Source organism: Tachyglossus aculeatus, chromosome 9 (genome assembly GCF_015852505.1).
Source record: "Tachyglossus aculeatus isolate mTacAcu1 chromosome 9, mTacAcu1.pri, whole genome shotgun sequence".
NCBI classification, from domain to species: domain Eukaryota; kingdom Metazoa; phylum Chordata; class Mammalia; order Monotremata; family Tachyglossidae; genus Tachyglossus; species Tachyglossus aculeatus.
Window position 1 is genome coordinate 41,621,815 of NC_052074.1, and position 503,394 is coordinate 42,125,208.

Genomic DNA, 503,394 nt, shown 5'->3' on the forward strand with positions numbered 1-503,394 from the left:
TGCCTCGGTTACCTCATCTGTAAAAATGGGGATTACAACTGATAGCCCCCAGTGGGACAACCTGATCACTTTGTAACCTCCCCAGCACTTAGAACAGTGCTTTGCACGTAGTAAGCGTTTAATAAATGCCATTATTATTATTATTATTATTATTATTATTATTTCCCTGAGAAAGAGTGTAAAAGTGTCTAGAGTCTTCTAGACTGTGAGCCCACTGTTGGATAGGGACTGTCTCTATATGTTGCCAACTTGTACTTCCCAAGTGCTTAGTACAGTGCTCTGCACACAGTAAGCGCTCAATAAATATGATTGATTGATGATTGATTGATTAAAATGGAGGCTTGTGGCTCCAGCCAAATGGCTGGCCAGATTTTTAAATTATCTGTGGATTCTGTCCCAACTAGTCTTTTTTTATGGTAATTGTTAAACTCTTACTACACACCAGGCACTGTACTAAGCGCTGGAGTAGATACAAGTTAATCAGGACAGACACAGTCCATGTCCCACATGGGGCTCATGGTCTTAATCCCCATTTTCCAGATGGGATAACTGGGACTCAGAGAAGTCAGGTGACTTACCCAAAGTCACTCAGCAGAGAAATGGAGGGGCTGAGACTAGAACTCAGGTCCTCTAACGTCTGAGCACATGCTCTTTCGACTGGACCACATTGCTTTCCAGTGCCACGAGGGGAATTAAACATGGACCCTACCCTTCTTGGGGCTTGTAATCTAAAAGTGCTCATCACAAGCGCTTAAAAAGAGTGGGAAGATGAAAGAGATGATTAAGATTTGGCCTCCAGATTGGACAATGAGGCTCTCAATCAAAATGCTCACCAGTCCTTCCCCTTCTATTCTTGGATCTGTCCCGTTAAAGTAATAGTAATAATAATAATAATAATAATGGCATTTATTAAGTGCTTACTGTGTGCAAAGCACCGTTCTAAGTGCTGGGGAGGTTACAAGGTGATCAGGTTGTCCCACGGGGGGCTCACAGTCTTAATCCCCATTTGACAGATGAGGTAACTGAGGCCCAGAGAAGTTAAGTGACTCGCCCAAAGTCACACATCTGACAATTGACAGAGCTGGGACTTGAACCCATGACCTCTGACTCCAAAACCCGGGCTCTTTCCACTGAGCCACACTGCTTCACTGTCTTGATCTTCACCCAACCCTCGGCCCCATGGAAGTTAAGTTCATATACGTAATTTACTTTTACACCTTCCCCTTCTAGACCGAGCTCCCTGTGGGCAGGAACCATGTGTAGCGACTCTGTTGTGCTGCATTCTCCCAAGGGCTTAGTACAGTGCTCTGTTCTCAGTCAATGTTCAATAAATACCACTGATTTACTGATACTATTCTACTAAAGGAGACCGATCTGATAACATATTTGTCTTTAATTTCCAAGGAATCCACCTGGTTTCATAGCAATCACTCACTGTACATAACACTACTTTCCTTCTTATGCTCTGAGAGTAACATGCCACAGAGTGTTGATATTGTCAGAGAAAGAGGATGGGCTCAAAGGACCCTGTAAGGTCCTTCTTCATATTCTTAAGCTCTCAATCAATCAATCAATCGCATTTATTGAGTGCTTACTATGTGCAGAGCACTGTACTAAGCACTTCAGAAGTACAAATTGGCAACATATAGAGACAGTCCCTACCCAACAGTGGGCTCACAGTCTAAAAGGGGGAGACAGAGAACAAAACCAAACATACCAACAAAATAAAATAAATAGAATAGATATATACAAGCAAAATAAATAAATAAATAGAGTAATAAATATGTACAAACATATATACATATATACACTCCCTCCCCAGCCTCTGTAGGCTTCACCTGACTCCATTTTCCTCTCTTTCACCATGGGATGAAATGTTTAACTACTCAGCTGCAAAACGTGGGTAGTTTGAGTCCCCCGGTATGAGATTCCCAAGAGTAGACTGTCTATTATTTTTCCTGGAGCATTTAATTTTATTTGATTGGGAATGAACAGGAGCCAGCCCCTTCCTTCAGATAAAAGGACACCGATGAATTTGCTCATTTTCTCAAAAGTTACGTGCTACCGTCAAGGGTCTTCATAGTGATTAGCTAATGAATAATGTAAGAGGTGGCTAGAGGCCTATTATAGAGTGTTAACCTCAAAGATGAGCAGAACCCCCGAAAGGCAGAGAATAGTGTGGTTTTTTTCTTAGGTGGTCCGGGTGGTAACAAGCATATTATCATTACAGGAAGTAAATTCGGCTGTCAGGTGGATAAAGGATTATGATCGTCAGGGACAGAACTGATGAGACGGTGAGAAATTTAGCGTTCGAAACTTCTCACAGATTTAGGCGAATGAGCCTGAGCTCGAGAAAAAAAGGAAAAAGATAGATCCAGATGCAATTTCACCTGCTGCTATTTGTTATTGCCAGTCTGCACCCTGCAATGTGTGACGTGTTCCTGCCAGATGATTCGGATTTGTTTATTTTGGTTTACGTTTGAGATCGCGCTATTTCACCGTATGAAATTCTAGGTCAATCGCTTTGGGGTGATGATTTTAACTGGCGGGGAAACGGGCCACGTGATCCGCCTCACCCTCTGGAAAGACCTCCGTCTTGGTCTTCCAAAATAATTTCATAATCCCTCTTGGATTGGGGATTGGGGGATTTTGGGACCACAGGATTCCGTCCTCGGTTAGGAGGCCCGGTCGCCTTTCAAGTGGAAACGAAGAGACTGGAACACAGAGGACATTGTACTAAATGTCAACAACAACTGTCCCAAATCTTCTTTGCTCCTCACCCGGTGCGGCTTCAGCCTAGAGCATCTCTTCCTTTGAAGTCGGTGTTTTTGAAGTCTCCAGGACTTCTCCGTGCAAACAGCGCAGGAGAGCCGGGCCGGGGCTAATTTGTACTCCCGGTCTCTGCTTCGCCGGTCCGCACTGTAATTTTGTCAGCTCTTGGAGGCAGAGCCCTAGTCATTAGTGAGATGGGCAGCCTCCAGGGGAAACCCAAGTGCTGCGGGAACCGGTTATTAAAACTATTATTGGACATTTACCGAGTGCCAAACGAGGACCCGGCTCATCACGGTAATTAGGATTTGCTGGCGGGGGATGCGGAGGCTCCACGGGGGGAGTTGGGGCCAGCCTTTTTTCATCCTGTCGGATGGCAGAACGAGGCACGTGCCCGGGAGGCTTGGCCCGGACCGATGGAAGGTCCATTCCCCGTCACCCCCTGACCACCACGGCCCCCAAGCCACACCCCTGGACCCCAGTTGCAGGTCCGGATCACCTGGATCTCCCAATCTGGGGGCTCATGGACCTGCCAAATTATGCTGATTTCCCTCGAGGATCCCAAAGCCAGTCGAGAGTGTGGCTCCCTGAAATGTCCCTAGTCAACCCATCTCTATGGACGTTCATTCTTAGTCTCCTTCGTGGGATCCTCCTCTCCCGCTGCCACATCCTCTTACTGAAGGGGTTCCTCAAGGGTCAGTTCTTGGTTCCCTTCTTTTCTCCATCTATACTCACTCCCTTGGGGAACTCTTTCGCTCCCACGGCTTCAACTATCACCTCTACGCTGATGACATCCAAATCTACATCTCCGCCCCTGTTCTCTCTCCCTCCCTCCAGGCTCGTATCTTCTCCTGCCTTCAGGACATCTCCATCTGGATATCTGCCCGCCATCTAAAACTCAACATGTCCAAGACTGAGCTCCTCATCTTCCCTCCAAAACCCTGTCCTCTCCCTGACTTTCCCATCACTGTAGATGGCACTACCATCTTTCCCATCTCACAAGCCCGCAGCCTTGGTGTCATCCTTGACTCTGCTCTCTCACTGTCTCTGTTTTGTTGTCTGTCTCCCCCTTTTAGACTGTGAGTCCGTTGTTGGGTAGGGACTGCCTCTATATGTTGCTGGTTTGTACTTCCCAAGCGCTTAGTACAGTGCTCTGCACACAGTAAGCGCTCATAAATATGATTGAATGAATGAATGAACCCATGGAGGCAAATAGAGTTTTCTGGGAGCTCAGTCAGCCCATCAATCAATCAAATGCATTTATTGAGCATTTACTGCGTGCTGAGCACTGTACTAAGAGCTTGGGAAGCTATCAATCAATCATTCAATCATATTTATTGAGGGTTTAAGTGCTCTCTTATTAAGCACTTGGGTGAGTACAATATAATAGAGTTGGTAGACACGATTCCTGCCCACAGTGAGCTCACAGTTTACCAGGGGAGACAGACATGAATATAGTTAAATAAGTTATGGACATGTAACAATAATAATAATAACAACAATATTCGTTCAGCGCTTACTATGTGCCTGGCACTGTAGTAAGCACCGGGGTGGATACAAGCAAATTGGGTTGGACACAATCCCTGTGTCCCACAGATGCTCCATTTTACAGATGAGGTAACTGAGGCACAGAGACGCAAAGTGACTTTCCCAAGGTCACGGAGCAGAAGAGTGGAGGAGCCGGGATTAGAACCCATGACCTTCTGACTCCCAGCGCCGTGCTCTGTCCATTACGCCATGCTGATTCTCTACATAAGTGCCACGGGGGTGAGGGATGGGTGGATAAAGGGGGCAAATCCAAGTAGGAGGGTGGCACATGCCCATCCATCATCGATGAGCCCTCATTGTGCACAGATCCCAGGTACTGTAGAGGTCACAAAGAAAGGGCAGGGTAATTTGAAGTAGGGCAAGATACTTCCTCTGCCCGGCGGGACGGGAAAGAACGAGGCCCAGTGAGGAGGGTAGCGGTGGCAGAGGAGCGGAGGGTGCGGGCTGGGCTGGAAAAGGACAGAAGGAAGGTGAGGTAGGAGGGGGCGAGGCGATGGACGGCCTTGAAGCCGAGAGTGAGGAGTTTTTTGCTTGATTTGAAGGTTGATAGGCAACCACTGGAGATTTTTGAGGAGGGGAGTGACATGCCCGGAGCGTTTCTGTACAAAGATAATCAGGGCAGCAGAGTGAAGTATAGACTGAAGCGGGGAGAGACAGGAGGATGGGAGATGAGAGAGGAGGCTGATGCAGGCAGAAATAGGCAGAAACAATATAATAATAATAATAATGGTATTTGTTAAGCACTTTGTGCAAAACACCGTTCTAAGCGCTGGGGGGATACAAGGTGATCAGGTTGTCCCACGGGGGGCTCACAGTCTTAATTTTACAGATGAGGTAACTGAGGCACAGAGATGGGGGGCTCACAGTCTTCATCTCCATTTTACAGATGAGGAGACTGAGGCACAGAGCAGATCAGTGACCTGCCCAAAGTCACACAGGTGGCACGTGGCAGAGCCGGGATTAGAACCCATGACCTCTGACTCCCAAGCTCGGGCTCTTTTCACCGAGCCACGCTGCTCCTCTGCGCTCTTTAGACTAGCAGCCTAACTTAGTGGAAAGAGCACGGACGTAGGAGTCAGAGGACCTGGGTTCCAATCCCGGCTCTGCCGATTGCTTTCTGCGTGACCTTGGGTAAGTCACTTTGCTTCTCTGGGCCTCAGTTTCCTCAACTGTAAAGTGAGGATTAAATACCTGCTCTCTCTCCTACTTAGACTGTGAGTCCCATTCATTCATTCATTCATTCATTCAATCGTATTTATTGAGCGCTTACTGTGTGCAGAGCACTGTACTAAGCGCTTGGGAAGTCCAAGAAGGCAGCATATAGAGACGGTCCCTACCCAACAGTGGGCTCACAGTCTAGAAGTCCCATGTGGGCAGGGACTGTGTCTGACCTAACTAACGTGCCTAGGAGTACAATACAACCAAACTGGCAGACGCTTTCCCTGCCCATAACCATCTTACAGTCTAGAGACTTGGTTATCTATAGCACTTTCATTGCCAGAGTGCTTTCACATTTCATTCATTCATTCATTCAATCGCATTTATTGAGTGCTTACTGTATGCAGAGCACTGTACTAAGCGCTTGGGAAGTACAAGTTGGAAACACATAGAGACGGTCCCTACCCAACAGCGGGCTCACAGTCTAGAAGGGGGAGAGAGACAACAAAACAAATTTAATTAGTTCATTCCAGCCCTCGCAACACCCTTGTGTGGTAAGGGGAGGAGAAAAGTATTATTATCCCCATTTTACAGATGGGGAAACTGACGTACAGAGAAGTTAAATAATAATGATGGCATTTATTAAGCGCTTACTATGTGCAAAACACTGTTCTAAGCGCCGGGGAGGTTACAAGGTGATCAGGTTGTCCCACGGGGGGCTCCCAGTCTTCATCCCCATTTTACAGATGAGGGAACTGAGGCCCAGAGAAGTTCAGTAACTTGTCCAAGGTCACACAGCTAATTCAAAGCCCTACTGAGAGCTCCCCTCCTCCAGGAGGTCTTCCCAGACTGAGCCCCCTCCTTCCTCTCCCCCTCCTCCCTCTCCCCATCCCCCCCGCCTTACCTCCTTCCCCTCCCCACAGCACCTGTATATATGTATATATGTTTGTACGTATTTATTACTCTATCTATTTGTACATATTTATTCTATATATTTTATTTTCTTAATATATTTTGTTGTCTTTCTCCCCCTTCTAGACTGTGAACCCGCTGTTGGGTAGGGACCGTCTCTATATGTTGCCAACTTGTACTTCCCAAGCGCTTAGTCCAGTGCTCTGCACACAGTAAGCGCTCAATAGATACGATTGAATAAATGAATGAATTGGCGGAGCTGGGATTTGAACCCATGACCTCTGACTCCAAAGCCCAGGCTCTTTCCACTGAGCCACGCTGACTCACCCCTGGCCACACGGCAGTTTAGAGGCACAGCTCGGACTCAAACCCGGGTCCCCACCTCTCAGCACCCATGCCTCGCTGCCACGACGCTTCCCCTACTTCTCAACCCAAAGTGTTCAACCCGATTTGCTTGTAACCATCCTCAATCATCATCATCATCAATCGTATTTATTGAGCACTTACTATGTGCAGAGCACTGTACTAGGCGCTTGGGAAGTACAAATTGGCAACATATAGAGACAGTCCCTACCCAACAGTGGGCTCCCAGTCTAACCACCCCGGCGCTTAATACAGTACCTGGCACACAGTAAGCGCTTAACAAGTACTACAGTTATTACAATTTCCATTGCTCCCTGGTAGTCCTAGAGTCCAGAGAAGGGACCTGGGTGTTTGCGAGCTCGGGCAGAAGTAGAGGGAGGGTGGAGAGATCAGGGTTTGGGGTACGAGACCCTCAAAACCAGGGGAGGAGAATGCAAATCCGAGCCTCGCAGCAGCTGAGGACCACTTGAGGACCACTTCTTCCCAAATAAAGAGCCGACGCTGAATTACCAGATTTGGTAGCGAGGGAGGGTGCGGCGGGGAAGAAGATGGAACTACAATTATTCAGGGAATGCCAGGGAGCTGGTGGGGAAAGCTATTTGGGCTGTTATCGTTTAGAAACCGTTCCCAACAAGATGTCTTGCTTTCAAGGCTTTTGGAGCCCGTACACGGACTCCATTGCTATTTCTGGGAGGAGGGGAAAAGGGGCAGGAAGAACGGCTTGGGTGATCGGAAAAATAAAAAAGCAAGACGCCAGTTGTCCCCCCTCTGAATCCCCTTTGCCCTCCGGAGGCCGAGGCAGTGCCAGCTGACTCGAACCATCATCCCGCAAAAAGGGTCACCGGCCTGGATTCCCGGAGGGCCCCCAGGACCGTAATAAGAGAATCCACCTAAGAGCCGCAGAGACAGAGCCGGGAGCAGCACGTATATAACCGGGTTATATAAAGTGAGGCTTATATAACGTTGACAGAATATGCTGATGTGAACCATTTACAGTTCAATTGTAACAGAGTCGTCTGGCATGTAGATAGCTCTCTACCTGGGGGATTATGTACTTATGGCTCCCATTACTGAATCTGATTTAACGGAACAGTTTGAAGGATCTTAATGTCTTCTTTCAAATCGGGAAAGAAAATTGGCATCAGCCTGCCTCCCGAGCTACGAGAGCTTTACATAAGAGAAGGAGAATTGCTGTTTCTGGTCCGGACCTCTGATTCCTCTAGCCCAGGACTGTGTCTCTGACCGTGGTAAATAGGTGGTCCGAGTGTCCATAAATAATAATAATAATCATAATAATGATAGCATTTGTTAAGCGCTTACTATGTGCAGAGCACTGTTCTAAGCGCTGGGGCGGGGATACAAGGTGATCAAGTTGTCCCACGTGAGGCTCACAATCTTAATCCCCATTTTACAGATGAGGTAACTGAGGCTCAGAGAAGTCAAGTGACTTGCCCAAGGTCACACAGCAGACATGTGGAGGAGTCGGGATGTCCATGAAATGGGGGCCCTCTTCGATTTCCATCCTAAGATGTCCTCTTGATGTTGATGATGATGATGGCATTTGTTAAGCGCTTACTACATGCAAAGCACTCTTCTAAGCACTGGGGGGGATGCAAGGTGATCAGATTGTCCCTCGTGGGGCTCTCAGTCTTAATCCCCATTTTACCGATGAGGGAACTGAGGCCCAGAGAAGTGAAGTGACTTGCCCCAAGTCACACAGCCGACAAGCGGCGGAGCCGGGATTAGAACCCACGATCTCTGGCTCCCAAACCCGGGCTCTTTCCACTGAGCCACGCTGCTTCTCTTGGCATGTGATCGTACCTCTCCGGAGCTCACCGCAGCACATTGTGCCCAGTGGGTGCTTAATGAATACTATTACTGCTACTAGGGAATGAACGGGAAAGGAGAGAGGGGAGTCTTGTTTTATGGTGTTTGTTAAGCGCTTACTATGTTCCAGGCACTTTGCTATTCATTCATTCATTCAATCGTATTTATTGAGCACTTACTGTGTGCAGAGCACTGTACTAAGCACTTGGGAAGTACAAGTTGGCAACATATACAGACGGTCCCTACCCAACAGCGGGCTCACTTTGCTATTCAGGCTGGGCACAGTTCCTATCGCATGTAATAATAATTATGATACTTGTTAAGCACTTACTATGTGCCAAGCACTGTTCTAAGTGCTGGGGTAGATACAATCAATCAATCAGTCGTATTTAGTGAGCACTTAATGCGTGCAGAGCACTGTACTAAGCGCTTGGGAAGTACAAGTTGGCAACATCTAGAGACGGTCCCTACCCAACAGTGGGCTCACAGTCTAGAAGAGGTAAGCAGGGTGTCCCATGCGGGGCTCACAGTCTTAATCCCCATTTTACAGATGAGGGAACTGGGGCCCAGAGAAGTTAAGTGGCTTGCCCAAGGTCGCACAGCAGACAAGTGGCAGAGCTGGGACAGAGTCCCCATTTTATAGATGAGGTAACTGAGGCACGGAGAAGTGAAGTGACTTGCTCAAGGTCGAACAGCAGACAAGTGACAGAGCTGGGATTAGGACCTAAATCCTCCGATTCCCAGGCCCATGCTCTTTCCTCTAGACTGTAAACTCATCATGGGCAGGGAATATGTCTGTTTATTGTTACAGTGTACTCTCCCAAGATCCTCTCAAGGTCGCACATGGAGAGTTTCCAGTCCTCTACCAATCTTGACTATGGGAGGGAGAGTCAAGCAGAGGCCTACCCTATTACTCTATTTATTTATTTATTTATTACTCTATTTATTACTACTCTATTCATTTATTTATGTATTACTCTATTTATTTATTTATTTTACTTGTACATATCTAGTCTATTCATTTTATTTGTTAATATGTTTTGTTTTGTTCTCTGTCCCCCCCTTCTAGACTGTGAGCCCACTGTTCGGTAGGGACCGTCTCTAGATGTTGCCGACTTGTACTTCCCAAGCACTTAGTACGTGCTCTGCACACAGTAAGCGCTCAATAAATACGATTGATTGATTGGGCAGTGGCTAGAGAGTGGAAGGCCATTTGCTACAAGTCAAATCTCACCCGTGCCGGGCAGCAGCGGCCCGGGTGAGAGTCGAGGGTGGAGACTTAAGTTTACTGCAAGGAAGGAGGCAATGGTAAACTGCTTATATTAATAATAATAATTGCATTTATTAAGCGCTTACTATGTGCAAAGCATTGTTCTCAGCGCTGGAGGGGTTACAAGGTGATCAGGTTGTCCCAAGGGGGGCTAACAGTCTTAATCCCCATTTTACAGATGAAGGACCTGAGGCTCAGAGAAGTTATGTCACTTGCCCAAAGTCACACAGCTGACAATTGGCAGAGCGGGGATTTGAACCCATGACCTCTGACTCCAAAGCACGGGCTCTTTCCACTGTGCCACGCTGCTTATGGATTTTTACCAAGGAAACTCTACGGATACACTACCTGAATGATTTCAGGTGGAGGAGGGGCGTTCTGGGAGAGACATGTCCATGGTGTCCTATGCGTCAGAGACGACTCGACGGCATAAGACAAGATAAGACTCTCCTAAGCGCTTACTACAGTGCTCTGCACACAGTAAACGCTCAATAAATATGACTGAATGAATGAATGAACTAGTCCATACTGTTTGTCTCATCCTTTCCTCTGACTGCCCTCTTCTCGTGCGGTCGTACTTCCCAAGCATTTAGTGCAGAGCATCAAACTCAGTGAGTACTCAATAAATATTACCACTGATATTAGGAACAGAAGAAAAGAGTTATCTTTTCTTTTAATTGCATGTCCCGAAAGAGCTCGGTATAGTACAGTGATCTGCAAATAGGAACTCAATACATGTTGACAATGGTGACAACGACATGATGATCGATCAGTGGTACTATGTTCAGAGCACTCCCAGGCCTCTCCTCTTTGGGACTGGATCAGTGGCATTTAATGACGCCGACTTGTACTTCCCAAGCGCTTAGTACAGCGCTCTGCACGCAGTAAGCTCTCAATAAATACATATTTATTCTAATTATTTTATTTTGTTAATATGTTTTGTTTGGTTCTCTGTCTCCCCCTTCTAGACTGTGAGCCCACTGTTGGGTAGGGACCGTCTCTATACATTGCCAACTTGGACTTCCCAAGCGCTTAGTACAGTGCTCTGCACACAGTCAGCACTCAATAAATACATGTTTATTCTAATTATTTTATTTTGTTAATATGTTTTGTTTGGTTCTCTGTCTCCCCCTTCTAGACTGTGAGCCCACTGTTGGGTAGGGACTGTCTCTATATGTCGCCAACTTGTACTACCCAAGCGCTTAGTACAGTGCTCTGCACACAGTAAGCGCTCAATAAATATGATTGAATGAATGAATGAATGAATGAATACGATTGAATGGATGAATTGAGTGCCTACTGCGTTTGAAAGAGTACAGTACAGGGGAGTTAGTGGACTCACTCCCTTCCCACAAGGAGCTTACCGTCTGGAGGGGGATGATATGGTTAAAAGTAGAGGGAAATCATCTGGGCAGCAATGAGAGGCAGAGAGAGAGAGATTGAGGAAAACCGTCTCAGCGCGGATTGAAACCCAGCCTATTGAAAATGCAAAGGGAAATATTGAAAACCACCTCCCTTGCAGTGGGATTGCTGAAAAACTCAGCCACCTGCTGTCTAGAGGGACACCTCTTTGGGAAAACTGGAGAATGTGTTCAGCTCCGGGGAGCGGGAGAGGGAGCTGAAATCCCCCAGCCCTGTTGTCAGTGCTGAACGTTGCAGGATCCGGAAAAAGTACCAACCATCGCCCCACAAGGTTCTGAGGCTCATACAACTCAGGTAATAATAATAATAATAATAATAATAATAATAATAATAATAATAATAATAATGGCATTTATTAAGCACTTACTACGTGTAAAGCACTGTTCTAAGCACTGGGGAGGTCACAAGGTGATCAGGTTGCCCCACGGGGGGCTCACAGTCTTCATCCCCATTTTACAGATGAGGTCACTGAGGCCCAGAGAAGTTAAATGACTTGCCCAAAATCACCCAGCTGACAAGTGACGGAGCCGGGATTTGAACCCCTGACCTCTGACTCCAAAGCCCGGGCTCTTTCCACTGAGCCATGCTGCTTCTCGATAATAATAATAATAATGATGGCATTTATTAAGCGCTTACTATGTGCCAAGCACAGTACACCACTCGTCATTCATTCATTCATTCAATCGTATTTATTGAGCGCTTACTGTGTGCAGAGCACTGTATTAAGCACTTGGGAAGTCCAAGTTGGCAACATATAGAGACGGTCCCTACCCAACAGCGGGCTCACAGTCTAGAAGGGGGAGACAGAGAACAAAACAAAACATATTAACAAAATAAAATAATTAGAATAAATACGTATTTATTGAGCGCTTACTGCTCATCCTCAGTGTACCGATGTAGCGCTTAGAAGAGTACAAGCACGGCATTAAGCACGGGGGTAGATACAAGTTAATCAAACCAAACCTCTTCTACCCTTTGGCCGGTCCACTGGTCAAACAAACTAATCTTATGTGAGCCCACTGTTGGATAGGGACCGTCTGTATATGTTGCCAACTTGTACTTCCCAAGCGCTTAGTACAGTGCTCTGTACACAGTAAGCTCTCAATAAATATGATTGATTGATTGATTGATAAGCGTCACTTCAATAAATATCACGGATTCACCAATTGATTCACCTAGGCAAGAGCTGTCTTGTTTGTTGTCCACTCAGTAAAAGAGAAGTAGCATGGCCTCGTGGAAAGAGTATGGCCTTGGGAGTCGAGGGATCTGGGTTCTAATCCTGGCTCCACCATTTTTCGGCCGTGAAACCTGGTGCAAATCTCTTAACTCCTCTGTGTCTCAGTTACCTCATCTGTAAAATAGGCACAAAGACCATGATCCCCTTGTGGGATGGAGACCGTGACCGGCAGCGTGGCTCAGTGGAAAGAGCCCGGGCTTTAGAGTCAGAGGTCATGGGTTCAAATCCCGGCTCTGCCACATAGCTGTGTGGCTTTGGGCAAGTCACTTCACTTCTCTGGGCCTCAGTGACCTCATCTGTAAAATGGGGATAAAGACTGTGAGCCCCACATGGGACAACCTGATCATCTTGTAACCTCCCCAGAGCTTAGAACAGTGCTTTGCACATAGTAAGCGCTTAATAAATGCCATGATAAAATAAAAATAAAAAACCTGATTTTCTCATCTCTACCCCAGTGCTTAACGCAGTGTCCGGCACATGGTAAGCACTTAACAAATACCATTTAAAAGAAGAGAGTTCAGCCATCTGACAAATCTGATCCTAATAGACAGCTGAACTGAAAATTTCAGACTCTTTTTCCTCAGGTGTGACATTTTGGCCTGGGTTATTTGACCAACCACCTCAATTCTCCTCTCACTATTCATTCAGTCGCATTTATTAAGTGCCTACTGTGTGCAGAGCACTGTACTAAGCGCTTAGCCTCAGGGGGCCCTCCTCACCTCCACCACCCTCACACCATACATATTACTGATTATTTTTTTCTCTCAATCAATCGATGGGATTTATTGAGTGCTTACTGCGCACAGAACACTGTGCTAAGCATTTGGGTGAGTACAACGATTTGGGAGACATGACCTCTGCTCATGAGGAACTTACAGTCTAGTGGGAAAGACAGACTCTAAAGAAATTGGTGACAGAGAAAGCTCCCTGCTTTCCTTATGGTTAAAGCCTTGGGGTTCCCCTTCAGTCTCCCCAAAAGCTGACAGGAATTGAAGGGCGCTGGAGAAATCGACCAGAGGAAATGGAGAAGGTCAAGACCACACCCCCTTCCAGGAGCGTGGCCTTCAGAAATACGGCCTTGAAATCATGCATTCATGACCGTGGATTAATCCCGTTGCTCGGAATTATTGGCTTACAAATAAATACAATTAAAAACAACCTTTTCTTTTCGTATGAAAAACAGATGGGCACTTGTTTTCTAATAACGCCAAAATGATGACAGAATGAGAAAGGGAGAGAAGGGAATCGCTCCAAAACCTACAAAATTTTAATTGCTTCTTCCTCCCCAAGAATATTGAGGGGCGCATACTCTGCGTGACACCCCGCTATGCCACACGAGAATTTAACCGTGCAGCTTTTGCAAGACTTAACAAGGGTCGTCTGGCTTTAAATCTGTACAAGAGGAGAAAACCGTAAACCGGCATTTTAAAATTATGAATTTGGATTTGGAGGTCCTCTTTCAGGTCTCTAAGAGAAACTCCCAAGCCCAAAGCTCTTCTTAGGAAAAGAAAAAGAAAAAAAAAAAAACGTGGCTTTGCCACTAGTAGTGGATATCCAGCTGTAGAAAATCCGGTTTTCTCTGAGTTTCTAGTAGATATTTAGCCCAGGTGAGTACAGAGCTGCTGGGAGTCACTGGGTTCGGCGACTTTTGGAAGCTCACTTCAATCAAATCTATCAATTGGTGATATGTATTGCACACTTATTGTGTGCAGAGCACTTTACTATTCATTCATTCATACAATTTATTGAGCACTTACTGTGTGCAGAGAGCACTGTACTGAGCACTTGGGAAGAACAAGTCGGGAACATATAGAGACAGTCCCTACCCAACAACGGGCTCAGTCTAGAAGGGGAAAATTTACTTCATATAATCTATCTTTGCTGGCCTTGAAGACCAGAGGGAGAGAAATAAAAGCTGGGGGTTATTTGCATGAAGCAGGTTGTTCCTTTTTCACCTTAAATATTCTCTTTTCTGGCCTGGAAGACCTTAGATAGAGAAATAAAAAGAGGAGGTGGTTTGCATGAAGCAAATAGACTCCTTTATCACCTCAAACATTCTCTTTTCTGGCTAAGTGCTTGGGAGAGTACAGTGTGCTCAGGTTGGTAGACGCGAGTCCTGCCATTAAGGAACTTACAGTCTAGTGGAAGGGCCTCCTGGTTTATGAAAGGAAGTACCATAATCTTTTAATGATACATAGTTACCAAATAAGTGGCATCATAAAACCCACACAAGCAAGCACCTACCTTCAGGGAGAGGGGAGGTGCTCACCGTGGCTAGGCTGTGGATCCTTCTAGTAAGCTCAATGTGCGTGGGGAATGTGTCCATTTATTGTTGCGTTGTACTCTCCCAAGCGCTTAGTACAGTGCTCTGCACACAGGAAGCGTTCAGTAAATACGATCAACTGACAGATTGGATGTCACTGGACCCAGGGCCCTCTGGGAAGTCACCAGATTCAGGGGCTTTTGGAAACTCACTTGGTCCAGGGGCTTGTGGGAGGTCTTTTGGTTTAATGATGGCATTTATTAAGCACTTACAATGTGCAGAGCACTCTTCTAAGTGCTGGGGAGGTTACAAGGTGATCAGGTTGTCCCACGGGGGGCTCACAGTCTTAATCCTCATTTTACAGATGAGGGAACTGAGGCACAGAGAAGTGAAGTGACTTGCCCAAAGTCACACAGTTGACAATTGGCAGAGCCAGGATTTGAACCCATGACCTCTGACTCCAAAGACCGTGCTCTTTCCGCTGAGCCATGCTGCCAGCCCTTCCTGGGAGGGATCGAACTCTGAGTCTGAATGACTCTTTTCTCTGCAGATGCTGCAGAATCAGGTTAAAATGTTGTCCTTTGAATTGGGAGATGATGCCCCTGAGAATCATATACACCCAGGAATTTCAGTGAGTCTAAAAAGGTTGAACTAGGCTTGACAGTCCCCAAATCAAGAACAAACTAAATTCGCTCCTTGAAATCTTACAGCGAACTTCTGGTCTAGAGTCTGTAAGAAGGCTATTTTTACCTGCAGGGTCTGAATAGGCAATAATAATAATGATGGCATTTGTTAAGCACTTACTATGTGCCAAGCACTGTTCTTGTGCTGGGGAGGATGCAAGGTGATCAGGTTGTCCCACGTGGGGCTCACAGTCTGAATCCCCATTTTACAGATGAGGTAACTAAGGCCCAGAGAAGTTAAGTGACTGGCCCAAAGTCACACAGCTGAAAATTAATGGAGCTGGGATTTGAACCCATGACCTCTGACTCCTAAGCCCAGGATCTTTCCCTTCTCGACTGTGAGCCCGCTGTTGGGTAGGGACTGTCTCTATGTGTTGCCGACTTGTACTTCCCAAGCGCTTAGTACAGTGCTCTGCACACAGTAAGCGCTCAATAAATACGATTGATTGATTGATTGATTGATTGATTTCCACTAACCCATGCTGCTTCTCATGAACAGGGCTTCAGCTCCTGAAGCTGATGAATAAATGAAGCCACAGGAAAAAAGATGATGGTGATGAGAGGAGAGAGATGGAGAGAGAGAGAGATGGCTCTGGGTGGACCACTCAGAGACCAGAGAAGCAGCGTGGCTCAGTGGAAAGAGCCCGGGCTTAGGAGTCAGAGGTCAGGGGTTCAAATCTCGACTCCGCCACTTGTCAGCTGTGTGACTCTGGGCAAGTCACTTCACTTCCCTGGGCCTCAGTTACCTCATCTGTCAAATGGGGATTAAGATTGTGAGCCCCACATGGGACAACCCGATCACCTTGTATCCTCCCCAGCATTTAGAACAGTGCTTTGTAATAGTAAGCACTTAACAAATACCAAAATTATTATTATTACCAGAGCGAACCTGATATCACCTCCATTCTGGGCTGAACTGAGAGCTGTCCAAACAGAAATCAACTTGTGAAAGGCAAGTTCCAAAGAGCCCGGAGGAACTTGGGAAAAACCACCAAGAATGCCAAATGGCAAGCAGGCAGAGCCTTACCTCCCTCTTTCCCTGAATATACTAGGGGAAGGAGATGCCAAAACCCAACCTCCCATGTGTTGAACTTTTTTCGAGACAATTTTCTCTCTTAGAAATTGTCAGCTCCCAGGGGAGAGCAGGATAAGAGGTATGTTGATTCTTTGATAGAGGAACACGACTGCTGTTAATGCTAGAGTGTTTGAAAAAAAATTCTTGGGGGAAAAAAAAGATCCATCTGCCCTTGATTCAATAATTTACGAGCTTTTATTCAGTTCTTAAGATGGCTCCAGGTTAATAATTATGGCATTTATTAAGCGCTATGTGCAAAGCACTGTTCTAAGCACTGCGGAGGTTACAAGGTGATCAGGTTGCCCCGTGGGGGGCTCACAGTCTTAATCCCCATTTTACAGATGTGGTAACTGAAGCACAGAGAAGTTAAGTGACTTGCCCAAAGTCACACAGCTGACAATTGGCGGAGCCGGAATTTGAACCCATGACCTCTGACTCCAAAGCCTGTGCTCTTTCCACTGAGCCACGCTGCTTCTCTGATTTGATTGATTTGGACTACCTAAATGGGGACCTTACCCATTCGATGAAGGCACCCAAGTGAGGAAATTGTGCCAAAAGTAGAAAAATGTTTTGTTTTGCATAACCTCCATTTATAGATTACGACATATTTTTTAACCTACGATCGCATGTTCTTTCTGACATCTAATTAAAAAGGAAACCACATTGGTCTGAAAACAGAGACTGATGAAATCTGGAATGCCCAACAAATTCCCTCTGTCTCCAGGTAGAAAGCGTACCTAATTTTCTCTTGGAAATGATGCTATTGTCTCCAGAAACCAAATAGCTCTCTGCTAAAAGAATGAGATGGTCTGCTAGGTGAGGGGAAGATGGCAGGAAAGGTAATTAAAAACTCTTGCCCCAAATCTAGTTCATCTGAGAGCTCTCCAAAGGTTTAACCCGTATCAATCGATCGATCGATGGTATTTAGCGAGTTCCTACTGTAGGCAAGGCACTGTACTAAATGCTTGGGAGAATACGAAATAGTAGAGTAGGAAATACAATTCCTGTCTTCAAGGAGTTTACAATCTAGTCAGGGAGAGAGACATTAAAATAAATTGTAGCTAGGGGAAGTCATCCAAACCTTTCTTAAACTGATTGAGATCTTCCCACCTTAGTATGTTTTCTCGCACACCTCCTTGTTGACTTTTCCTAATTTGCCTTGTTCTACTGTCCTGTCCTAGTTGGTTAGCTTTCTCTCCTGTCCGATGTGCATAGAGTGAACTGATTTATTCTTCTTCTAAACCAATCGTCAAACAATGTAGTTGATGCAGAGTGAACAGTTTGAGAAATGATTTCTGGATCCTGAAAACGCCTTTCATCTCTTCAGTTTACCTTAGCAGACTCAAACATTACTTCCCTTAATCAATCAATCAATCAATCGTATTTATTGAGCGCTTACTGTGTGCAGAGCACTGTACTAAGCGCTTGGGAAGTACAAGTTGGCAACAATAATAAGTATCCAGCAGCTCTTCTCTCCACCCCTCAAACACAGCCTTAACTTTTCCCTGCTAAAGAATCATTTGGCATGTTTTTAATGGAATCTGTTAAGTGCTTATTATGTGCCAGGCACTGGACTTAGCCCTGGGGTAGATACAAGCTAATCAGGGTGGACACATTCCACGTCCCACATGGGACTCACGGCTTTAATTTTACAGATGAGGTAACTGAGACACAGAAAAGCTAAGTAACTTGCCCAAAGTCACACAGCAGTCAATCTGAGGAGTCATCGGAATAAGAACCCAGGTCTTCCTGATTCCCAAGCCCATGTTCTTTCCACTGAGCCACGCCACTTTTCACTTACAAATACTTTCCTGTTTTAGGCAATCAACCGTCAGTGAAGTTAAAACGAAATCTGGCCGATCAACAGTTGCAAACGACTTCAATTGCTCACCCATGTGCTGGGCTTCCTGGATTGACATGTTTTCGGTGTTCAGTGATTTGGGCTACTAAAGTTGGCCTTGTGTGGTTTTTGAGCAATGGACGTTGAATTGCTTAAATATTCATTTCTTGAGGTTTTACAAGAACTTTGAGGGTGATTTATCCAGCTTCCCTGGATCTGAAAATCGGTGCTATTTTGGGACCGGAGGTCACAGTTCCTCAAGACAAAACACTTCATCCAGCTTAGCCTTTTTGCCTTAAATCTAATCATCCGGTATGTTCTTCTCTTTCATGTTTGGATTCCATATTAGTGAGGCCGAGGCCATTCCATACCTTCAGCTCTGCTTCAAAGGCCAACCCTCTTTACTAACCTCTCCTGCTTCATCGATAAAGAAATGAAAAATGAGGTAATGGCCCAAGGCTGCCTTATCCCCACATTCTTCCACTATTCCAAGGAGCATGGTTTAGGGGAAAGCAGCATGGGGTAGTGGACAGAGCACAAGCTTGGGAGTAAGAAGGTTGTCAGTTCTAATCCCAGCTCAGCCGCTTGTCTGCTCTGTGACCTTGGACAAGTCACTTCTCTTCTCTGGGCCTCAGTTGCCTCATCTGTAAAATAAGGACTGAGACTGAACTCCACGTGGGAGAGGGATTCTGCCCAACCTGATCTGCTTGTATCCACCCCAGTGCTTAGTAATGTGCCTGGTATATAATAAGTGCTTAATGAATGCAATTATTATTATTATTACTATTATTTGTATTATTATGATTATTACTAAGAGATGAATACAATTATTATTACTATTATTTGTATTATTATTATTACTGAGATGAATACAATTATTATTACTATTATTTGTATTATTATTATTACTAAGATATGAATACAATTATTATTACTATTATTTGTATTATTATTATTACTGAGATGAATACAATTATTATTATTATTACTATTATTTGTATTATTATTACCGAGATAAATAAAATTATTATTACTATTACTATTATTTGTATTATTATTACTAAGAGATGAATACAATTATTATTACTATTATTTGCATTATTATAATATAATTATCAATACATAATTATTTATTAATTATATTGTATAATTATAATTATATAATGTAAATATATAATTATAATAATATATTATTATTACTAAGAGACTATTCCTGGAAGTCAGAGGACCTGGTTTCTAATCACAGCTCCCCCATTTATTGCTGTGTGACCTTAGGCAAGACACTTAACTTCTCTGTGCCTTGGGTCCCTCATCTGCAAAATGGGTATTCATTACCTGTCCTTCCTTCTACTTAGACTTTGAGCCCCATGTGGGGCCTAATTATCTTGTATCTGCCTCAGGGCTTAGTACAATGCTTGGCATATAGTAAATACATAAAAATGCTGCTATTGTTATCATTTTATTATCAATTATAATAATAAATTATATTATTATAATTTATTGGCTCAGTGGCTCAGTGGAAAGAGCACGGGCTTTGGAGTCAGAGGTCATGGGTTCAAATCTCGGCTCTGCCAATTGTCAGCTGTGTGACTTTGGGCAAGCCACTTAACTTCTCTGGGCCTCAGTTACCTTAACTGAGGTAAAATGGGGATTAATACTGTGAGCCCCCCGTGGGACAACCTGATCACCTTGTAACCTCCCCAGCGCTTAGAACAGTGCTTTGCACATAGTAAGTGCTTAATAAATGCCATTATTATTATTATTAATAGCAGTAGTAGTTTATGCCCTTCCAGGAAATGCCTTGGGACCACAGTTCTGTGACTGTGTGTTGCTGAGAGTGAAAACAGCACTTAGAACAGTGCTGAGCACATAGTAAACGCTTAATAAATGCCATAATTATTATTATTACTATTATTAAAACAAGAAGGCAGGTAAGAGCTGTGCTTGATGAATGGTCCGGGGGAGGGTAGGGGGGCTGAAGTGACTCCCGGGGGTGGAAAATTCATGGAAAAAGGATTGTCCAAGGAAGGAGGGAGTTTGTGGAGCAGATGTTTTGGTTGTAATTTGCCTAGTAGGGTAACTTCAGTGGCCGGGCATCTGGTTCTGTTTTCCACACCCGGCCCGCCTCCTCCATGATTCCCACCTCTGAGTGCTGGGATTTGGAAGAGGTACCCATGTCTATGAGGCCCTGGGAGAGGAATACTACGACTCTGGAGCAGTGGAAGATCAATGGAAAAAGAATGCTAGATCCGAGAAGCAGAGTGGCTGAGAAGCAGCGTGGCTCAGTGGAAAGAGCCCAGGCTTTGGAGTCAGAGGTCATGGGTTCAAATTCCAGCTCCGCCAATTGTCAGCTGTGTGACTTTGGGCAAGTCACTTCACTTCTCTGGGCCTCAGTTGCCTCATCTGGAAAATGGGGATTAAGACTGTGAGCCCCCTGTGGGACAACCTGATCACCTTGTAACCTCCCCAGTGCATAGAACAGTGCCTTGCACATAGTAAGCGCTTAATAAATGTTATCATTATTATTATTATTATCTGAGTGACAGCAGGGAGCTTGTGCATAATGGAATGTATGTCCATACTTTTAACTGATGAGTAAAGTTGGCTTTTTCCCTGAGTCTTATGCCTGAAGGGGACTGTCTCACCATGGTATCTGAAGGTCCTTCTGAGGCCAATTGGGTGTCATCTTTCCCGGCTCCAATTCCAACTAAAAACCACCCTGAAATGCTGCATCCTGAACCGTGGATGGGCCGGCTCCCAGGAAGGGGTGGGATCTGCTACGTGCTGAAAAAATCGCTCCTGGGAAAGGGGCTGAGGTATTTGGCCACCATTTGCCCTTCCCAACTTTTAATCGGTTAATTAATTCATTAATGATGGCATTTATTAAGCACTTACTCTGTGCAAAGCACTGTTCTAAGCACTGTGGAGGTTACAAGGTGATCAGGTTACAAGGTGATCAGATTTATTTTACTTGTACATATCTATTCGATTTATTTTATTTTGTTAATATGTTTGGTTTTGTTCTCTGTCTCCCCCTTCTAGACTGTGAGCCCACTGTTGGGTAGGGACCGTCTCTATATGTTGCCAACTTGGGCTTCACAAGCGCTTAGTACAGTGCTCTGCACACAGTAAGCACTCAATAAATACGATTGATTGATTGATCAGGCTCCCAGTCTTCATCCCCATTTTACAGATGAGGTAACTGAGGCCCAGAGAAGTGAAGTGACTTGCCCAAAGTCACACAGCTGACAGTTGGCGGAGCCGAGATTTGAACCCATGACCTCGGACTCCAAAGCTCGGGCTCTTTCCATGGAGTCATGCTGCTTCTCTATGCTTTTCTATGTCTTGCCCAGCTTCACTCTCCCAGTTTTCTCACCCGTCCATGGTTACCCAGTTGAAGGGGCCAAGGTAGTCGCAATAATTAATAATGATGTGCTCAGTTCCTGTCAGCTCTCATAGGACAATTCAGTCGCTCCTCCTATGAGAAGCCGAGGGCGGGATCTGGAATCTCCTGCATATTTCCCTCATTCTTTCATTCAATTGTATTTATCGAGTGCTTACCTTGGGCAGAAAACTGTACTAAGAGCTTGGGAGGGTACAATATTGAAAAACCTTGGGTCAAGGAGAGTTTGGCCAATTCCCAAAGCCACCCTGTCTTCTGACTGGGCATCAAGAGCCATCCAGACAGACGCCCAAGGACGGGAGATAGTTTTCCAATTCCTCTGCAGCGTTCTATCCAAAACACGTATGAAAATACACTTTACTGGAGAACTGACCAGGCGTGAGGTTAGAGAGAGATAATAATAATAATAATAATGATGGCATTTGTTAAGCGCTTATTATGTGCAAAGCACTGTTCTAAGCACTGGGGGGAATGCAAGGTGATCCGGTTGTCCCACGTGGGGCTCACAGTCTTAATCCCCATTTTACAGATGAGGTAACTGAGGCTCAGAGAAGTTAAGTGACTTGCCCAAGGTCACACAGCAGACATGTGGCCGAGTCAGGATTCGAACCCATGGACTCTGACTCCAAAGCCCGTACTCTTTCCACTGAGCCACGCTGCTACTCCTTCTCCACTGATGAAGCAGTGTGGCTCAGCGGAAAGAGCCCGGGCTTGGGAGTCAGAGGTCATGGGTTCAAATCCCGGCTCCTCCACATGTCTGCAGTGTGACCTTGGGCAAGCCACTTAACTTCTCTGTGCCTCAGTTCTCTCATCTGTAAACTGGGGATTAAGACTGTGAGCCCCACGTGGGACAACCTGATCATCTTGTATCCCCCAAGCACTTAGAACAGTGCTTTGCACATAGTAAGCACTTAACAAATACCATCATCATTATTATTATTATTATTATTATTCTCCTGCCTACCTACATTCTGCCCGCCTTCTCCCAATCAATCAATCATATTTATTGAGCGCTTACTGTGTACAGAGCACTGTAGTAAGCGCTTGGGAAGTACAAGTTGGCAACATATAGAGACAGTCCCTACCCAACAGTGGGCTCACAGTCAATCAAACCACAATCAAATATACAAAAAAACTCTCTTTCTTTGAATGGGAAGACAACCCATTTCCAAGTGCTTAGTACTTGCACTCAGTAAGCACTCAATAAATACAATTTAATGAATGAATGAGCCCTTTCAATTCACCAGGGAACTGGCCAAATTGTTCCAAGTACACCAACTCTACCCGACGATGGGTGTGAAATCCACGGAGATATTCATCAGGTTCTAGCAGATTTTCACGCTTTCTTCCACCCACCTGGCCACCGATGGTGCCTCGTCTCTAATCAGCGACCTGGCTTTTTATTTTTATCTTCTTAATCTCCCCATTCTTCTCAGCACTTCTTCCCTTGAAGCTTGTGAACTTGTGGGAACGTATACTTAAGCAGTATGAATGGCTATGAGTGGGTGGACGCTTATGGACATATCTATATGGGTATCAGTATGTATGGCTGAGTAGTTGGGTGGGAATGTCTGTGTGGCAGTGGGAATGGGATAAAACATGGCTTAGTGGGAAAGGTGCAGAGCTGGGAATCAGGAGACCCGGATTCTAGCCCCAGATCTGCCACGGGCCCTACTGTGTAATCTTGGGCTGGTTTCTGTAAGCTCACTGTGGGCAGGGAACGTGTCTACCAAATCTGTTACAATAAGTACTCAATAAGTGCTCAATAAATAGCGATAGTGCTCGACAAATACCGTAGATTGTGGGTAGGGAACGTGTCCACCAACTCTATTGGGTTGAACAAATACTCAGCCCAGTGCTCTGCACACAGTAAGCGCTCAATAAATACCATCGACGGATTGATTGATTGCTTCATTTGATCACCTCCAGCCCCCTGTTAATGCTCTCGAGGAGAAAGAAGTGAGAAATGCGTCTTCAGCTCTTTTAGACTGTGAGCCCAACGTTGGGTAGGGACTGTCTCTATATGTTGCCAATTTGTACTTCCCAAGCGCTTAGTACAGTGCTCTGCACATAGTAAGCGCTCAATAAATACGATTGATGATGATGATGATGAAGAAGCGGAGGGCAGGATCTGGAATCGCCCTCTTTTAACGCTACGTTCTGGAGACAGCGATCGTTATTTGGAAATTTTGAAATGAATGGACTTGTGATTCTGAAAGGGATTCTAAAAGCATGTGGAAAAATGCCGTCGGTTATAAGGAGGTATTGTCTATTTACACGCGAATATCCAATAAACTCAGTTTTGAGGCAGAATGTAGAAAGGCGTTTCTGCAAAACAAAAACAACTTTCTATTTAATTCTGGCTTTTTCATTGACTTTTTCCATAGTGGTGAATCCCTCAATCAATAAATGCACTCATAATTGGAATTTATAAAATCTGTATACTGTGGATATGCAAAAGTGCTTAAGGAGATTCTCTGTGCCTCAGTTACCTCATCTGTAAAATGGGGATTAAGACTGTAAGTCCCCCGTGGGACAACCTGATCACCTTGTAACTTCTCCAGCGCTTAGAACGGTGCTTTGCACATAGTAAGCACTTAATAAATGCCATCATTATTATTATTATTATTATTATTATTATTATTGCATTTTGTCCAGTGTCAGCGTGGGATGCTCCTTGCTGTCTGTTTCTAAAATTCCTAGCGCATTTTCTTTGGCTTTTCTGGTGTTTTTTATCAGGCAGGTCTAAGGTTCTGTAACCTTCCCACCTGTGAGAACGCTATCCAACATTTTGGATAAGGCCGAGATGGGCAACTACGATTTTTGTCTCACTCCATCCATCAGTCAAAAGTATTTCATTTATTCATTCATTCAAGAAGCAGCGTGGCTCAGTGGAAAGAGCCCGGGCTTTGGAGTCAGAGGTCATGTGTTCAAATCCCGGCTCCACCACTTGTCAGCTGTGTGACTTCGGGCAAGTCACTTCACTTCTCTGGGCCTCAGTTACCTCTGTAAAAATGCTGTCGGTTATAAGGAGGCATTGTCTATTTACACGCGAATATCCAATAAACTCAATTTTGAGGCAGAATGTAGAAAGGCGTTTCTGCAAAACAAAAACAACTTTCTATTTAATTCTGGCTTTTTCATTGACTTTTTCCATAGTGGTGAATCCCTCAATCAATAAATGCACTCATAATTGGAATTTATAAAATCTGTATACTGTGGATATGCAAAAGTGCTTAAGGAGATTCCCTGTACCTCAGTTACCTCATCTGTAAAATGGGGATTAAGACTGTGAGCCCCACGTGGGACAACCTGATCACCTTGTATCCCCCCACCAGTGCTTAGAACAATGCTTTGCACATAGTAAGCACTTAATAAATGCCATTATTATTATTATTATTATTTATTGAGCACTTACTGTGTGCAGAACACTGTATATTTCTTGGGCAATGCTATTTATGGAGCTCTTACTGAGTAGAGAACACCAATCTGAGTACTCGGAAAGTACAACACAGTTAGCAGACACGGTCCCTGCACTTGAAGGGCTTAAATACCAGTGGGGGAGACCGACATTAAAATAAATTAGAGCTCGGGGAAGCAAAAGAGAATAAGCATTTGTACAGAAGTGCTGTGGAGATAGGGGAGGGGTGAGTTTCAAAGTAGTTATTGAGTGTGGGCCGAGTGCATAGGGGATACAGAAGGGAGGGAGATAGGGAGAGGAGATGAAAGATTAGTCGGGGAATGTTTCCTGGAAGAGCTATGATTTTAGGAGGGCTTTGAAGATGGGGAGTGTGGTGGTCTGTCAGCTGCGAAGGGGCAGGGAGTTTCAGGAGGGAGAGAGGGTGTGAGTGAGGGGTCGACGACTTGTCAGTCGACACTGAGGCCCAGGGAGTAGCTGAGGTATCGGGAGTACGTTGGTGTTGGAGGTGTGAAGTATGCAGGCTAGGTTTTAGCGGGCGAGGAGAGAGGTTAGTTAGGAGGGAGAGAGTTGATTGGGAGCAGCATGGTGTGGTGGATAAAACAAAGTTCTCAGAGTCAGAAGGTCATGGGTTTTAATCCTGGCTTCACCACATGTGAAGCTGTGTGACCTTGGACAAATCACTTCACTTCTCTGGACCTCAGTTCCCTCAGCTGTAAAATGGGGATTGAGACTGTGAGAGCCCCACGTGGGTCAGGGACTGTGTCCGACCCGATTTGATTGTACCCACCCCAGCGCTTAGTTCAGTGCCTGGAGATCAACAGACATCACATTTGACATTATTATTATTGGCCAGGAGGAGTTTCTGCTGGATGAGAAGTTGGACAGACCACTGCAGAGCACGGTACTGAGTACTCGGGGGAGTACAATGGAGTTAAAAGGCACGATCCTTGCCCTTAAGGAGCTTACAGTCTAGTGGGGGAGACCGACACTTGTAATAAATTACAAGAGAGGAGAAAGAAGAGAATCAAAAGGTGGTTACGATGACCGGCAAAATGGCATGGCAAGTATGACAAGGAGGCTGGCTAGCCAGGAGATTCGGATGAAAACTCTGTTAAGCAGCCAGTAACTCGAAGGCCTGATTTTCCAGGCTGCCTGTCTACACTGGTCAGATTCATTCATTCAATCAATCGTATTTATTGAGCGCTTACTGTGTGCAGAGCACTGTACTAAGCGCTTGGGAAGTACAGATGCCACCAGTTCAATGTTTCCCTTTGCCGGCTCAGCAAAGCCAGAGTCTTTTTAGGCAATCAATCCATCAGTGGCATTTATTGAGGGCTTACTGTATGCAGAGCACTGTACTAAGTGCTTGGGAGAGTATAATACAACAGAATTAGGAGACACATTCCCTGCCCATAATGACCTTACAATCTAGAGGAGACAGATATTAATAATCGGACAGACATTCGTTCTCCTTCCCCTTCAAAGCTTATTGAAGGTCCATCTCCTCCAAAAGGCCTTCCCTGACTGCGCCCTCCTTTCCTCTTCTCCCACTCCCTTCTTTTAGACTGTGAGCCCATTGTTGGGTAGGGACTGTCTCTATATGTTGCCAACTTGTACTTCCCAAGCACTTAGTACCGTGCTCTGCACACAGTAAGTGCTCAATAAATACGATTGATTGATTGATTGATTGATTCTGCGTCACCCTGACTTTCTCCCTTTATTCATCCCCCCTCCCCAGACCCACAGAACGTATGTCCATATCCATCATTTATTTCTTTCTATTAATGTCTGCCTCCCCCTCTAGACTGTTAGCTCATGGCGGGCAGGGACTGTGTATGTTTATTGATTTATTGCACACAGTAAACATTCAATAAATACTACTGACTGACTGACTGAATAATTCAGAATATGTAATTTAAGGGTTTGTACATAAGTGCTGTGGGGTAGAGGGGTGGGACTGCTTAGATGAAGCAGAAGGGAGAGTGAGCCGGGGAAAAGAGGGCTTAATTGGGAAGACCTCTTGAAGAAGATGTGATTTTTATAATGCTAAATAGGCACTAATTTATACCTCTATAATTTGATGGCAAAGCCCAAGAGTTGAAAGCTATAGCAATAAAAATTATAATAGTGGCGTTGGTTAGGTGCTTCTTACGTGCCAAGCAATGTACACTGTGGTAGATACACGATAATCAGCTTGGACACAGCTCCTGTCCCATGTGGGGCTCGCGGTCTGAGAGGGAGGGAGAAGAGCTAGCTAACCCCCACTTTACAGTTGAGGAAACTGAGGCACTTAGAAGTGAAGTGACTTGCCCAAGATCATGCAGGAGGCAAGTAGTGGAGCCAGGATTAATTAATCAATTAATGATGGCATTTATTAAGCGCTTCCTATGTGCCAAGCACTGTTCTAAGCGCTGGGGAGGTTACAAGGTGATCAGGTTGTCCCGCATGGAGCTCACAGTCTTAATCCCCATTTTACAGATGAGGGAACTGAGGCCCAGAGAAGTCAAGTGACTTGCCCAAAGTCAAGCAGCTGACAATCGATGGAGTCGGGATTTGAACCCATGACCTGCGACTCCAAAGCCCGGGCTCTTTCCACTGAGCCACGCTGCTTTTCTGAAAGGTAAAGGTTAGGAATTTCTGAGCTAAGGGGAGGGGGGTGGTTAACAATTAGAGATTTCTGAGGAAGAGAAATGTCCACTGAGGTGGTTGATGGACGTTAACTCAAGAGCTATGCGTTGCTAAGTACAATTACCATTACAGACAGGAAATATTGTACCTTAAGGTGTATCAGGATACATTTTACACTTGAAAGCCCCCTAGGCAAGGAGCTAATTCTCTTTGAGGGCTCATGATCTCAGAGCTTTTTATGTTTCGGAGCCATTTTAAAAGTTCAAAGTGTGCGGCCAAATCACCTCAGCGAACTCTGCAAGCAACACGTTGTTGACATTTGATATACTGCTCTAAACTGCTGTTGGCATTCATTAAACTTAAATTATATAAACAGGGGAAGAACATTTTTTCTCCTAAAAAGCAAGTTGGGAAATCGAATTTAATAAAGTGAATCATTTGCGGGAACCGTTTTAGAGTTGAAGCCTTGTATCCCTGTCAGGGCTTTCTGAGTTATTAGTTTGCGGCTCAGTCAAGTACAATTATATAATGAAGCAGTTGTGTGTGGTCTGAACGTTCTTGTTTCGTGTCCAGTTCCCTGATGTAAAGAAAATCTTGAATACATGTTGTTCTCGAGCCCTAAAAGGAACGGGCAAGCCATCTGATGAGAGCTTTCTGCCTTAAAAGCAAATTGGCTTGATATAAAGATGAAAAAACCAAAGATTAATAAATGATCACCTGCCTCTTCTCAAACTCAAAATCAAAGCATGGGATATTTTTCTAGCGTGGGCTGCGAGGAAGGCTAAAAAAATGGTGAAAGAAGTGCTGCAATAAAGCCTAGGTGAGACTATAAAGAAGGAAAATTGGGGTTGAAAATTAAGAAAAGTAAAATCAATCAATTTATCTATCTATCGGGCAACCATTGTGCGCAGATTAAACATTGTGGCTTTGTGGAAAGAGCACAGGTCTGAGAGTCATAGGACCAGGGTTCTAATCCTGGTTCTGCCACCCTTCTGCTGTAGGACGTCGCCCAAGTTACTTAACAAAGAGAAGCAGCGTGGCTTAATAATAATAATAATAATGATAATAATAATAATAATGGTATTTGTTAAGTGCTTACTATGTGCAAAGCACTGTTCTAAGCACAGGGGAGGTTACAAGGTGATCAGGCTGTCCCACGGGGGGCTCCCAGTCTTAATCCCCATTTTGCAGATGAGGGAACTGAGGCCCAGAGAAGTGAAGCGACTTGCCCAAAGTCACACAGCTGACAATTGGCAGAGTAGGGTTGGAAAGGGGAGTCGGAGGTCGTGGGTTCTAATGCCAGCTCCGCCACTTGTCAGCTGTGTGACTTCGGGCAAGTTGCTTAACTTCTCTGGGCCTCAGTTCCCTCATCTGTAAAATGAGGATTAAGACTGTGAGCCCCACGTTGGACAACCTGATTACCTTGTATTTCCTCCAGCGCTTAGAACAGTGCTTGGCACATAGTGAGTGCTTAACAAGTACTATTATTATCTCTGTGCCTCAGTTTCTCCATCTGCTAAATGGGGATGCAATACCTGTTCTCCTTCCCTCCTTGACAGTGAGTTCCACATGGAACAGGGACTACATCTGATCTGCCTGAATAGAATCTATGCCGATGTTGGCATGCAGTAACAGCTTAATGAATTATTATTACTAAAAACCTGGGAGCGGACAATAGAACTATAGACATACTCCCTGTCCTCAAATAATAATAATAATAATAATAATAATGATAATAATAGTAATAATGGCATTTATTAAGTGCTTACTATGTGCAAAGCACGGTTCTAAGCGCTGGGGAGGTTACAAGGTGATCAGGTTGTCCCACGGGGGGCTCACAGTCTTCATCCCCATTTTACAGATGAGGGAACTGAGGCCCAGAGAAGTTAAGTGCCTTGCCCAAAGTCACACAGCTGACCAGTGGCAGAGCTGGAATTTGAACCCATGACCTCTGACTCCAAAGCCCGGGCTCTTTCCCCTGAGCCCTGCTGCTTCTCAAAGACCTTTGCAATCAGTAGGGAATACCAACACTAAAATATTTTTCACCTAGGCAGAAGAAAGGAAAAGGAGTGCTTAGAACAGTGCTTGGCACATAGTAAGCGCTTAGCAAATACTATCATTATATTATTATATATGGGTTAATTCTTAAGGAATTGGTATAGAGGATTTGACCTTGAGTGCTACAGGAAATCGAGGAGCAAAAGCATGCAGATGATGTGGATGTGAGAAGCAGTGTGGCCTAGTAGAAAGAACATGGGTCTGGAAGCTGGAAGAGCTGCTTCTAACCTCAGTTCTGCTGTGTGACCTTGGGCAAGGTTTCTGGGACTCAGTTTCCTCATCTGTAAAATGGGGATTAAATTCCCGTTCTCCCTTAGACTGCAAGCCCCAGATGGAATAAGGCCTAAATCCTACCAGATTACCTTGTCTCTAGAGAAGCAGCGTGGCTCAGTGGAAAGAGCCCGGGCTTTGGAGCCAGAGGTCATGGGTTCGAATCTCGGCTCCGCCACATGTCTGCTGTGTGACCTTGGGCAAGGCACTTAACTTCTCTGAGCCTCATTTACCTCATCTGTAAAATGGGGATGAAGACTGCGAGCCCCCACGTGGGCCAACCTGATCACCTTGTATCCTCCTCAGCGCTTAGAACAGTGCTTTGCATTCATTCATTCAATCGTATTTATTGAGCGCTTACTATGTGCAGAGCACTGTACTAAGCGCTTGGGAAGTACAAGTTGGCAACACATAGAGACGGTCCCTACCCAACAACGGGCTCACAGTCTAGAAGAAGCACTTAGTACTTAGTACGGTGCTTGGCACATAGTAAGCACTAAACAAATGCCATCATTATTATTATTACCCAGCACTTAGTACAGTGCTTGTTTTAAAACTCACTGTGGGCAGGGAATGTGCCTGTTACATTGTTATATTGTCCTCTCCCAAGCACTTAGTACAGAGTTCGGCACACACAAAGTGTTCAATAAACACGACTAAATGACTGACAGATGTCATCATTGTTTTTATTACTACTATTATTGTTAATCGTTATTATGAAGTGTTGATGTGGCAGTTGGGGAGAAGACAAGTTAATTGAGGAAGGCCTTCTGAAGGAGATAGGAGTTCAAGAGGGTTTTGAAGAGGGGAAGAGCGGCGATCTGTCAGATTTGAAGCGGGAGGGAGCTCCGGGATGAGGAAAAGTTGCAAGAAAGAGGTCGCTGTCGGAGAAATGAGAAAGAGGCACAATGCTTAAGAGGGTAAAGCTGGAGGATAATAATAAATAATAATGATGGTATTTGTTAAGTGCTTACTATGTGCAAAGCACTGTTCTAAGCGCTGGGGAGATACAAGGTGATCTGGTTGTCCCACGGGGGCTCCCAGTCTTCATCCCCACTTTACAGATGAGGGAACTGAGGCCCGGAGAAGTGAAGGGACTTGCCCAAAGTCACACAGCTGACAAGTGGCAGAGCAGGGATTTGAACCCATGACCTCTGACTCCAAAGCCCGGGCTCTTTCTACTGAGCCACGCTGCTTCTCTAAGTGAGAAGAGAGGGGGGATAAGTAGGCAGGAGGGAGCTGATACAGAAGCAGCGTGGCTCAGTGGAAAGAGCATGGGCTTTGGAGTCAGAGGTCATGGGTTCAAATCCCTGCTTCACCACTTGTCAGCTGTGTGACTTTGGGCAAGTCACTTCACTTCTCTGGGCCTCAGTGACCTCATCTGTAAAATGGGGATGAAGACTGTGAGCCCCCCGTGGGACAACCTGATCACCTTGTATCCCCCCAGCGCTTAGAATAGTGCTTTGCACATAGTAAGTGCTTAACAGATACCATCATTATTATTGTTATTAGCCAAGCAATTTCTTGTTTTATCCCCAAGCTACCTTGGCTACCCCCACCAAACCGTGAAGCTGCTGCCCATAATTAAGAAGGGAAATCCTGAAGCCGGAGAAATGTAGAGTTAGATTGGACAAGGATCTCAAGGAACAAGGAGGAATGATCATCAAACTGGGGGAATGAAGATGGAAAATGTCTTTCTAATTTCAATAACGCTATTATATTCCTGGAAATAAAGGGGATTAATCATTCATTCATTCCCCCTTTAACTACAGAGCTATCTCTAAATGTATTTAAATCAAGGAGTTAAGATCCGCATAACAAATCACTACCAACATTTATTAACGGACGAGACAATCAAAAGTATGGATAAATGCGAAGAAGCCAACCTTATGGGTATACATTCATGGTCTATTCTTAGATGAATCAAACCTCGCTTAAAAATAAAGATTTTCTGTCTGAGATGGGAGCCGTAACCATAGCTAACATCCCTTTTCCTCCATAAAGATGATTTACCCAGTCAATCCTCTTTCCCTTCTCTGAAAATCTTCAAGGAAAACTTGCCCATGTTTCTAAAAGGGAAACAAACTGGGGTCCGTGGTCTGACATAGAGCCAGGTTGGGTATCATGTAAAAAGAAAGCCTGGTTGAAGGCCCATCTCCTCCAAGAAGCCTTCCCTGACTAAGCCCTCCTTTCCTCTACTCCCACTCCTTTCTGTGTCGCCCTGACTTGTTCCCTTTATTCATCCCCCCCCCATCCCAGCCCCACAACCCTTACGACCGTATCTGTCATTTATTTACTTATTTATATTCATGCCTGTCTCCTCCTCTAGACAGTCAGCTCGTCGTGGGCAGGGAATGCGTCCGTTTATTGTTATTTCGCACGCTCCCAAGTGCTTAGTACAGTGCTCTGCACACAGTAAGTGCTCAATAAATTAGATTAATTGAATCTTAGTTTTATCCTTGTACGTATTTATTACTCTCTTTTATTTGTACATATTTATTCTATTTATTTTATTTTCTTAATATGTTTTGTTTTGTTGTCTGCCTCCCCCTTCTAGACTGTGAGCCCGCTGTTGGGTAGGGACCATCTCTATATATTGCCAACTTGTACTTCCCAAGCGTTTAGTAAGTAAGTAAACACACAGTAAGCGCTCAATAAATACGATTGAATGAATGAATGAATGAATCCTCCACCTGTCCAAGAGAGGCCTGACATCATCATCATCATCATCATCATCATCATCGATATTTGTTGTGCAGTTACTATGTGCAGAGCACTGTACTAAGCACTTGAGACTACTCTCTGCAACCCTCTCCTTTCTTTCTCCTCTTTTAAAAAACCCTCCGACTGACCCGTTACATAAGAACGTGCTTTCAAACACATCTGGCAGAACTGGAAGTCTGTTAAGCCCAACTCTTTCGTGTCACAAATTCTTCTGTTTCTCTTCCTTTCTTTTTCAACAGTAAAAGGAAACTCGAGACGCGTTATAACTGACAAGCACAGAAATGGAAAGAACTAGTTTCCATGAGAAAGGGTGGAAGATTTCTTTTTGCAATTAATTGCGAGACAGCCACCATGATTCACCAAAGCCTTTGTTAATTCACAGTTTCTCACTAGTACTCTTCTCCCTGCTTTATATTTAACCTCTCTTGGCTCTGCGTCGTTGAGTGAAACCTAAGAAGACTTTCCCCCCGCTCTTTCTCCTCCTCCTCCTCCTCGCCTCTTTGATCCCCAAACCCATGTCTTTCACAGGTCACATTTCTTTCCTCCGAGAGGCCTTCCCGGATTAAATCCTCTTTTCTCCCGGCTCCTTCTCCCTTCTGCCTCTTCTATGCACTTGGATCTGTGACCTTTGGGCATTTGATATTTGCCCCACCGCACTTAAGCACATATCTGTAAATGATTTATTACTGTCCCTCCCGCCTTGTAGACTGTAAACTGGTTGTGTGTGGGGAACGTGTCTACAAGCTCTCTTGTATTAGGAGAAGCAGCGTGGCTCAGTGGAAAGAGCCCGGGTTTTGGAGTCAGAGGTCATGGGTTCAAATCCCGGCTCTGCCAACTGTCAGCTGTGTGACTTTGGACAAGTCACTTCACTTCTCTGGGCCTCAGTTCCCTCATCTGTAAAATGGGGATTAAGACTATGAGCCCCATGTGGGACAACCTGATCACCTTGTAACCTTCCCAGCACTTAGAACGGTGCTTTGCACATAGTAAGCGCTTAATAAATGCCACTATTATCATTATTATTATTATTATTATTATCTGTAAATGATTTATTACTGTCCTTCCCGCCTTCTAGACTGTAAACTGGTTGTGTGCGGGGAACGTATCTACAAGCTCTCTTGTATTAAGAGAAGCAGCGTGGCTCAGTGGAAAGAGCCCAGGTTTTGGAGTCAGAGGTCATGGGTTCAAATCCCGGCTCTGCCAATTGTCAGCTGTGTGACTTTGGGCAAGTCACTTCACTTCTCTGGGCCTCAGTTACCTCATCGGTAAAATGGGGATTAAGAATCCGAGCTCCCCATGGGACAACCTGATCACCTTGTAACCTCCCCAGGGCTTAGAATGGTGCTTTGCACATAGTAAGCACTTAATAAATGCCATTATTATTATTATTATCTGTAAATGATTTATTACTGTCCCTCCCACCTTCTAGACTGTAAACTGGTTGTATGCAGGGAACGTGTCTACAAGCTCTCTTGTATTAGGAGAAGCAGCGTGGCTCAGTGGGAAGAGCCTGGGTTTTGGAGTCAGAGATCATGGGTTCAAATCCAGGCTCTGCCACTTGTCAGCTGTGTGACTTTGGGCAAGTCACTTCACTTCTCTGGGCCTCAGTTCCCTCATCGGTAAAATGGGGATTAAGACTGTGAGCCCCCCTTGGGACAACCTGATCACCTTGTAACCTCCCCAGCGCTTGGAACGGTGCTTTGCACATAGTAAGCGCTTAACAAATGCCATTATTATTATTATTATCTGTAAATGATTTATTACTGTCTCTTCCACCTTCTAGATAGTAAGTGCTTAATAAATGCCATTATTATCATTATTATTATCTGTAAATGATTTATTACTGTCCCTCCCGCCTTCTAGACTGTAAACTGGTTGTGTGCGGGGAACGTGTCTGCAAGCTCTCTTGTATTATGCCCTCCCCAGTGTTCAGTACAGTGCTCTGTACACAGTGAGCGCTCAGTAAATTCTATGGATGAATTTCGTGACGAAATAAGAAAGCCATGGGCAATCCCTTCCGGTCAGGGAAGTTTCCTCAGAATTATTCGGTTCTACTTTCCCCAGTAGTTGGTGGAAATACTCTAGTTACCCACCGTGAGTTTTCCCCCCAGATGGCTTCCTTCTAGGGGAGGTTTGGTGGGGATCATCATCATCATCATCAATCGTATTTATTGAGCGCTTACTGTGTGCAGAGCACTGTACTAAGCGCTTGGGAAGTACAAATTGGCAACATATAGAGACGGTCCCTACCCAACAGTGGGCTCACAGTCCACGCTTCCAGATCAAGAGGCCATGACAACATTTTACCTCTGGCAATGCCACGCCGATGCGGGGCGTTTTTTGAGCTCTCACTCTGTTCAGGGGATCATACAAAGCATCCCAAGCGCTTAGTACAGTGCTCTGCACACAATAAACGCTCAATAAATACAATTGAATGAATGAATGAATCTGGGAAAGTACCACTCCGTTATATTGTACTCTTCCATGGGTACAACTCAATCAATCAATCAATCAATCAATCGTATTTATTGAGCGCTTACTGTGTGCAGAGCACTGTACTAGGCGCTTGGGAAGTACAGGTTGGCAACATATAGATATGGTCCCTACCCAACAGTGGGCTCACAGTCTAGAAGGGGGAGAGTAAAGTACAAATAAAATAAATAAATAGAGTAAAAAATATGTACAAACATATATACATATATACAATTGACTGTGGGGATTTTTTTTTAAATACTGTACTCTCCCAAACACTTAGTACAGTGCTCTGCGCACAGTAAGGGTTTCTACTGATTGACTGATTGCAATAGCGTTCTAGACTGTGAGCCCCTTGTTGGGTAGGGACCGTCTCTATATGTTGCCGACCTGTACTTCCCAAGCGCTTAGTACAGTGCTCTGCACATGGTAAGCGCTCAATCAATACGATCAAATGAATGAATAGGGTTGATTCACGCGTTCGACGGCATTTAATGAGCGCTTACTGCAGGCAAAGCACTGTACTAAGCCCTTGGGGGAGTACAACAGTAAAACAGACATATTCCTTGCCCACACAACAAGCTTACAGTCTATAGGACTGCCCACCGGGAACTTATTTAATAATAATAATTGGGGTATTTGACAAGCCAAGCACTATACTTAGAGCAGAGGTAATTGCAAGAAAAGCAGGTCGGACACAATCCCTGTCCCACAAGGGGCCCACAGCCTAAATAGGAGAGAGAATAGATGTTGAATCCCCATTTTAGAGATGAGGAAACTGAGGCACAGGGACATTGATAATAATAATAATGATGGCATTTATTAAGCGCTTACTATGTGCAAAGCACTGTTCTAAGCGCCAGGGAGGTTACAAGGTGATCAGGTTGTCCCACGGGGGGCTCACAGTCTTCATCCCCATTTTACAGATGAGGTAATTGAGGCTCAGAGAAGTGAAGTGACTTGCCCAAGTTCAACTCAGCAGGATTAGAACACAGATCCTTTGACTCCCAGGCCCATGAGCTATCCACTAGGCCACACTGCCTCTCACGCTCTTCACTTGGAAGGACAGCCAAGCAGTTGCCCTTCATGATATCTCTTAACATCTCTGTCTTTTCCCTCTAGTAATTCATCGGAAAACGCATGGAGAGAAAGATATAAATATATAATCATATCTACATAGAGAAGCAGCGTGGCTCAGTGGAAAGAGCCCGGGCTTTGGAGTCAGGGGTCATGGGTTCGAATCCCGGATCCACCACATGTCTGCTGTGTGACATTGGGCCAGTCACTTAACTTCTCTGAGCCTCAGGTCCCTCATCTGTAAAATGGGGATGAAGACTGTGAGCCCCACGGGGGACAACCTGATCACCTTGTATTCCCCCCAGTGCTCAGAACAGTGCTTTGCACATAGTAAGCACTTAACAAATGCCATTATTATTATTATTATTACATCTATAGAAAACCCTCAGAAAAGCAGCATGGCCTAGGGGGAAAATCACAGGCCTGAGAGTCAGAGGATCTAGGTTCTAATTCTGGCTCCTTCACTTACCTGAAGTGTGACTTGAGGCAAATCACTTAACTTCTCTGTGCCTCAGTTTCCTCTGTAAAATGGGGATTGAGACTGAGAGTCCTACGCGGGACATGGACTGTGTCCAACCTAATTATCTTCTATATACAGTGCCTGGCACATAGGAAGTACTTCACAAATACCGTCAAATTAAAAAAAAAAAAACTCCACTGATAAATGTATATATCCATCAGTGGCATTTTCTGAGCTCTTAATATGTGCAGAGCACTGTACTAAATGCTTGGGTAGTACAATTTAACAGAATTAGCAGACATATTCCCTGCCCATAATGAGTTTGCAGTCTAGAGGACGAGCTATAGATAGATAGATTTGGATCTAACTCATGCATGGGTAGATATTAAGCACTTAGTACAGTGCTCTGCACACAGTAAGTGCTCAATAAATACGATTGAATTGAATATAACCCCTAAGCCAAAGGCATAGAGCTATAACCCATATAAAGAGATTTATCTACATAGCTATCTTTATTAGACTGTGAGAACCTGAGTATCCTGTCTAATTCAAAGCTGTGTATTCTTCCCCTTCTAGACTGTAAGCTTGCTGTGGGCAGGGAATATGTTTGTTTATTGTTCCACTGTACTCTCCCAAATGCTCAGAACAGTGGTCAGCACACAGTGAGCGCTCAATAACACTATTGAGTGAATGAATGAATGAATTTCCCAGCGCTTAGCTCTGTGCTCTGCCCACAGTATGCGTTCAGTAAATACTATTACTGCTACCCTCTCCACATAGATACATATATTCCTAACTTATTTAGAGACCATTCCGGAGTTTTCTATCAGAATAATCTCCGAACAATAGCACAACAGGGAAGTCTTTGGGTTCTAGTCATGTTACATAAACCCAGAGTGGAAGTTGACACGTTTATGTGGGTGGAATGACGTTACTGGATTCCAAAAAACTCGTACATTAACCAGTTAGTACTGGGAGGTTAGTATTGGGAACTTAGCCCTACTGGAGTCTCACCTCCTCCAAGAGGCCTTCCCAGGCTAAGCCCCACTTTTCCCTAGTTCCCCTTCCCCTCCGCGTCGCCCCGACTCGCTCCCGTCTCTCTACCCCCGTCTCATCATCGTGCACGTATAAATGACGGTGAATTGTTGCCAAGAGGCCTTCCCCAATTAAGCCCTCTTTTTCCCTGCTTCCTCTCCCTTCTGCATCACCTCTGCACTTGGATCTGTGACCTTTGGACATTTGCTTTTCACCCCACCCCTATGGCTCTTCTGTTCACAACTTTAAATTGCATATTATAAATAACTTGTGTAGTCACACCAATGTCTGCCTCCTCTTCTAGATGGTAAGCTCGTTATGGGCGGGAAACTTAGGCACTTGGAAGAGTACAACACAATAAAGATAGTAGACGTGATCCCTGCCCGTATTGCAACCATAATAATGATAATAATAATGGCATTTATTAAGCACTTACTATGTGCAAAACACCATTCTAAGCACTGGGGAGGTAACAAAGTGATCAGGTTGTCCCACGGGGGCTCACAGTCTCCATCCCCATTTTACAGATGAGGGAACCGAGGCACAGAGAAGTTAAGTGACTTGCCCAAAGTCACACAGCTGACAATTGGCTTGACAATTCACAATTGGCTGACAATTGTACTTACCCAAACCTCAGTACACTGCCCTGCACCTAGTAATAATAATAATAATGGGATTTGTTAAGCGCTTACTATGTACCTAGCACTCTTCTAAGCGCTGGGGTAGATACAAGGCAATCAGGTTGTCCCACGTGAGGCTCACAGTATCAATCCCCATTTTCCAGATGAGGTAACAGAGGCACAGAGAAGTAAAGTGACTTGCCCAAAGTCACACAGCTGACAAGTGGCGGAGCCGGGATTAGAACCCACGACCTCTGGCTCCCAAGCCCACGCTCTTTCCACTGAGCCACGCTGCTTCTCAATCGGAAGCACTCAATAGATATCGTTGATTGATTGACTGATTGATTACCGACTGAAAAAGAGGTCGTCAGTGTCACGAAAGTACCTTCGAATAAGGACAGAAGCCAATCATTTGCATTACTTATTCTAGTTATTCCACGTCTCTTATAAAATTCCACTCTCGGATGGGATTTATAACAGGTCAACTGCCCAGTAGCTGAATCCAACAAAAATGCTATGAGTGGGAAGTGAATAAATCTATACGTTTGTACGTATTTATTACTCTATTTATTTTACTTATACATCTTTATTCTATTTATTTTATTTTGTTAATATGTTTTGTTGTGTTCTCTGTCTCCCCCTTCTAGATTGTGAGCCCGCTGTTGGGTAGGGACCGTCTCTATATGTTGCCAACTGGGACTTCCCAAGTGCTTGGTACAGTGCTCTGCACACAGTAAGTGCTCAATAAATACGATTGAATGAATGAATCAATGAATCAATGAATCAATTGATCGGTCAATCAGTGGTATTTATTGAGCACTTAGCATGTGCAGAGGACCGTACCAAGTGCTTGGCGGAGTATACTAAAATAGGAGTTGGTAGACACATTCCCTGCCCACAATGAGGTTATAGTGGAGAGTGTAGGGATCACGTCTATAATAATAATAATAATAATAATAATAATGGCATTTATTAAGCACTTACTATGTGCAAAGCACTGTTCTAAGCGCTGGGGAGGTGACAAGGTGATCGGGTTGTCCTACAGAGGGCTCACAATCTTAATCCCCATTTTACAGATGAGGGAACTGAGGCCCAGAGAAGTGAAGTGACTTGCCCAAAGTCACACAGCTGACAATTGGCAGAGCCTGGATTTGAACCCCTGACCTCTGACTCCAAAGCCCAGGCTCTTTCCACTGAGCCACGCTGCTTCTGTAATAATAATGATGGCATTTGTTAAGCGCTTATTATGTGCAAAGCACTGGGGTGGATACAAGGTGATCAGGTTGTCCCAAGTGGGGCTCACGGTCTTAATCCCCATTTTACAGATGAGGTAACTGAGGCACAGAGAAGTTAAGCGACTTGCCCAAAGTCACACAGCTGGCAAGTGGTGGAGCCGGGATTAGAACCCATGACCTCTGACTCCCAAGCCCGTGCTCTTTCCACTGAGCCACGGCATATACTGTACGTTCTGTAAAATTCAGTACAAAATGCAGAAACCAGGCACTCAAAAATCGCTACTGATCGATCGATTCCAGGAAAATAATTCACTGGGTGAGGCTTTCTGATAGGTCCAGAGGTCCGTGGGATTGACAGCTGAGCCTGACGATTCTTCCCTTTTCCTTTATCAATCCATCAACCGTGTTTCTGATCAACTCCGGTGTGCAGAGCACTACACTAAGCGCTTGAAAGAGTACGATATTGTTAGAAGACCCTGCCATGCCTTTAAAGAATTTACAATCTAGCTGGGAGGACAGACGCTAATATAATTTTCCAATAGGGAGAAGAGAAAGGGAAATGGACATGAATATGTGCGTGAATGAATGCTGAAGGAGAGGCGGTGTATAATGGCATTTATTAAGCGCTTACTATGTGCAAAGTACAGTACTGCTTAGTACAGTGCTCTGCACAAAGTAAGTGCTCAATAAATACGATTGAATGAATTTATGTATTTCATTTATTATTATTATTATTATTTATATATGTATATATGTTTGTACGTATTTATTACTCTATTTGTTTTATTTGTACATATTCTATTTATTTTGTTAATATGTTTTGTTTTGTTCTCTGCCTCCCCCTTCTAGACTGTGATCATTCATTCAATCGTATTTATTGAGCGCTTACTGTGTGCAGAGCACTGTACTAAGCGCTTGGGAAGTAGAAGTTGGCAACATATAGAGACGGTCCCTACCCAACAACGGGCTCACAGTCTAGAAGATGAATCGATATGTCAGTTGGAAAGAGAGATGGGCTTGAGGCTGTTTAGAAATACATTAGGGGTAAAATCATCTTATGCAGCATGGCTCGGTGGAAAGAGCCTGGGCTTTGGAGTCAGAGGTCATGGGTTCGAATTCCGACTCTGCCAATTGTCAGCTATGTGACTTTGGGCAAGTCACTTCACTTCTCTGGGCCTCAGTTCCCTCATCTGTAAAATGGGAGTTAAAATTGTGAGCATCCAATGGGACAACCTGATCACTTTGTAACCTCCCCAGCGCTTAGAACAGTGCTTTGCACATAGTACACACTTAATAAATGCCATTATTATTATTATTATGAGTTCCCATATCCCCTGTAAGTAGAGGTTAAGGAAAGAGTGGCCATTTGTCAGGTTTTATATTTGTCAGTATTGTTTCCATTCATTCATTCAATCCTATTTATTGAGCGCCTACTGTGTGCAGAGCACTAGAGCACTGTACTAAGCTCTTGGAGAGTACAATTCAGCAATAAAGAGAGGCGATCTAAGTGAACTAAGTGCTTAGTTCAGTGCTCTGCACACAGAAAGCGCTCAATAAATATGATTGAATGAATGAATTCAGGATTAGCTGGCCTTCGTTTCTGTAAGGAGACCAAAGTCCAGTGAAGTTACACCTCAGAGCCAGAGAAAACCAGCTTTAATAATAATAATGATAATAATGGCATTTATTAAGCACTTACGATGTGCAAAGCACTGTTCTAAGCACTGGGGAGGTTACAGGGTGATCAGGTTGTCCCACGTGGGGCTCATAGTCTTAATCCTCATTTTACAGATGAGGTAACTGAGGCACAGAGAAGTTAAGCGGCTTGTCCAAAGTCACACAGCGGACAATTGGCGGAGCCGGGATTTGAACCCATGACCTCTGACTCCAAAGCCCAGCCTCTTTCCACTGAGCCACGCTGCTTCTCCATAGGAAGACCTCAGTCTCTGTCTCGTTCCACCGATATGAGAAGATAATACGCTTCTATGACAAGTTTCCAAGAAGTCGAAAGGAAAAAAAGAATTCCAATAAAACACAATTCTTCCGTTAAATGTGCTTGATGGTTGCCTTTAAACTAAATCTTTTGGTACTAATAATGAAAACTTAGCACTTATATAGCGCTTTTAATCCTCAAAGCACTTTACGCATGATAACTAATTAAATCTCACAACACCCTTGGGAGTGAGAGAGAAAGGTATTATTTTAGAATTATATGCTCTCTAATGTGACTATGTACTCTCTGAAATACGTATATTAAATACTTTATTTTGAATACTGCAGAATGTTAGTGACACTGATGAAAAAGATACCATCTTCACTAATTAAGACTTCTCTGCATTAAGCAGTGGAAATCGGGCTTTTGAAAGGGCTGTATTGATTACATTTGCTTAAAACCTTATTAAAATCTGATGATTCTCTAGGTCCTTAGGTCCCTGTTAATGGTGGATTGTGTGACATCTTGAGATCGGAAAGCATCCTAACCAAATGTTGATTGGAATATAGCACTAATTGCCTTATAATCAATCAACCAACCAATAATAACAACAATGTTGGTATTTGTTATGCGCTTATTATGTGCAAAACACCGTTCTAAGCACTGGGGAGGTTACAAGGTGATCAGGTTGTCCCACGGGAGGGGCTCACAGTCTTCATCCCCATCTTACAGGTGAGGTAACTGAGGCCCAGAGAAGTGAAGTGACTTGCCCAAAGTCACACAGCTGACAATTGGCGGAGCCGGGATTTGAACCCACGACCTCTGGGTTTGTACATATTTATTACTCTATTAATTGATTTATTTTACTTGTACATATTTATTCTATTTATTTTATTTTGTCAATATGTTTTGTTTTGTTGTCTGTCTCCCCCTTCTAGACTGTGAGCCCACTGTTGGGTAGGGACCGTCGCTATAAGTTGCCAACTTTTACTTCCCAAGCGCTTAGTACAGTGCTCTGTACACAGTAAGCGCTCAATAAATACGATTGAATGAACGAATGAATGAATAAAATGGGGATTAAATATCTCTTCTCCCTTCCCTCCCACTTGGATGGTGAGATTCACGTGGGAGAGACTGCATCCAACCTGATTACCTTGTATCTCCCACAGTCATAGTGAAGAACTTGCACGGAGTAAGCGCGTAACAAATGTCACAGTTACCGCTATTGTTGTCGTTGTGATAATTACTATCATTATTCGGATTAGATTTACTTGACCACTAGGCTGTAAACTAGATTTTAAGGGTTCGTGTATGGGATGACACTTTAATCTGTACCCTTTGGGCATTTGGTATTGACCCCAAGTTCAGCCCCACGTCCCTTAGGTACATATCTGTAAATTATTTATATTAATCGCCTGTCTCTCCCTCCAGACTCCAAGTTTGTTGTCGGCACAGAAAGTGTCTATTCTGCTGTACACCTCATCTGGCAACAATTGCTTACATTCTCATTCTCCATTTTCAAAGTCCTCTAGCAATAATATTTCGTAATTCATTCAATCACATTTATCGAGCGCTTACTGTGCGCAGAGCACTGTACTAAGCGCTCGGAAAGTACAATTTGGCACCAAATAGAGGCAATCCCTACCCAGCAACGGGCTCACATCACCGAATGCCTTGATTTTTGTACACTACTCATCTCACATCCCAGGTCTACTTCCTCTCAATTCCTGGGCCGACCCCATCCTATCGGTCCCTGATCTCCGTGTTCAGTACATCCCAATCAATCCCGTTCCCCGATTTGTGGGATGTGAGGGTCGTTCCATCCTCTTCCCTGCCCTCTGAGCCCAACTTGAGCTGCCCCACCCCAATCCCACTCCAAGAAGCAGCATGGTTGGGTAGGGACTGCCTCTATATGTTGCCAATTTGTACTTCCCAAGCGCTTAGTACAGTGCTCTGCACATAGTAAGCGCTCAATAAATACGATTGATGATGATGATAGACCAGGGGCTTGGGCGTCAGGAGGTCATGGGTTCTGCCGCTTGTCTGCTGTGTGACCTTGGGCAAGTCACTTCACTTCTCTGGGCCTCAGTTCCCCCATCTGTAAAATGGGGATGAAGACTGTGAGCCCCATGGGGGACAGGGACTGTATCCAACCTGATTTGCTCGCGTATAATAATAATATCATCATCATCATCATCATCATCAATTGTATTTATTGAGCGTTTACTGTGTGCAGAGCACTGTACTAAGCGCTTGGGAAGTACAAGTTGGCAACATATAGAAACAGTCCCTACCCAACAGTGGGCTCACAGTCTAAAAGGGGGAGACAGAGAACAAAACCAAACATACTAACAAAATAAAATAAATAGAATAGATATGCACAAGTAAAATAAATAAATAGAGTAACAAATATGTACAAACATATATACATATATGCAGGTGCTGTGGGGAAGGGAAGGAGGTAAGATGGGTAATACTACTAATAATAATGGCATTTGTTTGTTACTATGTGCAAAGCACTGTTCTAAGCGCTGGGGAGGTTACACGGTGATCAGGTTGTCCCACGGCCTTAATCCCCATTTTCCAGCTGGGGGAACGGAGGCCCAGAGAAGTGAAGTGACTTGCCCCAAGTCACACAGCTGACAACTGGCGGAGCCGGGATTTGAACCCACGACCTCTGACTCCAAAGCCGGGGCTCTTTCCACCCCAGCGCTTAGTACAGTGCCTGACTTAACAAATTTAAGCTCTTGCAGGGTGCCAAGCATTGTGCACTGGGATAGCTACAAGTCAACGAGATTGGATGCAGTGTCTGTCCCACAAGAGGCTCACAGTCTAATTAGGAAGGAGTCTGTAAGCTCCAGCTCCAATGACAAGCTCTAATAATAATAATTATGGTATTAAGTGCTTCCTATGTGTCAGGCACTGTAGTAAGCGCTGATGTGGATCCAAGCAAATCGGGTTGGACACAGTCCCTGCCCCACATGGGGCTCACAGTCTTGATCCCCATTATACAGATAATAATAATAATGATGGCATTTGATAAGCGCTTACTATTTGCAAAGCACTGTTCTAAGCGCTGGGGGAATACAAGGTGATCAGGTTGTCCCACGTGGGGCTCGCAATCTTAATTCCCATTATACAGATGAGGGAACTGAGGCCCAGAGAAGTGAAGGGACTTGCCCAAGATCACACAGCAGACTAGCGGTGGAGCCAGCTAGACTGTGAGCCCGTTGTTGGGGAGGGACCGTCTCTAGATGTTGCCAACTTGGACTTCCCAAGCGCTTAGTCCAGTGCTCTGCACACAGGAAGCGCTCAATAAATACGATTGAATGAAATGCCATAATTATTATTGTCATTCCTGTTAATCGTCTCTTTCCCCTCCTCCCCAACACTGGCCCCACCCCGGCTCCCAGACCGGCCCATCTCTTCCCGAAGCCTTAAAATCCCACCAAATTCCTCCCAACTAACACCGAGGTTCTTGAGTAGCAGGTGAAGGTTTTCTTTTCAAGCTGTCTCTCTTTTGGGGAAATTTTGACAGATAAATGTTCCAGCAGCTCTATTTGCTGGAGTCGTTTTCTAGGCTTGTGGTTCACTTTCTATTTTCCATGAAATAAACATAGAAACACCCTAACAGCAAAGAATTCCCAGTTGTACTGAATCAACCTGGAGTTGGATCAGTAAATCATTTCACCCAGAGTTGTTTATGATATCACTCATTCATTCATTTATTCAACGGTATTAATTGAGCGCTTACTGTGTGCAGAGCACTGTGCTAAGCGCTTGGGAAGTCCAAGTTGGCAACATATAGAGACGGTCGCTACCCAACAGCGGGCTCACAGTCTAGAAGAAGTACCTGGCACTTCACTTCTTTGTGCCTCAGTTCCCTCATCGGTAAAATGGGGATTAAGACTGTGAGCCCCCCATGGGACAACCTGATCAGTTTGTAACCACCCCAGCGCTTAGAACAGTGCTTTGCACATAGCAAGCGCTTAATAAATGCCTTCATCATCATTACTATTATTACAGAGCACTGTACTAAGCGCTTGGGAAGTCCAAGTTGGCAACATATAGAGACGGTCGCTACCCAACAGCGGGCTCACAGTCTAGAAGAAGTACCTGGCACTTCACTTCTTTGTGCCTCAGTTCCCTCATCGGTAAAATGGGGATTAAGACTGTGAGCCCCCCAGGGACAACCTGATCAGCTTGTAACCTCCCCAGCGCTTAGAACAGTGCTTTGCACATAGCAAGCGCTTAATAAATGCCATCATCATCATCATCATCATCAATCGTATTTATTGAGCGCTTACTATGTGCAGAGCACTGTACTAAGCGCTTGGGAAGTACAAATTGGCAATATATAGAGACAGTCCCTACACAACAGTGGGCTCACAGTCTAAAAGGGGGAGACAGAGAACAAAACCAAACATACTAACAAAATAAAATAAATAGAATAGATATGTACAAGTAAAATAAATAAATAAATAGAGTAATAAATATGTACAAACATATATACATATATACAGGTTGGCAACATATAGAGACGGTCCCTACCCAACATATCAGAAAATTCTTAACCTAAAAAACCCAAAAAACAACAACAAAAAAACTTACCTTAGGATCTTATACAGTGCCCTACACACAATGGGTGCCCAGTGAATAGAGCACAGGCCTGGGTGTTACAGGGTCATGGGTTCCAATCCTGCTTCGGCCACATGTCTGCTGTGTGACCTTGAGCAAGTGACTTCACTTCTCTGGGCCTCAGTTACCTCATCTGCAAAATGAGGACTGAGACCGTGAGCACCTTGTGGGACAGGGACTGTGTCGAACGCAATTTGCCTTCACCCGCCTCAGCGCTTAGTACAGTGCCTGGCACGTAGTAAGTATTTGGCCTTCCCAAACTGAGCCCCCTCCTTCCTCTCCCCCTCCCTACCCCCCCCGCCTTACCTCCTTCCCCTCCCCACAGCACCTGTATATATGTATATATGTTTGTACAGATTTATTACTCTATTTATTTTACTTGTACTTATTTATTCTATTTATTTTATTTTGTTAATGTGTTTTGTTTTGTTGTCTGTCTCCCCCTTCTAGACTGTGAGCCCACTGTCGGGTAGGGACCGTCTCAAGATGTTGCCGACTTGGACTTCCCAAGCGCTTAGTACGGTACTCGGCACACAGAAAGCGCTCAATAAATACGATTGAATGAATGAATGAATGAATGAATGAATGAAAGAACAGTGCCTGGTACATAGTAAGCGCTTAACAGATGCCATTATTATTATTTACCAAATACCGCAAGGAGTTAGCGCTTACCAAATACCAGCTACCACAATTACTATCATTACTATTATCATTACTATCATTATTACATGGCTCAGTGGAAAGAGCCCGGGCTTTGGAGTCAGAGGTCATGGGTTCAAGTCCCAGCTCTGTCAATTGTCAGCTGGGTGACTTTGGGCAAGTCACTTCACTTCCCTGGGCCTCAGTTACCTCATCTGTCAAATGGGGATTAAGACTGTGAGCCCCCCGTGGGACAACCTGATCACCTTGTAACCTCCCCAGCTCTTAGAACAGTGCTTGGCACATAGTAAGCGCTTAACAAATACCAACATTATTATTATTATTATTATTATTATTAGATTATTATTAGATATCATTGATGGTATCATTTGAGTGCTTACTGTGTGCAGAGCACTGTACTAAGTGCCTAGAGCACTGTACGAGCATACTAGTACTGTATTAGCACGGGAAGCAGAGAGGCTCAGTGGACAGAGCCCGGGCTTTGGAGTCAGAGGTCATGGGTTCAAATCCCGGCTCCGCCACTTGCCAGCTGTGTGACTTTGGGCAAGTCACTTCATTTCTCTGGGCCTCAGTTCCCTCATCTGTCAAAAGGGGATTAAGACTGTGAGCCTCACAATGGGACAACCTGATCACCTTGTAAGCTCCCCAGTACTTAGAACAGTGCTTTGCACATAGTAAGCGCTTAATAAATTCCATCATTATTATTATTATTATTACTAAGCACTCAATCAATGCCATTGGTTGATTGCTGCAGCGCAGTACCACCAGATAAAATAAGAAACAATAAGAATACTCCTTTTAAAACCAGGCAGTTCTCAGGCTTCCAATACAATCGGTTCCTCACATCTTTAACCTGAAAGGATTCATTCATTCCATCACTCAGTCATATTTATTGAGCGCTTCCTGTGTGCAGAGCACTGGACTAAGCGCTTGGGAAGTACAAGTTGGCAACATATAGAGACGGTCCCTACCCAACAGCGGGCTCACAGTCTAGAAGGATGTAAGTAGGAGCTAGTTTCCTCGTAAGAACCATGTCATAATCAGGGCTCCATGGCCCGGGCCCTGTTTTTAACCAAAATTACCTAGAACTGTGTATTCAGACGAGCAATGTGACTTTATCAGTGTGTTTAATTTGAGTCAGGGAGGTATGATGATAGGGCGGTTGACTCATTTTATCACAAGTAAAATGGGCGTGTTGACTTTTGACAATACTGCCTGATCCCCAGATTATGATCGCCACACACCTTGGCCTCTCCCCCTCCCCACATTGTGCTTTTTTTCCATTGTTTCCCCATTTCCTTGTGTGTTCATGCCCCCCTCCACTTGTTTGGGGCCAGGGATGCGAATCTGGTTTCCAGTGTCGGAGGGGCGGTTGGGTCTGACCTGATTATCTTGTATCTACCCCGGTGCTTACTACAGTGTTTGACACCAAGTAAACACACAACTATCACAATGTTTGAGTTTCCATCACCCCAGCATAGTCTGTCTTTGCTGACTTGCGGATTAGCTGAGACTCGGTTGTCATTCATTCATTCAATTGTATTTATTGAGCGCTTACAGTGTGCAGAGCACTGGACTAAGCACTTGGGAATCAATCAATCAATCGTATTTATTGAGCGCTTACTATGTGCAGAGCACTGTACTAAGCGCTTGGGAAGTCCAAGTTGGCAACATATAGAGACGGTCCCTACCCAACAGCGGGCTCACAGTCTAGAAGGGGGAGACAGAGAACAGAACAAAGCATATTAACAAAATAAAATAAATAGAATAAATCTGTACAAATAAAATAAATAAATGAATAGAGTAATAAATACGTACAAACATATAGACATATATACAGGTCCACAACAAAAATCAAATGCTTGAGATGCAAAACTGCCTCCCAAGCAGCATGGCTTAGTGGAAAAAGCCCAGGTTTTGGAATCAGTGGTCATGGGTTCAAATCCCAGCTCTGCCACTTGTCAGCTGTGTGACTTTGGGCAAGTCACTTAACTGCTCTGGGCCTCAGTTACCTCACCTGTAAAATGGGGATTAATAATAATAATGATGGCATTTGTTAAGCGCTTACTATGTGCAAAGCACTGTTCTAAGCACTGGGGGGATACAAGGAGATCAGGTTGTCCCACGTGGGGCTCACAGTCTTAATCCCCACTTTACAGATGAAGTAACTGAGGCTCAGATAAGTTAAGTGACTTGTCCAAGGTCACCCAGCAGACATGTGGCAGAGCTGGGATTAGAATCCATGACTTCTGGCTCCCAAGCCCAGGCTCTTTCCACTGAGCCATGCTGCTTCTCTAAGATTAAGATTAAGACTTATTTATTTTTATTTATTTTACTTGTACATATCTATTCTATTTATTTTATTTTGTTAATATGTTTTGTTTTGTTGTCTGTCTCCCCCTTCTAGACTGTGAGCCCACTGTTGGGTAGGGACCGTCTCTATATGTTGACAACTTGTACTTCCCAAGCGCTTCGTACAATCAATCAATCGTATTTATTGAGCGCTTACTGTGTGCAGAGCACTGTACTAAGCACTTAGTACAGTGCTCTGCACACAGTAAGCGCTCAATAAATACGATTGATTGATTGATTGATTGATTGACTGTGAGCCCCCGTGGGACAACCTGATCACCTTGTAACCTCCCCAGAGCTTAGAGCAGTGCTTTGCACATAGTAAGCGCTTAATAAATGCCATTATTGTTATTATTATTATTATTATCAAAGGGGTAAGTTGGAGGGTAAATACTATGTTTTGATTTATGACAAATTCAAGTGGGGTCCGAATTAAGCAAGTTTCAGTGTACCTGATACTTTGAAAGAAAACACAATTTCTGCAAGGACAGCACTATAAGCGCTTAGTACAGTGCTCTGCACACAGTAAGCGCTCAATAAATACGATTGAATGAATGAATGAATGAATGCTATAGGCCTTGGACTTTTTTTATTTTTAGTTTCTAGAAGAGATCCTCTTATTAAGTATGCAGGCTGCTGGAGCTGATTTTTTCAATCGAATTTCTATAGCTGTAGATGCTTCTTATTCATGGGTATTCAAACTTTAACCTTCTAAAGGTATATTTGGAGGCCCCTTTCAGAAGACCCAGAGAATCTAGACTCTCTTGGGGAGAGCTGTGCAGTTGTCTTTAGCCTTGCAAAGTTATTGAATGTGCACAGCATCCTCCGAATTGCTTTAACAAAGGTGCAGACGGTTCCGTTTTCATTGAACTTATGTAAGATATTAAAGTTGGATTATAAAATAGGCTGGCTGGCATACAATCTTCACCAGACTTCATGAAAAAAAAAAAAAGGCAACTTGTTCTTTGGTTTAATTTCGCATTGAGCTTTTTGATTTTAGTTGCCCTAATACATTTAAAAGTACCTTAAGTTTCTTACGTAAAAAAAAATATGATTGATTGTTACAGTGACAGTAATTGCATTTTAGCAAAAGTAACCATTATAGTAATTTTCCTCAGGAAAGAGAAATCTAACTAACTAAAGTAGCTAGTTACTTCTTAACACATTAACTTTGGAAATTTAACGGGAAAAAATACTTTAGGAGGAAGGACGGATTCAAGCAAAATAGCTTCCATCTGAGGCTTCTTATGAGGACCCAGAATTTTATACCTAGATAATGAAAACAAATCATATCAAACAAAATATCTATTGAACCATACGGAGACAAATAAAACACCTCGGTGCTGTGGACTATTTAACAAAGGCTCTGCCTTCAAAGTATTTGGGCTGTGAACGATTCGGCCATTCATTGGCATACGTCAACGGCATAAATTACCTCAACTAAGGCCCTCAACTAAATGGAGCGAGCTTACCAAAAAACAAAAAAAAACCTTAATTCACAACGTACCCCTCGAGGTGAAATCCAGAGTGAATGCATGAAGATGCGAAAAAGCATCTATGAGGCAAAAAAAAAAATACGATTACGCGTGCGGTGCTTGGAAGACATAAATAGAGCCGCCAGAATATAACGTCCAGATCAAGGATACACTACACGTGAAATCACCAATGAATCGGCATTAGCATTTAATTTCAAGTATTCCTCTGCACACCTGAATACTAATTAGGAGCTAAAATAGAAAGTGTGTGGTACTGCATGTATTGAGAAAAATCTTTGTTCGCCGGATTCCTGAGACGTTAGTGATCTAAACTGCGTTGCATCTTGGGAGACACCATTGTCCCGCATCATTTTCGATGCGGAAATTCCGTCTCTTTCCAACACTGAATCCTGAGCGTTTTGAATGCTCAGAGGATCAATCAATCGTATTTATTGAGCGCTTACTGTGCGCAGAGCACTGGACTGACGGAGACCAGGGTGAGCTTCTCAGCTCCCTTCGTGCCTTCGTCCCAATCTCGGGACCTCGCTTCCGACACCCTGTCTTGACCGAATGGCTCCTTCCCTCAGCGAGCTGATTCCAGTGGGAGCCTGATAGACCCCAATTTAAACCTTCCTTCCCTTAATGCTATTTACTGAGTGCTCTGGGCCAGGCATTGTACTAAGCGCTGGGGTAGATAGGAGCTGATCAGGTCGGGCCCAGTCCGCACCCCCCGTGGGACTCCCTGTCTTCACGCCCATTTTACAGAGGGGACTGAGGCACAGAGAAATGGAGGCCTCCTCCAGGAGGCCTTCCCAGACTGAGCCCCTTCCTTCCTCTCCCCCTCGCCCCCCATCTTACCTCCTTCCCTTCCCCCCAGCACCTGTATATATGTATATATGTTTGTACATATTATTACTCTATTTATTTATTTATTTTACTTGTACATATCTATTCTATTTATTTTATTTTGTTAGTATGTTTGGTTTTGTTCTCTGTCTCCCCCTTTTAGACTGTGAGCCCACTGTTGGGTAGGGACTGTTTCTATATGTTGCCAACTTGGACTTCCCAAGCGCTTAGTACGGTGCTCTGCACACAGTAAATGCTCAATAAATACGATTGATGATGATGATGATGATATTATTATTATACGCGAGCAACAAATGCCATTATTATTAGTAGTATTACCCAGCTTACCTCCTTCCCTTCCCCACAGCACCTGCATATATGTATATATGTTTGTACATATTTGTTACTCTATTTATTTATTTTACTTGTACATATCTATTCTATTTATTTTATTTTGTTAGTATGCTTGGTTTTGATCTCTGTCTCCCCCTTCTAGACTGTGAGCCCACTGTTGGGTAGGGACTGTCTCTAGATGTTGCCAACTTGGACTTCCCAAGCGCTTAGTACAGTGCTCTGCACACAGTAAGCGCTCAATAAATATGATTGATTGATTGATTGATTGAGTGACTTGCCCAAGGTAAGTGGCAGAGCTGGAATTAGAACCCAGGTCCCCTGGTTTCCAGGCCTCTGCTCTTTCCACTAGGCCACGTTGCTTCTCTTCGTTTGGTTTGTCCTGATCTCTGCCCAGGCTAATTAAGATGGCCATGGCGTTTGGGCCAGGACGTACAATTGGAGCGGAAATGTGCCGATTTTCTGCGATCCTAAGCGCCTGGTACTAGGCCTCGCTGCTTCTCATCTCTGAGGGAATTCCCTGGAAAGGGAGGCAATCGATCAAACTGTAATAATAATCATAATAATAAGGATGGCATTTATTAAGCGCTTACTGTGTGCAGAGCACTGGACTAAGCGCTTGGGAAGTACAAGTTGGATGCCTATTACAACAGTTACTATCATTACTATCATTATTATCAGATTATTATTAGATATCATCGGTGGTATCAGTTGAGTGCTTATTGTGTGCAGAGCACTGTACTAAGTGCCTAGAGCACTGTATTAGCATACTAGCGCTGCACTAGCACGGGAAGCAGCGTGGGTCAGTGGAAAGAGCATGGGCTTTGGAGTCAGAGGTCATGGGTTCAAATCCCAGCTCTGCCAATTATCAGCTGTGTGACTTTGGGCAAGTCACTTAACTTCTCTGTGCGTCAGTTCCCTCATCTGGAAAATGGGAATGAAGACTGTGAGCCCCCTGTGGGACACTCTGATCTCCTTGTAACCTCCCCAGCGCTTAGAACAGTGCTTTGCACATAGTAAGCACTTAATAAATGCCATTATTATTATTATTATGCCAATTACCACAATTACTATCATTACTATTATCATTACTATCATTATTATCAGATTATTATTAGATATCATCGATGGTATCAGTTGAGTGCTTATTGTGTGCAGAGCACTGTACTAAGTGCCTAGAGCACTGTACTAGCATACTAGTACTGTACTAGCACGGGAAGCAGCGTGGGTCAGTGGAAAGAGCATGGGCTTTGGAGTCAGGGGTCATGGGTTCGAATCCTGGCTCCGCCACTTGGCAGTTGTGTGACTTTGGGCAAGTCACTTCTCTGGGCCTCAGTTACCTCATCTGGACAATGGGGATTAAGACGGTGAGCCCCCCGTGGGACAACCTGATCACCCTGTAACCTTCCCAACGCTTAGAACAGTGCTTTGCACATAGTAAGCGCTTAATAAATGCCATCCTTATTATTCTGATTATTATTACAGCTTGATCGATTGCCTCCCTTTCCAGGGAATTCTCCAGCTCCGATCAATCAATAGGATTTATTGAGCACCTAATATGAGCAGCACACTTGACTAAGCTCTTGGGAGGGCATCTCAGAGTCAGAACGCGCCTGCTAATTCTTTTGGATTGTACTCTCCCAAGCGCTTAATACAGTGCTCTGCACATAATAAGCATTCAATAAATATAACATTGATTGATAGAAGCTATGATCCCTGCCTTCAAGTAGTTTTCCGTCTAGCTAATAGTCCTGTATCCCTGCAATTTGGCACCAGTAATAGGGTCTCTGCAGGATTTTGACAGAGATTACATGCAGCTTTGTGAAATGGAAGGGTCTTAAATTTATTTTCAGAATGCATAGGATATGCAATCTGTTCTCAGGCAATTTTCATGTTAATATTTAATGCTGCTCATCTTTGAAGCTCCGTCTCTTGATTTGTTTCTCTTGGCCGCTGTCATTGACTTAAATGCCCCGAGAAGAGAGTCCTTTATTTTTTTTTTTTAATGGTATTTGTTAAACCCTCAATATGCGCTGGGCACTGTACTAAGCACTCAGGTGAATGCAAGCTAATTAAGTTGGACACAGTCCAGATCCCACAGGGGGCTCACCGTTTTAATTCCATCTTGCAGATGAGGTAATTGAGGTACGGAGGTTGGAGGAGCAACATGGCTCAGTGGAGAGAGCCCAGGCTTTGGAGTCAGAGGTCATGGGTTCAAATCCCGGCTCCGCCACTTGTCAGCTGGGTGACTTTGGGTAAGTCACTTAACTTCTCTGGACCTCAGTGACCTCCTCTGTAAAATGGGGATTAAGTCTGTGAGCCCCACGTGGGACAACTTGATTACCTTGCTTCTACCCCAGCGCTTAGAACAGTGCTCTGCACATAGTAAGCGCTTAATAAATGCCATAATTATTATTATTATTATTACGGAGAAGTGAAATGAGTCCCAGATCACACAGCAGACACATGGCGGAGCTGGATTAGAACCCAGGCCCTTCCATTCCCAGGCCCAGACTCTTTCATTCGTTCATTCGTTCAGTCATATTTATTGAGCGCTTACTGTGTGCAGAGCACTGTACTATACTATTGCTACACGACTTTCCATTAGGCCCTGCTGCTTCTCCTGTCCGTACTTTTTCCTATCTGTATTTGATTTAAGATCTGTCCCCCGTTCTACAAAGCAAGTTCCTTGAGGGGGCAAATCCTTCTATTTCACTCTCCAAATCTCTTAGTACAGTGCTCTGCCTACAGTAGGTGATCAAAGAAAATACCATTGATCGATCAGTTGAGGGGGAAGATGAGCAGGACGAAGGGAAAATCTTTAGAAATCTTCTTTGGTTTCCGAAGTTTGAAAGCAGAAGCCAGCGGGTCTGTGTGTCAAATACAGTCCTTGGGTGATGGAGTGGCGCTCACTGAAATGTTTAAAGAAACAGCGTGGTTTAGTGGAAAAATCCCGGGCTCAGGAGTCAGAGGACGCGGGTTCTAATCCCGGCTCCGCTACTTGTCTGCTGGGTGACCTTGGGCAAGCCACTTGACTTCTCCGTGCCTCAGTTCCCTCATCTGGAAAGTGGGGGTGAAGATTGTGTTAGCTTCTCTGTGCCTCAGTTCCCTCATCTGAAAAATGGGGATTAAGACTGTGAGCCCAATGTGGGACAACCTGATTACCTTGTAGAGAAGCAGCGTGGCTCAGTGGAAAGAGCCCGGGCTTTGGAGTCAGAGGTCATGGGTTCGAGTCCCGGCTCCGCCACATGTCTGCTGTGTGACCTTGGGCAAGTCACTTAACTTCTCGGAGCCTCAGTTACCTCATCTGTAAAATGGGGATGATAACTGTAAGCCCCACTGGGACAACCTGATCACCTTGTATCCCCCCCAGCGCTTAGAACAGTGCTTTGCACATAGTAAGCGCTTAACAAATGCCATCATTATTATTAATTATTATTATTATCTACCCTAGAGCTTAGAACACATAGTAAGCACTTAACAAATACCATCATTATTATTACTATTATTATTGTTGTTGTTAAGCCTCACTCCCTTTTAGCCAGATGCAAAGATCATGCCGTTTTGCATCGTTCGTGCTGCACCTTATAATCAATCAATTGTATTTATTGAGTGCTTACTGTGTGCAGAGCACTGTACTTGGGAAGTACAAGTTGGCAACATATAGAGACAGTCCCTACCCAACAGTGGGCTCAATAAATGCCATAGTGGGGAGGAGTGACGTAAAGTGGTGCTAAAGTAAGCTGGATGGGAACGTGAGGGGCCTCAGTTTCCCTTCTCCTCCCCATCTTCCGGACCAGAGTTTGGTCGACACTCCTCTAGGAAGTCTGAGTGTTTCCTCCACCTTAGCAGTGGGCTACTTGTTTTCTTCTGCTGGACAGGAGAAGGAAAACCAAAGCGTGTTTACACTTTCTCCTTTGCCTTTGGAGGAACCTGGGGAGATTGAATTAGCAGCACGGATAGACCCGGAGGATGGGAGTTGGGGCCTGGGTTCAAATCCCGCCTCTGTCACTGGCCGGCTGTGTGACTGCGGGTAAGTCATTTAACTTCTCTTGTCTCCCTCCCTGGTAGACTGTGAGCCCTGGTGAGGATAGGGACTGTCTGATCTGATCGCATTTTCTCAACCCCAGCACTTAATTCAAGGCTCGGCAGACAGAAAGCACTTAGATACCTCAGTTATTATTATTATTATTATTATCATTATTATTATTATTATTAGTAGTAGTAGTAGTAGTAGTAGTAGTAGTAGTAGTAGTAGTAGTAGCAGAAGTTTAGAAGGTTTTGACACCTGTCTCCATGTTTTGTTTTGTGGTCTGTCTCCCCCTTCTAGACTGTGAGCCCGTTGTTGGGTAGGGACCGTCTCTATATGTTGCCGACTTGTACTCCCCAAGCGCTTAGTACAATGCTCTGCACACAGAAAGCGCTCAATAAATACGATTGAATGAATGAATGAAGACGTTTGCATTCATTTCTCCGGGTTGCAAATTTTCCCTCAGTGATCTTCGTTTAAGATGATTGATGATTGGGGCACCCACATCAATCAATCAACGGTATTTATTGAGCGCTCACTATGTGCAGAGCCCTGCGTGAAGCACTTGGAAGAGTATACTAGAATTGAGCTGGTAGACACGTTCCCTTTTTTTTTGATGGCATTTATTAAGTGCTTACTATGTGCAAAGCACTGTTCTATGCGCTGGGGAGGTTACAAGGTGATCAGGTTGTCCCACGGGCGGCTCACAGTCCCCATTTTCCAGAGGAGGGAACTGAGGCCCGGAGAAGTGAAGTGACTTGCCCAAAGTCACGCAGCTGACAATTGGTGGAGCCAGGATTTGAACCCGTGACCCCTGACTCCAAAGCCCGGGCTCTTTCCACTGAGCCACGCTGCTTCTCTAACTCCCTTGCCAACAGCCTGCTGAAACGGAAACTTGAGTTACCTCATCTGGCAAAGAGATGCAACATGAACAACTTTTCAGTGCGGGAATTTCGAGGACTTGCACCAAAAAGAAAGCCAATCATCATCATCATCATCAATCGTATTTATTGAGCGCTTACTATGTGCAGAGCACTGTACTAAGCGCTTGGGAAGTACAAATTGGCAACATATAGAGACAGTCCCTACCCAACAGTGGGCTCCCAGTCTAAAAGGGGGAGACAGAGAACAAAACCAAACATACTAACAAAATAAAATAAATAGAATAGATATGTACAAGTAAAATAAATAAATAAATAAATAGAGTAACAAATATGTACAAACATATATACATATATACAGGTGCTGTGGGGAAGGGAAGGAGGTAAGATGCGGGGGATGGAGAGGGGGACGAGGGAATATCTACCTTCTGGATCTAACCAAGAGTTCGCAGCCCATAACACGATCGCTAAAAGAATATTTAGTCCAGCAATCCAGGTCAAAAGCAGATAGGAGCCTCCTGCAATCAGGAACTGCAAATTTCCAGTTCTTTTCAAGTAACGTACCGGGAATAATTGCCGGCATTTCTTCTCTGGGCTTTAGCGCAGAGCCTGTACCACTCCATCCTTTATCCTCAATGTCCCCAGTGCGTGTGATGCCTTTCATCTTAGGATTTCAAAGTGCTTTTCATTATTTGGGGCAAAATATTATGCAGGTTTTACAGAGAAGAGGAGCCCGGAAGAAACGAAAAGTTAAGATTCCCCTGAGATCCAAAAAGAGCCACCTCAGATTTTAGTTTTCTTTGGGTTAGGGTTAAGGTGAAGGAGAGTCAAATCTTGGGATCCCACCATAATCCCTCCCAAGTACAACCATTTTATCCAAATATCTTTAATGTGTCTTCAACGAAACAGAGATTGCTTGTTGGAATCAACGCCCGTGGCTTCAGGCCGATCGGGAGGAGATCTGTAATTCCATTTTCGTGGTTTATTTTCCAGGTCTTTGAATGCTCCTGAATCACACCCATAACGTGACTGATAATATACAAATTTCCGTTTGCCAACAGCTGGTGGGAAGACCCCTCTCGGGAAGCCTCCAAAATCTGAATAAACCCCTTCACCTTCAGATATTCAAGTTTGCCTCCTAGCCAGTAACTATCACCAAAAGGTGCCTAATATCCCAAGAAGTACTGGAAGAAGAGACAAGTCGTCTCGGGCTAATTTAGGAATGAGCGCTGTTCTGTTCGGACAAAAAAAGTTGGCCGAAATTCAGCCACCCGAAATCTGTGCCTGCTAAGCGATTCAGCGTTTGGGCGACTCCAAAAGCACGATATTACTCAAAAGTCAAACATTTGCTTCTCCATTTGCTGCTAGGAATTGTGCCCCGCCACCCACTCTAATATTTATTAATTTTTTTTAATGTTAAAAATGCGCCCGTCACTCAACGGGCTGAATGTATCTTCATATTTGAACAGACGCGGGCAAATACGGAAAAAGGGCAAAGCGGCAGAGTCAAAGAAATTCAAACTGAGTTAAATGAAAGGCAAATCTGAACAGATGAGGCTCCGGCCGTGCCCTGAAGATCAACAAAGGAGGCTTCTATTGAGCAAAGGAGGGTGGTTAAGAGAAATCCTAGAAATGAGGAGCTGTTCTGCTGTTCTACTACCGTGTCCCTGGATCCCAAACGGGAAAATTGCATTCCAAAAATTCCCATTCCACACCATTCATTCATTCATTCATTCAATCGTGGTTATTGAGCACTTGCTGTGGGCAGAGCACTGTACTAAGCTCTTGGGAAGTGCAAGTTGGCAACATATAATAATAATAGAATAATAATAATAATAATGACAGCATTTATTAAACGCTTAAATCATTAAATCATTATATGAGATTAATCAATTTCTCCAATCTAAGGTTTAATAATAATGATGGTATTTGCTAAGCGCTTACTATGTGACAAGCACTGTTCAAAGGGCTGGATACTAATCTAAAAGCCTTGTGGTTAATTAATAATAATGATGATAATAAAAATAGTGGTATCGGCTTAAGCATTTATTATATTCATTTAGTACAGTGCTCTGCACGCGGTAAGTGCTCAATAAATACGATTGAATGAATGAATCAATATGATTCAGACATGATTAATATGATTCATTCAATCATTTATTGAGCGCTTACTATAATAATAATGATGGCATTTGTTAAGCGCTTACTATGTGCAAAGCACTGTTCTAAGCGCTGGGGGGATACAAGGTGATCAGGTTGTCCCACGTGGGGCTCACAGTCTTAATCCCCCTTTTACAGATGAGGGAACTGAGGCTCAAAGAAGTTAAGTGACTTGCCCAAGGTCACACAGTAGACATGTGGCGGAGCTGGGACTTGATGTGCAGAGCACTATACTGAGCGCTTGGAAACACTGGGGTAGATACAAGATAATCAGGTCACAGATGGAGAACTGGTATTGCCCGCTGTTGGGTAGGGACCGTCTCTATATGTTGCCCTCTTGTACTTCCCAAGCGCTTAGTACAGTGCTCTGCACACAGTAAGTGCTCAATAAATACGATTGATTGATTGATTGATTGATTGATATTGAATCCCCACTTTACAGATGAGGAAACTGAGGTCCAGAGAAATTAAGTGACCTGCCCACGGCCAGGCAGCAAGCAAGTGGCTGAGGCAAAATTAGAACCCAGGCCCTCGAGCCGTGCTTTTTAGCCGGAGGAAGGAGCTTTTGGGAGGAGAGGAAGGAGGTCCGGGAAGTAAGCGCTCAATAAATACGATTGAATGAATGAATACAAGTTTTATAACGTTAATATTAGTTACCCCTCATGACACCACAATCAATCAACCCATCAATCAGTGGTATTTATTGAGCACTTAATGCTCGCTAAGCAGCATCCTAAACACTTGGGAGGGTATGCTATAAAAGAGCCGGTAGACCACGGCGGCAGTCAAGCGCTTAGTACAGTGCTCTGCACATAGTAAGCGCTCAATAAATACGATTGACGATGATCAGCTTCTCGGGCGACTCTTACGTGCAGACCACTGAGCCACCCTGCTTTCTTGCCCTTTGATTTTCGGCGCAAAGACCCCAACTTCCGGACGTTTTAGGAGGTGATGCTCTACAATCAATCAATCAATCAATCAATCAATCGTATTTATTGAGCGCTTACTGTGTGCAGAGCACTGTACTAAGCGCTTGGGAAGTACAAATTGGCAACATATAGAGACGGTCCCTAACCAACAGTGGGCTCACAGTCTAAGAGGGGGAGACAGAGAACAAAACCAAACATACTAACAAAATAAAATAAATAGAATAGATACGTACAAATAAAATAAATAAATAAATAAATAGACTAAAAAAAAAATATATCTACAGTTTGACCAAAGCCTTTTCTTTAATCAAGAGGCGTCCAGTCCACCCTACAACCTTCCCATAAAAGCATCCTTCCCCAAGGGCCAGCCCTCCCTCCACCTCCCTGCCATTCCTTGAGAAAACAAGGCCCACGGCGACGTTTGGTCAGAAACTCCCGACGAGCGCGAGGGTATTTCTGATAACCGACATCCTTCCTCCGCGTTGATAGAGTAGCCGATTACTTCCAAGTTCATTTCCTTCATCCGCTGGCTGATATGGGATTCATTCCTCGCCGGGAAATATTGCATTATTTACTGAGTTTCGACAGACGCAATCATGGCCCCGGTGAGTGTGCGCGTTTGAGCCCGCTCGATTAAACAGACCGAACGTGCCGTAAAGATCGGGGAAACGTAACGGCCGATGGGATCAACTTGTACTTCCCAAGCGCTTAGTACAGTGCTCTGCGCACAGTAAGCGCTCAATAAATGCGATTGATTGATTGATTGATTGGTTGATGTCTGGAAGCAAATGATTGAGCTTTTCTGCCAAGCTACTGTGAATCCTCTAAAGAGCCCACGCTTTGCCCTTTCAGAGGAGACCATTCCTTAATGATGGCATTTAATTCCTTAAATTGATTCCTGAAAATGGGAAGCTTTCTGCGGCTGAAAATCAGAGGGCGAGAAAGCAGGGTGGCTCAGTGGTCTGCACGTAAGAGTCGCACGAGAAGCTGATGACTGCCGCCGCGGTCTACCGGCTCTTTTATAACATACTCTCCCAAGTGTTTAGGACGCTGCTTGGCGCTCATTAAGTGCTCAATAAATACCACTGATTGATCAGCTGATTGATTGTGGTATCATGAGGGGTAACAAATATTAACGTTATAAAACTTGTATTCATTCATTCATTCATTCAATTGTATTTATTGAGCGCTTACTGTGTGCAGAACACTGTACTAATCAATCAGTCAATCAATCAATCGTATTTATTGAGCGCTTACTTTGTGCACAGCACTGTACTAAGCGCTTGGGAAGTACAAGTTGGCAACATATAGAGACAGTCCCTACCCAACAGTGGGACTAAGTCTAAAAGGGGGAGACAGAGAACAAAACCAAACATACTAACAAAATAAAATAACCAAGTTGACAACATATAGAGACGGTCCCTACCCAACAGTGGGCTCACAGTCTAGAAGGGCAGTGGAAATGCTAATAGCGGCAACTTTCATTCTTTCCAGAAAGCTTTAAGCCATTTTTCTCTTTCTGGGGGTGCTCAGTTGCGACTTTTTATCTGTAGCTATTGCTTTTCTCTCTGAATTTCCCTTCCCGCAACTTGGCCATTTCCATTTTTCTTTTGCATCTGAGTTGGTGATGGCTTGTTTTTAGGAAGGGACTCATTCATTCAAACGTATTTATTGAGCGCTTACGGTGTGCAGAGCACTGGACTCTCACAGACACACACAGACACCCCAATATGGATTTTGTTTAATGCAGTGCTATGGGATCTTTCAAGCAATTTATGTCTGATATCTCTTTTGGGCAACTTGTCAAATTCCATTTTTCTTTTGCATGTAACTTGGTGATGGCCTGTTTTCAGGAATGGACTCATTCATTCAAACGTATTTATTGAGCGCTTACGGTGTGCAGAGCACTGGACTCTCACAGACACACACAGACACCCCAATATGGATTTTGTTTAATGCAGTGCTATGGGATCTTTCAAGCAATTTATGTCTGATATCTCTTTTGGGCAACTTGTCAAATTCCATTTTTCTTTTGCATGTAACTTGGTGATGGCCTGTTTTCAGGAATGGACTCATTCATTCAAACGTATTTATTGAGCGCTTACGGTGTGCAGAGCACTGTACTCTCACACACACACACAGAGACACCCCAATATGGATTTTGTTTAACGCAGTGCTATGGGATCTTTCAAGCGATTTGTGTCTGATATCTCTGTTGGGCAACTTGTCAAATTCCATTTTTCTTTTGCATCTAAGTTGGTGATGGCCTGTTTTCAGGAATAGACTCATTCATTCAAACGTATTTATTGAGCGCTTACGGTGTGCAGAGCACTGGACTCTCACACACACAGAGACACCCCAATATGGATGTTGTTTAACGCAGTGCTATGGGATCTTTCAAGCAATTTGTGTCTGATATCTCTTTTGGGCAACTTGTCAAATTCCATTTTTCTTTTGCATCTAGGTTGGTGATGGCCTGTTTTTAGGAATGGACTCATTCATTCAAACGTATTTATTGAGCGCTTTATGGTGTGCAGAGCACTGTACTCTCACAGACACACACAGACATCCCAATATGGATTTTGTTTAACACAGTGCTATGGGATATTTCAAGCAATTTGTGTATGATATCTCTTTTGGGCAACTTGTCAAATTCCATTTTTCTTTTGCATCTAAGTTGTTGATGGCCTGTTTTCAGGAATGGACTCATTCATTCAAACGTATTTATTGAGTGCTTACGGTGTGCAGAGCACTGTACTCTCACACACACACAGAGACACCCCAATATGGATTTTTTTTAACGCAGTGCTATGGGATCTTTCAAGCAATTTTTGTCTGATATCTCTTTTGAGCAACTTGTCAAATTCCATTTTTCTTTTGCATCTAAGTTGGTGATGGCCTGTTTTTAGGAATAGATTCATTCATTCAAATGTATTTATTGAGCACTTACGGTGTGCAGAGCACTGTACTCTCTCTCACACACACACAGACACCTCAATATGGATTTTTTTTAACGCAGTGCTATGGGATCTTTCAAGCAATTTGTGTCTGGTATCTCTTTTGGGCAACTTGTCAAATTCCACAGAGTTCCTAAACCAGAGCTACAGAGGTAATGGGCCCACGCGCTAATTCTTGACCCTCCTCTACTTCAAACGAACCAGGCTCTTCGGGATGACGTTCAGTGGGAGATTTGGAAACCTCGATCCAGGAACGTCTGTTGGGCAGATATTCAGTCGTCTACACATTCCACTCGTGCCACGTATTTACGTCTGCAGTGTATTCATTATCGGTACCTCACTCCTCCCTCTGCCTAAGAGTACGAGAAAGGAAAATTTCAAAAAAACTCAATAAAATGAAAACCTCCAGGAGACCACAGGTTTTCTCTCCTCCCTCAAGCCCCTCTCCCACCCATCAATGTTAGGACTCTTACCTGTTGTTGGGAAAGGACCGTCCCTATCTGTTGCCGACTTGTACTTCCCAAGCGCTTAGTACAAAGTGATCCGGTTGTCCCACGGGAGGGCTCACAGTCTTCATCCCCATTTTACAGATGGGGGAACCAAGGCCCAGAGAAGTGAAGTGACTTGCCCAAAGTCACACAGCTGACAATTGGCGGAGCCGGGATTTGAACCCATGACCTCTGACTCCAAAGCCCGGGCTCTTTCCACTGAGACACGCTGTTTGTCAGTGTGGAAGTGTCCTGGCAGCAGTATGGCTTGGTGGAAAGAGCCCGGGCCTGGAAATTAGAGGACCTGTGTTAGAAGACAGCCTTGTCTCATACAATAATAATAATAATAATAATGGCATTTATTAAGTGCTTACTATGTGCAAAGCACTGTTCTAAGCACTAGGGAGGTTGCAAGGTGATCAGGTTGTCCCACGGGGGGCTCACAGTCTTAATCCCCATTTTACAGATGAGGTCACTGAGGCCCAGAGAAGTTAAGTGACTTGCCCAAAGTCACCCAGCTGACAATTGGCGAGCAGGGATTTGAACCCATGACCTCTGACTCCAAAGCCCACGCTCTTTCCACTGAGCCACGCTGTTTTTCTGTGTGGAAGTGTCCTGGCAGCAGCATGGCTTGGTGGAAAGAGCCCGGGCCTGGAAATTAGAGGACCTGTGTTAGAAGACAGCCTTGTCTCGTACAATAATAATAATAATAATGGCATTTATTAAGCACTTACTATGTGCAAAGCACTGTTCTAAATGCTAGGGAGGTTACAAGGTGATCAGGTTGTCCCACGGGGGGCTCACAGTCTTAATCCCCATTTTACAGATGAGGTAACAGAGGCTCAGAGAAGTGAAGTGACTTGCCCAAAGTCACACAGCTGACAATTGGCGGAGCTGGGATTTGAACCCATGACCTCTGACTCCAAAGCCCGCACTCTTTCCATTGAGCCACACCGCTTCTCACACATGAGATCCTATGTTAGAGAAGCAGCGTGGGTCAGTGGAAAGAGCCCGGGCTTTGGAGTCAGAGGTCATGGGTTCTAATCCTGGCTCCATCCCTTGTCAGCTGGGTGACTTTGGGCAAGTCACTTCACTTCTCAGTGGCCTCATCTGGAAAATGAGGATGAAGACTGTGAGCCCCCCGTGGGACAACCTGATCACCTTGTAACCTCCCCAGCTCTTAGAATGGTGCTTTGCACATAGTCAACGCTCAATAAATGTCATCATTATTATTATTATTACATTCACCATACGGTTAAGAAAGCAGAATGAACAGATCGCTAAGATCTGCCCACTTCCTCTAACGCTTAAAAAAGCCCCCAAATGCTCAGTTTTAGAAAGCACATTTTTCGCTACTTATTTTGGCCAGAATGCCGGTGATGAATTAGAGAACATTTTTCCAGTAACGTGCTTAAAGGGAAAGGAGTGTGGTGTCGGGAGAAATGGTTTTGCAACTGAATTTGGGGCTGACGGAAGCGCAGGCCCCGGGATGGGAGATTTCCTAAATGCAGTTTGTCGAGAACATAACATCCACAACCTGGGAGGACCGAGTGTCCTCGCAAAGCTTGCCGACCAAAATGGCAAAGCGACACTTTCCAAATGCCCTTCATTCATTAAATGCCTGAAACCTTTCGCGAATAATCCTTCGACAACCCTGAAAGTCGGTTCATTTCTACTCTTGTAGGTGCAAAGCGTTCGATTATTGGCTCAAAATGTTGTGTTCTAAAGGAGATTTTTATAAAACAGTGCAATTTTTTATGCCGGTTCAAATCACCTCAAGTACATCAGGAGATCTTGGATTTTAGGGGAAGCAGCGTGGCTCAGTGGAAAGAGCCCGGGCTTTGGAGTCAGACGTCAGGGGTTCAAATCCCGGCTCCGCCAATTGTCAGCTGTGTAACTTTGGGAAAGTCACTTCACTTCTCTGGGCCTCAGTTCCCTCATCTGTAAAATGGGGATGAAGACTGTGAGCCCCCCATGGGACAACCTGATCACCTTGTAACCTCCCCAGAGCTTAGAACAGTGCTGTGCACATAGTAAGCACTTAATAAATGCCATTATTATTATTATCTCAGAGATCAAAACAGGCCTATGTGGATAAATTGGCTTATTAGGTTAATTAATCAATCAATCAGTCAATCAGTAGTATTTTTACTGTGCTGTGTATTTATTCTATTCATTTTATTCTTTTAGACTGTGAGTCCACTGTTGGGTAGGGACTGTCTCCATATGTTGCCAACTTGTACTTCCCAAGTGCTTAGTACAGTGCTCTGCACACAGTAAGCGCTCAATAAATACGATTGATGATGATCAATGATGATGATGATGATGATTTTGTTAATATGTTTTGGATAAATTGGCTTATTAGGTTAATTAATCAATCAATCAGTCAATTAGTAGTATTTTTTACTGTGCTGTGTATTCATTCTATTTATTTTATTATGTTAATATGTTTTGTCTTGTTGTCTGTCTCCCCCTTCTAGACGGTGAGCCCGCTGTTGGGTAGGGACCGTCTCTATATGTTGCCAACTTGGACTTCCCAAGCGCTTAGTACAGTGCTCTGCACACAGTAAGTGCTCAATAAATACGATTGAATGAATGAATGAAGGAAGGAATTTCCACACTCAGCATTATACAGCAAACCCAGGACACAACTTTGTCCCTGATCCAGACCGTTTCGTGGCTTTGGAATTCTGTTCTCCTCATTAATAATAATAATAATAATGATGATGGCATTTATTAAGCGCTTACTATGTGCCAAGCACTGTTCTAAGTGCTGGGGGGGGATACAAGGTGATCAGGTTGTCCCACGGGGGGCTCACAGTCTTAATCCCCATTTTACAGATGAGGGAACTGAGGCCCAGAGAAGTGAAGTGACTTGCCCAAAGTCACACAGCTGACAATTGGCAGAGCCGGGATTTGAACCCATGACCTCTGACTCCAAAGCCCGGGCTCTTTCCACTGAGCCACGCTGCTGCTCCTCGCTCGACGCTGCCCTCATTCTGCCCTCTCTCTAGGCAAAATGCAAAATGAATCCACCAGTCAGTGGTATTTATTGAGTGCTTACTGTTCGCAGAGTACTGTACTGAATGCTTGGGTTATTAATAACGGTAATAACTATGGTACTTGTTGAGCGCTTACTACGTGCCAAACACTGTTCTGACCTTGGGAAAGTCACTTAACGTCTCGGAGCCTCAGTTCCCTCATCTGTAAAATGGGGATTAAGACTGTGAGCCCCAGGTGGGACAACCTGATCACCTTGTAGCCCCCCACAGTGCTTAGAACAGTGCTTTGAACATAGTAAGTGCTTAACAAATGCCATCATTATTATTATTATTATTCTGAGCGCTGGGGCAGACAGAAGATAATCAGGTTGGGCACAATCCCTGTCCCACCTGGGACTCACACTCTTATCCCTCTTGTACAGATGAGGTGACTGAGGCCCAGAAAAGTTGAATGACTTGCCCAAGGTCACATAGCAGACATGGCAGAGGCAGGATTAGAACCCAGGTCCTTCAGACTGTCAAGCCTCGGCTTTATCCACTAAGCCAAGTGGAGTTGGTAGACACCATTCCTGCCCACGAGCAGCGGAATTGGGTGTGTTTGCTCATTTTTCAATCCAACTCTTCTTTCTGAGAGACAGAACTGCATCTTTTAGACTGTGAGCCCACTGTTGGGTAGGGACCGTCTCTATATGTTGCCAACTTGTACTTCCCAAGCGCTCAGTACAGTGCTCTGCACACAGTAAGCGCTCAATAAATACGATTGATTGATTGATCTTGAGCCCGGAACTGATACGAGAGAAAACAACTCAACCTCCCGTGACCGCCACCACAGAGAAATCCACAAGTCAGGAGAGTCAGTTCTAGCCTCAGCTCTACTATAATAATAATAATAATAATAATAATAATAATAATAATAATAATAATAATAATGGTATTTGTTAAATGCTTACTCTCACCTCCTCCAAGAGGCCTTCCCAGACTGAGCCCCCTTTATCCTCTCCTCCTCCCCATCCCCCCAGCCCTACCTCCTTCCCCTCCCCACAGCACCTGTATCTATGTTTGCACAGATTTATTACTCTATTTTACTTGGACATATTTACTATTCTATTGATTTTGTTAATGATGTGCATCTACAAGGTCACCTTGTAACCCTCCCAGCGCTTAGAACGGTGCTTTGCACATAGTAAGCGCTTAATATGCCATCATTATTATTATTATTATTATTTAGCTTTAATTCTATTTATTCTGACGACTTGACACCTGTCCACCTGTTTTGTTTCGTTGCCTGTCTCCCCCTTCTAGACTGTGAGCCCGTTGTTGGTTAAGGACCGTCCCTATATGTCGCCGACTTGTCCTTCCCAAGCGCTTAGTCCAGTGCTCGGCACACAGTAAGTGCTCAATAAATACGATTGAATGAAGGAATGCATATAATGGCATTTGTTAAGCACTTACTATGTGCAAAGCACTGTTCTAAGTGCTGGGGGGGATACAAGGTGATCAGGTTGTCCCACGGGGGGCTCACAGTCCTAATCCTCCTTTTACAGATGAGGGAACTGAGGCCCAGAGAAGTGAAGTGACTTGCCCAAAGTCACACAGCTGACAAGTGGCGGAGGCGGGATTAGAACCCACGACCTCTGGCTCCCAAGCCCGGGCTCTTTCCGCTGAGCCACGCTGCTTCTCTATGTGCCAAGCGCTATTCTAAGGGCCGACTAAATGACCTTGGCCAAGTCACTTAAATCAATCAATCAATCAATCAATCAATCGTATTTATTGAGCGCTTACTGTGTGCAGAGCACTGTACTAAGCGCTTGGGAAGTCCGAGTTGGCAACATATAGAGCGGTCCCTACGCAACAGCGAGCTCACAGTCTAGAAGGGGGAGAACTTCCTGGGCCTCAGTTACCTCAGTTGTAAAATGGTAATAAGTCACCTCCTCTCTCTTTCCCTTGTACTTCCCTTTCCCTTGTACTTCCCAAGCGCTTAGTACAGTGCTCTGCACACAGTAAGCGCTCAATCAATATGACTGATTGATTGATTTCCCTCTCAGATTGTGAATCCCCATGCGGGGCTAGAATTGAGTCTGCTCTGAGTGTCTCTTATCTAACTCAATGTTTAGTACATAGTAGGCATAGGTGCTAAGTACACTCCCCTCCCGGAAAAAACTAAGATGCTACTGTTCTTTTTACAGCCTGTCAAAAGCATAGCCATCTGTCGGTGGGAGTGAGTGAGAAAGAAATCAATAACAACAAAACCTCCTTCACAGTTGCGCTTACCATCCCTTCAATCCATTGATTTTGAAAGTATAGGTGTGAGGGAATTATTTCATTAAAATCCCAGTGGGGGAAGTGAGAACACTCAAACGATCCTGTTCCTTTACAGGCTTCTTCAATCTACTGGGGAGAATTTATTCCCCCTAGTTGGGAATTGTTACTGACACCACCTTAGTTTCTGCTGGCCAAATTTTTAATCATTCATTCATTCATTCAATCATATTTATTGAGCGCTTATTATGTGCAGAGCACTGTACTGAGCACTTGGGAAGTACAAGTTGGCAACATATAGAGACGGTCCCCGGGCTCACATCCTAACCATTAGGTGAACGAACCTTCGACATCCAGTTAAAACCCTCGGATGACGTCCTGTCAGCGCTTAGTACAGTGCTCTGCACCCAGTGAGTGCTCAATAAATATGACTGAATGAATTTCTCTTCTTTACACCACATTCCTATCATCACAGTCAGGGATCAGGCCCAATACTAGATCCAATTTCTGCCCCCCACCCTCAATTTTTTCCAACTCATCTTCCAGCCTTTCTTCCCCCCTTTCTCATCTGTGAGTGCTCAATAAATACGACTGAATGAATTTCTCTTCTTTATACCACATTCCTATCATCACAGTCAGGGATCAGGCCCAATACTAGATCCAATTTCCGCCCCCCACCCTCTATTTTTTCCAACTCATCTTCCAGCCTTTTTTCCCCCCTTTCTCATCCGTGAGTGCTCAATAAATACGACAATGAATTTCTCTTTTTATACCACATTCCTATCATCACAATCAGAGATCAGGCCAAATACTAAATCCACTTTCCGCCCCCCACCCTCAATTTTTTCCAACTCATCTTCCAGCCTTCTTCCTTTTTTCCCCCCTTTCTCATCCGTGAGTGCTCAATAAATATGACTGAATGAATTTCTCTTCTTTATACCACATTCCTATCATCACAATCAGGGATCAGGCCCAATACTAGATCCAATTTCCACCCCCACCCTCAATTTTTTCCAACTCATCTTCCAGCCTTCTTTCCTTTTTTCCCCCCTTTCTCATCCGCGAGTGCTCAATAAATACGACTGAATGAATTTCCATGACCCCTGACCCATCCCACAGTAAGGCAAAGGGGTCAGAAAACAAGAAAAAGGGGTGGGAGAAACCAGTCCAGAAACTAAAACCCTGAACTCTGGTCAATAAATAGGGGAAGCAGCGTGGCTCAGTGGAAAGAGCCCGGGCTTTAGAGTCAGAGGTCATGGGTTCAAATCCTGGCTCTGCCAATTGTCAGCTGTGTGACTTTGGGCAAGTCGCTTCACTTCTCTGGGCCTCAGTTCCCTCATCTGTAAAATGGGGATTAAGACTGTGAGCCCCACGTGGGACAACCTGATCACTTGGTAAACTGAACAGTGCTTTGCACATAGTAAGCGCTTAACAAATACCACTATTATTATTATTATTATTATTATTATTATTATTATTATTATTATCATTATCCCACAACAGTAAGGCAAAGGGATCAGAAAAAAAGAAAAAGGGGTGGGAGAAACCGGTCCAGAAACTAAAACCCTGAACTCTGGTCAGAAAATAGGGGAAGGAGCAAGGGGGATGAAGACTGGGAGCCCTCCATGGGACAACCTGATCACCTTGTAACCTCCCCAGTGCTTGGCACATAGTAAGCGCTTAATAAATGCCGTCATTATTATTATTATTATTATTATTATTATTATTATTATCATTATTATTATGTCTCACCTCCCTCCCGACCTCTTTGACTTCTTTCTGCCTGAGGTTTGGCTTGGAGCAGGCAGCGTGACTGGTGATCTAGGGTGGGCCGGGGGTGAGGGCTGAGAGGAAATGAGACGGAGGAGAGAAAACAAAAACCAACTCTGGGGCCTGCTATCTTGGTTCCCACCCGGACCGGGAACTGGCAGGGAAGAAGGAGGGGAACGGAGGAGGAAGTGGGCAGATATGAAATTCCCAAAGAGAAACCAGATGGCTGCTGAGATTTTCTGACCAGAGTTCAGGGTTTTAGTCTCTGGACCGCTTTCTCCCACCCCTTTCTCTTTTTTTTCTGATCCCTTTGCCTTACTGTTGTGGGATAATAATAATAATAATAATGATGATGGTATTTGTTAAGCACTTACTATGTGCAAAGCACTGTTCAGTTTACAAAGTGATCAGGTTGTCCCACGTGGGGCTCACAGTCTTAATCCCCATTGTACAGATGAGCTAACTGAGGCTCAGAGAAGTGACTTGTTCAAAGTCACCCAGCTGACAATTGGCAGAGCGGGGATTTGAACCCATGACCTCTGACTCCAAAGCCCGGGCTCTTTCCACTGAGCCATGCTGCTTCCCCTATTTTCTGACCAGAGTTCAGGGTTTTAGTTTCTGGACCGGTTTCTCCCATCCCTTTTTCTTTTTTCTGATCCTTTTGCCTTACTGCTGTGGGATAATAAGAATAATAATAATTAATAATAATAATGGTATTTGTTAAGCGCTTACTATTTGCAAAGCACTGTTCTAAGCGCTGGAGAGTTTACAAAGTGATCAGGTTGTCCCATGTGGGGCTCACAATCTTAATCCCCATTTGACAGATGAGGGAACTGAGGCAGAGAGAAGTGAAGTGACTTGCCCAAAGTCACTCAGCTGACAACTGGCAGAGCTGGGATTTGAACCCATGACCTCTGACTCCAAAGCCCAGGCTCTTTCCACTGAGCCACGCTGCTTCTCTGCTTGACAAATGCCATCATTATTATTACTATCATGTGTCTACAACTATAATTCTCTTTATTCTGATGGAATTGAGGCCTGTCTACCTGTTCTGTGTTGTTCTGTCTCCCCCCTTCTAGACTGTGAGCCTGTTGTTGGGTAGGGATTTTCTCGCTCTGTTGCCTCATTGGACTTCCCAAGCGCTTAATACAGTGCTCTGCACCCAGTCAGTGCTCCCTAAATACAACTGAGTAGAATGAACTAAGGAAGGAAGTGCTCAATAAATAGGAATGGCGGTTTTGACACCTGTCTCCGTGTTTTGTTGTCTGTCTCCCCCTTCAAGAATGGGAGCCCGTTGTTGAGCAGGGATTGTCTCTCTTTGTTGCCTAATTGGACTTCCCAAGCGTTTATCACAGTGCTCTGCACCCAATCAGCGCTCCCTAAATACGACTGAGCGAATGAATGAAGGAAGCGCTCAATAAATAGGAACGATGGTTTTGACACCTGTCTCCATGTCTTGTTGTCTGTCTCCCCCTTTTAGACTGTGAGCCCATTATTGGGTAGGGATTTTCTCTCTCTGTTGCCTAACTGGACTTCCCAAGCGCCTAGTACAGTGCTCTGCACCCAGTCAGCGCTCCCTAAATACGGCTGAGCGAATGAACAAAGGAAGGAAGCGCTCAATAAATAGGAATGGCGGTTTTAACACCTGTCTCCGTGTTTTGTTGTCCGTCTCCCCCTTCTAGACTGTGAGCCCATTGTTGGGTAGGGATTTTCTCTCTCTGTTGCCTAACTGGACTTCCCAAGCGTTTAGCACAGTGCTCTGCACCCAGTCAGTGCTCCCTAAATACGACTGAGCGAATGAACAAAGGAAGGAAGCGCTCAATAAATAGGAACGATGGTTTTGACACCTGTCTTCATGTCTTGTTGTCTGTCTCCCCCTTTTACACTGTGAGCCCGTTGTTGGGTAGGGATTTTCTCTCTCTGTTGCCTAACTGGACTCCCCAAGCATTTAGCACAGTGCTCTGCACCCAATCAGTGCTCCCTAAATACGACTGAGCGAATGAACAAAGGAAGGAAGCGCTCAATAAATAGGAATGATGGTTTAGACACGTCTCCATGTCTTGTTGTCTGTCTCCCCCTTCTAGAATGGGAGCCTGTTGAGCAGGGATTGTCTCCTCTGTTGCCTAATTGGACTTCCCAAGCGTTTATCACAGTGCTCTGCACCCAATCAGCGCTCCATAAATACGACTGAGCGAATGAACGAAGGAAGGAAGCGCTCACTAAATAGGAACGATGGTTTTGACACCTGTCTTCATGTCTTGTTGTCTGTCTCCCCCTTTTACACTGTGAGCCCGTTGTTGGGTAGGGATTTTCTCTCTCTGTTGCCTAACTGGACTTCCCAAGCGTTTAGCACAGTGCTCTGCACCCAGTCAGCGCTCCCTAAATACGGCTGAGCGAATGAACGAAGGAAGGAAGTGCTCAATAAACAGGAATGGCGGTTTTGACACCTGTCTCCGTGTTTTGTTGTCTGTCTCCCCCTTCTAGAATGGGAGCCCGTTGTTGAGCAGGGATTGTCTCTCTCTGTTGCCTAATTGGACTTCCCAAGCGTTTAGCACAGTGCTCTGCACCCAATCAGCGCTCCCTAAATACGACTGAGCGAATGAACGAAGGAAGGAAGCGCTCAATAAATACGAATGATGGTTTTGACACCTGTCTCCATGTCTTGTTGTCTGTCTCCCTCTTCTAGACTGTGAGCCCATTGTTGGGTAGGGATTGTCTCTCTCTGTTGCCTAATTGGACTCCCCAAGCGTTTATCACAGTGCTCTGCACCCAGTCAGTGCTCCCTAAATACAACTGAGTGAATGAACTAAGGAAGGAAGCGCTCAATAAATAGGAACGATGGTTTTGACACCTGTCTTCATGTCTTGTTGTCTGTCTCCCCCTTTTACACTGTGAGCCCGTTGTTGGGTGGGGATTTTCTCTCTCTGTTGCCTAACTGGACTCCCCAAGTGTTTAGCACAGTGCTCTGCACCCAATCAGTGCTCCCTAAATACGACTGAGCGAATGAACAAAGGAAGGAAGCGCTCAATAAATAGGAATGATGGTTTAGACACGTCTCCATGTCTTGTTGTCTGTCTCCCCCTTCTAGAATGGGAGCCTGTTGAGCAGGGATTGTCTCTCTCTGTTGCCTAATTGGACTTCCCAAGCGTTTATCACAGTGCTCTGCACCCAATCAGCGCTCCATAAATACGACTGAGCGAATGAACGAAGGAAGGAAGCGCTCACTAAATAGGAACGATGGTTTTGACACCTGTCTTCATGTCTTGTTGTCTGTCTCCCCCTTTTACACTGTGAGCCCGTTGTTGGGTAGGGATTTTCTCTCTCTGTTGCCTAACTGGGCTTCCCAAGCGTTTAGCACAGTGCTCTGCACCCCATCAGCGCTCCCTAAATACGACTGAGCAAATGAACGAAGGAAGGAAGCGCTCAATAAATAGGAATGGCAGTTTTGACACCTGTCTCCGTGTTTTGTTGTCTGTCTCCCCCTTCTAGAATGGGAGCCCGTTGTTGAGCAGGGATTGTCTCTCTCTGTTGCCTAACTGGACTCCCCAAGCGTTTAGCACAGTGCTCTGCACCCAGCCAGTGCTCCATAAATACGACTGAGCGAATGAATGAAGGAAGGAAGCGCTCAATAAATAGGAATGATGGTTTTGACGCCTGTCTCCATGTTTTGTTGTCTGTGTCCCCCCTTCTAGACTGTGAGCCTTTGTTGGGCAGGGACCGTCTCTATCTGTTGCCTAATTGGACTTCCCAAGTGCTTATCACAGTGCTCTGCACACAGTAAGCGCTCAATAAATAGGAATGACGGTTTTGACGCCTGTCTCCCCCTTCTAGACAGGGAGCCCGTTGTTGGGCAGGGATTGCCAGAGAAGCAGCGTGGCTCAGTGGAAAGAGCCCAGGCTTTGGAGTCAGAGGTCATGGGTTCAAATCCCGGCTCTGCCACTTGTCAGCTTGGTGACTTTGGGCAAGTCACTTCACTTCTGTGGGCCTCAGTTCCCTCATCCGTAAAATGGGGATGAAGACTGTGAGCCCCCCTGGGGACAACCTGATCACCTTGTAACCTCCCCAGCGCTTATGCTTTGCACATCGTAAGCGCTTAATAAATGCTATCATTATTATTGTCTCTGTTGCCTAATTGGACTTCCCAAGCGCTTAGCACAGTGCTCTGCACCCAGTCAGTGCTCAATAAATACGACTGAATGAATGATTGCTCTATTTATTTATTAATTTTATTTGTACATATTTATTCTATTTATTTAATTTTGTTAAAATGTTTTGTTTTCTTGTCTGTCTCCCCCTTCTAGACTGTGAGCCTGCTGTTGGGTAGGGACGGTCTCTAGATGTTGCCGACTTGGACTTCCCAAGCACTTAGTATAGTGCTCTGCACATAGTAAGTGCTCAATAAATACCCGCTGTTGGGTAGGGACCATCTCTATATGTTGCCAACTTGTACTTCCCAAGCGCTTAGTACAGTGCTCTGCACACAGTATGCACTCAGCCCACTATTGGGTAGGGCCCGTCTCTATATGTAGCCAACTTGGACTTCCCAAGCACTTAGTACAGTGCTCTGCACACAGTAAGCGCTCAATAAATACCCGCTGTTGGGTAGGGACCGCGTCTATATGTTACCGAATTGTACTTCCCAAGCGCTTAGTCCAGTGCTCTGCACACAGTAAGCGCTCAGTCCACTGTTGGGTAGGGCCCGTCTCTATATGTTGCCGACTTGGACTTCCCAAGCGCTTAGTCCAGTGCCCTGCACACAGTAAGCGCTCAATAAATACCCACTGTTGGGTAGGGACCGTCTCTCTATGTTGCCAACTTGGACTTCCCAAGCGCTTAGTCCAGTGCCCCGCACACGGTAGGTGCTCAATAAATACCCACTGTTGGGTAGGGACCGTCTCTCTATGCGGCCAACTTGTACTTCCCAAGCGCTTAGTACAGCGCTCTGCACACAGTAAGCGCTCAATAAGTACGATTGATGATGACGATGATGAGTAAGTGCTCAATAAATACCCACTGTTGGGTAGGGACCGTCCCTATCTGTTGCCAACTTGTACTTCCCAAGCGCTTAGTACAGTGCCCTGCACACAGTAAGCGCTCAATAAATACCCACTGTTGGGTAGGGACCGTCTATGTGGCCAACTTTTCTTTCCCAAGCGCTTAGTACAGTGCTTTGCACCCATTAAGCGCTCAGTAAATAGGACTGAATGACTGAATGAGTCTTTCGACGCCCTGAGGGGAGGCGGCGCCGCGCGTAGGCGCATGCGCGCGCGCGCGCGCGGTGGGGGGGGCGGCTCCGGTTCTCGCGGTGTTTGGGGGGGGCGGGGGCGCGTCGGGACGTGCGGATGACGTAAGCACGCACGGGGGGGGCGCGCGGAGAGGGAGGGGCGGACCGGAAGCGGAAGGGGCGGGGCTTCGGGGAGGAGGGAGGGAGGGAGGAGGGCGGGCGGACGTGCCCGCGCTGCGCGCCGCCGGCGTCGCCTCAGCCTCGTCCTTCTCCTCAGCCTCGTCGCGGGGCTCCGTGAGCGGCGGCGGCGGCCGCATGGGCTCCTGAGCGGCCCCGCACGGTTCTCCCCCCCCCCCATCCCGGGGGCGGGAGATGCCGCTGTCGGGTTGAGGGGACCCCCCCCCCCCCTCAGTCCGGGCCATGGCCGCCAACGCCAACGCCAACCTGGCGCTGGCCGTCTTCCTCGTGTCCTGCTCCTCAGGTAGGGGGGCGGCGGCCGACGGGCGTTCGAGGTTGAGGGGTCCCCCCCCCCCACCTCCTGGGAACGGAGCTGGGGGGGGGGGCGTCCTCCCTTCCTTGAGGAGGTTGGGGGTCCCCCACTTACTGGTGAAGGGAATTTGGGGTTCGTTCCCTCTTCCCTCGGAAGAGAGGTTGGGGGTCCTTCTTTTCCTTGGAAGGTTGAGGGGTCCCCCACCCGCTGGGAAGGGAGTTTGGGGGGTCGTCCCCTCTTCCCTGGGAAGAGAGGTTGGGGGTCCCTCCTTCCCTGGGGAGGTTGAGGGGTCCCCCACCTACTGGGAAGGGAGTTTGGGGGGGCGTCCCGTCTTCCCTGGGAAGAGAGTTTGGGGGTGTCCCTCCTTTCCTGGGAAGGTTGAGGGGTCCCCCACCTGCTGGGAAGGGAGTTTGGGGGGTCGTCCCCTCTTCCCTGGGAAGAGAGGTTGGGGGTGTCCCTCCTTTCCTGGGAAGGTTGAGGGGTCCCCCACCTGCTGGGAAGGGAGTTTGGGGGGTCGTCCCCTCTTCCCTGGGAAGAGAGGTTGGGGGTCCCTCCTTCCCTGGGGAGGTTGGGGGGTCCCCCACCTACTGGGAAGGGAGTTTGGGGGGGCGTCCCGTCTTCCCTGGGAAGAGAGTTTGGGGGTGTCCCTCCTTTCCTGGGAAGGTTGAGGGGTCCCCCACCTGCTGGGAAGGGAGTTTGGGGGGTCGTCCCCTCTTCCCTGGGAAGAGAGGTTGGGGGTGTCCCTCCTTTCCTCGGAAGGTTGAGGGGTCCCCCACCTACTGGGAAGGGAGTTTGGGGGGGGGCGCCCTCCCTTCCTTGGGGAGGTTGAGGGGTCCCCCACCTACTGGGAAGGGAGTTTGGGGGGTCGTCCCCTCTTCCCTGGGAAGAGAGGTTGGGGGTGTTCCTCTTTTCCTGGGAAGGTTAAGGGGTCCCCCACCTACTGGGAAGGGAGTTTGGGGGGTCGTCCTCTCTTCCCTGGAAAGAGAGGTTGGGGGTCCCTCCTTCCCTGGGGAGGTTGAGGGGTCCCCCACCTGCTGGGAAGGGAGTTTGGGGGGTCGTCCCCCACTTACTGGGAAGGGAATTTGGGGGGTCGTTCTGTCTTCCCTGGAAAGAGAGGTTGGGGGGTCCCTCCTTTCCTGGGAAGGTTGAGGGGTACCCCACTTACTGGGAAGGGAGTTTGGGTGGTCGTCCCCCACTTACTGGGAAGGGAGTTTAGGGGGACGTCCCCTCTTCCCTGGGAAGAGAGGTTGGGGGTCCCTTCCTTGGGGAGGTTAAGGGGTCCCCCACTTGCTGGGAAGGGAGTTTGGGGGGGCGGCCCCCCTTCCCTGGGAAGAGAGGTTGGGGGGGGTCTCCTCTTCCCTGGGGAGGTTAAGGGGTCCCCCACTTGCTGGGAAGGAGGTTTGGGGGGGGCGGCCCCCCTTCCCTGGGAAGAGAGGTTGGGGGGGGTCTCCTCTTCCCTGGGGAGGTTGAGGGGTCCCCCACTTACTGGGAAGGGAGTTTGGGGGGGAGTCATCCCCCTTCCCTCGGAAGAGAGCTTGGGGGTTCCTCCTTTCCTGGGGAGGTTAAGGGGTCCGCGATTTACTAGGAAGGGAGTTGGAGGGGGCGTCCCCCCTTCCCTGGGGAGGTTGAGGGGTCCCCCACTTACTGGGAAGAGATGTTGGGGTCCCTCCTTCCCTGGGTTGAGGGGTCCCCCCCTTCCTGGGAAAGGAGGTTGGGGGGGCGCCCCCCTTTCCCTCGGAAGAGACGTTGGGGGTCCCTTCTTCCCTGGGGAGGTTGAGGGGGGGGGTCCCCCATTTACTGGGAAGGGATGCTGCGGGGGTCGTACTCCCTTCCCTCCCGTCCCCTCTTGCCTAGGAAGAGATGTTGGGGGTCCCTCCTTCCCTGGGGAGGTTGCGGGGGGTCGTCCCCCTTCCCTGGGAAGGTTGGGGGGGGGGGCCCTTCCCTGGGAGAGATTGGGGCGGTCGCCCCCTTTTCCCTAGGAAGAGACGTTGGGGTTCCCCCCTTCCCTGGAAAAGGAGGTTGGGGGGGGGGTCATTCCACCTTCCCTGAGAAGAGACGTTGGGGGGTCTCTTCTTCCCTGGGAAGGGAGGTTGGGGGGGCCTCCGTTCCTGGGAAGGGGGTCCCTCTTTCCCTAGGGAGGTTGGGGGTCCCCTCTTCCCGGGGAGGGGATGTTGGGGGTCCCCCCCCCCCTTCCCGGAGAGGGGAGGTCGGGGGCAAACCGAGGCGTCCCTCACCCCGAAAAGAGCCGGTCGAAGCCCGGAGGGCCACCGGGGCTGGGTGTCCCCTCGCCTTGGGGCCGCCTTCTCTTTCTCCTCCTCCTCGGCCCCCCGCACCCCGAAAAGTCCTGCCCGCCCCCCGACCGCCGCCCCGGGGGACCAGGGGAAAGGAAGGGAAGAGAAGGGAAGGGGGCAAATCTGACAGCTGGTTTTCGGGGACGGATTTTTTCCTTTGTGTGTGTGTGTTCGTTCGCGTCTGCCCGGGTGTTGTGGATTGGGAGGAAAAAAAAAAAAAGCCGCCAGAAAACCCGGGACCTCGTAATCGAGAGGATTTTGCTGAACGGTCCGTTTCCCTGTGGTTACTAAATGGACGGAGTCTAGCCTCCTGTCTGTAGTGGTATCGATCAGTTCCGGGTGGGCTGAATCGCGCTGTGAAATGGCGATCCTTGCCAGAGATTAACCAAAAGCATCGTGTCTGTTTAAATGGAAGGAGGAACACGGGCCTCCCGGCGCCCAGGGGGAGGGGAAACTGAGGCCAGGCCCGGCCCAGAGAGGCGTCGAGGCGCTTCCACCGGCCCCTCATCCTGGGGTGGGTTTTCCTTCCTCTTCCAGGAGCCTTTTCCCCCCGATGCCCATCGCCCTTCTCCTGCCCACCGCCCCCCGTGAACTGGGAGGCCGCGACGTCCCCCCAGCCCACCTGGGGCCAACGAGGTCACCTTATAACCTCCCCATCGCTTAGATAAATGCACATAGTGAGCGCTTATTAAATGCCATCATCGTCATTATTATTACCATTCCCGCGCCCAGGCCGGACGCTCATCCCGGGGTAGGAGCGGACTGCCTCCTTGGCTCTTCCAGCCTCCTCTCCTTTCCCTGGAGAGCCGGGGATGGGGAGGAATTGAGCAGCATCCCACCGGGCCGGCAGGGAGACACCCGCCCAAAGACCCGCCCGCCCCCCAATCTGTCTTCACCGCAACTAATGGAAAACAGGGCCGCGACTCCTTGATGTACGAAAAGAAGATTCAGCCGGATGGATAACCTGCAGCCTATTTTCCTTGAGGTGATTGTCACCGAGATGACTCAAAGGTCAGCGCGCTAGTCACCAGGAACATTGGGATGCGTGAAACGGTTTTCCACGTTATGGATTTTGTGTGTCCGTGCCCCCAGATTTTACGGTGACCGTTTGCCGTGACAGATCTGTTGTGTTGAGCTTGCCGTCGGTCTTTCTCTTGTAGTCTGAAACGGGGGTGACGTACCCCTCGATGCTTTTTTGAGGCCTGAGAGCAATCCCGGTTATCGGATGAATCCTGCTGGATTGACGGGGGGAGTGTGCCCGTTTTGCTTAAAACCAAGGAACGGTAAAGAGCAAAGGCATCGTGAGTGAGTGGGTTGGCTGTTTGACGTTTGATTTTCCCTCTCGCCTCTTTATTCCAAATGTGTTTCCGTTCCCCGAGGTAGCCACCTTTTTTGCCCACCTAGGGGAGAGGAAACAAACGCGGCTCCAGAGAGGGATCCAAATGCTATTTCTTTGTTGCTTCCCTCTTGGGAGAGGGGAACTCTGCCTTGAGTACTTCACCTTTTTGCCCACCTAGGGGAAAGGAAACAAACGTGGCTCCAGAGAGGGATCCAAATGCTGTTTCTTTGTTGCTTCTCTCTTGGGAGAGGGGAACTCTGCCTTGAGTACTTCGCCTTACTAAAGGAAAGCTATCACCTTGCTAAACAAACCTCCGTGGCTCTGACAGCCCCTTTTCTCCCTTTTTCCATTTCTGAAATTCCGTGCAAGTGGCGAATGGCTGGCTTCGATTATTATTTCATTCCCCTTTATTTTGGGGGCAGTTAACCTTTTTGTCTCTTTCCCCGGAAACCTCCCTACTTGAGAAGTTCCAAAGCCCCTGGAGCGAGAGTTACTTGAGTTAGTTTCTGGACTCCTACTAATTTCCGCTATATCGTGCTGTGCTCGGAATAGTAGGAGGAAAATTAAAATATTACGCTTCTGAGTGTCTTGTTTCGTTCGGTTCGGATAGACCATTTTTCAGCTCTTTCGCCATCTTAAGGAATCCCTTGGAGTGGATTTTCTTAAACTTTGACCCCAGGGGTGGTAAACCTGGAAACATTTATTTAACTCAGACAACAGCTTCCTCGAAATAATTTGTCCTGCCCAGATTCGACACCTTTTCTCAGCGTCCGGACAGGATCCAAAGAGACTCTTCAGATCTCTTTTTCTTCTTCTGTACCAGAAATGTTTCCCTCTCCCTCCTCCCTCATGAAGCAGAGAAAGCTTAAAGAAAAACAAAACCGGGTGGATCATTTGGTAATCTTTAGGAGATTCTAGCCTGAGAACGTCATTTGCTTTTCTTTGCCTGACAAGTTCCTGATAGTATCTGAAGATATTATGAATGGATTAAAGTCCTGGGCAGCATTACTTTTTTTTTTTTTTTTTTTTTTTTTTTTTTACTTTTACGGATTTACATAAATTTCGAATGGGCATGCGTGAATTTTCTGTAATTAGGTATTGGAAGAAACTACAAAAAACCTTATCTTCAAGCATGTGGTGAGCTTGCACTTCAGCCCCATTATCTTAAGTCACATCTACTGTATATCTAGCAGCTTTCTCACAGTATTAATCAAGTTTGAGTACCTCCCTTCTCCTTATCCCTATCTCTTAAGAGGTTTCTTTACTTACAGTTTGAGCCTGCCATAAAGTTTTGCAACTGCCCCCTAATTAGCAGGGTTTGGTATTTGTCACCACATGGAAGATGGTAATATATTCACTGAGTTTATCGGAAGGAAATGCAGCTCTTCCTTCCATACACCTAATCCCAAGGGCATGTTTCAGATGATCTCTAAAGTTCCAGAATCATCCATCAGCCAGGTTTGGGTTGCAAACGGGTAGCTCCTCTAGGAGGCTGGGCGGGATTCCTTGGCTTCCCACGGGTCCCCGTCCTGCAGAAGGCTGAAAACTGGCCGTAATTAATAAATGCTTGCCTAAGACTTCTCCACCCCAGTTTTATGGCCGCCTTAACCAGCCAGCCATGTTGAATTAGGGTAGGATTCTTAGTAAATTGGAATGTGCCACAGTGCACCTTGGAACAGGAAACCCTGAGGGAGAGCAAACCCCTCCCTCTGACGAGGGGGTGGACTGGTCACTTCTGCCCTCCCCCTTGCCAGTGGCCTGGATGTCCCCCAGGCTCTTTGTCCTGGAGTGGGGTCCACTAGCTGTGTGGACGAACCCCGGTAAAGTTGCTGTGTTCACTCATTCATTCAGTCGATCGTATTTATCGAGCGCTTACTGTGTGCAGGGCACTGTACTAAGCCCTTACAGCTCTGCAACGCATGTAAACTGACATGATGAATCCCGCTCTCCTCCAGGTGGCCACACCTGGGCTTCATCGCCTTTTCCAGCCCTCCTTGAGCTGTTGCAATATGACTTCTTTTTATTCCTCCTTTGTTTCTCCCTCCCCTGCACCGCTCCGTGGGCTTTGTTGGAGCCCTGCCCGTGTTGTCTTTCTGTGCCGGAGAAAGCCGGAGCGGTTTCCAGTTCACGCACAGGGAGGCGGTTTAGGTGAAAGGAATTCCGGTTCGGCGCCCCTGAGAGGGAATTTGATTCGGGGGTTGACCTTTGACCCGGGGCTCATTTTTCGGGGCGACTCTCCCACCCCACCCACCTTGGCCGGCGGCGTGCCCCGGAAATCGATCGGACGCCGGGCCGGCCGACCGCTCGGATGCCGTTTGATTCAGGGAATGCTCTCCCGGCCGAAAAGAGAAAGGGCCAACTATTTCTCTTCCGGGAATGTTCAGCGGCCCTCCCTGGTAAAAACCAAAATCTCCGTCCTGGCTAGCCACCGATGCCACTACGAGGGATTTCGTGTGGGGTGGATTTATTTCGCTTCCCCGGCTTTTAACAACAGGGAAGGGTAGAGTAGTGAGTCAGAAGATTGATTTCATATAATCGTTTTAACCTGGAAAGGGGAGGGACAGTGTGGGTGAGTGAGAAGGAAGAGAAGACGGAAGAAAACCAGGGACAGTGACCGCAACACAAATCTGGCTCCTCTTCCCCAAACGGGTTTCCGTCAGGGCCACTTTCACACGCTTGAGACCCGTAATTGCCAGGCTTCTTGTAAGTCGACTGCCATGTGAAGCGGGCAGCGTTTCTTCCCCAGGTAAGAGATTGGCCCTAGTTGTTTTCTGGGGACCCAAACTCTCTTCGTGTGTGGTCTTTTGACGATGCCTTAAGCCTGACCACCCCACACACCCCCACCTCTCCACCGTAGTGATAATCTGGAGAGAGAGCAGCGGGCGAAAGAAATATTCCCGGAAATGGCAAGGTGGTACAGTAGGTGGAGATGGGCTCACTGAGTGTGAATGCAAATGAAATGGGAGCCGGGCCTAAGGAGATGGAGTTGAAGATGATAGTCTCATCCTATTGCCATTTAAGGTGGCCCGGTACCCTGGAGAACCCCTCTGTACGTAGTGGAAAGTCAGGAAGAAGAGCCTTTTTATCTTGTCTTTGAGAAGGAAATGGGACAGAGTCCCCTGCTTTCCCCAGAGTTCATTTTCACTCCTCATCGGGACGTTTGAGGTGGATGCCTTGCCTTTGAAATTACTTGTAGTTATTTTTGGCTGGTCAGATTTGACTGAAGAATTTCGCTATCCCTCCCTGGGCTGCACCTCCCCCTCAGCCTTACTGAGAGGCTTGTTGAAATCTAGCTTTTCCAGCCATTTACTAATTGAATGAATCCATTGGCATTCAAAATTCTACACTTCTCTCCCCCTCATTATTAATAATAATGATGGTATTTGTTAAGTGCTTACTATGTGCAAAGCACTGTTCTAAGCGCTGGTGGGGGGCCTACCAGGTGATCAGGTTGTCCCCCGTGGGGCTCGCAGTCTTAATCCCCATTTTACAGATGAGGGAACTGAGGCCCAGAGAAGTGAAGTGAGTTGCCCAAAGTCACACAGCTGACAATTGGCGGAGTCGGGATTTCAACCCACGACCTCTGACTCCGAAGCCCGAGCTCTTTCCACTGAGCCACGCTGCTTGTCAAAAGACGTGTTCTAAATTAAAGATGTGTTCTAAATTGTGTTTGTGATTGGGCCTTTAAAACTTGGAGTTGGTGCTCCTTGGGGTTTTTTTTTCACCTTTTCTCCTAAAAATCTGTCACAACCTGCCCTGTCTAGGTCCTTAAGGATACTGAGTTATTTGCTGGGTTTTCAATCTTTTCTCCTCTTGAATCTCTCAGTTTGGGCAGAAAAAAAGTTAATTGAACTTACATTCTATTGCCACGGCTATTAACAGAAAGGCCTCACTTAGCCACAGAAGCCAAATGGATGCTGACCTGTAAAAGTCCTAATCAGGGCTCAACAAATGAACTCCTCTATTGTCAGTGAAGAGTGAAAAATCAAGGCCGAGATGAATGACACTAAAACAAGCAAAAAAGCCCCAGGCAGCCGCAAACTAGAGGCTTTGATGGTGGCAATTTCGTTGAGCTGTGCAGTTCTGGTTATGTAGTAAAAGCGGAACCTGTAGCGAGGTCAGGCAATTTTAGAGTCAGGTGGACGGTCTAAATAAGAAATTCATAGACCCGTTACTTGGAAACATCCCCTCGATTCATCGGCATGTTTGCGGTATCTGGCCTCTTCAGAGTGAGGATGGATGGAGGGCGGACAGATGGGGCTCTCTTTACCCACCCCTCCCCAGCTTGCTCGCTCGCTCCCTTCATTCCTCCCATCCTCACCTCACCTAACTTCCTCTCAACCTTTCTACCTCCATTTTCTCACCCCCACCAAGAAATCACAGCTCTCCCCACGTTCAAAGCCGTTCTAAAATCCCACCTCCCCCAACAAGCCCTCCCTGATTAATTCCCAACCCCGAGTCATCAGCCACCTCTAGCCCAAGCGTATTTTTTTAAAATCCCTTCTCTGCTCTTGGGTTATGATGTATAATCAATTACACAGTCAAGGGCTTATCCTGATTACCCCATCTCCCCATCAGAGTATTAGCACTCTGTGGTCAGGAAACATGTCTCTAGCGTGGCTCAATGGAAAGAGCGTGGGATTTGGAGTCAGAGGTCATGGGTTCAAATCCCGGCTCCGCCATTTGTCAGCTGTGTGACTTTGGGCAAGTCACTTAACTTCTCTGGGCCCCAGTTTCCTCATCTGTAAAGTGGGGATTAGGACTGTGAGCCCCCTTGGGACAACCTGATCGCCTTGTAACCTCCCCAGCACTTAGAATAGTGCTTTGCACATAGTAAGCGCTTAATAAATGCCATTATTATTATTATTATTATGTCTCATTCTTTTTATACTTTCCCTAGTGTCTTAGCCCAGTGAGTCACACACGGTGAGTCGCACCTGTGGGCACTCAGTAAATAATAATGTAATTACAGAGTGAGGGAAAGCACTAACCCTGCCAAAGGGGCCTTTTCAGCCTTCTTGAGATGATTTTCATCCGTGGCACACAAAGCATCAATTCCTGTTCACTCATCCCACTGACAGAAAAATGCAATGCCCCTCCCTGAGTGTTGGAAAGAAAGAGCAGTGGTTAACAAATTCCATCACAGTAATAAGAAAAAAATAACGACAGCAGTGTCTTTCCCCATGCCTGGAGGAGTTCCGGAGGGAAGAGGGAAATTTCAGCCTTCTCCTCGGTGCCTTTATCCCTGGCTAAGGGGTTGCAACTGTGGGCTAGTGACTTTCAGGATACTCCCAACAGTGGAGAATCTCCTAGATCCCACCCTGCAGGAGAATTGGGGCCCTCGGATCCCCCGCCGCTTTTAGACCAAAATAGGTTTGACCATGATTGTTCCAGTTACCTGAGAGTCTGCCATATCTACTAGGAACCACTTAATCGGTTCCTTATCCTCTGTCCAGAATCCCTCAGCACCCAATTCCGGGCCGTGCGGTGCCGTCTGACCTTTTTCCAAGGAAGCCTTCCTGGAATCGAGAAGCCCTGAGCTGGATCTGGAAGGCGGGGGTGGGAGAGGTCCTGGCAGAGGAGAAGGACCCCTGCTACTCGGAGGTGTGGAACGGAAGCGTTCCGGCCTGGCCTCGGAGGCAAAGTTGTGAGACGGCGATGGTGCCAGGCTGACCGGGACTAACTGAAGAAACGTAGGTTTTATTTGTGAGTCCGAAAGGAAGGGCAAGGAGGTATCGCTGTAGAGTTTCAAGGGAGGGGAAGAAATGTTGTCAAATCGATGAAGATAAAAGATGGTTTTTGTTTTAACATTCTCGAAGTAGCCCCCGGGGGTCAAGTGTAGGGACAGGGTTGATAGGGGACCGAATGAAGGGTGTGGCAGTGGGGACAAGCGGAGGTTTAGGGCACCCAAGGGGTTTGATGGCCCCCAGGGGCACCGGGCCACTCAGTGTGTGAACCAGATTGCCTGGCGTGGGCCTGCTTGGCTAGCTGGAGCTGGGCTGGCCCGAGTTCCTGGAAGTCCATGGGGAAGGGGGTTTGACCTGGAGCGTGTCGAGGGAAAGTTGCCGGAGAGCTTGAAACCTGGGCCCTGTGGACAGCGAGGCGGTTCTGGGGCACCCAGGCCCGACCAGGCACTGAGATCTCCCGGAACCGGCCCGGAGTCCACAGAGGGGCCCTTTTAGGAGGCTGGCCCGGGCCTGGAGAGGACTTCTTGGTGGACGCGAGTTCCTCGCGACTCTGGAATGGCACGGATGCCACCACCGTCCCCTGTGAAATAGCCAAGCGCCCGATCACCATTAGAGAGAGAGGGGGGAAGCGTTTAGCAATAGACTGGCTACAAGGAAGCAAAGGTCAGGGAAGTAGCGAAAATGGCTTAGAGTCCGTGGACGTCGGGGCCGGGTAGGAGAGAGCCGCTCCCAGATGAGATGGAAAAATTTGGCCAGGGAAGGACTTTGGGGCGAGAGCGAGAACCCAGTCCTCCTTTCTTAGCAGGGTTAGGTTTCGGGTGGCATTTGGAAGAGTGCCGACGAGGACCAGATGGTAGGAACAATATGATATACGGGAGGAACGTATCTGGCATTAATCCGTAACCACAAATCCTAAAAGCCACAGGGTGCTGGCGGGAGCAAATGTACACTGGGAAGAGTAGAATGTGGATAGGCGTGTTGGATGATGGGTCCGTAACTAATTATTAAAGGGAAAAGTAGAGGATGGTAGATGGTACACCCCTAACCAAGAGGATGGATATCAACTAGGCTCCTTTATTCATCCATACATATCTCTGATTTTATTTATATTAATGTCTCTCTCCCCCTCTGGACTGTAAGCTCATTGTGGACAGGGAATGTGTCTGTTTATGTTGATATAGTATACTCTCCCAAGAGCCTAGGACAGTGATCTGCACACAGTAAGCGCTCAGTAAATACAATGGACTGACAAAGACCAAATGGTTTTGAGGAAAAGTGATTTGGGCAACCAAGTATGGACTAAAGTGGGGAGAGGCAGGAGGCGGGTAATGCAGAAATCCAGGTGAGATAGGATAAATGCTTGAATCAATGTGGTAAGAATTGGATGGAGTGGAAAGGGCATCATCACACCATAATGCCTGAATCTCAGAATCTTTTTTCCCCCCAGGTCTTCTAGCTTTTTTTTTTTTTTTAACTAAACACCAAGCTACTAGTGCATCTACTTTTAAGTAATCTTTTATGCAAAAAATAAAATGGCCTACTTCTGTTTCCGGCAGCCAAAGAGCCTTTTTTTATTTTTTTATTTTTTTGCTTTGTTTCTACGCTTTATAGTTTTTGATAGGTTTCCCCAGCCGCCGAAGGTGTTCCTCGTTGCGTATGTTGTTGACTTGCGGGTGGTCTGTTCTTTCTTTAGGAAACAAAGGCGATGGAAGGTTTTTGTTAAATTTTCACAAGAATTATTCCAACATTTGATCGTTTTGAAAAAGGCATTAATTAGGATGAGGCAAAGATGCTTTTGCTTTTCATAGAGGTTATCAATTCGCACTGAATGCCAGATCACTTAGAATTTGGAGAAGACATCCAGTCAAAGGAATTTTATTGCCTCGTTGCACGAATATAGGAGAATTTTGCATTCTTAAGAGAGTTAGATCATTTACTTTTAGGAGCTTTTTAGTGTTGGTACATGTCACCTTGAATTTGTGGCATTCATGAAATCATTCCCAAAGTCTTAAGTCAGGAACGACCTATACAGACATCGAAAAACCTGGAAAATCAAGTTTGGAAGTCAACGTTTTCCCCAGCCCTGTTTGCATGGACCCTTCCTTCCTCCACCCTCTCCTCGCCACACCCCTCTTACAATTACTGCTTGAGTTGAGTCTTCCACCTTCCTAAATCCCTCCCTCCCCCCAATATGACTAAACTATAGGAGCGCTAATGTCTGCCTGTAGCTAAACACTTCTAGAGTTCGACCATAAATTCCCATGAAAACCTAACAAAAAGGCAATTCAAAAGAGACGGAGCTGCTTAGATTTCTTTTGTGGTCAGCTCCCTCATTTCTATAGGCTGAAAACACTTACCATTCTGCATTCCTGCAGTGATAGAAACATTCCAGTGTTTCCATCACTCACTGAAACCCTGGCGTGGCTGTTTGCAGAAGTACCTATCACAGTATCCCTCAGGACACAGAGTGGGTGTTTGCCTCTCTGTTTCTAGGTTTCCCGACGTTCTGGACATTGTTTTATAACCGGCTAATGATGCAGATCTGAGCCTGTTTTCCTCTTGGACATGTATTTTAGAAAGGATTTCTTTCAGATGTTCTTCAAAGCTACATAATCCTTGCCAAAATCGGAGTTGCTTTAATGCTTGTATCGTATCTCACTCCGGGTAATTAGCCAGCGTTACTTAATAATCATTTCTCCCAACTTTAATCATGCGTCGTGAAATTATACCGTGAGCTATAAACCAAAATAGTCAGGTAAATTCAACCTAATTCAAGTAGCCAGAAAGCAAGCTACACCAGAGAGAGAAGGAAAAACAACTTTGAAAGTAGCACATGCGGGACTCGCTGTTTTCCATGGGTTTCCAAATCATTTACCAGAAATGTAATCTTGACTTCCACACCTATTTCCCCCTGTAATTTCTATTTCTAGCCCATCTCAAATGTCTTTATTTGTATCTATATTTATTTGTGGGTGTTTGTGTGCATCAATCATGTGGGGGGACGTGGGGGAGGTTCCTCCTGAGGAGTGCCACATCAGGAGGCACTCCTCCCCTCTCTCCCCCCTGCCAACATGAAGCCATTTCTGGAGAAGAGGAGTAATAGAAAAAGCATGGTCTAGTGGAAAGAGCATGGACTTGGGAGTCAAAGAACCTGAGTTCTGCTCCTGGTGCTACTCGCCCGCTCTGTGACCTTGGGAAAGTCACCTAACATTTCTCTGTGCCTCAGTTTCCTCATCCGTAAAATGGGGGATCCAGGCGTGTTCTCCCTCCTACTTAGACCGTGCGCCCCGGGTGAGAGCGAGCCTGTGTCTGACTTGATCTGCATGCATCCACCTCGGCGGTAGAATGGGGCTTGACACATATTCAATCGTATTTATTGAGCGCTTACCATAGGCGCATGGCAAAGTACAATACATCAATAAACAGTGATATTCCCTGTCCACAGCAAGGTTACAGTCTAGATGGGGGGGCAGGCAGGCACCAATCCAAATAGATAAAAATACAGATATACCTGAGTGCCGTGGGGCTGGAAGGGGAGAAGAGCAAAGGGAAGCAGCGAGGCCCAGTGGAAAGAGCCCGGGCTTTGGAGTCAGAGGTCATGGGTTCAAATGCCGGCTCCGGCACTTGTCAGCTGGGTGACTTTGGGCAAGTCACTTCACTTCTCTGGGCCTCAGTTACCTCATCTGTAAAATGGGGATTAAGACTGTGAGCCCCATGTTGGACAACCTGATCACCTTGCAGCCTCCCCAGCGCTTAGAACGGTGCCTTGCACATAGTAAGCGCTTAATAAATGCTATTATTATTATTATTAAAGGAGCCAGTCAGGGTGACGCAGAAGGGAGTGGGAGATGAGGAAGCGTGGGGCTTAGTCTGGGAAGGCCTCTTGGAGGAGATGGACCTTCAGTAAGGCTTTGAAGGCGGGGAGAATAATTGTCCATTGGATTTGCGGAGGGAGGGCGTTCCAGTACAGAGGCAGAATGTGCGCTAGGTGTTCTGCACACAGTAGGCGCTCAATAAATACGATTGAATGAATGAATGAATGAGTCTGGGTGAGACAGGTGAGCGACGAAGTGTGCGGGTTCAGTTGTAGAAGGAGAGAAGCGAGGTGAGGTAAGAGAGGGCAAGGCGATGGACTGCTTTAAAGCCAATGGTGAGGAGTTTTTGTTTGATAGAGAAGTGGATGGGCCACCACTGGAGTTTTTTGAGGACCAGGGTGACGTGTCCTGAACACTTTTTGTAGGAAAGTGATGCGGGCAGCAGAGTGAAGTACGGACTGGAGTGGGGAGGGACAGGAGACTGGCAGGTCAACGAGGAGGCTGATGCAGTAATCCAGGTTGGGGAGGATGAGTGATTGGATTACTGTGGAACATTTTGGATGGAGAGGGAAAGGGCGGATTTGGGCGATGCCGGGAAGGTGGTACCCACAGGATTTAGTGACGGATTGAATACACGGGTTAGCTAGCGCTTTACAAATGCCATTTTTAAAAATGGAGGTGTGACCATGGGACTCCAGCTCCCATTCAGCCTGCTTGCCTTCCAGCCCAATACGGCCCCCTTCCCAGTCAATCCCGGGAGGTGGCGGGATCTTTCCGGCCTCCAGTGCCCCTCTCCTCCATCTTTCCCTCCTCCCACCAGCCCCCTTGGGTGGGGTATTAGCCGAGAGCCCAGCCAGCGATGAGTTTCTGTTCCTTCCTTCATAGTCGTTTCCTGCGGTGACCAGCCATAAAACCATGTGTGCGGGATGTGGGAATAGGTCTCTGGATCTCTGATTTTTGGAGGGTAATTGGTTCCGAGCCCAGCGCCTCCCTCCACTGCCAAGTCATTGACACTCTGCAGAGATTGTGCGTCCTTTGTTAACCAGATCATCAACTTCCTTACCTAGACTGGCCTTTACCAACATACCCAGTAAGCGCTCGATAAATACGATTGAACGAGTGAATGAATAGAGCCTGCAAAGCAGCAGGCCCAATGGGTATTCATTCATTCATTTATTCAGTCGTATTTATTGAGTGCTTACTGTGCACAGAGCACCAAACTAAACGCTTGGAAAGTACATCTGGGGCGAGTGGTAGAGTGGCGGCTCCTTCGCCTTTCTTGCCAGAAACAAATGAACGACTAGCCCTTGCATGCTAACCTGATGTGGGAATCTGAATGCATCGTTCGATTTGTAAATAAATATGACGCTTGTCAGTCCAGAAAATCCAAACCAGCGTATCCTCCTGCAACCACGCCACCTCGCCTTCTCTTTTGGGGAGGAGGGCTCATTTTAGACTGTAAGCTCATTGTGGACAGGGAAATGCGTCCATATTTTTCTTTTGTACTCTTCCAAGCGCCTAGTACAGTGCTCTGCCCACAGTAAGCATGACTGATATTGATTTGTTATATTGATTATATGTTCTCTAAGGCTAGTAAGTTCTTCTAAATCAACACGGCTGTTAGCTTGCCAGTGTCAGGCCACTCTAGATGGCTGGTTCGGTTCCTCGTGTCAAATGCCTGATCAAATCTCTTATTGGGACAGATTTCACATCCTCAGAAGTATTAGAGAAGCAGCGTGACTCAGTGGAAAAAGCCTGGGCTTTGGAGTCAGAGGTCATGGGTTCGAATCCCGCCTCCACCTCTTGTCAGCTGTGTGACTTGGGGGCAAGTCACGCAGCATGGCTCAGTGGAAGGAGCCCGGGCTTTGGTGTCAGAGGTCAGGGGTTCAAATCCCGGCTCCCCCAATTGTCAGCTGTGTGACTTTGGGCAAGTCACTTAACTTCTGTGCCTCAGTTACCTCATCTGTAAAATGGGGATTAAGACTGTAAGACTCCCCGTGGGACAACCTGATCACCTTGTAACCTCCCCAGTGCTTAGAACAGTGCTTTGCACATAGCAAGCAATAAATGCCATCATCATCATCATTATCATTATTATTCTCTGGGCCTCAGTTCCCTCATCTGTAAAATGGGGACAAAGACTGTGAGCCCCATGTGGGACAACCTGATTATCTTTTATCTACCCCAGCGCTTAGAACAGTGCTTGGCACATAGTAAGCGCTTAACAAATACCAACATTATTATTATTATCAGAAGTCAGTGACACCAGCAGTTGTGGTCAGTTCCACAATTTCCAAGAGCCAGGTAAACCTTAAAGCCTGAGAAGTTTGGGGGCTCTAGTGACCCGGGAGGAGGGCTGAGGGGGGGCAACCACGAGGTATTTCTTTATTGGCTCATTTATTCTCACTGTTGCCGTTGAGTCCCCTACTGTGGGAGGTTCTCCGATGAGTCGCCCTTATTAATAGAAAAGCAAAATGGGTCTCCCCAAAGCCCCAGCTTTTATGCTGCGCTCGGTATTATCTGATCTTGAAACCATTGCCTGTTTGCAGGATTGATGAATAGCCCCGGCTAATGGTCTTTAGTGCAGGCAAGTAAGTCTTTGAAGCCACTTATATGAGTGCATATTAAAATGGTGTCTGGAAGAAATGCAGAGTTGCAGGCCTGAGCAGGAGAAAAATCTGCTCTTGTCCCTGTATCCATCTGTCTGCATATTCATTTTAAAAGGTAAACAAGGGCCAGATTGGACGTATTAACACCTGAAAAAAACTCTGCTGGCTAAAGAGCTGAAGAACTGTGGGAATGCCAGCTTTCCAAATGACCAGGAAAAGTGACTGAATCTCTCCTTTCTTTCCTGTATGTAAACCATGTAAAGCAAATCTCCTCACCAGTCAACCTTTCTTGTTTTGTTGTCTTTTGTTCCCACATAGAAATGTAAATCTGTCTTTGGAACTTGAATTGGGAACGGGAGTTGGCCCAGTTAGGGTGTTTGCTGCCATGTAAATTAAGATTGCCTGTCAGGGGACCTCCGCCTGACAGAAGAGCTTTAGGGAAAGGGTGGGTTTTTTTTGGGGGGGGGGTGGGTGGGCGTCTTGGAGGGGGGGTTGGCAACAGAGAGGGTAAACAGAAGCTGGAACTAGGAGCAAGAGCTGGGAAGCAGGTGCTGGAGGAAACGGGAACCGGAGCCAGAAAGAAGCCATCACAGATCTATTCCAAGATCACCACAACTTCCTAGAGGCAGTGCGGGAATAGCGTTGTACTGCATTTGGGATGGATAGCAAGGGCCCGGTGGTGGTTTTCCTTCTACTTGGCCTGAATTTCCCATCCCTCTCTGATATTTGGGGGGAGCGACATCAACGGTGTCTTTCTGAAAGCATCCCGGGTCCGAGGCGGTCGGGAAACATAGGGATGCGGAGGATGCGTTGCCTACCCATCGTGCAGTGTGGCTCAGTGGAAAGAGCCCGGGCTTTGGAGTCAGAGGTCAGGGGTTCAAATCCTGGCTCCCCCAATTGTCAGCTGTGTGACTTTGGGCAAGTCACTTAACTTCTCTGGGCCTCAGTGACCTTATCTGTAAAATGGGGATGAAGACTGTGAGCCCCCCTGGGACAACCTGATCACCTTGTAACCTCCCCAGTGCTCAGAACGGTGCTTTGCACAGAGTAAGCGCTTAATAAATGCCATCATTATTATTATTATTACCCCGAGGAGCACGCCATCCAACGGAAGAGGGATGCGTCGTCGTTCATTAAGAGCAAATAAATATCATCACCCAGGGGGCTAAATGCCTGCGGGGATGAGGTGGCTGAGGGTGATGGGATAACTGGGAACAAGGGGGAGCCCGCTGGAGGAGGTGACTCCATAAGGAGGACTTCCAAGGAGGTGGGTTTGCTGAACCTGGGGGGCTGGATTTGGGCCCGGGGTGCGGAGGAGGAGGAGAAAGGGCCGTATTTATCGTGGCATCCAGTGTACTGTACTAAGTCTTAGAAAGTACTAGAGAAACCCAAGGCGTGTTCCCTGACCACAGGGTATTTTGTTTCCAGTGGGAGAGGCTGGCATGGTAATGTTCATGAGCAGAGGAGGGCATTCTCGGCATGGGGAAATGGGTGAGAGATGGATTAGAGGCAGGAAAGTGGGGAAGGAGAAACGGTTAAGAAGTTAGCTAGCTTGGCCGGTGTGAAGAACTGGGCAAACTGGGAGAACAAAGTAAATGGGGAGGAGACGCAGCTGATAGAGAACCTTGTTAGATTTTCTTTGTATTATACTCTCCAGGCCTTTTAAGCATCAGAGTACCAGAAGGTGTACAAGTGTATGTAGCCTCAAATTATTTATATCCGTATATCAGTCTCTCCCTCTAGACAGTACGCTTGTTGTGGGCAGGGGATGTGACTTTACTGTTGTATTGTACTCTCCCAAGCACTTTGTACAGTGCTCTGCAAACAATAAGTGCTCAGTAAATATGAGTGAAAGCAATGAACGAGCTGTGCAAGTCCAATGTTGCCATGTGCGTGGAAAGCAAATCGTGGCCCACAGCCGCCCTATCTAGAGAGCTGGGCAGAGCAACGGCATTACTAAACTGTAATAATAATAATGATGATGATGATGATGGTATTTGTTAAGCGCTTACTACGTGCAAAGCACTGTTCTAAGTGCTGGGGAGGCCCACTATCTTAATCCCCATTTTACAGATGAGGGAACTGAAGTACAGAGAAGTGAAGTGACTTGCCCAAAGTCACACAGCCGACAAGCGGCGGAGCTGGGATTAGAACCCATGACCTCTGACCCCCAAGCCCGGGCTCCTTCCACTGAGCCACACTGCTTTCCTTGTAGCCATTGAGAGGAGTGTGCTGGTTTGTTAGCGAGGGAGTTGATATTCTATTTATTTTATTTTGTTAATATGTTTTGTTTTGTTCTCTGTCTCCCCCTTCTAGACTGTGAGCCCACTGTTGGGTAGGGACCTTCTCTATATGTTGCCAGCTTGTACTTCCGAAGCGCTTAGTACAGTGCTCTGCACACAGTAAATGCTCAATAAATATGATTGAATGAATGAATGAATAAAAGAAAGGTAGACTAGAGTAGGTGTATTTATTGAGCACTTTGTGTGTGCAGAGAGCGCTGTATTAAGTGCTGGGGTGGATACGAGGTAATCAGGTTGGACACAGTCCCTGTCCCACATAGGGCCCACAGTCTTAATCCCCATTTTGCAGATGAGGGAACTGAGGCACAGAGAAATGAAGTGACTTGCCCGAGGTCACACAGCGGACAAGTGGAGCCAGGAGCAGAACCGAGATTTTCTCACTCCCAGGCCTGGGCTCTTTCGGCTAGGCCACGGTGCTTAAAGTGCATGGGGAGAACCCAGTACAACAGAGTCAGTAGGCTCTGAAAGGAGTTTGTTAATGCAAGAACTAAATATGGAGCTATCCAGGAAAGCTAGGTTAAAAACAAAAACCAAAAAAAAAAAAAATCTCCCGGCGTGAAAGGAGGATAATGGTGCAATTGCTTCTCTCTAACAAAGGGAGAAGTGAAACAAGTGAATTTCTAATGGCCCTCCACCCTCTTCATTGTTTGACAGGTCTGTGGTTGCTGGGAAGGAGAAAAGGGAAATACGAGGTCTTCATCAATATCTGCAGGGCAAACGAGGGGCAGAAGGCACAGTGGGACAGAAGCAGCCATTGATATAAAATGTAGGACCTTCTCAACTGAGCCTCTTTGTCATTTGGAGTCTTTTGATTATTCTGTCTGAGGGCAAGGTACCCTGTCTATTCTTTAACAGCGTTATCCAAATACCTTACATAACTCAGCTCCCAGTGGGTGTACCGTAAATACCTGTTGACTGACAGGTGAGCCAGTAAATACCTGAGTGGGTACCTCAGTATCCCTAAGATGCTTGGAGTGCCGGTTGTGTGCAGGGCAATCTTCTTGAGTCCTCAAGAAAGGAGTGAAAGGAGTGGATGCATTCCCCACTGTGATGGGGAAGACAGTAGATGTAAAATGGCAAATATATCAAAGTTGAGAGGGAGAGGTTAATAATAATAATAATAATAATAATGATAGCATTTATTAAGCGCTTCTTCTAAACTGTGAGCCCATTTGGTAGGGATCGTCTCCATATGTTGCCAACGTGTACTTCCCAAGCGCTTAGTACAGTGCTCTGCACACAGTAAATACGATTGAATGAATTAAGCGCTTACTACATGCAAAGCACTGTTCTAAGCTACGGGGAGGTTACAGGGTGATCAGGTTGTCCCACATGGGGCTCACAGTCTTCACCCCCATTTTACAGAGGAGATAACTGAGGCACAGAGAAGTGAAGTGACTTGCCCAAAGTCACACCGCTGGCATTTGGTGGAGCCGGGATTTGAACACATGACCTCTGACTCCAAAGCCCGAGCTCTTTCCCCTGAGCCATGCTTCCCATCCTAGACCAAGTAAATAAGTAAACAGGTAAATCCATGAGCGCTGAGGTAGCCGGTTTATCAGGGTTCATTTTTTTATATGTTCCGAAAGTGGGCGATTGGAAGGTTGGCCATGCTGCTCCCGACTGTGAGCCCGCTGTTGGGTAGGGACCGTCTCTATATGTTGCCAACTTATACTTCCCAAGCGCTTAGTACAGTGCTCTGCACGCAGTAAGTGCTCAATAAATACGATTGAATGAATGAATGAAGGTCACGCGGAACAGAGGACGCCCCGAACTTGTCCATCTCGCCGCGGACCCCCCTTTCCTCACGTCCTCCCTCTGGCCTGGAACTTCCGCCCCCTCCATATATGTCAGACCACCACTCTTCCCACCTTCAAAGCCTTCCTTGATTAACCCCTCTTCTCCCCAACTGCTTTTCCCTTCCATACCATCTCTGCACTTGGATCTGTGACCTTGGGGCATTTGGTATTTGCCTCCCCTCCTCAGCAGCGTGGCTCAGTGGAAAGAGCCCGGGCTTTGGAGTCAGAGGTCATGGGTTCAAATCCCCGCTCCGCCAACTGTCAGCTGTGTGACTTTGGGCAAGTCACTTCACTTCTCTGGGCCTCAGTTACCTCAGCTGTAAAATGGGGATTAAAACGGTGAGCCTCCCATGGGACAACCTGATCACCTTGTAACCTCCCCAGCGCTTAGAACAGTGCTTTGCACATAGTGCTTAACAAATACCGTTGTTATTATTATATTATTATTATGGGTTCTAATCCCAGCTCTGCCGCTTGTCAGCTGTGTGACTTTGGGCAAGTCACTTCACTTCCCTGGGCCTCGGTTACCTCATCTGTAAAATGGGGATTAAAACTGTGAGCCCCATGTAATAATAATAATGATGATGGTATTTGTTAAGCGCTTACTATGTGCCAAGCACTGTTCCAAGCTCTGGGGAGGTTACAAGGTGATCAGGCTGTCCCACGGGGGGCTCACAGTTTACATCCCCATTTTACAGATGAGGTAGCTGAGGCCCAGAGAAGTGAAGTGACTTGCCCAAAGTCACACAGCTGACAGTTGGCGGAGCCGGGATTTGAACCCATGACCTCTGACTCCAAAGCCCGGGCTCTTTCCACTGAGCCATGCTGCTTCTCTAGGACAACCTGATCACCTTGTATCCACCCAGCACTTAGACCAGTGCTTTGCACATAGTAAGTGCTTAACAAATACCAGTGTTATTATTATTACATATCTATAATTATGTATTATAAATTATTTTAATGCCCATCTCCCCCTCTAGATTGGAAGCTGGTTGCGGACAGGTAACGTGACTAGAAACTCCCGTTGTAACGGACTTTCCCAAGGGCTTAGTACAGTGCCCCACACACAGTAAGCGCTCAAAACCACCGATTGAAGAGGCATAACTTTCTCCCCCCACCACAAGTGAAGTGAAACTGAGTGTCCCGAGAGTTTACTAAGAGACCGTTCCACCCTCACATGGTTCAGCAGGCACTCTAAAGAAATCCTGTTCAGTGGTGATTTTCTGCCGTCCAAGCACGGTTCAAATTTAGGAGCCCCTAATTCTAATGTCCCGTGCTTTGGGGCATCTTCAGGAAAAATTTTTTCCTTCTTTTTTAAACAAAGGAGAAAGAATCAGGAATAATTCAAAATGGAAACCTGAATTTGAGAGATTCTGAAATTGAGACAGTGGGGCGAGGAGAGGGAGAGAAGGGAGAGGGAGAAGAGGTCTTTGAGGGGGAGACCCCAAAATCCCATCAACCGCAGTTTATGGGTGCAACTTAGTTACGTTTGGTTCACTTTGTACTTCCCAAGCGCTTAGTACAGTGCTATGCACATAGTAAGCGCTCAATAAATACGATTGATGATGATGATGATGGAGTTTAACTTGGTTAAAAGAGTCCACCCAACCCTCAACCTTGACAAGACTTGAGGGATTGTCAACTTGTTATTACGTTGCCAACCTGTACTTGCCAAGCGCTTAGTGCAGTGCTCTGCACACAGTAATCTCAATAAATATGATTGAATGAATGAATGAATTGTCCTTTTATTTTGTTGCGAGGGAAAGAACAGTTTAGCCCTGGAAAAGAGCCGCAGATTTCTTTCGCTGGATGATGCAGAGCACAGTTAATGTTGGGATTAGGGGGTGAGGGGAAGGAGGGGGGAGTTCTTGGTAGTTACGCTGCTTGAGACATCTTTTGAAGGAAGTCAGTAGTATTTATTGAGTGCCTGTGGTGTACAGAGCACTGTCTGAAGTGCTTGGGAGAGTACAGCATTATATATAATAATAATGATGGCATTTATTAAGCGCTTAGTATGTGCAAAGCACTGTTCTAAGCGCTGGGGAGGTTACAAGGTGATCGGGTTGTCCCACGAGGGGCTCACAGTTTTAATCCCCATTTTACAGATGGGGGAACTGAGGCCCAGAGAAGTGAAGTGACTTGCCCAAAGTCAGACAGCAGACAAGTAGTGGAGCTAGGAGATATATATATATATATATATATATATATATATATATACACACACACACACACACACACATATATACACATATAATAATATACATTATAATAGACATATATTATGCATATTATCATATATATAATCACATATATTATATAACATATAACGTATAATAATGTACATATATTATTGCATATAATAATTACAATTATATGTATAATAATTACATATTCATGCATATAATATTGAATATGCATATATAATATTAATGGTACTTAAGTACTATGTGCCAGGCACAGAACTAGATACAGGTCAGTCAGATTGGACACAGACATGGGGCTCACGATCTTAATCCTCATTTTACATTTGGAGTAACAGAGAAGCAGCGTGGCTCAGTGGAAAGAGCCCGGGCTTTGGAGTCAGAGGTCATGGGTTCAAATCCCGGCTCCACCAATTGTCAGCTGGGTGACTCTGGGCAAGTCACTTCACTTCTCTGTGTCCTAGTTCCGTCACCTGTAAAATAAGGATGAAGACTGTGAGCCCCCCATGGGACACCCTGATCACCTTGTAACCTCCCCAGTGCTTAGAACAGTGCTTTGCACATAGTAAGTGCTTAAGAAATACCATTATTATTATTATTATTATCATCATCATTATTATTATTAACTGAGGCCCAGAGAAGTGAAGCGATTTTCCCAAGGTCATGCAGTGGACAAGTAGCAGAGCTGGAATCAGAACCCAGACCCTTTCCGACACCGAGGCCTCTGCCCTATCCACTAGGCCACACTGATGCTCCAAACCAAAATACGTGTTTTTGGTTTGACAACGGATGACAACAGAGCCGTCGCCCTACAGCAATGACAACGGAGCTTATTTCCCCAGGTAGGGAAGCCAGTCAGGATGAATACCCGCCGAGAGGACACTGGTTTTTGGCCAGTCCTGCCAAGTTACAGCACAAATCGGTTAAAAGGAGAAGCAGTGCGGCGTCGGGAGGACTTGGGTTCTAATCCCGGCTCTGCCACATATCCGCTGTGTGGCCTTGGGCAAGTCGCTTCATGTCTCTGGATCTCCATTCCCCTCATCTGTAAAGTGGGGGTTAAGAATGTGAGCCCCATGTGGCACGGCGACTGCGTCCAACCTACCCCAGCGCTTAGTACAGTGCCTGGCACATAGTAAGGGCTTAACAAATGCCACAATTCTTCCTTCTTCCTCTTTTATGAACGTGCAGTTTTGCCTTTCCAGATGCTTTGCTCCGGAAGCCCAAGCACGCTATCCTTTGTGATTTCCCCCCTTTATTCCTAGTCATATTAAGTAGTAGATTTTGTTGAGGTTCGCACTGGGGGCAAGTAGTACACTGTTCCAGCTGAGGGCCCAGAAAGTACGAAACGAAGAAGTGGCTCCTACCCTGCCCACCAGGAGTTGATATTCTAATGATGGAGAGAGACATATTCTGATTCGAGATTGCATTAAACTCCACAAGTACTTTTTTGCTTATTCTTGGATTTTTGTTTTGCAGTTTAATTTGAAACTGCATAAAGTTGTACAAATAAGTATATATATATGTATATATAAAATATATCTATTTGTAACGATGAGTATATTAATAATAATGATGGAATTTGTTAAGCACTTACTATGTGCAAAGCACCGTTCTAAGCGCGGGGGCTGGGGATGATACAAGGTGATCGGGTTGTCCCACGTGGGGCTCACAGTCAATCCCCATTTTACAGATGAGGTAACTGAGGCTCAGAGAAGTTAATTGACTTGCACAAGGTCACACAGCAGACGTGGTGGAGTGGGATTCGAACCCATGAGCTCTGACTCTAAAGCTCTTGCTCTTTCCCCTGAGCCATGCAGCTTCTTTAATGCACTTGTATCTCACTTGCAATTGTATCTAACTGTATGTTGATTTTTGGTGGCAGACATTTGTTGAATGGGGCGTTTTGAAGTTGTGGTGTTTGCCAAGGAGGAAGCAGCATCAGTAGTAATGGTACTTATTGAGCACTTAATAAATGGTAACACAATTCCACTATGCAGGTGGAGTAGAGCAAACACTTAAAACACGTTCCTGGTCCACAGAGTGGTCACTGTCTTAATGGAGACAGGCCAAAAAATAAATACATACATACATGCTTACCTAAGTAACAAAATGTGGTAGAAGGAAGAACAATCTTCTACAGTTTTCTATCATCATCATCATCATCAATCGTATTTATTGAGTGCTTACTGTGTGCAGAGCACTGTACTAAGCGCTTGGGAAGTACAAATTGGCAACATATAGAAACAGTCCCTACCCAACAGTGGGCTCACAGTCTAAAAGGGGGAGACAAAACCAAACATACTACAAAATAAAATAGAATAGATATGTACAAGCAAAATAAATAAATAAATAAATAGAGTAATAAATATGTACAAACATATATACATATATACAGGTGCTGTGGGGAAGGGAAGGAGGTAAGGTGGGGGGGATGGAGAGGGGGACGAGGGGGAGAGGAAGGAAGGGGCTCAGTCTGGGAAGGCCTTCTGGAGGAGGTGAGCTCTCAGTAGGGCCTTGAAGGGAGGAAGAGAGCGAGCTTGGCAGATGGGCAGAGGGATTGGGGGCATTCCAGGCCCGGGGGATGACGTGGGCCGGGGGTCGATGACAGGACAGGCGAGAACGAGGTACGGTGAGGAGATTAGCAGCAGAGGAGCGGAGGGTGCGGGGTGGGCTGGAGAAGGAGAGAAGGGAGGTGAGGTAGGAGGGGACGAGGTGATGGACAGCGAGGTGATGGACAGCCTTGAAGCCCAGGGTGAGGAGTTTCTGCCTGATGCGCAGATTGATTGGTAGCCACTGGAGATTTTTGAGGAGGGGAGTAATATGCCCAGAGCGTTTCTGGACAAAGATAATCCGGGCAGCAGCATGAAGTATGGATTGAAGTGGGGAGAGACACGAGGATGAGAGATCAGAGAAAAGGCTGGTGCAGTAGACTGTGAACCTGCTGTTGGGTAGGGACCGTCTCTATATGTTGCCAGCTTGTACTTCCCAAGCGCTTAGAACAGTGCTCTGCACACAGTAAGCGCTCAATAAATACGATTGAATGAATGAATGAACAAGGACCAGATCGGGAGTTGAGTGGATGTGCCAGGAAGAAATAGAATAAATCGAAATAAACAATTGCATATACTCAATGCAAAAGTGCCGAGGCCGGTATAAATCAATACACACGTGCCCAAGTTGGCTGTTCGGTTGTTATGACTTGGGGTGTTGGGAATTAATCAGGGGAAAGGTTGCAAGAGGAGGTGGGATTTGGAGAGGACTGTCCACTTTCTTTTTCTTTTTTTATTCCTTCCGTTGCTGGATAGAGAAAATGGGACACGGGTTCTTCAACCCCTTTACCCCAGGGTAGACACTTAATAGACATTGCAGGAGGGGGGAGTATTCTTTCCAAGCTGTCAAGTGCCTTGGTTATACAGATTGAGGATTTGATCTTGAAAGAGCAGAAGGGACATGTTTGCGCTGGAACACTTGTCCCGGAGATTGGGACAGTGGTAGAAACTGGTCGCTAAATGTGTCTCTGCAAGTTACTACCTTCTAATGCCGGTTACCAGATCATCTGTCTTTCCTTGGTCGGTCCTTAGTATTTCGAGTAAATCTCGAAATCCACTCATCATATAATCAGTAGATCTGTTCTCTCCCTCCTACGTAGCGGCTTTCTTCCTCCCAGCACTTTAAGCCCCCCAAGCACTTGCAAACGCTCACCTTTTTTTGTGAGAACTAGCTCGTACACATTTTTCCTCCCTTCTTTCCTCCGCTCCCCCCATGTCCTCCTAGCCGTAGTAATTTATTTTATTGTCCTTCATCCCCACTAGGTTGGAAGCCCCCTTAAAGCCAGTGGGGTTACCCCTTCCATTCGCTTGTACTCTCACCAATGCTTAAATACTGTGGATTAACGACAGTCGCAGATCAAGATGGGGCTAGGGAAATGTTCGGGCGTCAGCCAGAGATGGAGCTGACCTGTCACCCTACTTGTCCCACTAGTTTACGAAAGGGAAAAATGGCAGAATAAGCTCATTAGTAACTAGCAAGCGTTGCTCCGTAAGTATTACAATGTAGCAACCGTTGACAGGGAGGTAGAAATCCGAGGGAATAGTGGGATGAAGCAGGAAGTGGAGTGGAAGATTTAGGTCAAGAGGGTTAAGAAATAGGGGGGCAATGTGGCCTCCCGGAAAGGGCCTAGGACTGACTGATGGGGGAGGCTTGAGTTCTGGTCTCAGCTAGGCCTCCGGCCTGCCCTGCGGTCTTGAGTCAGTTCATTTAACACCCTATGGGCCTCAGTTTCCCGAGCGGGATGGGGACAGCATCTGGTCACATCATTCATTCATTCATTCAATTGTATTTATTGAGCGCTTACTGTGTACGGAGCACTGTACTAAGAGCTTGGGAAGTACTCTTCTGTCGACATCAGCGTTTAGCACCTAGTAAGTGGTTAATATCATTTAAAAAGGAAAGGAAACCAGGCCATCAGAGCAGGAATGTCCTTCAGCCCGTGAGCTGGATTGGGTGAACCCCCGCTGCACCCGCCGAAGTCCTTGTGCTCACTGGAAAGAACCCGGGCTTTGAAGTCAGAGGTCATGGGTTCAAATCCAGGCTCCACCAGTTGTCAGCCGTGTGACTTTGGGCAAGTCACTTCACTTCTCCGTGCCTCAGTTCCCTCATCTGTAAAATGGGGATTAAGACTCTGAGCCCCCCCCCCGTGGGACATCCTGATCACCTTGTAACCTCCCCAGCGCTTAGAATGGTGCTGTGCACATAGTAAGTGCTTAATAAATGCCATTATTTCCTCTCCCAGGGGCCAGAGCAGTATTTCCAGGGAGGGCGGGAGGGTCTGGGAAGCTGCAGACCGGCTCTCTCCCCCCACTCCTCCCATGGATCGGGAGGAAAGTATCCCCGGCAGAACTTTGTGGTCGGCAGAGACATCATATCAGCTAATGCCTGAAATAACGAGTCTTTTAAGTTCAGAAATGCCAGTTGAGTCATTGTAGCATCACATGACATAGCATCAGATCAAGTGTTAGCCTGTTTTCCTTTCTCCCAAGTATGCAACCTGGCTGTTTTTCCTTGTCTCATAGCAAGGCTGTTACTTAATTCTGTCTCTTTTTTCTTTTTCCTTAGAAACATCCTATGATCTGTCCCTTTTTTTTTTTAGTTGGGGGCTGGGGGGAGGACTAGCCATTGCTCAACTCATGTATCTGGACTCTGTCAACGTTCTTGTGTTTGCCAGTCTGCCTATCTTTCACAGTGAACTCATTTTAGAGTGCGGCTTTGAAGCGAAGGTTATCACTTCTGTGACACTCCATCTCCCCTTCCCTCAAGTTACTTAATTAGCTGCCTCTCCAGTTGTCCCATCCTTTCTTTTGGCGATGTGTTTGGGGTTTTGTTTTAGGGTTTTTTTTAATGGTATATGTTATGCGCTTACTCCATGCCAGGCGCTGCAATAATAAAAATAATAGTAACGATGGCATTTGTTAAGCGCTTACTATGTGCGAAGCACTGTTCTAAGCGCGGGGAGGCCACAAGGTGATCACGTTGTCCCACGGGGGGCTCACAGTCTTAATCCCCATTTTACCGGTGAGGTAACTGTTGCACAGAAAAGTGAAGTGTGACTTGCCCAAAGTCACACGGCTGACAGTTGGCGGAGTTGGAATTTGAACCCACGACCACCGACTCCAAAGCCCAGGCTCTTTCCACTGGGCCACGGTGCTTCTCTAAGCAATAGGGTAGATAAAAGATCACAGTCCCGGCCCCACATGGAGCTTAAAGTCTTAATTCCCATTTTCCAGAAGCACAGAGACGTGAAGTTGCCTTGCCCGTGGTCACCCAGCAGACGGTTGGGAGAGCCAGGATGAGAACCCGTGTCCTCTTTCCACCGGGCCAGGTTGCTTTCCAGAAACTGCATTCTGAGAAAAGGCGGAGGAAACAGTGAACCAGGAATGCAGTCAACCAAGCATAGGGGCCGGACACCTTTGCCAGCTCCTCAGTGCCATGTTTTTGGCTTTGGGGCTTCAAGCGCGACGGAGCAACCGCCCAGGGCTCTTGGCCGTCTGAGGACCCGTTCTGGGCTTGCCAGTTGGCTTGCCAGTTTGGATCCCCTTTCAGACCTGAATGGTTCTGTGCCTCAATTTATCCCCCAATGCTTGCCTGCCCACCACGTTCCAGTGGGCATGGGAGTGAGAATGGGGTGAGAGGGGAGAAAGGGGGAAAGGAATATTAAAAAAAAAGGCTGCTTTTATTCATCCATTCATTCAATCGTATTTATTGAGCACTTGGGAATTGTTATTGGCACCACCTTAGTTTCTGCTGGCCAAATTTTTAATCATTCATTCATTCAGTCAGTCGTATTTATTGAGTGCTTACTATGTGCAGAGCACTGTACTAAATGCTTGGGAAGTACAAGTTGGCAACATGTAGAGACGGGCCCTACCCAACAACGGGCTCAGTCCTCATTTTAGTTCATATTTGAAGGAAAAATAAAATGCCCCGTCCTTCCTCTCGGAAAATTGTTCAGGTTCTCCTGGTGCCTGCTGGAAGTGGAAGTTCAGTTTTTGTTTTCAGTACCAGTAGAGAGCCAGGACTTGAAAAGTGTCATTCATTCATTCATTCATTCAATCGTATTTATTGAGCACTTACTGTGTGCAGAGCACTGTACTAAGCGCTTGGGAAGTACAAGTTGGCAACATATAGAGGCGGTCCCTACCCAACAGCGGGCTCACAATTTCCTAAAGCCTAATATTTAAATTTGTGGTTAAATGAGTTCCTTCCAATGTACTTCTGTGCAGTGCAAAGAATAACAATAATAATAACTGTGGCATTTACATGCTTACTACATGCCAAGCACTGTAGTAAGTGCTAGGGTAGATCCAAGCTAATCAGATCCCACACGGGGCTCAGTAGCAGATGGAACAGGTATTGAATCCCCATTTTGTAGGTTGGGGGAACTGAGGCACAGAGAGGTGCAGTGACTTGCCCAAGGAGACACAGCTGACAAGTGGCGGAGCCTAGGATTAGAACCCAGGTCCGCAGACTCCCAGGCTCTTTCCATTAGGCCACCCCGCTTCCTACCCAGAAGATTGTAGAAATGGAAGGGACGCTGAACATTATCCAGTTTATTTCTATTCTTCTAGGATCGTAGAAACGGAAGGGACACTGAACGTTATCCAGTTTATTTCTTTTCTTCTAGCTCAGAGATGTCTCAGCGATCATGGTCTTGAAAATATCCAGAGAAGGAGATTTCACAACCTTCTCTAGCGGTAGTGTAAGACCATTATAGAGAAGCAGCGTGGCTCAGTGGAAAGAGCCCGGACTCGGGAGTCAGAGGTCATGGGTTCAAATCCCAGATCCGCCGCTTGTCAGCTGTGTGACTTTGGGCAAATCACTTCACTTCTCTGGGCCTCGGTTACCTCATTTGTAAAATGGGGGTGAAGGCCGTGAGCCCCACGTGGGACAACCTGATCACCTTATCTCCTCCCCAGCGCTTAGAGCAGTGCTTTGCACATAGTAAGCGCTTAACAAATGCCATTATTATTATTATTATATAGGCCGTATTGTATTGGGGCAGGCCAGTTCTCATTGCAGTAGCCCATCTCCATCAGTGGCAACGATGTTGTAATTAAGAAGCTTTTCCTAATTTTTAATAAAACATTTACCACCCATCCTTTCCCCATCAATCAGTCACATTTATTGGGTGCTTACTGTGTGCAGGGCACTGTACTAAGTGCTTGGGAAGGTACAAAGTAACACTTGGTAGACCTCTTCCCTGCCCACAAGGAACTTACAGTCTAGAGGGAGAGACAGACATTAATATAAATAAATTAGGGATAGGTACATATGTGCAATAGGACTGAGGTCGGGGTGAATAAAATAAAATCCATCCTTATTTTATTTTATTTTTGTCTCCTTGAGGCTGCAGAGGTGGCTGGGTATTGGTGGAAGTAACGTACCCCTTCCAGCTGCAGTTGAAGGCCATAGTGCTTAGCGCTTAGAACAGTGCTTGGCATGTAGCGCTTAATAAATGCCATTATATTTCCTCTTGTGCTTCCATGGTGGAAATGCGTGGCTCAGTGGAAAGAGCCCAGGCTTTGGAGCCAGAAGTCATGGGTTCAAATCCCGGCTCCGCCAATTGCCAGCTGTGTGACTTTGGGCAAGTCACTTCACTTCTCTGGGCCTCAGTTACCTCATCTGTAAAATGGGGATGAAGACTGTGAGCCAACTTGATCAACTTGTAGCATCCCCAGCGCTTACAACAGTGCTTTGCACATAGTAAGTGCTTAATAAATGCTATCATTATTATTATTATCATTATTATTCCACCTGCCATTCTATTCTCCAGGACATATTTGTAGCCTAAAGCCCTCTGTTCCCCTTTTGCATCCGGAGGATGAAGAGTCCCGATTCTTGAGCATCTCTTCCTAAACTCTATTTTTCCACGTTTTAAAATGACTCCTTTGACTATCTTTTAGATCCCCTCGAGTGGTGGCTCCCTGGGTTAAGCATTAATAAAGGTGGGGAGAATTGCCCTGAAATTTCTGAATGCCCTTGCCCAGGATTAGCTCCCAGGACTTGTATCATTGCATTATGAAGGTCCGCTCGGGTGGAGGTTCACCAAGTCCCCCCCGCGACCCCCCCGATCCTTTTCCGACATACTCGCAAATAGCCAAGTCGTCCCGTACTTGAAAGGATTTGTTTTCCTCCAAGAAAAAGGAATGGAAGGTAGGCTGGGCAGAGGCAGACTGAAGTAACTTTGGCTTAGTTAACCAAAGAAAAATACTACATGTCAGTTACTCTGGCTTTTCCTTCTTGCTTCTTTTGGCTTAACTGTTTGTTTTAGCTTGTTTGAGTTCTTATCTCAGCACCAGTCTCCTCCCACCGCTGCGAACTACCCATTGGGCAGCTACTGGTCAGTCTTGATTTTTTCTTTTTTTCCAGTTTCACCCACCACCAGAAGAGTGATTTTTGCAGACCCTAGGCCTAGGGACCGTCACAGACTGTACATTCACACTTTTAATTCCCTTCCTCCGGCTTTAACAACCCGCAAGGAAGGTGCCTGGGAAGGGATTGGACTGGCACCATTTGGCGACCAAGCAGAATACACAGACTGCCTCAGCAGGGGAGAGAACACTGGGTTGGAAACGAGAAGCTAGCCGGGCTCCAAACACTCGTGAAAACCATTTGATTCTTTGAGTGAAAGAGGTAGGGGGGCTGGGAATCAAGAGACTCAGTTTCTCCCCCGACCCGAGGTCTGCCAGCGGCCTGCCGCGACAAGTCACGGACCCTCTCGGCTCCTCGGTTTCCCTTGTCAAATGGGGATAAGTAAGCTATCTTGTTCTTTCTGCCTCTTAGATTTTGAGCCCCTTAAGGGACAGGGGCTCCTATCTTCCCCAGCTCTGAGCGCAGGTTATTAGTATTATTATCATTACTGAGTTACATGAGCCCACTGTTGGGTAGGGACCATCTCTATATGTTGCCAACTTGTACTTCCCAAGCACTTAATACAGTGCTCTGCACACAGTAACCACTCAGTAAATACAATTGATTGATTGATTATAACTATTATGTTACAGTGTACTCTCCCAAGGGCTCTGCACACAGTACACATTCAATAAATACTATTGACAGACTAGCCAATCAGTTTAGACTGTGAGCCTGCTGTTGGGTAGGGACCATCTCTATATGTTGCCAACGTGTACTTCCCAAGCGCTCAGTACAGTGTTCTGCACACAGTAAGTGCTCAATAAATACGATTGAATGAGTGAATGAATGAATGTAAGCATTCAATAAATACTATTGACAAACTAACCAATCAGGCTAGACGGTGAGCCCGTTGTTGGGTAGGGACCGTCTCTATATGTTGCCGACTTGTACTTCCCAAGCGCTTAGTACAGTGCTCTGCACACAGTAAGCGCTCAATAAATACGATTGATTAGTACAGTGCTCTGCACACAGTAAGTGCCCAATAAATACGATTGAGTGAGTGAGGTGTCAGCACAGCGCGTACTCCGCAACTAACCGTTTAGAAGACATGGCCCCCGCACCGACAGTCTAAACCGAAGTCATCCGTACGGCCAGACACAAAAGGCAGAACTCAGACACCCGAGGACAGACAAATAAATATTTACAAAATGTCGAAAGTTGAATATTTGCAGGTTTTATGCCAGGCTGAGTTCATAGGGCAGGTGTGAGGAAATCATTACCTTAGGCAGGGAAGGTTTCTCTGTGGGGTGATGTCTCTCAAGAGGGCCGTGAAGGAGGGACGGCAGAGATCTCGGTGGGCCTTCGAAGATACTTCATTGGCGTAAGATGTATAATCAGTCAGTGGTATCGATTGGGCACTCACTGTGGGCCGAGCCGGTTAGCAGATGCTCAATTCTGAGGAGGGCGGCGTCCATCGTGGCGACCGCAGCAATGGGAAAGGCCAGCGGCGGGCCGAGGCTGCTGCAGTTGGCCATCTGGAAACGCACAGGGCCCGAGGGAGGGACTCTGCCGAGGTAGCGGGGAGCGGCAGGATCATCCCGAAACACTGACAAACTGTGGGAGCGGTAGGATTTGGCAATGCCCTGGATGGAAAGTGGAAGAGAAAGAGAAGCCGTAGGTCAGTCACTTTTCCCTTTCCTCCCCCAGAGGGGTGGCTCAGAGAGGCGGCGTCCACACTGGCTGAGAAGTTGGGCCGCGGGTTGGGTTTGGAGGAAACGGCCCCCAAGAAGAATAATACTAATAGTTGTGGTATTTGTTTAGTGCCTACTCCGTACCAAGCTCTGTACTAAGCACTGGGGTAGATAGAAGAAATAATCAGATGCCACATAGGGCTCACATTCTAAGGAGGGAGCCCAGGTATTCATTCATTCATTCATTCAATCGTACTTTTTGAGTGCTTACTGTGTGCAGAGCACTGTACTAATCATTCATTCATTCAGTTGTATTTATTGAGCGCTTACTGGCCGGAAGTTGGGCCACGGGTTGGGTTTGGAGGAAACATCCCCCAAGAAGAAGAATGCTAATAGTTGTGGTATTTGTTTAGTGCCTACTCCGTGCCAGGCTCTGTACTAAGCACTGGGGTAGGTAGAAGAAATAATCAGATGCCACATAGGGCTCACATTCTAAGGAGGGAGCCCAGGTATTCATTCATTCATTCATTCAATAGTATTTTTTGAGTGCTTACTGTGTGCAGAGCACTGTACTAATCATTCATTCATTCAGTTGTATTTATTGAGCGCTTACTGTGTGCAGAGCACCGTTCTAAGCGCTTGGGAAGTCCAAGTTGGCAACATATAGAGACGGTCCCTACCCAACAGTGGGCTCACAGACTAGAAGGGGAGACAGACAACAAAACAAAACATATTAATAAAATAAATAGAATAAATACGTGCAAGTAAAATAAATAGAGTAATAAATATGTACAAACATATATACATGAATACAGGTGCTGTGGGGAGGGGAAGGAGGTAAGGCGGGGTGGGGGGATGGGGAGGGGGGAGGAGGTATTGACTCCCCAGTGTGCAAATTAGGGAACTGAGGCACAGAGTAGTTGGGACTTGCCCACGGTTTCACAGCAGGAGACAGTCCCCTGTCTAACAAACACCCCCTCTACCATCCTGACAGACCCCCTGGCCCCCCAAGCCGCCTTAGGGGCCATGTATCTATCCATTTGCCCATTTTATTCATTTAACGGCTGGTTTACTCTAAGTCCTTTATACCTACCTCTTATTATTTTGTCTTTTGTGTTACGGCAGTTTGCTCTGTCTCCCCTATTGCACAGTAATTTTAGGGCAAGGACGATGTCTCTTCTGTTGGATGTTTCCAGCCTCCCAGTAGCTGCTCAAGAAATGCCACTGTTTTTGAGATGGTTGTCACTTTACTATTTCCCTTATCTCTAATTTACTTTAAAGTCTGCCTCCCCCTGTAGACTCTAAGCTCCTTGTGGACAAGAATCTTCCCTAGCGACTCTATTGTATCTTCCCAACCACTTTTAATACAGTTCGCCACACGTAGTAAGCACTCAGTAAATAGCGTGGAGTGATTCATTCACTCATTCGTATTTATTGAGTGCTTACTGTGTGTAGAGCACTGTACTAAGCTCTTGGGAAGTACAAGTTGGCAACATATAGAGACGGTCCCTACCCAACAGCGGGCTCACAGTCTAGATGTGATGGAGTGAGCAGGTGTGTGTGTGTGTGTGTTTTTTGGTCGCCTGGCTGAGGTAAAGTGGTGACCACACTTATTCCCAGATGCCACATGGGAGAGTAAGCTTTAATCTTGGCTAATGGAGGAAATGTCAGGCCTAGTGAGAGCTACCTGAAATTAGTAGTTGAATTTATGGATTACAGATGAGCTCCCTAGCCGCTCCACAACCTGTAGGCTTGTTACTTCGTTCTTTAAACTCTCGTCAATCTGTTAACCTGTCACCCCCCACCCCCACCCTGCCAACCCCAAGAACTAAACTGTTCGAGGATGTAACAAAGAAAACAATAATTAGACCCCCTCGACTTGCATTTTCAGGAATGCTTCCTTTTCATTTTGTGCGTTTGTAAGAGCATGTTGTCATTTCCTAGAAAAGAGGACCTTGGAGATAGGTTCCCTTTGTGTAGCCCTAAGAGCACATGTGATTTAAAAACTATTTAGCTGGAAGATCTGAACTCATCTAAGCCTAGTTCGGAACTGGCCACACAAGAGGTGCTCCATAAATACCTTTTGATGGTCATGGAATAGCATTGAGTTTGTGGTTTACCTCCTTCATTAAAGCAGCTCCGATCGTCAGGCCCGTCAGCATTTCGTAGCCTGAGAAATATATATTGGCACCTGTCCTCTCCCCTTTTCCTTTGCTGAATTATGAAACTCAGAGAAGATCATCCTGTTTCCCTCAAATCCGGTTCCTAATGAAGCCCCAACAGAGATTTCAGGAAAAGGAGCTTATTAAAATCCTTTGTAATAATGGTTGTATTTGTTAAGCGCTTACTATATGCCAAGCACCGTTCTAAGCACTGAGGTAGATACAAGGTAATCAGATTGGACACAGTCCCTGTCCCACATGGGGCCCACAGTCGTAATCCCCATTTCACAGATAGGGAACTGAGGCCCAGAGAAGTGAAGTGGCTTGCCCAAGGTCACACTTTATGTTCTCTGCCTAGCTTCACGTGCAGAATTGCGTGACTTTTTGAGAAGATGAAGCTAATTTTAAGTGTGAATGTGCCTCTTCATGTGCAAACCGTTTATTTCCCCCCTCTCAGCTCTATTCTGAAAGTGTCATTTAAACTAGCCTTAGCAACACAAGCATTCAGATCGGCTGTCTGTTGGAAACGGACCAGTCCAGAATCGGAATCTCGATCATTACCTGAATCCTCTGCCTTGCAAACTATTTTATTCTATTTGGTACGCTGTGGGCGGGGGGGTCACATGAGCGGAGGAGATAATGTGTGGCTGGAAACACGAGCCGTCAGCGACTGGAGTGCAGATCCTCAAAGGGGCAATAATAATAATTATAATAATAATAATAATAATGATGATGGCATTTAAGTGCTTACTATGTGCTTAGAACAGTGCTGTGCACATAGTAAGCGCTTAATAAATGCCATTATTATTATTATTATATGCAAAGCACTGTTCTAAGCTCTGGGGGGGGGCCACAAGGTGATCAGGTTGTCCCACGTGGGGCTCACAGTCGTAACCCCCATTTTACAGATGAGGTAACTGAGGCTCAGAGAAGTTAAGTGACTTGCTCAAGGTCACACAGCAGACATGTGGTGGAGCTGGGATTCGAACCCGTGACCTCTTACTCCAAAGCTTGACTTGCTTCAATCAAGTCAGGTGCCTCTTCTAGCCAAGGGCCCTGTTTTTCCCCCAGATAGGTCCCAGGTAAACATTCTTAATTTGAGAGGGTCACTGAGGACAGAATATCTGCAAATCACACTTCCTAATTCTGATTTTGCACTGGAGCTGGGTGTAGATAACTAATTCAGGTCTCCTCCCTTCTCCCTGCCCACCATAAATCCAGATTGCTGTAACACACTTTGGCATGTTCATGTGCTGGAGGAAAAAAAAACCTACCCACGTACATGAACTGTGGTTAGTCTTGGTCACTTGGTGAGTCATATAGGAGAGTAGTGTTAAGGGAGTTTGGTGTGAGACTGAAGAAGGGTGTTTTTGGTATTCCGGTCCTACGGGTAGCGAGCGACAGTTCATGCGTTCGCCTTCTGGATTGCGCTTTCATTATGGAATGAATTAGAGTTGGTCAGAAATCAAATTTGATGGCACTTTATTTAAAATAAAATGCTCTAAGGAAATGTAAGCTGCAGTGTTGTTGGCCGACGTCATCAGTAGTTGCCTCCTGCTTGTCGTCCTGTCAACTCTGTACTTCCCCAAGCGCTTAGTACAGTGCTCTGCACACAGTAAGCACTCAATAAATATGATTGAATGAATGAGTGAGTGCCAGCAAGCCTTTGTCTCTTAAAAAATAAAAAGTGAATGGAGTCACCCAAATAGCTGTGAAAGGGCTCTAGGGATTCCTGAACTGAGAAAAAGGAAACCTGGACAGCTAGCTTCTCAGAAATTTCCCCATAATGTGGGCAAAACCTGTTCGGGTTGCTTGGGAAGGTGTGTTTGTGTAAAGTCACTTAGATTTGTGCTAGCACAGATATCGCTCCAGGGCAAAATCCTCAGGGAGAATGAAAAGTTTGGCTGTGGTACTTTTTGTTTTTGAAGAGTCCAGTTCCTCATAATCAATCAATCAATCTCGTATTTATCTGAGCGCTTACTGTATGCAGAGCAACCGTACTAAGCGCTTGGGAAGTACAAGTTGGCAACATATAGAGGCGGTCCCCCTACCCAACAGTGGGCTCAAAGGACAGCTCAGGAAGAAAGCTTTAGAGACTACTCCTTCCCATTTAGATTTTTGGGTATTGTTTTGCTTTTTTATGGTATTTTAGATGCCCTAGTGTTTACTTCTGTGCCGGGCACTGTTAAATACCTGGGCAACCCCAGTATTTAAGTATTTACCCCCAGTATGAAAGGGAATCAGGTTGGACACAGTCCCTGTCCGTCATGGCCAAGTGAGAGGGAAGAGGGTTGAATCCAATTAGTCAAGTTGTTTGTTTTACCGCGTGCCGAGTATTATACTAACAGCAAGATTTTTTTTGGTTTTATTTTTTTTAATGGTTTTTTTTAAGCACCCATTATGTCTTAAGGCACTGTTCTAAGTGCTGAGTGGATAGAAAGGTAATCAGGTTGAACACAGCCCACACGTCCCACATGGGGGCTCTACAGTCTAGGCGGGCTCAGTGGAAAGAGCCCGGGCTTTGGAGTCGGAGGTCATGGGTTCAAATCCCGGCTCTGCCAATTGTCAGCTGTGTGACTTTGGACAAGTCACTTCATTTCTCTGGGCCTCAGTTCTCTCATCTGGAAAATGGGGGATTAAAAACTGTGAGCTACCCCGTGGGACAACTGGTCCACCTTGTAACCTCTCCAGCGCCTAGAACAGTGCTCTTGCACATAGTAAGCGCTTAATAATGCTATCATTATTATAGGCCTTGTGGAAAGAGCCACCAGTCCTGGGAGTCGGAAAGTCATGGATTCTAATCCCAGCCCCCGCACACGACTTCTCTGTGACCTTTGGGCAAGTCACTTCCCTTCTCTGGGCGCTCAGTTACCTCATTTGTAAAATGAGGCCTGAGTGTGAGCCCTGTGTAGGACAGGGACCTTGTATCTACCGCAGCGCTTCCACAAGTACATAATAATAATAAACTACTGTTATTATTATTCCGATTTAGAGATGGGGTAACTGAGGCACAGAGCAGTGACTTGCCCAGGGTACTTAGCAGACAGGTGGAGGAGCCTGGATTAAAACCCAAGATCCCTTCTGACTCCACATCGTGCTCTACCACTAGGCCTTCGCTCGGTTCTCTGGGGTTGAGACGACGTATTCCCTACCCACAAGGAGTTACAGTCTCGAGGGGAGAGGCAGACATAATAAATCTGCTTATGTAAGTGCCGAGGGGTGAGGGTTGTGGTGAACTATCAAGTACTTAAAAGGCACAAATTCAAGTGATGCAGAGTGGAGAGGGAGTAGGGGAAATGCCCTTTCGCCTTTCCCCACCACCTCCACTCCTCCCTCCCCTACTTTTTCTTTCCCTCCTTTCCTCTCCCTTCCCCTTAAGATTCTTTCGCCTCATTTCCTCCCACAGCTTTCTTTTCTTTCCCTCAATCTTTCCCGTTCTTCCTCCCTCAGCTTTCTTTTCTTTCCCCTCTTTCCTCACTCAACTTTCTTTCCCTCGATATTTCCCCTTCCTTCCTCCCTCAACTTTCATTGCATTCCCTCAATTCTCCCCCTTCCTCCCCCCCTCAACTTTCTTTTCTTTCCCCTTCGTTCTTCCCTCAACTTTCTTTTCGTTCCCTCAATCTTCCCCCTTCCTTCTTCCATCAACTTTCTTTTCGTTCCCTCAGTTTTCCCCCGTCCGTCCCCCCTCAACTTTCTTTTCTTTCCCCTTCCTTCCTCCATCAACTTTCTTTTCGTTCCCTCATCCTTTCCCCTCCCTTCCACCCTCACCTTTCTTTCCTTTCCCTCAATTTTTCCCCTCCCTTCCTCCCTCACCTTTCTTTCCTTTCCCTCAATTTTCCCCCTTCCTTCCTCCCTCGACTTTCTTTTCTTTCCCCCAATCTGTCCCCTTCCTTCCTCCCTCAACTTGGGTAGGGACCGTCTCCATATGTTGCCGACTTGTACTTCCCAAGCGCTTAGTCCAGTACTCTGCACACAGTAAGCGCTCAATAAATGTGATTGAATGAATGAGGGCTTAGTCAGGGAAGGCCTCTTGGAGGAGTTGATTTTACTATATGATCTCATTTTTTACAGATGAGATAACAGAGGCAGAGAGAAGCTAATTGACCTGTCCAAGCTCACACAACAGCCAAGTTGCCGGGGTTGGGAATAGAACCCAGGTCCTCGGACTCTCCAGCCCCTGCTCTTTCCACTAGGCCACGCTGCTTCTGACTTGGATAATACGTGCCCCCCTCCCCGTCCCTGCCAGCCCCCAACAACAACAATTAGTTAAATGATCCAGCGTTGGCTAATAACAATTTATCTTTATTAGATTCCACCCCCACCCCAAGATAAGAATTATTGGCCTAGTGGGAGGGCGGGGGGAGTGGGGCATCACCATCAATTATGTCTAGTGCCCACGAGTGCTTATCATAGAATCCAGACCGTGCTGTCTCTTCCCCACTAGAATTTGCCAGCCAGGGCTCCAAAAATCACATTTCCCCTCCCCAGGTCAACTGCTCGAAGCCTGGAGTCAACTGGGGGAAAAGGGAGAGCACGATCCCTGATATTCGGGGTGACTGTGGTGGACACCGGAGCCGGGCTTAGCGAAGAATTGGCTTTACCGGTGAAAGCAGCAGAATGGACAGATCCGGGCTCGATTTTGTAGTTGAGACACTAGAAGAGAGGAGTGAGCTCAGAGTACCCAATCTGTCAGTCCTCATTCGAAACCAGTTGGGAATAAGTTAGCGTCGGAGTGATTTTACTGATAGAACGGACTTGGACATGCCCCCAAGGTCGCTGTCCCGTTAGTCTGACGGCTTCTTCTTCTCAGATCTGCCCCTTCTTCTCCCCGCCTGCCAAGTCACCGACCCCCCAGACCGCACTCTCCTCATTTTCCTGCTGGATTAGATTAGCGTGCGACTGGGAGCAGGTAACCCACCCTGCTCTCTTCCTCGGAGGGGAACGAGCAGGAGGATTTCTCTGCCCCAAAGCCACACCTCCCCTCCTGTTGGCTTTTAGAGAGAGCCTGCTGTGGTATTTTACACAGAGGCCCGTCACATGCCACGGGACTTTGCTCCTTGTGTTTTTGTGGGCTTTCTTTTTCCTGCCATGATGTGGCCGGTGGATTAGCCAACAGCCACCTTGCCGCAAACCCAGAGAACCCCTCAAGGGGATGGGAGGGAAGAGTTAGGAAATGAGGGATCCGAAATCTTTTCTTCAGAGGGGATCCCTTTCCCTGCTTTCAAATCCCCCCCCCCCCCTTTTTCTGACATAGTGCTTTCTTAAGCAATTACTGTGTGCCAGGCACTGTACTAAGTGCTAATCGGGTTGGAAGCAGTTCCATGTCGTAGATGGGGCGCACAGTCTTAATTCCCATTTTACAGTTGAAGGATTTGAGGCCCAGAGGAGTGAAGTGACTTGCCTAAAGTCGCCCAGCAGGAAAGCGGCGGGACGGAAATCAGAACCCAGGTCCTTCTGATTCCCAGATCTGTGCTCTATCCACTAGACCACGCTGCTTCTCCCTTCCAGCCGGAGTTCCCAGAAAAGGTCAAGGCATTCTAAGGAGAGAGGGCCAAAGGAGGTGGGCGAGGTGGTGGTTGGTTGGGTGGGTGGGTGGGGGTCCCTCCGTGTAGGGGAAGCCTCAGTTTTAGCTGTCTGCCCCCCGAGCTGAAGGAGTTCCCGGCCCCTCTGTGACACCGGACTCTGCTTTGGCTCCTGCCATGCTTTCGGCCTGTCTGCCTGCCTTGTGTGCCTTGGCTCAGGGGCAGGCCAAGTTGTAACTCCCACCTCCCCGCCTTCAATGCCTTATTAATAAGGTCACATCTCCTCCAAGAGGCCTTCCCCAGTTGAGCCCCACTTTTCCCTGACCCCTCTCCTTTCTGCATCATCTGTGCGCTCAGATCTGCTCCCTTTGGGCACTCTCATTCATTCAGTCATATTTATTGAGTGCTGACTGTGTGCAGAGCACTGTACTAAGCGCTTGGGAAATACAAGTTGGCAACATATAGAGACGGTCCCTACCCAACAGCGGGCTCATTGGCATTCACCCCACCCTCAGCCCCACAGTACTTAGCTCTGTATCCGTTGCTTATACTGATGTCTGTCTCCCCCTCTAGACTGTAAGATCATCGTGGGCAGGATCATGTCTACCAGCTCTGTTGTATCGTTCTCTCCCAGGTGCTCAGTCCAGTGTTCTGCCCACAGTAAGCCCTCAGTCGATAGCCTTGTTTGATTGTAGCAAGCCCAGTGCCGAGGGAGAGGCAGTTTTAAGGTCCCAAGACTTGCTTACTCTACCGCAGTTGCCCCAGCTCTTCTCTTCCTGGCTCCGGTGGGGCCTTTTTCTTCTTCCAGTCCAGATGGTAGGAAGCCCCACACGGCGGGCCAGAGCCCCAGGGCCAGCCCGCTGGGCGTGGGTCTGCCTCAATTTCTGGGGGCCGCACCCCGGGCCTTCCTGCCATCACCTTGGCCCTGTTGGCAGACCCGTCACCCCAGACACGAAGGTCCTGCGGGATTGGGACCCGCGATAACGGCACCGCTCAGCAGCGATGGCTCTCTGCCGCATAGGGCCCTTCCTCAACGCCCCACATCCCCATGAGCTAAGGAGGGGGCTGGGAGCTGGCAGGGCGGTGGGCGGCCTCATTTGGGGACCAGGAGAGGGGGCAGGCTTCCAAGAAGCCACAGGCCAGGATGCCGCCCTTCCGAGGACCTTTCTGCCCTGACGGGAAGCAGTCAAGGCCTTCCCTTCAAGGCCCTGCTGAGAGCTCACCTCCTCCAGGAGGCCTTCCCAGACTGAGCCCCTTCCTTCCTCTCCCCCTCGTCCCCCCTCCATCTCCCCCATCTTACCTCCTTCCCTTCCCCACAGCACCTGTATATATGTATATATGTTTCTACATATTTATTACTCTATTTATTTATTTATTTTACTTGTACATATCTATTCTATTTATTTTATTTTGTTAGTATGTTTGGTTTTGTTCTCTGTCTTTCCCCTTTAGACTGTGAGCCCAATGTTGGGTAGGGACTGTCTCTATATGTTGCCAATTTGTACTTCCCAAGCACTTAGTACAGTGCTCTGCACATAGTAAGCGCTCAATAAATATGATTGATTGATTGATTGATCAGTGCCCCGAGTCGACCGAGCCGGGGTGTCCAGCCCAAAAGCCCATGGGGCCGTGACTTCCGGTGGCCCCTTCCGAGTCAGAGCCTCTGGGAGAAAGCCCCTCCTCGCTCTCCGCAAACACAGACAGCCGGGGAAGCTCAGGACCCGATTTGAACAGGAACAGTTCGGCCAGCCGTCGTAATAGAGGTATAACAGCACAGGGGCTTTGTGGGATTAGAGAGCGGTGGAAAGTGGGGGGCGGTGCGTATGTGTGCCTGACACAATATCCAGGGCGAGATGTTAAAACAAAGGGCTTCTCTACCTCTCCGAATCAGCGTTTTGGTCAGGTGCTCATGTCTGCGATGCTATCTCCGCAGCCTATCGGCAGCTGTAATCCACACCAGTTTTGGAACCGGTCCGCTCACTGGAAATTGAAGCTGAAGTCAGGGCCGGCTGGTGAACCAGTACAACCGCAAAAGCCAAACCCTGAAATCCTCCCCCCAGTCCCCCGGGCGGTAAAATAAAACGGGAGGGGAGCTGTCGGAGGGCCGTGCTGGTTGTTGGGGCCTGGGCTGAAAATCTTACCGGGAGGACCCCCACTTGTCTGCTGTGTGATCTTGGGCAAGTCACTTCACCTCTCTGTACCTCAGTTACCTCATAATAATGACGGCATTTATAAAGCGCTTACTATGTGCAAAGCACTGTTCTAAATGCTGGGTCTGTAAAATGGGTTTTGAGACCGTGAGCCCCACGTGGGACAGGGACTGAGCCCAACCCGATTTGCTTGTATCCACTGCAGTGCTTAGAACAGTGCCTGGCACAAAGTAATCACCTAACAAATACCATGATGATGATGATGATGATGATGATTATTCTTACCCCAGACCCACCTTCTCCATCCACACACAATAAGCACTCGATAAATACCATGGATTAAGAACAGAGTGGGATGAAAGGATGAGTGTTTACGGCTGCGGTGTGGAACTAGACGTGAAAAATCTCTGGGTCCAATCAGGCAACCAGTGATAACTATTGAGTGCCGACCGTGGGCAGAGCACTGTTCTAATAGTTGGGAGAGCACACCACAACGTTCCCTGCCCTCCGGGAGCTTACAGTCTCCAGTTCCAACCTTGTTGCTCCAACCCCTGCTTTACCCCAGAAGTGGATCAGAGCAGAGGATTACTCTCCCCCCGAACCCCTGCCACCCCACGTCCCATTTAGAGTGTATTTTTTTTTGAGGGGCGGGGGGTTAGGTCGAGGTCAAACCTAAACCTCATCCTGGCCCTTCATACGTCGTTGGCCTCCTCCAGAGAGCGAGTGGCCCACGTCACAGCTAAAGGAGGAGAGGGTAGCTTTCGGCTTGCCTTCATTTCTAGAAAGCTGCGCTGCTTCGTAGTCTGTCGTTTTCTCCGACACCGGTCAGCTGCTTCTCCCCCTTCTAGACTGGGAGCCCGTTGTTGGGTAGGGACCATCTCTATATGTTGCCAACTTGGACTTCCCAAGCGCTCAGTACACGGCTCTGCACACAGTAATAATAATAATGATAATAATGATGATGGCATTTATTAAGCGCTTACTATGTGCAAAGCAGTGGAGAAGGTCACAAGGTGATCAGGTTGTCCCACGGGGGGATCACAGTCTTAATCCCCATTTTACAGATGAGGTCACTGAGGCCCAGAGAAGTTGAGTGCTCCAGCGCTTAGAACAGTGCTCCAGTGCTTAGAACAGTGCTCTGCACATAGTAAGCACTTAACAAATGCCATTATTATTATTATTATTATTATTATTATTATTAAGTGACTTGCCCAGAGTCACACAGCTGACAAGTGGTGGAGCCAGGATTTGAACCCATGACCTCTGACTCCAAAGCCCGGGCTCTTTTCACTGAGTCACGCTGCTTCTCTTAAGTAAGCGCTCAATAAATAGGATTGAATGAATGAACCTCTTCCTCATCAGTTTTCTTCTCTTCCACTCACTTCACTCTTGGTTCCCTCCAAACTTCCACTTCCCAAGCATTTTTAGTGGGTGTCGGTTCTCTCTCTCTCAGAGGTATTTAAGTGGTCACCGTGTGTCAGGTACCGTCCTGAGATAGATGCACGATAATTAAGTTGGACACTGTCTCTGTCCCACACGGGGTGCTCAGTCTTAATTTCCATTTTATAGGTGAGGTAACTGAGGCACAGAGAAGTGACGTGACCTACCTGAGGTCACGCAGCAGAAAAGTTCATTCCTTCAGTCGTATTTGAGTGCTCACTGTGCGCTTGGGAGAGTACAATATAACAACCAACGGACACATTCTTGTCCACAATGAGCTCACAGTCTAGAGGGGGTGACAGACATTACTATAATTAAATAAAAAAGAAAAGTGGCAGAGCTGGGATGGGCACCTGGGTTCCTCCATCTCCCAAGCTGTTGCTGCCCTATCAGTGTCATCCCGACTAATAAAAAAACCGAATGACCCACTGATAGAAGACATCACTGTAGGCGAAATGCTCTTTTAAAGTTACATCAAACGGGTGTTTGAACTTCCAGATCTACTGCCGTTTTTGTTTTTAGATTTACAGCCCCTTGAGGAGTTGACTTGCTTCGTAAAGCGCAGCTCCTGTGCCCGCTGAACGCGCCTTCTTCTTTTTAATGATGCTTCGAAGTGGGGTTCCCATCTTCTCCGCACACACCAGCTGTTGTGTCCCGTTCCAAAATTTTATCCACGTCTGCAAGATTTGTGCAAGTGCCCATGGGGATCTGCAGACAGGCAGGCCTCTAATTGGATTAACTGTGTTGGACTTCACTTGTTATCCTTCCCCCTCCCTTTTTTCTTTAACCCAGACGTATCCTTGCCACAAAAAAGTAGTACACATATATAAGCATCAGTCATGAGGGTCTTCCCCCACTGGGTATACATCACAAAGGGAGCCGAGGGGCAGGAATTAGAATCGTCGGCCTCTAAGTTGCCAGCTTATATGGCTGTATTAACTCAGTGAGCTCAGTCCGTTGACTTGAGCAATAATAATAATAATAATAACAATAATAATAATAATAATAATGGCAGCATTTGTTAAGTGCTTACTGTGTGCAAAGCACTATTGTAAGTGCTGGGGAGGTTATAAGGTGATCACCTTGTAACGGTAACTGAGGGAAAAGAAAGAGGAAAGAGGGGGGAGAGAAATGATGGCATTTTTTTAAGCGCTTACTATGTGCAAAGCACTGTTCTAAGCGCTGGGGAAGTTACAAGGTGATTGGGTTGTCCCACGGGGGGCTCACGGTCTTCACCCCCATTTTACAGGTGAGGGAATGCTGCTTTAGCCCCCCCCCAATTAAACTCTCTCGCATTAATTCAGTGTATTTTTGAGCGCTGTGTCCAGAGCACTGTACTAAGCGCATGAGAAGCAGCGTGGCTCAGTGGAAAGAGCCCGGGCTTTGGAGTCAGAGGTCGTGGGTTCAAATCCCGGCTCTACCACTTGTCAGCTTTGTGACTTCGGGCAAGTCACTTCACTTCTCTGGGCCTCAGTTCCCTCATCTGTAAAATGGGGATAAAGACTGTGAGCCCCACGTGGGACAACCCGATCACCTTGTAACTTCCCCAGTGCTTAGAACAGTGCTTTGCACATAGTAAGCGCTTAAAAAATGCCATCATTAATTCATTAATTCTCTCCCCCCTCCTTCCTCTTTCTTTCCCCTCCCTCACTTCCTTCAGTCTCACCAATTCAATTCAGTTGTATTTATTGAGCGCTTACTGTGTGCAGAGCAGTGTACTAAGCGCTTGGGAAGTACAAGTTGGCAACATATAGAGACGGTCCCAACAGCGGGCTATCAGTCTAGAAGAGTCGGAAGTCATGGGTTCAAATCCTGGCTCCACCAATTGTCAGCTGTGTGACTTTGGTCAAGTCACTTTACTTCTCTGGGCCTCAGTTACCGCATCTGTAAAATGGGGATTAAGACTGTGAGCCCCCCCCCCATGGGACAACCTGATCACCTTGTAACCTCCCCAGCAGTTAGTACAGTACTTTGCACGTTGTAAGTGCTTAATAAATGCCATCATTATTATTATTACCTACATTTTGTTCTGCACACAGCCCTCAGCAAGAATAAGGCCTAGTGGAAAGAGCATGGATCCAGGCATCGGAGGACCTGGGTTCTAATCCCAGCTCCCCCCCTCGTCTGCTGTGTGACCTTGGGTAACTTGGTGAACTTCTCTGGACCTCTGGACCATCTGTAAAACGGATATTGCGCTTGTGACCCCCATGTGGGTCATGGACTGTGTCCAGCCTGATCAGCCTAACTCTAGAGAAGCAACGTGGCTCAGTGGAAAGAGCCTGGGCTTGGGAGTCAGAGGTCATGGGTTCGAATCCCGGCCCCACCACCTGTCAGCTGTGTGACTTTGGGTAAGTCACTTCACTTCTGTGTGTGTGCCTCAGTTACCTCATCTGTAAAGTGGGGATGAAGACTGTGAGCCCCACGTGGGACAACCTTGATTACCTTGTATTCCTCTCCCCCCCCCCCCCCCCCCCCCCCCCCCCCCCCAGTGCTTAGAACAGTGCTTGGCACATAGCGCTTAGCAAATACCAACGTTATTATTATTGTTATTAATTATTATTATCATCATCATCATCCCAGTGCCTAGTAAAATGTCTGGCAACGTGAGCACTTAACAAATTCCATTACAAAACCAAATAATCCAACAATAACAAAAAAAGGATTCCTCCTTCCCAAACTTGCCTTCTCTAGCCACAGCTAAGTATTTAGAGAAGCAGCGTGGCTCAGTGGAAAGAGCACAGGCTTGGGAGCCAGAGGTCCTGGGTTCTAATCCCATTTCTGCTGCGTGTCTGCTGTGTGACCTTGGGCAAGTCACTTAACTTCTGAGCCTCAGTTCCGTCATCTGTAAAATAGGGATTAGACTGTGAGCCCCCGTGGGACAACCTGATCACCTTGTAACCCCTTAGTGCTTAGAACAGTGCTTTGCACATAGTAAGCTCTTAACAAATGCCATCGTTATTATTATTATTATTATTACTTGTTGAAGAATGGTTTCAGTATTATCTAGGAAGAAAGAGTGCCCCTTCTAAGCTTACCGTGACACATCAACAGCTAGCCAAAGTCCTCTGGTCACAAGTCTCTTCTCCTCCCATGGTTTAGACTTTCCCAAATAGAGTGCGTTTAATAGCCCCTGTAATTACATTTTGAGCCTGTGATTCTTTGGTCTTTTAAGAGGATAATGGCTTTAAAGATAAACGTGTGGGTGGATAAATTGGTGTAGAATTCAAGGTGAGAGCTGTCAAAAGCCACAAGTCCCTTGTCAAAATGATTTTTTTTTTATTAGAATTGAGTTGTGACCACAGAGATTGAAAAACTCCACCCCGATTAGCCTTTGTGCCTTGCCTTAAAAAAAGAAACTATTTAAGCGCTTTCCAGGTACTTTAATAAACGCTGAGAGAGATAAACGATCATCAGGTTGGACACAGTCCATGTCCCACATGGGGCTCACAGTCTCGGTAATCTCATTTTACAGGGGAGGTAACTGAAGCAAAGAGAAGTTGTGTTTTACCCAGGGTCACCCAAAAGGCAAGTGGCAGGAGCCAGGATTAGAACCCAGGTCTCCTGACTCCCAGGCTCCAAGAACAGTCACCACTGCCATCCAGCTTTCTAGTTCTGCTGATCTGTGACAACAGCGTGGCTCAGTGGAAAGAGCCCGGCTTTGGAGTCAGAGGTCATGGGTTCAAATCCCAGCTCTGCCAATTGGCAGCCATGTGACTTTGGGCAACTCACTTCACTTCTCTGGGCCTCAGTTACCTCATCTGTAAAATGGGGATGAAGACTGTGAGCCCCCTGTGGGACAACCTGATCACCTTGTAACCTCCCTAGCGCTTAGAACAGTAGCTTGCACATAGTAAGCGCTTAATAAGTGCCGTCATTATTAATCCAGAATGTAGCCACAACACTTAAAATCAGCCTTTTCCGTGTTTTGCTATTGCATGCTTTTGAAATGGTATGCCGTCCTTAACACTTTAAACCTCATGTGCCCCCAAAAGACCAATGACCACGCAATTAACAATTCAAGTGCTAAATTAAGCGTGTTTTGTCCAGCGTGTAAGCATGATGGGGCCCACTGTTGCGTAGGGACCATCTCTATATGTTGCCAACTTGTACTTCCCAAGCGCTTAGTACAGTGCTCTGCACACAGTAAGCGCTCAATAAGTAGGATTGAAAGAATGAATGATGTTTCAAGGGCAAGTCATTTCCCTTGGTTTGGGGAGATAAGACTGTGGACTCAAAGTGTGGCGTAATGTGCTTTGCAGATGTTTTCTATGCTTCTTAGACGGGCCTAGACTCCCTGTCTATTCTGCTCCACCATTGATCGTTGATTCAAACTGGTGTTGCTTTTTCTAACCAGTAAAGACTAATTCGTAATTGGCAGTGTAGAACAATCTAAATAATTACTGAAGTAAAACTCTCGTTTTGTAGTAATAATAATAATGATGGCATTTGTTAAGCGCTTACTATGTGCAAAGCACTGCTCTAAGCGCTGGGGGGATACAAGGTGATCAGGTTGTTCCCACGTGGGGCTCACAGTCTTCATCCCCATTTTACAGATGAGGGACCTGAGGCCAGAGAAGTGAAGTGACTTGCCCAAGGTCACGCAGCTGACAATTAGCAGAGCCGGGACTTGAACCCATGACCTCTGACTCCAAAGCCCGGGCCCTTTCCATTGAGCCATGCTGCTTCTCTAACCTATTGATCTTTCTCGTGTGTAGTGGAAGAATCAGAGTAATGTTTTTCCTCCGAACTCGCTAAACCCATGACAATCCTGGATTCAAGAATAGCCCCTCAAAAATCGGTCTCAAAATGGACAAAATGATCTAGTTCGAATGGGTTCTCGTGAGTTTCCCGTTGGCATGGTCATCATTTCCGTGAGCCCCACATGGGCCAACCTGATCACCTTGTAACCTCCCCAGCGCTTAGAACAGTGCTTTGCACATAGTAAGCGCTTAATAAATGCCATTATTATTATTATTATTATTATTTCCAGTGAAGCTTATGTTGTTCTCCCCTCATCTTTGTCCCTGCCCCTCAGTCTTTCATCCCTTCTCATCCCTCAGATTCATTCTCCCCTTCTCTCAGCCCCCATATGCAGGCAGACATACGGTGCCAAAAGCAGGTAAATTTACATCTCCGGGCAGCATGAAAAAGGCAGCTAAACTTAGCCTCTCTGCAGGAGAGAGTAAACTGGAACGTACCCAGGACTGGCTTTGGAATCACTTTGGCACCTGCAAAAAGCTGCATGGATTTCCCCAAGAACTGAACTTGATCCGTTGGTGTCCGAGAGCTTTTAAAATCAGCACAGGCAGGAATTTAAAGATTGGGAGGTTTCCTCGGAGATATGAGTGACATCGTGGGCTTTCCATTATCTCCCCAGTGGCATCTTGCAGCGAGGACAGATAAGTGTACTGTAATGGCTTTTCAAGTCACCCTTTATTTTCTACAACTAAAAATTAGGGAGGCTTATTTTCAGAGCGGTATTGTATTAAAATCGATAATTATCTTTCGATGACAATCGCAGTTCCCACTTGGATTCAGTTGCAGTTTAGCCAGAAATGTACGGCTACGTCAGCAGTATTGGAAGCATATTTTTAGAAAGTGACCCCTAATTTTTCCGTTAAACTGCAAGATAGGGAATTCCTAGAAATCTGGTAGTTTGTTGTTGTTTTGCCCAAGTTGAGCGATTGGGTTCTTAGCGTCTATCCCTTTTACCGTTCTCTTGTTCTGGAGTTTTTTCTCGAGGTCCCTACTCTAAGAACTGAAGCCAGAATCAATCAATCGTATTTATTGAGTGCTTTCTGTGTGCAGAGCACTGTACTAAGCGCTTGGGAAGTGCATGGCGACAGAACTTGTCAGGGTGGCTGAATGGTAATTGAGTGCTTTAATTAAATCATTCCCCTTAGTGAGGTGAGTAATTTCCAAGTTCCAGAGCACATAAGGACAAGGCGGTGAATTGGATCCTCAGCCCGCTCTATTTTTTTTTTTCAACTAGCTGGCTGGTTTTTATTGATGTTTTCCCAAATAATGGGCATCTGGGAAATGTAAGAAAACTCTGTGCACAGGCTGGTTCTGTCCAAGCCAGTCCCAGCCGCGGTCCCCGCTGGGGGAGACTCACACCGAAACCGTCCCCCGTGCAAGAATGCAAAGGTGAATGCATGGCAGGGTGACCCAGCCCTTCTCCATTAATTATAATAGTTAATAATAATGGTATCTGTCAAGCGCTTACTATGTGCCAAGCACTTTTATAAGCGCTGGGGTAGATACAAGGGAATCAGGTTGTCCCGTGTGGGGCTCAGTCTTAATCCCCATTTTACAGATGCGGTAACTGAGGCACATCATCATCATCATCAATCGTATTTATTGAGGGCTTCCTATGTGCAGTGCACTGTACTAAGCACTTGGGAAGTACAAATTGGCAACATATAGAGACAGTCCCTACCCAACAGTGGGCTCACAGTCTAAAAGGGGGAGACAGAGAACAAAACCAAAGATACTAACAAAATAAAATAAATAGAATAGATATGTACAAGTAAAATAAATAGAGTAATAAATATGTACAAACATAATACATATATACAGGTGCTGTGGGGAAGGGAAGGAGGTAAGATGGGGGGATGGAGAGGGGAAGGAGGGGGAGAGGAAGGAAGGGGCTCAGTCTGGGAAGGCCTCCTGGAGGAGGTGAGCTCTCAGTAGGGCACAGGGAAGTGGCTTGCCCAAAAGTCACACAGCAGACAAGTGGCGGAGCGGGATTAGAACCCACGTCCTCTGGCTCCCTTCAGAGGGCAGATTTTGGTCTTAATATTCTGCTTCTCTTGTAATTCCCTCAGGGCCCCCCCCCCCCCCGCCCCCTCTCCCCCCCCCCCACCCCCCCCCCCCCCCCCCCCCCACCCCCCCCCCCCCCCCCCCCCCCCCCCCCACCCCCCCCCCCCCCCCCCCCCCCCCCCCCCCCCCCCCCCCCCCCCCCCCACACAACTGCATTGCACAGGGAGGTGCTATAAATAAACAAAATTCATTCCCGCTTCAGTGCAAAGTTACGTGTCCGTGTGGGGAAAGGACTCTGGGAAAATTGGCTGCCGTCTTGGCACCTCCCAATGTTCTCTCCACCGCGACCTGGCCATCCCGTCCTCTCCCCTCGCCCACCATCCCAATAGGGAGGAGTGGGCAAGGTTATCAGTCAACCAGTGGCATTTATCGAGTGCTTACTGTGGGCAGAGCACTGTATTAAGCGCCTGGGAGAGTCCAGTACAAGAGAATTGGCCCAGAGAAGGTGCTGGGCTCCACTGGGCCTCGTTCAAGTCACTCCCCTATGGATGCTGCGATGGTTTAGATCACCCATTTCGCAGGGCCCTTGCTAGCCACCTGCCAGTACTCACTAGCCCTCACGGAAGCAACACGGACAGGGTGAAAACTGGGAGCGCCCGAGGAGCCAAACGAGAGCTAGACTGTGAGCCCGCTGTTGGGTAGGGACCGTCTCTAGATGTTGCCAGCTTGGACTTCCCAAGAGCTTAGTCCAGTGCCCTGCACACAGTAAGCGCTCAATAAATACGATTGAGTGAATGAGAGCCAGGCCAGCCTGGAGGTGCAGATGTGAGATTTCAGCAGGGAGCCCGCCCGATAGCTGAGTCAGGCCGAGGAATCTTGGCCCCGGCCGTCGTGTTTGACGACAGAACTGGAACGGTTCAGCGGTTCTGCGCCGGCTGGAGCGGATTCCCGGTATTTAGTATGTGCTGGCACGGAACAGACTCCTTCCGCGTAAGGCCTTGCTGTTACTCACGCTCTCTGCATCTTTAGACGGGCCAGCCCGGAGGTGGGGAATGTGTCCATGGAATTGGCCGGGCCACGGGGACTGAGGGAGAGTTCGAGAGACAGAAGTCTTTAGGCGGCGCGTTGCATTTCCCTCTCTGCGTTTGGCTCTTGCGGAGATGCCTCTCGGGAGGCAGCGTGGCTCAGTGGAAAGAAGTTTTGGGTTCAAATCCAGGCTCTGCTAACTGTCTGCTGGGTGACTTTGGGCAAGTCACTTCATTCAGTCGTATTTATTGAGCGCTTACTGTGTGCAGAGCACTGGATTAAGCGCTTGGGAATGGCAACATCTAGAGACGGTCCCTACCCAACAGCGGGCTCACAGTCTAAAAGGGGGAGACAGACAACAAAACAAAACATATGAACAAAATAAAATAAATAGAATAAATATGCACAAAATAAATAAATAAATAGAGTAATATTCACTTCTCTGAGCCTGTTACCCCATCTGCAAAATGGGGACGAAGACTGTGAGCCCCCCATGGGACAACCTGATCCCCTTGTAACCTCCCCAGCGCTTAGAACAGTGTGTTGCACGTAGTAAGCGCTTAATAAATGCCATCATTATTGGTATGGTTCCAAATTTTTCTCGAGCATTTTCCGGAAGCTTAATTTCAGTCAGTATGGCCGTCGAACAGTACGTTCCCAACCTCTTTACACTCTTCTCTTGTGGGTTGGTTTCATCAGAACTACCCCGCCATGCAGTTCTCCCATGAAGGGAGACAGAAGAATTGTTGAGGTAGAATAAGGTTTTAATTAAGCCTAGTGGTTAAATTCTGAGTCCGTTGCTCTTACCTCTGGGACCAGTTACCTCTGGCATCTACTGCTTCTCTTCCCACTGAAGGCATTCTGATCGGTGTCCTGCTGGGAAAAGAAAATGTTATCTCTCCCTCTCTCTTTTTTCCTTTCTCTCTATACTGAAGTCCTAGAAGATGTTCTAGGGCATCTTAGACCCCTGCAAGTCTGGGATCTGCGTGTATGCGTGTTGGCTAATGTTTGTTTCGAGAAAGGAACCAAATCTGGGAGACGGACCGTGCCTTGGGACCCCTGTCGGGTACACCCGCGCAAATGGAAGTGATCATTCCCCTGGAATCCCCACGTGGTTTCAAATCTGTAACAAGACCTATGAATTTTGGTTCTCCAAACAGATGTGGCCTACCTCACAGTGAAAGTGGTGGGCGTAAACTGAGATTGTTGATGGAAACAGAAAAGCGTTCTACAAAGGTCAAGAAAGTCTTTCTTGCATATTCTGCTGCTGTGAATCTTGGGATAAATTTGGGATTCAGATACCGAATCTCTTTCATTCATTCATTCAATGTATTTATTGAGCGCTACTGGTGCAGAGCACTGTACTAAGCGCTTGGGAAGTACAAGTTGGCGACATATGACAGTCCCTACAACGGGCTCACAGTCTAGGGAGGCATCTACTCTGTGCTCGGCCTCCAGTAAGCTCCTTGTACCAAACTATGAATTATTCTTACCAAAGTCTCATCTTACCGTTGTAGACCATCTGAAAGTTAAAAGGCTCTTCTTCGTAAATGTCATTTAATTGTTTTCATCGCTATTATAAGACAGATTTCCAACACAGAGAGACCGTGGACGACGCTTCAGGCCCTTCAGCTGACAGGGGTCCATAGAGACCAGCTATGGCCTGTAGAAGTGGTCCCATCAGTTTAAGCCTAGAAAAAATGAAAGAGTGGGTGTAAACTGAGATCGTTGATGGAAACAGAAAAGCGTTGTACAAAATCAAGAAATTATTTTGGATTATTCTGCTGCTGTGAATCTGGGGTAAATTTGGATTCAGATACTGAATCTCTTTCAGGCCCCTCAGCTTGACAGGGGTCCATAGAGACCAGCTATGGCCTGTAGAAGGGTCCCATCAGTTTACCTAAAAAAATGAAAGAGTGGGTGTAAACTGAGATCGTTGATAGAAACAGAAAAGCGTTGTACAAAGTCAAGAAATTCTTTTTGGATTATTTCTGCTGCTGTGAATCTGGGGTAAATTTGGATTCAGGTACTGGATGTCTTTCAGCCCCTCAGCTGACAGGGGTCCAGAGAGCCCTGTAAAAGGGTCCCATCAGTTTACCTAGAGAAAATGAAAGAGAGCCTAGTTGTGAGGATGCAGGTCAGCTGATCAGTAATCAATCATCAGTGGCATTTGAGTGCTTACTGTGCGCAGCGCACTGTACTAAGTGCTTGGAAGGGGTGTGATATAACGAGTTGGTAGACAACCTTTCTTTTTAAGGTTATTTGTTAAGCACTTTCTATATGCGGGGATAGATACAACGCTAATCAGGTTGGACACAACCCCTTTCCCATGTGGGGCTCACCCTCTAAATCCCCATTTTACAATCAATCAATTGTATTTATTGAGCGCTTACTGTGTGCAGAGCACTGTACTAAGCGCTTGGGAAGTACAAGTTTGCAACATTTTACAGATGAGGAACTGAGGCCCAGAGGAGTGAAGTGACCTGCCCAAGGTCACACAGTAGACAGGAGACAGAGCCAGGATTAGAACCCAGGGCCCTTTTGACTCCCAAACGCATGCTCTACCTCCGCCAGTTGTCAGCTGTGTGACTTTGGGCAAGTCACTTCACTTCTCTGTGCCTCAGTTACCTCATCTGTAAAATGGGGATGAAGACTGTGAGCCCTACGTGGGACAACTTGATTGCCTTGTATCCTCCCCAGCGCTTAGAACAGTGGCTTTGCACATAGTAAGCACTTAATAATGCCATTATTATTATTATATTATTACTAGGCCACACTGTAGATGATCTCTGTCTACCATGAACTTCCTGTTTAGAGGGAGGTTTACTGTTTTAGTGTAGAGTATCTCTTTTAATCTTCTAGTTTGCCCTGTAAAGGAATAGCTCTTTTAGAAGGTGTGAGCTGTTATTTTGGTTTGTTCCACTTTCCAGTGAGATTTCAAATTGTTTCAAGTTTCAAGTTGTTGCCAACTTGTACTTCCGGAGCGCTTAGTACAGTGCTCTGCACACAGTAAGCGCTCAATAAATACAATTGAATGAATGAATGAATTTCTGTAAATTACTCCCCACCACAGTAAATGTGAGTGCTCACTGTGGAGTTTGGAGAGCAGTTACCTTTCAAGATGGCATCTTAGATCAGGCATGTCCCATGGAAGACGAGGGGAAACTTGATCGAAATAAGGATTTTAGCTATGAGTGTTTTATTCTTTTTTTCTCAGCCCTCTTTGAATTTCTTATTGTTGAGTTTTTCTAACAGGCAGCATTAGCTTTTTTTTTTTTAAAAAAAAAATGAGTGTTTTCTCATGTTTCTGTGTGCCAATGAGTTCTTTGTAATTATTTCCTCTGAACATGTCAACTCTTTATTTTTAAGAATTTTCAACAAGTCTTTCCCTGTGAATGCGAAAGGAAGGTTCGGGAAAGAAAGCGGTATCAACAGTCGATTCTTGCCGAGGAATCGTTTCCGAATTCAGGGCCTACTAGACTAATTATCTCAACCAGGAAAGATCTGATTTCAGGAAAGGAGGCCAAAGTCTAATCTTTCCAATATTTGAAGTCCTTATGTTTATAAAAACTAGATTTTCAGTTCAGGGAAAGGAGTCATTGACAGGACCCAATCAGTCAATGGTATTTATTGAGCATTTACTATGGGCAGAGCAAATAGTTACTGTTGGGAAAGTAGGGTACAGTGTAATTAGTGGACATAAGCAGAAGTGAAGTTCCAATGAGCAGATTTGCCGAATGCCTTTGCGTGTGTTTATACCAGCTCCAGATATGGGGAAATCTCACTATATTGTTTCTGTAACCTCCAGAAATTGGGGCAGTGAATTTAATCCCATTTGTCTTGAGGCAGCATGCAAGATGGGTCTCTGCCTGGCAACATTGGCCACTCTAGCAATCAATCAGTGGTATTTTTGAGTGCTTTCTCTGTGCAGAGCACTGTACTAATCGCTTGGGAGAGTACAATATAACGGAATTAGAAGACACATTCCTGGCCCGTAACGATCTTATACCTGTGTGGTGATGCTGAAACTGGTGAAGCACGTTACCTGTGACCCCAGTTTTTCCCCTGTTGTGCTCTTCTCCATGTGTGTGTGTGTCCCTGCCACCATTCCCCCCACCAAAGCCAGTGTGACGGGGGGGGCCCATGGAGCTGTTTGAATGTGTACGGTTTGTGTGTTATTTGGGTTACTGTGCTTAGATGAAAGAGTTTGTTTTTTTTCCAATAAGTAATTGTCAGGCCTCATGGACCTAAATGGTGTGTGTTCGGGGATAACATTTTCTGGGAGAAGGAGCCTGAAGCTGTTTGTGTATATGAGTTTTAAACCGATTGTTTGGAAGTAACAAAAAGCGCATAGTTTTAAAAAGCTCATATTCACGGTTGACAGAGCTGGGGGCTTTTAGCCGAGCTTCGCAGGACTCTGGGTTCTTTGTTTGTTTTGTTTAAATAAACTTGAGCTCACCACTCCCTGGCCCGCCAGGGATCCAGGGCAGACATCACTGCTGGTGGGAGTCCAGGGGACCGCGGGCCGGCTCCCTCCCCGGGCCCCGTGCCAGAGAGAAACGGTCCTTCTCTCTTGCCAAAACCAAACCTGCCTGGGGGAACCCCACAAGTCTTCAAGTGTTTTCTAGAGGACATCTGTCCAGCATCAGACCAGACCCACGGAGGGAGAGAGCTGTCAAGTGCCTTAATACAGTGCTCTGCACACAGTAAGCGCTCAATAAATAGAATCGATTGATTCAGCATACTGAATGGCAAGCCTGACCCAGCCCACGCCCCTGCGGTTGCACGTTAGGGATGCTCGGGTTCCTGCCCGTCGACGTGGTAAAGGGGGAAGGGGCCGCCGAGCGTTTCCTCAGGTAGGTAGAGGGAAGGTCGGAGGCCGGAGGATCCGGGGCCGTTTGGGGGCCCGCTACGCCTGTCGTGCGTACGACCTCCGTCTCCCACCTCATTCCCCTCCGGGACCAACGGATCAGTGGTATTTATCAGGCTCTTTCCGGGTGCCGAGCGCTGTCGTGGATTCTTGGGAGAAAGAGACTGGAAGCTCATCCAGTAGACTGTAAGCTCGCTGTGGGCAGGGAATGTGTCTTTTATGTTATTATAAAGTATTCTCCCAAGTGCTTAGTACAGGGCTCTGCACACAGAAAGCACTCAGTGAACACGATTGAGTGTAATACGCCTCATTCCTTCCATTCATTCATTGTCATATCTATTGAGCGCTTACTGTGTGCAGAGCACTGTACTAAGCACTTGGGAAGGACAAATCTCCCTAGCCCTCTTTTCCAAGCTCATTTTTGCTCAGTAATAATAATATAATGGGCATTTATTAAGCGCTTACTATGTGCAGAGCACTGTTCTAAGCGCTGGCGGTGGGGGGGGAATACCGAAGGTGATCCAGGTTTGTCCCACGTGGGGGCTCACAGTCTTCATCCCCATTTACAGGATGAGGAAACTGAGGCACGGGAGAAGGTGTGACTTGCCCAAAGTCACACAGCTGACAATTTGGGGCGGAGCTGGGATTCGAACCCATGACCTCTAACTCTAAATCAATCGATCGTATTTATTGAGCGCTTACTGTGTGCAGAGCACTGTACTAAGCGCTTGGGAAGTACAAGTTGGCAACATATAGAGACAGTCCCTACCCAACAGTGGGCTCGCCTGGACTCTTTCCATGAGCCATGCCGCTTCTCTACATTGCTTAACTGTTTTCTGGGGTTTGTGGTTTAGAAAGTACCATGCGCTTTTTAACCAAAAGTCAAAGTCTATATGTTTATTTTCGATTTGCCGACTCTGCCCACCTAGCCACCGGGCACGGCTGACTCTTCCGCAGTCGTCACGGACCAAACATTCGCTTGCAGCCCGCCTAGCTTCTGGTACTTACCCCTGAACTGAGACATGGCAGAGATCTCTGTCTCATCATCAGCAACGGTGGTATTTATTGAGCGCTTACTGTATGCGGAGCACTAAAGCAGTCGGGAGAGGACAAAATTGGCAGAAATGTTCCTGCCCACAACGAGCTCACAAGCCAGGGGATCTCCCTGGGTCATCAGAAGAGCATTGTCTGCTACAAATATCCCGATCCTAGAGAGGGAACGCAGCAAGATTCCCGAAACCCGGTGACCGTCTTAGCGTAGCAGCGATTTGCGATCCGCTCGTTCTCGGATTTACCAAGAACTGCCATGTAAGTGCCCTCACTTGGCGTCTTGATCGGCGCGAAGATTCAGCCCTCACTGCGTAGTTACTCTGTTTTTCATTTCCTTTTTGATTTTCATTTTGGATGCTACTTTTCATCCCATTAATTCTGAGTGGGAAGGTGGCGGCTAGCAAAAAAAGGAATCTAATTAACCTCCGCTAGGAAGACCTAGATTAGTCAATCTAGCAGGCACATGAATCAACTTGTAGGTATTCATTTCACCGGGATTTGATGCAGTTCTCTTTGCAGACAAATCCCAGAAAGCGCACCTCACCGAGGCGTCGTCTCCTCAGACAACTCATCTCCGTAGAAGCAGCGTGGCATAATAATAATAATAATAATAATAATAATAATAACAATAATAATAATGGCATTTGTTAAGCGTGTACTATGTTCTAAGCGCTGGGGAGGTTACAAGGTGATCAGGTTGTCATATGGGGGGCTAACAGTCCAAAAAACACCATCGCTATGGCAAGGCCACCGGATGATATTTGTCCTTTCCTCCTTCCCCTTCCGCTGATCCTCCATCCCATACATCCCACCCTCACCCTACCTGGAGAGAAGAGGAATTTGCCAGATTTGTGTTTTGTCAGGTGGTATTTAAGTGCTTACTATGTGCCAGGCACTGTACTAAGTGTCCGGGGTGGATAGAAGCTCACAGTCTCAATCCCCGTTTTGCAGCTGAGGTAGCAGAAGTGATGTGACTTGCCCAAGGTCACCCAGCAGATAATAATAATAATGATGGCATTTGTTAAGCGCTTACTACGTGCGAAGCACTGTTCTAAGCGCTGAGGAGGTTACAAGGTGATCAGGTTGTCCCACGTGGGGCTCACAGGCTTAATCCCTCATTTTACAGATTGAGGGGAACTGAGGCTCAGAGGAGTGAAGTGGACTTGCTGAGGTCACACAGCAGACACGTGGGGGAGCCGGGATTAGAACCCATGACCTCTGACTCCCAAGCCCGGGCTCTTTCCACTGAGCCAATAAGTGGCTCTTGAAGCGTCCTCACTGTGTTTTTTTTTTCTCTGTCTCTGATAAATCCAGAAATGGGTGGGCCTGCTTCTTGGGGATCAGGGGTAATGGGGTGCCGCGGTGATGATGGGCCGGGAGAAAAGAGCGAGTCTATCGCTTCCCTCTTAGTCCTGTTTCATCCGGAACCTCAAACCGCCAGGGAGAGCAGGCGAACTTCTACTCTCCGAAGACTCTGCTCATTCATCTCCCAGTTCCTCATTTGCTGCTAAGGTTACAGTTGTGACCCCTGCCCACCCTCACCCAAATCCAGTCACCTGGAATCCGAAACTGGTAGCTCGCCACCCAACTTTGGCTTGCCCGGCAAGATTTGGGCTGAAAATGGGGTTCTCTTCAAGAAACGTCCTCTTTCCGTGCCCTGCGGCTTATCTCCGGTCCATCTGGCTCCTTTCGGTGGGCAGCCCGAAGGCAGGTTAAGCCTGGCTCTGTGGCTCATTTCCACCACAGATTTATACTACCACCTCGAGGTGGGGGTCAGCGGGTTTCTAGTGTTGGCTGTCAGTCGGAAGGAGACCTTGGAACCCTTTATCACTCTGCGGAACGGGCGTGGGAGCCTGATCCAGGGGATTAAGTATTCCTCTCGCCCATAATTAGAGTCAAATACCAGGACTGAGGCTAAAAACGAATGGTTGTGGGGCCGAGGCGGGTGAGAACGTGATCTGCTCAGAAAATATCGCATGGTCTTCAGGGCTTTAGCCCGCTCATTCTCCAGCGAAGCACTGGAGCTAAATCCAGCCAACTCTCTCATTCAGGAACTGCCTATCCGGTGTTATGGATTATCTTGGCTCTTTGCCTCTCCTCTTCCTCCCCCTTCTTTTCTCTCCTCCCTTCTCAGTAGCCCCTCCAGTCCTACCTGCTGTTTGAAGAAGAGTTTCCTTTTGTTTTGCATCCACGGACTTCAGGCTTAAATGGGTGTACCTCCCCCCAGTCTGTAAACTTGTGACAGTCCTCTCCCAAGTGCTTAGTACAGTGCTCTCCACACGGTAAGCAATCAATAAATTCTTTCACTCATTCAGTCGTATTTATTGAGCACTTACGGTGTGCAGAGCACTGTACTAAGCGCTTGGGAAGTACAAGTTGGCGACATAGACGGTCCCTACCCGACAACGGGCTCACAGTCTCGAAGGGGGAGACGGACAACAAAACAAAACAAGGACAGGTGTCAAGTTGTCAGAATAAATAGAAGTAAAGCTAGGTGCACATCATTAACAAAATAAATAGAATAGTAAATATGTACAAGTAAAATAAATAGAGTAATAAATCTGTACAAACATATATACAGGTGCTCCGTGGTTTCAGTATCTTGGGGTTTCAGTTGTATCAATAAATACGATTGATTGTAGCGGGTTTTGGTGAGGAGCAATCCCATTTTCACCCCTTCCAGAGTTTTGTGGTCTTCCGCCACGATCCCTCACAATTTTCCTCTCCCTGTCTTAGTCTTAATTGTTTCTTTCAACCCTCCCCTCGTAAGGAAGCCTCTCTCCGTCCCCCGATCGGCTTTGGCCGGTCCGTTCGCTATCCGGCTTGTTCCTCTGAGGAGTGATGAAACTAATCAAGGCCTTTGGGATCTGCCGTTGAAAAACCCTTTGCTTCAACTGAGCCGGCGGAGTGGCCAGTGTAATTCCCCTTGCCGGGTTATCTTTTTCTCTGTTTCTGTGTCAGAATCAATCAATCAATCAATCGTATTTATTGAGCGCTTACTGTGTGCAGAGCACTGTACTAAGCGCTTGGGAAGTACAAGTACAGAAGGGCCTTCGAAGGCTATTGCCTCCTTTCTGTGGGAGAAGCAGTAGCTCAGCTTTCATCGGGATGTTATCGGGAGAGAAGCGCTTTTTTCAACATCTGTCATTTTGCGCCCGTGCTCACGTGTCCCAACGATCGCTGCTTCTGCCCCTGTCCTAAGCACGGGAGTAGAAACAAGCTAATGGGGTTGGACGCGGCCCGTGTCCCACATGGGGCTCACGGTCTTCACCCCCATTTTACAGAGGGAGGGAGTCGAGGCCCAGAGGAGTGACTTGCCGAAGGTCGCACGGCCAAGTGGCAGAGCTGGGATTAGGATCCAGGTCTTTCCTCCAGCCCACGCTGTTTCTCCCAGCTTCTCCTACCTCAACGAGCTACTTCGTGGAAGTGAAGTTCACAGGCAGTGGGCATTCTGGACTAGTCCAGCTAGAAAACAGCTCGATTGGATGGTGGCTGGGCGGGTATTGCTAAGCGAAAGAACCAAGTTGCGCCGTGAGCTGCCCGCCGTCCAAACTGAATTGTATTAATCCGTGTCCTGTGCACAGGTGACTCAAAACACAGCCCACCCATCTTATGGCGTGACTCAGTGGAAAGAGCCCGGGCTTTGGAGTCAGAGGTCATGGGTTCAGATCCCAGCTGTGTGCCTTTGGGCAAGTCGCTTCACTTCTCTGGGCCTCAGTTACCTCATTTGTAAAATCAATCAATCAATCGTATTTATTGAGCGCTTACTGTGTGCAGAGCACTGTACTAAGCGCTTGGGAAGTACAAGTTGGGCTTGGGAAAATGGGGATCAATCAATCAATTGTATTGAGTGCTTACTGTGTGCAGAGCACTGTACTAAGCGCTTGGGAAGTCCAAGTTGGCAACATATAGAGACGGCCCCTACCCAACAGTGGGCTCACAGTCTAGAAGGGGGAGACAGAGAACAAAACAAAACGTATTAACAAAATAAAATAAAACATATTAACAAAATAAAAAGACTGTGAGCCCCCCGTGGGGCAACCTGATCACCCTGTAGCCTCCCCAGCGCTCGAACAGTGCTTTGCACATAGTAAGCACTTAATAAATGCCATTATTATTATTATGGATGGAGACTTTGAACATGCAAACTGCCTTGCTCCAATGAAGAGCAGAATGCACTTAGTACCCTGTGGTTACCACTGCACCCCTCTTCGGACCCTGAGGCTGCATTGGAAGGAAGCACAGACCCCCTACCAAAAGTGGGGTTGGGTCCAGGTCATGGGGAGGTGACCCTGTGGCCTCTAAACCGGGATCTGCCCAGAACAGGAAAATGCAGTCGGGCCTCAGTAACTCAGAGGGACAGAGGGAGGAAAGCCCTGTCTAAAGGAGCAAAGCCTTTGAGCTTTGGAAAACCTTAGCTTTCCAATGTCTCCACTGGTCTGCTGTCTTTTCCTGATCTTTAAATCTGCTTGGAACAACTGGAGAGCAGGAAATGGGTCTTTTCCCCTCTGCTCCGCCCTCCCTCCTTGCAAATCTCTCACCGCTTGAAGCTTAATGGAGGCTTTGTTAACCACAGTGGAGATGAAACACTTCCTTGTCTTGATCCTAGAGAGGGCAGGGGAAAGAGGAGAGAGGGGTTAAATTATCACAAATTCTTGATTATTGGTGTCCAGATCAATGAGATTTTACTGTATCTCATTAGCGAGGGAAGGTCTGAAAATGCAACTTACCTTGTCCAGCTTTCCAGATTCAACTTCTTCCATCAATCCATCGGTGGAATTTATTGAGCACCGACTGTGTGCAGAGCACGGTACTAGATAATAATAATGGCATTTGTTAAGCGCTTACTATGTGCTGAGCACTGTTTTCTAAACACTGGGGGGGATACAGGGGAATCAGGTTGTCCCACGTGGGGCTCACAGTCTTATTCTTATAGAGAAGCTGCTTATAGAGAAGCAGCGTGGCTCAGTGGAAAGAGCCCGGGCTTTGGAGTCAGAGGTCATGGGTTCGAATCCCGGCTCCCCCACACGTCTGCTGTGTGACCTTGGGCAAGTCACTTAACTTCTCTGAGCCTCAGTTTCCTCATCTGTAAAATGGGGATTAAGACTGTGAGCCCCCTGTGGGACAAACTGATCACCTTGTAATCCCCCCCAGCGCTTAGAACAGTGCTTTGCACATAAGTGCTTAACAAATGCCATCATCATTATTATTATTATTATTCCCCATTTTACAGATGAGGGAACTGAGGCACCGAGAAGTCAAGTGACTTGCCCAAAGTCACACAGCTGATCAGTGGCAGAGGTGGAATTAGAACCCATGACCTCTGACTCCCGAGCACTGGCTCTTTCCACTAAGCCACGGTCCTTCTCTTTCCTTTTCTTTTTTTTCTTGGTGCTTTTCTTCAACAAGTATTTATTTTTCACCTTCTTGTAAAGAGCACTGTATCAGATGGTTGGGAGAGTAGAAGAGAGTTAGGAGACAAGATCCCTGCTCTCAAGGAGTTCATAATCTAGCTGATGTGGTGTGGGGAGAGACCTGCACTAAAATAACTTACAGATAAGAGGAAGGAGAGTTGGGAGTGTAGATGCCCAAGAGCTTAGTACAATGCTCTGCACAGCATAAGCACTCAATAAATATCATCATCATCAATCGTATTTATTGAGCGCTTACTATGTGCAGAGCAATGTACTAAGCGCTTGGGAAGTACAAATTGGCAACATATAGAGACAGTCCCTACCCAACAGTGGGCTCACAGTCTAAATATGATTGAATAATAGGCTATCAGGCTATAGGAAGCTGCGTGGTTTAGCAGAAAGAGTACGGGTTTGGGAATCAGAGGACTTGGATTCTAATCCTGGCTCCGCCACTTGTCTGCTTTATGATCTTGGGCAAGTCACTTGACTTCTCTGTGCCTCATTACCTCCTCTGGGAAATGGGGATGAAGACTGAGCCCCACATGGGACAACCTGATTGCCTTGTATCTACCCCAGTGCTTAGAACAGTGCTTGACACATAGTAAGCGCTAACAGATTCAATAATATTAATAATCATATTTATTGAGCATTCACCGTGGACTGAACACTTGGAAAAGTACAGTGCAGTAGAATTTAGAGGCTGGATCCCCATCACCAGGGATTTTACAGTCCACTTGCTATTCATTCATTCATTCATTCAATTGAATTTATTGAACGCTTACTGTGTGCAGAGCACTGTACTAAGCGCTTGGGAAGTACAAGTTGGCAGCATATAGAGACGGTCCCTACCCAACAGTGGGCTCACAGTCAGTTGATAATTGGAGGGAGGAGGAGATATGTGACCTAGGGGATGATTTGGAGGGGACTGGCTTATGTTGAAAGTTGGGAGAAGCAGCCTGGCCCACTGGAAGCAGCACTGTCCTGGGAGTCAGGGGACCCGAGTTCTAATCCTGACTCTGCCAGGTGCTTGCCGTGTGACCTTGGCCAAGTGACTTCTGTGCCTCAGTTCCCTCAACTGTAGAACGGGGACTCAGTCCCTGTTCTCCCTTCAACTTAGACTGTGAGCCCCATGCTGGCCTAATTAACTTATTCCTACCCCGGCGCTTCGAACAGGGTTTGCCACATAGTAAGCGCTGAACAAGTACCATAGAAAAAGCGATTTGCATTCCTGTGATGATGCCAACCTCTCCGCACGCCCCTCCCACCGTGGTTTAGGGGACACAGACATTTGAAGAATCAGTGGGATGTGAGGGGAGCCTCTACACTGGGCAGGTTTGGGTTTGGCTCTGGCTTTGGAATGGAGCCAGTTCCCAGACAAACCCTTCCACGCCCCAGCCAGTTTGGGATGTCCTTCCGGGTTGTCTGCTGCCTCCTCTCCGGAGTTGTGGGACCAGAGGCCCCAACCGCCGTTGCCCTGCCCTTCTCAGCCCGAACCCAAGAAGTGGCTGAGGCTTAGAGAATCTGGTATCTTGGGATGTGGGCGGTCAGGGAGGCGGCGGCGCAGCGTTGTCGCGCCCGGCAGTGCGTCGGCCTGTTGTGTTTGTGCCTCTGCCTGGAGAACCCGGGGCCGAATGAAGAGCCCCGCTACTGTGCTCATCTCCGTCCGGTCCGGCTTGGAGCATTCATTTCATTCAATCGTCTTTATTGAGCGCTTGCTGTGTGCAGAGCACTGTACTAAGCGCTTGGGAAGTACAAGTTGGCAACATATAGAGACGGTCCCTACCCAACAGTGGGCTCACAGTCTAGGGACTGGACTCTTTAAGGCAGACCAATCAATCGATCAATCAGTTGTATTTATTGAGCACTTACTGTGTGCAGAGCACTGTACTAAGCACTTGGGAAGTACAAGTTGGCAACATATAGAGACAGTCCCTACCCAACAGCGGGCTCACAGTCTAGAAGGGGGAGACAGAGAACAAAACCAAACATATTAACAAAATAAAATAAATAGAATAGATATGTACAAGTAAAATAGAGTAGTAAATATGTACACACATATATACAGGTATATATGTATATACCTGTATATATGTGTGTACATATTTATTACTCTATTTATTTTACTTGTACATATCTATTCTATTTATTCTATTTATTTTATTTTGTTAATATGTTTGGTTTTGTTCTCTGTATATACCTGTATATACATATATATATATATGTATATGGCCACATATATATATATATATGTATATGGTCTAGGCTGGGATTTATCCACCCATGCAGGGTGGGTAAACTTCTGACTGAGCCCTCATCCCCCAGCCCCCTTCTGCGTCACTCTGGCTTTGGGATTTGCTTCATTTATTCACCCCCACCGTCAAACCCCTCAGGGTACATACCCGGAATTTATTTATGTATATTAATGTCTGTGTACCTTTTAATAATAATGACGGCATTTATGAAGCGCTTACTATGTGCAAAGCACTGTTCTAAGCGCTGGGGAGGTTACAAGGCGATCAGCTTGTCCCACGGGGGGCTCACAGTTTTAATCCCCATTTGACAGATGAGGTCACTGAGGCCCAGAGAAGTGAAGTGACTTGCCCAAAGTCACACAGCTGACAGTTGGCAGAGCCAGGATTTGAACTCGTGACCTCTGGCTCCCAAGCCCGGGCTCTTTCCACTGAACGTAAGCTCATTGTGGGCGGGGAACGTGTCTACCAACGCTGATGTTGTACTGTCCCAAGCGCTTTAGTATAGCATTCTGCACACAGTAAGTGCTCGATAATTATGATTGATCATCATCATCATCAATTGTATTTTTGAGCGCTTACTGTGTTCAGAGTACTGTACTAAGCGCTTGGGAAGTACAAATTGGCAACACGTAGAGACAGTCCCTACCCAACAGTGGGCTCACAGTCTAAATCTAAATTGATCGATTTCAGGGCCTTCAAGTGACAGACTTTGCAGGGCACGTTGAGCCCTCTGGTGCAGGAAGCTGTTGGGTGAAGATTGCCTCAGACTTTCCCTTCTTTTCAAGCTTGGGACCTAATTTATTTTGGTTTTTTTTTTTTTTAGTCCAGATACTGCAGATCAGAAGCGTATTCAGGATTGTGAAATGTTGCCTCAAACAGCCTTCATTCAGAAACGGGAAAAGGAACGGGGAAGTGATCCGAAATAGCGAAAACCTCCGAGACTCTAATGGGAAATCGTGTTTCCTCTCTGCTAGGTGCCATCCTGGGCAGATCAGAAACCCAAGAGTGCATCTTCTACAATGCTAACTGGGAGAAAGATAAAACCAATCACAGTGGCCTGGAGCCGTGCTACGGTGATAAAGATAAAAGGCGACACTGTTTTGCCACCTGGAAGAACATCTCTGGTTCAATTGAAAAAGTGAAGCAGGGTTGTTGGCTGGATGACGTCAACTGCTATGACAGGTAAGCAGAGCTTAATTTTTCTACAAAATGGCTCGGCGATTTTCACCGCCTAATTGTAATAGGGGAAGGATCGATGAAATGGATTTCCATTTAGCCTATCGATTATTCTTCCGAGAATTTCTTGCCCCCTTTAGGGGTCACCATTTGGGAGACTGCTGCCAGAGTCTAATGTTCCGTAATAAGTGTATTTAAGTCATAAAATCCGACAGGGTGATGTGCATCGGCCTATTGGGAGCCAGCCCTCTCCCTTTGAACAGAGTCCTTCTCCGAAGGGTATCGTGACTATGATTTTCTTTTGGCGGGGGGGGGTTGGTCGGGCACTTTTAACGGAGAGAAAAATTGTCTTTAATCTGTTAGTGGTATTAATAATAATAATGGCATTTATTAAGCGCTTACTATGTGCAAAGCACTGTTCTAAGCTCTGGGGAGGTTACAGCGTGATCAGGTTGTCCCACGTGGGGCTCACAGTCTTAATCCCCATTTTACAGATGAGGATTCGTTGAGGGCTTACTGTGTGCAGAACCCTGTGCTAAGCACATGGGAGAGGACAATACAGTAGAGTCGGCAGGCGTGATCCCTGCCCACAAGGCGCTTACTGGCAAGCATTGGACCCCAGGGCAAGACCTCTATAGGTTGCGGGGACGGAGCTTTAGTGAACTCCCCAGTAGGTTTCACCCAGCCCTCTCAGTTTGGGGCAGCAGGGGAAGGGAGAGAGACCTGGGTCTCATCTTTAGCAGTTGGCAACAAGATCCTGAGGTCCTGCCAGTCAGAAGTGTATTCAGAAATGTGAAGCTTTGAAAACCCATTTCTCCCCTTTGGGTTGCCTCAAACAGCCTGCATTCAGAAATGGGAAAAGGAATGGGAAATGAGCTGAAATAGCAAAAACCTCTGAGACTCTAACGGGAAATCGTGTTTCCTCTCCCCTTTGCTCTACTGAGGCTTGGGCCAAGCTAAGGTTGGGCCCAGATCGGTCTCCAAGCCTTAACCGGCTGAGACAGTTGCTTGTCTACACATCCGATTCTAGAACGTAGGCTCGTTGTGAGCAGGGAATGTGTCTACCAGCCGTCGTGCTCTCCAAAGCATTTAGTACAGTGCTCTGCCCACGGTAAGCACTCAATACATACTGATGACGATGAAGATGATGCCATACAGCATTAACTAGTACAGTGCTCTTCCCACAGTAAGCACTCAATACATACTGATAACGATGATGCTGATGCCATACAACATTAACCTAGCTAGTTCCACGGGGAAAGCGAGTGCCCAAAAGTGCCATAAAAATCTCGATGGACTCTTCTCCTGTATTTCCATCCTTCCCTCAGCAAAGACGGCTGTTTTTTCCACTCCTGAGACTTCCGGAATAGGCTCTGGTTTTCCTTCTCAAGGCCCGTCATGGGCAGCACGATAGTGAAAAATGCTCCCCACATCCTCCAAGCTAGCTCTCCTCCTCCCTTCAAAGCCCTACTGAGAGCTCACCTCCTCCAGGAGGTCTTCCCACACTGAGCCCCCTCCTTCCTCTCCCCCTCCTCCATCCCCCCCACCTTACCTCCTTCCCTTCCCCACAGCACCTGTATATATGTATATATGTTTGTACGGATTTATTACTCTATTTATGTTACTTGTACATATTTATTCTACTTATTGTATTTTGTTAATACGTTTTGTTTTGTTCTCTGTCTCCCCCTTCTAGACTGTGAGCCCACTGTTGGGAAGGGACCGTCTCTACATGTTGCCAACTTGGACTTCCCAAGCGCTTAGTACAGTGCTCTGCACACAGTAAGCGCTCAATAAATACGATTGAATGAAAAATGAATGGTTCTACTTATTTATATTAATGTATAATTAATATATTTATATATATACACACACACACAAGTGCTGTGAGGAGAGGGGGATTAGAGCCAAGGGAGCAAGTCGGGCCATGGGGAGGGGACGGGGGACTTAGTCTGGGAAAGCTTCTTGGAGGAGGTGAGCACTCAGTAGGGCTTTGAAGGGGGAAGTGTGATTGGCAGATCTGAGGAGGGAGAGCAGGCTAAGACTGATCTAAGGTAGAGATGAAACACACCGACTGGGCACCTGTTCACTTTGAAACTTTTTGTGGTGAGCCAGTTTCCCTTTTCATTAAAAAATAATAATAATTGTCACGAACCAGGGGCTGCTTATCCCATGGATTAATTAAACAGGCCCACAGCCTCCCTCCCCATTCTCTCTCTTTTCCCTCCATCCCCGGGGCTGCTATGTTGCCCTATCACGCTTCTCCTGAGAAGGGAGGGCCGAGAAAGGTAGTCGGTGCTTTTTTGGGAGACGAACGGTTTGCATTTGGCAGGAGAGGAGGTTGAAATTGATGGATACAGTGGGGTTTGGGCCTTACCTTTGGTTCCCGGCATGCCTAGGCGGTCATTTTCCAGTGGCGACTAGATGGGGCCTCAACAGAGAGACAGCACAACGTCTCGGGACGCTGCTGGAATTCCGTCCAGGGAGACGGCTCAATTCCTGAAAGGAAAATCCCATATATTTGCAAGCTTTTAGTTCCCTAAACTTAATCCCTGGTTGTAGCATCCCGAAATCTCCAGGATTAGGGCAGGAAAGAAGAGAAGCAGCATGGCTCAGTGGAAAGAGCCCGGGCTTTGAATTCAGAGGTCAGGGGTTCAAATCCCGGCTCTGCCACTGGTCAGCTGTGTGACTCTGGGCAAGTCACTTAACTTCCCTGGGCCCCAGTTACCTCATCTGTAAAATGGGGATGAAGACTGTGAGCCCCCCGTGGGACAACCTGATCACCGTGTAACCTCCCCAGCACTTAGAACAGTGCTTTGCACATAGTAAGTGCTTAATAAATGCCATCATTATTATTATTATTATTATGAGAGATCTGAAAATTGTATCCACTCTTCACCCGAGTCTTTGATGCCCCTTCCAGTTCCCAACGCTTAGTCTGATCAAAAGATCATGGCTCATTTTGTAAAGTAAGTCCGTAAGAAGGTAGAATTCCCATTTGGCGTGCGGCGTTTGAAATTTTCATTTTGATTTCCCTTGTCAAAGACTGATGCGGAGAGTCCAACTTGCCCCTAGGAAGGATGGGTTTGGAGTTTGTCTGGAGTTTGAATGCGGTTCAGCACAGGTCAATGGAAAAAGACATTTTTATAAAGCACGGTGACTTTTCTGCCCCGCCCTATCTAGTCTTGGTTTCCCATACTTAGAAGGGACAGTTTTTGGTTTTCTTGATTGTTCTAGTCAAGTCTTGTGTTGACACCTTTTCCCCTTCTCCCGTCCTCCCTTCTTTTTTTTGTCTTTTTTGTTTGGTTAATTGGGGAAAAGAAAGGTGCGTGAAATGGACTAGGCTCCAGCACTTAGAATAGTGCTTTGCACATAGTGAGCGCTTAATAAATGCCATTATTAGTACGGCCACTACTGTCATCTGCTCCCGGGGGGTCAGGAGGATCCGTGGTTTCAGAGCTGGAAAAACGGTTTGAAGAGCCGGGATCGTGTCCTTTTCCCTCTCTCACCACAACTAGCATCTGAACGAATCTTTGACTGAGTTAATGGGGAAACACCTGGAAAGATGGGACCAGTGGCCATTTGGACCACTTTCTGAAACTCCCTAAAACTGGTCCCTCTGCAGCGTGTTAGCAGTCGCTGGTCTTCATGAAGCCCAGGCCCCCGAAACTAAGGGGCTTTAAAGACTTTCCCGTAACAGGGCAGAGGAAGAGATTTTACTCGTGATTCGCCCTTCAATCGCTTCCACCCTTTCCATCTTCCTCCCGCCCTGACCATAATTTGGAGGTCCCCAAAGCATCTTGCACTCAGAGCCCTTGGCCAGCCCCAAAATACCCAGTGAATGCAAGGGATGCCTACCTCCCATTCACACTGAACACCGCTAATCCCTTGGGTTTCAGAAAGGGAAACTCCTGTTTGGGTTCTGCAATCTTGCCTTTGGCCCAGTGCTAGTCCAGTGCTTTTCCAGAATGGGTCGGGATGCAGGATGCGTTCCTAGCTGATTGGCAGGTCCCGGTTGCAGCCAGGGAGGACCCGAAGTTCTCCAAGATCCATCTCGAAGCGTCGTTAAAATGGTCAAAATCCAAGTTACACCCCCTCGGACCCCAGCACGTCTCAGAGCCTGGCCGGGCTCTCCTCTGTCACGTCTCCTCCAAGCGGCCTTCCCCGATGGAAGCCCTCTTTTCCCCGGCTCCTTCTCCCTTCTGCGTCATCTTTGCGCTTGGATCTGTGACTTTCGACGTTGGCTATTTGCCTCACAACACTTCTGTGCATATCTTTAAATGATATACTTTAAATTCTTTATTTAGATTAACGTCTGTCTTCCCCTTTAAACTGTAAGCTCGTCGTGGGCAGGGAACGAGTCTGGCAACTACTGTGTTGTACTCCTGTGAGTGCTCTGTAAAGTGCTCTGCACCTAATAAGCACTCGGTAAATACCATAGATGATGACGACTCGAGCCGGACAACTCAGCTAGCCCTCTGAGGAAAGTGGAACCAAGCCTACATTGCACAGAAACAACAAATGTGCAATTCTAGAGAGCCTGGCACCAGTCATGAGTCTGAGCCGCCCTACTCGGTAGCCCGGGCAACGGACGGCTCACCGACGGCTCGGTGTCCGGGAGCCGGGCACCGCGAGACGTGCCCGCGGGTCACGTTTGCGGGCACACGTGGGGGCACTTATGATGGCCTCGAGATGTTCCGGGGACCCCTGAAGTAGAACTCTTGTTTTTCTACCAACGACCGGGTCACAGCACATGGAGAGGGGTGGCGGGGGGCCTGTGTGGGTTGTGCTGGGGGGCAGTCAGGCCCTCAAAGCGCAAAGCTGCTCCCTGGACAACTGCCCGGACACCTGGCATCCCGTCTCCAGTCAGTCCTCAGCAGAGCACCATTTCAGTCGGAGAAATCCACTCGATTGTAAGCTTCTTGAGGGCAAGGAACGTGATTCTTGTTTTGACCTTCCGTAGCCCCTTTGAGGAGTCCCGTGGAGTCAGAATTCCCTCTGTGCCCTTCCCCTTCTCCTCCAGCCCAGCCTCCCCCTGGGTTTATCCCCATTTCATTCATTCATTCAATCGTATTTATTGAGCGCTTACTGGGTGCAGAGCACTGTGCTAAGCGCTCTGCAATTGCGACCCTCTTTCGTTTCCTCCTCCCCTACCCCCGGGGTGTGGGGGTAACCTCTGCCTGATTACTGAGCCGGTTTCAGGACCTCATCAGTGACTACGAAGCAGAGTGAGTTAGTGGATGGCGCACGACCCCAGAAGTCAGAAGGACCTGGGTTCTGATCCCGGCTATGCCGTTTATTTGCTCTGTGATGTTGGGCAAGTCCCCCACCTTCTCTGCCTCAGTTTCCTCATCTGTAAAAGGGGGATTTAAGACCGAGCCTCATGCGTCCAACCTAATTATCTTGCATCTATCCCAGGGCTTAGCACAGCACCTGATACATAGTAAGCGCTTGATAACACTGAAAAAAGAAAAAAAGACTTGGGCTTGTTTACCGAGATTTTGTTCCTCAAAGATCCTTGGCCAGTCCAGAGGACAGAACCCGTCCATCTTCCTCTCTCCCAAGGATGTTGTTTATAGTCTTGGTACAATAACATCCTCAAGGACTTGGGTTGTACTTTGGATCTGTTGAAAGCGGGGCAAGGAGAGGCTCTCCCTCTGCTAGAAATTGCAGAGGAGGGTGGGGAGAGGGTGGGGCGGCCCTCTCGGGTTCTTATACTTCTTGTCTTCTGTGAGTGGGCTGCCTTCCCACATCAGCCCCACACATACCACATCGTTTTTCTAAATGAAAACACTCAGCTGATTATCCCTTGGGTCGGTTCGATCTGGGTATTTAAAGGAAACAAACCAGGGTCACCCGCCGTCCTCAAGGTACAGAAGAACCTTTGGTCACCCTGCAGAAAGCATCTGAGTGAATTAGTCGTCTGACAAGGTTCGGTAATAGGTTATGTCCGCTCTTCGGGTCCGAGAATCAGTGGCGATTGAACGGTACGAACAAAAGAGATCTTGAAAGTGATTTGAAATGCTTGTGTCGTGAGAAGCACCATGGCTCATTCATTCATTCATTCATTCATTCAATCGTATTTATTGAGCGCTTACTGTGTGCAGAGCACTGGACTAAGCGCTTGGGAAGTACAAGTTGGCAACATCTAGAGACGGTCCCTACCCAACAGTGGGCTCACAGTCTAGAAGGGAGGCTCAGTGGAAAGAGCCCGGGCTTTGAAGTCAGAGGTCAGGGGTTCAAATCCCGGCTCCACCACTTGTCAGCCGTGTGACTTTGGGCAAGTCACTCCACTTCTCTGGGCCTCAGTTCCCTCATCTGTCAAATGGGGATGAAGACTGTGAGCCCCCCCGGGACACCCTGATCATCTTGTAACCTCCCCAGCGCTTGGAACAGTGCTTTGCACACCGTAAGCGCCTAATAAATGCCATCATTATTATTATTATTATGAGTTTCCTCCTCCAACTCCAAAAGTGGGCCTGCGGGGTAAGCCAACCTGAAAGTTGAGCCTCCCCCTTTGACTCTGAAGGTTTCCTGGTCTTCTGTTTTCAGAACCGACTGCGTAGAAAAAAAGGACAGCCCTGAAGTGTTTTTCTGCTGCTGCGAAGGCAACATGTGTAACGAAAGGTTCTTCTATTTTCCAGAAATGGAGGTCACACAACGTAAGTGGCACACAAGATATTTTGAATCTCCTGGTGGGCGGGAGGGCGGGGCTTTGGGTGGCGTTTTGGGATGTTTATAAATAGAGAGGGCTGTATGTTGGATGGGGGGCCGGGCACAGCCAACCTTTGCTCCCCTCTCTTTCCACGTCTCCCGGGCCTCTCCCCAGTTTCTGCCCCGGCCCGCGGGTGATTATGGATTCAACCTGGAGAACTCTAGGCTCGGGATGACGCTGGGGTCTGGGACCGGCACAGCGAATGTGAAAGCAGTGATTTTTATTTTTTTTTCCCCCCCTTCCCTCCTTCTTATCCACAGCAACTTCCAATCCGGTCCCCCCCAAGCCCGCCCTGTTCAGTACCTTGCTTTACGCGCTGGTGCCCCTGATGGGAATCGCTGTGGCTATCCTCTTTGCGTTTTGGATCTATAGGCATCACAAGCTGGCCTATCCTCCGGTGCTTGTCCCCACCCAGGTAGGTGAGCGTCCGTGGAACCAACCGTTTGCCGGCGAGGAATCTCTAGTAGAACAGTCGTGGAAACAACCCCTCTAAGACTGTCAGCCCATCGTGGGCAGGGAACGCTTCTACCTACTCTGTTGTATCATTACCCCCCACCCCAGAGGGCTTAGCACAGTGCTGTGCCCACAGTGAGCGCTCGATACGTGCTATCGACCGATCGAAGAAAGGCTCCGTCGTAGGATCTCATGACCGATGAAGGCAAGCTCTGATTGTCCGAGTTGCTTCATATCATATCGAGAAGCTGCTGTGGCTCAGTGGAAAGAACCTGGGCTTTGGAGTCAGAGGTCATGGGTTCAAATCCCGGCTCTGCCAACTGTCAGCTGTGTGACTTTGGGCAAGTCACTTAACTTCTCTGTGCCTCAGTTACCTCATCTGTAAAATGGGGATAAAAATTGTGAGCCCCCCCCCATGGGACAACCTGATCACCTTGTAAACTTCCCAGCGCTTAGAACAGTGCTTTGCACATAGTAAGCGCTTAACAAATACCAACATTATTATTATTATTATTATCAGTTTCTTCCTTGTCAGCTGGGTGACTTTGGCCAAGTCACTTCATTTCTCTGAGCCTCAGTTCCCTCATCTGTAAAATGGGGATGAAGACTGGGAGCCCCCCGTGGGACAGCCTGATCACCTTGTAACCTCCCCAGCGCTTAGAACAGTGATTTACACATAGTAAGTGCTTAATAAATGCCATTATTATTATTATTAGGCACTGCCCTCACGTCCATCTGGCAGGCAGCTCAGTGGATCAGGGAGGGGCGGGGGCGGGAGTCTGGACTGGGTGCAGGTAATGGGTTCTAATCCTGGCTCTGCCACATGTCTGCGGTGTGACCTTGGGCAGGTCACTTCTCTGGGCCTCAGTTACCTCATCTGGGAAATGGGGATGAAGAGAGTGTGAGCCCCATGTGGGACAGGGACTTTGTCCAACCCGACTAACTTTTGTCTATCCCAGTGCTTAGAACAAAGCAGCGTGGCTCAGTGGAAGGAGCCCGGGCTTTGGAGTCAGAGGTCATGGGTTCAAGTCCCGGCTCCGCCAATTGTCAGCTGTGTGACTTTGATCAAGTTGCTTCACTTCTCCGGGCCTGTTACCTCATCTGTAAAATGGAGATTAAGACTGTGAGCCCCACGTGGGACAACCGGATCACCTTGTATCCCCCCAGCGCTTAGAACAATGCTTCGCACATAGTAAGCGCTTAACAAATACCATCATCATTATTATTATTATTACATAGTAAGCACTTAACAAGTCCCATAATTATTATTATTACTCAAGCGCTTAGTACAGTGCTCTGCACATAGTGAGCGCTCAGTAAATACGATTGAATGAATTTTTATTATTATTGTTCTTGTTATTCTAGCCCTGGACCGCCGGTCCCCCAGGCAGGGGGGAAGGCGGGCAAAATGCTTCTCCCCTTGGGGCCCGGGGGCAGGGGTCGCTTTGTGTGCCGTCATCTTAGCTCCCTCTCTGACCCCAAGAGGCGGCTCAGTGAGGTCACCCTCCCCGCCCCACGCTGGTGGCGGCACCCCGCTGGTGTTGCCAACTTGTACTTCCCAAGCGCTTAGTACAGTGCTGTGCACACAGTAAGCGCTCAATAAATACGATTGATGATGGTGATGATGACGTGGGCACCCCAGCTAGGCTTAGGAAAGTCAGACCTTCCATTTCTTTCCCAGACGTTGGACCCAAAAAAACCATCTGGAAATGGCCCGGCACCGATTAAAAGCAATCTGAGCGGGGCTGCGGAAAGAGGGCAAGAGCTCTCATGCTCAGCTAAGGAGTTCCCTCTCGGAGAGCGTACATCGTTTTGGGGGAGATTGGGAGCGGATTTGGCCAAAGAGGTCAGACGGCTCTATGCTCCCCAGATTCAATCCTACAGATTTCCTTAGCATCCCTGTTGAGAAGCAGTGAGCCAAGCCAAATCTTGGGAAGATCCCGGAGCAGTTGGGAAGCTCACCATGAGTATCTCCCCCCCACTTGTAGGGTTTAGATCCTTAAAGCGACTGACCGCTTCCAACCCAGTGAGTGGTGCGTGACACAGTCAGGGGCGTCAGTGTGATTACAGTTGCCCCTTGAGCCCACTGTTGGGTAGGGACTGTCTCTATATGTTGCCAATTTGTACTTCCCAAGCGCTTAGTACAGTGCTCTGCACACAGTAAGCGCTCAATAAATACGATTGATGATGATGATGATGATGACATGAAGCGGTTTAAAACCCACCGCGGGAAATCCACGTTCCACGATGAAATTGTCTCTTTTGAGTGTGCATAGTTCTACCCCACCAACAAAATGAGGGGAAGGGGACTCCATCCCCCCCCCATCTTACCTCCTTCCCTTCCCCACAGCACCTGTGTATATGCATATATGTTTGTACATATTTGTTACTCGATTTATTTTACTTGTACATATCTATTCTATTTATTTTATTTTGCTAGTATGTTTGGTTTTGTTCTCTGTCTCCCCCTTTTAGACTGTGAGCCCACTGTTGGGTAGGGACTGTCTCTATATGTTGCCAACTTGTACTTCCCAAGCACTTAGTACAGTGCTCTGCACACAGTAAGCACTCAATAAATACGATTGATGATGATGATGATGATGATGATGATGGAGTACATTCGAGAGGCACATCCGTGGAAGTGTCCGGCTGCTTCTGGAGCCCATAAAACCTGACCGATGAAGGGCTGCTCAACTCTTGGGGCCTCGGTTTTTATCGGGTGATCAGAAAATGAACGTCGGGGTCCTCCGTGTCTGGTGCTTATGACCTGAACCCCCGAGCGCCTTTGAACCTGGAGTCCCTTCCCCCCCGCCAACCCCCAGGATCAAAGTTATCTTTCATCCTTAAGTGGGGAGCCCTTTCAACTTTCCACGAGCGAAGCGATGGTTGATGAATTTCTGTAGCACCTTTTGAGTCATGGGTTTACGAGAGAATGGAGGGGCGGGCTCTTCCATTAAAGGCCTGAGGTTGGAGGAAATCGTGGTGTTTATGAGCTGGCCTCACCCCCTTTTATAACCACTTGGGAGCTGAACTTCCATACGTGGAAGGCCGATTTGGGGTGGTAAGATGCTCTGCCTACAGACTAAGGAGGGCAGAGACCCAAGGAAGGTAGCTGTGTGGAGTTCCTCTCTGTTCTTGCCGAATTTCACTATGGCAGGCCGGTTGAACTGTCCACCTGATCTCCTGACGCATCCCTTCTCTCCAGTAGAATGGGGCAGAAACTCTGGGCTCTGCACAAAGTAAGCACTCAATAAATACGATTGATTGATTTAAGCATGAGGGAACCCGCCCAACCATTTGTGGGGTTTGAACTCACCTTGGGTAGCTGACTGGAACCCGATTAATAACAATAATAATAATAATAATGTTGGTATTTGTTATGCGCTTACTATAATAATAATAATAATAATGGTATTTGTTAAGCACTTACTATGTGCCAAGCACCATTCTAAGTGCTGGGGAGGTTACAAGGTGATCAGGCTGTGGGGCTCACAGTCTTAATCCCCATTTTCCAGATGAGGAAACTGAGGGCCAGAGAAGTGAAGTGACTTGCCCGAAGTCACCCTGCTGACAAGCGGCGGAGCCGGGATTTGAACCCATGGCCTCTGACTCCAAAGCCCGGGCTCTTTCCACTGAGCCACGCTGCATTTGGGTGCGGCCTGGGACGCTACACTGAGCAGCCAGGATTTGGGCAGGCCGGACCCAATGTGGACACCCCTGCCACCCTAAGGAAAGGGGAGACTGGGAGGAGATGATGGAAATGGGAGGTGATGGGAGAGCGGAGCGGCCGTGTTTGTCCCCTGGCGTTGTGGCCTGAGGCCGGACTTTCCAACAGGCTGCCTTCGTTTGTTGCCCCACAGCACTGCTTCGGGGACCGGACCACCCTGAGGGAGGGAGTGTGATGCCAGTAGTGTCTCCGTGGGCGGGCCCGGGGCCTGGGCAGCCCCTGCCTTGGATATCCCATTCTATTTATTTTATTTTGTTAGTATGTTTTGTTTTGCTCCCCCTTCTAGACTGTGAGCCCACTGTTGGGTAGGGACCATCTCTAGATGTTGCCAACTTGGACTTCCCAAGCGCTTAGTACAATACTCTGTACACAATAAGCACTCAATAAATACGATACAATTGAATGAATGCTGACTTAAATTGGGGTATGTTGGGGGCTGGGGGGAAAGGGTGTCTTCCCTCTGTGAGCCCAGTGTTGGGTAGGGACTGTCTCTATATGTTGCCAACTTGTACTCCCCAAGCGCTTAGTACAGTGCTCTGCACACAGTAAGCGCTCAATAAATACGATTGATTGATTGATAGATTGCCCAGTGCACTCTTTCTGATGGCTGTGATGGCCTGCATTCGGCTTCTCCTAATTCAGAGAGACGAAAGACGTTCAGCTCGGTTCACCGTTAAAAATGGGTGGGCTGATAGCTCAGAGGCAAGAACTGTCCACCTGCGGATTGTTTATGGTGGTCTTCCTTTTTAAACATCCACCAAAGCCGCCGAAATACTGCGGGTTTTTGTTGCCTCTCTCTCCCTCGGTAACCAGGGACCCAGTAGAAACTCTACAGACTCACCCTTGACAAGCCTCGGTTGCACATTTTTCCTCATTATGATACAACGCTGGTGGCTTTCAGTAAGCAGGGAGGTGCAGCGGGGCTCAGCGGAAAGAGCACAGACTTGCAAGTCAGAGGTCCTGGGTTCTAATCCCGGCTCCATCACTTGTCAGCTTTGTGACATTGCAAGTCACTTTGCTTCTCTGGGCCTCAGTTCCCTCATCTGTAAAATGGGGATTAAGACTGTGAGCCCCACGTGGGACAATCTGATCACCTTGTATCCTCCCCAGCGCTTAGAACAGTGATTTGCACATAGTAAGTGCTTAACAAATGCCATTATTATTATTATTATTATTATTATTCAAATCCCAGCTCCTCCAATTGTCAGCTGTGTGACTTTGGGTAAGTCACTTCACTTCTCTGGGCCTCAGTTACCTCATCTGCAAAATGGGGATTAAGACTGTAAGCCTCCCTGTGGGACAACCTGATCACCTTGTAACCTCCCCAGCACTTAGAACAGTTCTTTGCACATAGTAAGTGCTTAATAAATCAGTCGTATTTATTGAGTGCTCAGTGTGTGCAGAGCACTGTACTAAGCGCTTGGGAAGTACAAGATGGCAACATATAGAGACAGTCCCTACCCAACAGTGGGCTCACAGTCTAAAATTATTATTATTATTGAAAAGAGGCTTGGAAAAGCATTTGAATCACCTAGTTTGGGGCTTTTTGATATGATTTTTAAATAGTCCTTGAGGTCCGTGGACCCATATTAGCGGAGGTAATGGGGGTCAGGGCGAAAATGGGGTGGTGGAGGTTCGTGAAACTCTCCTCAACTGTTAGTGGGCTGAGCAAAGCCGAGTTTACGTCGGGATGAACTGCCAGCATTCATTCATTCAGTCGTATTTATTGAGCACTTACTGTGTGCAGAGCACTGGCAACTTGGCAACATCTAGAGACAGTCCCTACCCAACAGCGGGCTCACAGTCTAGAAGGAAGGAAGACATTGGGATGAACTGCCAGCATTCATTCATTCAGTTGTATTTATTGAGCACTTACTGTGTGCAGAGCACTGGCAACTTGGCAACATCTAGAGATGGTCCCTACCCAACAGCGGGCTCACAGTCTAGAAGGAAGGAAGCTTTCAGCAGAAAGCTGAAAGCCAGTGGGGCTACGAGACACATGCGGATGTGGTTCTACTCTTAAGCACCGACTTCTACGGGGCACATACCCTTTAGGGGTTGAACGTGGGGTGATGGTGCCCTGGAATTGGCTCTCCTGGCCCTTCTGGCCCTCCTGGCTTGTGTTGGCCAGGAACTCCCCACCACAGGTTTGATAACGCCTCAAATATATCGGTTAGCGCGGGAGATGAGATGTCGGGACACCTTGATTATGGGCTTGGAGAGTTGTCGAGAAGAAGGGTCCACGGGACCCTTCATTCATTCATTCAGTCGTATTTATTATAATGATAGCTTTCATTAAGCGCTTACTATGTGCAAGCACTGTTCTAAGCGCTGGGGAGGTTACAAAGTGATCAGGTTGTCCCACGGGGGGCCTCCCAGTCTTCATCCCCATTTTACCGATGAGGTAACTGAGGCCCAGAGAAGTGAAGTGACTCACCCAAAGTCACACAGCTGACAATTGGCAGAGCCGGGATTTGAACCCATGACTTCTGACTCCAAAGCCCGGGCTCTTTCCACTTGGCCACGCTGCTTCTCTAATTATTTATTGAGCGCTTACCGAGTGCAGAGCACTGGACTGAGCGCTTGGGAAGTGCAAGTTGGCAACATATAGAGATGGTCCCTACCCAACAGTGGGCTCACAGGCTAGAGGGGGACCGCAGGGAAGGGTGAAGCCAGACAGGGCCGGACAAGGATTTGGGCGAAAAGACCCTTTGGGATTTGGCCAAGAGTGGGGTGGGGGTGGGCGGCACAGTGGCCTTAGTCCTGCCAGTTTTGTTGGAGTGGAGAGTGTGGAAGTTAGATTGGAGGGCATCCCCGAGGAGTGGATGAAAGGAATTGAAAACTGTGGGAGTCAAGTGGGCAGCGGTCTGAGAGTCCTACCCCGAGCGACGGCAGGGTGTGAGGTGGTAGGAGAGGGGAAGATCAGAAGGGACAGAGGGGCAGATCTGGACCAGAAGCCGAGAACTGGCCAGGAAGAAGGCGACTCCTCCATTCCTCCCTTTCTTCCTCCTCGGCCTTCTCTTCCTCATCCAGGACAGAGTGGTGGGCAGGGACGGAGACTCCCGGTGGAGAGGGGGCAGCGGGAAGGCCGTCCGGCCCGGGGGGATCAAATCCTGGGGATCCACCGGAGTCGGCCACTTCTCCAGCCGGCTTCCCCAAGAGGTTCCACTCACGTGGGGGTGGGGTTTTGAGTCCAGCTGGTTCAGACCCTGTAAACGGAGCGCTGGCCCTCCCCCCAGCCCCCCCAAGTAGCTTCTCACCCTCAGGGAGCATCCATTCTGGGCAGGGAGCCGCTTCTTGACTCTGGAACTGTTTTGTGTGTGTTTAGTGGAGTGCCTCTGTTCTCTTGGGCTCATGTCGATCTTGTCAGTCGCATCTCATCTCCTCCCCATCCCAAACAAATCCAGACCTGTGGAAGAATGGCTTCCTACAGTCTCCCGGGGAGGGAGCGGGCCCGTGGAAATACAGGTGTTCGGCGATCGGTTAGAAAGCGGCACCTGCCTCACCCAGAATCCCTTCCTCTAAAGCTCCCCGGGTTGAGACCTCGCTTCGTTCTGGCCCGGAGCTGTCGAGGGGGAATTTTGGAAAGCGGGTGTCCTTCTGGGCCTTTTGGGAATTGGTCCCCCAAGGTGGGTGGGACGCTTGGGTAGCCCAGAATTGTCCGAGGAAACCCCAGGGCCAGACCAACCTAGACATGGCCCGCAAATCACCAACTCTGAATAATAATACTACATGCGCTATCCACTCCACTGTGCTACTCCTCTCTTCTATTAGACTCTCCCAAGCGCCTAGTAAAGCACAGCTCTGTCCACAGGAAGCGCTCAGTAAATACCCCGATTGATGGGCACCTTCAAACCGCTGGGCGCGGAGCAAGCAGCCCCTCCCCTTTCCACTCAGCAGCAGATAGACGCCTTCCTGCTCCTTCAGCGGGACTTAAGCTAGAGGTTGCGAGGGGAAACGGATCCCTGCCCTTTTCACGGTAAAAGGAATGCTCTGAATCAGGCGGTCGTGGGCCGAAGAATGTCCTTTGTTCCTTACCACGGGAGCAAGCTCGGTTCTCGGCATCTGCTGCTCCTTGTAGGGACACAATACCCGCTTGGCGGGCGGACGGTTGTTCCCGAACGGTGTGGGTTTTCCGTGTCTGGAGTTGGCTCCGGGGGGTGAAACGTGGAGCAGTAACTTCCTGACTGCCCTGTTTGGGATTACAGGCTCCTGTTCCTTCCCTGACCTCTGTCTTCCTCCTCCTCTTCTTCACCCCCATAGCCATTTCTTTCCTTCCTTCCCAAGCCTGGCCCATCCTTCGTGTCCTCCGGGTGAGCCACCCAAGGGTCAAGAGGCTCTCGCCCTTTGAGCAACACGCATCTGATTCCCGCGGGGGTACCCCTTCCCCTCGCTCTTAAGGATCACGCGTTGGGTTTTTTCCCGGGGCTCTGAAGGGGAAGGGCTCTGACCCCCCAACTCGGACCGCGCTCATCCGAACCAGGTGGAATGAGTGCCCGTAGTTGCCGCCAAGGCCCGTCCGGGATCCGAACGAGCCCCTGCCCCCGGTGTGCTTGGCCGGATCGTTTTCTTGGCGGCCAACGGTAAGCGGCCCAGATGCGATACCGTGGGATTCGGCTCAAGAAAGGGAGGAGAAAAACATGCCCGATACACGTACCTGGCAGTGACAAATCGGTTGCTGAAAATTGGATTCTTCTTCAGCTTAGATTGCTTTCCAGCCCAGCACTTAGTCTAAGCCCCGGCAACTCAAGAGAAGCGGCGTGGCTCAGTGGAAAGAGCCCGGGCTTTGGAGTCAGAGGCCATGGGTTCAAATCCCGGCTCTGCCACTTGTCAGCTGTGGGACTTTGGGCAAGTCCCAGCCTGAGCCCCCTCCTCCCCCTCCCCATCCTCCCGCCTTACCTTCTTCCCCTCCCCACAGCACCTGTATATATGTATCTATGTTTGTACGGATTTATTATTATTTATTTTATTTGTACATATTTATTCTATTTATTTTATTTTGTTAATATGTTTTGTTGTCTGTCTCCCCCTTCTAGACTGTGAGCCCGCTGTTGGGTAGGGACCATCTCTAGATGTTGCCAACTTGGACTTCCCAAGTGCTTAGTCCAGTGCTGTGCACACAATAAGCACTCAGTAAATGCAATTGAATGAATGAAAGTCACTTCACTTCTCTGGGCCTCAGTGACCTCATCTGTAAAATGGGGATGAAGACTGTGAGCCCCATGTGGGAAAATCTGATCACCTTGTAACCTCCCCAGCGCTTAGAACAGTGCTTTGCACATAGCAAGTGCTTAATAAATGCCATTGTTATTATTAAGAGCAGAAAAGGGGAACACGGACATCTTTCTGGCCAGAGGGAGAGCGGTCCCACTGAGGGCCTGAACCGGCACGGGTCTCCATTTCGAGAGCCGTTTCCAATTTAGTCGTTGAAATCTTGGAACCATTGTGCCCCAAAGGGTCGGTAACAGTGGAGGGATCCCCCCCGCCCTCATGGTTTTTAGACGTGTGGGCGGTCACACGGGTGTCAGCGCTTGATTCCCCTAAATCCCTGGGGCCGGTCTCCTTCTCTCCTTAGGCCACTCCCCCGTGGCGAGGACTGAGCAGGAAGAAGGACAGGGGTGGGTAGACTGTGAGCCCACCTTCTAGACTGTGAGCCCACTGGTGGGTAGGGACCGTCTCTATATGTTGCCAACTTGGACTTCCTAAGCGCTTAGTACAGTGCTCTGCACACAGTAAGCGCTCAATAAATACAATTGAATGAATGAATGAATGGTGCAGTGGGAAGACCACTGAGCAGCTCTCGAGTAAGGTCGAATCCCTGTTGGGGCCCAGGTCGGCAGGCACCCTTCTGAAATGCCCCTCCTGTCTTCTACCGTGGAGAAGCAGCGTGGCTCAGTGGAAAGAGCCCGGGCTTTGGAGTCAGAGGTCAGGGGTTCAAATCCCGGCTCCACCAGTTGTCAGCTGGGTGACTTTGGGCAAGTCACTTCACTTCTCTGGGCCTCAGTTCCCTCATCTGTAAAATGGGGATGAAGACTGTGCGCCCCCCGTGGGACCACCCGATCACCTTGTAACCTCCCCAGCGCTTCGACCAGTGCTTGGCACACAGTAAGCGCTTAACAAATGCCATCATCATCATTATTATTATTACCAGCAGAGATTGAGGTCGCCAACTTGTACTTCCCAAGCACTTAGTGCAGCGCTCTGCACACAGTAAGCGCTCACTAAATGCGATTGAATGAATGAGTGAACTTTATTAGGGCCCCCCTAATCCCTAAATCCCTCCCGATCGGATTGTCTCCTTCCTTCTCCGTTCGATTCTCTCCTTGCTGCTGGCGGAATACGGCGGGTTTCATATTGCGGAGCTTTTTGTGGCGCGCTCGGTGTTCCGGAAATGGCTCCCCCGGCGCGCGTTCCGGACTGTTTCCGCGCTTTGGAAAAGCCAGCAGTGCCCTCTGGTGTCTCTTGAAAACCCACTTGGGCTCCAGGGACCGTGAGATTGTGTGTGTGTGTGTGTTTGTGTCTTTTGTGTGTATCCGTGTTGGGGGTATTCAGACCATGGGCTCGCGTCGTTTCGTGTCTGTCCGATCTTGCAACGTCAGCAGCGACCGACTGAATCTTGGCCAAACTAACGGGGCCGTCTCTGGAAAAGTAAAATGTTCCATGGAACACCCTCGCCAAGATAATAATAATAATAATAACAATAATAATCATCATCATCATAATCATCGGCAAGATAATAATAATAAAATGATGATGGTATTTGCTAAGCGCTTACTATGTGCCGAGCACCGTTCTCAGCACTGGGTCCATCTGTAAATACAAATCAACCATCTCCTCCCCGGTCACAATTGATAGTAATAATAATAATGACGGCATTTATTAAGCGCTCACGATGTGCAAAGCACTGCCGGGGAGGTTACAAGGTGATCAGGTCGTCCCATGGCGGGGGCTCACAATCGGTGTGTCATTTGTCATCTCATTTTGGATATAGATCGTAATTCCTTTTTGCCTGTGTGTTTTTTTTTTTTTATTTTCTTCACAAGCACGCCTTTCATATAACGATAGAGGTAAGACGCACTGATGTTTGCTTTTATGGGGGTGGAACTTTTTTGTGGAGTCATATTAAAAGCCTTTCTGTTGGGCCTTCAACTGCTTCGTTGTGGATCCGGTCTGGGTTCAAATTTGTGAGGTTTAAGCTTCACCCCAGCTTTTAGCGTTCAGAGCATGTTTGATTCGACACGTTTACTGGCCGTAAAGGTTTGTTCAACTCACTAGCCGCTTGAGGGTCCGGCGGCGGGGAGGAGGGTGGGTGGTGGAAATTGGAAGGTGTTCGCCCAACGCAGCAGAGGCGGCTAATTAAACAAGGGAGAAGCCGTCCCTCCCGTCTTCCCGTCCCCTCTAAGGCTCCTCTCGGACTGCGGTTGCAAGGCGCGTTATTAGCCCGAGTCCACTTTGAATCGCGCAAACAAGTCATTTCTCACCAGGGCCCGTCCCCCCCCCACACTTTCAGTTTCATCATCATCAATCGTATTCATTGAGCGCTTACCGTGTGCAGAGCACTGGACTAAGAGCGTGGGAAATACAAGTTGGCAACATATAGAGACGGTCCCTACCCAACAGTGGGCTCATAGTCTAAAAGGGGGAGACAGAGAATAAAACCAAACATACTAACAAAATAAAATAAATAGAATAGATATGTACAAGTAAAATAAATAAATAAATAGAGTAATAAATATGTACAAACATATATACAGGTTATACAGTTTCAAATCCCTAATCCTGGCTCTCCCATTCCCAGCTTCCGGAGTGAGCCAGCACGCTGGACAAACGGTGGTATTTATTGAGCACTTACTGCGTGGAGAGCACTGGGCTAAACCGATCCCAGGACTAGCCTTCTTGAAGTCCCATTCCCGAGGAGGAGGAGGGGTTATTTATCCAGTGCCCACTCGGGGCTTGGAAAGTACGGAATGCCCTCAAGGAGCTTACAGTCTAGCCGGGGGAAGCCAGCAGGAAAATATTTTTCCTGCTCCCGCTTTCTGATTCCTCGTGTCCGGGGCCGAAAGGGGGTTACGGGCCGTTGTGACTGGGTCTCTAGTAGCGTCCACGGGGTGAGAGCCAGTTTCAGGGTCCAAGTGATGGTATAAAGGGTGCCGCTCACTACAGAGTTCCTCGTGGACCATTCTCCGCTCAGAGGTGGAGGAAACCGAACAGGGCGGGGGGACAAAAACACGTGGTTATAAGGGAGTTTCTGCCATCAGTGCTGTCTGCCTGAAAGCACTCACAGTCCAGGGAGAGAATTTCAAGCCTTCCTTAATAATAATGATGGCATTTATTAAGCGCTTACTATGTGCAAAGCACTGTTCTCAGCACTGGGGAGGATACAAGGTGATCAGGTTGTCCCACGGGGGGCTCACAGTCTTCATCCCCATTTTCCAGATGAGGTAACTGAGGCCCAGGGAAGCGAAGTGACTTGCCCCAAGTCACACAGCTGACAGTCGGCGGAGCCGGGATTTGAACCCATGACCTCGGACTCCAAAGCCCGGGCTCCTTCCGCCGAGCCACGCTGCTTCTCAGCGGGGGTTTGGGGCTGGACCCCGGGGCCGTGGTCCCCCTGGAAGCAGCGGACGGTTGGCTGTTTGTCGTCCCTCCGGAGACAAAACGCCACACAAACTTTGAGTTTTCACCCAGTCCAAAACAGACTTCGAGATGGGTTTGCCCTAGTGGCTCCGGACCGTGGTGTCTCACCAGACGCGACAGGTGGAACGCGATTCGTGTCAAGGAATTGGTACGGAGACCCAAAATCCCGTCCGTCTCTCCCGTCTTCAGTCCCACGCTTCGGGGCAGACCCGGGAGAGTCACACTTTTGTGTCGTTGTGTGTCGCCCGCAGGATCCAGGACCACCTCCTCCTTCCCCTCTGCTGGGTTTGAAGCCGCTGCAGCTGCTCGAGATCAAGGCCCGGGGACGATTCGGTTGTGTCTGGAAAGCGCAGCTGCTTAATGAATACGTAGCAGTCAAAATCTTTCCCATCCAGGTACGTGACAGCTCCGAGCGGCCCCCGCGAGTCTCATTCATTCATTCAGTCGTATTCATTGAGCACTTACTGTGCGCAGAGCACTGGACTAAGCGCTTGGGAAGTCCAAGTCGGCAGCATCTAGAGACGGTTCCTACCCAACAGCGGGCTCACAGTCTAGAAGGGGGAGACAGACAACAAAACATAACATATTAACAAAATAAAATAGAAGAAATATGTACAAGTTAAATAGAGTAATAAATATGTACAAATATATATTCATTCAATCGTATTTATTGAGCACTTACTGTGTGCGGAGCACTGTACTAAGCGCTTGGGAAGTACAAGTTGGCAACATACAGAGACGGTCCCTACCCAACAGCGGGCTCACAGGCTAAAAGGGGGAGACAGACAGCAAGACAAAGCATATTAACAAAATAAAATAAATAGAATAGTAAATATGTACAAGTAAAATAGAGTAATAAATATGTACTAATATATATCCATTCATTCAGTGGTATTTATTGAGCACTTACTGTGTGCAGAGCACTGTACTAAGCGCTTGGGAAGTCCCAAGTCGGCAACATCTAGAGACGGTCACTACCCAACAGTGGGCTCACAGGCTAAAAGGGGGAGACAGACAACAAGACAGAACATATTAACAAAATAAAATAGAATAGTAAATATGTACAAGTAAAATAAATAGGGTAATAAATATGTACAAATATATTATTCATTCATTCATTCAATCGTATTTATTGAGCGCTAACTGTGTGCAGAGCACTGTACTAAGCTCTTGGGAAGTCCAAGTTGTCAACATATAGAGACGGTCCCTACCCAACAGCAGGCTCACAGTCTAGAAGGGGGAGACAGACAACGAAACAAGACATATTAACAAAATAAAATAAATGGAATAAATATGTACAAGTAAAATAAATAGAGTAATAAATGCATACAAACATATATACAGGTATATGCATATATACGAATCTCGCTCGTGTGTCAGGGGAAGGGGCCGCCCCTAAGGTCGGAGCTCTGTGCTTGTTTCCGCGGTCGGGAGACGGAGCTGAGACGGGCTCCCTGGGCGGTTCTCGGAGTCCTCAGTGTTTGCCCAGAGGCAGCCGGGGGCTGCGACGGTGTCTGGACGTACATCCCGTTTCCCGGGTCCCGAATGATTTTGGTCATTCATTCAATCATATTTATTGAGCGCTTACTGTGTGCAGAGCACTGGACTAAGCGCTTGGGAAGTCCAAGTTGGCAACATCTAGAGACGGTCCCTACCCAACCGCGGGCTCACAGTCTAGAAGGGGGAGACAGACAGCAAAAGAAAACATATTAACAAAATAAAATAAAATATAATAAAAATAAATAAAATAAACCATCCTCTCCCACGGCCTCAAACTGATCTTCTGGCTCACCAGAGTGTGGAGGCTCTCAGGACTTTGCAAAATCCAGGTCCTTTTCAAAGGAAAATAACCCGGCCACATCCTTGTAGCACTCTCTAAGGCCAAGGAACCATTCATTCATTCAGTCGTATTTATTGAGCGCTTACTGTGTGCAGAGCACTGGACTAAGCGCTTGGGAAGTCCAAGTCGGCAACATCTAGAGACGGTCCCTACCCAACAGCGGGCTCACAGTCTAGAAGGGGGAGACAGACAGCAAAACAAAACGTATTAACAAAATAAAATAAAATATAATATAATAAAAAAAACCCAAATAAACCATCCTCTCCCACGGCCTCAAACTGATCCTCTGGTTCACCGGAGTGTGGAGGCTCTCAGGACTTTCCAAAATCCTGGTTTTTTTCAAAGGAAAAAAACCCGGCCACATCCTTGTAGCACTCCCTAAGGCCAAGGAACCATTCATTCATTGTTGTATTGATTGAGCGCTTACTGTGTGCAGAGCACTGTCCTAAGCGCTTGGGAAGTATCAGGTCTTGTTTCTATAGGACCCGGAACATAAATGCTGCTGATAACGATAATTCTGTATCGGAAATCCCATAGCGATTTGCAGTTTGATACTAATGACTGTCCTGAGACTGAATTCCCTCTTTAAGCTATTGATGAGAAAACCGGCTAGCTTGGCCATTCATTCATTCAGTCGTATTTATCGAGCGCTTACTGTGTGCAGAGCACTGTACTAAGTGCTTGGGAAGTACCAGTTGGCCGGTGGCACCGCCGCCGCCTTCACCGTACGGGAAACGAAGCGAGCCCAGTCAGAGCAAACCCACTGGGCAGAGAGCGCGAGAAACTAAGCGTTGTGAGCCAGGGGAAGGGGGAATCTCGCTTCCAGATTCATTCATTCAATCAATCGTATTTATTGAGCGCTTACTGTGTGCAGAGCACTGCACTAAGCGCTTGGGAAGTACAAGTCGGCAACATAGAGGGACGGTCCCTACCCAGCAGCGTTTGGTGTCCAGATGATTAGTGTCCTTCCCCTCTATAGAAACCACAGTTAAAACCCTTTCTGCCTCTGCTTCCTGGGCAGTGCCGGTTGACCGCAGGGAAGATCCTCCCGGGGTACGGCCGCACAATTTAATAATAATAATAATGATAATGGCATTTATTAAGCGCTTACTATGTGCAAAGCACTGTTCTAAGCGCTGGGGAGGTTACAAGGTGATCAGGTTGTCCCACGGGGGGCTCACAGTCTTCATCCCCATTTTACAGCTGAGGTAACTGAGGCCCAGAGAAGTGAAGTGACTTGCCCAAAGTCACACAGCTGACAATCGGTCGAGCCGGGATTCGAACTCATGACCTCTGACTCCAAAGCCTGGGCTCTTTCCACTGAGCCACGCTGCTTCCCCGTATTTATTCCGTTTATTTTCTTTTGTTAATATGTTTTGTTTTGTTGTCTGTCTCCCCCTTCCAGACTGTGAGCCTTCGGTTGGGTAGGGTCCGTCTCTAGATGTTGCCGACTTGGACTTCCCAAGCGCTCAGTACAGTGCTCTGCACACAGTAAGCGCTCAATAAATACGATTGAATGAATGGATGAATGAATCTTCCTCTAATCAGAGTGAACGGATCCATTTTGGGGCTGGGGTGGCGGCGGGGTGTTCTTTCAGGGGGCATTAAATAAGCCAGGGATGGCAGTGAGGTGGATTGTGTCCTAAAGGCGCGCTTCAGGTTGAGGCACAGCATGAGAAGCAGCATGGCTCAGTGGAAAAAGCCCAGGCTTTGGAGTCAGAGGTCATGGGTTCAAATCCCGGCTCCACCAACTGTCAGCTGTGTGACTTTGGGAAAGTCACTTCACTTCGCTTTTAGAGTCCCCCTTTTAGACTGTGAGCCCACTGTTGGGTAGGGACTGTCTCTAGATGTTGCCAACTTGTACTTCCCAAGCACTTAGTACAGTGCTTTGCACACAGTAAGCGCTCAATAAATACGATTGATTGATTGATTGATTCTCTGGACCTCAGTTACCTCACCTGTAAAATGGGGATTCAGACTGTGAGCCCCCCGTGAGGCAACCTGATCACCCTGTAACCTCCCTAGCGCTTAGAACAGTGCTTTGCACATAGTAAGCGCTTAATAAATAATGCCATCATTATTATTATTGTTATTATTGTAACCTCCCCAGCGCTTAGAACAGTGCTTTGCATATAGTAAGCGCTTAAATGCCATCATTATCATTATTATTATTATTATTATTATAACCTCCCCAGCACTTAGAACAGTGCTTTGCATATAGTAAGTGCTTAACAAATACCATTATTATTATTATTATTATTATCAAGTCATTTAACTTCTCTGTGCCTCAATTCCCTCATCTGGAAAATGGGAATGAAGACTGAGCTCCCTGTGGGACAACCTGATCACCTTGTAACCTTCCCAGCGCTTAGAACAGTGCTTTGCACATAGTAAGCACTTAATAAACATTATTATTATTATTATTCTAATGCCAGCTCTGCCACTTGTCAGCTGGGTGACTTTGGGCAAGTCACTTCACTTCTCTGGGCCTCAGTTCCCTCGTCTGTAAAATGGGGATGAAGACTGAGCAAACTGATCACCTTGTAACCTCCCCAGCGCTTAGAACGGCGCTTTGCACATAGTAAGCGCTCAACAAATACCATCGTGATTATGATTATCATTAGAGGCAGCACTGCATTACAGTTGGTTCTCCAAAGGGAAAAAAATAGAGTTTCTCCTCACAGACTGGGCAAGGTGAACAGGCTCCAGGGGGACCTTGCGGAAATCATTCTGAAACAGCAAGATTAATGAGCTGTTAACTTGGTGGAACGCGGGGTCCCTGGGGACCCTCAATTCTCAACCGGGGAGTTTCACTTTGGTGCCAGGGGAATGGGTAAAAGGGAAACGTCGTAAAGATTTGGTGTTAATGGGGTTTTTCTGCTTCTCCCTCCCCGAAGTGTTTCTCCGCGTGTCATTTTGGGGCCCAGAGCTGATTTGGCGGCGACTCTTGCAGCGCCGCGAGCTGGAACCTGGGGCCTGTCGATGGCCGGGATCCCGTTGGGGTTTGCCATGACGACTCCCTTTCGGAGGGCCCGGTGCCACGCCACGGCGGCCCCCCTCGCCCCCGGGGTGGGCCGCCCGCCGTACGACCCCAGAGCCCCCCAACCGACTCGGCCCCAAGCCGGAGATTGGACTTGGGAGAGGCCGTTGGCGGCCCCTCTCTTTCGCCCGTTTCCCCAGAGCAAACCCCGAAACCTTCCTCGCCCTCCCCACGTACTCGAGAGGGTTTTTGGGGTGTTTGCCACCCCCGCCCTCCGGGAGATCCCTGCCAGCTGTGCGGGCACAGCCCCCTCCCGTCGCCGCGGTGGGGGTCACCCTTTGGACTCGGAGCAGCCCGGCAGCGGGGTCACACCCACCCACGGTGGGGAGGTCGAGAGGTCCTTGCGTGGAGCCGTGAAGCGGCGTGGCTCAGTGGAAAGAGCCCGGGCTTTGGAGGCAGAGGTCATGGGTTCACATGCATTCATTCATTCATTCGGTCGTATTTATTGAGCGCTTACTGTGTGCAGAGCACTGGACTAAGTGCTTGGGAAGTCCAGGTTGGCAACATAGAGAGACGGTCCCTACCCAACGGCGGGCTCACAGGCTAGAAGGGGGAGACAGACAACAAAACATAGTAACAAAGTAAAATAAATAGAATAGTAAAAGCACTGTTCATTCATTCATTCATTCATTCGATCATATTTATTGAGCGCTTACTGTGTGCAGAGCACTGGACTAAGCGCTTGGGAAGTCCAAGTTGGCAACATCTAGAGACGGTCCCTACCCAATGGTGCGCTCACAGTCTAGAAGGGGGAGACAGACAACAAAGTATAGTAACAAAGTAAAATTAGAATAGTAAAAGCACTGTTCATTCATTCATTCAATCATATTTATTGAGCGCTTACTGTGTGCAGAGCACTGTACTAAGTGCTTGGGAAGTACAGGTTGGCAACATCTAGAGATGGTCCCTACCCAACGGCGGGCTCACAGTCTAGAAGGGGGAGACAGACAACAAAACGTATTAACAAAGTAAAATAAATAGAATAGTAAAAGCACTGTTCATTCATTCATTCATTCATTCAATCATATTTATTGAGCACTTACTGTGTGCAGAGCACTGGACTAAGCGCTTGGGAAGTCCAAGTTGGCAACATCTAGAGACGGTCCCTACCCAACGGCGGGCTCACAGGCTAGAAGGGGGAGACAGAGAACGAAAGAAAACATATTAACCAAATAAAATAAATATGTACAATCCCCATCTAGACTGTGAGCCCACTGTTGGGTAGGGACCGTCTCTATATGTTGCCAACCTGGACTTCCCAAGCGCTTAGTACAGTGCTCTGCACACAGTAAGCGCTCAGTCAATACAATTGAATGAATGAATGAATCCCAGCTCTGCCACTTGTCAGCCGTGTGACCTTGGGCAAGTCACTTCACTTCTCTGGGCCTCAGTTCCCTCATCTGTAAAACGGGGATTAGGACTGTGAGACCCACGTGGGATGACCTGATCATCTTGTATCCCCCCCCCTCCCCCTTAGAACAGTGCTTTGCACATAGTAAGCGCTTGATACCACCATTATTATTATTATTAGCTCAGATACCACCATTATTATTATTATTATTAGCTCAGCGGGGAACGTTGAGTTGACCCAGGGGCATTTTCCCACCGCAGGACAAACAGTCGTGGCAGAACGAGTACGAGGTCTACAGCTTGCCCGGGATGAAACACGAGAACATCTTGCAGTTTATCGGTGCCGAGAAAAGGGGCACCAGCATCGACGTGGATCTGTGGCTGATCACGGCCTTTCACGAAAAGGTAGGCGGCGGCTTGCCCGGAGCGTCTCTGTCATCTTGGGTTTTTCCTCTCAAAAATGGGGCTTTTTGAGTTGTTTTGGGATTCTTCCGCTTTCATCCCTCCTTTCCCTGTAGATAGTGAGCGCCCACTGTGTGTGGAGCACTGCCCTAAACGCTCGGGAGAGCGCAGAAGAGTTAGGAGACACAATCCCTGCCCTCAAACGGGGGATTTTATCGGTCACTTCGGGGCAGCGGGTCCCAAAGAGACCGTTGCCGCCCACGTCCTGCCTTCTGGGCACTGATGACGGGAGAAGCAGCGTGGCTCAGCGGAAAGAGCCCGGGCTTTGGTGTCAGAGGTCATGGGTTCAAATCCCGGCTCCGCCACTCGTCAGCTGTGCGACTTGGGGCAAGTCACTTCAATTCTCCGGGCCTCGGTTCCCTCATCTGTCAAATGGGGATGAAGACTGGGAGCCCCCCGGGGGACAACCTGCTCACCTTGTAAACCTCCCCAGCGCTTAGAACGGCGCTTGGCACTGTTAGAGAAGCAGCGCGGCTCAGTGGAAAGAGCCCGGGCTTTGGAGTCGGAGGTCATGGGTTCAAATCCCGGCTCCGCCACTCGTCAGCTGTGTGACTTTGGGCAAGTCACTTCACTTCTCCGGGCCTCGGTTCCCTCATCTGTCAAATGGGGATGAAGACTGGGAGCCCCCCGGGGGACAACCTGATCACCTTGTAAAGTCCCCAGCGCTTAGAACAGTGCTCTGCACATAGTAAGCGCTTAATAAATGCCATTGTTATTATTATCACGATCATTATTTTCACGTAGTAAGCACTTAATAAATGCCATTATTATTATTATCGTTATTATTTTCACGTAGTAAGCGCTTAATAAATGCCATCGTCATTACTATTATTATAATGGAAAACCGGCAGAAAATCAAGGCAGTGATCGGTTGGAAAACCAAGGCCCTGGCCATCCCCACCTGTTCTCTGGGGGCCCGGCTCCGGTGGGGGGCCGCGTTCGAACCCGGCCCTCGAGCCGCTGTCCTGGTGCGGACCCTCGTCCACCCTCGTTCTGCTTCTCTCAGTGCCAAGCCCCTCGCCATGGACCCGAGTCCCGTGGACGGGGTCGACGGAAGCCTCCTTCCTTTCCTGTAAACGCTGGGAGATCCTTGCCACCGCGTTTCTGTTTTTCTGTACCGTGTGCGGGATTGACCCTCTTTCTTCCCCCGGCTCAGGGTTCGCTGACCGATTTCCTCAAAGCGAACGTGGTCTCCTGGAGTGAACTGTGTCACATTGCAGAAACGATGGCCCGAGGCCTGGCGTACCTTCACGAGGACATACCGGGCCTCAAAGAGGGACACAAACCTGCCATATCCCACCGGTACGCCTCGGTGTTGGCTTTCCCAGCGGCGGGACGGGCGGAGGGGGAGAACGGAGACGGCCGGAGCTTCCGCGGTTTGGGAATCGGGGAGAAGAGATTCGCCTCAAACCCCGAGGGGGTAGGCTTTACGATTAAAACCGTACTCCATTCCAAAGTCTTCATTTTTCTCTGCGAAAGCCCCATCAGACCGAAACAGTATTCGTGTAGCGTGCGTGCGGGCACGTCCGATACAGACCCGTGGCCACTGAGAATCAATCAGTCGTATTTATTGAGCGCTTACTGTGTGCAGAGCACTGGACTAAGCACTGAGAACCTCCCGCGGGCAGAGTTTCCCCCGCTTTCAAAGAGCTTAGGCGCCAGATCGCGAAGCAGAGAGAAGCAGCGTGGGCTAGAGGAAAGATCACCGCCTTGAAAGTCGGAAGGACCTGAGTTCGGATCCCGGCCCTGCCACTCACCTGCTGCGTGACCTTGGGCGAGTCGCTTCACTTCTCTGGGCCTCAGTTCCTAAAAAGGGGACTGAGACTTTGAGCCCCATATGGGGCAGAGACTGGGTCCAGCCTGACCCAGGGTTTAGAAACGGTGCTTGGCACATAGTAAGCATTTAACAAATTCTGTTATTGTTATTAACATAAATAATAATGAAATAGAGTCATATGGACTGGGTCCAACCTGACTAGCTTGTAGCTCGAGAAGCAGCGTGGCTCAGTGGAAAGAGCAGGGGTTCAAATGCCGGCTCTGCCAATTGTCAGCTGTGTGACTTTGGACAAGTCACTTCACTTCTCTGGGCCTCAGTTGCCACATCTGGAAAATGGGGATGAAGACTGTGAGCCCCCCGTGGGACAACCTGATCACCTTGTAACCTCCCCAGTGCTTAGAACGGTGCTTTGCACATAGTAAGCGCTTAATAAATGCCATTATTATTATTATTGCTATCCACCCCAGGGCTTAGAACAGTGCTTGGCACATAGTAAGCTTAGTAAGCGCTTAATAAATGCCATTATTATTATTATTACTATCTACCCCAGGGCTTAGAACAGTGCTTGGCACATAGCAAGCTTTTAACAAATTAATGTCAATAATATAATGGTATTTGTTAAGTGCTTATGATGTGCCAAGCACTAGTCTAAGCGCTGGGGTAGGTACAAGGTGATCAGGTTGTCCCACGGGAAGCTCACGGTTTTAATCCCCATTTTACAGATGAGGGAACTGAGGCCCAGAGAAGTGAAGTGACTTGCTCAAAGTCACCCAGCCTGACAGTTGGCGGAGCTGGGATATGAACCCGCGACCTCTGACTCCTAAAGCCCGGGCTCCTTCCCCTGAGCCACGCTCCTTCTCCATTCATTCATTCATTCAGTGGTATTTATTGAGCGCTTACTGTGTGCCGAGCACTGTACTAAGCGCTTGGGAAGTACAAGTCGGCAACATATAGAGACGGTCCCCACCCAACAGCGGGCTCACAGTCTTCATTCAGTCGTGTTTACAATGATGGTATTCGTTAGGCGCTTACTCTGTGCCAAGCACCGTTCTAAGCACCCGGGGAGATACAAGGTGATCGTATTGTCCCACGTGGGGCCCCCCATTTTCCAGATGAGGGAACCGAGGCACAGAGAAGCTAAGTGACTTGCCCAGAGTCACACGGCGGCCAAGTGGCGGAGCCGGGACTAGAAGCAGCGTGGCTCAGGGGAAAGAGCCCGGGCTTGGCAGTCCGAGGTCACGGGTTCCAATCCCGACCCCGCCACCCGTCAGCCGTGCGACCCTGGGAAAGCCACTCAGCCTCTCCGTGTGGCGGGTTTTTTCCCGTGACTCGCTGACCGGAGCCGAGCTGCCCGCCCCAGCCGGAGAACTCGACCTTCGCCTTCCTAGCGCCACTCAGGTGTGTCTTTGCTTTCCCGTTCCAGGGATATCAAAAGTAAAAACGTGCTGCTGAAAAACAACCTGACAGCCTGCATTGCCGACTTCGGGCTGGCGCTCAAGTTCGAGGCTGGAAAATCCGCGGGCGACACCCACGGCCAGGTAAGGCCGTCCGATTTTCCCGGGCCGCGGGGAGGCCGGGCCCCGGCCCTCCCCGCCTTGTCCCGTTCCCCCGGAATCTACTTTGGAGAGAAAACCATCGATTCGTTCATTCGGTGGCGTCTATCGAGCGCTTACAGGGGATGTGTTTGTAAAGGGTCAGGCCCCAGCATGGGCGAGGAGGCGCAGGAAAGGAGAGGGGCAGCGGAGAGAGGCCTTCCCTCCAACGGGGCTGGGGGACCCAAGCCAGGAACTGGGGGGCTTGCGGGGGTCCGTCTGACCTCGCCACCCCCCACTGCGTCCAGCTGCGCTCAGCCCGCCGTGGGGGCAAGAGAGAAAACGGAGGCAGCTTTGTCCCGGCTTGGAAATCCGACTTCCCTTCCCGCGGGGGGCCGTCTGGCCAGACGCGAGCGAGACTCCGGGGCCACCGGGATAAGACGGCAGTCCGGGGGCCCGAGCCCCGTCAGGCGGGTGGGCCGAGACCCCCCCGAAAGTCCTCTTGGCATCCGCCGCCCCCGAGGAGCAGCAGGGGACCGAGCTTGGGGCGGGCCCCCCCGTCCCCGGCTGCGGCCGGTCGATTCCCCTCCCAGCTCGCCCCCGTCCCGCCCCCGGGCGCTGGGCTGCACGAACAGAGCTCGGACCGTTGGCCTCTGCACGTCCTGTCTTCCCCCCCGTACCGCTCACGGGCGGGATGGGGGTAAGAGGTCAGCGGCAAGAAAGGTGAGATGGAGGTAAAGAGAGTAGGTTGGCAGCAGAGGAGCGGAGCGTCCAGGCTGGTTGGGGGTAGGAGAGCGGCAGGGACGTAGGAGGAGAGGTGATGGAGCGCTCTAAAGCCGACGGTAAGGAGTTTCCGCTCCGCGCACGGGTGGACGGGCAACCCCGGGAGGTCCTTGAGGAGTGGGGAAACCTGGCCCCAACGTCTCTGTAGAAAAATCCTCCCGGCAGCAGAGCGAAGTGAATGATCCTGGCTGGAGTGGGGAGAGGCAGGAGGCAGGGAGGCCGGCGAGGAGGCGAGATAGGATCAGTGCTTGGATCGATGTGGTAACAGTTTAGATGGCGAGGAGAGGCGAGATTTTAGGGATGCCGGGAAGGTTGAGCCAACGGGATCCAGCGACAGATTGAACGTGTGGATTGAGTTGAGGATGACGCCAAGGTGACGGGCTTGGAAGGACGGTGCCGTCCACTGTCATGGGAAAGTTAGGGGGACATCAGGTTTTGGGCGGGCAGATAAGGAGCTCTGTTTTGGACACGTGAAATCTGAAGGGTTGGCGGAAAATCCAAGGAGAGATGCCTTGAAGGTAGGAAGAGATGAGGGACTGCGGAGAGGGAGAGACACCAGGGCTGGAGATGGAGATTTGGGAATTCGTTCGATCGTATTTATTGAGCCCTTACTGTGTGCAGAGCACCGTACTAAGCGCTTGGGAAGTCCAAGTCGGCCACAGATAGAGACGGGCCCTACCCGACAGCGGGCTCACAGGCTGGAAGAGGGAGGCAGACGACAAAACAAAACATGTGGACGGGTGTCACGTCGTCAGAACAAATAGGATTAAAGCTAGACTGTGAGCCCGATGTCGGGTAGGGACCATCTCTATGTTGCCGACTTGTACTTCCCAAGCGCTTAGTGCAGTGCTCTGCACACAGTAAGCGCTCAATAAATGCGATTGAATGAATGAATGAATAGATGCACATCCTGAACTAAATAGAACAGTAAATATGTACAAGTAAAATAAATCCTCCTTCCCCTCCCTACAGCACCTGTATATATGTATATATGTTTGTACATATTTATTACTCTATTTATTGATTGATTTTATTTGTACATATTTATTCTATTTATTTTATTTTTTTAATATGTTTTGTTCTCTATCTCCCCCTTCTAGACTGTGAGCCCACTGTTGGGTAGGGACCGTCTCTATATGTTGCCAACTTGTACTTCCCAAGCCGCTTAGTCCAGTGCTCCGCACACAGTAAGCGCTCAATAAATACGTTTGAATGAATGAATGAATAAATCGAGTAATAAATCTGTGCAAACATATTACAGGTGCTGTGGGGAGGGGAAGGAGGTAGGGCAGGGGAGATAGGGACATATTTATTTTATTTTGTTAATATGTTTTGTTTTGTTGTCCGTCTCCCCCTTCTAGACTGTGAGCCCGCTGTTGGGTAGGGACCCTCTCTATATGTTGCCAGCTTGTACTTCCCAAGCGCTTAGTACAGTGCTCTGCACACAGTAAGTGCTCAATAAATACGATTGAATGAATGAATGAATGAGGAGAGGAAAAAGGGGGCTCAGTCCAGGAATCATCCTCAAGAGGTGGTACCCGAAGCCATGGGGGCGAATGAGTTCTCCAAGGGAGTGGGTAGAGATGGAAAATAGGCAGTGATCCAGAATTGAACCTTGAGGGATCCCCACAGCCAGGGGGTGGGAAGTGGAGGAGGAGCCCACGAAGGAGACTGGGAATGAACGGCCGGAGAGATAGGAGGAGAAGCAGGAGAGGGCAGTGTCAGTGAGAAGGGAGAGGTCCGTAGCGTCAAAAGCAGCCGAGAGGTGGAGGAGGATCAGGCCCACTGTTGGGTAGGGACTGTCTCTATATGTTGCCAATTTGTACTTCCCAAGCGCTTAGTACAGTGCTCTGCGCATAGTAAGCGCTCAATAAATACGATTGATGATGATGACGGAGTCGAGGCCGTTGGGTTTGGCAAGGAGGAGACCATCGGTGACCCCTGAGAGGGTGGTTTCCCTGGAGCGGCGGGGGCGGAAGCCCGATCGGAGGAAGCCAGGGAGGGAATCGGAGGAGACGAACCCGAGGCAGCAGGTGGAGGCAACTCGCCCGAGGAATTTGAAGAGGAACGGTAGGCGGGAGAGGGGTTGATGACCGGAGGGTCGAAGGAGGGATCTTTTAGGCCAGAGCCGCCGGGGGGAAGAAGCCGTCGGAGGGACAGCCAACCGTTGAAGTTCCGGGTTAAAGCGGCCCGCCGGGCTGGGCACCGGACCTGAGCCCCTTGGTTCCCGGCCTCGGGCGGGAGACCCCACCTCCGCGGGGCCTGGCTCGGGAGACGGCGCCAGCCAACCCCCCGGAACAGGTGGTCCTCTCCCCCCCAGGTGGGGACGCGCCGCTACATGGCCCCGGAGGTGCTGGAGGGCGCCATCAACTTCCAGAGGGACGCCTTTCTGCGGATAGACATGTACGCCACGGGGCTGGTGCTCTGGGAGCTGGCCTCCCGCTGCACCGCCGCAGACGGTGAGCGGGGGCCGCGGGGGCCCGGGGGAGCCGCGGGGGCCCGGGGGGCGGGGGGCCGGGGCCGCGCGGGGGGCCGGGGGAGCTCACGGGACTCCCCCCGTTGGGCCGGCAGGCCCCGTGGACGAGTACATGCTGCCCTTCGAGGAGGAGATCGGCCAGCACCCGTCCCTGGAAGACATGCAGGAGGTGGTGGTGCACAAAAAGAAGCGGCCCGTTCTGAGGGAGTGCTGGCAGAAACACGCCGTGAGTCGCGCGGGGGGGCTCCGGGGGGGCCGTCCGGCGGCGGGGGCGCCTCCGCCTGAGATTCCCGAAGGCGCTCACCGGGGATTGCGGGAAGGCCCCGGGCCCGGGGGGCGGGAGGACGCCGGCCATAGGGGAACTAGCCGGCTTCCGTTCGAGGCGGCGGGTGTGGGGGGATTTCAGGAAGGGGCCAACAGGCATCCGGCCACAATGGGACTATCAGCCCCCCAACCCCGCGACACCCGCAGACCCGCACCCGGGCAGACCCAGGTGCGAACGCGTGGCGCTCTGGCTTGCCTCACTCCAGGGGATGGCCATGCTCTGTGAGACCATAGAGGAGTGCTGGGATCACGACGCAGAAGCCCGCCTGTCGGCCGGCTGCGTGGAAGAGCGGATCGGCCAGATGCAGAGACTCACAAGTATTATCACCACAGAGGACATTGTGACAGTGGTCACCATGGTGACAAACGTTGACTTTCCTCCCAAAGAGTCCAGCCTATGATAGGTGCGGCGGTCACCCCGCCTCCCCGCCCCTTTCCTCCTCCTCCTCCCTCTCCTCCTCCTCCTCCTCCTCCCGCCCGGCCCCGAGCAACGGACTCCGAGCCGCCGGATTTCCGGGGACCCCGCGAGGAGCCAGCGGACTTTCGGGAAGGACGGTAAGGCGGCCGTCTTGGCTGCGGCCCGGGTCCCGCGGAGAAGCGGCAGGCTCGAAGGGGACGGACGGCGAGGGAGAGGCGCGCGAAGGAGCCCGCGGCGCCGGGACAGAGCGAGGGTTGCGGAACCGACGTCGGGTTTCTTAAAACGTCCGTCCGGAGAGACTGATTCCTTAAATGAACTACTGCTATTTTTTTTAAATCGGGGAAAAAAAAAAAAAGAAAAAAAGAGAAAAGAAAGACCCACCGGAGTTTCGTTTCAGATTTCAGAAAAAGGGTAACTTGTTTTTATTGCATTTGCTGTTGTGTTTCTATAAATGACTCTTGTAATGCCAATATGCCACAGCTTGTGAATGTTTAGTGTGCTGCTGTTCCGTGTACATAAACAACAAGTAATCAGAGTGGGATACATTTAAAAGAGGCTTCCAAGCATTACTCTAACCTCCCTCAACAAGGTATACCTCAGTTCCACGGTTGCTAAATTATAAGGTTGAAAACACTAACAGATTTGAATAATAAACCGATCCGTGTTTTTGTAATGACGCAGTACCAACGCCCGGTGTTATTTCAAGGGCGGGGAAGGCGCCAGGCCACCCGGGGGAAGCGACCGGCCGCGAGTCGCCCCGTTCCTGGACGCGGCGATCCCAGTCCTCCGGGTTTCCCGGCTTCGGGCCGGCTTTTCCCCCCCGCCCCGGCACCGCATTTCCTCGCTCCACCTCGGGTCGGCTGGGTCCGAGGGATAGCGGGAAATACGGGTCGGGCCGGAATTCCTCCCCCTCTCCCGCGCCGAGACTAAGGGGGCTGCGCTTCCTGGTAGGATGTCACCGCTCCAGAACAAAAATCAGGGACAGCCCGTCACGCTTAACAACTCGAAATATGCAATCCCGATCCCGAGGTAACCCGTGGAGCGTAGGTAAGCGGAAAACCGCGCCGTCGTCGCCGGTTTAGGACGTCGGGCTCGGGATGCCGTCGCCGCCTTCCACGCGCGGAAGCGGAGAAGAGTCGACGGGCCGGGGAAGACCCACCGCCACCCTAGGAAGAACGCGGTCAGACCGTTGCCCGGAATCGGCGTCTTTTCCTAAAATAACGCTCCGCGGCCGAACCGCCAGCCAGTATTAGACGAGCGCACGCTTCGTCGGGTCATTTCTTAAAAATCCCGCGTTAGGTTTTTTAAAGGAATTTTTTAATCGTCACGATCAGGAACTCACTGTGAATAAGTTATCTTCAGCCGGTTCTCAGCCCACACCCAAGACGCTACATTTTACGTAGAATATGCACTTAATCTCTGGGAACGGATCAAGGTTAGGGAATGAACGGGAAGAACGCCGGGGGGGGGGACGGGATCTGGAGGCGAGGGCGGAGTCCGCTGGGGAATCGCGCTTCCCGCCCCGGGTGGGCCGTCGGCAGCGGGGGATGCCCGCCCTCCCCGCCGACGCCCCTCGGTCTTCGCGGGAGGGGAAAGCCGTTTTTTTTTTTAAGGAATCCGGGGCGTCGTACTCACCGTAGCTAGCCGATTTTACGATGTATCCTTTGGAAAACGACGTCGGTGGTCCGACCCTTTTTCTAATCAGTGACGTGAGAATGGTGCAGTGACCCCGTCCCGATACCTAGTCGTGTTGCCGTTTCCCCCTTCCCGCGGGGGCCTCGGTTTCCCGCCGCCGGAGGGACGGGCCGGGGGGATCCGGCCTTCCCGGCGGCCTCGGCCGCTCCTCCCGATTAGACGCTTTAGGCAGTTGTGAGCATGTGAAGTGTGACTCCTCTTTGTATTCTAGGTACCTTTTGAATTCCACACCGGAGGCTGTACCTCCCCACTGTCGCTCCCTCAATTTGCGCCGGCCTTCATGGCGGCGGGTGGAAAACGCAGAGCGGGAGAGAAATAAGATGATCCGCGAACGCTTTTTCGGAATTCGATCCCCAGATCCCCGCGGCGTGGATTTCTTTCCTTTATCTTTCTTTCCCGGCGCGTCAGGCGACTTTTCTGGGACGAAAACAAAGCTTCGCGTCGCCTCGAGATAGAGTTGGGGACGAAAGGCCCACTTCGCGCGCTCTCCCCCCTCCCCGAGTTCACTGAAAAAACGAACTGCTGATTATTATCATTTTAGGGGAGGTGGCTCCTCCAGACCCTCCCGGTTTCTCTTTTTTACCTTTTTAACGGATTACTTTTTAGGAACATTTGGACTGTCGTGCGTTAGATCGTTGACCGGTTTACGGGCAAACCGGGAAAGTAGCATCTCTCAATTGACCATCGTTTACCTCAGATATCCAACCAGCAGTACGTTTTTACGCGGTCTCGATCCATATGCTATTTGTTACCTCTTCAGAACCTTGGTAAGCGATTATTTTAGCTTTATTCTCTGTATTTCTTGTCGGTGTTTTGGGGCACAGGATATTGTACTACTGTCAAACTGTACTTGCTCTCTTTTTTTTTTGCAAGTATCAAAAAAAAGAGGAAAAACGAATAAAAAAAAAAAAAGGCCCTACCCTGGAGGAAAAAAAAAAAAAAGTGATTGTTAAATATTGTACAAAGAAAATGTATGCTCTTCCCGACCCCAGAGTTAAATAAAAAAACAAGTGACTACTGGATGGTGTGCCAGTGCGGTGTCTGTCCGTCTTGTCTTGTTTTCTCTTAATGATGGCATTTTTTAAGCGCTTACTATGTGCAAAGCACTGTTTTGAGCGCCGGGGAGGTTATAAGGTGATCAGGTTGTCCCGCGGCGGGCTCACGCTCCTTGTCTTATTTTCTTTTGGCTCCCGGGCAGAGAAAACTTGCTGAGCTGCTCTCCGAGCGGGATCCGGCCTCCTGCGGACTGGAAGTCCCAGATAATAATAATAATCATCAATCAATCAATCGTATTTATTGAGCGCTTACTGAGTGCAGAGCGCTGTACTAAGCGTGGGAGTAATGATAATGTTAGTATTTGTTTAGCGCTTAGTATGTGCCAAGCACTGTTTTAAGCGCCATGGGGGGAGACAAGGTGATCAAGGTTGTCCCCCGTGGGGCTCACGGTCTTCATCCCCATTTGACGGATGAGGGAACTGAGGCCCAGAGAAGCAAAGTGACTTGCCCAAAGTCCCACAACTGACAGGCGGCGGAGCCGGGATTCGAACCCACGACCTCCGACTCCCAAGCCCGGGCTCTCTCCACTGAGTCAAGCTGCGTCTCCATTAATAACGACGGTATTGGTCAAGCGCTTACTATGTGCCGAGCGCTGTTCTAAGCGCTGGGGGAGATACAAGGTGATCAGATTGTCCCATGTGAGGCTCACGGTCTTCACCCCCATCTTGCAGATGAGAGAAGTGAGGCGACTTGCCCAAAGTCACACAGCTGAAAAGCGGCGGAGCTGGGATTCGAACCCATGACCTCTGACTCCCAAACCCGGGCTCTTCCCACTGAGCCACGCTGCTTCAGATCTGTGTCTCTCCCAGTCTAGGAAGAAGTGGTCCAGGCGAGGGTCATGGGTTTGAACTCCAGCTGTGTGACCTTGGGCAAGTCACTTCTCTTCTGTGGGCCTCAGTGACCTCACCTGCAAAATGGGGATGAAGACTGTGAGCCCCCCATGGGACACGGATTGTGTCCAACTCGATTTGCTTGTAACCACCCCAGCACTTGCTTAATAATAATAATCATAATGATGATGGCGTTTGTTAAGCGCTTACTATGTGCAAAGCACTGTTCTAAGCGCTGGGGGGGATACAAGGTGATCACGTCATTCATCCAGTTGTATTTATTGAGCACTTACTGTGTGCAGAGCACTGTACTAAGCGCTTGGGAAGTACAAATTGGCAACGGGTTCACAGTTCTAAAAGGGGGAGACGGATAACAAAACAAAACATGTGGACAGGTGTCAATACCATCAGAATAAACGGAATTCCCGACGTGGGGCTCACAGTCTTCATCCCCATTTGACAGAAGAGGTAACTGAGGCTCAGAGAAGTTAAGTGACATGTCCAAGGTCACACAGCAGATGTGGCGGAGGTTTGAACCCACAACCTCTGACTCCCAAGCCCGGGCTCTTTCCACTGAAGCCTCGCTGCTTCAGATCTGTTTCTCTCCCAGTCTAGGTGTCTATCATATAATAATAATAATAAAATAATAAAGCACTGTTCTAAGCGCTGGGGGGTGGGTGGGGGGATACAAGGTGATCGTGTTGTCCCACGTGGGGCTCCCAGTCTTCATTCCCATTTTACAGATGAGGGAACTGAGGCTCAGAGAAGTGAAGCGACTTGCCCAAAGTCACCCAGCTGACAAGTGGCAGAGGCGGGATTAGAACCCACGACCAGGCCAGGGCTCTTTCCACTGAGCCACGCTGCTTCTCTAAAACACGCTGCTTAATACAGTGTGAGGCCCAGAGCGCTTAACAAATTATTATTATTCTTCCTATTATAGCGGCCGACTGGACCCTAGGAAGGACCGAAGATTGGAGGGCCGGGGGGAGCAAAATCTTTTCCTTTTCCTTTTTTCTCAGAGTTGGGAGGGACGGGGCTCCGGGCCAGGAGCCTAACCAGGAGAATCCCGGCGGGAAGGAGAAGTGGCGCGGCCCTGAGCCGTCTGTGCCTTCCTCCTCCCTCATCTTCCTCCCTCGTGCCTGAAAGAGCCCAACGCAAAACGTGAGTGTGACGCTACTTTGGATGATGATGATAAGCGCTTACTATAATAATAATAATAATAATAATAATAATGGCATTTCTTACTACGCGCAAAGCACCGTTCTAAGCGCTGGGGAGGATACAAGGTGATCAGGTTGTCCCACGTGGGGGGGCTCACAGTCTTCATCCCCATTTTACAGATGAGGGAAGTGAAGTGACTCGCCCAAAGTCACCCAGCTGACAAGTGGCGGAGCCAGGATTTGAACCCATGACCTCTGACTCCAGAGCCCGGGCTCTTTCCACTGAGCCACGCTGCTTCTCTATGCGCTTACTATGTGCACAGCGCTGTTCTAAGCGCTGGGGAGGTTACAAGGTGATCAGTTGCTCCCACGGGGCGCTCACGGTCTTTAGCCCCATTTTACAGATGAGGGAACTGAGGCCCAGAGAAGTGAAGTGGCTTGCCCAGAGCACTGTACTAAGCGCTTGGTAAGTCCAAGTCGGCAACATCTAGAGACGGTCCCTATTCATTCAATCGTATTTATTGAGCACTTACTGTGTGCAGAGCACTGTACTAAGCGCTTGGGAAGTACAAGTTGGCAACATCTAGAGACGGTCCCTACCCAACAACGGGCTCACAGGCTAGAAGGGGGGGACAGACAACAAAACGAAACATGCAGACAGGGGTCAAGTCATCAGAATAAATAGAAATAAAGCTATATACCCATTATTAACAAAATAAATAGAATAGTAAATATGTACAAGTAAAATAAATAAGAGTATTTTTTAGCCTCTTAGTAGGTGTCAAGCACTGTTCCAGAGAAGCAGTGTGGCTCAGTGGAAAGAGCCTGGGCTTGGGAGTTTGAGGTCATGGGTTCTAATTCCGGCTCCACCACATCTGCTGTGTGACCTTGGGCAAGTCACTTCACTTCTCTGGGCCTCAGTTCCCTCATCTGTGAAATGGGGATGAAGACTGTGAGCCCCCCGTGGGACAACCTGATCACCTTGTATCCATTCATTAATTCATTCAGTCGCATTTATTGAGCGCTTACTATGTGCAGAGCACTGCACTAAGCGCTTGGGAAGTCCAAGTTGGCAACAAATAGAGACGGTCCCTACCCAACAGCGGGCTCACAGTCTACAAGGGGGAGACAGACAACAAAACAAAACATATTAAGAAAATAAAAGAAACAGAATAAATACGTGCAAATAAGAGTAATAAATACGTACAAACATATATACATATATACCTTGTATCCTCCCCAGTGCTTAGAACAGTGCTTGGCACATAGTAAGCGCTTAACAAATGCCAGTATTATTATTATTATTATAAGCACTTAACAAATGCCAGTATTATTATTATTATTATAAGCACTTAACAAATGCCAGTATTATTATTATTATTATTATTATAAGCACTTAACAAATGCCAGTATTATTATTATTATTATTATTATTATTAGAGAGCAGCAGTCAGTGACTCTCCCGGATGCGCATTCTGCAGGCTGACCAGCAGAGGGCAGCACCCCCTGCCCGCCACCACAACACCACTTCCAACTTGTCCTTCCCAAGCGCTTAGCACAGTGCTCTGCACACAGTAAGCGCTCAATAAATACGATTGAATGAGTGAATGAATGAGTGACTCGATTGCAATCACCTTCAAAGCCCTACTGAGAGCTCACCTCCTCCAGGAGGCCTTCCCACACTGAGCCCCCTCTTTCCTCTCCCCCTCCCCATCCCCCCCGCCCTACCTCCTTCCCCTTCCCACAGCACCTGTATAGATGGATATATGTTTGTATGCATTTATTACTCTTTTATTTGTACATATTTATTCTATTTTGCTAATATGTTTTGTCGTCTGTCTCCCCCTCCTGGATGTGAGCCCGCTGTTGGGTAGGGACCGTCTCTGTATGTTGCCGACTTGTCCTTCCCAAGCGCTTAGTGCAGTGCTCTGCACACAGTGAGCGCTCAATAAATGTGATTGAATGAATGGATGAATGAATGCCCTTTTACTCGTACATATTTATTCTATTTTATTTTGTTAATATGTTCCATTTTGTTGTCTGTCTCCCCCTTCTAGACTGTGAGCCCACTGTTGGGGAGGGACCGTCTCTATCTGTTGCCAACTTGGACTTCCCAAGCGCTTAATACGGTGCTGTGCACACAGTATGTGCTCAATAAATATGAGTGAATGAATGAATGAGGGAATGAATGAATAATAATAATAATGTTGGTATTTGTTAAGCGCTTACTATGTGCAAAGCACTGCTCTATAAGCGCTCGGGGGAACACAAGGATATGAGGTTGTCCCACGGGGGGCTCACAGTCTTAATCCCCATTTTACAGATGAGGGAACTGAGGCACACAGAAGGAAATGACTTGCCCAAGGTCACACAGCAGATATGTGGGGGAGGGAGGGAGGGAGGGAGGGATGGATGGATGGATGGATGGATGGATGGATGGATGGATGGATGGATGGATGGATGGATGGATGGATGGATGGATGGATGGATGGATGGATGGATGGATGGATGGATGGATGGATGGATGGATGAATGAATGAATGAATGAATGAATGAATGAATGAATGATGCCATCCATCCGGCGGTGATTTTAATTCACTGCGGACTGGCCTGGATTGCCCTCCGGCCCCGCCCAGACGGCCCTGCTCTCGCGAGATCGGTCGGCCGCGGGGCGGTTCACGCCTTGATCTCGCGAGACCTCCCGGCGGGTGGGCGGGCGGGCTCCTGGGCCGGAAGTGAGGGGAGAGGCCAGGCCGGCCGGAAGCGGAAGTGTGGAGCCGGAAGTCGGGCGCCGGAAGCCGGAAGTCGGGTCCGTCTGGCGGGTAGGCGTCGGGAGCGGCCCCCAGCGTTTAGCGCAGTGCGGCGATGCGGGGCCCCTTCGCCCCTTCTTCTCTTTCCCTTTTATTTTATTAATAGCAATAAAAACGAGGGCATTTATTCATTGCTTTCTATGTGCCAAAGCACTGTTCTAAGCGCTGGGGTATGAGTAATTCAGTGTTAAGCACAGTAATAATAATAATAATGATGACATTTGTTAAGCGCTTACTATGTGCCAAGCACTGTTCTAAGCGCTGGGGGGGATACAAGGTGATCAGGTTGTCCCACTTGGGGCTCACAGTCTTAATCCCCATTTTTACAGATGAGGGAACGGAGGCTCAGAGAAGTGAAGTGACTTGCCCAAGGTCACACAGCAGACTTGTGGCGGAGCCGGGTTTCGAACCCACGACCTCTGACTCCAAAGCCCGGGCTCTTTCCACTGAGCCACGCTGCTTCTCTGGAACAGTGCTTGACGCCTACTAGTAATGGCTTAACAAATCCCATTATTAATGGTTTAACGGGCTTGGGAGTCAGAGGTTGTGGGTTCAAATCCCAGCTCTGCCAGCTGTCAGCTGGGTGACTTTGGGCCAGTCACTTCACTTCTCTGTGCCTCAGTTCCCTCATCTGGAAAATGGGGATGAAGACTATAGGACAATCTGCTCACCTTATATCCTCTCCAGTGCTTAGAACAGTGCTTGGCACATAGTAAGTGCTTGATAAATACCATCATTAAATTATTACTGGTCTTCTGTCTGCCGTCTCTTTGATCAGTTCCAGGTGGGCCCAAGGTGCTGTGGGATTTAATCAAAAGTAATAATGGTGGTATATAATAATCGTATTTGTTAAGCTATTACTACGCTTAATACTTAATATGCTTAATGACTATATAGAGTAGTATGCTATACTATGTTGAGCTACCTGAGAAGCAGCGTGGCTCAGTGGAAAGAGCCCGGGCTTTGGAGTCAGAGGTCATGAGTTCAAATCCCGACCCCACCATTTGTCAGCTGTGTGATTTTAGGCAATTCCCTTCACTTCTCTGGGCCTTAGTTACCTCATCTGTAAAATGGGGATGAAGACTGTGAGCCCCCCATGGGACAACCTGTTCACCCTGTAACCTCCCCAGCACTTAGAACAGTGCTTTGCACATAGCGCTTAATAAATGCCGTTATTATTATTCTAATGCCGGCTCTGCCACTTGTCAGTTGTGTGACTTTGGGCAAGTCACTTCACTTCTCTGGGCCTCAGTTCCCTCATCTGTTAAATGGGGATGAAGACCGTGAGCCCCCCGTGGGACAACCTGATCACCCTGTAACCTTCCCAGCGCTTAGAAGAGTGCTTTGCACATAGGAAGCACTTAATAAATGCCATTATTATGATGATGATTATCGTCCGTATCCCACCTGGGGCTCACAGTCTCATTCCCCATTTTACAGGTTGAGGGAACTGAGGCACAGAGAAGTGAAGTGATTGGCCCAAGGTCACCCAGCAGATGGGGTAGAGCTCACATAAGAGCCTACAACCTTCTGAGCCCCAGGCTGACACTCTGCCCACTAAGCCATGCTGCTCCCGTTGAGCACGTATTGTTTGTGAACCACTGTACTGAACGCTGGAGAAGACACAATATAGTCAGGTTCCGCACGGGGCTCACAGTCATAAGCAGGAGGGAGAAAAGGGATCGAATCCTCATTTTGCAGAGGAGGGAACTGAGGCACAGAGACATGACTTGCCCAAGCGGTGGAGGCAGGATTAGAACCCAGGTCCTCTGACTCCCAGCCCGGGCTCTTTCCTCTGCTGCTTCTCCTGTCTGGCCTAGAAAAGCAGCGTGGCTCAGTGGAAAGAGCCCGGGCTTTAGAGTCAGAGGTCACGGGTTCAAATCCCAGCTCCGCCAGCTGTCAGCTGTGTGACTTTGGGCAAGTCACTTCACTTCTCTGGATCTCAGTTCCCTCATCGGTAAAATGGGGATGAAGACTGAGCCCCTTGTGGGACAAGCTGATCAACTTGTAACCTCCCCAGCGCTTAGAAAAGTGTTTTGCACATAGTAAGCGCTTAATAAAAAATGCTGTCATCATCATTAGTAGAAAGAGCACGGCCCTATAGGTCAGGAGATCTAACCCCGGCTCCGTGACTTGCCTGCCATGTGACTTCTGCTCCACCTGTGCCTCAGTTTCCTTATAATAATAATGATGATGGCATTTATTAAGCGCTTACTATGTGCAAAGCACTGTTCTAAGTGTTGGGGAGGTTATAAGGTGATCAGGTTGTCCCACGTGGGGCTCACAGTCTTAATCCTCATTTTACAGATAAGGTAACTGAGGCCCAGAGAATAATAATAATAATAATAATGATGGCATTTATTAAGCGCTTACTTTGTGTAAAGCACTGCTGTAAGCACTGGGGAGGTTACAAGGTGATCAGCTCGTCCCACGTGGGGCTCACAGTCTTAATCCCCATTTCCCAGATGAGGTAACTGAGGCCCAGAGAAGTGAAGTGACTTGCCCAAAGTCACACAGCAGACAAGTGGCGGAGCCCGGATTTGAACCCATGACCTCTGACTCCAAAGCCCGGGCTCTTCCCACTGAGCCACGCTGCTTCTCTGTAACATGGGGATTCAATACTGGTTCACCCTCCCCCCCTAGACTGAGCACCATCTAATCATATTGTTTTTGCTTCAGCAATCGGCAGGAGTCCTTGACACATAATAATAATAATAATGATGGCATTTACGTGATTACTATTCATTCAATCGTATTTATTGAGCGCTTACTGTGTGCAGAGCACTGGGCTAAGCACTTGGGAAAGAACAAATGGGCAGCAGATGGAAACAGTCCCTACCCAACAACAGGCTCACAGGCTAGAAGGGGAGACAGACAACAAAACAAAACTATGTGCCAAGCACTCTTCTAAGCGCTGGGGTAGACACAAGGGTTGTCGCACAGGGGGGCTCACAGTCTTAATCCCCATTTTACAGATGAGGTAACTGAGGGAGAGAGAAGTGAAGTGGTTTGCTCAAGATCTGAGCTGACAAGTGGCAGAGCGGGGATTAGAACCCACGACCTCTGACTCCTGTGCTCTTTTCCCTAAGCCACGCTGCGTAGGAAGGGCTTAACAAATATGAGAATTATCATGACTGCCTGTTTTAATGGAAGAAAACATGCTCCGAGCTGCTTAACAGCTCTTTTTGTGCACGGTTGGGGGTGGCGAGCCGGCCTGGATCAATCAATCAATCAATCGTATTTATTGAGCGCTTACTGTGTGCAGAGCACTGTACTAAGCGCTTGGGAAGTACAAGTTGGCAACATATAGAGACGGTCCCTACCCAACAGTGGGCTCACAGCCTGGATAGCGTAAAGTGGCTGGATCCCGCACAATCCTTGGAGAGGGCTGGGTTTGTTTGCCTTTCACACTTGCTTCCACTGGCCCTGTTTGTTTCTGGAGGATGGAATCCTCATTTTATGTGGGATTATTTTTTCCTTTCTCCTCAAGGAGCCTTTTGCCCTTTAATGCCCGTCTCCCTTCTCCTGCCCACCTACCTCCCCCATGAACTAGTAGTCCACAACTTTTATCCGTTCCCCTCCCAGCCCATCTTGGGCCAACAAGGTCATTCCCGAGCCCAGGCCGGACGCTCGATCCTCCTTGCCTCTTCCAGCCTCCTCTCCTTTCCCTGGAGCGCCAGGGATGGGGAGGAATTGAGCAGCATCCCACCGGGCCGGCAGGGAGACAACCCGCCCAACGAGCCGCCCGCCCCCCAATCTGTTATCACCGCAACTAATGGAAAACAGGGCCGCGGCTCCTTGATTTACAAAAATTCGGCCCACAAAATAAATAATCTTCAGTCTGTTTTCTTGTAGGTAACTGTCTCCGATGACCGAAGGAATAACGCGACATTCCTTCGACGTTTCCCCACTAGGTCAAACCCTTTCCCGATTTTCCCACGGAAAGGGGCTGTGTTGTTTTTAATTTATGGGGCTACGTGCGTGCTTTCCGTTAGTTTTCTTTTTGTCCCCTGAAACGGGGCAGCCCGGCCGCCGGGCAGAGGAAAACCCGGCTCAGAACCCGCCGCGCTCACCCTGTTTTGAATCTTCGGGGTTCGAGCGACAACAGAGCCATCGCCGAGCAGCCGCTCTTTCCCCCTGCCCGTTCCGGTGCTTCCCGTTCTGGGCCGTCTCGCTTCCTTCTGCCTCAGCTGAAGGCGGAAGAACCGCCGAGGACAGAACGTAAACGCAATGGGGACTTTCCTCTTCTGAAGGAGAAGGTAGGCCCCCTTAGAAAAGCACTATTTCTCACGTGGGAAAATGAATTAACTCGAAACAGGCTGCCCGGATTAGGGGGGGTGTGATTTTAGCAGAGGCGGCACGGTAGAATTTGCACTCCGCCCTCCAAGCTTGTGAATGCGAACCGGATGAAAAGCGAGAACGAAACCTAATTTTCTGCCACTTTCCGCTGCAGGCGTGCTGAAATCTAACTAAGGGCAAGTCGGACTCGGGCAGAGTGTAAAACGGTCCCGTTGGGATTGTCCGGTACTGTCTGCATTCCCTGGGAATGATCAGAACCCAAGGACCAAACACTACTAATGAGAGTGAAATCAAAAGAATCCCACAGACGGGCCTCTTCCCCCGGGAACAGATACCATTTTTAATATTGAACGTGAAACTTGCATCGAGAACTTGGCCCCACCTTTCGCACTTCCGGCGTCAGAGTCTCGACGGACGTCTTCCTGCAAGGCCCGGAACGTGGAAAAAGTCGAGGAATCGTCACCCCTCCGACAAGCTCACGGGGCCGGGGGACAACGGAGGCCTCTGGAAGAATCCTCGGGGGGTGTCAAAGGTGGCCACCCCCTTCAGAGCCAGTTCAGCGAGGAGGCCGCCCACTGCCTCACGTCGGTGGGGCAGTTTGGGTACTTCTGCAGGGCATCCATAATCTGATTATTGTCCAGAAGCAGCTTCACGAGCTGATACTCTCTCTGGGTGTTTACCGAGGTCCGCTCCACCGCTTTGATTAGTTCTAGCCGTTGCAGGTGTTCGAAAGCCTGAAAGAACGGAGACGGGTCTCAGGCACGACAGAAGACGCCGGTACCGCTTCCAGGGGTGACCCTTTATCGTCATCATCAATCGTATTTATTGAGCGCTTACTGTGTGCAGAGCACTGTACTAAGCGCTTGGGAAGTACAAGTTGGCAACATACAGAGACGGTCCCTACCCAACAGCGGGCTCACAGTCTAAAAGGAGTCCGAGCTGCGTCGCCCGGCTCAAATTCTGGAGTGTCACTCGGTGTCTGGTTAGATTCTCCCCCTCTCCACCTCCCTCACCGCCCCCCAACCCCGCTTAGGAGAAGCAGGGTGGCTCAGTGGGAAGAGCCCGGGCTTGGGAGTCAGAGGTTGTGGGTTCGAATCCCGCCTCCGCCACTTGTCAGTTGGGTGACTGTGGGCAAGTCACTTCTCTGGGCCTCAGTGACCTCATCTGTAACACGGGGATTAAGCCTGTGAGCCCCATGTGCGACAACCTGACCACCTTGTATCCCCCCCCCCAGCGCTTAGAAAAGTGTTTCGCACATAGTAAGCGCTTAACAAATGCCATCGTTGTTATCCCCCGGAGCTGAGTGCGGGCAGGAGAGGCCAGCGCACCTCTGTCCATTGGAACCCCCCCAAAATCTCACTACAAACAGCTGTTTTGCTCCAAAAGCTTTCAGATACTTCATTTTCAAAGTACCCCCTTATCTAGCCCTCTCAGAAGCATGCTTCCAACACACCCGTCTCCCAGAATGTATATTTTCCTGGCATTCAGGAGTACAGAGGTGACCCTTGATTTTTCTGGGGGGAAAATTCAGCCACGATTTACCTTCATAACAACAGGCTTCTCAAAGTTATACACAGAATGGGCCTTCCTTTGGATAAACTTCTGAAATTCTGCAAGAAAAGCGGGGATATTACTGTACCGAAGTTAGGAAACAGCGGAGAGTCAGTCAAAATGATCGGTTACTTAAGCTACGAGCCCAGCTGGGACAGGGACCTGGCATTCATTCATTCATTCAATCGTATTTATTGAGCGCTTACTGCGTGCAGAGCACTGTACTAAGCGCTTGGGAAGTACAAGTGGGCGACATATACAGTCCCTACAACGGGCTCACAGTCTAGGAGGCGTCTACTCTGGTGCTCGGCCTCCAGTAAGCTCCTTGTACCAAACTCTGAATTATTCTTACCAAAGTCTCATCTTACCGTTGTAGACCATCTGAAAGTTAAAAGGCTCTCCTTCGTAAATGTCACTTAAGTGTTTCATCGCTATTATAAGACAGATTTCCAACACAGAGAGACCTGCGAGGGCAGAAAAGAACAACATTTAATTTCCAATAATCCCCGAGATTTGACCTGGAAGGTCGAATGAGAAGCTGGAGCTGTGTGATGAATAAACTGTTCCCCCCTCCAACCCCCAGGCAAAACAGGCTGGGAAGTGAGGGCAAATTACTGAAAGTAAATTAGAGGCGCTTGTGCATCAACTTGTACTTCCCAGGCGCTTCCCCACAGCACCTATATATATATATATGTTTGTACATATTACTCTATTTTACTTGTACCTATCTATTCTATTTATTTTATTTTGTTAGTATGTTTGGTTTTGTTCTCTGTTTCCCCCTTCTAGACTGTGAGCCCGCTGTTGGGGAGGGACTGTCTCTATATGTTGCCAGCTTGTGCTTCCCAAGCGCTTAGCACAGTGCTCTGCACACAGTAAGCGCTCAATAAATACGAGTGATTGATTGCTCTGCACACAGTAAGCGCTCAACAAATATGATTAAATGAGTGAATGACTCTCCCCTATATCACAAGGCAAGATGACGCTTTCCACGCTCAAAATGATTCACTCCAAATCCAATCGGTGCCCTTCCAATTCACTCATTATGTCTTAGAGGACTAGAAATACACCAGGCTATTTACTTGGATTTAGCCGTGTGACTCTGGGCAAGTCACTTCACTTCTCTGGGCCTCAGTTCCCTCATCTGTAAAATGGGGATTAAGACTGTGAGCCCCCCATGGGACAACCTGATCACCTTGTAACCTCCCCAGCGCTTAGAACAGCGCTTTGCACATGCTAAGCGCCTAATAAATGCCATTATTATTATTAGAACTGAAAAAAGAAAGATAAAACAGAGGCTCGGGAACCTTCTCGAGGCAAGACGGCTCGGCCTGGGAAAGGCACGCCTTGGGACCTACGCTCCCGGAGAAGAATACGCCATCTCAGGGTTCGGTTCCCGGTGAGGACTGCACCTGCCCCATTTCAGTGGACGGGGACCACGGTGGCTTTGGTTTTTTTGCTTCTGTTGTATTTCCCCATGGACTTAGTCCAAGGCGGGGTACCCTCCGGGCGCTCAACAAATAGCATCACGAAAGCTCCCAAGCCCCCTTTATCGGTTTCCCGCCGCGGAGCGGGCCGGTCCGCGGTTCTGGAGTCCAAAGTCCCCGGCACTGTGAGCCCTGTTGGCCCGGCGCCTCCGTGATGCTGCCGCAAACCCGCATCCCCTGCTGCTGTGGTCCGCAGAGAGGCCTACGGAGACGGAGAGGTAGTGTGGCCTCATGGGGACAGCGGGGGCCTGCCAGTCATCATCATCATCAATCGTATTTATTGAGCGCTTACTGTGTGCAGAGCACTGTACTAAGCGCTTGGGAAGTACAAATTGGCAACATATAGAGACAGTCCCTACCCAACAGTGGGCAATCAGGACTTGGGTTCCCATCCCAGCGCCGCCACTTGTCTGCTGTGTGCCCTCCCTCCGCACATCCGCCAAACTAGCTCTCTTCCTCCCTTCAAAGCCCTACGGTGAGCTCACCTCCTCCAGGAGGCCTTCCCACACTCAGCCCCCTTCTTCCTCTCCTCCTCCCCATCCCCGCCGCCCTACCTCCTTCCCCTCCCCACAGCACCTGTACACATGTTTCTACAGATCTATTACTCTATATATTTTACTTGTACATATTTACTATTCTATTTATTTTGCTAATGATGTGCATTTAGCTTTAATTCTGTTTGTTCTGACGACTTGACACCTGTGCACACTTTGTTGTGTTGTCTGTCTCCCCCTTTTAGACTGTGAGCTCCCAGACTGAGCCCCTTCCTTCCTCTTCCCCACCTCTTCCCACCCGCCCTACCTCCTTCCCCTCCCCACAGCACCTGTATATATCATCATCATCATCATCATCAATCGTATTTATTGAGCGCTTACTATGTGCAGAGCACTGTACAAAGCGCTTGGGAAGTACAAATTGGCAACATATGGAGACGGTCCCTACCCAACATTCATTCAATCATATTTATTGAGCGCTTACTGTGTGCACAGCACTGTACTAAGCGCTTGGGAAGTACAAGTTGGCAACATATAGGGACAGTCTCTACCCAACAGTGGGCTCACGGTCTAAAAATGAATGAATTCTCGTGGGGCTTTCCCCAAGCGCTAAAATCGGGGAATCGAACCGGCATCCTCTCCAGCTCTGGAGTTTCGGAACACCTGACGCGGAAAGGTGAGCGCGGATTTACCCGGAATAGTGCTTGGGAGAGTGCAATGCTGTTAGTAATAATAATGATGATGGAATTTATTAAGCGCTTACTACGTGCAAAGCACTGTTCTAAGCGCTTACAAGGTGACCAGGTTATCCCACGGAGGGCTCACAGTCTTAATCCCCATTTTTACAGATGAGGGAACTGGAGCTCAAAGAAGTTAAGTCCCAGAGCTGGACAAGAGCTTGGGGCCGAGAGGCGAGAAGGTGGCCGTCATCGCCCGGTTCCACAAGGGCAGGGCACGTTCACCTCCCCGCTCTCCTGAGGAGCGGGCACCGGCTGCGTCTGGAGGAGGGAGACGGGGCAACCGGCGAGGGGTTCCCCGGGCGCCGCTAAACGCTCCCCGGACACGCGGCGAGCGAGCGGGGAGGGCCGCCTTCTCCTTACCGTGGACGACGCTGGCCTTGGAGTCCAGGCTGCATAGCTGATGGGCCTCCACCACGTCGGCCGCGACGATGAAGGGCCGGGACGCGGCCACGTGACGCAAAGCCAGCATCTGAGCCCAAGCACAGGGTGGGGACCGTCAGGGAGCTAGGCCTTAAGCGGGGGGTCTCAGATAAGCGAGCAGAGGGGGCCCGCCAACACAAGTTCCTGAAGCCCATGGCTTTCTTCCTTTCCAGACGCCCCGTCGCCTCCAGGCCCGGAGTCACGCCAGCCCGACTCCGGAGCCCCAGGCCTTTGGCGAGCGGGACCGGGCGCGTGAGTTGCCGCCCGCTCCCGTTCTCCATCATCATCATCAAGGGCGAGAAGACCCTAACTTCCGGACGTTTTAGGAGGTGATGCTCTACAATCAATCAATCAATCAATCGTATTTATTGAGCGCTTACTATGTGCAGAGCACTGTACTAAGCCCTTGGGAAATCCAAGTTGGCAACATACAGAGACGGTCCCTACCCAACAGTGGGCTCACAGTCTAAAAGGGGGAGACAGAGAACAAAACCAAACACACTAACACAATAAAATAGAATAGATATGTACAAGTAAAATAAATAGAGTAATGAATATGTACAATTTTCCAGCCCCTGGAGGCCTTTCATTCATCCAGTCGTATTTACTGAGCGCTTACCGTGTGCAGAGCACCGTACTAAGCGCTTGGAAAGTACAAGTCAGCAACAGATAGAGACGGTCCCTACCCAACAACGGGCTCACGGTCTTGAAGGGGGAGACGGACAACAAAACAAAACCCTCCACCTCCTAAGACTGATGAAGAGCCGTTATTCTGTCCCCCCTCGAGACTGGAAGCTCGTTCATTCATTCATATTTATGGAGCGCTTACTGTGTGCAGAGCACTGTACTAAGCGCTTGGGAAGTACAAGTTGGCAACATATAGAGACGGTCCCTACCCGACAGCGGGCTCACGTTGCGGACAGGGAACGTGTCTAACCAACTCTGGCCAGGAGAAGCGACCGGGGACTCCCAAGTTTGAGCTGATTTGGGAACGACAGCTTTCGCGGACTACGTCTGTCCACCGACCATCCGCCAGTGAGTCGGAATCCATCGAGGCAACTGGAACACGGCTGTTCCTTTGCGCTTGGAATCTAAATTTGGCCTAGTTGTCCCCGGATGAAGCATCTCCCAGTGCTAAGGGGTTTCTTTCCGTTTTACATTTGCAGGCAAGATCGGTTTCTGACGTTAATCCTGCTCTCGGTCGCCCTAAGGGACTGTTTGATTCCCAATCTCCCAAATCATTAGAATCACATTTCTGACTTGGTGCTTTCCTTAGCGAAAGGAGGGCCCAGAGGGCACATTCCCAGTTTCTTTTCATCGAGCGCATTTCTAGTTGAACTAAGGCTTAGAAACCCTGGGCTTTTAGCGACCAAATAGGATTTTTCTTGTGTGCCAACCTGCCGGAGATGCCCCGGTTGTCGGCAAGTTTCAAGAAAAACGGGGAGACGCAAGCAACATCTGAGGACCGAAAGCCCCGCCGGGGAATCTGCCGCCTCTCCGGTGTCACTAGCGAATCGTGATTCGCCTTAAATGTGGAGTTAGGGTTCCGGACTGCGAGGTCCCGGGACCCAGGCAGACCATCAATCAATCCCTTTTAGACTCTGAGCCCACTGTTGGGTAGGGACTGTCTCTATATGTTGCCAACTTGGACTTCCCAAGCGCTTAGTACAGTGCTCTGCACACAGTAAGCGCTCCATAAATACGATTGATTGATTGATTGATCAAGCATCCAAACTTGGGCCCAGCGGCCAGTTTTCTGGGCATCGGGACTTTTGCGATTTACACCCCGCGTCTGGGAATGGGGCCTTTGAGGAATCTCTCAGTGGTATTTATTGAGCACTTGCCGTACCTTTCTAAGCACTATAACAGAGTTGGTAGACACGGTCCCTGCCCGCAACGAGCTTTCAGTCCAGAGGAGAGCAGAAGGGCCAAGACGAGTGCTTCTTTTTCCTTTTTAAAGCCCTGGAAGTGTCCTACATTTTGCTGCGGCTAGCAACGGAAAAATGTCCGGTCTGTTCAATTTTCTGAACATTTTTCCAGGACGGAAATGAGGGAGAGGGGGGCTTGGGGAAACAAACATGCACGAGGGTTGCGGGGTGGTGAGAAATGGAGAGAGAGGGAGAGAGGGTGTGTGTCTGTCGGGGTGAGGGCAGAGGAAATGGCAAGGACGGTTTGGTGGACGGCAGATGCGTCAGACGTCTGCGGGGAAGGAGCCGGCGAGGAAGAAAGGGTACGTCAGGCCAACTCCAGGGACGCCTCGGTCTAGGACCCTTCTGGTCTGGAAAGAAACAGGTCTGGCCCATTTTTTCTAACAATCAATCAATCAGTGGTATCTATTAAGTGCTGACTGCATGCAGAGCACTGTACTAAGCAATGGCTAATAAAGAATTACAAATAGCCAATAGGAAAGATCTCTCCCGAAAGTTTCTCCCGATTTTTTTTTCTTGTTAATTGGAGCCATCAGTCTGGAAACGGAAAAAGCTCAGTCAGAAAAATCCAAAAATCGAGGCGACGAGGAAGAAAGGGTATGTCACGTCAACTCCAGGGCCGCCTCGGTCTAGAACCATTTTGGTCTGGAAAGAAACAGGTCTGGCCCATTTTTTCTAACAATCAATCAATCAGTGGTATCTATTAAGTGCTGACTGCATGCAGAGCACTGTACTAAGCAATGGCTAATAAAGAATTACAAATAGCCAATAGGAAAGATCTCTCCTGAAAGTTTCTCCCGATTTTTTTTTCTTGTTAATTGGAGCCATCAGTCTGGAAACGGAAAAAGCTCAGTCAGAAAAATACAAAAATCGAGGCGACGAGGAAGAAAGGGTATGTCAGGTCAACTCCAGGGCCGCCTCGGTCTAGAACCATTTTGGTCTGGAAAGAAACAGGTTTGGCCCATTTTTTCTAACAATCAATCAATCAGTGGTATCTATTAAGTGCTGACTGCGTGCAGAGCACTGTACTAAGCAATGGCTAATATACAATTACAAATAGCCAATAGGAAAGATCTCTCCCGAAAGTTTCTCCTGATTTTTTTTTCTCGTTAACGGGAGCCATCAGTCTGGAAACGGAAAAAGCTCAGTCAGAAAAATCCAAAAATCGAGGTGGCGAGGAAGAAAGGGTACGTCAGGCCAACTCCAGGGATGCCTTGGTCTAGGACCCTTCTGGTCTGGAAATAAACAGGCCTGGCCCATTTTTTCTAACAATCAATCAATCAGTGGTATCTATTAAGTGCTGACTGCGTGCAGAGCACCGTATTAAGCAATGGCTAATAAAGAATTACAAATAGCCAATAGGAAAGATCTCTCCCGAAAGTTTCTCCTGATTTCTTTTTCTCTTTAATCGGAACCATCAGTCTGGAAACGGAAAAAGCTGTCAGAAAAATACAAAAAAACCCGGTGTGTTCCATTCAGAAGCATTCTAAAAGTACCACCTCTGAAATCGATTTAGCTCAGACAGACTAAGGAAAGGTTTTAATACTAAAATAAATCAGGGGAGATATTGGGATCGAAACAAATACCCACCAGCAGCATGTGTAGCGACCGGAGGTCTTTGCTAGTGTTGAAGTGCCTCTGCAGTATCTCTTGAACGCTCTTGTCCTCGGCCAGCCGCTAAAAGAAGACACAAATTGAATTTTGTAGTCATTTGCGGGCTACTTGATCCTAGAATCACCAGGTTTTCCCCACAGCTGGGTCACCATCGATGTCATTATGAGACGGCATCCCCGGAGGCGCATAAATACTGGTGTGACCTGATGCAGGGCGGGGACGGACGGGGGGTTTTTGTTCTCTGTCTCCCCCTTCTAATAATAATAATAATAATAATAATAATGGCATTTATTAAGCGCTTACTATGTGCAAAGCCCTGTTTTAAGCGCTGGGGAGGTTACAAGGTGATCAGGTTGTCCCACGGGGGGGCTCACAGTTTTCATCCCCATTTTACAGATGAGGGAACTGAGGCCCAGAGAAGTGAAGTGACTTGCCCAAAGTCACCCAGCTGACAATTGGCAGAGCCGGGATTTGAACCCATGACCTCTGACTCCAAAGCCCGGGCTCTTTCCGCTGTGCCACGCTAGACAGTGAGCCCACTGTTGGGTAGGGACTGTCTCTATGTGTTGCCAACTTGTACTTCCCAAGCGCTTAGTACAGTGCTCTGCACACAGTAAGCGCTCAATAAGTACGACTGATTGAATGATTGATTGATTGAGGATGCGGCTTTGAGGAGAAGCAGCGTGGCTCAGTGGAAAGAGCCCGGGCTTTGGAGTCAGAGGTCATGGGTTCGAATCCCGGCTCCACCACGTGTCTGCTGTGCGACCTTGGGCAAGTCACTTAACTTCCCTGAGCCTCAGTTCCCTCATCTGTAAAATGGGGATTAAGACTGTGAGCCCCATGTAGGACAAGTTGATCGCCTTGTATCCCCCCCAGCGCTTAGAACAGTGCTCTGCACGTAGTAAGCGCTTAACAACTGCCATCATTCTTCTTCTTATTATTATTATTATTATTATTAGGAGTGATGTGGAAACGGGGAGGGGCACGGTAGGGTGGATTTGAGGAAGGAGAGAGTTCCCCGCAAGTGGCACAGCAGGGCCACTGCTGTCCTTAGGCACCCGCTGGCTCTGAGACCCACTTCGCGTTACGCGGGGGTTTTGCTCGTCAGGGTCATCATCATCATCATCATCAATCGTATTTATTGAGCGCTTACTATGTGCAGAGCACTGTACTAAGCGCTTGGGAAGTACAAATTGGCAACATATAGAGACAGTCCCTACCCCACAGTGGGCTCACAGTCTAAAAGACGGTCGACGACCGTCAGCATCCAGACCGAATTCAGGGCCTATTCCCGTGAGGCCCATTTGAGTCCACAAATAACGCTACCACATGGGTTCAAATCCCGACTCCGCCACGTGTCCGCTGTGTGACCTTGGGCAAGTCACTTAACTTCTCTGAGCCTCCGTTACCTCATCTGTAAAATGGGGATCAAGACTGTGAGCCCCATGTGGGCCAACTTGATCTCCTTGTACCCGCCCCCCCGGCGCTTAGAACAGTGCTCTGCACATAGTAAGCGCTTAACAAATGCCATCGTTATTATTATTATTATTATTCCCCCTGGAAAATGAAGCGGAAATAGGTCTGCCGGCTTCCTGAAGAGAAGCCGCGGGCGGGTGGGCGGCCCACCAGGGCCAGCTGCGGTCCTCTCCGAGGGTGACCCAGAGCTAGCGGGCAGAAGGATGCCATTTGGGGCATCTTGGGGGGCCGATGCCCACTCCCCCGCCACCCGGCAGACTCCTTGCCCGTCCAGGCTCGATGCCCGTCCTTTGGTGTACTTGCCACCCTGCTGCCCAGTGTCCATCTCCAGGAGGAGTGTGCCCTGCTATGGACTTCCCCGTGGTTTCCTCCCCGCCCCACGTGTTCGTGGGGTGCAGTGGGGCTGGACCCCTACCGCCTTTTGGCATTCTCAGCTTAAACGGAAGATGGATGTGGAAGTTCAGAGAAGTTAGCCGAGGAAAACTGTCCGAAATAATTCAGATCACCGTTGGCCCAGAAGGAAAAAACAGAAAAAGGTGGAATTTGGACCCAACTTCAGAGCCTCCCACATCAATACTGTGAACTAAAGTAATCTAAAGGGTTCAAAGACTTATTACTCCTGCAGCCATTCTCTGGCTAACCTTAGATTTCTCCCATCATTTACGGTAATGCTCCTCAACTGACTCACAGAAAGAGACAATCCGGCATGACTCTCCTTGCTAATAATAGCCACTTATATTAGCCTCACTGTGGATTTGCCAAATATTTAGCTTTTGTTCTTTAAACCAAATAACACTTCTAAAATGACTGATAAGCTCAAATCGCACGCTACCGCTCTTGGCGTCCAACAGAGTACGGCTCTTTTCCACACAAACCCTGCATTTATGGTCCTGAATTTTAACGGCGAGTCATTCTAACGTAACCAGAAGAGAGTGAAACACCAGGAGGGTTGTAAAGACAGAGCTGCGAAGAGATCCATCGCCAAAAATATCGGTGGAAGCCTGTTTCAGAGACTCACTGGTAATAATAATGATAATAATGATGGCATTTGTTAAGCGCTTACTCTATGCGAAGCAATGTTCTAAGGGCTGGGGGGGGATGCAAGGCGATCAGCTCGTCCCACGTCACAGTCTTAATCCTCATTTTACAGATGAGGTCACCGAGGCCCAGAGAAGTTTAGCGACTTGCCCAAAGTCACACAGCTGACAAGCGGCGGAGCCGGGAGTGGTGGGGTTCAGTCAGCCATTCAGTTGTATTTACTGAGCGCTTACTGTGTGCAGAGCACTTTACTAAGTGCTTGGGGGAGCATGATACAGTGCTCTGCACATAGTAAGTGCTCAATAAATACGATTGATGATGATGATGATGATGATATAATTACACTGCAGCCACATTCCCCGTCCACGAGTTTAGAGTCAAGAGGGGAAGGTTACAGTCAAAGACTATGTCGCCTAGCCGCGTGGCAGATGAGCTGTAATTCCAAAGATCTGAATGAGTGGAAATTCATCAAAAACCACATGTACCCAGTGGCGGGTGGGGTCAGAGCCAACTATCAGGCGTAGAGTCACCTCACCACCCCAACTCTGTGTATTATGAGTAATTCTCTTTCAGAAGACCCACCCAAGAAATTACAGAAAGGATCTCCTGTGCTCAAGCAGCTTACAAATTTTAACAGGCGAGGCGTCAAAATGTTTTGTTTTTAGTTCAGCTCTTGCACTTAAAAGATCTTAAAGGGCCAAGAACCGAGGTCACGGCTTACAATTCTAGAAATTCGAGAAGCACACCTACTAAAATGCAGCGTGCCGGGGGGCTGGAAAAGTGATTTCTTATCCATATGAATAAAGCAACGTTCCGGAATGGATTTGTAGCCATCTATGCCTGGAATGTTCAGGAAATAAAATTCTCTTTGACCTCACAGACACCTACTTTACCCAGAAATATTCACCTCCTCACTGTCTAGCCCACCGATATTAACTTTCAAATGATTTCATGAAGAAAACCCTCCTTGCGGTGGTGACCCACGAAAGCAAACAACAGTTCCTTAAAGGAGATAATCAAATCATCAACGATATGACCATGTGGTTTAACTTTTCAATCCTTAGAGAAAAAAAAAAACCCTATACAGTGCCCTATCTGATAACATTGCAAGCTTTGCTTTGCACACAGTAAGCGCTTAATAAATGCTATCATTATTATTATTATTTGTGCACCTTTTCACTGCTTAGAGTGCACTCATTCATTCAGTTGTATTTATTGAGCACTTATTCAAGCGCTTGGGAAGTACAAGTCGGCAACATATAGAGACGGTCCCTACCCAATAATAGGCTCACTGGCTCAGCGTTACTGCCTCTATTTCAGGTTACCTGAACGGTTTCATTCCACTTCGCAGAAAACTGCTTTTCGGGGAACTCTGGAGGTAGAGATAATTGGTCGACAAATATCTGAAGGTACTGGGAAAAACCGAAGGAATTCATTACGTGTATCTGCCGATGGGAGAACCTTGACTTCACTCTCTTTTCTAAGAGTTCCAGAATATCCTGAAAAAAAAAAAAACCAAACAACAGGTTGCGTATCATCAAGACTAAAACAAAGAGCTTAAGGAAGAAACAGTTAATGTGAATCAGATATCTAGAGTAATTCTCCCTCTCCCCACGTTCGGGTGATCTTATTTTGGCTGAAATTTTTAAGGAAATGAGGAGACAGTCTCCTAGATAGGTGCACTGTCCCAAGAAGTCATAGAAGGGGGGATTTAATCCCCATTTTTCGGAAGAAGTAACTGTAGCACAGAGAGGCTAAGTGACTTGCCCGAGGTCACAGAGCAGAGCGGACCCGAGACTGGAATACAGAGGAAGGACGTCCAGGTCGGAGGAGGGACGGGAGCATGGGGCCGGTGGTGGGATAATCGGGATTGAGGTACAGAGAGTAGGTTGGCTGGTGTTACAGGTTTGGGTGGTAGTAGCCAAGCGCTTAGTACAGTGCTCTGCACACAGTAAGCGCTCAATAAATACGATTGAATGAATGAATAGTGGGAAATCGGAGAGCTGAGGTAGGAGAGGGAAAGCTAAGTTCCTTAAAGCCAACGGCAAAGAATTTCTGTTGGATGCGGAGGTGGACGGGCGACCGTTGGAGGTTTCTGAAGAGAAGGGAGATTTGGACTGAATATTTTCTGTTATTCATTCATTCAATCGTATTTATTGAGCGCTTACTGGGTGCAGAGCACTGGACTGAGCGCTTGGGAAATATAAGTTGGCAACAGATACAGTCCCTACCCAACAACGGGCTCACGGTCTAGAAGGGGGAGACAGACAACAAAACAAAACATGTGGACGGGTGTCAAGTCGACAGAACAAACAGAATTAAAGGTAGAGGCACGTCATTAACAAAATAAATAGAACAGTAAATATGTACAAATAAAATAGAGAAGCAGCGTGGCTCAGTGGAAAGAGCATGGGCTGGAGAGCCAGAGGTTGTGGGTTCTAATCCCGGCTCCACCACTTCTCAGCTGTGTGACCTTGGGCAAGTCACTTCACTTCTCTGGGCCTCAGTTCCCTCATCTGGAAAATGGGGATGAAGACTGTGAGCCCCACGTGGGACAACCTGATGACCTTGTATCTACCCCAGCGCTTAGAACAGTGCTTGGCACATAGTAAGTGCTTAACAAATACCAACATTATTATTATTATAGAGTAATAAATCTGTACAAACATATCTTCGAGACTGTGAGCCCACTGTTGGGTAGGGACCGTCTCTATATGTTGCCAACTTGTACTCCCCAAGCGCTTAGTACAGTGCTCTGCACATAGTAAGTGCTCAATAAATACGATTGATTGATTGATATCTACAGGTGCTGTGGGGAGGGGAAGGAGGTAGGGCGGGGGGATGGGGAGGAGGAGAGGAAAAAGGGGGCTGAGTGTGGGAAGGCCTCCTGGAGGAGGTGAGCGCTCAGTAGGGCTTTGAAGGGAGGAAGAGAGCGAGCTTGGCGGATGTTGGAAAAACGATCCGAGCAGCAGAGTGAAGTATGAACTGGAGAGGGGAGAGACAGCTGGCAGGGAGGTGAGTGAGGAAGCCAGTGGAGGAGTCCAAATGGTGTATGAAGGGTGTGTGGAGCAGCATGGTGGAAGGAAGGAAAGGAGGGAGAGAAGAGAGTAGAGAGAGATTGAAAAAGAGAGAGGGGAAAGGCCCAATTCTAGAGATGTCATGTAGGTAGAACCGACTGTATCTGGGAATGTGCGGATTGAAAGAGAGAGGTGAGGGCCAAATGCCACAGCTAAGGGCTTGAGACTGGGAGGACAGTGATCAGTGGGTGGACAGGGCTTGGCTGGGAAAAAACACCAAGATTTCAACAAGACAGTCTGGAGGTATGCACCGAAAAGACCTCAACGGAAAGGCCAGAGGAAAAAAAAAATATCATCTTGTTTCACGGTTGCGTATGATTTATCCAGACTCTGGCTTGACGAAGATTTCAACATCTTCGTTTGGTCGGCATGTTTTCGTCGATGAGAGTCTCTACCAACTCTCCTTATAAGGGAAGTTCTGAAGAGAACTGGAATCCTGTTTATTCAGCTATAGAAAACTAATAAGCCGCGCAGCATTCATCAACGTTAGCGAATCACAGTGTGCGACTCTGGGACATTTATCGGAAAAAAATAACGTGCTAATTTTTACCCGGCAGATTAGTTGCCAGGATACACAAATTTTCCCAAGATGATATAAATATTCCAGTTCCTTTGGTTTTGCACTCAAGATGTTCCAGCGCTTGCAACAGTGGAAACAGGCTGCCTGCTCAATAAGATCCGTGCAGATTGGTAGCTGCCATTTCCTGTTCCTCTTCAGAGTAGCGGTGGAGGATGACGGAGCCATCGTTTGTTGGGCCACTCCAAACCAGAACTCATATTAAACGCTCTGTCCAAGGTACGTCTTTTTCACTCTGGCTGTCGCTATCGCTGAGTCCGACTTGGAATTCCGGTGGGCCGGGAAACCGAGACCCGGTTCCGAGGCTCGCGTCTTTCACCTGATCCACGGAAGGCTGTCTTACGAGTAAAATGAGCGCCTAGATGGAAACTATTTTTTGCCTTACAATCGCTTATATGTTTTCCCTGACCAGAATCTGAAATCCCTAAAGGAGCCATACACGCACCGGAAATCGGCTCGTTAGCTCGGAATCTCATCTCCGACGTCCACCCCAACTTCTTCCTCAACGCCAAGAAAGCCTTGACGTTCAGCAGCCGATTCAACAGTTAATCAGGAAAGGTTTCCCTCTTCCTTTTCATTGCTTTTAACCGGGAAGCCCCGGTGATTTACAAACACTTCGTTTTTTACTCCCCCCCACCTTAGGCCCTCTGATCTTTCGTTTTTCTGGTCATAATTTCAGAGCCATCTGAGGTAAATCTACGGGCTTCCTTGGATTCGGCAACCTGAACGGAGCGCAACCGGACGCCGCGGGGGGCGAAACCGACAAATCGTCGACAAGGAAGACGAAGCCCGACAATCGATGAGCTTGGCCCCTTTTTTAATTACGAACGCGGCTTTAGTGGATGAGTTAAAAATAGCAGACGACTCACCAATCTACACGTGAGGCCGATCACCGCTACGGGCGTCTGGGCCGACTGGGAAACGTCCAGAAGGTTATAGAGAAGCGTCTGGTTCTTATGATGTGCAAAAAGATCAAACTCATCCAGTATAAACAACACTGGGCAGCTTCTAGCCCGGTCACCTGAGATGAAAGCAAATCAAAACACCGGTGAGCAGATTCATGGCCCATTTTCCATTATTCACGCTACTGCTCTATTTTCACTGGCTGTCTTTTTGAAAAGAAGTCCCCAAAGCACACGGATGTGCAGCATAGGACTGAAAATTCAAAAGTGTACAGAACTAGAGGTAATTTTTCTACAGGCGCTAGCCAAATAACGAACGGAAAAGATACACGCCCGGCTAAGATTTTCCTTTTGCTACATAAAAATCCTTTCATGAGTTAGCCAGTTGATGTAGCCCAAGAAGCAGCGTGGCTCAGTGGAAAAGAGCCCGGGCTTTGGAGTCAGAGGTCATGGGTTCAAATCCCGGCTCCACCAATTATCAGCTGTGTGACTTTGGGCAAGTCACTTGACTGCTCTGGGCCTCAGTTCCCTCATCTGTAAAATGGGGATGAAGACTGTGAGCCCCCCCGTGGGTCAAACTGATTACCTTGTAACCTCCCCAGCGCTTAGAACGGTGAGCCCGTTGTTGGGTAGGGACCGTCTCTATATGTTGCCAACTTGTACTTCCCAAGCACTTAGTACAGCGCTCTGCACACAGTAAGTGCTCAATAAATACGACTGAATGAATGAATGAACGGTGCTTTGCACATAGCAAGCGCTTAATAAATGCCATTATTATTATTATTATGTAGTCATTTTAATAACTAAATAAAAATTCTCCATTTCAGGTCGAAGACGATACATTTTACACTTTCCTCTCGGTTTACGAGTCGTCTTGAGCCAGAACGGATCGAAACCTTCTCAGCAGTAGGAAGCGGGCGACGCGGGGAGAAAGCCCTAGTTTATCAATAAGTTTATTCAATTTATTTATTCAATTTTATTTATTTATTCAATTTATTCAAAATAAATTGAATAGATATGTACAAGTAAAATAAATAGAGTGATAAATGTGTACAAACATATATACATATGTCACCCAGCTGACAATTGGCGGAGCCGGGATTTGAACCCATGACCTCTGACTCCAAAGCCACTGAGCCACGCTCCAGGAGGCCTTCCCAGACTGAGCCCCTTCCTTCCTCTCCCCTTCACCATCCCCCCCATCTTACCTTCTTCCCTTCCCCACAGCACCTGTATATATGTTTGTGCATATTTATTACTCTATTTATTTTACTTGTACATATCTATTCTATTTATTTCATTTTGTTAGTATGTTTGGTTTTGTTCTCTGTCTCCCCCTTTTAGACTGTGAGCCCACTGTTGGGTAGGGACCGTCTCTATATGTTGCCAACTTGGACTTCCCAAGTGCTTAGTACAGTGCTCTGCACACAGTAAGCGCTCAATAAATACGATTGATTGATTGATTGATCAATCGCACGCGAGGGTTTGGCTTAATTAGCCCCCGCCACGAAGCAGCGTAATGAAATTACACAGGTTAACGTTTGGATTCGTTGGGCCGCTGTGGCGCTCCTCGGTTTGTGGCCCGCTGCCTCGCCCAAACCGGTCCCTTGAGATTTACCTTTTTTCAGGGCTTCCAGGAGAAACACAAGGTTTTCGGCAAAGCTCCCCTAAAACAGAGGTGATTCTGTTACCACGCCAGGGAAAAACAAGCGTTCCCACAAATGCACCCGCAACAGTTGACGCGTCTCCTCACCTCCAGTTCAAAGCACCTTTTAGGAAAATCGCTCTTTAACTTTCATATGTTAAAGGAATGAACTCTATCGCTTAACTCTCCCTCCTGCCTTGGCTCGTTTGGCACTCACTAATAGGCTGCTCCCTCTGCGTAGGGAATGCAATTCGGTGGTATTGGAATAATAACAATAATAATAATGATGGTATTTGTTAAGCGCTTACCATATTGTACTCTCCCAAGCACTCAGTACGTACGCAGCACTCGACAGATACCGCTGATGAACCGATTTCTTGGATTTAGAAACACATCTGTGCTTTCGAGATACCAGCGGGTTAACTTCCCATCCCAAATCAATCAATCAATCGTATTTATTGAGCGCTTACTGTGTGCAGAGCACTGTACTAAGCGCTTGGGAAGTACAAGTTGGCAAAGAAACTGCCCTGATTGTCTACAAACTCCCAGAGGGGCAGGCGGGACAATTTTGCCCACACATCTCCCTCAGATATCTACCACTTTCCCCATCGAAACCCGGAGAACGGTATTTGTTTCCGATGCCACAGGCGGTGATGAGAATTTGGCTTCTAGCCCAAATAATTTTTGCACGCCATTTGAACATCCTAGATGGAAATGAAGAGCCTAGCAGATGGGTTATCCAGATGCTCCCGTCTGTGGGCGGTGGCTCTCTTAAAATATTCCCACTTCAGATCATTAGTCTTGACTTCATTTACGTTCCTTAATTTCCCAAGCCATAGTAAAGGTTGGATTCCCAACAGATGGAAAGTGCCTTTTTAAAGGAAAAAGAAAGATACTTTCCCTTTCCTAATTCAGGGCAGTGCTCCCGGAAGATGAAAGTGACCCGTTTCCCCTGGCCTTCCCCTCCCGTGGCAGTCGGCATCAAATGGGGATTAAGACTGTGCCAACTTGATTACCTTCCATCTCCTCCAGCGTTTAGTACAGTGCCGGGCACATAGTATGCGCTTAACAGACACCATTAAAAACAAAAGGGGAACGACAAAAAAATGACTTTATTCAGGTTTAAAATGAGAAGGACTCTCTCCCCAGCTTCAGTTCTGTAGTGGAAACAAGATTTGCCAGGCATGATTCACGTGGCTAAGCACTTTAAAGATGTAGATCACTTTACTCGGCCATAAGAAATTAGCACAGTCCAAATTCTTGGGTCTGAAAGGTATTTAACATTTTAATACCTATGGAAAATATTACAGCCAGCAATAACAGTGACCTATTTTCACATCAGAGGTACTCGCTGCCCTTGGACAACACTGATTTGACATAGGAGAACTGAGCGCTTTCCTATAATGCGGGGGTTACCGACCTGACGAATTCCACTTAAAGAAAAACTTGCATTAAAGTACAGGTGGCTGGACAGAAGCCATGCTTACGCGCACACCTTGTTCTTCAAACAGCATCGTATTTTACCAGAAACACAATCCTGGAAGATCACCCCCTTATTCCCTATCAGCGTTCCACACAAAACAGGTGGTGAAAACGCACCTCGTAGAAGAGTCCGGCTTAGGAATCTTTCACAATACATTTTTTAGCTTTTGTGAAACGGCAACGACAAACCGGGAGGCCGAAATTCACGCTTTTGGGAGAAAGGCAGGCATAACCTCAGATGTGTTGCCAAAGCGGTGATTGGTATCGTGTCTGGCACAGGTAGTGCCAGTAAAACGAGAAAAGCAGTGGACTGTTGGGAGACCACAGAAGAACAAGGCAATCGGGAGACGGGTGGCTCTTGTCAGGTAAAAGCTGTGGTCTATGGAAAAACTCAATCATTCAGCGGTTTTTATTGAGCACTCACTGTGTGCAGAACGCTGTGCTAAGTGCTTGCGGAGAGTGCGATATAACAGAGTTGGGAGACACGAACCCTTTCCACCACGACCTTACAACCTAAAAGCAAAGGTCCAGTATAAGACAATTTCTTTAGATGCTTAGGGGGGAAATAACTGCCACTCAAGCACCTTCCCTTCCCCACAGCACCTGTATATATGTATATATGTTGGTACATATTTATCACTCTATTTATTTATTTATTTTACTTGTACATATCTATTCTATTTATTTTATTTTGTTAGTATGTTTGGTTTTGTTCTCTGTCTCCCCCTTTTAGACTGTGAGCCCACTGTTGGGTAGGGACTGTCTTTATATGTTGCCAACTTGTACTTCCCAAGCGCTTAGTACAGTGCTCTGCACACAGTAAGCGCTCAATAAATACGATTGATTAAGTCTTTTTGGAAATGGACACACGTAGGAACGGACACACACACATGTGTGTGTGTTCGCATAGATATTAATAAAGTTATCTGTGTATAAAGTATACCGCAGGGCTACAAAGACATTAAGAAAGCTTGACGGCGTTTGTTTTGGCCAAATTCACAGGTAAACTGACTTGGTCTCTGTCAGAAATGATTTCGCAGCACGACTTAAATACGTTCAACAAAAACCGGAAGAGTCAAAATCCATTAACACCTAAAAGGCGGATGTGCCCAAGTTCATCGGCACGGTGGCCGTTCCCCCCGGGGCCAAAAAAAAAATTCAGATTACTGCCGTCCTTGAATCTCCGCTTAGAAATATTCAGTTGGTACTTACAAAAACTCGATCTCCAACTACGTTTTCCAGTTGTAACTGCCTTGTGATTTCTTTTAGGGCAATTCTGTCGTTGGTCTGCAGAAGTCCTGAAATAAAGGGTCACTTTATTTCACATATACACGCACTAGGACGACTCTTTTTATTCAGAAGTCAAACCCTTGGAGAGATCCTTGCTTCGCCTCTCAGCGGAAAGCGATAGCCATCGAACGTTCCCATCCCGGGGAGGACCAGATCTCTAGACTGAGTTAAGCGGATCCGTTCGTTCCGTCGTATTTATTGGGCGCTTACTGTGTGCAAAGCACTGGACTAAAAGAAATGCCGCCTTTCCCAAGGAGATGACCATTAGCCGGTTGGCGCCTGTGGTCATTTCGGCTCGGTGGCCAGGAAGCCCAGTCTTCGTGACCCACTGGCTTGGCTCCCTTGGCGATTCTGGATTTTTGCTGGCCACCCAACTGACTGAGGTAATGCCAGAGAGGCGGGCAATTGAGTGATACCTACAGAAGTAGTTGTTTGACCCCTCAGGTCATGAAAATCGTGCCCTTATAATTTCCAATTTTTACACCAACAAAAAAAAGACACAGTACTTACCATTTAGGTGAACTTTTAAGACATTCTCTCTTACTTGTTACCTACAGAACTAGTTGTTTGACCCCTCAGGGTTCATGAAAATCGTGCCCTTAAAATTTCCAATTTTTACACCAACAAAAAAGAGACACAGTACTTACCATTTAGGTGAACTTGTGAGCCATTCTCTCTCACTTGTTGCCTACAGAACTAGTTGTTTGACCCTTCAGGGTTCATGAAAATCATGCCCTTAAAATTTCCAATTTTTACACCAACAAAAAAAAGACACAGTACTTACCATTTAGGTGAACTTTTAAGACATTCTCTCTCACTTGTTACCTACAGAACTAGTTGTTTGACACCTCAGGGTTCATGAAAATCATGCCCTTATAATTTCCAATTTTTACACAAACAAAAAAGAGACACAGTACTTACCATTTAGGTGAACTTGTAAGCCATTCTCTCTCACTTGTTACCTACGGAACTAGTTGCTTGACCCCTCAGGGTTCATGAAAACCGTGCCCTTATAATTTCCAATTTTTACACCAACAAAAAAAAGACACAGTACTTATCATTTAGGTGAACTTGTAAGCCATTCTCTCTCACTTGTTACCTACAGAACTAGTTGTTTGACCCCTCAGGGTTCATGAAAATCGTGCCCTTATAATTTCCAATTTTTACACCAACAAAAAAAAGACACAGTACTTACCATTTAGGTGAACTTTTAAGACATTCTCTCTCACTTGTTACCTACAGAACTAGTTGTTTGACCCCTCAGGGTTCATGAAAATCATGCCCTTATAATTTCCAATTTTTACACCAACAAAAAAGAGACACAGTACTTACCATTTAGGTGAACTTGTAAGCCATTCTCTCTCACTTGTTGCCTACAGAACTAGCTGTTTGACCCTTCAGGGTTCATGAAAATCGTGCCCTTATAATTTCCAATTTTTACACCAACAAAAAAAAGACACAGTACTTACCATTTAGGTGAACTTTTAAGACATTCTCTCTCACTTGTTACCTACAGAACTAGTTGTTTGACCCCTCAGGGTTCATGAAAATCATGCCCTTATAATTTCCAATTTTTACACAAACAAAAAAGAGACACAGTCCTTACCATTTAGGTGAACTTGTAAGCCATTCCCTCTCACTTGTTACCTACAGAACTAGTTGTTTGACCCCTCAGGGTTCATGAAAATCGTACCCTTATAATTTCCAATTTTTACACCAACAAAAAAAGACACAGTACTTACCATTTAGGTGAACTTGTAAGCCATTCTCTCTCACTTGTTACCTACAGAACTAGTTGTTTGACCCCTCAGGGTTCATGAAAATCGTGCCCTTAAAATTTCCAATTTTTACACCAACAAAAAAAAGACACAGTACTTACCATTTAGGTGAACTTGTAAGACATTCTCTCTCACTTGTTTTACTTCCATGAGTTCTTGCAAAACGCGATTTAACAACTAAAAACCAAAACAAAACAAAAAAAACAACAGTTTACGAAACTCTCAAGATGTAGATACGAACGTGTATATAGCTATAATTCTATTTATTCTGATGGTATTGACACCGGTCTACTTGATTTGTTTTGTTGTGTCTCCCCCTTCGATTCATTCACTCATTCAATCGTATTTATTGAATGCTTACTGTGTGCAGAGCACTGGACTAAGCGCTTGGGAAGTACAAGTTGGCAACAGTCATTCATTCATTCAATCGTATTTATTGAGCGCTGTGTGCAGAGCACTGGACTAAGCGCTTGGGAAGTACAAGTTGGCAACATTCATTCATTCATTCAATTGTATTTATTGAGCGCTTACTGTGTGCAGAGCACTGGACTAAGTGCTTGGGAAGTACAAGTTAGCAACAGTCATTCATTCATTCAATCGTATTTATTGAGTGCTTACTGTGTGCAGAGCACTGTACTAAGCGCTTGGGAAGTACAAGTTGGCAACACATAGAGACGGTCCCTACCCAACAGTGGGCTCACAGTCTAGAAGGGGGAGACAGACAACAAAACAAAACATATTATCAAAATAAAATAAATAGAATAAACAAATATGTACAAATAAAATAAATTCTAGACTGTAAGCCCATTGTTGGGTAGGGACCGTCTCCATATGTTGCCGATTTGTACCTCCCAAGCGCTTAGTACAGTACTCTGCACACAGTAAGCGCTCAATAAATACGACTGAATGAATGAATGGCAGGCTCAAAATAGACGGTGATTATTTTTTTCCAAAAGCCGATTTTTTTCCTCTGCTAAACTTTGAAAATTCATCTTACAGATTTAAAACAGATTACAGAGCTTAAACCAGTGCTTAGCATGTGGCAAGCCCTTAAATACAATAACAGCGATAACAATGTTAGTAATAATAATGATGGCAATAATAAAAGATTTCTTTGGGTTTTCTTAGAATGCAGAATGCCTGCATTCGATATTATTCAATCAGTGGTATTTGCTGAACACTTACTGTGAGCAGAGCACTGTACTAAGGGCTTGGGAGAGTAAAATACAATGGAGCAGGTAAAGACGATTCCTACCCACAAGGAGCTTACGGACTAGAAGGGGCAGACACTGAAATAAATTAATCAATCAATCAATCGTATTTATTTATTTATTTATGTATTTATTGTATCCAACTGTAATCCAAATTACAGTTGGATACGTACGTAAGTACTGGGGGACTGGTGAATATCAAATACGGCAGGTCGTCGGAGAATACAGACAAGCACTCTGAAGAGCTAGCTAATTGCTAAACACCTAAGATGTTCTTCTTACCCACAAGGAGCTTACGGACTAGACACTGAAATAAATTAATCAATCAATCATATTTATTTATTTATTTATTTATTTATTTTATTGTATTTAATTTATTGTATTTATTTATTGATTGATTGATTGGTTGATTGTATCCAACTGTAATCCGAATTACAGTTGGATACGTACGTAAGTACTGGGGGACTGGTGAATATCAAATACGGCAGGTCGTCGGAGAATACAAACAAGCACTTTGAAGAGCTAGCTAATTGCTAAACACCTAAGATGTTCTTACAAAAACTGGGCTCATGGCAAAAATTGAATATTGGCCACCATCGACGGTATTCACTGTCTACTCTGTACTAAGCACACTGTACTAAGCACTTGGGAGAGGGTATTGGAAGTAGCAGACATGATCCCTGCCCTCGGGCATCTCATATTCTAAGCTGCTGTATAATATTGATTTTAGCGATCACACACAAGCACGGATCAAATGTCCCCATATCCACTCTGTTGGAAGAGCTGAATGATTCACAAATGCACTCATTCATTCATTCAGTCGTCTTTACTGAGCGCTTACTGTGTGCAGAGCACTGGACTAAGCGCTTGGGAAGTACAAACGATGCCGTTCACGTTGGCATTTGCAGAGGTCTGAAAAACGAGGATGGCTTGCCGAACGGGCAAGGAATCGCTTCGTCAACAGGCTCTTACGGAAGCAGTAGAAACGAAAACTAAAGTCAGTGTAATCGGTAGTATCGAGTGTCGATCGTGTGAAGAACAATGTCCGGGGAAAAGACAACAGTGGAAAAAGATGTGATTCCCAAACTTCTCCAGGAGCTCTCAGTCTACCCGGGAGGATGAAAAAAATACAATTTTCAGATAGAAGACAGACCACGGAAAGGTAGGTGAATAAATAAATGCTTAAATAATGTGTATAATACGTACCGATGTGCTGCAGATGGCTGAGTGGTGCTTGTTGGGATTTGCTGTGTTATTTTTCGTGGCATTTGTTACTCATTTACGCTGTGCCAGGCACTGTATTAAGCGCTGGGGTAGATACAAGCTAATCACCCTGGACACTGTCCCTGTCCCACATGGGGCTCACAGTCTGAATCCCCAATTTACAGATGAGGTAACCAAGGCACAAAGCACTGGAGTGACTTGCCCGAGGTCATACGGCAGATAAGTGTTGAAGAGAGAGTGGGAGGGTATGAGCTTAGTACAGTGCTCTGCACACAGGAAGCGCTCAATAAATACGACTGAATGAATGAATCTGGGGAGAAGAGAATCAATCAGTGGTATTTATTGAGTACTTACTACGTGCAGAGCACTGACTGTACCATGTGCTTGGGAGAGTACCAAACAACAGAATTAGTAGATACGTTCCCTGCCAGTAACCAGCTTACAGTCTAGAGAGGGAGACAGATATTATTATCTTACACAGTAAGCGCTCAATAAATACGATTGATTGATTGATTATAAATAAATAATTGATAAAGAATAGGGAATGTCTCCTGAAGGAAATGGGATGTCGGGACACTGAAGATGGGGAGAGCTATGGGGGGAAGGTTTTAGGCAAGTGGAAGGATGTGAGCGAAAAGATCACAGACATCACTGTGTGCTTAAAAGCTCTTCTTCCAAGGATTAATACTTGCCCATTTTAACCATCTTGCCGATTTTAACCATCTTGCCCATTTTTATGAAATATAAGCAGTAATATTCAAATGTGTCCTATATCCTTTATACATAGGGGAGGAAAAAAGTCAGGAGGAGGAGAGTGGCTCACATCTCATTGCGTCCTTAATCACTGAATCTTGAAACCCTGGAACTGGGATACCATCTAGTCATAATAATAATAATAATAATGATGGCATTTATTAAGTGCTTATTATGTGCAAATCAATCAATCAATCAATTGTATTTATTGAGCGCTTACTGTGTGCAGAGCACTGTACTAAGCGCTTGGGAAGTACAAGCTGGCAACATATAGAGACAGTCCCTACCCAACAGTGGGCTCACAGTCTAAAAGAGGGAGACAGAGAACAAAACCAAACATACTAACAAAATAAAATAAATAGCATAGCTATGTACAAGTAAAATAAATAGAGTAATAAATATGTACAAACATATATACATATATACAGGTGCTGTGGGGAAGGGAAGGAGGTAAGATGAGGGCGATGGAGAGGCACTGTTCTAAGCGCTGGGGAAGTTACAAGGTGATCAGGTTGTCCCACATGGGGCTCACAGTCTTAATCCCCATTTTCCAGATGAGGGAACTGAGGCCCAGAGAAGTGAAGTGACTTGCCCAAAGTCACACAGCTGACAGTTGGAGGAGCCGGGATTTGAACCCATGACCTCTGACTCCAAAGCCTGGGCTCTTTTCACTGAGCCACGCTGCCTCTCAAGTCTAGTCTACTAGTCTAGTCATCTAGTCTACTCTCCCTTCCTCCCATCCACTTCCCCTCCCTTCCTCCAACCCACCCTCCTTCCCACCTCGTCCTGTCTCCCTCCGCTCTTCCAATGGCCGGGGGACGACGCCACCTGGTCCCGCCGGAGGCTTACCGTCTAAGCACGCGGGGAGGGCGGGCAGGGGACGGAGGAAAGTTGGTTGGCAAGACAGGCCGTAAAAAGAAGGCAGCAGTAAACCTGAAGCCATGGAGTCGCTAGCCCAGAGTGTAAGCGGTCAGATCGTTTCCCACCTCCCCCGTGTAGCGACGGACGGACGGGGAGGTGGGACGGGGCCAAATTCACGGTCAATAACGTCATGACAAATGTATATGCGTGTGGGTGTCCGTGAATTTGGCCACCTTTTTTCTGCTCATCTTTGGAGAACTATTGGAGTATTGTATCCCTTCGCATACCTCACCTAGCCAAGCTATTTTGAGGTGAGCATAGCTGCAATGCCAGGAGAGTGAAATCATCATCATCATCATAATAATAAGTGTGGTGTGTGTATTGTGTTCACTGTATGCCAGGCACTGTTCTAAGTGCTGGGGTAGATACAAGCGATTTGGGTTGGAAATCGTTGTCCGTGATCTTGAGCAGAGAGAGCATAATAAACTGATCGAGGCAGGGTCTTAAATTCATTCATTCATTCATTCATTCAATCGTATTTATTGAGCGCTTACTGTGTGCAGAGCACTGGACTAAGGGCTTGGGAAGTCCAAGTTGGCAACATATAGAGACGGGCCCTACCCAACAGCAGACTCACAGTCTAGAAGGGGGAGACAGACAACAAAACAAAACATATTAACAAAATAAAATAGAATAAATACAGTGGGCAAGCCTCCTGGAAGGCCCACGGAGTAGGATGGCCGGGAACTCTTGGAGCAAGGTGGAGCGAGAGAGGGCCAGGCCCCGCCTCTTCCTCCATCATCATCAATCGTATTTATTGAGCACTTACTGTGTGCAGAGCACTGGACTAAGCGCTTGGGAAGTACAAGTTGGCAACATATAGAGACAGTCCCTACCCAACAGCGGGCTCACAGTTTAAAAGGAGTGGGCTCACAGTCTAAAAGGACAAGCGAACCCCACGAGGCATTTAGAGAAGCAGCTTGGCTCAGCGGGAAGAGCCCGGGCTTTGGAGTCAGAGTTCAGGGCTTCAAATCCCGGCTCCGCCGCTTGTCAGCTGTGTCACTCTGGGCAAGTCGCTTCACTTCTCTGAGCCTCAGTTCCCTCATCTGGAAAATGGGGATGAAGACTGGGAGCCCCCCGTGGGACAACCTGATCACTATGTAACCTCCCTAGCACTTAGAACAGTGCTCTGCACGTAGTAAGCGCTTAATACCATTATTATTATTATTATTTGTGTGTTTATCTCTTAAGGGTCTCCAGGATTGAAGACTCGATAACATTTTTGGTGTCTTACACCCTCCCTGACATTCATGAAGTTTTTCTTTACGTCCAGCCAAATGGTCCTTTTACTTTCATTTAATCCGTTTCTTGATTTCTACTCGGGGCCTTCACGTTTTCCTTTCTGACCATTTTCCTTTCTGTCCATTTTCCTTCCTGGCCTCTCTTGATTGAAGGCCCATGTCCTCCAAGAAGCCTTCCCTGACTAAGCCCTCTCCTCTTCTTCCACTCCCTTCTGCGCCACCCTGACTTGTTCCCTTCATTCATCCTCCCTCCCAGCCCCACGGCACGCATGCATATATCCGTAATTTGTTGATTTATTTCCGTAAATCAATGTGTCTCCCCCTCTAGACAGTGAGCTCACTGTGGGCAAGGAATGTGTCTGTTGTTGTATCGTACTCTCAAGAGCTTAGGTCAGTGCTTTGCGCACTGTAAGTACTCAAGGAATACGAATGAATGAATGACCATTCTACTTTTCTCTCTTTCCCTGCCTTTTCTATGCACTGGAGTGGTTTGTTCCGATGCCTTTAGGATTTTTTTTTCCTTTTGTTCAAAGCACAACAATATTTTTGAATTCCTCTGTCCCTTCGATTTGTGCTCATTTCTTTCCTCATGGGAATCTTTCCATTGACATGCTAAAGTTTTTAAAACATACTTCCCTAAAGCCTTCTAACAAGATGTGCCACATAATAATAATAATAATGATGGCATTTATTAAGCGCTTATTATGTGCAAAGCACTGTTCTCAGCAGCACCTAAAGCTAAGAGACAGAACAATTCCACCGAGGGTCTCGCAGATTAACAAATAGAGCCCAGAATAGACAGGGAGAGCAGAGGCTCCCGATGAAAAGGAATAAAGGCTAACGGTTTGGGAAATCATTTTCCTAGCAAACTCAAACTGCAATTACGTACATACAAGGCCACAGGTCCTAGGAAATACGTAGAGAAATGTTCTCTTCTGTTGCTGAAATCACAGTTCCTTGGATAATTCCACTAATCAATGACAGAACAAACGAGACACCGCTCTAATCTTCACAAGGAGCATTTTTCAGGATATATCAAGACACTACAGGCCACCCGGCCTCAAATTCCACATATGTTTATATGTATTTATTACTCTATTTGTACATATTTATTCTATTTATTTTATTTTGTTAATATGTCTTGTTTTGTTCTCTGTCTCCCCCTTCTAGACTGTGAGCCAGCTGTTGGGTAGGGACCGTCTCTATATGTTGCCAACTTGGACTTCCCAAGCCCTTAGTACAGTGCTCTGCACACAGTAAGCGCTCAATAAATATGAATGAATGAATGAATGAATGAATTTAAGACCCTGCCTCGATCCGTTTATTATGCTCTCTCTGCTCAAGATCACGGACAACAATTTCCAACCCAAATCGCTTGTATCTACCCCAGCACTTAGAACAGCGGCTGGCATACAGTAAACACAATATACACACCACACATTATTATTATTATGATGATGATGATGATTTCACTCTCCTGGCATTGCAGCTATGCTCACCTCAAAATAACTTGGCTAGGTGAGGTATGTGAAGGGATACAATGCTCCAACAGTTCTCCAATGATGAGCAGAAAAATGGTGGCCAAATTCACGGTCAATAACGTCATGACAAATGTATACGCGTGTGGGTGTGCCTATGAATACACACATATTCATTCATGCATTCAATCGTATCTATTGAGCGAATATTGAATGAATATTCACTCATTCAGTAAATGTGATTGAATGAATGAATACTGAGCACTTACTGTGTGCAGAGCACTGTACTAAGCGCTTGGGAAGTACACGTTGGCAACATATGAAGTCTATTTTCAGTCTGAACTAGGACCACTCAAAATTAGGAAACGGCGTTTTCTCAGGGGGTCCGAATGGATTTGGCAAAAATTTTAGCTAGGATTTCAGATTTTGAATAGCCCTCAGATAGCTCATCACGTGTTTGGATCATTCTTTACCACGATCCAAACGGCCGGCTCCTCCTAGCTCTCCCTGTGGCTGTGCATGGAGGGGGGAACACCAAAAATACAAAATCCCAACAAAAATCTGCAGGATACTGTAGATGGAGGAGAAGAATCCCAGGCTCCTCATGTTTCACAGCAATCAATCAATCAATCAATCGCATTTATTGAGCGCTTACTATGTGCAGAGCACTGTACTAAGCGCTTGGGAAGTACAAATTGGCAACATACAGCAGCAAAGCTCTGCCCGAGTTTTCCGAAGATTTTGTAGGAGGCGGCAGGCCGGGCCTACTTTCCCTTTCCTGTCAGGAAACGGAAGGCCGTGAGGTAACTTAATAGAGATTTCAAGTCAAAGAGGAACTTTCGGAGGAAGCCGCTTAACCACAGACTTTCCATTTCTACAGGAGACTGAAATAGGAAATGAGTTTAGATTGCCTGAAATACACCAGATCTCGCAATTAAGGTACATAAGAATAATAATAGTAATGACGATGACATTTGTTAAGCGCTTACTATATGCGAAGCACTACAGGAACCAACTCTGAGGGTCTTCTACCCCAGCTATCCAGGTCTGATGACTTAAAACCGTCGCCTTTTGGGAGGACGATAATTTCGTACGAACACTTTCAGCCGGATGAGAAACTACCATTTAAAAGGTGGTGAAAAACGGAACTGGAGGGAGTCCTGAAGATATTTTATTGGCAAAGTTCGTCTTCAAGAAGACTTCTGTTATTAATAGGAACCTGTCGACCGCATTGACGTTTCCAAATGAGGACTAAATTCACTTTCGGTACGCGCTTGTTTCTTTCTCCCTATTAACAGACGCAATGAATGAAAATCGAGTTGCTCAATCCTTCTGCTCAATCGAAATCCTTCCGAACAAGTGTCTTCACATTAACCGCAAAAGAGCTGTCAAAATCGCATTTGCTCACAGAATCACAAGGGAAACTTATTCAATTGATGTGGGGGACGGCTGCTAAGTGGTACCCTGTTAATGACTGATCAATCAATCAATCAATCGTACTTACTGAGCGTTTACTGTGTGCAGAGCACTGTACTAAGCGCTTGGGAAGTCCAAGTTGGCAACATCTAGGGACAGTCCCTACCCAACAGTGGGCTCAGTCTTCCGTTATATGGCAGAGAACTCGTGGGTGGCAGGCTGTTTTTATTCATTCATTCAATCGTATTTATTGAGCGCTTACTGTGTGCAGAGTACTGTACTAAGCGCTTGGGAAGTCCAAGTTGGCAACATCTAGAGACAGTCCCTACCCAACAGTGGGCTCAGAGTCTAGATTCTAGACTATGTCTCTATATGTTGCCAGTTTGTACTTCCCAAGCGCTTAGTACAGTGCTCTGCACACAGTAAGCACTCAATAAATACGACTGAATGAATGAAATATTCCGTATCTGCTGTGGACAGGGCCTGTGTCTTTTATACTGCCCTCTCCTAAGCGCTTAGTACAGTGCTCTGCACACTAAGCGCTCAATAAATCTGACTGACATTGACGGATAGATTGACGGACAGGGCGTAGCTCGGAGCAGAGAGAGCACGGGCCTGGGACTCAGGATGTCCTAGGTTCGAATCCCGGCTCCACCACTTGTCTGCTGTGTGGCCTGGGGCAGGTCACGTCACTTCTCTGGGCCTCAGTCCCCTCATCTGCCAAATGGGGATTAAGACTGTGCGCTCTATGCGGGACAGGGATTGTGTCCAACCCAATTTGCTTGTATCTACCCCAGCGCTTAGTACAGTGCATGGTGCTTAAATACCTTACTTAGTAGGGTACACACATCTAGTAGGGACTGTCTCTATATGTTGCCAACTTGTACTTCCCAAGCGCTTAGTACAGTGCTCTGCACACAGTAAGCGCTCAATAAACACGATTGATTGATTGATAGTAAACTGTAAATTCCTTAATGGCAGAGACCAAGTCTTTCCTATTGACTGTGTGTTCATTCATTCATTCAATCATATTTACTGAGCGCTTACTGTGTGCAGAGCACTGTACTAAGCGCTTGGGAAGTACAAGTGTGTTCTTAGAAGCTTGATAGCTAGGCAGACAGTAAGCGGGCCACTGATGACTAATAGTAGGGGATTAGAAAGGGCTAATAATAATAATAATAATGTTGGTATTTGTTAAGCGCTTACTATGTGCAAAGCACTGTTCTAAGCGCTGGATAGTTTAACATTTTTAACCCCTGCATTGGTAAGGACGTTAAGCCGTATTGCTCTAAAGGGGGATGACTATATTGTGGACAGGGAACGTGTCTATCAGCTCGGTTGTGTTGTACTCTCCCAAGTGTCTAGTACAGTGCTCAGCAGCCAGTAAGTGCTCAATAAATACCATCCATTGACTAATCAAATAACATGCCTGAAAGATGAACTATATACCCCATTCACAAAGCGGGGCACTTCTAAAAAGAAATTCTGTGGGGAAGGAGAAAAGGGATCATTTTTCGATACTCATTCTGTGTGGGCAGATATTGCTTCCGACAAGGACTCTTACAACTAGCACCACAGAACATCTCACAAATAGCCTAAATTTTCTTCCAATTAAACCCTTAATAATAATAATGATGATGATGATGATGGCATTTATTAAGCGCTTACTATGTGCAAAGCACTGTTCTAAGCGCTGGGGAGGTTACAAGGTGATCAGGTTGTTCCATGGGGGGCTCACAGTCTTAATCCCCATTTGACAGATGAGGGAACTTGAGGCCCAGAGAAGTGAAGTGACTTGCCCAAAGTCACACAGCTGACAATTGGCGGAGCTGGGATTTGAACCCATGACCTCTGACTCCAAAGCCCGGGCTCCTTCCACTGAGCCACACTGCTTCTCTACTTCTAGACTGTGAGCCCACTGTTGGGTAGGGACCGTCTCTTTCTGTTGCCAACTTGGACTTCCCAAGTGCTTAGTACAGTGCTCTGCACACAATAAGTGCTCAATAAATACGACTGATGGATTGATTGATTAAAATGTGCCCTGCAACTCTTTTGGATCCATCATTAAGTCCGGTCTGATGAGTCGGTAATTAACGAGTTTAAGTGCACTGGAGAATTAGCACGTATTATGTTTTTCACTGAAAGAATGTTAGAGCTAAAAATGTTCCTAACCGCTAAAGGATAACAAAAACAAAACAAAACAAAAACCCCACAACCTTCGAATCTTCTATTTAAATCAACCTCAGTCTAAAGGCACATGAAGGAAAATAATCACAAAAATTCAGGCTAAATTAGGATCGAATTGAAGCTCGGTATATAATTGCATATCATTGATTATTTATTCCTATTAATGTCGGTCTCCCCTTCTTTAGACTGTAAGCTCGTTATGGGCAGGGAATGTGTTTGCTAATTCTGTTGTACTCTCCCAAGAGATGAGTGCAGTGATCTGCGCAGAGTAAGCGCCCAATGAATACCACCGGATTGGCTGATTGATTCCCCCCAAGTCCGTCTCCCGGCTTCAGGCGCTGAACACCTTAAGCCTGGATTCCCAGGGAAGGACACAATAAATACTACCCGATACCAACGGTCAGTACACTCATTCCATCTGCCTCTGCCATTGTCGACAGGATGTTAGGAGGAATCATGTTCTTCTTATCCACGCTTTTGGTTAGGAATATATCGTCTGTAGATATATATATATAATATACATATATTATTATATAATGTGTATATAATAATATATTATATATATAATATCTATATATAAATATATATATATATATATTGGTGTACCGATGGATTTTGCAAAGGTTTGCTTGAGTCAACTCAATTTCTAATGCCTATTAACAAAATGGTATTACGATGGCATTTGTTAAGCACTTATTGTGCGACAAACACTGTTCTAAGAGCTGGGGCAGATCAATCAATCAATCAATCAATCGTATTTATTGAGCACTTACTGCGTGCAGAGCACCGTACTAAGGCAGATACCATCGGACGCAGTCCCTGTCCCACGTGGGACTCAAAATGTAAACAGAGGGGATTTGCTTAACTTTTTCCCCTGCCAAAAGGGACTGCAGTCTATTAATGATTCATCCTAGTTCTACCATGGTTTCAGGTCAATCAATCAATCAATCAATCAATCGTATTTATTGAGCGCTTACTGTGTGCAGAGCACTGTACTAAGCGCTTGGGAAGTACAAGTCGGCAACATATAGGGACGGTCCCTACCCAACAGTGGGCTCACCGTCTAGAAGGGGGAGACGGAGAACAAAACCAAACATACTAACAAAATAAAATAAATAGAATAGATAGGTACAAGTAAAATACATTAATAGAGTAATAAATATGTACAAACATCTATACATATATACAGGTGCTGTGGGGAAGGGAAGGAGGTAAGATGGGGGGGATGGAGAGGGGGACGAGGGGGAACTCATACATGCATGCGTATGTATGAGAGGTCAACTCACACATGCACGTGATGAACGATGAATATCTTCACTGTTTCCGATATGCGTTTTAAAACGTGATCTCTCCAAAGTGGACTATTTTCAAATGCATCGGTTAAATGATTTTTCCCTACTCGGTAGACTTCCTCAAACGAACTGGCGCCCACGGCCCGTGGTTGCTTTTCTCGGACGCGTATTCATTCTTCTTATTCCATAACAGTGTCCTCATCACAAACCAAACCTCTGATATTGTTCTGTTTTGAATTTGTCCTGGGGGATACCCTAATTAAAGTAGCTTGGATATTGCTGTGTCGCCCATCCAGTCCCTTAATAATGTCAACTATTCGTTTAGCCCCTTGAATCGTTAGCAAACGCCAGATGGAAGATAATGCAATCTAGTGGGAAGATCATGGGCTTGGGATGCCGGGGACCTGGGTTCTAATTCTGGACCTGTCGCTCGCTGGATGGGCGAAATTGGGCAAATCTTTTAGCTCCTCTATGCTTGTTTCCTCATCTGTAATGAATATATGTATATACGTTTGTACATATTTATTACTCTATTTTATTTGTACATATTTATTCTATTTATTTTATTTTGTTAATATGTTTTGTTTTGTTGTCCGTCTCCCCCTTCTAGACTGTGAGCCCGCTGTTGGGTCGGGACCGTCTCTACCTGTTGCCGACTTGTACTTCCCAAGCGCTTAGTGCTCTGCACACAGTAAGCGCTCAATAAATACGAGTGAATGAATGAATGAAAAGGAAATAAATAACTGCTCTCTTTCCCCCTGAAGGAAAGGGACTCTGTCTGACCGGAGGTTTTTTTTGTACCTGCCCCAGATCTTGGTAAGCATTTGATACCACAAATTATTATTATTATTATTAGTGTTACTGAAGACTGCACGCAAGCAGCTGAAGTACAGAAACAAAAGCTAAAATTCATTTCTTTGGGAAATTTAAACCCGATGATTACACAACGTTTCAAAAGTCCACCCACTACCCCTCAAATGATATATTTTTAAACGTAGACAATTTTCCAGCTAGTCACCTGACACGGGCCTCTGCTCCTTGTCTTCGTTCAACCACCTGCACCTTCTGACATCCCTGACCTTCCACCAAATAACTCATTTTCAACTTCTTGGACTTGAATTCATCCTAACCCTTCCTGAAGTGGCTATGTCTGTCTGCCCGGTTTTCCTGTGGAAGTGAATTTCAAATGCTCAGCACGCCCCGTGCCAATCCATCGAGAGCGTTATGCAGAATTAGTAGACCAGGTTCCTGCCCTCGAGGAGTTTGCGATCTAGCGGGGGAGAAGGTCACTTGCGCGTAAAAGCGCCAGTGGTCTTCCCGAGGCCCTGATTCTGGGATTCGGTGACCAACAATGCCAGGTTAACGCTGTTGTTCCTACACTTCATGGTTTTACAATGTTCAGTTATGTTCCCTTTCAGTCTTTGCCTTTCCAGGCTGAAGTTTCAATCTCTTCCATCCCTCCTCCTCGGAAAACTGCTCGATTCCCCAGCTGGTTTTGACTAAAGCACACTAAGTTCCCCTGTACCAGCGGCGGTTACTCTCCTGATGAACCTTGGGCAAATGGAAACTTTCACTCCAGGATCTGCCTTCCTTTGACCTCTGCCCCCCTACACAAGGGCACAAGTGCGGCTTCGACAATTTATCCAGATCAACACACGCTGTTGGAAAACCCTTCCCTCCCTCCTTAACGCCAGTCCATCGAGAGCGTTATGCAGAATTAGTAGACCAGGTTCCTGCCCTTGAGGAGTTTGCGATCTAGCAGGGGAGAAGGACATTTGCCCATAAAAGCGCCAGTAGTCTTGCCGAGGCCCAGATTCTGGGATTCGGTGACCAACACAATGCCATGTTCACACCGTTGTTCCTCCACTTCACGGTTTTACAATATTCAGTTATGTTCCCTTTCAGTCTTCGCCTTTCCAGGCTGAAGTTTCAATCTCTTCCATCCCTCCTCCTCAGAAAACTGCTCGATTCCCCAGCTGTTTTTGACTAAGGCACACTAAGTTCCCCTGTCACAGCAGCGGTTACTTTCCTGATGAACCTTGGGCAAAAGGAAACTTTCACTCCAGGATCTGCCTTCCTTTGTCCTCTGCCCCCCTACACGAGGGCACGAGTGCGGCTTCGACAACTTATCCAGATCGACACGCGCTGTTGGAAAACCTTTCCCTCCCTCCTTAGCGCTGTTCTTTCTAAAATGCAGAGTGAAAGCACAGGCTGTGGAAGAACTGCGTGCAAACCTTTAAAAAGTAGAATGGGTAACGTTACCTAGACCTACTATAATTCCAGAAGGTTAAAGTGAAAGAAGGCTATGTATTAAGACTGTGGACCGTTAAAACGTGACGGAAGTGGAGAAAGGAGGAAAAACACCACAACGGACCAGAATTAACTGTAATTCTAGAAAGTGCATTGCTTGTTTCCATTATAACAGACAGGAGAATATGCCAGAACGTCATATATTTTACTTATAGCCAAATTTCAGAATTTAGTCACACGATATTTGATGGAGCCCCCTTTTTTTTAATAGAGAAAACACCGCCAGCTTGGAAGGCAGAAAGGGGCTTTCTATGAATCAACCCACAAAAACCTCTGAAATCAGTGACACTCCTTACCATGGTCTTTCCCGATCCTCTGGGTCCAATGATTAGTACGGAGTTACTTTCGCCGTGGACTGCTGTTCGCTTGAGCAGTGCGGCTAAGTTTCTGAAACGACAAAAGCCGGCCAAGCTTCGCAACGAGAGCTTTCATCCGAGGGCGAGAGCATGCCGAAGACTTGGGAAAACCGGGAAGATACGCAACAGGACCTCTCCCGGCGAGTCGCGTGCGAGGTTCCGGCGTCGGCTCGCCTACCTGTGCTGCTCTTGGATTCCAAACAAATGCTTCTGAGGGCTCTGGTGACAAAACCTTTCTCGTAAAATTGTTTGGGCCTGTCGGAGAGAGGGAAACGAAACCCTGAAAAGTGGATGTGAAAGGGCATGACCGGACCCACAGTTACACACCGATAATTTCAATATAATTATCAATGAATTTGATCATTTCAATTCCAGTCGCACCCCCTACTCCCAAACGGAGCACAGGCCTGGCGGTCCTCCGCTGCTTGTCGGATGTGTGACTTTGGGCAAGTCACTTCGTTTCTCTGGGCCTCAGAGAAATGGTTTGTAAAATGGGATTAAGACCGTGGGCCCCAAGCGGGACATGGATTTTGTCCAACCTGACGCTACCCCAGTGCTTAATACAGTGCCTAATGTATAGAGAAGCAGCGTGGCTCGGTGGAAAGAGCCCGGGCTTTGGAGTCAGAGGTCATGGGTTCAAATCCCAGCTCCGCCACTTGTCAGCTGTGTGACTTTGGGCAAGTCACTTCACTTCTCAGTTCCCCCATCTGTAAAATGGGGATGAAAACTGTGAGACCCACGTGGGACAACCTGATCACCTCGTAACCTCCCCAGCGCTTAGAACTGTGCTTTGCACATAGTAAGCGCTTAATAAATGCCATCATTATTATTATTATTATTAGAGTCTGGAAACCTGACTCCCTTGCAAAACAGAATAAAATGAGGGCGCCGTTCCTAGAAGATATTGTCACATAACTAGGCATTTGTAAAGTGAGGCTCACACACTGGGAAAAAAAGAGTTCCTCTGCAGTTTCCACATTTCCTCTCCATACAGTTTAATACCCACCCCCATTCCCTATCAGTTCAAGGAGAAAGAAATCTGAAAAGCGATATATATGGTAAAAGCATCAGAACAAGAGAAGAGGAAGAAGGAGCTGGGGAAGGAGGGTGATAAAACGTCCTTCTTATCCACAAGTTTTCGTACAGCTTTCCTATGCTAGACTGCCTTTCTATAGGGTTTTTCTTCACATTCAAGGAAAGCAAACGTCTAAGTGGGTACACAATGCCCGTGCCGCTTTCCCAAACTCGGCTTTGAATGGCCTCTTCGGTTTATTCGACTCTTATGGCGTTTTCAAAGACTCTAATACCGTATCTTGGGTCAGCGGTACTTTTGATTGCAGGAGTGGACAGACGCGGTCCCCGACTGGTTGACAATCAGCTGCCGAGTGAGCCAAGCGACAAGCAACTGGACCCATTCCTTCCAAAAAGGGATGAGCCGAGAGATGGATGGATAAAACCGGGCAAGAGGGGAAGCGGGAAAGCCTGACACATTGAAATGCACTTGGATATTTCAACATGAAATGAAAATGGTAACTTTTGTTAGAAGGTGGGAGGTAGGGGATGGTTTAGGGTGAGACCATAAGGAATAGACTTATTCCTTAGGCTTCTTCTAGACTGTGAGCCCGCTGTTGGGTAGGGACCGTCTCTATATGTTGCCAACTTGGACTTCCCAAGTGCTTAGTACAGTGCTCTGCGCATAGTAAGCGCTCAATAAATACGATTGAATGAATGAATGAATGAATAGTGAGGAGGACTCGCTGAGCCATTCAACGCCTAAGATAAGCACACACAGTCCATGTACATGTTTTTGACGCAAGAGGAGTTAGGAGCACATAAGATGCTTGGTGGGGAGAGGCAGGGGGGTGGGAGAGGGTTAGAGTAAAAAGGACAGATGGTACATATTTACTATTCTATTGATTTTGTAAATGATGTGCATTTAGCTTTAATTCTATTTGTTCTGACGATTTTGACAACTGTCTACATGTTTTGTTTTGTTGTCCGTCTCCCCCTTCTAGACTGTGAGCCCGCTGTTGGGTAGGGATCGTCCCTATATAATAATGATGGCGTTTATGAAGCGCTTACTACGTGCAAGGCACTGTTCTAAGCGCTGGGGAGGTTACAAGGTGATCAGGTTGTCCCACGGGGGGCTCACAGTCTTAATCCCCATTTTGCAGGTGAGGGAACTGAGGCACAGAGAAGTGAAGTGACTTGCCCAAAGTCACACAGCTGACAAGTGGAGGAGCCGGGATTTGAACCCCTCACCTCTGACCCCAAATGTCGCCAACCTGTACTTCCCAAGCTCTTAGTCCAGTGCTCTGCACACAGTAAGCGCTCGATAAATACAATTGAATGAATAAATGAATGAATGGTACATTTAAACATCTACAAGGTGATACTTGTTTTCTGGATGAAAAACAGCTATGGTTCCAACCAAATAATAATAATAATAATAATAATAATAATAATAATAATAATAATAATAATAGCATTTATTAAGCACTTACTATGTGCAATGCACTGTTCTAAGCGCTGGGGGGATACAAGGTGATCAGGTTGTCCCACGGGGGGCTCACAGTCTTAATCCCCATTTTACAGATGAGGTAACTGAGGCACAGAGAAGTGAAGTGACTTGCCCAAAGTCACACGGCTGACAAGTGGCGGAGCCGGGATTCAAACCCGTGACCTTTGACTCCAAAGCCTGTGCTCTTTCCACTGAGCCACGCTGCTTAACCAAAGGCTACAGAATTCCCTTCTTGCCTGAAAACAATGCTGGGTATTCAAAGCTGATCAAAGACTTCACTCACCTGAGAAACGCACTCCCCGTGTTTTAAACTGCTGTTCTTTGCCTTGCGACTGCTCATTTTGTCGCTAATTCAGATCCCTGGGAAAAGAATTTACGAGCTAATTTTAATACCGATCAAGGTGGCACATGGTAAGCTACCAAACAACCGTTCTCTAAACTGTCAATTTAAGGTAAATCAAATTTTCCATCACGCACGTTCAAACTGCCCAAGTCTTTCCTCATCTGATATTAATGCTTCCCAAGGAGACGCAGCTTAAAAATGAATGTAAACGCCTTGTGGGCAAGGAATGAGCTTCGGCTTCTCTTGCATTGCTCCAGTTCTCCCCTCTGGACCGTGTGCTCGTTGACGGTGGGGAATGTGTCTGTCTGTTGCTGTTATCGTGCTCTCCCGAGAGCTACGCACAGCGTAAGCGCTCAATAAATACAACTGAATGAAAGCGCTTCGCGGTTCACTCAGCAAATACCAGAGGCCCAGAGAAATGAACTGACTTGTCCTGACAAAGACAGTCAGTGTTACAGGCCCCGTGAGACTGCGAGCCCGCTGTTGGGTAGGGGCCGTCTCTATAGGTGGCCAACTTATACTTCCCAAGCGCTTAGTACAGTGCTCTGCACACAGTAAGCGCTCAATAAATACGATTCAATGAATGAACCAGGTCCTTCCGACCCCCAGGCCCGGCCTCTTTCCGGTGCTTCTTCCCAGTTCCCTGTTCCCATCCCTGACAGCCACGCAGAACCCCAATCCTCGTCTGCGGAGGGGAATTCTGAGTTTCCGCGATGGTGTCGGGAGCAGCCTGGCCTCGTGGAGAGTGCTTGGGCCTGGAAATGAGAGGATCTGGGTTCTAATCATCATCATCATCATCAATCGTATTTATTGAGCGCTTACTGTGTGCAGGGCACTGGACTAAGCGCTTGGGAAGTACAAGTTGGCAACATATAGAGACAGTCCCTACCCAACAGTGGGCTCACAGTCTAAAAGGGGGAGACAGAGAATAAAACCAAACATACTAACAAAATAAAATAAATAGGATATGTACAAGTAAAATAAATAGAGTAATAAATATGTACAAACATATATACATATATACAGGTGCTTCAGGTGAATGACACACATGAAGTGTCACCACACACTCCTGAAGTTTCTACGGTAATCTCTTACAACTGATGGTCCACAGACGACGACTGTGAAGCAGAAGGGCCTAGTGGAAAGAGTATGTGCCTGGGAGTTATCTGACCTGAGTTCTAATCCTGGCTCTGCCAGCTGGTTGCTGTGTGACCCTGGGTAAGTCACTTAACTTCTCTGTGCCGCAGTTCATTCATTCAATCGTATTTATTACGATTACGATTATTTATTAATCCAATCTCCGTGCCCTGCCTGCTGAGTGACCTCGGGGCAGATCGTTGAACTTCTCTGTGCCTCCACTTCCTCATCTGTAAAATGGGGATTAAACACGGGGAGAAGCAGCATGTCTCAGTGGAAAGAGCCCGGGCTTGGGAGTCAGAGGTCATGGGTTCTAATCCCAGCTCCGCCACTTGTCAGCTGTGTGACTTGGGGCAAGTTGCTTCACTTCTCTGGGCCTAAGTTCCCTCATCTGTCAAATGGGAATTAAGATTGTGAGCCCCACGTGGAACAACCTGATTACCTTGTATCCTCCCCCACGCTTAGAACAGTGCTTGGCACATAGTAAGTGCTTAATACCAAAAAAAAAAATCCGCTCACCCTCCTCCTCAGACTCTGAGCCCTGAGTGGGACAGGGACTGTGTCAGACCTGATTATCTTACTCTATTTTATTTTGTTAATATGTTTTGTTCTCTGTCTCCCTCTTCTAGACTGTGAGCCCACTGTTGGGTAGGGACCGTCTCTATACGTTGCCCACTTGGACTTCCCAAGCACTCAGTACAGTGCTCTGCACACAGTAAGCGCTCAATAAATACGATTGAATGAATTAATTAATCTTGTCTCTTCCCGAGCGCCTGACACACAGTAAGTGCTTAACAAATATCACAGATATTACTATTAGTAGTAGTAGTCATATTCTTACAGCTGAATACTCTGGAGAAAGAGCACAGCGTCAGTGGAACGGTTTAAATAGTATCAGAGGAGGAGTAACTGGCAAGTAGGAAAAAAATCCAAGGGAAACTTTGTAAACTCAATAGAATTTGGGCAGGCATAAAACAAATTTCTTTAAAAAATGAGCTCTTCGACAACAGATGCACCTTTTCGGATCAATTCTTGAACTGCCGATAGTATGGCATCTGGGTGCTTAGAACTGCATAACAAAGGCATCACTGTCAACTGGTTTTAAAGTAATAATAATAATAATGATGGCATGTACTAAGCGCTTACTATATGCATAGCACTGTTCTAAGCGCTGGAAGGATCACAGTCTCCGCTGGTGAGAAATGAAAACAACTTTAGTTTTAAATGTCAGCACCACACAGAAAAATTTCACTAAAACGGTTGTAAAATAGGTGTTGGCATTTTAGCAAGCTGTTGCACCTAAGGAATTATTTGCCTGTGGGCTAATAAACGCACTGGACTAAACACTGGGCAGATTCAGCTGAGACACAGATCTTGTCCCAGACGGCATTTATGATCCCAGAGGTGGTCATATAGTCTAAAAAGGATCTTTTCTTTTTTTTAATATAGTATTTGTTAAGCGCCTACTATGTGCCAGGCACTGTACTAAGCACTGGGTGGATACAAGCTAATCAGGTTGGACATGGTCCAACAGTGCTTTGCACCTAGTAAGCGCTTAATAAATGCCATTATTATTATTATAGTCCCTGTCCCACATGGGGCTCACAGTCTTAATCCCCATTTTTACAGATGGGGTAACTGAGGCCCGGAGAAGCGAAGTGACTTCCCCCAAGTCACCCAGCAGACAAGCGGCAGAGCCAGGATTAGAACCCAGGTCCTTGTGACTCCCAATGTTACGCTCTATCCACAGTGCTTCTCACCCCCATTTTCTCTACTTCTTCTTATACCTTTACTGCTTCTTATCCTCATTTTCCTGCAATTTACAGGTTAAGTGACTTACCCAAGGTCAGATAGGAGACCAGAGACAGATCCAGGATTCCCTGACTTTCAGTATTGAGCTCTTTCCAGGAGACCCCGCAGTCTCCCTCAGTTCTTTAAATATTAGCCCCGGATAAAGAGGTCCGTAGCGGACGTGAAATTCGAATGGGGAAATGAAGGACGGCCCAAAATGTGAAATTGAAACTCTGACAAAGTTCCGATAGGAACTCCATGTCCAGTTTATGTAAAAACCTGTCAGTGCCCTGATCCTTACCAACTAAAAAGCAGGTAGAAGAGAACGAATGATGCCACAGAGTTCTTTTATTTGAATGCATGCCAACGGTATCACGAAAACAAAGGGACAACTATTCAAGGATAATTACTCCAGTTCTATGCTGGAAGCTGTCGGAAGCAGATCTGGAAAAAACACAATTTGTGACATCACCCGGTAAATCAGAACAGAACTGTTTTTCGAGTTTTGCTTCGCAATTATGGGCGCTATTGAAAGAAATTTGTATTGCGGCAATTTTCGCCCTCCCGTACGAATATCAAAATATCAGACTTTATTACTCTGAAAATCAGACGAGTCAAGTCGGACATACTTCTCGCAACTTGTGTTGGAAGCGTGGCCGAGGTGTCTAAGCTGTCTAAGACGCTGGGTTTACGCTCCAGTCTCCCAGGCAATGTGAGTTTGAATTCCAATCAATCAATCAATCGTATTTATTGAGCGCTTACTTTGTGCAGAGCACCGTACTAAGCGCTTGGGAAGTACAAGTTGGCAACATATAGAGACAGTCCCTACCCAACAGTGGGCCCACAGTCTAAAACGGGGAGAGAGAGAACAAAACCAAACATACTAACAAAATAAAATAAATAGAATAGATATGTACAAGTAAAATAAATAGAGTAATAAATATGTACAAACATATATACATATACATATATACAAGTGCCACTTATATATTCCACTGCAGCCACATGTTGTTGAGAAAAAGCGCAGTCCTCTGGGAGTCAGAGGACCTGGGTTCTAATCCCACCTCTTCAACCTGCCTGTTATGTGACCTTGGGCAAATCCCGTAACTCCTCTGTGCCTCAGGTTCCTCATGTGTAAAATGGGGATTCAATGCTTGGACTGAGCTCCATGTGGGATAGGGACTGTGTCTGACCTGATTACCTTCTATCTACCCCAATGCTTAGAACAGTGACTGACACATATTAAGTGCTTCATAAATCCCATTTAAAAAAAAACCCAAATTTAATGCTGAGATATGAAATTCTCTGCCACTCTTCCAACTTCACTGGCTCAAACCCTAGAGAAAAAACATTTATTTTGAATCACACTCGATTCATATTAAGGCTATTTGATTCCATACGACTGTATTCTATGGCCATCAACATTTTTCAAGAGCCTGAAATTATCTCATCAAAAACTGCTGGGCGTTCTTACATGCTTGCGTTAACTGCTCAAGCGCTTAGTACACTGCTGTGCACACAATGAGCACTCAATAAACACGACAGAATGAACTGCTCTAGATCCACTCTCCTGCGGCTCTTACCCGAGTTGTAAGAGAACAATCAAGTTAAATACATCTTTCTGGGTTACATGTTTGGGAGTTTGCCAGCAACACAATATATGTATTTTCCTTCTTCACTTAAAAAAAGAAAGAAAGAAAAAAAAAACAAAAGATAAAAAGTAAACAACCACGTGTTTCAAAGAGTATTCAGAACCTAAAATGGTCTAGGGGGCCCTTTTAGCTATGGTTAGATAACTTGCCTCTATTCATCATCATCATCATCATCATCAATCGTATTTATTGAGTGCTTACTATGTGCAGATTCTACTGCACATAGTATATGTACTATATTCATAAGCAATAAATCGATCCATTTTGTAGGTACAGGCTACAAAGCAAACAGAACTAAGCAATGCAAAATTACATTACAGCGCTCAATAAATACGACTGATGATGATGATGATGATTACTAGTAGTGGCATTCCAAAAACCCCAACTTCCCCTGCTCCGCAACTCCCACCAGATTGAATTCTCTTTCAAAACAGTAGAGTCCGAGATTTCTGCGTCTCTTCACCATCCATTCGTTCATTCAGTCGCATTTATCGGGTGCTTACTGGGCGCAAAGCACTGTACTATTCATTCATTCAATCGCATTTATCGGACGCTTACTGGGCGCAAAGCACTGTACTATTCATTCATTCATTCAATCGCGTTTATCGGGTGCTTACTGGGCGCAAAGCACTGTACTATCACCATCATCATCATCAATCGTATTTATTGAGCGCTTACTGTGTGCAGAGCACTGTACTAAGCGCTTGGGAAGTACAAGCTGGCAACATATAGAGACAGTCCCTACCCAACAGTGGGCTCACAGTCTAAAAGGGGGAGACAGAGAACAAAACCAAACATACTAACAAAATAAAATAGAATAGATAGGTACAAGTAAAATAGAGTAATAAATATGTACAAACATATATAGTACATATATATGTACTATTCATTCATTCATTCATATTTATTGAGCGCTTACTGTGTGCAGAGCACTGTACTAAGCGCTTGGGAAGTCCAAGTTGGCAACATATAGAGACGGTCCCTACCCAACAGTGGGCTCACAGTCTAGCGCTTGGGAGACAGGCAGACACATTCCCTATCCACAACGAGCTAGTTCACAAATCACTGCATCTTAAGGCCGCTGTGACTTTTCTATACGGTATTCCTTCTAAAACTTCCTTCGAAATGACTACCGGTGTTCGACGCTTGGAGAGTCCCGTGGATTCTAAGGGATGGGCGTGGAAGAAGGAAAGATCTCAATCACCACTTCCAGATGCAAGTTATTTGCCAACAAGAAAGCTCTCTTCTGGGCAGCTGCCATTGGCCTGCAGTTTTTGCAAGCACTCCCCGTCTCGAGAAACAGTATAGACACCCTCGCCGGTATCTGAAAACGTTGCATGTCATCATCATCATCAATCAATCGTATTTATTGAGCGCTTACTATGTGCAGAGCACTGTACTAAGCGCTTGGGAAGTACAAATTGGCAACACATAGAGACAGTCCCTACCCAACAGTGGGCTCACAGTCTAAAAGGGGGAGACAGAGAACAAAACCAAACATACCAACAAAATAAAATATATAGGATAGATATGTACAAGTAAAATAGAGTAATAAATATGCAATAAAATGTAATAAATAATAATAAATATGTAATAAATATGTAATAAATATGTAATAAATATGTCATGGTCCCACAGGGCTAGACTGTCCTCTTAAAGTACCAGGAATCTCAGCCCCGGTACCCGTAAGAAAATTCTGTCAAAAAAGCGGGGCACCGTGGAATCTAAACTCAAGGCCACGATTTGGTGAGCCCACTGTTGGGTAGGGACCGTCTCTATATGTTGCCAACTTGTACTTCCCAAGCGCTTAGTACAGTGCTCTGCACATGGTAAGTGCTCAATAAATACGACTGAATGAATGAATGAATTTGGTCTCTTCGACTCTAAAAGCTCCGTCCATCCGGGATACAGAAACAAATGCCAAGCGACTCAAAATAACTCTTAGAGGTCAGATAGAGTTACTTAATGAGCCGGATATAGCCCACAGGCCGTATTTTGCCCTCGTGTAATCCATACACAGACTTGCAGGGCTGAAAGCGCTGTCGATTGTTGGGGCTGACGGCAGAAATATACCAACGGACTGTCACCTGCTTACGAGGGACAACCCCTGGGTCCAACCTTGTAGCTGCCCCAGCGTTTGGCACATAGGAAGTGCTTAACAACTAACATAGTTATCCAGTGCTTAGAACAGTGCTCCAGGGCTTAGAACAGCACTCCAGCGCTTAGAACAGTGCCCCAGAGCTTAGAACAGTGCTCTGCACATAGTAAGTGCTTAATAAATGCCATCATCATTATTATTACTGTTACAGAGAAGCAGCGTGGCTCAGTGGAAAAGAGCCCGGGCTTTGGAGTCCGAGGCCATGGGTTCAAATGCCAACTCCGCCAACTGTCAGCTGGGTGACTTTGGGCAAGTCGCTTCACTGCTCTGGCCCTCAGCTACCTCATCTGTAAAATGGGGATTGACTGGGAGCCCCCCATGGGACAACCTGATCACCCCGTAACCTCCCCAGCGCTTAGAACAGTGCTTTGCACGTATTAAGCGCTTAATAAACGCCATTATTATTATTAAGTCACTTCACTTCTCTGGGCCTCAGTTACCGCATCTGTAAAATGGGGATGAAGACTGTGACCACCACCCCCGCCCCGTGGGACAACCTGATCACGCTGTAACCTCCCCAGCGCTTAGAAAAGTGCTTGGCACATAGTAAGCGCTTAATAAATGCCATCATTATTATTATTATTATTAATAATAACGGTGGCATTTGTTAAGCACTGCTACAGTCCACAAAAGAGGATGGTTCCTCTTTCCCTGATCTGAGTTCACAAAGGGATGGTTCTTCTTTCCCCGATCTGCCAAAGAAGTCAGCGTGGGCATGTTTCCTCCTCCACCACCAAGGCACTAGCACCTACGTGTAGATTTGGGTTCACCGGCGCCGCCTTCTCCACCATCGCCTAACGGGCCACCCCGTGATTCAGGATGTAGCACTGTTGTATCTATTTCTGTTGTGCTACGACGCAGAACCCTCACCAAATCACACAACAGAATGAAGGGGATCACGCTGAACCTCGAAGGTAGTAAACAGGGAATTTGTTACCGCAGGAACTCGCGCGGGCCGAAAATCCCAGTTCGCTCGAGAAGGGTTTGAACGCTTCTCGCATGAGAGGTTCATAATGGGTTTCTGGAAGGAAGCTTTGGAAGGGACTTTGGGTTTGGAAGGAAGCTTTGGGTAGGGACTGTCTCTATACGTTGCCAATTTGTACTTCCCAACACTCTGCACGTAGTAAGCACTCAATAAATACGATTGATGATGATGATGATGAAGAGGGGGGAGAAAAATGAATGATCTTAGCTGACACACTCCTAAACTCTTAAGGAGGGAACAGTTCCTGCCAGCATGGTTTTGCCACAGCAGGTGACGATCTAGGTCCAGATGGGCCACCGGTCCGAGCCACTATGAACTAAAATCCCCCCCGCAAAGCATCCCGGGGAAGGATTACTAAACAATTTCATCAAGAGGAATTCATCTTATCCAAAGAAATCTAGCGGAGACAATTACAGAGCTCTGAATCACGGAGCCAACTTCTCGGGTGACAAATTCTAAAACATCTTAAAAGGCAAGTGCGGATTTTTTCAAATGAGTTGAAGGATGAGATAGCTCAAAGGCCCTTCTTTGCATGTAAACTGAAACAATCACTTCCCTTCTCTGTGCCTCAATTCCCTCGCCTGTAAAAATGGGGATTAAGACTGTGAGCCCCATGTGGGCCGTGGACTGTGTCCAACCTGATATCCTTGTGCCTATCTAGGTGCTTAAAAACAGTGCTTGCCACACAATAAGTGCTTAATAAATACCTATTATTATCATCACTCCTATGATCTCCCTCAAATCCTCGGCTCTAGTTAAGGAAGCCACTCAAGCGGCCAGCAGAACAGTGGGTTCGAATTTGCCAATGAACTGGAAAAAGATGCTATCTGGTGATATTAAACTGGGCTTCTATCCATTTTCCCAGGTTTTCATTCAGGATCATTTCCATATTCTTCTCTTTCTTTCCAATTCTCACCGTCTTTCTCCTCCCCGTAACCACCGCTGCCTGGAGCCCTAAAGTGAAACACGCATCTATCTCACTTCAAACCTGAACCTTCAAGGCAATCGTGCCTGAAGGCGAGGTGAGGAAATTTTACCAAAAGAGTCAGGGGTAGAGCTGAAAAAGAGACATTTTCAAGCTACCCTTGTTTTGACATCTTTTTCACTGCGAATACCCCTAGAAGCAGGGTATGGAATAAAAAATTGGTTAGAGGAGACATAGCTTCGAATGCAAATAAATATAATTTGCCTTGTTGTTTAGACAAGACCATGTTGGAAGGTGTCCAGCATTCTTCAAAGTCACACTGTCTCTCTAAATCATGTTGTAAAAAGGTCAGAAACCAATAAGAGAGAACTCTTGAGTTGAGCTAAACTGGATTAGGCTGTCATCTAAACCAGACCCCAGGGACTTATTTATAAGACTCAAGCTTTGGGAGATCACTTTCGCTTCCTCGTTTCAACCAGCCTCACTAGTTACACCTAAATTTGAAGGGAGTCTTTTACTGTCCTCGAATTATTCAACACGATAATGTCTGAAAACACCGATGCATTAAAACTCAGAAGAGAAAGGAGAGCAGCCCCAACACGAGACCACTACCTTTTTCTAATGGCTACTTTTCAGGACAGGACCAGCCACAGAGACCTACGTGTTAAACCGGAAAAACTGCGAGGGAGAAATCACCCGAGCATTAATCTCTAATAGATTGCAATCTCGAGGGTGGGAACCATGTATCCTGCAGCTGCTGTACGTTGCCGAGCATTTGGTACAGTGCTTAGTACGCAGTACAATTTCAATGAATACCGCTGACTGATTCCCCGTCCCCAAGATGAGTCCTGGTGCCAGGATCTTACGGACAATCTGGGAAAAAGACGCCCCAATTTGAATGGGAGCGCAAATCAGGTCGAAGATCGGGTCGAATCGGGTCGAAGATAGGAACAGAAGAGTGTAAATCGGGTCCAAGGTAGGAACAGAAGAGCATAAATCGGGTCCAAGATAGGAACAGAAGAGCGTAAATCGGGTCCAAGATAGGAACAGAATTCAAAACGATTGACCGACTGGAAAAATGGACTCCCCCCGCAAAAAGAAAAAAAAGCATGAAGAAATTCCATTAGGGGCAAGTACAAGTAATGACACTTAGGTTAGTTTTTTTCTATGAAAGAGTAGTTATTAAGAACAGAGAAAGACAGGTTTGCAGGGAGGAGGGAAAACAGTCCAGACTTGCAACGACTGCCATTTGAGATCCTAAACACACAACCGCGTAAGTACTTACCGGTACCAAACTGATACTGAGCACCTTATCGTGAGCAAGGGCCTCTACTTGGTGCGTGAGGAACCAACAAAATAAGCAAAAGATGTGATCTTTGCCCCTGACACGCTTACACTCTAGCGAAGAATCTAGAAAGCAAATACTAGGCTCAACAGACTTCGATAAGTAAACAGCAAATACGTCAGTGTTGAGGAGTAGGAAGGCGTGACCGGGAAAGAGGGATTAATGGTAATTGCGGAATTTGTTACGCGCTTACCATGTGCTAAGCCCTGGGGTAGCTACAAGATTCATTCATTCATTCATTCAATCGTATTTATTGAGCGCTTACTGTGTGCAGAGCACTGTACTAAGCACTTGGGAAGTCCAAGTTGGCAACATATAGAGACGGCCCCTACCCAACAGTGGGCTCACAGTCTACAAGGGGGAGACAGAGAACAAAACATATTAACAAAATAAAATAAATAGAATAAAGATCATCAGGTCACCCACGGGGCTCAGAGTCTAAGGAGGGAACTCACCTCAAGAGTCATTTTAGTCCACCCCACTGCCCTTCGTCCGACACCGAGTCCGTCCTCAGTCGACTTTTCTTTAGCGAAATGATTCCAACTCCTTGACTTTTTAATTATAAATTCTATTTCAAAATTACACTTTGTGGTGGCTCTTTTACCTCTCCATTTTAACCCTTCATAAAACAAGTGACGCACCGCTTGGGACTGGATCTTCTGATCCCGTCCTGGGTCGATACAGACGGTTCAGGTTCACTGTAGGCGGAATCCGTGGGTTTTTCCACAAGGGAATGAATCTGGGTAGATCTGGTCTCCTTCACCCGTTCATACGCCCATCTTCGTTCAGTCCCTTGGGGACGTATTTTACCCGATTCCCGATCGCTATATCTCACATCAGCAGGCTGTCAGCGCAACAATCGCACCGTGCCATCCTCAATGGGATGCCGTGAGGATTCCAAGACGAGAGCTCAGGAATCAAGGCACTTGGTAATAATAACATAATACTACTTTGATTTTGTGATTAGTATGTCAATGTCACTTGTTAAGAGACCTCTGTTATGAATCGGAGTAGGAAGGATTGATTGCAAAGAACAATAGCATCTGGGAATTCATTAAATGGGAAATCTGAGTGAAGCAGAGTACAAACCTCACAAAGCAACGACCTCATTTTGGAAGTGCTCCTCAGGAACCTGGCCCTACTTTTAATTTCATTAGGAGGTATTTCTCAGAAATAGCTCATTAGGTGGGGTTTCTCAGAAACGGGACTATGAAACGACGAAATCAGAAACGCAAAGTTCAAAAAAATCTAAAAAAAAAACAACAAAAACTTGGGTTTTTAACCTCAAACACAGGCTTTGAGCCAGCCCTTTGTCTTTACGTACAAATACTGTTCCACAGAGCAGCAATTTTTACCAAATAAACGCTATTGAGTGAATTATCAGTGGTAAATACTTTTAAGGCAAACCCTCCCGTAGAGAAATCCAATTATCTGCCGATTCTGGGGTGGGGAGGAAAACTCAAAAAATGTCAGCCTACTATTTCTCTTACACTGATGCTAATCTAACGGAACAACGACATTCCTTCCTTGGCAAAGACACCAGAGTAGTAGGAACAAGTAACCGAGTTTTCTAATCTGCCCCAATTTTCCACTCTGGAACTCTTTCTACCCAACATTTCTCCTGACCCTTCAACTTTATTAGGCAATCTACTGAATTAGATTCAACCCTCAAATGCCAAAATGCTAATGGATGATAATTCCAATAGCTTATTTAGGCAAAAGATACATTCTGCTAAAAATTAGGGCTACATTTTTTGGTGTAGCGTTTTCAGGAATCTAACATCTACAGTAGACCGCGGTTAGTGATCATAACATTGGTCACAATTTCTAGATTGTGGGCCTGTCGTTGGGTAGGGACCGTCTCTACATGTTGCCGACTTGTCTGTCATCATCATCATCAATCGTATTTATTGAGCGCTTACTATGTGCAGAGCACTGTACTAAGCGCTTGGGAAGTACAAATTGGCAACATATAGAGACAGTCCCTACCCAACAGTGGGCTCACAGTCTAAAAGGGGGAGACAAAGAACAAAACCAAACATACTAACAAAATAAAATAAATAGAATAGATATGTACAAGTAAAATAAATAGAGTACACTGCTCTGAATTCATTCAATCGTATTTACTGAGCACTTACTGTGTGCAGAGCACTGGACTAAGCGCTTGGGAAGTACAAGTCGGCAACAAGTAGAGGCGGTCCCTACCCAACAACGGGCTCACAGTCTAGAAATTGTGACCAACGTTACGATCACTAACCGCATGAAGAAAAATACCCCCCCCCCCCGCAAAAAGTGTGAATGGAGAAAACTAGGTTTTAAAACAGCAAAAACCTTTGGAAAGCCTTAAAAATAATTTATGGCAGCAGTTAAGAGCGATAATCTTTGGTTCTGGCTAATAGAGAAGTTACTTAATCTTGAGAGTAATTAGTCATGCCAGACACATAAATTACCTCTCTCAAATTGTTGTACTTGTAATTGGTAGACATTTTGATTAAACATTAAGAAAGGTTTGCAACAGCCTCCTAGCCACACCACGCTCACCGAGCCAGCTTCATTCTTGTGAGACGTGAAAGGTGGGAGGAAAATTCTTGGCTTTTAATAATAATAATAATAATAATAATTTTGGTATTTGTTGTTAAGCGCTTAGTATGTGCAAAAGCACTGTTCTAAGCGCTGGGGAGGATATAAGGTGATCAGGTTGTCCCATGTGGGGCTCACAGTCTTAATCCCCATTTTACAGATGAGGTAACAGGCACAGAGAAGTTAAGTGACCTGCCCACAGACACGCAGCTGACAAGCGGCGGAGCAGGGATTTGAACCCATGATGGCGAAACCCACGATGAAATGTTTGCATCATTCCCCTCCGCAACTGCTTGACATGTTCCACGTTCATTATTGCCCTTCTGCTCTGCAGTTCCCACCCTCTCCTGATTGATTCCTGCTGGCAACTAACACCAGGTGAGGGGATCAATCAATCAATCAATCAATCGCATTTATTGAGCGCTTACTGTGTGCAGAGCACTGTACTAAGCACTTGGGAAGTACAAGCTGGCAACATACAGAGACGGTCCCTACCCAACAGTGGGCTCACAGTCTAGAAGGGGGAGACAGAGAACAAAACAAAACATATTAACAAAATAAAATAAATAGAATAGATATGTACAAGTAAAATAAATAAATATACATGTGCAAGAGAGGAACTAGTATGGCGCCTACAGATGATGATGCTGGTATTTGTTAAGCGCTTACTACGCGCCAAGCACTGTTCTAAGCGCTGGGATAGCTACAAGGTGATCGGGTTGTCCCACGTGGGGCTCACACTCTTCATCCCCATTTTACAGATGAGGTAACTGAGACACAGAGAAGCGACTAGCCCCAAGTCAAACACCTGACCCGGAATTCAAACCCATGACCTCTGACTCCCAAGCCCGTGCTCTCTCCACTGAGCCACGCTGCTCTACAGCTAATATAAGGTACCCAACATGAGAGGAGGTTGGCTAAGGGGAAAAAAAAAAAAGTGAGCCATTTTGGCTAAAAAATGCTTGTTTTGCAATATAAAATATATCTGGCTGAAAAATATGGTTGTAAGCTTATGAGGTTGACGTAGAAAAAACACATTACTAGCCGGCTGCAAATAATTTCTGCTCCTTTTTCGGCAGAGCATTCCTTCAGACGGCACTCAGGTCTGTCAACGCGGGTTTTTGCTGCATGGCACCGAGAACACCTAGGCACCTAGGAGGCCTTCCCAGACTGAGCCCCTTCCTTCCTCTCCCCCTCATCCCCCTCTCCATCCCCCCGTCTTGCCTCCTTCCCTTCCCCACAGCACCTGTTTATATGCATAGATGTTTGTACATATTTACTACTCTATTTATTTTACTTGTACATATCCATTCTATTTATTTTATTTTGTTAATACGTTTGGTTTTGTTCTCTGTCTCCCCCTTCTAGCCTGTGAGCCCGCTGTTGGGTGGGGCCCGTCTCTAGATGTTGCCAACTTGGACTTCCCAAGCGCTTAGTCCAGTGCTCTGCACACAGTAAGCGCTCAATACGATTGATTGATTGATTGATAGAACGCTGCTGCAAATAGGAAACTCCGTCCGACACCGTGAGCCTGTTTCACGACGACCTGACTTGAAGATCTGTGTAGACGCGGGCGGAGCTGGACGCGCAAAGTACGACGATGCAAGCGTTGGGAGACGACAACCAGTCCCAAATCCCCGCGCTGATGACTCTTCTTTGAGCGCTCTATTATTACGGTATCTGTTAAGCGCTTCCTTTGGGTCAAGCGCCGTTCTGAGCGCTGGGGTGGACACATATTTGCACTCTGTAGTATTCCTTGGCCTTCCAGTAGCAGGTGGGGTGGGACGTGAGGATGGTACGGGTTCAGCGCTTAGTACAGTGCCTGGCACACAGTAAGCGCTTAACATATGTCATTATGTATCTATGTATATATGCTTGTACATATTTATTACTCTATTTATTTTACTTGTACATACCTATCCTATTTATTTTATTTTGTTAGTATGTTTGGTTTTGTTCTCTGTCTCCCTTTTAGACTGTGAGCCCACTGTTGGGTAGGGACTGTCTCTATATGTTGCCAATTTGTACTTCCCAAGTGCTTAGTACAGTGCTCTGCACATAGTAAGCGCTCAATAAATACGATTGATTATCATTACCGCAGTCCTGGAAGCGTCAAGAGCTTGGAATGGGAGAGAGTGGCATCCCTGTGGATACCAAGAGGGTTAAGCGTCAACGTCCCCAGGAGGGCAAATAGCTTCTCTGTGCCTCACTTTCCTCATCTGCCTAGAAGTGTGGCTCAGCACACTTGGGGAAGCAGCGTGGCTCAGTGGAAAGAGCCCGGGCTTTGGAGTCAGAGGTCGTGGGTTCAAATCCCGGCTCCGCCACTTGTCAGCTGTGTGACAAGTCACTTCACTTCTCTGGGCCTCAGTTCCCTCATCTGTAGAATGGGGATTAAGACTGTGAGCCCCACCGTGGGACAACCTGATCACCCTGTAAACTCCCCAGCGCTTAGAACGGTGATTTGCATAGTGAGCGCTTAATAAATGCCATCATTATTATTATTATGTCCCTTCCCCACAGCACCTGTATATATATGTTTGTACATATTTATTACCCTATTTATTTATTTAACTTGTACATATCTATTCTATTTATTTTATTTTGTTAGTATATTTGGTTTTGTTCTCTGTCTCCCCCTTCTAGACTGTGAGCCCACTGTTGGGTAGGGGCTGTCTCTATATGTTGCCAACTTGTACTTCCCAAGCACTTAGTACAGTGCTCTGCACACAGTAAGCGCTCAATAAATACGATTGATTGATTGATTGATCTGTAAAATGGGAATTAAATACCTGGTCTCCCTCCGCTTTAGACTGTGAGCCCCATGGGGGACAAGGGCCGTGTATGAGCTGTTTAACATCCATTTATTTATTATTTATTTAACGACATTTATTATTAATAATAATAATAATAATGGCATTTGTTAAGCACTTACTATGTGCAAAGCACTGTTCTAAGCGCTGGGGAGGTTACAAGGTGATCAGGCTGTCCCACGTGGGGCTCCCAGTTTTTAATCCCCATCTTTCAGATGAGGCAACTGAGGCCCAGAGAAGTGAAGTGACTTGCCCAAAGTCACACAGTTGGCAATTGGCAGAGCCGGGATTTGAACCCATGACCTCGGACTCCAAAGCCCGGGCTTTTTCCACTGAGCCACGCTTACTATGTGCAAAGCACTGTTCTAAGCGCTGGGGAGGTTACAAGGTGATCAGGTTGTCCCACGTGGGGCTCACAGTTTTTAATCCCCATCTTTCAGATGAGGCAACTGAGGCCCAGAGAAGTGAAGTGACTTCCCCAAAGCTGGCAATTGGCAGAGCTGGAATTTGAACCCATGACCTCGGACTCCAAAGCCCGGGCTCCTTCCACTGAGCCACGCTTACTATGTGCAAAGCACTGTTTTAAGCGCCGGAGCACTGTTCTAAGCTTGGCACACAATAACCACTAAACAAATATCACTGTTACGTTTCTTTATTAAGTTGGGTGGGTCTCAAATTTGATCTCTAGCTAGGCTTTTCGGTCTGGCAGGTTGAATTACAGAGTGAAGGAATTTACGGCGGATCAAAAGCCTCACTGGGAAAGCCTAAGTGATGGCGTTCACATCCCCTTCAACGCCAACCTCGTCACGGACACGAAGTCAAAAACGAACGGCGCTACGGGGGGAAAAAACAGAATCCGAGGAAAATGGCCCGGCCGCGTTAATCCGATCCTCCCCTCTAATGATCCAATTCCATCAGAATTGTGTTTTCTTTAGTTTTTTTTTTTACCTTTCGAACGTTTCCTCGATATTATTCCACACCAGCAGCCAACCCTCGGCCTCGCGACAACGCTCCGAAGTGAGGAAAAGGTCAGGTCCGCAAAGAGCGTCTTCTCCCCCGGCCGGGCCAAATCGCTCTGAAATAAACCATCAACCGCGGAGTTAGAGGGTGAGAACAATGCTCAGTCACCGACACTAGCAAGTCCTTGTTGGAGCAACACGTGGCTCGGTGGAAAGAGCCCAGGCTTGGGAGTCCGAGGTCGTGGGTTCAAATCCCGACTCCGCCGCTTGCCAGCTGTGTGACTTTGGACAAGTCACTTGGCTTCTCTGGGCCTCAGCTCCCTCATCTGTCAAATGGGGATGAAGACTGTGAGCCCCACGTGGGACAGCTTGATGACCTGGCATCCTTCCCAGCGCTTAGAACAACGTTTTGCACATCGTAAGCGCTTAACAAATGCCATTATAAAAAAAAAAACCTACATATTGTCCGGGAATAACGCGGTCTGCGTTACTTTGGAATGGCTGGCATCCTCTGCAGGCGACTATCCCTGGGAATGGGCGGATTGCTCCAGGGAGCCTGGGGCTTTTGGAAGCGGGTGAGAAGTGTCCGTTACTTTTCTCGGACGGGAAGGTGTGTGAAATTATTATTATTCATTCATTCATTCAATCGTATTTATTGAGCGCTTACTGTGTGCAGATTAATCGCATTATTATTAATAACAGTATTAATGATGGTATTTATTAAGCACTTTCCATGTGCCAAGTGCTGGGGTAGGTCAAGGTCATCAGGTTGTCCCAGGTGGGGCTCACAGTCCTCATCCCCATTTTCCAGATGAGGGAACTGAGGCACAGAGAAGTGACGGGACTTGCCCAAAGTCACACAGCTGACAAGTGGCGGAGGCGGGATTGGAACCCACGACCTTTGGCTCCCAGGCCCGGGCTCCTTCCACTAAGCTACGTGAGCGCTTACTGTGTGCCGAGCACTGTACTAAGCGCTTGGGAGAGTACACTCTAACCCATTCCCAGCCCACACCTCGCACCCAGACTTAGAGGGATGTCTAAAGACGATGGATTGATCAGCGAGATCTTCGAAAGAAACCAAGTCACCACCCCCACCACCACTGGCGGGGCCTAGTGGCTTCAGCCCGGCGCCTGGGAATCCTTAGGACCTGGGTTCGAATCCCGCCTCCGCCACTTGGCTGGGTGACCTTGGGCCAGTCCCTTCCCTCCTCTGGGCCTCAGCTCACTCCTCTGTAAATTGGGGATGCAGAGTGTGAGCCCCGTGTGGGGCAGGGACTGGGTCATTCATTCATCCGATCAATCGCATTTATTGAGCGCTTACTGTGTGCGGAGCACTGTACTAAGCGCTTGGCCAGTGCAATCCAGCAATAAAGAGAGCCCACCCCCGCCCAAACTGGGCTCACAGACCAACCTGACGATCTTACTTCTATGAGAAGCAGCGTGGCTTAGCGGAAAGAGCCCTGGCTTTGGAGTCAGAGGTCGTGGGTTCAAATCCCGGCTCTGCCAATTGTCAGCTGTGTGACTTTGGGCAAGTCACTTCACTTCTCTGGGCCTCAGTTCCCTCATCTGTAAGTGGGAATGAAGACTGTGAGCCCCACGTGGGACAACCTGATTACCCTGTATCTACCCCAGTGCCCAGAACAGTGCTTGGCACATAGTAAGCGCTTAAATACCAACACTATTATTACCCCAGCAATCAGCACAGTGCCTGGCACATAGTAAGCGCTTAAAAATGCCATTGAAAAGCCCAAAACAGACAAGTCCGTTACTTTAATCTGGGAGGCCCAAGTCTGGCTGCTAGGTGGGACCTCCCACGCCAACCCAACAGTCACGCTTAGAACAGTGCTTGGTACATAGTAAGCGCTTAACAAATGCCCACACGATGATGAAGATGATTCCCATGGGAATGGGGCGGGAAGGTTGGGAATCCCCCGGCAGGGAGGCCGGGGAGGGTTGTGAGTCAGAGGTCGTGGGTTCTAATCCCGGCTCTGCCACTTAATAATGATAATGTTGGTATTTGTTAAGCGCTGACTCTGTGCCAAGCACCGTTCTAAGTGCTGGGGGAGATACAAGGTGATCAGGTTGTCCGACATGGGGCTCCCAGTCTTCATCCCCATTTGACAGATGAGGGAACTGAGGCCTAGAGAAGCAGCGTGGCTCAGTGGCAAGAGCCTGGGCTTTGGAGTCAGAGGTCATGGGTTCAAATCCCAGCCCCGCCAACTGTCAGCTGTGTGACTCTGGGCAAGTCACCTCACTTCTCTGGGCCTCGGTTCCCTCATCGGTAAAATGGGGATTAAGACTGTGAGCCCCCCGTGAGACAACCTGATCACCTTGTAACCTCCCCAGCGCTTAGAACAGTGCTTGGCACATAGTAAGCGCTTAATGTCACTATTATTATTATTATTAGAAAAGTGACTTGCCCAAGGACACCCAACTGAGCAGCGGCAGGGCCGGGATTCGAACCCACGACCTCCGCCTCCCAAGCCCGGGCTCTTCCCACTGAGCCCCTGGTCAGCCGGGTGCCTTGGGTCCGGTCCTGTCCCTTCTCTCGGCCTCAGTTCCCTCATCTGTCAAAGGGGGGGATGAGGCCTGATGGCCCAGCGCTTAGAACAGTGCTTGGCACATAGTAAGCGCTTAACGACTACCATCATCACTATTATTATTTAGAGAAGTGACTTGCCCAAGGTCACCCAGCTGACCAGCGGCAGGGCCGGGATTCAAACCCACGACCTCCGCTTCCCAAGCCCGGGCTCTTCCCACTGAGCCCCTGGGTGCCTTGGGGCCGGTCCTGTCCCTTCTCTGGGCCTCAGTTCCCTCATCTGTCAAAGGGGGGGATGAGGCCTGGGGCCCCCCCGTGGGACCACCTGATGGCCTTGTGTCTCCCCCAGCGCTTAGAACAGTGCTTGGCACATAGTAAGCACTTGACAACTACCATCATCGTTATTATTATTTAGAGAAGTGACTTGTCCAAGGTCACCCAGCCGAGCAGCGGCAGGTCCAGGATTCGAACCCACGACCTCCGACTGAGCCCCTGGTCAACTGGGTGGCTTGGGGCCGGTCCTGTCCCTTCTCTGGGCCTCAGTCCCCTCAACCGTCAAAGGGGGGGATGAGGCCTGATGGCCCAGCGCTTAGAACAGTGCTTGGCACATAGTAAGCGCTTAACAACTACCATCATCATTATTATTATTTAGAGAAGTGCCTTGCCCAAGGTCACCCAGCCGAGCAGGGGCGGGATTCGAACCCACGCCCTCCGCCTGAGCCCGTGGTCACCTGGGTGCCTTGGGGCCGGTCCTGTCCCTTCTCTGGGCCTCAGTTCCCTCACCTGTCAAAGGGGGGGGATGAGGCCTGATGGCCCAGCGCTTAGAACAGTGCTTGGCACATAGTAAGCGCTTACTAAATGCCACCATCATTATTATTATGAGAAAAGTGCCTTGCCCAAGATCACCCAGCCGAGCAGGGGCGGGATTCGAACCCACGCCCTCCGCCTGAGCCCGTGGTCACCTGGGTGGCTTGGGGCCGGTCCTGTCCCTTGTGGCTGTGGGCCTCAGTTGCCCCACCTGTCATGGTGGGGGGTGGGGGGGGATGAGGATGAGGCCCGCCCTGGGCCCCCCTGAGGTCCCAGCGCTCGGCCCAGGCCGCCTGGCCTTGGCCTGAGTTTCCCGGCATCCCTCGGGCGGGGCGGCCATTGATGGGCAAGGACCGGTGGCCCCCGCGCGCCTACCGGGCCCCGGGCCGCCTCGCCACGACGACCACCACAACAGACGACCACAACAGACGACGACGACGACGGCCTCTTCCTCAGCCTGCCTCGTCCTCCTCCTCCTCGGCCTCCCCCTCAGGCCGCCATGGCCGCCTCAGGCCCCCGCCCGCTCCCAGCCTGCCCCGCGCGCGCCCTCCCTCCTGTCCCTCCCTCCCCTCCCTCCCCTCCCTCCCCCTGCCCCGCCCGCGGGGGCCCGCGCATGCGTACAGGCCGGGAGGGCGCCACTTCCTCCCCCCCTTCGGGCTCTCCCCGACGACGCCTTCCGGGTCGGGGCCGCCGCGGGGGCCGCTGGGTAACCGCCTCCTCGCCCTGCCCCCCCCCGCCCCTTCGCCCCCGGCCGTCAGCCAATCAGGAGGCCGGCAGGGAGGGACATGCGCACTGGGCGCCTCCCCTCTGCTCTAACGCCCCCCCCACCTCCTCCTCCTCTCCTCTCTGTCTCTCTGTCTCTCTGTGTCTCCCTGTCTGTCTCCCCCCTGTATCTCTCTGTGTCTCTGCCTGTCCCCATCTCCCTCCCATCCCTCCCCCCCATCCAGAGCCCCAACAGCAGCAGCTGAGAAGGATGAGGAGGAGGAGGAGAGAGGCAGGAGGGGGGGCCCTCCTTTAATTCCCATTTTTAACAGGCCCACCCCCTCCCCTTTTCTCCCCCTCCCCTACTTCCACCTCTAATTAGGGGGAGGGGGAGGGATGGTGGCCGGCAGGACAGCCCCCCTGTCTGCCCTCACCCTCCACCCCTGAGCCCTCAGGACTGGAGGGAAGGGGGGAAAAATCCAGCCACAGAAGAAGAAGAGGAGAAGGAGGGAGTTCCCTTCTTTTCCTCCTTCTTGCCCCCCTCTTCCCCTGGATTGGGGGGAGGAGAGACTCAAAGCCTCTTAGCGACCTCCCTGCTCTCTGCCTGGCTGGAGAGACACACACACACACACTCATCTCTACAGGGAGACCCAGCAGTAGACACTCCCCCCAGCCCCTTCCCTCCTCCCCCACCTTTATTGCCCTTTGTGTCATCCTCCACAGCTCCAGGGATGAGGGACTCTTGAAGTGGGGAGCAGGAAAGGTAAGTGAGGGGGGGCCCCCAGGGCCTGCCCCTTGGCTCTAACTTGCACTCTTGGCCACCACCACCTACGCAGTGGTGATTTATTGGGTGGGAGTGGGGATGGGGAAAAAAAGGAGGTTGGAGGGGGGGAGGGATGGGGGGCTGGTGGACCCATTCTGCTGCTCCTTGGGGGGCAGGGGGCACTTTTAATGTGGATTTCCCCATGGCCAGAAAACACAAAAAAGTGATTTCTGCACTGTAGCAGTCGATTGTCCTGCTGCAGTTGGGACACACAAAAACAACCCCCCTCCAACTCCCTCTTCCAAGGGGAGACAGAAGAAAGGGAGACTTCGCATATCTGTCACTTCTTAAAAAAAGAAACCCATCCCAGTGGGTGGTTCTTTTCCTCCACCCCCTTCCAAGAAAACCTTGGATCCTTGATGGGGGGAAACCTCCCCGGTTGTCGGTGGGATTAGAGCTGCTTGGCCATTTGTGGACGCAGAATGTTTTTGGCCTGGTGTCTGATGGAGGTTTGGGCCGTGGTGCTGGAGCGAGTTTGGCTTGGGTGTTGGATTTTTTTTTCTTCCTTTTTCCGTGGTTGAAATTTAGATTTTTCTCTTTTGTTTTGGTGTGTCTTCCAGTTGTGGTGTCCAGGCTGGGCCCAGGGGTGGGTCGGGGGAATTAGTGAATGGTTGAAAGAGGTTGCGTTGGCTCAGGTCGCGCTCGTTGTCTACTTTGTTGGTGAAATGTTGGATTTGTGAATTTGATGCCTGAAAGGTGTTTGGTGTTGTCGGCTTCCGTGTCTTCTCCCAGGCTTGGCCCTCCATAACGTTGGAAATAGAGACTTGTAGAAATTGGACGTTTGCTGTCAAACGTTGGTAAATTATCAGAAGAAGTCACCCCCTGTTGGAAAACTTCCTGTTCTTTGAGCTTCACGGGAAGGCCTGGGCTCTCCATCGCGAGTATGCCGGCTTGGGTACCACTCTGAATTTTAAACCAGATTATTTATTCGGTGATTATAAATGGAGACGAGTTCCTCCTCTCTTGAGTCGCTAAATCACATGGCCGACCCCGTGTGAGGGAAAATTTTCTGAAATGGCATTTTTGAAATTCTGAAGTAGGAGTTGGGCGAGCGGACTGACAGGTACGACCCAAGTTAGACTTAATCAAAATATTAATTAAGATCACTGCGGCGCATTTCTGGACGGGGTCTGTTTTTACAGGATTTCCTTCCAATTGAGTAAGTGCTTTCATTGCACAAATGCTACCGAGTGTGTTGCTGAACTCTGAGGTAGGCCCTTCAGGAAGACATGAGTTAGAAAATGGGATTCTGTTTCACCCATAAGCATTTGTTCCTTCTCCTTTATACGAAGGGGGGAATGCACACACATACACACACACACACACACACTCACACGAAACCTTCCTTGAAAATGCGTTAGTGTCTCCGATCCCGTAATTTGTGTCAGCAAAAAAATATTCTTGTGTAAAGCAGCAATTTTGTGATCAGGCTCGCAATGCGAAAACAGCAATTTGATCAGCCCGGAAAGGGTTGGAGAAAACGAAATCTGAAAGGATACTTGACGTAAATATTATGAAGAAGCGATTAGAGAAGCAAGCAGGCTACAGCCCTGACGCTTTTTTTGGCTCTTAATTTTGTATTTCTGATATTGTCGAGCCATGGGAGATTGACGCACCGGTCTAGTGTGGGGGGAGAAATGTTGTGGGGGTGGTGTGTGGGTCGTAAATTTGCTCCCTACGTTGTTTCTCAAAACCGGACGGTTGCTCAGAAAAAGAATGGCAGTTCCCAGCACATCCCTACCATTTCCATTCTCTCCCAGATTTAAATATTTCTTGCGTCTCATTCTCCGAGTTGACATCGGCGCGGTCCATCCTCACGTCCAAGTTGATCCACCCAACGTCGCCATCATTTCCAGTCCCCCCTCTGACCTTCTGGCCTCAGATCAGAAGCAGGCCAAGACGCGGGCACGAGGTAGCACTTCAGCCAAGAAATCCATTTAAAGGGAAGGAAATCGTGGGGAAAACTGGGGTGGGTTGGAAAGAGTTTGCCCAGTAAGCAGCCGAGTCAAACTTCTTCAACCCGCGTCTTGAGTACAGTGCCTTTAAGTGAGGTCTATTCGTCTTTGAGAAACTCTCTCTGTGTCTTTGAAGACTTTTTATCCGCCAGGAACTCCTCGTGAACTGTCGATTCCCATCTAACCGGAGTAAGAGCGTTGTAGCAAGCACTGTGGACTGGGTAATGTTCTCACCGTCGTTCGGAATATGGCAAAACCGCGGGGCCAGCATTGTTGGGTTAGTAATGATTTTATTTTGGTTTGCATCATCTCCTTATCTCTAAAGCATTTTGAGAACGAGACTTCTATATTTTTAAGCTGTTATGTCAGGCCTCCAATTTGCTTTGGCAATAGCAATCTCATGAAAATATATACATTATATATATATATATATTTTCCTTCCATTTAGATGTTTAAGGAATCAAACAGTTACACAGAATTAAGCAGAAAACGGTTGGTGTTTATCTTCAAGTGCGGCTTTCTCGCGGGTTCTTCAAACGGGGATTGTTGATTGCTGACTGACCAAAGAGGATGGATGGGTTATCCAGGAGTTTAGAATTACCCTTCTCCAATTATTTTTCAAGTTCAGCTGTCATCCAAACGGTTGTCAACTTTTGGGGAAAACAGTGGTATAAACCCTCCTTGGACAACTTAGCCTTTTCTTCATTGGATTTCTTTGGGTATATTTTCTTCACTATTATGTGAAAGGGGTCCAGAGAACTTTTTTTGTGAAAATAAGTCCAATTCGAGAAGAGTCGTGCCGGTCATTGCTTGCCACTGCGCGTGTTAGTTGCAGCTCTTTAGCTCAAAAATTTACCATGATTGTAGTGCTTTATCATTCCCAAATTCTCCACTCCACCCCAACTCCTATTTCACCTCCCCGCCGTCAATTCAGATTGAAAGCATAACTGTAAATCATGAAGTAAATCAGTTATTCATCAGGAGAAATAAAAACATACGTTCCCTTCCCAGAAACAGGTTTGGGATAAAATGTTAACAAATTGTTGAATTTTTTTTTTTATAAATGGTGGTCTTTTTTCAGGTGAAGGCCTTTAATCCCCAAGAAGCAATAAAACATGCTACTGGACTCACTGTTGGGCCCTTCCGAATTGCTTAATTTTTAAGATGAATAATGCAGGTAGGGCCCTTTGGACAAAATCTACACTCCCGCAGTTACTCAGGTGCCTCCTTCCAGGGTTGTTTTTGGGGGTCTTTTTTTTTTTTCTTAATTACCAGGACAATTATGTCAGGCCTCAACCTGCTCCAGAGAGAATACTTTCTTTCTATTTAGGCTTTTTAATGGGCCTGATTGGGCTTCTCTAACCAAGTTGGGCGTCAGTTCAAAATAGGCCTCAGAAGTTACCAGAAACTGAAGTCGCATCATTGTCCTTTCCAACATATCTGAGAATTTAGAGCCCAGCACGTGGGGGCATTGTTTTTGTGGCTCCAGATAATCTGTTGCTCATAATTTAGAGATTATGTAAGTTAATAATCGTATTCCATTAGGTGAAAAGAGAGTGTCTTTGCGTCTGGGTGAGCCTTTGAACCTTGTTAAAACTGAGCGATATCAAGAACATTTCCTACCAAATAGACAATTTGCATTCCCCTTTTTCTCCCACTTTGGACTAAGAATACAGCCTATGGAATTTCCATTTCTGGCTGCCGGTTTCCCCCCAACTTTACCGTCCAGCAGATTTTATTGTGTGTAGTGGAAAAAAGTGATGGTTAAAAACGTTTGTAGAATGAAAGTGGTTGTTGGGGGTGGGAGAGAGAGGGTTTGGTGAATGGGTGCCTGGAGGACTGGAAACACAAAGCCAATTAATTGATAGCACTGTTGAACGTCGGACCTATGGAACAGACTCTCCTTCCCTTCCTAGATAATAATAATAATAATAATAATGGCATTTATTAAGCGCTTACTATGTGCAAAGCACTGTTCAGGTTACAAAGTGATCAGTTTGTCCCATGGGGGGCTCACAGTCTTCATCCCCATTTTACAGATGAGGGAACTGAGGCCCAGAGAAGTTAAGTGACTTGCCCAAAGTCACACAGCTGACACTCAGCAGAGCCGGGATTTGAACCCATGACCTCTGACTCCAAAGCCCAGGCTCTTTCCCACTGAGCCACGCTGCTTCTCTGTAGAGAGTAGGTATAGCATATAGTCCACAACCCCTTGTCAAAAACTGTTAGGAAGAAGCAGGGTTTTTTTTCCCCTCTGGAATTTACATTTGGTCCAAATGTTGGTAAAAATTTGGTGCTTTAAGATTTGGGGGTTTACTCTGCACACGGTAAGCGCTCAAGAAATAGGAATGAAAAAAAATTCGTAGTTTTCCCCAGTTCCGGAGGCCCAGTCAGTCAGCGCCGGGGCTCATAGGGGACTTCTTATCTCCGATAGCGGGGCGGGATACTGAACCAGCGTGTCCAGGAGTTGCATCTGGAATTGGGGGAAAAAGGTTGAAACGCAAGGCAGATGGGGAAGTTGGTTGCGCTCCTCCCGCGTGGGTTCCCGGACGAATGGGAGCGGAAGCCATCCGGTGACCAGGCCTTTGGAGAACTGGGTGACCCCTCCTTCCCTTCCCCACACCACCTGTATATATGTATATATGTTTGTACATATTTATTACTCTATTTTACTTGTACATATCTATTCCATTTCTTTTATTTTGTTAGTATGTTTGGTTTTGTTCTCTGTCTCTCCCTTTTAGACCGTGAGCCCACTGTTGGGTAGGGACTGTCTCTATATGTTGCCAACTTGTACTTCCCAAGCGCTTAGGACAGTGCTCTGCACACAGTAAGCGCTCAATAAATACGATTGATGATGATGATGATGATGATGACCCCCGGTCGGGAAAACCGTTGCATTTTAAATCCAGCCTGCCCTGTCGGTCTGCCTTCTTGTGCAGCTCGTTGACGTTAGGGCGTCACGACGCACGACTCACGACGCACGACTCACGTTCAACCCCACCTCTTAGTTGGTTTAAATAGGTTCTACTTTTCGTTACAAAAAGATATATCGGGATCGGCTGCGTCTCGAATGCCGTCTCCATCGTTTGAGACCTCACTGACGGGAGGAGGGGCAGAAAGCCCCTCGGGAACACAGCGATCTGCACACACAAAGTAAGCGCTCAATAGATAGGATGGAATGAATCAATGGATTAGAGGGGGAGCAGGTGGATAGCATCCCCACAGCACCTGTATATACGTATTTATTACTCTATTTTACTTGTACACATTTACTATTCTATTTATTTTATTTTGTTAATATGTTCTGTTTTATTGTCCGTCCCCCCTTCTAGACCGTGAGCCCGCTGTTGGGGAGGGCCCGTCTCTATATGTTGCCAGCTTGGACTTCCCAAGCGCTTAGTCCAGTGCTCTGCACACAGTAAGCGCTCAATAAATACGACTGAATGAATGAATCTGAGGCCGAGAATGCCGGTTTCTTTGGGGGGCGTACAAGCTGAGAGGGGCTTCCCATAGCTGAGTGGGGCTGGAGACTCCGGGGTTCCACAAACGTGATACGTTTTTATGTTGCCAATTTTACTTCCCAAGCGCTTAGTACAGTGCTCTGCACATAATAAGCGCTCAATAAATACGATTGATGGTGATGGTGATACGGTCGCCCCGAGCAAAGTGTCCCCGTGGGTGGAGGGAAGTCAGGCCCCGCACGGCCTCAGCGTCCGGCCAATCCCGCCATGACCCACGGTTGGCCTTCCCAGGGAGAGGAGGGGGACATGGTCTGTCTGGAGATCAAAACCAACCCCTTTCATTTATTCAGTCGTGTTTATTGAGCACTTACTGTGTGCAGAGCACTGTACTGAGCGCTTGGGAAGTCCAAGTCGGCAACATATGGAGACGGTCCCTCCCCAGCAGCGGGCTCACAGTCTAGAAGGGGGAGACGGGCAACAAAGCGAAACATGGAGACGGGGGTCAGAATCGTCACAACGAATAAAAGCAGCGTGGCTCTGTGGAAGGAGCCCGGGCTTTGGAGTCAGAGGTCATGGGTTCAAGTCCCGACTCCGCCACTTGTCAGCTGTGTGACTTTGGGCACGTCACTTCCCTTCTCTGGCCCTCAGTTATCTCATCTGCAAAATGGGGATGAAGACTGCGAGCCCCAAGTGGGACAACCTGATCGCCTTGTAACCTCCCCCGCGCTCAGAGCCGTGCTTCGCACATAGTAAGCGCTTAATAAGTGCCATCATTATTATTATTATGAATTAAAGCTATATGGACATCGTTAACAAAAAAAACCTCCTTGCCCGTCCAGTCTGACAGCCCTCATGACCACTTGGTCCGGGGGAAAAAAAAGAAAACATTTTTATTAGTTTCTGTTCATTTCCTTTCGAGAAGAGAAGGAATGTGTGCTACCCTGTGCCAAATATTCCGGGCGGCATCAGAGCTGATGGGTAACCTAGGCCTTTAGCCCATTAAGGAAGTCTCCTGGCTCGAAAACAGCTACCGGGAGGGTTTTTTCAGGGTTCAGGGTAAGGTCCGCAACCCCCAACTCTGTAGGGAACGTCAGGATTGTCTACAGTTGGCATCACATCGACGATGATCGACGGTTTTTTTCCCATCGCACGACGGCGATCCGTCGGCCAAGGGGAAATCCCGCAGTGGACTATTTGACGTACGATTCCTACTGCTCAAGGGGTGGTGTCCGGAAAACTCAGAGAGAGAAGGACTCCCCTTTTGCAGCGTACCCTGCTAGGGGTGTCAAATAACTGTGCTATGGCAGTACGTGAAGGAAACACAAATGAATTCACGGTAGCCAGTCAAAAATCCAGTAGAAACTCTAGTTATTTCACTTTTCTTACTGAAGGTGTACCTAAAAAGTCTGCATTTAGAGGGAGCCTCTCTCGGAATCATTAATTCCAAATTCCTTTTTTATCCCTATTAATGTCAGCCAGTCGTATTTTATTGAGTGCTTACTGTCCGCAGAGCACTGTAATGACCACCTGGGAGAATACAGTCTAATAATAATAATAATAATAATAATAATAATAATAGCATTTGTTAAGCGCTTACTATGTGCCAAGCACTGTTCTAAGTGCTCAGGGGGAGACAAGGTAATCAGGTTGTCCCACTTGGGGCTCACAGTCTTAATCCACATTCACATGAGGTAACTGAGGCACAGAGAAGTGAAGTGACTTGCCCAAAGTCAAACAGCTGACAAATGGCAGAGCCGGAATTCGAACCCGTGACCTCTGACTCCCAAGCCCGGGCTCTTTCCACTGAGCCACGCTGCTTCTCTAATAATATAATAATAATAATAAACGGATACACGTTCCCTGCCCACAGCGAGTTTACAGTCTAGAGGGGAGACAGACATTAATATAGATAAATTCATTCCTTCATTCAGCCGTATTTATTGAGCGCTTACTGTGTGCAGAGCACTGTACTAAGCGCTTGGGAAGTCCAAGTCGGCAACATCTAGAGACGGTCCCTACCCACCAACGGGCTCACAGTCTAGGAGGGGGAGACAGAGGACAAAACAAAACATGTGGACAGGTGTCAAGTCATCAGGACAAATAGAATTAAAGCTAAATGCATCTCATTAACAAAATAAATAGAATAGAATATGTCCAAGTAAAAAAAAAAATAGAGTGATAAATCTGTAGAAACATCTATACAGGTGCTGTGGGGAGGGGAAGGAGGTAGGGCGAGGGGGATGGGGAGGAGGAGAGGAAAAAGGGGGCTCAATCTGAGTGAGCTCTCATTAGGGCTTTGATTAGAGATGGTGTTTGTTAATAATAATGATAATAATGGCATTTGTTAAGCACTTACTATGTGCAAAACACTGTTCTAAACGCCGATATGGACATGAGAGCCGCGGGGCTGGGAAGGGGGATGGGGAGGGTTCCCTATCCAGACTGTAAGTTCATTATAGGCAGGGAATGTGTCTGCTCACTCTGTCAGATCGTACTCTCCCAAGCGCTGAGTACAGTGTGCCCGCACGTAGAAGCGGCGTGGCTCAGTGGAAAGAGCCCAGGCTTTGGAGTCCGAGGTCGTGGGTTCAAATCGCGACTCCGCCTACTGTCAGCTGCGTGACTTTGGGCAAGTCACTTCACTTCTCTGGGCCTCAGTTCCCTCATCTGGAAAATGGGGATGAAGACTGTGAGCCCCCCGGGGGACAACCTGATCACCTTGTAACCTCCCCAGCGCTTAGAACAGTGCTTTGCACATAGTAAGCGCTGAATAAATGCCGTTAAAAAAAAAACAAAAGCGCTTACTAAATACCACCGTTGGATGATAGGGGGAATTTTCCTTCGCCGTACTGGAAGGTCAGCGTTTGGAACGTCGATGGTTTCCTACCCACGGCAGCCGGTTTGGTTTAACCTTGTGCGGAGCGTTAGAAATCACCGTGTTCGTCGTGGCCAACCAATCCCCACTCTGCTGTACACAAACCAAAAAGTATGTGTAGCAACTAGTATCTTGTGTGCACACACAGGCAGAAATTCCGCATGCGCCTGGTCTTGTCTCCCTGGGCCCCGCTGCTTCCGACTACACATCGAATCCCGTCTCTGCCAATTGTCAGCTGTGTGACTTTGGACAAGTCACTTCCCTTCTCTGGGCCTCAGTTCCCCCATCTGTAAAATGGGGATGAAGACTGTGAGCCCCCCGTGGGACGACCTGATCTCCTTGTAACCTCCCCAGCGCTTAGAATGGTGCTTTGCACATAGTAAGCGCTTAATAAATGCCATCATTATTATTATTATTATTATTACATGGAACAGAGTCATTTTGAGTCCCTTGGACATTTGCCAGCATGTCAGCTGTGTGACTTTGCGCAAGTCATTTAACTTCTCTGTGCCTCAGTTCCTTCATCTGTAAAATGGGGATGAAGACTGTGAGCCCCCCGTGGGACAACCTGATCTCCTTGTAACCTCCCCAGCGCTTAGAACGGTGCTTTGCACATAGTAAGCGCTTAATAAATGCCCATCATTATTAGTATTACATCAAACAGTCATTTTGAGTCCTGCGGACCTTTGACAGCGTGTCAGCTGAGTGACTTTGGGCAAGTCACTTAACTTCTCTGTGCCTCAGTTCCTTCATCTGTAAAATGGGGATGAAGACTGTGAGCCCCACGTGGGACAACTTGATCACTTTGTAACCTCCCCAGCGCTTAGAACCATGCTTTGCACATAGTAAGCGCTTAATAAATGCCATCATTATTGTTATTACATGGAACAGAGTCATTTTGAGTCCCGCGGACCTTTGACAGCGTGTCAGCTGTGTGACTTTGGGCAAGTCACTTATTCTCTGTGCCTCAGTTACCTCATCTGTAAAATGGGGATGAAGACTGTGAGCCCCACGTGGGACAACTTGATCACCTGGTAACCTCCCCAGCGCTTAGAACGGTGCTTTGCACATAGTAAGCACTTAATAAATGCCATTATTATTATTATTATCTACCATGGAGGCGCGCTTTTTTAATGGAGAAAGGGCGAGGTCAACCCCGATTCTACAGGTGGAGAAGCAGCGTGGCTCAGTGGAAAGAGCCCGGGCTTTGGAGTCAGAGGTCATGGGTTCAAATCCCAGCTCTGCCTCTTGTCAGCTGTGTGACTTTGGGCAAGTCACTTCACTTCTCTGGGCCTCAGTTACCTCATCTGTAAAATGGGGATGAAGACTGTGAGCCCCACGTGGGACAACTTGATCACCTTGTATCCTCCCCCAGGGCTTAGAACAGTGCTCTGCACATAGTAAGCGCTTAACAAATGCCATCATTATTGTTATTATTAAGTGCCCCGGCGCCTTTCCGAAATGTAGGGGCCCTCTCTTGGATCCCATTGAACGGCGGGTGCACAGATCGCGGTCCGAACGAGAGACTGCGGCTTCCGAGAAAGGCCGGGGGAATTTGAGGGGACGGTTGTTAGAACTCTGGTCTGACAGGGAGGAAATAGGAATAGCGATGGGAACCCAATGACCAGAGAAGCACAATCTATTCCGGTGCTCGACCTTGTATTCCTTGGGCTCGCACAATCAATCAATCAATCAATCAATCAATTGTATTTATTGAGCGCTTACTGTGTGCAGAGCACTGTACTAAGCTCTTGGGAAGTCCAAGTTGGCAACATATAGAGACAGTCCCTACCCAACAGTGGGCTCACAGTCTAAAGGGGGGAGACAGAGAACAAAACCAAACATACTAACAAAATAAAATAAATAGAATAGATATATACGAGTAAAATAAATAAATAAATAGAGTAATAAATATGTACAAACATATGCATATGTACAACAACGGACTGAGCTAAGTTGACTCATATCGGTTGGGGGCTGCTCCGTATCGGCATGAAGAAAATGAAATTTCAAATGAAAGGCGATGCCCAGTTTGGAGACCTGGTGACTCCTTTTCTTTTTAGGAAAATACATAGAACTTGACCCCCTCTTATACATTGATTGGAAAGTTAAAAAGTAAGAAATTTCCTCTACAGAAGGTGAAGTGGAACCAAAACATACTGCAAATCAAATGCTCGTTCCAGACTAGGTGGGGGAGCTTTGACTGGTTTAGACAAAAAAAAATACTCTGTCCAAATGAAGCAAATGAAATTTCAAATGAAAGATGATGCCCAGTTTGGAGACCCGGTGACTCCTTTTCTTTTTAGGAAAATACATAGAACTTGACCCCTCTTATACATTGATTGGAAAGTTAGAAAGTAAGAAATTTCCTCTAGAGAAGATGAAGTGGAACCAAAACATACTGCAAATCAAATCCTCGCTGCAGACTGGAGGGGAGCTTTGACTTACTTAGACAAAAAAAAAATACTCTGTCCAAACGAAGAAAATGAAATTTCAAATGAAAGGCAATGCCCAATTTGGAGACCCGGCGACTCCTTGTCTTTTTAGGAAAATACATAGAACTTGACCCCTCTTATACATTGATTGGAAAGTTAAAAAGTAAGAAATTTCCTCTAGAGAAGATGAAGTGGAACCAAAACATACTGCAAATCAAATCCTCGTTCCAGACTAGGTGGGGGAGCTTTGACTGGTTTAGACAAAAAAAAATACTCTGTCCAAACGAAGAAAATGAAATTTCAAATGAAAGGTGATGCCCAGTTGGGAGACCCGGTGGCTCCTTTTCTTTTTAGGAAAATACGTAGAACTTGGGCCCTCTTATACATTGATTGGAAAGTTAAAAAGTAAGAAATTTCCTCTAGAGAAAATGAAGTGGAACCAAAACATACTGCAGATCAAATCCTCGTTCCAGACTAGCGGGGGGTGCTTTGACTGATTTCAACCAAAAAAAAAAATACTCTATCCAAATGAAGAAAATGAAATTTCAAATGAAAGACGATGCCAAGTTTGGAGACCCGGTGACTGCTTTTCTTTTTAGGAAAATACATAGAACTTGACCCCTCTTATACATTCATTGGAAAGTTAAAAAGTAAGGAATTTCCTCTAGAGAAGATGAAGTGGAACCAAAACATACTGCAGATCAAATCCTTGTTCCAGACTAGAGGGGAGCTTTGACTGATTTAGACCGAAAAAAAAAAAAACTATCCAAACGAAGAAAATGAAATTTCAAATGAAAGACGATGCCCAGTTTGGAGACACGGTGACTCCTTTTCTTTTTAGGAAACTACATAGAACTTGACCCCTCTTATACATTGATTGGAAAGTTAAAAAGTAAGAAATTTCCTCTAGAGAAAATGAAGTGGAACCAAAACATGCTGCAGATCAAATCCTCGTTCCAGACTAGCGGGGGGGTGCTTTGACTGATTTCAACCAAAAAAAAATACTCTATCCAAATGAAGAAAATGAAATTTCAAATGAAAGACGATGCCCAGTTTGGAGACCCGGTGATTCCTTTTCTTTTTAGGAAAATACATAGAACTTGACCCCCTCTTATACATTGATTGGAAAGTTAAAAAGTAAGAAATTTCCTCTAGAGAAAATGAAGTGGAACCAAAACATGCTGCAGATCAAATCCTCGTTCCAGACTAGCGGGGGGGTGCTTTGACTGATTTCAACCAAAAAAAAAAATACTCTATCCAAATGAAGAAAATGAAATTTCAAATGAAAGACGATGCCCAGTTTGGAGACCCGGTGATTCCTTTTCTTTTTAGGAAAATACATAGAACTTGACCCCTCTTATACATTGATTGGAAACGTAAAAAGTAAGAAATTTCCTCTAAAGAAAATGAAGTGGAACCAAAACATACTGCAGATCAAATCCTCGTTCCAGACTAGAGAGAGAGCTTTGACTGATTTAGACAAAAAAAAAATACTCTATCCAAACTTTTTTTTCTCCCCCTCCCTCCTTTATACTGTTTTGTCGCACGGGAGTTCTTGCTGAAGGGTTTCTTGGCCATTTTCGAGGCTGTAATCTAGTTAAAAGGTTTGTTTATGCTTCCCATCTCTGTTCTGCTGATGGTATTAGAATGCAGGCCAGAGACAGACGTCTTAACTGTTTATAACATTCAAACTTCAATTAAAGCTGCAGTGTTCAGTTTACTACATATATCAGGAAGCTCCTGCCAGCGACAGATACTTGTCAAAAAGATGGGCCTACTCTGTCACCGCTCTAGGATTCACCCAATTTCAGGCTTTCCTAGAAAAATAAATATTTTTCCCACGGCATTTATTATTGCCCATTACTTTTCTCGCTCTAATATTCATTTCAGAGATGTGTAGTGCGAAGACTAAACCCGGAATGGGGAGATTTAGACTGGAATACGTGTGGGAATTTCACAGTGTGTCTTTCAGCAGATATTAACCGTGTGTGTGTGTGTGTGTGTGTGTGGTTATTTTTACGTCTGACCGTGATACTCGTGTGCAATCGCTCTCTCTGGCCTTCGATGAAATTTAGCCGTTCGGAAAGAATTGTATACGTCCCATGTCTCTCAGGTCCACCGACACCTTTGTAGAAACCGTGGAGGGAGAATTTTAGGTTTATTACATTTACAGTTAAGTCTTGTGCGAACAAATAGAATGGACTCGTTTCCCTTTGCAAACTCTCGATTAGGCTACTCACGGGGCTTGAAAAATAAGCTAAAATTGCACCTGTCTGGAGGAAAAAGTTGTCTCCGGCCAGAATATGTCTTTTCCCCCTTTCATCCAGGTCCTGCTTCTCTCCCTCCTTCCCCCGGCCCCACCGCAGTAAAACCAAGAACCCACAGCGTTCCTTATATTTATAAATATATATATTTATAAGCGTTCCTTATATTTACACAGTAAGCGCTCAATAAATACGATTGATTGTTGATGATGATTATAAAGAGACTAGCTCCTTTTTAAATCCCTCGTAATATGGATTTTTTTACAAAAACCTAAGGTTGCATTTTGGACTGCCGCGCTTTGTGGTTTTTACGTTTCAAGTCCGTCGGGAAACGGACTTAAAAGGTTTTTAGGGCTAGTGGAAGCACTGAAGAAATGTCGCGTCCTGAAAGGAGACTGCGTTTTGTTAAGGTTGTTTGGGCAAGCCAACAACAGCATTTGCCTGGTTTTCATTTCTCTAAATAGCCATGGGTAGACCTGCCGTCCGTGGTTTTCTCGGGAAATAAATTCCGGCCTCGGTGGGTGTGTAAGACCCCACCTGCTCCCGCGCGATATTTGCAGTGCGTTATTTTCCTTTTTTTTTTTCCGAATTGGAAAGAGAGACCGGCACACAGAGGTTGTGGGTGGGGGAAGTGAGAGGAAGAGGGGAAAGAGGAAATAAGCCAGGTAGATTCGGATCATCATCATCAATCCTATTTATTGAGCGCTTACTGTGTGCAGAGCACTGTACTAAGCGCTTGGGAAGTACAAATTGGCAACACATAGAGACAGTCCCTACCCAACAGTGGGCTCACAGTCTAAAAGGGGGAGACAGATTTTAGGATTTTAGGATGATTTCAGTCTCTTTTGTATTATTCATTCATTCATTCATTTACTTATTTATTCATTCATTTATTTACTTATTTACTTATTTATTTATTTATTTATTTATTATTTATTTATTTTTTATTTATTTCGGGGAGCGAAGACCCGCTCCGGCCGGCGGAGTTTTCGCCTCCAGACTGCGATTGCGTAAACTCATCATCATCCTCAATCGTATTTATTGAGCGCTTACTATGTGCAGAGCACTGTACTAAGCGCTTGGGAAGTACAAATTGGCAGCACATAGAGACAGTCCCTACCCACCAGTGGGCTCACAGTCTAAAAGGGGGAGACAGAGAACAAAACCAAACGTACCAACAAAATAAAATAGATTTTATTTATTTAATATATAATATATATATATATATATATATAAAATTTATCCGCGGGATCCGTTGACTGGCTTCCCGGGGCCACCGTTTCCGCTGATTTACAAAACCGGGTGACCAAATAATAATAATGTTGGCATTTGTGAAGCACTTACTATGTGCGAAGCACTGTTCTAAGCGCTGGGGGGGATTCAGAGTGATCAGGTTGTCCCACGTGGGGCTCCCAGCCTTCATCCCCATTTTCCAGATGAGGGAACTGAGGCTCAGAGAAGTTAAAGTGATTGCCCAAGGTCACACAGCAGAGATGTGGTGGAGCCCAGGATTCGAACCCATGACCTCCGACTCCAAAGCCCGGGCTGTTTCCGCTGAGCCACGCTGACCGAAGACGGAAGAGAGCTGATGATGTTCCTGGATTCGAGCGCTTAGTACAGTGCTCTGCACATAGTAAGCGCTCAATAAATACGATTGATGATGATTGATGATGGATTTCGCCAGGGCCGACTCGGGACTATTGTCTCGACCGCCGTACTCCTCAAATTGTCGGAACCAGCCGGAAAAACGGTCTGCAGGGAGCTTGGACCGAATGAAAGATTTCCGAGAAGCAGCCTGGAAAGAGTGCGGGCCTGGGTTCGAACTCCGGGCGAGTTGCTTCTCTGTGCCTCGGTTTCCCCAACTCGTGGTGCGGTGGGACAGCCAACTTGTTGCCAACTTGTACTTCCCAAACGCTTGGTACGGTGCTCTGCACACAGTAAGTGCTCAATAAATGCGATTGAATGAATGAATGTATGAATGAGTGACAGAGCGTGCGTGTGGGCACTTTTCTGTGCCTCAGTTTCCCCAACTCGTGGTGCGGTGGAACAGCCAACTTGTTGCCAACTTGTACTTCTCAACGCTTAGTACAGTGCTCTGCACACAGCGCTCAATAAATACAATTGAATGAATGAATGAGCGTGGCTCAGTGGAAAGAGCACGGGCTTTGGAATCAGAGGTCATGGGTTCAAATCCTGGCTCCGCCAATTGTCAGCTGTTTGACTTTGGGCACGTCACTTAACTTCTCTGTGCCTCAGTTCCCTCATCTGTCAAATGGGGATGAAGACTGTGAGCCCCCCCACCGTGGGGCAATCTGATTACCTTGTAACCTCCCCAGCAGTTAGAACAGGGCTTTGCACATAGTAAGCACTTCATAAATGCCATCATTATCATCAAGCGCTTAGTACAGTGCTCTGCACACAGTAAGCGCTCAATAAATACGATTGATTGATTGACAGAGAGTGCGTGTGGGAGTTGGAGGGTCACGGGGTCTAACCCCGGCTCAGAGCCCGGGCTTGGGAGTCGGAGGTCATGGGTTCGAATCCCGGCTCCGCCGCCCGTCAGCTGTGTGACTTTGAGCAAGTCATTTCACTTCTCTGGGCCTCAGTGACCTCATCTGGAAAATGGGGATGAAGACCGTGAGCCCAGTGTGGGACAACCTGTTAACCTTTATCTGCCCCAGCGCTTAGAACAGTGCTCGGTACATAGTAAGCACTGAACCAAAACCGGCATCATCATTTATCTGCCGTGTGACCCGGGGCAAGTCAGTTCACTTCTCTGGGCGTCAGTGATTTCATCTGTAAAATAGGGATTGAGACTAGGAGCCCCACGTGGGACAGGGACTGTGTCCGACTATATGTTGCCAACTTGTACTTCCCAAGCGCTTAGTACAGTGCTCTGCACACAGTAAGCGCTCAATAAATCCGATTGATTGATGGATTGATTTGCTTGTGTGCGGCCCCAGCGCTTAGTACAGTGCCTGGCACCTAGTAGAGAAGCAGCATGGCTCAGTGGAAAGAGCCCGGGCTTTGGAGTCAGAGGTCGTGGGTTCGAATCCCGCCTCCACCACAAGTCTGCTGTGTGACCTCGGGCAAGTCACTTCACTTCTCCGAGCCTCAGTTCCCTCATCTGGAAAAATGGGGATTAAGACTGTGAGCCCTACGTGGGACAACTTGATCACATTGTATCCCCCCCAGCGCTTAGAACAGTGCTTTGCACATAGTAAGCGCTTAACAAATGCCATCATTATTATTATTAGTAAGCGCTGGACAAATATCCCAATTATTATTATTGTTAAAATGGGGGTTGGACCTTCCTCCGTCCTACTTAGACTATGAGCCCCAGGGGACACAGAGCCCGTGCCCGACTGATAAACGTGTTTCTTCCCCGACACTTAGAACGGTGCTTGAATCATAATAAGTGCTTAACAAGTACCATTTTTTTTTTAATAAAAGGAAAAACAGTAAGCATGTCTTCAGAAAGAACAAGAACTATCAGACTAAGCTAATCTATTAAACCAGGATGGCTTTGGACGGCTCACTGTGGGCAGGGAATGTGTCAAGTTATATTGTTGGGGTCCTCTCCCGAGTGTTTAATACAGAGTAAGCGCTTAATAAATATTATTAGTTGTAGATATTGAGGGAAAACAATGGGAAACGGCATGGCGAAGTGGACCGAGCGTGGGCCCAGGAGGGAAAAGGTCAGGATTTCCGATCCCAGCTGCGCCACTTGTCTGCCGGGTCACCTTGGACAAGTCACTTCACCTCTCAACTTGTACTTCCCAAGCGCCTAGTACAGTGCTCTGCACACAATAAGCGCTCAATCAATACGACTGATCGATTGATTGATTCTCTGGGCCTCAGTTCCCTCATCTGTCAAGTGGGGCTTGAGACTGTGAGCCTCACGTGGGGCAGGAACTGCGGCCAGCCCGATTTGCTTGCTTCCACTGCAGCGCTTAGTACAGTGCCTGGCACACAGTAAATGCTTAACAGATGCCATTATTATTATTATTATTATTACTAATAACGCACATGAACCTGGTGGTCTCCTATGGCCTTTTGGTCGTATCCTCCCTGACAGACCCAACCGAAACTGGAAAAGTAGCTTCTAGACTCATTTTTGCTCCTTGTCTGCTGTGTGACCTTGGGCAAATCAATCAGTCAATCAGTCAATCAATCAATCGTATTTATTGAGCGCTTACTGTGTGCAGAGCACTGTACTAAGCGCTTGGGAAGTCCAAGTCGGCAACATATAGAGACGGTCCCTACCCAACAGCGGGCTCACAGGCTAGAAGGGGGAGACAGAGAACAAAACAAAACATATTAACAAAAGAAAATGAATAGATATGTACAAGTAAAATAAATAGAGTAATAAGTACGTACAAACATATATACAGGTGCTGTGGGGAAGGGAAGGAGGTACTCTGCCAAGCGATTAGTACAGTGCTCTGCACGTACGTACAAACATATATACATATATACAGGTGCTGTGGGGAAGGGAAGGAGGTATTCTGCCAAGCGATTAGTACAGTGCTCTGCACACAGTAAGCGCTCAATAAATGATTTGTCTAACCAGTGGGACTAGGGACTAGAGAAGCAGCGTGGCTCAGTGGAAAGAGCCCGGGCTTTGGAGTCCGAGGTCATGGGTTCAAATCCCGGCTCCGCCAATTGTCAGCTGCGTGACCTTGGGCTAGTCACTTCACTTCTCTGGGCCTCAGTTCCCTCATCTGGAAAATGGGGATGAAGACTGGGAGCCCCACATGGGACAACCTGACCCCCTTGTATCCTCCCCAGCGCTTAGAACGGTGCTTTGCACGTAGTAAGCGCTTAACAAATGCCATCATTATTCTTATTCATTCAGTCGTGTTTATTGAGCGCTTACTGTGCGCCGAGCACTGTACTAAGCGCTAGGGAAGTACAAGTTGGCAACATATAGAGAGACGGTCCCTACCCAACAGTGGGTGCTCAGTCTAGAATAATATTATTATTATTATTATTATTATTATTATTATTAGGGCTGGCTCCAGGGTTGTCGAGAAGTCCTACAGTGGCCAAAATGGCAGGATATCAAATACCCTCCTCAAGCTTATAGATGGCTCCATGCTAGGTGTGGGGGCAGTGGGCAGAAGCAGCGTGGCTCAGTGGCAAGAGCCCGGGCTTTGGAGTCAGAGGTCATGGGTTCAAATCCCGGCTCCACCACTTATCAGCTGTGTGACTTTGGGCAAGTCGCTTAACTTCTCTGGGCCTCAGTGACCTCATCTGTAAAATGGGGATGAAGACTGGGAGCCCCCCGTGGGACAACCTGATCACCTTGTAACCTCCCCAGCCCTTAGAACAGTGCTTTGCACATAGCAAGCGCTTAATAATTGCCATTATTATTATTATTCAGGTCGCTTTTATCATTTATTTAACGGTATTTAAACAGCGTGCCGTTTCCGACCCCCTTTTCAGAATTCAAACGGAAGAATTTGGGAAAACTCGAAGCGGCGTGACCAGGTAGAGCACGGGCCTGGGAGTAAGAAGGTGTCACTTTGCTTCTCTGGGCCTCAGTTCCCTCGTCTGCAAAATGGGGATTAAGACTGTGAACCGCACAAAGAGCCCGGGCTTTGGAGTTGGAGGTCATGGGTTCGAATCCTGGCTCCACCACTTATCAGCTGGGTGACTTTGGGCAAGTCGCTTCACTTCTCTGTGCCTCAGTTACCTCATCTGTAAAATGGGGATGAAGACCGTGAGCCCCCCGTGGGACAGCCTGATCACCTTGTTAACCGCCCCAGCGCTTAGTACAGTGCTTTGCACATAGTAAGCGCTTAATAAATGCTATCATTATGATTATTATTATTATTATTTAGACCGTCTGACCTTTCTTTTTTCTGTGTGGCGTTTGTTAAGCGCTTACTATGTGCCAGGCACTATACTAAGCGCTGGGGTTGATGCAAGGTAAAACAGGTCGGACACAGTCCCCGTCCCATGTGGGACTCGCAGTCGTAATCTCTCCCCCCTCAATCCCCCCCCCGCCTTACCTCCTTCCCTTCCCCACAGCACCTGTATATATGTTTGTACAGATTTATTACTCTATTTATGTATTTATTTTACTTGTACATATCTATTCTATTTATTTTATTTTGTTAATATGTTTGGTTTTGTTCTCTGTCTCCCCCTTCTAGACTGTGAGCCCACTGTTGGGTAGGCACCGTCTCTAGATGTTGCCAACTTGGACTTCCCAAGCGCTTAGTCCGGTGCTCTGCTCACAGTCAGCGCTCAATAAACACGACTGAATGAATGAATGAATAATAATAATGATGGCATTTATTAAGCGCTTACTATGTGCAAAGCACTGTTCTAAGCGCTGGGGAGGATACAAGGGGGTCAGGTTGTCCCATGTGGGGCTCGCAGTCTTCAGCCCCATTTTCCAGATGAGGGAACTGAGGCCCAGAGAAGTGAAGTGGCTTGCCCAAGGTCACACAGCTGATCGATTGATTGATTAATCCCTGTTTTACAGATGAGGGAACGGAGGTCCAGAGGAGTGAAGTGACTTGTCCAAGGTCACCCGGCGGACAAGGACCCGAGTTCTAAACCCGGCTCCTTCCGACTCCCAAGCCTGTGCTTTATCCACTAGCCCATGCTGCTTCTCCGATTAGCTTATATCTACCCCAGCGCTTAGTACGGTGCCTGGCATGTAGTAAACGCTTAACGAAGACCATAATAAGTAAAGCAAAGTGAGGAAGATGAGAAAGTTGTGTCCGTGGAAACTTCCCCACTGGGAGATGGAAGCCAAAAATCTAGGAATCCAAGGGATGAGCAAGGGAGACGTGAGGGAACAACAAATCCTCTGGCTTTTCCAAGGAAGCGCGATGGCGGCTTGCTCCTCGGATGGGCCATCCTGCGGTCCTCCCTCCCATCCGTCGCGGAGTAACCGGGGCCGGGTGCGGGCCCAGGAATCCAGGAGAGCGGCCCACGGAATCAATCAATCAATCAATCGTATTTATTGAGCGCTTACTGTGTGCAGAGCACCGTACTAAGCGCTTGTAGATGAAAGATGATGACGGAAGATGAAAAGTTCGGACGGGAAAGCCCGAGAGGAAAGATGAAAGGCACCGGGATTATTCCAGACCACGGAGCGCCCTAACAACAGCCCACAGATTATAGGACATTCCCTCACCGAGAGGACAGAAACCAGCTGTCGTTCATCTCCTCCGAGGTCAGACCAGAGGGAGGGTTTTGCAAGCTGATGCGGGAGAGATTAAGCTCCATGTCAAAGAATTCCCCGACGGTTGCAACACTGGAATGGGTTTTCCAGGGAGGATGGAGAATCCATTTTTCTATAGGCCCTTGGAAACGGAATAACTTCTCACCCGCTTGGGATAGTGGAAAGTCTCGGCCCGAAGGCAGGGGGAAGATCTTCCCGACCTAGGATTCTGCGCCTGTCTTTTCCAATTTTATCATCATCATCATCAATTGTATTTATTGAGCGCTTACTATGTGCAGAGCACTGTACTAAGCGCTTGGGAAGTACAAATTGGCAACATATACAGTCCCTACCCAACAGCGGGCTCACAGTCTAAAAGGGGAAGACAGATTTTAGGATGATTTCAGTCTCTTTTGTATTTATTCATTCATTCATTCATTCATTCATTTACTTATTTATTCATTTATTTATTTACTTATTTACTTATTTATTTTTTATTTATTTATTTATTTTACTTGTACATATCTCTTCTATTTATTTTATTTTGTTAGCATGTTTGGTTTTGTTCTCTGTCTCCCCCTTTTAGACTGTGAGCCCGCCTGTTGGGTAGGGACTGTCTCTATATGTTGCCAACTTGGACTTCCCAAGCGCTTAGTACAGTGCTCTGCACACAGTAAGCGCTCAATAAATACGATTGATTGATTGATTGATTGATTTTGTACTCCTTTGCCTAATTTGCGCTTTCTCCTCCGTGGCCACGGCCGGGGTGTGGGAAACGTGTGGGAAATTGTGGCGTCGGAGACTCCTGCTGATCTTCAGCACTTCTTGTGGCTGAACTCCCATTTTGGTAGCAACTATGTAGGTGGGAAATAGTATAATAATAATAATAATGGCATTTATTAAGCGCTTACTACGTGCAAAGCACTGTTCTAAGCACTGAGGAGGTTACAAGGTGTTCAGGTTGTCCCACGGGGGGCTCACAGTCTTAACCTCCATTTTACAGATGAGGGAACTGAGGCCCAGAGAAGTGAAGTGACTTGCCCAAGGTCACACAGCTGACAGTTGGCGGGGCCGGGATTTGAACCCGTGACCTCTGACTCCAAAGCCCGGGCTCTTTCCACTGAGCCACACTGCTTCTCTAGTAATTGTGGTATTCATTCAACACTTAGACTTAGCACACTTAGACTGTGCTTACTGCACACAGTAAGCGCTCAATAAATACGATTGATTGAATAAATACGATGGAATGAATGAATGGTTTTGACTACTAAGATCTGACTAAATCTCTTTTTTCAGTCAAACAACATTAATAGCTATGGCAGTGATATCGCTGAGAACAGTGCTTTGCACATAGTAAGCGCTTAAAAAATACCATTAATAAGTAATAATAACGATACTCTTGTGTTTTTTCAGCTAACAATCAAAGTAACTTTTGGTGACTTCAGTTAGGAATTTTAGTTTGGACCCTTCTCCCATGTTGTGCCAACTTTTTCTGAAACATTCAAAATATTGAATTCAAAATATTCACAGTCCTCCTAGACTGTGAGCCTGCTGTCGGGTAGGGACCGTCTCTATATGTTGCCAACTTGGACTTCCCAAGCGCTTAGTACAGTGCTCTGCACACAGTAAGCGATCAATAAATATGATTGAATGAATGAATGAATTGTTTTGACTACTAAGATCTGACTAAATCTCTTTTTTCAGTCAAAGAACATTAATAGCTGTGGCAGCGATATCGCATTAGAACCGTGCTTTGCACATAGTAAGCGCTTAACAAATACCATTAATAAATAATAATAACGATACTCTTGTGTTTTTTAACTAACAATCAAAGTAACTTTTGGTGACTTCAGTTAGGAATTTTAGTTTGGACCCTTCTCCCATGTTGTGCCAACTTTTTCTGAAACATTCAAAATATTGAATTCAGAATATTCACAGTCCCTCTAGACTGTGAGCCCACTGTCGGGTAGGGACCGTCTCTATATGTTGCCAACTTGGACTTCCCAAGCGCTTAGTACAGTGCTCTGTACACAGTAAGTGCTCAATAAATACGATTGAATGAGTGAATGAATTGTTTTGACTACTAAGATCTGACTAAATCTCTTTTTTCAGTCAAAGAACATTAATAGCTATAGCAGCGATATCTAATTAGAACAGTGCTTTGCACATAGTAAGCGCTTAACAAATAGCGTTAATAAATAATAGTAACAATACTCTTGTATTTTTTTAGCTAACAATCAAAGTAACTTTTGGTGACTTCAATTAGGAATTTTAGTTTGAACCCTTTTCCCATGTTCCCATGCTTCCCGTAGGGAAGCCGCGTGGCTCAGTGGAAAGAGCCCGGGCTTTGGAGTCAGAGGTCATGGGTTTGAATCCCAGCTCCGCCACATGTCTGCTGTGTGACCTTGGGCAAGTCACTTCACTTCTCTGAGCCTCAGTTACCTCATCTGTAGAATGGGGATTAAGACTGTGAGCCCCCTGTGGGACAACCTGATCACCTTGTAACCTCCCCAGCGCTTAGAACAGTGCTTTGCACGTAGTAAGCGCTTAATAAATCCCATCGTTATTATTATTATTATCTGTAAAATGGGGATTAAGACTGTGAGCCCCACATGGGACAACCTGATCACCTTGTATTTCCCCCCGGCGCTTAGAACAGTGCTTTGCACATAGTAAGCGCTTAATAAATCCCATCATTATTATTATTATTATCTGTAAAGTGGGGATTAACACTGTGAGCCCCACATGGGACGACCTCATCACCTTGTATCTCCCCCCGGCGCTTAGAACAGTGCTTTGCACATAGTAAGCACTTAATAAATCCCATCATTATTATTATTATTATCTGTAAAATGGGGATTAAGACTGTGAGCCCCACATGGGACAACCTCATCACCTTGCATCTCCCCCCGGCGCTTAGAAAAGTGCTTTGCACATAGTAAGCACTTAATAAATCCCATCATTATTATTATTATTATCTGTAAAATGGGGATTAAGACTGTGAGCCCCACATAGGACAACCTCATCACCTTGTATCTCCCCCCGGGGCTTAGAACAGTGCTTTGCACATAGTAAGCGCTTAATAAATCCCATCATTATTATTATTATTATTATCTGTAAGATGGGGATTAAGACTGTGAGCCCCACATAGGACAACCTCATCACTTTGCATTTCCCCCCGGCGCTTAGAAAAGTGCTTTGCACATAGTAAGCACTTAATAAATCCCATCATTATTATTATTATTATTATCTGTAAAATGGGGATTAACACTGTGAGCCCCACATGGGACGACCTCATCACCTTGTATCTCCCCCCGGTGCTTAGAACAGTGCTTTGCACATAGTAAGTGCTTAACAAATACCATCATCATCATTATTATTATTATTATTATTATTATTATTATTATTATGTTGTGCCAACTTTTTCTGAAACATTCAAAATATCGAATTCAAAATATTCACAGTCCTTCTAGCCTGTGAGCCCGCTGTCGGGTAGGGACCGTCTCTAGATGTTGCCGACTTGGACTTCCCAAGCGCTTAGGCCAGTGCTCTGCACCCAGTGAGTGCTCAATAAATACGATTGAATGAATGAATGAATTTGGGACCCAGGTTTTTTTCCCAGTGTCGTTCATCCGTATCCTTTTTTTTTTTTGAATCAATCCAGAATTTCAGAAGGATTCACTAAGGATTTGTAAACACCTTTGCGGATGAAGGATGTAGAGCCATTAAGCAGAGAAGCAGCGTGGCTCAGTGGAAAAGAGCCCGGGCTTTGGAGTCAGAGGTCATGGGTTCAAATCCCAGCTCTGCCAACTGTCAGCTGTGTGACTTTGGGCGAGTCACTTCACTTCTCTGGGCCTCAGTGACCTCATCTGGAAAATGGGGATTGGCAGTGAGCCCCAAGTGGGACAACCTGATCACCTTGTAACCTCCCCAGCGCTTAGAACGGTGCTTTGCACATAGTAAGTGCTTAATAAAAAAATGCAAAAAAACATGCTAATTATCGGGCCTAGTCTTACCACCGAAGGGAGGTTATTCAATTTCTCCTTTCGGACATGCAATACATTTCAGGCCTGAAAGCATGAAGGTTTTTCTGCGGGTTGGCTTTGAAAGATAGTAGTGGCTGATTCAATAAAGAAAACAAAATAAACTGAGAGGGTTTTTTTAAATAATTTGCTTTTGAATCCCTGCTTAGGTCTTGCGTTTCTGATCGTTACCCTTAATAAATGCCACCGATTGATTGCTTGACACGGAGAGGGGGTTGGAAATCCAGTGCGGCATAACACCTTCTAGTTTAGGATCAATCCTTTGAACACTGCAGACTTCTAGACTGTGAGCCCACTGTTGGGTAGGGCCTGTCTCTATATGTTGCCACCTTGCACTTCCCAAGCGCTTAGTACAGTGCTCCGCACACAGTAAGCGCTCAATAAATGCGATTGATTGATTTCCCTCTTAACGATCCACTGTCTACTGCTCAGTCGCGCCTCTACCCAAACGCTTCTTGAACCTGCTGATATTTCAGTCCGTCAATCAGTGGTATTTATTGAGCACTTACCGCGTGCAGAGCGCTGTACTAAGCTCCTGGAGGGGATTCATTCATTCGTTCATTCAATCGCATTTATTGAGCGCTTACTGTGTGCAGAGCACTGTACTAAGCGCTTGGGAAGTGGGGATGATGATGATAGTATTTAATAATAATCATAATAGCATTTATTAAGCGCTTACTCTGTGCAAAGCACTGGAAGCGCTCGTGACCCAGTGGAAAGAGCACCGGCCCCGGAGTCGGAGAACCTGGGTTCTAATTCCGGCCGCGCCGCTTGTCTGCCGTGTGGCCTGGGGCAAGTCACTGTGCCTCTGTGCCTCAGTTGCCTCATCTGGACTGAGCGCTTAGGAAGTACAAGTTGGCAACATATGGAGACGGTCCCTACCCAACAACGGGCTCACGGTCTATTTATTTTATTTGTACATATTTATCCTATTTATTTTGTTTTGTTCTCTGTCTCCCCCTTCTAGACTGTGAGCCCACTGTTGGGTAGGGACCGTCTCTATATGTTGCCAACCTGTAGTTCCCAAGCACTTAGTACAGTGCTCTGCACACAGTAAGTGCTCAGTAAATACGATTGATTGATTAATAATAATAATAATAATGACATTTATTAAGCGCTTACTATGTGCAAAGCACTGTTCTAAGCGCTGGGGAGGTTACAAGGTGATCAGATTGTCCCACGGGGGGCTCACAGTCTTAATCCCCATTTTCCAAATGAGGTCACCGAGGCCCAGAGAAGTGAAGTGACTCGCCCAAAGTCACACAGCTGACAGTTGGCAGAGCTGGGATTTGAACCCGTGACTTCTGCCTCCAAAGCCCGGGCTCTTTCCACTGAGCCACGTTGCTTCTCTATATGTTGCCAATTTGTACTTCCCAAGCGCTTACTACCGTGCTCTGCACACAGTAAGTGCTCAATAAATACGATTGAATAAATGGGGGAGACAGACGACAAAACAAAACAGCTCTTCCTACAGTGCTCCGCACACAGTAAGTGCTCAGTAAATACCACTGATTGATTGGTCCCACTACTTGGGAACAGATCTTGTTAGCCTGTCATGCTTGGGAGAGTATAATATAACAATAAACACACACATTCCCCACCCACAATGAGCTTGCAGTCTAGAGCAGAGATGGACATTAGCAGAAATAATAATAATGATGATGATGGCATTTATTAAGCGCTTACCATGTGCAAAGCGCTGTTCTAAAACAAATAAATACATAAATGATGGCATTTGTTAAGCGCTTACTATGTGCAAAGCACTGTTCTAAGCGCTGGGGAGATGATAAGGTGATCAGGTTGTCCCACGGGGAGCTCACAGTCTTCATCCCCATTTTCCAGATGAGGGAACTGAGGCCCAGAGAAGTGAAGTGACTTGCCCGAAGTCACCCAGCCGGGATTTGAACCCATGACCTCTGGCTCCAAAGCCCGGGCTCTTTCCACTGAGCCACGCTGCTTCTCGGTAAAGCTGCACCCCATCCACCCGGCCTCCTATTCTCCTAAATGCCAGCCTCTGAGACCGCATGATATTCAGAGATCTCATTCTAATAATTATAATAATGGCATTCGTTAAGCGCTTACTATGTGCAATGCACTGTTCTAAGCGCTGGGGAGATACATAGTGATCAGGTTGTCCCCTTTGGGGCTCACAGTCTTCATCCCCGTTTTACAGATGAGGGAACTGAGGCTCCGAGAAGTTAAGCGACTTGCCCAAGGTCACACAGCAGACGTGTGGCGGAGCCGGGATTCGAACCCACGACCTCTGACTCCAAAGCCCGGGCTCTGTCCACTGAGCCAGGCTGCTTCTCTTCTGTTCTAGTTATATAAGGTCTATATAAGGTCTATATATATATATAGACCTTCCTTTTATCTGGATTTTAAAATAATTGTAGGAGAGGCAGTTGTACCTAAAGTCATCGAAATCTTCTAGACTGTGAGCCCACTGTTGGGTAGGGACTGTCTCTATATGTTGCCAACTTGTACTTCCCAAGCGCTTAGTACAGTGCTCTGCACACAGTAAGTGCTCAATAAATATGATAAATATGATTGATTGATTGATTGATAACTAGAGAAGCAGCGTGGCTCAGTGGAAGGAGCCCGGGCTTTGGAGTCAGGTCATGGGTTCAAATCCCGCCTCCACCAACTGTCAGCTGTGTGACTCTGTGCAAGTCACTTAACTTATCTGTGCCTCAGTTCCCTCATCTGGAAAATGGGGATTAAAACTGTGAGCCCCCGGTGGGACAACCTCATCACCTTGTAGCCTCCCCAGCGCTTAGAACAGTGCTTTGCACATAGTAAGTGCTTAACAAATACCATCATCATCATTATTATTATTATTATTATTATTATTATAACCATCCACATCCCCCTCCTCACCCCACCAACCCACCGAGATGCAGTCACTTAGGTCCGGGGGAAAAAAACCTTTTTTCTCAGCGGAATGCGTCGGGTTGACTCACATACCTGAACTGTTGAAGATTCATGGTTTCAAGGAGGATTAAGATTTACAAATTGTACTATTGACTCAGAGAGCACTCAAGTCAAGGGTTGCGCTCTCCAAAACACGGATTTTCCCACCGGGCCGGCACACCCTCGGACTTCGAAGGTGATCCTTTAGCAACGGCTTTCCAGAAAAAAGCCTCTCTTAAAATGATCTTTTTTGGGCCCTTCTCCCCGATTTTGCTCTTTCTTCATCCTTAACCCGGCAGTTGCTTCATTTGTAACGTCTTAATGCCGGGGAAAACGCGGACCTGATTTCCCAAATTGGTCTCCAGATCCGCGCCCAGAAACGTGCCTGTAAGGACGGTTGGAAGAAACGTTTTCAGACTTGTTGTAAAGTCGGGAAAACTGGCAATCCCCGACAAACCGTTTGTTCCTACATTCGTGCAGTTGAGCATTAAGTTATTTACAGTTTTGCTGAGACCCTCATGATTTGTTTCCCATTCCCATTGTTTCCCATTTCCCATTTTTAGACTGTGAGCCCACTGTTGGGTAGGGACCGTCTCTATATGTTGCCAACTTGTACTTCCCAAGCACTTAGTACAGTGCTCTGCACACAGTAAGCACTCAATAAATACGATTGATGATGACTGTCTCTATATATTGCCAACTTGTACTTCCCAAGCACTTAGTACAGTGCTCTGTACACAGTAAGCGCTCAATAAATACGATTGATGATGACTGTCTCTATATATTGCCAACTTGTACTTCCCAAGCACTTAGTACAGTGCTTTGCACACAGTAAGTGCTCAATAAATACGATTGATTGATTGATCGATTGATTAAACTACACATACGCACACATATGTTGCCAACTTGTACTTCCCAAGCGCTTAGTACAGTACTCTGCACACAGTAAGCGCTCAATAAATACGACTGAATGAATGAATGAAATGCAAATTAAATTTAATAAGATGCACTTAAGAAGGCATTGCTAACAAAAATATAGGCCGTCTCTTGCAAGACTAACACTATCCAATAAAATATGCTGTGATATTAGCATAAAAAACAGGTTTTTGGGTGACGACCTGCTTCACTTTTAGGGATTCATTCATTCATTCAGTCGGATTTATGGAGCGCTTACTGTGTGCAGAGCACTGTACTAAGCACTTGGGAAGTACAAGTTGGCAACATATAGAGACAGTCCCTACCCTGTTCATTAAGAGATTCCCTTTTCCATGGAAGAACTGCCTGGCCACGCTCTTGTTAGACTGTGAGCCCACTGTTGGGTAGGGACCGTCTCTATATGTTGCCAACTTGTCCTTCCCAAGCGCTTAGTACAGTGCTCTGCCCACAGTAAGTGCTCAATAAATACGATTGAATGAATATTATTAAATATTATTATTATTCTAGACTGCGAGCCCGCTGTTGGGTAGGGACCGTCTCTATATGTTGCCAACTTGTACTTCCCAAGTGCTTAGCACAGTGCTCTGCACACAGTAAGTGCTCAATAAATACGATTGAATGAATGAATGAAATGCAAATTAAATTTCATAAGATGCACTTAAGAAGGCATTGCTAATAAAAATATAGGCCGTCTCTTGCAAGTCTAACACTATCCAATAAAATATGTTGTGATATTAGCATAAAAAACAGGTTTTGGGGTGATGACCTGCTTCACTTTTAGGGATCTGTTCATTAAGAGGTTCCCATTTCCATGGAAGAGTTGCCTGGCCACGCTCTAGTTTCTTCAGTTTGGAGGAGGAATCGGATTTAGCTTTGGGAGAAGGGAGGCTAAATCTTGGCCCCGAAACCCCCCAAAGGGCAATGAGGAACGTCTCTATATGTTGCCAACTTGTACTTCCCAAGTGCTTAGTACAGTGCTCTGCACACAGTAAGCGCTCAATAAATACGATTGATTGATTGATTTGATTGATTGAGAAATGAGGCTAAATCTTGGCCCCGAAACCCCCCAAAGGTCGATGAGAAACGTCTCTCTATGTTGCTAACTTGTACTTCCCAAGTGCTTAGTACAGTGCTCTGCACACAGCAAGCGCTCAATAAACATGATTGATTGATTGATTGAGAAGTGAGGCTAAATCTTGGCCCCGAAACCCCCCAAAGGTCGATGAGAAACGTCTCTATATGTTGCCAACTTGTACTTCCCAAGCACTTAGTACAGTGCTCTGCACTCAGTAAGCGCTCAATAAATACGATTGATTGATTGAGAAGTGAGGCTAAATCTTGGCCCCGAAACCCCCCAAAGGGCGATGAGAAACGTCTCTCTATGTTGCCAACTTGTACTTCCCAAGCGCTTAGTACAGGGCTCTGCACACAGTAAGCGCTCAATAAATACGATTGATTGATTGATTGAGAAGTGAGGCTAAATCTTGGCCCTGAAACCCCCCAAAGGTCGATGAGAAACGTCTCTATATGTTGCCAACTTGTACTTCCCAAGCACTTAGTACAGTGCTCTGCACTCAGTAGGCGTTCAATAAATACGATTGATTGATTGAGAAGTGAGGCTAAATCTTGGCCCCGAAACCCCCCAAAGGTCGATGAGAAACATCTCTCTATTGCAAGCACTTAGTACAGTGCTCTGCACACAGTAAGCGCTCAGTAAATACGATTGATTGATTGATTGAGAAGTGAGGCTAAATCTTGGCCCTGAAATCCCCAAAGGTCGATGAGAAATGTCTCTATATGTTGCCAACTTGTACTTCCCAAGCACTTAATACAGTGCTCTGCACACAGTAGGCGTTCAATAAATACGATTGATGGATTGAGAAGTGAGGCTAAATCTTGGCCCCGAAACCCCCCAAAGTTCGATGAGAAACGTCTCTCTATGTTCCCAACTTGTACTTCCCAAGCAGTTAGTACAGTGCTCTGCACACAGTAAGCGCTCAATAAATACGATTGAATGAATGAATGAATCTGAATGGGGTTAGGGAAGTGGGAAAGACGGCCAAGGACGAAACTGCAAGCCGGTTTCCAAACTTTCCAAACTGGAATGGGAAAGTCCGAATAGGAGGCTGCAAAAATTGTAGTAAGAGAGGGGCCTGTGGAGTTCCAAGGACTCAATGGATGCGCAGCTGTTGACTCAGTGTGTGGATTTATGAAAGAGGCTAATTAGCTGGGGCCGGGCATCAAGCTCATCTTCGTTTGAAATAATACCGAATTTTAGGGGATGCTCTCGTTGAAAGAAGGCCGCCTCCGTTTGGGAAGGGTCCAGCCAACGCCCGTCACGGCGATTAAAGATTTAGGGAGAGCGACCTGTTGGGAAAAAAAACCAAAAAACGAAAGTGACTAATTATGCTGGTGGGTAATTAAGGCTACTGTGACAGCTAACTACCAACATTTGAAGGACATCATAATTAAATGGCGGGGGTGGGGTTTTTAGCGTGCCTTGGGGAGGAATAATTGGAAGTAATGAGATGAAATGGAGCAAGGAGATCATAAAAATTAAGAAATTACATGAATTAGACTGTGGACTAGTCTTCATGGAGACGTGGAAGAAGCCTTAACGCTGGAGACAAGGGAATCCAGCGTGGGTAAAAAATTATTTGGGACTGTCCTTTACTCCTGTACGGGCAACTTGGAATTATTTTCCTCTCATAAAAATAATATTTCTTTGGTGAAAGCAAACTGAATCGAGCAAGGAGATCATAAAAATTAAGAAATTACATGAATTAGACTATGGACTAGTCTTCATGGAGACGTGGAAGAAGCCTTAACGCTGGAGACAAGGGAATCCAGCGTGGGTAAAAAATTATTTGGGACTGTCCTTTACTCCTGTACGGGCAACTTGGAATTATTTTCCTCTCATAAAAATAATATTTCTTTGGTGAAAGGAAACTGAATCGAGCAAGGAGATCATAAAAATTAAGAAATTACATGAATTAGACTATGGACTAGTCTTCATGGAGAAGTGGAAGAAGCCTTAACGCTGGAGACAAGGGAATCTAGTGTGGGTAAAATATTATTTGGGACTATCCTGTACGGGCAACTTGGAATTATTTTCCTCTCATAAAAAAAATATTTCTTTGGTGAAAGCAAACTGAATCGAGCAAGGAGATCATAAAAATTAAGAAATTACATGAATTAGACTATGGACTAGTCTTCATGGAGAAGTGGAAGAAGCCTTAACGCTGGAGACAAGGGAATCTAGTGTGGGTAAAAAATTATTTGGGACTATCCTTTACTCCTGTATGGGCAACTTGGAATTATTTTCCTCTCATAAAAAAAAATATTTCTTTGGTGAAAGCAAACTGAAAATGTGCTTTTGAAAACAACTTGGCACTTGCGCTAAAATCGTGAACTTCAGAGTAATGCTTTTTTGGAAAATTCTGCCAAAGAGTCGAGGCGAAAGCCATTCGGCCTAAATGGCCCTTTCTTAGAAGGTGGGCATGCATTCATTCATTCCGTCGTATTTATTGAGCGCTTACTTTGTGCAAAGTATGTTTAGTTTCCAAGCTTCTGCCCCGAATTAATAATAATAATAATAATAATGGCATTTAAGCGCTTACTTTGTGCAAAGTATGTTTAGTTTCCAAGCTTCTGCCCCGAATTAATAATAATTATAATAATAATAATGGCATTTATTAAGCGCTTACTATGTGCAAAGAACTATTCTAAGCGCTGGGGAGGTTGCAAGGTCATCAAGGTTGTCCCACATGGGGCTCACAGTCTTTATCCCCATTTTACAGATGAGGGAACTGAGGCTCAGAGATGTGAAGTGACTTGCCCAGAGTCACACAGCTGACAAGTGGCGGGGCCGGGATTTGAACCCGTGACCTCTGATTCCAAAGCCCGGGCTGTTTCCACTGAACCACGCTGCTCCACGCTGGGAAGCGATTCCTATGTTCAGAGGGACACGGAAAGGGATCGCAACAGCTCCGAAGCGAAGCGGGTGGGTGGAGGGTTAGCTCCTTTTTCTAGACTGTGAGCCCACTGTCGGGTAGGGACCATCTCTATATGTTGCCAACTTGTACTTCCCAAGCGCTTAGTACAGTGCTCTGCACACAGTAAGCGCTCAATAAATACGATTTGATTGATCCGATGAACTTCTGCAGAATATTCTGTATGGCATCATTACATTACGGCATTTCCACGGGATTTGAACCCATAGAGTAGCGTGCTTTGCGCATGGTAAGTGCTCAATAATAATAATAATGATGGCATTTATTAAGCGCTTACTATGTGCAAAGCACTGTTCATTCATTCATTCATTCAATCGCATTTATTGAGCGCTTACTGTGTGCAGAGCGCTGTACTAAGCACTTGGGAAGTACAAGTTGTCAACAGATAGAGACGGTCCCTACCCAACCCTGGGCTGGTCTAAGCGCCGGGGAGGTTACAAGGTGATGAGGTTGTCCCACGGGGGGCTCCCAGTCTTCATCCCCATTTTACAGATGAGGGAACTGAGGCCCAGAGAATTTAAGTGGTTTGCCCAACGTCACACAGCTGACAGTTGGCGGAGCCAGGATTTGAACCCATGACCTCTGACTCCAGAGCCCGGGCTCTTTCCACTGAGCCACGCTGCTTCTCAAGAAATGCCATTGATGATGATCATACTCTCCCAAGTCCTTAGAGCAGCGCTCTGCGCACAGCAAGAGAAGCAGCGTGGCTCAGTGGAAAGAGCCCGGGCTTTGGAGTCAGAGGTCATGGGTTCAAATCCCGGCTCTGCCACATGTCTGCTGTGACCTTGGGCAAGTCACTTCACTTGCCCAGAACAGTGCTCTGCACATAGTAAGCGCTTAGCAAATGTCATCATTATTATTAGGGACCATCTCTATATGTTGCCAACTTGTGCTTCCCAAGTGCTTAGTCCATTCCTCTGCACACAGTAAGCGCTCAATAAATAAGATTGAATGAATGAGTGAATGAATGAATGAATAATAAATTGTGGCTCAGTGGAAAGAGTGAGTAAGCGCTCAATAAATATGATTGAATGAATGAATGAATGAGTGAATAATAAATGCCATCATCATTATTATTATTATTGTAGTGTTTAAGTGCTTTACTCCGTGCTGGGCACCGTACTAAGCGTCCAGCCACCATCTGGAAAAGCCACCGTGGAGAAGCAGCGTGGCTCAGTGGAGAGAGCCCGGGCTTAGGAGTCAGAAGTCATGGGTTCGAATCCCGGCTCCACCACTTGTCAGCTGTGTGACTTTGGGCTAGTCATTTCACTTCTCTGGGCCTCAGTTCCCTCATCTGTCAAATGGGGATGGAGACTGGGAGCCCCCCGGGGGACAACCTGATCACCTGGTAACCTTCCCAGCGCTTTGCACAGAGTAAGCGCTTAATAAATGCCATTATTTATTCCCCTTTTAGACTGTGAGCCCACTGTTGGGTAGGGACTGTCTCTATATGTTGCCAACTTGTACTTCCCAAGCGCTTAGTACAGTGCTCTGCACACAGTAAGCGCTCAATAAATACGATTGATGATGATGATCGTCATCATCATCACCTGGCCCGGCGGGGCCGTGGGAGCTGGGCCCTCCAGCCTCGTGCCGTCATTCCAGATCTTCTAAACACAGATCCCCTTCTGGCTCCCGACTACGGATTCCTGTCCTTGGAGGGGAATGTTGGACAGCGTGTTCCCTGCCCTTGCAAGGAACAACAGCTCCAGCCTTTTAGGGCGTCCAGAACGCATTTCCATCGCGCCGCCAAACCGGGAGGGAGAATCACTCGACGGCACGCGGATGGGGGCTCTTCTCTTTCGGGGAGCCAAGACCTGCTCCGGCCGGCGGAGTTTTCGCCTCCAGACTGCGATTGCGTAAACTCATCATCATCATCATCAATCGTATTTATTGAGCGCTTACTATGTGCAGAGCACTGTACTAAGCGCTTGGGAAGTACAAATTGGCAACATATAGAGACAGTCCCTACCCAGCAGTGGGCTCACAGTCTAAAAGGGGGAGACAGAGAACAAAACCAAACAGACTAACAAAATAAAATAAATAGAATAGCTATGTACAAGTAAAATAAATAAATAAATAAAACTCATTCATTCAATCGTATTTATTGAGCGCTTACTGTGTGCAGAGCACTGTACTAAGCGCTTGGGACATACAAGTTGGCGGAGTTTTCGCCTCCAGGCTGCGATTGCGTAAATTCATTCATTCAATCGTATTTATTGAGCGCTTACTGTGTGCAGAGCACTGGACTAAGCGCTTGGGAAGGACAAGTTGGCAACGTCTAGAGACGGTCCCTACCCAACATTCATTCATTCATTCATTCAATTGTATTTATGGAGCGCTTACTGTGTGCAGAGCACTGTACTAAGCGCTTGGGAAGTCCAAGTTGGCAACATCTCGAGACGGTCCCTACCCGACAGCGGGCTCACAGTCGAGAAGGGGGAGACAGAACCGTGGAGCTTTTTTCCCCCTCCGGACTGGAAGCTCCTTGTGGGCTGCCAACTTGTCCTTCCCTAGCACTTAGTACAGTGCTCTGCACCCAGTAAGCGCTCAGTAAATACGATTGAAAAGTGGCCCGATGGAAATAGCGTGGGCTTTGGAGTCAGAGTTCACGGGTTCAAACCCCGGCTCCACCGCTTGTCAGCTGTGTGACTTTGGGCAAGTCACTTCACTTCTCTGGGCCTCAGTTTCCTCATCTGTAAAATGGGGATGAAGACTGTGAGCCCCCCGTGGGGCAATCTGATCACCTTGTAATCGCCCCAGCGCTTAGAACAGTGCTTTGCACATCGTAAGCGCTTAACAAATGCCATCATTATTATTATTATTACCATCTCGGTGAGAAGCAGCGTGCCTCAATGGAAAGAGCCCAGGCTTTGGAGTCAAAGGTCAGGGGTTCAAATCCTGGCTCCGCCAGTTGTCAGCTGTGGGACTTTGGGCAAGTCACTTAACTTCTCTGGGCCTCAGTTTCCTCATCTGTAAAATGGGGATGAAGACTGTGAGCCCCCCGTGGGGCAATCTGATCACCCAGTAATCACCCCAGTGCTTAGAACAGTGCTTGGCACATAGTAAGCGCTTAACAAATGCCATCATTATTATTATTATTACCATCTCAGTGAGAAGCAGTGTGCCTCAGTGGAAAGAGCCTGGGCTTTGGAGTCAGAGGTCACGGGTTCAGATCCCGGCTCCGCCAATTGTCAGCTGTGTGACTTTGGGCAAGTCACTTCACTTCTCCGTGCCTCAGTTCCTTCATGTATAAAATGGGGATTATTCATTCATTCATTCAGTCGTATTTATTGAGAGCTTACTGTGCGCAGAGCACTGGACTAAGCGTTTGGGAAGTACAAGTTAGCAACATATAGAGACGGTCCCTACCCAACAACGGGCTCACAGTCTTGAAGGGGGAGACAGACGACAAAACATATTAATAAAATAAATAGAATAAATACGTACAAGTAAAATAAATAAATAGAGTAATAAATATGTACAAACATATATACAGGTTCAACTACCCCCTTTCCGCCGCTGCGAAGACAGGAATGTGATTAAGACTGTGAGCCCCCCGTGGGACAACCAGATCACCTTGTAACCTCCCCAGCGCTTAGAACAGTGCTTTGCACATAGTAAGCGCTTAATAAATGCCACCATTATTATTATTATTTACTGTACTCTCCCAGGCACCAAGTAGAGGATTCTTCACAGAGTAAAGGCTCAACAAACAAGGTGGCATGGCCATGGGGCTAGAGAAGCGCGAGCCTGGGAATCAATCAATCAATCAATCGTATTTATTGAGCGCTTATTGTGTGCAGAGCACTGTACTAAGTGCTTGGAAAGTACAAGTTGGCAACATATAGAGACGGTCCCTACCCAACAGTGGGCTCACAGTCTAAAAGGGGGAGACAGAGAACAAAATCAAACATACTAACAAAATAAAATAAATAGAATAGAGTAATCCGAAGGATTCCGAAGGGAATCTGAAGGACTTGGGTTCTAATCTTGGCTCCGCCACCGTCTGCTGTGTGGCCTTGGGCTCGTCACTCAACTTCTCTGGGCCTCAGTCACGTCATCTGTAATAAGTGGATTAAGACCGTGAGCCCCACGTGGGGCAGGGACCGTGTCCAACCTGATTCGCTTCTATCAGCGCTTGGTACCTAGGAAGCGCCTAACCATTAACATTAAAAAAAAAATAAATACACGTGAGTGATTGATTTAGCACGACCTGATGACGTTTCGACAGTTCGGCCACGCGCTTTGGTCGGCTTCATTTTGCATTAAGCCTCGGGTTTCCTCTTCGTGGGGAGCCTCCTCGCTCATTTATTTTTATTTTTATTATTTTTATTTATTTATTTTTTATTTTTATTTATTTATTTACTTTTATTTTTATTTATTCTGATGACACCCGTCCACGTGTTTTGTTTCATTGTCCGTCTCCCCCTTCTAGACCGTGAGCCCACTGTTGGGTAGGGACCGTCTCTAGATGTTGCCAACTTGGACTTCCCAAGCACTTAGTACGGTGCTTCGCACACAGTAAGCGCTCAATAAATATGATTGAATGAATGAATGAATGTGAGCCCGTTGTTCAATAGGGACCATCTCTACATGTTGCCAACTTGTACTTCCCAAGCGCTTAGTACAGTGCTTTGCACGTGGAGGACAGGGGCTGTGTCCAACCTGAATAATTTGCATCTACCCCGACGCTTTGAACAGTCCTTTCATTCATTCAGTCTTATTTATTGAGCGCTTATGTATGTTTACAGCACTGTACTAAGCGCTTGCTTGGCAAGTACCACCAGTCAATCAATCAGTGGCCCAGCCTGGGGCTCGCAGCCTTTAGATGAGATACCGAGGAGGGAAATGACCTGTCTAATCAATCAATCAATCAATCAATTGTATTTATTGAGCGCTTACTGTGTGCAAAGCACTGTACTAAGCGCTTGGGAAGTCCAAGTTGGCAACATATAGAGACGGTCCCTACCCAGCAGTGGGCTCACAGTCTAGAAGCAGCTGTGGCTCAGTGGAAAGATCATGGGCTTTGGAGTCAGAGGTCATGGGTTCGAATCCCAGCTCTGCCACTTGTCAGCTGTGTGACTTTGGGCAAGTCACTTCACTTCTCCGGGCCTCAGTTCCCTCATCTGTAAAAATGGGGACTAAGACTGTGAGCCCCCCATGTGGGACAACCTGATCACCTTGTATCTTCCCCAGTGCTTAGAACAGTGCTTTGCACATAGTAAGCGCTTAACAAATGCCATCATTATTATTATTATTAGAAGGGGGAGGCAGAGAACAAAACCGAACATACTAACGAAATAAAATAAATGGAATAGACATGTCTAAGGTCAAACAGCCAACGGGTGGCGGAGCCGGAATTAAATCCCTGGTCCTTCTGACATTCAGGCCCATGCTCTCTACCCACTGGGCCACACTGCTTGATTTGGGGCGTTTTTCTTCTCCCTTACCCCAAACCTAAAAAACCCTAACTTTGAAGTTGCAAGTGGGGGTTCCGACCGAAAAAAAAAATGCAATTTTGTGTCATGTTTTTACAGCCTAGCTGTTTCTCCCCTACCCCAAACCTCAAAAACCCTAACTTTGAAGTTGCAAGTGGGGGCTCTGACAGAAAAAAAAAGGCAATTTTGCATCATTTTTTTTTTACAGCCTGGCTGTTTTTCCCCTTTCTTCCCAGATCCTCATTTCTGTGTGACTCTGATTCCCAGCAAACTTTCCAAATATACTCCCTGAAGCTGATACTAAACACGGAAAGCTTCAGTCAAAGCATCATTTTTCCATTTAGAACTAACCTTATGTGGGGTGTTTGCTTATGTGAACAATGTAATAAACATCCATTTGTTCGGTTAATCTCAGTATAATGTTTCATGTAAATCATTTTCTTTCTCGCATTATGACTGTAGCTGAAGGAAAGTGACTTGATTTGTGCAGACGCAGCTTTTGATTTCAGTTTGGTTTTTTTAAAAAAAATATTTGTTAGGTGCTTATTATGTGCCAGGCACTGTACTAAACACCGGGGTAGATAGAGGTAAACTACAGATACAGGTAGGTAAAGGTGTTGGAGTGTTTCCTGCTTGCATTTTCAAATTAAAGACGCTACCTCTAGGTAGTAATCAAATGCGTTTGTCGAAATACCTCCCTTCCAAATTCTGTCAGTGCAAATTGAGCCACTCAATCAATCAATGGTATTTATTGAGCACTTTTTTATGGTTTTTATGTCCCAGGCACCGTTCATTCAATTAATAATAATAATAATGGCATTTATTAAGCACTTACTATATGCAAGACACTGTTCTAAGCTCTGGGGAGGTTACAAGGTGATCAGGTTGTCCCACGGGGGGCTCACAGTCTTCAATCCCCATTTTACAGATGAGGGAACTGAGGCCCAGAGAAGTGAAGTGACTTGCCCAAAGTCACACAGCTGACAATAATAATAATAATGTTGGTATTTGTTAAGCGCTTACTGTGTGCCAAGCACTGTTCTAAGCACTGGTGCAAATACAAGGTAATCAGGTTGTCCCTCGTGTGGCTCACAGTCTTCATCCCCATTTTACAGATGAGGTAACTGAGGCATAGAGAAGTTAAGTGACTTGCCCAAAGTCACCCAGCTGACAAGTGGCGGAGCCGGGATTTGAACCCATGACCTCTGACTCCAAAGCCCGGGCTCTTTCCACTGAGCCACACTGGATGTGTGGAGGGAGAGCATTGTGGGCCGGGGGTCTACAGTGGGACGGGCAAGAATTCATTCATTCATTCAATCGTATTTATTGAGCACTTACTGTGTGCAGAGTACTGTACTAAGCGCTTGGGAAGTCCAAGTTGGCATCATATAGAGACAGTCCCTACCCAACAGCGGGCTCACAGTCTAGAAGGGGGAGACAGAGAACAAAACATATTAACAAAATAAAATAAATAAAATAGTAAATATGTCCAAGTAAAATAAACCAAGTAATAAATCTGTAGAAACATCTATACAGGTGCTGTGGGGAGGGGGAGGAGGGAGAGTTGAAGGAGGGGGCTCAGTCTGGGAAGGCCTGATAATCAATCAATCAATCAGTCGTATTCATTGAGCACTTACTGTGTGCAGAGCACTGTACTAAGCGCTTGGGAAGTCCAAGTTGGCAACATCTAGAGACAGTCCCTACCCTACAGCGGGCTCACAGTCTAGCAGGGGGAATATATCCTAATATAATATTATATAAACCTTATATAATCCCAACAAGGTAGTGAATGTGTGAAATGCTTACAGAGCATTTTGGAAGATAAAACAGCTTCTAAATAGAGGTTATTGTCAAAAAAATTTTAGTAGTTAATTTTAGTAACCTTACATTATTTGATTCACAGTCGCCTTTTGCTAACTTTATCGTGGTGATTCTAGTGAAAAGCACTGGTTTTATTTGCTTAAAACCAAAGGAAACGGGATACAGTATGATGAGAAATAAAAGTTACTTAACAGTGGTCTAAGGGGTCGAGGAGAACGAGGCCCAGTGAGGAGGTGAGTGGGGGGACGACGGTGGGACGGGCGAGAATTCATTCATTCATTTAATCAATCGTATTTATTGAGCGCTTACTGTGTGCAGAGCACTGTACTAAGCGCTTGGGCAGTCCAAGTTGGCAACATCCTAGAGACGGTCCCTACACGACAGTGGGCTCACAGTCTAGAAAGGGGAATATATCCTAATATAATATTATATAATCCTTATATAATCCCAACAAGGTAGTGAATGTGTGAAGTGCTTAAAGAGCATTTTGGAAGATAAAACAGCTTCTAAATAGAGGTTATTGTCAAAAAAAATTTTAGTGGTTATTTTTAGTAGCCTTATATTCTTTGATTCACAGTCGCCTTTTGGTAACTTTATCGAGGTGATTCTAGTGAAAAGCACTAGTTTTATTTGCTTAAAACCAAAGGAAACAGGATACAGTAGGATGAAAAATAGAAGTTACTTAACAGTGGTCTAAGGGGTTGAGGAGAACGAGGCCCAGTGAGGAAGGAGGTGAGTGGGGGGACGACGGCGGGACGGGCGAGAATTCATTCATTCATTCATTCATTCAATCGTATTTATTGAGCGCTTACTGTGTGCAGAGCACTGTACTAAGCGCTTGGGAAGTCCAAGTCGGCAACATCTAGAGACGGTCCCTACCCAACAGCAGGCTCACAGTCTAGAAAGGGGAATATATCCTAATATAATATTGTATAATCCTTATATAATCCCAACAAGGTAGTGAATGTGTGAAGTGCTTAGACAGCATTTTGGAAGATAAAACAGCTTCTAAATAGAGGTTATTGTCAAAAAAATTTTAGTAGTTATTTTTAATAATAATAATAATGGCATTTATTAAGTGCTTACTACGTGCAAAGCACTGTTCTAAGTGCTGGGGAGGTTACAAGGGGATCGGGTTGTCCCATGGGGGGCTCACAGTCTTCATCCCCATTTTACAGATGAGGGAACTGAGGCCCAGAGAAGTTAAGTGACTTGCCCAAGGTCACACAGCAGACATTTTTAGTAACCTTATATTCTTTGATTCACAGTCTCCTTTTGCTAACTTTAGGGAGGTGATTCTAGTGTAAAACACTGGTTTTGTTTGCTTAAAACCAAAGGAAACTTTTGTTTTTCACTGTACTAAGCGCTTGGGAAGTACAAATTGACAACACAAAAGACAGCACAACACAACCAAGCAAGATGAGAATTGAAAATCCACACCAAGCGAGAATCCACCGTTTGGCATCGGTGTGTAACTGCGCATCACACATAAGACATTGAAGTTACCAAGTCAGAAAACGTGGGAATTCACTGGGAGAGCGGGGAAAAAAAAGGAAAAAGGAACCACGGACACTTCAGACGACCCAGTAAGATTGGAATTATCTAAGGGACCGCTTCGTGGACGTCTGGCTTTCATCCCAAAACGTAGGTAAAGAGGAGGGAGACGGATCAAAAGTTTCAATAAAGTATTTCAATTACGCAAGAACTCCGAGTCGTTTCCTTCCCCGCTCCTGAATCTTCAGCGCTCCGGGGACATTATTAATGGAAGAAATATTTTCAAGGCCACACGCCGTGTGGTTGCCTCCGAAGAAAAATCCAACAGTTCCCAGCCTCGCGTCAGCGAGAAGGAAGTTGGGTAGGAACCGTCTCTCTATGTTGCCAACTTGCACTTCCCAAGCGCTCAGTACAGTGCTCTGCACACAGTAAGCACTCAATAAATACGATTGAATGAATGAAGGAATGAATGAAAGTCTCCAGGACGCACGTGGCGGCCTCGGCGTTTGCGTACTTCCCTCTCCTCTCTTCTTTACCCCTTTCTTTCCCTCCTTCATTCACTCAGAGAAGCAGCGTGGCTCAGTGGAAAGAGCCCGGGCTTGGGAGTCAGAGGTCATGGGTTCGAATTCTGGCTCTGCCACGTGTCTGCTGGGTGATCTTTATTCTATTTATGTTATTTTGTTAATATGCTTTGCTGTCTGTCTCCCCCTTCTAGACTGTGAGCCCGCTGTTGGGTAGGGACCGTCTCTAGATGTTGCCAACTTGGACTTCCCAAGCGCTTAGTACAGTGCCCTGCACACAGTAAGCGCTCGATAAATACGATTGACTGAATGAATGATCTTGGGCAAGTCACTTCACTTCTCTGAGCCTCAGTTCCCTCATCTGTAAAATGGGGATTAAGATTGTGAGCCCCATGTGGGACAACCTGATCACCCTGTATCCCCCCCCCCGAGCGCTTAGAACAGTGCTTTGCACATAGTATTCATTCATTCATTCAATTGTATTTATTGAGCGCTTACTGTGTGCAGAGCACTGTACTAAGCGCTTGGGAAGTCCAAGTTGGCAACATCTAGAGACGGTCCCTACCCAACAGTGGGCTCACAGTCTAGAAGGGGACCGTCTAGAACAGTGCTTCTCACTCTCCCACATATTATAACATAGTAACGTATTCGTATATGTCATAGTATTTCCCTTCCCCACAGCACCTATATATATGTATATATGTTTGTAGGTATTTATTACTCTCATTCATTTATTTATTTTACTTGTACATATCTATTCTATTTATTTTCTTTTGTTAATATGTTTTGTTTTGTCCTCTGTCTCCCCCTTCTAGATTGTGAGCCCACTGTTGGGTAGGGACCGTCTCTAGATGTTGCCAGCTTGGACTTCCCAAGCACTTGGTACAGTGCTCTGCACACAGTAAGCGCTCAATAAATACGATTGATTGATAGTACATATTAACATACATAAGTACACAGTAACATTATTATATTATTGTTATATGTTGCATATACTAAATATAAATAGTATCATCATCATCAATAGTATTGATTGAGCGCTTACTGTGTGCAGAGCACTGTACTAAGCGCTTGGGAAGTACAAGTTGGCAACATATAGGGACAGTCCCTACCCAACAGTGGGCTCACAGTCTAAAAGGGGGAGACAAAGAACAAAACCAAACATACTAACAAAATAAAATAAATAAATAAATAGTAATTTTTTATATTTATCATTTACTATTATAAGTTATTTATATTAATGCCAGTCTCCCCCGCTAAACTGAAGTACCTTGTGGGCAGGGAATGGATCTACTTCCAGACTGTGAGCCCGCTGTTGGGTAGGGACCATCTCTACATGTTGCCAACTTGTACTTCCCAAGCGCTTAGTACAGTGCTCTGCACACAGTAAGCGCTCAATAATTGCGATTGAATGAATAAGTGAATAAATCTACCAACTCTGCTGTATTGTACTCCTAAGCGAAGTCCTTAGCGAATTGAAGGTGCGATCAGAAAAATAAAATAAAATAAGGCCAGGCCACAGGGACCAATGTCTGGTAGTGGATTTTGTGGGACAGAGGGATCCAAAGTCAAGAAGGAGAATGAAAACTGAATAATAATAATAATAATAATAATAATAATAATAATAATAATAATGGCATTTATAAAGCGCTTACTATGTGCAAAGCACCGTTCTAAGCGCTGGGGAGGTTACAAGGTGAACAGGTTGTCCCACAGGGGGATCACAGTCTTCATCCCCATTTTACAGATGAGGGAACTGAGGCCCAGAGAAGTGAAGTGACTTGCCCAAAGTCACCCAGCTGACAAGTGGTGGAGCCGGGATTTGAACCCATGACCTCTGACTCCCAAGCCCAGGCTCTTTCCACTGAGCCAGGCTGCTTCTCTTGAGTGGTGTGTCTTTTGTGGATGGGTCAGGAAATATATTCATACATTCAGTCATATTTATTGAGAGTTTACGGTGTGCAGAGCACTGTGCTAAGCACTTGGGAGAGTCCAATACAGTAATAAACAGCCCACAATGAGCTTACCGTCCAATAAATGCTATTATTATTATTATTAACACAATTTTAAGTCGTGTTAGGGTGAAGAGCGAGAGCAGTTGCCACACTTAGCAGCTGAAGATGAAAGCGGGAAAACCTTTTGGGAGCTAAGAAAAGTCATGGAGTCATCTTCCAAGAAGGTGCTCATTGCTGAGCGGAGACTGGCAATTTATAAATAGAAATTAGGGAATAGGTAATGATGAAATGAGAAGCAGCACGGCTTAGTGGAAAGAGCATGGGTTTGGGAGTCAGGGGTCATGGGTCCTAATCCCGCCTCTGCCACTTAATAATAATAATGGCATTTATTAAGCGCTTACTATGTGCAAAGCACTGTTCTAAGTGCTGGGGAGGTGACAAAGTGATCAGGTTGTCCCACGGGGGGCTCACAGTCTTCATCCCCATTTTCCAGACGAGGTCACTGAGGCCCAGAGAACTGAAGTGACTTGCCCAAAGTCACCCAGCTAATTGGCGGAACCAAGATTTGAACCCGTGACCTCTGACTCCAAAGCCCGGGCTCTTTCTAATTGAGCCACGCTGCTTCTCTTGTCAGCTGGGTGACTTGGAGCAAGTCACTTCACGTCTCCGGGCCTCAGTTCCCTCGTCGGTCCCAGGGGGATTTAAGCCGTCAAACCCCGGCTCCGCCACTTGTCAGCTGTGTGACTTTGGGCCAGTCACTTCACTTCTCTGGGCCTCAGTTCCCTCGTCTGGAAAATGGGGATGAAGACTGGGAGCCCCCCGAGGGACAACTTGATCACCTTGTAATCTCCCCAGCGCTCAGAACAGTGCTTTGCACATAGTAAACGCTTAATAAATGCCATTATTATTATTATTATCATTATTATTATTATTATTTAAATCACCTTGTTGTGACCAAGCAAAACGACAACACATTTAACCGCTCTAGCTGCTTCTAAACCATTCTAGAGGTTTCTTAGAGCAGGTGGATAGACCGCAACTGGCGCCGTCGCGTTACCGAGGAACAATAAAATGATTTTGCTCATCCCGAAGTCGCTCCTGACTTTGGAAGGACAAACGATTCTCTGAAAACCGCTCGTCTTCCACGGATTTTATTTTCCACCCAAGTCATCTCACGTAAACAGATTGGACATAGTCCATGTCCCTCAGAGGGCTCACAGTCTTAGCCCCCATTTAGCACAGTGCTCTGCACACAGTAAGCGCTCAATAAATACGATTGAATGAATTCTACAGTTGAGGGAACTGCGGCACAGAGAAGTCCCCCCTCCTCTCCCTCCCCTTCGCCTTACCTCCTTCCCCTCCCTACAGCACCTGTATATATGTATAGATGTTTGTACATATTTATTACTCTATTTTACTTGTACGTATTTATTCTATTTATTTTATTTGGTTGACTTGTTTTGTTTTGTTGTCCGTCTCCCCCTTCTAGACCATGAGCCCGCTGTTGGGTAGGGACCGTCTCTAGATGCTGCCGACTTGTACTTCCCAAGCGCTTAGTACAGTGCTCTGCACACAGTAAGCTCTCCATAAATACGATTGAATGAAGGAATGAATATATTTGTACAGATTTATCACTCTATTTTACTTGTACAGATTTACTATTCTATTCATTCTGTTAATGATGTGCATCTAGCTTTAATTCTGTTTGTTCTGACGACTTTGACACCCGTCCCCATGTTTTGTTTTGGTGTCCGTCTCCCCCTTCTAGACTGTGAGCCCGCTGTTGGGGAGGGACCGTCTCTAGATGTTGTACATATTTATTACTCTATTTTACTTGTACATATTTATTCTATTTATTTTATTTGGTTGACATGTTTTGTTGTCCGTCTCCCCCTTCTAGACTGTAAGCCAGCTGGTGGGTAGGGACCGTCTCTCTATGTTGCCTCCTTGGACTTCCCAAGCGTTTAGTACAGTGCTCTGCACACAGTAAGCGCTCCATAAATACGATTGAATGAAGGAATGAATATATTTGTACAGATTTGTTACTCTATTTTACTTGTACATATTTACTATTCAATTCATTTTGTTAATGATGTGCATCTAGCTTTAATTCTGTTTGTTCTGACGACTTTGACACCCGTCCCCATGTTTTGTTTTGGTGTCTGTCTCCCCCTTCTAGACTGTGAGCCCGCTGTTGGGGAGGGACCGTCTCTAGATGTTGTACATATTTATTACTCTATTTTACTTGTGCATATTTATTCTATTTATTTTATTTGGTTGACATGTTTTGTTTTGTTGTCCGTCTCCCCCTTCTAGACTGTGAGCCCGCTGTCGGGTAGGGACCGTCTTTATATGTTACCAACCTGGACTTCCCAAGCGCTTAGTCCAGTGCTCTGCACACAGTAAGCGCTCAATAAATACAATTGAATGAAGGAATGAATATATTTGTACAGGTTTATTACTCTATTCATTTTACTTGTACATATTTACTATTCTATTCCTTCTGTTAATGATGCGCATCTAGCTTTAATTCTATTTGTTCTAATGACTGACACCCGTCCCCATGTTTGGTTTTGGTGTCCATCTCCCCCTTCTAGACTGTGAGCCCGTTGTTGGGTAGGGACCGTCTCTAGGTGTTCATTCATTCAATCGTATTTACTGAGCGCTTACTGTGTGCAGAGCACTGTACTAAGCGCTTGGGAAATACAGGTTGGCAACATCTAGAGACGGTCCCTACCCAACAGTGGGCTTACAGTCTAGAAGGCGGAGACAGAGAACAAAACAAAACATATTACCCCGACTTGGACTTCCCAAGCGCTTAGTACAGTGCTCTGCACAGTGTAAGCGCTCAATAAATACGATTGAAGGAATGAATGAATATATATGTACAGATTTATGTTTGTACTTATTACTCTATTTATTTATTTTGCCTGTACATATCTATTCTATTTATTTTATTTTGTTAGTATGTTTGGTTTTGTTCTCTGTCTCCCCCTTTTAGACTGTGAGCCCACTGTTGGGTAGGGACTGTCTCGAGATGTTGCCAACTTGTACTTCCCAAGCGCTTAGTACAGTGCTCTGCACACAGTAAGCGCTCAATAAATACGATTGATTGATTGATTGATTACTCTATTTTACTTGTACATATCTACTATTCTATTTATTTTGTTAATGATGTGCATCTAGCTTTAATTCTGTTTTTTCTGACGATTTTGACACCTGCCTACATGTTTTGTTTTGTTGTCTGTCTCCCCCTTTCTAGACTGTGAGCCCGTTGTTGGGTAGGGACCCTCTCTAGATGTTGCCAACTTGTACTTACCAAGCGCTTAATCCAGTGCTCCGCACACAGTAAGCGCTCAATAAATACCCGCTGTTGGGTAGGGACCATCTCTAGATGTTGCCGACTTGTACTTCCCAAGCGCTTAGTCCAGTGCTCTGCCCACAGTAAGCGCTCAATAAATACGATTGAATGAATGAATTGCCCCAGTACAAGTAAGAATAATAATAATAATAACAATGGCATTTATTAAGCGCTAGCCGGGCCTTAGACGATGATGGTTAGCCTCATGACTAGCTTCACGTGCGGATGTCTCGATGCTGAGAGGAAATGCGTTTGTCCGAAAATTCGGATGGAAAATTGACTCGTGTGGAAGGTGTGCCCTGGTTCACATTGAAAACTGGCTCTACCCACCCGATTACACATCCGTACACGCGTGTACCCGCACAAATGCACACCCATGTATGTATGTCAGTTTGAACACGGCAGCTGTTATTTAACAGATTTCAAAAATGAAGTAGTCCCAATTCCTGCTTCACTCAGCCTCCCGAGAATATTTTAAATGACAAGATCAATGCTTTGGGGGTGACATTAAAAATCAGTAGGAATCTTCTAATGTTAAAAAAATGTGATCGGCCAAAGCGTAGATCTTTCGAAGCACGTGGGTTTCTAGAAACGATTTAGTTTGCCTATCGGGTGAGATTTCCGTGGATTTCGGATGGGATCAGATGAGTTTGGGCGCCGTTTTCTTCTTTGAATGTAACCTTTTTTCCCTCTATGAAATGGTATTAGGAAAGGGATTAAGTTGGTGCCGTTATTACCGTTATTTACGGTGCCAGCCACAGCCTCCGCTTGATTGGAGGTGAAAGTTCTTGACGGTAGGATGGCTTTTATAGCTTTCCTGAGAAAGTATGATATTAAGATGAAAGGACTCAGAATGCAAGAATCAAGCCGAATCGCTGTTCGGAAGAAAAAAAAAAAAACAACTTGGAAAGAATTTACTTGGGGATGGAATTTGTCAAAAACCAGGCATTCGAAGGAAAATCTCATTCGTGACAATAGTTTTACCTACCCCACCTAAGAGCCCCTGCAGGCTTTTAGTGTGCTCGTGCTTTATAATAATAATAATAATAATAATGGCATTTGTTAAGCGCGTACTATGTGCAAAGCACTATTCTAAGCACTGGGGAGGATACAAGGTGATCAAGTTATCCCATGGGGGGCTCACAGTCTTAATCCCCATTTTACAGATGCGGTAACTGAGGCCCAGAGAATAATAATAATAATAATGATGGCATTTATTCATTCAATCGTATTTATTGAGCACTTACTGTGTGCAGAGCACTGTACTAAGCGCTTGGGAAGTCCAAGTTGGCAACATCTAGAGACGGTCCCTACCCGACAGCGAGCTCACAGTCTAGAAGGACTGTGAATATTTTGAATTCGATATTTTGAATGTTTCAAAAAAAGTTGGCACAACATGGGAGAAGGGTCCAAACTAAAATTCCTAATTGAAGTCACCAAAAGTTACTTTGATTGTTAGTTAAAAAACACGAGTATCGTTATTATTATTTATTAATGGTATTTGTTATAAAGCGCTTACTATGTGCAAAGCACTGTTCTAAGCACTGGGGAAGTTACAAGGTGATCAGGTTGTCCCATGGAGCGCTCACAGTTTTAATCCCCATTTTACAGATGAGGGAACTGAGGCCCAGAGAAGTGAAGTGACTTGCCCAAAATCACACAGCTGACAGTTGGCAGAGCCGGGATTTGAACCCATGACCTCTGACTCCAAAGCCCGGGCTCTTTCCATTGAGCCACGCTGCTTCTCTACACTGCACTACTCTACCGTGCTGCTTCGCACGCAGCGCTGTGCTAAGTGCTCGGGAGAGGTTAAAGAGAGTAAAAGAGACCATCGCTGGCCCTCAAGGAGCTTGCAATCTTGAGGAAAGCGAAGCCAGGGGAAAGGAGAGGAATTGGGCAGTTAGGCATTCGGTGGATGATAGCGAGAGAAGTGGGGGAAATCAATGAGATCTCTTGCCCTCTGCTGCTCTGCCACTCCCCAGAGAGAGGACAAATTGATAATAATAATAAGGTTGGTATTTGTTAAGCGCTTACTATGTGCCAAGCACTGTTCTAAACGCTGGGGAGGTTACAAGGTAATCAGGCTGTCCCTCGTGGGGCTCCCAGTCTTAATCCCCATTTTCCAGATGAGGTCACTGAGGCCCAGAGAAGTGAAGTGACTTGCCCAAAGTCACACAGCTGACCCGTGGCGGAGCCGGGATTTGAACCCATGACCTCCGACTCCAAAGCCCGGGCTCTTTCCACTGAGCCACGCTGCCTCCCTATGTGTCCATGGCGTCGCTGTGGGTCGGACACGACTCGACGGCATATTGTACTTCCCAAACGCGTAGTACAGTGCTCTGCACACGGTAAGCACTCACTAAATACGATTGAATGAATGAATGAATGAACAATAATAATGATGGCATTTATTAAGCGCTTACTATGTGCAAAGCACTGTTCTAAGCACTGGGGAGGTGATCAGGTTGTCCCACATGGGGCTCACAGAAGACAACAACAAGCCCTTACTATGTGCCAGGCTCTGAACTAAGCACCGGGGTAGATACAAGCTAATCGGAGTCATTCATTCATTCAATCCAGCGAATTTATTGAGCGCTTACTGTGTGCGAAGCACGGGACTGCTGAAAACAATCCCCATCTGAATCCTCATTTTACAGACGAGGTAACTGAGGCACAGAGAAAGGAAGCGATTTGCTTTGATTTCCAGTCAGTCGATAGAAGCTATCAGCGCTTAGAACAGTGCTTTGCATATAGTAAGCACTTAATAAATGCCATCATTAATAATAACAATAATAATAATAGTATTTATTAAGTGCTTACTATGTGCAAAGCACTGTTCTAGCGCTGGGGAGGTTACAAGTTGGTCAAGTTGCCCCATGGGGGGCTCACAGTTTTAATCCCCATTTTATAGATGAGGGAACTGAGGCCCAGAGAAGTGAAGTGACTTGCCCAAAGTCACCCAGCTGACAGTTGGCAGAGAAGGATTTGAACCCATGCCCTCTGACTCCAAAGCCCGGGCTCTTTGCACTGACTCACACTGTTTATTAACTGTGGAAGTAGGATTTTTTTTCCCCTTTCCATGAGGTTATACGTCATATTGGACATTTATTCAATTTGAAAAGCACATAGATCTAAGGCATGCCTTTTTATCAGAACAGCATAGAGGTAAACAGTCGATAAAAACTATCAGCGCTTAGAACAGTGCTTTGCACATAGTAAGCGCTTAGTAAATGCCATCAGTATTAATCAACTGTGGAAGTAGGATTTTTTTCCCCTTTCCATGAGGTTGTGCATCATATTGGACATTTATTCAATTTGAAAAGCACATAGATCTGAAGGCATGCCTTCTTATCAAAACCGCAGAGAGGTAAACAGTCGATAGAAACTATCAGTGCTTAGAACAGTGCTTTGCACATAGTGAGCACTTAATAAATGCCATCATTATTAATCAACTGTGGAAGTAGGATTTGTTTTTTCCGTTTGCATGAAGTTATGGGTCATATTGGACATTTATTCAATTTCAAAAACACAGATCTGAAGGCATGCCTTCTTATCAGAACAGCATAGAGGTAAACGGTTGATAGAAACTATCAGCGCTTAGAACAGTGCTTTGCACATAGTACGCACTTAATAAATGCCATCATTATTAATCAACTGTGGAAGTAGGATTTGTTTTTTCCGTTTACATGAGGTTATGGGTCATATTGGACATTTATTCAATTTCAGAAGCACATAGATCTTGAAGGCATGCCTTCTTATCATAACAGCATAGAGGTAAACTGTCGATAGAAACTATCAGCGCTTAGAACAGTGCTTTGCACATAGTAAGCGCTTAATAAATGCCATCATTATTAATCAACCGTGGAAGCAGGATTTTTTTTTTCCCTTTCCATGAGGTTATATGTTGTATTGGACATTTATTCAATTTCCAAAGCACATAGATCTGAAGGCATGCCTTCTTATCAGAACAGCATTGAGGTAAACTGTCGATAGAAACTATCAGCGCTTAGAACAGTGCTTTGCACATAGGAAGCGCTTAATAAATGCCATCATTATTAATCAACTGTGGAAGCAGGATTTTTTTTCCCCTTTCCATGAGGTTATATGTCATAGTGCACATTTATTCAATTTCAGAAGCACATAGATCTTGAAGGCATGCCTTCTTATCAAAACAGCATAGAGGTAAACACTCGATAGAAACTATCAGCGCTTAGAACAGTGCTTTGCACATAGTGAGCACTTAATAAATGCCATCATTATTAATCAACTGTGGAAGTAGGGTTTGTTTTTCCGTTAGCATGAAGTTATGGGTCATATTGGACATTTATTCAATTTCAAAAACACATAGATCTTGAAGGCATGCCTTCTTATCAGAACAGCATAGAGGTAAACAGTTGGTAGAAACTATCAGCACTTAGAACAGTGCTTTGCACATAGTAAGCACTTAATAAATGCCATCATTATTAATCAACTGTGGAAGTAGGATTTGTTTTTTCCGTTTACATGAGGTTATGGGTCATATTGAACATTTATTCAATTTCAGAAGCACATAGATCTTGAAGGCATGCCTTCTTATCAGAACAGCATAGAGGTAAACTGTCGATAGAAACTATCAGTGCTTAGAACAGTGCTTTGCACATAGTAAGCGCTTAATAAATGCATCATTATTAATCAACCGTGGAAGCAGGATTTTTTTTTCCCTTTCCATAAGGTTATGGGTCGTATTGGACATTTATTCAATTTGAAAAGCACATAGATCTGAAGGCATGCCGCCTTATCAAAACAGCATAGAGGTAAACAGTCGATAGAAACTATCAGCGCTTAGAACAGTGCTTTGCACATAGTAAGCGCTTAATAAGTGCCATCATTATTAATCAGCTGTGGAAGTAGGATTTGTTTTTTCCATTTACATGAGGTTATGGGTCATATTGGACATTTTTTCAATTTCAAAAGCACATAGATCTGAAGGCATGCCTTCTTATCAGGACAGCATAGAGGTGAACAGTCGATAGAAACTATCTGCGCTTAGAACAGTCCTTTGCACATAGTAAGCGCTTAATAAATGCCATCATTATTAATCACCCGTGGAAGCAGGATTTTTTTCCCCTTTCCATGAGGTTATATGTTGTATTGGACATTTATTCAATTTCCAAAGCATATAGATCTGAAGGCATGCCTTCTTATCCAAACAGCATAGAGGTAAACAGTCTATAGAAGCTAGCAGCGCTTAGAACAGTGCTTTGCACATAGTAAGCGCTTAATAAATGCCATCATTATGAATCAACTGTGGAAGTAGATTTTTTTTCCCCTTTCCATGAAGTTATACGTCATATTGGACATTTATTCGATTTCAAAAGCACGTAGATGCCTTCTTATCAAAACAGCATAGAGGTGAACAGTGAAATGAGGTCATCGGAACTCCAAAACGCCCCTTGCACAATCTGTGAAGTGTTTTCAGATTTTTATCAAGTGCTCATTGATTAAAAAGTGTGTACACAGCTTTGGGGAGAGTAGGGTGGCAGGAAAAGACAGGTCACCTGCCCTCAAGGAATTATAGCCTACTGGGAGAGACGGGCAGGCGGAAATTTACAAATTCAGTAAGGGAGTATTGGAGCAAACCTGTCTAATATCTGCAGTTGCTTTCAGTTTTTTTTATAGGTTCTGTCTACCTTTCAACACTGAGCTCAGGTAGTGCGTTAACGGAGGGTAAAAAAGCTGTTAAAGAAAGAAAATGTTCATTTTATTTTTAAACCTGCATGAGAGCGAAACACTTTTAGGTTGTGTGGGTTTGGGAATTTGGGTAAATTGAAGTTTTTCTTCAAGGAATTCGAGCGGGTCCGTGTGACTACTGAAGTGCGCTGCAGGACGGACCTGTAGATGAGTGGTATTTATAAATACTACTACTACTAATAATAATAATAATGGCATTTATTAAGCACTTACTATGTACAAAGCACTGTTCTAAGCACTGGGGAAGTTACCAGGTGATCAGGTTGTCCTACTGGGAGCTCACAGTCTTAATCCCCATTTTACAGATGGGGGAACTGAGGCCCAGAGAAGTCACACAGCTGACAAGCGGCGGAGCTGGGATTTGAACCTGTGACCTCTGACTCCAAAGCCCGGGCTCTTTCCACTGAGCCATGCTGCCTCTCTATTGAGCGCATACCATGTGCAGAGCACTGTACTAAGCACTCGGGAGAGTAACAGTAATAATGATGGCATTTGTTAAGCGCATACTATGTGCCAAGCACTGTTTTGAGTGCTGGGGGGGAAGATACAAGATCATCAGGTCAGACAGTAGTCCCTGTCCCACAAAGGGGTCACAGAATGAATGAATATTCACCATTCATTCATTCATTCAATCGTATTTATTGAGCGCTTACTGTGTGCAGAGCACTATACTAAGTGCTTGGGAAGTACAAGTTGGCAACATCAATCAATCAGTCAATCATATTTGTTGAGCGCTTACCGTGTGCAGAGCACTGGACTAAGCGCTTGGGAAGTCCAAGTTGGCAACATCTAGAGACAGTCCCTACCCAACAGTGGGCTCACAGTCTAGAAGGGGGAGACAGAGAACAAAACCAAACATATTAACAAAATAAAATAATTAGAATAGATATGTACAAGTTAAATAAATAAATAGAGTAATGAATATGTACAAACATATATACATATGTACAGGTGCTGTGGGGAAAGGAAGGAGGTAAGATGGCAACATATAGAGACGGTCCCTACCCAACAGTGGGCTCACAGTCTAGAAGGGGGAGACAGAGAACAAAACCAAACATATTAACAAAATAAAATAATTAGAATAGATATGTACAAGTTAAATAAATAAATAAATGGAGTAATAAATATGTACAAACATATATATAGGTGCTGTGGGGAAGGGAAGGAGGTGAGACGGCAACATCTAGAGACGGTCCCTACCCACCAGCGGGCTCACGGTCTAGAAGGGGGAGACAGAGAACAAAACCAAACATATTAACAAAATAAAATAACTAGAATAGATATGTACAAGTTAAATAAATAAATAGAGTAATAAACATGTACAAACATATATACATATATACAGGTGCTGTGGGGAAGGGAAGGAGGTAAGACGGCAACATATAGAGACAGTCCCTACCCAACAGCGGGCTCACGGTCTAGAAGGGGGAGACAGAGAACAAAACCAAACGTATTAACAAAATAAAATAATTAGAATAGATATGTACAAGTTAAATAGAGTGATAAATATGTACAAACATATATACATATATACAGGTGCTGTGGGGAAGGGAAGGAGGTAAGACAGCAACATCTAGAGATGGTCCCTATCCACCAGCGGGCTCACGGTCTATAAGGGGGAGACAGAGAACAAAACCAAACATATTAACAAAATAAAATAATTAGAATAGATATGTACAAGTTAAATAAATAAGTAGAGTAATAAATATGTGCAAACGTATATACATATATACAGGTGCTGTGGGGAAGGGAAGGAGGTAAGACGGCAACATCTAGAGATGGTCCCTACCCACCAGCGGGCTCACGGTCTAGAAGGGGGAGACAGAGAACAAAACCAAACATATTAACAAAATAAAATAATTAGAATAGATATGTACAAGTTAAATAAATAGAGTAATAAATATGTACAAACACATATACATATATACAGGTGCCGTGGGGAAGGGAAGGAGGTAAGACGGCAACATCGGGAGAAGGTCCCTACCCAACAGCGGGCTCACGGTCTAGAAGGGGGAGGCGGCCCCCAAAACAAAACATGTAAACCAAATAAAATAAATAGAAGAAATATGTACAAATAAAATAGAGTAATAAATCCGTACAAACATATATACATATATGCAGGTGGTGTGGGGAGGGGAAGGAGGTAAGGCGGGGGGGGGATGGGGAGGACGAGGAGGGGGGACTTCTCTGTGCCTCAGTTCCCTCAACTGTAGAATTCATTGTTGTATTTATTGAGTGCTTACTGCACACCAGGCCCAACACCTCAAGGAAATCATGGCTAATAGCCGCCCCCCTCACTCCCTCCAGGAACTAGGAGACTCAGCTATTCCGCCCCTTTGAAATCCCACTTGATTTACCATTTTTCTGTCTGGAAAGAGCTCCCAAGATGATTTTTCCGCCCCCCACCCCGGGCCATGCTCGATCCACTAGGCCAGGCTGCTCCTCGTCACGTGGGAAAAGTAAGCTTTCAGATTATTCTTAAAAATGCGGAAACAGTCCTGAGCTCACCAAGGTTGTGGCCGAGAGCAGTCTTCCAATCAATCAATCGTATTTATTGAGTGCTTGCTGTGTGCAGAGCACTGGCCTAAGCGCTTGGGAAATACAAGCTGGCAAACGTGAAAACTCGCAGGCCACGTGGTTCCAAATCCCAGACCCGCAGCGGCGATAGGGTGGTGATCGGTGATTACGTACTTACGAGCCGCTAGGAAAACTGTATATATGTAGATATGTTTGTATGTATTTATTACTCTATTTTATTTGTACATGTTTATTCTATTTATTTTATTTTGTTAAAATGTTTTGTTGGCTGCCTCCCCCTTCTAGACTGTGTGCCCGCTGTTGGGGAGGGACCGTCTCTAGATGTTGCCAACTTGGACTTCCCAAGCGCTTAGTACAGTGCTCTGCACACAGTCAGCGCTCAATAAATACGATTGAATAGGACAAACACAAACGTCTCTTTCAGAGCCACCGTGGGTAGCCATCTGGTCCACGTCGAACGGTTCGTTTTGTTTCGTTTGTGTTTTTTCTGGACATACAGGTGCTTCAAAATCCCGCTTGGGGTCTTGAATTGTGTGGCTCAGTGGAAAGGGTGCGGGCTTGGGAGTCAGAGGTCATGGGTTCGAATCCCGCCTCCCCCACATGTCTGCTGTGTGACCTTGGACAAGTCACTTCACTTCTCTGTGCCTGAGTTCCCTCATCTGTAAAATGGGGATTAAGACTGTGAGTCCCACATGGGACAACCTCATCTCCTTGTGTTCCCCCCAGCGCTTAGAACGGTGCTTTGCACATAATAAGCGCTTAACAAATACCAACGTTATTATTATTATTATTATTGCCCGTCCCAGGCTATTCTAGACTTTGAGCCCGCTGTTGGGTAGGGCCCATCTCTATATGTTGCCAACTCGGACTTCCCAAGTGCTTAGTACAGTGCTCTGCACACAGTCAGCGCTCAATAAATACAACTGAGTGAATAAGACAAACACAAACTTCTCTTTCAGAGCCACCGTGGGTAGCCGTCTGGTCCACGTCGAACGGTTCGTTTTGTTTCGTTTGTGTTTTTTCTGGACATACGGGCGCTTCAAAATCCCACTTGGGGTCTTGAATTCACTCTGCCCGAACAGTATTGCCCAATCCCAGGCCATACGGGCATTTATTCATTCATTCAATCGTATTTATTGAGCGCTTACTGTGTGCAGAGCACTGGACTAAGCACTTGGGAAGTACAAGTTGGCGACATATAGAGACGGTCCCTACCCAACAGTGGGCATCAAACGGAGGGAACGCCCCTAACTTTTCCTTTTTTACTCTTTTTATGGTATTTTTGAAGCGCTTACTATGTGCCAAGCGCCGTTCTAAGCCCTGGGGTCCCCACAAGGTAATCAGGTTGGACACAATCCCTGTCTCACATGGGGCTCACGGTCATAATCCCCATTTTGCAGATGAGGTAGGCGTTACGTGCATCAAATGGAGGCAACACTCCGACCTTTTTGGTTTTACGCTTTTTACAGTATTTCTGAAGCGCTTACCTGTATATATGATTATATGTATTTATTACTCCATTTTATTTGTACATATTTATTCTATTTATTTTATTTGGTTAATATGTTTTGTTTTGTTCTCTGTCTCCCCCTTCCAGACTGTGAGCCCGCTGTTGGGTAGGGACCGTCTCTAGATGTTGCCGACTTGGACTTCTCAAACGCTTAGTACAGTGCTCTGTACACAGTAAGCGCTCAATAAATATGATTGAATGAATGAATACAGGCATCAAACGGAGGGAACGCTCCCACCTTTTCCTTTTTTATTCTTTTTATGGTATTTTTGAAGCGCTTACTATGTGCTGAGCAGCGTTCTAAGCCCTGGGGTCCCCCCAAGGTCATCAGGTTGGACACAATCCCTGTCTCACATGGGGCTCATGGTCATAATCCCCATTTTGCAGATAATAATAATAATAATAATGTTGGCATTTGTTAAGCGCTTACTGTGTGCAAAGATGAGGTAGGCGTTACGGGCATCAAATGGAGGCAACACTCCGACCTTTTTGGTTTTACTTTTTTTTTACAGTATTTCTGAAGTGCTTACCTGTATATATGTATCTATGTTTATACGTATTTATTACTCTTTATTTTATTTGTACGTATTTATTCTACTTATTTTATTTTGTTAATATGTTTTGTTTTGCTGTCCGTCTCCCCCTTCTAGACTGTGAGCCCACTGTTGTGTAGGGACCGCCTCTAGATGTTGCCAGCTTGGACTTCTCAAGCGCTTAGTACAGTGCTCTGCACACAGTAAGTGCTCAATAAATATAGAGAAGCAGCGTGGCTCAGCGGGAAGAGCCCGGGCTTTGGAGTCAGAGGTCATGGGTTCGAATGCCAGCTCCACCAACTGTCAGCTGTGTAACTTTGGGCAAGTCACGTCACTTCACTGTGCCTCAGTCCCCTCATCTGTCAAATGGGGATGAAGACTGTGAGCCCCACGTGGGACAACCTGATCACCTTGTAACCTCCCCAGTGCTTAGAACAGTGCTTGGCACATAGTAAGCGCTTAACAAATACCAGCATTATTATGATGATGATGATGATGAATGAATGAACGAATGAGTCAAGCACTGTTCTAAGCCCTGGGATATACGCAGGGTAATCAGGTTGGACACAGTCCCTGTCTCAAAATGTAATCCCCATTTTGCAGATGAGGGAACTGAGGCCTAGAGAATCATAATAATAGCAACGGTATTTGTGAAGCGCTCACTATGTGCCAGGCACCGTACTAAGCGCCGCGGTGGATCCAAGCAAATCGGGTTGGACACAGTCCCTGACCCATGTGAGACTCACAGTTCAATCCCCGTTTTATAGATGAGGTCACTGAGGCCCAGAGAAGTCAAGGGACTTGGCCAAGGTCACACAGCGGACGAGTGCCGTCTGGCGGGTAGGCGTCGGGAGCAGCCCCAGCGCTTAGCGCAGTGCGGTGATGGGGGGGCCCCTTCGCTCCTTCTTCTCTTATCCTTTTATTTTATTAATGGTAATAATAATGATGTTCATTCATTCATTCATTCAGTCGTATTTATTGAGCTCTTACTGTGTGCAGAGCACTGTACTAAGCGCTTGGAAAGTCCAAGTCGGCAACATCTAGAGACGGTCCCTACCCAACAGCGGGCTCACAGTCTAGAAGTGGGAGACAGAGAACAAAACCAAACATATTAACAAAATAAAATAAATAGAATAGTAAATATGTACAAGTAAAATAAATACATTTATTTATATTGTTATTATTTTACTTATTTATTCCTTTCATTTATTTATTTATTTATTTATTTTACTTATTTATTTATTTTGCTTGTACCTATCTATTCTATTCGTTTTATTTTGTTAGTATGTTTGGTTTTGTTCTCTGTCTCCCCCTTTCAGACTGTGAGCCCACTGTTGGGTAGGGACTGTCTCTATATGTTGCCCACTTGTCCTTCTCAAGCGCTTAGTACAGTGCTCTGCACACAGTAAGTGCTCAATAAATATGATTGATTGATTGATTGTTGCCATATGTTGCCAACTTGTACTTCCCAAGCGCTTCGCACAGTGCTCTGCACACACAGTAAGCGCTCAATAAATGCGATTGATTGATTGATTGTTGCCATATGTTGCCAACTTGTACTTCCCAAGCGCCTCGCACAGTGCTCTGCACACACGGTAAGCGCTCAATAAATACAATTGAATGAACGGATGAACGAATGAGCGGCGGAGCCGGGATTAGAACTCAGGTCCTTCTGACTCTTGCCCCCAAGCCACGCCGCTTCTCGTCCACCCGTCCCAGATCAGCCTGGTTTGCAAAGCCAGCTTTAATTAGACCCTTTCCGGGCTTATCATCTTCCTAATCTATGTCTTGCCCTTCCCAAGCGCTTAGTCCAGTGCTCTGCCCACAGGAAGCGCTCAATAAATACGATTGAATGAATGAATGAATGAATTTAAAGGAAGGGGGGGAAAAATAATAATATTCAGACTTTGGGTTTTCCCAGCACTTGTTACTGCTTCTCCCACAGCAGTTAATCAACTCCGTTTTTTTTTTCCTTCTTCTCGCGCCTATAAACGTTGGTTCACCAAGAAGAAACTCAAATTCAGCAACACCGGGGAAGGGGGGAGAGAAAAACACCTTTTCCCCGTACGGAAGTGTTGCTCGCAAGTTCCCAAAAGACACCGTCACGGAGGAAAATAATCTATTTTCAGGAAGCACTTGGAAATGAACTTGAGTAAAATTTCTCCCCTTTCCTGTTGATGTCATTCGAATTGCTGCGTTTAATCTAAGTACATATCAGTGTGTGTGCTGGTATATTAATTAAAACCAGAAAAGAGTTTGAACTTGACGGTTCATTCATTCATTCGTATTTATTGAGCGCTCTGAATTGCTGCGTATTTGATCTAAGGGCATATCAGTGTGTGTGCAGGTATATTAATTAAAACCAGAAAAGAGTTTGAACTTGGCAGTTCATTCATTCATTCGTATTTATTGAGCGCTCTGAATTGCTGCATATTTGATCTAACTACATATCAGTGTGTGTGCTGGTATATTAATTAAAACCAGAAAAGAGTTTGAACTTGGCGGTTCATTCATTCATTCGTATTTATTGAGCTCTCTGAATTGCTGCGTATTTGATCTAAGTGCATATCAGTGTGTGTGCGGGTATATTAAAACCAGAAAAGAGTTTGAACTTGACGGTTCATTCATTCATTCGTATTTATTGAGCGCTCTGAATTGCTGCGTATTTGATCTAAAAGTGCATATCAGTGTGTGTGTAGGTATATTAATTAAAAGCAGAAAAGAGTTTGAACTTGACGGTTCATTCATTCATTCGTATTTATTGAGCACTCTGAATTGCTGCATATTTGATCTAAGTGCGTATCAGTGTGTGTGCAGGTATATTAATTAAAACCAGAAAAGAGTTTGAACTTGGCGGTTCATTCATTCATTCGTATTTATTGAGCGCTCTGAATTGCTGCGTATTTGATCTAAAAGTGCATATCAGTGTGTGTGCTGGTATATTAATTAAAACGAGAAAAGAGTTTGAACTTGGCGGTTCATTCATTCATTCGTATTTATTGAGTGCTCTGAACTGCTGCGTATTTGATCTAAAAGTGCATATCAGTGTATGTGTAGGTATATTAAAACCAGAAAAGAGTTTGAACTTGACAGTTCATTCATTCATTCGTATTTATTGAGCGCTCTGAATTGCTGCACATTTGATCTAACTACATATCAGTGTGTGTGCTGGTACATTAATTAAAACCAAAAAAGAGTTTGAACTTGGGGGTTCATTCATTCATTCATATTTATTGAGCGCTCTGAATTGCTGCGTATTTGATCTAAAAGTGCATATCAGTGTGTGTGTAGGTATATTAATTAAAACCAGAAAAGAGTTTGAACTTGACAGTTCATTCATTCATTCGTATTTATTGAGCACTCTGAATTGCTGCATATTTGATCTAAGTGCATATCAGTGTGTGTGTAGGTATATTAATTAAAACCAGAAAAGAGTTTGAACTTGGCAGTTCATTCATTCATTCGCATTTATTGAGCGCTCTGAATTGCTGCGTATTTGATCTAAAAGTGCATATCAGTGTGTGTGTAGGTATATTAATTAAAACCAGAAAAGAGTTTGAACTTGACGGTTCATTCATTCATTCGTATTTATTGAGCACTCTGAATTGCTGCATATTTGATCTAAGTGCATATCAGTGTGTGTGCAGGTATATTAATTAAAACCAGAAAAGAGTTTGAACTTGGCGGTTCACTCATTCATTCGTATTTATTGAGCGCTCTGAATTGCTGCGTATTTGATCTAAAAGTGCATATCAGTGTGTGTGCTGGTATATTAATTAAAACGAGAAAAGAGTTTGAACTTGGCGGTTCATTCATTCATTCGTATTTATTGAGTGCTCTGAACTGCTGCGTATTTGATCTAAAAGTGCATATCAGTGTATGTGTAGGTATATTAATTAAAACCAGAAAAGAGTTTGAACTTGACAGTTCATTCATTCATTCGTATTTATTGAGCGCTCTGAATTGCTGCATATTTGATCTAACTACATATCAGTGTGTGTGCTGGTACATTAATTAAAACCAAAAAAGAGTTTGAACTTGGGGGTTCATTCATTCATTCATATTTATTGAGCGCTCTGAATTGCTGCGTATTTGATCTAAAAGTGCATATCAGTGTGTGTGTAGGTATATTAATTAAAACCAGAAAAGAGTTTGAACTTGACGGTTCATTCATTCATTCGTATTTATTGAGCACTCTGAATTGCTGCATATTTGATCTAAGTGCATATCAGTGTGTGTGTAGGTATATTAATTAAAACCAGAAAAGAGTTTGAACTTGGCGGTTCATTCATTCATTCGTATTTATTGAGCGCTCTGAATTGCTGCGTATTTGATCTAAAAGTGCATATCAGTGTGTGTGTAGGTATATTAATTAAAACCAGAAAAGAGTTTGAACTTGGCGGTTCATTCATTCATTCACATTTATTGAGCACTCTGAATTGCTGCATATTTGATCTAAGTGCATATCAGTGTGTGTGTAGGTATATTAATTAAAAGCAGAAAAGAGTTTGAACTTGGTGGTTCATTCATTCATTCGTATTTATTGAGCGCTCTGAATTGCTGCGTATTTGATCTAAAAGTGCATATCAGTGTGTGTGTAGGTATATTAATTAAAAGCAGAAAAGAGTTTGAACTTGGCGGTTCATTCATTCATTCGCATTTATTGAGCGCTCTGAATTGCTGCGTATTTGATCTAAAAGTGCATATCAGTGTGTGTGTAGGTATATTAATTAAAACCAGAAAAGAGTTTGAACTTGGCGGTTCATTCATTCATTCGTATTTATTGAGCGCGTACTGGGTGCGGAGCGCTGTACTGAGCGCCTGGGGAAGTACCAGTTCAGAACATAGCTTGACGTTTCCAACTGTTGCTTTTAGTGGTTCTGCTGAACCTCTTAAACATCCACATGAAGTCTATTTGGGGAAGAAAATATGCTTATTGTGGTTTTTACTGCAGCCTAGTTAAAGTGAAACTTGAGATGATGTTAAGCCAGCATTTTCAGATACTTTCAGTTGATTCTTCCCTGAATCCCTGTAATGATTGAGACTATAAATTAATTAATTCCCTTAATTATTGAGCCTATAAAATGTTCTTTAAGGGTGTAGACTAGAGAAGTGTTCATTATTATTATTATTATACCCCTTCTAGACTGTGAGCCCACTGTTGGGTAGGGACTGTCTCTATAAGTTGCCACCTTGTACTTCCCAAGCGCTTAGTACAGTGCTCTGCACACAGTAAGCGCTCAATAAATACGATTGATTGATTGATTATTATTATTATTATACCCCTTCTAGACTGTGAGCCCACTGCTGGGTAGGGACTGTCTCTATAAGTTGCCACCTTGTACTTCCCAAGCGCTTAGTACAGTGCTCTGCACACTGTAAGCGTTCAATAAATACGATTGATTGATTGATTATTATTATTATACCCCTTGTAGACTGTGAGCCCACTGTTGGGTAGGGACTGTCTCTGTAAGTTGCCACCTTGTACTTCCCAAGCGCTTAGTATAGTGCTCTGCACACTGTAAGCGCTCAATAAATACGAATGATTGATTGATTGATTATTATTAATGTACATCCCCAGATAATGATGATGTGATTATTTAGCGTTTCTCAGGAAGCCAGGCTCCGTATAAAGGGTCTCCTTCGTTCAGTCCTATTTATTGAGCGCTTACTGTGCAGAGAGTGCCCTCACAGTGCTCTGCACACACCAGGCTCTGTATAAAGGGTCTCCTTTGTTCAGTCGTATTTATTGAGCGCTTACCTGTGCAGAGGGTGCCCTCACAGTGCCCTGCACACACCAGGCTCCATATAAGGGGTCTTCTTCGTTCAGTCCTATTTATTGAGCGCTTAACTGTGCAGAGGGTGCCCTCACAGTGCTCTGCACACACCAGGCTCCGTATAGAGGGTCTCCTTCGGTCAGTCCTATTTATTGAGCGCTTACAGTGCAGAGAGTGCCCTCACAGTGCTCTGCACACACCAGCTTCCATATAAAGGATCTCCTTCGTTCAGTCCTATTTATTGAGCGCTTACCTGTGCAGAGAGTGCCCTCACAGTGCTCTGCACACACCAGCTTCCATATAAAGGATCTCCTTTGTTCAGTCCTATTTATTGAGCGCTTACCTGTGCAGAGAGTGCCCTCACAGTGCTCTGCACACACCAGCTTCCATATAAAGGATCTCCTTCGTTCAGTCCTATTTATTGAGCGCTTACCTGTGCAGAGAGTGCCCTCACAGTGCTCTGCACACACCAGCTTCCATATAAAGGATCTCCTTTGTTCAGTCCTATTTATTGAGCGCTTACCTGTGCAGAGAGTGCCCTCACAGTGCTCTGCACACACCAGCTTCCATATAAAGGATCTCCTTTGTTCAGTCCTATTTATTGAGCGCTTACTGTGCAGAGGGTGCCCTCACAGTGCTCTGCACACACCAGACTCCGTATAAAGGGTCTCCTTCGTTCAGGCCTATTTATTGAGCGCTTAACTGTGCAGAGAGTGCCCTCACAGTGCTCTGCACACACCAGCTTCCATATAAAGGATCTCCTTTGTTCAGTCCTATTTATTGAGCGCTTACCTGTGCAGAGAGTGCCCTCACAGTGCTCTGCACACACCAGGCTCCGTATAAAGGGTCTCCTTCGTTCAGGCCTATTTATTGAGCGCTTAACTGTGCAGAGAGTGCCCTCACAGTGCTCTGCACACACCAGCTTCCGTATAAAGGATCTCCTTTGTTCAGTCCTATTTATTGAGCGCTTACCTGTGCAGAGAGTGCCCTCACAGTGCTCTGCACACACCAGCTTCCGTATAAAGGATCTCCTTCGTTCAGTCCTATTTATTGAGCGCTTACTGTGCAGAGGGTGCCCTCACAGTGCTCTGCACACACCAGACTCCGTATAAAGGGTCTCCTTCGTTCAGGCCTATTTATTGAGCGCTTAACTGTGCAGAGAGTGCCCTCACAGTGCTCTGCACACACCAGCTTCCATATAAAGGATCTCCTTTGTTCAGTCCTATTTATTGAGCGCTTACTGTGCAGAGGGTGCCCTCACAGTGCTCTGCACACACCAGACTCCGTATAAAGGGTCTCCTTCGTTCAGTCCTATTTATTGAGCGCTTACTGTGCAGAGGGTGCCCTCACAGTGCTCTGCACACACCAGCTTCCATATAAAGGATCTCCTTCGTTCAGTCCTATTTATTGAGCGCTTACCTGTGCAGAGAGTGCCCTCACAGTGCTCTGCACACACCAGCTTCCATATAAAGGATCTCCTTTGTTCAGTCCTATTTATTGAGCGCTTACCTGTGCAGAGAGTGCCCTCACAGTGCTCTGCACACACCAGACTCCGTATAAAGGGTCTCCTTCGTTCAGGCCTATTTATTGGGCGCTTACCTGTGCAGAGAGTGCCCTCACAGTGCTCTGCACACACCAGGCTCCGTATAAAGGGTCTCCTTCGTTCAGTCCTATTTATTGAGCGCTTACTGTGCAGAGGGTGCCCTCACAGTGCTCTGCACACACCAGACTCCGTATAAAGGGTCTCCTTCGTTCAGGCCTATTTATTGAGCGCTTAACTGTGCAGAGAGTGCCCTCACAGTGCTCTGCACACACCAGCTTCCATATAAAGGATCTCCTTTGTTCAGTCCTATTTATTGAGCGCTTACCTGTGCAGAGAGTGCCCTCACAGTGCTCTGCACACACCAGGCTCCGTATAAAGGGTCTCCTTCGTTCAGGCCTATTTATTGGGCGCTTAACTGTGCAGAGAGTGCCCTCACAGTGCTCTGCACACACCAGCTTCTGTATAAAGGGTCTCCTTCGTTCAGTCCTATTTATTGAGCGCTTAACTGTGCAGAGAGTGCCCTCACAGTGCTCTGCACACACCAGCTTCCATATAAAGGATCTCCTTTGTTCAGTCCTATTTATTGAGCGCTTACCTGTGCAGAGAGTGCCCTCACAGTGCTCTGCACACACCAGCTTCCGTATAAAGGATCTCCTTCGTTCAGTCCTATTTATTGAGCGCTTACCTGTGCAGAGAGCGTCCTCACAGTGCTCTGCACACACCAGGCTCCGCATAAAGGGTCTCCTTCGTTCAGTCCTATTTATTGAGCGCTTACTGTGCAGAGAGTGCCCTCACAGTGCTCTGCACACAGTAAGCGCTCAATAAAGACGGCTGCATGAATGAGTGATAGCACTGCACTAAGCGCTTGGGAGAGTACAATGCGACAATATATTTAAATTTCTATTGGTCACATCTAGAAGAAGTTTTAACATTCCCTTATTTGTACATATTTATTCTCTTTATTTTATTTTGTTAATATGTTTTGTTTTGTTCTCTGTCTCCCCCTCCTAGACTGTGAGCCCACTGTTGGGGAGGGACCGTCTCTCTCTGTTGCCGACTTGTACTTCCCAAGCGCTTAGTCCAGTGCTCTGCACACAGTAAGCGCTCAATAAATATAATTGAATGAATGAGTGAATGACAATAAACAGACGCAGGTTCTCAATCACCCTCCAACCATTTCCTTAACAATATTCTAGCCAAAATCAATCAATCAATCGTATTTATTGAGTGCTTACTGTGTGCGGAACACTGTACTAAGCGCTTGGGAAGTCCAAGTTGGCAGTGTATAGAGACGGTCCCTACCCAACAATGGGCTCACAGTCTAGAAGGGGGAGACAGACAACAAAACAGAACATATTAACAAACTAAAATAAATAGAATAAATATGTACTAATAAAATAGAGTAATAAATGCGTACAAACATATATACATTCATTCATTCATTCAGTCGTATTTATTGAGCGCTTACTGTGTGCAGAGCGCTGTACTAAGCACTTGGGAAGTCCAAGTTGGCAACATCTAGAGACGGTCCCTACCCAACAGCAGGCTCACAGTCTAGAAGGGGGAGACAGACAACAAAACATATTAACAAACTAAAATAAATAGAATAAATATGTACAAATAAAATAGAGTAGTAAATATGTACAAACATATATACATTCATTCATTCAATCGTATTTATTGAGTGCTTACTGTGTGCAGAGCACTGTACTAAGCGCTTGGGAAGTCCAAGTTGGCAACATCTAGAGACGGTCCCTACCCAACAGCGGGCTCACAGGCTAGAAGGGGGAGACAGAGAACAGAACAAAACATATTAACAAAATAAAATAAGTAGAATAAATATGTACAAGTAAAATAAATAGAGTAATAAATCCGTAAAAACATAGATACATATATACAGGTGTTGTGGGGAAGGGAAGGAGGTAATCAATCAATCGATCAATCGTATTTATTGAGCACTTACTGTGTGCAGAGCACTGTACTAAGCGCTTGGGAAGTCCAAGGTGGCAACATCTAGAGACGGTCCCTACCCAACAGCGGGCTCACGGTCTGGAAGGGGGAGACAGACAACAAAACAAAACATATTAACGAACTAAAATAAATGGAATAGGTATGTACAAGTAAAATAAGTAAATAGAGTAATAAATATGTACAAACATATATATATATATATACATATTTACAAAATGCGTAGCGGAAACGCGCGATGGTAGAACTGAAGGTAATTGTGGGCGGCCCCCCTGCCCCCAAATCAGAGGAAAGAAAATTGAGGAACTATTTTCCAGGGGTTAATCTGATCTGTGTTCTGAATTCTTTGGGAGCAAATTATTCAGTCAGGCGATTAGCACTCCTTCTCCTCCTCCTCCTTTCCTGACTGATTGCTCCAATGGTGGACAGGGAATGTGTCTGTTTCTTGTATTGTAATAATAATAATAATAATGATGGCATTGATTAAGCGCTTACTATGTGCAAAGCACCGTCCTAAGTGCCTCGGAGGTTACAAGGTGATCAGGTTATCCCACTGGGGGCTCACGGTCTTCATCCCCATTTTACAGATGAGGGAACTGAGGGCCAGAGAAGTGAAGTGACTTGCCCAAAGTCACACATTCATTCTTTTCTACTGAGCTCTTGCTGTGTGCTGAGCATTCATTCATTCATTCATTCATTCATTCATTCATTCATTCAATCGTATTTATTAATAACAATAATGATGGCATTTATTAAGTGCTTACTATGTGCCAAGCACCGTTCTAAGCGCCTGGGAGGTTACAAGGGGATCGGGTTGTCCCATGGGGGGCTCACGGTCTTAATCCCCATTTTACAGATGAGGGAACTGAGGGCCAGAGAAGTGAAGTGACTTGCCCAAAGTCACACATTCATTCTTTTCTACTGAGCTCTTGCTGTGTGCTGAGCATTCATTCATCCATTCATTCATTCATTCATTCATTCAATCGTATTTATTAATAATAATAATGATGGCATTTATTAAGTGCTTACTATGTGCCAAGCACCGTTCTAAGCGCCTGGGAGGTTACAAGGGGATCAGGTTGTCCCACGGGGGGCTCACGGTCTTAATCCCCATTTTACAGATGAGGGAACTGAGGCCCAGAAAATAATAATAATAATAATAATGATGGCATTTATTAAGTGCTTACTATGTGTCAAGCACTGTTCTAAGCGCCGGGGAGGTTACAAGGTGATCAGGTTGTCCCAAGGGGGGCTCCCGTTCTTCATCCCCATTTTACAGATGAGGGAACTGAGGCCCAGAGAAGAAGAATAATGATGATGGCATTTATTAAGCGCTTACTATGTGCAAAGCACCGTTCTAAGCGCCGGGGAGGTTACAAGGTGATCAGGTTGTCCCACTGGGGGCTCATGGTTTTCATCCCCATTTTACAGATGAGGTAACTGAGGCCCAGAGAATAATAATAATGATGATGGCATTTATTAAGCGCTTACTTTGTGCAAAGCACCGTTCTAGCGCTTGGGAGGTTACAAGGTGATCGGGTTGCCCCACGGGGGGGCTCATGGTCTTCATCCCCATTTTACAGATGAGGTAACAGGCCCAGAGAATAATAATAATAATGATGGCATTTATTAAGCACTTACTATGTGCAAAGCACTGTTCTAAGCGCCAGGGTGGTTACAAGGTGATCGGGTTGTCCCACGGGGGGCTCACAGTCTTCAGCCCCATTTGACAGATGAGGGAACTGAGGCCCAGAGAATAATAATAATGATGATGATGGCATTTATTAAGCGATTACTATGTGCAAAGCACCGTTCTAAGCGCCGGGGAGGTTACAAGGTGATCAGGTTGTCCCGCGGGGGGCTCACGGTCTTCATCCCCATTTTACAGATGAGGTAACTGAGGCCCAGAGAATAATAATAATAATGATGGCCTTTATTAAGCGCTTACTATGTGCGAAGCCCTCTTCTAAGCGCTGGGGAGGTTACAAGGTGATCAGGTTGTCCCACGGGGACAGTCTTCATCCCCATTTTACAGGTGAGGTAACTGAGGCCCAGAGGAGTGAAGTGACTTGCCCAAAGTCACGCAGCTGACCGCCGGCAGAGCCGGGGTTTGAAGCAGCATGGCTCAGTGGAAAGAGCCCGGGCTTTGGAGTCAGAGGTCATGGGTTCAAATCCCAGCTCCGCCAGTTGTCAGCCGTGTGACTTGGGGCAAGTCACTTCGCTTCTCTGGGCCTCAGTGACCTCATCTGGAAAATGGGGACGAAGACTGTGAGCCCCCCGTGGGACAACCTGATCACCTTGTAACCTCCCCAGCGCTTAGAACAGTGCTTGGCACACAGTAAGCGCTTAATAAATGCCATTATTATTATTAGTAGTAGTAGTAAATACTATCGGTTGAATGAAAGACTGCTCTTCCCCCCTCCTGGCTGGGACACTACATACGTCCGTATCCACAATATTATTTATCTGTATCGTTGTCCGTCTCCTCCCACCCTAGACTGTCAGCTCGCTGTGGGCAGGGAATGTCACTGTTTATTTTACTGTACTTTCCCAAACGCTTAGTACAGTCCTCTGAGCACAGTAAGCCCCCAGCGAATGAATGAATGGATGATTTATTTAACACTCTGCCAATGGTGGGGGGAAAAATGGAAGAGCGTTTAAGAAGGAATATGTTCTCCCTCTCTGTCGCTGGCACTTGAGTTTGGTTGGAATTTTTTAGACTGTGAGCCCACTGTTGGGTAGGGACCGTCTCTAGATGGTGCCAACTTGGACTTCGAACCCATGACCTCCGACTCCAAAGCCCGGGCTCTTTCCACTGAGCCACGCTGTCTCTCTACTAATAATGGCATTTGTTAAGCGCTTACTATGTGCCAAGCACTGTTCTAAGCGCTGGGGACGATACAAGGTGATCAGGTTGGCCCACGTGGGGCTCACAGCCTTAATCCCCATCTGACAGATGAGGGAACTGAGGCCCAGAGAATAAAATAATAATAATAATAATAATAATAATAATAATAATAATAATGGCATCCCTTCCCCACAGCACCTGTATATATGTTTGTACATATTTATTACTCTATTTATTTATCTTACTTGTACATATCTATTCTATTTATTTTATTTTCTATTCTATTTATTTTATTTTATTAATATAAATTTTATTTATTTTTATTTCCCTCGTCCCCCTCTCCATCCCCCCATCTTACCTCCTTCCCTTCCCCACAGCACCTGTATATATGTATATATGGTTGTACATATTTATTACTCTATTTATTTATTTATTTATTTATTTTACTTGTACGTTTCTATCCTATTTATTTTATTTTGTTGGTATGTTTGGTTCTGTTCTCTGTCTCCCCCTTTTAGACTGTGAGCCCACTGTTGGGTAGGGACCGTCTCTGTGTGTTGCCAATTTGTACTTCCCAAGCGCTTAGTACGGTGCTCTGCACACAGTAAGCGCTCAATAAATACGATTGATTGATTGATTGATTGATTTTGTTAGCATGTTTGGTTTTGTTCTCTGTCTCCCCCTTTTAGACGGTGAGCCCACTGTTGGGTAGGGACTGTCTCTAGATGTTGCCAATTTGGACTTCCCAATCGCTTGGTCCAGTGCTCTGCACACAGTAAGCGCTCAATAAATACGATTGATGATGATGATGAATAAATACGATTGATGATTGATTGATTGGAATGCCAGCCGGTTGTTAACTCGGGATGAGTCGTGCGGAGCCGCCCAGCCGTCTTCCCCATCCTTGGATGGGGAACTAACTTTGGATTCGGAGGCCCGTCCGTCCTCGCTCTCTCCCTCCCGCCGGACAACCACCGGCTCGGTCGCTGCCCCTTCCGATCCCTTCTGGTCAGCCCTCCGACCCCTTTTTGGGCAAGGAGCCCACCTGGCATTCCCTTTTCTCGCACGGCCAAGCGGCCAGAGCCTGGGAATCGGAAGGACCTGCCTTCTGATCCCACTCCGGGATTAGAAGTCACTTCGCTTCTCCAGGCCTCGGTCCCCTCATCTGGAAAACCGGGGGCCGAGACGGTGAGCCCCACGTGGGACGGGGACGGCGTCCATCCTGATAAACCTGTATCATCATCAATCGTATTTATTGAGCGCTTACTGTGTGCAGAGCACTGTACTAAGCGCTTGGGAAGTACAAATTGGCAACATATAGAGACAGTCCCTACCCAACAGTGGGCTTACAGTCTAAAAGGGATCTATCCCTAAGCTCAGTACAGTGTCTAGCTTAAATACCACAGTTATCATTATTATTACATATCATATAATTATATAATTATTAATTTTTATAGCATATTATATATTTTATATTATAATCAATTATGATTAATGATTATTAATATAATATAGAGACTATATATTATATGTATTATATATATTATTATTATATATGTTGCCAACTTGTACTTCCCAAGCGCTTAGTACAGTGCTCTGCACACAGTAAGCACTCAATAAATACGATTGATTGATTATTATTATTCTCTGTGCCCCATCTGGAAAATGGCGATTGAGACTGTGATCCCATTGCGGGACAGGGAATGTGTCCAACCCAATTACCTTGTATAATAATAATATTGGCATTTATTAAGCACTTACTATCAATCAATCAATCAATCAATCGTATTTATTGAGCGCTTACTATGTGCAGAGCACTGTACTAAGCGCTTGGGAAATACAAATTGGCATCACATAGAGACAGTCCCTACCCAACAGTGGGCTCACAGTCTAAAAGGGGGAGACAGAGAACAGAACCAAACATACCAACAAAATAAAATAAGTAGGATAGAAATGTACAAGTAAAATAAATAAATAAATAGATAAATAGAGTAATAAATATGTACAACCATATATACATATATACAGGTGCTGTGGGGAAGGGAAGGAGGTAAGACGGGGGGATGGAGAGGGGGACGAGGGGGAGAGGAAAGAAGGGGCTCAGTCTGGGAAGGCCTCCTGGAGGAGGTGCGCACTTACTATGCGCAAAGCACCGTTCTAAGCGCCGGGGAGGTTACAAGGTGATCGGGTTGTCCCACGGGGGGCTCCCAGTCTTCATCCCCATTTTCCAGATGAGGTCACTGAGGCCCAGACAAGTGAGACTTGCCCCAAGTCACCCAGCTGACAATTGGCGGAGCCGGGATTAGAACCCACGACCTCTGACTCCAAAGCCCGGGCTCTCTCCACTGAGCCACGCTACTTCTCTAATAATGATAGATAATAATAATAATATAATAATGCTTCTCTAATAATTTACTGAGCGCTTACTGCGTGCAGAGCACTGTCCGTGACCTCTGACCCCAAAGTCCATGCTCTTTCCACCGAGCCACGCTGCTTCTCTGCATCCACCCGAGAGCTTAATATAGTGTCTGGCACTTAACAAGTACCACAATTATTATCAGCATTGTCATTAATAATAATAATAATGGCATTTATTAAGCACTCAATTACTCTCCAAGCACTTTTCATTCATTCATTCATTCAATCGTATTTATTGAGCGCTTACTGTGTGCAGAGCACTGGACTAAGTGCTTGGGAAGTACAATCAATCAATCAATCGTATTATTGAGCGCTTACTGCGTGCAGAGCACTGTCCATGACCTCTGACTCCAAAGTCCATGCTCTTTCCACCGAGCCACGCTGCTTCTGTGTATCTACCCGAGAGCTTAATAATAGTGTCTGGCACTTAACAAGTACCACAATTATTATCAGTATTGTCATTAATAATAATAATAATAATAATAGCGTTTATTAAGCGCTCAATTACTCTCCAAGCACTTTTCATTCATTCATTCAATCGTATTTATTGAGCGCTTACTGTGTGCAGAGCACTGGACTAAGCGCTTGGGAAGTACAATCAATCAATCAGTCGTATTTATTGAGGGCTTACTGTGTGCAGAGCACTGGACTAAGCGCTTGGGAAGTACAATCAATCAATCAGTCGTATTTATTGAGCGCTTACTGTGTGCAGAGCACTGTCCGTGACCTCTGACTCCAAAGTCCATGCTCTTTCCACTGAGCCACGCTGCTTCTCTGTATCCACCCGAGAGCTTAATATAGTGTCTGGCACTTAACAAGTACCACAATTATTATCAGCATTGTCATTAATAATAATAATAATGGCATTTATTAAGCACTCAATTACTCTCCAAGCACTTTTCATTCATTCATTCATTCAATAGTATTTATTGAGCGCTTACTGTATGCAGAGCACTGGACTAAGCGTTTGGGAAGTGCAATCAATCAATCAATCGTATTTATTGAGCGCTTACTGTGTGCAGAGCACTGTCCATGACCTCTGACTCCAAAGTCCATGGTCTTTCCACTGAGCCACACTGCTTCTCTGTGTATCTACCCGAGAGCTTAATAATAGTGTCTGGCACTTAACTAGTACCACAATTATTATCAGTATTGTCATTAATAATAATAATAATAATAATAATGGCATTTATTAAGCACTCAATTACTCTCCAGGCACTTTTCATTCATTCATTCAGTCGTATTTATTGAGCGCTTACTGTGTGCAGAGCACTGTCCGTGACCTCTGACTCTAAAGTCCATGCTCTTTCCACTGAGCCACGCTGCTTCTGTGTATCTACCCGAGAGCTTAATAATAGTGTCTGGCACTTAACAAGTACCACAATTATTATCAGTATTGTCATTAATAATAATAATAATAATAATAATGGCATTTATTAAGCACTCAATTACTCTCCAAGCACTTTTCATTCATTCACTCAATCGTATTTATTGAGCGCTTACTGTGTGCAGAGCACTGTAACTAAGCGCTTGGGAAGTACAATCAATCAATCAATCATATTTATTGAGCACTTACTGTGTGCAGAGCACTGTACTAAGCACTTGGGAAGTACAGGTCAGCAACATATAGAGACAGTCCCTACCCAACAGCGGGCTCACAGGCTAGAAGGGGGAGACAGAGAACAAAACCAAACATATTAACAAAATAAAATAAGTAGAATAAATATGTACAAGTAAAATAAGTAAATAAGAACTTAGAACAGTGTCCTGCACATAGTAAGCACTCAGTAGACTAGACCCCTCTAGACTGTAAACTCCCCTTCTAGACTGTAAGCCTGTTATGGGCAGGGAATGGGTCTGTTGATTGTTATATTGTACTCTGGCAAGCGCTTATTATATGTTTGTATATATTTATTACAATTTGTAATACAAATTGTTACTCTATTTATCACTCTATTTTATTTGTACATGTTTATTCTATTTATTTTATTTTGTTAATACGTTTTGTTTTGTTCTCTGTCTCCCCCTTCTAGCCTGTGAGCCCACTGTTGGGTAGGGACCGTCTCTAGATGTTGCCAACTTGCACTTCCCAAGCGCTTAGTACAGTGCTCTGCACACAGTAAGCGCTCAAGAGAAGCAGCGTGGCTCGGTGGAAAAGAGCCCGGGCTTTGGAGTCCGAGGTCATGGGTTCAAATGCCGGCTCCGCCAACTGTCAGCTGGGTGACTTGGGGCAAGTCACTTCGCTTCTCCGTGCCTCAGTTCCCTCATCTGTAAAATGGGGAGGAAGACTGTGAGCCCCCCGTGGGACAACCCGATCACCTTGTAACCTCCCCAGCGCTTAGAACAGTGCTTTGCACATAGTAAGCACTTAATAAATGCCATCATTATTATTATTAATCATCATCATCATCATGAATCGTATTTATTGAGCGCTTACTATGTGCAGAGCACTGTACTAAGCGCTTGGGAAGTACTGAATGAATGAATGAATGCTCAGTACACAGTAAGCACTCAGTAGAAAAGAATGAATAAATGCCATCGATCGATAAATCAGTCGGATGCCGTCCACTCTCAACTCCTTCCTCCCGTCTCCGTTCTCCCCCGACCTCTTCCGAAAACCATCTAGATTCGCGGGCATCCCGGACCTTTGACCTAAAGAAGCAGCGTGGCTCAGTGGAAGGAGCCCGGGCTTTGGAGTCAGAGGTCGTGGGTTCGAATCCCGGCTCCGCCACCTGTCAGCCGGGTGACTCGGGGCAAGTCCCATCGCTTCTCGGGGCCTCAGCGACCTCATCTGTCAAATGGGGATGAAGACCGTGAGCCCCCCGTGGGACAACCCGCTCACCTTGGAACCTCCCCGGCGCTTAGAGCGGTGATTGGCACATAGTAAGCACTTAATAAATGCCATTATTATAATTATTATTATTATTATTATTATTATTATTATTACGTAATATTTTAGGTGCACATCCCCGGCCTCCCTCCCATTTGCAGGAGCGGGAATAAGGCGAGCGCGACAACTGTTTGTAGAAATCTGGTCCAGATTCATTATTACTCTATTTATTTATTTATTTATTTTTATTTTACTTGTACATTTCTATCCTATTTATCTTATTTTGTTGGTATGTTTGGTTCTGTTCTCCGTCTCCCCCTTTTAGACTGTGAGCCCACCGTTGGGTAGGGACTGTCTCTATGTGTTGGCAATTTGTACTTCCCAAGCGCTTAGTACAGTGCTCTGCACACAGTAAGCGCTCAATAAATATGATTGATTGATTGATTGATCCTGGAAGAACCGTCCGATCGGTAGCTGGACGGATTGGGAAGGGGTGGAGGCCGAGAGGTGAGATAACGACCGCCTGCTGTATCAAAGCGTATGATTAAGAGCCCGAAATAGAAATCGAAAGCACTATTTATGCGCCGGGTGGGAAACTTCACCCTTCCACGCAGGCCGTAACCTTTCCCGTGCCGGGCCGGCTTCTGTCTAAACGCCTCGTCCTCCGGTTAGACGACTAGAGCAATTTCAGCTCCATTTGAAATGACATAATTGTCGGACACAGTGAAAGGATCGGAGATCAGATTTGACACCCGTTGTGCACCCGACGATCAGGTTGGAATTTGTCATTCCGCGCCTTTCCGTAGCCCATTAATAATCCAGCTTGATATATAAAGTGCTGTTCTTTTAATCGGGAACGAGGTGGTATCCGGGAGCTCACGGGAGCAAACACTCCCGTTGTGTAAAAAGGGGCCTTGGTTTCTCCGACTCCACATTCTGGTTTTCTGGGGCCGTTTTGTAAGAAAAAACCGAAAAATGAAGGTGTTAGCGTTCATTCATTCATTCATTCATTCATTCAGTCGTATTTATTGAGCGCTTACTGTAGAGTTGAGTTTGCAGGCTGGGTCCGAGCCGGAAGGTGGGCTTTGGGGATTATTTGTCTGAGGAGGTTTAATCAATCAATCAATCAATCATTTATTGAGGGCTTACTATGTGCAGAGCACTGTTCTAAGCGCTTGGGAAGAACAAATTGGCAACATATAGAGACAGTCCCTACCCAACAGTGGGCTCACAGTCTAAAAGGGGGAGACAGAGGACAAAACCAAACATACTAACAAAATAAAATAAATAGAATAGATATGGACAAGTAAAATAAATAAATAAATAGAGTAATAAATATGATAAGTAGAGTAATAAATATGGTTTAAGATAATTTTGGAATAAAAAGGGCAATATTCGGAAAACCATGGCCAAGTAGCGCCCGCCGGCTGGGAACAGTTGAACCGTTCAATTTTCCGCATTACGTTGGCCTGTTTAATAATAATAATAATAATAAGGTTGGTATTTGTTAAGCGCTTACTATGGGCAAAGCACTGTTCTAAGCGCTGGGGTAGATACAAGGTAATCAAGTCCCACGTGGGACTCACAGTCTTCATCCCCATTTTACAGATGAGGGAACTGAGGCCCAGAGAAGTGAAGTGACTTGCCCAAAGTCGCTCAGCTGACGAGGGGCAGAGCCGGGATTTGAACCCACGACCTCTGACTCCAAAGCTCGGGCTCTTTCCACTGAGCCATGCTGCTTCCCCAATAATGATGGCCCACATGGGGCTCATAGCCTTCATCCCCATTTTCCAGAGGAGGTAGCTGAGGTACAGCGAATAATAATAATAATGATGGCATTTATTAAGCGCTTAGTATGTGCAAAGCACTGTTCTAAGCACTGGGAAGGTTACAAGGTGATCGGGTTGGCCCACGGGGGGCTCACAGTCTTCATCCCCATTTTACAGATGAGGGAGCTGAAGCCCAGAGAAGTGAAGTGACTGGCCCAAAGTCACACAGCTGACAGTTTGCGGAGCTGGGATTTGAACCCATGACCTCTGACTCCATAGCCCGGGTTCTTTCCACTGAACCGCGCTGCTTTTCTAACAAAGCAGAAGAGGAGAAGTAGCAAAGCCTAGTGGGTAGAGCCCGGGCCTGGGGGTTAGGAAACCTGGGTCCTAATCCCGGCTCTGCTGCTTGTCTGCTGGTCGACCTTGGACAATAATAATAATAATAATAATAATAATAATAATAATAGCATTTATTAAGCGCTTACTATGTGCCAAGCACTGTTCTAGGTGCTGGGGAGGTTACAAGGTGATCAGGTTGTCCCACAGGGGGCTCACAGTCTTATTCCCCATTTTCCAGATGGATGAGGTAACTGAGGCCCAGAGAAGTGAAGTGACTTGCCCAAAGTCACCCAGCTGACAATTGGCGGAGCTGGGATTTGAACCCATGACCTCTGACTCCAAAGCCCAGGCTCTTTCCACTGAGCCATGCTGTTTCCCCACTTCCCTCTCCTGTGCTTCAGCTGTAGCCCATTGTTGGGTAGGGACCGTCTCTCTTTGTCTCCAACTTGTACTTCCCAAGTGCTTAGTACAGTGCTCTGCACACAGTAAGTGCTCAATAAATACGATTGATTGATTGATTGATTTCCACTGAGCCACACTGTTTCCCCACTTCCCTCTCCTGTGCTTCAGCTGTAGCCCGTTGTTGGGTAGGGACCGTCTCTATATGTTGCCAACTTGGACTTCCCAAGCGCTTAGTACAGTGCTGTGCACACAGTAAGCGCTCAATAAATGCGATTGATTGATTGATTTCCACTGAGCCACGCTTTTTCCCCACTTCCCTCTCCTGTGCTTCAGCTGTAGCCCGTTGTTGGGTAGGGACCGTCTCTATATGTTGCCAACTTGGACTTCCCAAGCGCTTAGTACGGTGCTCTGCACACAGTAAGCGCTCAATAAATACGATTGAATGAATGAATGAATATACAGATTCCTTTTCCAGAGTTGTCTTAGGCCCTTGTGTCCTAAGACAGGGAAAATTTGGGAAACAAAAGTTGAGCTGCAAAAGCCAACTCATTTTTCTTTTGAATCAGCCCAGAGATCATATTTAAGTCTCTTGAAGAGAGCGGCTCACATCCTGCCCCAACTCACATGACACAAAAATAGCTTAACTGCTTTCGCTCCTGAAAAATCATATAATCATATTTGGATGGTGACTAAGCATGAGACATTTCCCAAACAAAAATCCTCGAGACGCAATTAAGAGAGGGAAATAAGGATTGGAAATGGAATGAGGCTCCTAGTTTGTCCTTTGGCCAGTGAGAATAATCTGATAGATTGCATTATGTGTATGTGAGTGATATATTGGTATATAATAATAATAATAATAATGACGGCATTTGTTAAGCACTTACGATGTCCAAAGCATTGTTCTAAGCGCTGGGGGGGATACAATAATAATAATAATAATAATGATAGCATTTATTAAGCGCTTACTATGTGCAAAGCACTGTTCTAAGTGCTGGGGGGGATACAGAGTGATCAAGTTGTCCCACGTCGGGCTCACAGTCTTAATCCCCATTTTTACAGATGAGGGAACTGAGGCTCAGAGAAGTTAAATGACTTGCCCAAGGTCACACAGCAGACTTGTGGTGGAGCCGGGATTCGAATCCATGACGTCTGACCCCAAAGCACGGGCTCTTTCCACTGAGCCACGCTGCTTCTATATATTCATATTTAACCTATATGTATATAATAATAATAATAATAATGGTATTTGTTAAGCACTTACTATGTGCCAAGCACTGTTCTAAGCACTGGGGGGATACAAGGTGATCAGGTTGTCCCACGGGGGGCTCACAGTCTTCATCCCCATTTTACAGATGAGGGAACTGAGGCTCAGCAAAGTTAAATGACTTGCCCAAGGTCACACAGCAGAGTTGTGGTGGAGCTGGGATTCGAACCCATGACGTCTGACCCCAAAGCCCGGGCTCTTTCCACTGAGCCACGCTGCTTCTATATATTCATATTTAACCTATATGTATATAATAATAATAATAATGGTATTTATTAAGTGCTTACTATGTGCCAAGCACTGTTCTAAGCACTGGGGGGATACAAGGTGATCAGGTTGTCCCACGGGCGGCTCATAATCTTCATCCCCATTTTACAGATGAGGGAACTGAGGCCCAGAGAAGTGAAGTGACTTGCTCAAAGTCACCCAGCTGACAAGACTGTAAACCCGTTGCGGGCAGGGAATGCTTTTATTATTGTATTGTACTTTCCAAGCGCTTAGTACAGTGCTCTGCACACAGTAAGCGCTCAATAAATATCATTGAATGAATGAATGAATGAATTGGCGGAGCCGGGATTTGAACCCATGACCCCTGACTCCAAAGCCCGGGCTCTTTCCACTGAGCCACGCTGCTTCTCAATATACTATACTTTGTATCCATTTTACAAAATATACATACATAATAATATAGCCATTATATGCGGATTCAGATATGGCCTGTTCCCATCTCTCCTTATCTTAAAAAAAATAAATAAATCCTAGATTTTGTGGAAATTTTTGCCCCGGCTCTGATTTTTTTTTTAATATATTCAATTATGAATCTGAACGAGGATGACATATAGTGGACCTTCTATCCTGTTTTATTTGGCATAAACTGGAGAAGCAGCGTGGCTCAGTGGAAAGAGGACAGGCTTGGGAATCAGAGGTCATGGGTTCGAATCCTGCCTCCACCGCTTGTCAGCTCTGTGACTTTGGGCAAGTCACTTCACTTCTCTGGGCCTCAGCTACCTCATCTGGAAAATGGATATGAAGGCTGTGGGCCGCACGTGGGGCAACCTGATCACCTTGTAACCGCCCCAGCGCTTAGAACAGTGCTTGGCACATAGTAAGCGCTTAATAAATGCCATTATTATTATTATTATTATTCTCTGTGCCTCAGATACCGCATCTGGAAAATGGGGATGAAGGCTGAGAGCCCCGCGTGGGGCAACCTGATCACCTTGTAACTTCCCCAGCGCTTACAACAGTGCTTGGCACATAGTAAGCGCTTAATAAATGCCATCGTCATCATTATTATTATTATTCTCTGTGCCTCAGTTCCCTTATCTGGAAAATGGGGATGAAGGCTGTGGGCCCCACGTGGGGCAACGTGATCACCTTGTAACTGCCCAGCGCTTAGAACAGTGCTTGGCACATAGTAGGCACTTAATAAATGCCATCATTATTATTATTCTCTGTACCTCAGCTACCTCATCTGGAAAATGGGGATGAAGGCTGAGAGCCCCACGTGGGGCAACCTGATCACCTTGTAACCACCCCAGCGCTTAGAACAGTGCTTGGCACATAGTAAGCGCTTAATAAATGCCATCATTATTATTATTCTCTGTGCCTCAGTTACCTCATCTGGAAAATGGGGGTGAAGACTGTGAGCCCCACGTGGGGCAACCTAATCACCTTGTAACGACCCCAGCGCTTAGAACAGTACTTGGCACATAGTAAGCGCTTAATAAATGCCATCATTATTATTATTCTCTGTGCCTCAGTTACCTCATCTGGAAAATGGGGGTGAAGGCTGTGAGCCCCACGTGGGGCAACCTGATCACCCTGTAACTGCTCCAGTGCTTAGTACAGTGCTTGGCACATAGTAGGCACTTAATAAATGCCATCATTATTATTATTCTCTGTACCTCAGCTACCTCATCTGGAAAATGGGGATGAAGGCTGAGAGCCCCCCGTGGGGCAACCTGATCACCTTGTAACCACCCCAGCGCTTAGAACAGTGCTTGGCACATAGTAAGCGCTTAATAAATGCCATCATTATTATTATTCCCTGTGCCTCAGTTACCTCCTCTGGAAAATGAAGGCTGAGAGCCCCACGTGGGACAACTTGATTACCTTGTATCTATCCCGGTGCTTAGAACAGTGTTGGGCACGTAGTAAGCGCTTAACAAATGCCATCATCATCATCATTATTATTATTATTATACAATATTTACTCCTACTCATTGGCTCCTAATGCCCATATTCCTAACTTGGGCTACCGAGAAAAATCATTCAAGGCAACCCAAGACGGTGTTCGGGCCTGCAAAAGAGTCAGCCATCAATCAATCAATCGTATTTATTGAGCGCTTACTATGTAGCAGCCGGGAAAAAGCAAAGCCAGGTCTTGAGAGGGTTACCCGGCGCTTAGAACAGTGTTTGGCACATAGTAAGCACTTAATAAATGCCATTATTATTATTATTATTATCATTATTATTATTATTATTATTATTATTATCCGGAGCCGGGTGACCACAAGCCGGTCAGTGCATGGGCGATTCCCGCTAACCAAAACATACACTTCGCTCCTCTAAGACCAGCCTACTCTCTGGCTACTTAGTAGCCATGATCCCCCTAGAACGTAAGCTTCTTGCAGACAGGGAAAATAATAATAATAATAATAATAATAATAATAATAATAACAATAATAATAATAATAATGTTGGTATTTGTTAAGCTCTTACTATGTGCCATTCATTCATTCACTCGTTCAGTCGCATTTATTGAGCTCTTACTGTGTGCAGAGCACTGTACTAAGCGCTTTATACATTATTCATTCAATAAATGCGATTGAATGAATGAATGATTAGTACAGTGCTCTGCACACAGTAAGCGCTCAGTAAATACGATTGAATGAATGAATGAATGGCAGAACACTGTACTAATCATTCATTCATTCATTCAGTCGTATTTATTGAATGAATAATGAATAAAGCGCTTAGTCCAGTGCTCTGCACACAGTAAGCGCTCAATAAATATGATTGATTGATTGAGCGCTTACTGTGTGCAGAGCGCTGTACTTAGCGCTTGGGAAGTCCAAGTTGGCAACATATAGAGACGGTCCCTACCCAACAGTGGGTATTTATTGAGCACTTACTGTGTGCAGGGCACTGGACTAAGCGCTTGGGAAGTACAAGTTGGCAACATATAGAGACGGTCCCTACCCAACAGTGGACCCACAGTCTAAAAGGGGGAGACAGAGAACAAAACCAAACATACTAACAAAGTAAAATAAATAGAATAGATATGTACAAGGAAGATAAATGGAGTAATAAATATGTACAAACATATATACATATGTACAGGTGATATACTGTCTAGACTGTGAGCCCACTGTTGGGTAGAGACCATCTCTATATGTTGCCAACTTGGACTTCCCAAGCGCTTAGTACAGTGCTCTGCACACAGTAAGCGCTCAATAAATACGATTGAATGAATAGGGACCGTCTCTATATGTTGCCAACTTGTACTTACCAAGCGCTTAGTACAGTGCTCTGCACACAGTAAGCGCTCAATAAATACGATTGAATGAATAGGGACCGTCTCTGTATGTTGCCAACTTGTACTTCCCAAGCGCTTAGTCCAGTGCTCTGCACACAGTAAGCGCTCAATAAATACAATTGAATGAATAGGGACCGTCTCTATATGTTGCCAACTTGTACTTACCAAGCGCTTAGTACAGTGCTCTGCACACAGTAAGCACTCAATAAATACGATTGAATGAATAGGGACCGTCTCTAGATGTTGCCAACCTGTATTTCCCAAGGGCTTAGTACAGTGCTCTGCACACAGTAAGCGCTCAATAAATACGATTGATATCCATATATACCAGTGGTGGTCTTTCATGAAGCTTTGAAGATGGGGTGAGCTGGGCTTTGGGGAGGCCAAGTGGGGACCCCAAAAGAGAGAGACGTCAACCCCAACAGCTCCCCAAAGAGCCACCCCCACGAGCGAGCCACACTGGAAACCCGAAGGCTCTTCGTGTTTCAGCTGCTGGGAAAAACCTACGTGTGGTGACTTGCCTACGCTGTCGAGAGTGCATTTTTATTCAGTCAATCAATCGTATTTATTGAGCGCTTACTGTGTGCAGAGCACCGGACTAAGCGCTTGGGAAGTCCAAGTTGGCAACATATAGAGACAGTCCCTACCCAACAGCGGGCTCACAGTCTGGAAGGGGGAGACAGACAACAAAACCAAACATATTAACAAAATAACATAAATAGAATAGTAAATATGTACAAGTAAAATAAATACCATTCATTCATTCAGTCGTATTTATTGAGCGCTTACTGTGTGCAGAGCACTAGACTAAGCGCTTGGGAAGTCCAAGTTGACAACATTGAGAGACGGTCCCTACCCGACAGCGGGCTCACAGTCTCGAAGGGGGAGACAGACGACAAAACCAACCATATTAACAAAATAAAATAAATAGAATAGATATGTGCAAGTAAAATAAATCAATAAATAGAGTAATAAATCTGTACAAACATATATACAGGTGCTGTGGGGTGCTATTCGTCCTGATTATAGTCATCATTCATTTCATTTTGTTAATATGTTTTGTTCTGTCCTCTGTCTCCCCCTTCTAGACTGTGAGCCCGCTGTTGGGTAGGGACCGTCTCTAGATATTGCCAACTTGTACTTCCCAAGCGCTTAGTCCAGTGCCCTGCACACAGTAAGTGCTCAATAAATACTATTGAAGGAATGAAGGAATGATTAGGACAGTGCTCTGCACACAGTAAGCACTCAATAAATGCGATTGAATGAATGAATGAATAATAGTAATAATAATATAATAATGGCATTTGTTAAGCGCTTACTATGTGCAAAGCACTGTTCTAAGCGCCGGGGAGGATACAAGGTGATCAGGTTGTCCCATGGGGGGCTCACCATCTTAATCCCCATTTTACAGAAGAGGTAAGTGAGGCGCAGAGAAGTGACTGTGAGCCCACTGTTGGGTAGGGACTGTCTCTATATGTTGCCAACTTGGACTCCCCAAGCGCTTAGTACAGTGCTCTGCACACAGTAAGCGCTCAATAAATACGATTGATTGATTGATTGACTTGCCCAAAGTCACCCAGCTGACAGTGAATGAATGGCACATAGTAAGAGCTTAACAAGTACCAACATTATTATTATTATTATTATTATTATTATTATTATTTTCCCTGTCTGCAAGAAGCTTACGCTCATCAAATCGCGCTAAGTAGAGCCGTCGCGTTCACCGTCCCGGCCAAAAAAGCTAGTGAGAGCGTCTGGGCCAGGTGAAGGAATGTTGTTTTCCAGCTACGTTATTAAACATTTCCACCCTTAGGCATTCGAAGGCGAGTTTTTTTTGTTTTGTTTTGGTGCAGACTAAAACAACTGCGCTGTTGAGAAGTCACGTCTCCTGATCAGCTTCCCGCCGGAGAGTCCCAGTTCCTTTGGACGTAGGTGGGAGTTTTCTTTTCCCAAGACCACTCCTAAGTAATAATAATAATAATAATAATGATAATAATAATAATAATGGCATTTATTAAGCGCTTACTATGTGCAAAGCACTGTTCTAAGTGCTGGGGAGGTTACAAGATGATCAGGTTGTCCCATGTGGGGCTCACAGTCTTCATCCCCATTTTCCAGATGAGGGAACTGAGGCCCAGAGAAGTGAAGTGACTTTCCCAAAGTCACCCAGCTGACAAATGGCGGAGCTGGGATTTGAACCCGTGACATCTGACTCCAAAGCCCGGGCTCTTTCCACCGAGCCACGCCGCTTCTCAAGAATAATAATAATGGCATTTATTAAGCGCTTGCTCTGTGCAAAGCACCGTTCTAAGCGCTGGGGAGGTTACAAGGGGATCAGGTTGTCCCACTTGGGGCTCACAGTCTTCATCCCCATTTTACAGATGAGGTAACTGAGGCACAGAGAAGTAACTTGCCCAAAGTCACACAGCTGACAATTGGCGCAGCCAGGATTTGAACCCATGACCTCTGACTCCAAAGCCCGGGCTCTTTCCACTAAGCCACGCTGCTTCTCAAGTAGAGGCCGGATGGGCTTTCTCATGGAGGCGAATGTGGGAGGGAAGGCGAAGAGATGCTTAAAATGTGCTTTCTACAGTCCCTGGCACATAGTAAGCACTTAACAAATACCATAAAAACAAAACAAAACCTAAAGAGGCGACAGAAAAAGACTTAAAAATAGCATCAGAGTGCTTGAAGAAGAGTATCACTAAGTGCTCCAGCTGGCTTTCGTAATGATGTAACAGAGTGTCTGTGATAAAATAATAATAATAATAATAATAATAATAATAACAATAATAATAATGTTGGTATTTGTTAAGCACTTACTATGTGCAAAGCACTGTTCTAAGCTCTGGCATAGACACGAGATCCGTTTTCTCCTTTTTTCCCCTGTGGAAATATTAAGAAAGGAATTTGGATTAAAACGTCATTCCCGGTGTATCCTGGAACATACTAAGCGCTTAGTACAGTGCTGTGCACACAGTAAGCGCTCAATAAATACGACTGAATGAATTCCGGCCCCAGGATCAATGGCTACTGTACCATGATTTTTCCGTAACCTGTCCTCTCCCAAGTGCTTCGTACAGTGCTCTGCACCTAATAAGCAGAGAAGCAGCTTGTCTCAGTGGAAAAAGCCCGGGCTTTGGAGTCAGAGGTCATGGGTTCGAATCCTGGCCCCACCACATGTCTGCTGTGTGACCTTGGGCAAGTCCCTTCACTTCTCTGGGCCTCAGTTACCTCATCTGTAAAATGAGGATTCATTCATTCAATCTTATTTATTGAGCGCTTACTGTGTGCAGAGCACTGTCCTAATCATTCATTCATTCATTCAGTCGTATTTATTGAGCGCTTACTGTGTGCAAAGCACTGTACTAAGCGCTTGGGTAGTCCAAGTTGGCAACATATAGAGACGGTCCCTACCCAACAGCGGGCTCACAGTCTAGAAGGGGGAGATGGGGAGCAAAACAAAACATATTAACGAAATAAAATCAGTAGAATATATATGGACAAGTAAAATAAATAAATACTGTAGGATTAAGTACAACTTAAGTACAACTTGCCAACTTGTACCTCCCAAGCGCTTAATACAGTGATCTGCACACAGTAAGCGCTCAATAAATACGATTGAATGAATTAAGATAGGGTAGGATAGGATTAAGACTGTGAGCCCCCCGTGGGACAACCTGATCACCTTACATCCCCCCCCAGCGCTTAGAACAGTGCTTTGCACATAGTAAGCGCTTAACAAATACCATCATTATTATTATTCATTCATTCATTCAATCGTATTGAGCGCTTACTGTGTGCAGAGCACTGTACTAAGCTTTTGGAAAGTACAATTTGGCAACAAATAGAGCTGGTCCCTACCCAACAGTGGGCTCACAGTCTAGAAGGGGGAGACAGAGAACAAAACAAAACATATTAACAGAATAAAATAAATAGAATAGATAGGTACAAGTAAAATAAATGAATAGAGTAATATGGAGGTCAAAGACTGTGAGCCCGCTGTTGGGTAGGCATCATCTCTAGATGTTGCCAACTTGAACTTTCCAAGCGCTTAGTACAGTGCTCTGCACACTTAAGTAAGCGCTCAATAAATACGATGGAATGAATGAATGAATGAATAATATACATATAATAATAATATATTATTATTGTTATTATTATAAGCGCTCAATAAATACCACTGACCGATTGATCAGTTATAGGGAACTGCCCTCTCTGTCCTTTGGTAGAACGGGCCTTGGTAATTGGATCATTATTTTGCATAAATGCATACTAGATTGGGAAATCCTTAAAAACTGCAATTACATCTCATAAGCATTCATTTATGAAGCAATCTCCCAAAAAAAGCCAGCGTGACTGGATGCATCGCTCAAAGATAGTCTCCCCCCCTCCTCCGCCCAATTCCGTGTTTCGAGGAACTTTGGTAAATCTGAGGGGTTTTTTGATTCCTTAAGTGGCGTCGAGTCGTTCCCGAATAGGACGGTGGGAATTGCGTTCTATTAAACGGGAATTGGGAAGCTCTTCAGGGGCAGTGGCGGGAGTCGAGTCGTTCCCGACTAGGACGGTGGGAATCGTGTTCTATTAAACGGGAACTGGGAAGCTCTTCAGGGGCAGTGGCGGGAGTCGAGTCGTTCCCGACTAGGACGGTGGGAATTGCGTTCTACTCAACGGGAATTGGGAAGCTCTTCAGGGGCAGTGGCGGGAGTCGAGTCGTTCCCGACTAGGACGGTGGGAATTGCGTTCTATTAAACGGGAATTGGGAAGCTCTTCAAGAGCAGTGGTGGGAGTCGAATCGTTCCCAAATAGGACGGTGGGAATTGCGTTCTATTAAACGGGAATTGGGAAGCTCTTCAGGGGCAGTGGCGGGAGATGGGAAGACTCCTGAATTTTTGCCGCTGATGGTGAGGGGAATCACGGGAACTAAAATCCATATATTTTGTCACCTTTCCTTATCTCTACCACTGCCACAGTCCTTCTAGACTGTGAGCCCACTGTCGGGTAGGGGCCGTCTCTATATGTTGCCAACTTGGACTTCCCAAGCGCTTAGTACAGTGCTCTGCACACAGCAAGCGCTCAATAAATACGATTGAATGAATAAGGACCGTCTCTATATGTTGCCGACTTGTACTTCCCAAGCGCTTAGTACAGTGCTCTGCACACAGTAAGCGCTCAATAAATACGATTGAATGAATGAATGCCACTTCACACACAGTAAGCGCTCAATAAATACGATTGAATGAATGGCACTTCATTTTAAGTTTCGGTCTATTTGTTTTAAAAAAAAGACGGAAGTTATTTGAGGGCAGAGATCAGTAGGTGGTATTTATTGAGCGCATACTGTGTGCAGAGCACTGGACGAAGCGCTTGGGAGCCCATTGGCATGACCTTCGTGGCAGGAGCACAGGCTCGGGGGTCGGAGGACGTGGGTTCGAATCCCAGCTTCGCCACCTGTCTGCTGTGTGACCTTGGGCAAGCCACTTCACAGTTCTGGGCCCCGGCGACCTCATCTGTAAAATTCATTCATTCGATCGTATTTATTGAGCGCTTACCGTGTGCAGAGCACCGGACTGAGCGCTTGGGAAGTACAAGTGGCAACATCCAGTGCTTACAACAGTGCTCTGCACATAGTAAGCGCTTAACAAATGCCATCATTATTATCTAGAGACGGTCCCTACCCAACAACAGGCTCACAGTCTAGAGGGGGGAGACGGACAACAAAACAAAACATGAAGACGGGTGTCAAAACCGTCAGAATAAATAGAATTACGGCTGTATAATAGTGATAGCATTTATTAAGCGCTTACTATGTGCACAGCACTGTCCTAAGCGCTGGATGCACAATGGGGATTAAGACTGAGAGCCCACGAGGGATAGGGACTGTGTCCAACCTGATTAGCTTGAATCTACCCCATTCATTCATTCATTCATTCATTCAACCGTATTTATCAATCAATCAATCAATTGTATTTATTGAGCGCTTCCTGTGTGCAGAGCACTGTACTAAGCGCTTGGGAAGTCCAAGCTGGCAACATAGAGAGACAGTCCCTACCCAACAGCGGGCTCACAGTCTAGAAAGTGGGCTCACAGTCTAGAAGTATTTATGAGCGCTTACTGTGTGCAGAGGACTGTACTAAGCGCTTGGGAAGTCCAAGTTGGCAACATAGAGAGACGGTCCCTACCCAACAGCGGGCTCACCATCTAGAAGAGAATACCATTATTATTATTATTATTGTTATTGGGAGAATGCAGTGGACAAGTGAAGCGGTGTTGCCTAGTGGAAAGAAGGACCTGTATTCTAGTCCTGGCCCTGCCACTTCTCTGCTCTGTGACCTCGGGCAAGTCACTTCAGCTCTCAATGCCTCAGTTACCTCACCTGTAAAATGGGGATTAAGATCGTGCGGCAGGGAGGGGTAAATAAAGGGAGCAAGTCAGGGGGACGCAGAAGAGGGATAAGGGGAAAGGAGGGCTTAGTCTTGGAGAAGAAGGGGCTTCACTAAGACCTTGAAGGTGAGGAGAGGGATTGTCTGTCGGATATTCATTCATTCAATCGTATTCCTTGAGCGCTTACTATATCAGGGTACAGCATATGTGCTCTATACCATATTGGCAAAGGAATATGCATGCTGCATATTTGTATTTTGCTAAAAGTGGTCCTGAAGCCATCCTATTCCTATTTTAGCACTGCCTTCCACTATGACTTGCAGCAAGCACATCACCGATGTTTCATTAACTTTAGACCCAGTATCGGTGTAGTTTCCTGAAATATCAGTATTCCTCGGCTTCTCATATATAATAATAATAATGGCATTTATTAAGCGCTTAATAATACCATTATTATTATTATTATTATTATTATGACAGATTCCCCCCCCCCAAAAAAATCACCAGTTTAAGTTTGTCCAGCTTACGATTTGCCCCGATTGCGATCATTTTAGATTTTGGAAGAATAAGACTGTAAACCGTGATGAATTCATTGATAAAGTGGATCCCAGACTGTTTACTCTTAAAATGTATCAGGGTACAGCATATGTGCTCTATACAGTATGCATGCTACATATTTGTATTTTGGTAAAAGTGGTCATGAAGCCATCCTATTCCTATTTTAGCACTGCCTTCCACTGTGACTTGGAGCAAGCACGTCACCGATCTTTCATTAACCTTAGATCCATTATCGGTGTATTTTCCTGAAATATCAGTATTCTCATATATAATAATAATAATGGCATTTATTAAGCACTTATTTAATAATAATAATACTATATTATTATTATTATGACAGATCCCCCCCCCCAAAAAAAAAAATCACCGGTTTAATTTTGTCCCACTTACGATTTGCCCCGATTGCGATCATTTTAGATTTTGGAAGAATAAGACTGTAAACCGTGATGAATTAATTGATAAAGTGGATCCCAGAATGTTTACTCTTAAAACGTATCTGGGTTCAGCATATGTGCTCTATAGAATATGAATGCTGCATATTTGTATTTTGCCAAAAGTGGTCATGAAGCCGTCCTATTCCAATTTTAGCACTGCCTTCCACTATGACTTGGAGCAAGCACATCACCAATGTTTCACTAACTTTAGATCCATTATCGGTGTATTTTCCTGAAATATCAGTATTCCTCGGCTTATATATAATAACAATAATGGCATTTATTAAGCGCTTAATAATAATACCATTATTATTATTATTATTATTATTATTATTATTATTATTATTACAGATTCCCCCCCTAAAAAAAAAATCACCAGTTTAAATTCGTCCCGCTTACAATTTGCCCCGATTGCGATCATTTTAAATTTTGGAGGAATAAGACTGTAAACCATCATGAATTAATAGATAAAGTGGATCCCAGAATGTTTACTCTTAAAACGTATCAGGGTTCAGCATATATACTCTAAACCATATTGGCAAAGGAATATGCATGCTGCATATTTGTATTTTGCTAAAAGTGGTCATGAAGCCGTCCTTTTCCTATTTTAGCACTGCCTTCCGCTATGACTTAGAGCAAGCACATCACCGATGTTTCATTAACCTTAGATCCATTATCATCATCATCAATCATATTTATTGAGCGCTTACTGTGTGCAGAGCACTGTACTAAGTGCTTGGGAAGTACAAGTTGGCAACATATAGAGACAGTCCCTACCCAACAGTGGGCTCACAGTCAGTGCATTTTCCTGAAATATCAGTATTCCCATATATAATAATAATAATGGCATTTATTAAGCACTTATTTGATAATAATAATAATAATACCATTATTATTATGACAGACCCCCCCCCCCCCCCCCGCAAAAAAAATCACCGGTTTAAATTTGTCCCGCTTGCGATTTGCCCCGATTGCGATCATTTTAGATTTTGGAAGAATAAGACTGTAAACCGTGATGAATTAATTGATAAAGTGGATCCCAGAATGTTTACTGTTAAAACGTATCAGGGTACAGCATATGTGCTCTATACAATATGCATGGTGCATATTTGTATTTTGCTGAAAGTGGTCATGAAGCCGTCCTATTCCTATTTTAGCACTGCCTTCCGCTAGGACTTGGAGCAAGCACATCACCCATGTTTCATTAACTTTAGATCCATTATCGGTGTATTTTCCTGAAATATCAGTATTCCTCGGCTTCTCATATATAATAATAATAATGGCATTTATTAAGCACTTTAATAATAATAATAATAATAATAATAATAGTACCATTATTATTATTATTATGACAGAGTGTCCCCCCCCAAAAAAAATCACCAGTTTAAATTTGTCCCGCTTACCATTTGCCCCGATTGCGATCATTATAGATTTTGGAAGAATAAGGCTGTAAACCGTCATGAATTAATTGATAAAGTGGATCCCAGAATGTTTACTCTTAAAACGTATCAGGGTACAGCATATGTGCTCTATACAATATGCATGGTGCATATTTGTATTTTGCTAAAAGTGGTAATGAAGCCATCCTATTCCGCTGTGACTTACAGCAAGCACATCACCAATGTTTCATTAACTTTAGATCCATTATCGGTGTATTTTCCTGAAATATCAGTATTCCTCGGCTTCTCATATATAATAATGGCATTTATTAAGCGCTTACTGTGTGCAAAGCACCGTTCTAAGCGCTGGAGAGGTTGCAAGGTGATCGGGTTGTCCCACGGGGGGCTCACAGCCTTCGCCCCCATTTTCCAGATGAGGTCACTGAGGCCCAGAGAAGTGAAGTGACTCGCCCAAAGTCACCCAGCTGACGACTGGCGGTGCCGGGAATTTGAACCCGTGACCTCTGACTCCAAAGCCCGGGCTCTTTCCACTGAGCCAAGCTGCTTCTCTGTATATTTATACGGAGACTTTCGGGCTTAGTGGAAGTCAGTTTTCAGAGAGATGAAGCTGTGTTTCCGAAAACAGGCCGGAGATTAAAATGGAGGTGCGCTCACTAATTAGTTGATTTTCTTCGCAATGCCACGCTTAGAACTTTTAACTGTTAGGAGGTATTGGCAGCCTCCCGTTGCCAGCAGATTTCCACATCCGACCGAGGTGAAACATAAACCATTGCAGGCCCGAGCCTTCTTTAGCTTCCTTAAATGGAAAATGACATAATTCCCCACCTGACTGGACCTGTTTGGGTGTTTGTTGGATAATATTTGAGAAGCTTCTGTTGGATAATATTTGAGAAGCTTCTCTTCTCGGTGGGAAGAGCCAGCGTGGCTCAGTGGCAAGAGCCCCGGCTTTGGAGTCAGAGGTCGTGGGTTCAAATCCCGACCCCGGCACTTGTCAGCTGCGTGGCAAGTCACTTCACTTCTCTGGGCCTCAGTTCCCTCATCTATAAAATGGGGATTCAGACTGCGAGCTCCACGTGGGACAACCTGATCACCTTGTATCTCCCCAGCGCTTAGAACAGCGCTTTGCACATAGTAAGCGCTTAACAAGTACCATCATTATTATTATTATTTGCTAACTTGTACTTCCCAAGCGCCTAGTACAGTGCTCTACACACAGTAAGCGCTCAGTAAATACGATTGATTGATTTGGAGTCAGAGATCATGGGTTCAAGTCCCGGCTCCACCAGTTGTCCGCTGTGTGACTTTGGGCAAGGCACTTCACTTCTCTGGGCCTCAGTGACCTCACCTGGAAAATGGGGATTAAGACTGTAAGCCCGCCGTGGGACAACCTGATCACCTTGTAATAATAATAATAATGATGGTTTTTGTTAAGCGCTTACTATATGCAAAGCACTGTTCTAATCTCCCCAGTGCTTAGAACAGTGCTTGGCTCATAGTAAGTGCTTAATAAATGCCATTATTATTATCATTATTCTTATGTTTCCCATTTGCTAGATGGTAAGATCCTTGACACCTGTCCACATGTTTTGTTTTGTTGTCCGTCTCCCCCTTCTAGACTGTGAGCCCGTTGTTGGGTAGGGACCGTCTCTCTATGTTGCCAACTTGTACTCCCCAACCGCTTAGTCCAGTGCTCTGCACACAGTAAGCGCTCAATAAATATGATTGAATGAATGAATGAATTGTTTTGACTACTAAGATCTGACTAAATCTCTTTTTTCAGTCAAAGAACATTAATAGCTGTGGCAGCGATATCGCATTAGAACAGTGCTTTGCATATAGTAAGCGCTTAACAAATACCATTAATAAATAATAATGATACTCTTGTGTTTCTTAACTAATGGTCAAAGTAATGAATGAATGAATGAATGAATGAATCCTTGATGGCATGTCACAAGAAGAAGCGTGGCCTTATGTCATTCATTCATTCGTTCAATCGTATTTACTGAGCGCCTACTGTGTGCAGAGCACTGTACTAAGCGCTTGGGAAGTCCAAGTTGGCAACAGATAGAGATGGTCCCTACCCAACAGCGGGCTCAAAGGCTAGAAGACAAGTCAAGACTGCAGGCCTTGGAGTCAGAGGACCTGGGCTCTAATCCTGCCTCCTGTGTGACTTTGGGCAAGTCACTACACTTCTCTGTGCCTCAATGACCTCATCTGTAAAATGGGGATTAAGGCTGTGAGCCCCCCGTGGGACAGGGACTGTGTCCAACCTGATTAGCTCTTAGTGCAGCACCTGGCACATAGTAAGCGCTTAACAAATACCATTATTACAGAAGCAGCATGGCTCAGTGGAAAGAGCCTGGGCTTTGGAGTCAGAGGTCTGGGTTCAAATCCCGACTCTGCCACTTGTCAGCTGTGCGACTTTGGGCAAGTCACTTTACTTCTCTGGGCCTCAGTTCCCTCACCTGTAAAATGGGGATTAAAACTGTGAGCCCCCCCGTGGGACAGCCTGATAACCTTGTAACCTCCCCAGTGCTTAGAACAGTGCTTGGCACATAGTAAGCCAGTCTTCTAGACTGTGAGCCCACTGTTGGGTAGGGACCGTCTCTATATGTTGCTAACTTGTACTTCCCAAGCGCTTAGTACAGTGCTCTGCACATAGTAAGTGCTCAATAAATACGATTGATTGATTGATTACTCTGTCCTAGTCCTCCTCGACCTCTCAGCTGCCTTTGACACTGTGGACCACCCCCTTCTCCTCAACACGCTATCTGACCTTGGCTGCACAGACTCCGTCCTCTCCTGGTTCTCCTCCTATCTCTCCGGTCGTTCTTTCTCAGTCTCTTTTGCAGGCTCCTCCTGCCCCTCCCATCCCCTTACTGTGGGGGTTCCCCAAGGTTCAGTGCTTGGTCCCCTTCTGTTCTCGATCTACACGCACTCCCTCGGTGACCTCATTCGCTCCCACGGCTCCAACTATCATCTCTACGCTGACGACACCCAGATCTCCATCTCCGCCCCTGCTCTCTCCCCCTCCCTCCAGGCTCGCATCTCCTCCTGCCTTCAGGACATCTCCATCTGGATGTCCGCCCGCCACCTAAAGCTCAACGTGTCGAAGACTGAGCTCCTTGTCTTCCCTCCCAAACCTTGCCCTCTCCCTGACTTTCCCACCTCTGTTGACAGCACTACCATCCTTCCCGTCTCACAAGCCCGCAACCTTGGTGTCATCCTCGACTCCGCTCTCTCATTCACCCCTCACATCCAAGCCATCACCAAAACCTGCCGGTCTCAGCTCCGTAATGTTGCCAAGATCCACCCTTTCCTCTCCATCCATCCCGCTACCCTGCTCGTTCAAGCTCTCATCCTATCCCGTCTGGACTACTGCGTCAGCCTTCTCTCTGATCTCCCATCCTCGTGTCTCTCCCCACTTCAATCCATACTTCATGCTGCTGCCCGGATTATCTTTGTCCAGAAACGCTCTGGGCATATCACTCCTCTCCTCAAAAATCTCCAGTGGCTACCAGTCAATCTGCGCATCAGGCAGAAACTCCTCACCCTGGGCTTCAAGGCTGTCCGTCCATCCCCTGGCCCCCTCCTACCCCACCTCCCTTCTGTCCTTCTCCAGCCCAGCCCGCACCCTCCGCTCCTCCGCCGCTAATCTCCTCACCGTTAGGCCTCGTTCTCGCCTGTCCCGCCATCGACCCCCGGCCCACGTCATCCCCCTGGCCTGGAATGCCCCCAATCCCTCTGCCCATCCGCCAAGCTAGCTCTCTTCCTCCCTTCAAGGCCCTGCTGAGAGCTCACCTCCTCCAGGAGGCCTTCCCAGACTGAGCCCCTTCCTTCCTTTCCCCCTCGTCCCCCCTCAATCCCCCCATCTTACCTCCTTCCCTTCCCCACAGCACCTGTATATATGTATATATGTTTGTACATATTTATTATTCTATTTATTTTACTTGTACATATTCTATTTATTTTATTTTGTTTGTATGTTTGGTTTTGTTCTCTGTCTCCCCCTTTTAGACTGTGAGCCCACTGTTGGGTAGGGACTGTCTCTATATGTTGCCAATTTGTACTTCCCAAGCGCTTAGTACAGTGCTCTGCACATAGTAAGTGCTCAATAAATATGATTGATTGATTGATTGAATAAATACGAATGAATGAATGAATATGGAAATTGTGTTTGAAAGACCTAGCAATTCCAAAGAAAAGTTTGCCGTTCTTTCGTTCTTTGGTGAGTGCCTCCCAGACTTCCAAACTTTTTCGTTCCCTTTCTGACGAAATCTTCTCACAGATAGAGGGGGAAAAAAAAGGATTTTCAGTATGTAGTTCTTCTTGGTAAGTTTTTTTTCCCCCTTTGGTCTTGACCTGAAGTCCGTTGGCGTTAATACATTCCCGAAACATGTCTAGGAGAGGAAAATCTTTGGGAAGTCCAGTTCATTATTCAAACAGTCCTCGTTGCTCTTTCCCCAAATATCCCATAAAGTCGAACCGTCCAAAGAATAAGACCCCCGAAAAAGAAGAAAAGACTGTTACCACAGGTTACCACAGTCTTCTAGACTGTGAGCCCACTGTTGGGTAGGGACCGTCTTTTTATGTTGCAAACTTGGACGTCCCAAGCGCTTAGTACAGTGCTCTGCACACAGTAAGCGCTCAATAAATACAATTGATTGATTGATTGATCATGAACACCTAAAGTAAAAACGCACTTCCCGTCACGGTTCTGGAAAAGCATCTTTTCCAGAGAAGCAGCGTGGCTCAGTGGAAAGAGCCCGGGCTTTGGAGTCAGAGGTCACGGGTTCAAATTCCGGCTCTGCCAATTGCCAGCTGTGTGACTTTGGGCAAGTCACTTCATTCATTCATATTTATTGAGCGCTTACTGTGTGCAGAGCACTGGACTAAGTGCTGGGGAAGTCCAAATTGGCAGCATCTAGAGACAGTCCCTACCCAACAGCAGGCTCACAGTCTAGAAGGGGGAGACAGAGAACAAAACAAAACATATTATAAAAATAAAATAAATAGAATAAATATGTACAAATAAAATAAATCGAGTAATAAATACATACAAACATATATACATATATACAGGTGCTGTGGGGAGGGGAAGGAGGTAAGGCAGGGGGATGGGAAGAGGAAGGAGGGGGCCTTCACTTCTCTGGGCCTCAGTTTCCTCATCTGTAAAATGGGGATGAAGACTGTGAGCCCCCTGTGGGACAAACTGATCACTTTGTAGCCTCCCAAGCGCTTAGAACAGTGCTTTACACATAGTAAGTGCTTAATAAATGCCATCAAATGCCATCATCATCATCATTATTATTATTACTAAGCACTGGGCTAGGTATTCACTTATTCCACGGACATATTCCCAGGAATTACCATGAGAAGCAGCGTGGCTCAGTGGAAAAGAGCCCGGGCTTTGGAGTCAGAGGTCATGGGTTCAAATTCCGGCTCCTCCAATTGTCAACTGTGGGACTTTGGGCAAGTCACTTCACCTCTCCGGGCCTCAGTTTCCTCATCTGTAAAATGGGGATGAAGACACTGAGCCCCCCGTGGGACAACCTGATCACCTTGTAACCTCCCCAGCGCTTAGAACAGTGCTTTGCACAGAGTAAGTGCTTAATAAATGCTATTATTATTATTATTATTATTATTATTATTATTATTATTATCTTTCCCCAGGTTTTCATCTGTCACGGCAGCAGCTTTTATACTAATAAAGATTCATCCTTCCCCTCCCCATCCCCCCATCTTACCTCCTTACCTTCCTCACAGCACCTGTATATGTGTATATATGTTTGTACATATTTATTACTCTATTTTACTTGTACATATCTAGTCTATTTTATTTTGTTAATATGTTTTGTTTTGTTCTCTGTCTCCCCCTTTTAGACTGTGAGCCCTCTGTTGGGTAGGGACTGTCTCTGTATGTTGCCAACTTGTACTTCCCAAGCGCTTAGTCCAGTGCTCTGCACACAGTAAGCGCTCAATAAATACGATTGGATGAGCGAATGAACTTTCAGAAAGCACTTTAGGGGCTCCCAGCTTTGCACGCCGGTTTTGACGGGAAAGCGGATTGGGTGTACTTCCAAGCGATTTCAAACCTAAAACGTGATCGGTCCATTTTTCATCGTTTCGGGTTGATTCTGCGGGAACGGGAATGAGCGTGAACCTGGGAAAAAGGCAATTTGAGAGATTTTGGGCTCGGTTTATAATTGCGGCCTGTTTTCGCTGAGGCAGGTAGGAGACTAACAAAGTTCATTAATTTTCTGGGCATTTTCTGACCTCCTTCGTCCCTTCCAATTAAAGGACCGCAGGCTTGTGTTTCTCTGCATCGTGCAGGACCTGATGCGACTCGCATCTTAAAGTTGTATAAAAACCGACCGTTGTTTCCTTTTCTGCACTAAAGGGCCAGCGAACGAAGCAAGCTGAGAAGCTTACCAAATTTGGGTCTTTCTGTATTTCATAGAGAAGCAGTGGGGCTCGGTGGAAAGAGCCCGGGCTTTGGAGTCAGAGGTCACGGGTTCAAATCCCGGCTCCGCCAATTGTCAGCTGGGTGGCTTTGGGCAAGTGACTTCACTTCTCTGGGCCTCGGTTCCGTCATCTGGAAAATGGGGATTAAGACTGTGGGCCCACATGGGACAACCTGATGACCTTGTATCTCCCCAGCGCTTAGAACGGTGCTTTGCACATAATAAGCACTTAACAAATACCTTTATTGTTATTATTATTATTATTATTGTTACAGTGCTTTGCACATAATAAGCACTTAACAAATACCTTTATTATTATTATCATTATTACAGTGCTTTCCACATAATAAGAAGCAGCGAGGCTCAGTGGAAAAGAGCCCGGGCTTTGGGGTCAGAGGTCATGGGTTCAAATCCCGGCTCCGCCGCTTGTCAGCTGGGTGACTTGGGGCAAGTCACTTCACTTCTCTGGGCCTCAGTTCCCTCATCTGTAAAATGGGGATGAAGACTGTGAGCGCGACGTGGGACAACCTCATCACCTTGTATCCCCCCAGCGCTTAGAACAGTGCTTTGCACATAGTAAGTGCTTAATAAATGCCATCATTATTATTATTATTATAATAAGCACTTAACAAATACCTTTATTATTATTATTATTATTATCATTACAGTGCTCTGCACATAAGAAGAAGCAGCGTGGCTCAGTGGAAAAGAGCCCGGGCTTTGGGGTCAGAGGTCATGGGTTCAAATCCCGGCTCCGCCGCTTGTCAGCTGGGTGACGTGGGGCAAGTCACTTCACTTCTCTGGACCTCAGTTCCCTCATCTGTAAAATGGGGATGAAGACTGTGAGCCCCACGTGGAACAACCCTCATCACCTTGTATCCCCCCAGTGCTAAGAACAGTGCTTGGCACATAGTAAGCGCTTAATAAATGCCATCATTATTATTATTATTATTATTATTATTATTATTATAAGCACTTAACAAATACCTTTATTATTATTATTATTATTACAGTGCTTTGCACATAATAAGAAGCAGCGTGGTTCAGTGGAAAAGAGCCCGGGCTTTGGAGTCAGAGGTCATGGGTTCAAATCCCGGCTCCGCCGCTTGTCAGCTGTGTGACTTTGGGCAAGTCACTTCACTTCTCTGTACCTCAGTTCCCTCATCTGTAAAATGGGGATGGAGACTGTGAGCCCCACGTGGGACAACCTCATCACCTTGTATCCCCCCAGTGCTTAGAACAGTGCTTTGCACATAGTAAGCGCTTAATAAATGCTGAGAGCTCACCTCCTCCAGGAGGCCTTCCCAGACTGAGCCCCTTCCTGCCTCTCCCCCTCATCCCCCTCTCCATCCCCCCATCTTACCTCCTTCCCTTCCCCACAGCACCTGTATATATGGATATATGTTTGTACATGTTTATTACTCTATTTATTTATTTATTTTTCTTGTACATATCTATTCTATTTATTTTATTTTGTTAGCATGTTTGGTTTTGTTCTCTGTCTCCCCCTTTTAGACTGTGAGCCCAATGTTAGGTAGGGACTGTCTCTATACGTTGCCAATTTGTACTTCCCAAGCGCTGAGTACAGTGCTCTGCACATAGTAAGCGCTCAGTAAATATGATTGATGATGAATAAGTGCCATCATTATTATTATTATTATTGTTATTATAAGCACTTAACAAATACCTTTACTATTATTATTATTATTACAGTGCTTTGCACATAATAAGCACTTAACAAATACCTTTATTATTAGTATTACATCAGTGGTTAGGAGAGTGTCTGGCACACAGTAAGCACTTCACAAACGCCATTAAAATAAAAAATATTGTTTGAGTGATTCTCTGTCAGTCTGCTTCGGGCAGGAGGGAGCCCTTCTTTGCAGAAGCCACCGAAGAAATTCAGTTTCTGCCCTGAGGTTGCAGTGGAGGCTGTTGTCGGACTTCACCGCAGCGGGGTGATCGGATAGCGACCAAAAGACCTGGGTTTAATCAATCAATCAATCGATCAATCGTATTTATTGAGCGCTTACTGTGTGCAGAGCACTGTACTAAACGCTTGGGAAGTACAAGTTGGCAACATAGAGACGGTCCCTACCCAACAGTGGGCTCACAGTCCATGCAATGAGTAGACTGAAGAGCGGCTGACTTTCCAAACACTTTTCAGAGATCTCTGTAGGTAAAAAGAGATAAAAAAAGATAAAAATGAGAAGCAGCGGGGCTCAGTGGAAAGAGCCTGAGCTTCGGAGTCAGAGGTCATGGGTTCAGATTCCGGCTCTGCCGGCTGTGTGGCTTTGGGCAGGTCAGTTCACTTCTCTGGGCCTCAGTTCCCTCATCTGTAAAATGGGGATGAAAACACTGAGCCCCCCGTGGGACAACCTGATCACCTTGTAACCTCCCCAGCGCTTAGAACAGTGCTTTGCACATAGTAAGTGCTTAATAAATGCCAGCTTTATTATTATTATTCTCTGTGCCTCAGTTCCCGCCTCTGAAAATTGGGGATGAAGACTGTGAGCCCCAAGTGGGGCAACCTGATCACCTTGTATCCTCCCCAGCGCTTAGAACAGTGCTTTGCACATAGTAAGCGCTTAACAAATACTATTATTTGTTACCCTCTGTTGGGTAGGGACTGTCGCTATATGTTGCCAACTTGTACTTCCCAAGCGCTTAGTACAATGCTCTGCACACAGTAAGCGCTCAATAAATGCGATTGATTGATTATTATTATAAAAAGCCAAGCTGGTGCCCGCCTCCTAGATTGTGAGTCCTGTGTGGCCAGAGGATGTCGGTTCTAATTTCCTGGGTCTGCCCCAGCGTGTAGCACAGAGCTTTGTATTCATTCATTCATTCATTCATTCATCGTATTTATTGAGCGCTTACTGTGTGCAGAGCGCTGTACTAAGCGCTTGGGAAGTCCAAGTCGGCAACATCTAGAGGTGGTCCCTCCCCAGCAGCGGGCTCACAGGCTAGAAGGGGGAGACAGACAACAAAACATATTAACAAAATAAAATACATAGAACAGATATGTACAAGTAAAATAAATCAATAAATAGAGTAATAAATCCGTACAAACATATATACATCTATACAGGTGCTGTGGGGAGGGGAAGGAGGTGATGGGGAGGGGGAGGACGGGGAGAGGGGGAGGTCATGGGTTCAAATCCCGGCTCTGCCAATTGTCTGCTGTGTAACTGTGGGCAAGTCACTTCACTTCTCTGGGCCTCAGTTACCTCCTCTGTAAAATGGGGATTAAGACTGTGAGCCCCCCGTGGGACAACCTGATCCCCTTGTAACTTCCCAGCGCTTAGAACAGTGCTTTGCACATAGTAAGCGCTTAATACATGCCATTATTATTTTTATTATTATTATTCAGTTACCTCATCTGTAAAATAGGGATGAAGACTGTGAGCCCCCCGTGGGACAACCTGATCCCCTTGTAACCTCCCTAGCGCTTAGAACAGTGCTTTGCACATAGTAAGCGCTTAACACATGCCATTATTATTTTTGTTATTATTATTCAGTTCTCTCATCTGTAAAATGGGGATGAAGACTGTGAGCCCCCCGTGGGACTACCTGATCCCCTTGTAACCTCCCCAGTGCTTAGAACAGTGCTTTGCACATAGCAAGCGCTTAATAAATGCCATTATTATTTTTAGTATTATTATTCAGTTCCCTCATCTGTAAAATGGGGATGAAGACTGTGAGCCCCACGTGGAACAACCTGATCCCCTTGTAACCTCCACAGCGCTTAGAACAGTGCTTTGCACATAGCGCTTAATAAATGCCATTATTATTATTATGAGAGAATGAGAAGGAAGAACTATAAGCTTGTCATGGGCAGGGAATATGTCTGTTTATTGTTTTATTGTACTCTCCCGAGCCACACAGTGCCGTGTAGGACAGTGCTCTGTGCACAATAAATGCTCAATAAATACGACTAAATGAACCTCATTCTCTCCCCTCCCACCGTCGTCCCCTGGCCCGGAATGCCCTCCCTCCGCGCATCAATCAATCAATCAATCATATTTATTGAGTGCTTACAGTGTGCAGAGCACTGTACTAAGCGCTTGGGATGTACAAGTTGGCAACAACGCACATCCGCCAAGCTCGCTCTCCTCCTCCCTTCAAAGCCCTACTGAGAGCTCACCTCCTCCAAGAGGCCTTCCCACACTGAGCCCCCTTTTTCTTCTCCTCTTCCCCATTGCCTCCCGCCCTACCTCCTTCCCCTCCCTACAGCACCTGAATATATATTTGTACAGATTTATCACTCTATTGTACTTGTGCATATTTACTATTCTATTCATTTTGTTAATGATGCGCATCTAGCTTGATTTCTATTTATTCTGATGACTTGACACCTGTCCACATGTTTTGTTTTGTGGTCCGTCTCCCCCTTCTAGACTGTGAGCCCGTTGTTATGTTGCCAACTTGTACTTCCCAAGCACTTAGTCCAGTGCTCCGCACACAGGAAGCGCTCAATAAATACGGCTGAATGAATGAATGAATCTGAAATTGACCCCTCGTCTCTCTGTTTCAGTTTTAGATGCTCCCATCGAGACTTATCCTTTCCCGGATTGGCGAACTAGTTGTCGAAGAATCCCGGGCCAGAGCTCTGAAAGTCGCTCCTGAGGCAGCCCAGGTAGGTGACGAAGTCCAGCCAACATGGACGGATCCGGGAAGTAACCAGGGCCCGCCGCTCATTCCCGTCTCCCGCCAAGCGTCCCGTTCGTCCTCTTCCCCCCCGTCAACCTCCGTTAGGCACGGACTCGCTCTCTGTCCTCCACTCTGCCCTCCGTCCCCGAAACGACAGATTCGGTCTGTAGCCGGCGATCCTGGCGGGCGGCGAAAATGGAGATAGGCCGAATGGGCAGGGAAAAAAAGTATCCCGGCGAAAGGAAGAGATTTCCGACGAGCTGGCCGCGCGCGACTCAGTCGGCGGGGAGAAATCGACGAGGTGAAAATGGTCCCCTGGGGGAATTAATGGAGAGAAAGTAGGCGAGCCCCCCCCATTCCCCCCAGAATGTATTACCTCCGGAATAAATTTCTCACCCCGACGTGCGATGCATTTTGTAACCACCCCTGACCTCTCAATCAATCAATCAATCAGTTGTATTTATTGAGCGCTTACTGTGTGCAGAGCACTGTACTAAGCGCTTGGGAAGTACAAATTGGCAACATATAGAGACAGTCCCTACCCAACAGTGGGCTCGCAGTCTAAAAGGGGGAAACCTAAAGGGGGAAACTCTCCCAACCCTTCAGCCGCCTGTCCGATCACAGACTCCCGCGGAAGAACGCACCCGCTTTTCTAGGCCTCCCACGATGCGTTTATGTGTCATAGCCTTATCGATTAATCGGTGTAAACGTGGGAGCACGTATTTCCTCGGCAATCCGCCGTTCCGGCCGGGGCGAGGATCGCCCCTCACTTTGCCCCGGACCCCCCCGGCGTGAATACTAGATTACTTCGTTGGTCGTTCCGTAGTACTAGTAGTAATAATAGTATTTTTTGAGCACTAACCATGTGCAGAGCACTGTACAAAGCTCTGGGAGAGAGTAGATAGGTGGTCGTGTCAACAAACCTGTTCTCCCTTTCATTCATTCATTCAGTCGTATTTATTGAGCGCTTACTGCATGCAGAGCACCGTACTAAGCGCTTGGGAAGTACAAGTCGGCAACATATAGAGACGGTCCCTACCCAACAGCGGGCTTGCAGTCGAGAAGGGGGAGACAGACAACAAAACAAAGCATATATACCACTCACAGTCCTCATCCCCATTTTACAGATGGGGGAACTGAGGCCCAGAGAAGCGAAGCGACTTGCCCAAAATCACGCAGCTGACAGTTGGCGGAGTCAGGATTTGAACCCATGACCTCTGACTCCAAAGCCCGGGCTCTTTCCACTGAGCCACACTGGTTCTGTAATAATAATAATAATGATGGTATTTAGCCACGCTGCCCTTCATCCACACAAGGGCCCACCACTCTCCCCACCCTAAAAGCCTTTTTAAAAATCACATCTCCGAAAGGCCTTCTCTGATCAGATACAACATAAAACGGGTCGGACGCGGTCGCTGCCCCACACGGGGCTCACAGTCTTCACCCCCATTTCACAGCCGAGGGAACTGAGGCCCAGAGAAGGGAAGCGACTTTCCCAACGTCACACAGCGGAGCTGGGATTAGAAGCCGGGTGCTTCCTAAGCCCCTGCTCTATCCACTAGGCCGTGCGGCCTGGGCCCGCTGTTGGGAAGGGACCATCTATATATGTTGCCACGTCCCTTGAAAACAGTCCTCCTCACTAAAGCCCCAAAAGAAAAAGAAGCAAGTCTGGACAGAGAGCTCCTCAAAAGGGAAAACTGGGATGACAGCGTTAAAAATAGGCGCACCCCACTCCTTTAGATTTTTTTCTTTTTGGTGAGAAAATAAGAGCCTACCTCTAAAGTGAAGTTTTGCTGCTGCTGTTTCGTTTATTTGAAGTGAATGTTGCACGTCAACAGTAGAAAAAGGCTTTCAAAAAGAAAAGCCACCAAACGGCTAAAGAAATAGGGGACGTTCATTGGGCGCAACCTCCCGAGCTCGCAGATGCCTCTGTGGGAATCTATTCATTCATTCAATCGTATTTATTGAGCACTTACTGTGTGCAGAGCACTTGACCCCTGTCCACATGTTTTGTTTTGTTGTCTGTCTCCCCCCTCTAGACTGTGAGCCCATTGCTGGGTAGGGACCATCTCTAGATGTTGCCAATTTGCACTTCCCAAGCGCTTAGTACAGTGCTCTGCACACAGTAAGCGCTCAATAAATACGATTGAATGAATGAATTGAATGAATGAATCTAGCTTTACTTCTATTTATTCTAATGACTTAACAGCTGTCCACATGTTTTGTTTTGTTGTCTGTCTCCCCCTTCTAGACTGTGAGCCCGTTGCTGGGTAGGGACCGTCTCTAGATGTTGCCAACTTGCACTTCCCAAGCGCTTAGTACAGTGCTCTGCACACAGTAAGCGCTCAATAAATGCGATTGAATGAGTGAATTGAATGAATGAATCTAGCTTTACTTCTGTTTAATGACTTGACACCTGTCCACATGTTTTGTTTTGTTGTCTGTCTCCCCCTTCTAGACTGTGAGCCCGTTGCTGGGTAGGGACCGTCTCTAGATGTTGCCAGCTTGGACTTCCCAAGCGCTTAGTACAGTGCTGTGCACACGGTAAGCACTCAATAAAGACGATTAAATGAATGAATTGAATGAATGAATCTAGCTTTACTTCTGTTTATTCTAATGACTTGACACCTGTCCACATGTTTTGTTCTGTTGTCTGTCTCCCCCTTCTAGACTGTGAGCCCGCTGTTGGGTAGGGACCGTCTCTAGATGTTGCCGACTTGGACTTCCCAAGTGCTTAGTACGGTGCTCTGCACACAGTAAGCGCTCAATAAATACGATTGAATGAATGAATTGAATGAATAAATCTAGCTTTACTTCTATTTAATGACTTGACACCTGTCCACATGTTTTGTTCTGTTGTCTGTCTCCCCCTTCTAGACTGTGAGCCCGCTGTTGGGTGGGGACCGTCTCTAGATGTTGCCAACTTGTACTTCCCAAGCGCTTAGTACACAGGAAGCGCTCAATGAATACGATTGAATGAATGAATGAATGAGCAGTTGCAGACAGGGAGGTGGGAAATCCCCTTTCCCGGGCGATTCAGTTTGTCCGAAATAAAACCCGCCCTCACCCTACCTTTCTGGGATTCCCTTGTTGGCATAAACGAGGCGGAACTATCATCATCATCAGTCGTATTTATTGAGCGCTTACTGTGTGCAGAGCACTGTACTAAGCGCTTGGGAAGTACAAATTGGCAACATATAGAGACAGTCCCTACCCAACAGTGGGCTCACAGTCGAAAAGGGGGAGACAGAGAACAAAACCAAACATATTGTGAAGCCAACCTGATGATCTCGGGTCCACCGCACCGCTTGGCGCGTTGTAAGCACCCAACGAGTACTGCGATGACTATTATTTATCGTTATCAGAAAAGGAGGGGCGGAAAGGTCTGGTCACGAGGCGGTGTTTTTCTGTTTCGTTCGGTGGGCGGTTAGGAAGGAAAATGGGGCCCGGAGGGTGGAGGGGAGGAGGAGGAGTTGTGTTTCCAATGGTGGTGGAGTGTTTGCGTGTCCGTGAAGAATCCCAGAGGCCGGGTGTGAGGTGACCCACCTATTATCCGGGTCACCAATGGGGCTGAGGCGATAAACAAGCGTCCCGCGATGGTTACCACAACGTACAGTAGTAGCTCGCCGGTTGCTTCACAAAGTTTTCCGAGAACATTAGAGAGGAGGGACTCTTCAACGGGTCACCAATAGGGCTGAGGTGATAAACAAGCGTCCCGCGATGGTTGCCACAACGTACAGTAGTAGCTCGCCGGTTGATTCACGAAGTTTTCCGAGAACATTAGAGAGGAGGGACTCTTCAACGGGTCACCAATGGGGCTGAGGCGATAAGCATCCCGCGACGGTTGCGTCCAACACGCCGTCCAAACGTACAGTAGAAGCGCGCCTAACATATTATCCGGGTCACCAATGGGGCTGAGGTGATAAACAAGCATCCCGCGATGGTTGCCAAAACATACAGTAGTAGCTCGCCGGTTGATTCATGAAGTTTTCCCAGAACATTAGAGAGGAGGACTCTTCAACGGGTCACCAATGGGGCTGAGGCGATAAACAAGCGTCCCGCGATGGTTGCCACAGCGTGCAGTAGTAGCTCGCCGGTTGATTCGTGAAGTTTTCCAAGAACATTAGAGAGGAGGACTCTTCAACGGGTCACCAATGGGGCTGAGGCGGTAAACAAGCGTCCCGCGACGGTTGCGTCCAACACGCCGTCCAAACGTACAGTAGAAGCGTGCCTAACACGCCATCCAAACGTACAGTAGAAGCGCGCCTAACATATTATCCGGGTCACCAGTGGGGCTGAGGTGATAAACAAGCGTCCCGCGATGGTTGCCACAACGTACAGTAGTAGCTCGCCGGTTGATTCACGAAGTTTTCCGAGAACATTAGAGAGGAGGGACTCTTCAACGGGTCACCAATGGGGCTGAGGCGATAAACAGGCGTCCCGCGATGGTTGCCAAAACATACAGTAGTAGCTCGCCGGTTGATTCAGGAAGTTTTCTGAGAACATTAGAGAGGAGGGACTCTTCAGCAGGTCACCAATGGGGCTGAGGCGATAAACAAGCGTCCCGCGACGGTTGCGTCCAAAACGCCGTCCAAACGTACAGTAGAAGCGTGCCTAACACGCCATCCAAACGTACAGTAGAAGTGCGCCTAACGTATTATCCGGGTCACCAATGGGGCTGAGGTGATAAACAGGCGTCCCGCGATGGTTGCCAAAACATACAGTAGTAGCTCTCTGGTTGATTCATGAAGTTTTCCGAGAACATTAGAGAGGAGGGACTCTTCAACGGCTCACCAGTGGGGCTGAGGCGATAAACAGGCGTCCCGCGATGGTTGCCACAACGTACAGTAGTAGCTCGCCGGTTGATTCACAAAGTTTTCCGAGAACATTAGAGAGGAGGGACTCTTCAACGGGTCACCAGTGGGGCTGAGGCGATAAACAAGCGTCCGGCGATGGTTGCCAAAATGTACAGTAGTAGCTCACCGGTTGATTCATGAAGTTTTCCAAGAATATTAGAGAGGAGGACTCTTCAACGGGTCACCAGTGGGGCTGAGGCGATAAACAAGCGTCCCGCGACGGTTGCCACAACGTGCAGTAGTAGCTCGCCGGTTGATTCATGAAGATTTCTGAGAACATTAGAGAGGAGGGACTCTTCAACGGGTCACCAGTGGGGCTGAGGCGATAAACAAGCGTCCCGCGATGGTTGCCACAACGTACAGTAGTAGCTCGCCGGTTGATTCACGAAGTTTTCCGAGAACAATAGAGAGGAGGACTCTTCAACGGGTCACCAATGGGGCTGAGGCGATAAACAAGCGTCCCGCGACGGTTGCGTCCAACACGCCGTCCAAACGTACAGTAGAAGCGTGCCTAACACGCCATCCAAACGTACAGTAGAAGCGCGCCTAACATATTATCCGGGTCACCAATGGGGCTGAGGTGATAAACAGGCGTCCCGCGATGGTTGCCAAAACATACAGTAGTAGCTCGCCAGTTGATTCATGAAGTTTTCCGAGAACATTAGAGAGGAGGGACTCTTCAACGGGTCACCAGTGGGGCTGAGGCGATAAACAAGCGTCCCGCGATGGTTGCCAAAATGTACAGTAGTAGCTCACCGGTTGATTCATGAAGTTTTCCAAGAATATTAGAGAGGAGGACTCTTCAACGGGTCACCAGTGGGGCTGAGGCGATAAACAAGCGTCCCGCGACGGTTGCCACAACGTGCAGTAGTAGCTCGCCGGTTGATTCATGAAGATTTCTGAGAACATTAGAGAGGAGGGACTCTTCAACGGGTCACCAGTGGGGCTGAGGCGATAAACAAGCGTCCCGCGATGGTTGCCACAACGTACAGTAGTAGCTCGCCGGTTGATTCACGAAGTTTTCCGAGAACAATAGAGAGGAGGACTCTTCAACGGGTCACCAATGGGGCTGAGGCGATAAACAAGCGTCCCGCGACGGTTGCGTCCAACACGCCGTCCAAACGTACAGTAGAAGCGTGCCTAACACGCCATCCAAACGTACAGTAGAAGCGCGCCTAACATATTATCCGGGTCACCAATGGGGCTGAGGTGATAAACAGGCGTCCCGCGATGGTTGCCAAAACATACAGTAGTAGCTCGCCAGTTGATTCATGAAGTTTTCCGAGAACATTAGAGAGGAGGGACTCTTCAACGGGTCACCAATGGGGCTGAGGCGATAAACAAGCGTCCCGCGATGGTTGCCACAACGTACAGTAGTAGCACGCCGGTTGATTCATGAAGTTTTCCGAGAACATTAGAGAGGAGGGACTCTTCAACGGGTCACCAGTGGGGCTGAGGCGATAAACAAGCGTCCCGCGATGGTTGCCAAAATGTACAGTAGTAGCTCACCGGTTGATTCATGAAGTTTTCCAAGAATATTAGAGAGGAGGACTCTTCAACGGGTCACCAGTGGGGCTGAGGCGATAAACAAGCGTCCCGCGACGGTTGCGTCCAACACGCCGTCCAAACGTACAGTAGAAGCGCGCCTAACTTATTATCCGGGTCACCAATGGGGCTGAGGCGATAAACAAGCATCCCGCGATGGTTGCCGAAACATACAGTAGTAGCTCGCCGGTTGATTCATGAAGTTTTCCGAGAACATTAGAGAGGAGGGACTCTTCAACGGGTCACCAATGGGGCTGAGGCGATAAACAAGCGTCCCGCGATGGTTGCCACAACGTACAGTAGCAGCTCGCCGGTTGATTCCTGAAGTTTTCCGAGAACATTAGAGAGGAGGGACTCTTCAGCGGGTCACCAGTGGGGCTGAGGCGATAAACAAGCGTCCCGCGACGGTTACGTCCAACACGCCGTCCAAACGTACAGTAGAAGCGTGCCTAACACGCCATCCAAACGTACAGTAGAAGCGCGCCTAACATATTATCCGGGTCACCAGTGGGGCTGAGGTGATAAACAGGCGTCCCGCGATGGTTGCCAAAACATACAGTAGTAGCTCGCCAGTTGATTCATGAAGTTTTCCGAGAACATTAGAGAGGAGGGACTCTTCAACGGGTCACCAATGGGGCTGAGGCGATAAACAAGCGTCCCGCGATGGTTGCCACAACGTACAGTAGTAGCACGCCGGTTGATTCATGAAGTTTTCCGAGAATATTAGAGAGGAGGACTCTTCAACGGGTCACCAGTGGGGCTGAGGTGATAAACAAGCGTCCCGCGATGGTTGCCAAAACGTACAGTAGTAGCTCGCCGGTTGATTCACAAAGTTTTCCGAGAACATTAGAGAGGAGGGACTCTTCAACGGGTCACCAATGGGGCTGAGGCGATAAACAAGCGACACGCGACGGTTGCCACAACGTACAGTAGTAGCTCGCCGGTTGATTCACAAAGTTTTCCGAGAACATTAGAGAGGAGGGACTCTTCAACGGGTCACCAGTGGGGCTGAGGCGATAAACAAGCGTCCCGCGACGGTTGCGTCCGACAACGCCGTCCAAACGCACAGTAGAAGCGCGCCTAACATATTATCCGGGTCACCAGTGGGGCTGAGGCGATAAACAAGCGTCCCGCGATGGTTGCCACAACGTACAGTAGTAGCTCGCCGGTTGATTCACGAAGTTTTCCAAGAACATTAGAGAGGAGGACTCTTCAACGGGTCACCAATGGGGCTGAGGCGATAAACAAGCGTCCCGCGATGGTTGCCACAACGTACAGTAGCAGCTCGCCGGTTGATTCCTGAAGTTTTCCGAGAACATTAGAGAGGAGGGACTCTTCGACGGGTCACCAATGGGGCTGAGGCGATAAACAAGCGTCCCGCGACGGTTGCGTCCAACACGCCGTCCAAACGCACAGTAGAAGCGCGCCGGTTGATTCACGGAGGTTTCCGAGAACATTAGAGAGGAGGACTCTTCAAAAGTCGAAGCCCAACCCCGCCCGCCCGTGCCGTCCTTTGGCTTTGATCCTTGCTTCGGTGGCTTTACGGCCTTCCAGCAAAAGCAGAATTCAAAGCAGCACTTAGGCAGTTGAGTCCCTGTGGAAAGCGCTCCCCTCTTCGGGAGGCCGCCCGATTAAGGCCAAAGTTGAGAACCTCTTCCAGATGTCACCTTTAGTAAAAAAGAGCCTTCGCTGGAATTGGGCGCTCTAATAATCTAAAGCGTCACGGAATAGCTCTACCGCTATTCCGTAGGGAAATTCAGTCACAAAATCCTCTCGTTGATAATGGGGCGGCGTAGAAGAAAGCAAGGAAGAATTGGGTAAGAAGCGGCAGGCAAAAATGAAAACAGTCTTTTCATTCAGTCGCATTTACAAATTGCCAGTTTGTACTTCCCAAGCGCTTAGTCCGGTGCTCTGCACACAGTAAGCGCTCAATAAATACGATTGAATGAATGAATTGAATGAATGAATCAAGCTTTACTTCTATTTATTCTAATAACTTGACACCCGTCCACATGTTTTGTTTCGTTGTCTGTCTCCCCCTTCTAGACTGTGAGCCTGTTGCCAGGTGGGAACCATCTCTAGATGTTTCCAACTTGTACTTCCCAAGCGCTTAGTACAGTGCTCTGCACCCAGAAAGCGCTCAATGAGTGCGATTGAATGAATGAATGAATGAGCAGTTGCGGACAGGGAGGTGGGAAATCCCCTTTCCCGGGCGATTCAGTTTGTCCGAAGTAAAACCCGCCCTCACCCTACCTTTCTGGGATTCCCTTGTTGGCATAAAAGAGGCGGAACTATCATCATCATCATCATCAATCGTATTTATTGAGCGCTTACTGTGTGCAGAGCACTGGACTAAGCGCTCGGTCGGCAACGTCTTGAGACGGGCCCTACCCGACAACGGGCTCGCGGTCTAGGAGGGGGAGACTGACGACAAAACAAAACATGTGGACAGGTGGCAAGTCATCAGAATAAATAGAAATAAAGCTGGATGCACGTCATTAACACAATCAATAGAATAGTAAATATGGACAAGTAAAATAAATGGAGTAATAAATCTGTACAAACATATCATCAATCGTATTTATTCATCAATCGTATTTATTGAGCGCTTACTATATGCAGAGGACTGGACTAAGCGCTTGGGAAGTACAAATTGGCAACATATAGAGACAGTCCCTACCCAACAGTGGGCTCACAGTCTAAAAGCTCTGCCACGTGTCTGCTGTGTGACCTTGGGCAAGTCACTTAACTTCTCTGAGCCTCAGTTACCTCATCTGTAAAATGGGGATTAAGAATGTGAGCCCCACGCGGCACAACCTGATCACTTTGTATCCCCCCCCAGCGCTTAGAACAGTGCTTTGCTCATAGTAAGCGCTTAACAAATGCCGACATTATTATTATTATTAAAAGGGGGAGACAGAACAAAACCAAACATACTAACAAAATAAAATAAATAGAATAGATATGTACAAGTAAAATAAATAAATAAATAAATAGAGTAATAAATATGTACAAACGTGTCTACAGGTGCTGTGGGAAGGGGAAGGAGGTAGGGCAGCGGGGACGGGGAGGAGGAGAGGAAAAAGGGGGGCTCAGTCTGGGAAGGTCTCCTGGAGGAGGTGAGCTCTCAGTAGGGTATTTAAGAGCTTACTACATGCCAGACAGTGTAGTAAGTGCCGAGGTCGATACAAGCTAACCTGAGTTCATGCATTCATTCAGCTTTATTTATTGAGTGCTTACTGGGTGGAGAGCACTGTACTAAGCACTTGGGTATTTATAATGTGACAGTGTAGACAAAAACAAGGAAGAATTGGGTAAGAAATGGCAGACAAGAATGCTGTTCTTTTTTAATGCTATTTCATTCATTCAGCCGTATTTATTGAGCGCTTACTGTGTGCAGAGCATATGTTTGTACATATTTATTACTCTATTTATTTTACTTGTACATATCTATTCTATTTATTTTATTTTATTAGTATGTTTGGTTTTGTTCTCTGTCTCCCCTTTTAGACTGTGAGCCCACTGTTGGGTAGGGACTGTCTCTATATGTTGCCAATTTATACTTCCCAAGCGCTTAGTACAGTGCTCTGCACATAGTAAGCGCTCAATAAATGCGATTGACGATGATGATGATGATGACTAAGCGCTTGGGAAGTACAAGTTGGCAACATATAGAGACGGTGTCAACCCAACAGCGGGCTCATAAAAGCTCATCATGTGTCAGACAACGTAGCAAGTGCTGAGAGGTAGATACAAGCTAATCATTCATTCAGTCGTATTTATTGAGCGCTTACTGTGTGCAGAGCACTGTACTAAGCGCTTGGGAAGTACAAGTCGGCAGCATTATAGAGACGGTCCCTACCCACCAGCGGGCTCACAGTCGAGAAGGGGGAGACAGACGACAAAACCAAGCATGTGGACAGGTGTCAGAATCGTCAGAACAAATAGAATCAGGTTCATTCATTCATTCAGTTGTATTTATTGATTTCTGACTGGATGAAGAGCACTGTACTAAGCGCTTGGGTGAGTACAATGCAGCGATAAGCAGAAGCAGCATGGCTCAGTGGAAAGAGCAGGGGCTTTGGAGTCAGAGGTCATGGGTTCAAAGCCCGGCTCTGCCGCTTGTCAGCTGGGTGACTTCGGGCGAGTCACTTCACTTCTCTGGGCCTCAGTTCCCTCATCTGTAAAATGGGGATGAAGAATGTGAGCCCCCCGTGGGACAACCTGATCGCCTTGTAACCTCCCCAGCGCTTAGAACAGTGCTTTGCACATAGTAAGCGCTTAACAAATGTCAGTATCATTATTATTATTCCCTCTCCATTCATTCATTCAATTGTATTTATTGAGCACTTACTGTGTGCAGAGCACTGTACTAAGCGCTTGGGGAGTACAAGTTGGCAACATAGAGAGACGGTCCCTACACAACAACAGGCTCACAGTCTAGAGGAGTGAGCTGCACTCTCCGCAGTGCAGCTCACAGTCAATCAATCAGTCAATCAGTCGTATTTATTGAGCGCTTACTGTGATCCTCATTTTGCAGTTAAGGTAACTGAGGCCCAGAGAAATCAAAGTGACTTGCCCACGGTCCCACGGCAAAGTGGCGGAGTCGTCATTTGAACCCGGAACCCTTCCTCCTTAGCCCCGGGAAGCAGCGTGGCTCAGTGGAAAGAGCCCGGGCTTTGGAGTCAGAGGTCGTGGGTTCAAATCCCGGCTCTGCCACTTGTCAGCTGTGCGACTTTGGGCAAGTCACTTCACTTCTCTGGGCCTCAGTTCCCTCATCTGTAAAATGGGGATGAAGACTGTGAGTCCCAAGTGGGACAACCTGATTACCTTGTATCTACCCCAGCGCTTAGAACAGTGCCTTGCACATAGTAAGCGCTTAACAAATACCAACATTATTATTATTATTATTATTATTATTATTATCCATAAGGCCATGCTGCTTTCCTCACCGTAAATAGTCTCAATTAAGGGAGAGCCTGTAAAAAGAAAAAAACAATGCATTTAAGTGGGTTTGGAAGTACTTTAGGGGAAAAATTGAGAGAGCCGTGTGGTTTTCCTCTATCTGGTCTGGGATACTCCAACATCGGAGCTGAGACAAAAGCTGCTTCCTCTTCCCAAAATGGAATAGCGTTGATACCTGGGGTGCCGGTGGTTTTCCAATCCGGAAAAAACGTTCTCCTCTGTCGAGGAGAGAGGATAGGAAGCAGCGTGGCTCAGTGGAAAGAGCGCGGGCTTGGGAGCCAGGGGTCATGGGTTTGAATCCCGCCTCCACCACGTCTGCTGTGTGACCTTGGGCAAGTCACCTCACTGCTCTGTGCCTCAGTTCCCTCATCTGGAAAATGGGGATTAAGACTGTGATTCTAGGATTTCTTATTTTAAAGGTGAGCTGAATCCCCGCTCGACGATATCCTTCCTGAGGGATGGGATCGTGTCTCATCATCATCATCAACCATCAATCGTATTTATTGAGCGCTTACTGTGTGCAGAGCACTGTACTAAGCGCTTGGGAAGTACAAGTTGGCAACATATAGAGACGGTCCCTACCCAACAGTGGGCTCACAGTCTAAAATTCTGGTCTATGCTTTCAAGTGCACGTATCCCAACCCGATTACCTTGTATCCACCCCCAGCGCTTAGGACGCTGCTTGGCACCTAGTAGGCGTCTAACAAGTACCATTATTATTGTTATTAATACATGCTCTGCACAGAGTAGGTACTCAATAAATATGGTTGAGCAATTGCCCATTTTATGCGCCAGGACAGTGGTGACCCGCTGGCTTGAATTTGTGGAGTTTCGCCGTTCGGGGGGAGGCCGGGGAAGCAGTGTGGCCTGGTGGTTAGGGCAGAGGCCCAAGAGTCAGAGGTCGTGGGTTTGAATCCCGGCCCCACCTCTTGCCTGCCGTGTGACCTTGGGAGGTCACTGTACTTCTCTGTGCCTCAGTTCCCTCGACTGCAGAATGGGGATTCAGTACCTTTTCTACTTTTCCCTATGTGAGCCGCATGTGGGACAGGGACTGTGTCTGCCCTGATTAAGCGCTTAGTACAGTGCTCTGCACACAGTAAGTGCTCAATAACTACGACTGAATGAATAAACCTGTATCTACCCCAGCACTTAGGACAGTGAGCTTAGGACACATAATAAGCACTTAACAAATACCACAAAAAAAAACACCTAAGTAAACTTAACGTGGTTTTCGCTTGAAAACAGGTTTATCCTTAGAGAAGTCTTTTCTAACCAGTTTTTCTCACCTACATTCTTGGAATTGGGGGTTTTCTCCGTTTTGACCCATAGGAACTGGAGGAATTTCCGTACAAAAGTCAGATTTAACAGCCTTTCTCAATCACCATCCTGGACCCCTTCTATTCAGGACGGTGGGCTTTTAAAAGGGAATATTCAGATAAACGCGGGAAATTCCGCAGCAGAGGATAAAGCAGCCGAGCAAACTAAGAGGCAGGTTCACTTGTAAGAAGTTCAGTCCCATAAATGAATAAGTTATTGTTTTGTTACATAAAACAGGCAGAGACTTGTTTGCCTCTCAGTAAAGGCGCACAAAAATAGTGAACCGAACGCCATACCCTACTAATGGAAAAACGGCCAGGGGAAATTAAAAAGCTGCAAACTGCAAAGCAGAATTTTTTTTTATCAAGTACCATGGCTTGTTTGAAGTCCTAGAATAAAAATCTATTCCTTTAAAATCGTAGAAGAGACCAAATGCTCCCATCTTGAGGAGGAAATGCGTTCGTGAAACCAAGAAAATATCACCGAGAACACGGGCAAAGGAGGACATTTTTGAGCATTTTGGGCTGCTTCGTCATTGTTCCTTTTAAATTATCAATCAATCAATCATATTTATTGAGCACTTACTGTGTGCAGAGCACTGTACTAAGCGCTTGGGAAGTCCAAGTTGGCAGCATTTAGAGACAGTCCCTACCCAACAGTGGGCTCAGGGTCTAAAAGCGGGAGACAGAGAACAAAACCAAACATACTAACAAAATAAAATAAATAGAATAGATATGTACAAGTAAAATAAATGGAGTAATAAATTTGTACAAACATATGTACATAAGTACATTAGAATGATCCTACCAAACTTTATGGTGTGGGTTTAAAAAAAAGGAGACTTTCTAATTTGGGGTAATAGGGAAAGGAGAAAAACAAACAAGGTTAAAGGGAATAGTTTAGGTGGAAAGGAGGACCATCTCATGTTGAATTTTAGAATTTTAGACTGTGAGCCCACTGTTGGGTAGGGACTGTCTCTATACGTTGCCAACTTGTGCTTCCCAAGCACTTAGTAACAGTGCTCTGCACACAGTAAGCGCTCAATAAATATGATTGATTGATTGATTGATTGATTGAATTCCCCAGAACACAGTGAGCAGCCTGGAGGACATCAGTCTAAAAACGCGTTTGCCGCTGTAATGGCGGATGCTGGTAGAAGGCGTGAAGAAATGTGGAACATTAATCTTTTCTAGTTTTTCCTAGCCCCTAAGGGGAATCGTTACAAAGTCGCCCATGAGGTTTTAGGTGTGCGAATGTGAGTGGGGCCACCATTTGGGAAGAGAATTTTTTTTACTTGTACATATCTATTCTATTTATTTATTTTGTTTTGTTACTATGTTTGGTTTTGTTCTCTGTCTCCCCCTTTTAGACTGCGAGCCCACTGTTGGGTAGGGACTGTCTCTATATGTTGCCAACTTGTACTTCCCAAGCGCTTAGTACAGTGCTCTGCACACAGTAAGCGCTCAATAAATACGATTGATGATGATGATGATGATGAAGAGAGTGACCGGATACCTCACGTCCGGGAATTCGGATCGTCTCGACCCTGGTCGGGCGAAGACGGCCGCTGGAACCTGGTACTTAGGGATTTGTGTTCGTTCGCTGCTAGATGGAATTGGACAATCTCCCGAAAGGGGTGTGAGGGGAATAGAGGAAAACCTTAATATATCTTTCCCTCCAGGCACAGCGTAAGGAAGGAAGAGACGAGAGGGAAGAGGGAGTTGAATTGGGACCCACCTCTGTTCCTTCCCCCTTTAGGGCTCACGTGTGGCGGGGAAAGATCAGACAGCCCCCCTCACACCTGCTCTGCCCGGTCATTCCAGCGCTTAGAACAGTGCTTTGCACATAGTAAGCGCTTAATAAATACCATCATCATTATTATTTTATGACCACCGAGGCCTGTTTCCCCCCACAGGAATGGAGGAAGAAAGTCTGACTGGATTTTTTTTTTCGTAATGTTTTAACGTTCTCCCCGTTTCACGAGGCGGACGATCCCGTTTATCATCCATTTAATCAGAAAGGAAAACAACTTGAACATTTTCCCCCCAAAATAATTTATCCTAATAGATAAGATGAATTGCCCATCTCTGCATTGAAAAACACACATTTATACAGTTCCCCCATAAACCAGAAGGACCAGGAGTGAATGGTGATCAAAGAAGGAAAAGGGGCCGAGCATTGGGAAAATTCTGTGAGCCAAGCGGACCTTCAGTGGAGCCTTTTGGGCAGGAAGGGAATGGAACTCTTGGCGATAGCCATGGTTTTAAAGAACTGAAGAATAATAATAATAATAATAATGGCATTTATTAAGCACTTACTATATGCAAAGCACTGTTCTAAGCGCTGGGGAGGTTACAAGATGATCAGGTTGTCCCACGGGGGGCTCACAGTCTTCATCCCCATTTTACAGATGAGGGAACTGAGGCACAGAGAAGTTAAGTGACTTGCCCAGAAGAAGGAGGGCATTGTGGCGTAATGAAAAGACGGTTCCACCACGGACTTACCTTCTCCCCCTGCTAGACTGTGAGCCCGCTGTCGGGTAGGGACCGTCTCTATATGTTGCCAACTTGGACCTCCCAAGCGCTTAGTACAGTGCTCTGCACACAGTAAGCGCTCAATAAATCCGATTGAATGAATGAATGACAGCGGAAAATTTTCTTCATCCCTCTGGGCCTCACTTTCTCATCCGTAAAATGAGAACGAAACATTGTCGGCGAACTTCCAGTCTAGGGTACTTCTTAGTAAGTTGTGGTTCCGATCAGTGGCGGACCAGAAACCGTTTCTGTGTCTCTTATCAATCAATCAATCAGTCAATCAATCAATCGTATTTATTGAGCACTTACTGTGTGCAGAGCGCTGTACTAAGCGCTTGGGAAGTCCAAGTTGGCAACATATAGAGACAGTCCCTACCCAACAGTGGGCTCACAGTCTAAAAGGGGGAGACAGAGAACAAAACCAAAGATACTAACAAAATAAAATAAATAGAATAGATATGTACAAGTAAAATAAATAGAGTAATAAATATGTACAAACATATATACATATATACAGGTGCTGTGGGGAAGGGAAGGAGGTAAGATGAGGGGGATGGAGAAGGGGATGAGGGGGAGAGGAAGGAAGGGGCTCAGTCTGGGAAGGCCTCCTGGAGGAGGTGAGCTCTCAGTAGGGCCTTGAATCCCTGAATATTTATCCCTGAATATTTCCTCAGGGAAAAAAAATCACGGGCAAACGGATGAAGGCCCCTGCTTTTGACTGTTGTTGAAACCATTTACAGATTCCTTGACCGTTTGAATCTTTGGATTATCGTGGACGCCGTGGGTAATTTTGGAGTCAAGCTCTCCCTGTGTGTATATTAGCCTCTGATTTCCTAGGGGGCAAGAGTTGTGTTAGCTCCTAATTGGAATTGACCTTTTTTTGCCCAGCCCATCAAAGTGAAATAATGAAATAATTCTGCTGAGGAAGGTGCACGGCACTATCCTGTATATATGTGTACATGTTTGTACATATTTATTACTCTATTTATTTTACTTGTACATATCTATTCTATTTATTTTATTTTGTTAGTATGTTTGGTTTTGTCCTCTGTCTCCCCATTTTAGATTGTGAGCCCGCTGTTGGGTAGGGACTGTCTCTATATGTTGCCAACTTGGACTTCCCAAGCGCTTAGTACAGCGCTCTGCACACAGTAAGAGCTCAATAAATACGATTGATTGATTGATATCCCAATAGAAGATCTTGACCTTCTAGACTGTCAGCTCGTTGTGGGCAGGGAATGTATCTGTTTGTTGTTGTATTGGACTCTCCCAAGCGCTTGGTACAGTGCTCTGCACACAGTAAGCGCTCAATAAATAGGATGGAATGGACGACAGTCTTACCCTGCATGAGATTTGTATAGCGCAGACCATTGGATTGGTGAGATAGCCGGCCCCTCCAGCTACAGGTGGCAAGGGATGTAGACGAAGGTGCATGGAAATCCTTTGGGTTCAGATGAGAAGCAGCGTGGCTCAGTGGAAAGAGCCCGGGCTTTGGAGTCAGAGGTCGTGGGTTCGAATCCCACCCCTGCCACCTGTCAGCTGTGTGACTTTGGGCAAGTCACTTCACTTCTCTGGGCCTCAGTTCCCTCATCTCTAAACTGGGGAGCCCAATGTGGGACACCCTGATTACCTTATATCTAGAACAGCTCTTTGCACATAGTAAGCGCTTAGCAAATACCATCATTATTATTATTATTAGAACAGTGCTTGGCACATAGTAAGCGCTTAGCAAATACCATCATTATTATCATTATTATTATTAGAACAGTGCTTGGCACATAGTAAGCACTTAACAAATATCGTCATCATTATTATTATTAGATCATCATCATCATCATCATCAATCGTATTTATTGAGCGCTTACTATGTGCAGAGCACTGTACTAAGCACTTGGGAAGTACAAATTGGCAACATATAGAGACAGTCCCTACCCAACAGTGGGCTCACAGTCTAAAAGAGTGGGCTCACTGATATTGAGAGTGGGATGTGAAACATATTCATCAATCAATCAATCAATCGTATTTATTGAGCGCTTACTGTGTGCAGAGCACTGTACTAAGCGCTTGGGAAGTACAAGTCGGCAACACATAGAGACGGTCGCTACCCAACAGCGGGCTCACAGTCTAGAAGGGGGAGACAGAGAACAAAAGCAAACATACTAACAAAATAAAATAAATAGAATAGATATCATCATCAATCGTATTTATTGAGCGCTTACTATGTGCAGAGCACTGTACTAAGCGCTTGTACAAGTAATGTACAAATTATATGATGTACAAGATATGTACAAGTAAGATAAATAGAGTAATAAATATGTACAACCATATATACATATATACAGGTGCTGTGGGGAAGGGAAGGAGGTAAGATGGGGGGATGGAGAGGGGGACGAGGGGGAGAGGAAGGAAGGGGCTCAGTGTGGGAAGGCCTCCTGGAGGAGGTGAGCTCTCGGCAGGGCCTTGAAGGGAGGAAGAGAGCGAGCTTGGCGGATGGGCAGAGGGATTGGGGGCATTCCAGGCCCGGGGGATGATGTGGGCCGGGGGTCGATGGCGGGACAGGCGAGAGCGAGGGACGGGGAGGAGGTTAGCGGCGAAGGAGCGGAGGGTGCGGGCTGGGCTGGAGAAAGAGAGAAGGGAGGTGAGGTAGGAGGGGGCGAGGGGATGGATGGACAGCCTTGAAGCCCAGGGTGAGGAGTTTTTGCCTGATGCGCAGATTGATTGGTAGCCACTGGAGATTTTTTGAGGAGGGGAGTAACATGCCCAGAGCGTTTCTGGACAAAGACAATCCAGGCAGCAGCATGAAGTCACACAGCTGACAGTTGGCAGAGCCGCGATTTGAACCCATGACCACTGACTCCAAAGCCTGGGCTCTTTCCACTGAGCCACGCTGCTCTCAATCAATCAATCGTATTTACTGAGCGCTTACTGTGTACACAGCACTGTACTAAGCGCTTGGGAAGTACAAGTACAAGTTCTCTTATGATTCATGTTATCTTCGCAGTTCTCACTTTAGCCATCAGCTTCTGCCGTTGTTTTTTTCCCCCCCGCTCCCCGTCTGGTGCGCCGCTTCCATGTCCCTCTGCATACAAAGTTCCTGGGCCGTTCTCCTTCTCCGGTCGCGTCTCCGGAAGAAAGTTTCCAAGTTCATCCTTTTTATCGGAGGATGAAAGCCGCGGCTGCGACGCCTGAAGACTTCAGCGTCCCATAGTTCAGGCGACCGCTGCCCTTCTGGCCTGCAAATTAGAAGGGGAGGAACTAGCGTAGAAGAAATGAGGTTGTAAGCGACCTTCCTCCGTGAGGAACGATTTCATCATTTATCATTCATCATTTCATCCAGCGCTTTCATACAGTGCTTTGCACATAGTAAGCGCTTAATAAATGCCATTATTATTATTATTATTATTATTATCATTTGGCATTTAAAGAAATGGTCCTAATCGGTGGCCAATCACCAGGTGCTTTTTAAGAAACTCGGCTTGTATTTTCTCAGTACCTATTTAGAGACCGTTGCCACCTTCAGAAGATTTTTACCTGAGCAGATTCTTGTCCATTTACTCCCAGCTAGATACTTTACACAAAAAGGGCCCGTACTTCCGTGGCATTAATAATAATAATAATAATAATGGCATTTATTAAGCGCTTACCATGTGCAAAGCACTGTTCTAAGTGCTGGGGTAGATACAGGGTAATCAAGTTATCCCACGGGGGGCTCACAGTCAATCCCCATTTGACAGATGAGGTAACTGAGGCCCAGAGAAGTGAAGTGACTTGCCCAAAGTCACACAGCTGACAATTAGCGGAGCCGGGATTTGAACCCATGGCCACTGACCCCAAAGCCCGTGCTCTTTCCACGGAGCCACGCTGCTTCTCTGTACTCCCCCAAGCGCTTAGTACAGCGTTCTGCCCAGGATTTGCAAGCTAATTAAGTCAATCAATCAGTTGTATTTATTGAGCACTTACTGTGTGCAGAGCACTGTACTAAGCGCTTGGGAAGTACAAGTTGGCAACATATAGAGACGGTCCCTACCCAACAGTGCTGTTGCTATTCCTGTTTTCTCAAGCATTTAATCATTAGTGGGACGGGGCTGGGGCGGATATCTAGCCCTTTCTTTCACCTAGAATTTTCAACGGTCATCTTAGTTCAATTAATGGTGCTTTTTGAGCGCTTACTGTGTGCAGAGCACTGTACTAAGCGCTTGGGAGAATACACGGCAGACCTGTTCCCCGCCCCTAGTGAGTGGGTGACAGGCGTTAATGTAAATAAATATTTGCTATTCATCTCCCCCTTTTAGACTGTGAGCCCACTGTTGGGTAGGGACTGTCTCTATATGTTGCCAAATTGTACTTCCCAAGCGCTTAGTACAGTGCTCTGCACACAGTGAGCGCTCAATAAATACGATTGATGATGATGATGATGATTCTGTTCTGTATCATGCATTGGGTGCTCAAGTCTTTGGGAAGTGTTGGTTAAAATGACGCATGGTTCCTTTCAAAGGACCAAATTTATCTTTTTAAATTACAGTTACAGTCAGTCAATCCTATCTAAGGAGCACCTACTATGTGCACAGCACTGTGCTAAGCACTTGGGAGCATACAATGCTATAATAAACAGACACAGCTGATATTAAATGCCGTCGAGTGGATAGGCAGCGTGGCTCAGTGGAAAGAGCCCGGGCTTTGGAGTCAGAGGTCATGGGTTCAAACCCCGGCTCCACCACTTGTCATCTGTGTGACTTGGGCAAGTCACTTAACTGCTGTGTGCCTCAGTTCCCTCATCTGTAAAATGGGGATGAAGACTGGGAGTCACATGTGGGACAATCTGATCACCTTGTATCCTCCCCAGCGCTTAGAATAGTGCTTTGCCCATAGTAAGCGCTTAATAAATGCCATCATTATTATTATTAGGATGAAGTAGCCCCCTTTGGTACCAATTTTTTTAATGCCAGGAGCAGTATTCATATTTAGAGAATGATTATTCCAGAAATCTTATAAAGTTGAATCAGTATAAGAGACATAGAAACAGAAATCTCTCCAGTAATCCCTTTCCATCACTGTAAGCATCTATTAAACTTGTATTTACACTGGGGATATGGTAGTTACCGTATAATCAAGGGTATTTATTGAGCACTTGCTGTTTTCAGGATGACAAAAAATTAGTCAGCTCCTTTAATGCATAATAGAAATAAGAAAACTTTAAATGTCCACCAAAGTGAGTCCCTTTGTACTCTGATTTTTTTTTTGCACTTCCTATTAATAATGTTGGTATTTTGTTAAGCGCTTACTATGTGCAAGGCACTGTTCTAAGCGCTGGGGAGGATACAAGGTCATCAGGTTGTCATCATCATCATCATCAATTGTATTTATTGAGCGCTTACTATGTGCAGAGCACTGTACTAAGAGCTTGGGAAGTACAAATTGGCAACATATAGAGACAGTCCCTACCCAGCAGTGGGCTCACAGTCTAAAAGGGGGAGACAGAGAACAAAACCAAACATACTAACAAAATAAAATAAATAGAATAGATCAATCAATCAATCAATCAGTTGTATTTATTGAGCACTTACTATGTGCAGAGCACTGTACTAAGCGCTTGGGAAGTACAAATTGGCAACACATAGAGACAGTCCCCACCCAACAGTGGGCTCACAGTCTAAAAGGGGGAGACAGAGAACAAAACCAAACATACCAACAAAATAAAATAAATAGGATAGAAATGTACAAGCAAAATAAATAAATAAATAAATAAATAAATAGAGTAATAAATATGTACAAACATATATACATATATACAGCCCTGTGTGGGGCTCACAATCAATCCCCATTTTACAGATGAGGTAACTGAGGCCCCGAGAAGTGAAGTGACTTGCCCGAAGTCACACAGCTGACAAGCGGGAGAGCCGGGATTTGAACCCATGACCTCCGACTCCTAAGCCCGGGCTCTTTCCACTGAGCCACGCTGCTGAAACTATTTTGTTTTGCAGCTACAGAATTCCAGCTGTGTGTGCTGTGGCTGCGCCTTATTTTTTTGGATGCCATAAAAAGCCCTACTGAGCGCTCACCTCCTCCAGGAGGCCTTCCCAGACTGAGCCTCCTTTTTCCTCTCCTCCTCCCCATCACCCCCCACCCCAGCCCTACCTCCTTCCCCTCCCCACAACACCTGTATATAGAATAATAATAATAATGATGATGGTTGTCCCACGGGGGGCTCACAGTTTTCATCCCCGTTTTACAGATGAGGGAACTGAGGCCCCGAGAAATGAAGTGACTTGCCCAAAGTCTCACAGCTGACGAGTGGCAGAGGCAGGATTAGAACCCGTGACCTCTGACTCCCAAGTCCGGCCTCTTTCCACTGAGCCCCAAGCACCGTCCCTTGCCAGACTGAAGTATTTGGTCGCTTCGGGGCCGGGGACCGCTTTCATTTCTGCCTCTCCGAGTTAGGATTTTGCCCAAGGCTTCACGCCGGCAGTCCTGCCTTTCAGACTATAAATGGCAAATAAATAATAATAATAATAATAATTATGGTATCTACTAAGTGCTTACTGTGTGCTAGGCACTGTACTGAGGACCCTCATGCATGCAAAGCATGCGCTCTACCACTGAGCTACATCCCCCCCCCCCCACCCGCCTTTCCTTTTGAGTTTCTAGTGAAAGATACAAACCTTCCTGAAAATCTAGCAATTTGTAAATCTGTCAAAATAGGCCTATTTTTAAAGGTTCTTACATTCACACGCTGCAGCGTGCCGGGTGGTATTAAGCGAAATTCATTTTTATTTCTATTTGATACCTCCCACCCAAGACCTAATTAAATCCCTCCATGCCAACTTGCAGAAGCCGTCCGGTGATTTCAGGAACTTCACGTGGAAAACTGACCCTCCGGCAACGCGAAGAATCAAACCTAGATTTGGTTGGTACAGCGGTCAATCGGTGGTATTTATTGAGCGCTTACCGTGTGCAGAGAGGCGGCGTGGCTCAGTGGAAAAGAGCATGGGATTTGGAGTCAGAGGTCATGGGTTCAAATCCCGGCTCCACCAATTGTCAGGTGGGTGGCTTTGGGCAAAGTCACTTCACTTCTCTGGGCCTCAGTTTGCTCATCTGGAAAATAGGGATGAAGACTGTGAGCCCCCCCGCCCCCGTGGGACAACCTGATCGCCTTGTAACCTCCCCAGCGCTTAGAACAGTGCTTTGCACATAGTAAGCGCTTAATAATGCCGTTATTATCATTATTATTACCGAGCGCTCAGCATCAAAGGCCTAGAGAACAAAATTTAACCTCCGCGGCACAGAAAGCCGTGGTCCAGCCGGCCCCCGCCGAAGCGCTGCGTGATATTCGGTGCCAAATCTCGCCATTCATTCATTCATTCAGTCAGTCCTATTTATTGAGCGCTTCCTGTGCGCAGAGCGAGTTGTGGGACTTGGGATCGGAGAAGGCCGGCCGCTAAGGCTGCCTGTAGATTGATGGAAAAAGATTAGCTCTCTGGGATGGGAAAGGAAAGGTGGAAGGGATGCGATCAACTTGGACTTTCCAAGCACTTAGTACAGTGCTCTGCACATAGTAAGCGCTTAATAAATGCCGTCATTATCATTATTATTACTGAGCGCTTGGGAGAGCACAGCATCAAAGGCCTAGAGAACAAAATTTAACCTCTGTGACACAGAAAGCTGCGGTCCAGCCGGCCCCCGCCGAAGCGCTGCGTGATATTCAGGGCGCCACATCTCGCCATTCATTCATTCATTCAGTCCTATTTATTGAGCGCTTCCTGTGCGCAGAGCGAGATGTGGGAGTTGGGATCGGAGAAGGCCGGCCGCTAAGGCTGCCTGTGGATCGATGGAAAAAGATAAGCTCTCTGGGATGGGAAAGGAAGGGCGGAAGGGATGCGATCAGCTTGGACTTTCCAAGCGCTTAGTACAGTGCTCTGCACATAGTAAGCGCTTAATAAATGCCGTCATTATCATTATTATTACTGAGCGCTTGGGAGAGCACGGCATCAAAGGCCTAGAAAACAAAATTTAACCTACGCGGCACAGAAAGCCGCGGTCAAGCCGGCCCCCGCCGAAGCGCTGCGTGATATTCAGGGCGCCACATCTCGCCATTCATTCATTCATTCAGTCCTATTTATTGAGCGCGTCCTGTGCGCAGAGCGAGATGTGGGAGTTGGGATCGGAGAAGGCCGGCCGCTAAGGCTGCCTGTGGATCGATGGAAAAAGATAAGCTCTCTGGGATGGGAAAGGAAGGGCGGAAGGGATGCGATCAGCTTGGACTTTCCAAGCGCTTAGTACAGTGCTCTGCACATAGTAAGCGCTTAATAAATGCCGTCATTATCATTATTATTACTGAGCGCTTGGGAGAGCACGGCATCAAAGGCCTAGAGAACAAAATTTAACCTCTGCGACACAGAAAGCTGCGGTCCAGCCGGCCCCCGCCGAAGCGCTGCGTGATATTCAGGGCGCCACATCTCGCCATTCATTCATTCATTCAGTCCTATTTATTGAGCGCTTCCTGTGCTCAGAGCGAGTTGTGGGAGTTGGGATCGGAGAAGGCCGGCCGCTAAGGCTGCCTGTGGATTGATGGAAAAAGATAAGCTCTCTGGGATGGGAAAGGAAGGGCGGAAGGGATGCGATCAACTTGGACTTTCCAAGCACTTAGTACAGTGCTCTGCACATAGTAAGCGCTTAATAAATGCCGTCATTATCATTATTATTACTGAGCGCTTGGGAGAGCACAGCATCAAAGGCCTAGAGAACAAAATTTAACCTCTGTGACACAGAAAGCTGCGGTCCAGCCGGCCCCCGCCGAAGCGCTGCGTGATATTCAGGGCGCCACATCTCGCCATTCATTCATTCATTCAGTCCTATTTATTGAGCGCTTCCTGTGCGCAGAGCGAGATGTGGGAGTTGGGATCGGAGAAGGCCGGCCGCTAAGGCTGCCTGTGGATCGATGGAAAAAGATAAGCTCTCTGGGATGGGAAAGGAAGGGCGGAAGGGATGCGATCAGCTTGGACTTTCCAAGCGCTTAGTACAGTGCTCTGCACATAGTAAGCGCTTAATAAATGCCGTCATTATCATTATTATTACTGAGCGCTTGGGAGAGCACGGCATCAAAGGCCTAGAAAACAAAATTTAACCTACGCGGCACAGAAAGCCGCGGTCAAGCCGGCCCCCGCCGAAGCGCTGCGTGATATTCAGGGCGCCACATCTCGCCATTCATTCATTCATTCAGTCCTATTTATTGAGCGCGTCCTGTGCGCAGAGCGAGATGTGGGAGTTGGGATCGGAGAAGGCCGGCCGCTAAGGCTGCCTGTGGATCGATGGAAAAAGATAAGCTCTCTGGGATGGGAAAGGAAGGGCGGAAGGGATGCGATCAGCTTGGACTTTCCAAGCGCTTAGTACAGTGCTCTGCACATAGTAAGCGCTTAATAAATGCCGTCATTATCATTATTATTACTGAGCGCTTGGGAGAGCACGGCATCAAAGGCCTAGAAAACAAAATTTAACCTACGCGGCACAGAAAGCCGCGGTCAAGCCGGCCCCCGCCGAAGCGCTGCGTGATATTCAGGGCGCCACATCTCGCCATTCATTCATTCATTCAGTCCTATTTATTGAGCGCGTCCTGTGCGCAGAGCGAGATGTGGGAGTTGGGATCGGAGAAGGCCGGCCGCTAAGGCTGCCTGTGGATCGATGGAAAAAGATAAGCTCTCTGGGATGGGAAAGGAAGGGCGGAAGGGATGCGATCAGCTTGGACTTTCCAAGCGCTTAGTACAGTGCTCTGCACATAGTAAGCGCTTAATAAATGCCGTCATTATCATTATTATTACTGAGCGCTTGGGAGAGCACGGCATCAAAGGCCTAGAAAACAAAATTTAACCTACGCGGCACAGAAAGCCGCGGTCAAGCCGGCCCCCGCCGAAGCGCTGCGTGATATTCAGGGCGCCACATCTCGCCATTCATTCATTCATTCAGTCCTATTTATTGAGCGCGTCCTGTGCGCAGAGCGAGATGTGGGAGTTGGGATCGGAGAAGGCCGGCCGCTAAGGCTGCCTGTGGATCGATGGAAAAAGATTAGCTCTCTGGGATGGGAAAGGAAAGGCGGAAGGGATGTGATCAACTTGGACTTTCCAAGCGCTTAGTACAGTGCTCTGCACACAGTAAGCGCTCAATCATCATCATCAGTCGTATTTATTGAGCGCTTACTGTGTGCAGAGCACTGTACTAAGCGCTTGGGAAGTACAAGTTGGCAACATATAGAGACAGTCCCTACCCAACAGTGGGCTCACGGTCTAAAAGGGGGAGACAGAGAACAAAACCAAACACACTAACAAAGTAAAATAAATAGAATAGATATGTACAAGTAAAATAAATAGAGTAATAAATATGTACAAACATATATACATATGTATATATATTGAATATATATATAAATGCGATTGAATGATTAAAGGCTACAGGATAACGAAGCCAGTGGGTCGAGCAAACGAAGAATTGAAATCCCACAGTTCTGCCAGAGACCCCCTCCTTCCCCTCCCCATCCCCCCCCCGCCTTACCTCCTTCCCCTCCCCACAGCACCTGTATATATGGATATATGTTTGTACGGATTTATTACTCTATTTATTGATTTATTTTATTTGTACATATTTATTCTATTCATTTTCTTTTGTTAATATGTTTCGTTTTGTCGTCTGCCTCCCCCCTTCCAGACCACGAGCCCGCTGTTGGGTAGGGACCGTCTCTATATGTTGCCAACTTGGACTTCCCAAGCGCTTAGTCCAGTGCTCTGCACACAGTAGGCGCTCAATAAATACGACTGAAGGAAGGAGCCTGAAGTTCAGGGGGGGAGAGGCCACGGGAGCCAGGGTAAACTCTTCTCCCCACCGTAGACGACCAAGTCGTGGAATTCATGGCAGAGGGCAGGCAAGCAGGCTGAAGGTGTCACACGTTTTAAAGAAATTCATGCACACCCTGTCAGTAATTCATTCATTCATTCAATCATATTTATTGAGCGCTTACTGTGTGCGGAGCACTGTACTAAGCGTTTGGGAAGTACAGGTTGGCAACATAAAGAGACGGTCCCTACCCAACAGCGGGCTCACAGTTGGATACGACAGAAAAAATTGGATGGATGGATTAGGTATATGTGTTTGTACATATTTATTACTCTATTTATTTATTTTACTTGTACATATCTATTCTATTTATTTTATTTTGTTAGTATGTTTGGTTTTGTTCTCTGTCTCCCCCTTTTAGACTGTGAGCCCACTGTTGGGTAGGGACTGTCTCTATATGTTGCCAACTTGTACTTCCCAAGCGCTTAGTACAGTGCTCTGCACACAGTAAGCGCTCAATAAATACGATTGATTGATTAATAATAATAATAATAATAATAATAATAATAATAATAATAATGGCATTTATTAAGCGCTTACTATGTGCAAAGCACTGCTCTAAGCGCTGGGGAATTTACAAGGTGATCAGGTTGCCCCACGGGGGGCTCACAGTCTTAATCCCCATTTTGCAAATGAGGTAACTGAGGCCCAGAGAAGTTAAGTGATTGATTGCTAGAAATTATATATTAGAAATCATTTATTCCTGTTTCTGTCTCCTCCTCTAGACCATAAGCTCGGTGTGGGCAAGGAACATGCCTGCTAACTCTGTTGTATTGTTCCTTCATTCGTTCATTTAGTCGCATTTATTGAGCGCTTACTGGATATAGAGCACTAGAGCAGCGTGGCTCAGTGGAAAGAGCCCGGGCTTTGGAGTCAGAGGTCATGGGTTCAAATCCCGGCTCCACCAATTGTCTGCTGTGTGACTTTGGGCAAGTCCAGCTTGTACTTCCCGAGTGCTTAGTGCAGTGCTGTGCACAAAGTAAGCGCTCAGTAAGTACAGTTGAATGAATGAATGACAGTCACTTCACTTCTCTGGGCCTCAGTTCCCTCATCTGGAAAATGGGGATGAAGACTGTGAGCCCCCCACGGGACAACCTGATCACCTTGTAACCTCCCCAGCGCTTAGAACAGTGCTTAGTAAGCACTTAATAAATGCTATCATTATTATTATTAGTATTAAGCACTCAATAAATACAAGTGATGGATTGATGTGGGGGCTGGCATTAAGTAGGCTGACAAGGACAATCATCTCCCCATTCCTCCAAACGGCCATTGTTTCATTCAGTCGTATTTATTGTGTGAGCCCTCCGTGGGACAACCAATCACCTTGTAACCTCCCCAGCGCTTAGAACAGTGCCCTGCACATGGTAAGCACTTAATAAATGCCATCATTATTATTATTATTATTATTGAGCGCTGACTGGGCGCAAAGCACTGTACTAAGCACCTAGCACTATACCCTCACTGTACCTCGGTCTCTCCCAGCCCCTGTCCTCCCCCTGGCCCGGAATGCCCTCCCTCCGCACATCCGCCAAGCTCGCTCTCTTCCTCCCTTCAAAGCCCTATGGCGAGCTCACCTCTTCCAGGAGGCCTTCCCAGATTGAGCCCCCTTTTTCCTCTCCTCCTCCCCATCCCCCCCGCCCTCCCTCCCTCCCCTCCCCGCAGCACCTGTAGATAGGTTTCTACAGATTTACCGCTCTATTTTACTTGTCCATCTTTACTATTCTATTTATTTTGTTAATGATGTGTGCATCTAGCTTGATTTCTATTCATTCTGATGACTTGACACCTGTCCACATGTTTTGTTCTGTTAATAATAATAATAATAATGGCATTTATTAAGCGCTTACTATGTGCAAAGCCCTGTTCTAAGCGCTGGGGAGGTACAAGGTAATCAGGTTGCCCCGCGTGGGGCTCACAGGATTCATCCCCATTTTACAGATGAGGGAACTGAGGCCCAGAGAAGTGAAGTGACTTGCCCAAAGTCACACAGCTGACAAGTGGCAGAGCCGGGATTGGAACCCATGACCTCTGGCTCCAAAGCCCGGGCTCTTTCCACCGAGCCACGCTGCTTCTCTGCTTCTTTTGTTGTCCGTCTCCCCCTTCTAGACTATGAGCCCATTGTCGGGCTAGATGTTGCCGACTTGTACTTCCCCAGCGCTTAGTCCAGTGCTCCGCACACAGTAAGCGCTCAATAAAGACGATTGAATGAATGAATGAATATACCCATATCCCGGGCTGGGCGAGTCATCGGTCCGCCCCAAGCCCCGCACCTTCGCCATCCTCACCCGGCAACGTCATCCGGGTGGTTGAGCCACGGAGGATGGCGCCTGGTTTAGCTTTAGAAGATATTCAGGCGGAGTCTGCTTGGCCAATTAATCCAGTGGCTTGGGTAACTTGAGAATATTTTTCGGGTCCGTAATCACTTTTCCGAGGGATCAAGAAGCGCTCCCAACACCGGCTTTCCATCTGGGGGGAGAGCACCGCGTCAGTCGATTCTATTCAACTTTCAGCTGATTTCACGGCAGCGTCTATCGCTCCTAGAAGAGCAGTCGGCCAAGGATCACGGACCACGGTTCGGCCTTCAAAATGGGGATTAATTGCATTACCCTTTAAAGGGAAAGTTTATTTGGATAGGATCCGGCTGTAGTCTTCAAAGAAATGGCAAAGAATGTATCCATTTTCCCTCAGAGGCAAGGGTCCAAGTGAAATTTCAATTTGAATGAACCGGATTGTCAATCAATCAATCAATCGTATTTATTGAGCGCTTACTGTGTGCAGAGCACTGTACTAAGTGCTTGGGAAGTCCAAGTTGGCAACATACAGAGACAGTCCCTACCCAACAGTGGGCTCACAGTCTAGAAGGGGGAGACAGAACAAAACATATCAACAAAATAAAATAAATAGAATATGTACAAGTAAAATAAATAGAGTAATAAATACATACAAACATATATACATATATACAGGTGCTGTGGGGAAGGGAAGGAGGTAAGGCGAGGGGAATGGAGAGGGGGAGGAGGGGGAGAGGAAGGAGGGGGCTCAGTCTGGGAAGGCCTCCTATGGGTTGAGTACCTGACTGGAAAACCAGTGAGACGCAGTATGGCTTAGTGGTTAGAGCCTGGGCATCAGAAGGGCCTGGGTTCTAATCACGGCTCTGCCACTTGTCTTCTGTGTGACCTTAGGCGAGGCAGTTTGCTTCCCTGGGCCTCAGTTCCCTCATCTGTAAAATGGAGATTAAGACTGGGAACCCCTTGAGAGACAGGGACTTGGTCCAAACTGATTAGCTTCTATCTACCCCAGTGCTTAGTACAGTGCCCGGCACATAGTAAGTGCTTAACAAAAACCATGAAAAAAACCCACCCAGAAGTCACTTCATTTCTCTTAATCTTGTCATGTACTGCCTTCCAAGCGCTTAGCGCAGTGCTCTGCACACAGTAAGCGCTCAATAAATACCATTGGTTGATTGATACTCTGGGCCTCAGTTTCCTCCTCCTTCTGTAAAATAGGGATTCAACTGCCATACAAAAAACCCCCAAACCATCGGTGAAAAGCCCTCCCAAGCCACGTCAGGATCTTCCGCCCCGGGGAGCTCCCGGATGCGGACTCGGGCCGAGCGGGAGGGAGGAGTTGCCCCGGAAAAGATGTCAGGGGTAGTCTCAGATTTTTTCCCGTGCCGATTTTGAACTCAGGCCACTGAAATTCGGCAGATTTTCCTCTGAGCGTGGAGGGAAGCTTTGCAGAGTGAAAGTCTTGAGTGCCAAGAATATTCCAATTTCATCAAAAGTCCAGGAAATACGGTATTATGGGCTCAGTTCAGTGCTTCTCATTCTCACCAGGGAGAGGTAGAACCCAAAGTTTCTGTTGTCATTCTGTGGGGGGAGAGTCCCCTTCATTCATTCAGTCGTATTTATTGAGCGCTTACTGTGTGCTGAGCACTGTACTAAGCGCTTGGGAAGTCCAAGTTGGCAACATATAGAGACAGTCCCTACCCAACAGTGGGCTCACAGTCTAGAAGGGGGAGACAGAGAACAAAACCAGACATATTAACAAAATAAAATAAATAGAATAGATATGTACAAGTAAAATACATAAATAAATAGAGTAATAAATATGTACAAACATATATACAGGTGCTGTGAGGAAGGGAAGGAGGTAAGACGGGGGGATGGAGAGGGGGACGAGGGGGAAGATCATTCATTCAATCATATTTATTGAGCGCTTACTGTGTGCAGAGCACTGTACTAAGCGCTTGGGAAGTACAAGTTAGCAACATATAGAGACGGTCCCTACCCAACAGTGGGCTCACAGTAAGCTCTCAGTGTGAGCAGAGCATCGTACTAAGTGCTGGGAAAGAATCTGACACGGTTCCCTGTCCCTAAGGAGGCTCCCAATCTTAAAAAAAATAAAATAAATGAGTGGAAGTTACTGGAGACAAGTATGTAAGTACTCTGCACACAGTAAGCGATCAATGAATACGGATTAAATGAATAATAATAATAATAATGGCATTTATTAAGCACTTACTGTGTGCAGAGCACTGTTCTAAGCGCTGGGGAGGTTACAAGGTGATCAGGGGGCTCACAGTCTTAATCCCCACTTTACAGATGAGGGAACTGAGGCCCAGAGAAGCTAAGTGAGTTGCCCAAAGTCACACAGCTGACGATTGGCAGAGCCAGAATTTGAACCCACGACCGCTGACCCCAAAGCCCGGGCTCTTCCAACTGAGCCGAATAGGAAGAAACTCGGCTCGATTTCCATATCTCCTGACTCAACAATTCCCACATTTACCCGATCCTACCACTCAGGTGGCTACCCGTTTTGGGCACATATTCTACAGTGCCTTCCCAAGCACAAACCCACCTTTTTTTCTGACTCGACTTCCAGGCATGTTTGTACATATTTATTACTCTATTTATTTATTTATTTATTTTACTTGTACCTATCTATTCTATTCATTTTATTTTGTTAGTATGTTTGGTTTTGTTCTCCGTCTCCCCCTTTTAGACTGTGAGCCCACTGTTGGGTAGGGACTGTCTCTATATGTTGCCAACTTGGACTTCCCAAGCGCTTAGTACAGTGCTCTGCACACAGTAAGCGCTCAATAAATATGATTGATTGATTGAGGGTTTGATTTTTTTTTTTTTCCGGTTTCTGCTTTTATTTTTTTTTCCCCCAAGTAAGATATACAGTGTCATTCAGCTTCAGAAATCACTGTGCTAAGACAGACTAAAAATAAAGGCAAAGCTTGCAGAAGTCGAGGCAACTCTGTCTTCGGTAAGCGTATTACAGTAATCACGCACATTTATGTCTGTTCAAATAGCGGCTCATCATTCACGGAGACAGGAGACCAGATTCTGATCTCTGAGGCACGGTTTGCATTGCCTCGTAGCTTTTAAAAAAAAAAAAAAGGGGATCAGTTCAGTCTCATCGGCGTTTAATATCTGCCCTTTTAAAATGGGTTTTATTTTTATCCCCATTAAGTATGATGCCGAGTGTCGGGAGTGGAAATAATTGCCATTGGGGTATCAATTTTGTTCTTCCAGAGTCAAGCGTTCGGAGAGCCGGATTTAGCATTTTGTTCATTGAAATTTAAAAAAAAATCCAAAATCAATCAATCAGTGGTATTTATTGAGCACCTAGGGTGGGCAGAGAACTGGATTAAGGGCTTGAAAGAGTAGTAGATTCCTGCCCTCAGGGATTTTACAGTCTAGGGGAAGGCTGACACTAAAATAATTTAGAGGGAGGGAGAAGCAATAGAGTAGAAAGAACTTGTCTTGTCAATCGTCTCCGACCTGTAGCGATCCCACAGACGCATCTCTCCCAGATTGCCCCACTCTCCATCTGCAGTCATTCATTCATTCATTCATTCAGTCGTATTTATTGAGCGCTTACTGTGTGCAGAGCACTGGACTAAGCGCTTGGGAAGTCCAAGTGGGCAACATATAGAGACGGTCCCTATCCAACAACGAGCTCACAGCATAGAAGAGGGAGACAGACAATCAATCAGTCAATCAATCGTATTTATTGAGCGCTTACTGTGTGCAGAGCACTGTACTAGGCGCTTGGGAAGTACAAGTTGGCAACATATAGAGACAGTCCCTACCCAACAGTGGGCTCACAGTCTAGAAAGTGGGCTCACAGTCTAGAACAAAACAAAACACGTGGACGGGTGTCAAGTCATCAGAATAGAAGTAAAGCTAGATGCACATCATTAACAAAATCAATAGAATTCATTCATTCAATCGTATTTATTGAGCGCTCAATAAATATGATTGAATTAATATGTTTTGTTTTGTTGTCTGTCTCCCCCTTCTAGACTGTGAGCCCGCTGTTGGGTAGGGACCATCTCTATGTGTTCATTCATTCATTCAAACATATTTATTGAGCGCTTACTGTGTGCAGAGCACTGTACTAAGCGCTTGGGAAGTCCAAGTTGGCAACATATAGAGACGATCCCTACCCAATAGCGGGCTCACCGTCTAGAATGTTGCCAACTTGGACTTCCCAAGCGCTTAGTACAGTGCTCTGCACACAGTAAGTGCTCAATAAATACGATTGAATGAATGAATAGTAAGCGCCGAAAAAATATTATCATTATCCTTACCCCGACTCGGCATCCCGGAGACTGGAAGAGACAAATCTGTGAGCAGAGTACTGTACTGAGCAGTACAGCCGATTAAGTAGGCCCGATCCCTCCCCACAAGTTGCTTACAGACTAGGCGATGGTGACCTGCAAAACTTAGCAGTTTTGATATCGGATTTAAAAGTTAGATTTGTGAAGCGGATGGAAAATACTTTATAGGCCCATTTTACCTAAAGGCCGAAAAAGCTGCAAGCCTTCGGGAGGTTAATAGGCTCAGATCACGGAGTACCATCAGAGAGAAGGAAATGCCAGGCGCTGAAAATGCGTCAAAGGCTGACTCTTTAAGCTGTTTATTAATAAACAAAATAATTATAAGTGAAGCGGTGCGTGTGTGGTTGCTACAAAACATTACCCATTTAATAAGGCAAGTTAGGAAGCCTAATTCCAAAATGCCTTTCCGGGTTGGGCGGGAGGGCCCTGATGGTAAGGGAGGAGGGAGAGAATTTCAGGCAAAGGAGGCGCTTATGGATTCCCAAGGAAATTTGGAAAGGCGCGGCGGCCGGGTGAAGCCGAGCGATCCAAGAAGGTGACCGGATTTTTGAGGAACTTTCCCGGAGAAGGAAACCATCCAGAAAGAGTTGCCTGCGTTGGCGTGTGAACAGGGACATGAAGAGAGAGGTGAATTCTAGGAGTTGGTGTGGAGGAATCAAACAGTGGTTGTTATTCATTCATTCATTCATTCAATGGTATTTATTGAGCGCTTACTGTGTGCGGAGCACTGTACTAAGCGCTTGGGAAGTACGGGTTGGCAACATATAGAGACGGTCCCTACCCAGCAGCGGGCTCACGTTGAGCGCTTACTCTTTGCGCTTACTACACTGAAGTTGCAGTCAGGGGAGTCCAGTACATCAGATTTGGTAGACACATTCCCCTTTTAGACTGTGAGCCCACTGTTGGGTAGGGACTGTATATGTTGCCAACTTGTACTTCCCAAGCGCTTAGTACAGTGCTCTGCACACAGTAAGCGCTCAATAAATACGATTGATTGATTGATTCCCTGCCAGGAGTCTTAGGAATCAGATCTTGGAATAAGAGGGAAGTGAGCAAAGCAGAGTGAAGATAGGGTGGGCGTCACGTAACTCATCTCTAAAAAATAGGGAGTGTTGTAATTATTACTCTCCCGAGGGCTTAATCCAGTGCTCGGCACACAGCAAGCGCTCAATAAATAACATTGATTGATTAAGTGATTACAAATTCTGCTGCCGTTAGAGCTGCCTTACCCCAGTGATTATGAACGAGGGTTTCGTAGGAAGAGAGTCTTCCTCGGGGCCGGTCTGGATTCGGGAAGGCTTTCTGCTGTTTCCTCGAAGGGAGGCAGCGGGTTGGAGGTGGGAAGCAGCGTGGCTCAGTGGAAAGAGCCCGGGCTTGGGAGCCGGAGGTCATGGGTTCTAATCCCGGCTCTGCCACTTATCAGCCGTGTGACTTTGGGGGAGTCACTTCACTTCTCTGGGCCTCAGTTCCCTCATCTGTAAAATGGGGATTAAGACTGTGAGCCCCCCGTGGGACAACCTGATCACCTTGTAAACTCCCCAGTGCTTAGAACAGTGCTTTGCACGTTGTAAGCGCTTAATAAATGCCATTATTATTATTATTATTATTATTTAAAGATGATGTGAAAGGGGAGAGGGAGAAGGCTGACCACAGGCACCCAAGAGATTGCTGGGATTAGAACCAAGATCTCCCAATCCCAATTCCCAATTCTAACCCATATCTCCCACTTCCCAGCTCCATTCTCTTAATAAATAATAATAATAATGGCATTTGTTAAGCGCTTACAACGTGCAAAGCACTGTTCTAAGCTCTGGGGGGAATACAAGGTGATCTGGGTTGTCCCATGTGGGGCTCACAGTCTTCATCCCCATTTGACAGATGAGGGAACTGAGGCACAGAGAAGTGAAGTGACTTGCCCAAAGTCACACAGCCCGCTGTTGGGTAGGAACCGTCTCTATATGTTGCCAACTTGGACTTCCCAAGCGCTTAGTACAGGGCTCTGCACGCAGTAAGCACTCAATAAATACGATTGAAGGAGTGAATGAACATATAGAGACGAGCCCTACCCAACAGCGGGCTCACAGTCTAGAAGGGGGAGACAGACAACAAAACCAAATATATTAACAAAATAAAATAAATAGAATAGATATGTACAAGTAAAATAAATAGAGTAATAAATACATACAAACATATATACAGGTGCTGTGGGGAAGGGAAGGAGGTAATATGGGGGGATGGAGAGGGGGGCGAGGGGGAGAGGAAGGAAGGGGCTGAGTGTGGGAAGGCTTCCTGGAGGAGGTGAGCTCTCAGTAGGGCTTTGAAGGGAGGAAGAGAGCGAGCTTGGCGGAGGGGCAGAGGGAGGGCATTCCGGGCCAGGGGGAGGACGTGGGCCGGGGGTCGACGGTGGGACGGGCGAGAACGAGGCCTAGTGAGGAGGTGAGCAGCGGCAGAGGAGTGGAGGATGTGGAATGGGCTGAAGAAAGAGAGAAGGGAGGTGAGGTAGGAGGGGGCGAGGTGATGGACAGCCTTGAAGCCGAGAGGGAGGAGTTTTTGCCTGATGCGTAGTTTGATTGGTAATAATAATAATAATAATGGCATTTTTTAAGTGCTTACTATGTGCAAAGCACTGTTCTAAGCGCTGGGAGGTTACAAGGAGATCAGGTTGTCCCACGGGGGGCTCACAGTGGGCAGCCCTTGGAGATTTTTGTCTGCCACAGCAGACAAGTGGCAGAGCCGGGATTAGAACCCACGTCCCTTGACTCCCAAGCACAGGCTCTTACTGCGGGGCTGTACATCTTCTCACTTGGCTGCGTACAAGGCAACAGTAAACAGATAAGAATAAGAATAAACAGATATATCCTCGGCCTTCAATGAGATTATTCTCATTATTCTCCCTTCTAGACTGTGAGCCCACTGTTGGGTAGGGACCATCTCTATATGTGGCCAACTTGTACTTCCCAAGCGCTTAGTACAGTGCTGTGCACACAGTAAGCGCTCAATAAATACGATTGATGATGATGATAAGAATAAACAGATATATTCTCGGCCTACCATGAGATTATTCTCATTATTCCCCCTTCTAGACTGTGAGCCCACTGTTGGGTAGGGACCATCTCTACATGTGGCCAACTTGTACTTCCCAAGCGCTTAATACAGTGCTCTGCACACAGTAAGCGCTCAATAAATACAATTTAATAATAATAATAATAATAATAATAATGGCATTTGTTTAGCGCTTACTATGTGCAAAGCATGAATGAATGAGTTATTCTGACTCTTCCCATCCATTTTGTTCCCACTGAGGCCTCTGAGGACAAGGTAGTAAGTGACCTCAACCAACTTTTTTGAGAACGTCGTAGCTCTGGCCGTCAGCATCATTCCCTTAAAACAGTCGCGGTTAAGAATTAGTTTAGTCGTTGTTGGTAGGAATCGCGGAAACTTCCCCGAGACTCCCATGAAAGACAAACATTTCGGCCTTTTTTTGATACTGGATTCCGTCTCTGATCGGGTCAGTAAACTAGCAAGGCTTTGATTCCCCGTCCTAAGGAACGTACTTCATACTTTTCGGAGGCAGTGTGTGCAGAATTATACATTCAGTTCAAAGCTGGACACAACCGAAGCAGTTCAAAGAAAATTTTTCCTCAACGTACAGGCTTGCAACAATAAATGCAAGCACCGACCTGCTCCTACATTTCAGCTCCTCTTCTGTAGTTATAGGCATAAATGCCGATTTCTTTTCGTTCTTCTCCGTCTTCCCTTTTCCTCCTGAGTCATTCAGCAGGAGAGCCGTCCCCTTACCTTAGGGCCGCATTTCTCCGCAAGTAAGGGTGTAAAGCCTGAGTGTTAAATTATAGAAGGATTTTTCATGCAAGGTCATTTCTTCCAGTTGTTTATTAGGCGTAATAATAATAATAATAATGGCATTTATTAAGCACTTACTATGTGCAAAGCACTGTTCTAAGCGCTGGGGAGGTTCCATGGAGATTGAGACTCTGAGCCCCACATGGGAGAGGGACTGTTATTTGTACATATTTATTCTATTTATTTTATTTTGTTAATATGTTTTCTTTTGTTGTCTGTCTCCCCCTTCTAGACCGTGAGCCCACTGTTGGGTAGGGACCGTCTCTAGATGTTGCCAACTTGGACTTCCCAAGCGCTTAGTACAGTGCTCTGCACACAGTAAGCGCTCAATAAATACGATTGATTGATTGATTAAGACTGTGAGCCCCCCGTGGGACAACCTGATCACCTTGTAACCTCCCCAGCGCTTAGAACAGTGCTTTGCACATAGTAAGAATTTAATAAATGCCATCATTATTATTATTATTATTATCTACCCCAGCATTTAGTCAGTCAGTCATATGTATTGAGCACTTATTGTGTGCAAAGCACTGTACTAAGCACCGGGGAGAACACAGTATCAAAGACACATTCCCTGCACACAGTAAGCGCTCAATAAATCCGATTGAGTGAATGAATGAATTCCCTGCCCTCACGCTTCACACCAATACCATTAAAAAATAAAATAAAACGCTGGTCTGTGACCCTGGCCTTGGTTTCAGTTTGGTTTTGGAGCGGGGTAGAAAGGGGGTTCACCTGAAGGGCCTTGGAGAAGCAGCGTGGCTCAGTGGAAAGAGCCCGGGCTTTGGAGTCAGAGGTCGTGGGTTCGAATCCCAGCTCCGCCACTTGTCAGCTGGGTGACTTTGGGCAAATCACTTCTCTGGGCCTCAGTGACCTCATCTGGAAAATGGGGATTAAGATTGTGAGCCCCACCCGGGACAACCTGATCACCTTGTATCCTCCCCAGCATTTAGAACAGTGCTTTGCACATAGTAAGCGCTTAACAAATGCTATTATTATTATTATTTTGGGCTGCCCGGAGAGAACCCCGCTATTCCCGGATGTGCCACGTGGCCAAACAACCTCGTCCGGGCGGCTGAGGTGGGAAGTTCGCACATCACCGTGTCAGGGCCGCTTGTCAGGAGGGATTCTTGGTTTGGGTCGGATGAAGAACGATTCTCAGGGGACTCCAGTGAAGTAGAAATACGTCCTCGAGCATTTACATTTGACAGCTTAACTGCCGAAACCGGGAACTCGGAGCTTTTTCGCTCTCCCAGCAGCATTCAGAAAGTGGGAACAGAAGTCGGGGAAATCTCAGTCCATCCGATGAAGCTAATTGATCTGGCTCTTACAGTTCTGGATGTCCGGGCGTAGCAACCGTGTATCTTTCGGGGACGATCCTAAATTAATAATTTGGAACTAAACGCATTAGTGTCTCAGCGCTGATGCTTCGGTTTTATGTGGGAGTAGCATTAAGTCTTTTATTTTTTCCTTTTCCACCCGATCTCCTATTTGTATGCAGAATGTGTGCATCCCTAACTACTGTCTAGCGGCGCTGAGAAAGAATATATGCCAAGGAAGTCTTATGGTACCTGACAGTGGGTTCTCGAAGGATTTGAAAGTGGATCAGGAGTTCTAATCTCTGTTCCCTCCCCACAAGGAAATGTCCTTTGTCCATTGAGGTTGTAAAATATGGACCACGTTGTTTTTCAGATACTTTCTTACCCTGCCCTAAGGACAAAAATGCTTTTAGCTCCCTTATCCTCAAATGTACGGGGCTAGAATCGAGGCTAATTCATTTGTTTGTTCTTATCCAGTGAGTTAAAATGAGCCCTGGCCAGTTGATTCTCCAGCCTGTTACTTAGCCACATGTGGCCAGAGAGTGACAGAGCCCGGGAAAGTGTCTGTTTATTGTTATATTGTAATTAATAATAATAATAATGGCATTTATTAAGTGCTTATTATGTGCAATGCACTGTTCTAAGCGCTGGGGAGGTTACAAGGTGATCAGGTTGTCCCACGAGGGCTCACAGTCTTAATCCCCATTTTACAGATGAGGGAACTGAGGCCCAGAGAAGTTAAGTGACTTGCCCACAGTCGCACAGCTGACAATTGGCGGAGCCGGGATTTGAACCCGTGACCTCTGACTCCAAAGCCCGGGCTCTTTCCACTGAGCCACGCTGCTTCTCTTGCCCAAGTGCTTAGTACAGTGCTTTGCACATGGTAAGCGCTCAGTAGCGTGGCCTAGTAGAACGAGGACAGACCGGGAGTCTGAGGATGCAGGTTCTAATCCCGGCTCTGCCACGTGTCTGCAGGGTGACCTTGGGTAAGTCGTTTTTTACTTCTCTGGGCCTCAGTTACCTCGTCCGTAAAATGGGGATTAAGACTGTAAGCCCCATGTGGGATAGGGACCGTGACCAACTTCATTACCTCTTTATCTACCCTAGGGCTTAGAACAGTGCTTGACACATAGTAAGCACTGAACAAATACCAGTTATTATTATTATTAATAATAATAATAAATATGATTGAATGAATCACTGAAAGGGCAGGAGCAGGGAGTAGGCATCTGGCCTGGGAGGGGAGGATCTGGAGGATCCAAGCTAGTCTGGGAGCAAGCAAAGAGAAGCAGCGTGGCTCAATGGAAAGAGCCCGGGCTTTGGAATCAGAGGTCATGGGTTCAAATTCCGGCTCCGCCAGTTGTCAGCTGTGTGACTTTGGGCAAGTCACTTCACTTCTCTGTGCCTCAGTTACCTCATCTGGAAAATGGGGATTAAGACTGTGAGCCCCTGTGGGACAACCTGATCAGCTTGTAAACTCCCCAGTTTTTTGAACACTGCTTTGCACATAGTAAGCGCTTAATAAATGCCATTATTATTATTATTATTATTATTATTATTATTATTATTAAGGTTGGGGGCAACCGGCAAGTGCCCCGGGGAAGACTTTCCCTCCCAGGTGCCAGGGGAGAGCGGAGATGAGAGGCGAAATTTTCCTTTCTGAAACTTCAGAAGTCCCCTCCGTTTGAAAAATCTGCCGGGCTTTTCCCTAGCAAGTTTGAACCCTTGGTATAAATCCGTCTTTTATTAAGAGGATGGCTGTATCGCTTGACTCTAGACTGTAAGCTCTGTGTGGGCAGGGACGCTAATTTCTCTTACTCTCCCAAGCGCTTAGAACAGTGTGTAAGCACTCAGTAACTACCCTTGAGTGACTCTTTCTGGGTGAAAAAAAGGATTCGCGTGAAGTCAGTCTTCCACATTTTCTTCCGCACTTCGTACACCGATTAAAAGTTAACAGAGATGGAGAAGAATACGTGCATACCTTTAAATTATTTATTATAAATTACGTCTCTAAATCAATGTCCGTCCGTCCCCCCCCCAGACTGCAAGCTCGTATCGGGCAGGGAACGCGTCCACTAATTCCGGCGTTATCAAACACTCTCCCAGGCGTACAGTGCAGTAGTACAGTGCTCTGCATCATCATCATCAATCGTATTTATTGAGCGCTTACTGTGTGCAGAGCACTGTACTAAGCGCTTGGGAAGTCCAAGTTGGCAACATATAGAGACAGTCCCTACCCAACAGTGGGCTCACAGTCTAAAAGGGGGAGACAGAGAACAAAAGCAAACATACTAGCAAAATAAAATAAATAGAATAGATATGTACAAGTAAAATAAATAGAGTAATAAATATGTACAAACATATATACAGGTGCTGTGGTGAGCGCTCAGTAAACGCCTTCGATCGATGGAATAAAGCACGTTTCCGTAGACGAGGGTCGGGATCGAAGGTCAAGCGCTTAGTACAGTGCTCTGCACATAGTAAGCGCTCAATAAATACGATTGATTGATTGATTGATTGATTGAAGGTGGCAGCAAAGGTGACTCTTTGCGTGGCTGTCTGGTTTCCCGGAGACCTAGCCGTTGACCTCCGTTGTACAAGACTCTGCCCGTCTCTCCGACATGTCTAGAGAAGCAGCGTGGCTCAGTGGGAAAGAGCTTGGGCTTTGGAGTCAGAGGTCATGGGTTCAAATCCCGGCTCTGCCGAGTGTCAGCTGTGTGACTTTGGGCAAGTCACTTAACTTCTCTGGGCCTCAGTTCCCTCATCTGTAAAATGGGGATGAAGACTGTGAGCCCCCCATGGGACAACCTGATCACTTTGTAACCTCCCCAGCGCTTAGAACAGTGCTTTGCACATAGTAAGCGCTTAATAAATGCCATTATTATTAAAGCGCTTAGTACAGTGCTCTGCACATAGTAAGCGCTCAATAAATACGATTGATTGATTGATTGATTGATTGATGTCTAGCTAAATTCACTGATTATGCCCCGGTAACCTCTGTCACACCCTGCTCTTCTTGGATTTTCCTTTATTCTGCTCAAAAATTCAAATTGAAGGTAATGGGGACGCGGGGCGCCAGTTCACGCACGCTGGCGAATTCCTGGTTTACGACCACATTTGAGCAAGGTGCGACCCTGTATTTAAAAGGAAGCCAAAGACTTGAGAAATTCCAGAGAAATGGACTTTGTGCCCCTAAACCCTATTCTCTTTTTAAAGTACCTCAGGAGGACTGTTAATAAAGTCCGAATTTGAACCTGGTTTATAAATATGTTCTACGTTCATCGGTCACTCTTTTCCTCCTGCTGGACATAAGCTAAATACCCCCCGTGTATTCACACAAATTGGGGGTAATGGAAGTTTGGATTTTTTCCAAAGATTGAAACCTATGTAAAGTAAAAGCAATAAACTCGAGTTTAAAAGCATTACTTTTTTTTCCCAATCGGCTCTGTTTTTTAGCAGCAGCCTACATTTTTTCAGGGGGGTATTTGTTACGCCCTTATTATGTGCCCAGTGCTGGACTATGGAAAGAGCCCGGGCTTTGGAGTCCGAGGTCATGGGTTCAAATCCCGGCTCCTCCAATTGCCAGCTGTGTGACTTTTTGGGCAAGTCACTTACCTTCTCTGTGCCTCAGTTCCCTCATCTGTAAAACGGGGATTAAGACTGTAAGCTCCACGTGGGACAACCTGATCACCTTGTAACGTCCCCAGCGCTTAGAACAGTGCTTTGCACATTGTAAGAGCTTAATAAATGCCCTCATTATTATTATTATCATCATTATTATTATTATTATTATTACTAAGCGATTGAGTAGTTACAAGCTATTCAGATCGGACACAGTCCGTGTCCCACATCGGGCTCACAGTCTTAATCCCCATTTTACAGATGAAATATCTGAGATACAGAGAAGTCAAATTACTTGCCTAATCAATCAATCAATTGTGTTTATTGAGCGCTTATTGTGTGCAGAGCACTGGACTAAGCGCTTGGGAAGCACAAGTTGGCAACATATAGAGACAGTCCCTTCCCAACAGTGGGCTCACAGTCTAAAAGGGGGAGACAGAGAACAAAACCAAACATACCAATAAAATAAATGTCACATGGCAGACAAGTGGCAGAGATGGGATTAGAACCCAGGTCTTTCCGCCTCCCATGCTGCTTCTCTAATCTGTGAAATCAAGGAATTCCTCAAAGGGCAATTTAAGAGACGGCGACTCAGAGTCATAGAATATGAAGTGCAAATGCAAGCTTCTCAAGCAGCCGAAGCGGACGGTAATGTCGACGGGGACGTCTGTACAGCTAAAGAAATGTTCTGCCCCCTAAGAAAGATCATTTCGCTAAGTGGGCCAAATTTTAGGCGAAAGAACCAGTACAATTTAATAAGGAAATCACCAGAACATCAGAAACCCAAATCCATCCCAGCCCGGTTCCATTTTTGTAGATCGCCCCTGACTGAATTAACTGCTGTCTGCACGGTGGCATTTAATGTCGTCTTGAAAACGGGCTAATATTCCAGAGGTGGATCCTGGAGTAAAAAAGATCCCTAATGACAAATCAGCCATCTATCTACGCAGTGACCAACTAGGATAAAGGAAAATGCGATCCAGTTGCGTTTCCTAAATAATGATGGCATTTATTAAGCGCTCACGATGTGCAAAGCATTATTCTAAGAGCTGGGGAGGTTCAAGGTGATCAGGTTGTCCCACGGGGGGCTCACAGTCTTAATCCCCATTTTCCAGACGAGGGAACTGAGGCCCAGAGAAGTGAAGTGACTTGCGCAAAGTCACACAGTTGACAAGTGGCGGAGCCGGGATTTGAACCCGTGACCTCCAAAGCCCGGGTTCTTTCCACTGAGCCACGCTGCTAAAGCCCTTTACCCATTTCCTGATAAATAATGTAGCAGAGTACCTCTAAAAGAAGCTTCTCTCATAAAATCCCGCAACTGAATAATCTGATTACCGTTTTGTTTAGTGATCTGTCTCCCCCTTCTAGACTGTGAGCCCGCTGTTGGGTAGGGACCATCTCTATATGTTGCCAACTTGTACTTCCCAAGCGCTTAGTACAGTGCTCTTTACACAGTAAGCACTCAATAAATACGATTGAATGAATGAATGCGTGAATGAATAAAGAATGATTTTCTTCTTTCTTTCTAGCAGGGTCTAGTGAAGTGTTCATCTGATCAGTCGATCCATCAGTGGTATTTATTGAGCACTTACTGCGTGCAGAGCACTTTACTAAGTGCTTGCAAGAGTACTGTACGGCAGAGTTCATTCATTCATTCATTCGATTGAATTTATTGAGCACTTACTGTGTGCAGAGCACTGTACTAAGCGCTCGGGAAGTACAATTCAGCAACAAATAATAATAATAATGTTGGCGTTTGTTAAGCGCTTACTATGTGCCGAGCACTGTAGAAACAATCCCTGACCACAGTCTAGAAGGGGGGAGACGGGCATCAGAATAAGTACACAGTCATCAGTAGCATCAATATAAATAAATAGAAGTATATTATATTATTATTATATGTAGTATATATTATTATATTGATGTGTATATATCTATTATACACATCGATATAATAATAATAATAATAATGGCATTTAGTAAGCGCTTACTATGTGCAAAGCACTGTTCTAAGCACTGGGGAGGTTACAAGGTGATCAGGTTGTCCCGCAGTCTTAATCCCCATTTTACAGGTGAGGGAACTGAGGCCTAGAGAAGTGAAGTGACTTGCCCAAAGTCACACAGCCGACAATTGGCAGAGCCGGGATCAGTGAATAGAATTATAAATATGTACAAATATACACATGAGTGCTGTGGGGAGGGGGTAGAGCTAGTCAGGGTGATGGAGAGGAGAGGAAAAGGGGGTTTAGTCTGGGAAGGCCTCCTGGAGGAGGTGAGCCTTCAATAGGGCTTCATTCCATCATTCAGTCATATTTATTGAGCGCTTACTGTGTGCAGAGCACTGTACTAAGTGCTTGGGAAGTCCAAGTCGGCAACATCTAGAGATGGTCCCCACCCAACAACAGGCTCACAGTCTAGAAGAGGGAGACAGAGAACAAAACAAAACATGTGGATGGGTGTCAAGTCATCAGAATAAATAGAAGTAAAGCTAGATGCTTGCTGAGGGACCTTGGGCAAGTCACTTCACTTCTCTGTGCCTCAGTTCCCCCATTCTCCCTCCTACTTAGACTGTGAGCCCTATGAGGGGCAGGGACTGTGTCCAACCTAATTAACTTGCGCCTAACCCAGCGCTTAGAACAGTTTTCCATTCATTCATTCAATCGTATTTATTGAGCGCTTACTAAGCACTTTGACACACAGCATTTAACAGATGCCATTTAGAAAAAAAACGAACGGCTCACAACTACCCCGCCTCCTCTTCCAAATCATTTTTCCCAGGATCAGTTTTCACTTCCCATCTAGGAGAAAAAAAATCCTTCTTCTGTTCTTGATTTGTTCAGAAGTTTGGTGTCTGTGAGCAGACGGGGCCCGTAACAGGGTACTAAAGCACCCTCTGGATTCCTGCCGCTCTGGCTCCGTGCTCTGTGTGCAGAGCACTGTACTAAGCGCTTGGGAAGTACAAGTTGGCAACACATAGAGACAGTCCCTACCCAACAGCGGGCTCACAGTCTAAAAGGGGGGAGACAGAGAACAAAACCAAACATACTAACAAAATAAAATAAATGGAATAGATATGTACAAGTAAAATAAATAAATAAATTTATTTACTCCATTTATCTATTTATTTATTTATTTATTTATTTTCTCCAAAGTCTTTAATCTGGGGAGTCTTAAATCCTCTCGCCTCATCTCTTTGGTCACTTTCCCAAGGATGCTGAGCGGAAAGAGCCCGGGCTTTGGAGTCAGAGGTCATGGGTTCCAATCCCGGCTCCGTCCATTGTCAGCTGTGTGACTTTGGGCAAGTCACTTCACTTCTCTGGGCCTCAGTTACCTCATCTGGAAAATGGGGATTAAGACTGGGATCCCCCCCGTGGGGCAGCGTGATCACCTGGTAACCTCCCCAGCGCTTAGAACAGTGTTTTGCACAAAGTAGGCGCTTAATAAATGCCATTATTATTGTTATTATATTATTACTTGGCAGAATCCGGGGTTATAACCAGGCCCCTTCTCTTTCCACTGGGCCACACTGCTCCTCCGAGCTTGCCCAGAGCCGTTTTGGACCTAGAGTTAGGCTTAGGGCTAGGAATGGTTGGGCGAGTGACCATCTTCATCCTTCCCTTCCCCACAGCACCTGTATATATGTATATATGTTTGTACAGATTTATTACTCTATTTATTTTACTTGTACATATCTATTCTATTTATTTTATTTTGTTAATATGTTTGGTTTTGTTCTCTGTCTCCCCCTTCTAGACTGTGAGCCCACTGTTGGGTAGGGACTGTCTCTACATGTTGCCAACTTGGAGTTTACAAGGTGATCAGGTTGTCCCACGGGGGGCTCACAATCTTAATCCCCATTTTACAGATGAGGGAACTGAGGCCCAGAGAAGTGAAGTGACTTGCCTACCTGGGAGAGTACAATATAACAGAAGTGGTAGACGTGTTCCCTGCCCACAAGGAGCTTACAGTGTAGAGAGGGGGACAGATATTAATAATAATAATGATGGCAGTTAGCGCTTACTATGTGCAAAGCACTGTTCTGAACGTGGGGGAGGTTACAAGGTGATCAGGTTGTCCCACGGGGGGCTCACAGTCTTAATCCCCATTTTACAGATGAGGGAACTGAGGTACAGAGAAGTGAAGTGACTTGCCCAAAATCACACAGCTGGCAGTTGGCAGAGCCGGGAACATACAGGTGCCGTTCTAAGCGCTGGGGAGGATACAAGGTGATCAGGTTGTCCCACGTGGGGCTCACAGTCTTAATCCCCGTTTTACAGATGAGGGAACTGAGGCCCAGAGAAGTGACTTGCCCAAAGTCACACAGCTTTGAACCCATCACCTCTGACACCCAACCCCGCCTCTTTCCACTGAGCCACGCTGCTCCTCTCCTCTCCCGCGTGCTTAGTGCAGTGCTCCGCCCCCAGTAAGCGCTCAACAGACCCAACCGAATGAACGAACGGAAGCGTCGGCGTTGGCCGTACCCCAGGATTTCCTGGCCGGTGCTCTCCGGCCCGACATCCGGCGCTCAGTACGGTGCCCGGCACGTAGTAAGCGCTTAACAAATGCCATAGTTATTATTACTGCAGCAGAAGCCCGAGGCCGAGCCAAGCGGCAGACTTCTGGCCGGCCAGGTGTGCGGCTGGTTCTCTCTGCCCGGCTTATATGTTGCCAGCTTGTACTTCCCAAGCGCTTAATACAGTGCTCTGCACACAGTAAGTGCTTGATAAATACAATTGATTGATTGATTGATTGCCCAGAACCGGACGACCCGTGTCCAACCCTCGATCGAAGCTCGCCAGTGAGGTCAGGGCTGGTCATCGTGACGCCAAACTCCCCAGCCCAGCTGCCCGCTGCTGACTCACCCACCCACCCACCCAAAATGGTATTTTTAGGTTCCCAAGGCAGGTGGGCATCTGTTTCTTCCCTCCACCAGTCCAGCAAGCCGGACCAGGCATTTTCTACCAAAGGCGCCTAGGAATTCCTCCTCCCGCTCCTGCATTTTGTCCTCTTAATCGCTCCCTTCCTAACCTGTAGTATACCAGGCCGTTTTCCCGGCGTGGCCCATCGTTCCGAGCATTTGCGCGCGGCCTTCGTTGAAAAATTCCGACGGACGGTTTGCCAGTGGCTTTTTAGGCATTTTACTGCAGAGCCTCCTCAGGTTAAGGAAGCCGGACTGTCCCTTTAAGTCTTTCTGGTGGTCACCAGGATAGAATGGAAAAGAAATCTCGTCGATATTTTTGGAAGCAAGACCGTATTCGAAACTTGGAATCCCTTAATCTAGGTTCTTCCTACCAGTTGTCATTACGGGGCCACTAATTATATTATACTCTCCGGCCGTTTGCCAGAGACTTGGGGAATCTTTTTGGCATTCCAGTTTTTAAAACGAAAGGGGGCTGGGGGGGGGGGGACAATGTCCTCGAAATAGAGAGGGCCTGCCCAACTTCTAAAGCCCACCTTGAAGTTAATTTGGATTCTCGTGTTGTAATTTGATCCCAGAAAGAAGAGAAGCCGTCTCAGTTACGTCTCTGGAGAAGGACCGGGGACCCTCCAAGCATTTGAGGATTGATTTTTCTCTCAAAATCCAGCGGACCTGGGAGCGTTTCGGCAGTAGCTTGCCCAAGGTAAGTGGTGAGTTTCCTCTCGTCTTCGAACCGTTCGATTCTGTCTCTTCTATGCCCAAAAAAAGGGTCAGGTGGGGCGGATTCATTAACGGGCCACGGGAGAGAGGAATTCCGTGTGTCGATTGGAAAATTCACGTCGTTAAATCCTTTGGGTCTGTCGTACGGGGACCGTATCGGAGACGTCACCCGGCCCCGGCGATCGCATCCCATCAAAGATCAAGGGTTGTCTGTTGAGCGTAGATGATTCCACCCGGAAGAGCGATCGAGACGTATCCCGGGGTGACGATCACCGGGAACCGATTTACAGAAATCCTTACTTCCAAACCGACGGCTGCAGGAGCCACGGGCCGTATATGTTTGTACATATTTATTACTCTATTTATTTATTTTACTTGTACATATCTATTCCATTTATTTTATTTTGTGAGTATGTTTAGTTTTGTTCTCTGTCTCCCCCTTTTAGACTGTGAGCCCGCTGTTGGGTAGGGACTGTCTCTATATGTTGCCAGCTTGGACTTCCCAAGCGCTTAGTACAGTGCTGTGCACACAGTAAGCACTCAATAAATACAATTGATTGATTGATTGAAAAGGGCAAAGCGGATGCGTTGCCTTGGTAAAAAAATGTAAACACTCCATGCTTGGAAGTCACCGCTCTCCTGCTTGCTTCGTGGCTTTCTCCCTCCCGCTCTGGCCAACTTTACCGTGGTAGGTGTCCCTCTCCGCTCACGGAATAAAAGTCGCTACTTGACGGGAAAGCATTAGGAAACCCGGATTTCAGTTGGCGGAAGGAATCACCCTGCGCTCTGGCCGACTGCTCTTTCTGTGGATTTTAGGGGGATGCTGTGAGGGAAGCAGGGCAGAGTGTCCTTAGCTGACTTGACACGATTAGGTGCCCGTCTCCTCCGTTCTAGGCCGTGAGCCTGTTGTGGGCGGGGATTGTCTCTATTTGTTGCTGAATTGTACTTCCCAAGCGTTTAGTATAGCGCTCTGCACACTGTAAGCGCTCGATAAACAGCACATACACGCTTTCATTCATCCATTCAATCGTATTTATTGAGCGCTTACCGTGTGCAGAGCACTGGACTAAGCGCTTGGGAAGTCCAAGTTGGCAACATCTAGAGACGGTCCCTACCCAACAACGGGTTCACAGTCTAGAAGGAGGAGACAGACAACAAAACCAGACATGTGGACAGGTATCAGAATACACAGTGTAAGGTAATTCCTCCCCACCCCGCCGGTGGTGTTTATCGGGTGCCGACCGAGTGAGGAGCACTGTGCTATACACTTGGGTGAGAACAGCACTGTACTGAGAAGCAGCGTGGCTCAGTGGAAAGAGCCCGGGCTTTGGAGTCAGAGGTCATGGGTTCAAATCCCGGCTCCACCACTTGTCAGCTGTGTGACTTTGGGCAAGTCACTTCACTTCTCTGGGCCTCAGTGACCTCATCTGGAAAATGGGGATGAAGACTGGGAGCCCCCCGTGGGACAACCTGATCATCTTGTAACCTCCCCAGTGCTTAGAACAGTGCTTTGCACATAGTAAGCGCTTAATAAATGCTATTATTATTATAAACAGCAGAAGCAAGGACCACCAACTGCTACCTGTCATTCGATTTCCAATTCCGTCCGTTTGTGTGGTGAGGCCCCACTTCCGAAAGCTCTGTACTGAGCGCTTGGGAGAGGACCAAGAGAAGCAGCAGCGGGGCTTAGTGGAAAGAGCACGGGCTTGGGGGTCGCATGATGTGTTTCGAGGACTGCTTTTCATCAGATAACTTTTAAAAATACGCATTCCGTGTTCAGCCGCTGATGTAGAGCTCCTCTGAGGATCCACGGTGTCTTAATTAAGTAGCAGTTGTAGCTGACCAATCCAGGTAGATGAATGCGAGAGGAAAATTCACTCGATAATGGTATTTATTTTTAAGTGTGCGCACGGGCTTGTGAATTTGGGGACTGTAAGTTGGTTGTGGGCAGGGAACGCGTGTGTTTATTGTTGCATTATACTCTCCCAAGCAGTACAGCATTCTGCACACATAAATACGATTAAACGAACAAATGATTTTGGAGAGAGGCGGGGAACCACATAGTCACATTGTCTGTCTCCCCCTTCTCAACTGTGAGCCCACTGTCGGGTAGGGACCGTCTCTAGATGTTGCCAACTTGGACTTCCCAAGCGCTTAGTACAGTGTTCTGCACACAGTAAGCGCCCAATAAATACGATTGATTGAATGAATGAATGAATATGGTGCTTTGCACACAGTAAATGCTCAATGAACACGACCGCGTGAGTGAATTCAGGAGGAACCTCCGTGTCTGCATTTCTGCCAATTTCCAACCTTTTATTTTCAATACTCTTGCCGCCTCGCTCTCCTTTCCAAGGGTGGTCGAATTTGCCTTCCTGGTTTTCAGCCAGCTTTCCGAGCCGGCTTCTCTGTATCACCAAGCTCTTATATATCAATCTTCTGCTAATTTGACAATGGGGGAAGATTCACGGCCTCCTATTCCATTAACGACAGTCTCAGGGCTGGAGCTCCCACTCATCGGGCCGGGAATTAACTGACCAGATAAAGCTCTGGGCCCAAAGGCGGTTCCAGGGTAGGGAGCACCGCTCCAACGGAAATGTTCCCGGAAGGGGCGGAATGGGGGCCCGGGATTTTGGGGGGGTCCGGGACCGCTGGGAAAGGCAGGGGAAGCAGAGATGTCCAGAATAACCCTGGAGAGGCCCAGCTCGGGGACCAGGACCCTAATGTTGCCAAAACTTGTACTTCCCAAGCGCTTAGTACAGTGCTCTGCACACAGTAAGCGCTCAATAAATACGATTGAATGAATGAATGAGTGAATGAATGAATGAATTAACAATGCAAAGAGGGAGTAGGAGATGTCGACTTTTAGATAAGGAGAGGTCGGTTTGGAGAAACCCTTACAGCCCAGCATGAGCCGGGAAACTCAAGCCCTTTTGTCTTTAACCCCAGAAAAGAGTTTATTCTGTTGAAAGGATTGAATGAATGAATATGTATATATGTTTGTACGTATTTATTACTCTATTTATTTTACTTGTACATATTTATTTATTTTATTTGGTTTGTATGTTTATTTTGTTGTCTGTCTCCCCCTTCCAGACTCTCCCCCTTCCAGACTGTGAGCCCGCCGTTGGGTAGGGACCGTCTCTAGATGTTGCCAAAACTTGTACTTCCCAAGTGCTTAGTACAGTGCTCTGCACACAGTAAGCGCTCAGTAAATACGATTGAATGAATGAATAATGTTGCCGCGCCGTAACCAAACGACACCCAAAAGTTCAGCTCGTGCGAAGAGTCAGCCTGGGCAGGGGAGATTCCGGGCAGGGATTTGGGCAGTCCAAGGCTAGGGTTACATGGCCCAGCCCTTCCTGGGAATGATGACAGTTTTACATCTCCTCCTTCCCCTCCCCACAGCACCTGTAGATATGTTTGTACAGATTTATTACTCTATTTTACTGGTACGTATTTACTATTGTATTTATTTTGTTAATGATGCACATCTAGCTTTGTTTCTATTTATTCTGACGATTTGACACCCGTCCACATGTTTTGTCGTGTCGTCCGTCTCCCCCTTCTAGACTGTGAGCCCGTTGTCGGCTAGGGACCGCCGTCTCTAGATGTTGCGGACTTCATCCCCCAGGCCTGGAATGCTCCCAATCCCTCTGCCCATCCGCCAAGCTAGCTCTCTTCCTCCCTTCAAGGCCCTACTGAGAGCTCACCTCCTCCAGGAGGCCTTCCCACACTGAGCCCCTTCCTTCCTCTCCCCCTCGTCCCCCTCTCCATCCCCCCCATCTTACCTCCTTCCCTTCCCCACAGCACCTGCATATATGTATATATGTTTGTACATATTTATTACTCTATTTATTTATTTTACTTGTACATATCTATTCTATTTATTTTATTTTGTTGGTATGTTTGGTTTTGTTCTCTGTCTCCCCCTTTTAGACTGTGAGCCCACTGTTGGGTAGGGACTGTCTCTATATGTTGCCAACTTGGACTTCCCAAGCGCTTAGTACAGTGCTCTGCACACAGTAAGCACTCAATAAATATGATTGATTGATTGATTGACTTCCCAAGCGCTTAGTCCAGCGCCCGGCACACAGGAAGCGCTCGCTAAATGCGACTGAATGAATGAATCTCTTGAAAAATACAATTCAGAAGAACGAGAGAGATCTCCGCTTCAGGGAGATTGAGGAGACGCTTTGCCCGGGCAGATAAGGTCTACGGGGACACAAATTAAGGTCCGTGACTCGCACGGGGACCGATAAAGGTTCTCGTGGAGCGGGAAGCTGTTGTTCTCGCTGGACAGATGGAGTGGCCGTAGCCGGGCCCAGGCTTTAGTTCCACCCCTGTGGGAAATTCACCTTCCAAGATTGTCAGATCCGAGGGAGGGAGGGAGATTCCCAGCAGCCCTGGCTCCCTGGACGCTGCCATGATTATAAAGCCCCGATTTGCTCGTCCGCAGAGGGAAGGTCACGTGAGAGGACCTAACTGATTTGTATTTTAGGGGGAAATACTCCAGGGCAAGGCTGAGGGCCAGCTTAGAAACGCACACTCAGGCTGCGTTTTCCTGAGCGGTGATTCAAGGCCCTACTGAGAGCTCACCTCCTCCAGGAGGCCTTCCCAGACTGAGCCCCTTCCTTCCTCTCCCCCTCCATCCCCCCACGTTACCTCCTTCCCTTCCCCACAGCACCTATATATATGGATATATGTTTGTACATATTCATTACTCTATTAATTTTACTTGTACATATCTATTCTATTTATTTTATTTTGTTAATATGTTTGGTTTTGTTCTCTGCCTCCCCCTTCTAGACTGTGAGCCCACTGTTGGGTCAGGACCGTCTCTATATGTTTCCAACTTGGACTTCCCAAGCGCTTAGTACAGTGCTCTGCACACAGTAAGCACTCAATAAATACGATTAATTGATTGATGCCTCATGGACCTAATCTCGAGGCTGGACAGTTCTGGCTGTTGTCACTGATGGGCAACGTTAATTTTATTTTTCAGGGATTTTGTGGTACTCACTGGGCACTTACTGTGGACTAAGCACTGTGCTCAACAATCAATCAGTCAATCAGTGGTACGTATTGACCACTTATTGTGTGCAGAGCACTGTACTAAGCGCTTGGGACTGGAGAAGGTGCAAGATAATCAGAGGTGGTGGGTTCAAATCCCGGCTCCGCCAACTGTCAGCTGTGTGACTTTGGGCAAGTCACTTAACTTCTCTGTGCCTCAGTTCCCTCATCTGTAAAATGGGGATGAAAACCAGGAGCCCTCCGTGGGACAACCTGATCACCTTGTATCCCCCCAGCGCTTAGAACAGTGCCTTGCACATAGTAAGCACTTAACAAATACCATCATTATTATTATTATTATTATTATTATTACTATTAGTACAGTGCTCCACACATAGTAAGCGCTCGCAGACCCAATCTCCAGGCTGGACACTTCTGGCTGTTGTCACTGATGGGCAATGTTAATTTTATTTTTCAGGGGTTTTGTGGTACTCATTGGGCACTTCCTGTGGGCTAAGCACTTTGCTCAACAATCAATCAATCAATCAATCGTATTTATTGAGCACTTACTGTGTGCAGAGCACTGTACTAAGCGCTTGGGAAGTACAAGTCGGCAACACATAGAGACAGTCCCTACCCAACAGTGGGCTCACAGTCTAAAAAATCAATCAGTCAGTCAGTGGTATGTATTGAGCACTTATTGTGTGCAGAGCACTGTACTGTGGGCTAAGCACTTTGCTCGACAATTAATCAATCAATCAATCGTATTTATTGAGCACTTACTGTGTGCAGAGCACTGTACTAAGCGTTTGGGAAGTACGAGTTGGCAACATATAGAGACGGTTCCTACCCAACAATCAGTGGTATGTATTGAGCACTTATTGTGTGCAGAGCACTGTACTGTGGGCTAAGCACTTTGCTCTACAATTAATCAATCAATCGTATTTATTGAGCGCTTACTGTGTGCAGAGCACTGTACTAAGCGTTTGGGAAGTACAAGTTGGCAACATATAGAGACGGTCCCTACCCAACAATCAGTGGTATGTATTGAGCACTTATTGTGTGCAGAGCACTGTACTAAGCGCTTGGGACTGGAGTAGATGCCAGATAATCAGGCACGGGTTCCAAGGATCCGGTTTAGGTGGTTTTATTGAGCGCCCGCAGGGTATAATGCACTGTGTGGGAAAGCGCAACACAAAGATGTCCACTTTTTCCGCCCATGATGAGACTCATTGTGCGTGGGGAGGAAGAGCCGCTTTCCCCGTGGTTAAATCTTGCGTAAAACAGAAGGATTTTTCTCATTTCTTCAGACTTGTCGTCAGCGGACTTCTCCGAGTTCAGTTCAAGATGGGTGAATTTGAAGATGTTCATTCATTCATTCATTCAATCGTATTTATTGAGCGCTTACTGTGTGCAGAGCACTGGACTAAGCGCTTGGGAAGTACAAGTTGGCAACATATAGAAATGCTGTTGGGAGAGCGATACGCCTTTAAAAGTTCAGAATATTCCAGCAACATCACTAGCTTAACTGTCACAGGAATATCACCGTAGATATTACAGTACTTGAGTCAAATTGTGCAAAATTCTGCAGCGCTTCTGGTGATTGGAATTATTTCTCTTCAGAAATCCTGGCCCGCGATCTGCGGGGAAAAAGAAATCAAGTCTCGGTTCCCGATCGCAAATACGTGGTCAGAGGGAGCGTTAGCCACCTAAAACGTAGGGGGCTAAATGAAGGAAAATCCTCTGCGTGGCCATGACGCTTAGATTTCTTCCCCTTTTTATGTTAAGGGGGTAGTTTGGATCCAAATCATTGCCATTTACTGGTCACTTAAGGATGAACTCGCTAATGGAGAGGGAGGGAAAAGATGTGAAACCCCTCTCGGTCGTAAAGATGGCATTGAAGCGTGGCTAAAACAAATAAATAAATAAATAATTTAATATATATTAATTAATATAATATATATAATATAATATATGTATAATATAAAGATAGCATTGAAGTGTGGCTAAAACAAATAAATAAATAAATAATTTAAGATATATTAATTAATATAATATATATAATATAATATATGTATAGTGTAAAGATGGCATTGAAGTGTGGCTAAAATAAATAAATAAATAATTTAATGTGTGTTGATTGATATAATATATATTATATAACACAATAATATGTTTTATAGATTATAAAATAATATATAAATAATTATATGTTTATAATATATAAATTTATATATTTATAATTTGCAAATTATAAATATAAATAGTTTTTTTTATAAGATCTGGTAAAAATCTGAATATAAAATAGAGAGCCGGTGTGTCTGTTCTGCAGTTAAGTGTGTGTGACAGTAAAAAAGACCGGGCCTTTTGAATTTTATAAAAGTAAGCACGTCTGTTTGCTGTTGTTTTGAACGGAAACAATAGTTCCTGATTAGTGGTAGCCAGCACGGCCTTTATTGCCAATTCACCTGCCCTTTAGAGTGGAAGTTTACCGTCAATTCTCACTCTTCATCCTTGGACCTCTGAGTATTTGGACGATATTTTCTCACATATATGTGAATATCTAATGCAAGCGTCAGAAAGGCCCTGTGAAAGCACATCGCATTTATTATAGCATAAAAGCTTTGACTTCATTCATTCATTCAATTGTATTTATCGAGCGCTTACTGTGTGCAGAGCACTGTACTAAGTGCTTGGGAATACAAGTTGGCGACATATAGAGACGGTCCCTCGTCAATCAAAAACTCCCAGGCTTAGGGCCTTGGTCTCTCGGCCCATCGCAACCAACGGACCTCTTCACCCCTGAACCAGAGTATATTAAGGGTCGAAAGCATTTGCGATTACATTTCTAATTTGAACTCACTTATAGTTTATAAGGAAAGGGGGGAATACAAAAACCGACTAATACGAATGATAGTTGAGCATATTTTATAAACCTTGAGTACTCAAGAGATCCATAAAGGATATAACAGTTGAGCTTTCTTCTAGGAGAAATTAGTGTTACTAAAAGGAGGGTAAAACCAAGTGAAGCTCTTTTATGAAGTTTTACTGGGGATTCAAATTTTTACACAAGCGTATTCAGGGTGACATTATGGGACAGAACTAACTCCCTGGCAGAGCTTTTAAAATGACTGCATGGCAGGGAAAGATCAGTAAGGGGAGTATTATAATGAAGATTATCCTCACTTCCAGTGAGGGGAAAAGAAAAGAACGAACAAATGGATGGGGACACAGACACGGACACACAAACACACAAACACAGTACTTTGTAAATAGTGAAAAACCATTAATACAAGACTGTAGCTGTTTAAAGTACCCCGACTGGCATCATTGATGTCATGGTGACTCGCCCACTTCTTAACCACCAGTACTAGGGGACGAACTCGATTTTTAATGTGTACGGTGAGACAGGGTCCATTTTTGTGGCAAGGTCGATTCTCCTTAGTTCGTTCCGGACAGGGAATGTGTCCGCTAATGCCGCTGCGTTGGCCTCTCCCAAGCAGTCAGTCCAGTGTCCTGCAAATAGTAAGCGCTCAACAAATACCATCGATTATTTCATATAATTATGCTATGCCTTCGGTTCGGGATTTGAAAGTGAAGCCGTGTGGATTTCTTGGTGGCTTTACAGAAATCTGCCTCCTTGGGATTATTTTCCATTCACGGTACTCCAAGTTGTCCATGTGACCTAGATATTGAAAGCCAGGGTAGAAGGGTGCTGCATTGCTGATATTTATTGTGCTTCCTTAGAAGCATTCCGGTTCCGTAAGCTGGAATTCCACAGCACTTGTGTATATATATGTACATCTTTATATTTCTCTTTATTTTTTATTAATGATGTGTATATATAATAATGGCATTTGTTAAGCGCTTACTATGTGCAAAGCACTATTCTAAGCGCTGGGTGGATACAGGGTGATCAGGTTGTCCCGCATGGGGCTCACAGTCATCATCCCCATTTTACAGATGAGGTAACTTAGGTTCCAAGAAGTGAAGTGACTTGCCCAAGGTCACACAGCAGACATGTGGCGGAGCAGGGATTCGAACCCACGACCTCTGACTCCAAAGCCCGCGCTCTTTCCACTGAGCCACGCTGCTTCTCTATAATCTATATGTATAATTCTATTTATTGATATGGATGCTATTGATGCCTGTTTACTTGTTTTGATGCCTGTCTCCCCTCTTCTAGAATATGAGCCCACTGTGGGCAGGGATGGTCTCTGTTGCTAAATTGTACTTTCCAAGCACTTAGTGCAGTGCTCTGCACAAAGTAAGCTCTCAATAAATATGATTGAGTAAATGAATGAATGAATGAGTGAATGAATGGACTCGCCAGAGGCGTGCTTTCCCTTGCAACTGGCTTTAATATTAATAATAATAATAATAGTATTTGTTAAGTGCTTACTATGTGTCATGCACTGTTCTAAGCGCTGGGGTGGATACAAGGTCATCCGGTTGTCATTCATTCATTCATTCAGTCGTATTTATTGAGTGCTTACTGTGTGCAGAGCACTGGACTAAGCGCTTGGGAAGTACAGGTTGGCAGTTGTCCCACGTGGAGCTCACAGTCTTAATCCCCATTTTACAGATGAGGTAACTGAGGCCCGGAGAAGTGGACTTGCCCAAAGTCACACAGCGACAAGCGGCGGAGCGGGGATTAGAACCCATGACCTCTGACCCCCAAGCCCGGGCTCTTTCCACTAAGCAGGGTCACCATAAAGCACGTATGATCAGTATCTCTACGGTCTTATAAGGAAAGAACAAATTCGTGTACATGTGAAAACAAAGAAATGACTTCAGATTCCAACCATAATTTACCATAGAGATTCAAGTTTGTTTAGGATACCTAAAGCCACCCCCTTTTTTATTGGGTTTTCATCAGTCAGTGGTATTTTTTGAGTGCTTACTCTGTGAGCCTGCTGTTCGGTAGGGACCATCTCTATATGTTGCCAACTTGGACTTCCCAAGCGCTTAGTACAGTGCTCTGCACACAGTAAGCGCTCAATAAATACGATTGAATGAATGAGCACACTGCACTTAGCCCTTGGGAAAATACAATACAGTAAACTTGGTAGATAACGGATCCCTGCCCACAAAGAGCTTTCATGGGTGGCTTAGTTCCATTTATTTTGTGACTCAAACTCAACTACTGTTGTCACGGCCCCAGCGGATCGGATGGATTCCCCGTTTGAAACCGGTTTACAGAAGAAATCTGTATAAAATTGGGGGGAAAGGTAAATATGTAAGAAAGGAAGTTACTCTCCTCCACCAAATCGTTCCATTTTTGACACATTTATTGAGTGGCATAGATTGCTGGCATTGTACTTTTGAAAAAACCGTAGGATAATTACCGTGCTTTCCACAATTTTGAATATTTGGAACATAAGCTAGGGTTGGGGGGGGGGTTATATAAAAACTGGAAGAGAGGTGGTGTTCCTTTACATGTGTTGTAACTTTTGTTCATTTAAAACAAAAAAAAAAAAAAACCTGCGTGCTTTTATGAGTCTTACATTCCTGTGTTGGATTTTTCTGCCAGAGTTAGTTTTTTTCACCCTGAACTTCAGGATAAAGAAAGCCGGTCATTTACCCAACGATCAAGGACAAGGGAAATGTAGGAAACAGTGTTTTGGTGTTGGAAGTTATTTCTGTTTCCACAGATTGGCCACAGTTGAATGGGTAAACTGAGGCAAGCCCCCCCCCAGCCTTAAAGAACTGTAGTGGTGTTACAGCGTCTGAAACAAAACTGAATGTGTATCCACAAATTTTCAGAAACCATGAAGTCCCAGAGATAACTAGGACCAAAGTAGATTGGGTTTGTTTTTGTTTTTGTTTTTTTAATCCAGTATATACTTGAAATGAGAATGGAAGGCCCTAATTCTAAATTCATCTGGTTGGAAACCAAATCCCTTTCAAGATCATTCTAGAGGAGGTAGAGAGGGAGATTTTTTAAATAGTTTCTTAATATTTTTAGTATTTTTTTTCGAGATGAAGTAGAGGTGGGAGCCGTTGGACCAATTAGGGGTTTCATTTCTCGTCAGTTTTTTTTTTCCAACCCCATCGAAAAGCGAGCTGATTTCACTTTTTAAAAATGCACGGGAGATTTTAAAATACCGTTAACGGTAGAGAGTGTCACCTTTCCGGTGCCTGGATTCTCTCTCTGAGAAATTGGTCACGTGCCCTCATGAGTAACATTCTTTTGCAAAATTAAATCAGATCCTGGAGCTCTTATTTACATCAGAAAAGATTCAGCACCATATTGACCTAGATTATTATGATTTTTTTATCATTCAGATTATTTTTTGGAGGCCGAAAAGCTGTCTAGCTCCAGGAGATGAAGCCAGGATTTGATTGTAAAATATCAAAGGGAAAAGAGATCGTCGTCTTGCTGTGTTTTCATAATCAAAATATAAGGTTACACCAGACCAACAACCAGCAGATGGAGAAAAAGAACGCTTTAGGAAGGCGGGCTATAAATACCAAGCTAATTCCAGAGCCCCAAGATTTTTCAGATTTCTCTCCAGCTTCCTTAGAGTATTTTCTAACCTTTTAGGGAGAAATTATCTTTTGAGTCCCTTTATAGCTCTCAGCAGGGAGAGGACACGGAATCTCGTATTGCGATCTGTTTATGAAGGCCAAATGCTGGCATTGTCCTGAATCTCATCCTTGAGGTCACGTGGTAATTTTTAGTGGATTATTTCGCTACTTCAATCAATCAATCGATCAATCGTATTTATTGAGCGCTTGCTGTGTGCAGGGCACTGTACTAAGCGCTTGGGAAGTACAAGTTGGCAACGTATAGAGACAGTCCCTACCCAACACTTCTTCTTTGTTTCTGATCTCCCCTTGATCGGCTCAGGAGTGGTAGAGAAGACCATCGCTCTCCATATTCATTCATTCATTCAATCGTATTTATTGAGCGCTTACTGTGTGCAGAGCACTGTACTAAGCGCTTGGGAAGTACAAGTTGGCAACGTATAGAGACGGTCCCTACCCAACAGCGGGCACTACATCTAGGGCCGTGATTCACCTATGGCATCAGGCATAGGTGAAGCAGCGTGGCTGTTGAAGCAGCGTGGCTCAATGGAAAGAGCCCGGGCTTTGGAGTCAGAGGTCACGGGTTCAAATCCCGGCTCCGCCACTTGTCAGCTGGGTGACTTTGGGCAAGCCACTTCACTTCTCTGGGCCTCAGTTCCCTCATCTGGAAAATGGGGATGAAGACTGTGAGCCCCCCGTGGGACAACCTGATCACCTTGTAACCTCCCCAGAGCTTAGAACAGTGCTTTGAACATAGTAAGCGCTTAACAAATGCCATCGTTATTATTATTATTATTCTCTGGGACAATCTTATCACCTTGTAACCCCCCTAGTGCTTAGAACAGTGCTGTGAACATAGTAAGCGCTCAATAAATGCTATTATTATTATTATTATTATTATTATTATTATTATTATTATTATCTCCCCTGGATGGGTTCAGGAGTGGTAGAGAAGACCATCACTCTCCATGCCACACCCGGGGCCGTGATTCACCCATGTCGTCAGGCATAGGTGAAGCAGCGTGGCTCAGTGGAAAGAGCCCGGGCTTTGGAGTCAGAGGTCATTCATTCATTCATTCAGTCGTATTTATTAAGCACTTACTGTGTGCAGAGCACTGTACTAAGCGCTTGGGAAGTACAAGTCGGCAACACGTAGAGACGGTCCCTACCCAACAGTGGGCTCACAGTCTGGAAGGGGGAGACAGAGAACAAAACAAGACATATTAACAAAATAAAATAAATAGAATAAATACGTACAAATAAAATAAATAGAGTAATAAATCAGTACAAACATATATACATCTATACAGGGGCTGTGGGGAGGGGAAGGAGGTAAGGCGATGGGGAGGGGGAGGAGGGGGAGAGGAAGGAGGGCTCATGGGTTCAAATCTCAGCTCTGCCAATTGTCAGCTGTGTGACTTTGGGCGAGTCACTTCACTTCTCTGGGCCTCAGTGACCACATCTGTAAAATGGGGATGAAGACTGTGAGCCCCCTGTGGGACAACCTGATCACCTTGTAACCTCTCCAGCGCTTAGAACGGTGCTTTGCACATAGTTAACGCTTAATAAATGCCATTATTATGATTATTAGGCAGCTATCGACCTTCCTACAAGCATTTCAGGAGGTGTCGGTGGAATGGAATGGATCGGCATCTGACCTGATGTCTTGTATCTACCCCAGCGCTTAGGACAGTGCCTGAAACATAGTAGGCAATTAAATACTGTAGTTAGTAGTAATAATGATGGTATTTGTTAAGTGCTTACTATGTGCAAAGCACTGTCCTGCAAGGTGATCAGGTTGTCCCACGTGGGGCTCACAATCTTAATCCCCATTTGACAGATGAGGGAACTGAGGCCCAGAGAAGTTAAATGACTTGCCCAAAGTCACACAGCTGACAAGTGGCGGAGCCGGGATTCGAACCCCTGACCGCTGACTCCCAAGCCCGGGTTCTTGCCCCTGAGCCACGTAATTGCTCATTGACTTAAGTCAGATTCAGCAATCTATGGTATTTATCGAGCGCTTACTGTAATAATAATAATTAAATATGATGGTATTTGTTAAGCACTTACTATGTCAGCGTGGCTCAGTGGAAAGAGCCCGGGCTTTGGAGTCAGAGGCCATGGGTTCGAATCCCGGCTCCGCCACATGTCTGCTGTGTGACCTTGGGCAAGTCACTTCTCTGAGCCTGAGTTCCCTCATCTGTAAAATGGGGATTAAGACTGTGAGCCCGCCATGGGACAACCTGATCACTTTGTATCCCCCCCCCCAGCGCTTAGAACAGTGCTTTGCACATAGTAAGCGCTTAACAAATGCCAACATTATTATTATTATTATGTGCCAAGCGCTGTACTTCCCAAGCGCTTAGTACAGTGCTCTGCACACAGTAAGCGCTCAATAAATACGATTGATGATGATGATGTTCTAGATACAGGATAATCAGGTTGTCCCATGAGGGGCTCACACTTTTAATCCCCATTTGACAGGTGAGGTAACTGAGGCACAGAGGCGTTAAGCGGCTTGCCCAGGGTCCCACAGCGGACAAGCGGCGGAGGCGGGGTTGGGCACTGTACTAAGCGCTCGGGAGAGTACAGTACAGCAGAATAAGCGGACGCATTCCCTGCCCCTTACAAGCTTCCAGCCTAGAGAGGCGTTAAATCATCATCAATCGTATTTATTGAGCGCTTACTATGTGCAGAGCACTGTACTAAGCGCTTGGGAAGTACAAATTGGCAGCATATAGAGACGGTCCCTACCCAACAGTGGGCTCACAGTCTAAAAGGGGGAGACAGAGAACAAAACCAAACATACTAACAAAAGAAAATAAATAGAATAGATATGTACAAATAAAATAAATAAATAAATGACTTTCTCACTAGTGTTTCACCAGCCCTTCCGCCCCTCGGGCCCGATTGGGCAAGCTCCTAGACGGCTGTCACCTCCCCCAGCCCTGTTTACAGAAGAAATATTTATCCCCAAGCCCAGTTGGGTAGGGACCGTCTCTAGATGTTGCCAACTTGTACTTCCCAAGCGCTTAGTACAGTGCTCTGCACACGGTAAGCGCTCAATAAATACGATTGACTGAATGAAGATCCTCCTCTGTGTTCGTCCTCGGCTTTTGGTAAGGTTCTGTGTTAGTCTGTGAGGGCCGGCTTGTCGACCTGGGGGGTTTTAGTAGTAATAATAATAATGATGATGATGGTATTTATTAAGCGCTTACTATGTGCAAAGCACTGTTCTGAGTGCTGGGGAGGTTACAAGGTGATCAGGCTGTCCCACGGGGGGCTCACAGTCTTCATCCCCATTTTCCGTTGTTGCCAACTTGTAATAATAATAATGATAATAATGATGGCATTTGTTAAGCGCTTACTGTGGGCAAAGCACTGTTCTAAGCGCTGGGGGGATACAAGGTGCTCAGGTTGTCCCACGGGGGCCTTACAGTCTTAATCCGCATTTTACAGATGGGGTAACTGAGGCCCAGAGGAGAATAATAATACTAATAATAATAATAGCATTTATTAAGCGCTTACTATGTGCAAAGCACTGTTCTAAGTGCTGGGGAAGTTACAAGGTGATGAGGTTGTCCCAAAGCAGGGCTCACAGTCTTAATCCCCATTTTCCAGATGGGGTAACTGAGGCTCAGAGAAGTGAAGTGACTTGCCCAAAGTCACACAGCTGACAAGTGGCAGAGCCAGGGTTTGAACCCATGACCTCTGACTCCAAAGCCCGGGCTCTTTCCGCTGAGCCACACTGCTTCTCTATTTATTTATTATAATTTATTATATTTATTTATAATTTATTAAGCGCTTACTATGTGCAAAGCACTGTTCTGAGTGCTGGGGAGGTTAGAAGGTGATCAGGCTGTCCCACGTGGGGCTCACAGTCTTCATCCCCATTTTCCATTGTTGCCAACTTGTAATTCCCAAGCGCTTAGTACAGTGCTCTGCACACAGTAAGCGCTCAATAAATACGATTGATTGATTGATTTTCCAGATGAGGTAATCAGGTTGTCCCATGAGGGGCTCACACTTTTAATCCCCATTTGACAGATGAGGTAACTGAGGCACAGAGAAGTGAAGTGACTTCCCCAAGGTCACACAGCAGGCAAGTGGCGGAGCCAGAATTAGAACCCACGACCTTCTGACTCCAAGGCCCGGGCTCTTTCCACTGAGCCACGCTGCTTCCCGAGAAGCAATGAGAAATAAAGACAAATGTGTTTTTACTTGACCAATCCTACCTTGATATGAACCTTGAAGTTCAGGAATTTTGTGGATGAGGGAAAGTGGCTCTGTTTGTCTTGGTACTTGAGAAGCAGCGGGGCTCAGCGGAAAAGAGCCCGGGCTTTGGAGTCAGAGGTCATGGGTTCAAATCCTGACTCCGCCACATGTCGGCTGTGTGACTTTGGGCAACTCGCTTCACTTCTCTGGGCCTCAACTGTAAAATGGGGATAAAGACTGTGAGCCCCCCGTGGGACAACCTGATCACCTTGTAACCTCCCCAGCGCTTAGAACAGTGCTTGGCACATAGTAAGCGCTTAATAAATGCTATCATTATTATTACTCTACTAATTAGCTTTAATTCCATCTGTTCTGACGACTTGACACCTGTCCACATGTTTTGTTTTGTTGTCTGTCTCCCCCTTCTAGACTGCGAGCCCGTTGTTGGGGAAGGACCGTCTCTATATGTTGCCAACTTGGACTTCCCAAGCGCTTAGTACAGTGCTCTGCACACAGTAAGCGCTCAATAAATACGATTGAATGAATGAATGAATGATTACGATTGAAAGAATGAATGATAAATACGATTGATTGATTACACATGATGAAACTACTCCGTCTCCCATTACTTTGAAAATAGTGGCAAAGATGTAGAAAATTTTCTATTTTATTTTTATCTATTTTATTTATTTTATTTTCTATTCTGTTCTGTTTTATTCTATAAAAAATTTTCTATTTTGTACAATTTTCTTGTAGAAAATTAGCTATTATGCAGAACAGGGCTAAGCCTGGAAATCCTTTTTAAGTAACCCTCCTGCATTTCCTCTTTTCAATGCAGTGCGGGCCAAGAGAACTATAGATAAGCAATAATGATTCAGCTAATTTTCTTTCACTATTTTCAGCCGTGCTCATTAAAATAGTACATATTTCCATCCGTTATAACCGATACCGAATAATCTACGAAATGATTTCGTCTGTTAGTCCCTTTACTCCTTGGAGCGAAAATAAAATAGTAAAATTGGTTTAATGACATTTCGTCTCCTGATAAATTTCCAAGTTGACCTAAATTATATTGCTCCTTTTCACATTAACCTCTAAAATTGAGAACCGGTTTCAGGACTTCAGGAGCGTGCCGATTCGAAACGGGAGAGTTGCATTTAGTTTCCTAATTTGGGGTAGGTTAAAATGTAAAACGACCATTTATTTTATCGCTTAATAAGTTATAAATTTTCAAGCATCGGGCGCGATTGAATTTCTAATAAGTTTAAGAGAGAGTCAATAGCACGGTTTTCTGATTCAAACGAGGCCGTTTTTGCAACGTGTCAGAAGAAGCTGCCCGGCTATGTTAGGGGAATCCATATAAACCTTTCCATTCGCGTTTAATTCCCCCCACACACTCCCCCTTCCCGCCGAAGGATCTGTGGATAGTATTTATTGAGCACCCACTTTGTGCAGAGCACTGCAATACAGGCTTGGGAGAGTCCAACAGGTAGAAGGCGTGATCCAGTCCAACAAGGAGGACCGACATAAAATGATTTGCAAAATATGAGGAGGAAGTGCTCTAATGGGTTGTTGGGTAGGGACCGTCTCTATATGTTGCCAACTTGTACTTCCCAAGCGCTTAGTACAGTGCTCAGCACACAGTAAGCGCTAAATAAATCCGATTGAATGAATGAATGAATAATGATAGAGTACATATCTCAGTATGTGCTAAAGCACTATGGGGATGCAAAAGTTTTGAGATATTAGAGAGGACATGACCATTTCAAACATATTTATTCTATTCATTTTATTTTGTTAATATGTTTTGTTTTGTTGTCTGTCTCCCCCTTCTAGACTGTGAGCCCGCTGTTGGGTAGGGACCGTCTCTAGATGTTGCCAACTTGGACTTCCCAAGCATTTAGTACAGTGCTCTGCACACAGTCAGCGCTCAGTAAATATGAATGAATGAATGAATCCTCCCCGCCTCACCTCCTTCCCCTCCCCACAGCCCCTGTATATATGTTTGTACATATTTATTACTCTTATTTATTTTCCTTGTACATATTTTCTATTTATTTTATTTTGTTAATATGTCTTGTTTTGTCGTCTGTCTCCCCCTTCTAGACTGTGAGCCCGCTGTTGGGTAGGGACCATCTCTAGATGTTGCCGACTTGAACTTCCAAGCACTTAGTACAGTGCTCTGCACACAGTAAGCGCTCAATAAATACGATTGAATGAATGAATGAAAGGGTTAAAAAATAGCCAACTTTATCCATGATCAGAGAAGCAGCGTGGCTCAGTGGCCAGAGCCCGGGCTTGGGAGTCAGAGGTCATGGGTTCTAATCCTGACTCCACCACTTGTCAGCTGGGTGACTTTGGGCAAGTCACTTCATTCATTCATTCAATCGTATATGTGCAGAGCACTGTACTAAGCACTTGGGAAGTCCAAGTTGGCAACATCTAGAGACGGTCCCTACCCAACAGCGGGCTCACAGTCTAGAAGGGGGAGGCAGAGAACAAAACAAGACATATTAACAAAATAAAATAAATAGAATAAATATGTACAAGTAAAATAAATAAATCAATAGAGTAATAAATACATACAAATATATATACATATATACAGATGCTGTGGGGAGGGGAAGGAGGTAAGGCTGGGGGGATGGGGAGGGGGAACTTCTCACTTCTCTGTGCCTCAGTTTCCTCATCTGTAAAATGGAGATGAAGACTGTGAGCCCCACGTGGGACAACCTGATCACCTTGTATCCCCCCAGCGCTTAAAACAGTGCTTCGCATATAGTAAGCGCTAAACAAATGCCATTATTATTATTATTATCCAACTCTATCATGGGCTCAAAATGGGCAGGGATGATAGTACAGTGCTGTGCACACAGTAAGCGCTCAATAAATACGATTGAATGAATGAATACTCGGCTGGCCTGGGAGTCAGATGGACCTGGGTTCTAATCCTGGCTCTGCCACTTGTCTGCTTTGTGACCTCAGCAAGTCCCTTCACTCCTTTGGGCCTCAGTTCCCTCATCTGTAAAATGGGGACGAAGACTGGGAGCCCCCCGTGGGACGACCTGGTCACCTTGTAACCTCCCCAGCGCTTAGAACAGTGCTTTGCACATAGTAAGTGCTTAATAAATGCCATCATTATTATTATTAAACCCAGTCCCTACCCCTCATAGAGCTCAAAATGGTAATATGGGGAATCATTTTCTTAGAGTTTATAGGGAAAAAAAAGTACGGTGGTAGAAAATAGCTCCTGGTGCTTATTTGCTGCAAGGAAGTCACCCGACCAAAGCCGGTAGCTCCCGTTTCTGCCGTCAGCCGACTGCGTTTGGGACGCCTGTTCATCTCTCTGGCAGTCGTTGAAAATGTCGTTGCAATAGAGTGAATTAGCAGATTCGGGAAAAGAAAGAAACTGGCTCCGATTCTACCAGTCACTGTCACCGTCCAATCCGCAGGGATCGGGAATGTACACATTTGAGGCAGGTGACAGGAGCGCCTTGCATTCTCTAGAGAAAGCATTTCATGGAAGAGAGAGAAACAGAAATGTGTTCGGAGGAGACCGGATGGGGAGGCAGAATAGTCATTTTATCCCTGCCAAACTTACGTTATATTTTAAGGTGTTTTTTTTTTCTTTCTTTCATAAAGGGCTTGGAGAAATGCTGATTATTTGCTGGATGTTTCGGTCAACATTGTTAAAAAAAACAGCACTTCTGGGGGAAAATCACAACATTCCATGGCTCTAAAAATAGATTGTCACATGACTTGGTATTTTAGCACAGAAGCGTAATTTACAGGTTTAATTTGCCATCCCGCTAGATTTTTGACATTTTCTTGCATCGCTCAGACCGAATAACTCAATGACTTAATGTCTCCCTGCATTGAAAGCGAGGGGGGTTTCAGTACAAATCAAGATGATTCAGTATAATTCACACTGTCTAGATCTCGCCATTCTTTCTGCATAAGGGTGATTTTTAACTCCCGAACGCTTCGCTTTTGACATCCCTTATTGCACAATTAATGAACTTTGGGGAGGGGCGGGGAAGGGGGGGATCGGGGAAGCCGAAGGAAAGCGAGGGTGTCGTTTCAGCAGATGCCGTCCACCGACCATATTTCCCTCTGCCCGGTTTCAGAAAGCCGGAAAGTCGGGGCTAATGGAGGCTTCCATTTGTTTGTACAATAAGGAATGTTTCTTCCATTTTTCTCTAGCTTGTCACCTCCTGAGAGCAAATGGATTTCTTGAAAGAGGTGTCAGATGAAAGCAAATATTGACCAAGCATTATTCCAGAAAGGGGGGAAAGTTCGTGTTTATTTGGTCTCCGAGTTTTGCTTTCACTCATTAAGCGGCCTGGGTGTGCGGACACGTGTTCCGAAAGAGACCCCCCTCCCCAGTAAAACCGGAGCCGGGGGGCCTCGCCCGTTGCAACTGATTGACTGGAAAACCTCCCGACGACTTTCTGGGACTGGACGGGGTGGGGAAGGTGGGACACCCCCCCCCCCCAAAAAAAAAAACCTGTTCAGCGACATTATGAGCATTCCTAACCCCGCCTGCTAATCGTAACGTAGACGGGGTTCATTCTCACACAGGTTTGGAACCACCAGCCAAGTCCTCTGTAAAGCGGGGAGGGTTGGGTTTTTTTTCCTTCTTCTTTTTTTTTATGGCATTTATTAAGCACTCACTATGTGCAAAGCACTGTTCTGAGCTCTGGGGAGGTTACAAGGTGGTCAGGTTGTCCCACGGAGGGCTCACAGTCTTAATCCCCATTTTACAGATGAGGTAACTGAGGTACAGAGAAGTGAAGTGACTTGCCCAAAGTCACACAGCTGACAATTGGCGGAGCCGGGATTTGAACCCATGACCTCTGACTCCAAAGCCCATGTTCTTTTCACTGAGCCACACTGCTTCTTTTTCTTCCTTTTCTTCTTCTACTTCTTCTCCTTCTTCTCCTCCTTTTCCTTCTCTTTCTTCTTTCTTCTTCTTCTTCTTTTCTCCTTCCCCTTCTCCTTCTTCTCCTCCTTTTCCTTCTCCTTCTTCTTTCTTCTCCTCCTTTTCTTTCTCCTTCGTATTTCTTCTCCTTCTTCTCCTCCTTTTCCTTCTCCTTCTTTCTTCTTCTTCTCCTCCTTATCCTCCTTTTCCTTCTTCTTTCTTCTTCTTCTTCTTCTTCTCCTTCTTCTTCTTCTTCTTTTCTTCTCCTTCTTCCCCTCTCTCTCAGCATTATTATTTAGCTGTAATTTTATTGAGCACCCACAGGGTGTAATGCGCTAAGGGCTTGAGAAACTTGTACTTCCCAAGCGCTTAGTAGTGTTCTGCACATAGTAAGTACTCAATAAATACGATATGAATGAATGAATGAATGAATGAATAAATGAATGAAAGAAAGTACAACACAAAGATGTGTCCACTTTCCCTGCCCATAAAGAGACTAATTTGGACGGCGGGAAGGGGAGGTGGTTTGCATGTAGTTAAATCTTGCATGAAATAAAAGACTCCCTGTCTGCGCTGAAGAATGTTGGACGCCCCCCCCTTCTTTCAACCCTTCCCTCCTTCTTCCCCCCAGGATCATCCAGGGAACAGACCAGAGAAAAAAACAGACTTTCAGGGATCATCACCATCATCGGTGGTACTTATTGAGCACTTACTACGTGCAGAGCACTGTACTAAGCGCTTTGGAGAGCACGGCGTAGCAAAGTTGATAGACGCGTTCCCCACCCAGAACAAGCTTGCAGTCTAGAGGAAACTAGACAGAAAAGAAGCGATTAGTACAGTGCTTTGCACACAGTAAGCACTGAATAAATAATAATAATAATAATGGTGGCATTTATTAAGCGCTTACTATGTGCAAAGCACTGTTCTAAGTGCCGAGGAGGTTACAGAGTGATCAGGTTGTCCCACGGGGGGCTCACGGTCTTAATCCCCATTTTACAGATGAGGGAACTGAGGACCAGAGAAGTGAAGTGACGTGCCCAAAGTCACACAGCTGTCAGTTGGCAGAGCCGGGATTTGAACCCACGACCTCTGACTCCAAAGCCCGGGCTCTTTTCACTGAGCCACGTTGTTTCTCTGAATACGATCGAATGAATAAAAGGAGGGTCCCCTGACCATGAGGAGGTTACTATCTAATTCTTTAAACAGCCGAACTTCGCTTCTAGACTATGAGCCCACTGTTGGGTAGGGACCGTCTCTATTTGTTGCCAACTTGGACTTCCCAAGCGTTTAGTGCAGTGCTCTGCACACAGTCAGCGCTCAATAAATACGATTGAGTGAATGAATGAATGGCCTAATTTTACCTGTTGAATATAGGAAATGAATTGACTCGAAACCAAAGTAACCATTCGGGTCATTCAGGCAGGTTTTTTGCCCTGTCTTCCCCCCTGACTTAGATGGGCAAATTCTCTTCTGTAATACTCTCCCAAGCGCTTAGTACAGTGCTCTGCACAGACTAAAATCCAGGGACCATGTCTGTTAACTCTTTTGTACCCTCTCAAGCTGTGCTGTGCACACAGTTGGCGCTCAGTACGTACTATCGACTGATTAAGTGAGTCGGGAGGAAGTGGGTTTCCTCCGCCCCTCAGTCATCATCATCAGTCGTATTTATTGAGTGCTTACTGTGTGCAGAGCACTGTACTAAGCGCTTGGGAAGTACAAATTGGCAACATATAGAGACAGTCCCTACCCAACAGTGGGCTCACAGTCCCGGCAAAGCAATTCCTAAATTCCAAGGAAGGAAGTTTGTTCGCAACTAGTTTTGATGTCCGCCTTCTAGCCCTGAGGCTGATTGGGCCTACCTTCCTCCAACTTTTCAGGGCGGCCATAAAGGAAATAAAAATAAAAAGCTCCCCGGTACTTTGACCTCCAACAGCTATGGGGTATTATTTCTAGTATCGACTTTGATTTCAGTTGCCGATTCAGGTGAGATTTGGCCCATAAAGCGCCTCTCATCAAAGGGGATGTGTCTGAGGTTTTTTTTTTTCATGAAAAACGTCAGAGTTTGAGTTGGTACCAACGATCGTCGGATTTCAAGGCGGCATTAAAAAAAGGCCTCAGAACAGGAAAATGATCATTTGAGCAAGTGATACCCATGTCCAGCTGATGATTTTGGTGAATGAACGGTGCAAAATGTGAGCATCAAGGAGGCGGGCTCACACTGTGCACCCTTGCTAAATAGAATTTTGTTTTAATTATTCACGATAATCCCTCAAAAGTGGATTTCGTAAGATTAATGGAGACCTGGTAACACGAGGCTTCTCCCTGGCTCTTTGGTTTTAAATCTTCTAAGAAGTAGAGTGACACTGCCAGGATTTTCCCCAGCAAGAAGCCGGAGCTGGTGTTGTGTAAGCTGCGAATCGGCATGTATCTGGACATAGCTGGAAGTGTGAAAGGGGGTGGGTTATCTTGTAAAGTTGCTGGGGCATATTTTGGGTTTGGGGTGTTTTTTTTTTCTCTTTCCTTCTTTTCATTCATTTTTCTCGCTTCTGGCTCCCGCTGCTTCCCACCCCGTTCGAAATCACATCTCCTCCAAGCGGGCTTCCCTGACTGAGCCCGTCATTTCCTGGCACCCTCTTTTCACCCCACGCTCAGCCCCACAGCACTTACCAACGTATCCATAATACATTGATTTATATTCATGTCTGTCTTCCCCTTTAATTAATCGTATTTATTGAGCACTTACTGTGTGCAGAGCACTGTACTAAGCGCTTGGGAAGTACAAGTTGGCAACATATAGAGACAATCCCTACCCAACAGTGGGCTCAAGCTCCCCGTGAGCAGGAAACGTTTCTACCAACTGTTATATTGTACTCTCCCAAGCGCTTAGTACAGTACTCTCCACACAGTGGGCCCTCACTAGGATTGAGTTTCATCAACTTGTATTTCCCAAGCGCTTAGTCCAGTGCTCTGCACACAGTAAGTGCTCGATTAATACGATTGAATGAATGAATGAATTTTCCAAAAATTTTTGTCGGCATATATGTTTTTGTTGCGTGTTTCTTCTCATAATCCCAGCATTGTGCAGATTTAAGAATTGGATGCGTGTAAGCCTGACAGTGTCTGTAGAATTATCCATGCTTATAATTGGGGTAGAAGTCACCACACTTCGCGAGGACCTCTCGAAATATCATTACATTGGTCTCTTCGAGCGCACTGAATCTTTCGAAATGCAAACGGCTCCTATTGATTCGATTCCATTCAAAATGCCTTGGGGTTTTGCCTGCTGCGTTGTTTTTTTTCTAACTTTTATTCCATTTGTTTCCCCCCGGTGCGTTTGGTGAGAAAATTTATAGCTTTGCGTTGCCGTCGGTTCACTGATATTGCTGGGTTTTTAATAGATGGGTTATTTTTGAGCATTCGCCTGTCCCGCTTTCTTGTTCACCGTCTTTGCACTGGGCAGTGAAACATCCCAGAACAATGAGGTGGCCTCCACGAAGGGGCTAAAAACGATCCAACCCATTCAGGGTGGGCGTCTACTACGCCTCATTCCTTCAGCCAGGGTGGCACTTTTGGAGTCGTGAAGAATAATAAATCCATCTACAGGATTCTCTACTTCAGTGCAGGTCAAAGTGATCCTCAGCATTCCCTCTCACTGATAATTGTGGCATATATTCCACATGTACTTTCCAAACGCTTAATTGTAATAATAATAATATTGATGGCACTTATTAAGCTCTTACTATGTGCAAAGCACTCTTCTAAGCGCTGGGGAGGGGATACAAGGTGATCAAGTTGTCCCACGTGGGGCTCACAGTCTTAATCCCCATTTTACAGATGAGGGAACTGAGGCCCAGAGAAGTTAAGTGACTTGCCCAAAGTCACACAGTCACACCACTGACAACTGGCCGAGCCGGGATTTGAACCCCTGACCTCTGACTCCAAAGCCCGGACTCTTTCCACTGAGCCACGCTGCTTCCCAATTGTAATAATAATAATAATAATGGCATTTATTAAGCACTTACTATGTGCAAAGCACTGTTCTAAGCGCTGGGCAGGTGACAAGGTGATCAGGTTGTTCCCCCGGGGGGCTCACCGTCTTCATCCCCATTTTCCAGATGAGGGAACTGAGGCCCAGAGAAGTGAAGTGACTTGCCCAAAGTCACGCAGCTGACAAGTGGCGGGGCTGGGATTTGAACCCATGACCTCTGACTCCAAAGCCCGGGCTCTTTCCACTGAGCCACGCTGCTTCTCTAAGAAGCATTAAGAGAAGCATTAACATCAACAGCATTAACATGCCTGCTAATTTTGTTGTACTCTCCAGAGTACTTAGTACAGTGCTCTGCGCATAAAAGGTGCTCAATAAATACCACCGATTGATGGATTGAAGTCCTATTTTGAGGGGTGGGTATTGAAAACAAATTGTGGTATTTGTTAAGTGCTTAGAGTGAGCACTTAAAAATCAATCAATCAATCAATCGTATTTATTGAGCGCTTACTGGGTGCAGAGCACTGTACTAAGCGCTTGGGAAGTACAAGTTGGCAACATACAGAGACAGTCCCTACCCAACAGTGGGCTCACAGTAGATCTAAAAGATAATGGAAAGAGCCCGGGCTCTGGAGTCAGAGGTTATGGGTTCAAATGCCAGCGTCGTCCACGGTCTCTCTGTGTTGGAAATCTGTCTTATAATAGCGATGAAACACTTAAATGACATTTACGAAGAAGAGCCTTTTAACTTTCAGATGGTCTACAACGGTAAGATGAGACTTTGGTAAGAATAATTCATAGTTTGGTACAAGGAGCTTACTGGAGGCCGAGCACCAGAGTAGATGCCTCCTAGACTGTGAGCCTGTTGTAGGGACTGTATATGTCACCCACTTGTACTTCCCAAGCGCTTAGTACAGTGCTCTGCACACAGTAAGCGCTCAATAAATATGATTGAAGGAATGAATGAAATCCCGGCTCCACCAGTTGTCAGCTGTGTGACTTTGGGTAAGTCACTTCACTTCTCTGGGCCTCAGTTCCCTCATCTGTAAAGTGGGGATTAAGACTGTGAGCCCCCAGGGGACAACCTGATCACCTTGTAGCCTCCCCAGCGCTTAGAACAGTGCTTTGCACATAGTAAGCACTTAATAAATGCCATTATTATTATTATTATTATTATTATTATCATTATTATTATCATTATTATTACTAAGCACCAGGCAAGGTACAAGATAATCGGGGAACCCCATTCCAACCGGATGGTGTGAATGCTTGAAACCTTGACAAATGCTCAGAAGAAACGAGGAAATCTGCACGGGTTGAAAGCAGAGGCCTAATGTTCTTCCTCCTTCCAACCCAGGAACGCTCTCGTAGTTGCACCCCTCCCCTCCCTCTCCCCCGGCCCAAGCGCTTAGTACAGTGCTCTGCACACAGTAAGCGCTCAATAAATACGACTGAATGAATGAATGACTTCAGTGTCCGCTTCCCAGTTTAGTTCAAAGGAGCAAGTCAGGCCCCGGGAATCTAAAAATGGGTCATTGGCTTACGAGAAAAAGAATTACAACTTTCTGGTAAAGTTGAGCTAAAGGACGCACCTAAATCGGTCAGTGGTATTTATTGAGCACTTGTACTCAGTGCCTGGGAGAGTAGAGTAAAGCAGAGTTGATAGGAGCAGAAGTTAGAAGTTAGAGCAGTTGTACATATTTATTCTATTCTTGTACATATTTATTCTATTTATTTTATTTTGTTAATATGTTTTGTTTTATCGTCTGTCTCCCCCTTCTAGACTGTGAGCCCGCTGTTGGGTAGGGACCGTCTCTAGATGTTGCCAACTTGGACTTCCCAAGCGCTTAGGACAGTGCTCTGCACACAGTAAGCGCTCAATAAATACGATTGATTGAATGAATGAATGAAGAGAAGCAGCATGGCTCAGTGAAAAGAGCCCGGGCTTTGGAGTCAGAGGTCATGGATTCAAATCCCGGCTCCGCCAATTGTCAGCTGTGTGACTCTGGGCAAGTCACTTCACTTCTCCGTGCCTCAGTTCTCTCATCTGTAAAATGGGGATGAAGACTGTGAGCCCCCCGTCAGACAACCTGATCACCTTGTAACCTCCCCAGCGCTTAGAACAGTGCTTTGCACATAGTAAGTGCTTAATAAATGCCATCATTATTATTATTATTATTATTATTAATGTTCCGTGGTTGGGTGTTAAAACCGTCCCTGTCAGTATCTAAAAGTGACTGTGGAATTTGGGACCACTTGTTTTCCGATTTTGAGGAAAGAGCACTCCCAAATACAGGGGTAGTTTTTAAGCTTTAAGTAGCGTAAGGAAATCCAAATTTGGAGTTGAAGCTGCTACTTTCTGTAGGAGAGCGTAAGCTCCTTGTGGGCAGGAAATGTGTCGTGCTTTCCCAATCGCTTAGTACAGTGCTCTGCACACAGTAAGTGAGAAACAACTTGTAGAGAACCTTGTACTTCCCAAGCGCTTAGTACAGTGCTCTCACACAGTAAGTGCTCAATAAATACGATTGAATGAATGAATGAATGAATAGAGAAGCAGCGTAGCACAGTGGATAGAGCTCTGGCCCGTGAGCCAAAAACACCCGGGTTCTCATCCCAACTCTGCCACTTGTCTGCTGTGTGACCTTGGGCAAGTAGCTTCACTTCTCTGTGCCTCAGTTATCTCATCTCTAACATGGCGATTAAGACCACGAGTCCCACGCGAGACATGGACTGTGTCTGACCTGGTTATCTTGGATCTACCGCAGCACTTAGTACAGTGCCTGGCACGTAGTAAGCGCTCGTGGCTCACTGGAAAGAGCCCATGGAGTCAGAGGTCATGGGTTCAAACCCCGGCTCCGCCAGTTGCCAGCTGTGTGACTTTGGTCAAGTCACTTCACTTCTCTGTGCCTCAGTTCCCTCATCTGGAAAATGGGGATTAAGACTGTGAGCCCCCCAAGGGACAACCTGATCACCTTGTAACCTCCCCAGTGCTTAGAACAGTACTGTGCACATAGTAAGCGCTTAATAAATGCCATTATTAATTAATTAATTAATTAACAAATACCATCCAAATTGTTTTTAAAAAAAGTCAGTCCATTCTGATTAAAACTCTAGAGGCTAAAGTGAGCTCTTTGGGATTGTCCATTGGCCAGTCAGTGGCATTTATTCATTCATTCAATCGTATTTATTGAGTGCTTACTGTGTGCAGAGCACTGTACTGAGCGCTTGGGATTTATTGAGCACTTCCTGCATGCAAAGCATTGCAGTAAGCACTTGGGAGAATTTCAGGGATCCGGGCTAGCCCCCTTCCACGTTTTTAAGATGATCGTTTTTAAGATGATCCCCCTCGTCCCCCTCTCCATCCCCCTCATCTTACCTCCTTCCCTTCCCCACAGCACCTGTATATATGTATATATGTTTGTACATATTTATTACTCTATTTATTAATGTATTTTACTTGTACATATCTCTTCTATTTATTTTGTTTTGTCAGTATGTTTGGTTTTGTTCTCTGTCTCCCCCTTTTAGACCGTGAGCCCGCTGTTGGGTAGGGACCGTCTCTATATGCTGCCAACTTGGACTTCCCAAGTGCTTAGTCCAGTGCTCTGCACACAGTAAGCGCTCAATAAATACGATTGATTGATTGATTGATCGAGATGTAGAGTGGTTGGTGAGAGTGTCAGTGTGGAAAAATACTCATCTACGGCGCTCCCTTTTTTGGGGAGGTTTTCACAGACGATCAGGGCTGACGACGTGATGCACGGAGGCCCCAAGGTGACCTGCCAAATGGGTTTCCCGGTTCCTTCCATTTTGACATGTTGCATCCCATCCCCTGTGTGTGTTTCAGGTGGCCTGACTGGAGTTGAGAAGACATGAGCGAGTCAGAACGGCCAACCTGCAACACCTCGGATTCCCATCGGAAGGTCAAGGGACAATTGAAAGGATGCGGTTTCTAAAGCGAGGACATCCCGGTCGGACGAACTCCCCCCCGGAGCTGTAAAAATGCGACTAGCTATCCCGATCCGCGGCTTATGTTGAAGAGTCTCCGAGCTTCAAGTCATGCTGTTCACCTAGGAGTCGACCTCCCCACCCTCTCCTCCCGCCCCCTTTTCCAACAAGTCCCCGTAGCGTTGGCAAACTATGATTTTCCTCAGTTGGAAACGCTCCTTCTCTCCCATGTAGTCCGTCCTTCCGCACCCACGAGGAGTCAAATACCGGCTGCCCCGAGGAGGGTCACCATGGGAAAGTGAGTCGTTCCCCATGGCGGACTTCACGGACTCAGCCCCCAACTGAGCCGGGAGCCTCCGGGTCGCCCAACGGGCCGCGTCGGCCGCGGCCACGATGCCCCGCGGCCCGCGGATGCCGCCTTCCTGTTGATCTCCCCGGACCGCCCCACACAGATGCGGAAAATGAACGGCGGAAAGGAGTGTGACGGCGGGGACAAGGACAGGGGCCCGCCGGCCGTTCAAGTGCCAGTGGGCTGGCAGCGCCGGGTGGACCACCAGAATGGCGTCCTTTACATCAGGTGAGAGCCGGGGTCCTCCCGGCCCGCGGCCCGCCGGCTCCCAGATGGAGGCCTGGGGTCTTTTTCTCCTCAGCGGGCACTCGCCCGCCAAGTGGGGCTGTGAGCGTCGGTGGGACCCGGCAAAGCGCTCGGCTCCCGGAGGACGGCCCGGCCTGTTTTTCCTCCTCAGCGAGCATTTCACCCACCACCGAGGCCGGGCTTCCCCTCTTCGCCAGCGGCCTCGGCCTCCTGCAAAATCAGGCCCCGCCGTGGGGCTCCAGGACCTCTGAGCGTCCTTTTGGCCACAGCCTGCCGTTCATTCACGCGTCCAGTCATAATAATAATAATAATAATGGTATTTGTTAAGCGCTTACTATGTGCAGAGCACTGTTCTAAGCGCTGGGGGGAATGCAAGACCAGGTTGAGATGGAGAGATAGGAGCTTACAGAGAAGAACAATAGGACTAGAGGGAGAAGGGGGACTAGGTCCCTACAGAAGAGTGGAGATAGGTCTAGATAGAGCAAAGGAGGGGGAATAGTTCCAGACGGAGCAAGGCAGGAATAGTTCCAGAAAGAATGGTGGGGGGGCGGGGGCCAGGCCGGAAATACTTCCAAAAAGAGCGGCGCTTAGTACAGTGCTCTGCACACAGTAAGCGCTCAATAAATACGACTGATGATACAAGGTGATCAGGTTGTCCCACAGGGGGCTCACAGTCTTCATCCCCATTTTCCAGATGAGGGAACTGAGGCCCAGAGAAGTGAGGTGACTTGCCCAAGGTCACACAGCAGACATGTGGGGGAGCCGGGATTCGAACCCATGACCTCTGACTCCCAAGCCCGGGCTCTCTCCATCCCCCCCCCATCTTACCTCCTTCCCTTCCCCACAGCACCTGTATATATGTATATATGTTTGTACATATTTATTACTCTATTTATCTTATACATATCTATTCTATTTATTTTATTTTGTCAGTATGTTTGGTTTTGTTCTCTGTCTCCCCCTTCTAGACTGTGAGCCCGCTGTTGGATAGGGACTGTCTCTGTGTGTTGCCGACTTGTACTTCCCAAGCGCTTGGTACAGTGCTCTGCACACAGTAAGCGCTCAATTAATACGATTGATTGATTGATTGAGCCATGCCACTTCTCTATATTATAGAGCACTTACTGTGTGCAAAGCACTGTACCAAGCGCTTGGGAAGTACAAGTCGGCAACATATAAAGACGGTCCCTACCCCACAGTGGGCTCACAGTCTAGAAGGGGGAGACAGACAAGAAAACAAAACATGGAGACAGGTGTCACAGTCGTCAGAACAAATAGAATTAAAGCTCGATGCACAGCCTTCAGCTACGTCCTCTTTATGAGTGAATGAAAGGCTCCCGAAGTCCGGAACCAACCCTTTCTGGGAGAAAACATCATGATCATCATCAATCGTATTTATTGAGTGCTTACTGTGTGCAGAGCACTGTACTAAGCGCTTGGGAAGTACAAATTGGCAACATATAGAGACAGTCCCTACCCAACAGTGGGCTCACAGTCTAAAACAGGCCACAAAGTGCTCTCTGGGATTCTCAGTTTGAGCTCCCCAACCTGAAATTCCCTAAAAACTCTCCAAAAATTCCCAAAGGACCAAGCGTCCCCGGGAGCTCTCGCTCCCAGGCACTGCCGCGTCCGGAGACGCTGACCATCCCTCGTCCACTTGGGAATGTTTTCCCAGGGAACGACCCCAGCCCACTCCCGCCCCGGGGCCACTGGGGATTCTGCCCATTCCACGGGCCACCTGCTTCCAATCTTCCGAGAGCCTGGTACACCACATGCCCTCTAACTCCTTTTTTCACATTAATGACCATTCCCAAAAAGTTAATTAGAGAGCTTCGACTTCTAGGAGAAACCCAGCCCAGCTAATTGGGAGGACGTGATTTCTTTTTTTTTTTTTAAGGAGCTGGAGAGGGGCAGTCCAACTCAGCCATCCCAGTTCTGGCCCCAATCCTGCTCCGAGTGTGCCCGCTACTTCGGCTAATCAATCCCCCCCAGTTCTGAAATTGCAAGTGGACGTTGATGAAATTCCAAGCAGCATGGCCTTGTGGATACAGCATGGTCCTGGGTGTCCAGGAAGTCCTGGGTTCTAATCCTGGCTCCACCACTTGCCTGCTGGGTGACCCTGGGCCAGTTGCTTCACTTCTCTGTGCCTCAGTTCCCTTCTCTGTAAAGTGGGGATGGAGACCGTGAGCCCCATGAGAGACAGGGACTGTGTTCAACCCAATTTGCTTCTGTCCAACCCAACGCTTAGTTCAGCGCTTGGTACAGTGCTTTGCACATAGTAAGCGCTCAATAAATGCCATTATTATTATTATTACAGTGCCTGGCACACAGTTAAGCGCTTAACAAATACCACAGTTATCAGGAACCAGCCTTAAGGTGGGCGCCTGCCATTTTCCTCTGGTTTTCCTTTTGAAAACAGGCAAGGGCCGGCCAGCAGTCTGAATTCCGATGGGATCAAGTTAGTTTCCGAGCTGCCAGAGCAGGAAGCCTTGCAGGAGTACAGAGGGACACACGTGACTTTGGGCAAGTCACTTAGCTTCTCTGAGCCTCAGTTCCCTCATCTGTAAAATGGGGATGAAGACTGTGAGCCCCCCGTGGGACAACCTGAGCACCTTGTAACCTCCCCAGCACTTAGAACAGTGCTTTGCACATAGTAAGTGCTTAATAAATGCCATCATTATTATTATTATTATTATCTTTTGGGGCTGAAAACAGCTCGTGTAACTGGAGGCCGCACGATGTCTCGACTCGTCCCTAAGACTAAAAGTCACAAACTTGTAAATCTGATTTTGGCTCTTTCTCTGACTCGCCCCCGTGACCTTCAGAGGAGAGAATGTGATCCCGAAGCTAGAGCCGAGATGGGAGGCGCAGAGGAATCCTGTATTCTCATCCCAGTTCGGTCCCTCGCCTTCCGTGTGACTCCATGGAAGTCATTTTAGTAATCAGTCCGTCGGTGGTGTTTATTGAGCGCTTCCGGCGTGCAGAGCACTGTAATAGTAATAATAATAATGGCATTTGTTAAGCACTTACTAAGCGCTGGGGAGGATACAAAGGGATCAGGTTGCCTCACGTGGGGCTCACAGTTTTAATCCCCATTTTACAGATGAGATAACTGAGGCACAGAGAAGTGAACTGACTAAGTCACCCAGCTGACAATTGGCGGAGCTGGGATTTGAACCCATGACCCTTGACTCCCAAGCCTGTGCTGTTGCCACTGAGCCACATGGTACAACAGAGTTGGTAGACACGTTCCCTGTCCACAAACTCCTGAGGCCTCAGGTTCCTCGTCTGTTAAAAGAAAAACGTCTAGCAGCGTGGCTCAGTGGAAAGTCAGAGGACGTGGGTTCCAATCCCGGCTCCGCCCCTTGTCTGCTGTGTGACCCTGGGCAAGCCACTTAACTTCTCTGTGCCTCAGTTCCCTCATCTGTAAAAGGGGGATTAAGACTGTGAGCCCCCCGTGGGACAACCCGATTACCTTGTATCTCCCCCAGCGCTTAGAACGGTGCTCGGAACGTAGTAAGCGCTTAACAAATCCCATGATTACTATGATTATTAAGATGGAGATAGAAATACCGTGTCTCTTGTGTCACCGGAGGAGAGCAATAGCGCACGGCTCTGAAAGAATAAAAACGCTAGGCAAATTCAGAGTGGTAGTAAAATCGTTCTGTAGACGGTGAGCTCCTTGTGGGCAGAGAGCGTGCCTGCCAACCCTCTGTACTGGACTCTGCCAAGCGCTTACTACAGAGCTCGGCACACAAGAAGCACTCACTAACTACCATCGATTGATTGATTCCAGAGGTGAGCTGACCTCCAACTCAGGACCCCCTTCTAGACTGTGAGCCCCCTGTTGGGTAGGGACCGTCTCTATATGTTGCCAACTTGGACTTCCCAAGCGCTTAGTACAGTGCTCTGCACACAGTAAGCGCTCAATAAATACGATTGATTGATTGATTGATTGATTGCACCACCATCACTCCAGAATGTCCACAACTTCCGCATTATTTGACCGTCCGTTCCTCATTCTTGTTTCCCATTTTCCTTCCAGAGCCTCAGACAGGTCAGGGACTTGAGAAGCAGCGTGGCTCCGTGGAAAGAGCCCGGGCTTTGGAGCCAGAGGTCATGGATTCAAATCCCGGCTCCGCCAGTTGTCAGCTGGGTGACTTTGGGCAAGTCACTTAGCTTCTCTGGGCCTCAGTTACCTCATCTGTAAAATGGGGATGAAGACCGTGAGCCCCCCGTGGGACAACCTGATCACCTTGTAACCGCCCCAGCGCTTAATAAATGCACAATATAAGCGCTTAATAAATGCCATCATCATTATTATTATTTCATCGATCTTGTTTTCATTCATTCATTCAATCGTATTTATTGAACGCAGTATTTATTTTAGTATTATAGTATTATCGTATCTATTGAACATATTGAGCGCTTACTGTGCGCAGAGCACTGTACTAAGCACTTGGAAAGTACAGTTCGACAACAGATAGAGACAATCCCTACCCAACAATGGGCTCACAGTCTAGAAGAGGGGAGACAGACAACAAAACAAAACAAAACATCCATCTATACCCCATCCTCGGCCCTGATAAATAGTTTGACGTTTTCTCCGTATCCTCCTGAGGCACATTTCTCTTCAAAAACAAAAAGCACCGTGTCGAGAGGCTGTAATTTTGTGGCCAAACCTTGCCGACAAAATTCTCCTCCCTAGTAGAGAAAGATCGCCCCGTAAATTAGGGCCTTTTTGTCTTTGGTGCGATGACTGCACTCCAGATGAATCCCTGACTATTTTTTTTTGTTTTTGTTCTCTTCACTCCCGTGTTTTCACAGTCCCAGCGGGTCTTTGTTGTCTTGCTTGGAGCAGGTTAAAACGTACCTGCTCACCGACGGAACCTGCAAGTGCGGCTTGGAGTGTCCTCTTATCCTCCCAAAGGTAACAGCCTTTCCGTTCCAGTCTCCTCCCGTCCTTCGATACTGAAAACGTTTTCCCAGTTTAGTCTACAGAACTGAAAACGAGAGAGGATCTAGTGGGGGATTTTCACCTAGAGGGACCTACAAATAGCTGAAATCCTGGAGTTCAGACAGAAAGCGTTGACCTATTTCCTCCAAAGTCGTTGTGGGTTTCTTCTGTCCGTTGCTTAGTTTTACATTAAAGCCACAGCTCGGCCCGTCTTTAAATAGCACGGTATCTTGCGGCCCGGTCGTAGCTGCCTGAATCGGCCACGTCTCGGTCAGTGGCCGGGGGAGGGTGATGCGAAAGTCACCTGCCGAAGAGGGGAAATTCATTCACGAAAATCTTCCTTCAAAATGACTTTAAAATGGGACTTCCTTCCCTTTAAAATGATTGGCGTTTTTTGGGTTTGGTCGGTTTTTGAATTGCGAACTGTCCCTTTGGGGGCTCACGCTTAACGTTCCCCAGGCCTTCGGCGGCTGGGAGGTGCCCGGGATCTAAGCCATAGCTACTTTTCGTCAAAGAAAAGCCCCCCACCCGGCATCGGAACCAGGCACCCCGTTTATCCTCCCTAAAGCCCAAAGTTTCCCACGACGGTCTCAAGCCATTCAGAGCAACAATCCTCCCGCTGAGGAGCCAGAGGCATTTTCACTCATTTTAAACCCAGAGGCCAGGAGCGGGCTGCCATGTATTTTTTTCTTTTCTCGGCCCAGATGTCTCTCATACTGGGATTGCGCTCTTTCAGGTGTTTAATTTCGATCCCGGAGCTGCAGTGAAACAAAGAACGGCAGAAGACGTCAAGGCGGATGAGGATGTCACCAAGCTGTGCATCCACAAAAGGAAAATCATCGCCGTGGCCACCCTGCACAAGAGCATGGAAGCCCCCCATCCTTCCCTGATGCTCACCAGCCCCGGAGGGCTGACAAGTGAGTGGTCCCGGCCGGATCCGAGACCGGCGCGCTTGCCGCCGATTTTCCAGGCGACGGGCGCCCTCGCCCGAGACTTCCTCCTCTCCTTCACCTTTCCCGTTTTCCAAATGAACCCGACACTCTGAAAGGAGTCGGGACTCCCGCCAGGGTGTGGTAAAATGGCTCCCGGAGATTAAGGACCTACCCCTATTCATCCATTCAGTCATTCAGTCAGTCAGTCGAATTTATTGAGCGCTTACTGTGAGCACTGTACGTAGCACTTGGGAGAGTACAGTACGTGCTGTACTTGAGAACGTGCTGAGAACAATACAACATGCCGAGAAGCAGCATGGCCTAGTGGCAAGCGCCCGGACTTGGGTTCTAAACCCGGCTCCGCCACTTGTCTGCTATATGACCTTGGGCAAGTCATTTAACTTGCCTGTGCCTCAGTGACCTCATCTGTAAAATGGGGATTAAGACTGTGAGCCCGGCTTGGGAGAACCTGATTACCCCGTATCTACCCCAGCGCTTAGAACAGTGCTTGGCACGTACTAAGCTCTTAACAAATATCATAATAATAACAATCAATCAATGAATCGTATTTATTGAGCGCTTACTATGTGCAGAGCAGTGTACTAAGCGCTTGGGAAGTACAAATTGGCAACACATAGAGACAGTTCCTACCCAACAGTGGGCTCACAACCAACAGACACATTCCCTGTCCATATTGAGCTCACGTTTGAGAATGGATTTTGGACAGATCAGGACCTATGCAGTGTGTAGCGACTGCAGCGCTTAGTACGGTGCCTGACACGTAGTAAGCATTTAACAAATACCATAATAATGATAATAACAACCAACAGACACATTCCGTGCCCATAGTGAGCTCACGTGTGAGTGTGGATTTTGGACAGATCAAGACCTATGCAGTGTGTATCGACTGCAGCGCTTAGTACGGTGCCTGACACGTAGTAAGCATTTGACAAATACTATAATAATAATAATAATAATAATAACAACCAACGGACACATTCCCTGCCCATAGTGAGCTCACGTGTGAGTATGGATTTTGGACAGATCTAGACCAATGCAGTATGCATCGACTGCAGCGCTTAGTACAGTGCCTGACACATAGTAAGCATTTAACAAATACCATAATCATCATCATCATCATCAATCGTATTTATTGAGCGCTTACCGTGTGCAGAGCACTGTACTAAGCGCTTGGGAAGTACAAATTGGCAACATATAGAGACAGTCCCTACCCAACAGTGGGCTAATGATAATAATAACAACCAACAGACACATTCCCTGTCCATAGTGAGCTCACGTGTGAGTGTGGATTTTGGACAGATCAAGACCTATGCAGTGTATATCAACTGCAGCGCTTAGTACAGTACCTGACATAGTAAGCATTTAACAAATACACTAATTATTATTAGTAGTATTGCAGTCGGGCAAAGCCAAATGGGGGAGGAAGACCATAAACTCCAAGAACAGACCACTTAAACCCCCCCCAGATCTAGGCCACCACAGGACCGAAACGACCCCCGACTCTGAAGATATTGACCTTGGCCCCACAGAAATAACCACCGGGCAGCCAGTGGAAATTCCTGAGTTCTCCAGAAAGCCCCCGCTCCCAACCACTGTACTTCCCAAGCGCTTAGTACAGTGCTCTGCACACAGTAAGCACTCAATAAATACGATTGAATGAATGAATGAACCACTGGTCAGCACAGTGGATCTAGCATAGGCCTAGGATTCAGAGGGTCATGGGTTCTAATCCCCGCTCTGCCACTTGTAATAATAATAATAATAATAATAATAATAATAATAATAATGGCATTTGCTAAGTGCTTACTGTGTGTAAAGCACTGTTCTAAGCTCTGGGGAGGTTGCAAGGTGATCAGCTTGTCCCACCCGGGGATCCCAGTCTTCATCCCCGTTTTCCAGAGGAGGTAACGGAGGCCCAGAGAATAATAACAATAATAATGATGGCATTTATTAAGCTCTTACTATGTGCAAAGCACTGTTCTAAGCGCCGGGGAGGTTACAGGGTGATCAGGTTGTCCCCCGGGGGGCTGCCAGTTTTAATCCCCGTTTTCCCGATGAGGGAACTGAGGCCCAGAGAAGTGAAGTGACTTGCCCAAAGTCACCCAGCTGACAATTGGCAGGGCCGGGATTTGAACCCATGACCTCCGACTCCAAAGCCCGAGCTCTTTCCACCGAGCCACGCTGCTCTCTAGGGAATCTTGAGGTACAGAGGGGCCCTTCTTTAGAAGAAAAGAAAGCGCACGTGGTGGGATTCCCGTGTAGATAAGGCCCACAAGGCCAAGAGCCATGCGATGGGCAATTTTCTACCACGCGCGTCCTTGGAAAAAATAAGCTCGAACCCAGGTCACCGTGAATATCTCTCACTGCCCTCGTCTCCGTTGGCTTTGCCCTTTTCCGTCTTACCGCGGGACCTAAACCTGCCTGCAGCGGATTTGACCCCAGCCTATTTTCCAAAGATAGAGAAGGCGGCCGTCCGGTGCCTGTAGGGGCCGTGAATCGGTCAGTCTCTCTCTACCGTATTTGATTTAGAGGTTTATTTATTTATTTACTATCATTTATTATTATTATTTATTTATTTAGAGGTTTATTTATTTAGAGTATTTAGAGGTAGTCTCTCTACCGTATTTATTGAGCGCTTACTACGTGCAGAGCACCGTACTGAGCGCTCGGGAGAACGCAGTACAGCGGAGTGAGGCAGACACGTTCCCTGCCCATAGTGAGTTTACAAATCCAGCCCGGGAGGCCGACAGAGCGATCGAAGACTCTGTGGGCGTAAAGGTAGATGTGCTTTTTGGAAACTTGGGAGCGGAGAGACCGCAGACTCGGGAGTCACAGGACCCGGGTTCTAATCCTGGCTCTGCCACTTGTCCGCTGCGGGTCCTCGGGCCAGTCTATTCACTTCTCTCCACCCCATCTGCAAAATGGGGATTAAACCCTCCTCCCTCCTACTTAGATCGTGAGCCCCTCGTGGGGTAGGGACTGCGTCCAACCCAATTAACTGGTATCTCCCCCCGGCGCTTAGAACAGAGCGCGTCGCGCGGTAAGCGCTCGGTAGATGCCGAAGAGGGGGTGGGTTTGTTTTTTCGGTTGGGGGGGATTGTTATTTTTCACGGTGCCCGCCCGGGGTCTCCGAGTCCGTCCGGCACACTCGACGCGCGGCCGCTCGACGCTGCGGGGGTATTAACGTGGTCTCTGTCTCCCGTGCCAGGTTCCGCCCCCGCGGTGCCCTCCCGGGCGGCCACCCCGAGATCGACGCGGGCCAAGTCGCACGAGGGGATCCCCGCCTCGGCCCCGGCGGAGTGCAAGAACCTCTTCAAGGCCACGCTCGGGGGGGCGAACGGGCCGGGCCGGCTGTACGTCCAGGAGGCGCCGGGCGGCCAGCCGCAGGACGTCCACCCGGCCTTCCCCCGGCCGAGGCTGGGGAGCAGCGAGCACGGGGGGGCAGAGGTCGCCGTACCGCGGCGGCGGCGGCGGCGGCCTGGGCGGGCTGCCCAGCCCGGCCTCTTCGGGCTCCCAGATCTACGGCGACGGCTCCGTCTCCCCGAGGACCGACCCCCTCGGGAGCCCCGACACGTTCGCCCGGGCCAACCCCGGCTTCCACGGGCCCCCCAACTCCAGCCCCGTCCCCTTGAGCCGGACTCCCCTCTCCCCGCCGGCGGTCCTGTTCCACGGCTCCCCGGTGCAGTCCTCGTGCGCCGTGGCCGGCCGGATTACCGTGCCCCTGTCGCCGACCCTGGCCGCCAAGAGCCCGGCCGCCAAGAAGGCGACGTGCGGCTTCGCCGCCGGCGCGGAGCTGCCCCGGCTGACGTTCCACCACAAGCCGGGCCCCGGCCCGCCGCCCCCGCCCTGCGCCCTCCAGAAAAAGCCATTGTCCTCCGAGAAGGATCCGCTGGGCATCCTGGACCCGATCCCCAGCCGGCCGGCGCATCAGAACCCCGTGATCGTGCCCCCGGCCGCTTTCCACGCCAACGTCCACTCTCAGGTACCCGTGATGAATGTAATCGTGCCCCCGGCCGTCGTCCCGCTGCCGAGCAACCTCCCCCTGCCGACGGTCAAGCCCGGCCACGTGAACCACGGGGGCCACCTCCCGAGAGTCCCGCACCCGGCGGGCGCCTCCCCGTCGCCGTCGCCCGTGACGTCGCCCGGGCACCCGCCGGGGCCCGCGCCGGGCCGGGTCGAGGCCTCGCCCCAGCGATCGCGCTCGTCGTCCGCCTCGTCGGATCACGGCAACTTCCTGCTGCCGCCGCCCCGCTCGCCCCGCTCCGCCCTGGGCTCCCCGAGGCCCTCGATGCCCCCGAGCCCCTCCGCCAAGGCGGACGGGCTCCCCCACCACAAGGACCTCCCCAACCCGCCGCCGGGCGGGACGGGCCCCTCGCCGGGCGCCCACCGGGTCTTCCCGCCGGGAGCCGGCGGGAACGGGCACGGGCCCGGGCCCGGGCCGGGGAAGGCCCAGCCGGGCCTGCTGGGGATGCCTCTGAACCACATCTTCAACCAGCACAACGCCGCCTCCTTCCCAGCGAGTAGTTTACTGTCAGCAGCAGCCAAAGCACAGCTAGAAAATCAAAACAGACTGGCCGGGAACGGCAGCGGAGGCGGCGGCGGCGGCGGCGGCGGCGGCGGCGGCGGCGGCTCGGCGGGGGGGCGGGGGCGGCGTGCCCCCCGACGGACACAGCACTTTACCCGGCCCGTTCCCGCCGCCCCCGGGCGAGGCCCAGGCCCAGGCCCAGGCCCAGACCGGGCGGGCCGCCCTCCGGGACAAACTCATGTCTCAGCAGAAGGACCCGCTCCGCAAGAGGAAGCCCCCGTCCGGCACGGTGCTGGGCCTGCTCCGCCAGGCCCACCTGGACGGCGGGGGCGGCGGCGGCGGCGGGCCCCCCAGGCCCGGCCCGGGGCCCTTCCCCGTCAACTCCATGTCTCAGCTGCTGCAGTCCATGAGCTGGCAGGGCCCCCCGCGGCCCGGCGGCTGGCCCGGCCCGGTCCCGCCGCCGGCGCCCCGGCTGCATTTCCCGGACGCCGGGGCCCACGGCCCGCCTCCTCCGCGAGGGGAAGGGGCGCCCTGCCGGAACGCCGACGCCGACCCGGGCCCCGGCCGCCCTCCGGCCCGCCGCCCCTGTCGCCCCAACCCGCCCCCGATCCCCGCCTGCGCCCAGGCCGCCTCCCGACCAGGTACGCCCCAGCTCCGGGCCGCCCTCCCGGGAAACGACGGGACGGGAGGGCGGTGGGGACCCTCAAGCGGCGGGGCCCCCCGGGAAGAGTCCCCGCCGACCCGGGCTCCCATCCCGGCTCCGCACCCCGCCCCGTCTCGGCCGGGCCCTGGCGGGAAAGACCCAGGCCTGGGAGTTGCGGGACCTGGGGGCGATTCCCAACTCTGCCACTCGCCCGCCACGTGCCCTCGAGCGGGTCGCTCCGCTTCTCCGGGCCTCAGTTTCCTCGACCGTCTCGCCTGTTCTCCCTCCCTCTTAAGACCGCGAGCCCCGGGCGGGACGGGGACCGCGTGCGGCCTAATTGACGCCTCCCTACCCCGGTGCTCGGAAAAGGGTCTGACGCGCTGTAAGCGCTCGACTGGGGCCGTGAAGCAAACGAGTCGCTTCACGTCTCCGTGCCTCGGTTCCCTCCTCCGCAGAACGGGGAGGCGATACCTCTTCGCCCTCCTCCGTAGACCGTGAGCCCCACGTGGGACTCGACGGCGCGGTAGCTAGCCGGAGGTTAGCACGACGCTGGATGTGTAGTGAGCGCTTAATGGACTCCACCCCTCTCTTCCCATCCCGTCGCTCCTTCACACCCTCGCGATTTGTCTCCCGGAGCGGGCAGGGCCTCCGTCGGCGCTAGGACAGACCCGGGGCTCCGTTATCACCCGGGGCTCATCGCTACCGCACCCTGTGCCCGTTTCCTCTCGCTCCTTTACGGGTCAGCGGCGTTGCTACGGCACAGAGGAAGCCAACTTGTACTTCCCAAGCGCTTAGTACGGTGCTCTGCACATAGTAAGTGCTCAATAAATACGATTGAATGAAGCCGGCGGAGAGGCATCACCTCGTCCGGACGCCGTGGTTCCGGTCCGCGATCGTGTTATACGAGGCTCCCCCGGAGGGAAAATAACAACAATAATAATAATAATGGCATTTGTTAAGCGCTTACTATGTGCAAAGCACTGTTCTAAGCGCTGGGGAGGTGACAAGGTGATCGGGTTGTCCCACAGGGGGCTCACAGTCTTAATCCCCGTTTTCCATATGAGGTCACTGAGGCCCAGAGAAGTGAAGTGACTTGCCCAAAGTCACACAGCTGACAAGCGGCGGAGCCGGGATTTGAACCCATGACCTCTGACTCCAAAGCCTGGGCTCTTTCCACTGGGCCACGCTGCTTGCTTTATAATAATAATAATAATAATAATAATAATAATAATGGCATTTGTTAAGCGCTTACTATGTGCAAAGCACTGTTCTAAGCGCTGGGGAGGTGACAGGGTGATCAGGTTGTCCCACGGGGGGCTCACAGTCTTAATCCCCGTTTTCCAGATGAGGGAACTGAGGCCCAGAGAAGTGAAGCGACTTGCCCAAAGTCACACAGCTGACAAGCGGCGGAGCCGGGATTTGAACCCATGACCTCTGACTCCAAAGCCCGGGCTCTTTCCACTGAGCCACGCTGCTTGCTTTATAATAATAATAATAATAATAATAATAATAATGGCATTTGTTAAGCGCTTACTATGTGCAAAGCACTGTTCTAAGCGCTGGGGATGTGACACAGTGATCGGGTTGTCCCACGAGGGGTTCACAGTCTTAATCCCCGTTTTCCAGATGAGGTCACTGAGGCCCAGAGAAGTGAAGTGACTTGCCCAAAGTCACACAGCTGACAAGCGGCGGAGCCGGGATTTGAACCCATGACCTCTGACTCCAAAGCCCAGGCTCTTTCCACTGAGCCAGGCTGCTTGCTTTATAACAATAATAATGATGACAAGTTGACAACATTTACAACGCGTCAACCACTGTTCTAAGCGCTGGGATTGATACAAGCTAATCAGGTTGGATACGGTCGCCGTCCCACGTGGGGCTCACAGCCTTAAACCCCATTTTACAGATGAGGTCACTGAGGCACAGAGAAGTGAAGCGACTTGCCCACGGTCTCACACGCGGCAGACAAGTGGCGGAGCGGGATCCGAACCCAGGTCCTTCTGATTCCCAGCCCGTGCTCTAGCCACTGGGCCATGCTGCTTAAATGTGCATGAAGCAGTGCTGGCTGCCCGGAATAGTCTAATAATAATAATAATAATAATAATAATAATAATAATGGTATTTGTTAAGAGCTTACTGTACGCCAGGCACTGTACTAAGCGCTGGAGTGGATACGAGCCACTCAGATTGGACACAGTCCCTGTCCCACACAGGGCTCACCCTCTGAGTCCCCGTTTTACAGATGAGGTAACTGAGGCACAGAGAAGTGGATCAGAGAAGAGACACAGAGAAGTTAGTACAGTGCTAAGCGCTTAGTACAGTGCTCTGCACACAGTAAGCGCTCAATAAATACGATTGATTGATTGAATCGACTTGCCCAGGGTCACACAGCCGACAAGTGGCAGAGCCGGGAGGAAGTGGATGACCGGGGGTGGGGTGGCCACCGTTTCGTTTTCATTCATTCAGTCGTATTTATTGAGCGCTTCCTGTGTATTCATTCATTCATTCAATCGTTTTTACCGAGCGCACTGACTTTCATTCGTGTATTCAAACGTATTTATTGAGCGCTTACTGTGTGCAGACCATTCATTCCTTCAGTCGTATTTATTGAGCGCTTTCTGTGTGCAGAGCACTGTACTAAGCGCTTGGGAAGTCCAAGTCGGCCGCATCTAGAGACGGTCCCAACAGCGGGCTCACAGTCTAGAAGGGGGAGACGGACGACAAAACAAAACACGGAGACGAGTGTCAGAATCGTCAAATAAAAAGGCAGTTTTCCAATGGATCGGCTCTGGCTAAGGCAGCGAGGGGCTCCGGTGGTTTTCCAGAAAGCCTGATCCGGGAATCCGGGACTTCTAGCCGATCGGCATCCGATGCCCAAAGCGTGGAGGGGCGCGCCGGCCTGGAGAAACGGGGGGGAGAAGCCACCAGGGCCCGGGGGGAATGTCGGCCGGAGGGCCAGAGGGAGCGCGGCTCAGTGGAAAGAGCCCGGGCTTTGGAGTCAGAGGTCATGGGTTCAAATAATAATAGTAATTTCGGTATTTGTTAAGCGCTTACTATGCGCAAAGCACCGTTCTAAGCGCTGGGGAGGATACAGGGTGATCAGGCTGTCCCACGTGGGGCTCACACTCTCTCTATATGTTGCCAGTTTGTACTTCCCAAGCGCTTAGTACAGTGCTCTGCACATAGTAAGCGCTCAGTAAATACGATTGATGGTGATGACGATGATCCCCATTTTACAGATGAGGTCACTGGGGCCCAGAGAAGTGAAGTGACTTGCCCAGAGTCCCCCAGCTGACAAGCGGTGTAGCCGGGATTTGAACCCATGACCTCTGACCCCCAAGCCCACGCTCTTCCCACTGAGCCACGCTGCTTCTCAAATCCCGGCTCCTCCAGTTGTCGGCTGTGTGACTGACAATAATAATAATGATGACGGTATCTATTAAGCGCTCGCTAAGCTCCAGGCACTGCACTAAGCGCTGGGGTGGATTTAAGCAAATCGGGTTAGACACAGTCCCTGTCCCACAGTCTTCACCCCCAGTTCACAGTTGGTTTTAAAGTTAATAATAATAGTGATGATGGCATTTATTAAGCGCTTACTATGTGCAAGGCACTGTTCTAAGCGCTGGGGAGGTTACAAGGTGATCAGGTTGTCCCATGGGGGGCTCACAGTCTTCATCCCCATTTTACAGATGAGGGAACTGAGGCCCAGAGAAGTGAAGTGACTTGCCCAGAGTCACATAGCTGACAAGCGGTGTAGCCTGGATTTGAACCCATAATAATAATAATAATAATAATGGCATTTATTAAGGGCTTACTATGTGCAAAGCACTGTTCTGAGCACTGGGGAGGTTACAAGGTGATCAGGTTGTCCCATGGGGGGGTCTCACAGTCTTCATCCCCATTTTACAGGTGAGGTAACTGAGGCCCAGAGAAGTGAAGTGACTTGCCCAGAGTCACCCAGCTGACAAGCGGTGTAGCCGGGATTTGAACCCATGACCTCAGACCCCCAAGCCCACGCTCTTTCCACTGAGCCACGCTGCTTCTCAAATCCCGGCTCCTCCAATTGTCAGCTGTGTGACTTTGGGCAAGACCACTTCACTTCCCTGGGCCTCAGTGACCTCATCCAGACTGTGAGCCCGCTGTTGGGTAGGAACCATCTATATGTTGCCAACTTGGACTTCCCAAGTGCTTAGTACAGTGCTCTGCACACAGTAAGCGCTCAATAAATACGATTGAATGAATGAATGAATCTGTAAAATGGGGATGAAGACTAGGAGCCCCCCATGGGACAACCTGATCACCTCGTAACCTCCCCAGCGCTTAGAGCAGTGCTTTGCACATAGTAAGCGCTTAATAAATGCCATCATTACTATTATTATTATTATTATTATTAACTTTAAAACCAACCGTGAACTGGGGGTGAAGACTGTGGGACAGGGACCGTGTCTAACCCGATTTGCTTAAATCCACCCCAGCGCTTAGTGCAGTGCCTGGCGCTTAGCGAGCGCTTAACAGATACCATCATCATTATCATTATTATTATTAAATGCGCTTCCATCCCAAATCAATCAATCGTATTTATTGAGCGCTTACTGTGTGCAGAGCACTGTACTAAGCACTTGGGCAGTACAAATTGGCAACATATAGAGACAGTCCCTACCCAACAGTGGGCTCACAGTCTGAAAAGGCAACGGAATCCCACGCAACCACAGCTTTTCAATCAATCAATCAATCAATCAATCAATCGTATTTATTGAGCGCTTACTATGTGCAGAGCACTGTACTAAGCACTTGGGAAGTACAAATTGGCAACACATAGAGACAGTCCCTACCCAACAGTGGGCTCACAGTCTAAAAGGGGGAGACAGAGAACAGAACCAAACATACCAACAAAATAAAATAAATAGGATAGAAATGTCCAAGTAAAATAAATAAATAAATAAATAAATAGAGTAAGAAATATGTACAACCATATATCCATATATACAGGCGCTGTGGGGAAGGGAAGGAGGTAAGATGGGGGGATGGAGAGGGGGACGAGGGGGAGAGGAAGGAAGGGGTTTTCATTCACAAACATCCAGTTCTCGAGCGGTGACAAGTAAAAGCCTCCACCGTGGGCTGTGATTGAGAGGGTAATAATTACCGTGGATGATGTTGACACCCAAACCAAGAAATCCCTCCGCTTTTACCATCGTGTGACTCAAAACACCCCCCCGGATTTAAAAATTACTCACAATCATTCCTTAGACCAACATCGAACCCTCATTGGATCCCCTGGCTTAAACTTGAGAGGTGGCCTGATAAAAAAAATCTGAGTCCCTCACTGGGACCCATTTGTTTCTCCTAAATATCAACTATGTTTTAGAGTTCTTTCTAACTCCAGCAAACACGGTGAAAATTTTCCAGTTTTTTTTTCTTTTTGAAATGGTATTAATGCTTAATACGGACACTGGGGTAAATACAAGATAATCGGGCTGGACATGTTGTCCCACAAAGGGCTCACAATCTTCATCCCCATTTTAAGATCATCATCAATCGTATTTATTGAGCGCTTACTGTGTGCAGAGCACTGTACTAAGCGCTTGGGAAGTACAAGCTGGCAACGTATAGAGACAGTCCCTACCCAACAGTGGGCTCACAGTCTAAAAAGGCAGCGCAATCCCATGCAACCACAGCTTTTCATTCACAAACATCCCGTTCTCGAGCGGTGACAAGTAAAAGCCTCCACCGTGGGCTGTGATTGAGTGGGGAATAATTACCGTGGATGATGTCGACACCCAAACCAAAAAATCCCTCCGCTTTTACCATCGTGTGACTCAAAACACCCCCCCGGATTTAAAAATTACTCCCGCTCATTCCTTAGACCAACATCGAACCCTCATTGGACCCCCGGATTAAACTTGAGAGGTGGCCTGATAAAAAAAAATCTGAGTCCCTCGCTGGGACCCGTTTGTTTCTCCTAAATATCAACTATGTTTTAGATTTCTTTCTAACTCCAGCAAACACCGTGAAAATTTTCCTTTTTTTTTTCTTTTTGAAATGGTATTAGTGTTTAATACGGACACTGGGGTAAATACAAGATAATCGGGCTGGACATGTTGTCCCACAAAGGGCTCACAACCTTCATCCCCATTTTAAGATCATCATCAATCGTATTTATTGAGCGCTTACTGTGTGCAGAGCACTGTACTAAGCGCTTAAAGATCTTGAGAAGCAGCGCGGCTCAGTGCAAAAGAGCCCGGGCTTTGGAGTCGGAGGTCGTGGGTTCAAATCCCGGCTTCTCCTCTTCATCATCATCATCAATCGTATTTATTGAGCGCTTACTATGTGCAGAGCACTGGACTAAGCGCTTGGGAAGTCCAAGTTGGCAACATATAGAGACAGTCCCTACCCAACAGTGGGCTCACAGACTAAAAGGGGGAGACAGAGAACAAAACCAAACATACTAACAAAATAAAATAAATAGAATAGATATGTACAAGTAAAATAAATAAATAAATAAATAGAGTAATAAATATGTACAAACATGTATACATATATACAGTGGACCACTTGTCCGCTGTGTGACTTTGGGCAAGTCACCTGACTTCTCTGGGCCTCAGTGACCTCATCTGTAAAAGGGGGATGAAGACTGTGAGCCCCCCGTGGGACAACCTGATCCCCTTGAGCCCACCGTTGGGTAGGGACCGTCTCTATACGTTGCCAATTTATACTTCATTCATTCATTCATTCAATCGTATTTATTGAGCGCTTACTGTGTGCAGAGCACTGTAGTAAGTGCTTAAAGTAAAGATCTTGAGAAGCAGCGCGGCTCAGTGGAAAAGAGCCTGGGCTTTGGAGTCGGAGGTCGTGGGTTCAAACCCCGGCTTCTCCTCTTCATTATCATCATCAATCGTATTTATTGAGCGCTTACTATGTGCAGAGCACTGGACTAAGCGCTTGGGAAGTCCAAATTGGCAACATATAGAGACAGTCCCTACCCAACAGTGGGCTCACAGACTAAAAGGGGGAGACAGAGAACAAAACCAAACATACTAACAAAATAAAATAAATAGAATAGATATGTACAAGTAAAATAAATAGAGTAATAAATATGTACAAACATATATACGTATATACAGCGAACCACTTGTCCGCTGTGTGACTTTGGGCAAGTCACCTGACTTCTCTGGGCCTCAGTGACCTCATCTGTAAAAGGGGGATGAAGACTGTGAGCCCCCCGTAGGACAACCTGATCCCCTTGAGCCCACCGTTGGGTAGGGACCGTCTCTATACGTTGCCAACTTGTACTTCAGTCATTCATTCATTCAGTCGTATTTATTGAGCGCTTACTGTGTGCAGAGCATTGGACTAAGCGCTTGGGAAGTACAAGTTGGCAACATATAGAGACGGTCCGTGCCCACTAAGCGCTTCGTACAGTGCTCTGCACAGAGTAAGTGCTCAATAAATACAATTGAATGAATGAAATGAATTACACTATAAAAGAGATGGTAGACAGCCGGGAAAGCATGATAAATGGTATTTTACCGTAGCCAATCCATCATCACTAGTATTTACTGAGCGCCTACCGTGTGCAGAGAGCACAGTCTGTAGACACATTCCCTGCCCAAAAGGAGCCTCCAGCAGCTGGAAGGACTTTTGGGCATTCATTCATTCATTCAACCGTATTTATTGAGCGCTTACTGTGTGCAGAGCACTGTACTAAGCGCTTGGGAAGTCCAAGTTGGCAACATATAGAGACGGTCCCTCCCCAACAGCGGGCTCACAGTCTAGAAGGGGGAGGGCAGTGCGGTATTACCACGGTTTCCGAAATCCCCCTTCTTCCTGAAAACAGCGACGATAAGGGGTGGCCACGGGAGGCTCCCCGAATTAATAATCTTAATAATTACAGTATATGTTAAGCGCCTAACTGGGTCCAACCTGATACGAATGATAATAGTAGTAATTGCGGTATTTCTTTAGCGCTCTACTGTGTGCCGGGCACTGTACTAAGCGCTGGGGTGGATACAAGCAAACCGGGTCGAACGCAGCCCCCGCGTAGGGCTCACGGTCTTCATCCCCATTTGACAGATGAGGGAACTGAGGCACGGAGAAGTGCAGGGTGAGCCCGCCGTTGGGTGGGGACCGTCTCTGTATGTTGCCGACTTGGACTTCCCAAGCGCTCAGTCCAGTGCCCTGCACACGGTGAGCGCTCAATAAATACGATGGAATGGATGAATGGATAAAGTCACACAGCTGACCAGGGGCAGAGCGGGGATTAGAACCCACGATAGAGCATCATCATCGTCAATCGTGTTTATTGAGCGCTTACTATGTGCAGAGCACTGTACTAAGCGCTTGGATAGATAGGGAAGCAGCGTGGCCTAGTGGGTAAAGCACGGGCCCGGGCGTCAGAAGGACCCGGGTTCTAATTCTGCTTGCCAGCCGTATGACCTTGGACAAGTGTCCAAGTTTTTAGACTGCGAGCCCACTGTTGGGTAGGGACTGTATATGTTGCCAACCTGGACTTCCCAAGCGCTTAGTACAGTGCTCTGCACACGGTAAGTGCTCAATAAATACGATTGATTGATTGATTGAAGTGTCGTCACTTCTCTGGCCCGCCGTTCCTCCCTCTAAAAAATGGGGATTCGGACAATGAGCCCCGCTTAGGACGTGGACTGTGTCCGACCTGTTTAGCTTGTACTCACCTCAGCGCTCAGTACAATGCCTGGCACATAGTAAGCGCTTAACAAATAACATAAAAAATAGAGCAGCTTGGTTGATTGAGAGACGGGCGGTCCGGGGCGATTCCCCTGTCCATTCCACCTTCCGGGAATGGCGCTTGCTTCGGATTTAACTCCCGGGTCTGGAATTCAGGTGGAGGAGAGCGAGAGGGCTCTGGTGTTGGGCCCCCGCCGCTCCGATCGGGGTGTGATTTTAGGCCTGGGGAAGCCGACATCCTATACATCTCATGTACGGCATATGCCTTTTTCCAGAATAATAATAATAGTAATAATAATAATCAATCAATCGTACTTATTGAGCGCTTACTGTGTGCAGAGCGCTGTACTAAGCGCTGGGGAAGTACAAGTTGGCAACGTATAGAGACAGTCGCTACCCAACAGTGGGCTCACAGTCTAAATAATAATGGCATTTGTTAAGCGCTTACTATGTGCAAAGCACTGTTCTAAGCATTGGGGGGATACAAGGTGACCAGGTTGTCCCACGGGGGGCTCACAGTCTTCATCCCCATTTCACAGATGAGGGAACTGAGGCTTATATGTTGCCAACTTGTACTTCCCAAGCGCTTAGTACAGTGCTCTGCACACAGTAAGCGCTCGATAAATATGATTGATTGATTGGAGAAGTGAAGTGACTTGCCCAAAGTCTCACAGCTGACAATTGGCGGAGCCGGGACTTGAACCCATGACCATGGCAAGGCCAGGACCATAATCACTTAACTTAGAGAAGCAGCGCGGCTCAGTGGAAAGAGCCCGGGCTTCGGAGTCAGAGGTCATGGGTTCAAATGCCGGCTCCACCAATTGTCAGCTGGGTGACTTTGAAGAAGTCACTTCACTTCTCTGGGCCTCAGTGACCTCATCTGTAAAATGGGGATTAAGACTGTGAGTCCCCCGTGGGACAACCTGATCACCTTGTAACCTCCCCAGCGCTTAGAACAGTGCTTTGCACATAGTAAGTGCTTCATAAATGCCATTATTATGATTAACTTCTCTGTGCCTCAGTTCCCTCATCTGTAGAATGGGGATGAAGACTGTGAGCCCCCCGTGGGACAACCTGATCACCTTGTAACCTCCCCAGCGCTTAGAACAGTGCTTTGTACACAGTAAGCGCTTAATAAACGCCATCAAAAAAAAGAAAAAGAGCCCAGCCTGGGGAGTCAGAGGTCGTGGGTTCTAATCCCGGCTCCGCCCCTTGTCAGCTGGGTGACTTGGGGCAAATCACTTCATTTCTCTGGGCCTCAGTTCCCTCATCTGGAAAATGGGGATGAAGACTGTGAGCCCCGCGGGGGACAACCTGATCACCTTGTATCCTCCCCAGCGCTTAGAACAATGCTTCTCACATAGTAAGTGCTTAACAAATGCTATTATCATTATTATTATTATTATTATTACCATTCATTCATTCATTCAGTCGTATTCATTGAGCGCTTACTGTGTGCAGTGTTCTTCGCAAATGCCATCATTATTATTATTACCTTGTATCACAGTGTTCTTCACTCATTAAGAGCTCAGTAAAAATGCCATCGATTGATGGATTGATGAACAGATACCATCAGACTGTGAGCCCACTGTTGGGTAGGGACCGTCTCTATATGTTACCAACTTGTACTTCCTAAGCGCTTAGTACAGTGCTCTGCACACAGTAAGCGCTCAATAAATACGATTGATTGATTGATTGATTGATTAGAAAAATGGAGAAAATCAGGCCTCATCTTCGACTCTCTCCTGCCCCCTGCTGGGGACAGAGGGGAACAGCAGCTTAGCTGGCATCCAGGCTGGAAAGATTCATTCATCAATCAATCAATCAATCAATCGTATTTATTGAGCTCTTACTGTGTGCAGAGCACTGTACTAAGCGCTTGGGAAGTCCAAGTCGGCAACATATAGAGACAGTCCCTACCCAACAGTGGGCTCACAGTCTAGAAGGGGGAGACAGAGAACAAAACCAAACATACTAACAAAATAAAATAAATAGAATAGATATGTACAAGTAAAATAAATAAAGTAATAAATATGTACAAACATATATACATATATACAGGTGCTGTGGGGAAGGGAAGGCAGTAAGATGAGGGGGGTGGAGAGGGGGACGAGGGAGAGGAAGGAAGGGGCTCAGTGTGGGAAGGCCTCCTGGAGGAGGTGAGCTCTCAGTAGGGCCTTGAAGGGAGGAACAGAGCTAGCTTGGCGGGTGGGCAGAGGGAGGGCATTCCAGGCCATCAGTCGTATTTATTGAGCGCTCACTGTGTGCAGGGCACTGGACTAAGCGGTTGGGAAGGACAAGGCGGCAACAAATAGTGACGGTCCCTCCCCAACAACGGGCTCACAGTCTAGAAGGGGGAGACGGACACCAAAACAAAGCATGTAGAAGGGTCAGAGCCGTCACAATAAATAGAATTACAGCTATGTGCCCATCATTAACAAAATAAATGGAATAGTCAATATGTACAAGTTAAATAGAGTAATAAATCTGTACAAATATATGCAAGTGCTGTAGGGAGGGGAAGGGGGTAGGGCAGAGTTGAGTGGGGAGGGGAGAGGATAAAGTCTGGGAAGGCCTCCTGAAGGAGGTGAGCTCCCAGTAGTGATGATGATGGCATTTGTTAAGCGCTTACTATGTGCAAAGCCCTGTTCTAAGCGCTGGGGGTGATACAAGGTAATCAGGTTGTCCCACATGGGGCTCACTGTCTTCATCCCCATTTTACAGATGAGGGAACTGAGGCACAGAGAAGTTGTGACTTGCCCAAGGTCACACAGCAGACATATGGCAGAGCCGGGATTCGAACGTATGACCTCTGACTCCCAAGCCCGGGCTCTTTCCACTGCGCCACGCTGCTTCTCTATGTGGATCGGTTTTCTTGGAGGCAGAGAGAGCTAGGCGAGCTCTATCATTCCTTTGCTGAGAAACCAGGTGTCTTTTATTATTATGCTATTTGTTAATAATAATGATGATGGCATTTGATAAGCGCTTACTATGTGCCAAACACTGTTCTAAGCGCTGGGGTAGATACAAGGTAAGCAAGGTGCCCCACGTGGGGCTCACAGTTTTAATCCCCATTTTACAGAGGAGGGAACTGAGGCAAGATAAGTGAAGTGACTTGCCCAAAGTCACACAGCTGACAAGCAGTGGAGTCAGGATTAGAACCCACAACCTCTGACTCCCAAGGCTGTGCTCTTTCCGCTAAGCCAAAGTGCTTTCTATGTGCCAAGCACTGTTCTAAGCACCGGGGGGGCTACAAGGTAATCAGGTTGTCCCACGTGGGGCTCCCAGTCTTAATCCCCCTTTTCCAGATGAGGGAACTGAGGCCCAGAGAAGTGAAGTGACTTGCCCAAAGTCACACAGCTAACAAGGGGCAGAGGCAGGATTAGAACCCACGACCTCTGACTCCAAGCCCGGGCTCTTTCCACTGAGCCACGCTGCTTCTCAAGTAACTTGTCCATGGTCACACAGCAAGCAATTGACAGAAAGAGCCAGAATTAGAACTCAGGGCTTTCCACCAGGACGTGCCACTTGCACATAGTAAGCGCTTAATAAATGCTATTATTATTGTTATTATTATTATTTTTTTTTTTTTTTCTCAAGGAGCTTCTCCAAGCTCCCTGTGGGCAGGGATCTCAAATCTACAGACTCAAGTGCACGTTTAGTACAGTGCTCTACGCACACTAAGAACTAATTAAATGCCACTGATGGATGGAGTGAAGCAAAATGCACGCAAGAGGCAAACTCACCTGCAGATCTCAGCCCCACATCGAAGACTGTGAGCCCACTGTTGGGTAGGGATCGTCTCTATATGTTGCCAACTTGGACTTCCCAAGCGCTTAGTACAGTGCTCTGCACACAGTAAGCGCTCAATAAATACGATTGAATGAATGAATGAATGAATGAAGAGTTCTGGACCCAAGAGCCCCAGCGCTCTACGTCCTATTTCTCTTCTTCTAGACTGTGAGCCCGTTGTTGGGTAGGGACCGTCTCTATATGTTGCCAACTTGGACTTCCCAAGCGCTTAGTACAGTGCTCTGCACACAGTAAGCGCTCAATAAATACGATTGAATGAATGAATCTCCTCTCTGGGGCCTAGGCCTACGGGAAAATGGCAGAAAGAAAGCACAAGCAACTCCGGGGCCGTCCTCTCCAGCCTTAGCTTTCATTTTAAAATGGTGTTTGTTAAGCGCTTACCACGTGCCAGGGATTCATTAATTCATTCAATCGTATTTATTGAGCGCTTACTGTGTGCAGAGCACTGGACTAAGTGCTTGGGCAGTCCAAGTTGGCAACATCTAGAGATGGTCCCTACCCAACAGCGGGCTCACAGTCTAGAAGGGGGAGACAGACAACAAGACAAAACATATTAACAAAATAAAATAGAATAAATACGTACAAATAAAATAAATGGTGTAATAAATACGTACAAACAGATTCATTCAATCGTACTTAATGAGCGCTTACTGTGTGCAGAGCACTGGAATAAGCGCTTGGAAAGTCCAAGTTGGCAACATCTAGAGACGGTCCCTACCCAACAACGGGTTCACAGTCTAGAAGGAGGAGACAGACAAGACAAAACATATTAAGAAAATAAAATAGAATAAATATGTACAAATAAAATAAATAGTGTAATAAATACGTACAGATTCATTCAGTCGTACTTATTGAGCGCTTACTGTGTGCAGAGCACTGGACTAAGCGCTTGGGAAGTCCAAGTTGGCAACATCTAGCTACGGTCCCTCCCCAACAGCAGGCTCACAGTCTAGAAGGGGGAGACAGACAACAAGACAAAACATATTAAGAAAATAAAATAGAATAAATATGTACAAATAAAATAGTGTAATAAATACATACAAACAGATTCATTCAATCGTACTTATTGAGTGCTTACTGTGTGCAGAGCACTGGACTAAGCACTTGGGAAGTACAAGTTGGCAACAGTCTAGAGATGGTCGCTACCCAACAGCGGGCTCGCAGTCTAGAAGGGGGAGACAGAGAACAAGACAAAACATATTAACAAAATAAAATAGAATAAATACTTACAAATAAAATAAATAGTGTAATAAATACGTACAAACAGATTCATTCAATCGTACTTATTGAGCGCTTACTGTGTGCAGAGCACTGGAATAAGCGCTTGGGAAGTCCAAGTCGGCAACATCTAGGGACGGTCCCTACCCGACAGCAGGCTCACAGTCTAGAAGGGGGAGACAGAGAACAAAGCAAGACATATTAACAAAATAAAATAGAATAAATATGTACAAACAGATTCATTCAATCGTACTTATTGAGCGCTTACTATGTGCAGAGCACTGGACTAAGCACTTGGGAAGTGTAAGTTGGCAACATCTAGAGACAGTCCCTACCCAACAGCGGGCTCACAGTCTAGAAGGGGGAGACAGACAACAAGACAAAACATATTAAGAAAATAAAATAGAATAAATACGTACAAATAAAATAAATAGTGTAATAAATACGTACAGACAGATTCATTCAATCGTACTTATTGAGCGCTTACTGTGTGCAGAGCACTGGACTAAGCACTTGGGAAGTACAAGTTGGAGACAGTCCCTACCCGACAGCGGGCTCACAGTCTAGGAGAGGGAGACAGACAACAAGACAAAACATATTAAGAAAATAAAATAGAATAAATACGTACAAATAAAATAAATAGTGTAATAAATACGTACAAACAAATTCATTCAATCGTACTTATTGAGTGCTTACTGTGTGCAGAGCACTGGACTAAGCGCTTGGGCAGTCCAAGTTGGCAACATATAGAGACGGTCCCTACCCGACAGCGGACTCACAGTCTAGAAGGGGGAGACAGGCAACAAGACAAAACATATTAAGAAAATAAAATAAAATTAATATGTACAAATAAAATAGTGTAATAAAAACAGGTTCATTCAGTCGTATTTATTGAGCGCTTACTGTGTGCAGAGCACTGGACTAAACGCTTGGGAAGTCCAAGTTGGCAACATGTAGAGACGGTCCCTACCCAACAGCAGGTACTGTACTAAGCGCTGGGGTAGATACAAGCTGATCGGCTTATTTGCCACGTGGGAAGAAAAGGACACAAGCCGAGTTGGAGCGAGGCTGGTGATGGGGTAAGTACGATGTAGTGGAGTTTTAGACTGTGAGCCCACTGTTGGGCAGGGACTGTCTCTATATGTTGCCAATTTGTACTTCCCAAGCGCTTAGTACAGTGCTCTGCACATAGTAAGGGCTCAATAAATACGATTGATGATGATGGAGCAAAGTAAGACCGCTTGAGAGTTTTCCACCATCCAACCTGAGAAGAGATGAGCGTCGTCAAAGGGGTCTCCATCCCCATGCCGCCCTCCGAGGCCGAGTCCCCAGCCACGTTCAAGTCGGGAAGGCCAAAAGAATCGCTCCACGTTTTTCCCCCAGGGATTGTAACGGGAGCTACTGTTGTTACAAAAAAATAGCTACCGTCCGGACTCCCACATGCGGCCGTTTGTCTAGTGGCGAACGAGGAGCGGCTAAAGTAGCTGCTCTAGAAAAATATTTATGCAAAAAACCTGTGGCGGGGGGTGGGGAGGGAAACTCCAGAACTCATTTTAGATGGAAAGCTCAGTGCGAATTTAAATGTAAATCTTTGAGATGAAAAATCTTCCTGTCGTAAGTACGATGTAGTGGCGTTTTAGACTGTGAGCCCACTGTTGGGTAGGGACCGTCTCTATATGTTGCCAATTTGTACTTCCCAAGCGCTTAGTACAGTGCTCTGCACATAGTAAGCGCTCAGTAAATACGATTGATGACGATGGAGCAAAGGAAGACCGCTTGAGAGTTTTCCACCATCCAACCTGAGAAGAGATGAGCGTCGTCAAAGGGGTCTCCATCCCCATGCCGCCCTCCGAGGCCGAGTCCCCAGCCACGTTCAAGTCGGGAAGGCCAAAAGAATCGCTCCACGTTTTTCCCCCAGGGATTGTAACGGGAGCTACTGTTGTTACAAAAAATAGCTACCGTCTGGACTCCCACATGCGGCCGTTTGTCTAGTGGCGAACGAAGAGCGGCTAAAGGAGCCGCTCTAGAAAAATATTTATGCAAAAAACCTGTGGCGGGGGGCGGGGGGACTCCAGAACTCATTTTAGATGGAAAGCTCAATGCGAATTTAAATGTAATTCTTTAGGAGAGACGAAAAATCTTCTTGTCATAATGGCTCACAAATAGAAGTTTTTTATTCACTCATTCTAAAATGTTTGCTAAGGCAGTTAGTGCTCCACGTAGATTCATTGGGGAAGCTGAAGGATTTAAAATGTTATGAAATGTGTAATAATAATAATAATAATGATGATGGCATTTATTAAGCGCTTACTATGTGCAAAGCACTGTTCTAAAAGCGCTGGGGAGGTACAAGGTGATCAGGTTGTCCCACGGGGGGCTCCCAGTCTTCATCCCCATTTTACAGATGAGGGAACTGAGGCCCAGAGAATCAATCAATCGTATTTAGCATGGCTCAGTGGAAAGAGCCCGGACTTGGGAGTCAGAGATCAGGGGTTCGAATCCCGGCTCCGCCACGTGTCTGCTGTGTGACCTTGGGCAAGCCACTTAACTTCTGTGAGCCTCAGTTACCTCATCTGTAAAATGGGGATTGGCTGTGAGCCCCACGTGGGGCAATTGAATCACCTTGTATCCTCCCCAGCGCTTAGAACAGTGCTTTGCGCATAGTAAGCGCTTAACAAATGCCATCATTATTATTATTATTATTTATTGAGCGCTTACTGTGTGCAGAGCACTGTACTAAGCGCTTGGGAAGTACAAGTTGGCAACGTATAGAGACAGTCCCTACCCAACAGTGGGCTCACAGTCACACAGCTGACAAGTGGCAGAGCCGGGATTTGAACCCGTGACCTCTGACTCCAAAGCCCGGGCTCTTTCCACTGCTTCTCTGTGTTAATTGATAACAAACCAGAATTCATTTTCGAGGAGTCGTCTACCGCATGCGTACGTCAGAGGTCGTGACCTATCGGCCTCCTAGCTTACACGAAGAGATGAATCTTTCATCGTAATAATTTACAAATTCTCGCATCTGGGCCAGAAGAGTCGTTTGATTTCTTCTCGGTCTTTAAGTTACGTAAACTGTCTGGCAGAGCCCAGAACGAAGCCTCGCTTCCCTTTTCTAAAGAAAATCTCGACTCCGGTGGCTCACAGCTTCCTTCTGCCGTCTGTCAGTGTTGTCAGACTGGGAAAAGTTATATGCCATCCAATCTGATCGATTGGCTTTAAAAAAAAAAACCCAAAATTTGTTTGTTTGGAAACAGTTATTTACGTACGTTCAGTCGGTTTCGTCTTATGCCTTATATGCCATCCAGTCTGATCGATTGGCTTTAAAAAAAAAACCCAAAATTTGTTTGGAAACAATTATTTACGTACGTTCAGCCGGTTTCGTCTTATGCCTTCCAATCAATCAATCAGTCCTATTTATTGAGCGCTTACTGTGTGCAGAGCACTGGACTAAGCGCTTGGGAAGTACAAGCTGGCAACATATAGAGACAGTCCCTACCCAACAGTGGGCTTCCACTTCAAAGTATTTTGTCGAAACAGTCCGGAGGAGAAGCAGGGATCAGAAGCATATTACAACCGGATAGGAAAATAAACTTTCATCATCGTCATCGGTGGTATTTGTTGAGCGCTCACTGTGTGCAGAACCCTGTAATAATAGTAATGATGATGATGGCATTTATTAAGCGCTTACTATGTGCAAAGCGCTGTTCTAAGCGCCGGGGAGGTTACAGGCTGATCAGGTTGTCCCTTGGGGGGCTCACAGTCTTAATTCCCGTTTTACCGATAAGGGAACTGAGGCACAGAGAAGTTAAGTGCCAGGTACTTCTTCTAGACCGTGAGCCCGCTGTTGGGTAGGGACCGTCTCTAGATGTTGCCAACTTGCGCTTAGTACAGTGCTCTGCACACAGTAAGCGCTCAATAAATACGATTGAATGAATGGACTTGCCCAAAGTCACACAGCTGACAACTGGCAGAGCCAGGATTTGAACCCATGACCTCTGACTCCAAAGCCCGGGCACTTCCCACTGAGCCACGCTGCTCCTCGTACTAAGCGCTTGGGAGCGAATGGTACAACAGAGTTGGCAGACACGTTCCCTGCCCTTTCTTGCAAGGTGATCGATCAGTACAGTGATTTGGTGCCGAATTGTACTTTCCAAGCGCTTAGTTCAGTGTTCCGCACACGGTAAGCGCTCAATAAATACGACTGATTGAATGGATGGATGGATGAATGAATGAATACAGGCAGCCGTAAGCGTACAGCTTCTCGCTGTACTTAGCGCTTGGGAGCGAACGGTGCAACAGAGTTGGCAGACACGTTCCCTCTCCTTTCTTGCAAGGTGATCGATCAGTACAGTGATTTGGTGCCGAATTGTACTTTCCAAGCGCTCAGTACAGTGCTCTGCACACAGTAAGCGCTCAGTAAATACGATTGATAATAAGGGAACCCGTCCAGTAAATGAGTAGCCAGTCAAAGGTCAAGTCAAAAATGTATCACAGAAGCAAGAGAAATCTCTTTTGAGAGGCCGTCGATCCATCGGTGGTATCTGTTGAGCGCTTCCCGGGTGCGGATTACTGTCTCCCCTTCTAGACGGGAAGCTCGGCGAGGGCAGGGAATGTGTCTACCAAGTCTGTTTAGTTGGACCCTCCCAGGTGCTTAGTTCGGCACACGGTAAGCGCTCGATCAATACCACGTCCCGATTGATCGTACGAAGCCGCACACGGGTGAGAGCCACACGACCGAGTCGGTAGACGGGATCGCCGCCCGCCAGGAGCTCACGATCCCCAGGCACGGTCGTTGGTTCATCCGGTCGTATTTATCGAGCGCTTACCGTGCGCAGAGCACCGTCCTCAGCGCTTGGAGAGCCCAGTCCGGCCCTAAAGAGAGCCAGCCGGGCTCACCGTCCAGAGGGGCCTTAGAGTGGCCCGTCGGTTGGCTTCACCGAGGCCGTTCCCCGGGAGTCGGGGGGCGACGCTCGGCCCCCGTCTCCCGGCCGCGCCCCGGCCTTTCCGAGGGCGGCCCGGGTCAGCCGTCCCCGCCGGTGACGGTCGCGGGCCTCTGTTTCTGTGTTGCAGGCGTCCCGGGACCGTCGTCCTCCGTAGCCGTCGCCGGCACCAACCAACCGGCCATCACCAAGACCACATCCGTCCTCCAAGACGGCGTCATCGTCACCACCGCGGCCGGGCCCCCGGGCCCGGGCCAGCTGCCCCCGGGGAGCACCTTCCCCTTCGCCGGCGCGGAGCCGGCCCTCCACTTCGCCCCGCACGGCCCCCCCCGGCGTCGACCCGGGCCACGGCCTCCCGCCCGCCTTGACTCCCAACCTCCTCGGTTCCCTGGCCCTCCCTCTGCCGCCGCTGGGCCAGCAGCCCCCGCTCAACCAGAACCTGCTAAATATCCTGCAGCCCCCCGGCAGCGAGGGCAAGGGCGAGGCCGGCCTCAACCCGCTCGGCTTCCTGGCCCCCAACGTCAACGCGGCCTTGGCCCTGCTGGCGGGCGAGGCGGACGGGCAGGGCTCGCAGGCCGTCCACTTCCAGCTCCTGACGGCCCTGCTGCAGAACCACGCCCAGGGAGCCGCCTTGCTGCCCCTGCCGTCGTTCAACCTCACCATCTCGGACGTGGCGCAGCAGCAGAACCCCCCCTTGCCCCCCCTCACCCCGCCGGACTACTTGGCGGGCGGCCGGGCCGACGGCCACCGGGCCGAGACGCTCTTGGCCAACCCGCTGGGGACCCCCCTGCCCGGCTTCCCGCCCGCCGACGCCGGCCCGGACCCCCTCCTCTTCCCGGGGGTCCCCGCGGGCTCGGGCTTAATGGCCTTGAACCCCCAGCTGTTGGGGGGCGTCCTGAGCTCGGCCCTGGGCCACCCCGCCGGCCACCTGGAGGTCCCAGTGGCCGCGTCCTCCCAGGCGACCGCTGCCACGACCACCGCGTCGTCGGCGGTGGCGGCCCTGACCGTGTCCACCCTCGGGGGCACGGCGGTGGTGTCGATGGCGGAGACGCTGCTGAACGTCTCCAACAACCCCGGGGCCGCGCCCGGCCCGGCTAAGCTCGGCGGTAACTCGGTGGTCCCACCCCTCTTCAACCCGCTCCTGGGGACGGGGCTGCTTGGTAAGTTACCGTTTGCCGCCGGGTTTTTCCCCGGGAAGAAGTTTTCCCGGTCACTAATCATCATAGCGGTATTCCCAGTCATTAATTAGTATTAGAGGGACACCTGGGAAGCACTTACTGTGTGCGCACTGAGCACTGGGGTGGGTGCCGGCAGATCGGGTTAGACCCAGTCCCCGTCCCCCGTGGGGTTCGCGGTCCCCATCCCCATTTTACAGACGAGGGAACTGAGGCCCAGAGAACGATAGTAATCACGTTGATGGTTGCTAAGTGTTTAAGCAGCGTGGCTTAGTTGGAAGGAGCCCGGGCTTGGGAGTCAGAGGTTGTGGGTTCTGATCCCGGCTCTGCCGTTTGTCAGCTGTGTGGCTTTGGGCAAGTCACTTGGCTTCTCTGGGCCTCAGTTCCCTCATCTGGAAAATGGGGATTAAGACTGTGAGCCCCATGTGGGACAACCTAATTGCCTTGTATCTACTCCAGCGCTTAACAAATACCAACATTACTATTATTATTACTATGTGCCAAGCGCTGAGGTGGATAGAAGCAAACCAAGTCGGACACGGTCCCCGTCCCCTGTGGGGCTCCTGGTCTCCATCCCCATTCTGCAGACGAGGTAACCGAGGCCCAGGGGAGTGACTTGAGTGAAGTGACTTGCCCAAGGTCACACAGCAGACAAGTGGCGGAGCCGGGATAAGAGACCCGCTCTCTAGCCGTTATGCCGCGCCGCTTCTCAATCCTGCTTTCTCTTTTTCTTCTAGACTGTGAGCCCACTGTCGGGTAGGGACCGTCTCTATATGTTGCCAACTTGGACTTCCCAAGCGCTTAGTACAGTGCTCTGCACACAGTAAGCGCTCAATAAATACCATTGATTAATAGCTTGATTGATTTTTCTGAAGACTCACGCGACTTCCAAGGTCAAAGCGGATCTTGCTCGGGCAGGAGTTGAGGGAGGACTTCCTGGAGAGGCGAGGAGCGCAGCCCAGCCCACCTGGATTTGGTTTTGGCCCCGAGCGGTGTGGCGCGTGGAAAGATCGCGGGCCTGGGAATCCGAGGACCGGTGTTCTCCTCCCGGCTCGGCCGCTTGTCTGCCGTGCGCCCTGGGGCCAGTCACTCTGCTTCTCTGGGCCTCGGTTTCCTCATCTGTAAAACGGAGATGAAGACTGGGAGCCCCGTGTGGGACGGGGATCGCGTCCAACTGGATTAGCTTGGATCCACCCCGGCGCTTAGAGCGGTGCCCGGCACATAGAAAGCACGTAACAAATACCGTGGAAAAAAAAGAAGGAAAAGAACTTTTAGACTGTGAGCCCACTGTTGGGTAGGGACTGTCTCTATATGTTTCCAACTTGTACTTCCCAAGTGCTTAGTACAGTGCTCTGCACCCAGTAAGCGCTCAATAAATACGATTGATTGATTGATTGACTTCTTTTGTATATAAGAGTTGCAGCGTGGCTCAGTGCAAAGAGCCCAGGCTCGGGAGTCAGAGGACGTGGGTTCTAATCCCTGCTCCGCCACTTGTCTGCTGTGTGACTATGGGCAAGCCACTTAACTTCTCTGGGCCTCAGTTGCCTCATCTGTAAAATGGGGGTGAAGACTGTGAGCCCCACGTGGGACAACCTGATTACCTTGTGTCTACCCCCGTGCTTAGAACAGTGCTCGGTATATAATAAGCGCTTAACTAGTACCATAATTGTTATTATTATCAGCACTTAGAATAGTGCTTGGTATATAGTAAGCGCTTAACTAGTACCATAATTGTTGTTATCATCAGCACTTAGAACAGTGCTCGGTATATAGTAAGCGCTTAACTAGTACCATAATTGTTGTTATCATCAGCACTTAGAACAGTGCTCGGTATATAGTAAGCGCTTAACTAGTACCATAATTGTTATTATTATCAGCACTTAGAATAGTGCTCGGTATATAGTAAGCGCTTAACTAGTACCATAATTGTTATTATCATCAGCACTTAGAACAGTGCTCGGTATATAATAAGCACTTAACTAGTACCATAATTGTTATTATTGTCAGCACTTAGAACAGCGCTTGGTATATAGTAAGCACTTAACAAATACCAACAATATAATTATTATTATTATTACTATGTTCCGAGCGCTGGGGTGGATAGAAGCAAATCAAGTCGGACACGGTCCCTGTCTCCTGCGGGGCTCCCGGTCTCAATCCACATTTTGCAGATGTGGTAACCGAGGCCCAGAGAAGTGGCTTGAGTGAAGTGCCATCATCGTCCTCATATAATAATAATAATAATAATAATAATAATAGCATTTATTAAGCGCTTACTATGTGCAAAGCACTGTTCTAAGCGCTGGGGGGTTATAAGGTGATCAGGTTGTCCCACGGGAGGCTCACAGTCTTCATCCCCATTTCCCAGATGAGGGAACTGAGGCCCAGAGAAGTGAAGTGACTTGCCCAAAGTCACCCAGCTGACAGTTGGCGGAGCCGGGATTTGAACCCATGACCTCTGACTCCAAAGGCCGGGCTCTTTCCACTGGGCCACGCTGCTTCTCTATAAGATTCAGATTAAGATATAAGATTCAGCCGTGGTAGAAAAGCAGCAGAAACGTCCATCCGAGTCAGCCCGGGCAACCGGTAACAGTAGTGCTCGTATTTATCATCATCAATCGTATTTATTGAGCGCTTACTATGTGCAGAGCACTGTACTAAGCGCTTGGGAAGTACAAATTGGCAACATATAGAGACAGTCCCTACCCAACAGTGGGCTCGCATTTATCGAGCGCTTACCGCGTGCAGACCGCTAGACTAAGCTCCGAGGAGCGCGTTATCCTGGGAGCTCGGGAAGGTCGACAGAAGCGGGAGTAGCTCCCACTCTAATGAGGGGACACAGGCCTCGGAATATTTATAACTTAATTCCAACAACAGCCGTGGGTTTCCACCCATCCTCAGCACGTCTGCATTAATGTTCGTTGAATTGTTCGTCCAGTCATTTTTTTTTTAATGGCATTTGTTAAGCGCTTACTATGTGCGGAGCACTGTTCTAAGCGCCGGGGGGGATACAAGGTGATCAAGTTGTGGGGCTCACAGTCTTCATCCCCATTTTACAGATGAGGGAACTGAGGCTCAGAGAAGTTAAGTGACTTGCCCCAGGTCACACAGCAGGTATGTGGCGGAGCCGGGATTCGAACCCATGACCTCTGACTCCAAAGCCTGCGCTCTTTCCAGTGAGCCACACTGCCTCTCTTAGCCACACTGCTTCTCTTTGATCATTGATCCCAACTACTCCGCTGGTAACCGTCCCTTGTGTCTCCCCGCCCCTTTAGAGTGGAAGCTCCTTGCAGGCAGGGAGCGCTTTTGCACCTTTGTTTTGTTAAGAAGCAGCGTGGCTCAGTGGAAAGAGCCCGGGCTTTGGAGTCAGAGGTCATGGGTTCGAATCCTGGCTCCGCCACCTGTCTGCTGTGTGACTTGGGGCAAGTCACTTCACTTCTCTGGGCCTCAGTTACCTCATCTGTAAAATCGGGATGATGACGGTGAGCCCCACGTGGAACAACCTGATCACCTTGTATCCCCCCCCAGCGCTTAGAACAGTGCTTTGCACATAGTAAGCGCTTAACAAATGCCATCGTTATTATTATTATTATTATTATTATTACCCCCCAAGTACGTTGTGCGGAACGTCGCTTCAAGCGTGCGTGCAATAGATACCAGCCCTCCTAAACCAAATGCCACGTTGGATCCATCATTTAGCGTGCACTTGCTGAGTGTGCACTTTTAGACTGTGAGCCCACTGTTGGGTAGGGACCGTCTCTATACGTTGCTGACTTGTACTTCCCAAGCGCTTAGTACAGTGCTCTGCACACAGTAAGCGCTCAATAAATACGATTGATTGACTGATTGAGTGCAGGGTACCCTACCGAGCCCTTGGGAGAGTACAGCTCAGCGGAGTCGGCCGACACGTTCCCTGCCCACAGTGCTCTGCGCATGGGTAAGCGCTCAATAAATACGATTGATGATGCCCAAGAGGAGCTTATTAGGTGTACCGGAGGTGTAGGAGAATCACGCGGGCGCTAGGCCTGAATGGAGAGCCAGAGCAGTAGTCCGTCGGGACGTTTTCCCGAGGGGAAGGACCACGTTTCTACCCCTTCTAGACCGTAAGCTCACCGTGGGCAGGGACGCGCCTCCCAGCTCTGCCGTACCATCCTCTCCCGAGCGCTTACTCCAGTGCCCTGCCCACGGTAAGCGCTCAGGACACAGGAGCGAGGGCTCGGGCGGCCCCGGCATCCGGAACGGCGCGGCCCCCGACGGTGGCGGCTCAAGAGGCCCCCCGGGCAGAGCCGCGGACTAACATCTCCCTCGTCCCCCTCTCCATCCCCCCATCTTACCTCTTTCCCTTCCCCACAGCACCTGTATATATGTATATATGCTCGTACGTATTTATTACTCTATTTATTTATTTATTTATTTATTTTACTTGTACACTTCTATCCTACTTATTTTATTTTGTTGGTATGTTTGGTTCTGTTCTCTGTCTCCCCCTTTTAGACTGTGAGCCCACTGTTGGGTAGGGACTGTCTCTATGTGATGCCAATTTGTACTTCCCAAGCGCTTAGTACAGTGCTCTGCACATAGTAAGCGCTCAATAAATACGATTTATTTATTTATTTATTTATTTATTTATTTATTTATTTATTTTGCTTGTACATATCTATTCTCTTTATTTTATCATCCTCAGTCGTATTTATTGAGCGCTTACTCTGTGCAGAACACTGTACTCAGCGCTTGGGAAGTACAGATTGGCAACACATAGAGACAGTCCCTACCCCACAGTGGGCTCACAGTCTAAAAGGGGGAGACAGAGAACAAAACCAGACATACTAACAAAATAAAATAAATAGAATAGATATGTACAAATAAAATAAATAAATAAATAGAGTAATAAATATGTACAAACATATATACAGGTGCTGTGGGGAAGGGAAGGAGGTAAGATGGGGGAACTTATTATTATAACTTATTATAATTAGTTATATTCATTAGTAATATTAGTTATTATTATAACTAACTTATTTTGTTAGTATGTTTGGTTTTGTTCTCCGTCTCCCCCTTTTAGACTGTGAGCGCACTGTTGGGTAGGGACCGTCTCGAGATGTTGCCAACTTGGACTTCCCAAGCGCTTCGTTCAGTGCCCTGCCCACAGTGAGCGCTCAATAAATACGATTGATGATGATGATGATGATCTCCCTGCGTTTGAAATTTCAGGTGACGTGGCGTCGATAAACAGTTCTCTGAATAACCATCAGCTGACTCACCTGCAGTCTCTGTTAAACAACTCCCAGATGTTTCCTCTGAATCAACAGCAGCAGCAACAGCAGCAGCAGCCGCAGCAACTTGTCCGGGAATCCGCGGGCCTCCCAACCTTTCCGGGGCCGGCCCCGATCTCCGGCCCACCCAACAACCCAAACTCCATGGCCTGTCTGTTTCAGAACTTTCAGGTACCGTTTTCCCGTCTCTCTCCGGCCTTTTCCTCTCCCCACCCCATCCCATTCCCAAGAAACGGGCGGCCGTCTCCCAGCCCCTCAGGACGGGCTACGCGGCTCAGGTCGAGGGAGCCGTGGCGAAACCGCCGTCCGGCTTGCACGCCTCGGCCCAAGGGATGGCGAGGGAAGCAGCGTGGCCCAGTGGAAAGAGCCCGGGCTTTGGAGTCAGAGGTCATGGGTTCAAATCCCGGCCCCGCCACTTGTCAGCTGTGTGACTTGGTCGCTTCAGGTCGCTGAGCCTCAGTTCCCTCATCTGGAAAACGGGGATTAAGACCGTGAGCCCCCCGTGGGACGACCTGATCGCCTTGTAACCTCCCCAGCGCTTAGAACGGTGCTTTGCACATAGTAAGCGCTTAATGAATGCCATTATCATTATTATTATTATGGCGTTGAGGCGAGGCTCCCCGTTCGGGTGAAATCCGGAAGCATTTCTGTTTATCAGGAAGAATCCGGGCTCCGCAGTCGCTCCCTCTGAGCGGCTCTGTCGTGACAGAGCGCGTCGATAGAGAGATTTGGGAAAAGCAAATGATAGAGATGGCTGAAAGCGCGGAAAATTAAATCGTACCCTTTTTTTTGCCATTTAAGAAGAAAGAAGAATTGGATTGTAACTATGTCACCGGAAAGACAGATTGGAAAATGCCACTATTTTATTTTATCTTCTCCTAGCCTTCGCTTCCGACCCGCAGACACAGTACCTTGAGAAGCAGCGTGGCTCAGTGAGAAGAGCCCGGGCTTTGGAGTCAGAGGTCTTGGGTTCAAATCCTGGCTCTGCCAGTTGTCCGCTGTGTGACTTTGGGCAAGTCACTTCACTTCTCTGGACCTCAGTTCCCTCATCTGTAAAATGGCGAATAAGACTGTGAGCCCCCCGTGGGACAACCTGATCACCTTGTAACCTCCTCAGTGCTTAGAACAGTGCTTTGCACATAGTAAGTGCTTAGTAAATGCCATTATTATTATTGAGAATTCACTTCTAAGCCCTGGGGCGGAAGGCACAGCCCGACCCGCAGATATTCACACTTAGATTAATAATGGTAATGATCATGATGTTTGGTAAGCGCTTACTGTGTGCTAAGCACTGGGGTGGATGCAAGTTAGGTTGGTCTGCCCTGGGGCTCACTGTCAGAGTAGGAGGGAAAACAAGTAAATCGGTCTCCCTACTACCTCTCCACCGTTTCCCTTTGGCCGCAAAGGGTGCGGGGGATACCCCTGCCTTTCGAACCTCTCTTCCCACGAATCAATCAATCAGTCGTATTTATTGAGCGCTTCCTGAATACCAAGCTCTTGGGAGAGTACACTGTAACATCCGCATTCCCCGCCCACAGTGAGCTTGCCAGTCCGGAGGGGGAGACGGACTTTATATGTAAATCTATATTAATGAACAAATATATCTAAAAACATAAATACACTAGAGTGTTTCGCCGGCGGTATTTGGAACGTAAGTATTCGTGAGCCATTCCTTCCTATCAGAGTGGGCCAGCATGGACTTTTTCACGCAACGTTTATTTTTAGCCAGCAGGAAGGAGTGAGAGAAAGGGCCGGACCCCAGACCGGGCCTCCTGTTCCAGTCCTCTCGTAGACTGCGGGTCCCGGGTTGCTCTTGCTATCCTCTCGATCGTGACGTCGCGTCCCCCTCTGAGGCGGCCCCGGGGTCCGGAGGAACCGCAACCCCCGAGCCCGCGGCTCCCGTTGGCGAGACCCGGCGGCGTGGCCCGCGCTCACGGTTTCCCCTCCGTGTCTCTCTGCAGGTGAGAATGCAAGAAGACGTCACCCTCCTCAGCAAGAGAATGAACAGCCACCCGAGGACGACGCCGCTGCCGGCCAACGCCAACCCCCCGCTCCTTCCTTTCCGAGAGCCGTCCTGCGGCCCGCAGCCGAGGCCCGAGGCCCCCCCGGGACCGCCGGCCAAGGAGGGCCCGGGAGCCGCCGCGGTGGACGCCATCTACAAGGCCGTCGTGGAGGCCGCGGGGCGAGGTGGGCAGGTGGCGGGCGGCGGCGGCGCCGCGCGGCTGAGCCCCGTCCCGGCCCTGAGCGCCATGAGTGCCTTCACCGCCTCCATGGGTGAGCCGGGCGGCCCGGCCGGCGCCCTCCACGCCGTCCTCCACGGGAGGAACCCCGGCGGGCCGGATCCCGACGGCCGGCCGCGGACCGCCCGGGGGCCGCGCCCGCCCAAGGCCCCAGAGCCCGGGGAGGGACGTGAGTACTTCCAGCCGGCGCCCCAGAAGCCGTGGGAGGGGGAGCCGAGCCCCGGGAGGGAGATGGGCCGGTGGCAAGGGGAGGAGGTCGCCGACCGCCCCGGCCACGAGCGGCCGAACCACGTGGCGGCCCGGCCGCCTCCCCTCCCGCCCCCGCCCGGGGAGCCGCGCCACGGGGCCGCCCAGCAGAGGAACTGTCACGGGGAGAAGGCGTCGGAAGAGAACTTCAGGTATAACAGCTACAGACGAACTCTGCTGAGCTTCAAGGAGAGACTGGAGAACACTGTGGAGAGGTGCGCGCACATGAACGGAAGCAGGCCCCAGCCGAGCCGGGGCTTCGGGGACCTGCTGAGCCCTTCGAAGCCGGCCCCGGCCTCCGAGGAGCAGTCCCCCAGCTCCTCCAACAGCCTGGAGAGCTCCCTGGTCAAAGACTACATCCACTTCAACGGCGACTTTAACACCAAGAGCATTAACGGGTGCGTGCCCAGCCCCTCGGACGCCAAGAGCATCAGCAGCGAGGAGGACCTGCGGAACCCCGACTCCCCCTCTTCCAACGAGCTGATCCGGTACAGGCCCAGGACGTTTAACGTCGGCGACTTGGTCTGGGGCCAGATCAAAGGACTGGCTTCCTGGCCCGGCAAATTAGCCAGGGAAGAAGAAGTTCACGGTTCCTGTCAACAGAACGCCGAGGAGGGGAAGGTACAGCCGGTCTGTCCGGGGCCCGGAGGGGAGGGAGGTGGGGGGGTCCGTCAGGCGGCCGGTCCCGAGAAGGTTCACGATGCGGCGTTAGAGAGGGGTGAGAGGGGGGCTTCCGGGGCCCGGTTCCACCGAGGGGTCTGACGCCCCGCCCCGTGGCGGACCACCGGGGAGAGGCTTGGGGGGCCACGAGATCCGGCCCCAGAGGCTCTCCGGAAAAGGGCCGGAGACACCCCGGCCTTTCTGGGCCCCGCAGAGCCGGGGGACGGCCGCGGTCTCGGATGGCCGCCTGGCCTCCCAGCGGGCGGACGTGCGGGGGAGACCCGTACTCTGATTCCATTTACCTCACTACACCATCATCATCAATCGTATTTATTGAGCGCTTACTGTGTGCAGAGCACCGTACTAAGCGCTTGGGAAGTACAAGTTGGCAACATACACCTCACTTGACAGTTTCACCTGGGAGAAGCCGGGGAGCCGTCCCTCCCAGCTCCGTCTCTCCTCTCCCTTCCGCTCCCCCGTCTCCCACCAGCCCCCACCCCAAATCAGAGAACTGCCTCAGCAGGCACGATGGAGGCAGGAACTCCAGCACCGGTAGGACTGATCCAGGAGCATCTGGGAGAACGCGCTTTCCCAAGGGACCAGGTTCTTGCGGAGCAGGGCATGTAAATGTCACCCGGATCACGCAGGGTTGCATAGTCCCTCGCAGCTCCCTTCCAACATCGCATGACCCTGAGGGGTATAAATTCTCCGAAGCACCCCCCAAAGTCTAGGGGAGAACCCCTCCATTTCACTCGGGCAGGCTCCGAATCCCAGAGCCGCCCTTCTTCCTGGGGCCTGGTGGGTCTCAATAATAATAATAATGATGATGGCGTTTGTTAAGCGCTTACTATGTGCAAAGCACTGTTCTAAGCGCTGGAAGGGGATACAAGCAACAGCCTTTTGCTCACAGGGAAGAGGGAAAAGGAGTTGGGCACAAACAGCAGCACACCCGCTCCCATCAACCACCGGCATTTATTGAGCACTGACTGCGTGCAGAGCACTGTAGTAAGCGCTTGGGAGAGTTCACTGTATTAGCCCCGGCCACAAGGAGTTTACAGTCCAGGCGGGGAGACCGACATTTAAATAAATTGTGGATGTCCAGCGCTTAGAACAGTACATGTAGTAGAGAAGCAGTGTGGCTCAGTGGAAAGAGCACAGGCTTTGGAGTCAGAGGTCATGGGTTCAAATCCCAGCTCCGCCGCTTGTCAGCTGTGTGACTCTGGGCAAGTCAGCTTAACTTCTCTGAGCCTCAGTTCCCTCATCTGTAAAATGGGGATTAATGCGAGCCCCCCGTGGGACAACCTGATCACCTTGTAACCTCCCCAGCACTTAGAACAGTGCTTGGCACATAGTAAGTGCTTAATAAATGCCATCGTTATTATTATTATTATTATTATTATTATTATTATTATTATTATTATATGGCACATAGTAAGCACCTAACAAATACCATCGTTATTATTATTATATATGCACAAGTGCTGTGAGGCTGAGGGTGGGGTGAATATCGAGCACTTAGGGGGTACAGATCCAAAGTCGTAGGCAATGCAGAAGGGAGCGGGAGTAGGGGAAATGAGGACTTAATCGGGGAAGGCCTCATGGAGGAGATGTCATTTTTATAAGGCTTTAAAGGTGGGAAAAGTGGTGGTCTTTTGTATATGAATCCATCCATCGGTGGCATTTATTGAGCTCTTTCTGGGTGCAGAGCACGCTACTAAAGAGTGGGCCCTCCCAACTCCGTCTCTCTCCGCCCCCGGTCCTCGTCCTCCCGCTCCGCCCCCGCCTCAACAGCCTCCACCCCAAATCAGAAAGTCAAACGCCGGTGGGACCGATCCAGAAGCCCCCCCGTCCGTGCTGGAAAGGCCTATTCCAGCGCTTAGAACAGTGCTTTGCACATAATAAGCGCTTAATAAATGCCATCATTATCATTATTTTATTTTATTTTGTTAGTACGTTTGGTTTTGTTCTCTGTCTCCCCCTTTTAGACTGTGAGCCCACTGTTGGGTAGGGACTGTCTCTGTGTGTTGCCAACTTGTACTTCCCAAGTGCTTAGTACAGTGCTCTGCACACAGTAAGCGCTCAATAAATACGATCGATGATGATGATTATTATTATTGTTATTCGGGGCCGGGGACCTATCAGGAATCCTATTTATTGAGCGCTTACTGCGTGCAAAGCACTCTACCAAGCGCACAGGAGAGGACAAGCCAACAGAATAAGCGGACACGTCCTCTGCCCGTAACGAGGGGGAACGATTTGGCTAGATGCCACGAAGTGGGTGGTAATGCCTTCACCGCGTGTCTGTGATGTAAAGGCCACTGATGGTTTGGTGTCCCCGCCTTCCTCACTCAGGTGGAGCCCGAGAAGCTGAAGACACTAACGGAAGGTCTAGAAGCCTACAGCCGAGCCCGGAAGAGGAACAGAAAGTAAGCACAAACGTTTTCACGTCCCGTTTCCCGACCGTCCGTCACTGGGCCGAGTCTGAAAAGCAATGAGCAGCCAGCGGGTTAGCAGTTCAGGCCTTGACTCAGGGACCAGCGAGGTGGAGTGGAGGAGAATAATAATAATAATATTTGTTAAACACTTACTGTGTGCCAGGCACCGTTCTAAGCACTGGGGTAGATACAAGCTCATCAGGTCGGACACGGTCCCCGTCCCATGTGGGGCTCGCAGTCTTCATCCCCATTTAGAGAAGCAGCGTGGCTCAGCGGAAAGAGCCCGGGCTTTGGAGTCAGAGGTCGTGCGTTCAAATCCCTGCTCCACCACTTGTCAGCTGGGTGGCTCTGGGCAAGTCACTTCACTTCTCTGGGCCTCAGTTCCCTCATCTGGAAAATGGGGATGAAGACTGTGAGCCCTCCGTGGGGCAACCTGATCAACTTGTATCCTCCCCAGCGCTTAGAGCAGTGCTTTACACATAGTAAGCACTTAATAAATGTCGTCATTATTATTATTATTATTATTATTATTATTATTATTATTATTATTATTGTTATTATTATTATTTTATAGCCAAGGCACAGAGGAGTTAAATGACTTGCCCAGAGTCACACACCAGACATGTGGTGGAGCCAGAATTAGAACCCACGCCCTCTTACTTCCAGGCCCATGCTCTCTCTCTAGGCCACGGTGCTTCTCTAATACCATTTAAAAAAAAAAAAAAAACAAACCACCAAACCATCTTTACAGCGTATTCCCTAATAGAGCAATGGAGCATGATTTTTCAGTTCTGTGTCTTTTTTTCATGGTATTTATTAAGTGCTCACTCTGTTCCAGGCACTATATTGAGTTCCTGAGGTAGATACAAGTTCATAAGGTTGGACAGACACAGTCCTTGCCCCATATGGGGCTCACGATCTTAATCCCCATTCATTCATTCATTCAATCGTATTTATTGAGCACTTACTGCGTGCAGAGCACTGGACTAAGCACTTGGGAAGTACAAGTTGGCAACATATAGAGACGGTCCCTACCCAGTAGCGGGCTCACGGTCTAGAAGGGGGAGACAGAGAACAAAACAAAACACTTTACAGCTGAGGACACTGCGGCACAGAGAAGCGAAATGACTTGCCCAAGGTCACACAGCGGACAAGTGAAGCAGCGTGGCTCAGTGGAAAGAGCCCGGGCTTTGGAGTCAGAGGTCATGGGTTCAAATCCCAGCTCCGCCACTTGTCAGCTGGGTGACTTGGGGTAAGTCACTTCACTTCTCTGGGCCTCAGTTCCCTCATCTGGAAAATGGGGATGAAGACTGTGAGCCCCCCTATGGGACAACCTGATCATCATCATCAATCGTACTTATTGAGCGCTTACTGTGTGCAGAGCACTGTACTAAGCGCTTGGGACGTACAAATTGGCAACATATAGAGACAGTCCCTACCCAACAGTGGGCTCACAGTCTAAAAGGGGGAGACAAAACCAAACATACTACCAAATAAAATAGAATAGATATGTACAAGTAAAATAAATAAATAAATAGAGTAATAAATATGTACAAACATATGTACATATATACAGGTGCTGTGGGGAAGGGAAGGAGGTAAGATGGGGGGGATGGAGAGGGGGACGAGGGGGAGAGGAAGGAAGGGGCTCGGTCTGGGAAGGCCTCCTGGAGGAGGTGAGCTCTCAGTAGGGGAACCTGATCACCTTCTAACCACCCCAGCACTTAGAACAGTGCTTTGCAGCGCTTAACAAATGCCATTATTATTATTATTATTTAAGTGGCGGAGCCGGGGTGAGAACCTAGGTCCCCTCCACTACGCCACGCTGCTTCTCAACTTGTCAGTTGTTGGAGATAGGTCGCTAAAGACGTTTCCCGATCAGTTTCCCCCGAACTCAGCCCCATCACCCGATGTCATTGTCCGTACGCCCTTTGTCCTTCGGTCCAGGAACCATTTACTGGCAAGCCGGAAGCCTGCGGGGACGGAGGACGGGGAGGGAGGAGAGGGAAGACCCTCCATCCCCATGCTCGCCATGGCCTTCCTTTCTCCAGTTCTAGCCATTGGCCCGTGCGGAGCTTCAGTAGGTGATAGGGACAGGGCAACTTGGGGTCACGGGGAGGTGGGACGGGGGCCAGGAATGCTGACGTTTCCTCGGGAAAATTGGACCCTGGATTTTAGGCTACCTAGGAACTGGAGAGTGAAAGCAGGCAGAGAGAGAGAGTTAGTTCTAAGTGGTATCAAGCGATGCTTTGTCTGTTTCCTTTTAGAAGCGGGAAGTTAAATAACCATTTAGAAGCTGCTATTCACGAGGCCATGAGCGAACTGGATAAAATGTCCGGGAACGTAAGTCTCTGTTTTGTTTTATTTTTCCTCCACCGCACTGGTTTCCGGAAGAACGCACCCGGCCCTTGACCACTAGCCGTCCCCAGCCTTCCTCCCCGCCGAGGCGGCCAGCGGTCGGAGGACAAAGCCAACAGAACTGAGCTCGGTCACTTTAGAAGGCCTTTGGACAAGTTTCTCGACCCCGGCCGGAGATTCTTTTCCAAATGAAATCTGTCGATCGGTCAGTGGATCAGTGGCATTTATTGAGCGCTTACTCTGTACGCGCTTGGGAGAGTGCAAAGGAATTAGCGGAAACATTCCCCCGCCTATAACGAGCTTACAGCTTAGAGATGTTTCCCTTTGTCATTTGAAACGGCCAAGAGTTGAGGCCGAATCAGCAAAGCCAATTCATTCATTCCATCGTATTTATCATCATCATCATCATCATCAATCGTATTTATTGAGCGCTTACTATGTGCAGAGCACTGTACTAAGCGCTTGGGAAGTACAAATTGGCAACATATAGAGACAGTCCCTACCCAACAGTGGGCTCACAGTCTAAAAGGGGAAGACAGAGAACAAAACCAAACATACTAACAAAATAAAATAAATAGAATAGATACGTACAAGTAAAATAAATAAATAAATAGAGTAATAAGCGCTAACTGTGTGCAGAGCACTGTACTAAGCGCTTGGGAAGTCCAAATCGGCAACATATAGAGACGGTCCCTACCCAACAACGGGCTCACAGTCTAGAAGCGGGAGACAGACACAATGGGCCCGACTGAATAACGGAAATCTCTCCCGCTTAAATCATCTCTTAAAATCCACCAAGCTGTCGGTGAGCGATCACAGGGCTGATTGAATTCAGCAGATCGCGAACCGAGGGTCACTCCTTCCTAATGCGACATAATAAAAGAAATCTTGAACCTGAAATTCTGCTGCTGCAGCTGAATGTGGTTTCCCTCCAGTTTAAAGAAGCATTTGAAATGTGGTTGAAAGGCAGCATGGATTCATTCTGTTTTCTTCTCATTTGACCTTGGTGCCCTTAGAAAACATTTAGCAAGGGAAGTTTAATGTAGTCCGTCAACGTGAATGACTGTTTTTAACGTGGAAGCTGTGCAGATGAATTGGTAAGTGAAAGGTAGATATGAATTCCCGCAGCCTTTCAAAGTTTGAATCGTCCAGGCATCGAAATAGGCTCCTTTTTCCCTTTCGGGGTGTGGTGGGTGACTTTTCCGTCTTCTTCACGTTCCCGTTGGAGGCCTGAACTCCCAAGGATAAACACGCAATTTGGATTTAGGGCCATTTAGGGCGAGCAGAGTTTTTCTCTTTGGAAATGGTTATTTGAGCAGGGTGGCTCGGTCCTGTGGGACTGCGGGAAACCACTGTGGGCTGCCCGACCTCTGGAGAAGGGAACAGGGTGGAAGGGCCCGGGGAGAGAGGGAGATGCCCCTCTGAGGCCTCCTGGCATCTTTCCAAGCACATCCACCTGGTTTCACGACTCCAGAAGCCCCCCGTCAACACTGGGAAAACCTCTTCGGTGCCAGAGACCAGCCAATCGATCATATTTATTGAATGCTTACCATGCAAGGGCACTGTGCTAAGCACTTGGGAGAGGACAAGCCAACAGAACGAGCAGACGCGTTTCCTGCCCCGTAACGAGCCGACAGTCTCGAGGGGGAAAGACTCGGTTGGAGGCCACGAGGTAGGTCCTTCTCTTCGCTAGTGGCTAGAGCCCGGGCCTGGGGACCAGAAGGACCTGGGTTCTCATCCCGGCTCTGCCACTTGTCTGCCGGGTGACCTTGGCCAAGTCACTTCACTTCTCTGTGCTTCGGTTAGTGCAGCGGTCTGCACGTAGTAAGCACTCGATAAACATCATTGATGGATTGATTTATTGATCGGTTAGCTCATCTGTGAAATGGGGATTAAGGCAGTGAGCCCCGTTTGGGGCATGGATTGGGTCCAACCTGATTAGCTTGTAGTAATAATAATAATAATAATAATGGCATTTGTTAAGCGCTTACTACGTGCAGAGCACTGTTTTAAGTGCTGGGGGGATACAAGGTGATCATGTTGTCCCACGTGGGGCTCACAGTCTTAATCCCAATTTTACAGGCGAGGTAACTGAGGCTCAAGTTAAGTGACTTGCCCAAGGTCACACAGCAGACATGTGGCGGAGTCAGGATGTGAACCCATGACCTCTAACTCCAAAGCCCGGGCTCTTTCCACTGAGCCCCGCTACTTCTACGTGCAAAGCACTGTTCTAAGCGCTGGGGAGAATACAAGGTGATCAGGTTGTCCCACGAGGGGCTCACAGTCTTCATCCCCATTTTACAGATGAGGGAACTGAGGCCCAGAGAAGTGACGTGACCTGCCCAAAGTCACACAGCTGATGAGTGACAGAGCCGGGATTTGAACCGATGACCTCTGACTCCAGAGCCCGGGCTCTTTCCACTGAGCCACGCTGCTTCTCAAGTTCTCGTTCTCAGGTGTTCTTGTAGTAGAGCACTTGGCAGGCTCTTAACAGATATTATTATTATTATTGTTAATATTATTAATCAAGCCATTTTTCAGCCTCGGCAGCCTCCAGCTCCTGATGGCGATGGCCGACTCGAGAGCCCCCCCCTCGCCACGCCCTTACGTTTCGTCCCTCTTCCTAAACAGACGACCTTCTCTCCGGGCTCTGTGAGATTTTAGCATCTTAGTGTTGCCATCGCTCAGCCCGCCCATCAGCGAGGGGACAACACTCCGGCCCGCTTAGCGGGAGGCAACCCCTCCCTCGGCCTTTTAACGGTATTTGTTAAGCACGTACTCCGTGCCGGGCACTGTACTAAGCGCTGGGATCGATACAACCAATTCAGGGTGGACACAGCCCCCGCCCCACATGGGGCTCACAGTCTCGATCCCCATTTGACAGATAATAATCATAATAATAATGGCATTTATTAAGCGCTTGCTATGTGCAAAGCACTGGGGAGGCTACAGAGTGATCAGGTTGTCCCACGGGGGGCTCACAGTCAATCCCCATTTTACAGCTGAGGTAACTGAGGCACAGGGAAGTGAAGTGACTTGCCCAGAGTCACACAGCTGACAATTGGCGGAGCCGGGATTTGAACCCATGACCTCCGACTCCAAAGCCCGGGCTCTTTCCACTGAGCCACGCTGCTTCAGAGGCTACAGAGTGATCAGGTTGTCCCACAGTGGGGCTCACGGTCCGTCCCCATTCTCCAGGTGAGGTAACTGAGGCCCGGAGAAGTGAAGTGACTTGCCCAAAGTCACACAGAGGACAAGTGGCGGGGCCGGGATTCGAACCCAGGTTCTTCTGACGATTCCCGGGCCCCCACTCTGTCCACCGGGCCGCTTCTCATCTTGCTACGGGCAGGGAACGTGTCCGCTAATTCTGTTGAAGTGTGACGGGCAGGGAACCCATCTGCCGATTCTGTCGTGCTCTACTCTCAGTACGGTGCTCCGCGACGGAGTAAGCGCTCGATAAATACCTTCGGTTGACGGACCGGTCTCCCCCTTCCCCCCGTTTTGTTTCCAGGTTCACCCGATCCCACCGGGGGACAGGCAGGTGAAGCCTCCGAAGCCCAAGAGGAGGAAGATCTCGAGATAACATTGAATGTCTTTGTCGACGGTCCAGTATTTATCGACGAGAACGGGCCCGTGTCGAATCTGTCCCCCACCGGGGTCGAGGGCGCTAGGTGTCCGTCGTGGCTGGGGGGGGGGGGGGCGGGTAGCGACCCCCGTCCCCCGTCCCCACGCGGGGGGCACTAGGCGAAACGGGGGTACAACCGATGCTTCCTTTTCGGATCCCGAAGGAGAACGAATGCCAGAGCAGGCCGACGGAAACCCTCGCGAGGCGCCGGTAATGGAGCGTCGAGCGACGGCGGAGAAACTTTTTTTTTTTCTATAATACTAAAATTGTGATCCTACGAAATAGGCCAGATGTTTCTGAGAGATTTTCACGGTGTATATAGATAATACAGAATTTCACGGTGATACCTGAACTGTAAATATTGTACAATATTGTCATGTACAAGCGTACCTAATGCACACTTTATCTTTTATTGTACAAAAAAAAAAAATAGTGTACAAAATTCTTTGGTTTCTATTGAGTACACATACAAGAGAGTACCGGTGTAAAGTGATAAATAAAAACGCAGCCTAAATACTTTTATATGATAATGTAAAAGATGCTGTTTTTGTATTTAACAGCAGAGGAAAGGCATGACTATGTAATAGCTTCATTATGACATACACTTCACACCACTGAGTGTCCGTTTATATTGTCTGTTTGGCATGAACCTTGTCTGGAAGTTCTGTGCTCTGTTTCAGGATCTCTGTAGGAGAGCGAAACCTCGCAGATTCCGAAAGGAATGAGAGCTCACAGGTCTAAATTATGAATCGAAAATGGCAACCGTTTGTTGCGTATTTTTTTTACCTAAGTTTTAAAGTAGAGTAGGTTTTATAAAAAAAGAAAAGACGAGAAAAAACCGGGAGTTGGGGGGCGGGGGGGAAAAAGGTAGATGACTATTTTATTCAGCCGTTTCTGTAGTGGAAGTTCTCCTAGCTGCCTGTTGACCCGAAATAGCTCCTCCACCTCCGCCGTCGGCTCCGTTTGCGGGGCAGAGCGTTGTGTTTACAAAATCCAGGGCGCCGGCTCCATTAGGAAACCCTAAACGGGGTGACGGTGGGACGCCCCCTCTTCCCCCCACCGCCGCCACCCTACTTTGATTCTTTATTTTTTTCCTTTTTGCCGGTCGAAAGAGCGAAAGCGGGCCCCCCCCCCAACTCCATCCTGCAGTATTGTTTTACCAAACCGGAAGAGGAGCTGACCGCGTCCAAACCGTTAGCAGCGGCGATTTTTTTATCAGTATTATGTAACATATCAGATTTATTTTATTTAAGAAAAATTATTTATACCATTAACAGATTCTTATATATATATTAATGTGGCTGAAGCGCGCAGGTTAAATCTATTAACCAAATTATTTATATTATATTAAGTGACGAGAAAAAAAAAAAAAAACAGAAACGTGAAACACAGACGTAGAGAGGAACGAATACACTACGGATATACAAGCCTAAAACTGTGAGCCACCGGCAAGGACGAGGAAGCGGAGAAGAAGCGTAGCGCGCCGGCGTCCCGCGGGCGGCCTCACCGCCCCGTCCTGGTCATCCCGGCCCCGCCGGGGGATGACCGGAGAGGATGCCGAGGATGTCGGATCCGTGGGAACGCAATTAGCCACACGCGGCCAAGGTGGGCTGGAGACGGGACTTTCCTTCTACCCGGTAGGTTCGTTTGGTCCTTCTGCGTCCCGGCTTCGCCCGCGGTCGACACCTCCGCCCGTCGGGCCTCCACGTGTCCGTCCATTCCGTCGAAGCCACCGACGCCGTCCCCCCGCTCCGCTTCCCCGCTGTTTTTGTCTCTCCGGGTGTTTCTCCTCACAAGTTCATGACCACGTGAGTGTGTGTGGTGTGTTTGTGTGGACGGTCGCGTGGACGAGCACGCCTGCGTACGGTGGGAGTCCGGGGGTGGGATTCTTTTAGTTAACATTTGGGTTTTGGTTGGGGGATATTGGTTCTGTTTTGGTATCGTTTCTTTTTTTCCGGGGGGGGGTTTGGTTTCGAATCTGTCCTAAAGCTGAGTTTGTACTGGCCGACCCTTCTTTTTGGCATTTTAACGAATTAGGTTTGTGCTCTCTCACCAGTGTATATACTTTACATTAGTAGACTATGTAAAGTATGTCTGTGCACTTGACTTCATCGGTTAATAATGGCATTGATGTGGGTGCTAGGTGTAGATTGTTTCTGTCCATACGGTTTTTTTTTTCCTCCTCTTTTAGGGTTTTTATGATTTCATGTAAGCAGTTAATGTAAATATTGTGAGCATTTACAGGCCATGCAGTGTTGTAACATTTTTTTAAATGTTGCACCTACTTTGCGATTAAAAAAACTGGTCACTCATCCTTGAATATGCCCATAGAGCTATTTCTTTCTCTTTGAATTGAAGCTTATGAGTTTTTGATGGAGGTCGGCTTCTCTTCCTCAGTGTATCTTTTGCTGATAGTATCCCGGTTTCGTTTGGTTTTGGGGTTGGGTTTTTTTTTTTTTTAATAGGAAAATGAAAACAATATTTTGGCTCCCCTAAAATACACTGTGCAGGGAAAAAAAGAGGAATCCGGTTTTAATTTGGAAAAAAAAGAGGAATCTGGATTTAATTTGTGGGCACAATCATAAAATTCGGGCAGTTTCAGTAGGCGTAGGATTCAAGTGGGTTTGGGGGCAAGTCGCAAATAAGTCGTCTCTCGTGGTATTTTTCGAGCACTTACTCTGTGCAGAGCACCGTACTAAGTGCCGGGGGAAGCACAACAAGAGTAAGTAGGCCCAAGCCGGACAGAATTAAGGCTGTCTCTGACCGAGGGGTCAGGTGTCCGCCACGTGTCTGCTGTGTGACCCTGGGCGAGTCACTTCACTTCTCTGAGCCTCGGTTACCTCACCTGTAAAATGGGGATGAAGACCGTGAGCCCCTCGTGGGACAACCTGATCACCTTGTAAGCTCCCCAGCGCTTAGAACAGCGCTTTGCACATAGTAAGCGCTTAACAAATGCCGTCATCATTATTATTATTATTATTATTGCTTCTTCTAGCATCCTGTGGCCTCAGTCGGAGACAGGGTCTTGGCTAAGTGGACCATAAATCGAATCCAGGATGTCGTTGCTCACACTGTGTCCTGAAGGCAGACCAGACGTCCCTGGGAATCAGGCCTCTTCCTCCTATGGACTGTCTTCCCTCGTGCGGCTACTCAAGAAGCAGGCGCGCCTTAGTGGATGGGAGTCAGAAGGTCATGGGTTCTAATCCCGGCTCCGCCACCCGTTTGCCGTGTAACCTTGGACAAGGCCCACTCCTTGGGGCCTCCGAGCGGGGATTAAGAGTGTGAGCCCGATACGGGACAGGGGCTGTGTCCAACCTGACTAACTTGTATCTGCCCCAGTGCTTCAAACGGTCCTTGGCACATAGTAATTATTATTATTATTTCCTTCCTTGGGCTGCTTTTCTTTCCCCACATTTGAGACGGCTTTCGGTCTCCCTTGTGGTCTCTGGTGGGCGCTTAGCCTGTGCAGAGCGGTGCCCAAAGCACTTGGGAGCGTCCAGTAGAGTCACAGCTGCCAATTGTCAGCTGTGTGACTTTGGGCAGGTCACTTCACTTCTCCGGGCCTCAGTGACCTCATCTGGAAAATGGGGGTGAAGACTGTGAGCCCCCAGTGGGACCACCTGGTCACCTTGTAACCTCCCCAGCGCTTAGAACAGTGCTTTGCACATAGTAAGCACTTAATAAATGCCATCATATATATCATATATATATATCATATATCGTAGAACAGAAACTCCTCGAGGGACAGGGATCAAACGTAATATATATACGATATATATGATATATGTATGATATATATGATATACATATGACATACACATCATATATATCATATATATCGTATAAGAAATCACATATATATTACGTTTGATATAACGTTCGATATAATTTGATATATATGATATATGTATGATATATATGATATGCATATGATATACACATCATATATATGATATATGTCATATATATGATGTCAAACGTTATATCGAACGTTATATCGAATGTTATATCAAATGTTATATCAAATGTAATATATACGATATATATGATATATGTATGATATATATGATATACACACATATGTCATATATATGATGTGTGTGTCATATGTATATCATATGTATCACACACATATCATATATGTGTGTGTGTGTGTGTGTGTATATATATATATATATATATGTATTGTTTGATTCCTGTCCCTCGAGAAGTTTCCGATCTAAGAGAAAGGACACACACAAAAAGAATTCCAGGTAGGGAAGCAACCTCGCCGAAAGATGTTCTCCCTCCAACTTTGACTGCGAGGCCCTTGCGGGACAGGGACTGTGTCCAGCCTAATTGACTTGTTTCTACCCCCAGTGCTTACAGCAGAGTTTGACCAACGGTAAGCGCTCAACAAATACCATTATAAAAAAAAAGGACACAGCTGGAGAAGAACTGCCACTAGGCCAAAACGCGGGTGCGCGCACACCACACACACAAGGGAATGTTACCAGCCTGGGCTGACGGTTTGCTGCCTTCTTGGCAAACCCTTGCGGACTCCAGCTTTAAACTTCCCTGGCTGGCATTTCTCAGCTTTTCCGGAAACCAGAATTTGAGGGGCAGAATTCCCAAGCTGGCTCCTCTCCCGCTGAGCTGTAGCCGGAGCTTGGGAGGAGCCGCGAGAATTATCCCCTCTTTAGATCGTGGTGGTGGGCAAGGAGTGTGTCTGTTTATTGTTCTGCTGTCCTCTCCCAAGCGCTTAGTACTGTGCTCGGCACACGATAAGCGCTCAGAAAGTACGACTGAATGAGTGAAGACTGTGAGCCCCGCGCGGGTGGTGGAGATTTTGAGACGTAGGACGTTTCAGCGCACGGCAAGGAATATCCTCCGTCCTTCCCTGATGGGGAAATCGTGCTTCCGCAAAACTCCACCTGGAGAAAAAATTAATGATCAAGAAGTCGCCCCTTGTCCGAGTCCACACCACAAATCACCGCTTCTCCCAACGCCGATTCACGCCGCTCCACGCCGTCGGAAGGACCTTCCCCATTTCTGCTGCCGGGCTGTCTCCCGAACCAGTAATAAAAACCCAGAGTAAGGCACGCCTCGGTGTTCAGTCTGTGCATCCTCCAGCATGTAAGTGATAATAATAATAATAATAATGGCACTTATTAAGCACTTACTATGTGCAAAGCACTATTCTAAGCGCTGGAGAGGTTACAAGGTGATCAGGTTGTCCCACGGAGGGCTCCCAGTCTTCATCTCCATTTTAATAATGAGGTAACTGAGTCCCAGAGAAGTCAATAATAATAATAATGGCATTTATTAAGCACTTACCATGTGCAAAGCACTATTCTAAGCGCTGGGGAGGTTACAAGGTGATCAGGTTGTCCCACGGGGGGCTCCCAGTCTCCATCTCCATTTTAATAATGAGGTAACTGAGTCCCAGAGAAGTTAATAATAATAATAGCATTTATTAAGTGCTTACCATGTGCAAAGCACTGTTCTAAGGTGCTGGGGAGGTTACAAGGTGATCAGGTTGTCCCACGGGGGGCTCACAGTCTCCATCTCCATTTTAATAATGAGGTAACTGAGTCCCAGAGAAGTTAATAATCATAATGGCATTTATTAAACGCTTACCATGTGCAAAGCACTATTCTAAGTGTTGGGGAGGTTACAAGGTGATCAGGTTGTCCCACGGGGGGCTCACAGTCTCCATCTCCATTTTAATAATGAGGTAACTGAGTCCCAGAGAAGTTAATAATAATAATAATAATGGCATTTATTAAGCACTTGCCATGTGCAAAACACTGTTCAAAGTGCTGGGGAGGTTACAAGGTGATCAGGTTGTCCCCCGGGGGGCTCACAGTCTCCATCTCCATTTTAATAATGAGGTAACTGAGTCCCAGAGAAGTTAATAATAATAATAATAATAATGGCATTTATTAAGTGCTTACCATGTGCAAAACACCATTCTAAGGTGCTGGGGAAGTTACAAGGTGATCAGGTTGTCCCACGGGGGGCCCACAGTCTCCATCTCCATTTTAATAATGAGGTAACTGAGTCCCAGAGAAGTTAATAATAATAATAATAATGGCATTTATTAAGCGCTTACCATGTGCAAAGCACTATTCTAGGTGTTGGGGAGGTTCCAAGGTGATCAGGTTGTCCCACGGGGGGCTCACAGTCTTCATCCCCATTTTCCAGAGGAGGTAACTGAGGCCCAGAGAAGCGACTTGCCCAAAGTCACCCAGCTGAAAATTGGCGGAGCCGGGATTTGAACCCCTGACCTCTGACTCCAAAGCCCGGGCCCTTTCCACTGAGCCACGCTGCTTCCAATCGATCTTCTCCACCCTACCGGTTTACGGTGTAGATGCCACGTAAACGTCAAACGTTGGCTGAGACCGGCTCGGGGTTTTCAGAATCTCCAGCAAGTCCGCTTATGTGCACACACCCGGCGTTGTCTGGCGAAAAGAGGATGCGTGCGTGTCTCCACACCCAATTTCCAGTGGACAGTGTATTGTACCTTTTCAAGGGCTCCGGCCAGCGCTCCTCACGTGGTAACAGAAGGGCCCACGGGTGGCTGAGGAAAATAAACTTCAAATTTTCCGTTGGGAAAATCAGAATGTTTCATCGTATTTATTATCAGTTAATAATAATTGTGGGGGGGGTTGTTATATTTTTTAATGATATTCGTTCATTCATTCATTCATTCAATCATATTTATTGAGCGCTTACTGTGTGCAGAGCACAGTATTAAGCCCTTGGGAAGTACAAGTTGGCAAAATATAGAGACGGTCCCTACCCAACAACGGGCTCAAAGTCTACAAGGTAAGAAGTTAAGCACTTTCTGTGTGCCAGGGAACTGCAGGAGAAGCAGCGTGGCTCAGTGGAAAGAGCCCGGGCTTTGGAGTCAGAGGTCATGGGTTCGAATCCCAGCTCCGCCAACCGTCAGCTGTGTGACTTTGGGCAAGTCACTTCTCTGTGCCTCAGTTCCCTCATCTGTAAAATAGGGATTAAAACTGGGAGCCCCCCGTGGGACAACCTGATCACCTTGTAACCTCCCCAGCACTTAGAATAGTGCTTTGCACAAGGTAAGCGCTTAATAAATGCCATTATTATTATTTTTATTAACTTCTCTGGGACTCAGTTACCTCATTATTAAAATGGGGATGAAGACTGTGAGCCCCCCCGTGGGACAACCTGATCACCTTGTAACCTCCCCAGCGCTTAGAACGGTGCTTTGCACATAGTAGGCGCTTAACAAATACCATCATCATTATTATTATTATTACTAAGCGCCGGGGTAGATTGAAGATAAGTGGGTTGGACACAGTCCCTGTCCCACACGGGACTCACAGTCTTAATCCCCATTTTAGGGATGAGGGAACTGAGGCACAGAGAAGTTAATTTACGAACTAAGCACAGGGGTAGATACAAGAAGATCAGTCCCACAAGGAGCTCACAGCCTAAGTAGGAGGGGGAGATCAGATAGCGAATCCTGATTTTACAGATGAGGGAACTGAGGCCCAGAGAAGTGAAGTGACACGCCCAGGGTCACACAGCACGTACGTGGCAGAACCCAGGTCCTTTGACCCGTCCCACTAAGCGATGCTGCTCGTCAGTCAATCCGTCACTAGCATTTAATGAGTGCTTGCGGTGTGCAGAGCACTGTACTAAACACCTGGGAGAGCGCAACGGAATTAGTAGACATCATCCCTGAATTCATGGGGTCTACCATCTGTTTGGGCGGAGACAGCCTCTCAATCAATCAATCAATCGTATTTATTGAGCGCTTACTGTGTGCAGAGCACTGTACTAAGCGCTTGGGAAGTACAAGTTGGCAACATATAGAGTCGGTCCCTACCCAACAGTGGGCTCACAGTCTAAAAGGGGAAGGCAGAGAACAAAACCAAACATACTAACAAAATAAAATAAATAGAATAGATATGGACAAGTAAAATAAATAGAGTAATAAATATGTACAAACATATATACAGGCGCTGTGGGGAAGGGAAAGAGGTAAGATGGGGGGATGGAGGGGGGACGAGGGGGAGAGGAAGGAAGGGGCTGAGTGTGGGAAGGCCTCCTGGAGGAGGTGAGCTCTTGGTAGGGCCTTGAAGGGAGGAAGAGAGCTAGAAGAAAGGCGGTCCTGACTTCAGAGGCGTTTTAAAGTTTTCAGAAATTGGGGGGTTGGGGCGTTTACAGATTCTCCGTCTCGGTAGCCAAGTCACGAAAATTGGGAAAGTGAATTCAGCCCCTGTCCCCGTGGGGAACAGAAGAAGAGCTTTGCATGTCTGTTTCTCTTTTTCTTTTCCTCTCCTTATCCGTCTCTCCATCTCGTTCCCCACCCTCTTTTTCTCAGCAAGTTGACTTTATGAGCTCTTAAGTTTAGGGGAAGAGAGGAGAGCATCATCATTCTTCTTGTTTTCATCCACCATAACTTTGGATTTGGTTTCCCACCTCGTCAGAAGCACGACCGAGACCCCGAGGCTGCCCGTCAAAAAGGCGTAGCAGATGGAGGAAGCTTCCACTCGAGGAAAACACGGGTAAAAAGCAGCGTGGCGCAGTGGTTAGAGCCTGGGCTTTGGAGTCAGAGTTCATGGGTTCAAATCCCGGCTCCGCCAATTGTCAGCTGTGTGACTTTGGGCAAGTCACTTCACTTCTCTGGGCCTCAGTTACCTCATCTGTAAAATGGGGATGAAGACTGTGAGCCCCCCGTGGGACAACCTGATCACTTTGTAACCTCTCCAGCGCTTAGAACAGTACTTTGCACATAGTAAGCGCTTAATAAATGCCATTATTATTATTATTATTAAAAAGTGTTGGCATCCTACGGGACTATCACTGGAGGGTATCTCTTTCTGCAATCAGTCGGCGGTATCTACTGAGTACTCACTGTGTGCAGAGAGCACTGTACTAAGTGCTTAGGAGAGTACATTACAACAGCCAGTCGTATTTATTGAACACTTACTGTGTGCTGAGCGCTGTTCTAAGCACTTGAGAGAATTTTATTCATTCATTCATTCCGTCATATGTACTGAGCACTTACTGTGTGCAGAGCACTGTACTAGAGAGAAGCAGTGTGGCTCAGTGGAAAGAGCCCGGGCTTTGGAGTCAGTGGTCATGGGTTCAAATCCCGGCTCCGCCACTTGTCAGCTGTATGACTTTGGGCAAGTCACTTCAATCAATCAATCATATTTATTGAGCGCTTACTGTGTGCAGAGCACTGTACTAAGCGCTTGGGAAGTACAAGTTGGCAACATCTAGAGACAGTCCCTACCCAACAGTGGACTCACAGTCTAAAAGGGGGAGACAGAGAACAAAACCAAACATACTAACAAAATAAAACACTTCTCTGGGCCTCAGTTACCTCATCTGTAAAATGGGGATTAAGACTGTGAGCCCCCCGTGGGGCAACCTGATCACCTTGTAACCTCCCCACCACTTAGAACAGTGCTTTGCACATAGTAAGCACTTAATAAATGCCATCATCATTATTATTATTATTATTACTAAGTGCTTGTAAAGTACAATTCAGCAGCAAATGGAGACAATCCCCACCCAGCAACAGGCTTGCAATCTAGAAAGGGGGAGACCGACATCAAAACAAGTGAACAGGCATCAATAGCATCCATATAAATATATAGAATTATAGATCAATCAATCAATCAATCAATCGCATTTATTGAGCACTTACTGTGTGCAGAGCACTGTACTAAGCGCTTGGGAAGTCCAAGTTGGCAACATATAGAGACGGTCCCTACCCAACAGTGGGCTCACAGTCTAAAAGGGGGAGACAGACAACAAAACCAAACATACTAACAAAATAAAATAAATAGAATAGATATGTACAAGTAAAATAAATAAATAGAGTAATAAATATGTACAAACATATATATATATATATATATATATACAGGTGCTGTGGGGAAGGGAAGGAGGTAAGATGGGGGGATGGAAAGGGGGATGAGGGAGAGAGGAAGGAAGGGGCTCAGTGTGGGAAGGCCTCCTGGAGGAGGTGAGCTCTCAGTAGGGCCTTGAAGGGAGGAAGAGAGCTAGCTTCGCGGATGGGCAGAGGGAGGGCATTCCAGGCCCGGGGGATGATATAGACACATTATTAATAAAATAAATAGAATAATAAATATATGTCCATCATCATCATCATCAATCGTATTTATTGAGCGCTTACTGTGTGCAGAGCACTGTACTAAGCGCTTGGGAAGTACAAATTGGCAACATATAGAGACGGTCCCTACCCAACAGTGGGGCCGGCGGGTGGGCCCCTTCGACGGCTGGAACCCCGTGTCCCCCCTTTCCGAGCCGAGCCGTGGTCGTGGGGAAAAGCCAGTTGGTGCTTTGAGGCCTCGGGAATTTTCCATCCAAGAACATGCCGTTCTCTAATGGTCGGGGCCGCCTCAGGCGAGCAGCCGTCCTGGAATCGCTCCACCGCTCCGGCCACCACTGGAGTCTGGGAAGGAAGGGAAGGGAGAGGGAAAGGGAGGCCTACAAGGCCGTTCCCTAATCTTTCCCAAAGGTCACCCCGTCTAGAGGGAAGAGAAAATGGCCTGGAGTCAGAGCAGCTGGACTGTAGACCGGCCTTGGCCATTGGTTGGCTGCGCGACCTTGGGCAAATAATAGCAATTATATTTGTATAATAATTATTATTATAAGTAATTCTGGTATTTGTTAAGCGCTTACTATGTGCCAGGAACTGTAAAAATAAAATAAAATAAATAATGGCATTTGTTAAGCGCTTACTATGTGCAGAACACTGTTCTAAGCGCTGGGGGTGGATACAAGGTGATCAAGTTGTCCCACGTAGGGCTCCCAGTCTTAATCCCCATTTTCCGGATGAGGGAACTGAGGCTCAACTGTACTAAGCTGAGAAGCAGCGTGGCTCAGTGGGAAAGAGCACGGGCTTTGGAGTCCGAGGTCATGGGTTCAAATCCTGGCTCTGCCACTTGTCAGCTGTATGACTTTGGGCAAGTCACTTCACTTCCCTGTGCCTCAGTTACCTCGGCTGGAAAATGGGGGTTAAGACTGTGAGCCCCCCGTGGGACAACCTGATCACCTTGTAACCTCCCAAGCGCTTAGAACAGTGCTTTGCACATATTAAGCGCTTAATAAAATGCCATTATTTGCTGTGTTACCTTGGGTAAGTCACTTCATTTCCCTGTGCCTCAGTTACCACATCTGAAAAATGGGGATTAAGACTGTGAGCCCTGTGTGGGACAGGGATTGGGTCCAACGCAATTATCTTGTAAATACCCCAGCATCTGGAACAGGGTCTGGCCCATACCGCTTAACAAATACCACTTTTTATTTTTTTTTAAAGTCCGGGGGGCGGGAGTCTTCCACAACCTGCACTTCCTGCACATCATTCATTCAGTCGTATTTATTGAGCGCTTACTGTGTGCAGAGAACTGTACTAAGCGCTTGGGAAGTACAAGTCAGCAACAGATAGAGACGGTCCCTACCCAACAACGGGGTCACAGTCTAGAAGGGGGATACAGACAACAAAACCAAACATGTGGACAAAAGAAATGAACACAAAACGTGGACAAAATCGTCAAAACAAATAGAATTAAAGCTACATCAGATGGCCCGGGAAGTGACGTAGAATTGAACTCCGTTCCCGCAATGTGGGTTCAGCCCCTGACATCTCACGCCCACCCCACACTCCCCCGGCCTTGACCCCAGAGACTTTTCGGACCAGATTCCCATCTTTTTTCTGGGAACGCTCTCCCAGAGTCCGTAGCCATCCCACTCAAGCTGAAACTGAAGCGGGGGGCGGCTCAGCGGAAAGAGCACAGGCTTTGGAGTCAGAGGTCACGGGTTCAAATCCCGGCTCTGCCCATCGCCAGCTGTGTGACTTTGGGTAAGTCACTTCTCCGTGCCTCAGTTCCCTCATCTGTAAAATGGGGATGAAGACTGTGAGCCCCCAGTGGGACAACCTCATAACCTCCCCAGCGCTTAGAACAGTGCTTTGCACATAGTAAGCACTTAATCAATCAATCAATCGTATTTATTGAGCGCTTACTGTGTGCAGAGCACTGTACTAAGCGCTTGGGAAGTACAAGTTGGCAACATATAGAGACAGTCCCTACCCAACAGTGGGCTCACAGTCTAAAAGGGGGGTCATTATGCTATTATTATTATTATTATTATTATTATTATTATTATTATTAAGGTAGGCAGACAGAGTCACTTGAAGATCTGGAATGGGCACCAGAGGGGAGAGAGGGGAAGCCCCGGCCCAGCCCTCTGCAGGAGCCCGGTGACCCCCGGCTGGGGACTTATCATCAATCGTATTTATTGAGCGCTTACTGTGTGCAGAGCACTGTACTAAGCGCTTAAGCTACTCTACTAAGCACTGTACTAAGCTACTCGATTGGTCCGGAAGCAGAGCTCCTGAGCAGGCTTTGGGGCGGCCTGGGTTTTCTCAGCAGAGGAAGAAGGAGGGAAGCGGGGCGAGGGACAGAAAACAAGACAAGCTTCATCCTTTGGAGAAGCCAGGCCTGGGGAGGGGGGTGTTGGCATTGAGGATGGGGCCTGGGATGACCGTAACCCCCAAGAGTCTGTGCCGGTTTATCCACTGACAGTAAAGCTCCCCAGCCTCAGTTTCCCCATCAGTCAGGGAGCTGGCATCTGGCCTTCAATGCCTCCCCAATGCCTTCAATGGAGAAGCAGTATGGCGTCCTGCAAGTCAGAAGATCATGGGTTCTAATCTTCTAGACTGTGAGCCCACTGTTGAGTAGGGACCGTCTCTATATGTTCCCAAGCGCTTAGTACAGTGCTTTGCACACAGTAAGCGCTCAGTAAATACGACTGAATGAAATGAATGAATCCAGGCTCCGCCACTGGTCTGCTGGGCAAGCCACTTAACTGCTCTGGGCCTCAGTTACTTCATCGGTAAAATGGGGATGAAGACTGTGAGCCCCTCGTGGGACAGCCTGATTACCTTGTATCTCCCCCAACGCTTTGAACAGCATGTCACATAGCATGCGCTTAACAAATGCTGTAATTATTATTATTATTGTTATTATTATACAACAGTTGGCAGACTGGTCATTCATTCATTCAATTGTATTTATTGAGCGCTTACTGTGTGCAGAGCACTGTACTAAGCGCTTGGGAAGTCCAAGTTGGCAACATATAGAGACGCTCCCTACCCAACAGTGGGCTTACAGTCTAGAGGGACGAGGCTAGGGCCCGTCTACCCCTCTAGACTGTAAGCTCGTTGTGGGCAGGGAATTTGTCTGTCAATCAATCAATCAATCGTATTTAATGAGCACTTACTGTGTGCAGAGCACTGTACTAAGCGCTTGGGAAGTCCAAGTTGGCAACATCTAGAGACGGTCCCTACGCAACAGTGGGCCTACAGTCTAGAGGGACGAGGCTAGGGCTCTTCTACCCCTCTAGACTGTAAGCTCGTTGTGGGCAGGGAATTTGTCCATCAATCAATCGATCAATCATATTTATTGAGCGCTTACTGCGTGCAGAGCACTGTACTAAGCGCTTGGGAAGTCCAAGTTGGCAACATCTAGAGACGGTCCCTACCCAACAGTGGGCTCACAGTCTAGAAGGGGGAGACAGAGAACAAAACAAAACCTAGTAACAAAATAAAATAAAGAGAATAGATATGTACATGTATATCCTCTCTGGTGCTTAGTACAACGCCCTGCACACAGTAAGTGCTAAATAAATCTAGTTGACTGACTGACTACCTTCAAGGCCCCACTGAGAGCTCACCTCCTCCAGGAGGCCTTCCCATACTGAGCCCCTTCCTTCCTCTCCCCCTCGTCCCCCTCTCCATCCCCCCATCTTACCTCCTTCCCTTCCCCACAGCACCTGTATATGTGTATATATGTTTGTACATATTTATTACTCTATTTATTTATTTTACTTGGACATATCTATTCTATTTATTTTATTTTGTTAGTCTGTTTGGTTTTGTTCTCTGTCTCCCTGTTTTAGACTGTGAGCCCACTGTTGGGTAGGGAATGTCTCTATATGTTGCCAATTTGTACTTCCCAAGCGCTTAGTACAGTGCTCTGCACATAGTAAGCGCTCAATAAATACGATTGATGATGATGATGAAAGACCAAGACTGAAGTTGGGCTAGAGGGGGAGGAGATGGGAGCTAATTTGAACAGGGAACCGGTGGGCAGGGCAAACCGGGAATTTTTGCCCACCGATCCCACATCATCATCATCATCAATCGTATTTATTGAGCGCTTACTATGTGCAGAGCACTGTACTAAGTGCTTGGGAAGTACAAATTGGCAACATATAGAGACAGTCCCTACCCAACAGTGGGCTCACAGTCTAAAAAGCGGCGGGGCCAGAGGCCTCGCTTGGGTGGGAACGGGCCCAAGGAAACACTTAGTCCCTCGGTGGGAGGTAGGCACATGGAATTCATTATTACAGGAAGCTGTGCAGACTGAAAATATCCCCGGGATTAATTCATGACATGAGAGTCCTAAAGGGTTTCAAGAGGGTAAGGGGAGTCGGGGGGTCAACCACAGTCCAGGTGGATGGCCAGCACTCAAATCTTCCAAGGATTTGGGAGGCAGCGTGGGTGGGCTTTTTTTTAAATCATTATTATTATTATTCTGCTATCTGTTCATTCATTCATTCATTCATTCATTCAATCGTATTTATTGAGCGCTTACTATGTGCAGAGCACTGTACTAAGCGCTTGGGAAGCAGCGTGGCTCAGTGGAAAGAGCGCGGGCTTTGGAGTCAGAGGTCACGGGTTCAATTCCCGGCTCCACCAATTGTCAGCCGCGTGACTTTGGGCAAGTCACTTCACTTCTCTGGGCCTCAGTTTCCTCATCTGGAAAATGGGGATGAAGACTGTGAGCCCCTCCGTGGGACAACCTGATCACCGTGTAATCTCCCCAGCGTTTAGAACAGTGCTTTGCACATAGTAAGCGCTTAATAAATGCCATCATTGGGAAGTCCAAGCTCGTTGTGGGCAGGGAATTTGTCTATCAATCAATCGATCAATCATATTTATTGAGCGCTTACTGTGTGCAGAGCACTGTACTAAGCGCTTGGAAAGTCCAAGTTGGCAACATGTAGAGACGGTCCCTACCCAACAGCGGGCTCACAGTCTGGAAGGGGGAGACAGACAACAAAACAAAACATATTAACAAAATAAAATAAATAGAATAAATTGAGAAGCAGCGTGGCTCAGTGGAAAGAACATGGACTTTGGAGTCAGAGGTCATGGGTTCAAATCCCGGCTCCGCCACCTGTCAGCTGTGTGACTTTGGGCAAGTCACTTCACTTCTCTGTGCCTCAGTTACCTCATCTGTAAAATGAGGATAAAGACTGTAAGCTCTCTGTGGGGCAACCTGATCACCTTGTAACCTCCCCAGCGCTTAGAACAGTGCTTTGCACATAGTAAGCGCTTAACAAATGCCATTATTATTATTATATGTACAAGTAAAATAAATAGAGTAATAAATATGTACAAACATATATACATGGGCTGAGCGCTTACTGTGTGTCAAGCGCCATTCCCAATGCTGAGGTGGTTACAGATTCCTCAGGACAGACGCGGTCCCTGTCCCACATGGGGCTCACAGTCTTAACCCCCATTTTGCAGATGATGAAACTGAGGAGCAGAGAAGTGAAATGACTTGTCCAAGGTCACACAGCGGCCAAGTGGCGGAGCTGGGAGGCGTGAGTGGCGAGGAGGGACTAAGACTGACTTAGTTTGGCAGAGGAAACCTGGGGAAAGGCCACAAGGTAAAACGAGGGGACTAGGTAGCGGGGGGAAAAATTAAAAACAGGGTTGCCCAGGGTAAGGAGTGGAGCATGTCTACTGACTCTGGTTTGGGGTTTTTTTGTTGCTTTTTGTGGGTTTTTTTAGGGCATTTCTTAAGCACTTACTACGCTTGAAGCCCCGTTCTTAGCACTCAGGTAGATAATAATAATAATAATAATAATATATTATTATTATTATTACATTATTATATTAGCATTATATTATTAATAATAAACATTATACTAATGCTAATGTTAATGTAATATTAATTAATATTGATTAATTAATATAAGTTAATTGGTTAATATTATATCGATGATATATTATATTCATATTAATATAATTAATATTATATTAATGATAATATTAATTAATTATTGTGATAATAATGGCATTTATTAAGTGCTTTCTATCTGCAAAGCACTGTTCTAAGCGCTGGGGAGGTTACAAGACGATCAGGTTGTCCCACGGGGGTCTCACAGTCTTAATAATAATGATGATGGCATTTATTAAGCGCTTACTATGTGCAAAGCACTGTTCTAAGAGCTGGGGAGGTTACAAGGCGATCGGGTTGTCCCACGTGGGGCTCACAGCCTTCATCCCCATTTTACAGATGAGGGAACTCAGGCACAGAGAAGTGAAGTGACTTGCCCAAAGTCACACAGCTGAAACTTGGCAGAGCTAGGATTTGAACCCATGACCTCTGACTCCAAAGTCCGTGCTTTTTTCCACTGAGCCCTGCTGCTTCTCTGTTTAATCCCCATTTTACAGGTGAGGTAACTGAGGCCCAGAGAATAATAATAATAATGATAGTATTTGTTAGGTGCTTACTATGTGCAAAGCACTGTTCTAAGCACTGGGGGGATACAAGGTGATCAGGTTGTCCCACGGGGGGCTCACAGTCTTAATCCCCATTTTACAGGTGAGGTAACTGAGGCCCAGAGAAGTGAAGTGACTTACCCAAAGTCACCCAGCTGACAATTGGTGGAGCCGGGATTTGAACCCATGACCTCTGACTCCAAAGCCCGGGCTCTTTCCACTGAGCCACGCTGCTTCCCTAATACAACTTTATTAGGTTGGACACAGTCCCTGTCCCTCATAGGACTCACAGTCTAAATGGGAAAGAGCATAATTTAATCCCCATTGTGCAGATGAGGGAACTGAGGCACTGAGAAGTTAAGTGACTTGCCCAAGGTCGCACAACAGGCAAGTGGCAAAGAAGGATTAGAACCCAGGTCCTCTGATTCCCAGACCCAGACCCTCGAGAAGCAGCGTGGCTCAGTGGAAAGAACCCGGGCTTTGGAGTCAGAGGTCATGGGTTCAAATCCCGCTCTGCCAGTTGTCAGCTGTGTGACTTTGGGCAAGTCACTTCTCTTCTCTGGGTCTCAGTTACCTCATCCATAAAATGGGGATTAAGACTGTGAGCCCCCCGTGGGACAACCTGATCACCTTGTATCCTCCCCAGCGCTTAGAACAGTGCTTTGCACATAGTAAGCGCTTAACAAATACCAAAATTATTAAAATTATTATTGTTAGCTGTGTGACTTTGGGCAAGTCATTTAACTTCTCTGTGCCTCAGTTCCCTCATCTGTAAAATGGAGATTAAGACTGTGAGCCCCGTGTGGGACAATCTGATAATCTTGTAGCTACCCCACCGTTTAGAACAGTGCTTGGCACATAGTAAGCGCTTAATATATGCCATTATTATCATTATTCTTCAAGAGTGGACAACCCGCTCTCTCTCCCTGTCTCTCCATAGACAGGAAGACGTACACTCTCACACATAGATACACAAAGCCATGAAGGGTATAATAATAATAATAATAATGGTATTTGTTAAGCGCTTACTCTGTGCGAGGCGCCGTACTAAGCTCGGGACGGATTGGGCAAACCCAGAACTGGGCTTCAGCCAGCTCCAAGGCTTCCCCACTGAAGTTTGATAAAGGAATTGAAAACAAACACAAGAAAGCCTTTGTCGCCTATTGGTGTTACACATCTGGAATTCATTACCACAGGAAGTCGTGGAGGCTGAAAGTTTCAATAGCTTCCAGAGTGACTTGGATAAATTCACAGAAGAGAAGCTCCATAATGGACTCTTTGTGGGGGGAAAGTTAGGGATGTTGGATGGCCCATCGCTAACTGTGGGGATGGCTATCCAGGAGGGAGGTTGGAGCTAGCATCCTGTTGCCATGGAGACAGAATCAGGGCTGGACAGACCGATGGTCTGATCCAAGATGGCCTTGCTCTTGGGCTAATGTTTTGCACACAGTAAGCGCTCAATAAATACGATTGATTGATTGATTTTCAACGCTTCAAGGAAGGAACACTCAGTGGCTCACATTTAAACAAAGATGTTTCGGACTCTTCTGCTTGCATTGAAGACTTACCTCTTCTAAGGCCTCCAAGATGTAAAGCAGAGTGGCTTAGTGAAAAGACTGTCTTTTAGACTGTGAGCCCACTGTTGGGTAGGGACTGTCTCCATAGGTTGCCAGTTTGTACTTCCCAAGCGCTTAGTACAGTGCTCTGCACACAGTAAGCGCTCAATAAATACGATTGATTGATTGATTGATAGTGGAAAGATCCATGGCTTGGGAGTCAGAGGCCGTGGGTTCTCATCCCGCCTCCGCCACTGGTCAGCTATGTGACTTCGGGCAAGTCACTTAACTTCTCTATGTGTGCCTCGGTTACCTCATCTGTAAAATGGGTGAGCCCCACGTGGGACAACCCGATTACCTGGTATCTACCCCAGCACTTAGAACAATGCTTGGTACTTTGTAAGCGCTTCACAAATACTATGGATGTGGGTTCTAATCCCCGCTCCACCACTTGTCTGCTGTGTAACCTTGGGCAAATTACTTAACTTCTCAATGCCTCAGTTACCTCATCTGTAAAATGGGGATTAAAAGTGTGAGCCCCACGTGGGCTAACCTGATTATCCTATATCCACCCCAGCGCTTAGAACAGTGCTTGGCACATAGTAAGAACTTAACAAATAACATCATTATGACTATTATTATTACGTAAAAGCCAAGTCATAATTATGCGTGATTTTTACTGGTATCTGTCTACCGATATCTCTTCCTTCAGTTTTTCCCCAAATAATCTCTTCTCTCGTTGGAGTGCCTGGAAATGACTGTGATCCAGGACATGGCTTGAAAATCGGATTATTAACCATTTTCAAGTGTCCAACGACCTTTAAACTCAAAGCAGTGACTTCATTCTTGCCCATCTGGATATTCTAAGAGCTTTATTATGTTTATATGAGATGATGGTCTTACAATAACATTTAGATATACCCGACTCAAGTACGTAGAGAGTGTGTCCGGTCAAAGCGTAGATAGAGGTTGATGACGAAACGAACCCCCAGAAGGAAACCGTTTACCACAACAGACTCTAAAATCTTTAGTGGTTTGAATGGGGATTTGAAAGAGATGAATTGGAGTAAGCTAGAAGGGAAATGTAAATTCCCGTTGGCTATCGAGGAGTCCGAGCAGAGCGATGGAGAGATGAATGCCTTCCAGTGGGAATATTCTCTAAGAGAATAATAAACATGGTGGTATTTGTAAAGTGCTTACTGTGTGCCAAGCATTAGGGTAGTTAGGATACAATCAGATTGGACCCAATCCCCCTCCCACAAGCAGCTCAAAGCCTATGAAGGAGGGAGAACAGCCGTTTCACCCCCCTTTTGCAGATGAGAAAACTGAGGCGAAGAGAAGTGATTAGCCCAAGGTCACACAGCAGACAGGTGGCAGGGCCGGGATTAGAACTCAGGTCCTGTTGACTCCCGGGCCTTTCTCTATCCACTAGGCCACACTGCTTCTGCTTCATGAAAGAAATTCAGGTCCAAGGTGGTTTTTCTGGGGGGACGAGGGGTGCGGGTCACGTCATGGGAAGGTCCATCACCTTAGAAAGTGAAAGCGTTTGGAAACGAAAGACAAGGTCACTGTGTTTACTGGGGCAGCGCAGAGAGGTGGAGAATGGAACTCAGTCGAACTTGGTCTCTGCTAATTTTAATAATAATAATAATAATAATGACATTTGTTAAGCGCTTACTATGTGCCAAGCACTGTTCTAAGCTCTAGGGGGATACAAGGTAATCAGCTTGTCCCACGTGGGGCTCACAGTCTTCATCCCCATTTTACAGATGAGGGAAGTGAGGCCCAGAGAAGTGAAGTGAGAAGAGAACTTAGAGAAGCAGCGGGGCTCAGTGGAAAGAGCCCGGGCTTGGGAGTCCTGTATATATGTATATATGTTTGTACATACTTATTACTCTATTTATTTATTTATTTGTTTATTTATTTTACTTGTACATATCTATTCTATTTATTTTATTTTGTTAGTATGTTTGGTTTTGTTCTCTGTCTCCCCCTTTTAGACTGTGAGCCCACTGTTGGGTAGGGACCGTCTCTATATGTTGCCAATTTGTACTTCCCAAGCGCTTAGTACAGTGCTCTGCACACAGTAAGCGCTCAATAAATACGATTGATTGATTGATTGATTGATTGAGTCAGAGGTCATGGGTTCAAATCCCGGCTCCACCACTTGTGAGCTGAGTGACTTTGGGCAAGTCACTTCACTTCTCTGTGCCTCAGTTACCTCATCTGTAAAATGGGGATTAAGACTGTGAGCCCCACGAGGGACAACCCGATCACATTGTAACCTCCCCGGCGCTTAGAACAGTACTTTGCACGTAGTAAGCGCTTAATAAATGCCATTTAAAAAAAATAAAATAAAATTTAAAAAAGCGACTTGCCCAAAGTCACACAGGTGATAAGTGGTGGGGCCAGGATGAGAACCCACGACCTCTGACTCCCAAGCCTGGGCTCTTTCCACTGAGCCCCGCTGCTTCTCTAAGTTGGTTCTGGCCTAAATCAGGGGAAGAACGCTTCACCCCGGTTTGAGCTTGGTTCTGTGTTCAAATCAGGAAGGAGGAGGCTCTAAGGTTTGTTAGTTCAGTCTCCTGGGTAACGAGGCCTCCTTCGAAGGCCGGAGCCACAGAGGAGGCCTCAGAAAGGAAACCAGACTGAGCCCCTTCCTTCCTCTCCCCATCGTCCCCCTCTCCATCCCCCCCATCTTACCTCCTTCCCTTCCCCACAGCACCTGCATATATGTATATATGGTTGTACATATTTATTACTCTATTTATTTATTTATTTTACTTGTACATTTCTATCCTATTTATTTTATTTTGTTGGTATGTTTGGTTTTGTTCTCTGTCTCCCCCTTTTAGACTGTGAGCCCACTGTTGGGTAAGGACTGTCTCTATGTGTTGCCAATTTGTACTTCCCAAGCGCTTAGTACAGTGCTCTGCACATAGTAAGCGCTCAATAAATACGATTGATTGATTGATTGATTGAAACCCAGTGGGGTCTAGTGGATAGAGGAGCGGGAGCCCGGGAGTCAGAAGGACCTGCGTTCTAATCCCAGCTCTGCCGCGTGTCTGCTGTGTGACCTTGAGTAAGTCACTTCTCTCTCTGGGCCTCTGTTCCCTCATCTGTGGGACAGAGACTCTGAGCCCCATGGGGGACAGGGACTGTGCCCAACCCAATTTGCTTGTCTCCACTCCAGCACTTTGCACAATGCCTGGCACACAGTAAATGCTTAACAAATACCACAATTATTACTGCCCTCCTCTGTGTGTGGATAATAATAATAATAATGGCATTTATTAACGCTTACTATGTGCAAAGCACTGTTCTAAGCACTTAATAATGACCGTATTTGTTAAGCATTTGCTATGTGCCAAGCACTGTTCTAAGCGCTGGGGTAGATGCAAGGTAACCAGGTTGTCCCACGTGGAGCTCACAGTCTTAATCCCCATTTGACAGATGAGGCAACTGAGGCACAGAGAAGTGAAGTGACTTGCCAAAGTCACACAAGTGGTGGAGCCGGAATTAGAACCCATGACCTCTGACTCATTCATTCATTCATTTATTCAATCGTATTTATTGAGCGCTTACTGTGTGCAGAGCACTGTACTAAGCGCTTGGGAAGTCCAAGTTGGCAACATATAAAGACAATCCCTACCCAACAGCGGGGGCTCTTTCCACAGGATGAAGCTACTGGTGTGGGAATAATAACAAATTAATAGTGATAGTTAATAATAACCAATAGCTACTTAATAATAACTGGTTAATAACCAGTTACTAATAACTGGTGTGGGACGCTATGTCCCATCTTGTGTCCCTCTAGACTGTCAGCTTGTTGTGGGCAGGGAATGTGTCTGTAGTAAGCGCTTAATAAATGCCATTATTATTATTATTATTGTATTGTTATATTGTCCTCTCCCAAGCGCTTAGTACAGTGTGCTGCACAGCCAGCGCTCAATAAATATGACTGACTGCTGAGCCTTAAATCCATGGCACGCCTGGAAATTGCTATTGACATTTCCAGAAAACAGAGAGTCACGTTATCAACCCATCCATCAGTGGTATTTATTGAGCACTTACTGTGTGCAGAGCATTGTACTAAGCGCTTAGGAGCGTCCAATACAATAGAGTTGGTCCACCCTATCACTTTCCTCAAGAAGCTCAAAAGCCAATAGCTGAACCAATAGAACTGGAAAAATTGGTGAAGTGGAAAATGAGCCCACTGCTGGGTAGGGACTGTCTCTATATGTCGCCAACTTGTACTTCCCAAGCGCTTAGTACAGTGCTCTGCACACAGTAAGCGCTCAGTAAATACTATTGATGATGATGATGTTTTAGAAGAGACTATCCACCCAATGGCCAAATCTTTGGGAGAGCCTATTCAGAGATTGGTACATTCACGTGTACACATCTGCCTGGTTTTCAAAGGCAGCATGGTAAGCCTGAGAAGCAGCGTGGCTCAGTGGAAAGAGCACGGACTTTGGAGTCAGAGGTCATGGGTTCAAATCCCGCCTCCTCCAATCGTCAGCTGTGTGTCTTTGGGCAAGGCACTTAACTTCTCTGGGCCTCAGTTCCCTCATCTATAAAATGGGGATGAAGACTGTGAGCCCCCCCGTGGGACAACCTGATCACCTTGTAACCTCCCCAGCGCTTAGAACAGTGCTTTGCACATAGTAAGCGCTTAGGAAATGCTATTATTATTATTATTAAGTTTCTCATGAAATAAGCAGGAAGCAAGGACGCTCGGGAGAAGAAAGTTGCCTTGACTAGAACCCGGAAGACAACAGTTATAGAAAAATGTTGGGTTGTCATTCATTCATTCAATCGTATTTATTGAGCGCTTACTGTGTGCAGAGCACTGTACTAGGCGCTTGGGAAGTACAAGTTGGCAACATATAAGTTGGGTCTTGGTAGCAAAGCTCTGGGAGCGAGGGGAATCTGAGTTCTAATTCTGACTCTGCCACATGTCTGCTGAGTGAGATTGGGTAAGTTACTTAACTCCTCTGTGCCTCAGTTACCTTATCTATAAAATGGGGGTGAAGACTGTGAGCCCCATATGGAACAGAAACGGTGTCCAACCTGATTAGCTTTTATCTACCCAAATGCTTACTTCATTGTCTGGCACATAGAAATAATTTAACTACATTTTTTTTTTTAAAAAAAGGAGGGCCCTCCCCTAGTTTTCTTTTTATAGGAAGGACTTGTTTCTTTGTGCTCTGTGGAGCAGAGCGGGACGTTATTCATTCATTCATTCAATCGTATTTATTGAGCGCTTACTGTGTGCAGAGCACTGTACTAAGCGCTTGGAAGTAAGCGCTTGGGAAGTACAAGTTGGCAACATGTAGAGACGGTCCCTACCCAACAGCGGGCTCACAGTCTAGAAGGGGGAGACAGAACAAAACAAAACATATTAACAAAATAAAATAAATAGAATAAATATGTACAAAATAAAATAAATAAATAGAGTAATAAATACATACAAACAGATATACAGGTGCTGTGGGGAGGGGAAGGAGGTAAGACTGGGGGCATGGAGAGGGGGAGAGGAAGGAGGGGGCTCAGTCTGGGAAGGCCTCCTGGAGGAGGTGAGCTCTCAGTAGGGCCTTGAAGGGATAGTAAGTGGCACATAGTAAGCGCTTAACAAATACTGCAATGATTACGTGGCTCAGTGGAACGAGCATGGGCTTTGGAGTCAGAGGTCGTGGGTTCGAATCCCTACTCCGCCACATGTCTGCTGTGTGACCTTGGGCAAGTCACTTAACCTCTCTGAGCCTCCATTACCTTATCTGTAAAATGGGGATTAAGACTGTGAGCCCCACGTGGGACAACCTGATCACCTTGTATCCCCCCCAGCACTTAGATCAGTGCTTTGCGTATAGTAAGCGCTTAACAAATGCCATCATTATTACTATTATTAATGAGAAGTAGCAGCTTTGCAGAAAATTGTCATCCACAACCTTTCCCTGGTTCTTTTCTAAACCATTTTTCCAGCTGCGGATGGCGCGTTCTGTGACGACCTTTGCTTCCTTGAGGTGCTCTCTCTTTCTCTCATTTTCCCTTTCTCTTTCTCTCTTTTTCTTCCCGCCTTTCCTTATCTCCTTTCAGATTTCAGACCTCTAAATCGACTCTTATATTCTCCCCATCCCCCTCACACACACTAGTCTCAGGCCTGTTCACTCAGCCCACATTCTTCCCTGGGCTCTCAGAGCAGGAAGTAATCAGGATCATTATAACTTCCCGGGCTCCTGGAGAGCCTGTGTTCTTGCTAACTAATCGGAGAGGATGGTCCAGGATGGGAAATCAATCAGTGGTATTTAATGGGCGCTTACTATGCGCAGAGCACTGTACTAACCGCTTGGGAAAGTACAACAGGATTAGCAGACACGTCCCCTGCCCACAAGGAGCTTGTAGTCTAGAGGACATTCTGGGCTAGGTAGATGACTTTTATTGGATTTGTTCTAGACTGTGAGCCCACTGTTGGGTAGGGACTGTCTCTATATGTTGCCAACTTGTACTTCCCAAGCGCTTAGTACAGTGCTCTGCACAAAGTAAGCGCTCAATAAATACGATTGATTGATTAAGCACTTTGGGTCAAACAGTGTGCTTAGGGTGGAGAAGCAGCGTGGCTCAGTGGAAAGAGCCCGGGCTTTAGAACCAGAGGTCGTGGGTTCAAATCCCGGCCCCGCCAATTGTCGGCTGTGAGACTTTGGGCAAGTCACTTCACTTCTCTGGGCCTCAGTTCCCTCATCTGTCAAATGGGGATGAACGTGTGAGCCCCACGTGGGACAACCTCATCACCTTGTAACCTCCCCAGTGCTTAGAACAGTGCTTTGCACTTAGTAAGCACTTAATAAATGCCGTTATTATTATTATATGGCAGAAATGCCTAGCAGTCCTTCCCACTCTGAGTACAGGGGAAGGAAGGGAAAAATCCATCAGTAAATCGATGGTTACTGTGTGCAGAGGACTATATTAAGGGTTTGGGAGAGTACAAAATAACAGAGTTGGTAATACTAATAATAATGATGGTATTTGTTAAGCGCTTACTATGTGCAGAGCGCTGTTCTAAGAGCTGGGGTAGATACAAGGTAATCAGGTTGTCCCACGTGGGGCTCGCGGTCTTGATCCCCATTGGACAGATGAGGCAACTGAGGCACAGAGAAGTGAAATGACTTGCCCAAAGTCACACAGCTGACAAGTGGCGGAGCCGGAATTAGAACCCATGACCTCTGACTCCCAAGCCCGGGCTCTTTCCACTAAGCCACGGCTTCCCTAATGTGGTTTCTAGACTGTGAGCCCGTTGTTGGGTAGGGACCATCTCTATATGTTGCCAATTTGTACTTCCCAAGCGCTTAGTACGGTGCTCTGCACACAGTAAGCGCTCAATAAATATGAATGAACTAATGAGTGGACACACTGTGCTCAGGGTGGAGAAGCAGCGTGGCTCAGTGGAAAGAGCACAGGCTTGGGAGTCAGAGGTCATGGGTTCTAATCCTGGCTCCGCCACTTACCTGCAGGGTCACCTTAGGCAGGTCACTTAACTTCTCTGGGCCTCAGTTTCCTCTTCTGTGAAACGGGGATTCAATACCTGTCCTCCCTCCGACTTTGAAGGTGAGCCCCGTGTGGGACAGGGACTGTAGTCCAAGGCAATGAACGTTTATCTACCCCAGCGCTAAGAACCGTAAGCTTGTGGAGGGCAGGTAATTCATTCATTCAATCGTATTTATTGAGCGCTGTGTGCAGAGCACTGTACTAAGCGCTTGGGAAGTACAAGTTGGCAACATATAAAGACGGTCCCTACCCAACAGTGGGCTCACGGTCTAGAAGGTAATGTGTCCGTTATACTGTACTCTCCCAAGCGCTTAGTACAGTGCTTTGCACACAGTAAGCGCTCAATAAATACGATTGAATGAATGAATGCACATAGTAAGCGCTCAATAAATATGACTGACTCCTTGACACATAATAAGCACTAAAATGTTATTATTATTATGAGCATACCATGCAGCAAGAGTCGGTAGATACGTGCCCCATACACCAGGATTTTACTGATTGATTGATTGATTGATTGATTAGCTTAGGGAGCGTTTTCCTCTTTGTTCTGCCTAACGGGATCTGATAGAATGACAAAACCCTCTCCTCTGAACTCCTCTCGACTCCACTCCGTTCCCTGCAAGGTTCAAATTCACAAATTCCCTCACCGTCCATCCCTTCCGAGGTTCTTCTATCCGACGGCCCTTTTATTTTTATAATGGCATTTATCAAGTGCTTACTACGTGCAAAGCTGTGTTCTAAGCGTTTTCTTCTTCCTCCAGACTTTTTATGAGTAGCTGTTTGCATCAGTGATGTTCCCGGCTGGGCTGGGGAATCACCTCCACCTCTCTTCTGCTGCATTACCGACCCCGTTTCAAATCCCACGAAGTTGCCCCTGCTGGGCTTGTGTGTTCACATCTAATTGCATACACAGTGTGAGTTATTGTATTGTGTCCCTATCGAACCTAGCCTGCTGTGACCATGGGGAATCGCAAATTATATCTAACTGCGGCCCACGTGTGGTTTGTCTGGACTGAGGCCTGCTGGGTCAGGTGGCCTGGTTCCCTGCCGTCACCTAGCTGGGGCTGCTGGGTTAATGATGATAATAATCATCATTAATAATAACAACAGTGGCATTTGTTAGCCACAATATTATATTATTATTATTATTATTATTATTAAGCCTAGCACAGTCTTTTAGACTGTGAGCCCACTGTTGGGTAGGGACTGTCTCTATATGTTGCCAATTTGTACTTCCCAAGCGCTTAGTACAGTGCTCTGCACATAGTAAGCGCTCAATAAATACGATTGATGATGATGATTCGTTAGGCGTTTACTATGTACCATACACTATACTAAGCCCTAGGGTAGATACCTAAGGGAGTCTTAGGACTTACCTGGGAAGTCAGGCCTTCCCAGACTGAGCCCCCTCCTTCCTCTCCCCCTCCTCTGCCTCTCCATTCCCCCCCCGCGCTTTACCTCCTTCCCCTCCCCACAGCACCTGTATATGGGTATGTATGTATTTATTACTCTATTTATTTATTTATTTATTTTATTTGTACATATTTATTCTATTTATTTTATTTTGTTAATATGTTTGGTTTTGTTCTCTGTCTCCCCCTTCTAGACTGTGAGCCCGCTGTTGGGTAGGGACTCTCTCTATATGTTGCCAACTTGGACTTCCCAAGCGCTTAGTACAGTGCTCTGCACACAGTAAGCGCTCAATAAATACGATTGAATGAATGAATGAATGAATGAGTCAGATTGGACATAGCCCCTGTTCGACGATTTAAGTAGGAGGGCAGATGTTGAATTCCCATTTTACAGATGGGGAACCTGAGGCACCGAGCGGTTAAGTGATTCGACGACCGAGGTGTCAGCTGTGTGACTTTGGGCAAGTCACTTCACTTCTCTGGGCCTCAGTGACCTCATCTGTCAAATGGGGATTAAGACTGTGAGCCCCACGTGGGACAACCTGATTACCTTGAACAGTGCTTGGCACATAGTAAGCTCTTAACAAATACCATCATTATTATTAATATTATTATTATTAACAGGCAACCATGAGCTTGTTGTGGGCGGTAAATGTGTCTCTCAGGTCTGTTATATTGGACTCACCCAAGCGCTTGGTACAGTGCTCTGCACATAGTAAACGCTGGATTAATACAGTTGATTGATTGATTGATTGATTGAAGAGACGGTGTCGGGATTAGAACCCAGCTCCTCTGATTCCTCGACCCGCAATCTTTTTACTAGGCCCCGCTGCTTTTCGTACCGCTGCGTTAGGGGGTTGGTGTTTTGTAACTGCAGTGCTGCCAGTGATAATGATAACAATAAAAATAGTATTAACAATAATGATTAGATTTCTTAAGCACTCACACGGTGCCAAGCACTGTGCTAGCCGTTGGGGGCTCACAATCGCTTCCCTAGAGAGTTTCCTGCTACAAACTGGATCATAGTAGCAGGAAATGTCTTATGTCACTGCCACTTGTCAACTCCTAGGGGAATGTTGTCATTATTATTATTAGTATTATTAAATGGAAATACCTCGTTCTTCTCAAGCCTTAAGACACGAAGCCCATCCTGCTAATATGCCAAACTAAAGGCATTTTATAATAATAATGATAATAATAATGATGGAATTCATTAAGTGCTTACTGTGGACCACACACCCATTGAGGTTAATTCAAGATGATCGGATCGGACCCAATCCCTGTCCCATATCAGATTCGACACTCGAGGGGCTGTGGCGGGGAGAAAATGTCCTTTATTCCCACTTAACAGACGAGGAAATGGAAGGCCAGAGAAGGTAGGGGACTCCAAGGTCACACAGCAAAGTGGCGAAACAGAGATTAGAACCTGGGTCTCCTGACTCCAAAGCCTGTTCTTTAGAGAAGCAGTGTGGCTCAGTGGAAAGAGCCCGGGCTTTGGAGTCAGAGGTCATGGGTTCAAATCCAGACTCTGCCAATTGTCAGCTGTGAGACTTTGGGCAAGTCACTTCACTTCTCCGGGCCTCAGTTCCCTCATCTGTCAAATGGGGATGAAAAGTGCGAGCCTTGTAACCTCCCCAGCACTTAGAACAGTGCTTTGCACATAGTAAGCGCTTAATAAATGCTATTATTATTATTATTGTCAACTAGGCCACACTGCCGCCCTGTTCGCCCCATCCTGAGATAATAATAATGATAATGGCATTTATTAAGCGCTTACTATGTGCAAAGCACTGTTCTAAGCGCTGGGGAGGTTACAAGGTGATGAGGTTGTCCCACGGGGGGCTCACGGTTTTAATCCCCATTTTCCAGATGAGATAACTGAGGGCCAGAGAAGTTAAGTGACTTGCCCAAAGTCACACAGCAGACGGTTGGCGGAGCCGGGATTTGAACCCATGACCTCTGCCTCCAAAGCCCGGGCTCTTTCCATTGAGCCACGCTGAGAGGTGGCTGACCACCTTCTAACGCAAAAGGAAGGAAGAAGAAGAGAAGAAAGAAATCCTCTCCGTTCGCCTTCGTCGGCTCGTGCTCCAGGGCTGACGGAGGAAAAACTTTAGCATTTGAAAGAAAACCAACCTGACCCTTCTTTTGACCCTAGGCGTCATGAGATAAGGACACCTACGACTTGGGAGGCAGGAACCGAATTCCAAATGGGTCCAGGAAAACTTGGAAGTGTGCCTATCCACCATCTGAACCATCTAGCGTTCTCGCTTCTTTTTAGAGGGGCCTTCAGAAGTCGAGTAACAGTTTTTCTGGCAAGCCTGGAGCCTGGCAAGACCCAAACAAAGTAGCGTAAAGAGGTGATAATGAGTGGGAAATGTTTTTAGGGACCTCCACAGACTAATCACTCATTTCCCCTCTCCACACTTAACACTTCCCCTCTGGATCACCTGTTTGCTTTGCTGTGTATTCCTTGAGTACTCTGATACTCACCCAGCCCCACAGCACGTTTGTACATATCCTTAATTCCCTACCCTTTTCCTCATTTGTAA

General features: G+C 46.9%; 3 protein-coding genes across 6 annotated transcripts; 2 read left to right on the forward strand and 1 right to left on the reverse strand.

Annotated features, from left to right (window-relative positions):
- The first annotated feature begins 75,995 nt into the window (after window positions 1–75,995).
- ACVR2A (activin A receptor type 2A) lies at window positions 75,996–176,894 on the forward strand. Its single transcript, XM_038751126.1, has 11 exons — window positions 75,996–76,206; window positions 142,483–142,690; window positions 149,237–149,346; window positions 149,660–149,814; window positions 162,468–162,611; window positions 168,708–168,851; window positions 170,065–170,210; window positions 172,109–172,223; window positions 175,321–175,459; window positions 175,572–175,702; window positions 176,007–176,894. Exons 1-11 carry the CDS (start codon window positions 76,146–76,148, stop codon window positions 176,199–176,201), a joined length of 1,548 nt encoding a protein of 515 aa, XP_038607054.1. The 5' UTR covers window positions 75,996–76,145; the 3' UTR covers window positions 176,202–176,894.
- An 11,490-nt stretch (window positions 176,895–188,384) lies between these two features.
- Window positions 188,385–246,980, reverse strand: ORC4 (origin recognition complex subunit 4). Of its 4 annotated transcripts, none has more exons than XM_038751136.1 (15): window positions 246,884–246,980; window positions 243,152–243,278; window positions 226,761–226,837; window positions 224,135–224,211; window positions 223,897–223,987; window positions 209,669–209,744; window positions 207,712–207,797; window positions 204,991–205,039; window positions 203,340–203,491; window positions 200,142–200,315; window positions 196,279–196,365; window positions 192,701–192,809; window positions 189,988–190,083; window positions 189,611–189,678; window positions 188,385–188,802 (listed from the first exon to the last, which is right to left on the reverse strand). In XM_038751136.1, exons 3-15 carry the CDS (start codon window positions 226,815–226,817, stop codon window positions 188,614–188,616), a joined length of 1,311 nt encoding a protein of 436 aa, XP_038607064.1. In that variant the 5' UTR covers window positions 226,818–226,837; window positions 243,152–243,278; window positions 246,884–246,980; the 3' UTR covers window positions 188,385–188,613. The 4 variants fall into 4 exon arrangements, with proteins under 4 accessions (XP_038607064.1, XP_038607066.1, XP_038607068.1 ...); XM_038751138.1 differs by lacking the exon at window positions 246,884–246,980 and adding an exon at window positions 244,587–244,616; XM_038751140.1 differs by lacking the exon at window positions 226,761–226,837.
- A 618-nt stretch (window positions 246,981–247,598) lies between these two features.
- MBD5 (methyl-CpG binding domain protein 5) lies at window positions 247,599–476,067 on the forward strand. The gene is given in 16 exon segments (XM_038750886.1): window positions 247,599–247,973; window positions 349,492–349,593; window positions 396,637–396,761; window positions 425,291–425,968; window positions 430,814–430,916; window positions 431,680–431,860; window positions 435,105–435,331; window positions 435,333–436,529; window positions 436,531–437,062; window positions 455,869–456,050; window positions 456,052–456,898; window positions 462,125–462,357; window positions 464,148–465,293; window positions 467,685–467,758; window positions 470,035–470,110; window positions 473,637–476,067. Coding segments are annotated over 13 exon segments (4,995 nt in total). The 5' UTR covers window positions 247,599–247,973; window positions 349,492–349,593; window positions 396,637–396,761; window positions 425,291–425,843; the 3' UTR covers window positions 473,709–476,067.
- The last annotated feature ends 27,327 nt before the right edge of the window (window positions 476,068–503,394 follow it).

Coding starts and splice junctions, on each gene's coding strand:
- ORC4 (XM_038751136.1), bottom strand. CDS start 226,817: ATGAGCAGTCGCAAGGCAAAGAACAGCAGTTTAAAACACGGGGAGTGC. Junction 196,366..200,141: donor AGTGGAATGAAACCGTTCAG/GTAACCTGAAAT, acceptor GTCTTCTTTTAG/CGGCTGGCCGAGGACAAGAG. Junction 190,084..192,700: donor CAAGGCCAGCGTCGTCCACG/GTAAGGAGAAGG, acceptor CTGCCCTCGCAG/GTCTCTCTGTGTTGGAAATC.
- ACVR2A (XM_038751126.1), top strand. CDS start 76,146: ATGGCCGCCAACGCCAACGCCAACCTGGCGCTGGCCGTCTTCCTCGTG. Junction 76,207..142,482: donor CCTCGTGTCCTGCTCCTCAG/GTAGGGGGGCGG, acceptor CCTCTCTGCTAG/GTGCCATCCTGGGCAGATCA. Junction 149,815..162,467: donor CGGTGCTTGTCCCCACCCAG/GTAGGTGAGCGT, acceptor TGTCGCCCGCAG/GATCCAGGACCACCTCCTCC.